Source organism: Gadus macrocephalus, chromosome 2, assembly GCF_031168955.1.
Source record: "Gadus macrocephalus chromosome 2, ASM3116895v1".
NCBI classification, from domain to species: Eukaryota; Metazoa; Chordata; class Actinopteri; order Gadiformes; family Gadidae; genus Gadus; species Gadus macrocephalus.
Genome location: NC_082383.1, coordinates 17,002,709 through 17,544,122, shown reverse-complemented (window position 1 = coordinate 17,544,122; position 541,414 = coordinate 17,002,709). Strand labels below are relative to the sequence as shown.

The window sequence follows — 541,414 nt, the reverse complement described above, 5'->3', positions numbered from 1 at the left end:
TTCATTAGTCAATCAGAAGCATGTAAATATCTTTCCGGTGGCGTAAGAGGACAAACAAGGTATCCTTCAACATCTACGCTTCCAGGCGATTGCAACGGTGCCACACATGAGCATATTCGAACATGTTTAATGGTAGTAATTAGCTGTCGAAATTGGAGGCCTTAATCAATACTGAGCAGCTATTGATTTGCATCCCGATAAAGATTTGTCACAAATGACATGTTATTTAGCATCTACACGTTGAGCTGAGTCCAATGACACCAAGAACGACACTCTAGCTAATGGTAACATGTATTTTACATGGTACACCTAGGTCTAGGACATGATCTCGGTGTAGCAAGAGGCCGAGCTTGATCTCATTGGACTCAGCTTAACGTGTAGATGCTAATTAACATGTAATTTGTCAAAAATCTCCATCGGGAAGCAAATCTATAGCTGGTCATTATTGATAAAGGCCTCCAAAATCGACAGCTAATTACTACCCCGAAACATATTCAAATATGATCATGTGTGGCACTGTTGCAATCGTCTCGAAACGTAGATGTCAAAGGACACCTTGTTTGCTCTGCTGCACCACCGGGAAGATATTTTCATACTTCTAATGGATTGATTCATATTTTAAGGTTCTCGGAGTGAGACTTTAAGTGGCTGCAGCAGAAGTGTTGAGACGAAAGATGATATCAAGAGATTCATAGAATATTCCCATTCACATTATGATTCTTCGTCGTAACATCCGACCAAACATCCTTTACATTCACAGAGCGAAGATTATGAAAGTCCAGGCTCAGCAAGTGCTCCATCTCGTTGCACCTGCACCCAGCGGCTCGCTTGCAAGATTTTGGCCTGAAGTTCTTCCCAGACCTATACCCTAACAGTCCAATATGCATATCTGAGAATCAGGCCTCTCTTCAATAATGACAAAATGTAATGAGAGAAATACAGATTCACTTTTTGTTATCTCATAAGCGGCGTGGTGCCGGCTCCTTTTGACCTTTTGACCCCAGACTTCAAAGACGTGGCCACAGGCCAGCGGTGTCTACACACATTAAGCCACAAATGTACACCTCCATCCCGCAAAAAATGGGGCCTAGAAACTAACCTCTGTCTTATGTACATTGACTGTACCGTTGGAGGTCACGCCCTTTTCCAGCCTTTTCGAGATAGCTAGGGATGCTAAAATGTTGACACACATTTCCCGGGGCCCGAGAACGACATATGCAAGATTTGTAGTTCTAGCCCATAGAGAAAAAAAGTTTTCCCAAATGGACTGTCATTTGGACAAAGCCCCTTCAGAGTGTTGCCTGCGAGACCTAATGGTTCAGAATGTGGTGGAAAAAAAGTTTTGAGATAGGAAGGTCCTACCGCCCTGAAATTTGAATACCATATCTAGGGCCTACTGGACCCCCCGCACCGAAACTTGGCCCGGTCGGACCCCGAGGGCAGGAAGGGGGGGCCTAGAATAAGGTATTAAAATTTCAGGGCGGTAGGACCTTCCTATCTCAAAAACTGTTTTCCACCACATTCTGAACCATTAGGTCTTGCAGGCTACACTTCTGAGGGCTTTGTCCAAATGACCACTCCTTTGGGAAAACTTTTTATCTCTAAGGGCTAGAACTCCAAATCTCGGATATGTCGTACACGGGGCCCCGGGAAATGTGTGTAAACATTTTAGCATCCTAGCTATCTTGAAAAGGTCGGCAAAGGGGCGTGACCTCCAACAGTACAGTAAATGTACATAAGACAGAGGTTAGTTTCTAGTCCCCATTTTTTGTGGGATGGAGGTGTACATTTGTGGCTAAAGGTGTGTAGACACAGCTGGCCTGTGGCCACGTTTTTGAAGTCGGGGGTCAAAGGTCAAAAGGAGCCGGCACCACGCCGCTTATGAGATAACAAAAAGTTAATGTGTATTTCTCTCATAACTTTTTGTCATTATTAAGAGAGGCCTGATTCTCAGATATGCATGTTGGATGGCTAGGGTGTTGGTCTGGGAAGAACTTCAGGCAAAATCTTGCAAGCGAGCCGCTGGGTGCAGGTGCAACGAGATGGAGCACTTGCTGAGCCTGGACTTTCATAATCTTCGCTCTGTGAATGTAAAGGATGTTTGGTCGGATGTTACGACGAAGAATCATAATGTGAATGGGAATATTCTATAAATCTCTTGATATCATCTTTCGTCTCAACACTTCTGCTGCAGCCACTTAAAGTCTCACTCCGAGAACCTAAAAATATGAATCAATCCATTAGAAGTATGAAAATATCTTCCCGGTGGTGCAACAGAGCAAACAAGGTGTCCTTTGACATCAACGTTTCGAGACGATTGCAACAGTGCCACACATGATCATATTTGAATATGTTTCGGGTAGTAATTAGCTGTCGATTTTGGAGGCCTTTATCAATAAGGACCAGCTATAGATTTGCTTCCCGATGGAGATTTTTGACAAATTACATGTTAATTAGCATCTACACGTTAAGCTGAGTCCAATGAGATCAAGCCTCGCCCTCTTGCTACACCGAGATCATGTCCTAGACCTAGGTGTACCATGTAAATACATGTTACCATTAGCTAGAGTGTCGGTTCTTGGTGTCATTGGACTCAGCTCAACGTGTAGATGCTAAATAACATGTCATTTGTGACAAATCTTTATCGGGAAGCAAATCAATAGCTGCTCAGTATTGATTAAGGCCTCCAATTTCGACAGCTAATTACTACCATTAAACATGTTCGAATATGCTCATGTGTGGCACCGTTGCAATCGCCTGGAAGCGTAGATGTTGAAGGACACCTTGTTCGTCCTCTTACGCCACCGGAAAGATATTTACATGCTTCTGATTGACTAATGAATTGATTCAGCTATTCCCCCAGAAGTCTGGGGTCAAAAGGTCAAAAGGAGACGGCACCACGCGGGGTGGATCCAGATCTCTGGGCAACAGCGCAGGGTTGCCAGGTCCTGCAAAAAACGTGCCCCCCACATACCGTTCAAAATCCACCCAAAATGTCCTAGAAGCATCCCAAAAAAAATGATATTATTGGCCATTTTGGCCAACGTTTGAAAGTAATAATATTTGAGGGAATATAATTTTGTTGTTGTTTTAGCAGCGAAATGCACCGTGTGCGTGTGTGCGTGTGTGTGTGTGTGTGTGTGTGTGTGTGTGTGTGTGTGTGTGTGTGTGTGTGTGTGTGTGTGTGTGTGTGTGGTGTGTGTGTCTGTGTCTGTGTCTGTGTGTCTGTGCGTGCGTGTGTGTGCTTGTGTGTGTGTGTGTGTGTGTCTGTGCATGTGCGTGCGTGTGTGTGTGTGTGTATAACACGCTATTTTATGTTGAAATGCGACGTAATCCAGTGTTCACGAAACGTACACTGTCAACGTAGGTATGATTTTGGCGACTGGGTGGCTCTCAGATATACGTGTTTCTAACAAGATGATATCATTAAAAGTTACATAAAGTAACAGTTTAATAACACAAACGCAGGAGCACGTGAGCTGCTAGTTTAGCGAAAGCAACCTGACGTCCGTTGAAACATAGCGAGCGAGCCGATCAACTCCTAATAACTATAAAACTAAAGATCAGACACAATCACTGACTGAAGATTATGCAATTAAAAAGTATATTTCTCGCTAGAAATGTTATTAGAAACACGTTTAACGGTGAATCGGTCCTAAAATATTGCATTTCCCATTCAGATAATAAAGATTAATAAAGATCATACACATTCAACTGACTGAAGATTATGTAAGGAAAATGTATATTTCTCGCTAGAAATGTCATTAGAAACGCGTTAATGGTGTATCTGTCCTAAAAATATTGCATTTCCCATTCAGATAATAAAGATTAATATAGCTACCGCGTGTTCCGGAGCCGCGGGGGATTCTGGGAATTGGGGTTCTCAGTTGACAAATGGGGCTTTTGTTAACTTGTTTTGTTGTTAGGATTAAGTGGGGTTAATGGGTTCGGGATGTTATGTGGTTGTGGTTGTTCTATTAACATTATTCGTGTGTTCATTATTGTCGACACCGTCACCGAGAGTGACTTGACCATCGTTTCGCGCAGCTGTTCCGTGTTGAAGTCTCGTTCAATAAAAACCAACTCTCGTTGTCGAGCGTTCAATAAAAACCAACTCTCGTTGTCGAGCGTGCCCCCCCCCCTACAACGTCCCCCCCCCCCCCCCCCCTTCAACTAACGTGTCCCCCCCCCCTACAATCGTGTGTCGTCGTCCCCCCTCAAAAAACGTGGTCCTCTCCCCCCCCCCCCCCCCCCCCTCCCCGGTCATCAACAGTCCTCCCCCCCCCCCCCCCCCACCCCCCTAAACAATCGTGTCCACAATTTGCCGCGAAAGCCGTGAAACCCAAACCCCGAAACCCGCCTCCACAGCGGCACACGTGGATATTGTAGGTATAACACGCTATTTTTTACGTTGAAATGCTACGTATCCAGTGTCATGGAAACGTACACCACTGACGTTTTTTCTTGGCGACTGGGTTGCAGCTTCTCAACCAGCGCCCTGCGTGTTTCATGGGTCACTTGGGTGACGACTTCTTCACTGAGAACACAATAGATGACAAACATTCTGTTTCGACATCTTGACATAAACAATCTTTTTGCCCAAATGTTTTGGTGAACAGGAGAAGAAGGGGGGATGGTTTGATCCCAGTTCCCAGACGGTATCGCACTTTCGGGATACAAGAGTCAGGGTAACGCTGAGCTAGCGACATGCAGTGGACATGTTCTTACTATTGTTCAATCAATAGCTGACCGTCTGACAGACCAGTGATTGGGCGGAGTGAGGATGTGAGGATTGAGGATGACTCGTCTCCCTGGGTGGCGGTCGTTTTGGAACGGACTTCTGTCCTTGATTACGTTTCTATATTTAAAAAGAACACAACGGAGCACAGATGGCCTGGAGCCAGGAGAACACGCCACAGACAATTAGCCTCACAATGCACAATGTATGGCTGTTGTTCTCCTGCCATAGATACGTTTCTGTTCCTGGCTGAATGCGTTCAAACACGGGGGATATGGAGGGCAGACACACACACACACACACACACACACACACACACACACACACACACACACACACACACACACACACACACACACACACACACACACACACACACACATACACACACACACACACACACACACACACACACACACACGCGCGCGCTGGTCTGAAACAGCAACCACACATATGTGTTTTATCAACTCTAAAACAATAAGGTAGAAGACGATCACACGTTCCGTCAACACCAGATTACATAACCCACACTACACACAGTCACTATTGTTTGTCTCTCCGTTAATTAGGATGCCCAGAGCCGTTGCCAGATAGAAGACAGCCAGTTGAGATTTGTTTGTTTTAAATATAGATAGAAAGATATAGACACATACGGAATTACAATCATGGCAAACAGATTCCCCGCTTACGGAGCTGTCAGACTGGAACGAGAGTTTGGGAGAGAGAGAGCTAGAGAGAGAGAGAGAGACTGAGAGAGACTGAGAGAGAAAAAAGAAGAACACAGTGAGTGAGAGAAAGCGAACAAGTATGATGGCTTCTAAGTGTCCATTAAAGTCAAAGCACTGTTGTGTCTTTGGTGTGCCAGCCAAACCAATAACGCATGATGTTGTCTCTGCTTCTTTATCGATCTGCCACAGTTACCCATTTCTGCTGCTTCATTTGGAGTCTCTCTCTCACTCTCTTTCTCTCTCGCTCCTCTCTCCCATTCCCTCTCTCCCCCACTAGCGCCATCTCTCTCTCGCCCTTTTCTCTCCCGTTCTCTCTGTGTGATGTTAGTCCCGCACCCTGCTGCTTCCCCCCCGTCGCTCTGTTTGACTTTGCGTTGCGTAGTGTGGCAGAGATCATAATCCCACACTTTCATTTTCTAAATAAGTAGTTTTCCACCACAAAACACATTTGTAACATCGGGAGGTGAACTTACCCAGTAGACACAACCCTGTGGAGATTAAACGCCAGCATGGAAACATAAACATGGCCAGCTTCATGGCAGAGGCTCCGAACACTCTCCCACCCCCAGCCCCTGTGGTGTACCCTGGCATTAGGACCCCATTCTCAGGCATTACGACCCACAGTGAGATGATCATCATTACTCTAGAGGTGAACTGTCCGTCAACACAAATTCAGGTTCCCTATGAGCCAGCTAGGAGACAGAAGGCGGGTCGTATATCAAAATAAATGCCTTGTTGTACGTTCAGTGTTCCTATGAGCCAGCTAGGAGACAGAAGGCGTGTCGGGTATCAAAGAAAAAGCCTTGTTATAGCATTGCAGCAACCCACTTGGTCACAGGCTGTGACCCACTTCGGTGACCCGACCCACAGTTTGAAAACCACTGGTTTCTAGGGCAACCTCCTGGCCCTGATTCGCTGCACAGCTGCACCCAGATTGTTCCGTGGATAGTTCTCTTGCACAGCGCTCAAAGTGTAAGTGAACCCCGTGTTTCAGCTTAAGCCTCCACTGTGACGTAAAGAAAAGCCTTTTGGGCTGAGAGTTTTAGGAAGGCCTAGGAGGGGTCATCCCCATGGTTACGACTCACGGCGACTTTGTGAAACTTTTATTTTTAGCGAGTACACGTCGTTGAGCGTGAGCGATGTTGAGATTGAATGCGCCTCGCACCGCGGTGCTGAACCATGCGGCTTAGCTGCTCAGACGGAACTCCGCCCACACACTGTAGCTCCGCCCACACACACTGTGGCCCCGCCTCCTCTTCGTCTGGACGTCACAGGAAGAACAGGACTCGAGTTCGGAGTCCTGTGTAGAAAATTCACAACCCTCTCGCTAAATACAGATTTTAGACGTCTTTTTTTACACCGCTTCAAAACGCAGCTACAAAATAGCAGAGTTGATGATCATAAGAAGAGTAGATAATGTTGGGTTGACTGGCACTTGAGACATTCAGGACGGAGGTTTGGTTCACTTGAAGAGCCGTTGAGGCTGTGTGGCCGATGGCTCTCAGAGTTTGACCCGATGTGAGCTCTCATCAGATTGAGGTTCATCTGGAAAACCAAGAGCTCTTTGGTAGAGGTGTGGAGATAAGGGTGAGAGAGAGTGAAAGAACACTGAAGTGGGGATGGATGGTTGGTGAGGGATGGACCAAGTAGAAGAATGAAGTTGGGGAGATTAAAGTGCAAGAGTGCAAATTAGCTAAGAGATCATTTCCTGGGATAGAGAGAGAGAGAGAGAGAGAGAGAGAGAGAGAGAGAGAGAGAGAGAGAGGGGGGGGAGAGAGAGAGAGAGAGAGAGAGAGAGAGAGAGAGAGAGAGAGAGAGAGAGAGAGAGAGAGCAGAAGAGCAACAGAGCAGATGATTGAAGTGTGTTTGTGCAGAGAAAGATAGGGAGAGAGAGAGGGAGCAAATGAGACGATCAATCAACTCAAACACACACACACACAAACACACACACACACACACACACACACACACACACACACACACACACACACACACACACACACACACACACACACACACACACACACACACACACACACAGATATGTGTAACCACCTGGTCATGAGTCCTCCAATAGGGACACACTGTGGGTTTATCTCCCTGCACATGTTGTCAACATGCACCACGACTCCAGATGAGGAAAACTTCACTTAAGAAGTTGACAATGTGGGGATACATGGTACTGCAGTAGTACTGTGATACATGGTACTGCAGTAGTACTGGGCTTTGAGTACAAGCGCTTTGAGTACGTGAAAAGCGCTATATAAATTGAATCTATTATTATTATTATTACTGTGGAACATGGTGCTGCAGTACTGGGGTACATGGTACTGTAGAACTACTGGGTTGTAGAATACCAGATATTGCTCCATTGATTCTTGGCTGTAAGAGTAACATTGGACAAAAGCGTTCATTCTCTTTAAATGAAAGCACCAGGAAAGTGGACGTATTTCCAGTATAAAGATTACAGTATTACAATTAAATCTGGGACCGGTTCCAGGCAGCGGGCCAGGAAGCTGTAAAACCTCAAACCTGAAGTCTCATTTAAAGCAACACTGCTCTCTGGGGATTCTCCATTTCCAGAACTGTGCATTTTAAATCAGAGGTATATTCACTCGATCAGAGGTTTCAAGTAACGAAGTACAAATACTTTGTTACCTTACTTAAGTAGAGATTTTGGGTATCTATACTTAACTGGAGTAACTATTTTTACGTTAAAAAAAACACAAACAAAAAAACCTATCCAGATAATTCGCGTCATCGGATAGAGTGAATTTGATGGGTTGGATGAGAATAGAAACACATACCATTCTGACACCCTATTGGTCAGAGGTGTCAAAAGTATTCACATTCATTGCTCAAGTAGAAGTATAGATACTAGCGTTTAAAAATACTTCTGTAGAAGTTGAAGTATCAACTCAAGCTTTTTAGTTAAGTAAAAGTATAAAAGTACTGCTTTTTTGCCAAGTATGCTCACACATACAAGGAATTTGGAATCAACAAATTCTGCATTTATCCCATCCGTGAATTAGTGACACACACACAGCACACCTCTATAGCACACTGCCCCACTTCCCCCCAAAAAAACATTTTTCTAAAGGCCATCTAATGACCATAATGTTAATGTTGAAAAAATTGGGATGCACCTGTTTCAGACACATTTATGCCCATTGAAATTTAACGCATATTAGTACAATGCAAATACATTAAAGAACCATATATGTGTACTACTGAGCATTAACATGTGTTTCATGGAGCGGAAGATATGATGACTAGTTCCCTGTAAGTATTGGAATGGTGCAAAAAGTCAAACTTCAGAGGCATGTTATCAAAAGCATTTATTGGGAATATAAATGTATGTATCCAAGCTTAGCTGCAGGAATTTAAGATGTAACGAGTAAGAACTGAGTTGTTTTTGCATCCAACCATTTAAAAAAATTCTTCCAGGTACGGCCAGGGATGTAGAAGGGTTGGCAGGTCTTCTTGGCTACCAACCTCCTCACTGGTGCTTGGTTGGGACATTTCGCTCATCTACGTCTGCTATTTCCTTATATGTGTGAGCATACTTGGCAAAAAAGCTGATTGTAATACTATAGGCCCCTGTGGCACGGCCTAAGCTTTTGTCCTTAAGGGCATTTTGTTCCCCTTGCTTTACTTTTATTTTAATACTTTAAGTAGTTTGGAAACCAGTACTTTTATACTTTTACTTGAGTAAAAAGCTTGAGTTGATACTTAAACTTCTACAGAAGTATTTTTAAACGCTAGTATCTATACTTCAATTTGAGTAATGAATGTGAATACTTTTGACACCTCTGCACTCAATGAACATGGGCGGATTCGAGAGAGAGAGAGAGAGAGAGAGAGAGAGAGAGAGAGAGAGAGAGAGAGAGAGAGAGAGAGAGAGAGAGAGAGAGAGCAAGAGAGAGCATCATATCTTACTGAAGCCAGGTCAAGAGGTTGCCATGGCGATGTATGATGCGTGCGTTCCACGAGCTGCTGATGTCCATTAGTGAAGGACATCCTGCTTTGTACCATGCGCAGCGCTGCTATAGGCTGAGTGGACCAACCACCCACAGCAGAGGTCCGGAGGTTAGGGAATCACTTCCATTGATCCATTGATTGTGTGAGGGTCATGAGGACCTCGACTAGAGACCACCCCCCCCCTCCTCCTCCAAGGTGGACGGAGGATGTGAGGGTCGCTGGCCCAGGAACACGTCTCCCCCCCCCCCCCACCCTCCAGGATGGTAAACGTGGCAGGGGGGTGCATGGTTTTGGGGAGATCAACACTGTGAGGTGATGAGTGTCTGGGCGCCAGACCCAGCAGCAGGGCCTCACACCTGAGGTGGGAACCGGCCTGCTGACCGGGAGAGAATGAATCGAGATCTCTGTCCTTCGTACCGTAGAAATGCAGATCTCCATTCCAGAGGAATAGATGGCTTTGAAAAATTCAGCAACCGTCAGATTAAGATACAATTAATCAAATACATAAAATATTTGTATGGTCCACAAAAATACAAGAACATACAACTTTTTTACGATGTACAGCAAGTAGGCAGCATGTTGTGATCTGAACCACTCAGCGCTCTACTGTAGTATTCGATAGTACTACAGTCTAAACATAAACCTGCGCTAGTCAGGGACTGAGGTGACACAAATCATTGTTCTCCTTGACATACATTAGTTCTGGGGCAGTCACAGTCAAAGCGGTTTTGAGGATAAAAATAAATTGGTAGCTTTATCTAATCTGATGAGACAAACTGATGTTTACTTCCTTCAGCCTTCTTAGTGTTTCACACGGATAGAAGAGGGGTTGACTGGAGACACCTGGTGTGGATACAGTAGCGATCTCCTTGGACCGTTGAGTTCTCCCCCTGCTCCAACTTCCTGGGGTCAGGGTGTCAGAAGGTGGTGTCATGCTGCTCAGACTTCCGCCTGCGACCGTGCGTTACCGGCTGAACCGTGTGATCCCTCGTCGTTGACTCTCCGTCCCCCGTCCCCCGTCCCCCGTCCCCCGTCACCCCTGCCCGGACCGATAAGCACCGCTGAGCCCACCCCATCGAGCTGTTGTGCCCTCCTGAGACGGAGGACACACTCGGAGCTCCAGTTTATTCACAGGGACAATGAATCTTAAACCGCCTGCACACCCAGCGCAATTAGGCTCTCTCAACTGCCATTGATCAAGTGTTGGGGCCATCGATGGACTGCTCCGAGGTTTGCGTCTGGACGTAAATCCTGCTCTCCCCCCTCCCCCCCACCACCTCCTTGGGGCATCCTTCTCATATCTTGGAAGGTAGAACAGATACACTAAATAGTGTATCTGTTCTATCTCTCTCTCTCTCTCTCTCTCTCTCTCTCTCTCTCTCTCTCTCCCTCTCTCTCTCGCTCTCTCTCTCTCTCTCTTTCTCTCCCTCTCTCTCTCTCTCTCTCTCCTTCCCCTCTCTCTCTCTATCGTTGATCACAAGCTGATCACTTCAGTACTTTTTAGCTACACGGTTGCTCTTTTCCCTCTGCCCTCCTTCTGTCCTTCTCTCTGTCTCCCTGCCTGTCTGTCTCCCTGCCTGTCTGTCTGTCTGTCTGTCTGTCTGTCTGTCTGTCTGTCTGTCTGTCTGTCTGTCTGTCTGTCTCCCTGCCTGTCTCCCTGCCTGTCTGTCTGTCTGTCTGTCTGTCTGTCTGTCTGTCTCCCTGCCTGTCTGTCTGTCTGTCTGTCTGTCTGTCTGTCTGTCTGTCTGTCTGTCTGTCTGTCTGTCTGTCTGTCTGTCTCTCTGTCTGTCTGCCTGCCTACCTGCCTGTCTGTCTGTCTGTCTCCTCACCCTCTCCCTATCGTCTGGGCTCCCTCCCATTGGAGCCGGCATGAGTTACGATGTTGACAGAGCCAGTGTCGGCCGCTTGGCTTCAGGTCTGACTGAATGAGTGGTCGGACTGCGTGCCAGGAAGCTGGTATCAGCTTCCTGTCTGGAGCTGCGGTCGCTGGTGAGCATGGGCAAAGACACGTCTCAAACAAGACATTGATGGTAGCCGGTAGCCTGTGATGATCCGCGGGTCCTCTTCTAGAGAGACTTCCTCTTCTAGAGAGACCTCCTCTTCTCGAGAGACTGCCTCTTCCAGAGAGACCTCCACTTCTAGAGGGTCTTCCTGTAGAGAGACCTCCTCTTCTAGAGAGACTTCCTCTCCTAGAGAGACCTCCACTTCTAGAGAGACCTCCTCTTCTAGAGAGACCTCATCATCTAGAGAGCCTTCCTGTGACTGTGAGTCCTAACCTCCCCCACAATTCAGTGTTTTGGCTCTCAGACCCGACTGCGCTCCACCATCTGTCGTTAGCACGTCCAGCTATTCCTCCACCCCCTCGTTTCAGCCTCAGCGTGTCACTTCCTGTGGCCAAACGGCGGCGGTTTGCCCCGGGGGCCAGGTGCGGTGTCCCTCTATACGGCGGCTCTGTGGAGCTTGTGGCGCCTACAGGTTTCTCCCTGGCTGCCCACGCTGAGATCCGCAGAGGGACCAGAGGAACGTGTCAGGACGGCCATGGTCCAGAGACCTTCTGCTCGCTGGAGTTGATGAGCATGTAGGGATTATGGGAGAAAATATTATGGAGAGAAAGAAAGCCGTGCTTAAAAAAATAATGAGGAGAACCAACATACTGAAATTACCCCCTTTGGAAGAAAGATTTGGAAACAATTTTCCAAGTGATTTTACAATCGCAACAAGGAGTTGTGAATCTAGATTCTGAAACGGTTTCTTTACCAGAAGGTCAGGAGCACAAACTGTTTCCAAAATTCTAACCATGTTTATTTTCCCTCATTCCCAGCACAGAGAGGCGCAGCAGAGAAATAGGGTGAGATCCTGGCAGAGACGGATATGTATTGATTCTTGGAGCTTTGAAGGACATTGAATGAAAGTTTAGGTTGAACTGTGTGGAATTCAACTTTTTCTTTTAACCGTATATCTCTGCCTCGCTCTCTATCTCTCTCTCTCTCTACCTCTCTCTCTCTCTCTCTTTCCCTCTCTCTCTCTCTCTCTCTCTCTCTCCTCCCTGAGACTAACAACCCTAGTACTGCCTGTCTATTGTCCATCTGTGATGAAAATAGATGGCAAGGGACGTTAACGCTTGTTACATTTTCAAGCTCTCTCCCTCTGTCTCTATCGCTCTCCATCTTTTTCTCTCTCTCCATCTCTACATCACTCTTTCCCCTCTCGCTCTTTCTCTCTCTCTCCCTCTCACTCTATTTCTCTCCCCCCTCTCCCTCTCTCTCCCTCTCTCTCTCCCCTCCCTCTCTCTATCTCCCTCTATTTCTCTCTTTCCCCCTTCGCTCTCTCTCTCTCTCTCTCTCTCCCTCTCTGTCTCTATGTCTCTCTCTCCCTCTCCCTCTATGTCTCTCCCTCTCCCTCTATGTCTCTCTCTCCCCCCCCCTCTCTCTCTCGCTCTCTCTCCCTCTCTGTCTCTATGTCTCTCCCCCCCCCTCTCTCTCTCCCTCTCCCTCTATGCCTGTCTCTCCTTCCCCCTGTCTTATAACCGGTGCCGGAAGCCAGTCAGCGGCCTAGTTTCCATAAACAAAGCAGGGGAGATACAGCTCAGTGGAATATGCATGAGGAGGCTTTAAAATGGTTAACATCTACGCCTCCTCACACACATGTGGTTGTGTGTCTGTTCCCATGAGGGCTCTGGTGTGATGCAAGACACCCCAACACCCGGCCCCCCTCCCCTCTCCTCTGCCAGTATTTGTGTGTATTTTCAAGCTCCTGTGATGTCAAAAATTGTCCATCTGTCGTGTGAAGACGGCTCGTTGTCAATCTAGCCTAGCATCAGACTTGACACGTGCACACACGCATGCGCACACACACAGAAGAAGTAACTACAGTGTAGGGCGAGGGAGGGGCTGAGGGGTGTGTGTCTACAACGCGTCGAGCTGAGCCATTCGTCACATGTCACAGTTGACTTTGATCAAAGCACAAGCTGCTCAATCACAACAAAGTACGCCATTCACTTTATGTCAGTCTGCGCGTGTGTGTGTGTGCGTGTGTGTGTGTGTGTGTGTGTCTGTAGTATATTGTTGATGACGTTTGTGGGTAGTGTGCGCAGAGACAATCCCTATTCATTAAAGGAGCTGTAGGTAAGATTTAGGAGCTCAAGTTTGATCTGTAAGTCTCACACCTTAATGTTTTCACTAATAATGATCCATTTCATTAAAGGGATACTTCACCGGTGGAGATATGAAGGTTATATGAATAATTCTATGTACTATAAATTTGCAAATCCTAGCCTAAGAAAAGGCAGAAGGTGTCTCCCTGGCTCAAAAGTAAGAAATCCTCAAACTACCACAGTGCATTGCGCTCGCTGCACCACCCTCCTGTTTTTTTTAGAGGGGATAGGACCCATTATATTAGCGCGAGTCGTAGTGTGAGCAAACTTTGTGTAAACATATCCCTGTGATACGTTGACTAGTTTAGACTTCTGCTCTCCTTTTTTCAAACACATCATTTGTATATTACTGTACAGCATAAAAACATCTGCTAATTACAGTAGCTCATCATATCAATTGTTTTACTCAACCTTTTTCTCCCAAGTTGAAATAAGTGTTTATCTTATACAGAAGGCCGACTTTAGTATAACTGCACTTCGGTTAGTAAACAAATCACAACAACCAACATGAATTAGAAGTTTTATTCTTAAAAAAATATGAACTATTCAGAAAAATATAACGTGTAGGGTGTGTTTTCTATGGTCAAAATAGTCACAGCTCATCTTGAGCATCTACTGTCTCCTGGTAGCCATGGTACTGCCCATCTTTGAGCTGGGTAATTAGCGCTGATGGCCTGGACAACACAGGAAGTCTAAGAAAGAAAGAGAACAACATTAGCAAAGCAAGATAAATTATGCCTTGAGTAGCCTATACAGCATTATACAGACTTCAAGCTAACGTAACGTAGCCTATGCTCTGCCAATAAGATCGTCTACTTTCGGATAACTACATTGTCACGTTCCCCGGGACACAAAACTATTGTAGCCAATGTGTGACTAAAAAAAACAAACATGGAAACACCAAAGAACTGGAAACACCAGGCTTTGGCTGGTGTTTCCGGTTCTGGAAACATGCATCCTATACCCAACTGTTCAGATGAGGAGTAAAACCTGGGTGAGAGGTTACACACATGGCCCCATCCTCACCAGATTCAGCCATTTATTCTAGAAGAAACTGGCATCGCCGAAAGGTGAACAGAGCAAACCGGCACGCTTCAGCCCCTCGTCCTCGGCAACAGGCAAGGCTTGTTCAGCTGCAGCCGCAGCTGAACAAGCCTTGCCTGTTGCCGAGGCCTGTTGCCTGTTGGCCTCCTTCTGTATTTGTGTCAATTCTTCCTGGCTGTATTCTTGCTCGTACGAATCGCCCTGAATGTCCGAATCCAACAATAGATTTTCAAAATCCACTTTGGCTGTTTCACATTGCAAATTTGTTCTCGAGCTAAGTGTTGAAGAAACATGGCGAACATTGTGTTCACATCTCGTACGCGAGCTCCCGCACCCCCTCATTCCTTATCAGTAGGCTCACAAATTTGTGGAACCAGTGGTTTGTAGGCAAGCAAAACCAGTGGTTTGCTTGCCCTTCTAGAAGGCAAGCAAAGTCATACTGAGATGACGTCACACGCGTCATTTCACATCATTTCAGGAGAAAGTTATATCAGGAAAGCGAGCCAAGGGAAGACTGGGTTAGACTGGGCCCCCCCTGGCCCGACACTCACGTCCTTCCTGTTTGTTTGTCTCTTTTAGGCAGAGCCCACACAAACACTCTGCTACTATACTGCAATATGCATGGATTTAAATACAGAGAGAGAGAGAGAGAGAGAGAGAGAGAGAGAGAGAGAGAGAGAGAGAGAGAGAGAGAGAGAGAGAGAGAGAGAGAGAGAGAGAGAAAGAGAGAGAGAGAGAGAGTGGGTGGGCAAGCCTCCGAAATGTCAGCATGTAGAGAAGAGACAAGATTACACAGAAAAGAGATGAGGGAGGGAGAGAGAGAGAGAGGGAGGGAGGGGAGGGAGGGAGGGAGGGAGGGAGGGAGGGAGGGGAGGGGAGGGAGGTGAGGGAGGGACAGAAAATAACAGAGAAAAAGAGAGTGATCGAGTGTTTGATGGAGAGAGTGGGTGTAGGAGAAACAGATGGTGAGGAAAAGACAGGAAAGTATGTTAGCTATAGAGACGGAGAAAGAGAGGTAAGGGGAGAAGAGGAAGGAGAGGAGAGGGTTGGATCAGGAGGAGGAACACAGTGAGTGTGGACATTAAGATGTAGTAATATGCGTAGATAGAGAGAGGGACAGGGGGAGGGAGGAGGTGTTGAGGGAGAAGAATGTGTGAGCGGGAGATAACAGGAGGATACACAGGGAGAGAAGAAAGCATTTACCGAAAGAGTGATAGGAGAGAGGAAAGGCAAGGACCTTCCAGCGGGAGGGAGGGGCGAGCGGAGGAACAGGAGGCGGCTCGGAGTTGACCGGATCACTGAGCCAGATGGTGTAGATGTTGGAAAAGAAACAACCTTCTGCATAAAACAACAGAGTATGTTGGTGTGGAAATCGACAAGGTTGCTGGTTCATATTCTGAGGCCTATAAACCCCATCACTGCCGGTGTGCCTCAGAGCAGTGCCTCCTTTGATACGATGCGTCAGCTACACTGCACTCATAAACATCCTGTCCTTCTGACCGTACGTGGTGTGGCTCCATAATGATTACACGACTGGAAACGGCGTCATGGTTTGAAGAGTACGAGTGTGGGGGAGGGGGGAAGGAGGAGAGCATAAGGACCTTAAGCGTCTCATGAAGTATCAACACATTATGTAAGCAGTCGTTTCAGTGTTATTGGAAACAGAAGCTCTGTTCTGTCCACGCGCTGTGCTTCATTATACAACCCTCGTAAGCATTACGCACAACAATATTACAATTTAACATCCAGACCAAGAGAAACTTAGAGGAGAGTTCCATGAATGTTTTAAGTACTGCCCTTGTTGATTGAATGATTACCCATTGTAACATTATGTTGAAAAGGAATACGGGATGAACCTGAGCAGAGAGGACCGGAGCTTTAAGGAGAAGCCAGGAGAAGCCCGGTGGCATCATGGGCCCGGTTGTTTGTCGCCTGGTTGTTGGTTTGTCGCCTGGTTGTTGGTTGGTTGCTGATGGTCGCTGTGGGCCTGGTTGTTGGTTGTTGGTTGGTTGCTGAGGGCCTAGTTGTTGGTTGGTTGCTGTGGGCGTGGTTGTTGGTTTTTGGTTGTTGCCTGGTGGCTGAACACCTCAGCAGATCAGAGCCAGAGAGTCAATTCTTCCCCCAGTAACCCCCTGAGAGAGGAGTGCAGGCGGTGGGCAGACTGGAGAGGGAGGAAAGTCAAGTGGAGAGTGGGGAAGCCTGGGGCTCAGTCTGTTATCACACCGGGCTGAACCAGTTCCCCCCCCCAAACCCCCCATACCCCCCACATCCCCCATACCCCCCATACCCCCCAGACCCCCAAGATCCACCAGATCCGCCAAACCCACCAGTCCTACTGTGTAGAACCTCCTCACACACATGTCGTTGTGTGTCTGTACCCATTAGGGCTCTGGTGTGATGCAAGACACCCCAACACCCCAACACCCGGATGCCCCACGAGTCAACACTTGTTTCCTGGTTTGTAAAAACAAAATATATATATATATTTCACGTAAATGGATGTTGCTGTCTGAATCAGATATAAATAAACTTATTTCTACTGTGGCTACATGGTGTTGACCCGTTTAAAGACAAATTTTTCTCTCAATTTACTGCCGGTGGTCTAGTTTGTGGTTGCCAATTACGAAAGAACGTCCCCGCCTCCAGCGAGATTATTTGTTGGAAGAACGAGAGACGCCGTCCCCCCGATTTGATCAAGTCTGCCTTTGGACTTTAGATATTAATCCAAACTCTGGGAAACTATGGTTCACCACTCAGATGGAGAGCAGAAAAACATTCTGCTGTGAACATCTTTCACAAGAAGAAAACCAGAAAGGGAAACAATATAGGGTGAATAGTTTTACATAAAATGTGTGTGCGTGTTTCGTGTGAATTTCTCTGGTACTCTCCCTCCCAGTATCTCTCCCTTTCCTTTGCAGTGTGTTCACACAAATTGGGCCTGGTTACATTTAATTCACAAACAGAACATCCACATATATATTAAAATATATGACCTTACATGTTCATATGGGGAGACAGGTCTGTGTGGAGGAGGTGATGAGGGCGGCCTGTGGCTCAGGAGCTAGAGCTGTTCTGCTGGGAACCGGAAGGATCTCCGGCTCGTGTCGAGGTGTCCCTGAGCGAGACGCCTCACCCTAACTGCTTCGACGAGCTAGCATGACTGCCACCGCTGTGAATGTGTGCATGAATGGGTGAATGTGAGGCAGTATTGTAAAGCGATTTGAGTGGCCACTGGTTAGATAAGCGCTGTATTATTGTACTCCATTTACATGTACCATGAGGACTCTCCATCACCCCCCCCCCCCCCCCTCCTACTCTGACGGGCCACCTTCCCCTCCTCCTCTCGGGTTCAGTGAGGGGCCGCAGTAACGCCGCTTCTCGAGGACACACCGCGGCCACTGGTACTATTCTACGGGGAGACGCGGGGGCGTGTGGATGAGAAGGATTACTGACTCATTATTATCTTGCTTATGCGGTCACTCATTAATTATGTCAACTATCCATATTAGATGGATTTACATTAAGCATTTACATCTCTACTATACATGTGCATGAACGCACACACAGACACACACAAGAACTGACACACAAGCACTGACACATATGCACTCATGGACAAAACAGAAAAAGAATACTATGCCTTAACATGATTTAGCATTTCTGCATTTTCCAAAGCTACGTCAAAAGTCCCAGAAGGTTTATTGGCCCTAGATTTATGACCACCCCCTGAGCCCCCCAAAGGTCAAGAAGAAAGCTCCTGAGATGGGAAGCAGTCTGGGATCCCTCATTTCAGGGATGGTCCGGAGAACCATAACTGAACTACAAAGTAGTAAAATAATGTAATGTGATGTCCATGGTGAGCTGGCTGGTGAGCTGGTTGGTGAGCTGGCTGGTGAAATGGTTGTTGAGCTGGCTGGTGAGCCGTTTGGTGAGCTGGTTGGTGAGCCGCCTGGTGAGCCGGCTGGTGAGCTGGCTGGCTCATGTAAATGGGGCTTGTAGAAGGTGTTCAGAACTATCCTGAATTTGTAATGTTGATAAATTTCTTGAAGATGCTTATTTTGGCACGACCATTAGACAGGCAGCACTCTCTCATGCTCCGATTCATACATTCACACATCATTTCGAAACCTATGATGGGCACAAGGGCATTACCATAGCAACGGCAGGCAAATTAGTCTGATTTTAAGAATGAACGAAAGTATCCATGGCTGCAGCGATTAGTCATCCTCTTAACGAGCAGCTCCTGTCCTCGTGAGGTTTGGTGTTGGAGGCTGAGGGAGGAGGAGAGGATAGGGGAGGAGGAGAGGGAGGAGGAAAGGGAAGGGAGGAGGTGAACTCTGAGCCTCCAGTCGTCGGGGGGGGGTGGGGGGGTGGTGGGGGGGGGGGGGGGGGGGGTGGATCCTCAGAGGAAACCCAGGAGGTGAGGAGTGAGAAGGGAGGCGGAGGTGAGGGTGGTGTTACTTTTACATGCTTCATATTGGAGACGATGTGTGTAGGTGTAAACATGGCATGTTCTTGGTTTTCACTACACTTTAGACTCAAATACAAAGTGAACCTCTATATCCAAAGTGACTGACAGTTGACTCAGGGTTCAGTAGATTCAACATGTTGATCCTTTAGTAACAGGTCCTCTACACCTACAGGCCTCCTTAAGGAGGCCACCTTAAGGAGACCTACAGTTAGAGAACCCAGTAGGCCCTACTCCCCCATCCCCCTCTTCTAGTACTGGACTAGTTTGCAAGCTGGACGAATCCCAGTGGACCCCCTTGAGGTGATCAGCTCCGACCCGGAGGAACGGCTGCAGCAGCAGACCTCTCTGTCAGCGATTATTGGAGGCACACAAAAACACTGTTTACAGGCTGTGCCTTTTCCCAGCACTCCGTCTCTCACTCTCCCTCTGTACCTCTCTGTATATCTCTCTAGCAGTCTCTCTCTATCTCTCTCTCTCTCTCTCTCTCTCTCTCTCTCTCTCTCTCTCTCTCTCTCTCTCTCTCTCTCTCTCTCTCTCTCTCTCTCTCTCTCTCTCTCCTTCTCTCTCTTTCTCTCTCTCTCTCTCCCTCTCTCACCCCTATCTCCACACTCTCTACATCTCTGTATCTCTCTCTAGCGATCTCATTCTTGGTCTTTCTCTTTAAAATTAAACATTTCCTTTACTTTTGGAGGAAAGCTGACACAGAGAAACGCAGCGAGTTGTTTTTTCCTTCAGGGATCAATAGAGGCTGCAGTGAATTCCCATCGGGGCTTTGAGGAAGATTCCGGAATAGAAAACCATCCTTTGTTTTCCTCATATTTAGAAAGAGAAAGAGAGAGAGAGAGAAAAAGGCCTGTTTGACTTGTGTCTTGTTTCTCTGGTTTTAACCCGCCTTTGAACCAGAGGATCCTTTGACCACTGTATGTACACACCCACTCAATGCAACGTCTCCAATGTTTGGATATATGATAACTACTACACATCCAATAACATAACACAATCACCTCACAAATAACACAAAGTAATTTAGCTTTTGGTTTTTTAAATGATGTCCAATGTGAATTGAAATGACGCTTTTTCAGAAATGACCCAAAGTGAAATCCTCAGTGTGATGTAACTCAGACCTCCAGATATGGTTCTTCAGCTTGACCAACAGGCAGCAGAGTGGAGCTCCTAGAAGCTGCTGAGGGACTAGAACAAGTCACACATGAACCGAATGTCCTTCCCAAAGCAAACAACTGACCTCTCAACAGAATAAAAAAGGCAATGAATCATAGATGGACACCCTTATAGTTTATATCTATATGTTGCCCAAATACCTTGCATGCATATTTGTGTTTGTGTGTGCATAAGCGTATGTGTAAGCACATGCATTGGGATTTTAATATTCTTCCCTTAAGCCAAGAATGAATGGTATTGACATATTAATGGTTGACATATTTATAATTCATTTTATTGGTGATACTCTTGAATCATTATTTTGATGGCTAAATACCATGCATGATGCAATATGATTTGAACACAACACACATTTCACCCTCAGGAAATCACAGCGAGACAGACAGTTTCTCGTCATACTGGAGACGTGAAAAGAATGTTGATAGAGTTGGCCAGTTTCGTTAAAGAAAAATTAAAACTAGTTAACTATTTTAAATGGTTAAAACTGCTAGAAGTAACAGGAGGTATGGCATTTGTGATAATATCGTAGGAATAATATTGAATAATAATTCAGTGGTGCACCGATTCAACTGTTGATAACTGATTTCTATCTCTACAAATTACTTCTGCCAGCTCTCCCTCTCTGTGGTCACGTTTCCCTTCTGTCTGTTTCTCCGCCTCAGTGCTCTCATTAATAATGGATGCATAACGCTTTGTATCACTCATATGCACACACACAAACGCACACACATAGACACACACACCCACACACACACACACACACACTCAAATACAGTCACACACACACACACACACACCAACACACACACACACACACACACACACACACACACACACACACACACACACACACACGCTCAGAAACACACAAACACACGCACACACACACTCACATCAACGGAACGGAAATGGCGCCCATGAACTGTCCAACGTCGGCCCCAAGAGGTTCTTCCTCCTGGTCAGATAACTGTGATTGATGGGGGTCAGGTCTGCGATTGGCCAAGAGAGGGACAAGTGGGCGGGACTGTCAGGGGGTCATTGTTGGTTCATTGGCTGCACTGAGGCTCAGACTTTTCATTCCAGCACTCTCTATATAAACCATTTGTTCAGAGTGATAGCTTTCTGTTTATTTTATTTCCTTCTGGTGTATCTTAGAAAATAATAGAAGGGAATCGCTCCCCCCCTCTCTATCTCTCATCACCTCTCTTCTTTCCTCTCCCTCCCTCCCTCCCTCCGTCCCTCCCTCCCTCCCTCCCTCCCTCTCTCCCACCCTCCCTCCCTCCCTCTCTATCTCTCCCCACCTCTCTCTCTTCCACTCCCTCTCTCATTTACCTGTAGGCTTGCAAGTTCAATTCCTTGATGTTCCGTGACTCAATTAGGCTGCCAAATTATTCACGGCCTGCGTGGTAATAATCAGTGCATGCTCCCCCAATAACACTGCCTCGTGTAAGGTTATCTCAATGGAAACGCTCACCAATAACAACCGACGCGAGCGTACACAACGCATTGTAAAAACAGGCACACAACAACCGTGGAACAATCTCCTCTAATCTCCCAAATTAGAGGAGAAACAGCTCTTCAAAAGGTGAAGCAATAGGAACTATAGAAGAACACAGACATGCACCAACACAGACACACACAGATTCACACACAGACACACACACACACACCTCTCTCTTCCCCAGTGTGGGAGAAACAGGCGTATGGGTGGTGATGATGGTATACAGGGTGGTGATGATGCTGCTCTCCTCAGTTGACCCTGAGGTGAGCAGCATGCAGCCCGCTCTTTATCTTGCTGTAGACCAGGGGGGGTCCCGGGGGGATGGTCAGGGGTGAGTCTCAGTGGTGAGGCTCAGGGGAACCAGGACCCTGTGTAAACGGATGGAGAGATAGAGAGAGAGATGGAAAGAGACAGAGAGAGAGTGATGAATAGAGAGAGAGAGAGAGAGAGAGAGAGAGAGAGAGAGAGAGAGAGGGAGAGAGAGAGGGAGAGAGCAAAAATACGAAAATGAGAAACGACAACAAGAGAGAGCAACTGAAAGAAAGAGAGCAAGAGGGAGAAAAGGAGAGACAAACAGAAACAGATTATGTAAGAGACTGAATGGAGAGAGCAGCAGAGGGAAACCTGGAGAGAGAGAGAGAAATAGAGAGAGAGAGCGAGAGAGAGAGCGAGAGAGCGAGAGAGAGAGAGAGAGAGAGAGAGAGAGAGAGAGAGAGAGAGAGAGAGAGAGAGAGAGTGAGAGCGAGAGAGAGAGAGAGAGAGCTTTTTAATGCAAATTCCCTTTTTTATGCTAAGCTTTAGCTGCCATAAACCAGTAAAAAAAAACATCTGTCTCCAAAGGAAAAAGCCTCAGGGACATTCTCTCTGTCAGAAAGGAAGAATAGACCCCCGCGGATATAATATGGTAATAGATATTAAAATGAACAGGCAACAACAGAAACACAAAAAGTGTCTCAAAACAACAGGCACTGTCAGAATGTTGTGGATCTTTGGCTGGTTGTTACTCCAGAGGGATTGAAGAGAGACCGCTACACAGAGAGCCTCAACGCCCACAACAGATCCGAGTATCATCATCACAGGCTCTCCATAGGGGGACCCATGGTCACGAGGGCCAGAGAGAGACAGAGAGAGCCGGAGAGGGCCAGAGAGAGAGAGAGAGCATGAGAGATTCAGAGAGAGACTGAGAGGGCCAGAGAGACAGAGAGAGAGAGAGAGAGAGAGAGAGAGAGAGAGAGAGAGAGAGAGAGAGAGAGAGAGAGGGAGAGAGAGAGAGAGAGAGAGCCAGAGAGAGCCAGAAAGAGACGGAGAGAGAGAGGGCCAGACAGGGCCAGACAGGGCCAGAGAGAGAGAGGGCCAGACAGGGCCAGATAGGGCCAGAGAGAGAGAGAGAGAGAGAGAGAGAGAGAGAGAGAGAGAGAGAGAGGGGGGGGGGGGGGGTGGTGTGTAGGAGGGGGTGGTGGTGGTGCTGTGGAGGGGTGGAGGGGGTAAAGATGGTGGAAGGGGTGAAGTAGTGGATAAAAGAGGGGGGTAGAGGGATCTTGAGGGATGGAGGTTTGGTGGAAGGGCAAGGAGGGTGCGAGAGGTGGAGAGGGGTGGTGTGGAGGAGGAGGAGTGGGTAGAGGAGGGCGGTGTAGATGGTGGTGTGATAGGGACGGGGGTATGCAGAGAAATAGGTTGAAAAGATCTTCAGAAGACGATAGTGGCGGATCAATTATAGATCAAATCTGCGACAGGTCGTTAGAAACACGTGTCTCCTCTCCCGTCTTCACAGCCCTCTTCCTCCTCCTCCGCCTCCCCCTCCTCCTTCTCTCCTTTGAATCCTTCATCTTCCTCAGTATCTGATCTTCACTCCGTTCTCTGGTGTCACGACTCGGTGACCCAGCTCCCTGTTCACTGTCTTCCTGAGAGAGAGAGAGAGAGAGAGAGAGAGAGAGAGAGAGAGAGAGAGAGAGAGAGAGAGAGAGAGAGAGAGAGAGAGAGGCAGAGAACCGGACCTCAGCCTCTAACCCCTCTCTCGTTAGCAGGCTCTTCTCTCTCTCTCTCTCTCTCCCCCCTGTCCTCCACCCTTCTCTCTCACGCACACATACACACATTACACCCTACACAAATACACACGCACACACACACACACACACACACACACACACACACACACACACACACACACACACACACACACACACACACACACACACACACACACACACACACACACACACAAATACATCACTCTGCTAGTGTAGTACTAAACTCCGCCCAGTTGACAGCAGAGATAAGAAGAGAGCTGCAGCCGTCCGACGCCGCACTGCAGGTCTCTCTCTCTCTTTCTCTCTCTCTCTCTCTGTCTCTCTCTCTCCGTCTCTCCGTCTCTCCCTCTCTCCCTCTCTCTGTCTCTCTCTGTCGCTTATGCTTTGAGATCTGTCTCCTGCTCTTACTGTCTCTCTTTCGCTTTAATCCACACACACACACACACACACACACACACACACACACACACACACACACACACACACACACACACACACACACACACACACACACACGGGACTAGTACTCTCTGTCTCTCTGTCTCTCTGTGTCTCTCTCTCTCTCTCTCTCTCTCTCTCTCTCTCTCTCTCTCTCTCTCTCTCTCTCTCTCCCACGGTTTGGATCTCAGCTGAGGACTCCTGGGTCTGGAAGTTCCTCTTTAATCCTCGTGTGAAGTGGAGGGGAGAGATAGGGGTCTCTGTCCCCCCCCCCGATTCTCTGAGGCTGGGGGGAGACTTCCGGAACAAACCCATAGGAGACGTCGGGAGTAACAAGATGGAGGGGGTGAGTGGGGGGAGAGTGGCGGAGGGAGGGGGAGGGGGAGGAGGGAGGGGGAGAGGTAACATCATGAGGCCGGAGGATGGTTTGTCAGGAGTCTGAGTTCGCCACAAAATGGCCCCTTCGGTGGTGCTGTGTACATTGTTCACGTGCACACACATACGCATGTGCACGGGCACACACACACAGGCAATAACCCTCACATTACTGGATCTTGACAGCTATTCTCTGTAACTGTTAACTTTATCGTTATCCTCAGTAACAGCAGTTACCATAGCAACGACCCCATCCTCCCAGCTCCCTGACCCACTGGGTTTGATGGGGTTGTTTCTCAGATTCTTCTGATCCCACCTTCCAGAAGTGTCAGCTTCTCGTATTCCCCTGGTCTCGATTCACCACAGTATTCACATTAGATCTGTTCTGGATTCTGTTCTGACACCTGATTGAGTTGTATTTTTCCCAAAAGGTACTGTGTTAAATATTCCTTATTTCTGCTTTCCCTCCGAAACCCCCACCTCTCCCCCCTGTGGCCCACGGGCCTTAAGAACCGTTGGAACTCGTCTGTAAAGACGGTTCAGTTCCCGCTCCGCCTAAAGTCGTCTCCTGGGCTCACTGGAGGCCCAAAGGGTGGATACTCCACCAGCTAGAGCGAGTCTGTAGAGCATCATGGAGAATGAGGAGGGCGTAGGTCCAGTGAAACACTCACTTCTGTCAGGAACTACGTTACTAAACATTTGGTAGAGGAAGCAAAATCATTTAGTCATTTCCTATTTAAGGAATCGCTGATCTGTGGCTCCGAATCTGCCTTCCCATTTGAGGAGCGAGTCAACAGGACCCATCCACCTGTCCAGGCGGTTTGTGGTCGCCTGGGATCAGCAGAACGCCAGCAGAACTGACTGCTTTGTGGAGAGACCACCAGTGATAAGGAACACTCAACCGTGTATTATTAGCCGGCAGGCAGGAGAGAAAAGATTCACATAAGGAATCCCACCCACACCTCATGAAGAGGCATTACTGCTTGCCAATTTCAGTCCATTTTTTTATGCTGTTTGGCAATATCTCTGCAGATACCAGTGCCAACAATTTGAATGACATTGGGCTGAATGGTTGAGAATTTAGATGGTAGATGGCATCAAAATGCAATTGATGCCGATGCAAGGATATTTTTTTATCGAAATGGAAAGAGAATATTTGCATTAATTAGCATTGTAATTTCATAATTAAAGTATCCAATTTTAATCCCTGCATTTACTTATATTGCACTTTTTGTGCCAGGCAGCAAAACCAAGGAAGGCTTTACAAGGAACATTTGAGTACAATCTAAGTCTAACTAAGTTTAGAATCAGGAGAGTAACCAGGTAAACACCAGAGATCTGACTACTGCACTGATTCTGTAAACCAAACAGCTGGCCTACAGTCAGGTGGGAAATGAAGTCCACACATTGTTCCCTGATTCTATAGACTAGGCTCTAGATTGGAATGCACTTAAGAGTCTACCACAAATCGTGAGTTTATAACTTCTTTCCTTAGTTTCAGAACTCAGCAGTTTTAGGAAGTACACACATAGAGGGGTGTTCCCACACACTACCTCAGCCTGGTGTCTAATTGGTGATGACTGATGATGGTGCAGTCCTAATCCACTAAAACCTCAGAACAGCCTATCAGAACTGCCTCTCAGAACAGCCTCTCAGAACAGCCTTGAAGAACAGCCTCCCAGAAAAGCCTCATTCACAGCGAAGAATTCTCCCCGAGCAATTATACATTGCTATAATCAATAATATATATATTAATATATAAATATAAATATACGTATATATATATATATGAATATATAAACACATACACAAACACACTTACCTTCCCTCATATTGAATGCGTTGCTCGAAGGCACTTGGGCAGAGCAGCCCAGCCTGACCCGGTGGTGGCGTGCCTGGTTGCCACCTGGGCGTTGAGAGAGTGGCCCCTCAGGTGAGGCGGCGGCTGCGTCCCTCCCCCTCCCCCCCTGTGTGTGTTATGTAATGTCGAGCCAGGGTCTCCCCAGCATGAGTAACAAACCGCAAAACATCCTAATTATGTAATAATAGCTTTGACAAGTCACACACACTAAGCCACCCACACACACACCCACACAAACACACACACACACACACACACACACACACACACACACACACACACACACACACACACACACACACTCACACACAGACCCACACACACACACACACAGGGGGGGGGCAGACCCACACACCCCTGACCCCCGGGGCTTCAGTATGTGGAGCTGCAAATGAGAGCAAGTCTCCAGTGGCCGCTTGACAAGTGAGGCAGCAGCCTGGGATGGGTGTGTGTGTGTGTGTGTGTGTGTGTGTGTGTGTGTGTGTGTGTGTGTGTGCGCCTGACTGGCAGTGTGTGTGTGTGTGTGTGTGTGTGTGTGTGTGTGTGTGTGTGTGTGTGCCTGACTGGCAGTGTGTGTGTGTGTGTGTGTGTGTGTGTTTGTGTGTGAGCGGTATCTAAGTGGCTATGTGTGTGTGTGAGTGTGCGCCTAAGTGCAGTGTGTGTGTGTGTTTGTGTATGTGTGTGAAAGAGAGAGAGAGAGAGAGAGAGAGAGAGAGAGAGAGAGAGAGAGAGAGAGAGGGAGAGGGAGAGGGAGAGGGAGAGAGAGAGATGGAAAATTGCAGATAGAGATGTAGTGAGAGAGAACAGAGATGGAGAGAGAGAGACAGATAGAGATGGAGAGAGAGAGAAAGATAGAGATGGAGAGAGAGAGACAGATAGAGATGGAGAGAGAGAGACGGATAGAGATGGAGGGAGGGAACAGACCAAGATGGAGAACGGGACGGAGATGGAATGAAGAGAGGAGATGCAGTTTAGGTTTAGGAACTGAGACAATGAGAAGGAACAACAGAGAGAGGAAGGAGAGGGACTTAGAGCAGCAAAGATTGTATTGGATGTAAATGAGAATCAAGAGGAGTGAGACATACATAGTTTTTAAACTGCCAAATACGACCGTCTTATACTCGCCTTTCTTCCGGCATGGTCCGCGTGTTTACACTCACCAAGGTAATATACTGGCTTGATTTCGGACCCAAATTTCCCCTTCTCGAATCCCATTTGGCGTTTTATTTTCATGTAAATGACATTAGACGGCTTCGCGGTACCAGGGGCGGGACATGCGTAGAGGTGTTTCTGCGTTGTCTCTACAACTGAGACAATGACTTCATCTGTGTGTGTGTGTGTGTGTGTGTGTGTGTGTGTGTGTGTGTGTGTGTGTGTGTGTATGTGTGTGTGTGTGTGTGTGTGTGTGTGTGTGTGTGTGTGTGTGTGTGTGTGTGTGTGTGTGTGGGGGGGCTGGGGCTGACAAGGGCCATGTAGATACGCTCTGAAACAAGCTGTCCCCTGTAATAAGGTTAACGTTAACGTTGGCCCGGTGTTCCGCCCCCCCCCCCCCCCCAGATAAACCCCTCGGCCTCAGAAACATCCAGAGGATCATGGACTACTTTCCCACTTCTGAGGCCCTCAATGCGGTCCTGCAGCAATGAGAGAGGAGGAAGGAGGGGAGGAACTGGAGCATGTTCTTGGTGGAACCCTCAAGGGGAAACAAAGTAGGATGGAGTGGAATGAGTTCTGTGGCTTCGGCAGAAGGAGAGGCACAAAGTTTGGGTTTAGAGTGAGGAGTCATCAGGGGGCTCCGTGGACTCAGAGATGGATGTGTTTACGGCTGTTTGGAGCGTTTAGACGGACCGGGCAGCGGTAGTGGAGGAGAGGAGATGTGAAGGTGAAGAAGGACGAGGATTCAGGGAGCCACTAAGTGACGGCCGATGGGGAGAAGATAAAATATATATATATATATATATGTATATATATATACATATATATATATATAAAGATATCTATAGACTGCTATTCTGCCAACATGACCTGTTGTTTCCCAGAGGACTGGTGTGTGTCCCTGCTGTCCCTGTGGCTCAGAATTCTGCAATTAGTGAAGCATACAAGAAACAGTTGGTGTGGATTGGAGTGAGAGGCTCAGTGTGTGTGTGCGTGTGTTCCTGTGTGTGTGTGTGTGTGTGTGTGTGTGTGTGTGTGTGTGTGTGTGTGTGTGTGTGTCTGTGTGTGTGTGTGTGTGTGTACGTGTGTTTGTGTTTGCACATTGGATTGGTCTGTGTATGTGTTTACGTATTAAGTGTGTATCTCTCGGTATGTTAAGATTGTGTGTGTGTGCTTGTGTGCAATGGAAACGTGTGTGTGTATGTATGTGCGCGTGTGTGTGTGTGTGTGTGTGTGTGTGTGTGAATGTGTGTGTGTGTGTGTGTGTGTGTGTGTGTGTGTGTGTGTGTGTGTGTGTGTGTGTGTGTGTGTGTGTGTGTGGGTGAATGTGTGTGTGTCAGTGGAGGCTTCTATAAGACTACAGGTGAAGCAGTGCTTCACAAAAACAGTAAAAAAATAATAATAAAAAAAAATCTTACAATAATCCCATTTTCAGTGCTTTGAAACAGAAATACAGTCACTAAAACGAGCTGTTTTCCTGAAATCAATTCTGTGATTGACAACAGCGCCACCCGCGGTGGAACAGATAATTACAGTGAATCACACTTTCCTTTTGCTTCACCACCATTCCCATTGAATTCAATGTAAATCGAGCGTGCGTGTGTGTGTGTGTGTGTGTGTGCGTGTGTGTGCGTGTGTGTGTGTGTGTGTGTGTGTGTGTGTGTGTGTGTGTGTGTGTGTGTGTGTGTGTGTGTGTGTGTGTGTGTGTGTATGTATGTGTGTGTGTGTTTGTGTGTGTTGTTTTGCCACCAAAATTGAATGCAGGCACGCGGGGCTCGGGCTGCTAACACAAAAACAGCAACAGGCAGTTAATATCCTCCTCATGTGAACCGATGACTGCCACTCAAATGAAGTGCAGATAGTAGGGGGGGAGGGAGGGAGGGAGGAGGGGCTTAGTTCTCCATGACAACAGGCCGTCCGTGGGGATGTGCCGCCGGCAGTAGGCGGGTCATTAAGGTGCTGCTCAGCAGGCGGAGGAGAGCAGAACCTCTGGTGGTGCCCAGGGGCGGAGGAGGAGGAGGGGCAGGTGGAGGAGATGGTGACAGGTGGTGTCAGGTGGAGCAGAGTGATGGACAGACGGGGACAGGTGGAGGTGGAGCAGAGTGATGGACAGACGGTGACAGGTGGAGGTGGAGCAGAGTGCTGGACAGACCGTTGACAGGTGGAGGTTGAGCAGAGTGATGGACAGACGGGTGACAGGTGGAGGTTGAGCAGAGTGATGGACAGATGGGTGACAGGTGGAGGTGGAGCAGAGTGATGGGTGCTGGAGTCTGGGTCTGGAGAACCCAGTTGGACAGTGGTTAATGGGGGGCGGGTGATATGTGTTCACTCTGTGGCCCAGCCTGGCTGAGTGTACATCTGTGACGGGCTGACATCCCGTCAGCCAGCTAGCCATTAATTGTACTTAAAGCTGCTTGTGCGTGTTAGAGGACTGCCCATTATAATCCTTTAAACACTGAAATTATTACAATTATAAGAGCATTGGTGATGGTGAGTTCTGTTAAGTCCCTCTGAGATACTCTAAGTGCCCCAGGGCAGATTGGTGCCTCCCCATATCTCCTAACTGGCAAGAAGCTAGGATACGATTATACAGAATCATCTCGAAACACCTTGGCTGCTTCCTCTACTGATCCGATTGGACATGATGTTGGTGAATAGCGCTGTGTTATTGAGACTAATTTTAAAGGTGATGGTCCACAGCGCTAACGACTGAAGTAGCGTCACCTGAACTCACCCCCTGTCTCTCTGACATCTGGTTCAGAGCACTAGGGTCATTAAGGGGCTTGTGTGCACATTCATTGTTTGGGTCCAAGTACATTTACATTTAAGGCATTAAACCCTAAATGTAATCTCTCTCCAGCTTTTATCCAAAGCGACTTACAATAAGTACATTTGTCAGAAGAAAGAGAAACAACTATATATTGCAGCAAGATTCAGTAAGGATGTTCATAGAACCAAGTGCCGAGCACTAACAATTGTCTCTTCAGTCCTTACTCAAATTGGAAAAAATAAAGAATAAATAGACGGGAAAGTCATAACAGAGATACTGATCTTTCTTCCAGTTTGTTTTTCAGATTCTCTGACCTTGGTCATGCAGATGTTACATCTTTTGTGATAACGGTTAAAAAAGAGTCCTTTAGACTTATCTATTCAGTAGCTTCTGTAAGCTAAATATGATTCTTATTGGATGTGGAGAAAGGGCTTCACTTTACTGAAGCCCAACTAATGACCGTGACTTACCTCGTAAAGAAGCCCTCTGCGTTCTCAGCGGATTACAGCTCTCGTTCTACAAGTTTGACGTCTAAAAGGCTGCTTTTAAGGAATTATAGGAATCTAATCCAAAGCACACGCACATACTGTATATCTGCAGTGATCTGGCCGTCGTTCTAATGGCATGCATTTGGCCTTTTATGGATGCTTGGTTGTGATAAATATGCGCTTTGCTGTGGTGGTGTGTGCTCAACAGCAGCGTATATATAATTTATAATCCCCACGGTGCTAGATGCATTTATTGTTTCATAAATGTCATAGTTATCTGTGCAGGACTAGATCCAACATGGAGGGTCCCTTCTCTTCCTTTTCCCATGTCATGTGACTCTTCTCTGCCTGGTTCTCTTCCTGGTTGATCATGTGACTGTTCTCTTCCTCTCCAGGTTCTCCGTCAGTCCAGAGGTCTGTACTGTCCGTCCCAACGAGTCTCGCCGGGGTCTGTGGTCCACGGAGAGAGAGTATGAAGAATACGTCTGAGACGCCTCACCACTGCCCCACAGGAAGTGACACAACATGGACCCCTTGCTAATCACCACCATGACCAAAGAGCAGTGATTGCCCCCCGCCCCCCCTCGCCCCTTGTGAAAGCCCAGCCCCCATCCCTGTCGTAACCTGGTCCTAACCCCTCTCTTCGTGGGGACCCCCTCCTCGCTGCGCAATCTCCTGCCAGCAGAACGTGTTCCTCACCTACCTCCTCCTCCTTCCCCCCTCGCCACCCCCTCCACTCTCCTGCACCTCTTTTATTGTGATCTCTTCACGTAGTAATCATGCCCAACGTCCTCCCCTCCACCCGACTCCCCCCTCTCCCTTTCCTGCTCCTCCTCCCCTCTGCACTCCTCCTCCTCCTCCACCTCCCGGCGGTCAGGCCCGACTGCTGGCTGATCGAGGGGGACAAGGGCTACGTGTGGCTGGCCATCTGCAGCCAGAACCAGCCCCCCTACGAGACCATTCCGCAGCACATCAACAACACCGTGCATGACCTGCGGCTCAACGAAAACAAGCTGAAGGCCGTGCTCTTCACCTCCATGTACCGCTTCACCAACCTCACCGACCTCAACCTCACCAAGAACGAGATCAGCTACGTGGAGGACGGCGCCTTCGCCGGCCAAGCCAACCTCCAGGTGAACGACTGCTTTCAGTCAAAGAAGTAGCGTGGTGCTCTGTGATGTCAGGATGCAGGGGTTACCTCCCACTCTGTGGATATCAGCACTACATTATGATGGCGATGGACCGATAAGATTAGAGTCGTACGGTAACAGCAGAACCCGCAGCATCTCTCCATCCCCACTCATCTGTCCCTGCAGATCACTTTGTGTAATATTGCTTTGAACAGTATGCTATGTTTAATCCAATATGATGGATTTTTTTTGTAATTGTGTATTTAGCGCAAGAGCTTTTACTCACAGCGGCAAATGAATTGGTTCCATATCCACATGGGAGAACACAATAATAATAAGGGAAAACTAAATAAATACATTTTAATAAATAATTGAACTGCCATTTTAGTCCAATTGATTTAGTGCCAGAAACCGCTTCAGTAAGCTTGAGTTGGGGAACTGTTGATGAAACATCCAAATCCCCAAGGGGCAGGAGACACTGCTCTTAGTATTCACTCAGTAGGTTGTTCCAGTGAATAAACCCCTCTATCTTCTCCAGGTCCTTCAGCTGGGCTACAACAAGTTGACCAACCTGACGGAGGGCATGATGAGAGGCCTGGGCCGCATGCAGTGCCTCTTCCTCCAGCACAACCTAGTCGAGGTCATCGCCAGCAATGCATTCTGGGAGTGCCCCAGCCTCAGCAGCATCGACCTGTCGTCCAACAAGTTGGCGCGCATTGATCCCTCCACCTTCACGGTGCTGAGCCGCCTGATGGTGTGTGAGCTGGCGGCCAACCCCTTCCACTGCGGCTGTGAACTCTACACCTTCCTCACCTGGATGGAGTCCTTCAACAACGTCACCCACACGTACGACCGGCTCCAGTGCGAGACGCCCCGAGAGATGTTCGGCTACCCCTTGCTGAGTCCCATCGCCGCCGGCCACGCAGGCCGCAACGCCAAGAACATCCTGTCCTCCATCTGCAGGGATGGGATGTACATCCCAGGCATGACCTCCCTGCCCCCTGACCTGGACGGGGCGTCCGGGATGGGGATGGAGATGTTCGGTGGCATGGGGCCGTACCACCAGCCCACCACCTCCTCCGGCGAGCACGGCTTCACGCCCACAATAAAGCTCCACCACGTGTCTCTGTCCTCCGCCTCCATCCTGGTGCAGATCCCACGGCCCTTCAGCAAGATGTACATCCTAACGCAGTACAACCACACCTACGTGTCGGATGTGATGAACCTGAAGAACAAGAAGGAGCTGATCACACTGGACAAGCTCAAGTCGCACACAAACTACACCTTCTGCGTGGCGTCCATCCGCAACTCCCAGCGCTACAACCACACCTGTCTGGAGTTCGCCACACGGGCGCAGAAACAAGACGAGCTGCTGCCCACGCCGTCCACCACGTCCCACTACATCATGACCATTGTCGGCTGCCTGTTCGGCATGCTCATCGTGTTAGGCTTCGTCTACTACTGCCTCCGCAAGAAACGAATGCACGACGAGAAACAGAAGTCCATATGTGTGAAGAAGACCATCCTGGAGATGCGCTATGGACCGGAGGTCGCTGCGGCGGTCGCCAACGATCCATCAGCGGTCCACAAACTCCAGGAGCAGTCCAGAGAGCACCACCAGTACCAGCATCACCACGGGGGGAAGCTGCCCATGTCCGCCTCCTCCAGTTCGGGCATGCTCCACTCGGCCAACACTAGCACCTCCAGACTCTCGTCCATCCCCCAGGTGGAGAAGATGTCAACAGCCTTCTCCGACGCCATGCTCACAAGCAAAGGGAACTACATGGACGTCCGCAGCGGGGCGGCGGGGATGGACCGCGTCGGGGACGGAGGCCTCAGCCGGCTGAGGGATGACGACGGCAATGCCACCGACATCGGCGAGGACTCCGACGACGACGGGCGGGGCTCCGCCTCGGAGATCTCCACCATCGCCATGGAGGTGGACAAGGTCAACCAGATCATCAACAACTGCATCGACGCCCTGAAGCTGGATGCGGCGGCGGTGGCGGCGGCCGGGGCCTCGGCCAACCACACGTCTTCCCCCACCTCCCCGCCGCCGACCAGCACTTCCTCCTTGACGCGGGGCATGATCCCCCTGTCCCAGGTCGTCACGGACACCTGCCAGGGGAACCCCTCCAGCAAGGCGCCCCTCCCTGCCCCCCTCCCAGCATTCAGCGTCCCTCTCTCTGAGCGTCCCGGGATCAGCGGCGGGGGATTCGTGGTCACCCCGCCGTACCGTCCCCCTCCCCCGGCCAGCGCCGTGCGGCCCATCCAGCGGCAGATGAGCGCGGACGCGGCGGTGGTGATGGTCAACGCCGTGAAGAAGCAGTGCAGCACCACCTCCTGCGGCTCCGTAGGGAGGGACCGGGAGCGCGGTGGGGCCCGTGTGTACAGCCTGGACGTCCCTGAGCCACGGAGCCCCGACGCCTGCGGCCAGCAGCAGCAGTACCCGGAGCGGGCCAGTCCAGTGGGCTGCGGGGAGCCCCAGGAGAGGCTTCCACTGGTAGGGGGTGGCAGCTTCAACGGAGGGGGTGGTGGTGGGTGCGACAGTGGTGGTCTTGGTGCCCAACATCAGGACAAACAGAAGCATCAGCACCATCAGCAGAAACAACAACAACAGCAACAGCAGCAGCAACAAAAGCAACAACAACAACAACAACAACAACAACAACAGCAGCAGCAGCAGCAGCAGCAGGAGCAGCTGGAGGTGCAGCAGGACTACCACTGTTCGGAGCACCGCCACTCCGTCCCGGCCCTCTACTATGAGGGCTCCCACCAGGGCTCCCCGGCCCAGAGGGTCTCCTTCTTGAAGCCCCTGACCCGGGCCCGCCGGGACGCCGCCTCCTATTCCCAGCTCTCCCCGGCTCGCCACCACTCCAGCTACTCCGGCTACTCTTCCAGCCCGGAATACTCCTCTGAGAGCTCCCTGCGGATCTGGGAGCGCTTCCGCCCGTACCGCAAGGGCCACCGCGACGAGTCCTGCTACGTGACGGCTGGCAACGCCCTCCGCAAGAAGGTGCAGTTCGCCAAGGGTGAGGACCTCCATGACATCCTGGACTACTGGAAGGGGGTCTCAGCGCAGCAGAAGCTGTAAGCGGCCGCCGGGAGGAAGAACCATGTCCCTGATCGGTAGACGATCACGTCCCTGACACGGCAAGGCCGGCCAGCCGTGGGCATCACCGGTGAAGGAGGAGGCAAATTTTTATCTTTGAATTTCTTGGCATGAGATGTCCTGGATTGAACACGGAGGGTGTGGAGGGAGGAGCTCTGACTTTTACGTTTGTGTGAGAAACATTCCAGCGCTTCATTTTACACCTTGGTTTCGAGAGGCGTTTTGGATTTCTGTCCTTCAGCGATCCGCCAGTGAGGGTGGTGGGTGTTATTTTTGGCACTCTTTAATTAGTGCACAGTACAAAGTGCACATAGGGAGCGCACTATTTGGAAAATCTCTCTCAGTGCCATCTTAATTGCAAACCATAGAGCGGAATAGCTTAATGTGTATGTGTTCTTGTGTGTGTGTGTGTGTGTGTGTGTGTGTGTGTGTGTGTGTGTGTGTGTGTGTGTGTGTGTGTGTGTGTGTGTGTGTCTGTGTGTGTGTCCACACTCATACATGGTTCATCCAACCGTATGACTTTGCATTGCTTTACTCAGAATCCCATCCACTGGGGGTCTGTGTTCATTTATTCCTTCAGGGCCACCATACATGTAATAGGATAACACACAAGCACTAGAAAGAACCATGACCCAATTATAAAACCGCAAGAGAAAGAAATAACTAGTCACATGTTATAAACTGAAAACAGGATAGAGGTAGAGATATGAACGTTTTGGTCCAGCAGTGATAAATATATCAAGTAGATCAATGAGAGCATTCAAGGAGAATGCAACAACAACTAAATCAATTTGAGAACAGCAGTAGCAGTGCACTCCAAATCCTTTTGTCCTGCTCGATGCGATGCAGACTCTACACAAATTTGTGCACTAATGTCCACAGCCATGCGTTGTAGAATCGATTACGTTCCAAGAACCTTTGCCTAAGCTTTGCACTCAGAGAACAAGAGTGTGCGCTCTAAACTCTAATGGGAAGAGAAATGAGTTGGAGTTACTATTACTGCAGCCTGCTTGTACAACCTAATGCCATTACCTTCTGCTGGGGTCAAATAGGTCCATAATGATGGCCTAAGATGGTTGTGCAGATGTCTAGACTTATAACAACACATTAATGTTGATATGATAGTAAAAGTGCACCGTAAAGATTAGGGTGCATTCCTCATGGTATGTGGCAGATGATTGCCTCCAGTCCTCTTCCTTAATACCCAGTCCGCCCATCAGCTCATGTATCCCTGTTGGGAGCTTGGCACTGGTCCTGCTCGATTAATCGTTATTACAACCAGTCCAGGCTGGAGATGTCTCTGCCAGCGGATTTGACATCGCTCACAGCTCTGGTCACAACAGAGCGTCACTGCGATGAAGAGGCTTGACACTAATTGTGAATGACCGTTATGAAGTGTCTCCTGAATGACAGATACAGCTGCCATGTGACGCCCCCTCCTAGACTTCTGTGTTCTGTGTCTGCCCACCACTTCACCTTATTCAATTATCTTTGATCCCAATCACATATGACACCTCGTCCATGTGTGTGTTGTTTGATTCAGTGTTTGTCCACCTTTAGGTAAGAGCACCTTAAGGTGCCGTCCGATGAACTCCATGGAAGATACGTAGGCTTTCCATTCCTACTGCATCACAGCCTCCCCATGCATCCCCCCCTGTTCCCTGTCCGTCACTGTGTCTTCTATCGGAGGTTTGATAAGTTTCCAATGGACGCTCCAGTGGACGTACGACTGCCACGCTGTGTTCCCTGGACTCAGGAGACTGACACGGGTCCGTCTGTCCGTCTGTCAGGCCTCCAAGTGGAGGCTGACCCTGTCCCGGCTGTGGGGCCCCCCACCCTGCCACCTGCTGCTCTCCAAAGCAGGAAGCGATAACGCGCTACATGTGTGAAAACGTAATCAAAAATAAAAGATCTCCCACCCATCAGGGGGGCCCCCGAGAACTCAGAGAGGGCCTCGCTGCAGGAGGTGGGGAACCCGGTACTAAGAGAGGCTCTCGCTCCAGGAGGTGGGGAACCCGGTACTCAGTGGCTCTCGCTCTAACAGGTGGGGAACCCGGTACTCACAGAGGATCTCGCTGCAGTAGGTGGGGCGGGTCAGACCGCAACGGACTGAAATCTGGAAAGAGGAGAAGAAGAAGGAATATCTCTCGCTGTGAGTTTTTTGTTTTTTTAAGGAACCTTGGAATTTACGAAGGACTGTGGACTGATTTCCAGACGCTGGAGGGAGTGTATGTTAGAGGACCCTCGCGAGGCGTCTGTGAAGTAGTTATTAATAGCATGAGAGCATTTATTTCCTTTTTTTATGACCTTCTCCCTATCATGTGTGAACGACTGCCATTTGAATACGCCAACCTTTAACGGTACAATGTGAGACAAAGATCCAATAACATGTTTTGATTTAACGTTGGAGTGAAGGAAGGTGAATCACAAACAAATCAGTTCAGTTAGTTTTATGAGGAACAAAGACTGTAGTGTGGTTTCAGCTGCCCTGCTGCTCGCGGACCCCCATTCATCAGCATACAGCCCCTTCCCTATCGATGCCTCCGCAATCTTCCACAAATGCTCATTAGCATTTTTCCCATTGCAATGTTCTCTACCGAACACATCGTAAACATAACGTTTGCACCCAGGAGTGGCAAAGCTCACCACAAACATTAAAAAAGTTAGAATCCCGCTGACTAATTAACTACAGAGTTAGCGTAGAGTGTAGCATCTAAAATGGCTGACTGCCTGCTACAATTTAATGCATCTTCTCTAGGCATCAAAATGAGTCGAGTTTACAAAATGGAGTTTACAACACACTGGGGTCAGCACTGTCCATAAATAAAGCAATGCTTCTCATTCTGTGCACAACCTCTCAGTCACTGGCCTCCGCTCAGACCCGTGCAGCTAGCAGCCGTGCTAGGAGCTCTTGTGCATCGTGCTCATGAGATATATGCAATGCATATTCATAGTTCGGTATAACAAGGTACAAAAGAGTCACACTGTGCCTCGTGCCTCCACGTATGTTCTGCTCAGTGCGTAGGAGGCACACACAGTTCAACTGAATATGTCCCACAGAAACTAATGGCATTACATTTTGTATTCATGCTGCATTGCATGAATTTTTAATTTGCTCATGGTCAGTGGAGCTCCGTGCTGATTGGCTGTCCCCCCCCCCCCAGAGGCGGGGTTGACCCTCGGGTTGATAGGCCGTCTTCATCCCGAGTCCCCGTCGCTTGCCCAGAGCCATAAAACCGAGCAAGCTGTGAAAGCGCTGCCCGTGTGGTGTTCTGTTAACGCTGCCCATGTGGTGTTCTGTTAACGCTAACATTGCCCGTGTGGTGTTCTGTTGATACTAACATCGCCCCGTCGTGGTCGCTTTACTTCCATCTCCGGACTCTGCAGAGGGAAGTGGTCAGAGTGCGTCTCTCTGCAGAAGGAAGCCAGACTTTCTTTCTTTTAGTTTTTTTGCACCTTGTAATGCCGGCTGTAAACTCTAGAGCCATCCCAGGACTCCCATTCCCCTTCCCCTTCTCCTCTCTTATCCTCTGACCTCCTCCCCCCTCCCCTCTCCATCCCCTCTCCTCCCCCCTTCCCTCTCCTCCCCCTACCCTCTCCTCCTCTCCTCTATCCTCCCCTCTCCTCTACTCCCCCCTTCCCTCTCCTCCCCTCTCCTCTCCTCCCCTCTCCACCAGGGCTTCCCCCTGTCTTCATGGCTCCTCAAGGAAGCCATGCCAGCAGAGATATCTAACGCTTTGGAAATATGCAACACATTCCTTTACACTTTTGATGCCTAGGTATTTAGAAGGGCTGCTGGTCGAGGGTGCAGATCTCCTCAGATGTTCAGGGCCATAGTGGTAGTAGGAGTACCAGTGGATTGAGTGGAAGCTGTTGAGAGATTACCAACAAGAAGAGATCAATGAGTGAGAGAGAGGATGTAGGGGGAGGGGGAGTAAGATGTTAGAGAGGGAGGTAGGCAGGGTGTGGAGGGATCGAGGTGAGGTTGGAAGAGAGAGATGGAGAAGAGGTTTCCTGACATTTACGGCGGCCGGTCAGGTCAAACAACCTTCACAGTGGAACAGTTTTTCTTGTGTCTGTTCCAGAAGGCCACTTCACTCTTCGTCTGTATTTATATAAGTCTATGTTAATATGGTTCATATGATGTTAATGGCCGGCCACGGCCATTAAAGTATTCATAAGTACCTATGTTATGATGTCTGCCCTGAATGACCTTTTACAAAACGAACAAAACGTCCAAATACTAAATCAGTAAAAATGTCATGCCATGCTCACGCAACCAACCCCCCCCCCCCCCAGACACACACAGACAATCTGAAAGGACATATGCTTGTAGGTCTCTCCAGAGTGTTTCATGGCTGAATAATTACCCTGACTGCACCGCCCCCCCCCCCCCCCCCCCCCCCCCTTACACACACAGACACAATAAGCTAAATTAGCGTGAATAATAAGGCCTCTCTCATCCCTCGTCTTTAGCAGAGCTCCCTTGTAGCGCTGACAGCAGAACCCTGGATCAGTAATTCCCTGTCCTCCTTTCTTCTGCTCGTACATTATGGCATCCGTTAGTCAATGGTAAGGCTGGAAGCTCTCTGGCTGTGGGTCCACATTGAACTCATGTTGCGCGTCGACTAATACCTGCTGTTCGGCATCGCGGCCTCAGATGATAGATGGATAGATAGATAGATGGGTAGATAAATAGATAGATAGATAGATAGATAGATAGATAGATAGATAGATAGATAGATAGATAGATAGATAGATAGATAGATAGATAGATCGATAACAACTTTATTAATCCCCCGAGGGGAACTTCCTTTGTTACTGCAGCAGTGGAAAACACAGGATAAGATATGATACAAAAAAAAGTACTAATGAAAACCAAATACTAAAGTAAAGACAAACAAAAATCGGGCAAAACCGGTATAAAACATTTAAATTATAAAGTGTAAATTATAATTATGACATAAAAATGTAAATTATAACACTGATAGAAGTGGCCTTCTATCAGTAAGTGGATCAGTGAGATGTGTTCTGGGATGTGGCCATGAGGAGTTGGTTGATTCACCATACGTTTGAAATGCTGACTTCCCCGGTCGGGCCGACCCCTCTCCCACTAAGCCGACGTGTCACTCTAAGTGTTAGTTAGTCCTCCTCGTCGTTGTACTACCAGGAGAGCATTAGGAGGCTGAGGAGGGCCTGAACCAAAGCAAAGACAATGTGTTAGGAGAGGAACTGGAGCTAATAACACGAGGGTCCACCCGTGGGAGAGCAGCACTATGAGTGATCATGGTCAGGCCAGGCCGCTGTGGAGCTGGACTAGCAGACAGTCGTCTGAGTGAACTCCAGCTGTCTTTCCCTCTCAGTCTTAGTCCTCCTGATGCCAGCAGCGGAACAGAGTGGAGGAGGTTTGGGCTTTGATGCTCTTCTCCATTTAGCGGTTTTGTTTTAGCGATGCATGACGTAGTGGCAGTAAGTTATTTTTAATTTTCACCTGATATGCAATGTCTCTTTCAAGCTCAGATATCTCCCTACTAAAAGATGTTAACGCCATCACAAACATATCAATGTTTTTATAACCCGAGCAGCAGAGCAGCTGAACGAGGCCATGTTGGTCGAAGAGTAGGGCTCTGGATTGACCACAAGAACTACTTTTCCAATCGAGTAACGTTATGAACATTAACATTATGTTTTCGTCATTTTGTTATGTTTGCACAATATGCATAGGCTCCGTGTCGTCATGGGAGGGCTTGCGAAGACAGGAAGTGATTTAAAGTATCTGTGAAATATCTGTGAATTTTGTACACTGGAAAAAATAATGAAATGTTAAAAAACAGTGAATATTTTATACGGAGCCTTGTTGATGTTTGTGTGTTTCTTAAGTTTTGGTTGAATGTTTTCTCTTTTTGTTATAGTGTGTGTGCGAGTGTGTTTGCGTGAGCGTGTGTTTGTTTGTTTGTATGTGTGTGTGCTTTTATTTTGAGGGGGGTGAGGGGGGCTGTTATGGGGAATATATGGTGTGGATTTTATTACTTGCAATGATCTATGTCCTAAAGGTTTAAGAGCAGAGAAAGCTTAAAATAGTGAAGTCCATCAACAGACAAAAGTGTTATATTTGCATGACTCCTTGTATTTTTTGAGAGATGAAAATATATTGTTGTGTAAAAAACTGAGTGGATGTACATTGAAAATATAACTCTTCTTACAGTTTAGGTTTTACGTTTTTTCTTTGATTTCCTGTGGAGTTTCCTATTGTTTTACCTCGAACATAAATAACCTAAATGAACAAGCAAACAAAAGTCATCACATGCAGAACAATGTTAGATGGAAGACTTCACACTGCGACAGAGTTAACCATAGAGAGGGACCACAGAAACACACATACCTGCGCACATAAACACACACATGCACACATACATACATGCCTATACACACACACGCACACCCATCAACACACGCACACACGGGCGAGCGCACACACACACACACACCCTCCCACCCACCAGTCCCAGGAGCCATGACTCCTCTATCTCTCTGGGTATTAGAGGAATTGGTGATCGACAGCCAGCGGCCATCTTGTTCTTAATGCCTGCTTGATGGGTCCTGATCCAGACGTCAGCGTTCAGGTTGAGGTCCATGGGGGCCGATGGGGCCCCTGTACCCCAGGGCTTTAAACAAACCCCAATCCTTCAGTGAGGAGGCCCCAGCCCATCAGTATGCCCTGACCCGGTCAGGAACGATGTGACATCATGGGCTCTACCGGAATATATACAGTATATATAAAAAATATATAGATAATATATGCATAATAAATCAAAATACACAGAAAATAAATATTATTTATGGCCCCACAAAAGTTCCTATTTCGTCTAGCCTTAATTCAATATGGATTGGAAAGTAATTTGATGTCCATGATACACAAAAAGATGAGTAAGTTGAAATAAATAAATAAATAAATAATTAGTAGGAGGTCATAGAGCTGGTGTAACGTGCATATCAGAGCAGGGCCGGCCCTGACCAATTTGGCGCCCTAGGCAAGATTTTTCTCTGGCGCCCCCTACCCCGTTGGATCGCACAGTAAATTCGACTACCAATGTTCATAAACTCAGAGAAGCTACAAAGCTTTGTCTTTGAGACTCTTTGATTTTAGATAGAAAATTAAACACACGAAACGTATTACAAACCAAGTAACAAGCAATGAATCACTCATACAATAAGTATGCACAAAATACTGCAAAGAAATGCATGATGTTTACTAAAGGCATTCATAAGCAAAATAATAGATAGAGTTCAGATTCAAATTATTGTAAATACAATTAAATGTAGTATGGTTTATCTAGTTTGGTTCTAACCAGAGATTAAACAAGCACTCAACTGAAGTCTAAAAAAAATACAAAATTAGGGCTGTGCTGAGGTAGACGGGACAGCAGCACCTGATGCTGTGTCACTGGGGGTGGTACTGAAATATTTTAAAAGTGCATCTGAAGGGAGAAGAGAAGTATATGTGACGACTGCATGTTACATTTTAATAAAAAAACAGATGCTTGATGTGCTATACATGAGACTAATATAGACTAATGAAAATGTGATGAGATTCAATCAACTTTATTGTCATTGCAATGCAATTCAGTCTAACCACAGTGCAAAAAACAGTAAAGTGCAGTGAAATGAATGTATATATAGCCTATGAATGATATGTGAAAGCTAAGGTGTGAAATATTAACATTAATACACTTTAACTGCACACTCTTGACCCCGCCCCCCTCACAGAGGGCAGGTACAGAGCAACGAGCCAGGCAGGCACCCAGAAAAAAGGCTTCTCCATTATTTAATAGCCTTTGCTATGACTTTATGTTGCTGTGGGCTTAAATAATATTTCGAAATAATAGTAGTAACGCTACGGCTACACCAGACGCGGAAATTCTGCCGTGCGGAAATAGAACGTTCACCAAGCGGAAATTTTAAATTAACCGGCTACACTGGACGCGTTAAAAATGGCTCCTTTATCTTTTTTGATCTCTGTGTTTATATATTTTATAAACCACAGTTCATCGGCACCAGTTCATCTGGATCAGAGTAACATGGGTAAGTATTAAGTCTACAGCAACCCGTAAATCAAACTACATTCGTATAACGTTAAATTTGAGCTAGACATAGTTACCAAGCAACCATCAACGGACATAAACCATAAACCATTGATACAAAGTTACATTGGTAAGTGACCAACTAACTAATTTGATACAAACGAACTAGTTGCAAATGAAATAGCTAGGGTAACCAGCTTCCACGTCAAAGATCAATATAAGATTAGTCTGACTAAGTAGGTTTGATATATAGCAAGTTATGTAAAACTTCGGTATTGCAGACAGGCTAGTTGCAGACATATTAGCATAGATGAAAAGCTGTGAATAATCAAACCTCTACAGAGTTGTTTTAAACGTATGTTTGTGTGATACTAACTAACTGATTAATTCGTTAATGACAGACAGGCTAGTTGCAGATAGTCTAGCATAGATGACAGATGTGCAATCTAACCACAAGAGAGTTGTTTTACAGTGCCTACAGTGAATAGGAGGAAGGCACTTGCCTTACTTGTTATCCTCCAAAGGATTAAAAAGAGGAAACGGACCTGGGTGACTGCAATCAACCAGCGCAGGCGACAGCAAGGGGTATTTTACAACCTGGCGGAGGAGTTGCGTTTTAACGCGGCAACCCATCGATCGTATTTTCGTATGACACCAACGCAGATGGACCACATCCTGTCAGTGATTGGTGCAGATCTCCAGCGACAGGACACCAATTACATCTTATTGATTTATTACCATACTCTATGTTAAAAGGCCCACGCAAACCTCGCGGAAAATAATAAAAATAGAAACCAGTCTATGTCTTAATTTTCCGCGCGGAAATGTCGGCGCGGTACATTCAGTTTCAGCGTCTGGTGTAGCCACTCTCATTGCTTTCAACGGTTTCGAATTCTGCTGCGTTCACAACGCGTCCGCAAAGCAAAATTTCCGCGTCTGGTGTAGCCACGGCCTAATGGCACTGAAAAAATAAAAATAGTGTATATATATATATATATATATATATATAATTTTTTTTTTTTTTTTTTTCTCCCCGTTTTCGGCGCCCCCCGCGGATGACGGCGCCCCAAGCATTTGCCTATACTGCCTATGCCTAGGGCCGGCTCTGTATCAGAGGACACTGTACACCTCACCGCTCAGAGGGTGGAGTCAACACAACAGAGCCTCAGTGATGGGTGAACCACTGAAGGGTTTACATAGGGACAACCAGTCAGTCCAGGTCTCACGTCCTTCTCTTCAGGAAACATCCTGACCGAGACAAGATTGGTTATGGTAAATGAGACTCCAATAGAATCGATGAGAGCAATCCGCTACTCTGCATCTTCATGGTATCAATCCAACTGTTCATTTGGCCAGCGGGAGACTTCTGGAAGTTATCTCTTCGGCATGTGGTGACCAGTGACCACGGTACATAATCACCAGTCCAGTCTGACCAGTGCAGTCCAAGCTGGACTGGTGACTCTTCAGTTTACCACAAGCGACCGTCTCCGTATCTCACATCAATTACCTCAATTACCTTACTGTGAAAAGTAGCCCCAGCGGCTACTTTTCAAAGTTATCATTTCAATTGGATTAAATTGCAGCCTAATTAGATGAGGAGCTCCTCCATTAGCGGCGAGGGATAATCCCTCTGGGAGGAGGAGACACGACAGGAGGACGCCACAGCGGGCGGGAAACAGGACCACCGCTGACACACACACACACACGGACATACAGACACACACACACACACACACACACACACACACACACACACACACACACACACACACACACACACACACAAAGACACACACACACACAAACTTCCCCTATTGATTTCTGGACAAAAGATCTATTTCTATATTTGCAATGAATTTGTACGTAAAGCCAAAAACAGGGTGCGAAGTGTGAAGATATTGGGGTTTGAGTGCGATGGTTCCTGTCTGCAAACACACATGAAGCCTTTGTTCCATGGCTCTGCTAATGGACGGCTTTCTGTGGTTTCTGTTTCTGTGTGTGCGGTGGAAGTGTTTCTGTGTGTGCGGTGGATGTGTTTCTGTGTTTGTAGTGGATGTGTTTCTGTGTGTGTGGTGGATGTGTTTCTGTGTTTGCGGTGGATGTGTTTCTGTGTGTTTGGTGGATGTGTTTCTGTGTTTGCGGTGAATGTGTGTCTGTGTGTGTGGCGGATGTGTTTCTATGTTTGCAGTGGATGTGTTTCTGTGTTTCTGTGGATGTGTCTTTAAGTGTGAGGTGGACGTGTTTCTGTTTCTGTGTCCTGTGGCGGCCTGTGAGGGGGAGGGTTTTTTGGTTTGGTTATATTTAGATGTGTTGGTTTGGGATAATAAAAGCAATGCCAGGTTAGCCCAGATGAACCACAGCAAATAGAAAGAGAGTTCATCTCCATGCTCTGCTCCTCCACCTCCTCTATGACAAGCCCTTTATAATTCAATTATTCAGGCAGCGAGGTTTGCTGAGCACACATACATGCTCACACAAATATACACAAATAAACACATACAAATACACCTGCACATGTCACACACACACAAAAAAATATACACAAACAAACACATCCAAACACACACACACACACACACACACACACACACACACACACACACACACACACACACACACAAAAACACACACACACACACACACACACACACACACACACACACACAGACACCGCCCCTAACACACACACACACACACACACACACACACACAAACACACACACACATACACATAGGGCCTCTTGATTACCTTACGGCCCACTACGAAGGCGGAGCCGATATAAGTCACCGAGGAGGGAGGAGGGGGGAGGGGGGGAGGGAGGGAGGGAGGTGGGGGGGAGGGGGGAGGGGAGATGAGAGAGAAAACTGAAATGGGTGTTTCCAAAGAGCCACTGAAAAAATGTGATGTGTGTTTGTGTGTGTGTCGGGGGTTAATTTGTTTACAGAGTTGAGCACCACTTAAGAGAACACAGGAACTCAATTAGAGAGATGAGGAGAGACAAGACGACCAATGAGGCGGAGGGGAGACTTCCATAGCAACGGGGCCAACATGGGTGGAGGGCATGTGGGGGGGGGGGAGCTGCTTGTGTATTTTGGGGACTATTTATAGTCCCCATCGCTGTGGGTTTCGGTGTAATTCTGTAGCAGCAGGACTAGATCTCATATCCCCTCATAATTGACATAAATCTGAAACAAAGACCAGTCCCTGCTTTACGGCGCCTAATTGATGAAGGCTCACCAGATGACCCCCTACCCAGGGAGTCTTCTCAGATAGGACAAACTGTGATATCACATCTCGGGGCTCTGAGGGCCAGTAGACCACAGACCCTGCTGGGCGGAGTCTGTGGTGCAGAGCGGGCCTACGTACCAGATGGGTCTTATAGGACTGGGCAGTCATGTTGTTGGCTCTGTATTTGTGTGTGTGAGTCAGTGTGTGTGTGTGTGTGTGCATCTGTGTGTGTGTGTGATGAAGGCAATGGTCACATGGCTTGTCCTTCATCTGTCGATCGGAGGCGTCTGTGACGGCTCAAACAAGCCTCAGCTGTCCGTCGTGTCGCATGAATCACCTTCTCCTCTCTCTCTCTCTCTCTCTCTCTCTCTCTCTCTCTCTCTCTATGCTTCCTGGTTAGTAAACTGGTTTTGCAGCCTGTAATCTGAGGATTACAGGCTGGATTAACCCTCCATGCTCAGTTTACAGACCGGCTCTACATCAGTTGGTACGTTCCACATCCTCATTTGACCCCTGGTGGGACACGCCCACAGTTCTGACGTGCACGGTGCTGACACGCACGTTTTTGACGTGCAAGATGCTGACGTGCACGGTGCTGATGTAATGTTCCCCCAGCTGGGCTCAGCGGCTGCCTTCCAACCGTAACGGCCTCAGCAACATAACAACCTTGCAGAGAACAAATCGCATATGAGGGCAAAACTGGCCATTATTTACATTAAATCAATTTAATTTGGGGCCCCCAAAATCATGATGAATTCATCATTTATTTTGCTGGATGATTGGCAGGCGGATTGATCCATCATACGACTTCTGGGGGGGACACCCATAACCCTCCCAACGGCTCCCTTTAAACAGGCCTCGAGCGGCTGATTCCTGTTAACCCCTGTGGGGCCTGTTTCGGAAGTGGCGATCAAACCAAGGACCTGTCGACCGCGAGCCCCCAGCCACTGCACCGCCCCCCCCCCCCCCCCCCCCCCCCCCCGCTCTCTGGATCGATCCAGGAGGAGAAGGAGGGCAGGCCTTTGGTTTGGAATGCAGCCTCACAAATACAAACCAATCACAGCAGGCTATCTTCTGCTCTCTGTCGTCGATAGCGACGGAATAAAAGCTATTATTCTGAGCGCCTCCGGGCGACAGCCAGTATTTAAGAGCTTCAATCCCCAGGATTCAGTCTGCTGCTATTTTTACATCTAGCTAGCGTAGTATCGTTATATTTCGAAGCTTACTATTAGAAAGGCCGTTCAGAAAAAAAAAGAAAACAAGAAAAATGAAACGTTCAGCGGCTCGTTGCCGTTCAGCGGCCCGGTGCTCGCCTAGCGGCGCGAACGACGAGGCACAGCGGGAGGTCCGGTGCACTCAGTGGGACCTCAGAGAATTGACTCCTCCAATAAACCCAGAGGCCTCCCATGCACTTTCACAAACTCTCTCACACGCGCTCTCAAACGCGCTCTCACACGCGCTCTCACACGCGCTCTCACACGAACTCTCACACGCACTCTCACATGCACACTCACACGCCCTTTCATCACGTTGGTGAGCTAACCTTTTAACAAGACTTCAATTCAACCTTGGGCTGTTATGTTTTCAACCCTTCAAACTACGACATGATGAAGGTTATCTTTTATATAAGCAGGACCTAAACACATTTAATCAATGTTTTTCTGTGTAATCAAAGTATAGGGTTATTATTTTACATAACAGTCATAACACAGTTCAACACATTCATAAAATGCATTATTTCCAGGCCTAATGCATTCATGAGCTTTACTGACCCTTACTGCCATTAGACTACGTTTTAATGATGTGATTTAAAGTTATATACAACAATACTAACTCTCCCTGACTGCGATAATGAACTAACCGAGCGGTCTGTAACTCTGTCCATTTCTATTTCTAAATCAAACAATAAATTATAATAATATCAATCAGAACAATTCAACTTATACTCTTGACTAGTTTGACTAGTAGTTTTCCACTCATTCACGATAAAAAATAATGTAGTTGGTGGCCCGACACTGCAGGAGCTAACTAGCGCAATGATGAGGACACAGAGGGGCTGACGTTTAACCGGAGAACCAGTCTATCCTTTCCGTGCAACGAACTATAGGGTTGGATGAGTGCCCAAAACAATATGGCAAACCCGAACACTGGCTAGCTGTTCCCGCCCCCTATCCCATCTGGCCTATCAGGCTGATGGGCAACTCTTTCCCCCCACAAACTCCCCATCAATCCCCCTCTTAGTCCTGCTGGGTCGCTACACGGCCTCCCCCTCTAATTCCTCGTCCCTGAGGAAGAGCAAAGTCTTGAAAGTGACCCGGGAGTCGCCGTTCCCTCTGCTACCTCCTTACTCCACAATCCAACAGAGTTCCCGTTGTTGCAGCCGTGTTCCTCTGCACCACAGCTCCAAGTGGCGTCACCTCCTCCCCTTGAGGCCAATTCTGTTGCTGTCTCGGTGGGGTCCTCCTGTGGCGAGGTGACCTGACCCGCGCCCTGGGATTTGTCACAGTGAAGGCGAGCTGATGATTCCCCCGGTATGGTGCCATCCTATCCCTGTTCAGCACGACTGTGCGGCCTCTGGGAGCCAGTCTGACTCTTTACACAACCTCGCCAACTTTCTCAACCACATAGCAGGGGCCAACCCATTTGCTGTCCAGCTTGGGGAAACAGCCTTTTACACTCTTAGGTCCACACACCCAGGCGAGGTCCCCAGCCTGGAAGTCCTGCCCCTTAGTGTGCATGTCATAGCATCGCTTCTGACGAACCCCTGCCTGCTGGGCCTGGTGTCTGGCGAATCTGTGGGCCCTTTCCAGACGGTCCTGTAACTGCATGGCATACTCCGGGCAAGCCATGGCTTCTGGTCCATCGGACGGTCGTCCGTAGGCCAGCTCTGGCGGCGTTCTGAGCTCCCTGCCCAACATCAACAATGCAGGAGCACAGCCAGTGGATTCTTGAACTGCACTGCGGCACGCCATGAGGTTGAGGGGTAGTTGCAGGTCCCAATCACTCTGGAGCAGTGGTGAGGGCTAATTGGGCGCCTAAGGTCCACATGAAGCGCTCCACCAACCCATCGCTTTGAGGGTGAAGCGGGGTGGTTATTTTCTTCCGGATGCCAAGTTGGCTACACATGGCGGTGAATACTTGTGATTAAAAAATCCGCCCTTGATCGGAGTGGATCTCCGAGGGTGTTCCAAAGCAGCTGAACATTCCATGCACCAAGGCTTCGGCCACGGTTGTGGCTTCTTGGTCAGGTAGGGGGTATGCTTCCATTCACTTTCTGAAGTAGTCGATGACGACCAACAGATACCGGTTCCCTCTGCTGGTACGGGGAAGTGGGCCCAACACATCGACTGCCACCCTATCCAACGGTGCCCCGACACGGTGCTGCTGTAGAGGTGCACGGGAGTGACCTAGGGGCCCTTTACGTGCGGTACAGGAGTAGCAGCGGTGACAGTAGCCCTCAACATCTCTCCTGCTCTGGCCACAATAGAATGCCTGCCGTAACCGTCTCAATGACTTTGTCACCCCAAAGTGACCTACTCTGGGGGATCCGTGATGTGCCTCCAGCACTTTGTCCCGGAGGTCCTTTGACACGACCACCTGCCAGCGTGGCTCCCCAGTGGCTGGCTCACGCCAGCACCTCTTCAGGACTCCTTCCTGCAGCTCCGGCCCAGGCCATTGGGACCACAGGCCTCTGACTGTGGCCAACTGGGCCACCACATCTTCCCAGGGCGGCCGGTTGTCTGTTTCCAGCCACCCCATGACCGTTTTATGGTCAGGGTCCTCGGTTTGCAGTCCAGCCCAACCCCTAACATCATCGGGTAATAGGGCTCGACAGATCACCTCCCCCGTCTGTAGGTTAGCTGCCTCCCATTCTTCTTCCCGGTTACAGTGGTGACAGTCTGGGGCACACGGTCGGCGGGAGAGGCTGTCTGCATTTGTGTGACTCTCACTGACTCTGTGTTTTATGGTGAACTGAAGGGCCTGGGGTTGTTCGACCCATCTGGCAACTTGTCGTTCAGGCTCTTTAAAGGAAATGAGCCACCTCAAAGCAGCATGATCAGTGTGAATGGTGAATGGAAGGCTACAGAGGATGTGCTTGAAATGGTTTACTGCATCAATCACTGCCAACAGTTCCTTGCGTGTGACACAATAGTTCCTCGCCGACTTATCCAAGGTATGACTGTGCTAAGCAACAACCCTCTCTCCATCAGGGGCCAGCTGCGAGAGTACAGCGCCAAGGCCTGTGTTGCTAGCGTCCATGTCAAGGATAAATGGCAACTCTGTGTTTGGTGCAGCCAGCATTGGATCCTTATAAGGCCTGTTTCAGCTCATGGAAGGCTGCATTCTGTTGTGGTCCCCATTCAAATGATGTGTCTTTGCGCATTAAGACGAACATGAGGGCAGCTACAGTAGAGAACCCAGCCACAAAGCGCCTGTAATAGGATGCAAGTCCTAAGAACGATCTCAGCTGGTGGATGTCAGTGGGGGTAGGCCAATCCCTTATGGCTGCTACCTTATCTGCAGTGGTGTAGTCTATTTTATTGTAGTGGGTATACTGTGATGATTCCCTCCCAGCCTCGTACAAACCCGTCCCACCGGTACGTGTACATGTGTGGCGCTTATGGGGTGTTGCACCACACTCACCAACGCAGGGGTCTATAACCCGCTGATTTAAGAGTATAACGATTATCAACAATCATGGAAAGCTGAATAGGTTTATCAGTTTTAACAACAGTATGAACAAATAGAACACAAAAATTACAAGTTGTCCTTTGTACATCTATAGTAGCAATAGCACATGCTAAACAAGGACAAAATCTACTCAAAATAATTTAATGAACTGTTTACAACCATGGCTAACCAGTGCATGAGAAGGAGATGACAGGAGACAAATGTTTCACTCTTTCAAATGCTCTAATTTTAGCTCTTACTGTTTTTTATCAAACATATCATACAGTAATTGAATTGTGTAAAAGTGTGAAATTACTGCACCTTAAAAATTACCATGAATTAGCTATACTCTCATTTGCATAGTGATTAACATTATGAATTTCAATTGTGTATACCAACTGCATGTTGGCTGACATTTACCTAACTTTTTTTCCCTCCACTCTAACCAAGGATGCCTGTTTTTAAATTCCCTAGCCTGACACCCAGTCCGAAAGGCTGGCCAGGGGTTCTCATCTAAAAGCAACAAGGAGATATACAGTGGGATTTAAACATTGTCTTCTGTTGACTACTTGTTATTCAATTCAATTCAATTTTATTTGTATAGCCCTTAATCACCATTACAGTCTCAAAGGGCTTAACAGGCCAAACATTTATGACACCCCCCTTTACCCATGCCCCCACACGGGCAAGAAAAAACTCCCTTGAAATCAGCAAGGAAGAAATCTTGAGAGAAACGCATAGTAGGGGATCCCTTCTTCCAGGGATGGTCAGGAGTGCAATGGGTGCCACAATTGACATACAGGTAAATACATGCACATCATATTAAAATGGTGATGGGGTTCTGGCCGGTTATCCATAAGGAGAGTCCAGGCATCCAGTCCAGTAACCGCAACACACTAGAACAGACAGAATTGTGAATTAGAACATAGTGGGAATGTATACTGTAATAAGAAAAGCACAAGCAAACCGAGTGGTCTTCACTTCGCATCTGTCGTTTTCACACTCCTATGTTCCAAATGCAAGATTGTAGAGGTGCGTTTTGAGCTTTCCTTTGAATAGCTCCACAGAGTCAGCTTCCCTGATCGCTGATGGCAGCCTATTCCATAGGAAGGGGGCTCATTAGGCAAACGCTCTCTGTCCAGCCGATTTATTTTTAACCTTCGGCAATGAAAGAAGGCCAGCTCCCGAAGACCGGAGGGACCGAGAAGGACTATAAGGAATGATCAGGTCCTTCAAGTAGGATGGAGATAATCCATGCAAGGCTTTATAGGTTAGCAATAGCACCTTAAAGTCTGATCTGAAAGTTATTGGTAGCCAGTGCAGAGAGGCGAGAATAGGTGTGATATGATCAAACCTTCTCGTTCTGGTCAGCAGTCTAGCTGCCACGTTGTGTACAAGCTGTAGACTTTTTGTGGTAGAGTTCGGTAATCCCGAGAACAGTGCATTGCAATAGTCCAGTCTTGACGAAACAAATGCATGAATCAGTGTCTCTGCATCCGCTGCAGATAACATTTGTCTGATTCTTGCAATGTTTCTCAGATGGAAAAAGGCAATTCTAGTTATACTTCTTATATGTTGGTCAAAGCATAGTTGAGGGTCAAACAAGACACCAACATTTTTGACGGACACACTCTGTGGGATGGCGAAGTCATCCAACCACAGAGAGACATCCTCAAACTCTTTCCGGTCCCGCTTCGAGCCGATAATTATCAGCTCTGTCTTCCCAGTGTTAAGCTGTAGGAAGTTTTGTGACATCCAGCCCTTCACAGCAGCCAGACAGGACTCAACCCTTTGAATCTGGGCAGAGTCCCCGGAATCTACAGGAATGTAGAGCTGGGTGTCATCCGCGTAGCAGTGGAAACTAATTCCGAAGCTGCGGATAACGTCGCCCAGGGGAAGCATGTAGATTGCAAAAAGTAATGGACCAAGGACCGACCCTTGTGGTACGCCAAAGCGTAATTTGCAGTGCTTTGATTCTGAACCCTCATGAAGCACAAATTGGGTTCTATCTGTGAGGTACGATTCAAGCCAACCAAGAGCCGTACCCCCGAAACCAACATAGTGCTCAAGACGATGAAGAAGAGTGCTGTGGTCGATCGTGTCGAACGCAGCACTCAGGTCCAGCAGCACATGCATTGAGCTTGTATTTTTATCCAAAGCAAGAAGGATGTCATTTACAACTCTTCAACTGTAGTTTCAGTTGAGTGGAAATTCCTAAACCCTGACTGGAAAGGTTCGAAGAGATTGTTCGTCGTCAGATAATCAACAATTTGCTTTGCTACAATCCTTTCCTGTACCTTGGACAGGAAGGGAAGATTCGATATAGGCCGATAATTCCTGACTAATTCAGGATCTAGGCCAGGCTTTTTGAGTAGCGGTTTTATCACCGCAGCCATGAAATTGGAGGGAACAATTCCTGTTGAAAACGAGAAATTCATAAGCGAGAGGATTGCAGGCCCCACCGTGGAAAGAAGTTCCTTAAGAACTCTGGAAGGGAGAGGATCCAACATACAAGTTGTCGGCTTTGATGTCTTTATCACCCTTTCAAGTTCCACCAAAGGAATTGCCTTGAACTCCAGGAGAGTTGTGTCAGAGTTCCCCATCCTGCCCCACAGGATGTGTAGGACAAGCCGCGTGGCAAGCATCAATTTCCTCTCTAATTGATTGAAGCTTATTCTCAAAGAAATCCATGAATTCACCTGCCACGATCGAGGAGCCTACGGTCTGAGTCTGTTTCTGACTCCTCACCGTGTCAAAAATAAACTTAGGATTGTTTCTATTCAAGTTGATGATACTGGAAAAGTAGGCGTTCCTGGCAATAGTCAGCGCACCCTTATAGGTAAGCAAACTGTTATGCCATGCAAGATGAAAGACCTCAAGTTTGGTCGAGCGCCATTTGCATTCAAGGATCCTGCAGCTTCGCTTCAAAGTGCGCGTTTCTGCATTAAACCAGGTGGCTGGTTTTTTCAATGTTCGTTTTTTAGTTACGTTCGGAGCAACTGAATCAATGGCAGCAGACAGGGCGAGATCCAGCGTGTTTCCACCGATGTGGGTTGGGTGCTGGACGAGCTGTTTGAAGCCAAGCGTATCTGTAATGGACAGAAAAGCCCTTGCGAGGGCATCAGACGGGTTATTCACATGAATGTTGAAATCCCCAATAAGCTAAATATTGTCTGAGTATGTAGCCAGATCAGCTGCAAAGTCAGAAAACTCATCAACAAAAACCAATTACGGTCCTGGGGGACGGTATACTACAGCTAAAACAAAAGAGTCGGGAACTCGTTTCGCTTCTCGGGGAGCTGAGGTGCAGAGCGCAAACACCTAAAAGGATCTGAAAATATATCTATTCTTTGGCTTTAAATTAAGCTTAGAATTAGATATCAGGGCTACTCCACCACCTTTCTTAACTTCTCTAGATACTTGGGTGCTAACTTAATGGGGTGGAGTAGCTTCGCTTAGGGCTAGAAACTCATCTGGTTTTAACCAGGTTTCACAAAGTCCCAATATGTCGATCTTTTTTATCAATAATTAGATCATGGACCAAGAGCGCTTTAGATGAAAGCGACCTTATGTTCATGAACCCTATTCTGAGTGCTTCCATTTTATTATTTTCAGAGGGAGTCCGGTTAACACTCAGCTCTGAGGCGATCAATGGGATCGCGAGAATTCGACATACTGGTCGCGGCCCTCGCCTGCGGGTTTTACACCTCGAGACAGAGCGAGGCCGCACCACCGTACATATAGGTAAAGTGTTAATTTCAGGGGGAGTCCGGTTAGTTGTATGCGATTTGACATGCGGTTTGTCATGCGATTTGACATGCGATTTGCCATGCGATTTTGCACGCCTGTACATATAGGTACAGCGTTAATTTCAGAGGGAGTGCGGTTAACACTCAGCTCTGTCATGCGATTTAACATGCGATTTGCCATGCGATTTTGCACGACAGTACATATAGGTACAGCGTTAATTTCAGAGGGAGTCCGGTTAACACTCAGCTCTGAAACAATTGGTGCAATAGATCCTGGTTCAGCCAACCCATCTGCTGTTCTAGACTCTGCAACGTAGACTATCATGTTGCTAGCAGGTTTGCAACTCCTGCAGCCCAGCGTGCTGTGAGTGGATGAGTCACGCCTGGCTAAGACATCTATCTATGTTTTTTGACATAATTGAGGCGCCTAACCCAGTAGGGTGTAGGCCGTCTCTCATGTGCACACCAGGGCGACCCCACAGGGAGGGCCAGTTATCTATGAAACCAAAGCCCTGCTCTGAACTATATCGTGCCAGCCAGCGATTTAGAGACAATGATCTACCATAGCGCTCATCATTACCCTTATCGGGTAGAGGGCCAGAGAGAATTAATCGATGCCGACACATCTTTCTGGCGAAGTCACAAAGCCTAGCTATGTGGCTTTTGTGACCTCGGTTTGTCTTGTCCTAGCATCGTTGGTGCCGACATGAACTACAATGTTGTCGAAACTAGTGTCGGTGTTTGGTGCATCTAATCTAACTCCGTATGTGGTCTGACCGCATGTCAGCACCCTAAGATTAGCTTCAATGTCGGGAGCCCTGGCCCCAGGTAGGCAAATAACTTTCGCTGGCGAGTGTAGTCTAACTTTACGTGTAACAGAGTCACCTATGACTAGCGTTTTTACCCCCGAAAAGGACTTGCGAGGCAGGGTACTGACCGCAACCTGCCTCGCAAGTGGTGCTGCCGACAGGATTGCCTTGACGGAGTCACTGCTAACGATAGCGTTAGCTCCACGAGTCCGCCTGGCGGGTCTCTTCTCTATACTTTCTGGAGTATCTGTTTTCTTTATGCTCGCTACCCTTTCCTCCTCTAACTGACAGATACGTCTCTCTAGCAGAGCTATCTTATCCATGAGAAAGGCAGAGCAAGAACAAGAACAACTGGCCTGTGGCCACGTTTTTGAAGTCTGGGGTCAAAAGGTCAAAAGGAGCCGGCACCACGCCGCTTATGAGATAACAAAAGTCAATGTGTATTTCTCTCATAACTTTTTGTCATTATTAAAGAGAGGCCTGATTCTCAGATATGCATGTTGGATGGCTAGGGTGTAGGTCTGGGAAGAACTTCAGGCCAAAATCTTGCAAGCGAGCCGCTGGGTGCAGGTGCAACGAGATGGAGCACTTGCTGAGTCATTTCCTGTAGGGCTAGAGCCACAGGTTGAAGCGTTTGCGTCCTTTGAGACCCCTTTGATAAAAGGGGGTCTCAAATGTTGACCCTCAGTCACCTATTGCATCACTTCCTTTAGGGCTTCGGCCTCCTAATTGATCAATATAGTATAATTGAATGCCCTCTTTCATATATATGATACCTCCACCACTGGGACGTGGCAACAATTCTCCAAATCCATATGGGGAGGGGGGGGGGATGCTTGTGGACAGTAGGGGTGTATACTCGACATAAATAGGAAGCAAACTCAGGAGAAGTAATGACATCTCACAAATATTTATTTAATAAATTGTTTCAAATAACCCTGCCTCGTTAAATCAATGAGCTTGGTGTTTTGCTTTCCAAAATAGGTTATAGTAGAAGTCTTAGAGTACCATATTAAGCGCTATATACATTTCATTTATTATTATTATTATTAAGTCTAAACTGCAGAAAATAAAAACATCCAACCTGCCTTTTAAGGATACCTTGGAATATCTGCCTATTTTCTAACCATCGGACCCTCGTTTACGACAAAAACAACACAATTGACGGCAGCTCCTTTGCCGCGTGGTTTTTAAGGATTAGGGGGGGGGCGGTCGATAGCAACCACCATAGCAACCATAACGGTCAAGTGACTGGATGCAGCCCCGTTGAAAAAAATAGAATATCACCCTACACACTCAGGATATTAATGATATTTAAATTATTATGACCATGAAGTCTCTATTTGCATGGGTTTACATTTCGTTCTGTGTAGCATGGAAAAATCTGAGAAACACTCCCATTCAGAATGCATTGGTTTACATTTCGTTCTTTGGAGCACGGTTATTTTTATATATTTATTTACTTTCAGATTTTCAGGAGGTGCTTCAAAGATGCAAATGTTTCTGCAATAATCCAAAATCCAATGGGAAAAACCCGTTGGCTTTTTGTCGAGGGAATCCAGGGCGACGCTCACTTCCGGGTTGGCCAACATACGTCATCCCTCCACCACTCTACTCTAAAAACTCATGTTCAAGTTGAATGAGAATAATAATAATAATAATAATTCTGCCATTGTATTTATTTAAGGGGGGGGGGGGGGGGGGGATACAAGTCTTTTGGCCATTCGTAGTGTTGATCAGCAGAGAAATAATTTGTCCGCAAAGACGGTGACGTCGCTAAGCAACGGAAGACGCTGGGGTAGACAAGTCACCGGACTACTACCCATGCAAGTGAACGGAGCGTTCCACGGCATTGAGAAGACCCGTGTAATAAAGGCCTATAATATTTCTGTTTATAGCTTAGATTTCTCCTCAGATTAGGCCAATAAACCAATGGTAAAATAAAAATAAAAACGCTCAATCAAATGCCCGGCCCGAGTATAGTGGTGGGAAATATCGGCCCGACTCGGCCCGCGTCGGGCTCGGGCTCGGGCAGAGAATCTAAACACTGACTGGAACTACTTAGCAGGTGTCTGTAGGGCTATATCAGGAGTTAATGCACGCACTGCAGCCAATCAGAATCAGAGTATTCCCCCAGACCGTGGTCTAAACAATATTATTCACGAGTTATAATCAACCCCTACACATCAATATTAATGATAACCCTGTGGAAATTGCAATAAGTGAGAGATACAATTTCGCACGTTGAGCACACAGTTGTGTGACTCGTTTATTTAGTAAGAGAGAAACCAAAACTTGCTGAGAGTAAACAAATCCCGCATGGGCTCAGACGTCATGAGACGCTCGTAATCCTTAAAGGGACAGCGATCCCTGAACCACCAAGACAGTAAACGACATGCCTAACACAATTGAAAGAACAACACATAACAAAATACTGTAGGTGAATTATGTTACACTCACTACAACCCATTAAATACGGTTTGATTTCTAGATGTCATGGCAACGTCCACTCGCGACACTGGAGTTGCGATCGAGGCATCGACGCGGACGTTCATTCACATAGCCAAAAACAAGAGAATAGATGGCTAGATAAAATAAACATCAAGACATACAATTCTAAAAAGAACAGATGAAGCAGCTACCCTTTTTTCCTTCGCGGTTTGCCTACAGAGCAGCGCACCTGCATTTAATATATCTGTGTATTGTCACAATTTCTCAGTATCAAAGGTGAAAGTAGAAACGGGTGGCCAAAAGCTGTCATATTGATAGTTATCACAGACAATTTTAAGTAGAAACGGGTGGCCAAAAGCTGTCATTTGTTAGCTATCACAGACAATTTTCAACAATGAATGATCTGTACGGAGCTCCATAAGGGACATTAGGGAGAACGCTCCCGGACAGAACCTTAGTTTGGAAGTCGTGCTGACACGACAAATAGCCTACTTCCAATTGAAATACAAAATTTTGAAAATAGGCCAACGTGTCCCTGATCACGTTTCAATAGATTAAATAACGTGACAGTGTCACGTTTTTTCGTGAGACCAGGTTCGAGCGTGTGCATGGGTTGAATTGCGTGTGTCTCACGCGGAACGCATGAGACATGAGAGCCCTGTACTTACGTGACACAAACCAGCACTGCAAACGTTCTCTCCCGCTTGAGATGACGTCTTTCTTTATAGGTTCATGGGTCTGATGCGCCGATTTCCCATGCTGATACCCCCGGAGATTCTCGGGCATCTTCGACAATTTGGCTATAGATTTTCTCATTACACGCTAAATAATATAATTATAGCCTAATTATATATATATATATATATGTAGACAATATATATAATTAGGCAATATATATATATATATATATATATATATATATATAGCATTTGTGGTTTTGGCATAAACATAACTAGGGTGCACTGTACTATCTGCGCACACCCTTTCTGAAGCCTCTCTCTCGCTCTCTCTCTCTGTCCCTCCCTCTCTCTCTTTCTCTCTCTCTCGTACCGTTTTGTGGAGCACGTTAATTGTCTGAGAACACTCCATTCAGAATGCATTGGTTTACATTTCGTTCTGTGTAGCACGCAAAAAGTCGGACTATCGTGCTCTGGAACACGCTTCAATAGATTAACGTTTGTGCGCATGAGCACGAAATCGCGTGATACCGGGTTGGGGGTGAAGGAGGGAGAGAGATGTAGCATTTCGTGGTCTGATCGACCAAGAGGGGGCAGTGCTGTACATTTGTATGCATTTTTCACATTGGCATACAAGAGATCCAGTGTTTTAATACCTCTAGTTGCACAGTCAATTAACTGTTTGAAAGTGGGCAAAGTCTTAGAGAGACAGACATGGTTGAAATCTCCAGACACAACATTGAACACCTCTGGGAACTTGGACTGAAGTCTCGCGATAGTGTTGTGAAGCTCGTCACACGCAACTTCCGCCTTGGCAGATGGGGGGATGTAAACAACAATGGCTATTACCACAGTGAACTCTCTGGGTAGGTAGTATGGCCTTAAACTAACTGCTAAAAGTTCAATGTCCTTGTTGCATACCTGTTCTTTGACAGTGGCATGATTAGGGTTACACCATTTGTTGTTGACGAGCAGTAAAAACCCCCCTCCATTCTGCTTACCGCTCGCTCCGGTGTCTCTGTCCGCTCGTACTGTCCTGAAGCCGGTGAAACTGATCAGGGAGTCAGGCGTGTTTTCCGTCAGCCACGTTTCTGTCAGGCATACGATGCTGCTCTCCCGGTGCAATCTCTGGTACCTGACCAGGCTTTCCAATTCTTCGAATTTGTTTGTTAGGCAGCAAACATTTCCCATTGTGATGGATGGTAGGGCTGGTTTAACAGTCTCTCTCCATGTTCTCGCCAACCTCCTCTTGTTTCTCTTCATCCCTGCACGGGTTCCCGGATGTCTCCTCTGTACGAGTCCCTTCGGTCTGTCATGTCGAATCCCGAATATTGAGCCATGTTCCAGGCTTATCAGTTCCGGACGGGTGTAAACCACGGCAGTTTGCTCCGTCCGTCTGGCCGATATTAGGCACATATTTCCACTCCCGATCCAGATAGTATGGTTAAGTCTTGGTTAAGAACTTAACATGCAAAAGTTGTAGCTAACACACTTATAGGAAGTCTAGAAAAATACTAAATCAACATTGAACATACACACTAAACAAAGCTGCACGCAAAAGGCTGCCGTCTCACCGGCGCCATAGCAACTAGATATATAACAACTGGGACCAGAAAATCGTTACTTTTTCTCCATTGAAACCAATTCATATTTTTTGATCTCATTCGCACGTGGACAAAATTGTTGGTACCCCTCTGTTAATGAAAGAAAAACCCACAATGGTCACTGAAATAACTTGAAACTGACAAAAGTAATAATAAATAAAAATGTACTGAAAATTAACCAATGAAAATCAGACATTGCTTTTAAATTGTGGTTCGACAGAATCATTTAAAAAAACTAACTAATTAAACAGGCCTGGAAAAAAATTATGGTACCCTTAACTTAATATTTTGTTGCACAACCTTTTGAGGCAATCACTGCAATCAAACGATTTTTGTAACTGTCAATGAGACCTTTGCACCTGTCAACAGGTATTTTGGCCCACTCTTCATTAGCAAACTGCTCCAGTTGTCTCAGGTTTGAAGGGTGCCTTCTCCAGATGGCGTGTTTCAGCTCCTTCCACAGATGTTCAATAGGATTTAGATCAGGGCTCATAGAAGGCCACTTCAGAATAGTCCAATGTCTTGCTCTTAGCCATTCTTGGGTGTTTTTAGCTGTGTGTTTTGGGTCATTATCTTGTTGGAGGACCCATGACCTGCGACTGAGACCAAGTTCTCTGACAATAGGCAACACATTTCTCTCCAGAATGCCTTGATAGTCTTGAGATTTCATTGTACCCTGCATCGATTCAAGACACCCGGTGCCAGATGCAGCAAAGCAGCCCCAGAACATATCTGAGCCTCGTCCATGTTTCACAGTAGGGACAGTGTTCTTTTCTTGGTATGCTTCATTTTTGCGTCTGTGAACATAGAGCTGATGTGCCTTGCCAAAAAGCTCCAGTTTTGTCTCATCTGTCCATAGGACATTCTCCCAGAAGCTTTGTGGCTTGTCAATATGCATTTTGGCAAATTCCAGTCTCGCTTTTCTATGATTTGCTTTCAACAGTGGTGTCCTCCTTGGTCGTCTTCCATGAAGTCCACTTTGGCTCAAACAACGACGGATGGTGCGATCTGACACTGATTTCTTTGGAGGTTGTTCTGGGCTCTTTGGTTACCATTCTTATTATCCGTCTCTTCATTTTGTCATCAATTTTCCTCCTGCGGCCACGTCCAGGGAGGTTGACTACAGTCCCATGGACCTTAAACTTTTGAATAATACAACCCGGTCTCACGAAAATACGTGACACTGTCACGTTATTTAATCTATTGAAACGTGATCAGGGACACGTATTTTCAAAATTTTCGTGTCAAAAACCACAAATTTCAAACCCATGTATTTCAATTGGAAGTATTTGTCGTGTCACTAAGCACGACCTCCAAACTAAGGTTCTGTCCGGGAGCGTTCTCCCTAATGTCCCTTAAGGAGCTCTGTACAGAACATTTTTTGTAAAAAATTGTCTGTGATAACTAACAATATGACAGCTTTCGGCCACCCGTTTCTACTTAAACTTGTCTGTGAGCAATATGACGGCTTTAGGCCACCCGTTTCTACTTTCACCTTTGATTCTGAGAAATTGTGACAATTCACGGATATATTAAATGCAGGTGCGCTGCTCTGTAGGCAAACCGCAAAGGAAAAAAGGGTAGCTGTTTCATCTGTTCTTTTTTGAATTGTATGTCTTGATGTTTTGATCTAGCCATAGATCTATTGTCTTGTTTTTGGCTATATGAATGGAAGTCTGCGTCGATGCCTCGCAAGTCCAGTGTCGCGAGCGGACGTGACATCTAGAAATCATACCGTATTTAATGGGTTATCATTAATATTGATTTGTAGGGGTTGATTATAACTCGTGAATAATATTGTTTATACCACCGTCTGGGGGAATACTCGTATTCTGATTGGCTGCAGGGTGTGTATTATCTCCTGATATAGGCCTACAGACACCTGCTAAGTAGTTCCAGTCAGTGTTTAGATTCTCTGCCCGAGCCCGAGCCCGACCCGACACGACCCGCTGGCCGGATCGGGCCGATATTTCCCACCACTATCCTCGGACCGGGCCTTTGATCGAGCGTTTTTATTTTTATTTTATCATTGGTTTATTGGCCTAATCTGAGGAGAAATCTATGCCATAAACAGAAATATTATAGGTCTTTATTACACGGGTCTTCTCAATGCCGTGGAACGCTCCGTTCACTTGCATGACTGCGGTCATTACAGCCGACTCATCGAGATCGGCGGTCAAGCCAGCCGACCCAGTTTTTTGCCGTACCTGTATATACTAGCCATTACGGTAATAGCGCCTCAGCGCATTAGAACTAGTTTCAAAATAAAAGCATTTGTCTGGTACATACCGAAAGACAGTCATTAAAAGCAAATACTATCAAAGGAAATGTACGGACGTTGTGATATTTACTTTCAAAATAAAAGCCCAACTAATTGACAAATGTAAGCTTATACCAATAGTTTATTGGAGATTTAAAATGAAACGCCCTGTTATCCCAGACTCATTCCACGTCAGGGTCATAGTTCAAGACCCCATAGTGTCACCCAAGAAGTTTCAGGATATTCTGATGTGTAATTTCAAATTAAAAGCAGACTAGAAATTGAAATATGAGACTTATTACACATGAATTTGGATTAAATTTAAAATGAAACGCCCTGTTATTCCAGACTCATTCCTCGTCAGGGTCATAGATCACAACCCCATGGTGATACCCACGATGTCTCAGGATATTCTGATGTGTAATTTCAAATTAAAAGCCGACTAGAAATTGAAATATGAGACTTATTACACATGAATTTGGATTAAATTTAAAATGGAACGCCCTGTTATTCCAGACTCATTCCAAGTCAGGGTCATAGTTCACAACCCCATGGTGATACCCACGATGTTTCAGGATATTCTGATGTGGAGTTTCAAAATAAAAGCCAGCCAAAGTTTCCAATATGAGACATATTACATATGATTTAAGAAAGTGCCCTGTTATTTCAGGCTCATTTCACTTCAGGGTTATAGTTCAAGACCCCATGGGGTCACGCAAGAAGATTCAGAACATTCTGATGTGGAGTTTCAAAATAAAAGCCAACCAAAGTTTCCAATATGAGACATAATACATATGATTTTGGATTCAATTTAAAAGAAAATGCCCAGTTATGTCAGGCTCATTTCACATCAGGGTTATAGTTCAAGACCCCATGGGGTCCCACAAGAAGTTTCAGAACATTCTGATGTGGAGTTTCAAAATAAAAGCCAACCAAAGTTTCCAATATGAGACATTATACATATGATTTTGGATTCAATTTAAAAGAAAATGCCCTGTTATTTCAGGCTCATTTCAAATCAGGGTTATAGTTCAAGACCCCATGGGGTCACAGAAGAAGTTTCAGAACATTCTGATGTGGAGTTTCAAAATAAAAGCCAACAAAAGTTTCCAATATGAGACATATTACATATGATTTTGGATTCAATTTAAAAGGAAATGCCCTGTTATTTCAGGCTCATTTAACATCAGGGTTATAGTTCAAGACCCCATGGGGTCACAAAAAATCATATGTATTATGTCTCATATTGGAAATTTTGGTTGGCTTTTATTGTGAAACTCCACATCAGAATGTTCTGAGAATTCTTGTGTGACCCCATGGGGTCTTGAACTATAACCCTGATGTGAAATAAGCCTGAAATAACAGGGCATTTTCTTTTAAATTTAATCCAAAATCATGTTATATGTCTCATATTGGAAACTTTGGTTGGCTTTTATTTTGAAAATCCACATCAGAATGTTCTGAATCTTCTTGCGTCACCCCATGGGGTCGTGAACTATATCCCTGAAGTGAAATGAGCCTGAAATAACAGGGCATTTTCTTTTAAATTGAATCCAAAATCATCTTACATGTCTCATATTGGAAACTTTGGTTGGCTTTTATTTTGAAACTCCACATCAGAATGTTCTGAAACTTCTTGTGTGACCCCATGGGGTCTTCAACTATAACCCTGATGTAAAATGAGCCTGAAATAACATATGTATTATGTCTCATATTGGAAACTTTGGTTGGCTTTTATTGTGAAACTCCACATCAGAATGTTCTGAGAATTTTTGTGTGACCCCATGGGGTCTTGAACTATAACCCTGATGTGAAATGAGCCTGCAATAACAGGGCATTGTCTTTTAAATTGAATCCAAAATCATACGTAATATGTCTCATATTGGACATTTTGGTTGGCTTTTATTTTGAAAATCCACATCAGAATGTTCTGAATCTTCTTGCTTCACCCCATGGGGTCGTGAACTATAACCCTGAAGTGAAATGAGCCTGAAATAACAGGGCATTTTCTTTTAAATTGAATCCAAAATCATCTTACATGTCTCATATTGGAAAATTTGGTTGGCTTTTATTTTGAAACTCCACATCAGAATGTTCTGAAACTTCTTGTGTGACCCCGTGGGGTCTTTAACTATGACCCTGATGTAAAATGAGCCTGAAATAACATATGTATTATGTCTCATATTGGAAACTTTGGTTGGCTTTATTGTGAAACTCCACATCAGAATGTTCTGAGAATTCTTGTGTGACCCCATGGGGTCTTGAACTATAACCCTGATGTGAAATGAGCCTGAAATAACAGGGCATTTTCTTTTAAATTTAATCCAAAATCATGTTATATGTCTCATATTGGAAACTTTGGTTGGCTTTTATTTTGAAACTCCACATCAGAATGTTCTGAAACTTCTTGTGTGACCCCATGGGGTTTTGAACTATAACCCTGATGTGAAATGAGCCTGAAATAACAGGGCATTGTCTTTTAAATTGAATCCAAAATCATACGTAATATGTCTCATATTGGACATTTTGGTTGGCTTTTATTTTGAAAATCCACGTCAGAATGTTCTGAATCTTCTTGCGTCACCCCATGTGGTCGTGAACTATAACCCTGAAGTGAAATGAGCCTGAAATAACAGGGCATTTTCTTTTAAATTGAATCCAAAATCATCTTACATGTCTCATATTGGAAACTTTGGTTGGTTTTATTTTGAAACTCCACATCAGAATGTTCTGAAACTTCTTGTGTGACCCCATGGGGTCTTCAACTATAACTCTGATGTGAAATGAGCCTGAAATAACAGGGCATTTTCTTTTAAATTGAATCCAAAATCATCTTACATGTCTCATATTGGAAACTTTGGTTGGCGTTTATTTTGAAACTCCACATCAGAATGTTCTGAAACTTCTTGTGTGACCCCGTGGGGTCTTTATCTATAACCCTGATGTAAAATGAGCCTGAAATAACATATGTATTATGTCTCATATTGGAAACTTTGGTTGGCTTTTATTGTGAAACTCCACATCAGAATGTTCTGGATCTTCTTGCGTGACCCCAGGGGGTCGTGACCTATAACCCTGTAGTGAAATGAGCCTGAAATAACAGGGCATTTTCTTTTAAATGTAATCCAAAATCATCTTACATGTCTCATATTGGAAACTTTGGTTGGTTTTATTTTGAAACTCCACATCAGAATGTTCTGAAACTACTTGTGTGACCCCATGGGGTCTTCAACTATAACTCTGATGCAAAATGAGCCTGAAATAACAGGGCATTTTCTTTTAAATTGAATCCAAAATCATACGTAATATGTCTCATATTGGACATTTTGGTTGGCTTTTATTTTGAGAATCCACATTAGAATGTTCTGAATCTTCTTGCGTGACCCCAAGGGGTCGTGCCCTATAACCCTGATGTGAAATGAGCCTGAAATAACAGGGCATTTTCTTTTAAATTGAATCCAAAATCATGTTATATGTCTCATATTGGAAACTTTGGTTGGCTTTTATTTTGAAATTCCACATCAGAATGTTCTAAAACCTTTTGCGTGACCCCATGGGGTCGTGGACTATAGCCTTGAAGTGAAATGAGCCTGGAATAACAGGGCATTGTCTTTTAAATTGAATCCAAAATCATCTTACATGTCTCATATTGGAAACTTTGGTTGGCTTTTATTTTGAAACTCCACATCAGAATGTTCGTAAACTTCTTGTGTGACCCCGTGGGGTCTTTATCTATAACCCTGATGTAAAATGAGCCTGAAATAACATATGTATTATGTCTCATATTGGAAACTTTGGTTGGCTTTTATTGTGAAACTCCACATCAGAATGTTCTGGATCTTCTTGCGTGACCCCATGGGGTCGTGACCTATAACCCTGAAGTGAAATGAGCCTGAAATAACAGGGCATTTTCTTTTAAATGTAATCCAAAATCATCTTACATGTCTCATATTGGAAACTTTGGTTGGTTTTATTTTGAAACTCCACATCAGAATGTTCTGAAACTACTTGTGTGACCCCATGGGGTCTTCAACTATAACTCTGATGTAAAATGAGCCTGAAATAACAGGGCATTTTCTTTTAAATTGAATCCAAAATCATACGTAATATGTCTCATATTGGACATTTTGGTTGGCTTTTATTTTGAGAATCCACATTAGAATGTTCTGAATCTTCTTGCGTGACCCCAAGGGGTCGTGCCCTATAACCCTGATGTGAAATGAGCCTGAAATAACAGGGCATTGTCTTTTAAATTGAATCCAAAATCATGTTATATGTCTCATATTGGAAACTTTGGTTGGCTTTTATTTTGAAATTCCACATCAGAATGTTCTAAAACCTTTTGTGTGACCCCATGGGGTCTTCAACTATAACTCTGATGTAAAATGAGCCTGAAATAACAGGGCATTTTCTTTTAAATTGAATCCAAAATCATACGTAATATGTCTCATATTGGACATTTTGGTTGGCTTTTATTTTGAGAATCCACATTAGAATGTTCTGAATCTTCTTGCGTGACCCCAAGGGGTCGTGCCCTATAACCCTGATGTGAAATGAGCCTGAAATAACAGGGCATTTTCTTTTAAATTGAATCCAAAATCATGTTATATGTCTCATATTGGAAACTTTGGTTGGCTTTTATTTTGAAATTCCACGTCAGAATGTTCTGAAACTTCTTGTGTGACCCCATGGGTTCTTCAACTATAACCCTGATGTAAAATGAGCCTGAAATAACAGGGCATCTTCTTTTAAATTTAATCCAAAATCATACGTAATATGTCTCATATTGGACATTTTGGTTGGCTTTTATTTTGAAAATCCACATCAGAATGTTCTGAATCTTCTTGCGTGACCCCATGGGGTCGTGATCTATAACCCTGAAGTGTAATTAGCCTGAAATAACAGGGCATTTTCTTTTAAATTGAATCCAAAATCATCTTACATGTCTCATATTGGAAACTTTGGTTGGCTTTTATTTTGAAACTCCACATCAGAATGTTCTGAAACTTCTTGTGTGACCCCATGGGGTCTTCAACTATAACTCTGATGTAAAATGAGCCTGAAATAACAGGGCATTTTCTTTTAAATTGAATCCAAAATCATACGTAATATGTCTCATATTGGACATTTTGGTTGGCTTTTATTTTGAGAATCCACATTAGAATGTTCTGAATCTTCTTGCGTGACCTCAAGGGGTCGTGCCCTATAACCCTGATGTGAAATGAGCCTGAAATAACAGGGCATTTTCTTTTAAATTGAATCCAAAATCATGTTATATGTCTCATATTGGAAACTTTGGTTGGTTTTATTTTGAAACTCCACATCAGAATGTTCTGAAACTTCTTGTGTGACCCCATGGGGTCTTCAACTATAACCCTGATGTAAAATGAGCCTGAAATAACAGGGCATTTTCTTTTAAATTGAATCCAAATTCATACGTAATATGTCTCATATTGGACATTTTGGTTGGCTTTTATTTTGAAAATCCACATCAGAATGTTCTGATTCTTCTTGCGTGACCCCATGGGGTCGTGATCTATAACCCTGAAGTGAAATTAGCCTGAAATAACAGGGCATTTTCTTTTAAATTGAATCCAAAATCATCTTGCATGTCTCATATTGGAAACTTTGGTTGGCTTTTATTTTGAAACTCCACATCAGAATGTTCTGAAACTTCTTGTGTGACCCCATGGGGTCTTCAACTATAACTCTGATGTAAAATGAGCCTGAAATAACAGGGCATTTTCTTTTAAATTGAATCCAAATTCATACGTAATGTGTCTCATATTGGACATTTTGGTTGGCTTTTATTTTGAGAGTCCACATTAGAATGTTCTGAATCTTCTTGCGTGACCCCAAGGGGTCGTGCCCTATAACCCTGATGTGAAATGAGCCTGAAATAACAGGGCATTTTCTTTTAAATTGAATCCAAAATCATGTTATATGTCTCATATTGGAAACTTTGGTTGGTTTTATTTTGAAACTCCACATCAGAATGTTCTGAAACTTCTTGTGTGACCCCATGGGGTCTTCAACTATAACTCTGATGTAAAATGAGCCTGAAATAACAGGGCATTTTCTTTTAAATTGAATCCAAAATCATACGTAATATGTCTCATATTGGACATTTTGGTTGGCTTTTATTTTGAGAATCCACATTAGAATGTTCTGAATCTTCTTGCGTGACCCCAAGGGGTCGTGCCCTATAACCCTGATGTGAAATGAGCCTGAAATAACAGGGCATTTTCTTTTAAATTGAATCCAAAATCATGTTATATGTCTCATATTGGAAACTTTGGTTGGCTTTTATTTTGAAATTCCACATCAGAACGTTCTGAAACTTCTTGTGTGACCCCATGGGTTCTTCAACTATAACCCTGATGTAAAATGAGCCTGAAATAACAGGGCATTTTCTTTTAAATTTAATCCAAAATCATACGTAATATGTTTCATATTGGACATTTTGGTTGGCTTTTATTTTGAAAATCCACATCAGAATGTTCTGCATCTTCTTGAGTGACCCCATGGGGTCGTGAACTATAACCCTGAAGTGAAATGAGCCTGAGATAACTGTGCATTTTCTTTTAAATTGAATCCAAAATCATGTTATATGTCTCATATTGGAAACTTTGGTTGGCTTTTATTTTGAAACTCCGCATCAGAATGTTCTGAAACTTCTTGTGTGACCCCATGGGTTCTTGAACTATAAGCCTGAAGTGTAATGATCCTGAAATAACAGGGCATTTTCTTTTAAATTGAATCCAAAATCATATGTTATATGTCTCATATTTGGTGGGCTTTTATTTTGAAACTACGCATCAGAATGTCCTGAAACTTCTTGGGTGACCCTGTGGGGTCTTGAGCTATGGCCCTGCAGTGAAATGAGCCTGGAATAACAGGGCATTTTCTTTTAAATCGTATCCAAAATCATATATATGTCTCATATTGGAATGTTTGGTGGGCTTTTATTTTGAAAGTAAATAACGGCCGTACACTTCCTTTGATAGTATTTGCTTTTATTGACCGTCTTTTTGTATGTACCCGACGAATGCGTTTATTTGAAACTAGTTCTGAGACGCTATTACCGTAATGGCTAGTATATACAGGTACGGCAAAAAACTGAGTCGGCTGGCTTGACCGCCGATCTTGATGAGTCGGCTGGCTTGACCGCAGTCTTGCATGGGTCCGGTGACTTGTCAACCCCTCTGCTGATCAACACTACGAATGCTGGTAACGAATAAATTGTAAAAAAGACACAGCATGTGAAGTTATTTTTTCGTTTTGGCAGTAGCCGTGTAATAAGCGGGCTAATGTATAGAACGTCGCCGGTCAATATCGAAAATAAGACCCTTCAGGGCGAAGCAAGACACCTTCGCTGCGCGTTGGTGTAGGCTGTTCGCCCTGGTGGGGCTTATTTTCCCGATAATGACCGGCGTTCTATGCATTATCCCTTACATATATATTTAGCAGAATAGACTAAATGTGAACAAAGTTACATATGTATTAAAAAAAATGTTGGGTTGAAATCGGGCTCGGGCTCATAATTATAGTTAATCTGTCGGGGCGGGGCGGGCTCGGACAGAACGTGCACCGGCTCTGGCTTGATTTTCTTTAGTAATCGAATGGGAAATGCAACAGGCCTATTTTAGGACCGAATCACCGTTAAACTTGTTTCTAATAACATTTCTAGGGAGAAATATACTTTTTACTTGCATAATCTTTAGTCAGTGATTACGTCTGATCTTTAGTTTTATAGTTATTAGAAAGATCTTCTCGCACGCTCGCATGTTTCAACGACGTCAGGCTGCTAGGGACGCTGCTTTCGCTAAACTAGCAGCTCACGTGTTTCCTGCGTTTGTGTTATTAAACCGTTACTTTATGTAGCCTAACTTTCAATGATATCATCTTGTTAGAAACACGTATATCTTAGAGCCATCCCAGTCGCCAAAAGCACACGTTGACAGTGTACATTTTCGTGAACACTGGATTACGTCGCATTTCAACATAAAATAGCGTGTTATACACACACACACACACACACACACACACACACACACACACACACACACACACACACACACACACACACACACACACACTGTGGCAACCCGGGCCCGAGAATGTCTGGGTGAGGCAAGGAATCACCACACGGGGCGGCTGGTTCAATGCCCGGAGGGCGTTTATTCTGAACAGCGATCTCCCCGGAGGGCAAATGAAAATCATACACTAACTCCGAGAGCTAGGAAACAGTGAAACAAGGATTGAGCTGTCTCTGGTGGGTCTGCTTGGTCCGGGCGCGGCGCGGTTCTCCTCCCCTCGCTCGCTCGGGGGTCTCGTTATACTCCCAGCGTCTCGCACCAACTCTCCTTTGGGATCCGGGAAAGCGCAGGTTAATAGCGTGTCTCACTTCCCCCCCCAGGTGTTTCCCATCCCCCTCGTTAGTGTGTCGGGAGTGCCGGCCTCTGGCTCCCTCTGTCGGCTGCCGCCGGTACACGCCCTCCACCACCTCTCCCCTGGGCCCTCCAGCCCGAGGGGTTGGGGGCGGGTTGCCACAACACACACACAATGCATTTCGCTGCTAAAACAACAACAACAGATATTCCCTCAATTATTATTACTTTCAAAACGTTGGCCAAAGTGAAATTACTTTTTTATTTGGGCTGCTTCTAGGACATTTTGGGTGGATTTTGAACGGCATGTGGGCAGGTCATTTTTTGCAGGACCTGGCAACCCTGCGCTGTTGCCCGAGGTGCTGAAATGCTCCGGAACAGATCTGGATCCACTATGGCCAAAAAGACTTGTATGCCCCCCCCCCTTAAATAAATACTATGGCAGAATAAAGAATAAATTCATGCATTATCATTCAACTTGAACATGTGTTTTTACAGCATAGCATGGTGGAGGGATGACGTATGTTGGCCAACCCGGAAGTGAGCGTCGCCCTGGTTTCCCTTGACAAAAAGCCAACGGGTTTTTCCATTGGATTTTGGATTATTGCAGCAAAATTAGCATCTTTGAAGCACCTCCTCAAAAACTGAAAATAAATAAATAAATAAAAATATCTGTGCACCTGTGCAAGAACGAAATGTAAACCAATGCATTCTGAATGGGAGTGTTTCTCAGATTTTTCCATGCTACACAGAACGAAATGTAAACCCATGCAAATAAAGACTTCATGTTCATAATAATTCAAATATCATTAATCTCCTGAGTGTGTAGGGTGGTATTCTATTTTTTTCAACGGGGCTGCATCCAGTCACTTGACCGTCATGGTTGCTATGGTGGTTGCTATCGACCGCCCCCTCTAATCCTTACAACCACGCGGCAAAGGAGCTGCCGTCAATTGTGTTGTTTTTGTCGTAAACTAGGGTCCGATGGTTAAAAAATAGACAGATATTCCAAGGTATCCTTAAAAGGCAGCTTGGATGTTTTTATTTTCTGCAGTTCAGACTTCTTCTATAACCTATTTTTGAAAGCAAAACACCAAGCTCATTGATTTAACGAGGCAGGGTTATTTGAAACAATTTATTGATTAAATATTTCTGAGAGGTCATTCCTTCTCCTGAGTTTGCTTCCTATTTATGTCTAGTGTACAACCCTACTGTCCACAAGCATCACCCCCCCTCCCCATATGGATTTGGAGAATTGTTGCCACGTCCCAGTGGTGGAGGTATCATATATATGAAAGGGGGCATTCAATTATACTACAATGATCAATTAGGAGGCCGAAGCCCTAAAGGAAGCAATGCAATAGGTGACTGAGTCGACAACATTTAAGTAAGCTGGGGTCTCTTATATATCAAAGGGGGTCTCAAAGGACGCATACGCTTCAACCTGTGGCTCCAGCCCCACAGGAAATGACTCAGCAAGTGCTCCATCTCGTTGCACCTGCACCCAGCGGCTCGCTTGCATGATTTTGGCCTGAAGTTCTTCCCAGACCTACACCCTAGCCATCCAACATGCATATCTTAGAATCAGGCCTCTCTTTAATAGTGACAAAAAGTTATGAGAAAAATACACGTTCACTTTTTGTTATCTCATAAGCGGCGTGGTGCCGGCTCCTTTTGACCTTTTGACCCCAGACTTCAAAAACGTGACCACAGGCCAGCTGTGTCTACACACCTTAAGCCACAAATGTACACATCCATCCCACAAAAAATGGGGACTAGAAACTGACCTCTGTCTTATGTACATTTACTGTACTGTTGGAGGTCACGCCCCTTTTCCGGACTTTTCGAGATAGCTAGGGATACTAAAATGTTTACACACATTTCCCGGGGCCCCGAGAACAACATATCCGAGTTTTGGAGTTCTAGCCCTTAGTGAAAAAATGTTTTCCCAAATGGACTGTCATTTGGACAAAGCCCCTCAGAAGTGTTGCCTGCAAGACCTAATGGTACAGAATGTGGTGGAAAAACAGTTTTACCGCCCTGAAATTTGAATACCTTATTCTAGGGCCTAACTGAGACCCCCGCCCCGAAACTTGGCCCAGTCGGACCCCGAGTGCAGGACGGGGGGGCCTGGACTTTCATAATCTTCGCTCGGTTAATGTGAAGGATGTTTGGTCGGATAGTTATGATGAAGAATCATAATGTGAATGGGAATATTCTATAAATGTCTTGATATCATCTTTCGTCTCAACACTTCTGCTGCAGCCGCTTAAAGTCTCACTCCGAGAACCTTAAAATATGAATCAATCCATTAGAAGTATGAAAATATCTTCCCGGTGGCGTAACGGGGCAAACAAAGTGTCCTTTGACATCTACGTTTCAAGGCGATTGCAACAGTGCCATACATGATCATATTTGAATATGTTACAGGGTAGTAATTAGCTGTCGATTTTGGAGGCCTTTATCAATAATGACCAGCTATAGATTTGCTTCCCGATTGAGATTTTTGACAAATTACATGTTATTTAGCATCTACATGTTAAGCTGCCCAATGAGATCAAGCTCGCCCTCTTGCCACACCGAGATCATGTCCTAGACCATAGGTGTACCATGTAAAATACATGTTACCATTTGCTAGAGTGTAATGCTTGGTGTCATTGGACTCAGCTCAACGTGTAGATGCTAAATAACATGTCATTTGTCGCAAATTTCTATCGGGAAGCAAATCAATAGCTGCTCATTATTGATTAAGGCCTCCAATTTCGACAGCTAATTACTACCATTAAACATGTTCGAATATGCTCATGTGTGCACCGTTGCAATCGCCTGGAAGCGTAGATGTTGAAGGACACCTTGTTCGCCCTCTTACGCCACCGGGAAGATATTTACATACTTCTGATTAACTAATGAATTGATTCAGCTATACACCCAGAAGTCTGGGGTCAAAAGGAGCCGGCACCACGCCGCTTATGAGACAAAAAAAGTAATTTTTTTTGTCTCATAAGCGACAACCACCGTGCCTCTGTGTGAAATGTCTCATAATTTCTCTCATAACTTTTTGTCATTATTAAAGAGAGGCCTGATTGTCAGATATGCAGGTTGGATGGCTACGGTGTAGGTCTGGGAAGAACTTCAGGCCAAAATCTTGCAAGCGAGCCGCTGGGTGTGGTGCAACGAGATGGAGCACTTGCTGAGTCATTTCCTGTATGGCTGGAGCCAGAGGTTGAAGCGTATATGCGTCCTTTGAGACCCCCTTTGATATATAAGAGACCCCAAGGTACAGTTTACTTAAATGTTGTAGACTCAGTCACCTATTGCATCACTTCCTTTAGGGCTTCTGCCTCCTAATTGATGATCAATTAGGCCTCCTAATTGATAATACTCCAGCTAGACCCATCCATTATACACTCTCTCTCCTCATGTAATTTACCTCCAGGTTTTTAAACAGTACAAGTCCTCCACTTTTGTATGCTAATTCTGTGTAGCATAGAAAAATCTGAGAAACACTCCCATTCAGAATGCATTCGTTTACATTTCGTTCTTTGGAGCACAGATATTTTTATATATTTATTTATTTTCAGTTTTTGAGGAGGTGCTTCAAAGATGCTAATTTTTCAGCAATAATCCAAAATCCAATGGAAAAACCCGTTGGCTTTTTGTCAAGGGAAACCAGGGCGACGCTCACTTCCGGGGTGGCCAACATACGTCATCCCTCCACCACGCTATACTGTAAAAACACATGTTCAAGTTGAATGATAATGCATGAATTTATTCTTTATTCTGCCATAGTATTTATTTAAGGGGGGGGGGGGGGGGACATACAAGTCTTTTGGCCATAGTGGATCCAGATCTGTTCCGGAGCATTTCAGCACCTCGGGCCACAGCGCAGGGTTGCCAGGTCCTGCAAAAAACGCCCTTCCCACATATCGTTCAAAATCCACCCAAAATGTCCTAGAAGCAGCCCAAATAAAAAAGATATTCCACTTTGGCCAACGTTTTGAAAGTAATAATAATTGAGGGAATATCTGTTGCTGTTGTTTTATCAGCGAAATGCATTGTGTGTGTGTGTGTGTGTGTGTGTGTGTGTGTGTGTGCGTGCGTGTATGTGTATAACACGATATTTTATGTTGAAATGCGACGTAATCCAGTGTTCACGAAAACGTACACTGTCAACGTATGCTTTTGGCGACTGGGTTGGCTCTCAGATATACGTGTTTCTAACAAGATGATATCATTGTTAGAAACAGTAACGGTTTAATAACACAAACGCAGGAAACACGTGAGCTGCTAGTTTAGCGAAAGCAGCGTCCCTAGCAACCTGACGTTGTTGAAACATGCGAGCGAGCCGATAAAATCTTCCTAATAACTATAAAACTAAAGATCAGACGTAATCACTGACTAAAGATTATGCAAGTAAAAAGTATATTTCTCGCTAGAAATGTTATTAGAAACAAGTTTAACGGTGATTCGGTCCTAAAATAGGCCTATTGCATTTCCCATTCGATTAATAAAGAAAATCAAGCCCGAGCCCGGTCACGTTCTGTCCGAGCCCGACCCGCCCCGACAGATTAACTGTAATTATGAGCCCGAGCCCGATTTGAACCCAACATTTTTTTTAATCCTCCTCAGATTAGGCCAATAAACCAATGGGAAAATAAGCCCCACCAGGGCGAACAGCCTACACCAACGCACAGCGAAGGTGTCTTGCTTCGCCCTGAAGGGTCTTATTTTCGATATTGACCGGCGACGTTCTATACATTAGCCCGCTTATTACACGGCTACTGCCAAAACGAAAAAATAACTTCACATGCTGTGTCTTTTTTACAATTTATTCGTTACCAGCATTCGTAGTGTTGATCAGCAGAGGGGTTGACAAGTCACCGGACCCATGCAAGTGAACGGAGCGTTCCACGGCATTGAGAAGACCCGTGTAATAAAGACCTATAATATTTCTGTTTATGGCATAGATTTCTCCTCAGATTAGGCCAATAAACCAATGAGAAAATAAAAATAAAAAAGCTTGATCAAAGGCCCGGCCCGAGGATAGTGGTGGGAAATATCGGCCCGACCCGGCCCGCGGGTCGGGTCGGGTCGGGCAGAGAATCTAAACTCTGACTGGAACTACTTAGCACAGTGGTTCCCAACCTTTTTTGGGCTGTGACCCCATTTTGACATCAAAAATTTCTGGCAACCCCAGAGATTTTTTTTTTCGAGAATTATTTTTTTAACATGTTTGTTATACTGTGAACAAATACAGAGTAGCCAGGATAAGTGCACAAATTGACAAAAGATGTCCGGTATATATGCAAGGAGGCACATTTTCTGCTGGTAACCTCTCGACAACCACCGTGCCTCTGCGTGAAATAGTACGTTTTCATATTCAGAGCCCCTATCGGCGCACAGTGTTGCAAACAGACCTGCGCGCAGAGGATGTGGCTTGATGTAATTCACTATGGTTACGACCTGGTGCAGTATGTCTGCGATGGGCCCAATTTAGTTATTTCTTTAGCTTCTTCCTCCCCGCACATCGTTTTCACCATTTCGATGGCAGCTGGCAATATTAAAGTCTCAGCAATGCTATGTGGCTTCATATTCCTAACAATGAGATAGCTCACCTCAAGAGAAGCTTTCAGGGCCCGTTCACTAGAAGTCACAGCCTTTTTGAAGTAGGCCGACACTTGCTGTTTGTTCGGTTGGCAAATTTATTTTTTTGAAAAAAGCTCTTGGTTTGCCGACGTGCTCTTTGTGTGATGTCTCAAAGTGTCTTTTGAGTTTGTTTGGCTTCATACTCTCGGCAGACAGGACCTTTCTACATAGCAGACATTTCGGCTTCTCCTCGTAGCATTCCATCACACTTGTAAATCCATACTGAATGAAACTTTGGTCGTATGTTCGCTGTGTCTTTTGTGTCTCTGCCACAGTTCCTCTTTGAACTGTCTTTGGAGGGACAGGGCCTGGTGGGCGAATAAATCTTTCCATTTTGTTTTATGCACTCTGATTGCAAGTTTGTGTTTACATTTTATAGGTTTGAGCTTGAACTCAAGTAATGTAACTGTGCAGTCACGTGATCGCGGCACTCAAAGATGCACCAGCTCAGATATTTGCTGCATTTTATTTGAACTAGATTTATATTCGAGAAAATGAATGTATTTTTTTTTTTTTAATCAATTACTAGACATGTCAGGCGACCCTATTTAAATTCCAGGCGACCCCACATGGGGTCGGGACCCAAAGGTTGACAAACCCTGACTTAGCAGGTGTCTGTAGGCCTATATCAGGAGTTAATACACACCCTGCAGCCAACCAGAATACGAGTATTCCCCCAGACTGTGGTATAAACAATATTATTCACGAGTTATAACCTCTACACATCAATATTAATGATTACCCATTAAATACGGTATGATTTCTAGATGTCATGGCAACGTCCGCTCGCGACACTGGACTTGCGAGGCATCGACGCGGACTTCCATTCACATAGCCAAAAACAAGACAATAGATCTATGGCTAGATCAAAACATCAAGACATACAATTCTACAGATGAAAGAACAGATGAAGCAGCTACCCTTTTTTCCTTCGCGGTTTGCCTACAGAGCAGCGCACCTGCATTTAATATATCCGTGAATTGTCACAATTTCTCAGAATCAAAGGTGAAAGTAGAAACAGGTGGCCTAAAGCTGTCATATTGTTCACAGACAAGTTTAAGTAGAAACGGGTGGCCAAAAGCTGTCATATTGTTAGTTATCACAGACAATTTTTAACAATAAATCTGTACGGAGCTCCTTAAGGGACATTAGGGAGAACGCTCCCGGACAGAACCTTAGTTTGGAAGTCATGCTTAGTGACACGAGAAATACTTCCAATTGAAATACATGGGTTCGAAATTTGTGTTTTTTGACACGAAAAATTTGAATATACGTGTCCCTGATCCCGTTTCAATAGATTAAATAACGTGACAGTGTCACGTATTTTCGTGAGACCGGGTTGGACCGACAGCACCCTCCAGGCATGGAACCGGCCGTAGGTCTGGTCCGCGTGTGCGTGCGTGCGTGCGTGCGTGCGTGCGTGCGTGCGTGCGTGCGTGCGTGCGTGCGTGCGTGCGTGTATGTGTGTTGTGGCAACCTGCTACCCCAATGAGCCGGGTTCCACGTATAAACCACGCTTGGCAGTGAGGGTTAAAGCCTCATTCGGCATTTATTGCAGACAACTTAAATCGTATAATGTAGTCACGGTCTCTAGGGCCTCCGTGGGCCTCTAGCCGCTCGCGGACCCGAGCGCTTCCTCCTTCCATGCTCCCGTATCTGGTCTCCCCAAATGTCAGTCCTCGTGCTCCTTTTAAAATGGCTCCTCGGCTTTCGGCCAGGTGTCCCCCAATCTCGCTGATTGGGGTTCGGTCGGTGCTCTCCGTCGCCGGCTGGTGGGTGACGGTGGTATCGGCCATCCAGGACCAACCCTCGGGCTGGTCCGGGCCGAGGTTTAAGTGGCGGGATGCCACACTCCTCCACCCCTTGTCCAAGCCTCGGGTAGACGGATAGTGGGTGGCGGCGGTATACGCCGTCCACGACTACACCTCTGACCCGCCCGGGCCGAGGTTTACGGGGCGGGATGCCACAGTGTATGTGTATGCGTGTGTGTGTGTGTCTGTGTGTGTGTGTAAGGGAGGTCTGACTGGGTTTCCTGTGTGTGTGTGTGTGTCTGTCTGTGTTTATGTATGTGTTTGCGTGCATGTATGTGTGTGTGTGTTTGTTTTTTTAATTACTTCTGCTACTTGGGCCCTTTTCAGACAGTGGCCATTTTGTTTTTAACCAGCAGCTGCAGCTCCTGATCAGAGCCAAGATGGCCGCTGGTTAAATTAAGCCCGTTGATGTTATTACGGACTGAGGTGGAAACCACAGCTCCATCCACCAGCATACAGAATGGTGCTCTTAGTTGATGGTTTCAATAACGTGTGTGGGTGTGGATGTGTGTGTGTGTGTGTGTGTGTGTGTGTGTGTGTGTGTGTGTGTGTGTGTGTGTGTGTGTGTGTGTGTGTGCGATGGGCGGTGGGGCTGACTTTCTTCCCTCTCAGTAAGCAGTTTGTTAGAAACCTGTTGGATGAGCTCATTGCATTTTTAATGCGAGCATTTGAGATTCCTCCAGATGGTTTATTCATGGTGCTCGAATATGAATGGAATACGCTGCATATTGCATGTGTGCTTTCAACAAATGTGATTTGTTCAATGCCCACGGAAATGTTATTGAAAAGTAGATCTATAACGACAACGATAACTGTGAGAAATTGCTAAAGGCAATGTATGTGCATGGTGTACGTGCAGCATGGTGTGTGTGTGTGTGTGTGTGTGTGTGTGTGTGTGTGTGTGTGTGTGTGTGTGTGTTTGTTTGTTTTGTATGTTTGTATGTGCATGGCGTGTATGTGAATTAGGCCTGTGGATCTGTGCTGGTGTGTCTGTATGTGCATGGTGTGTATGTATGGGAGGTCTGTGGATCTGTGTCTGTGCTTTTGTATACATAGTGTGTATGTGTGTGAGATCTGTGGATCATTGTGTGTGTGTGTGTGTGTGTGTGTGTGTGTGTGTGTGTGTGTGTGTGTGTGTTTGTCTGTTCTTGTGTAGGGTGTTTAGGTAGTGTGGCAACCCCATAGCAAGGGACCTGGAGGAAACTCGTCAACGCTCTGAACAGCGCCCTCTCTATGGACAAGTAGTCCAAGGGTGATACATCCCCTTCAACACGGCTCTAACCGCCCACCAATCAAGCAGGCACAGACAATCATGGGGATTGAGATCACCTGGGGGAAGGCAGTGGCAGAGGAGTATTAAAGGCTGAGCACCCAGCAGTCAAGGGAGAGTGACGCAGAGGCGAGACCGACATGCTTTCGCCCTAACGTGTGGAATACTTTCCCCTCGGAATAGCAGAAGGATGCCGGGAGCAACGTTTGCGCCGGACACCACAGCGGGCCTGGCCGGAGATCCCCCTCCCCTTTTCCCCATAGTGGAAGTTGCCTTAGTCAATTTATGGCTTTCCTTATTCCCCTGAGCGATCCTGAAATAAAACCTCGTCCTTTATTGGGAACCCCAGCCACCGAACATTGGATTTGCCACAGTAGGAACCTGTCCCCAGATCGTGGCGAGTGGAGCTGCTATCCAGGTTCTCGCTGGACTCTCGGGCTCCACCACCTCCGCACACACAAACACAGACAAACACACACACAGACACACACACAGGGGGAGTGAGAGCAGGGTGATGTACAGCCTGATCGCCATCAACATGCTGATCGCCGCATTGAGCCTGATTATCAGAGTTAGCCATGAGCAGCCCCCTGCCCTTGAGGGCGGGGGCTGGTCCTTCCGGGTGTTTTCAGGAGCTACTTTCTTCTGCTTGTGGATGTGAGGCCGCTGCCATCGGTGAATTGAGGTCGAGTAGCAGTAGTGATGAATATAAGTTCATTCATTAAGCATTATTAATAGTAATGTTGATAACATTATGATCCTAATAATTCATACCTCATCCCTCCGGCCAAAGCAAACCATTAGTGCAGAATAAATCCTTATCTCCTTCCTCCTCTCTCCTCCCAACACAAAACACCAATAGGAGAACTCATGTTACATTACTCAGCAGCTTCTATAGTTCTATAGTCCTTTTTTATTTCAGTCTTTCTATCATTTGTTTTTACTCTATCTAATATTCCGCCTGAGAGTTGCTGTGATACCTTTTTCCTGTTCTTTCTTTCTTTAGTGTGTGTAAGTGTGTGTGTTTGTGTGTGTGTGTGCTAGTGTTTGTGTAAGAGTGTGTGTGTGTGTGTGTGTGTGTGTGTGTGTGTGTGTGTGTGTGTGTGTGTGTGTGTGTGTGTGTGTGTGTGTGCGCATGTGTATGTGTGTGTTAGTGTTGTGCCCAGGACAGAATGAATCCCATGATAAAACATCCTAACGCTCTGAGATGTAGAACCTGAGGTGAGGTTCTGCTGTGAAGATTCTATTCTCCAACAGCGTGTTTTAAAATGTTCTGGCGTATATAGCGGCGGCATTAACGCCGTAGCGTCTGTAGAGATATTGTTCTTTGTTTTCCCGAGCTAATCGTTTCCTTTTAGCAGCCGAAGGGTTTCCCGAAGCTCCCGGAATGTTTCCGTCGGAAGAGTTAATAATAAAGGACGACGGCTGAGGCAGCAGCCCGCTTTAATAACAAACTTAAAACAGTTTGGTTTATCTTATGTTTTACCCATGAAGGAATCTACTCATCTTTTAATCTTGGTCCCTTTTCAAGAAACCCTACTTCAATATGTCCCAAGAGATAAAACTGGAATACTTGTGCTGTTGTACTAAAGTGTGGATTGATGAGGAGGTGATCATGAGGAGATATTAGCCCCCTGCTCTGTAGCGCTGGCTAGCGCTTAACGCGTCTCAGCCGCTCGTAAACCGCGGTATACGGCCGTACGCATTAGTGGATTATATAACACACTGGATAAGGGGGTGTGGGGAGAGGAGCTATGGCAACCCAGACCGTCTCTGTAGCGTTCAGCCATTCAGAAGATACTTCATCCACAGCAACAGGGAGCTCAGATTCATGGAGTCATGAAGGAGCAGGCTCAGGTTGAACACAGGACGTGAGGTCAGAATCATGGCAGATAGAACAGGTAAATAGGGCCAGTCCCCGGGCTCTCTGGGGGCCAGTCCCCGGGCCCTCTGGGGGCCGGTCCTCTCTGGGGGCCGGTCCTCTCTGGGGGCTAGTCCCCTCTGGGGGCCGGTCCCCTCTGGGGGGCAGTCCCCTCTGGAGGTCAGTCCTCTCTGGGGGCTATTCCCCTCTGGGGGCCAGTTCCCTCTGGGGGCCAGTCATCTCTTGGGGCCAGTCCCCTCTGGGGGCCAGTCCCAGAGCCCTCTGGGGGCCAGCCTGAGTGAAGGAGATGGAACCAACATGGCCGGTAGACGAGTAACACCCCCAGTAACACGTTTTCTTTCCCTTTTAAAAGTCACTTGATAAATGTATTGATGAGTAGACCCAGAGTAGAGCGGTTCACCAATAGTTGTGCACCGTTAAGACTGCATGTTTTTGCCCTGGAATATTCCTTTCAAATGTTTTTTGTTGGTCTGTTGGTTCTCCTCAGCAGCATTAACAGCCGTCAGGCCTCCCCATATCAGACCAGAACCGTCCCCACACAGTGAGACGGGAACTGGGATGAAGAGACTGGGGACTATTTAACATACCGCTCCAGCACCCCCATCCCCCCACTGGGGGCTATTTGAACTTCCCGTTGGGATTCACACGCAGCTAAAGATGTTGTGAAAGATTCGCCCAATCAGCGCGCTGGAATTAATGCAGAGTTAATGGGCGTGGGTGTGATGCTGGTTTGTTGGATTAAAACCGTTTCATGAGCATTCTCCTCATTTAGGACCAGGAGAGTGTCTGGGAAGCAAACTTTGGTTAAGCTAAAACACACACACACACAGACACTGAGGGTACCACGCACGCACACAGAAAATAACACACACACAGAGTGTAACACAAACACTGCCATAGCCACCAGTACCAGCGCTAGGACAACTGAGTGACTGATTTCGGTGCAACATATATAACACATGGCTGATTAACACTGGTTTCATAAAGAACCTCTCCTCCTCTTCTAGAACCCTTCCCAGACACAGAGAACTTCCCAATGCTTGACTCTCACCCCCTGACAACACTGAATGAACACAATCAGGCCACTGTGCTGAAGTAGACTGCTTCAGCCACACACACACCCAGACACACACACACCCAGACACACACCCGGGCACACAAACACACACCAGACACACACACACACACCCAGGCACACTAACACACACCAGACACACACACACACACACACACCCAGGCACACAAAAACACACCCAGACAAACACAGACACACACCCGGGCACACAAACACACACCATACACACACACACACCCAGGCACACGCGGTTGGTATTCCCGTCCTGTCGACTAACCTTTATCAGCCCCCCACTCTGCTTGGAGGACTGACCTTCCCAGAAGGCAGTGCGTCAGCCCCAGACTGAGCCTCTCTGGAAGGCTAGTCGTGGCGCGGTCGTCACGCCGTTGTCAAGGCAGCAGACATGATGGGCCACTGGTGTGGAACGACGGCACAAATACCGACAGCGGCGGCGGCGGAGTTGCCGTGACTGGACTTTGTTCAACCCGTTACTCAGAGGTGGTTCAGGAGACGTGTGTGAGGCGGTGGTCATGGTGTGGACGCTCAGTGCCACAGAGGGAACAGATGAAGAGAGTTCAGCACATCCACTCCCTGCCCGTGAGGTGAACATTAGGGATGGGCAAAATGATTCTTTTCCGGGAACTAGTTCTTTCAGTTCAGTTCACTATAACGATTCGTTTATTTGATTCGGTCGTTTTGATTCGTTCGTTACGTCAGATTACATCTTAAAAAAAATAAAAAATAAAAAAACTTTTTTTATATATAAATATATTTTTTAATTGGTCATGGGTCCGGATAGGACCGTTAAGAACGCAGTCCGCCGTTTGGAGATGCCTGCAATTTAGTATACTGAACGTCCCACCAATATTTATACCACTTGCTTACTCTCTATATTTCATTCATGGTTTTACATTTATAATTTTATTTTACTTTACATTTAATTCTTCATTGTTCAGGCATTACAGAACTTGCATGGTCATAAATAAAAAATACGAACTGCAGTTTAATTTCTTTGTTTGTTCTTAAATTGACGTAGAATGGAGCAAAGACTCCTGGGATTGGGAAATGCGTTTATCCAATAAACAGATGGAGGTCAAGTCTATTTTCGAAAAAATGTAGGGGGATATATGAGTGGCCCCACGTCGAATGGTATGACCCAAGATACGTCAGACAGAGAAAGCGCGCATATTCGACGGTACCGCCTTGTCATTGGTTTACCCAGGTGCCATTCCAACACCATTGCTACCTCTCATTGGCTGAATCTTTGAGCATGTTGTAGACTCAATCAATATAAGTCGCGGGGAGACGGAGCTCTGTTCGTTTGTATATTTTATTTTCGTGACCATATGTTTGGTTTATGTTAAAAAAAAAGAATCAAAGAACCAGTTCTTCTTGTTTTGGGGAACCAGTTCTTGTCGTTCACGTTCGGGATTCGTTCGTTGTAACAAATCAGTCGCGACCGACACATCCCTAATGTACACCAAAGACTATTCCTGACACTCCTCTGCCCCGCTGTGTTTCGCTCTGGCTGTGGTCGCTCCGCACTGTTTCGGCCCGTGGCAAAGCGAGTCATCCTCGCTGCTGTCCAAGGCATTTATTTAATGCTTATATGACCTAGTGGTGAAAAAAGTTAGAAAGTTAGATGAAAAAGTGTGAGGGGAGCGGTGGTGCGCTAAACTTGTTCTGTGAGCAGCTGGATGTGAACCATGGTGTGAACACAACGATCGATTTTCGACTGTGCGCACATTCACTGGTGTAATTGAGCTGCGCTGCTATATATCTTTTTTATCAATGTAGCGAGTTGCGAGTCTAGTGCAGGCAGAGTTTTTTTTTTTCAGCACCCCCTGCTGAGAATACGTTCCCGCGGCTATGCCTGCAAGACCTAATGGTTCAGAAAGTGGTGGAAAAACAATTTTTGATATAGGAAGGTCCTACCGCCCTGAAATTTGAATACCTTATTCTAGGGCCTAACCGGGACCCCCGCACCGAAACTTGGCTCGGTCGGACCCCGAGGGCAGGAAGGGGGGCGCACACACACACACACACACACACACATACACATACACATACACATACACACACACACACCCCAGCAGTGCAGGGCAATACATTTGACCTTTTACATTTCTGCAATTTTAGCAATGCTTTAATAAAGTCATCTGGTACAGCCGCCCCGCTGAAGTAGTCCCTCAGCATCTGTCGCTCCTCACTGGTCAGTCTGCTAATCCATTGGTTCATGATGTCTCTGGTGTGCCGGCTGGATCTCAGACCCAGGAGAGAAGCCACAGCCTCAGTGTTGTGGAGTCCGGGCCCTGCCACATCCGCCACCTGCCTCAGCTTGACCACCCCAGTGGAGCGCAGGCGCTGGGTGAGGCCAGGGCTGCTGCTATCTTGCACGTCCATCCGTGCCCCGCACACCAGGGGCTCCTCCAGGAGCCAGAACAGAGACGCAGCGGGCCCCAGCCTGTCCCATTTAAAAAGAGTCCATGCTTTCAAAACACAACGATAAAAAGGAGGCAAACTACACACACGAAAAAAAAATACAATTCAATAAAAACAAAGATCTGTCTAAAAAGAGGCCAGCTATCTTCCTTAAAATTATGCCTGTTACCTGTCTCCAGATGACATCATCATGCCCCAAGACATACCGCTGGATAAACTGCAGCCTGAAAGCCGCCGCTCTGCTCCCCAGGTGAACTAACCGCTGCCCCCCCTCTTCTTTTGGAAGATATAATACACTCTGAGGAACCCAATGCAACTTGTCCCTGAAAAAGTAAAAAATTACCGTTTGCACTTTTTGCAAGAGCCCAGCAGGGGGTTCTAAACATTTCATGGGCGGAATGGTAAATATAGTCATTGTTGCATTATACATTAAGTACCGCTTGTCGTCACACGAGTGCAGTGTCTACCCATTAATGAGCGCTGTTCAGCGCAACTAACATTGAAATAAATGAAGTAGTGTTCTGATTGTATGCTGTATGTCAGATTTACATGATGATTGAATATGGTTGATATGTTATCAGTTTTATATAACACAGTATATGATATGACCATGAAAAAATACACATGATTAGATTTTACTGACAATGAAAGTTTTTGGCAAATGGGTATCAATGAAAATACATTGAAGTTGCTTTCTAAGGGCTGGAATAGACTTTCTGCTAACAACGCACCCCTAAAAGTCAAATCACACCAAATTATTTGGGCATCATCAGGATAGGGTCATAAGACTATGAGCCAAGTTTGGTTTGGATGCAGGAAGGCCTTGCAGAGATATGAGCTCACTTCCTGTTTGACATGCCCCTGAGGTCAAAGGTCACCAAATAGTTTGGATGTCCCCAGAATGATGTCATGAGTCTATGTACCTGTAACGGGTTCACAGAGCGCTTGGACACCAGGTTTACTCCTTGAACAGAAAGTCCTTTTATTTTCACTCCAACAACGTTCAACAAAACACAACTTGGTTAAAGGTAAATTATAACTCTGACGGCGATCGCCCCTGTCTCTCCGCTCCCGATCCTTCCTGGATTCCCCTCCTCACTACGACACAAAGCAGGCACATTAGTACAAACACTCCTGATTGGCCTGAGTGCTGACACCTGCTCGCACTCAGGTCCAACCCCCCCAGCCAATCCGGTGCGCTCCCAACCTGCCCATACTCCTCCTGCAAGCCAGACGTCGCACATCCCCCCACACACCCCGGGGTCACATCCGGCCGCCAACTCACTCCCCCCCCCCCCAGAGTGGGAGAGGAAGTCCGCCACGGCCATCTGCGTCCCAGGCCTGTGCACGACCCGAAAATTAAAGGGTTGCCACGCGAGGCGCCACCGGGTGATCCTCGCGTTGACGTCCTTCATGCGGTGGAGCCACTGAAGGGGGGCGTGGTCGGAGTAGAGGGTGAACGCGCGCCCCAGCAGGTAGTAGCGAAGGGCGCCGACCGCCCACCGGATGGCGAGACACTCCTTTTCCACCGTGCTGTACCGACCCTCCCGGTCTGATAATTTCTGGCTCAGGTACAGCACCGGGCGGTCGACCCCCTCCACCTGCGGGGTCAGGACCACGCCCAACCCCCTATCCGACGCGTCCGTCTGTAGGAAGAAAGGGAGATCAAAGTTAGGAACACACAGGACCGACTTTCCACAGAGGGCTATTTTAATAGCCTCAAACGACACCTGACATGGCTCCGACCACTGGACTGTATCTGGGGCCCTCTTACGGGTGAGGTCGGTCAAGGGGCTGGCCAGGTCGGAGAAGTGTGGTACAAACTGCCGGTAATACCCTGCCAGCCCCAAGAACAGCCTCACCTCTTTCTGGTTCCGGGGCCGAGGGGAGGTGGCGACCGCTGCGGTCTTCGCGACCTGTGGCCGGACCTTCCCTCCCCCAGGTGGTACCCCAGATATTGGATCTCCCTCCGCCCGATCACGCACTTCCTCGGGTTGGCCTTGAGCCCCGCCCGTCTGAGCGACTGAAGAACGGCCACCACCTGCCGCATATGCTGCTCCCACGTTCCGCTATAGATGACGATGTCATCAATGTAGGCAGCAGCATACGCGGCGTGGGGCCGTAGCACCCGGTCCATCAGCCGCTGAAACGTGGCCGGGGCCCCGAACAACCCGAACGGAAGCACCTTAAACTGGTAAAGACCGAGCGTAGTGGAGAAGGCTGTTTTTTCCCGGGCTGCTGGAGACAGCGGAATCTGCCAGTAGCCTTTCGTGCAGTCCAGAGTCGTATAATAGGTGGCCATGCCAAGCCGGTCCACGAGCTCGTCGATCCGAGGCATTGGGTAGGGTGAATGCGGTCGACACCGCATTCACCCTACGATAGTCCACACAGAACCGGACAGACCCGTCCAGCTTTCCCACAAGCACGACGGGACTGCACCAGTCACTGTGAGACTCCTCGACCACGCCCAACTCCAACATGGTTGCCAATTCGGGCCGCACCACATCTTGTTTGTGGACGGGCAGCATGTAGGGGCGTGTCCGCACCGTTAAACCGGGTTGCGTCTCGATGTGAGTAATTAGCGGGGTGCAACCGGGCAGGGGCGAAAAGACGTCGGTTCCTTGAGAGACCCTCGCCCTGACCGACCGGGGGTGTGGGGCCTGAGCTAGGGACGTCCGGCCCGAGCTTTTCCCTCTCCGGTAACGTCGACGCAAACGCGACAGGGACCGCATCGTTCCACCTCTTTAGGAGGTTGATGTGGTAGACCTGCTTGTTTTCGCCCCTGTCCGAACGCGCCACCTCGTAATCCACGTCCCCAACCCGCCGTGTGACCACAAAGGGCCCTTTCCACTTCGCGAGTAATTTGGTGCTAGAGGTGGGCAATAGTACAAGGAAGCCTTGGGGCGTTCCAGGACGCCCCAAGGCGTCCTGGAACTCATAAAAAGCAACTCAAAATGGGGAAAACCCTGTGGAAGCCTGGGGCACTTCCCGCACTGCAAACAGAGGGTCTAGCCATTGATGCCAATTCCGAGCATCCTCGTGTACGAACTTGCGGATCATGGACTTTAACGTCCGGTTAAACCTCTCACACAAGCCGTCCGTGGCTGGGTGATAGACGCTTGTGCGGATGGCCTTGACCTTTAAAAGCCCTTAAAGTTCCCTAATCGTGCGTGACATGAAATTGGTGCCCTGGTCAGTGAGAATCTCTTTCGGGATTCCAACCCGCGATATGACATGAAACACTCTTCGCGGAGATGTTACGCAACGGAATTGCTTCCGGGTATCGGGTTGCGTAGTCGGTCAGGACCAACCCAAATCGATACCCATGTGAGGAACGTTCTAATGGCCCGATAATGTCCATGCCAACGCGGTCGAGGGGGCTTCCACCAGGGGAAGGGGCCGTAAGGGAGCCCTAGGGACGGCCGGGGGATTCACTAACTGGCACTCGGGGCAGGATGCGCACCACCTGCGCACCTCCGCCCGAATCCCCGGCCAATAGAACCGGGCCATTATCCGGTCAGGTGTTTTATCGTACCCCAAACGGCCCGCCATTGGGTTATAAAACCATTTTCTGGCGGCTCCTGGGTACCAGCAACTGGGTAATAACCTCCTCACTCTGGGTGTCACGACTCACCCGATAAAGCCTATCCCTAACCACTATAAAGTGTGGGTAAGTCAGCGCTGCGTCTGGCCGGACCTTACTCCCATCAATAGCTATCACCTGGTCGTAGGCTGAGCTCAGTGTGGCGTCACGAGACTGCTCGAGGGGGAAATCCTCCACCGGTGGAAACCTCGGCGCTGGGACCTCGGGTTGGGGATCCCCCGCCTCCCCCGATCCCTGAGCAGCGTCGGCCACCCCCTGGAAGGTCTCGATGAAGGCTTCCGCGTCGTCTGCCTCCCTCATCTTTGGGACGTGTATGTGCGTGGCGGGTTCCGCCCCTCGGGGTCCTTCGCCGCGTCCGCCGGAGGCGAGGAGCTCCCGGAGCATGGCCCGATCGGCGGCCAAGGACTGGGCCAGGTCGAGTCCCACGTTGGGCTCTACTGTAATGGGTTCACAGAGCGCTTGGACACCAGGTTTGCTGCTTGAACAGAAAGTAATTTTATTTTCACTCCAACAACGTTCAACAAATCACAACTTCGTTAAAGGTCAATTATAACTCGTTCAATGCGATCTCTGTAGGCGATCGCCCCTGTCTCTCCACTCCCGATCCTTCCTGGATTCCCCTCCTCACTACAACACAAAGCAGGCGCATAAGTACAAACACTCCTGATTGGCCTGATGGCTGACACCTGCTCGCACTCAGGTCCAACCCCCCCAGTCAATCTGGTGCACTCCCAACCTGCCCATACTCTCCCTGCAGGCCAGACGTCGCACGTCCCCCCACAGTACCAAGTTTGGCTATGATATGTTAAAGAAGTGCTGAGAACAGGCTTACTTCCTGTTTGGCTGCTTTGCCGTCAAGTTTGATTGGCTGTCACGGTCAAACGGTTTTGAATTTGAGAAAGCTGTTTGACACATTTATTCAGCTTGGTCTGAAGATCATATATGCCAAGTTTCATGAAGACTGGACATAATTTGTGGCCTGTGGAAATGTACAACTGATTTTGACAACTTTCAACAAGTTCAACCAAGTTCTGATGTTGCCATGAGAAATAATTTATAAGCTATATGGGGAGGTCTGACAGTATCATCAGACATTGAAAAGAAGTTTGAAATGTACTCATGTGAAGAGAGAGGAGTTAAAACACGTCTTCATTAATTATAGCGCCCCCTAGAGGTCAATGGTTACCAATTCATTGAGTGTCCCCATGATGATGTTATGGGTCTATGTATCAAGTTTGGTTATGATATGTCAAAGGGTTGCTGAGAAATTGGATTACTTCCTATTTGGCGGCTTCACGGTGGAATATGATTGGCTGTCGCGGATATTTCTGCAAGAAATAATATACTAGCTACTGTATATGGGGAGGTCTGATTGGCTGTAGCGGGCAAACGGTTTTGAATTTGAAAATTATATTCGATGTTTTTTATCAAGCATGGCCTGAAGATCATGTGTGCCAAGTTTCGAGATGATTGGAGAACATTTGTGATAGGAGATGCATTTAAGTTTTTTGACACAAACCAAGATGGCGGAAATTCCATCATGGCGTAAAATGACGTCATAGGGTGCTTTGAACTCGGCTTTGACCAAGGCTTCCAATGATCCCTTATTTGTGAATATTGGACGAATGGGTCAAAAGTTATAAACATGAATGCATGTCCAACTTTGACCTGTTGCCGGCGCTAGAGCTAATGAGCTAGCGACCTCAAATTTGCTTTATAGGCTAATGGGACTGTCCTGAACCAGTGTGCCAAATTTTTTCACCAATGCGTTCTATGGGCTGCCATTGACTCCAATGGCAGGTAAATAATAATAAGAAAATGTGCGAAAACAATAGGTTGTCTCGCAGCTTTGCTGCTTGACCCCCAATTGGGAGCCTTCCTCTGTAGGACATATGGGGAAGCAGCCACCTCCACTTAGCCTGCTTCCCCTCCACCTTCTCCAACACACCCCCACAGTTCTTCCTTTCACTCTGTTCATCCCCCAGATGAATCCCCAGGTATTTAAACCCCCCCCTCTTCCAGCTCAGCCCCCCCCGGCAGCTGAGGCAGACCCGCAGACCACCTCCCAACTGCCAGCGCTTCACTCTTGGCCCAGTTCACTTTGGCAGCTGAGATCTTCCCATACGTTTTAACAATCTGGCCGAATTTATTAATGTCCTCCTGATTTTTAATAAAAATGATGATGTCATCTGCATAGGCTGATGAAATGAAATTTGACCTATTATAAGGTAAAAACAGGCCATCAATAAAACCACTAACGTTGTGCAACATGGGTTCTATAGACAGTGAATGCAACATACCAGACATGGCCTTGTCGAATACCTCTTTCTGTTTTAAAAGGTTTACACAGACCACCATTTATCTTCAGCACACCCTCAATGTCCTCATACAGGACCTTCATCTTAGCTATCAGACCCAGGCTGAGGCCGTACCTTTGTAAAACTTTCCAAAGGTAGCGGTGCTCAACCCGAACAAAAGCTTTTTCCTGGTCTAAAGAAACCAGACAAGTATCTAAACCCAAAGAACCGGAGACTTGCCTGACACACAGTAAGTCTGAGACCGGTGAATGAGCTGGTCCAGCACCTTCTTCAGACGGTTGGACAAGACTTTTGAAAGCAGCTTGTAATCTACACACAGAAGTGAGATGGGACTCCAGTTCTTGATCTCCTGCAGGTCTCCTTTCTTGGGCAGCAGAGTGAGGACAGCCCTCCAGCAGCTCTGTTGCAGAGAGGAGTCATCAAAGCTCTCTGAGAAAACCCCCAGCATGTCTTCCTTAAGTACAGTCCAGAAAACTCTCTAGAATTCAGAGGGCAACCCATCATTGCCGGGGGCCTTACCCCCCTTTACACTCCGCAAGGCAGCAAACACCTCCTCAGTCAGGGTCCTCTCCAGCTCACTGTTGGTCTCCTCTGACACTGTGGGCAGGTTCTCACAGAACAAGTCGAAAACACCATCATCCTCCTGGTACTCACTGCTATACAGATTAACATAGAAATCCACCGCTCTGTTCCTAATGTCTGCTATGTCTGAGCTGCTGTCCGTAGTGCAGAGCGTGGATCTGTCTGCTCTGTCCTATACCTGACTCCAGATCTTTCATAGACTTGGTGATGTAACAAGAGACATTGAGAGTGTACTGTTGACAAAGCTGCTTTGTCTGTATTTTGCCATGATCCCACCATTGTTTTAAACACATAAAATCCCCCTTCCTCTCACTAAAACCTTTCCAAAAATAAATAAAATCTCTCTAAAATGCGCATCTAAAAGCAAAGGGGTGTTAAAATGCCAATATGGAGACTTATTCTTCATATTTGCAATAAAAACCTCACAAATAACCATTGAATGGTCCGAGAAGCCTACTGGACATATATTACACCCTTTAAAAATGTTCAAATGATGCGTAAAAGAATAAAAACTGTCCAACCTAGCTAAAGATAAAACAACTTCACTGCTGTGGACTAGGGATGGGCAAAATGATTCTTTTCCGGGAACTAGTTCTTTCAGTTCAGTTCACTATAACGATTCGTTTATTTGATTCGGTCGTTTTGATTCGTTCGTTATGTCAGATTACATCTTAAAAAAAATAAATAATAATAATTATAATATATGTATTTTTTTTAATTGGTCATGGGTCCGGATAGGACCGTCAAGACCGCAGTCCGCCGTTTGGAGATGCCTGCTATATAGTATATGGAACGTCCCACCAATATGTATACCACTTGCTTACTCTCTATATTTCATTCATGGTTTTACATTTATAATTTTATTTTACTTTACATTTAATTATTCATTGTTCAGGCATTACAGAACTTGCATGGTCATAAATAAAAAATACGAACTGCAGTTTAATTTCTTTGTTTGTTCTTAAATTGATGTAGAATGGAGCAAAGACTCCTGGGATTGGGAAATGCGTTTATCCAATAAACAGATGGAGGGTTAGGCAGACAGAGAAAGCGCGCATATTCGACGGTACCGCCTTGTCATTGGTTTACCCAGGTGCCATTCCAACACCATTGCTACCTCTCATTGGCTGAATCTTTGAGCACGTTGTAGACTCAATCAATATAAGTCGCGGGGAGACGGAGCTCTGTTCGTTTGTATATTTTATTTTCGTGACCATATGTTTGGTTTATGTTAAAAAAAAAGAATCAAAGAACCAGTTCTTCTTGTTTTGGGGAACCAGTTCTTGTCGTTCACGTTCGGGATTCGTTCGTTGTAACGAATCAGTCGCGACCGACACATCCCTAGTGAACATCAGTAAACATTGGATAATATTAGTGAATATCTTTATGGTTCTGCACAGCAGGGGGGTTATCAGATGTGGTGATGACTTGCACCTTCTAAACATGATCCGCTCTCTAGGGATGTCCCGATCCGATATTGATATCGGAAATCAGTCCGATATCAGCCAAAAAAGTGAATATCGGATTTTATCGGACTGAATCTAAAAACTCAGATATAAGCGCTCCGATATAAGCTGTCCATTTACCGCTCCAGGACTTCTATAATAGGTGACTCTGGTTTGATCACACTCCAACACAGTAGGTGGTAATGCCCCTTAATTAACGTTGGTGCCGGCCGCGGAAGAAGAGCGTCTCTGATCCAGCATGCACAGCCCACGTGATCAACAACGACAACGTGTGTGCCTGCAGCAAGGTGTAGTGATGTCGGCTGTGTGGAAGTATTTTACCGTAAACTCGGACAAAGACGTTGCAGCTAAATGCAACATTTGTCAGGCGCAAGTGTCCCGTGGAGGGACAGAACCGGGAAGGTTCAATACAAGCAACCTCATCGCACATTTGAAAAAACACCACAAAAAAGAACATGAGGATTTTCGCGAGAGCAGCAAGGCGAAGCAACAAGCCTCTGGCTCGCTTCAGCAACCCACGCTGCCCGAAAGCTTTGCAAGACGTGACAAACTACCACGGGACAGCAAAAAGGTAATGGCCATAACAGAAAAGATAGCCCAGTTTATTGTGCTTGATGACCAGCCCCTGTCGGTGGTGAGTAATGTCGGGTTTAAACGCTTAATGGAGCACCTCGAACCTCGCTACATTATTCCTAGCCGCCACTACATTGTAGACAAAACTATACCCCGGATGCACGAAGAGGTTAAAAAGTGTATTGCCGCACACGTGGAGAAGGCAAATGCTATAAGCTTCACCACCGACATCTGGAGCTCAGACCATCGTCCGCTGTCTCTGTTGAGCCTGACTGCGCACTGGGTGGACACTGACTTCACACTGCAGAGAGCAGTGTTACATGCACGTGAATTCAGGGGATCGCACACAGCTGATGCAATCACGCACACCATGGAGGAGATGCTGCATGGCTGGAAGATTGAGAAAAATAAGGTCCATGTCGTTTTAAGAGACAATGCTGCTAACATGAAAAAGGCAATGAATCAGCTAGGTACACTACTGGAACCTAAACCAAGCTCGACTCCCCACCATGGCTGCAACAGCAGCTAAATTCCTCTGTGCTCCCTGCACGAGTGTGGAGAGTGAAAGGCTCTTCAGCACAGCGTCAATTATCATTGAGGAGCACAGGAGCAGGCTGACAGCACAGCATGCTGAAATGCTTATCTTCTTAAAAAAAAATCTCCACATTATGCTCGGACTGCAGAAAGTGGAGAAGGAGGAGGAGGAGTAGTAAGGGTAGTCAGCACTGACTGATTATTATTTGTTTTATGTTCTTGTTATTAGAGTGATATGTTTATTGTGTTTACACTCTATTCTTCAGTGAAGACTAAGAGTAATTACTACATTGTTTTGGGCACAGTCAGTCAGTGAAACTGGAGCTGTGTGAACTCTTAACTTAGAGCAGTTGGACAGTGGACAATATTGTGTTGTTTTTGTTGTTTTTGTCCCTGCCCACAGTTGTTTCCAACATATGCTGACAGTAGAAAAATAACTGAAGTGAACTTGAATTGTTTGCACTTTAAAATTTAATTTATTCAATTCAATTGTATAATGATGTTGGTAACCAGTGGTTATTTTGCACTTTAAATATAACATTTTGTTTTTATTGAATTTGTTGAGGTAATACTCTTATGTTGAAGGTTAACATTTATGTAACCAATTGGTTAATAATAAATGGGTCAGTTTTTCCTATACCTACTGTTGCTGACTATTGTTTTCTGTTATATCACTACAACATCAGTAACAGTAACATCACTTTATCAAGCCTTTTCTAACATTCCAAACAACAAAATAAGGAATAAATATATGCATGATTTGTGCCTATATCGTATCGTATTGATATCGGTATCGGCCAATACTCAAGGCTACAATATCGGTATCGTATCTGAAGTGAAAAAGTTGTATCGGGACATCCCTACCGCTCTCCTCAATAATTTGTGACTCAATTTTGGACGCTCATTTCAGACATCCCAGATTTCTAGGGGTTATTGGTCGTGTCCCCATCTCCGCAGTTCAAACCAAGTGCAAACTTCTTCCGATTTACAGTTTTATATCCATTTAGGGTGTTTAGCAGACGCTTTAATCCAAAGTGATTTACAATAAGTAAATTTTTCACAAAAAGGAGAAACAATATATCTGTTGGTACAGGATGCTGTTCATGGAACCAAGTGCCAAGCACTAACAATCTCTGAACCCATTCCCAGCATAAAACAGAGATAGCTAGGATAAGATGCTAAGTACTATTTTTAAGTGCGAGGACGTACAACATACAATAAGTGCGTACATTAAGTGCCAGGATGTTGTAAACCATTCAATGTTGTGAAGACGAGACACACTCTCCTGTATACTCTTATCATAGAGCAAACACTGTCTATGTCTCCCTCTGTTTTCTCCTATTCTTATTGTGCAGACAGACAGACAAATAGACTTGCCTGCTGTGATGTCTTCATATCTCTTTTCAGATTGACCAAGCACATCTAAATTCATTTTAACTAATCTCTACCAGCTGCAGAATATGGAGGCCGTTCTGACAGTGAACGCCAGGTTGGTCCCAGGTGCGTAAAAAGCTTTTCCATTACATCGCACATTTCCGCCTTAATGGCCCTCTGTCTGTATGCATAAAAACATACACACCCTGGATATATACTCCTGGAAAAGCCATTAAAGTTTCAGTTAGAAATAACAGCATCCAGAACAGGCTTGAATATTTTATCATCCTTGGTTCTGCAGGCCAACATTCGAGAGTGTGAGTGTGAGTGTGTGCGTGTGTGTGTGTGTGTGTGCATATGTATTTGCATGTGCGTGTGTGTGTGTGTGCGTGCGTGCGTGTGGCTGTGTGAGTGAGTGAGTGAGTGAGTGAGTGAGTGAGTGAGTGAGTGTGTGTGTGTGTGTGTGTGTGTGTGTGTGTGTGTGTGCGGGAGTGAGTATGTGTATGTGTGTGTGTGCGGGAGTGTGTGTGTGTATGTGAGTGTGTGTGTGTGCCTGTGCATGTGTGCCTCCCTTAATTATCTTGGCTTTCCACAAACACTGCGGGAGAAAGGGAATGAAAGGGAGAGAGAGAGCAAGGGGGAGGAACGAGTGAGGGAGAGGTTGAGGCAAAGGCCATTAGCAAGAAAAGTCTGGCTTTAGAGCATAAAATAATCATACATGTATTTGTTATCTAGTATTGCAGTTCTACACACAATGTCCTCCTAAGCCAGGTTTAAGCCGTTAACATGCTTCTGAGTATTTATGAGGTATTATAACATATATATATATATATATATATATATATATATATATATATATATATATATATATATATATATATATACTGTTTATAACAAAACAATCAATGTGAAAAGGGGGAAAGAAAACACTGTTCCTTATTTAACGCATGCATGCACACCCAAACACACACACACACACACACACACACACACACACACACACACACACACATACAAGTACACACACAAGCACATACCCAGGTCCACAAACACACACGCACACACAAACACACATACAAAAACACACACACACACACACACACACACACATACCCAGGCCCACACACAAGCACACACACACACACACACACACACACACACACACACACACACACACACTCACAGATATCTGAAAGCCCACAAAGATACAGGATTATATTAAGTATGGATTTGGTAAAGCACAGGAACCAGAATGGATCCGTCTCGGTCATATGACTGTGACTGAATGTTTAATGTAGGCCAATACATAAAATAGATATATAATAGGCCAATATATAAAAAAACAGCGGAAAATGGAGATGTGGAAATGTACCCGACAAAATATATTACATGGCAAAAAATGTAACATGTTATGATAACTTACTAGCAATAGTGTTAGCATTAGCAATAGCATTAGCATGAATATGATTGTGTGGGGAGTCTTGAGGTTAGGTTTATGATTACCTTAAGTCTCCCTGAGGCCTTAACCAGGTCTTCACCGGGACATACCTTTAGGACCGACCCTGGATCAGAACCAGGAGGTGACCCAAGCTGACTCCGCCTCGGGGAGACCTCCATGCATGCTCCATCCCCCCCCCCCCCCCCCCCACACACACACACACACACACACACACAGGTGTGTGTTTAAAGTCCGCACACACACAGGTGTGTTTATAGCCCCCCCCCCCCACACACACAGGTTTGTGTTTAAAGCCCACACACACACACACACACACACACACACACACACACACACACACACACACAGGTGTATCTAAAGCCCACACACTCTTTCGGAAACCGCCAGCTGTGATCAATATTTTGGCGTTATTATTTTTGTCATTAAGGAGATTTGTAGATGCTATTGAATTTCTTCCTCTGCGTTTATTTCCCGGGAGCAAAACAAAGCGTTGAGATTCAGTGTTCGGTGGTGCCTCGTCTCCGGGGCCGGGAGGTGGATGATTACCAGGTCTGGTTCAACCCTCACAAAGTAATGTTTGGTACGGCCGCGCCTACCTTTATTTTAATTAGATTAGAGGAAGGAATTTGCTGAATCGGGATTAATATTAAATCGTGCCACTGAAGAAGAAATACAGACATGGCAAACGCAGACTAGAAATCCTGGACTTCCACGCACTGCTATGGTGCTATGCCACAGTGCTATGCTATAATGCTTTGCTACAGTGCTATGCTATAGTATGGGTTCACTAGAGCAGCTGAGGAGAAGTTATGTAGAAGAGGTTTGAAAGAGCCAGTGGCCTCATAGGATGTGGAACCGTTATTCACTGCACAATAAGTACCAGAGAGAAAAGATTACCTCAGCCACACAATGTACACCCTGCCAGACACTGATGATCTGTGTTTATTATTTTTAATAAAAGTGCTGTTGAGCCCATAGATCTTTAGACTATAGAGGCAATCCGTGCATAAATATTCAAGACTATTTCAGCCTGTGAAAAATATTGTGGAGTTTTGTCAAGATAAAACAGGAAAGAGTTCCAACATCCTGGGTTTCTCTTCTGCTATTTCTTTTGTGTTTAGTGTTCAAAAATAAAAGAGGTTTCATTGCATTTGTTGGTAAAAGTAAGAGTGTGTCTATTCTTTGAGTCTGTGCGTCTCAAAGAGTGGACTGACATCACAGTGATGGTGGCGGAAGAAAATCTAAATTAAGATGGAACAATAATTTTGTTTTCATTTTAAATTAATTATTTATTTCCTTCTGACAGAATATGAAAAATAGGGTCCCAGATTCTACTCCTACAGCTTAAGAACTTAGATATTTTTTGAAAGTATTTTTCATTCACTGTTTTGAATAGTGATGTAGCGAAGTGCAAAGTCCATTTGAGGAATGGATTTGAACCGGCAGCACACCGACCCATCGCCCATCTCATCCACTGTCATTTGCTGCAGCTATGACGATTACATGTTGATGTTTTCTGATTGGCTGAGTAGATGATATTGGTGTGACATTGAGGGCACGTTCTACAAATAATATCTAGCAGAGAAGGGATGGAGGGGGGAAGGGAAAGAGGAATGTTAGGCGCTGCGGGGCAGACGAGGCTGAGTCATCCGGCCGTGGGAGATGAGTCAGGTCGTGTGTTCCAGTCAGCCCAGAGCATGGCGTGGAGAACACAAACCCATCGTGTCAGATTCACAGCGCTGGATTCAGAGCGGAACTGGAGGGTAGTTTTGTAGACATTATTCTGAAGGGCTTGATGCGTCTATTATGGCTGAGACAAGGAGGAGAGACTGGAAGGAGAGACAGGGAGAAGAGACAGGAAGTGGGTGGAGGAGAGACCGGAAGGAGATACAGGGAGGAGAGACAGGCAGGGGGTGGAGGAGAGATTGGAAGGAGAGACAGGGAGATGAGGCAGGCAGGGGGTGGAGGAGGAGCGACAGGCAGGGAGTGGAGGAGAGACAGGGAAGGGGAAGAGGAAAGACAGGGAAGGGGGGTAGGAGAAACAGGGAAGGGGAGGAGGAGAAACAGGGAGTAGGTGGAGGAGAGACAGGGAGGGGTGGAGAAGGAGAGAGCGGATGACATGCAGCACGTCCACAGATGTTTAAATATACCCCCAGCGGTGAAATTAGAGGTGACATTAATAACTCACGTCACTGCTGGGCGTATGGGTGACGATCAGCGCGTCCACAGAACTCATTTTTCGTTCACAGCTGTCTCCCAGGTGACGTGAAACCACTGGGTTCTACGGGCGTGTGTTGTGGGCCCCTGGGGGGGGGGCCAGACGACCGAGGACCAGTGTGGACATGGAACAGGGGAACATCCTGTGTCCTATCTGAGAACCGAAGGAACCCGCCGCTGTGGCGCTGCCTGAGCAACACAGTATCACTCCGAGAACGTCAAATACTGACTGTAGGAAAAGGCACTTTAGCGTCAGTCGCTGATGGGAAAGGTACCCTTCGACGTCGTCTGCAGACGGAGAGGGGGTTCAATTCACTACAATGTAATGCCATCCAATGCGATGTTTGACGTTCAGAGCGGGTCCTCCAGCCGCCCATTCACTCCTGTAGTGGAAAATAAGATATTTTACTATAGTTACGCCATTATAGGGTGTTTATGTAAACATTTTTGGCGAGAAATGTGCATTTTACTTTCATAATCTTAGCTCCGTGAATGTGAAGGATGTTTGGTTTGATAGTTGTGACGAAAAATAATTCAGGTCTCGACAGAAATATAATAACATGGTTGCTACGATGGTTGCTATGGACGCTGAAACCAGCATGCCGTTTAAATCTTGGCTATAAAACCATTGTCTTTGTTGATTGTTATTTTATGTAACTGTGTAATGATGTTATTTTATTTAACAACTTTAAAAAAACTTTAAGCAGGTCATTATCGGGAAAGCAGTAAGCCCCAACAGGGCGAGCAGGACACCGAAGCAAAGCGGAGGTGTCTTACTTCGCCCTGAAGGAAAAAAATATTCACCGCCGGAAGTCGGGAAGGCCCATGCAAGTGAACGGAGCGTTCCACAGAGCCTTGTAATGAATATTTTTATTTATTTATTCATTATAAACAGAGACCACCAGACTTCCTCGAAGTAACGAGAATGTTCTATTATATTCAAGATCGGTGTGCGAGAATAGGGATATAGCGCCATACCGTCAATATGAATTTCATTCATAGAATTTCCGAAAGGATGGTCAATGGTGAGATACAGATCTTGTTATAATGATAATTGAATAAAAACGATGGTCTACTTATAATATTATAAATAAATAACTATGTTTATATACATCAATAATATATATTTTAATATTTAATTAATTAAATACAATAACGGCTTTAAACGTGTGACAAGCCTACGTTTTTTTTGGCCTTCTTCTTTCTTTTCTTTTCAATGGATCAACGTCGCGTGAACTAGGGTCCACTGGTTAGGAAATAGATATTCCAAGGTTTTCTTCAAAAGGTATGTGAGAAGGTGAAATCCTCACCCTTCTCACAGTCTCGCATTAGAGAAATTATTATTATTATTATTATTATATTGTGTATATATATATTATAATTGGGATGGTGTCAAATTGGACTTCCGCCACGGTAGGGGGCAGTGTGGTAAGGGAAGCTCAGGATCATGGCATCAGTGAATAGCCCAGGGGGTGTTGATAAAAACAGCTGTTTTGTAAATATCTATAGGTTGTGCACACGGTGTGGGTATATATGTATTTGGTGATTGTTTATTTAGTGTCATGTTTATTTTGTGTTCACACAATGTACTTTCTGTTCAGTTATGTAGGAGTGGTAGCTTTAGCTACAGAATGTCCCCCCAACTAGTGGTCTGGCCCATACGGCCTTGATTGGTCAAATTAATTTCCCTATTTAAGGGCTGCCTCATTTGGTGTTTGGGGGCTGATGGTGGTGCTGGCTTGACGGGAGGCCAGTACGAGAGACGTATGTTTTGGTTAGGTTATGCTATGTTATGCTATCTTAGGTTATGCTTGCTGACTGATGCAGTCTTTTTTTTTTCTTTTGGAACGTTGCTATATATTTTTTTGAATGTTTTGGAGAAAATAAAACTTAACTTTTCTTTGTCCTGAGATAATTGCCCTCATTTTTGCCCACACTCTCAGAATCTGTTTGTTCGTATCCCAGATACGTGGGGCGACCACGCTGGTCCCTCACAAGGTACCTTGGAATATGTTTCTATTTCCGCAGTTTAGACTTGTAATTAATACTGGACTTACTGGTCAAATGGACTTGCTGGTCACTGTTGAGAACATCACTTTATCTCCTTCTACAACTGCCAGAAACCTCAGTGTGGTACTGGACAATCAGTTATGCTGCACCACAAACATCACTGCGGTGGCCCGATCCTGCAGATTCGCACTTTACAACATCTGCAAGATCCAGCCTTTCCTCACAAGGGAAGCCGCTCAGCTTCTAGTCCAATCATTGGTCATCTTCCGCCTTAACTGCTGCAACTCGCTCCTGGCTGGACTCCCTGCCTCTGCGATTAAACCTTTGCAGCGCATCCAAAATGCTGCAACGCGCCTCGTCTACAACCTACCGAAGTTCTCCCATGTGACCGCCCTCTTCCGGGACCTCCACTGTCTCCCTGTAGTAGCTTGCATCAGATTCAAGATGATGGAACTGGCATACAAGGCAGTCGATGGAACTGCCCCTGCCTACCTCCAAGCATTGGTAAAATCACACACCCCAGCTCGATCCCTCACCCCTCGCTCAACTCCCTCAGCTGGCTGCTGCTGCCGCCATCACTAAGAGCAAGCAAAGGTGGATCAACAAACTCACAACTTTTCTCTGTTTTGGGACCACAGTGGTGGATCGCAGAGTTGCTCACCAGCTTCCGCAACAGACTCAAAACTCACCTGTTCAGTGTTCACCTCGACTCTGCATAGCTACCCAGCCCCTTCCGGCCACCACTGTATGTTGTACGTCCTGGCACTTAATGTACGCACTTATTGTACGCACTTAATCTACATTGCACTTATTCATAGTACTTAATTGTGTATCTGCAGTAGCTGCTAGCATTGCTGTGCACAGGGAATGGGTTAGCCTAGCGATTGTTAGTTCTTGCACTTGGCTCTCTGAACATCTTAACTGTACTGACAGCAATATATTGTTTCACTTCTTATGACAAATGTACTTATTGTAAGTCGCTTTGGATAAAAGCGTCTGCTAAATGCCCTAAATGTAAATGTAAATAAGTTACATTTTTAATGAACTTCACTCTGGTTTTTTTAATCGCTGTCTGGTGGTATTGGAGAATGTACGTGTGTGCGCTGGGACCACTTTATCCAGGACGGCAACTCCAGTCAGAGAGTAGACGCATGCACAGGGAACAGGTTTTGTTGTTTATATATCTCGAATAAGCGAATGACATCAACAATGGCTTCAATGAATAATCAGATTAAGGAAGGAATGAATGAATAAATGTACGAATGGTTTTCTGTAAGATATAATTATTACAAGATTTACATACTAAAACACCGGGCTTCAGTACTAGCGATATCCCATAAATGCTATAGAAACATAACTGGCATAAATAGCTTCAACATACACACGTTAACACAGTGCAATATAACAGCCGACAACGGCACAGCAGAGTGACGTACACATATGCAATGTCTACACGAGGTGCAGGCTTATACACTAGTTGCCCGATTAATGAGTGGGTCAACTAACACAATAGCAGAAACCAGCTCATGCGCACAAATCACGGCCACTATATGGAACAGAATTGTGGACTGCATATAACATTTATAAAAAAATAATAACTATACGTCATTCAGTATTAACTCACTCTTCCCGAACGTGTCATGGCCACTGTTGTGGTGCTGTGTACTCTGCCCCTGTGTTGGCCACGCCCCCTGTCTGTCTCTGCCTTGCCTGCCACTCAACTGCTCACACCTGGCCTGCATCGTCTCATCAACTCCCCTACAAATACACCTGGTTTCCCTGCAGTCATCGCCAGATCGTACTTCGTGTTTCCGTGGTAGTTACTCGTTCCTGGCTCCAGTGTATCTCTCTTGTTTTTCTCTCTTGTGGAATTCTCGTGCCTCACCTTGTTTTCTCTCACCTATAGTTTTTGGATCGTCACCTCCAGCCTGCTGTCTTCACTCCCTCCAGCCCGATACGCCCCACTCCAACCAACCTCCTGCTTCACTCCTAGTTGATCTAAATAAACCTGTTCACCGTCACTCCAACTCCTGTCCGGTCTCTGTGTTCTGCTCTTGGGTCCAGCAGCTAACGCTACCCTAACAGAACGATCTGGCCTACAATGGACCCAGCGGACATGGACTCCTTCCGCCAAGCTCTCTCCACTCAAGGCGCCCGGGTTGGGGAACACAGCCAAGCTCTCCGGGAAATGATGGAGGCTTTTAAAGACCTCTCTACCCGGGTCACGCAGATCGGCGCCCAACTGGACTTACTGATCTCCCACACCACGGCTTCCCCGTCGGCAACGGTACCACCCCCTGTTCCTGCTCCCCTGGCTCAGCCGTCACAGGCCCGTGAGCCTTTCATTCCTGCTCCTGAGCGCTATGCTGGGGACATGGGGACATGTAGGGCGTTTTTAATCCAGTGTTCCTTAGTTTTTGATCAGCAACCTCTTACCTACCCAACTGATAGGTCAAGAATAGCTTTTGTTTTTGGTTTGCTTAAAGGAAATGCTCTAGCGTGGGCATCTGCATTGTGGGACAGTGGATCCCAAGCTAGTGATAATTTAGATTTATTTGTTTCTGAGATGAGGAGGGTTTTCGACCACCCAGTCGAGGGAGGGGACGCCGCCAAGCGGCTTATTTCCCTACGACAGGGCTCCCGCAGTGTAGCCGAATTTTCCGTGGAGTTTAGGACAGTAGCAGCCAACTCGGGCTGGAACGACCAGTCACTACAAGGTCTTTTTCTTTCCTGTCTTAATGAGCCAATTAAGGATGAGCTAGCTACCAGGGATGAGGCAGACAGCCTTGAGGAAGTAATCTCCCTCTCCATCCGGCTGGATAACCGCCTCCGTGAGCGGCGTAGGGAGAGGACTAGCCGCCCCATGTCTTCAGCATTCTCTGGTCCCTCTTTTCCACACCTACCGAGAGCTGCTCTCCCCCAACCTGTGCCACGAGCAGCATCTGAAGGGGAACCCATGCAGCTGGGGCGCACCCGACTGACCCAGGCACAGCGCCTCCAACGGATAAGGACCGGAGTTTGTTTGTATTGTGCACTGCCCGGACATTCCATCTCCGCCTGCCCCTCGCTGCCAAAAGACGAGGCTCAGCAGTGAACATTGGGGCCCTGCTGAGTCACACCTCGTCCTTCCCAGTCCCCAACGGTTCACGCACCCTGCTGGATGCTACTCTCCTGTTCCTCGGCAACCCCCTTTCGGTGTCCGCCATGGTGGATTCTGGGGCTGATGAGAATTTTATTGATTCGGGGTTTGCTTCCCGAGTTGGCATTGCGTTGGAACAGCTCCCCTCTCCCTTAGACACAAATGCCTTGGACGGCCAACACCTTGCCCGCATTACTCACCGAACGAAGCCCCTGGAATTGATTGTTTCGGGAAACCACCATGAGACTCTTCAGTTTTTTGTTATCCTGTCCCCTCAGACTCCCCTGGTCCTTGGTCACCCCTGGCTCAAGCAGCACAATCCCCAGTTTGACTGGTCTGCTGGCAAGGTGGTGAGTTGGAGTGATTTTTGTCATTCGACCTGCTTAAAATCTGCCCTGTTCCCAGTAGAGGGGGGTGTCCACTCTTCCAAGGAACCCCCCGACCTGTCCTTAGTCCCCCCTGAATATCACAACATTGGAGAGGTGTTCAGCAAGTGTCGTGCACTTTCCCTGCCTCCCCATCGTCCCTATGACTGCGCCATTGAGCTTCTCCCCGGTGCCCCTTTGCCCAGTAGTCGCCTGTACAATTTGTCCCGCCCTGAAAGGGAGGCCATGGAGGGGTATATTCAGGATTCGCTCTCTTCTGGCCTCATTAGGCCATCGTCTTCTCCCGTTGGTGCGGGTTTTTTTTTTGTTACCAAGAAGGATAAGTCTCTTCGCCCCTGTATTGATTTCCGTGGTCTCAATAACATTACTGTTAGAAACAAGTATGCCTTGCCCCTCATCAGTTCCGCGTTCGAGCCTCTGCAGGGCGCCACTATCTTTTCTAAACTGGACCTACGCAATGCATACCACCTGGTGCGTATCCGTAAGGGAGATGAGTGGAAGACTGCCTTTAACACCCCCCTTGGTCACTTCGAGTACCTTGTAATGCCTTTTGGTCTAACGAATGCCCCCGCTGTGTTCCAGAACCTGGTCAATGACGTCCTCCGGGACTTCCTCAACCGCTCCGTCTTCGTCTATATAGACGACATCCTCATTTTTTCCCGCAACAAGGAGGAACACGTCCATCATGTGAGGCAAGTTCTCCAGCGGTTGCTGGAGAATAAGCTCTATGTAAAGGCTGAGAAATGCGAGTTCAGTGCAACCTCTGTTTCCTTCCTCGGTTACATCATTGAGAGCGGGCAGGTGCGGACCTGCCCAGAGAAGATCAAGGCGGTGGCAGACTGGACCGTTCCCGGGACACGCAAGAAGCTTCAGCAGTTTCTCGGTTTCGCCAATTTCTACCGGAGGTTCATCCGCGACTACAGCAGGGTTGCAGCTCCTCTCACTCGCCTCACCTCTCCCGCAATCCCATATGCCTGGACACCAGAGGCGGATGTTGCCTTTTCGAGGCTCAAAGGACTATTCTCATCCGCTCCTATTCTCATCCAACCTGACACCTCCAGGCAGTTCATCGTGGAAGTCGATGCCTCTGACACTGGAGTGGGGGCCGTTCTGTCCCAACGTGCTCCTGTTGATGAGAGGATTCATCCCTGCGCCTTCTTCTCTCGCCGGCTATCACCTGCTGAGCGCAACTATGACATTGGCAACAGAGAGCTGCTTGCTGTGAAGCTGGCATTGGAGGAGTGGCGGCACTGGCTGGAGGGGGCGGAACTGCCGTTTGTGGTTTGGACCGACCACAAGAATCTGTCTTACCTACAGACAGCAAAACGCCTAAACTCCCGCCAGGCCCGGTGGTCCCTGTTTTTTGGGCGGTTCAACTTCGTCCTCACCTACCGTCCGGGATCCCAGAACATCAAGCCGGATGCCCTCTCTCGTCAGTTTTTCTCTGATAACTCGCCGGCTCCACCAGACACCATCCTCTCTTCCTCCTGCCTCAAGGTGGCGGCTGTCACCTGGGAGATTGAGTCCCTTGTCCGGAGGGCCCAAACTTCTGAACCGGATCCGGGTAACGGCCCCCCAAATCGCCTTTTTGTCCCTACCTCTGCTCGCTCCCAAGTTCTGCTGTGGTGTCATACGTCTCACTTTGCCTGTCACCCTGGCGTGAATCGCACCCTGTCCCTCCTGAAGCGGCACTTTTGGTGGCAAACAATGGACGCCGACACACGGTCGTTCGTCCATGCCTGCACGGTGTGTGCTCGTGCCAAGTCCTCCCACCAACCCGCTGCTGGCCTGCTACGTCCCCTCCCTATCCCGGGTCGGCCCTGGTCCCACATTGGCCTTGATTTTGTAACCGGTCTTCCCCCCTCTAATGGCCACACTGTCATTCTCACTGTCGTAGACCGGTTTTCCAAGGCTGCTCACTTTATTGCCCTCCCCAAGCTCCCGACTGCCTCTGAGACCGCCCAGCTGCTTGTACAACATGTTGTTCGCCTCCACGGTATCCCTGCCGACCTCGTCTCTGACCGTGGTCCCCAATTCATTTCTCAGGTCTGGAAGGCCTTCTGTCGGGCGTTGGGGGCCTCAGTCAGCCTGTCTTCCGGTTTCCATCCACAGACGAATGGGCAGGCAGAGAGAGCGAACCAGGACCTGGGAACCGCGCTGCGCTGTGTGGTTGCGCGCAACCCATCTGCATGGAGCGAACACCTCTCTTGGATTGAGTACGCGCACAACTCATTGCCCAGTGCAGCTACTGGCATGTCCCCTTTTGAGTGCTCCCTGGGCTATCTGCCGCCCTTGTTCCCCGCTCAGGAGGAGGACATCTCTGTTCCCTCGGTTCAGCACCATCTCCGCCGTTGCCGCAGGGTGTGGAGGGACGCGCGTGGCACTCTGCTTCGCTCTGCTGAGCAGAACCGGCGAATCGCTGACCGTCGCAGAGTTCCCGCTCCTGCTTATCGAGTGGGTCAGCAGGTGTGGCTTTCCTCAAGGGACCTCCCTCTTCAGACTGGTTCGAAAAAACTAACCCCTCGCTTTGTGGGCCCCTTCCCTATTGATGCCATCATCAATCCGTCTGCCGTAAGGCTTAAGCTGCCTCGGGCTATGCGTGTTCACCCCACTTTTCATGTCTCTCTGATAAAACCAGTCTCCACCAGCCCTCTCTGCCCCCCAGCCGCTCCCCCCCCCTCCTCCCCGTTTGATTGATGACCACCCAGCTTTCACCGTCCGGCGGTTACTGGACGTACGTCGCCGGGGTAGGGGTTTCCAATACCTTGCTGATTGGGAGGGATATGGGCCCGAGGAGAGGAGCTGGATTTCGCGGGGACTCATCCTCGACCCCTCTCTCGTTCGGGATTTTCATCTGGCTCACCCTGAGAAGCCTAGGCCGCCAAGAGGCGTCCGTTGAGGGGGAGGTCCTGTCATGGCCACTGTTGTGGTGCTGTGTACTCTGCCCCTGTGTTGGCCACGCCCCCTGTCTGTCTCTGCCTTGCCTGCCACTCAACTGCTCACACCTGGCCTGCATCGTCTCATCAACTCCCCTACAAATACACCTGGTTTCCCTGCAGTCATCGCCAGATCGTACTTCGTGTTTCCGTGGTAGTTACTCGTTCCTGGCTCCAGTGTATCTCTCTTGTTTTTCTCTCTTGTGGAATTCTCGTGCCTCACCTTGTTTTCTCTCACCTATAGTTTTTGGATCGTCACCTCCAGCCTGCTGTCTTCACTCCCTCCAGCCCGATACGCCCCACTCCAACCAACCTCCTGCTTCACTCCTAGTTGATCTAAATAAACCTGTTCACCGTCACTCCAACTCCTGTCCGGTCTCTGTGTTCTGCTCTTGGGTCCAGCAGCTAACGCTACCCTAACAGAACGCATTCTCTGTCGTTGCGGGTTACACAATCGAGGCGCAACGGAACTCAGATGTAGTCCCTTGCACCTAGTAAAACTCTAGGACCCTACGGCGCTACCTGGGCTGTCCCAAGTGCCTGAATAAAAATATCGCATATCGCATATAGATATTATATATCTATATGCGATATGATATGACGAACTAACAGGGAATTTACAACAGGTGGCTTGTTACGGCACTCTGAGAGCCACGCATGGACGAATTAAGGCTACGTTTACACGATGACGGTCTGAACAGAAGACGCAAAAGTGGCGTCGCGTCTTCACTTTTTATTCCGCGTTTAGACAAGCGTTTTCGGGAGGAAATCTGCGTGCATACGGTGACGCAAAAGTGTGTGGATTTCGATAGGGTATGCATGCCAGGCGGCTAGGTGGTGCTGTGATACACTATCACACAACACCACCATGTCTGAGCGCATGCATAGAATGCATAGAATAGCATGCATAGAGACTACTGTACGCTTGTTAAGGCTGCCAGAGCAGCTTGAAGGTCCGACGCATGGAAATAATCTGACATGTTTGTTTATTTCCTTGTACTGGCACATGTATGTGACGTAAACGCGTACTCGACGTGAGCAGATCTGAGCATTGTTTTGCGTCTTGGCAGTGTAGACGGAAACGTTACGGCGGAGCGTATTCAACTTTTCCACTCTGGAGGGTGGTTTCAGATTTATGCGTTTTCATGCCCCAAAAACGCTGTCACCGTCTAAACCAGGGGTGCCCAACCTTTTTTGACCCAAGATCTACTTTTCAAGTAGCCAACCTCCCGAGATCTACCAGCCTAGTGTCAACATTGCAAACCTACCTTCAAGCGGGGGGGGGGGGGGGGATTCAACCTATTCTTGAATGCAAAACACCAAGCTCATTGATTTAACGAGGCAGGGTTATTTGAAACTACTCATTGAATATGTGTGAGAGGTCATTCCTCCTCCAGAGTGTGCTTCCTAAATGTCTACACCCCTACTGTCCACAAGCACCCCACCTCCCCATATGGTTATGGAACATTGTTGCCAAGTCCCAGTGGTGGTGGTGTCATATAGATTAAAGAGGGCATTCAAATATACTACAATGATCAATTAGGAGGGCAAAGCCCCAAAATAATTGATGCAATAGGTGAGTCGAGGACATTAACAAGTAAGCTATAAATCTGGGGTCTCTTTTATATCAAAGGCGGTCTCCGAGGTCACATATCATTATCTACCTGGGGGCTCCAGCCCTACAGGAAATGCTCATACAACATCATCAAATGCTCCATTGAAACGCATTGGCAACAAGCCGTTGCTAGAAATTAATCTAAATTAGTTGACAAGTGATAGAAACTTGTCAATTAGACCTTCCACCAGGGTGCATATTGGGATAACTCTGTGAAAATTGGGGGTCTCTGGGAAAAAGCCGGCCCTAACCCTAAGCCTAACCCTAACCCTAACCCGAAACCTCAGACGAAAGGTGGGAAAAAGGGCGTGACCTCCAAAAGTAGAGTAAGTGTACATAAGTGGGAAGTTCGTTTCTAGTCCCCATTTTTTGTGGGATGGAGGTGTTACGAGTCAAGTTCATTAAAAAAGTAACTCATTAATTACAAGTCTAAACTGCAGAAAATAGAAACATATTCCAAGATGCCTTTTTAAGGAAACCTTAGAATATCTGTCTATTTCCTAACCAGCGGACCCTAGTTTACGACAAAAACAACACAAGTGACGGCAGCTCCGTTGCCGCCCTTAAAAATGTAGCAAGACTTAGAGGGCTCATGTCCACCGAAGACTTACAAAAACTTGTACATGCCTTTATCACTAGTAAGCTTGATTACTGCAATGGTCTCCTTACAGGTCTCCCAAAACAAACTCTAAGAAAGCTTCAGCTTGTTCAGAATGCTGCTGCTAGAGTTTTAACAAAGACCAAAAAATTTGAACATATTACACCAATTCTTAAATCGTTACATTGGCTTCCTGTAGGTCAGATAATTGATTTTAAAATCATGTTGCTAACCTATAAATCCCTACATGGTTTAGGCCCAAAATATTTAACTGATATGCTTCCACTACATAAGCCTTCTAGAACGCTAAGATCTTCTGAGACCAATCTGTTAATTATCCCCAGAGTAAACACGAAACATGGGAAAGCAGGATTTAGTTACAAATAGCTGGAATAAACTCCCTGAGGATTTAAGACTTGCCCCAACTCTGAGCACCTTTAAAACAAGATTGAAGACTTTTATGTTTGCTTTAGCTTTCTGCTAAATCTTAAATACTTTACCTTTATTTTACTAAAATGCCTTTTTAACTTTCCCTTTATTTTCTATTTTTACCAGAAAAATACATGATCTGATACCAGAGAGGAAGGTTGTATAAGGGTTAGAGTCCTGAGTTTGTTTGTTTGTATAAGGGTTAGAGTCCTGAGTTTGTATTTGTGTAAGGGTTAGAGTCCTGAGTTTGTATAAGGGTTAGAGTCCTGAGTTTGTATTTGTATAAGGGTTAGAGTCCTGAGTTTGTTTGTATAAGGGTTAGAGTCCTGAGTTTGTTTGTATAAGGGTTAGAGTCCTGAGTTTGTGTCCAAGTTCTGTCTGGGTTAGAGTCCTAGAATCTGGATTGGAGTTCCAGAGAAAGGACCAAGTTCCTTTAGGTCGGGTTGTAGTCCCGACTTGGGTTCCAGAGAGACTGTTGATCTGATCTTAAATACATTGTACTTTCAATTTTACTTACTAAAAAGCCTTTTTAACTTTCAATTTAATTTTCTCTTAAATACATTGCACTTTCTATTTTACTCATTTCTTGCATATGTTTTCTTTTACTTATCTATTATTTTATTTTATTGTATGACAATGTTTATATGTGAAGCACTTTGAGTCTGCCTTGTGTATGAAAAGTGCTGTATAAATTAAGTTGCCTTGCCTTGCCTTATTAAAATTGTCTTCAAGCATTTTATTAGCCGTCGTTTGCAGGAAAAGGAGGGGTGGGCAGCTGACAGGAGTCATAGTGAAACAAATTTTGTTTTGGCCCGGCATCCGAGAGGGCTCAGTGCACGGCTCCGTTAACTTCTCGTGTTAGTCTCGAGTGATAATTATCATTTTTGTTTCAAAATACAAAACTGAAATCTATACACAAGGTGTTTTTCTTTATTAGGTCAAAAGGGACAAACTAACCTAAAATAATAATTGTTAAATAATAATTGTTGCCCAGATGGCAGGAGGAGTGTTCTTTAAAGATCACATATAGAGAATCATTGGTGGGGGGTTAGTAACTTACACTTCCATGGTCGGTAAACAATGCGACTGTGCTCGCTCAGACCTCTTATGAGGCTACAATGCTAACAATACTAGAAAAATTGAGTATTTCTGCATTCGGCATGTCATGCACTAGGGCGTGGCTTGAGTCTTGAGTCAATGATGCGGAAGCAAATCTCTCCTTGATGTTGCCCTGCGCCATTGAGCAGTTTTCATAGGAATGAATGGGCTACCATGTTTTAGACTGCAGTCCTTTCTTTATGTCTATAGGTCCATGAGCAGAGTGGGCTGGCGGGAACTGCCATAGCAACCATCACGTGACGTGGACGCAGATCTATTGAAAAGAAAAGGCCAAAAAACGTAGGCATTTCACATGTTTAAAGCCATTATTGTATTTAATTAATTACATTTTAAGATATATTATATATATATAATATACAATTATTTAGTTATAATATTATGATTAGATCATCGCTTTTATTCAATTATCGTTATAACAAGATCTGCATCTGAACGTTGATCATCCTCTCGGGAATTGTATGGTTGAATTTCATATTGACAGTATGGCACTATATCCTACGGTGGCGCTGAGCATTCACCAAATAAAAAAAAGTTTCACAGCTAATGTAGCCGTTAGCACACTCAGGATCTCGTAATTACGAGATAATATCTCGTAATTACGAGACAAGATCTCGTAATTACGAGATACGGATCTCGTAATTATGAGATAAAGATCTCGTAATTACGAGATAAGATATCATATTTACGACAAACGGATCACGCCTCTCATTCATCAATAACGTTGCTGGCTAGCTGCAGGCCGGTGTTGTGTCGAGATCTGTTTCCCCGTCGAGATGTGTTTCCCCTAGTCCCCGCCCCCGTCCGAAATTACCCGAAGGGCGAAGGAAGCGCGCGTACACAAAAAGCTCGCCCACGAGCTGCTGTGCTTGTACCACAGAGGCACTTTGGAGAGAGCTAAGGTTCAAAACTGACTTTTTTTAGCGAGTTTTATCTGAAAATGCTGTATTGTAGATTTCTATCAATAAAAAATATTATTTTTGTGAGAGACTTTTCATTTTGAATGTTATGGACTTTTGGAAGGAAGTGTGCTCATTCATAATACTGTCAGATACTGTTCCCCCTCTGTTCCATAGGAAACGAGGCTCACACATCTTTCAAATTCATAATTCTGACTTCTTTCCCCACAACAGATAAGTGCTGTGATTTTCAGGCTGATATCATTCAATTTGACCATTTAGAACAGGGGGGACGCATCCTGCCAGCTTGGAATAATACTGTCAGGATGCGTTCCCCCTCTGTTCCATAGGAAAGGAGGCTCACACATCTTTCAAATTCATACTGCTGACTTATTTCCCCACAACAGATGAGTGCTGTGATTTTCAGGCTGATATCATTCAATTTGACCATTTAGAACAGGGGGAACGCATCCCGACAGTCATTATCTGACAGTAATATTCCAAGCTGTCAGGATGCGTTCCCCCTGTTCTAAATGGTCAAATTGAATGATATCAGCCTGAAAATCACAGCACTTATCTGTTGTGGGGAAATAAGTCAGCAGTATGAATTTGAAAGATGTGTGAGCCTCCTTTCCTATGGAACAGAGGGGGAACAGTATCTGACAGTATTATGAATGAGCACACTTCCTTCCAAAAGTCCATAACATCACAAAAATAACATTTTTTATTGATAGAAATCTACCATACAAGATCTTCAGATAAAACTCGCGAAAAAAAGTCAGTTTTGAACCTTAGCTCTCTCCAAAGTGCCTCTGTGGTACGATTACAGCAGCTCGTGGGCGAGCTTTTTGTGTACGCGCGCTTCCTTCGCCCTTCGGGTAATTTCGGACGGGGGCGGGGACTAGGGGAAACACATCTCGACGGGGAAACAGATCTCGACACAACACCGGCAAAGATGACGCTATCCGACGCTATCGTATTTAATCTCCTGCTCGGGTTGAGGCATTGGGAAATATTGATGTTCCTTAAAAGTGAGGAGGGCATTAAGTATGTCAACATTGCGCAGACATCTGCCTATACCACGAAGCTCGCTGAACATACCCAGGCTTTCTTGGGAAAACCTGGCTCGACAGACCCGCAACTCGCAATCAGAGTTAAATGGTACCACGAAGCTCACTTTAGATTCAATTAGAAGAACCAGGTTTTCCGCTTTAGGTTCAGTGCGCGTTCACGTGAAAGGGGCATTTTTTGCGTAATTTTTCTCACCTTTACGATAGATCAAGCAGTCTATATGAGTTTAAGTGAAAAGATTCTGCATATTGTCTGTAAAATAACTATGCCAAATGCAGAATTGTTCGCCATTAATCCAAATAGAATGATGATGATTTAAAAAAGCATAAGCAACGTCCATCCTGCCTTATTCTATCATTTAGGGAATTCACTTTAAATACACCCTATTTAAGAAATGTATCGCATGTTTTCGACCGCTGAGAGGAAGCGGCTGTAGCGTAGTGGATTAGTATAAGACCCGAACGCCAGCGACCGGGGTTCAAATTCGCCGGTCTATCATCATGCATTTTACCCCCATAGATGTGGTGCCAGCACGGCCTTGAAAATATGGGTTCAAGTACGAAATAAGCACAAAAATATAATTCCATAAGCTTTAGTGAATAAGTATTCCATATGCATGAGAATTAGGACTTTTTATGCTTCACATAAATTTGCATCACTTGGGAGTCGAACCCCCCGCGCAGAAATTCAAGACTGACGCGCTACCTCCACTCTAGCACACTGTCACGGAGACACAATGCGCAACAGTAATCATTGTCTACATAAGGTCCAAAAGGACGATCAAATAACGAACACCCTCTGATGAGAATCTGTATCTCTCATGTAGAACCCCAATTTCGTTGTTTGCACAATGACAATAAAGTCTGAAATCTGAATATCGTCAGACAATGCCAAGGGATCGGTTCTGTCCCGTAAAACCCTTGTCTCCGGAGAGACGCCTGTACGAGAAGTGCGCCGGGGTCCACGGGAACACCCACAAATGGTGACGCCATTGTCAGAGGAGGGGCTAGGAAGCTGCGCACGCCGATTTAAGTAGTCGATCTCCGGCTAGACTAAGCCGAAAAACTGCTCCCGACCAGGTTTGGTTGCGAGCATAAGTCACCATGGTGATACAGCGACGCTAAAAGAGATCGACTTTCGTGGTACAACTAACCCAGGCTTGGAGCTCAACATACCTCGCTAACCCTCTAAGCGAGCTTCGTGGTACAGGGCCCTGAAGTCATTGGCCGGCAAAGATGACGCTATCCGACGCTATCGTACTTTATTTCCTGCTCGGGTTGAGGCATTGGGAAATATGGATGTTCCTTAAAAGTGAGGAGGGCATTAATATATGTCAACATTGCGCAGACATCTGAAGTCATTGGCCGGCAAAGATGACGCTATCCGACGCTATCGTATTTTATTTCCTGCTCGGGTTGAGGCATTGGGAAATATTGATGTTCCTTAAAAGTGAGGAGGGCATTAATATGAGTATGTCAACATTGCGCAGACATCTGAAGTCATTGGCCGGCAAAGATGACGCTATCCGACGCTATCGTATTTTATTTCCTGCTCGGGTTGAGGCATTGGGAAATATTGATGTTCCTTAAAAGTGAGGAGGGCATTAATATAAGTATGTCAACATTGCGCAGACTAAGTCATTGGGACTGCTCAGGAGAAAAGCCCAGTCGGACCTGCTACAAGTGGCTCTCTTCCTGCAGGAGCAGTTGAACCAGTACGGGATGCTTCACGGATACAAATTGATGCATCTGAAATGCATCCAAGCAGGCTTGATAGTCACTCATACTATCAATCTTTAAAGATATTTAAACTTTGACGCGACATTCGCGTGATGACAGCCAATCGGCATTCAACAGCCTGGCCACTGAGTGACATGTAACAGCCAATCAGCGTTCAACCGGCCAACTCAGTGCAGTGCAGTCCGGGGTGAACTGCAGTACGGAGGAGAAAGTGATTGTTGCCGTTTGCGACTCCCGGAGCACTTTATATCATATTATACAACGGGGGGCCTAAATCCAGCGATCTGATGGAGAGACTAACGAAAGTTTAGGCACACGGCGAGTGAACGGCTCCATAGGATAAATTGCCGGCGAACCGCCCTAGCCGAGCCTTCTCTCGGAGGGACGCTAAAGTGTGTTGCATAGCGACCATCGTGCATTTTGAAGGCAGCCAGGAGTGACTACTTTTTGGTATTCTTTAATAAAAAAGCTACTTTGACTATCTTGTTGTTTTTTTTAAATGTAGTGTGTCTATGACTTTCGTTTTGCCATAATAGTAACCGTTGTATAAAAGCAATAGATCACTTCAGTCAGTGGTATGTGCTCATTATACCACTGTGAAGGTTTTTTTTTAATAATTTAACAACTGACAGGGTTTGCCTTTACTATGAACATAGTACTTTAAATTTGAATACATTAATTATGTGACATACTGTCACAGCCAATATTAAAACAAAATCTAATGTGGGCAGTGGGACAAAAATTATATTTCCCCACAAAAACAATATTTTATTGATTTGTATATAAACAATTTAGCGTCGGATCTTTGCCGGCCTGCAGCTAGCCAGCAACGTTATTGATGAATGAGAGGCGTGATCCTTTTCTCGTAAACGAGATCCTTATGTCGTAAATATGATATCTTATCTCATAATTACGAGATCCGTATCTCGGAATTACAAGATCTTTTCTCGTAATTACGAGATCTTTTCTCGTAATTTCGAGATCCTTATCTCGTAATTACGAGATTTTATCTCGTAATTACGAGATCCTGAGTGTGCTTACGGCTACATTAGCTGTGAATTTTTTTTTTTTTGTGAATGCTCAGCGCCACCGTAATATCCCTATACTCCCATCTTGAATTTAATAGACCATTCTCGTTGCTTCGAGGAAGTCTGGTAGTCTCCGTATATACTAAATAAATAAATAAATATATTAATTATTCATTAATTTATTTATTTATTACACGGCTCTTCTCAATGCTGTGGAATGCTCCATTCACTTGCATGGGCCTTCCCGACTTCCGGAGGTGAATTATTTTGTCATTCAGGGCTTAAAGTCTTTAAAGTTTTCTGTTACAAAAAATAACAATTAGCAAAGACAATGTTTTTTTAGCCATGATTTAAATGGCATGTGAGCTGCTGGCAACCATCATAGCAAACATGTTATTATATATTTCTGTCCGTCATAACTATCAAACCAAACATCCTTCACATTCACCGAGCCAAGATTATGAAAGTAAAATGGACATTTCTCGCTAAATATGTTTACGAACACTTTTAATGGCATTACTATACTAAAATATCATATTTTCCACCCAGAATAAAAAGTATGTCGGGCATTTTCTCAGAAAAATATCCTAAAAACTATCCCATAGAAAGATGCTCACAGTGTCTATTAGAGCCGTATTCGGGTTAATACAGGCATGAATGGGCTGCTGGAGCACCTGCTCTGAGCCTCAAACATTGATGGGGATGGCATTACATTGTAGTGAATTGAACCTCCTCTCCGTCTGCAGACGACGCCGGAGGGTACCTTTCCCATCAACGACCGACACTAAAGTGCCCTTGCCAACAGTCGGTATTTGATGTTCTCGGAGTGAGACTGTGTTGGTCTGAGACGGGTCTGTAGGATTACAACTAGCATCCGCCATGCAACGTTAGACTAAGTCCCAGTTAGCCACATGGCACATCCCTTTGGTCTGAATGCTTCAAGAAGCTTCATTTATTTACATACAGGGCGTATAGCAGATGCTATCATCCAAAGCGACTTACAATAAGTCCATTTGTCAGGCGAAAAAGAAACAACAATATATCTCTGTCGGTACATTAAGGATGTTCATAGAACCAAGGGCCAAGCACTAACAATCACTAGGTTAACCATCATAATTTAGAGCTCCCAACCAGTTTCATTTGATGACGATTGTTGGGGACATTTCGTCCTCACTTGTGGGGGTTTGCAGCCACATGGAGTCCTGCAACCTGTCTGGCCCCCCCCCCTGCTGTGCCTAGTGGACCTCAGAGCCTCCTTTTGATATTATCACGACCGTGCGTCCTCCCTGAGGTCGGCCGTCACTGTAAACCCTTCAGACGGTGTTTTGCTCCTCCCTGCAATCACCTAAAACCCTGCAGGACACTACTCTGATTCAGCTTCTGATTGGCTGAATTAAAGCTGCTGTCAGCAAGATCTGATCGTTGTGAAGAGAGAGAGCAGAGAGGGGCAAGGGAGGGAGCTGTTGTGTGTGTGTGTGGTCCCTTTACCTGCCCGGGACAGGGTGAGAACTTATCAGGCTGGTTGTTTTGGACAAACACAGCGACCCGTCTTGACTCTTGTCTCCGGTAGGTTTGTGGACAGTAAAAGCACAAATTAAGACGACCTCTGAAGCAGGAGAACGCGTGGCTGTTCTGACAGAGTGGTCTAGATGGCTGTTGTGATTCAGCAATATAATCATCACTGTATTTTCTAATACAAATATGCCATCTTAATCTGGCCTTTATAGTTGGGATTGTGGCCATCAAAGGTGACTCTGTTTAGCGATGAGACCGGGAAATCCACCCTCAGAATCTAATGTCTGAGACGTAATCCGTTTCTATTGAGCTGAGATCACAGTCTGGGAGAGAGTGTTTGGGCCGACCCCACAGACGAGATGGGCTCTGAACACCCTGCTGGGGACGGATCCTCTGTCACGCCACGGCCTGTCACTCGGTCCAACACCCCCATCTAGTGGCCGCCCGGTGCCACTGGGTCTCACCTCCTCTGCACAGCTGTTCGCGATCTTCGATCTACTTCCTCTATTTAAGCCGGGGATCTCCAGTCTGCCGGCGCCAGTTCGTTGTTTACCACTATACAGTTAGTATCAGACCTACCAGCATTCTCTCTTGCTTAGCCCTTTGCCTCTGTCCTCTAGTAACCCTTTGCCCCCCGTCTGTAGTTCTCCGTTCGTTACCCTGACCTCCTGTTGCCGAGCTTCTGCCTGCCTGACTACCCGCCTACCGCCGAGCCCCTGTCTACCTGATTGCCTGCCCGTTGCCGGATCCCCGCCTGCCTGACTACCCGCCTACCGCAGAGCCCCTGTCTACCCGATTGCCTGCCCGTTGCCGGATCCCCGCCTGCCTGACTACCCGCCTGCCTTCCAATAAACCCTGTTTCCCTTTACCCCGTCTCTGTCTCTGCCTGCGCTTGGGTCCCAACGTTCTGTACAACCTTAACAGTACGAACTGGCCAGCATGGACCCAGCAGACGCAGAGGCTTTCCGACAAATGATCTCCCGCCAAGGGACCCTTCTGGGTCAACATGACCAGGCTCTGCAGGAGGTGACCTCCACTCTCCGGGAGTTGACCCAGGCGTTCCACTCCAGACCCTCCGCTTCCTCGCCGCCCCCGTGCCCACCCATTGGAACTGTGGCTTCTCGGGAACCGTTCATCCCAGCCCACGAGCGCTACGAGGGGGACCTTGGATCCTGTCGGTCATTCCTGCTCCAGTGTTCCCTGGTATTCGATTTGCAGCCCCAGACCTACCCAACGGAGAAATCTCGGATCGCCTACCTGATCGGGTCTTTGCGAGGGGAGGCTCTCGCTTGGGCGGCGGCCGTATGGGAACGCGGTTCCGCTGTCTGCTCCGACTACTCCGCCTTCACCGAGAAGATGCGAAGGGTCTTCAACCACCCGGTCCGGGGCAGGGAGGCCTCCCAACGTCTCCTGCATCTCCGCCAGGGTTCCCGAAGTGTCGCCTCCTTTGCGGTCGAGTTCCGGACCCTCGCGGCTGAGAGCGGGTGGAATGAGGAGGCTCTGCAGGGCGTTTTCCTGAATGCTCTGAGCGGAGACATTAAGGACCAGTTGACCTCTCGGGAGGAGGCCTCGGATTTGGACGATTTGATCTCTCTCGCTATACGGGTGGACAATCGCTTACGCGAACGCCGTAGAGAGAGGGGTCAACACTCAGCCTCTACTTCCTCTGTCGAGCCGCCTGCAGCCTCCCGTTCTCTTTCGTTTCCCGTGCCACTCCGCAACGAACGGACACGCTCCCCCGAGCCCATGCAGATTGGTCGCGCACACCTCTCTCCCGAGGAGAGGGAACGCCGTATGCGTTCCGGAGCCTGCCTCTACTGTGGGCTATCGGGCCATCTCCGGTCTGGATGTGCCTCCCTCTCGGGAAAAGAACGGGCTTGCCAGTAACCCGAGGGATCCTGGCGAGCCGCTCCCATAATCCCTCGGTCTCTCGTCCTCTCCTGGAGGCGGTCCTCTTGTGGAAGGATCAAACCCTCCCGCTCTCAATTCTCCTGGACTCCGGAGCGGATGAGAGTTTTATTGATCGGGAGTTGGTTCATCGATGGGGGATTGAAACCGTTCCACTTGACTTTCCTATTGAGACTCAGGCGCTGGACGGGAGGACGCTCACACGGGTGGAGCACCGTACCGTTCCGGTTAACCTGCTCGTTTCGGGAAATCACCACGAGTCAATATCACTTCTGGTGATTACCAGTCCCTTCTCCCCTGTAGTCCTGGGTTACCCCTTGTTCCAGACGCACAACCCTCAGGTCGATTGGAGAACGGGTCGAGTCACGTCGTGGAGTACACACTGCCTTTCCCAGTGCTTGCGGTCCGCTCAGTCCCCTCGGGCGCCAGAACTCGAGCCCGCTGCCGCACCACCTGACCTGTCCTCCGTCCCGGAGGAATACCACGATCTTGGGGCTGTGTTTAGTAAGCTCCACGCCTTGTCCTTGCCCCCCCACCGTCCTTATGATTGCGCTATAGACCATCTTCCCGGAGCTCCCCTCCCTGGCAGCCGTTTGTTTAACCTCTCTCGTCCCGAACGGGAGTCTATGGAGAAGTACATCGGGGAATCTCTCGCCGCTGGGATTATCCGTCCATCCTCCTCTCCTGTTGGGGCGGGTTTCTTCTTCGTCGGCAAGAAGGATGGCTCCCTACGTCCCTGTATCGACTACCGTGGCCTGAATGACATTACGGTGAAGAACAGGTACCCCTTGCCCCTCATCAGTTCCGCCTTCGTCCCCCTCCACGGTGCCTCCGTCTTCACTAAATTAGATCTGCGCAACGCGTACCACTTGGTCCGTATCCGTGAGGGAGACGAGTGGAAGACCGCGTTCAACACACCACTAGGCCACTACGAGTACCTAGTCATGCCCTTCGGTCTCACCAACGCCCCCGCTGTCTTCCAGTCTCTGGTGAATGACGTCCTTCGGGACATGTTGAATCACACCGTCTTCGTTTACATTGACGATATACTCATTTTTTTGAAGTCCGTGGAGGAGCACAGAGTTCACGTCAGACAGGTTCTGCAGAGACTGCTGGAAAACAGATTATGTTAAGGCGGAGAAGTGCGAGTTTCACGCCTCAACCGTCTCCTTTTTGGGTTATATTATTAGCCAGGACCAGGTAGAGATGGACCCCTCCAAGGTCTCTGCGGTGGCCGAGTGGCCCTCTCCCTCAACCCGGAAGAGACTACAGCAGTTCCTCGGGTTCGCTAATTTTTACCGTCGCTTTATTCGTGGCTACAGTCAGGTTACGGTACCCCTCACGGCTCTGACTTCCACCAAGACCACCTTCGCGTGGACGCCGGAGGCCGAGACCGCCTTCCAGAGCCTCAAACGGCGCTTCATTTCCGCCCCCATTCTCATCCAACCAGACCCCTCTCTTCAGTTTGTGGTGGAGGTCGACGCCTCGGACACCTGTGTGGGCGCGGTGCTCTCCCAGCGTTCAGCCTCCGACCACAAGCTTCACCCCTGTGCCTTCTTTTCCCGAAGGCTTTCTCCGCCTGAGCGGAATTATGACGTCGGTAACCGCAAACTCTTAGCCGTCAAACTTGCTCTAGAAGAGTGGAGGCATTGGTTGGAGGGCGCGGAGCATCCGTTTATTGTCTGGACCGACCACCGCAACTTAGCTTACATCCAGTCAGCAAGGAGACTTAACTCCCGCCAGGCCAGGTGGGCACTGTACTTCAGTAGATTCAACTTCACCCTCACCTATCGTCCCGGCTCCCAGAACGTTAAGCCGGATGCCCTGTCCCGCCTGTACTCCTCTGAGGACTCCCGTACTGACCTCGAGACCATCCTGCCTCCCGCTCGCTTGATCGCCTCTCTCACTTGGGAGGTGGAGTCCGCTGTACGCCTCGCGCAGGGACAGCAGCCAGATCCCTTAACCGGTCCCCCTGACCGCTTGTTCGTCCCTGACTCGGTTCGGTCCAGGGTATTGGTCTGGGCGCATTCCTCCCGGCTAACCTGCCACCCAGGTATCACCCGCACCCTGGACTTCCTCCGTCGGCGGTTCTGGTGGCCAACCATGGACGCGGACGTTCGTTCGTTTATTTCGGCGTGTAACGTCTGTTACGTCCCCCTGGTAACGTATACCATGGCGGTCAGGGAAGGTGTCCTTCCCCTGTGTGGTGGGGGAGGCGCTGCTTCACTACTTGGGCCATTTGGCTCTTCCTTTTCTGCAGCAGGTACAACTGATTGACCTGATTGGCCTGATTGGCCTATAAAAGGAGGAAGACATCCAGCCTGTCGCTCTCTCGCTGCTGGGTGACTGAAGCTGCTGCCAAACCTCATCGTCTTTATTTTGGTTTTGTTGTACATTCTCATTGCACCAGTCCATAGCACATTACACGTAGTTAAGCTGCCATCTACACTGATACTTAATTTCCTTGTTAGGGCTTTTTATTGTTAAATAAATGTACCAAAAGCTTTTCACTGCGTGTCTCCCAATTTGTTATGGCATGCTTGAGCCATGTGGTCATAACAAATTGGGGGCTCGTCCGGGATAGGTTTTGCTAAGGTTTTTTCATATCTTTCCAAGGCCTGTATAGTTAGTTTGAGATTGTTATTATTGGGAGACTCGCAGTGTCTGAGTAGTTGGTTATTTGTTTGTCTTGCTGGGTTGCATATTTGGTTAATTGGTCGTTTTGATCTTTTGTTTGTTTGAATATGGGTTATTGAGTTGGCCTGTTGATTGATTTAATTGATTTGTTTGGCTTGCAGCTTGCAGCAACGGAGAGCTTGTGAGAGGGATTAGTGACAGTTTTCCTTCCTTTCTGGTGACCTGGTTGCCGGTTATGATCCTCAGCTGGTCGGTGAGTAGTATGGGATTGTTTGCACCCTAAATGTCCTTGAAGCCAGTGGGTTAGTTATGGGCTAAGTGAACCCCCGTGTAGGAGTAGAGCGTTTATCTCTGTTTTTTTTTTGGTGTTTTTGTTTTGTTTTGTTTGTTGTTTTTGGGTGTGTCGAACGCGCTGGGGTTGCTAGCAACCAAATTGCATGAGGGCACACCGAAGACTAGTTGGTAGCTAGATAGGGACTTCTACTTCCAGTTAGATACGGGGCAGCTCTGATAATTATCCCTCTTGTGCTTTTGGTGTTATATCACGCTACTCACCGTTCTGAGTCGGGGCATTATAGCTGATAACAGGTTATTGGTACTAGGCCTACTGATTAAGCATTTGTGGACCGTTGATTGGCTTACAGTAGGATGGATCTTTTTAAGGAGTTTGTGGCCAGTCCATCAGTCGAGTTGCTTAACAGATAGAAAGTTGAAGAATTGTGGCGGGTCGTCACACATTATAGCCTTGCCCCCGATGTTATGCAGGGTCGGTCTAAGAAAAAGGAGGTGTTTGCTGCAGTACACATGGGGTTAATTGACCAGGGCGTGTTAGAAGATGACGAAACATCTAGCCCAGGTGGTTCACCCATTAAAGGGGCAGGGGCTGGATTTGTCTCTGTGGGTACGGGTCTATCCTTTGCAGAGCAAAAAGAACTGTTAGCCATGCAGATGGAGTTTCAGGCCCGAGAATGCCAGAAAGAAAGGGAGGTGTGTCTTGAGCTAGAGAGGTTGCGCCAGGCAAGACCTGATGCTGACGTAGTTGTTGATGCAGGGTCTAGGGACAGCTTGGGTGATATGGTCCGTCTGATGCCGAAATTTAATGAGAGGGATCCTGATGTATTTTTCTCATTATTTGAAAGTCTGGCAGAGGAGAGAAGTTGGACAGTTACAGACCGCACTGCACTGATTCAGAGTGTGAGCCTTCCACCGAAGGCTCAATAGGCCTACTTAGCACTTGACCCTGTAGAGAGGAAAGTGTATACTAAGGTAAAGGATGCCATACTTCTGTCTTATGAGCTGCGTGCAGAAGCCTATCGATTGCGCTTCAGGAATTGGAGAAAAACTGAGACGCAGACATATGTGGAGGTGACGAGGGAGATGGTAAGCCACTTTAAACGTTGGCGTGAGGCAGAAAGGGTCACTACTCTCGATGACTTGTGTGAAGTGTTGTTACTAGAACAGTTCAAGAATGTCACCCATGATGAGCGCATTGTAAATCATCTCAATGAGCATCAAACAAATTCGTGGCGTGGACAACGTAATAGCCGATGCGCTGTCACGGGCGCCAGAAGGGTTCAAGTAAACCAGTTCCCGTTTTCCCTGACCGATCCCATTTAGCATTTTGCCTTTCCTCCCTTTGACATTAATATTGTTTAATTTCTTTGTTGCCGCAGCCTTGTTTACAGAGGCCACATACGTATGTTGGGCCTCTGTTTTAAGGGGGAGGGTGTTACGTCCCCCTGGTAACGTATACCATGGCGGTCAGGGAAGGTGTCCTTCCCCTGTGCGGTGGGGGAGGCGCTGCTTCACTACTTGGGCCATTTGGCTCTTCCTTTTCTGCAGCAGGTGCAACTGATTGACCTGATTGGCCTATAAAAGGAGGAAGACATCCAGCCTGTCGCTCTCTCGCTGCTGGGTGACTGAAGCTGCTGCCAAACCTCATCGTCTTTATTTTGGTTTTGTTTTACATTCTCATTACACCAGTCCATAGCACATTACAAATAGTTAAGCTGCCATCTACACTGATACTTAATTTCCTTGTTAGGGCTTTTTATTGTTAAATAAATGTACCAAAAGCTTGTCACCGCGTGTCTCCCAATTTGTTATGCCATGCTTGAGCCATGTGGTCATAACACGTCTACGCCCGGAATAAAACCTCGACCCGTCCACGTTCTGGACTTCTGCGGCCCCTACCCATCCCTAGCCGTCCCTGGTCACACATCGCCCTGGACTTCGTCACCGGCCTGCCCACGTCCGAAGGAAACACCACCATCCTAACCGTGATCGACCGTTTCTCTAAGGCTGTGCACTTCATCGCACTCCCCAAGCTTCCATCTTCAAGGGAGACCGCCGATCTCCTGGTCAGACACGTCTTCCGTCTGCATGGCATCCCCACTGACATTGTCTCCGACAGAGGTCCCCAGTTCTCCTCCCAAGTCTGGCGGGCTTTCTGTAAGGCTCTCGGTGCCACGCCCAGTCTCTCCTCCGGTTTTCACCCCCAGTCGAATGGACAGTCCGAGCGAGCTAACCAGGAGATGGAAGCAGCTCTCCGCTGCATCACCCACGCCAGTCCATCCTCTTGGAACTCTCAGCTCCCCTGAGAGGGTCGAATATGCCCACAACACCCTGGTGAACGCTTCCACGGGACTCTCCCCTTTCATGGCCTCTCTGGGATACCAACCCCCCCTTTTTCCTGAATTGGAGGGCGAAGTAGCGGTTCCGTCAGTCCAGACCCATCTGCGCAGGTGCCGGCGCATTTGGAAGCGCACTCGCGCTGCGCTGCTCCGCGCATCCTCCCGCTCCCAGCTGCAGGCCAATAAGCGTCGCCTACCTGCCCCCCACTACGCTCCCGGACAGAGGGTTTGGCTTCGGGCGAAGGACCTTCCTTTGAAGGGAGCTCCTCCCAAGCTTTCCCCCCGTTTCATTGGTCCTTTCGAGGTCGAGACTGTGATTAACCCCTGTGCTGTTCGCCTCAAACTCCCCCCGTCCCTCCGGGTGCACCCGACTTTCCATGTCTCCCAGTTAAAGCCCGTCTCCACCAGCCTGTTGTCCCCTCCCGCCCCGCCTCCACCTCCTCCCAGGATCATTGACAACTTCCCGGCGTGGACGGTTCGTCGCCTCCTTGACGTGCGGCGCCGCGGCCGAGGACACCAGTACCTCGTCGACTGGGAGGGGTACGGTCCTGAGGAGCGCCCCTGGGTTCCCCGGAATCGCATTCTGGATGCTTCGCTCATTCGGGACTACCATCGCAATCATCCTTCCGTGGTTGGGCGTCCGCCAGGAGGCGTCCGTAGAGGGGGGGGTACTGTCACGCCACGGCCTGTCACTCGGTGCAACACCCCCATCTAGTGGCCGCCCGGTGCCACTGGGTCTACCTCCTCTGCACAGCTGTTCGCGATCTTCGATCTACTTCCTCTATTTAAGCCGGGGATCTCCAGTCTGCCGGCGCCAGTTCGTTGTTTACCACTATACAGTTAGTATCAGACCTACCAGCATTCTCTCTTGCTTAGCCCTTTGCCTCTGTCCTCTAGTAACCCTTTGCCCCCCGTCTGTAGTTCTCCGTTCGTTACCCTGACCTCCTGTTGCCGAGCTTCTGCCTGCCTGACTACCCGCCTACCGCCGAGCCCCTGTCTACCTGATTGCCTGCCCGTTGCCGGATCCCCGCCTGCCTGACTACCCGCCTACCGCAGAGCCCCTGTCTACCTGATTGCCTGCCCGTTGCCGGATCCCCGCCTGCCTGACTACCCGCCTACCGCAGAGCCCCTGTCTACCCGATTGCCTGCCCGTTGCCGGATCCCCGCCTGCCTGACTACCCGCCTGCCTTCCAATAAACCCCGTTTCCCTTTACCCCGTCTCTGTCTCTGCCTGCGCTTGGGTCCCAACGTTCTGTACAACCTTAACATTCTCTCTCTCTCTCTCTCTCTCTCTCTCTCTCTCTCTCTCTCTCTCTCTCTCTCTCTCTCTCTCTCTCTCTCTCTCTCTCTCTCTCTCTGTGGTCAGGGGTCCTGAGTCAGTCCTCCTCCCTCCCCCAGGCCCCCCCCCCCCTCTCCATCCCAGTAGCGGCAGAATGCCAGCAGCATCCGGGCCACTGTCAGCGGTAATTACCCCGTCTAGTTTCACAATCAGCTTCACGCTTCACCTCGTCTTCGATGTGATGTCTTCGCAACAAGCGCATGACCGGCGAGCTCTCTCTCTCTCTCTCTCTCTGGCCTACTTCCAGTGTCTTGGCAAGAAGGAGATAATGACAGCAGATTAAAGGCGTTTCCTTGCAGCGTGGGTCTGGCCGGTCGTACGGCGCGTGTCGTATGCCCGGCACTGCTCGGGTTCGAGGTGTGGTGCACAGTTTCACGATGGTGTCAGACCAATAACTGTTTCTACCAACACACATTCAGCAGGAGAGCAGACCTGGCGGTGGGAGGGGATCCAGGACGCAGGACACATGAGGCAGGATAGTCCAGGGGTCATCTGACCCTCATATTCTCCACCTGTAGGCATCAATATTTATCTCCTCTCTCCTCTCCTCTCCTCTCCTCTGTTTCCGTTTCCGGTGTGTGAGTGTGAGTGGCGGTGGTGGGGGTGTGAGTACGAGTGGTGCAGAGTTTTGAATTGTTTTCTGTCCCTTTTTCCAGTTTTTTCCCTGGTTTCTCCGTCTGTTCTATGTGCATGATCAGGTAAGATTTATTAATACTTTTACTGTGTTGGCCGAGTGATCAGTGGTTGTGTCGGGAGGTTTTCGGGAGGAATGGCGTCCTCCGAGACGCCACCTCCCTCTATCCGGCAGGGAGTTAGGATAGTCCCGCCGGATAGTAGCGTTACTGTGGAGGAAGTTCTGTTGGCTGTCGGTGAGCAGGTAGGTCATGATAAATTATCTTTTGCATCTAGAATGAATAAAGCAGTGGTTGTGTTCCTGAAAGAGGAGCCCCTCTGTGTATCAGCTGGTAGAGAGTGGCGTGTTTATCAGGGACTTATTCGTGCAGGTCTCCCCGCTGTCAGTTTCCTCCACCGTGTCCGGTGTTCCGCCGTTCATACCGAACGAGTTGTTAGAGAATGAGCTCCGTAGGTTCGGCAAGTTTGCCGGTGGATTTAAAACAGTGAGTTTGGGATGTAAGGGTCCCAAACTGAAGCACGTACAGTCTCTGAGGTGGCAGGTGTTTATGTTCCTGGACTCGCCGACACAAACACTCGATGTGTCGTTCAGAGTGAAGCACGGTGATGGGTTTTATATGGTGTACGCCAGCTCAGGACAGTTCAAATGTTTTGAGTGTGGAGATGTGGGACATAAACGCTTTGCGTGTCCACATAGACAGCAGGGGGCGGCTCGCTCCGCTGATGCGGCAGGCGGCTCCAGTGGGTCCGCGGCTGGCGGGTCCGGTGCTGGGTCCGCGGTTGTCGGGTCCGGTGCTGGGTCCGTGGCTGGCGGGTCCGGTGCTGAGTCCGCGACCGGGTCTGCGGCTGGCGAGTCCGGCGCTGGGTCCGCGGCCGCGTCCGCGGCTGGTGAGTCCGGTGCTGGCGCCGCGGGTGCGGATGCGGATCCCGGTGCTGAGGACGTGGCAGCCGGTGCCACTGGTTCGGTGCCACCGGTGCCATATTCTGAGGATGATGACTTGGATAGGGAGGAACAGAGCGAGCCTGAGAAGCAGCAGGCTCCTGTGGCTGCGGAGAACCTGAGCAGTTCTCAGTGTGCAGGCACTGAAGCAGCTTCCACAAGTTTTACAGGCAGAGATCCCACTGTGATCACCAATGAAGGACGGGGTATGTTAAATAGTCAGGCATCCTGTGAAGGAGAAGACATGGAGTATGACTCTAAGTCAGATACAGTATCTAGTATAGGTGAAGCTTCCATCAGGAACACAGATCTCTATTCTTTAGAGGAAATAAATCAATTTCTGGATCTGAAATTTAAAAAGTCTGTTAGACTAAATGATTACTTCAGTGAGACTGACAAGTTCATCAGATCTGTTGATGTACTGAAAAGATTGGTCGGTTTCGACCTCTTGGACGAAAAGAAACGCTTTCGCCTCAAAAAGCATATTACAATTCTGAGAAAAGCGAAAAAAGGTAAAACTGCTAAAAAAGGTGGAGGGAGAGACGGACATAAAAGGGCATTAATCTCTGAAGTCGCCACTCAAAAAAGGGTTGATGTGCTGTTTTTGCAAGAGACGGATACTAATCCAGCAGACGAGATAGATTGGGGTTTATGGTGGGAGGGTTTGTGTACCCTTAGTCATGGCACCAACCTTAGTGCAGGGGTAGCTGTTCTGTTTAGAAAAGATGCCTATGTAAAGGTTTTATCTTCTACTAAAGTGGTGAAGGGCAGGCTGTTGATTGTCAGGGCAGAAATAGAGGGCTCTGTGTTCTGCTTTGCTAACATATATGCCCCGAATCGAGGTACAGAAAGAGTTTTTTTTTTCACCCTGCTAAAAAATGAGGTAAGGAATTACCAGCATGATCAATTCATCTTTGGCGGGGATTTTAACTGCACTGACTTTACTGTAGACAGGACAAGTGAAGAACCCCACCCACAGTCATCACAGAGCCTTAACAGTATCATCACACACCTGTTAGACACATGGAGGGTCAAACATCCGCAATAACAGGGTGAGTGCAGCTAGACTAGATAGGATTTACATTTCCAAAAGTCCAGTTGGCTTTACCGACCATCACTATGTCAGCATAGACTTGATCATTTCGCCAGAGGAAAGGGCTGGGTCCTACTGGTCCTTTAACAATAGACTTCTGCAGGACCGTACTTTCTGCCAAAGCTTTGAGAGTTCTTTGGCAGCAGTGGAAATCTAGGAAAGCAGATTTTGTTTCTTTGAAGCTGTGGTGGGAAGTTGGTAAGGCCCAAATTTGTGGTTTTTGCCAGCAGTATACCTCCCATTCGACTGCTAAGATAAAGGCAGCAGTTCAGGAGCTTGAAGCCAATATTAGGAACATTGAAAAGGGGTCACATAGGGATTTGTATCACACCACGGGTGATCTGCTGCAGGAGAAGAGATTGGAATTGAGCTCCCTCCTGCACGAGAGAGTGAAGGGAGCTCTTGTCAGGTCTCGCTTTCTCTAGCTAAAGGATATGGATGCCCCAAGCTCTTTATTTTTTAATCTGGAGAGATCGGTGGCACAGAGGAAGCAGATGACCTGCCTTAAGCTTCCTGGAGGCAGAGTGACCACCAGTCCGGGTGAGATGAGGACCCATGCAATGGACTTCTACGCTGACCTCTTTGGGGCAGAACAGTGCAGCATGGAGTGCCGCGAGGAGCTCCTGGAGGGGCTTTCTCAGCTCGTCCCAGGAGAGAAAGCTGCTCTGGACTCTGAGCTGACTCTGGACGAGTTGACAGCCGCTGTCAATCAGATGGCATCAGGACGGGCACCAGGGATTGATGGTCTCTCCACTGACTTTTACAAGCGGTTCTGGAATACCCTTGGACATGATTTACATGGGGTTTTATTGGAGTGTTTCAGAACAGGATTGCTTCCTGTCTCGTGTCAGCGAGCTGTGCTTTCCCTGCTTCCCAAGAAAGGAGACCTGGCATTACTTAAGAACTGGAGGCTGGTTTCTCTCCTTTTTACAGACTATAAGGTGCTTTCCAGAGCCCTATCCAACAGACTTAAGGACATCCTGGGAATACTTGTACATACAGACCAAAGTTATTGTGTACCTGACAGGAAAAAGGAAAACATTTTCCTTATTCAAGATATTATTGATGTGTGTAGATCCCATAATGTAGATTTTGGTATTGTTTCTTTGGACCAGGAGATGGCTTTTGATAGGGTGGATCACTCTTATTTGTTTTCTGCACTTAGGGCTTTTGGTATAGGTGATGGTTTTCTGGCCTGGTTTGGTTTATTGTATAGTGGTGCTCAATGTATGGTAAGGATGGGGGCAGGGCTGAGTCTGCCAATCCCTGTACAGCGAGGGATAAGACAGGGATGTCCTATCTCCGGTCAACTATATAGCCTAGCTATTGAGCCCTTGCTGTGCATGTTGAGAGGTCGGCTCAGTGGTCTCTCACTGCCTGGGTCCTATAATCTTGATCGTCCACCTACTGTTTCTGCGTATGCAGACGATGTTAATATTTTTGTCTCCAGCCAGGGGGTTGTTCAATGTTTGCAGGATACCCTGTCCCTGTATGAAAAGGCCTCATCTGCTCGGGTGAACTGGGCAAAGAGTGAAGCCTTATTGGTGGGACAGTGGAGGGTTCAGGCAGTGCCCAGTCTGCCTGGAGGTCTTGAGTGGGGGAAGGAAGGCCTGAAAGTGTTGGGAGTATTCTTTGGCACTGAGGGTTTTCAAAACAAGAACTGGGAGGGAGTTAAGGAGAAAGTGTGCGCTCGGTTGTCTAAATGGAAATGGTTGCTACCCCAGTTGTCGTATAGGGGAAGAGTTCTGATGGCCAATAACCTGGTCGCCTCGACTCTTTGGCATAGGCTGATTGCTCTGACGCCACCGAGAGGCCTGATGGAGGACGTTCAGCGAGTCATCCTGGACTTTTTCTGGTCTGGCCGGCACTGGGTCCGGGCAGCAGCCCTCTACCTGCCTGTGGCTGAAGGGGGGCAGGGACTGATTAACATCCAGGCAAAAATTGCCTCTTTTAGACTGCAGACTGCATAAAGACTGCTGTACCATTGCGGCCCAAGCTGGTTTGACACAGCTCGTTTGCTGCTGAAGAGAGCTGGGCGATTGGGCTATGATAAACAGCTTTTCCTTTTACTGCTTGAGGATGTGGACCTAACTGGACTGACACCTTTCTACAGCTCGGTATTACAGGCATGGCAGATTTTTAAGGTTGCACGTGCCACAAATGAGACTCCGGGCATGTGGTTGTTTGAGGAACATTTGTTTTATAATAACCTCATAAAGACTCAAACACTGCAGTCTGCCAGCCTACGAGCCTATCGTAGAGAGGCTAGCTGCACCAAACTGGGCCATCTGATGAAGATGACGGCAACATCTGTGGATGCCTTGAGAGAGGGAAGCAATATCACCTCCATCAGGTTGATCAACAGAGTGGTGGAGGAAGTCTGTGCTGCCCCGCAACAACCTCTGAGAGAATTTGCACAAAACCGCAGTCTGCGTGGCCAGTGGAGCGAAGAGGGAGAGTACAGTTTCCCCGCTCTGTCTATCACCCCAGTTGTGGAGGAGTGGCAGGAGGGAGGAGGTCAGCTGCTGTCTCTCACAACCCCACACCTGGAGATTTTTCAGGCTGCAGGGAAGAAGGATTTGTAACAAATCTGCTCCAAGGTTCTGAACCTGCGCTCTTTGGCAGGCATGCAGGAGTCGAGGTGGACAGATTTTTTTGGTCCAGACGTTACCCCGAAAGGAGCAAATGGAGCAATAGCTACAAACAGATACAGAGCGCACCTGGATCCAGAGCAGGGGGAGGAGTGTATTTTCTGCTCTCAGATTGAGACCCTGGTGCATTTATTCGTTCAGTGTCCTCGGCTGACAGTACATTTGAGCTTTTAAAAATGTTGTTTCAGGGTCTAGGGGAGAATTTTTCTTTTGATTTGGTTAATTTTGGCCTGAAGTACTGTGCTCAGAAGAAGAGTGTACACACATTGATGAACTTTTTATCTGGTTCTGCCAAGTTGGCCATTTGGCTAACACGCAGAAACCGGGCTCAGAGTGTCGGTAGTGTGGAGCCGGTGCTGGTTCTGAAGGGACTGCTGAAGGCCCGACTGAGGGTGGAACATGCTTATTATCAAATGATGGACGATATGCAGGGCTTCAGTCAAATATGGGCTGTTGGAGGGGTTTTATGCTCTGTGAGGGGGGACAGAGAACTGAATGTAAGCTTCTGATTAGAGAAACACGTTTTCTGGTGGACAGGTTTGTTGTATTTTAGGGATGTTTCTGGTTTGTTTTTTGTTTTTTTTTGCTCTTAAGTGATGATGTGATAGTGATCTGTTTTCTCCTTGCAGTGGTGCAAGAAAGGGATTTTGAAAACCAAACCTCTCTACTCCTCTCCTCCTATCTGCTAAGTGCGTAAGAAGTAGTGGTAAATAAGTAATGATGATGCAAATGAGGGGTAAATCCCAAGCAGACGTTGAAAGAACAACACACACAGACACGAACACGAACACAAAAAAACACATGCGCGCACACACACACACACACACACACACACACACACACACACACACACACACACACACACACACACACACACACACACACACAGTAACAACGGTTCCGTAACACTCGTGTCTCCTGTGGTCTTTCTACTCGCAGTTTGTTCATATCCCATCTCTGCTCTCATAGTCCTCTCTCCATCTCCTTCTCTCTCTCTCTCTTCATCTCCCTCTCCCCTCTACCTCTCTCAAACTCTCTCTCTCTCTCTCTCAAATTCAAAGTGCTTTATTAGCATGACAGTATTTGAATACAGTATTGCCAAAGCATATTAAAGTTACAAAAGAATAATTGTACTGTGGCATCCCGCACCGTAAACCTCGGCCCGGACCAGCCCGAGGGTTGGTCCTGGATGGCCGTTACCACCGTCAGCCGGCGACGGAGAGCACCGACCGAACCCCAATCAGCGTGATTGGGGGACACCTGGCCGAAAGCCGAGGAGCCACTATAAGAGGACTGACATTTGGGCAGACCAGGGGCCTGTACCACGAAGCTCGCTTAGAGGGTTAGCGAGGTATGTTGAGCTCCAAGCCTGGGTTAGTTGTACCACGAAAGTCGATCTCTTTTAGCGTCGCTGTATCACCATGGTGACTTATGCTCGCAACCAAACCTGGTCGGGAGCAGTTTTTCGACTTAGTCTAGCCGGAGATCGGCTACTTAAATCGGCGTGCGCAGCTTCCTAGCCCCTCCTCTGACAATGGCGTCACCATTTGTGGGTGTTCCCGTGGACCTCGGCGCACTTCTCGTACAGGCGTCTCTCCGGAGACAGAGGGTTTTACGGGACAGAACCGATCCCTTGGCATTGTCTGACGATATTCAGATTTCAGACTTTATTGTCATTGTGCAAACAACGAAATTGGGGTTCTTCATGAGAGATACAGATTCTCACCAGAGGGTGTTCGTTATTTGATCGTCCTTTTGGACCTTACGTAGACAATGCTTACTGTTGCGCAGTATGTCTCCGTGACAGAGTGCTAGAGTGGAGGTAGCGCGTCAGTCTTGAATTTCTGCGCGTGGGGTTCGACTACCAAGTGACCCGAATTTATGTGAAGCTTAAAAAGTCCCAATTCTCATGCATATTGAATACTTATTCACTAAAGCTTATGGAATTATATTTTTGTGCTTATTTCGAACTTGAACCCATATTTTCAAGGCCGTGCTGGCACCACATCTATGGGGGTAAAATGCATGATGATAGACCGGCGAATTTGAACCCCGGTCGCTGGCGTTCGGGTCTTATACTAATCCACTACGCTACAGCCGCTACCTCTCAGCGGTTGAAAACATGCGATACATTTCTTACATAGGGTGTATTTAAAGTGAATTCCCTAAATGATAGAATAAGGCAGGATGGACGTTGCTTATGCATTTTTAAATCATCATCATTCTATTTGGATTAATGGCGTACAATTGTGCATTTGGCATAGTTATTTTATAGACAATATGCAGAATCATTTCACTTATACGCATATAGACTGCTTGATCTATCGTAAAGGTGAGAAAAATGACGCAAAAAACGCCCCTTTCAAGTGAACGCGCACTGAACCTAAAGCGGAAAACCTGGTTCAACTAATTGAATCTAAAGTGAGCTTCGTGGTACCATTTAACTCTGATTGCGAGTTGCGGCTCTGTCGAGCCAGGTTTTCCCAAGAAAGCCTGGGTATGTTCAGCGAGGTTCGTGGTATACCCCCCAGGGACGGGAGCGAGGAAGGAGGAAGCGCTCGTGTCCGCGAGAGGCTAGAGGCCCACGGAGGCCCTAGAGACCGCGTTTCCTTTGTTTGATTTAAGTTGTCTGCAATAAATGCCTTTAATGGCTTAACCCACACTGCCAAGCGTGATTTATACCTGGAACCCGGCTCATTCGAGGAGCGGGTTGCCACAGTACAAATAACAGATAATTATAATAATAATAATAACGCTAATAATAATAATAATAATAACAACAACAATAACAACAACAATAATAAAATAATAAAAAGTCAGACTGAATCTCTCGGGTTATGACATTTCAGGACATACTGGGCCCTATTTAACGGTCTGAAACGCAAGTGAGAAGCGCCAAGCTCAAGTAGCTTTGTGGGCGGTTCTACGGCGATGTCGCTAGTTTACCGGCACGAAAAATGACTCTTGCGCCAGGCGCATATCTAAAAAGGGTTGGTCTGAAGTAGCTTAGGCCCAAAATATTTAACTGATATGCTTCCACTACATCAGCCTTCTAGACCACGAAGAAGCTCTGAGACCAATCTGTTAATTATCCCCAGAGTAAACCCAAAACATGGGAAAGCAGGATTTAGTTACTATGCCACAAATAACTGGAATAAACTCCCAGAGGATTTAAGACTTGCCCCAACTCTGAGCACCTTTAAAACAAGACTGAAGACTTTTATGTTTGCTATAGCTTTCTGCTAAATTTTAAATACATTGCACTTTCTAAAAAGCTTTTTTAACTTTGCCTTTATTTTCTATTTTAATACTAAAATGCCTTTTTAACTTTCTATTTTACCCATTTCTTTGCATATGTTTTTCTTTTACTTATCTATTATTTTATTGTATGACAATGTTTATATGTGAAGCACTTTGAGTCTGCCTTGTGTATGAAAAGTGCTACATAAATAAAGTTGCCTTGCCTTGCCTTGATTACCCGTTGGTGTGGTTTAGGCGTAACGTGCAATAAACCAATGAAAGTGCCAGCTCCCATCCCCTTTAAGAGCCATGAGCGCATTTGAATCTGACGAGTTGATATTTTGACTGCGCGTCTGCAGTCTCCGATGAGACAGATGCACATGAATTTCAAACTTCAAATGTATCAGTTTATGGCCAAATAATATGGCCTAATTCACACATGGAATAAGGTTTTCTTCCACAACTTCAGAAATACTGAGTCCTCAAATAAATGTTATCAAAGAAAACTTATATGATATAACATATATGAGGCAACTGTGGTTCTATTTAATGATATATACGCAATACATTATAAACATAGTTTCTTATCTGTATTGTATGCATTATCGTTATCGATTCATGTTCCTAATATGCATGTGTCCCCCTGTTAATATACATTGCCATGGACTGTATTATGGGTTACGTGTTTAGTTTGCTTAAACAGATGGACGCACACTAGGGGCAGAGGCGCCGCGTCCCATTAGGCATACCAGGCAATTGCTTGGGGCCCCGGGCCACTACTAGGGCCCCCAAAAGGCCCCCCCAAAAAGCCCCCCCCCCCCCCCCCCCAACAATCGGCCCCCTAAGAATTCTTGCTTGGGGCCCCCACACTACCTCGCAACGCCCCTGACTAGGGGTGTAACGATTCATGCGATGCATCGATGAATCGATTGTCAGTCCTACCGATTCAACTAAATCGATCTGCTAAAATAAATAAATAGAATGAATCGCTTTGGCTTCACCAATAATCGATATAAATGCCTTAAATCGTATGAATCGATTATGATTAATGTTTTAAGACTTAGTTTACACGTTTATTTTGTGAAGTGCAGCTCGGTAAACCGTAACTGTCATCAGCTAGTCAGCTTGCAAGGAAGTCCCACGAGTTTTTTTTCTCCCTCACCCTCTACTGGTGCATTTCAAACATGGCAGAGAGCGGCAGCGAGATTGTTAATGCACCAGCAAACTTGAAATTCAAAGTGTGGAAGCATTTTGGCTTCGCAAAGAATAATGGTAAAATTGACAAGGGGTGTGTGACGGCGGGGCGCATAGCTTCCGTCAATGTTGCCTGTGTGTGTTTGTCTTGTTTGACTATGTATTCCGTTACCTTCCTACTGTTTTAAAATCATTTATCAACCATGTCATGTATCATGCGCGCTACGGCAGTTTAATACAATCTTGCAAGTACCATCATTACAACGTTCTGTTTAATACCATTTACCATTAACGTCACCTGTTCTGTTGCAATAACCATTCAAACAAGTATGTCGTTGTCAAATTCCAGGTTTGTTTATTTAGTTTAAAAGTTACATGTCAACACAGCGTAAATGTTCGTCTTATCAGCGTCTCGTCTAGACTTTGTATCAGGGAATGTGTGCCGCGTCAACGGGGTTTAAATTAACGTCATAACTTCCGGGTAAACCGGAAGTGACCCCGAGTTTTTGTAATTATGTTTATTGCAGTTTTTGTATATTTTGGCTACGCCAAAATCGAGAAATAATATAAAGGTCCAGTATGCCTAAATTCGAATGGATGTTTTTGTGACTCTCAAGCCCATTCAGTTTGTTTAGTGAAAAGTATTTTTCTTTTTGTTGATTTTCGTTTTATTTTTATTGCCTTATGGGCCTTAAATTGGGAAAATAAAAGATCCCATCTTTTTCCAAACTTCTCAAGACGCTCCAGAATTGTAGTGCTCGTTTTGGGATAGGTATAGCCAATGGGTAACCACCTAATTCTGCCCTACATGCGTTGTTTGGTGGACTTTCAATATTGATCGGCAGAATTCAGCATGCAGGGCCTCTATTGGATGCTTATCCCATGTAGTGTAGTCATGTGCACTGAGTGGACCCCAGACCTCACTTCCATACAACGCGATAGGCTGTATTATACTGTTGAATAATTTGCACCAGATTGAGATTTGTAAAATTTAGATTTTAATGCATAAAGGGCTCTAGGGGCTTTTTCTTTGAGTGCATTCACTGCCATGCTGAAACTTCCAGATGCAGTAATATCCAGACCAAGGTAGGTATATTTCATTATGTGTTCTAGGACGGTGCTTCCTAGGGTGAACATGTATTTGTTTTCCTGACATCCGGGCTTCTTTTGGAAAATCATAATTTTGGTTTTCGTTTGGTTTACTGTCAGGGCCCAGTTCTGGCAGAATTTTGCTAGTAGGTCCAGGTGCTGCTGTAGGCCCTGTTCCTAGGGTGACAGGAGAACCAGATCATCTCCAGACGTTCCCAGTTCACCTGCACTACTCGTTTGGGCTTACCAGGTCTATCCGGAAATTTCCCCCATTCCCTGATCCAACTCGCAACCAGATGGTCGGTTGACAGTTCCGCCCCTCTCTTTACCCGAGTGTCCAAAACATGCGGCCTCAGATCAGATGACACGATCACAAAATCGATCATTGATCTTCGGCCTAGGGTACTCTGGTACCAGGTACACTTATGAGCACCCTTATGTTCGAACATGGTGTTTGTTATGGATAATCCATGACTAGCACAGAAGTCCAATAACAAACGACCGCTCGGGTTTAGATCAGGGAGGCCGTTCCTCCCCTCCACGTCTCTCCAGGTGTCTCCATCGTTGCCCACGTGGGCGTTGAAGTCTCCCAGCAGAACTACGGAGTCCCCTACTGGAGCCCCATACAGGACTCCATTCAGGGTCTCCAAGAAGGCCGAGTACTCTGAGCTGCTGTTTGGTGCATACGCACAAAGAACAGTCAGAGTTTTCCCCCCTACAACCCTTAGGCGCAGGGAGGCGACCCTCTCGTCTACCGGGGTAAACTCCAACACCGCGGCGCTCAGCCGGGGATTTATGAGTATCCCCACACCCGCCCGGCGCCTCACGCCCTCGGCAACTCCGGAGAAGAATAGAGTCCAACCCTTATCCAGGAGTACGGTACCAGAGCTGAGACTGTGCGTGGAGGTAAGCCCCACCAGATCTAACTGATAGCGCTCCACCTCCCTCCCAAGCTCCGGTTCCTTTCCCCACAGCGAGGTGACGTTCCACGTCCCCAGAGCCAGCTTCTGCCGCCCGGGTCTGGTCCGTCGAGACCCCTGACCTTTGCTGCCACCCATGTGGCTGCGCACCCGACCCCAACGGGTCTTCCCACAGGTGGTGGGCCCATGGGATGAAGAGAGGGGGGGTGCCACGTAGTTTGTTCGGGCTGTGCCCGACTGGGCTCCGTGGCAAACCCGGCCACCAGGCGCTCGCCATCGAGCCCTCCGTCTGGGCCTGGCTCCAGACGGGGGCCCCGGGCTTCCTCCGGGCCGGGTCACATCTCCTCTTATTCCGATATTCATTGGAGTTTTTGAACCATTCTTAGTCTGGCCCCTCACCTGAGACCACTCTGCCATGAGAGACCCCACCAGGAGCACAAGGCTCCAGACAACACAGCCCTCAGGTTCACAGGGACACGCAAACCTCTCCACCACGATAAGGTGACGGTTCCAGGAGAGGGTTCTTTACATGTCTTAGTAAATTGGTTGGTCATTTTTAGGAATATATATATTTGGTTATGGTCTGAAAAAGGAGTTTGCCGCCTGACAGTGAATGCAATGAAGTAGGAGGTATCCAGTCAGTGATTGCATAATCCACTACACTGGGTTACCGAGGGCTGAAGTAAACGTGAATCTCCTGATTCTGCCGTTAAGCATGTACAGGCCTAAGGCTCGACAGAGGTACACTAAATCTTTTCCACTCTTATTAACCACGCAGTCGAGGTTTCTTCGTGTGGTGGTGGTTGGTGAAAGATGCAAGGGTGACTGGCCAAAAACATGTGCACTGCCCTGAGGGTCTATGAAGTCAGGCTCAACACCAGTGCGTGCATCAAAGTCCGCACATACTAGCACTTTTTCCCTGTCCTTGAAAGTAGCTTATATCAGTATACAAATTATTGAAGTATTCTTCTTCATAGTATTCTGATTCTGCTGGTGGAATGTAGGCAGCCCAGGGGTAAGTTGTCGTTTCAGTGAGGCCTGTATTGTGTAGTTTCAGCCAAATGTGATATTTTTCAGTTTTAACGACTGATATATGTTTAGTCAATTCATTCTTGCGCCACACCAGAATACCTTCAGAATCTCTTCCACGGCGTGCCGTTCGTAGTTTTACAGATGGCACAATGATCTCATCGTAGTTTGTTGCACACATAGTAGCAACATTTTCTCGACACCAGGTCTCAGTGAGAATGACAATATCACTGTTTTGAATACATTTAAAGAACTCAGGGTTTGTGCTTTTCAAGCCCAAGGTTGAGGAATACAGACCCTGTATGTTCCAACAGCTAATGCAAAAAGAATGCATAAGTACAGTTAGAATAGGAAATGAACCGTATAGTGAGAGAAGTCAATAGAAAAACAGTTATCATTACAATTAACCCCCCCCCCCCTTTTTTTTTTTTTTTTTCAGAAAGAGGGTGAGTGTGCGTGCGTGCGTGTGCGTGTGTGTGTGTGTTTGTTCATGTGCGTGTGTGTGTGTGTGTGTGTGTGTGTGTGTGTGTGTGTACGTATCTCCGGAATAACCTTGTGAATATTAAGATCAACTCACTCTCTGAGAAGACCTGCACATGGAGCAAGAGCTTGATTTCTCCCAGCTCAGAGGGTTGTTTGGGTGCAGCGGTTGGTTGGCCCACTGCTTCAGCGTAGCTCTGATGTCTCTCTGGCGGATGTGAGGCTTTTGTAGGGGATGGTGTCTTCTTCCTGGGTTGGGGAGTTGCCTTGTGATGGGGTGATGGATGTAGATGCTTGGGGGACGGAGGCCAGCAGGTGAATGGCATATTGCTCTGCATGAAGGGTGGGGGAGGGTAGCGGAAGGGGTATGGAGGACGGGGCTGTGAGCTAGTTGGATTCCGTCCTAGGGCGACATCTTTTAGGCCTCTGGCAAATTTTTGGACTCCATCCTTGTAAATATGGAGTCCGTCGTACAGATCCTGTGGGCCGATGGAGAGATGATGGGCTCTATAGACATTAGGCAGGGCAGTGAAGCTCTGGTTAGCTCTGCATTTATGTCATGGATAATGTGGGGTGAGTGGGAAATCTGTGAGTGGAAGCAGAGTAGAGACCACAATGCGGGATTCTGGAAACTCCATGCTTGCTCTCTCTGCAACCTTTCTTATGGCTTCTGCAGTCCTGTGGCGCTGAGAATGCAAGTCATTTGTCCCAGTGGGGAAGATGATGGTGTTGGGTTTGTGTGGTTAGTGTTTTTACAGCGTTTGGAGGTTACTCGTTGTGCAGGGAACAGTTTTTCGGGGTTCAGGAACTTCCCATTGGAATCCATGAGGAGTACTACTTGTGTGTCTGGTGTTGTAGGGTTCTGTGAGGCAGGCAGTGAATCAGAGGATGTGGTTGTGGGGAAGTGAGGAGAGGTTTCATCGTGAGGTTGTGTTTCAATGGTGTTAGTTGTCTGCATGAAAGTCTGTGTGCTGTTTTTTTTATCAGTGCGTGATTATATTTGTTTGTTTGTGGTCTGAGGGGTGTGTTTTGAGTGCTTAGTGGGAGGGGCTGCGCCTCTGTGTATGTAAGTGTGTTTGTGACTGTTTTTCTGCCTATGACTGTCAATTGCTGCCTTATTTATCTCCACCTGCTCCTTCATCTGCATTATTTCTCGTAGGAGGGCTCTCTCCTTGTTGCTGGCGTCTTCTTTCACCTTGGTTATCTGGGCTCTGAGAGTTCGATTTTCCTCCTTGATGGTCTGGAAGGCATATCTGAGCTCAGAGATGGATGTCTCATTGTCAACTCTTTGTTGCTGGAGCTCCTCTTTGAGTTCCCTGGAAGAGTCATAAGGGGAGTTGTCTATCCTGGCCAGCATGAGCTCTTTGAATTCAGCCAAGTCTAGCTAAAGAAGAACCAGTGATTCTCTGAACTGCTTGTCAGAGCTGGGGGATGTTGGTGGAGCCAATGTTAAGACTGGTGTCTCCTTCACTACCTGCCGGCAGTGTGTTTTCCAGTCTCTACCTCTGCTTTCAGCATGGGGAATGCTCTCTAGAAGGAGCTCAGGCTGTTTTCATTACCCTGGACTAGGACTGTAGTTAGTTAGAAATTTATTGTCCCCTTGGGGAAATTGTTCTCAGTGAAAGACAGATACACATGACCGTTAACAACAACGACATAAAAAAACAAACAACAAAAAAGTAAATAAAGATAAACAACCACTGACAGGACAAAACCCCCAAATCATCATATTTTCCACATAGTTCAGGGACACATCTAAGATCTTGGCATTTTAAACCAACAATTAAAACCTTCTTTTTAAATGTTTGTTTAAAAGGCTGATGGATTGTGGAATGAATGACTGTTTTGTTCTATTTTTGGAGAGGGCTGGGTATCGAAACCTGCTACCTGAGGGTAATAGTTCGAAGGTGGAGATAAGTGGGTGTTTTGAATTTGCTAAAATAATTTCTGCTTTACTCTGAACTCTCTCTCTGTAGGTGTTTTCCAGACTATTTAAATTAGTACCCAACAGCTTGCTGGCAGTGGTCACTATTTTCCTAAGCCTACTCTTCTGTGCTTCTGCTGCGCTGCCGAACCAGCAGATTATGCAGAAGGTCAAGACACTCTCCACATAAGCAGTGTAGAACATCTTAGCCATTTTACGGTCTACATCAAATGAAATCAGCTTTTTTAAAAAGTAAAGCCTTTGCTGTCCTTTTTTCTGAATGAGTTCCATGTACGGCTCCCACTTCAACTTGTGGTCTAAAACCACCCCCAAATACTTATACTCATGGACAGACTGTATGGGCTGCCCTTGGATAATCGTTGGATGAAATGCTTTGTCTCTCCTAAAGTCAATAGCCATCTCTTTAGTCTTTGAGGTGTTTAGGAGGAGATGGGATTGTTCACACCAGTTAAGGAACTCATGCAGGACTGGGCCATGGTCCTGCTCATCTCCTTGGAGGAGGCTGACCAATGCTGTATCATCAGCAAACTTAATTAAATGCCTACCAGGGTGAGGGCTGGAGCAGTTATTGGTGTATAGTATAAACAGTAGGGGGGATAGCACACACCCTTAGGGGGAGCCGATATTGGTCATAATTTGATCAGAAAGAGCCGAGCCCACCTTCACCTGTTGGACTCTGACTGAGGAAGTCAAGGAGCCAGAGTATCAGGCTTCCATCCAGTTCAAAGTCGTCCTGCAGCCTCTGAGCCAGGGTATTAGGGTGGATGGTGTTAAATGCAGATGAGAAATCAAAGAATATAATTTTAATGTGTGTTTTTGGAGCTTCCAGGTGTGTGTAAGCAAGATGTAGCAAGGTTAAAATAGCATCATCAACCCCCCTGCTGGACTGATAAGCAAATTGCAGAGGGTCTCGTAGATGATTGATCCTTGGTCAAATTTATTTTTTTACTATCCGTTCGAAGCATTTCATTACCAATGAAGTTAATGCTATAGGACGGTAGTGGTTGTGCTCAGTCGGTGAAGGAAACTTGGGGATGGGGATAATAGTTGATGTTTTCCATAAAAGTGGAACAATGCACTGATCCAGAGAGGACCGGAAAATATCTGTGAAAACTGGGGACAGTTGTTCAGCACAGAATTTTAACACATTGCCACAGATGTTGTCTGGGCCGGGGCTCTTGCGTGTGTTAACTCTCTTGAACATCGCACACACTTCTGTCTGTGAGATATTGATAGACTGACTGGTTGTTAGATCAGGCTGCTTTTGGTCAGTGTTAGTTCCAATCCATTTTTCAAAACGAGAAAAGAAAACATTTCGATTATTTGCCATATCCTGGCCTTCCCCACCCTTAAGAGCTATGTTGTTTTTCCCCTTCCCCTTATGAGGGGCGCTGGTCATGGCCTTGATTGACTGCCATGCCTGCCTAGAATTACCCAGGGCCATGTTTTGCTCTACTTTTTGTTTATAAGTATTCTTGTCTATCTTAATCTGTCTTTTAATTTCTCTTTGTGTATCTCTCTTAGCAATTTCGTCCTTATGGATATGGGCCAGTTCCTTTTTGTTTAAGAGTGATTTTAACTTTCCTGATACCCAGGGTTTATTGTTGGGATACGTTTTAACAATCTTGGTTGGCAGCACTGAGTCCACACAGAACGTAATGTAATCTGATATCACCTCCACCTGTACATTCAAGTCCGGACAATTAAAACCCTCCCATGAGGTACAGTCAAAGCACCCCTGGAGTGCCATAATGCTGTCTTCATTCCAGATCTTAACAGTCCTTTTCTGGGGCTTTTCCCTCTCCAGAAGCCGTTGGTATACAGGCCGGAGATGTACCACATTGTGGTCGGATGCCCCCAGAGGGGGCAAGGAAGAAGCAGAGGTACAAGTCCAAAGCCTTTTTTTTCCTAGTGTTGCAGCTTACATATTGATAGTAGGTGCGCAGAGTTTTCCTCAATGAGCAGTTATTGAAATCACCCAAGAAGAATTTGGGAGCATCGGGGGAGAGAGATTCAAGTTTTCGTGAGGGGTGAAATATTGTCTCTGATGCTTTAGCAATGTTTGCTTGGGGATGAATGTAGACCACTGTGAAAAATAACTGCGGGAACTCACGTGGCAGGTAGAAGGGACAGAGTGACACACAGAGCAACTCAATATCAGGAGTACAGAGCTGCTCCCGCACTACAACTGATTCACTCCGGCACCAGTCGTCCCGAATGAGAAGGCTCACTCCTCCGCCGCGCGACTTGCCAGTGATCCCTTGATCGCGGCCCATTCTATAGGCAGTGAAGCCGTCCGGCTCCACCTCGGTTGACGGGATGTTACTGTCCAGCCACGTCTCTGATCGCCAACACACAGGCGGCCCGATATTCATGTAGGTACCTTACGTTTGCCGTCAGTTCATCCGTCATCTCATCTTCACATATTGTTAGCCTGCCACCATGTTCAATTACCCCTTTGCGTATGTTGTCGTAGTGTTTGCAGAGGACAGATGTCCACTCAGGAACATGATAGGTGTGTAAAATGAGGTTACATTTTACCCTCTTGCCTTTTTGAACTGCAAAGTCTGCAAAAATAACCTCTGGGTTTTGTTTAAGGACCTGGGGTCTCATTTATAAAACTGTGCGTGGGATCGCTCCTAAAAGTGTACGTACGCCCAAAAGCCAAGTTTTGCGTGCGCCAAAAAATATTCAGATTTATAAAACCCTGCGTACGCACACCGTACGCAATCTTTTCTTTATAAATCACAGAGTGCCTACAAATGCGCGCAGCTGAATCAGCTTCACGTTCCGCCCTGTACACGCCCCTTTTTAACCATAAATGGTCAATGCAAATGACCTCATGAATTCGATCTGCATATAAAACAGACTCAGATGCAAGTATTATGTCTTGTCGGAAACAATGGCTGAAGCACTGAGAAAAGCAAAAAAGCGAAATTTCACGGAGGTTGAAGTGGAGACACTTGTGGGTGAGATGGAGGCCCGAAAGGTAGTTTTGTTCGGCGGTCACAACATGTTGCTGCAGCAGTGAACTCTGTCAGTAGCACGGAGCGCACAGTCCCAGAATTAAAAAAGAAGTGGTCTGACAGAGTTACATATTTTTATGTAGCCTAGTGTTATGGTCCCTAAATACCCTCTCCCTCTGAATCCTGCCATTTGCATGGTCCGCCAGAAGTGCCATATAGTGCAGCATTACGGCGCAGACCTCTGTATTTATAGGGTTACGGTAATAAGACTGACCGAGAACACCTTGGATAATCAGTTTGTAATCACCCACGTAAAATGTTCTTGAACATAACCCCTTTTTAATGCGTGATTTATCATGAAAAGCATCAAGAGTAACGGACAACGTTTGTGATGAGGAGTGTGGCTTGGTTTTCCACACTTGGGATTTAATTGACATTTGATTATGTGTTTACAGTGTCACATAAAAATATTATGTTATTGACACATGTTGGACAGATGCTTTATTCCATGCAGTCGCGCCGTCAGTGGACAGTATGGAGTGACGGGATTAAATATAGAGAATTTTTTTTTATTTCTATTCTAAGGAGATGTTTCTGGAGTAATAACTGAGAAATAACGCAGTAGACTTAAATTATTCTGATTAGGATTTACTACATGATACGGGTTGAAATTAAATTTATGAAGGGCGATGATAAAACAAAATCGTTCTACTCACTCTACAATTCTTCGGTCTGACTTCAGTTCACCACCACACCATCTGTGTCGCCAATTCTCCTTTTCCTCCAAACCATGCGTACGCATGGGTCAGAGTTTGCTTAGGGCTGCGCACATTTTCCCGTCAAGTTGTTTTTTTTATAGATCACAACCTTGGCGTGGAAAGTCACGTACGCCATTTCAGCCACGTTTTGTGCATACGCAACGGTTATAAATGAGACCCCTGGGGCCTCATTACAGAAACTTCCTAACTCTGAAATCCTATCCTATCTTGAGATAGGAAAGCATTTAGGGGTTTTAATATTACAGAAGGAGGTTTCCTAACTTAACTTAGGAAGAAATCTTATCTTATCTTAAGATAGGAATTTAACCGTTACAGAACTATCCTAAGTTAGGAATTTCCTAAGTTATGCTCCCTAAGTTAGGTGGCCTTACACCCTGTCCTAAATTCAAAATAACTGTAAATAGCTGAAAAAAATGGCAGCAGCACTGCTAGTGGGTCTGCTGTGTGACGATGAAGACGAGGACGAACATAACAACAGAAAAGTGATGACTGAAAGGCTACTGAGACCGCATAATGACGTGTTACATTTTCCGGACCATATTTTAATATCACATTATCGCCTGCCAAGACAGTTAATTTTGAATTTGGTGGAAGAATTACGTCCTGCTCTGGAGAGGCCTACAAGGAGACGTAGAGCCTTGCCAGTGGTTGTGCAGGTAACAAATGCTCTACGTTTTCGCCAAGGGTGACTTCCAGACTGAGGTTGCAAGCCTGTCTTCGGTTTCACAGCCATGTATTTCACACAATCTCAGGGAGGTCACCAATGCCATCTGCAATCTTGCAAAGAACTACATTCAGTTTCCTTGTGGAGAAGAGCTGCCGCAGATTCAGGAGGCTTTTTTAAGCCAGAGTGGGATGCCAGGGGTAATTGGGCTTATTGATGGGTCACTTTGGCCCAACTGAGCTCCAAGTGGCCCAACTGAGCCGGCTTATGTGTGCCGTAAGGGATACCATGCCATCAATGTTCAGGCCATAGGGGACCAAAATATGGTTACACAGCATTTGTTGGCAAAGTGGCCTGGATCCACCCACGACTCTTTCATATTCAACACCAGGTGGGTCCCATAGACACTAACATAATTGATAATTGTTTTACCTGCTTTATTATTAGGCTTCACTCAAATACTCTTTAATATATGCAATATGTGCATTTACAGTGATATCAATCCATACCTGAGTGAGGGCAGGGGAAGTGGATGGCTTTTGGGGGACTCGGGATATCCCTTGAAACCCTACCTAATGACACAAGTCATGAACGAGCATACAGAGGCAGAGAGGAGGTACAATGTGGCACACAAAAGGTGCCGTAGCCGTCAGGAGAGACTATTTGGTATATGGAAAGGAAGGTGAGACATATACTGCTTTGGTGCATTCAATAGCGTAGATAAGGAGTGTGTTGTAACCCCTAAGAAGATAGTGTTACACTATATACTTCAAAACCAATGTAGCAAAAGTATTAATTTAAAATTATATAATAATATTAATAATGACTATAACATCACACCAAAAAAGGAGATAAGTAAAGCATTATAATCAAACAAACTGGTTAATTGGTGCACTAATGGTTAATTTTTGTTGTTGTAGATGGAGATGCGGGGGATATCTTCAATATTCCCCTGAGAGAGCAGTGATGTTCGTGAAGGCCACTGCTGTGTTGCACAACATATGCAGGCTTGCTAATCTCCCGGACCCTGAGGACGTCCCGGCCATGGTTGAAGATGAGGAGGAAGGCCATGATGGCATACATGATGGTGCACAGACTGGTATAAATGCCAGAAACAACCTAATTGCACATTATTTTAGATAAGATAATTAAAAAGAAAACATTCCCATTTGATGTAAAATATTTAATTCAACAATATAAAACATTAATCAAATTTAAATAAGTGTACAAATTATTTCATTTCATTGTTCAAATAAGTTCACAATATTGTTCCATTGGTAAATAAAATACTCAAATTCAAAATTTTCTTTATCCAATTTCAGTCTCTCCTTCACAACATTTAATTTCTCTCGCATCCCCAACAGCTTCTCCTTCTCCAACTCCAGAATCTCCTCTTGTAGGCTGATGTGTTTCTTCTTTTTAGCCCCTTTAGAACTTAAACTGTGAATCGAGACAATTTTCCTTGAACAGTAGCCTTGCTATTATAAACCTCAACTGTTCATAAATGGAGTACAGTTGAGACAGCGTCATCATAAAAATGCACCTCATATTTATTTCAATATTTAAACAGTGAGCATCAACTTACCAGGTGATGGGATAATTCTTGCTGTTGGCAGAGTCCTGCTGTCACACTCTGAATCCATCAACGTCAGTATAACTGCAGTTGATTCAGACACCTCGACACTGTCGTTCTCAAGCACCTCCTCAGGCAGGCCCACCTCTGTGCCGGTTGAAATGCCTATACACAAATGATTTAATGTTAGGGGGGTTGTCAGCGGTGTCTTTTCTTTTGCTGTTTATTGGTCCATATTCTGTATTTTGTGGTCCAACACAGGTAACTATCTTTGTCTATCTATCTTCTAGTTTAAAGTGACCAGACGTCAGAAATCAAAACGAGGCCATGGTCCCGAGGCAGAAACACCGGGGACATTCCAGTTTGGATATTAATGTGATTGAAATATCAAATGGGACAGAAAATTAACATCGGGGACGTCTGGTTGCCCTATTCTAGTTAGGGTTACTATGGAGACACTCCTCAAAATCACTTATCAATAGCTTGTCTAGTTGTTACATTTTAGATTAAAACCGTTAGTTGCTACACCGTAGCACTAGCAGTACACCGCCCCCAAAATGTGGACACTGACACTAGTTTATACAAATTCTGTGAATCTGTGGTCCACTCGTTAGGTTTATGCCAAAATCTAACCTTATGTAGCGTTCTTGCCTTATGTATTGGTGAAGTCAAACTTAAACATAATCTGCGGTTGCTAAACTAGTTGGCTAGCGATAGAAGCGTTGAACTGAACTTACCTTGGGTGTAAACTTGACCCATGGTGGCCAGGATCCTCTCCTCTAGCGTAGTTATAGGCTTCACTTCTGGCATACCAGCCCCCGTCTTTGCCTGGTCCCTCTTCTGTGGTGTCCCTCTGGTCTTGGCGTCACTCGCTATGGTCGACCACTTTTTCTTTATGCTGTACACCGTCCTCAGTACCCCACAAACTGCTGAGACAGCGTCCGACACCTCTTGCCATCTATTTTGTTTGATCCGCGACGTTCAATTCTGGGAAAATTTGCAGAATAAATGACTTTTCTTTTCGTCCACCGCCACAACTAATGCCTCCAGCTCGTTGTTGGTAAAGTTGAAAGCCCTCCTCTTCTTGTTTTCTGTAGCAATCCCCGCCATGACCGTAGTACTGCTACAAGCTTGCCGTTATTATTAACCGTTATTAAAGCCTAAATAAATAATAAATCCTAGAGGTCCTGGATACGATTTGCATGCACTTCATTTAGCGAAGATTATCTCAACTGCTATAGACTAATATGACCCCAGTGAACAACGTGCTGAAATTGACCGCAATAGGTGACACTAGTATCACACAAGGGAATGGGACATTTTTTTCCTTTATAGATATCTTCATACATTTCTACCAGATTAATCTTCATACTAACAGAAATACTTTTTGTATTACACTTTGTCTAAAAAAAAGCTATAGATTTTCTGAGGTGATCACAATGTTTACAATGACCATGTAGTTTAAGAATTCTGGTTTGATATTTTCAATTGTGTTTTGATAGATGTACAGTGTTGATGTTGTGTGTGTGGGGGGGATGTCCTGTTTTGTACTGTATAGAATGGACAATTATACACAATTAACACAATTGTATGCAAACAAGGGACTTTATTATCATTGGAACGTTAACTTTAACGTTAAAAAATACAAAACAGGTTTATTCCCTGAAGTGCAAGGTACAACTTTCACAACAGAGTCTAGGTATGGGGATGATGCTGAGAGCTCATTCAGTGATAGGATTTTTACAACTATCGCCTCCCTTGCATTTGCAGTACTTGCAACAACGGATATCAGCTACCCGACAGGGACACCCATTCTTGTGTGCACACTTGCGACACGAGCAGGGATCTGGCAAACCTTCAACCTTGAGATTACAATCTCAGGGACTAATAAACAGCCCTTTCTTACAAAACCATAAGCATCTGCATTTAAGATTGAGGTGGCGTCTCTAAATGGTGCTTGGACCCAAAGCTGCTGTTGATAATAGGCTCTTTGTATATGTTTTCTTGCATTAGTTGAGGTGCAAGCGGTCCTCTCAAAGTCCATCTTAAGGGCATTACTATCGAACGCAGCAATGCGCAGGTCGTCAAATGTCTCCATGTCCGTTGATGGTTTGAGACATTTGACCAAGAATGTTTCCGCCATTTGTATTGCACTCTCTGTTGGCTGTGGACAGCTGAAATTGAGAATCAGAAAATAGTTTTCTGGTTTGCGGACAGTCTTCAGAGCGGCAAGTTTGGTTGATATTTTGCTGGTTGTATCACACCCAGTCAGTGCATGTAGTGCTGGGAGACACTGTGTGAGTTCGGCTGCCAGCGCTATGCAGATATCATGGAGTGGTAATATTGATCTTTTCACTCCTGAGTTGCGGATGAGCCAGAGCTCTTGGAGGCCAAGATTACTCCAATTGACTGTTATGTGGTATAATAGGCACGCAAAGTCATCTGTGTCATCTGATGACAGTGTCAGTGATGTAGATCCTGTACGGTGACTTAAAATGTCCTGCACATGGAACATCATCCTGTCATCAGCTTCCTCGTGTTTGCAGTTGAGCCGAGGGAATGGAGTATCACTTGCAGCTGAGACAATCCATGCCTGCGGTGATATGCCTAGGTATAGTGGTTTGGTGCCTTTGTAATTGGTGGTCAGCCATTCAACATAGAAATCTAAACATGTGATCATCATTGTGATCATCCCAGAAAATCTGTAGCTTCAAGGGTTTATTTATAGGCTGCGCATACCTAATGAGATATTGCCCCATTTGCATATTTTATTTCTTTTTATTTGACAAAGTGTAATACAATAATTATTTCTGTTAGTATGAAGATTAATCTGGTAAAAAAGTATGAGAATATCTATAAAGGGAAAAAAAAGTCCCATTCACCACGTAGTGTGATACTAGTGTCACCTGTTGTGGTCATTTTCAGGACTTTCGTCCCGGATAGAGATTTTGTCACACATCCCATGTTGTTCACTGGGGTCCTATTAGTCTATAACAGTTGAGATATTCTCTGCTAAATGAAGCGCATACAAAACTTTCTCAGCACCTAGACCAGGGGTCCCCAAACTATGGCCCGCGGGCCGGATACGGCCCGCCAAGCCGGATACGGCCCGCCAAGCCCCTTTGGCCGGCCCTCCACCTCTCTGCACCTCACCATTTGAACTGGCCCAAAGAAGCAATACTCGCAAATTTTTATTTTTTTTGTATTTTAGTTGACGCTGTTCATTCCGTCACCTGAGATTAGAACTCAAGGCCGTCAGTAGGGTATGTATGTGTGACCGTGAGCCAAAGAGTGGAGCTGTCAATCTGATCGCCAGCACCTCTATCACGCTTTAAAAGCAACGTTATCTAACGTTCTAATGGTTGACATCTGTTACATTTGCATCTTGTTTTTTTAACACTAAAATATATTTTTTATTAACCATTTATATTTTATATAATTATATATGTGTGTTTTATTTATATGACGTATGTTCATGACCGAATTTCCGCTACCTGACAAGCTGATGGAAGTCATGCGCAGAGAATATCAGGCAGTTGAACAGCAGTGTAATGGCGTGCAGTAAAGTGAGGAAAATTGACAGAGAGTGTCGGGTTTTTAAAGAACAATGGACCAAGGATTATTTTTTTGTTCCATGGAAAGACCGTGCCATTTGTATTATATGTAAAGAAAATGTGGCCGTGTTTAAAGAATACAACCTTCGCCGCCATCACGAAACCCGCCACAAAGAGTATGCTAGCTTGAGCGGGCTGGCGAGAGATGATAAGGTTCGACGTCTGAAAGGCGGGCTAGCTGCTCAACAGGATGCCTTCCTTCGTCAATCCCGGGTCAAGTTGGCTGCTGTCCGAGCAAGCTACAAAGAAGCTAACCTACTGGCTACTCACGGCAAGCCGTTCACAGACGGCGAATTCGGGAAGGCAATGATGCTGGCTGTGGTCGAGGAGGTGTGTCCCGAGAAGACAGATGCCTTCAGTGGGGTGAGTCTCTCAGCACAAACGATGACGAGGCGAATTGAAGAGATGGGGGGAAACGTGTTTGACCAACTGAGAGAGAAAGCCACAGAATTCAAGTTTTTTGCTTTAGCCATGGATGAAAGTAATGACGTACAGGACACGGCACAGCTGTTGATTTTTATTTGTGGGGTCAACACAAGTTTTGAAGTGTCAGAGGAGCTGGCATCACTGAGAAGCCTAAAAGGCACAACAACTGGAGAAGACCTTTTTGACGAAGTGTGCAAAACAATGGGCGAACTTGGTCTGCAATGGGCTAATTTTGCCAGTGTCACTACAGATGGTGCGCCTTGCATGGTCGGATCAACGAGGGGTCTAGTAGGGCGCTTGAACCGCGAGTTCGAGGAACGAGGTCTCGCCGCACCGATTCAAGTCCACTGCCTGATTCACCAGCAAGCGCTGTGCTGCAAAGTTTTGAAGTGGGCGTCTGTGATGAAGGTGGTTGTGCACTGTGTCAACTACATCCGAAAAAATGGGCTGAAACACAGGCAGTTCCAGGCCTTTCTCTCCGAGCTGGGGTCTGCTTACCAGGATGTGTTGTACTTCACCGAAATCCGATGGTTAAGTCGAGGCAAAGTATTGCGCCGTTTCTACGACCTGCTGCCCGAAATCAACACCTTCCTCCAGTCTAAAGGTGAAACGGTACGGGAGCTGACCGAACCGGAGTGGAAATGGGACCTCGCGTTTTTGACTGATGCAACTGAACTGCTGAACCACCTCAACCTACAGCTCCAAGGCAAAGGGAATCTCATCTGCGACATGTATTCCCACATCAAAGCATTCGAGGTCAAACTGCAGCTCCTTGTGCGACAGGTCCAAAAGCTGGACTTCACACATCTCCCTGCCATCCAAAGCTTTTTCCCAGTCGCGAAGTGCAAGGATGCCCTGGAGATGCTGCAGCGTGAGTTCAGCAGGCGCTTCCGCGAGCTTCATGTCTACAACAAAGACATATGTCTGTTCCAGAACCCCTTTGCTGCTGACATAGACGACGCACTTCCCTCTCTTCAGTTCGAACTAGCCGAGCTGCAGAATTGTGATGTCCTTAAAGACGCATTCAAGAGTTCTATGCTGCGCTACCAGAGGGCACTTACCCAAACATTAAACAACATGCTCTGAATATGTGTACCGTTTTTGGCAGCACCTACACGTGCGAGCAGACGTTTTCCCGCATGAAGCAAATAAAAAATCCCACGAGGAACAGACTCTCAGATGAACATTTGCATCAAACCTTGAGACTGGCAACCACTAGGCTACACCCAGACATCGGACTTCTCACCAGCCAGAGTCAAGCACACAGTTCACACTGATATGTATCTCCACCTCAAGCTGGTGTGTAGTGAGCGTTCTGGCACCGATTGGCTGCCGTGCATCACCCAAGTGGGTGCTACATATTGGTGGTGGTTAGTGAGGTCCCCCCTTCACTTTAGGCGTCTTTGAGTGTTATTAATTATTATTATTCTTCATGTTTAACCTCTGTTTTCCTTTTATTCCTAGTCTGTTTTACATAGTTTTGAATGATGACTATATGCTCTGTAAGGTGACCTTGGGTGTCTTGAAAGGCGCCTCTAAATTAAATGTATTATTATTATTATTATTATTATATGGTAAATATACTGATTTTAACTATTACAATTTTATATGGCTGTAAACAAGAACTATGATTTTTTATTAAATATGATTAAGGTTTTTAATGAATTTTAATGAATAATGATTTTAATTGTAATTAGCTTTTAATTTGCTACAGCTACACTGTATTTGTAAAATCACATCACAAGGAACAACAGGCAGCATATTTATGTAATTTGCTGAATGTGTCCAATTTCATCCCTTCATGCCAGGTTTCCAGGCAGCAAGAGAGGGGACTGCAACTGCTGACCTCAAAGATCACTGCCCATCCATCCTTCCTCCCACCCTGGCTACAACAAGTACAAATTCAGTTTACCTACTGACTTGCTGACCGTTACTCTCTTCTAGTTTAAACTGTCGAGGGCATACTGCTCAATCTCTTCTCTCAGCATCTGCCTCTCCAACGTTCTCTCTCTCTCTCTCTCTCTCTCTCTCTCTCTCTCTCTCTCTCTCTCTCTCTCTCTCTCTCTCTCTCTCTCTCTCTCTCTCTCTCTCTCTCTCTCTCTCTCTCTCTCTCTCTCTCTCTCTCTCTCTCTCTCTCTCTCTCTCTCTCTCTCTCTCTCTCTCTCTCTCTCTCTCTCTCTCTCTCTCTCTCTCTCTCTCTCTCTCTCTCTCTCTCTGCACTGCCCCTCATCTCAATCTCCTATTTCAAAGGGTTATAAATCACTTTTTTTTATGTGTGCCTCACTCTTCTATTTCTTATATGTCACCCAATTATATGAGCACCCAATCACCTCTACAGCACAATTATCATCCAAGCAGACACCAATTACCTCTGACCTGTTTACTCACATGTAAAGAGAATGAAGGCAGAGAGAAGGAAAAAAGGAATGTAGAGTAGGAAATAAAAGGATAGTAAGTTTCCTTACTATCCTTTTATTTCCTACTCTACATTCCTTTTTTCTGTCAATCACCATATTTTTCTAACCTTTCCTTGCTAATTTTACATGGTTGTTATTAGAAAATAAAAGAAATACCTGTGGTATTTCAAATTGAAAAACATGTGAAGTACTCACTTCTTTTGCAAATCACTTGTAATGATGAACTATTTTGTGCTAGAAATGATGGCTATAGCAGGTAGTAGCCTAGTATACAGCCCACGTGATTGATCCCGGCCCCTCATCACAGTCAGGAACGATAATGTGGCCCCCAGAGAAAAAAGTTTGGGGACCCCTGACCTAGACTATATGTTATCTTAGGAATTTAGCCATTACAGAACTATCCTAAATTAGGAATTTCTTAAGTTAGGATCCCTAAGTTAGGTGGCCATACACCCTGTCCTAAATTCAAAATATCTGTCAATAACAGAGGAAAATGGTAGCATCACTGCTAGTAGGTCTGTATGACAATGAAGACGAGGAACATCACAACAGAAATGTGGTGGTTAAAAGGCTACCGAGGCCGCATAATGATTTGTTACATTTGTATTTTAATTTCATTTTATCGCCTGCAAAGACATTTAATTTGGAATTTGGTGGAAGAATTGCTTTACTACTTTATTACTACCTCTTTTTGATCCCTGTATCAATACCCGCAATGACCGTAGTACTAGTGCTACTAGCTTGCCGTCATTAACAAAGATCCTCAACAGTCTCCCTTAAGGTTAAAAGTAACTCCTTCTATCAATCTCATGCACACTCTGAGTACAGAAACAGACATAACCTGACGATTGCCGATCGAAAAATAGGATTGAAAGAACAGCTAGGGTTACCTAAATTAAGATAAGATAGGATGCCAAAAATAAGATAGGAAACGGCTGGGTTAGGGTAGGGACTGCTTCTGTAATACCTATGTAATAATAATAATAATATATGCATGTAATAATAATATTTCCTGACGAGCTGAACAGTTTCTACAAACACTTTGAAGTGAGCCACACCAGTGTCTTAGAGAGAACCTACTCAGAGGACGCAGATGATACAGCCAGCGCTCTTGTCATCACAGAAGAGGATGTACGAGTGGTGTTCAAACGCATCAACATCCGAAAAGCGGCCGGGTCAGATGGGTTACCTGGCCGGGTGTTCAAAGTATGTGCGGACCAGCTGGCTGGTGCATTCACAAACATTTTCAACCTCTCCCTCTCCACGGGCATAGTGCCATCCTGCTTCAAGTCATCAGTAATCATTCCGGTACAAAAGAAGAGCAAGGTAACATGCCCAAACGACTGGCGCCCTGTTGCTCTCACCCCCATAGTGAGCAAATGCTTTGAAAAGCTCATCAAGGTGCTGATCTGCAGAATGCTGCCACCAGCCCTGGACCCCCACCAATCCGGAAGAACAGATCGACAGATGACGCCATTGCCACAGCACTCCACTTAGCCCTCGCCCACCTCGACAAGAGGAACACCTATGTGATGATGCTGTTTGTGGATTATAGTTCGGCATTCAACACAATAGTCCCCTCCAGACTCGACAGGAAGCTCAGGGACCTAGGCATTGATCCCAGCCTATGCAACTGGATCCTTGACTTCCTGACTGATCGAAAACAGGTGGTGAAGATGGGTTCTAAGATCTCCGCCCCTCTGACCATCAGCACAGGAGCCCCCCAGGGCTGTGTCATAAGCCCCCTCCTCTACTCCCTATACACCCACGACTGCGTGGCTACACACGGATCCAATGCAGTGATCAAGTTCGCAGATGACACGACAGTGATGGGCCTGATCACTGATGGTGATGAGACGGCCTATAGGAGCGAGGTCGACTGTCTGGCTCAGTACAGCTCAGAAAAACCTCATTCTCAACACCAATAAAACCAAGGAGCTTGTAGTGGACTTCAGAAGGAAGAGACAGATTCAACACCCCATCTCCATCAATGGGTCTGCTGTGGAGAGGGTACACAGCATTAAGTTCCTGGGGGTCCACATCACCAGAGACCTCACCTGGGAGGAGCACACCAACCAGGTGGTGGCGCCTATTTCACCTTAGGCGTCTGAAAAAGTTTGGCGTGGGGCCCAAGATCCTGGGGGCCTTCTTCAGAGGCACAACGGAGAGCATATTGACTGGATGCATCACTGCCTGGTACGGGAACTGCACTGCCCAAAGCCGCAAAATGCTGCAAAGGGTAGTGCGGACAGCTGAGAGGATCAGCGGATGTGAGCTTCCCTCCATCCAGGAAACCTACAAGGCACGGTGTGTCAGGAAGGCCCTCCGAATCATTGGGGACCCCAGACACCCCGACCAGAAACTGTTTGAGCTACTGCCGTCAGGGAGGCGGTACCAAAGCCTAAGGGCCAAAACCCAGAGGATGACAAGCAGTTTTTTCCCCCAAGCAGTCAGACTCCTGGAAAAACACACTACCCCCCAACCATCCACACGCACACCACAACAACAGACTGGTTTTCAACCATCTATGGTATTTGTCCAGCATTTGTCTATTGCACAATAACCCTACCTGTGGCTGCTATCACTAACACTTGAACACACTACACTTCACACTTTATTACACCTCATTACTTTTTAGTATTATTGATGATTATTGATATTTATTTGTATACTTATTTTATATATATATATATATATATATATATTTTTTTTTTTTTTTTTACTTCGTTCCTTTTCATATGGTTTCTTATTCTTATTTATTTTATCTTTTACTGTTGCTGCTATGTGAATGTTGAAGAACCAAGCCTAAGATTTTTACTCTGTGTACTGTACAATAAGATGTAATAAAAGTGATTCTGATTCTGATAATAGGAAATTAGGATTTTTCCTATCTTTGAGTCCCTAATTTAAGTTAGGATGAGAAGTTAGGATTTCTTTCTGTGATGAGGCCCCAGCTCTTTGTGTTTTTTCCTAGCCTCAGCACTTGTGCACTTATTAGGAAACATCACTTCCCTGTATTCAGCTGGCTGCTTGGTTGCCATGGCGATATACTGTTTACTGTTCTGCTCCAACTGTCAATGTCCAAGGTTAAGAGTTAGTTAGCTATGCTAGCCTGCTAATCCCACTTAATGGTTAGCAGATAACAGAATGTATATCAAGAGTAGTTTTCAGAGATAAGGCTTCTTGGGCAAGTGTCCTTGGCCTGTGATCAGGCTTACTTTGGTTAATTCAGGTTTCGATTTTTGATTTAATTCCTGTTGTAGGCTAGTCACCCAGTCAGTTCTCCTTCACTTATCTTCAGGTTTCTTTAAGTTGTTCTCTTTTGTTGTAATCCACATAAAAATCCAGGAAAAGTATCTGAAGTGGTTTCTTATTATTTTCTATCCTGCATCCACATATAGTTTATCTGTTTTGTCTCACTTTTAGGCAAATTTATCATATTTTAACAGGAGCTCATCATAGATCTGACTGAACGCTATCTCTCTCTCTATCTCTTCCTCTCTCTCTCTGGTGTGTCATATCTAAGCTCTTAATCCTTTCTGTCTTCAATATTTCCTGGTTCGCACGCCTTTCTTTGACACACATGTTTACATTTTCTGATGCTTTCTTAAGCGTATAATATTAGTTTTCATGATTCACATTTCATTAATGTAATTCCAAATATATCCTCTTCCTCTCTTTCCCCATCTTTGTCTTGCTGGTGCTCTCACTCTCTCTATCGTTCCCTCTCCCCCTCTCTCCCTCTCTCTCTCTCTCTCTCTCTCTCTCTCTCTCTCTCTATGTCGGAAGGAGTGAGTTTGCGGAGCGCATGTGAGAGCGATGTTCTATTTTTCGTAACTTTTTTCGCAGTTTATTTTTGTAATTGGGTTTAATATAGCTAGGTGAAGGTGTTGTAAGGGTTTGTTGTGGGTTTTTGTATTATTTGGGTTGTTTTTTTTGCGATCGACCAGCGGCTGCTGGTCGGTGCACCTGAAGCATGACGGCGTTCGGCGATCTGAGCCAAATGCACGGCTTATAGATCTCCTCGACTTTTCCGCGCTCGGTTGAGGACTGCGGTTTGGCAGTAGGAGAGGTGATCGGGTATAGCAATATTATGTCCGCTGCCCGGATGAACGGAGCAGTCGTGATTTTGCTGACAGTGTAGCGAAAGCAAACTAAGTAGTGGAGACCGGCATTGTGGTTAAGGATTCCTTTGTGTCAGTATCTCCGCTAACTACACCTGTGGCAAGGGTCACCATCTCCAACATCCCCCCGTTTATCGGGGATGAACTGTTGATCAGGGAGTTGTCAAAGCACGGGAAAATTGTGTCAGCTATAAGGAAATTACCGTCAGGTTTCAAGTCTCCTCTGATGAGACATGTCGTGGGTTACAGACGGCAAGTTCATCTGATTTTAAATAAGAAAGATGCTTAACTGAATTTAGTTTTCAGTTGTGGCAACCCGGAGAGCCCAGACGGAGCCTAAGCTGCGGCCGCCGCCCAGCGCCAACAGCGGGACCAAGCCCTTGCTGCCGGTACGCAGAAAGACACTCATGAGAGCCTCGCCCTTCTTCGAGAGGCCGTTCTGAACCTCGCCCAGCAGGCGACACGCGGATCACCCGCTTCCGCATCAACGAGCCGACTCACCAAACTTGGCCCAGATGATGACGTGGAGGCGTACCTGGAGGTTTTTGAGAGGACGGCCAGGCGGGAAGGCTGGCCGGAAGACCAGTGGGCCCACATCTTGTCACCGGGCCAGCCCAGCAGGCAAGCCAGGTACTCAAGCCGGGGCAGGCCAGCCATTGTACGACCTTGTAGCAAGCGATAATGGGATATTATGGGCCTTGTCTCGCCGCCAGGGCTCAACGTTTCCATGACTGGAGATTTGATATCCGGACCCAAATCTCCCAGCTCGGAAGGTTGATCACGAGATGGCTCATGGGCAGGGAAGCGCCCAGTGTTCTAGACCGCGTGCTCATAGACAATACTGTCCGTCAGTTACCACCAGAGGCCCGGAGAACCATCGCCAGGAACCATCCCGAGACGGTAGATGAGCTGGTGAGACAGCTGGAAAACTGGCAGGTGGCAGTTTGCGACGGCCAACGGCCACGGCCAGATGGCCTAGTGTGAGTGCAGGCCAGAGAACAATGGGGCCATTTGTGCACGGTTAGGTGTGAAAACGGCCAACGGCCACGGCCAGATGGCCTAGTGTGAGTGCACCCTAATACCACCTTTAACATGTAGCTAAGTGACATTCAAAATAAAGGTATATTACGAGGGACAAATAGTATTATATTTTTTGTAACACTTTATTTAAACATGCCAATTACAAAATATAAATACCATTTCAGGTTAAACATCTTTACAATGGGTCTTGCTCGTTGCCCGAGACAATGGCAGCCAGTCTGTCTCTTGTAACATTACCAGGGGTCTGGTTATCTGCTAGGGGGCACGGGGAGGCCATGATGACGTCACAGGGTAGGGTTGTCCCATTTGGTAGGGGATCGGTTAGGGGTAGCAATGAGGGGTAGCAATGAGCATGAGCAATGAGGGTTAGGGTTGAGATGTAGGGTTGAGACAGTGAGCAAAGAAACGGGATTGGGCCTAAGGTCGCCGCCGTCCGGGACTGGCCCCGCCCCACCAACAAAAAACAGGTGAAGTTATTTCTGGGTCTGGTAGGCTACTACCAGAGATTTATCCCCAGCTTCGCCACTCTGGCAAGTCCCCTCAATGACCTAACCAGGAAGGCACTACCAGACCGGATAACGTGGTCAGTGGGGGCGGAGAAGGCATTCGACGACCTTAGAAGAGCCCTATGCTCGGAGCCCGTCCTAGTAACCCCTGACTTTTCTCTGCCCCTAATAGTCCACACAGACTCATCCGAGGTGGGACTGGGAGCGGTCCTCTCCCAGATCCGGAGGGGAGAAGGGCACCCTGTAAACTACATTAGAAGGAACCTCCTCTCCAACGAGAAGAATTATTCCACCGTGGAGAAGGAGGCCCTGGCTATCAAATGGGCCCTCGACAAGTTGAGTATTACCTCCTGGGCCGGGAGTTCACACTCGTCACGGACCACGCACCACTTAAATGGCGAGCACGAAGGACACAAACGCCCAGATTACGAGGTAGTTCCTGGCCCTACAAGATTTTAGGTTTCAGGTGGACCACAGACCTGGAACCGAGGCTTCATCCAGCGGTGGCAACCCGGCCCCAACCCATTGGACCAGGCCGCCCAGGGGAGAGGTCTTGGACGGGAGATACCATCGATTCCCACCGGTCGGTGACAGAGGGCTCATTTTAGGTCGCACTGATGAGCCTGATAAGAAGCACCTGCGGAGGAGGAGGAGGCCAATTAGGCAATGGATAAAAGGCTGTGGTTATGGTCCCTTTAGGGAAAGAGTCCAGACGCACAAGCAAGTTTGGAGACGCCGGGATAATCGCACACGGGAGGCGTACACTATGGAGGAGTGGATCGCTGGATTTAACCTGACTGCTTCCTGCTTCCTTGGATGCGGGAGGGAGGGGCATCTCGTGAGAACTTGCCCAGAGAAAACCCCTGGAAAACGAGCTGAGCACATTGAAGTGACAGCATGGAACTCAACCAATGTTGAAAGAGTGAAACAGAGGGTTGCAAATGTGGAAAATAACATTCAAAATGTTGAAAATGAAAAGCAATGTGGTAAAAATCCTGGAGATACAATTCTGGGTGTTGAAAATGTAGCAGAGTGAATGTATTGTTTAGGAGGAGGGGAATAATGCAGTCAAAGAGCCAGCAGAGAGTGTTGAGGTTGGGCCCATCCCTGCTGCAGCAGAGGAATGCAGTGACATTGAGAAAGGGTTGATGGAGGAGGAAGATATTGCGTGTAAAACTCCTCTCCTTAAGAGAATACAGGGTAGTGATATCTTAGGCTCCAAAGCCAAGAAATCAGCGGCTAGTGAAGAGCAAGAGGAGCAGACAGAGGCACTGTCTAATGAGGAAGAGTTGGAGTCTAGTGAGGAGGAGGAAATGGAGGACGGTGCCGCATACAGTCAGCCCCTCACAGACTCACCGCTGTTTTCTGCTTCTCAGTTGGATGAGTTGTACACAGTACATAGTATACAAATGTTCCTTCAAAAAACTCAAATTTGATGAGTATTTTGCAGATAAGAAAATGCTGTTGCTATCAGTCAAGTCTCAGATGAGCATCAGAAGGGAGGGAGGCTTCTCTGAGCAATCCACCACAATGTAAAACAATATACTTGGGTCACTGTACTCACATCAGTACGGCCGATTGGCACTACTGTTTAGTGGCAATGCAGTGTTTTATTCTATGCCTTTTTATTTTCGTATATTATTTCAATGAATGCAATTTATTTATTTATAAAAACAAGATCTGGTCTTCAAATCTTTTTTCCAAATATAGGTTGTTTTACAATGGGGTTTGTGTTTATATTCAGACCAATTCGGTACAGCGGGCGCTCACATGACGTTAAGCATTTCCTGGTGCATAATGTGACTCTTCAGAACCTAAAATCCCGTTTCTCCCCGTTGACACGACAACACATAATCGGCGTTTTCAGAAATCTCCACTTTGGCCGGAGTTTTTAGAAATGATCGTTTTCTGTGCTGCAGCACCCCCAGCACCCCTTCTTCCCGCGGTACTGCTTGCAGGCAACACTTCTGAGGGGCTTTGTCCAAATGAGTCCATTTGGGGAAACTTTTTTTCTCTAAGGGCTAGAACTCCAAATCTCGGATATGTCATTCTCGGGGCACCGGTAAATATGTGTAAACATTTTAGTATCCCTAGCTATCTCGAAAAGGCCGGAAAAGGGGCGTGACCTCCAACAGTACAGTAAATGTACATAAGACAGAGGTTAGTTTCTAGTCCCCATTTTTTGTGGGATGGAGGTGTACATTTGTGGCTTAAGATGTGTAGACACAGCTGGCCTGTGGCCACGTTTTTGAAGTCTGGGGTCAAAAGGTCAAAAGGAGCCGGCACCACGCCGCTTATGAGATAACAAAAAGTTAATGTGTATTTCTCTCATAACTTTTTGTCATTATTAAAGAGAGGCCTGATTTTCATATGCATGTTGGTGCAACGAGATGGAGCACTTGCTGAGTCATTTCCTGTTGGGCTGGAGCCACAGGTTGAAGCCTCGTTACATCAATGAGCTTGGTGTTTTGCTTTCAAAAATAGGTTATAGAAGAAGTGTAAACTGCAGAAAATAAAAACATCCAAGCTGCCTTTTAAGGATACCTTGGAATATCTGTCTATTTTTTAACCATCGGACCCTAGTTTACGACAAAAAACAACACAATTGACGGCAGCTCCTTTGCTGCCGACGGCCAAGTGACTGGATGCAGACCTGTTGAAAAAAATAGAATACCACCCTACACACTCAGGAGATTAATGATATTTAAATTATTATGACCATGAAGTCTTTATTTGCATGGGTTTACATTTCGTTCTGTGTAGCATGGTTATTTTTATTTATTTATTTTCAGTTTTTGAGGAGGTGCTTCAAAGATGCTAATTTTTCTGCAATAATCCAAAATCCAATGGAAAAACCCGTTGGCTTTTTGTCAAGGGAACCCAGGGCGACGCTCACTTCCGTGTTGGCCAACATACGTCATCCCTCCACCACTCTATACTGTAAAAACACATGTTCAAGTTGAATGATAATGCATGAATTTATTCTTTATTCTGCCATAGTAACACGGTAAATAAATGGCAAAAAATAGGCTGAGAACAAATTCGTATTTACGATATGTTCAGTAAAACGTAATCACGGACCAAATACGTTTTATTCAAACGTAATTAAGAATGCCGAATAGTTCTCTGGGAACGTAATTTTGATGAGAAAGGGTTGCTCTGTCAGTTGTCAAAAAAAGCGGACGGACGTGGTCTCTATAGCAACGACCTCAGCTACCCAACATTGATCAAAAAAACGATTGTTTCTCTCAATCAAAGCACAAAACGTGTAGCATAATACTAACTATATCTATATATGTATCTATGTATCTGTATAATCTGCTGAACACTCTTACTAGTCTCTGCTCTCAAGGGTCTCAATGCAGCTTTGGTCCGTGTCTCCCCAACGTGACGTCATGCAATGCATTCTGGGGGAAATGAGAATCAATAGCAAACCGCTAAAATAGTACCTACTTTTTCCTATTACATTCCGTTTTGTGATGCCTAACAACATTAAATACAATAAATAATAGTTTAAATCTTTATTACCAACAAGCTAATTGCACAAATTCGTTGGAAAATAAACCCTGCAACACGGCCTTTAAAGTATTTCGGAAAGGTAACTATGAAGCAAAAGGAGGGGAATGGTATTTAACACGCGCGTGGAGTGACCCACGGCTGACCTATCTTCTAGCCACGGGGCTACCAACGGAGCTGCCATGGGTTTCTGCCCCGATTTGACTCCCGCTCCGCATTTGTATCAAGTAGGCGTGGCCTATGTGACGTATTGGCTCCGGCTTCCTCACCTGTCTAAAGGTGCTGCCATCTGTGGCTGGAGTAGTTATTACAGCTTGTATGTTTGATCCTGCTCCCTTGTGGCTATGTGGGGGTAATGCAATGTTTGATCCTGCTCCCATTTGGCTATGTGGGGGTAATGCAGCTTATGTGCTTAATTTACGTAACATCACATCTTAAACAGTTTGCAGTACCAGAGGCCTCCCATTGACTCACATGTTAAAAAAAGATAATATTTTAAGAAGTATAAAATATTTAAAAAATCTGAAAAGAAGCAAGCGATTCCAAGCTAGCGATTCCGAGACTCCATTTAAATGGAGTCTCTGGGTGAAAAATAGAGGGAGGAGATAGGTCCCAAAGTTTGTAGAGAATAAGAAAGAAAGAAAGAAAGAAAGAAAGAAAGAAAGAAAGAAAGAAAGAAAGAAAGAAAGAAAGAAAGAATAAAACTTATGAAGAACAATAGTTGAGCGCTGCATGCAGCACTCAACTAATAAAAAGTAAAAAGGTAAGGTATATATTATAAAATGTCATATAATAAGTATAAACCGTTAAATACAAAATATCTATGCATATCAAATGTTATATATATACTATAAAAAGTAAAATGTGAGATTTTAGAAAAATTAGAAAAATTACAGTATCTTGTACGTACGTTTTGAAGGTTCGGCTGGGTGTGCGTCCTCCTTTTTCGTTGCTCCAGTCGAGCAGCGAGTTTCTGTTCACAGCGGTGTAGCCAGGTACAGGTGGGGTGTCAGGGATTCTTCTCAAGTATTCCCCTAGAGCCACCTTGAAAGCCTCCAGCGAAGTGACGGTGTTGATGGACTTTGGGAGCAAGTTCCACAAACGGGAAGCATTCATTTTGAACGAGTTTTCATAGTCCGTTCTGACCGAGATCTGGGCCTTGTTGTTTAATGGGGGTGGAGTTGTTCTGATCCCCAGTCGCCTGTGCTCGCGAAACACCATTTTGATGTTGTTTGGTGCTAACCCATTCAACATTTTCCAGACGTGGATGATACAATATCGTTCCCGTCTTCGCTGCAGGGATAGGAGCTTGAGCTTCTTTAGGCGGTCCCAATAGTCGAGGTCTTGGCAATCTGCGATCTTCCTTGTGAAGTTTCTCTGGATGTTCTCCAGCGCTTTGATGTCTTGTACTTTGGAGGGGCTCCAAACTGGGCAGCAGTACTCTAGCTTACTCCGTACCATTGCTTTGTACAGAGTCATCATGATGAAGGGTGAGCGATCTCTGAATACACTGAGTACCCACGAAGCCATCTTCCTTCCACTCTGGACAGTTTGTTCAATGTGGGGAGACCACGAGCGATCACTTGACAGGAGAACGCCGAGGTCCCGGACTGATTTAGCTGGCTCTATGACGTGCCCTTCAGTTGTGGTATACTCCTTACAGCCTGATGATGGCAGTTGCCATAGAAGCGATGAGGTGTTCAGGACATAGTTGAGAACCTCAAACTTCTTTTCATGGAGCAGCATGTTGTTGGCTTGCGACCATTGTATAAATAGCCACAGATCTTCTTGAAGCTGTGACACGCTCTGCATACCACTGATAGCTTTTACTAGCTTTGTGTCATCTGCAAAGCTGAGCCCTTTGCTGTGTTTTAGCACTTCGATTAGATCGTTTATGTAAAGAATAAAGAGGATCGGTCCAATCACTGTTCCCTGCGGAACTCCACTGATGACGATGCGGAACGTAGACTTCTTCCCCTCTACCACGACGATCTGTATGCGAAGTCTGAGGAATTCCTTTATCCAGTTGTATACTTTCCCCTTGATGCCGTATTTACGTAGTTTGGCTAGTAAGATGTTGTGATCTACTTTATCAAACGCTTTGGCATAGTCGAGGTGGATGGTATCGACTTCTTCTTCGTTGTTGAGACACTCTAAGACGTTGTCGACGTGGCTGATAAGCTGGGTCAGGCAGCTCCTGTTTCCTGAAGCCGTGCTGACTCTCGCTGAGGAGTTTGCTGCCTTCCAGGTGAGACACCATGTGGTTTCGAATAACTCTCTCAAACGTCTTGATAAGATGTGAGGTTATCGAGACTGGACGGTAGCTGGTATAGGTTGTATGAACAGATAAGTTATAGATACACTCTAAATAAACAGTATTTACATTATGTGTGTGTTACACCAATCAGACAGCGACGGTACTAGTAAGGTATAAAGTTTGATTTAATTCCTTAACAGTAAGACAAGACACAAAAACAGCGAGATCAGGAGTACATCCCAAGAGTACGCACCCTTTCCGTGTATATTAGGGCTCAGACTACAACCTTAACCTTAACTATGTCTTAGTAGACGCCCCCTGCTCCTGTTGATTCCACTTTTTCTCATTTGCATTACACCCTTCACACACAATATAACATTGACCCATCTTAATTATTATTATTATTTATAGTGCATTGGTGTTTTCTATTTTCTTTCTGTACATAGGTTATGTATTTGCATATCCGTTTTATATTTGTCTAAATTAGTCATGCTTGTGTTTTTGTTATTTGTACCTTTTATTCCTGGTGGGGCCTCTTGGACCAGATCAATATTGTAAATAAGAAACTGTTCTTAATGTTTTATCTGGAAAAATAAAGGTTAAATAAAAAATAAATTAAAAAAACCTGAAAAAATGTCTTATTCTATGGCAGAGGTTTTCAAATTGGGTGAATACGAGCCTCCCCTTAGAGTAGGTAAGGACAGCCGAGACCCCCCCCAGTTATTGCCATCTTTTGTGTGTTCCAGGCAATGGTGACTTTCAATGACTAATCAAATGTAAATATTTTTTAATATTGTATTTGAAGACATTTTATTTCCACAACTTTTTTAAAAGTGCATTTATAAACGATTCTTATCAACAGCAAATCATTTCCAACTTCATGCAGGGCTAATTGAGGCTAAAAATCAACGGCATGTTATAAAATCAAACAGATTCACATATTTTCATTTAAATTTGTCAACGATTTCAGCCACATAAATTCTCAGATTTAAAGGAGCATTTCAGCGGTGGAGGCATGAATATGTATTGAAATTGGGTCCTATATGTAGTCGAATAATAAAATAAAATTCTAATTTAGTGCAGAGAAAAGGCAGAAAGTGACTTTTTGGCGCTTGTGGATTGAAGACAACAACTCCCACGATGCACAGCTTCGCTGGCCACTCCCGCTGATCTAGATCTCCGCCTATCGGACACCTCGCTGTTCCATCTACCAAGCTGATACCGCAAGACTGCTTGAAAATCATTTCACACAACATTTCTAGTGAAAAGTATTGGTTGGTGAACTCAGTGAATTAGTCCTCGTTTGTATTTCTTTCGAAATGGGGAACTTGCATGGTGCCTCTGTTAGCTTAGCTTCAGACGCTGTGGATGTTTCTCAATTCGCGTACTTGTGCGTGCTCGTGTGCTCGTGGACTCGTGAAACGTCATCAGTCGTTGCCCGAGCACTGTTCCAATTCGAAGCACGCATCAAGCGAGTACTGTCGTAAAACCCGGAAGTGTTCTTGATGCGTGCTCGATCTCGCCGTTTCACCGAGCATGCATCGGAGGTGGCTCGTGTGTGCTTGCAATCGCTATAAATCCCAGGAAGACGCACAACTGTAGCTTAAGTTACTGTTAACTTATATATATATATTTATATAATATATAATATAATAATAATAATAATATATAAATATATAAAGTCGTGTGTGTATAGCTTATACACATGACAGGACACGCATATCTTTTCAATTTTTATTCATTCAGAATATTTACATACTATTTGAAAATGAAAGAGGCTGGGATTTTGTTTTCTATCATTTGTTTATATTGTTCAGTAGAACTATATGCCTAAATGAGGCCGTAGTACAGTTAACGGACGAGCAGAGGTGGTGACGTCATCGAGTCCGCTGCTGTTCCAATTGCAGGTACGTACTCGCGTGCTCGCAAGTCTGTGCTTGAAGTACGGACTTGCCAAGTACGTGCCTGCAAGTCATCGAGTCTGTAGTACGCGTGCTAGGAATTGAGAAACGGCCTTAGTTTCTGCTAGTGAAGTCCCACCCACTGGCACTGCTCTAATAGGTCTGTAGCGTCAGTGGGTACCACCCCCTATAGAGGGTTGGGACTAGTGCTTGTAGTCTTACGAGAATCCTCCCCTCTTACACTTCCTATTTACTTCTACGCAAAAATCGTCATATTGCGTCATCTTAAACAGGATCTTTAACCAGTCTCTCCAGAAAATATGGGAATGATGCACGACCATTCAAAAATATGAGTGGGTTTTAGGGATGGGCCGATAGTCGATTCTATCGACTATCGGCGATAGATAGATTCCATCGTCGATCGTCTCAAGTTGCCGATAAAAAGGCGATATTTATTTTTTAATAACTAATTTTTAATTATTATTATTTATTTTTTTGAAAAACAGCGCTGTGGTAGCTATTTTTACAACTTAAAAAGCCCCGCAAATTGTAATTGAAATTAACTGGCACAGGTGGGAAAACATAATATGTAGCGCTGACCTGCCGTATTCACTCACTGCTGCGAGAGGCGAGGGGCTCGAAACCTACTGGTCTGCTCGAACGGCGAAATGACATCACACCCCGCTGCACCATTTCCGGGTCACAGCTGTGGTACATGAGCTGTGTTCGAAATCGTTCCCTATTCACTCACTCACTATTCCCTATAGTGTTCATGATATAGTGCACTACATAGGGAACGAACAAACGAGAATTCGGACACTACGCTGAACATTTCTAAACGTCATTTGCGTCAGTAAATGCGCCGGGTATTTGTGTGACGCAGACGGATGCGCCCACTTCATGTAAACAAACGGGCACTCTCGAGGAAAGCTGGAGGTTGTATTGATGTTGAATGTTACATTTCCTTGAACAAGGTTTTCTTATTAATTTTGAATGTTACATTTTCTATGTTAAATCCCAAATAAATTGTTGACATTTCTAAACGAAAGACGGAGACTCCATCATTAAATGTATTCGTTTTTGCGGTTATTCAGCTTCTTCTTCTCCTCCGGAAAAACACGACCGCATTGCATTGTGGTATACGGGAGTAACACGTAGGGAACATCATATGTACACACAAATTTGGGGTATTTGAAGTGCACTATATAGTGCATGAAATTAACCAGTGAGAATTCGAACAACACTACAAAATGCCGAGCACCCTACATAGTGCACTATATCCGTGATAGGGAACTTTTTCGAACACAGCTACGAGCTGTGTGCCATCAACGTGTGTCATCATGACAGCACCGACGTATCGAAACTTAAATCAGCGGAGGCTCACGCTGGTCCAAGGGGAAGACCATAGTTATCGTTTTAAGAAAAAAATAGAAAAATAAAACTCTTTATTTCAAAGTGATAAATTATTATAAATAATTATTATTATAAAGTTGCCCCCCGATAGTAGCGACTATTGGCGATCGCTAGGGGGCGCTATCGGACGATGGAAGCTTATAGACTATTGCCCAACCCTAGTGGGTTTCTAACGATACAAAGCTTAATGGAAATGGGTGAAGTTGTAGCGACCGTAACATAATTCACCTACAGTATTTCGTTGTGTTGTTGTTTACTGCATGTCATTTACGTTCTTGGTGGTTCAGGGATCGCGGTCCCTTTAAGGATTACGAGTGTCTCATGACGTCACAGCCCATGCGGGATTTGTTTACCTTCAGCACGCTTTGATTTCCGGTCTTCCTCTTTGACAAAATAAACGAGTCACACGGCTGTGTGCGCAACGTGCGAAGTTGTGTTCTTTACTTATTGCAATTTCCACACTGGTGACCCCGACTTTAGTCTCCTGGACGTATCCAGGGACACAACACGACCATGACCGCGAACGCTGTTACTCTTAAGCTCCCCGAATTCTGGGAATCGTCAGCGTCGGCATGGTTCGCCCAGACCGAAGCGCAGTTCGCGTTGCGGGAGATCACCGCGGATACGACGAGGTACTATTACGTTGTGTCAGCTCTCGGAAATTCAACAGCATCCAGAGTGGTGAGCCTCCTTAAAAATCCTTCGGCAAGGGAGAAGAATGCGGCACTCAAAGCCCACCTGTTAAAGACTTTTAAACTGTCGGACACTGAGAGAGCCAGCAGGCTTTTCTCACTTCAAGGGCTCGGTGACAGCAAACCGTCTGAGCTCATGGACCGTATGCTGGATCTCATGGGTGAGCATGAACCCGATTTTCTTTTTGTTCAGCTTTTCCTGCGTCAACTGCCTTCCCAAGTGAGGGCGGCTTTAGCCAACACCATGATCACTGACTGTCGGAGGCTGGCTGAAGAAGCTGATACATTTTTCCTGGTGGGTCAAGGGCACTGTGTGGCCACGTTTTTTCCCGCGCACATTGCTCCTGTGACACTGGACGACTCCACGCTCGTCGCTGCCACCACTTCTCGTCGGCAGCAGTCTTCCGACCCCCAGCAGTCTTCAGGCCCGCAGAGATCTTCCGGCATGTGTTTCTATCATGCGAAGTTTGGACCGAAGGCTCTTAAATGCCTTCCTCCATGCAGTTACGGCGGGTAGGGAAACGCCAGGGCCGGCGCTCGGTAGTGGCCATGAGCGTCGGCCGTGCTGGCAGGCTGCTTTTCATCCGCGACAGCATCTCCGGACGGCGGTTCCTGTGCGACACGGGAGCACAGAGGAGCGTCCTGCCTGCTTCCTGCTTGGACATGGTGACCGACAGCCACGGCCCCCCTATGGAAGCTGCTAATGGTAGCCCCATCCGTACCTATGGAACAAGGTACATTGAGTTGTGTTTTGGAGGCCACCGGTTTGGCTGGGACTTTGTTACAGCGAAGGTCTCCGTTCCCCTCCTCGGCGCTGATTTTTTGTGTGCGCATGGACTGTTGGTGGATGTCAAGAACCGCCGTTTGATGGACGCCGTCACGTTTTGTTCATATGCATGCACGCTCAGCGGGGCTGACTCCATACGACTGTCTAGCATGCTCCCCGCCTCCGATGACTTCCACCGTCTGCTTGCCGGTTTCCCAGCCCTCACTCAGCCTACTTTCTCTGCGTCTGCTGTGAAGCATGGTGTGGAGCACCATCTCGCCACTTCTGGTCCACCCGTCTACGCCCGTGCTCGGCGCCTCGACCCGACCAAGCTTGCCGTTGCAAAGGCTGAGTTTGCAAACATGGAGCGCCTGGGTATAGTCCGCCGGTCCGACAGCCCGTGGGCCTCACCCCTCCACATCGTCCCCAAACCCGGCGGCGGCTGGCGCCCGTGTGGCAACTACCGGCGGCTAAATGAGGCAACGACGCCTGACCGGTACCCAGTGCCGAATATTCAGGATTTTTCAGCACACCTGGCTGGTATGGTGATTTTTTCCAAGGTGGACCTTGTCCGGGGATATCATCAGGTGCCTGTACACCCACTGGACGTTCCCAAAACAGCAGTGATCACACCGTTTGGTCTGTTTGAGTTCCTGCGGATGCCGTTTGGCCTCAAAAACGCAGCTCAAACTTTTCAACGCCTCATGGACTCTGTTTTGCGGGAGCTGCCTTTTCTTTTTGTGTACTTGGATGACATCCTAGTGGCGAGCGCGTCCAAATCTCAGCACCTGGCGCACCTCCGGACACTTTTTGAGCGGCTCAGCCAACATGGGCTAATTGTCAAGCCTGCCAAGTGCCAGTTTGGTCTCTCCGTCATCGATTTCCTGGGACACAGAGTCACTAGGGACGGTGCAGCCCCTCTCCCATCAAAGGTGGAGGCGGTCGCGCATTTCCCACGCCCGCTCACTGTCAAGTCCCTGCAGGAGTTCCTCGGCATGGTGAATTTTTACCACCGTTTCATCCCTCGAGCCGCCCAGCTCATGCAACCCTTGCATGAGGCCTTGCAAGGTAAGCCCAAGCACGCTGTGGACTGGACTGAGAGCAGGGACAAGGCTTTTGTTGCCACTAAGGCGGCCCTGGCGAACGCCACCATGCTGGCACATCCTTCTCCCACGGCCTCCATCGCCTCGGACGCCTCAGACTACGCTGTCGGTGCCGTCTACGAGCAGTGGGTGGGCGGGGCCTGGCAGCCACTTGCCTTCTTCAGCCGTCAGTTGCGTCCCAACGAGCGGAAGTACAGCACTTTCGACCGGGAGCTGCTTGGCCTCTACCTCGCCATCAGACACTTTCGTTCCCTGTTGGAAGGTCGACCACAAGCCGCTGACTTCCGCCATGGCCAAGGTGGCTGAGCCGTGGTCCGCCCGCCAGCAACGTCATCTGTCCTACATTTCCGAGTTCACCACGGATTTACAGCACGTTGCCGGTAAGGACAACCAAGTGGCGGACTGCCTGTCACGGGCTGTGGTAGGAGCGGTCCATCTTGGTTTGGATTACAACCGCATTGCAGCGGACCAGACCACAGACCCAGACGTGCAACTCCTGGGGACCTCGACTACAGGGCTGAAAATAGAGGATGTGGTTTTTGGCGTTACCGGCACCACGCTCCTGTGTGACGTCTCCACAGGCAGTCCTCGTCCAATCATTCCCACGGTGTGGAGACGACAAGTTTTTGATGACATCCATGGTCTCTCCCACCCAGGTTCGAAAGCGTCAGAGATTGGTGGCCGCTAGGTTTGTTTGGCATGGCCTCAAGAAGGACGTTAGGGACTGGGCTAACACCTGTCTGGAGTGCCAGCGGGCCAAAGTGCACCGCCACACTAAAGCCCCGTTGGAGTTGTTCCCAGTGCCGGAGAGACGTTTTGACCATGTCAACGTGGATCTGGTCGGCCCTCTGCCCTCCTCTCACGGTTTCACCTACCTGTTGACCATGGTTGACAGGACCACCCGTTGGCCTGAGGCTGTGCCACTGACGTCGCTAGCATCTGTCGAAATGACACGGGCATTTATCAGCACCTGGGTTGCCCGTTTCGGCACTCCTTCCGACATATCCTCCGACCGGGGCGCGCAGTTTACGTCTGAGCTGTGGAGCGCTGTCGCACAGAGCCTCGGGGTGAAACTCCACCACACTACCGCATATCACCCACAGGCTAACGGACTCTTCGTGCCAGCCTCAAAGACAGCAACTGGGTCGACAAGCTCCCGTGGGTACTGCTTGGCATCAGGACTGCACCAAAGGAAGACCTACAGTCCTCCGCAGAGCTTGTTTATGGCCAGCCGCTGCGGGTTCCAGGGGATTTCATCCCTGGCACCACCGTTCCTTGGTCTGCCACCCTCCAGCGGTCCACGCTACTGGACAATGCGAGGCTTTTCGCACCTGTCCCCACTTCCCGTCACGGCCTCCCTCAGTCGCACATCCCCGCTGGGCTTCGCACGGCTGCCTACGTTTTCATTCGCCACAACGCCCACAGGGGACCGCTACGCCCGCCCTACGAGGGCCCGTTCCGGGTGTTGGAGACGGGGGACAAACATTTTGTGGTGGACATGGGCGGCAGGCCGGAGCGACTCTCCATTGACCGCCTCAAGCCAGCTCACTTGGACCTGGCCAGACCCATTGACTTGGCTCAGCCCCCGCGGCGCGGGCGACCTCCAGCTCTGCCCCTGCCGGGCCTGCCCCCTGCTCCCCTCCCTACCGGAACTCCCACACTCCATGCCCCATACCCGTGTCATGGCGGGACGCCTGCCGCAACCGTGGCTCCTCGACCCCCCGTACGACGCAGCCGTTGTGGCCGGTTAATACGCCCGCCCCGGCGATGACTGTTTTGTTCTTGTTTTCTTCTGATGGTGAATTCTGGGGGGACCCGTGTAGTGACCGTAACATAATTCACCTACAGTATTTCGTTATGTGTTGTTCTTTCAATTGTGTTGTTGTTTGCTGCATGTCATTTACGTTCTTGGTGGTTCAGGGATCGCGGTCCCTTTAAGGATTACGAGCGTCTCATGACGTCACAGCCCATGCAGGATTTGTTGACCTTCAGCACGCTTTGATTTCCGGTCTTCCTCTTTGACAAAATAAACGAGTCACACGGCTGTGTGCTCAACGTGCGAAATTGTGTTCTTTACTTATTGCAATTTCCACAAAGTTTCCCTTTAAACAACAAACAAAATTCGTCAAATTCACATAATTTGCGCTACGGGTTTCTAACGATACAAAGCTTAATGGAAATGGGTGAAGTTTCCCTTTAAACAACAAACAAAATGCGTCAAATTCACATAATTTGCACTACGAGCGTCGACCCTATGGCCAAACCAATTTATGCATTCAAGACAACACAACTTTGACTTTCAATTTAAATCGTCCATATCAGTGAGAACCATGAGGCCTCGCTCTTGATGCGCAGAGGTGTTCGATGCGGGGCTGCACTGCAGAGAGAAAAAAACGCAAGTCGTCCTCTCCACCGTCTCCTCCCTCAATGCTGACTTCTGGTGACTTGGGACAAGGAAACGATGCATTTGAAAACTAATACACGCACGCACAATTACCGATATCAATAGAGCTGATTCAGATGTAAAATACAGATGTGTATTTTTTTTTTGCTACGTGTCGCACCTTCCCTGTGGCTCTTTGGCGCCCCCCAGGGGAGGCGCGCCTCACCTATTGAAAACCGCTATGGTATCTTGTAAGAACAATTCACTACTCATGTAGCCACCTACTGGCAAGGTATGGAAATGCATAACTTAAAATAAAACTATCTTTCAAAGCATTACTAGACAGAATAAAGATAAAATAATATATTACGTGTAAACAAACAAAAATAATTTTACCAGGGCTATTTCCAGGTGCTACACGTGCAATAGTGCAATTATTGTGTGAACCAACGAGCCAACGAGCGCGCAGAGCCAAAACACTATTCCGCACCGAGTGACATGATTCAGATATGAGGATGACAAATTAAAGGCAGGTTGCTGTCGGGCGCCTCTTCCCGAAGCACGCCGTGCTTCCACTGGAACTACAGGCTGCTGCCGCTTCAGTTGCGCAATATTGTCGGCTCTGCGCTCTCGTTCCACAGTCAGCAGCGGGCTTCAGCATCACATCACAGATCGCCCCAGCACCACACCAATCGTAGGCAAAGTGACCTCGGCAGATAGCCCCAAATTGGTGCCCTAATAAATTGGGCTCCTTGACCCACTACAATTACTCTTACGTTGCATGTAAATCCAGCCAAGTCACTGCAATCACACACACACTTCACATACAAGTTCATCGTTCACTTCATACTGCAGTAAAAAAAACAAAAACGGTGTGCATTATAACAAAAACATAAATAAAACATAAGATCCCCCCCCTCACCTTGTTATTAAATGTGCTTAATAAATACATTTGATTTGATTAGCATTTTACCGACTGATACAATGGATATAGGGCATTTAGTAAGGTCCACCACCGTTGCTTCTCCCCATAAAAAGTTAGTCAGTGTTTAATGACATTGATTTACCTTTGAGCATTTCCTACTATAGGCTACTGTGCAACATGCTGTTTAGAATTAACGTTTGTATCAAAAAAGAAGAATCGAGTGATGCTCTTATTCCCGCTCCCCTTGCTTGACCGCGATCTCGCATCTAGGATCGATTGCTCTTCTTGTGTCCCCGGATGTTAACACTGAATTATCCAACATTGAATTTTGCAGCTGAATTTGGCATGTTGAATTTGAGGACGTTGAAAATATTTACGTTTCATTTTTTAACCTGGCTTATTTGTGTAACGGGTTCACAGGAGTCGGGACACAGTTCTTAGGTGAAATGGAGAGAACTCCTGTTTATTTCCACTTCGGACAAACAAACACAACGTCACAAGTACAAAAAGGACAAGGTTGAATGTTCATTCCGTCCGTCACTTGGTCATACGATGCTCTCTCTGGCTCGCAGAGAGCGTCTTCCTTCTCCCTCTCTCTCAACCCCTCACTGACAGACAAGCAGGCACATAAATACACACTTCCTGATTGGATCAGATTGCAGACACCTGTCCGCAATCAGACCCCATCACCCCAGCAGTCCCAGTGCTCCATACTCCCCCTGCAGGCCAGACGCCGCACGACCTCCACAATTTGATTTCGAATTTTTAACACTGAAAAATAAAGCTGAATAGGATGTATTGAACATTTTAAGAGTTAAATTCATAAGCAAAAAATCCAGATGTATTATTTCAATGCATAAATATTGAGTGCTTAGAATTCAATGGCTTTTTATTTTCAAAATCCGATGGCACAGATTTACTTCCATACAATGGGCTCTATCACTGCGTCAAATATTTTTAACCAGATCTTAATTCGGATGTCTAGTTTGATATTTATTTTTATGGCATAAATTTCCCTCCTTGTCTAGTCTCTCAGGTCATTAACAGCTTTGTTGAAATTTCCTGTGGCGTTCATGTTTATGCCGATGTATAGTTTTTTTTTTTTTTGTTTGCTCTAGACTAGAGCAACAGTGTCTAGGTGGAATGTGTATTTGTTGAGGCTGGGTCTTTTTTCAAATATCATTATTTTGGTTATTTTGGTATTTTGGTTTACTAAGGTTCACTGTTAGGGCCCAGGTTTGAGAGAAGCAGTGCAGAAGATTGAGGTGCTACTGTAGGCCTTCTTTGGTTGGGGACATCAGCAACAGGCAAAATGCAAAAAAATTGATTTCGGTGTCGACCAGTGTTTCCGGGGGCTGCAGACTGTTCTAATGTCCTTGCTAGTTGGTTGATGTATATGTTGAACAGGGTTGGACTCAAGCTGCATCCCTATCTGACACCCTGGCTTTCTGGGAAGAAGTCAAAGTGTTTCTTTCCTATCTTAACTGCATTTGTTGTTGTTTGTGTACATGGACTTTATGATATCGTAAGTTTTTCCTCCAACACCACTTTCTATTAATTTAAACAACAGACCATCATGCCAAATTGAGTCAAAGGCTTTTTTGAAGTCTACAAAGCAGGAGAACACTGAAAAATAAATTATTGTCAGTCAGGAAGTTAAGGAGTCTGCTATTTATAATCATACATAGAATTTTACCGAGGTTGCTGTTGACACAGACCCCGTCGTTATTAGGGTCAAATTTATCTCCACTTTTGTGGATTGGGCTAATAATTCCAGTTTGAATTGCCAATTGGAATTTGAGATCTGTATATTTAATCGTTTCATTTAGAATGCAACACCACATGCCTTTTTTAGTTTAAGAGAATTTATTTTGTCTGTGGGAGTCCCTCGAGGAAGGCCAGGGAAGCCTATTGTAGCTATGTGTCGTACTTCACTCATCTTCAGGATTTCCACTCATAGACGACGCCACCATAGATCCTCTGCTCGGCGCAGCAACCCATCCAATCTGTGCCATCCACCGACCCTTGCCTACACGGACCTTGAAGTGGGGAGGACTCTTGAACTGCTAATCAGCAGTCAAGAAGGCAGACTCCATTTCGGCCTACGCGTCCCTCATGACCCTCCCCTTCCTGGCCCTGACAGAGACTTGGATAACTCCAAAGAACTCTGCTACTCCTGCTGCCCTCTCCACAGTCACTCACTACTCATTCCCCCACACCCCAAGACCATCAGGGTGAGGAGGAGGGACCGGACTCCTCATCTCGCCGATGTGTTCCTACCAGGTCCTTCCACTAGAACACATGGCCAGATCTGCATTTGAACTCCACGCTGTCACTGTCACCCTTCCTATCAAGCTCTTCATTGTGGTGATCTACTGTCCTCCAGGTCCCCTTAATGACTTCTACAACAAGATGGATGCCCTTCTCAGCTGCTTTCCCTAAAAATGGCACACCACTCGTTATCCTTCGCAACTTCAACATCCTGCCAGCGAAGTTGCACTCACCTGAATTAACCTACTTTTTCGCCACCTTTGACTTGACACTATCCCCTTCTCCTCCCACACACAGAACCAACTTGACCTGATATTCACAAGGTCCTGCAGCAGCTCTGCTCTCTCTGTTACCCCACTCCCCGTGTCTGACCATCACTTTGTTGCTTTATCTTTCCCCTTGAAGTCCTCTCCCCCCTCCTCTCTAGTCCCCACATCACCATCCGCCGTAACCTCAAATCTCTCTCTCTCTCTCTACGTTTGTCTCAACGTCTCTCTACGTCTGTTCTGTCTTCACTACCTTCTGTTGATCGATTCTCTCAACTATCCACCGAGGAATCCTCAGACACTCTGCTATCCTCCCTCTCCTCCCTCTGTCCCTTTCACTCCAGACCTGCCTGATCCTCACCCCCCCTCCTTGGCTGTCCGAATCTCTGCAGACTTATAGAGCAGAGTTGCAGGCAGCAGAGAGGAAATGGAAGAGATCAGGCTGTCCTAATGATCTATCTCACTATCTTTTCCTTCTCTCTGATTTCACCCCCACTGTGTCAACAGCCAAATCTGCCTTCGCCGCACCAAAATCAACTCTTCTGCCTCAAACCCGAGGAAACTGTTTTCCTTGTTCTCTTCCCTCCTCAACCCTCCCTCCCCTCCACCTCCTTCCTGCCTCACTGCTGATGACTTCGTTACCTTCTTTACCCAGAAGGTAAAGGACATTAGGTCTTCTTTTATCCCTGCCTCCATCCTCCCTCCTCCCATCCCCACCTCTGTCTTTACCCAATTTATCCCTCTCACCTCCGACGAGGTCAACAGAATAATAACATAACCATGCCACTACCTGCCCCCTTGACACTATCCCTTCCTCTCTCCTCCAGGCTGTCTCAAACGACATCCTGACATTTCTCACCGCACTTTTCAACTCCTCCCTCACTTCAGCCATTGTTCCAGCGTCTTTCAAGACTGCCAGAATAAAGCCTGTCCTCAAAAATCCGACCCTTGATACCACCGACATCCAGAACTTCAGACCGGTATCTCTTCTTTCATTCCTCTCTAAAACACTGGAAAGTGCCATCGCTAACCAACTGTCCTGCTATCTCTCATCTAACAACCTGCTTGACCCTCACCAGTCAGGGTTCAAGAAGGCACACTCAACTGAGACGGCTCTCCTCGCGGTGAGTCCCTCCGTGCTGCCAGAGCCTCTTCCCACTCATCGGTTCTCATTCTCCTCGACCTGTCCGCAGCAATCGACACGTTGGACCACCAGATCCTCCTTGCCACTCTCGCTGAACTTGGCATTGCTGAATCTGACCTTTCCTGGTACACATCCTACCTGACGAATCGCACTTATCAGATAACATGGAATGGCTCCTTGTCCAAACCTTGCACGCTTGAAACTGGTGTCCCTCAAGGCTCGGTACTGGGGCCTCTTCTGTTCTCCTTCTATACCAGATCTCTGGGCTCTGTAATTACATCACACGGCTTGTCCTATCACTGCTCTACTGACGCCACTCATCTATTTCTCTCTTTACCCTCATCTGACAAAGCCCCGATAGCAATACGCATATCTGGATGTCTGGCAGACGTCAGCACTTGGACAACTGCCCATCACCTGAGGCTTAACCTCAACAATATTTAGCTCCTCCTAATGCCAGGGAAAGATTGCCCACACATTGACATACTGGTCACTGTTGACAACGTCACTGTATCTCCTTCTCCAACTGCCAGAAACCTCGGTGTGGTACTGGACAATCAGTTATGCTGCACCGCAAACATCACTGCAGTGGCCCGATCCTGCAGATTTGCACATTACAACATCCGCAGGATCCGGCCCTTCCTCACAAGGGAAGCAGCTCAGCTTCTAGTCCAATCACTGGTCATCTCCCGCCTCGACTACTGCAACTCGCTCCTGGCTGGATTCCCTGCCTCTGCGATTAGACCTTTGCAGCGTATCCAGAATGTGGCAGCGCGCCTCGTGCACAACCTACCGAAGTTCTCCCATGTGACCCCCCTCTTCCGGGACCTCCACCGGCTCCCTGTAGTAGCTCGCATCAGATTCAAGTTGATGGAACTGCCCCTGCCTACCGCCAAGCATTGGTAAAGCCACACACCCCAGCTCGATCCCTCCGCTCAACTACCTCAGCTGGATGTCTGGTACCGCCATCGCTAAGAGCAAGCAAAGGTCGATCAACAAAGTCACAACTATTCTCTGCTTTGGTGGAACGAGCTCCCTGCTGATGTCAGAATCGCAGAGTCGCTCACCAGCTTCCGCAAAAGACTCAAAACTCACCTGTTCAATGTTAACCTCGACTCTGCATAGCTACCCAGCCCCTTCCGGCCACCATTGTATGTTGTACGTCCTGGCACTTAATCTACGCACTTATTGTACGCACTTAATCTACATTGCACTTATTCATAATAATTGTGTAACATCTGCAGTAGCTGCTAGCATTACTGTACACGGGGAATGGGTTAGCCTAGTGATTGTTAGTACTTGCACTCGGCTCTATGAACATCTTTACTGTACTGACAGCGATTTATATTGTTTCACTTCTTATGGCAAATGTACTCATTGTAAAATGCCCTAAATGTAAAATGTAAATGTCTTGTAGTTCTTAGGTTCTGATTATCTTTAATAACTGATTCTAGTGTTTGTAATTTATTTTGTAGATGTGTTTGTTTTTTATTCTTTACAATGGGGCCAAAGAGATTGGAGAAGTGATTTACCCATAAATCTCCATTTTGAAACCCTAATTCTTCCCGTTTTTGTTTATTAAGTGTTTTCCAGAGTCTATGGATTCCTCAATTTAGTTTATCTGGTTCCTAGCATGTTGGTCGCTTTTTCTCCTTATTGTGTTTCTGTATTGTTTTAATGTCTCATAATAATGGAGACAGATATTGTTGTTGTCTGGGTCCCTATGTTTCTGATTTGACAGGTTTATCAATGTTTTCCTAGTGTTTTTGCATTCGTTGTCGAACCACTTATCGTTAATATTGTTTTTGTTCCTAGTTTGACTGTTTGAGACCTTCAGGTTTGATTGTAAGGCTGAGATGTCAAATATGTTGTTAAGGCTTTCTACTGCCATGTTGATCCCTTCGTTGTTGCAGTGAACGTTTTTGTCTAGGAAGTTATCTAGAAGTGTCTGAATGTGTTTTTGCTTTATTGTGTTCAGATATTTTTCGACACTGCTCTCCTTCCATTTGTTTGTGCATTTGTTTATAGTGTGTATGTTTATGTAGCCTCTTGGTTAGGTGTTGGTCTATGTAGGTAGGCTGTGATTATGCTGTGGTCTGATAGTGGTGTTAAGGGGGCTGACTGTGAAAGCTCTGAGAGACCCAAGGCTAAGGTCTGTGATAAAATAATCTACAGTACTACTGCCGAGATATGAGCTGTAGGTGTATCTTCCATAGGGGTCTCTGCGGGACCCAGTCCCTGGGTGCGGCACAGCTGGAACAGTTGTAGTCCATGTTTGTTTGTAGTTTTGTCATAGCTATATCTGGCAGGACAATTTGGAGAGGCAATGGTCCCATCTCCTGGTAGGTGTTTATCTCGCTGTGTGCTGATAATGTCAGGCCCCTGTCCCATCCTGGCGTTGAGGTCACCACACATTAGAATATGACCATGGGCCTGGAAATGGTTGATCTCCTCCTCTAGTATAGAGAATCTTTCCTTGTTGTAGTATGGGGATTCTAGTGGAGGGATATATGTTGCACCAACCCGGTATCACGCGATTTCGTTCTCATGCGCACAAACGTTAATCTATTGAAGCGTGTTCCAGAGCACGATAGTCCGACTTTTTTCGTGCTACACAGAACGAAATGTAAACCAATGCATTCTGAATGGGAGTGTTCTCAGACAATTAACGTGCTCCACAAAACGATACGAGAGAGAGCAACACAGTCTCACTCCGAGAACGTCAAATACCGACTGTTGGCAAAGGCCCTTTAGCGTCGGTGACTGACGGGAAAGGTACCCTTTTTATTCGGTCGGTGACGGTAAAGGTACCCTTCGGCGTCTTCTGCATACGGAATGGGGGGTGCCTCACTACGTCTCTAATAGACGATGTGAGCATCTTTCCTATTGGATAGTTTTTTAGGATATTCTTCTGTGAAAATGGCGGACATACTTTTTATCCTGGGTGGAAAATATGATATTTTAGAATAGTTACACCATTAAAAGTGTTTATGTAAACATTTTTAGCGAGAAATGTGCATTTTACTTTCATAATCGTCGTTCGGCGAATGTGAAGGATGTTTGGTTTGATAGATATGACGAAGAATATTTCATCGGGCGATAATGGCCGGCGTACAGGCATCCCGGGCTCACGAAAATAGGTGACACTGTCACGTTATTTAATCTATTGAAACGTGATCAGGTACACGTATTTTCTAAATGTTCGTGTCAAAAAGCAAAATTTTCAAACTCATGCATATCAATTGGAAGTATTTGTCGTGATTTGTCACTAAGCACGACTTCCATCTAAGGTTCTGTCCGGGAGCTTTCTCCCTATTGTCCCTTAAGGAGCTCCGTACAGAACATTTATTGTTAAAAATTGTCTGTGATAACTAAGAATATGACAGCTTTTCCAGTCTCACCAATTTGCGCACAGATCGCACGGTTTGACACTTTCAAGATGCGTGCAGTAGCCTACATACGCCAAATGACCATTTCGTGTGCATACGATACGCAAAACCCAGCATTAACTACTGTGGAGGGCGGATACGTCCATTTCGCGTGCATATGTGCATATGATACGAAAAACCCAGCATTAACTGAATGGGAGATGCAATATTTTAGGACAGATTCACCATTTAACGTGTTTCTAATGACATTTCTAGCGAGAAATGTACTTTTCCCTTGAATAATCCTCAGTCAGTGAATGTGTATGATCTTTATTAATCTTTATTATCTGAATGGGAAATGCAGCTCACGTGTTTCCTGCTTTTGTGTTATTAAACCGTTACTTTATGTAACTTTTAATGATATCATCTTGTTAGAAACACGTACGTTTTCGTGAACACTGGATTACGTCGCATTTCAACATAAAATAGCGTGTTATACACACACACACACACACACACACACACACACACACACACACTGCATGTCGCTGCCAAATAAATAAATACTAAGGCAGAATAAAGAATAAATTAATTCATTATCATTCAACTTCAACATGCGTTATTACAGTATAGTGGTGGAGGGATGACGTGTGTTGGCCAACCCGGAAGTGAGCGTCGCCCTGGGTTCCCTTGACAAAGAGCCAACGGGTTTTTCCATTTGATTTTGGATTATTGCAGAAAAATTAGCATCTTTGAAGCACCTCCTCAAAAACTGAAAATAAATAAAAATAACTGTGCTCCAAAGAAAGAAATGTAAACCAATGCATTCCGAATGGGAGTGTTTCTCCGATTTTTCCATGCTACACAGAACGAAATGTAAACCCATGCAAATAAAGACTTCATGGTCATAATCATTTAAATATCATTAATCTCCTGAGGGTGGTATTCTATTTTTTTCAACGGGGCTGAATCCAGTCACTTGACCGTCATGGTTGCTATGGTGGTTGCTATCCACCAGCCCCTCTAATCCTTACATGGCTCTAAAAACCACGCGGCAAATGAGCTGCCGTAATTTGTGTTGTTTTTGTCGTAAAATAGTGTCCGATGGTTAAAAAATAGACGGATATTCCAAGGTATCCTTAAAAGGCAGCTTGGATGTTTTTATTTTCTGCAGTTTAGACTTCTTCTATAACCTATTTTTGAAAGCAAAACACCAAGCTCATTGATTTAACGAGGCAGGGTTATTTGTTTTATTTATTAAATAAATATTTATGAGAGGTCATTCCTTCTCCTGAGTTTTCTTCCTATTTATGTCTAGTGTACAACCCTACTGTCCACAAGCATCACCCCCCCCTCCCCATATGGATTTGGAGAATTGTTGCCACGTCCCAGTGGTGGAGGTATCATATATATGAAAGAGGGCATTCAATTATACTACAATGATCAATTAGGAGGCCGAAGCCCTAAAGGAAGTGATGCAATAGGTGACTGGGGGTCGACGACATTAAAGTAAGCTTTACTTTGAGGTCTCTTATATATCAAAGGGGGTCTCAAAGGACGCATACGCTTCAACCTGTGGCTCCGGTCCTACAGGAAATGACTCAGCAAGTGCTCCATCTCGTTGCACCTGCACCCAGCGGCTCGCTTGCAAGATTTTGGCCTGAAGTTATTCCCAGACCTACACCGTAGCCATCCAACCTGCATATCTGAGAATCAGGCCTCTCTTTAATAATGACAAAATGTATGAGAGAAATACACATTAACTTTTGACTCATAAGCGGCGTGGTGCCGGCTCCTTTTGACCTTTTGACCCCAGACTTCTGGGGGAATAGCTGAATCAATTCATTAGTCAATCAAAAGCATGTAAATATCTTCCCGGTGACGTAAGAGGGAGAACAAGGTGTCCTTCAACATCTACGCTTCCAGGCGATTGCAACGTGAGCATATTCGAACATGTTTAATGGTAGTAATTAGCTGTCGAAATTGGAGGCCTTAATCAATAATGAGCAGCTATTGATTTGCTTCCCGATAGAAATTTGTGACAAATGACATGTTATTTAGCCTCTACACGTTGAGTTGAGTCCAATGACACCAAGCATGACACTCTAGAAAATGGTAACATGTATTTTACATGGTACACCTAGGTCTAGGACATGATCTCGGTGTAGCAAGAGGGCGAGCTTGATCTCATTGGACTCAGCTTAACGTGTAGATGCTAAATAACATGTAATTTGTCAAAAATCTCCATCGGGAAGCAAATCTATAGCTGGTCATTATTGATAAAGGCCTCCAAAATCGACAGCTAATTACTACCCCGAAACATATTCAAATATGATAATGTGTGGCACTGTTGCAATCGCCTCGAAACGTAGATGTCAAAGGACACCTTGTTTGCCCCGTTACGTAACCGGGAAGATATTTTCATACTTCTAATGAATTGATTCATATTTTAAGGTTCTCGGAGTGATACTTTAAGCGGCTGCAGCAGAAGTGTTGAGACGAAAGATGATATCAAGACATTTATAGAATATTCACATTCACATTATGATTCTTCGTCATAACATCCGACCAAACATCCTTTACAGTCACCAAGCGAGGATTATGAAAGTCCAGGCCCCTCCTTCCGGCACTCAAGGTCCGACTGGGCCAAGTTTAGGGCAGGAAGGGCCCCCCATTCCGGCCCTCGGGGTCCGACCGGGCCAAGTTTCGGTGCGGGGGTCCCAGTTAGGCCTTAGAATAAGGTATTCAAATTTCAGGGCGGTAGGAACTTCCTATCTCAAAAACTGTTTTTCCACCACATTCTGAACCATTAGGTCTTGCAGGTAACACATCTGAGGGGCTTCCTTTAGGCCGAAGCCCTAAAGGAAGTGATGCAATAGGTGACTGGGTCGACAACATTTAAGTATGCTTTACTTTGAGGTCCCTTATATATATTAAAGGGGGTCTCAAAGGACGCATACGCTTTAACCTGTGGCTCCAGCCCTACAGGAAATGACTCAGCAAGTGCTCCATCTCGTTGCACCTGCACCCAGCGGCTCACTTGCAAGATTTTGGCCTGAAGTTCTTCCCAGACCTACACCCTAGCCATCCAACACGCATATCTTAGAATCAGGCTTCTCTTTAATAATGACAAAAAGCTATTAGAGAAATACACATTCACTTTTTGTTATCTCATAAGCGGCGTGGTGCCGGCTCCTTTTGACCTTTTGACCCCAGACTTCAAAAACGAGGCCACAGGCCAGCTGTGACTACACACCTTAAGCCACAAATGTACACCTCCATCCCACAAAAAATGGGGACTAGAAACGAACCTCTGTCTTATGTACATTTACCGTACTGTGGGAGGTCACGCCCCTTTTCCGGCCTTTTCGAGATAGCTAGGGATGCTAAAATGTTTACACACATTTCCCGGGGCCCCGAGAACGACATATCCGAGATTTGGAGTTCTAGCCCTTAGAGAAAAAAAGTTTTCCCAAATGGACTGTCATTTGGACAAAGCCCCTCAGAAGTGTTACCTGCAAGACCTAATGATTCAGAATGTGGTGGAAAAACAGTTTTTGAGATAGGAAGGTCCTACCGCCCTGAAATTTGAATACCTTATTCTAAGGCCTAACTGGGACCCCCGCACCGAAACTTGGCCCGGTCGGACCCCGAGGGCCGGAATGGGGGGCCCTTCCTGCCCTAAACTTGGCCCAGTCGGACCTTGAGTGCCGGAAGGAGGGGCCTGGACTTTCATAATCCTCGCTTGGTGACTGTAAAGGATGTTTGGTCGGATGTTATGACGAAGAATCATAATGTGAATGTGAATATTCTATAAATGTCTTGATATCATCTTTCGTCTCAACACTTCTGCTGCAGCCGCTTAAAGTATCACTCCGAGAACCTTAAAATATGAATCAATTCATTAGAAGTATGAAAATATCTTCTCGGTTACGTAACGGGGCAAACAAGGTGTCCTTTGACATCTACGTTTCGAGGCGATTGCAACAGTGCCACACATGATCATATTTGAATATGTTTCGGGGTAGTAATTAGCTGTCGATTTTGGAGGCCTTTATCAATAATGACCAGCTATAGATTTGCTTCCCGATGGATATTTTTGACAAATTACATGTTATTTAGCATCTACACGTTAAGCTGAGTCCAATGAGATCAAGCTCGCCCTCTTGCTACACCGAGATCATGTCCTAGACCTAGGTGTACCATGTAAAATACATGTTACCATTTTCTAGAGTGTCATGCTTGGTGTCATTGGACTCAACTCAACGTGTAGAGGCTAAATAACATGTCATTTGTCACAAATTTCTACCGGGAAGCAAATCAATAGCTGCTCATTATTGATTAAGGCCTCCAATTTCGACAGCTAATTACTACCATTAAACATGTTCGAATATGCTCATGTGTGGCACCGTTGCAATCGCCTGGAAGCGTAGATGTTGAAGGACACCTTGTTCTCCCTCTTACGTCACCGGGAAGATATTTACATGCTTTTGATTGACTAATGAATTGATTCAGCTATTCCCCCAGAAGTCTGGGGTCAAAAGGTTTAAAGGAGCCACGCCGCTTATGAGTCAAAAGTTAATGTGTATTTCTCTCATACATTTTGTCATTATTAAAGAGAGGCCTGATTCTCAGATATGCAGGTTGGATGGCTACGGTGTAGGTCTGGGAATAACTTCAGGCCAAAATCTTGCAAGCGAGCCGCTGGGTGCAGGTGCAACGAGATGGAGCACTTGCTGAGTCATTTCCTGTAGGACCGGAGCCACAGGTTGAAGCGTATGCGTCCTTTGAGACCCCCTTTGATATATAAGAGACCTCAAAGTAAAGCTTACTTAAATGTCGTCGACCCAGTCACCTATTGCATCACTTCCTTTAGGGCTTCGGCCTCCTAATTGATCATTGTAGTATAATTGAATGCCCTCTTTCATATATATGATACCTCCACCACTGGGACGTGGCAACAATTCTCCAAATCCATATGGGGAGGGGGGGGGTGATGCTTGTGGACAGTAGGGTTGTACACTAGACATAAATAGGAAGAAAACTGAGGAGAAGGAATGACCTCTCATAAATATTTATTTAATAAATAAAACAAATAACCCTGCCTCGTTAAATCAATGAGCTTGGTGTTTTGCTTTCAAAAATAGGTTATAGAAGAAGTCTAAACTGCAGAAAATAAAAACATCCAAGCTGCCTTTTAAGGATACCTTGGAATATCCGTCTATTTTTTAACCATCGGACACTATTTTACGACAAAAACAACACAAATTACGGCAGCTCATTTGCCGCGTGGTTTTTAGAGCCATGTAAGGATTAGAGGGGCTGGTGGATAGCAACCACCATAGCAACCATGACGGTCAGCCCCGTTGAAAAAAATAGAATACCACCCTCAGGAGATTAATGATATTTAAATGATTATGACCATGAAGTCTTTATTTGCATGGGTTTACATTTCGTTCTGTGTAGCATGGAAAAATCGGAGAAACACTCCCATTCGGAATGCATTGGTTTACATTTCTTTCTTTGGAGCACAGTTATTTTTATTTATTTTCAGTTTTTGAGGAGGTGCTTCAAAGATGCTAATTTTTCTGCAATAATCCAAAATCAAATGGAAAAACCCGTTGGCTTTTTGTCAAGGGAACCCAGGGCGACGCTCACTTCCGGGTTGGCCAACACACGTCATCCCTCCACCACTATACTGTAATAACGCATGTTGAAGTTGAATGATAATGAATTAATTTATTCTTTATTCTTCCTTTAGTATTTATTTATTTGGCAGCGAAATGCAGTGTGTGTGTGTGTGTGTGTGTGTGTGTGTGTGTGTGTGTGTGTGTGTGTGTGTGTGTGTGTGTGTGTGTGTGTGTGTGTGTGTGTGTGTGTGTGTGTGTATAACACGCTATTTTATGTTGAAATGCGACGTAATCCAGTGTTCACGAAAACGTACGTGTTTCTAACAAGATGATATCATTAAAAGTTACATAAAGTAACGGTTTAATAACACAAAAGCAGGAAACACGTGAGCTGCATTTCCCATTCAGATAATAAAGATTAATAAAGATCATACACATTCACTGACTGAGGATTATTCAAGGGAAAAGTACATTTCTCGCTAGAAATGTCATTAGAAACACGTTAAATGGTGAATCTGTCCTAAAATATTGCATCTCCCATTCAGTTAATGCTGGGTTTTTCGTATCATATGCACATATGCACGCGAAATGGACGTATCCGCCCTCCACAGTAGTTAATGCTGGGTTTTGCGTATCGTATGCACACGAAATGGTCATTTGGCGTATGTAGGCTACTGCACGCATCTTGAAAGTGTCAAACCGTGCGATCTGTGCGCAAATTGGTGAGACTGGAAAAGCTGTCATATTCTTAGTTATCACAGACAATTTTTAACAATAAATGTTCTGTACGGAGCTCCTTAAGGGACAATAGGGAGAAAGCTCCCGGACAGAACCTTAGATGGAAGTCGTGCTTAGTGACAAATCACGACAAATACTTCCAATTGATATGCATGAGTTTGAAAATTTTGCTTTTTGACACGAACATTTAGAAAATACGTGTACCTGATCACGTTTCAATAGATTAAATAACGTGACAGTGTCACCTATTTTCGTGAGCCCGGGATGCCTGTACGCCGGCCATTATCGCCCGATGAAATATTCTTCGTCATATCTATCAAACCAAACATCCTTCACATTCGCCGAACGACGATTATGAAAGTAAAATGCACATTTCTCGCTAAAAATGTTTACATAAACACTTTTAATGGTGTAACTATTCTAAAATATCATATTTTCCACCCAGGATAAAAAGTATGTCCGCCATTTTCACAGAAGAATATCCTAAAAAACTATCCAATAGGAAAGATGCTCACATCGTCTATTAGAGACGTAGTGAGGCACCCCCCATTCCGTATGCAGAAGACGCCGAAGGGTACCTTTACCGTCACCGACCGAATAAAAAGGGTACCTTTCCCGTCAGTCACCGACGCTAAAGGGCCTTTGCCAACAGTCGGTATTTGACGTTCTCGGAGTGAGACTGTGTTGGAGAGAGAGAGAGAGAAAGAGAGAGAGGGAGGGACAGAGAGAGAGAGCGAGAGAGAGGCTTCAGAAAGGGTGTTCTCAGATAGTACAGTGCACCCTAGTTATGTTTATGCCAAAACCACAAAATATATATATATATTCCCTAATTATATATATTGCATATATATATATATATATATATATATGCAATATATATAATTAGGCAATATATATATATATTTTATACATATATATATAGGCTATATATATAATTAGGCTATAATTATATTATTCAGCGTGTAATGAGACAATCTATAGCCAAATTGTCGAAGATGCCCGAGAACCTCCGGAAATATCAGCATGGGAAATCGGCGCATCAGACCCATGAACCTATAAAGAAAGACGTCATCTCAAATGGGAGAGAACGTTTGCGGTGCTGGTTTGTGTCACGTAAGTACAGGGCTCTCAAGTCTCATGCATTCTGCGTGAGACACACGCAATTCAACCCATGCACACGCTCTAACCTGGTCTCACGAAAATACCTGACACTGTCATGTTATTTAATCTATTGAAACGTGATCAGGGACACGTATTTTCTAAATTTTGTATTTCAATTGGAAGTATTTGTCGTGTCACTAAGCACGACTTCCAAACTAAGTTTCTGTCCGGGAGCGTTCTCCCTAATGTCCCTTATGGAGCTCCGTACAGATCATTCATTGTTGAAAATTGTCTGTGATAACTAACAAATGACAGCTTTTGGCCACCTGTTTCTACTTAAAATTGTCTGTGATAACTAACAATATGACAGATTTTGGCCACCCGTTTCTACCTTCACCTTTGATACTGAGAAATTGTGACAATACACTGATATATTAAATGCAGGTGCGCTGCTCTGTTGGCAAACCGCGAAGGAAAAAAGGGTAGCTGCTTCATCTGTTCTTTTTAGAATTGTATGTCTTGATGTTTATTTTATCTAGCCATCTATTCTCTTGTTTTTGGCTACATGAATGAAAGTCCGCGTCGATGCCTCGCAAGTCCAGTGTCGCGAGCGGACGTTGCCATGACATCTAGAAATCATACCGTATTTAATGGGTTATCATTAATATTGATGTGTAGGGGTTGATTATAACTCGTGAATAATATTGTTTAGACCACGGTCTGGGGGAATACTCGTATTCTGATTGGCTGCAGGGCGTGCATTAACTCCTGATAGGCCTATATCCCTACAGACACCTGCTAAATAGTTCCAGTCAGTGTTTAGATTCTCTGCCCGAGCCCGAGCCCGACGCGGGCCGGGTCGCGCCGATATTTCACCCCACTATACTCGGGCCGGGCCTTTGATCGAGCGTTTTTATTTTTATTTTATCATTGGTTTATTGGCCTAATCTGAGGAGAAATCTATGCCATAAACAAAAATATTATAGGCCTTTATACACGGGTCTTCTCAATGCCGTGGAACACTCCGTTCACTTGCATGGGTAGTAGTCCAGTGACTTGTCTACCCCAAGCGTCTTCCATTGCTAAGCGACGTCTCCGTCTTTGCGGACAAATTATTTCTCTGCTGATCAACACTACGAATGCCCCCCCCCCCCCCTTAAATAAATACTATGGCAGAATTATTATTATTATTATTATTCTCATTCAACTTGAACATGTGTTTTTACAGTAGAGTGGTGGAGGGACGACGTATGTTGGCCAACCCGGAAGTGAGCGTCGCCCTGGATTCCCTCGACAAAAAGTCAACGGGTTTTGCCATTGAATTTTGGATTATTGCAGAAACATTTGCATCTTTGAAGCACCTCCTCAAAAACTGAAAATAAATAAATAAATAAAAATAACCGTGCTCCAAAGAACGAAATGTAAACCAATGCATTCTGAATGGGAGTGTTTCTCCAATTTTTCCATGCTACACAGAACGAAATGTAAACCCATGCAAATAAAGACTTCATGGTCATAATACGATTTAACGTTATTTTTATATATTTATTTATTTTCAGTTTAGCAGGTGTCTGTAGGCCTATATCAGGAGTTAATGCACGCCCTGCAGCCAATCAGAATATGAGTATTCCCCCAGACCGTGGTCTAAACAACATCTCGGGCATCTTCGACAATTTGGCTATAGATTGTCTCATTACACGCTAAATAATATAATTATAGCCTAATTATATATATAGCCTACATATATATATAGGCAATATATATAATTAGGCAATATATATATATATATATATATATATATATATATATATATATATATATATATATATATATAGCATTTGTGGTTTTGGCATAAACATAACTAGGGTGCACTGTACTATCTGAGAACACCCTTTCTGAAGCCTCTCTCTCGCTCTCTCTCTCTCCCTGTCCCTCCCTCTCTCTCTTTCTCTCTCTCTCTCGTACCGTTTTGTGGAGGACGTTAATTGTCTGAGAACACTCCCATTCAGAATGCATTGGTTTACATTTCGTTCTGTGTAGCACGAAAGAAGTCGGACTATCGTGCTCTGGAACACGCTTCAATAGATGCGCATGAGCACGAAATCGCGTGATACCGGATTGGTTGCACACAGGAGGATATTTTCTTCTGAAGTCCCTTGTCTATCTCTAACCAGATGTAGAATTGCCCTGTTTTGATTAATTTAACAGAGTTGGTGAGTTCGGATTTGAACCAAATTAAAATACCTCCCGATTCTCTTCCTTGTTTCACCCCTGGTAGTTGGGTGGATGGTACCACTAGCTCTCTGTAGTTTAGAGGGCAGCCAGTGGGACCATCTCCTCTACACCAGGTCTCTTGGAGGATGGCAATGTCTGTTTTTCGGATTTCCTTGATGAAGTCTAGGTTTTTGCTTTTCAGACCAAAAGCAGTCGACCTCAGGCCTTGTATATTCCAGGATGAAATAGTAAAAGCTTTGTGTTCCATGGTGTCCTGTGTTTGATGGTCCAGTAGTTTAGTTCTGGATCAGGAGCTTGTAGAGCTCACTGAGCATCCTGTGCATGCTACGGTCTCGGGATGGGCTGTTTCCCCTGCTCACAGCCTGGGAGTAGGTGTGAAGAGGCAACCCAGTCGCCAAGAAAAAACGTTGACGGTGTACGTTTCCATGAACACTGGATACGTAGCATTTCAACGTAAAAAATAGCGTGTTATACCTACAGTATCCACGCGTGCCGCTGTGGAGGCGGGTTTCGGGGTTTGGGTTTCACGGCTTTCGCGGCAAATTGTGGACACGATTGTTTAGGGGGGAGGGGGAGGTAGACTGTTGTTGACCGGGGAGGGGGGGGGGGGGGAGACACGTTTATTGAGGGGGACGACGACGACGACGACACGATTGTAGGGGGGGGGGGAACACGTTAGTTGAAGGGGGGGGGGTGGGGGGACACGTTTGTTGAGGGGGGGGGAGACACGTTTGTAGGGGGGGGGGGCACGCTCGACAACGAGAGTTGGTTTTTATTGAACGCTCGACAACGAGAGTTGGTTTTTATTGAACGAGACTTCAACACGGAACAGCTGCACGAAACGATGGTCACGTCACTCTCGGTGACGGTGTCGACAACAATGAACACACGAACAATGTTAATAGAACAACACACAACCACATAACATCCCGAACCCATTAACCCCACTTAATCCTAACAACAAAACAAGTTAACAAAAGCCCCATTTGTCAACTGACAACCCCAATTCCCAGAATCCCCCGCAGCTCCGGAACACGGCGTAGCTTATATTAATCTTTATTATCTGAATGGGAAATGCAATATTTTAGAACAGATACACCATTAAACGTGTTTCTAATGACATTTCTAGCGAGAAATGTACATTTTCCTTACATAATCTTCAGTCAGTGAATGTGTATGATCTTTATTAATCTTTATTATCTGAATGGGAAATGCAATATTTTAGGACCGATTTACCGTTAAACGTGTTTCTGATAACATTTCTAGCGAGAAATATACTTTTTACTTGCATAATCTTCAGTCAGTGATTGTGTCTGATCTTTAGTTTTATAGTTATTAGGATTTGATCGGCTCGCTCGCATGTTTCAACGACGTCAGGTTGTTAGGGACGCTGCTTTCGCTAAACTAGCAGCTCACGTGCTTCCTGCGTTTGTGTTATTAAACTGTTACTTTATGTAACTTTTAATGATATCATCTTGTTAGAAACACGTATATCTGAGAGCCAACCCAGTCGCCAAAAGCATACGTTGACACAGTGTACGTTTCGTGAACACTGGATTACGTCGCATTTCAACATAAAATAGCGTGTTATACACACACACACGCACACACACACAAGCACACACACGCACACGCACGCACAGACACACACAGACACAGACACACACACACACACACACACACACACACACACACGCACACAGTGCATTTCGCTGCTAAAACAACAACAAAAAAATATTCCCTCAAATATTGTTACTAAAGAACCGTTTTCCAAAGAACGAAATGTAAACCAATGCATTCTGAATGGGAGTGTTTCTCCGATTTTTCCATGCTACACCGAACGAAATGTAAACCAAAGCAAATAAAGACTTCATGGTCATAATAATTTAAATATCATTAATCTCCTGAGTGTGTTGGGTGGGATTCTATTTTTTTCAACGGGGCTGCATCCAGTCACTTGACCGTCATTGTTGCTATGGTGGTTGCTATCGACCGCCCCCTCTAATCCTTACATGGCTCTAAAAACCACGAGGCAAAGGAGCTGCCGTAAATTGTTTTGTTTTTGTCGTAAACTGGGGTCCGACGGTTAAAAAATAGACAGATATTCCGAGGTATCCTTAAAAGGCAGCTTGGATGTTTTTATTTTCTGCAGTTTAGACTTCTTCTATAACCTATTTTTGAAAGCAAAACACCAAGTTCATTGATTTAACGAGGCAGGGTTATTTGAAACAATTTACTCAATAAATATTTGTGAGAGGTCATTCCTTCTCCTGAGTTTGCTTCCTATTTATGTCTAGTGTACACCCCTACTGTCCAAAAGCATCCCCCCCCCCCTCCCCATATGGATTTGGAGAGTTGTTGCCACGTCCCAGTGGTGGAAGTATCATATAATATGAAAGAGGGCATTCAATTATACTACAATGATCAATTAGGAGGCCGAAGCCCTAAAGGAAGTGATGCAATAGGTGACTGAGGCGAGAACATTTGAGTAAACTGTACCTTGGGGTCTCTTATATATCAATGGGGGTTTCAAAGGACGCATACGCTTCAACCTGTGGCTCCAGCCCTACAGGAAATGACTCAGCAAGTGCTCCATCTCGTTGCACCTGCACCCAGCGGCTCGCTTGCAAGATTTTGGCCAGAAGTTCTTCCCAGACCTATACCCTAACAGTCCAACATGCATATCTGAGAATCAGGCCTCTCTTCAATAATGACAAAATGTTATGAGAGAAATACAGATTCACTTTTTGTTATCTCATAAGCGGCGTGGTGCCGGCTCCTTTTGACCTTTTGACCCCAGACTTCAAAGACGTGGCCACAGGCCAGCTGTGTCTACACACATTAAGCCACAAATGTACACCTCCATCCCGCAAAAAATGGGGCCTAGAAACTAACCTCTGTCTTATGTACATTGACTGTACTGTTGGAGGTCACGCCCCTTTTCCGGCCTTTTCGAGATAGCTAGGGATGCTAAAATGTTGACACACATTTCCCGGGGCCCCGAGAACGACATATCCAAGATTTGTAGTTCTAGCCCATAGAGAAAAAAAGTTTTCCCAAATGGACTGTCATTTGGACAAAGCCCCTTCAGAAGTGTTGCCTGCGAGACCTAATGGTTCAGAATGTGGTGGAAAAACAGTTTTTGAGATAGGAAGGTCCTCCCGCCCTGAAATTTGAATACCATATTCTAGGGCCTAACTGGGACCCCCGCACCGAAACTTGGCCCGGTCGGACACCGAGTGCAGGAAGGGAGGGCCTGGACTTTCATAATCTTCGCTCGGTTAATGTAAAGGATGTTTGGTCGGATGTTATGACGAAGAATCATAATGTGAATATTCTATAAATGTCTTGATGTCATCTTTCGTCTCAACACTTCTGCTGCAGCCGCTTAAAGTCTCACTCCGAGAACCTTAAAATATGAATCAATCCATTAGAAGTATGAAAATATCTTCCCGGAGGCGTAACGGGGCATACAAGGTGTCCTTTGACATCTACGTTTCGAGGCGATTGCAACAGTGCCACACATGATCATATTTGAATATGTTTCGGGGTAGTAATTAGCTGTCGATTTTGGAGGCCTTTATCAATAATGACCAGCTATAGATTTGCTTCCCGATGGAGATTTTTGACAAATTACATGTTAATTAGCATCTACACGTTAAGCTGAGTCCAATGAGATCAAGCTCGCCCTCTTGCTACACTGAGATCATGTCCTAGACCTAGGTGTACCATGTAAAATACATGTTACCATTAGCTAGAGTGTCATGCTTGGTGTCATTGGACTCAGCTCAACGTGTAGACGCTAAATAACATGTCATGTTCGTCCTCCTACGCCACCGGGAAGATATTTACATGCTTCTGATTGACTAATGAATTGATTCAGCTATTCCCCCAGAAGTCTAGGGTCAAAAGGTCAAAAGGAGACGGCACCAGCCCCGTTGAAAAAAATAGAATACCACCCAACACACTCAGGAGATTAATGATATTTAAATTATTATGACCATGAAGTCTTTATTTGCATGGGTTTACATTTCGTTCTGTGTAGCATGGAAAAATCGGAGAAACACTCCCATTCAGAATGCATTGGTTTACATTTCGTTCTTTGGAAAACGGTCCTTTTTATTTATTTATTTATTTTCAGTTTTTGAGGAGGTGCTTCAAAGATGCTAATTTTTCTGCAATAATCCAAAATCCAATGGAAAAACCCGTTGGCTTTTTGTCAAGGGAACCCAGGGCGACGCTAACTTCCGGGTTGGCCAACATACGTCATCCCTCCACCAATCTACTGTAAAAACAAATGATAATTCATGAATTTATTCTTTATTCTGCCATAGTATTTATTTAGGGAGGGGGGGGGGGGGGGGGGGTGGATCCAGTTCTCGGGCAACAGCGCAGGGTTGCCAGGTCCTGCAAAAAACGTGCTGCCCAAATACCGTTCAAAATCCACCCAAAATGTCCTGGAAGCATCCCAAATAAAAAATGATATTATTGGCCATTTTGGCCAACGTTTTGAAAGTAATAATATTTGAGGGAATATTTTGTTGTTGTTTTAGCAGCGAAATGCACCGTGTGCGTGTGTGTGTGTCTGTGTGTCTGTGTGTGTCTGTGCGTGCGTGTGTGTGCTTGTGTGTGTGTGTGCGTGCATGTGTGTGTGTATAACACGCTTTTTTATGTTGAAATGCGACGTAATCCAGTGTTCACGAAACGTACACTGTCAACATATGCTTTTGGCGACTGGGTTGGCTCTCAGATATACGTGTTTCTAACAAGATGATATCATTAAAAGTTACATAAAGTAACAGTTTAATAACACAAACGCAGGAAGCACGTGAGCTGCTAGTTTAGCGAAAGCAGCGTCCCTAACAACCTGACGTTGTTGAAACATGCGAGCGAGCCGATCAAATCCTAATAACTATAAAACTAAAGATCAGACACAATCACTGACTGAAGATCATGCAAGTAAAAAGTATATTTCTCGCTAGAAATGTTATTAGAAACACGTTTAACGGTGAATCGGTCCTAAAATATTGCATTTCCCATTCAGATAATAAAGATTAATAAAGATCATACACATTCACTGACTGAAGATTATGTAAGGAAAATGTACATTTCTCGCTAGAAATGTCATTAGAAACGCGTTTAATGGTGTATCTGTCCTAAAATATTGCATTTCCCATTCAGATAATAAAGATTAATATAGGCTACGCCGTGTTCCGGAGCCGCGGGGGATTCTGGGAATTGGGGTTGTCAGTTGACAAAAGGGGCTTTTGTTAACTTGTTTTGTTGTTAGGATTAAGTGGGGTTAATGGGTTCGGGATGTTATGTGGTTGTGTGTTGTTCCATTAACATTGTTTGTGTGTTCATTGTTGTCGACACCGTCACCGAGAGTGACGTGACCATCGTTTCGTGCAGCTGTTCCGTGTTGAAGTCTCGTTCAATAAAAACCAACTCTCGTTGTCGAGCGTTCAATAAAAACCAACTCTCGTTGTCGAGCGTGCCCCCCCCCCTACAAACGTGTCTCCCCCCCCCTCAACAAACGTGTCGTCGTCGTCGTCGTCCTTCAACTAACGTGTTCCCCCCCCCCCCCCCCCCCTACAATCGTGTCGTCGTCGTCCCCCCTAAACAATCGTGTCCACAATTTGCCGCGAAAGCCGTGAAACCCAAACCCCGAAACCCGCCTCCACAGCGGCACGCGTGGATACTGTAGGTATAAGTTGAAATGCTACGTATCCAGTGTTCTATGGAAACGTACACCATCAACGTTTTTTCTTGGCGACTGGGTTGGAAGAGGGGTATGCAGAAGGGGCGTGGGCGTGGGCCTGGGCAGGTGGCTACAGGGTTCGGGTGCCTGTGTTTGGGTGAACAGCTGGTGGTGGTGTGGTCTGGGGGGAGGGGGTCTTTTTGGAGTGTTTACCCTGCTCACAGACTGGCAGTAGGTGTGAAGTGGGGTAGGTAGAAGGGGCGTCAGCGTGGCTCTAGGGTGTGTGAGTGTGGGTGGACGGCTCGTGGTGATGCGATTAGGGGGGAAGGGGTCTTTTTGGAGGGAGGGGTCCTCCAGGGCCAGGGGGCGGTCTGGATGCAGGGGGGCCTCTGGACGTGGGTCTGGGTGGGATGCCCGTGGCTCTGCTAGTCCTGTGCGATGTCTTGGGTTGGCGGTTGAGAGCAGAGCGGGACCTCTGACCTGTAGATACCTGGTCGTAGAGGATGTGCTGCTCCAGGGTGGAGTGCCTTGAAAACATTGGGTTTCAAGGCACAGTCTCTAGATATTGAGGCGTTCACCCTTTGGATGACAACAGGATGGAAGCCTTGTCTTGGCAGCAGGGTAGAGCAGAGTTTCTGTTGTCCGTTAATTACCGGTCATTGACCGGAAAACAATGAGGAGGACCGAAAATTCTAAATGTCTCCGGTCAGAATGACCAATGGGAAAAATTATCTCTGCACAATTTGAATTGTGTTTAAATATGCTACAGTGGTCATTCGTATAGCCATTTCATGTAAAACAATGAGGGTTTTGATTGTAGTGTTGCCTGTGTGATAAAATTAATAAGTTGTTACATTTTGTGCACTCGCTCAAATTGATCGCTATAGCCTAACGAGGTTAGGTAGGCTAGGTTTATAAAACTAAATGGCGGCAAGTTAGCGAAAGCCGGCGGCCTGCTTTGCGGAGTACCGGTATTTAACAACCATGGCGAATCGAGTTATGATCACACACTTCTTCAAACCAAGCAGCAGCAGCGGCAGGTCTGACATCACACACAAACATTCATCTGTGTCAGAAGAGGCGGCTGATGCTGTGCCCGTGGCTCCTGCAGAAAAGAGGAGGAAAACGCGGGCGTTCAGGCTGGACCGGAAAGAGAAGTTCCGCTGGGTGAGGTGCGATATTGTAGAGGATGAGGAGAGGCTGTTTTGCGCCCAGTGCGAAAAATCCGGGAGGAAGAATTGCTTCACTCGAGGGTCTGCAAATATGCGATTATCTTGTTTAACAGAGCACAGTCAGTGCAATGATCACATTTCGGCTGCCAACCCAAAACAGCTGCAAATCGCCATGAAAGGCCAATGTGAGAAAGCCACCGACTCCTACAAAAAAAAGATCTGCTCGCAGATGAAAGTTGTGTTTCACTTGGCCAAACACGACATCCCGGGTTATCAGTCTGTGGAGATGAAAGAGCTTCTGAGAGCAGTTCAGGCCCCGGATTTCACCACATCTGAGGGGCGTTACCGGCACAGCGACTCTATCTCTGACATGGAAATGGCTCTCGAGGATGTGGTGTTGAAGGGATTGGATGAGAAAATAAGAGCCAGTGATGACATCGGGATCATAATTGACGAGACCGTCAACATTACGGTTGACAAAAAGTTGATCCTGTATGTAAAACTGCAAGTGAGTGGAAGAGTGGAGACATGCTTTGTGGGAAACTACGACGTACACTCCGGGACGGCACAGTGTATTTTCAACAATGTAGCGGAGGTTCTATGCAGGAGGAATATGGAGCTGTCCCTTGTAGTTGGACTGGGCTAGGATGGAGCCAGCATAATGATGGGGAGGCATACTGGAGTAGGTGTTCTGCTGAAAAAATAGTGTGTTTTCCATTCAGGTGCACTGTGTTGTCCATCGTACTGCGCTGTCCGCGATAGATGCCGCTAAAGTTGTGGACTGGGTAGGAGCTACTAGGGCTGGGATAAACGATTATTTTTTAAACGATTAATCTAGCGATTATTTTTTCGATGCATCGATTAATCTAACGATTCATTTTTTCAGTCCGATTCGATTTCGATTCGATTATCGATTATCTCCCCATTAATTGACTAATAGCAATTTATACATGTTGATTTACATATCTGAATGAAAAAAACATGAATTCCTTAACATTGCAATACATGTTTATTGCCTTTAAATTCCAAAATAAAAGTGCAAAGTAATGCATTCTTAGAATTCTACGGTGCTCGGTCATCTGCAGCTGCTCCCGGGTGGCGCCTCTTCAGGTACTGGTGCTTTGCTGTGGTGCTAAAATGGAAAGCCATCTCTATTTTGAAAACACGACATATCACGGAATCGTTTCCTTTTACATTAAAGAATTCCCATACTAGAGGAACGAGTGCGTGGCACCTTGCACTTATGAAAGTCTAAAGGCCGATATATGCTCTGTTTTAGACGTAACGCGTAAGCACGTAAGATACATAACCCCCTCTTGCGCGGTAAAATATCCCCCCTTACGTGCTTAAGTTCGTCGCCCAAAATTCCTGACCATGCGACTAAAACACTACGGCCCTACGCAGCTCGCAAAGACTGTGATTGGCCAGCTAACCACATCCTTTCAGGAGTCTCACATTTCCGGTTTTACTTTTTCAATGCTTATCAGCTCCAGCTCCCTCAACTGTCTTCGACTCAACCTTAACATCGTTCAGAGTGTGGAAAAAGACCGCTAACCTAAACTTAGCTACTGCTACTCTCGTCGAAAATACTGGAAGTGCATAAATATAAACAAGCCAGCGATTTCCACTTCCACGCCCACAGATTCGTTCGTTGCTCCCCCTACCAGAGGTGGGACCAAGTCATTGTTTTGCAAGTCACAAGTTAGTCTCAAGTCTTTGCCGTCAAGTCCCGAGTCAAGTCCCGAGTCAAGTCCCGAGTCAAGACAGGCAAGTCCCGAGTCAAGTCACAAGTCAAGGCCGACAAGTCTCAAGTCGAGTCCCAAGTCCTACCGTTTGAGTTTCGAGTCCTTTCGAGTCCTTTCAACAACAGAGAAATAATATCTAAGATTTGTATTTATTAAGCCTTTTTTTGGAAGAACATTGTTCAAACACTCATTTCAAAAGTGTAAGCTTAACCTTTTCAAGCATGTCACCACTTTATAAAAGATATCCTCACTCTCAAAAATAAAATAAAATAATCTACATGTAATAGCGTGTGCAGTGACGTTGAAAGGACTTTCTGTTGCTGGTGGCTTGCTGGTGCTGGTGGCTTGCTAAGCTGCGTTGAACACAATGGAACCTAAGCAATGGAACATAAGCAAAGGAACCTAAGCAATGGAACCTAAACAATGGAATGTCGTGGAGATGAGTTCCACGTAAGCAGCGCTTTGCAAATCTACAGTAGCCGCGTTTACATGGCACATCTGATCCACATAGATTTCTATGTTGCGGCATAGATCTGTTCCTAAAATGTGTTCCGAATGTACTGTATACATGGCAGTAACAAAAGTGTCCGTTATGTCTCTCGCGCACACCTGACACATCTCTGGACCGGCGGCGACATAATGGATGTCTTCTCACTATCGGGGATTTTAAATTGGATTTTAATGAAAGCACAGCAGGAGAGAGCTTTTCTCTGCCTGCTCCTTCAATTAAGAAGGAGCAGGACAGCGCAGCAACGTCAATTTCTCGTCAGATCTTTATATTTACCCTAAGCTCCGCCGCAAACAAGAGGAATTTGGATGCGAGTCCGCAGCCAAGACTGGAGGGAGAGAGTGGTCTTACGGGAATTTAGTGACCAGGAATCCTCGAAGGTCCAATTGCGCACTACTGCAGATGCCATCTCTCTAAGTTAAGAAGTATTTTAACGTTCAGCCTGCAAAAGTACTATTAGTAGCCTACTCATTTACAGTTATTTCGGACGCGCGTGGACACGTCATTAATAAACACCCATGTCCCGTCGCTAAGCAACCGGACACGCTTACCGGACTACTTTTACAAAGACGTGAATCAGGCAATAAATCCACTTTTCCACTTTTTGCCTACTGGCGCGCGGGTGTGTGTGTCATGTATGTATCATATAGAAACAACGTGGATCTAATTTGATTGGATGTCGTGCCGCACACAGGTCACGTGCAAAGGGAGATAGAGCGGTCAGTGTCGTGTAAACATACATTTTAATCTTTAGGTTCGAGGAAAGTAGCAAGTCTTTTCAAGTCAAAAGGGTCAAGTCCAAGTGAAGTCACAAGTCACTGATGTTAAAGTCCAAGTCGAGTTGCAAGTCTTTTTAGATTTAGTCAAGTCGAGTCTAAAGTCATCAAATTCATGACTCGAGTCTGACTCGAGTCCAAGTCATGTGACTCGAGTCCACAACTCTGCCCCTTACTGTTCTGGCGGAGAATCCCCTTGCAACACGCGCAATCCTTAAGGAACCTTAAAGGAACCGTAAATCAAAACTTGTCTAAAACAAGTCCCTTGTGTAAATTACGTGCTTACGTCTCTGCGTCTAAAACGACCCTAAATCGGCCTTAAGGGTGCACTCGGCCACAAGGTGTGAAAACGGCCACACGGCCACTCTGGCCGTGGCCGTGTGGCCGTTTTCACACCTAACCGTGCTCAAATGGCCCCATTGTTCTCTGGCCTGCACTCACACTAGGCCATCTGGCCGTGGCCGTTGGCCGTCACAGCTGTGGCCTGGCCACGGAAGGCTCTTGTACATACGTCATCACGTCGTAACACGTCATCACCAAGCGTCCGCTGCATGGACAATAATAAAGTCTGCCGCCAGTCAGAGTTTTAATAACAACAATGGATAACAACACAGAGAACACACCAACAGTTGAACCGCTTGACGCAATGTTTACCATTTAATAGGAAAGAAGGCTCGTCGCCTTTATTATGTCCCTGGTCGTCGCATTGACTATACGTCATCCAGCTCAGGTTGCGTAGCCGTGCGTGTGCGCGTGTCGACTCATTAGCATCTGTACCGCAGCGGCCTGTGCCGTAGCAGCACACCTCTCCCAAGTGGCCAAATTGGCCCGGCCTGGCCAGACTGGCCACACTCACACTGGCAGATTTGAGCACGGTTAGGTGCTAAAACGGCCACGGCCATGGCCAGATGGCCTAGTGTGAGTGCACCCTAAGGAGCCACTCGCGTTGCTACTACGCTCCAGTGCCGCCATCTTTGTTTTTGGTTTTTCGAATCGACGCGCATTTTTCGCGTTGACGTAATTTATGCGTCGGAAACACTGGGGCAGAGATGACCACTTTTGCGTCAGGGAATGTGGAGGCAGCTTTCTCCATCACCCTCTTAAGGGCTATCGACAAACCTTGCTTGCTCCGAAGGTCGTTTGTGCCTGTGTGGATTATGATGTGACTGGGCGACCCAAGCTTGTCCTCGTCAGCAACTCCAGTGCATGTTGGGTGTTCCTGCATCTGAGTTTAGCCACTCTGTGTTTTGGGAAGAGTTTCTTCTCCTCTATGTACTTCCCATTTGAGTCTATGAGGAGCACAATCTGTGGGTTTTGTGTCTCCTCATTGGATGTGGGGGTATCTACGGGGCACTTGGCAGTAGTGTTGTTTGGGGTAGGTGGGGTGGAAGGCAGCTGGTCGGTTTCTGCAGATGTGTTGGGGCTGTCATCAACCTGTTGCTGGGGCAGGGTCTCCTCAGGGGAGGTGGAGAGCACTCTTGCAGGTTGCTCGATGCAGCTCAGCTTCCTGACTCCCTCCATAAGCTTCTGAACCACCTCATTCAGCTGGCTCGTCTCTGCTCTGCTCTCCTTGCCTCCTATTTGTCTTGGAGTTCTCTCAGTAGGGTCCAGAGAGCAGACATGTCTCTTTCTCCAATCTTGCTGCGTGTGGTAGGCTGGACTGTGCTGGTCTGTGCTGATTGGTGGGTGTTAAGCTGTTGCTCAAGCTCAACTTGCCTTATCTCCATCTGGGTGAAGCAATCCCTCATTTCCATGAGTGAGTGGTCCATCAGGTGAGGCTCGTCTGTGGCATTGTTTTGAGGCGGTGTGTCCAGGTGGCTTGTGGTTGGGGGGTCGTCACCAGGTTGGGCTTTCTCCTCCTGTGCTCTTTCTTTGATCTTGGAAATGTCTTGTTCTAGGAGACTGAGGCCCCGTCCACACAGAGCCGATTTTTTGGTGAAACCGCATAAGTCTTGTGCGTTTCGGCCGACCGTCCAGACGGAGCCGGCGAATCCGGTGCCCGAAATCACACATTTCTGAAACCACCCTCGGAGGTGGTTTCAAATCTATCCGGACCTATGTGGTTTCATGTCAGGATTCGAGTGGATGCCTGAAACGCAAACAATTACGCCATTAGCCCCCCACCAGCTGGGGGACGTCAGAGTTGTGTTGATTTTTTTATTTATATTCTTTTTGTAGCTTTAAATAAAGCCCCTTGATAAATTGAATTACTAACTGTACATTAAAAAGTATTTCTGCTCAATTTAAAAGGTTGAATCTCCTCGTATGCGCGCAGGCTTGATGCGCTCCACTTTCTTCTGTAGAGGGGTGTTGGGCAATAGTAGGGGGGTTGGCACCTTCTGTACTTGTGTGAGGGTTGTTCTTAAAAACCGTCTCCATTGTTTCAGGAATTTCACACCTTTCACACCTCAATGTACCTTTGCAGCCAAGTTGGTGCCAGGTCTACTGTCTTTGTAGCTTTAGCTGTAGCTTGGTATGTAGTACTAAATGAACCAATTTATATAGATTCTTTCAATATATTTAACTTTCTGTCTGGTGAAGTTTCTTCAGACTGTCTAGTACTCCCAGTACTCCAAATAAGACGGTATTTCCCTTTGTTTTTTTTTAGCTTCCAAAGTGGGAAATAATCCTTGAGAGTGTCCTCCTTGTTGAAGAAGGTCCTTCGGGGTGATTTGTCCAAAGTTAAGTATGAAATCCTTGTGTTTGGATTTTTGTTAATGTTATGATGCAACCCAGTCGCCAAGAAAAAACGTCGACGGTGTACGTTTCCATGAACACTGGAGACGTACTATTACAACGTAAAAACAGCGTGTTATACCTACAGTATCCACGCGTGCCGCTGTGGAGGCGGGTTTCGGGGTTTGGGTTTCACGGCTTTCGCGGCAAATTGTGGACACGATTGTTTAGGGGGGGGGGGGGGAGGTAGACTGTTGTTGACCGGGGAGGGGGGGGGGAGACACGTTTGTTGAGGGGACGACGACGACACGATTGTAGGGGGGGGGGGGGGGGGGAACACGTTAGTTGAAGGACGACGACGACGACGACACGTTTGTTGAGGGGGGGGGAGACACGTTTGTAGGGGGGGGGCACGCTCGACAACGAGAGTTGGTTTTTATTGAACGCTCGACAACGAGAGTTGGTTTTTATTGAACGAGACTTCAACACGGAACAGCTGCACGAAACGATGGTCACGTCACTCTCGGTGACGGTGTCGACAACAATGAACACACAAACAATGTTAACGGAACAACACACAACCACATAACATCCCGAACCCATTAACCCCACTTAATCCTAACAACAAAACAAGTTAACAAAAGCCCCTTTTGTCAACTGACAACCCCAATTCCCAGAATCCCCCGCGGCTCCGGAACACGGCGTAGCCTATATTAATCTTTATTATCTGAATGGGAAATGCAATATTTTAGGACAGATACACCATTAAACGCGTTTCTAATGACATTTCTAGCGAGAAATGTACATTTTCCTTACATAATCTTCAGTCAGTGAATGTGTATGATCTTTATTAATCTTTATTATCTGAATGGGAAATGCAATATTTTAGGACCGATTCACCGTTAAACGTGTTTCTAATAACATTTCTAGCGAGAAATATACTTTTTACTTGCATGATCTTCAGTCAGTGATTGTGTCTGATCTTTAGTTTTATAGTTATTAGGATTTGATCGGCTCGCTCGCATGTTTCAACAACGTCAGGTTGTTAGGGACGCTGCTTTCGCTAAACTAGCAGCTCACGTGCTTCCTGCGTTTGTGTTATTAAACTGTTACTTTATGTAACTTTTAATGATATCATCTTGTTAGAAACACGTATATCTGAGAGCCAACCCAGTCGCCAAAAGCATATGTTGACAGTGTACGTTTCGTGAACACTGGATTACGTCGCATTTCAACATAAAAAAGCGTGTTATACACACACACACGCACGCACACGCACGCACACACACACACACACACACACACACGCACACGGTGCATTTCGCAGCTAAAACAACAACAATAAAATATTCCCTCAAATATTATTACTAAAGAACCGTTTTCCAAAGAACGAAATGTAAACCAATGCATTCTGAATGGGAGTGTTTCTCCGATTTTTCCATGCTACACAGAACGAAATGTAAACCCATGCAAATAAAGACTTCATGGTCATAATAATTTAAATATCATTAATCTCCGTGTGTTGGGTGGTATTCTATTTTTTTCAACGGGGCTGCATCCAGTCACTTGACCGTCATGCTGCTATAGAGTGGCGAAGTCACGCCCCTTCCGGTAGGGCTCATGGGACCTATGAGATCGAAAAAAATGAATGGGTGTCAATGGAGAGAAAATAATTATTTTCTGGTCCCAGTCTTTATATGCCCTGGATTACACATATGTTGTTTGTGGATTTAAATGATAATTTTTCATGCAAAGAAAACTAAAAATGTTCGTGAAGAAGTTTGATAATTTTAGGTTTTATGTGAGGCCGCTTTGTGAACTACAGCTCTTCGCTGCTCTCGACGCATATGATATACGTCACCACACCCGCCCTTGGAACAGAGATGGCGATCTCTCTGCCCCACTTCACCGCTTTTTCCAAGGGGAGGATAAAAGCATCGAAAGAGGTGAAAACCATTATAAGTCGGGGCACGTGCAGAGTTTCAGTTATGCCGATGGGAAGATTGTCGGTCTTCTCCACGCCAGTCGCAGGGAGCGTGGCGTCACATACGAGCCGTGTAGTCTTTCTCGTTGTGTTTTCTCTACAGCCTTTATCTGAACAATTGCACAATAAACGGTCGAACTCTTTGCATGAAAAATTATCCTTTAAATCCACAAACAACATATGTGTAATCCAGGGCATATAAAGACCGGGACCAGAAAATAACTATTTTCTCTCCATTGACACCCATTCATATTTTTCGATCTCATAGGTCCCATGAGCCCTACCGGAAGGGGCGTGACTTCGCCACTCTATGGTGGTTGCTATCGACCGCCCCCTCTAATCCTTACATGGCTCTAAAAACCACGCGGCAAAGGAGCTGCCGTAAATTGTGTTGTTTTTGTCGTAACCTGGGGTCCGACGGTTAAAAAATAGGCAGATATTCCGAGGTATCCTTAAAAGGCAGCTTGGATGTTTTTATATTCTGCAGTTTAGACTTCTTCTATAACCTATTTTTGAAAGCAAAACACCAAGTTCATTGATTTAACGAGGCAGGGTTGTTTGAAACAATTTATTCAATTAATATTTGTGAGAGGTCATTCCTTCTCCTGAGTTTGCTCCCTATTTATGTCTAGTGTACACCCCTACTGTCCAAAAGCATCCCCCCCCCCTCCCCATATGGATTTGGAGAGTTGTTGCCACGTCCCAGTGGTGGAAGTATCATATAATAGAGGCGAGAACATTTAAGTAAACTGTACCTTGGGGTCTCTTATATATCAAAGGGGGTTTCAAAGGACGCATACGCTTCAACCTGTGGCTCCAGCCCTACAGGAAATGACTCAGCAAGTGCTCCATCTCGTTGCACCTGCACCCAGCGGCTCGCTTGCAAGATTTTGGCCTGAAGTTCTTCCCAGACCTATACCCTAACAGTCCAACATGCATATCTGAGAATCAGGCCTCTCTTCAATAATGACAAAATGTTATGAGAGAAATACAGATTCACTTTTTGTTATCTCATAAGCGGCGTGGTGCCGGCTCCTTTTGACCTTTTGACCCCAGACTTCAAAGACGTGGCCACAGGCCAGCTGTGTCTACACACATTAAGCCACAAATGTACACCTCCATCCCGCAAAAAATGGGGCCTAGAAACTAACCTCCGTCTTACATTGACTGTACTGTTGGAGGTCACGCCCCTTTTCCGGCCTTTTCGAGATAGCTAGGGATGCTAAAATGTTTACACACATTTCCCGGGGCCCCGAGAACGACATATCCAAGATTTGTAGTTCTAGCCCATAGAGAAAAAAAGTTTTCCCAAATGGACTGTCATTTGGACAAAGCCCCTTCAGAAGTGTTGCCTGCGAGACCTAATGGTTCAGAATGTGGTGGAAAAACAGTTTTTGAGATAGGAAGGTCCTACCGCCCTGAAATTTGAATACCATATTGTAGGGCCTAACTGGGACCCCCGCACCGAAACTTGGCCCGGTCGGACCCCGAGTGCAGGAAGGGGGGGCCTGGACTTTCATAATCTTCGCTCGGTGAATGTAAAGGATGTTTGGTCGGATGTTATGACGAAGAATCATAATGTGAATGGGAATATTCTATTAATGTCTTGATATCATCTTTCGTCTCAACACTTCTGCTGCAGCCGCTTAAAGTCTCACTCCGAGAACCTTAAAATATGAATCAATCCATTAGAAGTATGAAAATATCTTCCCGGTCGTGCAACAGGGCAAACAAGGTGTCCTTTGACATCTACGTTTCGAGACGATTGCAACAGTGCCACACATGATCCTATTTGAATATGTTTCGGGGTAGTAATTAGCTGTCGATTTTGGAGGCCTTTATCAATAATGACCAGCTATAGATTTGCTTCCCGATGGAGATTTTTGACAAATTACATGTTAATTAGCATCTACACGTTAAGCTGAGTCCAATGAGATCAAGCTCGCCCTCTTGCTACACCGAGATCATGTCCTAGACCTAGGTGTACCATGTAAAATACATGTTACCATTAGCTAGAGTGTCATGCTTGGTGTCATTGGACTCAGCTCAACGTGTAGATGCTAAATAACATGTCATTTGTCACAATTTTTTATCGGGAAGCAAATCAATAGCTGCTCATTATTGATTAAGGCCTCCAATTTCGACAGCTAATTACTACCATTAAACATGTTCGAATATGCTCATGTGTGGCACCGTTGCAATCGCCTGGAAGTGTAGATGTTGACGGACACCTTGTTCGTTCTCCTACACCACCGGGAAGATATTTACATGCTTCTGATTGACTAATGAATTGATTCAGCTATTCCCCCAGAAGTCTGGGGTCAAAAGGTCAAAAGGAGACGGCACCAGCCCCGTTGAAAAAAATTGAATACCACCCAACACACGGAGATTAATGATATTTAAATGATTATGACAATGAAGTCTTTATTTGCATGGGTTTACATTTCGTTCTGTGTAGCATGGAAAAATCGGAGAAACACTCCCATTCAGAATGCATTGGTTTACATTTCGTTCTTTGGAAAACGGTTCTTCAGTAATAATATTTGAGGGAATATTTTGTTGTTGTTTTTTTAGCAGCGAAATGCACCGTGTGCGTGTGTGTGTGTGTGTGTGTGTGTGTGTGTCTGTGTGTGTCTGTGCGTGCGTGCGTGTGCGTGTGTGTGTGTGTGTGTGCGTGCGTGTGTGTGTGTATAACACGCTATTTTATGTTGAAATGCGACGTAATCCAGTGTTCACGAAACGTACTCTGTCAACGAATGCTTTTGGCGACTGGGTTGCCTCTCAGATATACGTGTTTCTAACAAGATGATATCATTAAAAGTTACATAAAGTAACAGTTTAATAACACAAACGCAGGAAGCACGTGAGCTGCTAGTTTAGCGAAAGCAGCCTAACAACCTGACGTTGAAACATGCGAGCGATCCGATCAAATCCTAATAACTATAAAACTAAAGATCAGACACAATCACTGACTGAAGATTATGCAAGTAAAAAGTATATTTCTCGCTAGAAATGTTATTAGAAACACGTTTAACGGTGAATCGGTCCTAAAATATTGCATTTCCCATTCAGATAATAAAGATTAATAAAGATCATACACATTCACTGACTGAAGATTATGTAAGGAAAATGTACATTTCTCGCTAGAAATGTCATTAGAAACGCGTTTAATGGTGTATCTGTCCTAAAATATTGCATTTCCCATTCGGATAATAAAGATTAATATAAGCTACGCCGTGTTCCGGAGCCGCGGGGGATTCTGGGAATTGGGGTTGTCAGTTGACAAATGGGGCTTTTGTTAACTTGTTTTGTTGTTAGGATTAAGTGGGGTTGATGGGTTCGGGATGTTATGTGGTTGTGTGTTGTTCTATTAACATTGTTCGTGTGTTCATTGTTGTCGACACCGTCACCGAGAGTGACGTGACCATCGTTTCGTGCAGCTGTTCCGTGTTGAAGTCTCGTTCAATAAAAACCAACTCTCGTTGTCGATCGTGCCCCCCCCCCTACAAACGTGTCTCCCCCCCCCTTAACAAACGTGTCGTCGTCGTCGTCCCCCTTCAACTAACGTGTTCCCCCCCCCCCCACAATCGTGTCGTCGTCCCCCCCCCTCAACAAACGTGTCTCCCCCCCCCCTCCCCGGTCAACAACAGTCTACCTCCCCCCCCCCCTCCCCTCAACAAACGTGTCTCCCCCCCCCTCCCCGGTCAACAACAGTCTACCCCCCCCCCCCCCCCCTAAACAATCGTGTCCACAATTTGCCGCGAAAGCCGTGAAACCCAAACCCCGAAACCCGCCTCCACAGCGGCACGCGTGGATACTGTAGGTATAACACGCTGTTTTTACGTTGTAATAGTACGTCTCCAGTGTTCATGGAAACGTACACCGTCGACGTTTTTTCTTGGCGACTGGGTTGTATGATGAAAGTATGTCGTCCTTTTTGTCTTTGTGAAGGAAAATCCAAATTATTCCAACTTTAAAAAGGTGTTTCTTCCGTTTTTTTTCCTCTCTCTCCCTGCTCCTCCATTGTGCCGTGCAGCTGGTGTGCAGGTACCCAGCCCATGAAGGCTCCTCCATGCTGACACTGAGGTCCTGATCGAGGTGTTCAACCAGCAAACAGCTGTCATCTTATTGAGGTCATATTCCTCATTCATCACCTCCTTTCCTCCTCCTCCTCCTCCTCCGTGTCCCTCCTCCTTGTCCTAGATATTGGAAAAGCAGGGGATCCACGTAGCGCCCGGCTCTGAGATAAATCTGTATATTAATTATTCATCAGCTGTTGGGTTGGCTGGTGGCCTGCGGCGTCTTCAAGGTACCGCTGGAGTGATCATACGCACCGTATCTGGTTCTTTAGTAGCTTCCTCTCCAAGATGTGTGAATCCACTGTTAGTAGAGAATACACTGTTCAGTAGAGACTACACTGTTCAGTAGAGACTACACTGTTCATCAGTGACTACACCGTTCAGTAGAGACTACACTGTTCAGTAGAGATTACATTGTTCAGTAGAGACTACACTTTTCAGTAGAGACTACACTGTTCAATAGAGACTACACTGTTCAGTAGAGGAGACATTGTTCATTGGAGACTACACTGTTCAGTAGAGACTACACTGTTCAGTAGAGCCTACACTGTTCAGTAGAGGAGACATTGTTCAGTAGAGACTACACTGTTCAGTAGGGACTACACTGTTCAGTAGAGACTACACTTTTCAGTAGAGGAGACATTGTTCAGCAGAGACTACACTGTTCAGTAGAGACTACACTGTTCAGTAGAGCCTACACTGTTTAGTAGAGGAGACATTGTTCAGTAGAGACTACACTGTTCAGTAGAGGCTACACTGTGCAGTAGAGCCTACACTGTTTAGTAGAGGAGACATTGTTCAGTAGAGACTACACTGTTCAGTAGAGACTACACTGTTCAGTAGAGCCTACACTGTTTAGTAGAGGAGACATTGTTCAGTAGAGTAGGCAGGATATGCTTCATGCATAGCCTAAGGGAAGATATATTTTTGTTACTCTATGCATAAGATCTAAACAAGTTTATTCATATTCTAAAGGTCATGATGGGTAGGTATTCTATTTGACCAGCAATCAGATGTTTGATTATGATTCATAATCAGGTGAAGGAAACCCACATATGTTCCTCTCTGAATCAGGTGAGAAGTCGTTTACATTGAGGACTCTGAGCTCTCAGACTTTAAGGTTCCACTATTATTTATACATATACCTCACAATTAAGATGAAGGGAACAATGAGGCCGTCCCGCCGGTTGGAGGCTCTGAGGCTCAGAGCTCTGAGGCTGGCTGCCAGCGGACCTGAATAAGGCTCTTATTTATATCATGTCTGAAGCTTCAGCTGCTACTGAAGGCAGCGCTTGCCGTACGGGCTGAGCCGGCCAATGGGAAGGCGGAACAGAGCCTGTATATTTTACCGGCTCTCAGTGGGAAGCGACGCCGGCCTGATGACTCATGGAGAAATAGGATTAATAAAAGATTCACCTGAGTGTGTGAGTGTGTGTGTGTGTATGTTTGTGTGTGTGTGTGTGTGTGCGTGGGGGGGGGTTGTGTGTGTGAGTGACTTTGAGTGTGTGAGATTGTGAGCTTGTGTGTGAGTGTGAGATTGTGAGCTTGTGTGTGAGTGAGTATGTGTGTGTGTGTGTGTGTGTTGTGTGTGTGTGTGTGGGCGTGTTCGCTTGCCTGAATTTGAGTGCACCTGTTTCCTTACAAACACACATACACACACACACACACACACGCACAGACCTCAAAAGGTGCACGCACACACACAAACACACACTCAAATGCATTTGCAATCCCCCTTATTACTCCATTTCTCTCCCTCTACCACTCTCTCTCTCTCTTACACCCCCACTTCCTTCCACCCAGCTACACACACACACGCACAAACACAGACGCACACACACACACACACGCACCAACCCTGTGCAGCTGGTGTGTGTGTGCTTGCGCGGGCCGCTGAAAGGACGAAGGTAAATGCTCTTAGCCAGGTGATGGCGGCGTGTTGTCAGCCAGGACGGGGACCGCTACGTCATTAGCTCCTCATCCTCAGCTCTGAGGCTACGCTGTTGCACGGCCTAGCGGCCACACCTGCCTAGTGTAGCTCTTCATGCTAGGCTCTGAGGATCAGCTAACTCAATGACACACGTCTAGGGACCATACTAGCCTAGCATATATGGCAAACGGTCTGCAATTATTCAGCGCTTTTCTAACCAGTGGCCACTCAAAGCAGTTTACAATATTTTCTAACATTCCCCCATTCATGGACACATTCACACACCGACGGCGGAGTCTACCACGCAGGGCGACAGCCAGCTCTTCAGGAGCGGTTGTGGTTAACCTCTCACTCAGGGACGTCCCAAAACTCCAGGGATCGAAGGATCGAGGAGCCAGATCGAACTATCAACCTTAACTCCTTGTACGCAAGCTAGGAACCAGGGATCCTCAAAGAGGGAACACACAGGGATTTTCTCTCTGTGAGGATAATAATATAGTCCTATTAACATCCACTGAGCTAGCGGTACTGTAGTCCACCTCTGACTCTCTTAATTCACCACACGCGTGATGACTGACTCACTGAGTCTGGAAGCTTCACATCGTTCACCTTCTCCTCGTCCTTCTGAACAAGAGGAGGCTCCGAGTTCATCTGCTCTTCCCTCAACAAGCGTTAGCCGTTCATGTTCCCTCCTCCAAGATGACCTACGCCTCAGTTCACTTCATCTCCATTGAGGGCGTAATCAGCGTGGAGACACATGTTTACACTGCGGCCGCACGTAGGAAGGATAATGAGACGCAAGATAAGATACAGAGTTAAAGACATTTTCAGAAACACAATAGAATACTATTCAAAACAAAAAGGTCTCTCTTCCTCTCTATTTCTCACTTTCTCTCCCTCTCTCTGTCTCTGTCTCTCCCTCTCTCTGTCTCTCGCTGTCTCTGTCTATCTTTCTCTCCCTCTCTCTGTCTCTATCGCTCACTCTCTCTGTCTCTTCTTCAATCTGTTTCTGCCTCTCTTTCTCTCACATGATGCAATTAATCAACTCTAGAGTTTGATGAGTAGGTTTGATGCATCGATTTTTATTGAAAGCAGAACAGTAACAAGGATGTAAATAACCCAATGATGCAAGTGTTTGTCCAAGCGACAAGGCCTTCACTCTCATTAGTACGGTATCCAATAACGCAGGTGTTCCCTGGCTGTCCCTGGGTTATGACAGGAGAGGACACATCTGCCAACAAGCGTTTAGTTTTCTAATTGGGATTACCCTGGTGGGTATTGTTGGTCAGTGCAGCGGGAAGTGGCTCTCAGTTTCCACTGGTTTCTGTGGACAGTGTCCTGTCCTCTCTGGAACGGTCTGTCTGTTGGTATGTCTGTCTGTAGCTCTGTCCATTGGTATGTCTGTGTAGGTCTGTCTGCCGGACCGATCTATCTTTAGGTCTGTCTGTGGGTCTGACTGTTGAACCGGCCTGTCTTTAGGTCTGTCTGTTGGACCGGTTTGTCTGTTGGACCAGTCTGTCTGTAGGTCTGTCTGTTGGACTGGTATGTCTGTTGGACCGGTCTGTCCGTAGGTCTGTCTGTTGGACCGGTGGGATCGTTGTGTGGGACGGTTGTGGATAGAAGAAGATCTGAGGATATCCGGCCACCTTGTGGTTTCTCTGCTGTCAGTATCCCACTATACAATACAATACAATACAATAACCTTTATTAACTATAGGGCATGTTAGTGTAGCATATTGCCTGGTGGGGTCCTGGTTCGTTGCATCTCTTCGTGAGATGCAGGGTTAATGGTCTGAAAGGACTGCGAGGGACTCACAGTGAGGCTTGGAGAAACTCAAAAACAACAGTCCCTTCGTGCTCTAGGTTCCCATGGCGATGGAAATGTCAAACAACCCAGTTGGAGAACCGGTGTCCCAATTCAGTTGGTCAGTCTGTCATAAAGGCTACAGAGGGGGATGGTTGAGCCTGTACTGTTAACCAGTACAGTGAAATTCTCTTGCCATCCCGACAGCAATCAATAACTAAAATGCGGCGATACATATTTCTATAAATTGATCTGGTATCTGTGGGGTCTTGTGTTTTGGGACTGTGGCTTAGGAGGGAGGCCTGAAGGAGGGGGGGGACTGTACACACACAGTGTACAGTCATTCCAACACAGGGTGATGGAGGAAGGCGTTGGTTGTTATTAGTGTTCAGCCCACAGACAGACCCTCTCACACACACACACACACACACACACACACACACACACACACACACACACACACACACACACACACACACACACACACACACACACACACACACACACACACACAGACACACACAGGCACACTCGCCCACAAACTCTCTCACACACACACACACACACACGTGTGTGTGTGTCTCTGTCTCTCTGTGTGTCTCTCTCTCTCTCTCTTTCTCTCCCCCCCCCCCCCCTCTCTCTCTCTCTGTCTCTCTCTCCCTCTACCATTCTTATCACCTCATGATATTATTGCGTAACCTCATTAATATGTAAAGCGTAAAGGTTTCATCTTGAAGTAGGAGATTATCGACTGGCATATTAATCTCTGATGGGGGGCCTGTGTTAATTAACCCCCTCTCTTCTTCTGGGGGGGGGGGGGGATTCACAGGATTAGAAAATGATGGAAGTCAAAGTACTCGCCTGCAGCGAGGAGGAGAGAGTAATTACTGACATCATAGCTTCACATTCCAACAGTGATACACCGAGTGTGTGTGTGTGTGTGTGTGTTTGTGTCCATAGCTGTGTGCGTGTGTGTGTGTCTGTGTGTGGGCGTGCATGGCTATGTGTGTGTGTGCATGGCCGTGTGTGTGTGTGTGTGTCTCCTTTCTTGGATCAAAGCATAGTGATGCCGTGCATCACCCAAGTGGGTGCTACATATTGGTGGTGGTTAGTGAGGTCCCCCCTTCACTTTAGGCGTCTTTGAGTGTTATTAATTATTATTATTATTCATGTTTAACCTCTGTTTTCCTTTTATTCCTAGTCTGTTTTACATAGTTTTGAATGATGACTATATGCTCTGTAAGGTGACCTTGGGTGTCTTGAAAGGCGCCTCTAAATTAAATGTATTATTATTATTATTATAGTAAGATATTACTTTTTTTCCCACAAATTGAAAAGCAAGTTGCATGCTCAGTGTAAAAAAATACATAAAATTCACCTGAATTAATTCACACGGGGGGGGGGGCACTAAGCAACATTATGGGCCTCAGGACTCTGTTCTGTCGGAGGATTGGAATCGTTCATGGATCTTGATCATGCCAAATTGTTGACCGTTTCATGAAATGAATACAATTTAAGAGATTAATTACAAAAAAGTATTACAGATTAATTAATTACAGGCGACTTGCTATTTCTCCACAATGATCCTTTTTTTTTAAATACATTATTAAAACCAAATATCTAACTTCATAATTGATCTTGCTGCATACGACTTGTTTTAGTGTTTTTCAGAGGCCGTGCGTCCTTTTCTCTTTGTGTTAATGTGGTTCCACCCAGCGGTTTTAACACAGTTGTGTCGTTCTGTCTTTGTATTAATGTGGTTCCATGCAGCGGTTTTAACACAGTTGCGTCCTTCTGTCTTTGTATTAACGTGGTTAAATGCAGCGGTTTTAACACAGTTGCGTCCTTCTGTCTTTGTGTTAATGTGGTTCCACCCAGCGGTTTTAACACTGTTGTGCGTCCTGTTGTGTTGTGGACAGCAGGGCCCTTGTGTTCAGTGAATTGCCAGTGTGTGTTTTTACAGAACTATGGCCTCACCGGGTGCCATGAGGAATCACCGGCGATACGCTCCGTACCTCCGGAGGGAACATCGATACACCGGAGAACTATCGCCTCACTGCCCTCATACATTTAGAGGACGCACACAAACAGACACACACACATAGATACATATACACTTACATACACAAACAAACAGACAAACACACACACAAACAGTCACACACACACAATCACAAACCAAATCACTACACACCCACACACTCACCACTCACCACTGGAGGACAGCTGGGTACCTCCACAGTGAGAGCCTTGTTATTCTCATTATCAGTTATTACCTGTCCCCGCCCCCCATCACCTCCTCCATTACGCCCCCCCCCCCCCCCCCCCCCCCTCTCATCCGTGAGATGCTATTAAAGGGGCTGTGACTCATGTCAGATGGTTTGACCATCACTTACAGCCGTACCGCCTACAGATAGCAGGTCTGACAGATAGCAGGTCTGATAGCCTGAGGCCGCTGGGTGAGGCTGTGTGGTTACCACGCTCTAATGGAGGAGGGCTGATGCTATCATGAGTCATGAACACACACACGCACGCACGCGAACACACACACAGGCACGCGCACACACGCATGCATGCACATACAGACACACACCCACACATACACACATTATCAAATGTATCAGGGTTTGTACACGATTTCAAAGCAACATTGAGGAACATCTCAATCTAAACATTATTGTGTCTTTCTAGCTTATTAAACTTAATTAGAAGAACAAATAAAAAACAAAAGAAGCATCCACACAATGGCTCTGGACTCGTCCTGACCTGCTGACTGAATCAGCAGGTCAGGAACCTGCTTTACATCCTGGGCCTACATACATGGTGCTCTCTCGAAAGAGGCCAAGAAAGGACCTCCTGTTCCACGGGATTCTGACCATTGTTAGACATTAAACATTTGTGTTACATGACAAACACAGGGTTAATAAACTTAAAATTGAATATTATGTAAACGGATCAACTCCCCCCCCCCCCAACACCTAGGTTTGAAGATACATAAAAACTAATGTTTTTTTGTATATACAATTATGAAATAAATTAATAAATCATAAACCTAAACATAAATTATTAATGTTTTAAAGCTACTTAATAAAAGCAGGTGTTTTATTCCGAACCTGTACACCAGACTGTAGTTACATTAATAATCAGAATTAGAAATTGTGTCAGGATGGCCGAGCGGTCCAGGCGCAGCGTTCAGCTCTTCTGGAAGTGTGGATTCGAATCCCATGAAAACATTTTTGATCAGGAAGTGAACATGAGGAGCAAGAGGCGGGAGAGGACCAAACCAGTGATTCTTCAGCTTACCCTGCTGGGACTGGTTTAATTAACTGGTGGAAGCTGGTCACGAGGAACCGGATGTTCGTAACATAACCAATCTCTGCGTTGTTTTACAGGCTGAAGTATTCGAACCAAACACAAAACGACCCGTGTTCACTGTGGAGCCTCCACATCCGGTCATTCATTCATCAGACGGATGAACACGTTGACCGATCTAAACCGCCAGGGAGCGAGATTGTGTCAGCGCTCCGTGCTCCACTGCCAGTGCGCACCAGGCATTAGATTAGTTACTGGTTATTACCGAGTTAACGCTCGTCGTGTAGGTCTGTTGTAGTAGTAGGCTGCAGAGAGCTGTTACTCAACTGTCACAGAACGATCAACTGGCGGCGGTCACAAGTAGGCCTATCTAAACTAATGTACTTATGGAACTAAATCAGTTACATGGGTGTATTGGGCCATTATACATTAGTAAACAATAATGAAATACGTCAGGATGGCCGAGCGGTCTAAGGCGCTGCGTTCAGGTCGCAGTCTCCTCTGGAGGCGTGGGTTCGAATCCCACTTCTGACACTTCTTTTGGATCTCGTTGATTGTGATTATCTGTTCAAACTTGATATGAGGTTCAAACTCAAAGTGAGAGGCTACGGTGGGGTAGTGGAAATGTGTAATGAATGAGAGGGGTGTGTGTGTGTGTGTGTGTGTGTGTGTGTGTGTGTGTGTGTGTGTGTGTGTGTGTGTGTGTGTGTGTGTGTGTGTGTGTGTGTGTGTGTGTGTGTGTGTGTGTGTGTGTGTGTGTGTGTGTGTGTGTGTGTGTGTGTGTGTGTGATATGTAAGTAGTGTAACGTTACAGCGCATGTTCGCTGGGGTTTAGTATCGGTCCTTGTTTTACGGACATTTGAACATACGAGAGCAGTAACCATGATGGTGTGTTGTCTTTATTGATTCGAATGTATTATAGAAATCGTCAGGATGGCCGAGCGGTCCAAGGAGCTGCGTTCAGGTCGTAGTCTCCTCTGGAAGCGTGGGTTCGAATCCCACATTTGACACTACTTTTGGATCTCGTTGATTGTGATTATCTGTTCAAACTTTGTAATATGGGGAACATTTGGAAAAGGTGGGGAGGTTTAAACTCAAAGTGACTGGCTGGCTTCGGTGGGGTAGTGGAAATGGGTAATGAATGAGGGTGTCTGCGTGCCTTTCTGTCTCAATCTGTGTGTATGCGTGTGTGTGTGTGCGTGTGTGTGGGTGTGTGGGTGTGTGTGTGTGTGTGTGTGTGTGTGTGTGTGTGCGTGTGTGCGTGCGTGCGTGTGCTCGTGCGTGCGTGTGTGTGTGCATTAGTTTCTGTAAGTAGTGTAACTCATGTAACTATGGTAACGTACAGTGCATGGTAGCTGGGGTTTATTATCGGTCCTTGTTTTACGGACATTTGAACATACGAGAGCAGTAACCATGATGGTGTGTTGGGTTTATTGATTCGACCTGTTGTAATACGTCAGGATGGCCGAGCGGTCCAAGGAGCTGCGTTCAGGTCGCAGTCTCCTCTGGAGGTGTGGGTTCGAATCACACTTCTGACAAGACTATTGGACCTCGTTGATTGTGATTATCTGTTCAAACTTTGTAATATGGTGAACATTTGGAAAAGGTATGGAGATTTAAACGCAAAGTCACAGGCTATGTTGGGGTAGTGGAAATGTGTAATGAGAGCGGTGTCTTTCTGTCTCAGTCTCTTTACGGACATTTGAACATACAAGAGCAGTTTAACCATGATGGTGTAATGTGTTTCTTGATTCTAACAGTATTTAGTAAATCATCAGGATGGACGGGTGGTCTAAGGTGCTGCGTTCAGGTCGTAGTCTCCTCTGGAGGCGTGGTTTCGAATCTCACTTCTGACACTACTATTGGATCTCGTTGATAGTGATTATCTGTTCAAACTTTGTAATATGGAGAAAATTTGGAAAAGTTAAGGAGATTTAAACTAAAAGTGACAGGCTGGCTACGGTGGGGTAGTGGAAATGTGTAATGAGAGGGATGTCTGCGTGTCTTTCTGTCTCAATCTCTGTGTGTGCCTGCGTGCGTGTGTGTGTGCGTGCGTGTTCTCCTTATGCAACCCAGTCGCCAAGAAAAAACGTCGACGGTGTACGTTTCCATGAACACTGGAGACGTACTATTACAACGTAAAAACAGCGTGTTATACCTACAGTATCCACGCGTGCCGCTGTGGAGGCGGGTTTCGGGGTTTGGGTTTCACGGCTTTCGCGGCAAATTGTGGACACGATTGTTTAGGGGGGGGGGGGGGTAGACTGTTGTTGACCGGGGAGGGGGGGGGGGGGAGACACGTTTGTTGAGGGGGGGGGACGACACGATTGTAGGGGGGGGGGGGGGAACACGTTAGTTGAAGGGGGACGACGACGACGACACGTTTGTTGAGGGGGGGGAGACACGTTTGTAGGGGGGGGGGGGCACGCTCGACAACGAGAGTTGGTGTTTATTGAACGCTCGACAACGAGAGTTGGTTTTTATTGAACGAGACTTCAACACGGAACAGCTGCACGAAACGATGGTCACGTCACTCTCGGTGACGGTGTCGACAACAATGAACACACGAACAATGTTAATAGAACAACACACAACCACATAACATCCCGAACCCATCAACCCCACTTAATCCTAACAACAAAACAAGTTAACAAAAGCCCCATTTGTCAACTGACAACCCCAATTCCCAGAATCCCCCGCGGCTCCGGAACACGGCGTAGCTTATATTAATCTTTATTATCCGAATGGGAAATGCAATATTTTAGGACAGATACACCATTAAACGCGTTTCTAATGACATTTCTAGCGAGAAATGTACATTTTCCTTACATAATCTTCAGTCAGTGAATGTGTATGATCTTTATTAATCTTTATTATCTGAATGGGAAATGCAATATTTTAGGACCGAATCACCGTTAAACGTGTTTCTAATAACATTTCTAGCGAGAAATATACTTTTTACTTGCATAATATTCAGTCAGTGATTGTGTCTGATCTTTAGTTTTATAGTTATTAGGATTTGATCGGATCGCTCGCATGTTTCAACGTCAGGTTGTTAGGCTGCTTTCGCTAAACTAGCAGCTCACGTGCTTCCTGCGTTTGTGTTATTAAACTGTTACTTTATGTAACTTTTAATGATATCATCTTGTTAGAAACACGTATATCTGAGAGGCAACCCAGTCGCCAAAAGCATTCGTTGACAGTGTACGTTTCGTGAACACTGGATTACGTCGCATTTCAACATAAAATAGCGTGTTATACACACACACACGCACGCACACACACACACACGCACACGCATGCACGCACAGACACACAGACACAGACACACACACACACACACACACACACACACACACACACACACACACACACACACACACACACACACACACACACACACGGTGCATTTCGCTGCTAAAACAAGAAACAACAAAATATTCCCTCAAATATTATTACTAAAGAACCGTTTTCCAAAGAACGAAATGTAACCCAATGCATTCTGAATGGGAGTGTTTCTCCGATTTTTCCATGCTACACAGAACGAAATGTAAACCCATGCAAATAAAGACTTCATTGTCATAATCATTTAAATATCATTAATCTCCGTGTGTTGGGTGGTATTCTATTTTTTTTAACGGGGCTGGTGCCGTCTCCTTTTGACCTTTTGACCCCAGACTTCTGGGGGAATAGCTGAATCAATTCATTAGTCAATCAGAAGCATGTAAATATCTTCCCGGTGGCGTAGGAGAACGAACAAGGTGTCCTTCAACATCTACACTTCCAGGCGATTGCAACGGTGCCACACATGAGCATATTCGAACATGTTTAATGGTAGTAATTAGCTGTCGAAATTGGAGGCCTTAATCAATAATGAGCAGCTATTGATTTGCTTCCCGATAAAAAATTGTGACAAATGACATGTTATTTAGCATCTACACGTTGAGCTGAGTCCAATGACACCAAGCATGACACTCTAGCTAATGGTAACATGTATTTTACATGGTACACCTAGGTCTAGGACATGATCTCGGTGTAGCAAGAGGGCGAGCTTGATCTCATTGGACTCAGCTTAACGTGTAGATGCTAATTAACATGTAATTTGTCAAAAATCTCCATCGGGAAGCAAATCTATAGCTGGTCATTATTGATAAAGGCCTCCAAAATCGACAGCTAATTACTACCCCGAAACATATTCAAATAGGATCATGTGTGGCACTGTTGCAATCGTCTCGAAACGTAGATGTCAAAGGACACCTTGTTTGCCCTGTTGCACGACCGGGAAGATATTTTCATACTTCTAATGGATTGATTCATATTTTAAGGTTCTCGGAGTGAGACTTTAAGCGGCTGCAGCAGAAGTGTTGAGACGAAAGATGATATCAAGACATTAATAGAATATTCCCATTCACATTATGATTTTTCGTCATAACATCCGACCAAACATCCTTTACATTCACCGAGCGAAGATTATGAAAGTCCAGGCCCCCCCTTCCTGCACTCGGGGTCCGACCGGGCCAAGTTTCGGTGCGGGGGTCCCAGTTAGGCCCTAGAATATGGTATTCAAATTTCAGGGCGGGAGGACCTTCCTATCTCAAAAACTGTTTTTCCACCACATTCTGAACCATTAGGTCTCGCAGGCAACACTTCTGAAGGGGCTTTGTCCAAATGACAGTCCATTTGGGAAAACTTTTTTTCTCTATGGGCTAGAACTACAAATCTTGGATATGTCGTTCTCGGGGGCCCCGGGAAATGTGTGTAAACATTTTAGCATCCCTAGCTATCTCGAAAAGGCCGGAAAAGGGGCGTGACCTCCAACAGTACAGTCAATGTACATAAGACAGAGGTTAGTTTCTAGGCCCCATTTTTTGCGGGATGGAGGTGTACATTTGTGGCTTAATGTGTGTAGACACAGCTGGCCTGTGGCCACGTCTTTGAAGTCTGGGGTCAAAAGGTCAAAAGGAGCCGGCACCACGCCGCTTATGAGATAACAAAAAGTGAATCTGTATTTCTCTCATAACATTTTGTCATTATTGAAGAGAGGCCTGATTCTCAGATATGCATGTTGGACTGTTAGGGTATAGGTCTGGGAAGAACTTCAGGCCAAAATCTTGCAAGCAAGCCGCTGGGTGCAGGTGCAACGAGATGGAGCACTTGCTGAGTCATTTCCTGTAGGGCTGGAGCCACAGGTTGAAGCGTATGCGTCCTTTGAAACCCCCTTTGATATATAAGAGACCCCAAGGTACAGTTTACTTAAATGTTCTCGCCTCAGTCAACTATTGTATCACTTCCTTTAGGGCTTCGGCCTCCTAATTGATCATTGTAGTATAATTGAATGCCCTCTTTCATATTATATGATACTTCCACCACTGGGACGTGGCAACAACTCTCCAAATCCATATGGGGAGGGGGGGGGGATGCTTTTGGACAGTAGGGGTGTACACTAGACATAAATAGGAAGCAAACTCAGGAGAAGGAATGACCTCTCACAAATATTTATTGAATAAATTGTTTCAAATAACCCTGCCTCGTTAAATCAATGAACTTGGTGTTTTGCTTTAAAAAATAGGTTATAGAAGAAGTCTAAACTGCAGAAAATAAAAACATCCAAGCTGCCTTTTAAGGATACCTCGGAATATCTGTCTATTTTTTAACCGTCGGACCCCAGTTTACGACAAAAACAACACAATTTACGGCAGCTCCTTTGCCGCGTGGTTTTTAGAGCCATGTAAGGATTAGAGGGGGCGGTCGATAGCAACCACCATAGCAGCATGACGGTCAAGTGACTGGATGCAGCCCCGTTGAAAAAAATAGAATACCACCCAACACACGGAGATTAATGATATTTAAATTATTATGACCATGAAGTCTTTATTTGCATGGGTTTACATTTCGTTCTGTGTAGCATGGAAAAATCGGAGAAACACTCCCATTCAGAATGTATTGGTTTACATTTCGTTCGTTGGAAAACGGTTCTTTAGTAATAATATTTGAGGGAATATTTTGTTGTTGTTGTTTTAGCAGCGAAATGCACCGTGTGCGTGTGCGTGTGTGTGTGTGTGTGTGTGTGTGTGTGTGTGTGTGTGTGTGTGTGTGTGTGTGTGTCTGTGCGTGCGTGTGCGTGTGTGTGTGTGTGCGTGCGTGTGTGTGTGTATAACACGCTATTTTATGTTGAAATGCGACGTAATCCAGTGTTCACGAAACGTACACTGTCAACGAATGCTTTTGGCGACTGGGTTGCCTCTCAGATACACGTGTTTCTAACAAGATGATATCATTAAAAGTTACATAAAGTAACAGTTTAATAACACAAACGCAGGAAGCACGTGAGCTGCTAGTTTAGCGAAAGCAGCCTCACAACCTGACGTTGAAACATGCGAGCGATCCGATCAAATCCTAATAACTATAAAACTAAAGATCAGACACAATCACTGACTGAAGATTATGCAAGTAAAAAGTATATTTCTCGCTAGAAATGTTATTAGAAACACGTTTAACGGTGAATCGGTCCTAAAATATTGCATTTCCCATTCAGATAATAAAGATTAATAAAGATCATACACATTCACTGACTGAAGATTATGTAAGGAAAATGTACATTTCTCGCTAGAAATGTCATTAGAAACGCGTTTAATGGTGTATCTGTCCTAAAATATTGCATTTCCCATTCGGATAATAAAGATTAATATAAACTACGCCGTGTTCCGGAGCCGCGGGGGATTCTGGGAATTGGGGTTGTCAGTTGACAATTTTTTTTTTTTTTGTTAACTTGTTTTGTTGTTAGGATTAAGTGGGGTTGATGGGTTCGGGATGTTATGTGGTTGTGTGTTGTTCTATTAACATTGTTCGTGTGTTCATTGTTGTCGACACCGTCACCGAGAGTGACGTGACCATCGTTTCGTGCAGCTGTTCCGTGTTGAAGTCTCGTTCAATAAAAACCAACTCTCGTTGTCGAGCGTTCAATAAAAACCAACTCTCGTTGTCGAGCGTGCCCCCCCCCCTACAAACGTGTCTCCCCCCCCTCAACAAACTGTCGTCGTCGTCGTCCCCCTTCAACTAACGTGTTCCCCCCCCCCCCCCCCCCCCTACAATCGTGTCGTCGTCCCCCCCTCAACAAACGTGTCTCCCCCCCCCCTCCCCGGTCAACAACAGTCTACCTCCCCCCCCCCCTAAACAATCGTGTCCACAATTTGCCGCGAAAGCCGTGAAACCCAAACCCCGAAACCCGCCTCCACAGCGGCACGCGTGGATACTGTAGGTATAACACGCTGTTTTTACGTTGTAATAGTACGTCTCCAGTGTTCATGGAAACGTACACCGTCGACGTTTTTTCTTGGCGACTGGGTTGCCTTATCCCACTTCTGTCAGGACTTTTGGATCTCGTTGATTGTGATCATCTGTTCAAACTTTGGAACATGGAGAACATTTGGAAAAGGTAAGGAGGTTAAACTCAAGGTGACAGTCTACGTTGGGGTAGTGGAAATGTGTAATGAGAGCTGTGTCTTTCTGTCTCAGTCTCTTTACGGACATTTGAACATACAAGAGCAGTTTAACCATGATGGTGTAATGTTGTTCTTGATTCTAATAGTAGTTAGAAATCGTCAGGATGTCTGAGCGGTCTAAGGTGCTGCGTTCAGGTCGCAGTCTCCTCTGGAGGTGTGGGTTCGAATCCCACTTCTGACACTACTTTTGGATCTCGTTGATTGTGATTATCTGTTCAAACTTTGTAATATGGAGAACATTTGGAAAAGGTAAGGAGGTTTAAACTCAAAGTGACAGGCTACGTTTGAGTAGTGGAAATGTGTATGAGAGCAGCGTCAGTGTTCACGTTAGCCGGCTATGTCCGGACATTAGCCGATTGCACGCACGCATGGCCGGTACAATAAAATGTAAACGGCCCACATGTCTGAGAAAAAAAAGTTTGCATTTATTCAAAGATTCAAAGATTCAAAAAGCTTTATTGTCTAGTATGTTGCCATACTAGAAAATTGTCTTTTGACTGAAGGCTTGGGTGTGTGTGTGTGTGTGTGTGTGTGTGTGTGTGTGTGTGTGTGTGTGTGTGTGTGTGTGTGTGTGTGTGTGTGTGTGTGTGTGTGTGTGTGTGTGTGTGTGTGTGTGTGTGTGTTATTTGTGTGAGTTCTTTGAGGAATGAGTGTTCTGTGTGTGTATAGCTATGGGGATGAATGATTTTTTGTAGATAGCTTTCCTGGCCAAAGGCATTCTGAATCTTCTGCCAGAAGGAAGTAGATCAAAACAAGGATGGAGTTGGTCTTCCTTCCCACTGCCTGGATATACAGATCCTCCAGCGCTTTCTGGTGTATTCCTATTAGCTTGCTTGCTTGCTTAGTTAATCTATTAAGTCTGCTTTTGCTTGCGTTTGTGAGGAAGCCGTACCAGGATGTAATGTTGCAAGTGATGATGGATTCCACCAGAGATTGGTAGGCAGTTGACAAAATGTCTTTACTGACATTGAAGGTGTCTAGTTTCCTCAGGAGATACATACGTTGTTGTCCCTTCTTGTAAACCCCATCTGCATGCTGGCTAAAGGACAGACGTTGGTCCATCTCTGTGCCAAGGTATTTGAACTTCACCACCTGTTCAACCACTTGTCCTTCCAAGGTCAAAGGTGAGGAAAGTGGATGTGGGGTGTTAGATGCCCTCCTCCTATGGCAACACAGTTCTTTGGTTTTGCTGATGTTCAACTGCAGTGAGCTTTCTTTGAACCACAGGGCCATTTCAGTGATATATTGGGTGTACTTGGACAGGGTGCTTTGATCTGTCAGTTTGGCCACCAAGGCCAGATCATCTGCATATTTAAATAGCTTGAATCCACTGATGTTGCATGTGATCTCATTGGTGTATATTGAGAACAAGATGGGAGACAAGACACAACCCTGTGGGACTCCAGTGTTAAGGATGATGTTGGACGATGTTACACCCTGGACCTTTACATGCTGGGGTCTGTCCTTTAAAAACTCCTTGATCCAAAGTGTCAGTGCTGGGTTGACCTGAAGCTGCTGAAGGCGATGCAGGAGTGTGTTGATGTTAACTGTATTAAATGCTGACGAGAAGTCCATGAATAAGATCCTGACCAAGGAGTTCTGGGAGTCCAGGTGCTTTGTGATGGTATCCAGTAGATGTAATGTAGCGTCCTCCACACCTCGTTTTGGCTTGTAGGCAAACTGCAGTGGATCCAGATTCTCACCGATGGTGGTGGTGAGCTCTCCTGCAACAACTCTCTCCATGCATTTGCACAGGATAGAGGTGAGTGCCACTGGTCTGAAGTCGTTCAGAGCTTTAGCCCGGGGCTTTTTGGGAACAGGGTTGATGGTGGTCTCCTTCCACGCCCTGGGAACAAAACTGGCATCTAGGAAGAGCTGAAACATTTCCGTCATTACACCGCCCAGCTGACTTGCACACTCCTTCAGTATTCTGCCCTTCAGCCCATCTGGTCCAGGAGCTTTGGAGGAATGGAGATGGGAAAAGATGGATATAACCCGCTTCTCTTCTATGCAGATAGATTCTGGGGGGTATAGGAGAGTGACCATTTCCTCCATAGAGTCAGTGTTGTTGAATCTGGCATAGAAGGTGTTGAGTTCTTCAGCAAAGGCAGCAGGGTCTGGGCATTGTACTGCAGCAGTGTTCTTATTCCTGCCCATCATGGTGTTTAGGCTCCTCCATGCATGCCTTATATCTCCACTGATGAACTTCTCCTCCATTTTGTTTTTGTAGTTGAGCTTGGCCAGCTTGGTCTTCTGCTTTAGCTCCTTTTTCAGCTCTTTAACTCTCTGCTGGTCACCCTGGATGAATGCAAACTTTTTTAAATTGAGACAGTTCTTAAGGTCTTAATTTATGTATGAATTAATCAGTAGTATATGAAAACCAGTAGCGGTTCCTGGCCGAGCTTACCAGTGAGGCAAACACGAACGTTCATTCATGAACGCGCGCAGTGCACCCGCACATGCATACACATGTCACTCAGTGGCCACGCTATTGAACGCTGATTGGCTGTCATCACGCGAAATTCGGGTCAAAGTTGAAATATTTCAACTCGAGCGAATTTGTCGCGGCACAAATCGATGGCGACACATTAGTGCCATAATTCACTAATGTGATAAAAGATGCATTCGGGCGTATTATATTATTCCACACGCGTAGATATTAACTGCAAGCGCGCAAATGATCTCTGCGCGCGCGCAGAGAACCTCTGCGTGCGCAAAACAGCCTCTTGCTCGCGCAAATTACCTCTGCGTGCGCAAAACAGCCTCTCGCGCGTAACAGCCTCTCGCGAATGATGTTCTGCTCTCACGCGCAAATTTAGTTTTGGCACTATGGGGGAGGGAACCAAGGCAGGGCGGGCTTTCCTATGATTGGCCGTTTCTGAAGCGCGATATTTGATTGACAGCCCTCCTCAGCCCTCCTCTCATTCAAGTCTGAATTGTACAGTAAATGGCTGAAACGATAGTTACGTATTGTAACTTTAGATTATATGAGTATAGGCGCAGCCTTTTAATTGTCGGCCTCATTGTCCTTTAAATAGCTGAAGAAAAGCTGTTTATTGGGAGCAGAACGTCCGCCGGCGCCCGACTATATTTGCGAAATGCGGACGTCGTCGAGGCACGCCGCATGCGGACGTAATTGAGGCCCACGCTGTTGGTGGGCGGGGATTACAAATTTTTCAGTGCTACGGCTCACGCCTAGGGATAACCCAATAGCGATAGCCTTAAAAGGCTGCGCCTATACTCATAGAATCTAGAGTTACAATACGTAACTATCGTTTCAGCCATTTACTGTACAATGAGGAGGAGGGCTGTCAATCAAATATCGCGCTTCAGAAACGGCCAATCATAGGAAAGCCCGCCCTGCCTTGGTTCCCTCCCCCATAGTGCCAAAATTAAATTTGAGCGAGAGCGCAAAACATCTTTCGCGAGAGGCTGTTACGCGCGAGAGGCTGTTTTGCGCGCGCAGAGGTAATTTGCGCGTGCGAGAGGCTGTTTTGCGCGCGCAGAGGTAATTTGCGCACGCGCAGAGATCATTTGAGCGCTCGCAGTTAATATCTACGCGTGTGGAATAATATAATACGCCCGAATGCATCTTTTATCACATTAGTGAATTATGGCACTAATGTGTCGCCATACAAATCCTTGTGAACGCGCTCGCCTGTGCACGGCGAAAGTGTGGCGCGATAAATCAAAACTTGTCGCCGGTTTTCTCTCTCGAAAAATTCGCCCGATTCGCGTCGCTACGTTCACTTTGTATGGGATCTTGTCGCCCCGTCGCGCTTGGTTTGAACGCACAAATCTTTTCCGACGGGGCATAGCTGGCCAAAATCGCCAGTACAATCACCGTGTCCATTGTTCCTGCGGAACGAGGATTTTCTCTCCAAAACAGGATTAAAACATCTATCAGAAACCGCCTAGCTGAGGGGACGAGGCTGATACGCATATCGAGCCTTGGGCCGGGGTAGAAAGACTTCAACTTTTCGCGAGCAACGGACCACTTCCATGCCATGAAGTTGCGCCGAAAGTTGCCTGCAAGAATTGCAATTATCGAATAATTATTTTTTACCCGTTTACCATTTTGCCGAGAATGGCTGTTATGTTTTTTTACCTAGGCTAATTTAATAAATGGCATTTATTGAAGCAACTTAGTTTGTGTCGTTTGTCGTTTAAACAGGGGCGGATGGTGTATAGGGGCGATTTGGGCGACGCACTACCAACTGGGAGAAAGGGGATTTTTTTTCAAACAAATTCTATCGCAGCAAAAGTAGTTTTCAGTAGACATATTATCTGTCATTGTCCAATCAGAATCGTCAGATTCAAGTCGGGTTTCAAATTGTCCCGCCGCTCTGGGCGAATTCATTGATGTGGAAAATCGCCGAAGGATTCTCCCATTGACTGTCATGTTAAAAAGATTTTTTTTAGGAAAATGAGCCTTCAATGCATTTTCAATGGGCATTTGGGACTCGCCCTGACGTGCTTGCGTCATACGTAACTGAGCAAAGAGCGCGAAGGGATATCTTCGATCAAGTCATTTGCTAATTTCAACATGGCTGCTAATGTGTGCAATTCCGTTGCGTCTCTGAAAGAAGTTCCTTTTAGTCTACGATCCAATTCAGAGAAATTGGCATTAAAACAATCAGGACCTCCAAGACCAAAATTAATAAAAGAAAGCGGTCGCACGTCGACATTCTGTACCAGAAGCTCCAGAAGAAGGACATTGATGCAGTCTTCATCAAAAGGGCCCTCGAGAGCTTCACAAGCAGTATGCAGACCATTAGGTAAGATAACATTTATATTATTTGATCCTTCTCAAAGCAAAGCTTTGTTATGAGAACATATGCATGAAAGGAGACTGTATTTGTGTTCTTTTTTTTTATAATATATGTTCTTTTTTATAATATATTGCCAGTGGTGTAATCTAGCATGCTTTACTCAGTGCTGGACATTCTGGTTAGGCGAGGCACAATGGATAGCTTAAAAAACAGTGTTTAACACTAACATCCCTGCCCATTTTAAGTGGGTATACTCATGAGGCCATCAGTGTGTCTTGAACAACCACACATAAAAGGTTGCCCATATTATATTGATATTTTATCGTATTTGTCTAAATGCATACTTTACTGTAGATAGATTTATGAGTGAAGTTACCAACACAATAGTTAAAAAACAGTGTTTAACACTAACATTATGCATTCCTGCCCATTTTAAGTGGGCAGGAATGCATAAAGTGACTCGCTGGAATGCATAAAGTGACTCGCTGGCTAAGGTTGGGTCGTGGAAATGGGTAATGAGATGCGTGTCAATCTGGGTGCGTGTGTGTGCATTAGTTTATGTAAGTAGTGTAACCCATGTAACTATGGTAACGTTACAGCGCATGGTAGCTGGGGTTTATTATCGGTCCTTGTTTTACAGACATTTGAACATTCGAGAGCAGTAACTATGATGGTGTGTTGTGTTTATTGATTCGAAGGGTATGTTAAAAAACATCAGGATGGCCGAGCGGTCTAAGGCGCTGCGTTCAGGTCGCAGACTCCTCTGGAGGCGTGGGTTCGAATCCCATTTCTGACGTTACTTTTGGATCTCGTTGATTGTGATTATCTGTTCAAACTTTGTAATATGGAGAACATTTGGAAAAGGTAAAGAGATTTAAACTCAAAGTGACTGGCTGGCTACGGTGGGGTAGTGGAAATTGGAAATGAGAGGGGTGTCTTTCTGTCTCAATCTATGTGTGTGCGTGTGCTCGTAAACGTGCCTGTGTGTGCATTAGTTTATGTAAGTAGTGTAACCCATGTAACTATGGTAACGTTACAGCGCATGGTAGCTGGGGTTTATTATCTGTCCTTGTTTTACAGACATTTGAACATACGAGAGCAGTAACTTTGATGGTGTGTTGTGTTTATTGATTCGAAGGGTATGTTTCACAACGTTAGGATGGCTGAGCGGTCTAAGACGCTGCGTTCAGGTCGCAGTCTCCCCTGGATGGGTGGGTTCGTATCCTATTTCTGACAATACTTTTGGATCTCGTTGATTGTGATTATCTTGTCAAACTTTGTAATATGGAGAACATTTGGAAAAGGTAAGGAGATTTAAACTCAAAGTGACCTCTGCGTGCGCAAAACAGCCTCTCGCGCGTAACAGCCTCTCGCGAATGATGTTCTGCTCTCACGCGCAAATTTAGTTTTGGCACTATGGGGGAGGGAACCAAGGCAGGGCGGGCTTTCCTATGATTGGCCGTTTCTGAAGCGCGATATTTGATTGACAGCCCTCCTCAGCCCTCCTCTCATTCAATTCTGAATTGTACAGTAAATGGCTGAAACGATAGTTACGTATTGTAACTTTAGATTATATGAGTATAGGCGCAGCCTTTTAATTGTCGGCCTCATTGTCCTTTAAATAGCTGAAGAAAAGCTGTTTATTGGGAGCAGAACGTCCGCCGGCGCCCGACTATATTTGCGAAATGCGGACGTCGTCGAGGCACGCCGCATGCGGACGTAATTGAGGCCCACGCTGTTGGTGGGCGGGGATTACAAATTTTTCAGTGCTACGGCTCACGCCTAGGGATAACCCAATAGCGATAGCCTTAAAAGGCTGCGCCTATACTCATAGAATCTAGAGTTACAATACGTAACTATCGTTTCAGCCATTTACTGTACAATGAGGAGGAGGGCTGTCAATCAAATATCGCGCTTCAGAAACGGCCAATCATAGGAAAGCCCGCCCTGCCTTGGTTCCCTCCACCATAGTGCCAAAATTGTGCATTTGGAAAAGGTAAGGAGATTTAAACTCAAAGTGACTGGCTGGCTACGGTGGGGTAGTGGAAATCGGAAATGAGAGGGGTGTCTTTCTGTCTCAATCTGTGTGTGTGCGTGTGCTCGTGCACGTGCGTGTGTGTGCATTAGTTTATTTAAGTAGTGTAACCCATGTAACTATGGTAACGTTACAGCGCATGGTAGCTGGGGTTTATTATCGGTCCTTGTTTTACGGACATTCGAACATAAGAGAGCAGTAACCATGATGGTGTGTTGAGTTTACTGATTCGAAGGGTATGATGAAATACGTCAGGATGGCAGCACGCAGTCTCCTCTGGAGGCGTGGGTTTGAATCCCACTTCTGACAAGACATTTGGATCTCGTTGATTGTGATTATCTGTTCAAACTTTGTAATATGGAGAAAATTCGGAAAAGGTAAGGTGATTTAAACTCAAAATGACTCACTGGCTAAGGTTGGGTAGTGGAAATGGGTAATGAGATGGGTGTCTGCGTGTCAATCTATTTGCGTGAGTGTGCATTTGTTTATGTAAGTAGTGTAATCCATGTAACTATGGTAACGTTAATGCACATGGTACCTGGGGTTTATTATCGGTCCTTGTTTCACAGACATTTGAACATACGAGAGCAGTAACTATGATGGTGTGTTGTGTTTATTGATTCGAAGGGTATGTTTCAAAACATCAGGATGGCCGAGCGGTCAAAGGCGCTGCGTTCAGGTCGCAGTCTCCTCTGGACTCGTGGGTTTGAATCCCACTTCTGACATTACATTTGTCTCTCGTTGATTGTGATTATCTGTTCAAACTTTGTCACATGGAGAACATTTGGAAAAGGTAAGGAGATTTAAACTCAAAGTGACTGGCTGGCTACGGTGGGGTAGTGGAAATTGGAAATGAGAGGTGTGTCTTTCTGTCTCAATCTGTGTGTGCGTGTGCTCGTAAACGTGCGTGTGTGTGCATGAGTTTATGTAAGTATTGTAACCCATGTAACTATGGTAACGTTACAGCGCATGGTAGCTGGGGTTTATTATCGGTCCTTGTTTTACGGACATTTGAACATACGAGAGCAGTAACCATGATGGCGTTTTTTGTTGATTGATTCGAAGGGTCTAATTAAATACGTCAGGATGGCTGAGCGGTCTAAGGCGCTGCTTTCAGGTCGCAGTCTCCTCTGGAGGCGTGGATTCGAATCCCACTTCAGAAATTATATTTGGATCTTGTTGATTGTTATTATCTGTTCAAACTATGTAATATGGAGAACATTTGGAAAAGGTAAGGAGGTTTAAACTCAAAGTGACTGGCTGGCTACTTTGGGGTAGTAGAAAGGGGAAATGAGACGGGTGTCTTTCTGTCTCAATCTTTGTGTGCACGTCCGTGTCTGTGCATTAGTTTATGTATGTAGTGTAATCCATGTAACTATGGTAAGGTTACAGCACATGGTAGCTGGGGTTTATTATGGGTCCATGTTTTACGGACATTTGAACATACGAGACTAGTAACCATGATGGCGTTTTGGGTTTATTGATTCGAAGGGTTTGATGCAATACATCAGGATGGCCGAGCGGTCTAAGGCGCTGCGTTCAGGTTGCAGTCTCCTCTGGAGGTGCGGGTTCGAATCCCACTTATGACACTACATCAATATCTTGTTGACTGTGATTATCTGTTCAAACTTTGTAATATGGAGAACATTTGGTAAAGGTAAGGAGATTTAAACTCAAAGTGACTGGCTGGCTACGGTGGGGTAGAGGAAATGGGTAATGAGAGGGGTGTCAATCTGTCTCAATCTGTGTGTGTGCACGTGCATGCGTGTGCATTAGTTCATGTAAGTAGTGTATTCCATGTAACTATGGTAAGGTTACAGCACATGGTAGCTGGGGTTTATTATCGGTCCTTGTTTTACGAACATTTGAACATACAAGAGCAGTAACCATGATGGTGTGTTGTGTTAATTGATTCGAAGGGTAATGTTGCAATACGTCAGGATGGCCGAGCGGTCTAAGGCGCTGCGTTCAGGTCGCAGTCTCCTCTGGAGGCGTGGGTTCGAATCCCACTTCTGACAAGACACATTGATCTCGTAGATTGTGATTATCTGTTCAAACATTGTACATTGGAGAAAATTTGGAAAAGGTAAGGAGATTTAAACTCAAAGTGACTCCCTGGCTGAGGTTGGGTAGTGGAAATGGGTAATGAGATGGGTGTCTTTCTGTCTCAATCTGTGTGTGCGTGTGCTCGTAAACGTGCGTGTGTGTGCATTAGTTTATGTAAGTAGTGTAACCCATGTAACTATGGTAACGTTACAGCGCATGGTAGCCGGGGTTTATTATCGGTCCTTGTTTTACGGACATTTGAACATACGAGAGCAGTAACCATGATGGCGTTTTTTGTTGATTGATTCGAAGCGTCTGTAGAAATACGTCAGGATGGCCGAGCGGTCTAAGGCGCTGCGTTCAGGTCGCAGTCTCCTCTGGAGGCGTGGGTTTGAATCCCTCTTCTCACATTATATTTGGATCTCATTGATTGTTATTATCTGTTCAAACTATGTAATATGGAGAACATTTGGAAAAGGTAAGGAGGTTTAAACTCAAAGTGACTGGCTGGCTACTTTGGGGTAGTAGAAAGGGGAAATGAGACGGGTGTCTTTCTGTCTCAATCTTTGTGTGTACGTCTGTGTCTGTGCATTAATTTATGTAAGTAGTGTAATCCATGTAACTATGGTAAGGTTACAGCACATGGTAGCTGGGGTTTATTATGGGTCCATGTTTTACGGACATTTGAACATACGAGAGCAGTAACCATGATGGCGTTTTGGGTTTATTGATTCGAAGGGTTTGATGCAATACATCAGGATGGGCGAGCGGTCTAAGGCGCTGCGTTCAGGTTGCAGTCTCCTCTGGAGAGGCGGGTTCGAATCCCACTTCTGACACTACATGTATATCTTGTTGACTGTGATTATCTGTTCAAACTTTGTTATATGGAGAACATTTGGTAAAGGTAAGGAGATTTAAACTCAAAGTGACTCGCTGGCTAAGGTTGGGTTGTGGAAATGGGTAATGAGATGGGTGTCATTCTGTCTCAATCTGTGTGAGTGTTTGTGCATTAGTTTATGTAAGTAGTGTAACCCATGTAACTATGGTAACGTTACAGTGCATGGTAGCTGGGGTTTATTATCGGTCCTTGTTTTACGGACATTTGAACATACGAGAGCAGTAACCATGATGGTGTGTTGTTTTTATTGATTCGTAGGGTATGTTTAATTACGTCAGGATGGCCGAGCGGTCTAAGGTGCTGCGTTCAGGTCGCAGTCTCCTCTGGAGGCGTGGGTTCGAATCCCACTACTGACATTACATTTGGCTCTCGTTGATTGTGATTATCTGTTCAAACTTTGTAACATGGAGAACATTTGGAAAAGGTAAGGAGATTTAAACTCAAAGTGACTGGCTGGCTACGGTGGGGTAGTGGAAATTGGAAATGAGAGGGGTGTCTTTCTGTCACAATCTGTGTGTGAGTGTGCTCGTGGACCTGCGTGTGTGCATTAGTTAATGTTAGTAGTGTAACCCATGTAACTATGGTAACGTTACAGCGAATGGTAGCTGGGGTTTATTATCGGTCCTTGTTTTACGGACATTTGAACATACGAGAGCAGTAACCATGATGGTGTGTTGTGTTTATTGATTCGTAGGTTATGTTACAAAACGTCAGGATGGCCGAGCGGTCTAAGGCGCTGCGTTCAGGTCGCAGTCTCCTCTGGAGGCGTGGGTTCGAATCCCACTTCTGATACTACATTTGGATCTCGTTGATTGTGTTTATCTGTTCAAACTTTGTACTATGGAGAACATTTGGAAAAGGTAATGAGATTTAAACTCAAATTGACTTGCTGGCTGCGGTGGGGTCGTGTAAATGGGTAATGAGAGGGGTGTCTTATTGTCTCAATCTGTGTGTGTGCACGTCCGTGTCTGTGCATTAGTTTATGTAAGTAGTGTAATCCATGTAACTATGCTAAGGTTACAGCGCATGGAAGCTGTGGTTTATTATCGGTCCTTGTTTTACGGACATTTGAACATACGAGAGCAGTAACCATGATGGCGTGTTGTGTTTATTGATTTGAAGGGTCTAATGAAATACGTCTGGATGGTTGAGCGGTCTAAGGCGCTGCGTTCAGGTCGCAGTCTCCTCTGGAGGCGTGGGTTCGAATCCCACTTCTGACATTACATTTGGCTCTCGTTGATTGTGATTATCTGTTCAAACTTTGTAACATGGAGAACATTTGGAAAAGGTAAGGAGATTTAAACTCAAAGTGACTGGCTGGCTACGGTGGGGTAGTGGAAATTGGAAATGAGAGGGGTGTCTTTCTGTCTCAATCTGTGTGTGCGTATGCTCGTAAACGTGCGTGTGTGCATTCGTTAATGTAAGTAGTGTAAAGGCCGATATATGCTCTGTTTTAGACGTAACGCGTAAGCACGTAAGATACATAACCACCCCTTGCGCGGTAAAATATCCCCCCTTACGTGCTTAAGTGCGTCGCCCAAAATTCCTGACTATGCGACCAAAACACGACGGCCCTACGCAGCTCGCAAAGACTGTGATTGGCCAGCTAACCACATCCTTTCAGGAGTCTCACATTTCCGGTTTTACAGCAACCTTAACATCGTTCAGAGTGTGGAAAAAGACCGCTAACCTAAACTTAGCTACTGCTACTCTCGTCGAAAATACTGGAAGTGCATGAATATAAACAAGCCAGCGATTTCCACTTCCACGCCCACAGATTCGTTCGTTGCTCCCCCTACTGTTCTGGCGGAGAATCCCCTTGCAACACGCGCAATCCTTAAGGAACCTTAAAGGAACCGTAAATCAAAACTTGTCTAAAACAAGTCCCTTGTGTAAATTACGTGCTTACGTCTCTGCGTCTAAAACGACCCTAAATCGGCCTTAACCCATGTAACTATGGTAAAGTTACAGCGCATGGTAGCTGGGGTTTATTATCGGTCCTTGTTTTACGGACATTTGAACATACGAGAGCAGTAACCATGATGGCGTGTTGTGTTTATTAATTCGTAGGTTATGTTGATATACGTCAGGATGGCCGAGCGGTCTAAGGCGCTGCGTTCAGGTCGCAGTCTCCTCTGGTGGAGTGGGTTCGATTCCCACTTCTGACACTACATTTGGATCTCGTTGATTGTGATTATCTGTTCAAACTTTGTAATATGGTTACCTCTCCTGGAACCGTCACCTTATCGTGGTGGAGAGGTTTGCGTGTCCCTGTGAACCTGAGAGCTGTGTTGTCTGGAGCCTTGTGCTCCTGGTAGGGTCTCACATGACAGAGTGGTCTCAGGTGAGGGGCCAGACTAAGAATGGTTCATAAAACTCCAATGAATAACGAAAAAAGAGGAGATGTGACCCGGCCCGGAGGAAGCCCGGGGCCCCAGTCTGGAGCCAGGCCCAGACGGAGGGCTCGATGGCGAGCGCCTGGTGGCCGGGTTTGCCACGGAGCCCGGTCGGGCACAGCCCGAACAAACTACGTGGCACCCCCCCTCTCTTCATCCCATGGGCCCACCACCTGTGGGAAGACCCGTTGGGGTCGGGTGCGCAGCCACATGGGTGGCAGCGAAGGTCAGGGGTCTCGACGGACCAGACCCGTGCGGCAGAAGCTGGCTCTGGGGACGTGGAACGTCACCTCGCTGTGGGGAAAGGAACCGGAGCTTGTGAGGGAGGTGGAGCGCTATCAGTTAGATCTGGTGGGGCTTACCTCCACGCACAGTCTCAGCTCTGGTACCGTACTCCTGGATAAGGGTTGGACTCTATTCTTCTCCGGAGTTGCCAAGGGTGTGAGGCGCCGGGCGGGTGTGGGGATACTCATAAATCCCCGGCTGAGCGCCACGGTGTTGGAGTTTACCCCGGTAGACGAGAGGGTCGCCTCCCTGCGCCTAAGGGTTGTAGGGGGGAAAACTCTGACTGTTGTTTGTGCGTATGCACCAAACAGCAGCTCAGAGTACTCAGCCTTCTTGGAGACCCTGAATGGAGTCCTGTATGGGGCTCCAGTAGGGGACTCCGTAGTTCTGCTGGGAGACTTCAACGCCCACGTGGGCAACGATGGAGACACCTGGAGAGGCGTGGTGGGGAGGAACGGCCTCCCTGATCTAAACCCGAGTGGTCGTTTGTTATTGGACTTCTGTGCTAGTCATGGATTATCCATAACAAACACCATGTTCGAACATTAGGGTGCTCATAAGTGTACCTGGTACCAGAGTACCCTAGGCCGAAGATCGATGATCGATTTCGTGATCGTGTCATCTGATCTGAGGCCGCATGTTTTGGACACTCGGGTAAAGAGAGGGGCGGAACTGTCAACCGACCACCATCTGGTTGTGAGTTGGATCAGGGAATGGGGGAAATTTCCGGATAGACCTGGTAAGCCCAAACGAGTAGTGCGGGTGAACTGGGAACGTCTGGAGGAGGCCCCCGTCCTAGGTATCTTCAACTCACACCTCCGGCTGAGCTTTTCTGGCATTCCTGTGGAGGTTGGGGGCATTGAGCCGGAGTGGGCGGTGTTCAAAGCCTCCATTGCTGAAGCTGCGGTGGCTAGCTGTGGCCTCAGGGTCTTAGGCTCCTCAAGGGGCGGTAACCCTCGGACACCGTGGTGGACTACGGTGGTCAGGGAAGCCGTCCGACTGAAGAAGGAGGGATATGATATCCTGGAGGACTCCTGACTCGGTTGCAGGGTACCGACAGGCTCGAAGGGCTGCAGCGGCTGCCGTGTCGGAGGCTAAGCAGCGGGTGTGGGAGAAGTTCGGAGAGGCCATGGAGAAGGACTTTCGGTCGGCACCAAAGTGTTTCTGGAAGACTATCCGGCACCTCAGGAGGGGGAAACGGGGAACCATCCAAGCTGTGTACAGTAAGGATGGGACTCTGTTGACCTCAACTGAGGAGGTCGTCGGACGTTGGAAGGAACACTTTGAGGAACTCCTGAATCCGAATAACACGCCCTCTATGTTGGAGGCAGAGCTCGAGGTTGATGGTGTTTCGTCGTCAATTTCCCTGGTGGAGGTCACTGAGGTAGTCAAACATCTCCGCAGTGGCAAAGCCCCAGGGATTGACGAGATCCAGCCAGAAATGCTAAAGGCTCTGGGTGTTGAGGGGCTGTCATGGTTGACACGCCTATTCAACATCGCGTGGGAGTCGGGTACAGTGCCAAAGGAGTGGCAAACCGGGGTGGTGGTTCCCCTGTTCAAAAAGGGGGACCAGAGAGTGTGTGCCAATTACCGGGGTATCACACTTCTCAGCCTCCCTGGTAAAGTCTACTCCAAGGTGCTGGAAAGGAGGTTTCGGCTGATCGTCGAACCTCAGATTGAAGAGGAACAATGCGGTTTTCGCCCCGGACGTGGAACTACGGACCAGCTCTTCACTCTCGCAAGGATCCCAGTATGCCTACATGTGGTCTACATGTGTTTTGTGGATCTGGAGAAGGCGTATGACCGGGTCCCCCGGGAGAAACTGTGGGAGGTGCTGCGGGAGTATGGGGTAAGGGGGTCTATCCTCAGGGCCATCCAATCTTTGTACTCCCAAAGCGAGAGCTGTGTTCGTGTTCTCGGCAGCCAGTCAGTTTCGTTCTCAGTGGGTGCTGGTCTCCACCAGGGCTGCGCCTTGTCACCAATCCTGTTTGTGATATACATGGACAGGATATCGAGGCGTAGTCGTGGTGGGGAGGGGTTGCAGTTCGGTGGTCTGAGGATCTCGTCACTGCTTTTTGCAGATGATGTGGTCCTCATTGGATCATCGGCCTGTGACCTTCAGCACTCACTGGATCGGCTGGCGGCCGAGTGTGAATCGGCTGGGATGAGGATCAGCACCGCTAAATCTGAGGCCATGACTCTTAGCAGGAAACCGGTGGATTGCTTACTCCGGGTAGGAAATGAGTCCTTAGCCCAAGTGAAGGAGTTCAAGTACCTCGGGGTCTTGTTCGCGAGTGAGGGTACTATGGAGCGTGAGATTGGCCGGAGAATCGGAGCAGCGGGGGCGGTATTGCGTTCGCTTTACCGCACCGTTGTAACGAAAAGAGAGCTGAGCCGCAAGGCAAAGCTCTCGATCTACCGGTCGATCTTCGTTCCTATCCTCACCTATGGTCATGAGGGCTGGGTGATGACCGAAAGGACGAGATCGCTGGTACAAGCGGCCGAGATGAGTTTTCTCAGAAGGGTGGCTGGCGTCTCTCTTAGGGATTGGGTGAGAAGTTCAGCGATCCGTGAGGAACTCGGATTAGAGCCGCTGCTCCTTTACTTAGAAAGGAGTCAGCTGAGGTGGTTCGGGCATCTGGTAAGGATGCCCACTGGGCGCCTTCCTTGGGAGGTGTTTCAGGCACGTCCAGTGGGGAGGAGACCTCGGGGAAGACCCAGGACTAGGTGGAGAGATTATATCTCAACACTGGCCTGGGAACGCCTCGGGATCCCCCCGTCAGAGCTGGTCAATGTGGCCCGGGAAAGGGAAGTCTGGGGCCCCCTGCTTGAGCTGCTCCCCCCGCGACCCGACCCCGGATAAGCGGATGACGATGAGGATGAGGATGAGGATGAGAACATTTGGAAAAGGTAATGAGATTTAAACTCAAAGCGACTGGCTGGATGCGGTGGGGTAGTGTAAATGGGTAATGAGAGGGGGGTCTTTCTGTCTCAATCTGTGTTTGTGCACGTCCGTGGCTGTGCATTAGTTTATGTAAGTAGTGTAATGGTGTCGGTCCTTGTTTTACGGACATTTGAACATACGAGAGCAGTAACCATGATGGCGTTTTGTGTTTATTGATTCGAAGGGTATGCTGTAATATGGCAGGATGGCTGAGCGGTCTAAGGCGCTGCGTTCAGGTCGCAGTCTCCTCTGGAGGCGTGAGTTTGAATCCCGCTTCTGTCAGGATATATGGATCTCGTTGACTGTGATTATCTGTTTAGACTTTGTATTTTGGAGTAAATTTGGACAAGGTAAGGAGATTTAAACTCAAAGTGACTCGCTGGCTAAGGTTGGGTAGTGGAGATGGGTGTCTGCGTGTCATTCTGTCTCAATCTGTGTGCGTGCGTGTGCATTAGTTTATGTAAGTAGTGTAACCCATGTAACTATGGTAACGTTACAGTGCATGGTAGCTGGGGTTTATTATCGGTCCTTGTTTTACGGACATTTGAACATACGAGAGCAGTAACCATGATGGTGTGTTGTGTTTATTGATTCGTAGGGTTTGTTGAAATACGTCAGGATGGCCAAGTGGTCTAAGGTGCTGCGTTCATGTCGCAGTCTCCTCTGGAGGCGTGGGTTAGAATCCCACTGCAGACACTTCATTTGGATCTCGTTGATTGTGATTATCTGTTCAATATGGAGATGGATTGGAAAATGTAAGGAGATTTAAACTCAAAGTGACTGGCTGGTTACGGTGGGTAGTGGAAATTGGAAATGAGAGGGGTGTCTTTCTGTCTCAATCTGTGTGTGCGTGTGCTCGTAAACGTGCGTGTGTGTATTAGTTAATGTAAGTAGTATAACCCATGTAACTATGGTAAAGTTACAGCGCATGGTAGCTGGGGTTTATTATCGGTCCTTGTTTTACGGACATTTGATCATATGAGAGCAGTAACCATGATGGTGTGTTGTGTTTATTGATTCGTAGGCTACGTTGAAAAACGTCAGGATGGCCGAGCGGTCTAAGGCGCTGCGTTCAGGTCGCAGTCTCCTCTGGAGGCGTGGGTTAGAATCCCACTTCTGACATTACATTTGGATCTCGTTGATTGTGATTATCTGTTCAAACTTTGTAATGTGGAGAACATTTGGAAAAGGTAATGAGATTTAAACTCAAAGTGACTGGCTGGCTGCGGTGGGGTAGTGTAAATGGGTAATGAGTGGGCGGTCTTTCTGTCTCAATCTGTGTTTGTGCACATCCGTGGCTGTGCATTAGTTTATGTAAGTAGTGTAATGTTGTCGGTCCTTGTTTTACGGACATTTGAACATACGAGAGCAGTAACCATGATGGCGTTTTGTGTTTATCTATTCGAAGGGTCGGATAAAATATGTCAGGATGGCCGAGCGGTCTAAGGCGCTGCGTTCAGGTAGCCGTCTCCTCTGGAGCCGTGGGTTTGAATCCCGCTTCTGACAGGACATATGGATCTCGTTGAATGTGATTATCTGTTTAAACTTTGTATTTTGGAGTAAATTTGGACAACGTAAGGAGATTTAAACTCAAAGTGACTCGCTGGCTAAGGTTGGGTCGTGGAAATGGGTAATGAGATGGGTGTCTGCGTGTCATTCTGTCTCAATCTGTGTGCGTGCGAGTGCATTAGTTTATGTAAACAGTGTAACCCATGTAACTATGGTAACGTTACAGCGCATGGTAGCTGGGGTTTATTATCGGTCCTTGTTTTACAGTCATTTGAACATACGAGAGCAGTAACCATGATGGTGTGTTGTGTTTATTGATTCGTAGACTAGGTTAAAAAACGTCAGGATGGCCGAGTGGTCTAAGGCGATGCGTTCAGGTCGCAGTCTCCTCTGGAGGTGTGGGTTCGAATCCCACTTCTGACACTACAATTGGATCTCGTTGTTTGTGATTTTCTGTTCAAACTTTGTAATATGGAGAACATTTGGAAAAGGTAAGGAGATTTAAACTCAAAGTGACTGGCTGGGTGCGGTGGGGTAGTGTAAATGGCTAATGAGAGGGGGGTCTTTCTGTCTCAATCTGTCTGTGTGCACGTCCGTGTCTGTGCATTAGTTTATGTAAGTAGTGTAATCCATGTCACGATGGTAAGGTTACAGGGCATGGTAGCTGGGGTTTATTGTCGGTCCTTGTTTTACGGACATTTGAACATACGAGAGCAGTAACCATGATGGCGTTTTGTGTTTATCTATTCGAAGGGTATGATGAAATATGTCAGGATGGCCGAGCGGTCTAAGGCGCTGCGTTCAGGTCGCAGTCTCCTCTGGAGGCGTGGGTTCGAATCCCACTTCTGACATTACATTTGGCTCTCGTTGATTGTGATTATCTGTTCAAACTTTGTAACATGGAGAACATTTGGAAAAGGTAAGGAGTTTTTAACTCAAAGTGACGGTGGGGTAGTGGAAATTGGAAATGAGAGGGGTGTCTTTCTGTCTCAATCTGTGTGTGCGTGTGCTCGTAAACGTGCGTGCGTGTGTGTGCATTAGTTTATGTAAGTATAGGCAGAGCAGGCAGAGCAGGCAGAGCAGGCAGAGCAGGCAGAGCAGGCAGAGCAGGCAGAGCAGGCAGAGCAGGCAGAGCAGGCAGAGCAGCACTAACATCCACCTGGCTCCAGCAACAGCTAAACAGCACAGGCAGCCACCAGACCATCCACCAGACCCAGGCTTGAGCAGCAGCCACCATCTACCAGGTACAGGCTTGAGCAGCAGCTAGCAGCAACAAGGCCCAGGCTTGAGCAGCAGCTAGCAGCTACCATCCACCTGGCTCCAGCAGCAGCTAGCAGCTACCATCCATCAGACCCAGGCTTGAGCAGCAGCCACCATCCACTAGGCCCAGGCTTGAGCAGCAGCCAGCATCCACCTGGCTCCAGCAGCAGCTAGCAGCAGCCAGCAGCCACCATCCACCAGGCCCAGGCTTGAGCAGCAGCCACCATCCACCAGACCCAGGCTTGAGCAGCAGCTACCAGCAACAAGGCCCAGGCTTGAGCAGCAGCCACCATCCACCTGGCTCCAGCAGCAGCTAGCAGCTACCATCCACCTGGCTCCAGCTGCAGCTAGCAGCAGCTAGCAGCTACCATCCACCAGACCCAGGCTTGAGCAGCAGCCACCATCCACCAGGTACAGGCTTGAGCAGCAGCCACCATCCACCTGGCTCCAGCAGCAGCTAGCAGCAGCTAGCAGCTACCATCCACCTGGCTCCAGCAGCAGCTAGCAGCTACCATCCACCAGACCCAGGCTTGAGCAGCAGCCACCATCCACCAGGTACAGGCTTGAGCAGCAGCCACCATCCACCTGGCTCCAGCAGCAGCTAGCAGCTACCATCCACCAGACCCAGGCTTGAGCAGAAGCCACCATCCACCTGGCTCCAGCAGCAGCTAGCAGCAGCCACAATCCACCTGGCTCCAGCAGCAGCTAGCAGCAGTTACCAGCCAAACATCAGAATGCCACCCAAAGGGTCAAAGGCGGAGGCGAAGGTGGAAGAGGTATACGTACCCCTTTCCTAGGTGAGCGAGTTACTCCTCCAACAAAAATAAATGTTTATGGCGCTGATACAGCAACAAAGTGACAATTTCAGAGGCTTTGTGAAGGATATAATGGACACAACCAATACACACTTAGATGCGCTATCAAGGGAACTACATGACATTAAAACCAGCCTGCAGTACACACAGAAGGAGGTAGATGAAGTAAAGAATTCCAACGTGCAACAAACAGAGCTCTGCAGCGCGACCCAGACAGACCTCTATAAAATGTGTGAGAATCTGCTGGTTGCCACAGACAAGATGGAGTACCTCAAGGGACAGTCCAGACGCAACAACCTGGTGTTTGATGGCATCGCTGAATCACCAGGAGAGACCTGGGCAGAGGCAGATGAAAAAGTGAAGAAGGTGCTGGCTGAGAAGCTACAGCTGCAGCAGGACGTGGAGGTGGAGAGGGCCCATCGCACAGGGAAACCTGGAGGTGAACGACCAAGGCCGATCGTGGTTAAATTCCTCCGACACAAGGACAGAACATCAATCCTACAGCGCACAAAGGCACTCAAAGGAACCAGAATCTTCATAAATGAAGATTTCACAGAATCAGTGAGGCAAAAAAGAAAGGAGCTGATGCCAGAGCTAAGAGCGGCAAGAGAGAGGGGTGATATAGCCTACTTACGCCACGACAAGCTAGTTATCCACCCTTGTACCAGTACACCAAATCCACCCAGAGATGTTTAAATAACACACTCATCCCAGGCATAATCCTACACACATAATCTACAAACCAGGTACGTTAAATGCACTCTGATGACAAACACAACTCACACATATCCCGGACAGAATGATTTATCACAAAGGATTGCTAATTATGAGGATGTGGAAATACGGACCTTTCAACACAGTAACTATCACACACATGACATTGAAAATGATATAGATCCCGAGACTAATTTCTTTCACAGCTTAAACAATGACTGCCGATACTACAATGAAGAGCAATTCAATAATACCATTAAGACCAGTCATAAACTTTCAATCATTCATTTCAATAGCAGAAGCCTGTGTGCCAATTTTCACAACATAAAGTATTACCTCGGACAATTCTCGCAGCCATTCAACATTATTGCCATTACAGAAACCTGGATTAACAATGAAAGGGGCATGGACTTTGAACTCGAAGGGTACGAAATTATTTGTAAAAACAGAGAAAACAAGAATGGAGGTGGTGTGGCTTTGTTTGTAGATAGAAATCTCACCTACAAGGTAGTAGAGAACATGTCAACAGTGATAAATTATGTTTTTGAATGTGTTACAATTGAAATATTAATGGAAAAAAAGAAAAACATCATTGTGAGTTGCATGTACAGAACTCCAGGCTCCAATATAGATTATTTCATTAACTGGGTTGCAGAAAAATGTACAAAATCAAACCATTAAACCATGTTTATCTGCGGAGACTACAATATTGACCTTCTGAACCCAAACAAGCACAGAATGACAGACGAATTCATTAACACCTTATACAGTCTCAGTCTGTACCCTAAAATAACTAGACCCAGTCGAATCACCTCACACTGTGCCACGTTAATCGACAACATTTTCACAAACGTCCTAGATAACAACATAATAAGTGGATTATTAATAAATGACATCACTGACCATTTACCTGTATTTATTGTCTATAACTGCAACTACAATAAAACCTCCAAAGACATCAGACCACAATACAGACGAGTCAGAACAGAGGAATCTATGATTGCATTAGAAAACAATTTGATTGCATATGACTGGGACTCAATATATAAAGAAAATGATGTGAATATAGCATATGATAAGTTTGGGAAATCTTTCAAACAGTTATATGATAAAAATTGTCCAGTTAGGGAAGACAGCAGAAAAAATAAACATAAAAATGACCCATGGATCTCAAAAGGATTACAAAATCCTTGTAAAAAAAAAAAGAACACTCTATATAGAGAATTTGTCAAACACAGAACTAAGGAAGAAGAAAATAAATATAAGAAATACAAAAATAAGTTAACAAGTATTATCAGAATATGTAAAAAAGAATATTATAGTACAATATTAGAAAATAATAAAAATAATATTAAAAGCATATGGACCATATTAAATAATGTGATTAGAGATACCCCGAGACATATCACTTACCCCCAGTATTTCAGCGAAAATGATAAAAAAAATAATAAAATGGAAGAGGTGGTTAATCAGTTTAATAATTATTTTGTAAACATTGGACCAAATTTAGCAGAAAAAATACCTATGACAGATACTTTAGCCCATGATGATACACCTATTAAGAGAAACACCAGCTCAATGTACCTCAATCCGGTTCTTGAAAAAGAAATTATAGATGTTGTAAACAAATGCAAAAACAAAACTTCCATTGATTGTGATGACATTGACATAAAAACTGTCAAAAGGGTAATCTCTAAACCATTAGCAAACATCTGTAACCTGTCATTCCAAACTGGACAATTTCCTAATAAAATGAAAACAGCCAAAGTCATACCGATGTACAAAACTGGCAATAAACACCACTTCACAAATTATAGGCCAATCTCTCTGCTCCCACAATTCTCTAAAATTCTTGAAAAACTCTTTAATGACAGATTATGCAAATTCATAGATAAATACAAATTACTCACCGACAGTCAATATGGATTCAGAACCAACCGGTCAACAGCACTAGCCTTAACAGAACTCACAGAAGAAATCACTAACGCCACGGACAATAAGAAATTTGCAATCGGGACATTTATAGACTTAAAAAAAGCATTTGATACTATAAATCACAATATATTAATTACAAAACTAGAACAATATGGGATCCGGGGGGTAGTTTTGAATTGGGTGAGGAACTATTTAGAGAGAAGGCAACAATTTGTGATGATGGATGGATTTAAGTCAGAATGCTTGGACATTGTGTGTGGGGTTCCGCAGGGGTCAGTGCTGGGACCAATGTTATTTAACATGCATATCAATGATATTTGCAACGTATCGAAATCTCTGAAATTCATACTTTTTGCAGATGACACAAATATACTGGTTTCTGGGGGAAATTTGCAGCAACTTCTGTCCACATTGACCGTAGAGATTAGTAGACTAAAAAAATGGTTTGACAGAAATAAGTTATCTCTAAACCTAAATAAAACTAAAATTATGATATTTGGAAACTGTAAAAAATCGGAAAACATTGAGGTAAAAATAGAGGGTGTAAACTTAGAAAGGGTATATGAAAACAAATTTCTAGGGGTAATCATTGACGACAAGATTTGCTGGAAACCTCATTTAAAACACATACAAACCAAACTATCAAGAAGCATCTCAGTCCTGTGCAAAGCCAAGCACTTCCTGAATATTAAATCACTCCATATTCTTTATAACTCATTAATATTACCATATTTGTATTACTGTTCAGAAATCTGGGGAAACACATACAAAAGCTCTTTACAACCGTTGTGTATTCTTCAGAAGCGAGCCATTAGAATAATCCATAATGTAATTTATCATGAACATACTAATCAACTATTCATACAGTCCAAAACTCTCAAATTTCCTGATCTGGTTGAATTCAAAACTGCCCAAACAATCTTCAAAGCCAGAAATGATATGCTACCAAAAAACGTACAGGCAATGTTTTCTGAAAGGGAGGGACCTTATAACTTAAGGGGACAGCTGAACTTCAAGGTCCACCACACACGCACAACGAAAAAGAGCTTTTGTATCAGCATCTACGGAGTTAAATTGTGGAATAAGTTAAGTGTGGAAGTACAGAAAAGCCAAAGCATAAGACAGTTCAAAAACAAATATAAAGACATCGTCTTCACAAAGTACAGAAATTTAGAAAAGCCTCTGTAACATTGACATATGTAGACTGTAGTTTGTAATATACATGGTATTTGTATTGATATTTGTAATATCTATATATATAGTAACTTATAATATACATGTATAGGTATTTATAATGTAATATAAATTGTTTATAGTATATACATATATATATATATATATATATATATATATAATTGTTTACAATATTTGTGTGTGATTATATTGACTATTTATAAATATACGTAGATATATATGCGTAGATATATATATATATACACCCAATTATTCTTTATTCTGTATTCATATTTGTATGCATTATTATAGCTTGTATTATACTGACATGTTGGTGACATCTATCCAAGCTAAATTGATCTATTAAGGGGTAGGACTAGATACGATTTTTTACTTCCTCCTATCCCCTTTCGAGCATGTATAACGTTTTTTTTTTAATTGTACTTCTTTTGTGTTTTTTTTTGTTGCCTCTTTTATTTTTTATTTCATCTATTAATAATCAATTGCTAATCATTAATTGATTAATAATCATGTTTTTTATTGCTTGCATGTTCGAAATAAAGACAATCAATAAGTAGTGTAACCCATGTAACTATGGTAACGTTACAGCGCATGGTAGCTGGGGTTTATCATCGGTCCTTGTTTTACGGACATTCGAACATACGAGAGCAGTAACCATGATGGCGTTTTGTGTTTATTGATTCGAAGGGTCTGATGTAATACGTCAGGATGGCCGAGCGGTCTAAGGCGCTGCGTTCAGGGCGCAGTCTCCTCTGGAGGCGTGGGTTCGAATCCCACTTCTGACATTGCATTTGGATCTCGTTGGTTGTAATTATCTGTTCAAACTTTGTAATATGGAGAACATTTGGAAAAGGTAAGGAGGTTTAAACTAATAGTGACTGGCTGGCTACTTTGGGGTAGTAGAAAGGGGAAATGAGAGGGGTGTCATTCTTACTCAATCTGTGTGTTTGCGTGTCGGTGCATTCGTTTATGTAAATTGTGTAATCCATGTAACTATGGTAAGGTTACAGCACATGGGAGCTGGGGTTTATTATCGGTCCTTGTTGTCCGGACATTTGAACATATGAGAGCAGTAACCATGATGGTATGTTGTGTTTATTGATTCGAAGGGAAATGTGGAAATACGTCAGGATGGCCGAGCGGTCTAAGGCGCTGCGTTCAGGTCGCAGTCTCCTCTGGAGGTGTGGGTTCGAATCCCACTTCTGACAAAACATATGGATCTTGTAGATTGTGATTATCTGTTCAAACATTGTAATTTGGAGAAAATTTGGAAAAGGTAAGGAGATTTAAACTCAAAGTGACTCGCTGGCTAAGGTTGGGTTGTGGAAATGGGTAATGAGATGGGTGTCATTCTGTCTCCATCTGTGTGAGTGTGTGTGCATTAGTTTATGCAAGTAGTGTAACCCATGTAACTACGGTAAAGTTACAACGCATGGTAGCTGGGGTTTATTATGGGTCCATGTTTTACGGACATTTGAACATACGAGTGCAGTAACCATGATGGTGTGTTGTGTTTACTGATTCGAAGGGTAATGTTGAAATAAGTCAGGTTGGCCGAGCGGTCTAAGGCGCTGCGTTCAGGTCGCAGTCTCCTCTGGAGGTGTGGGTTCGAATCCCACTTCTGACACTACATATTGATCTTGTTGATTGTGATTATCTGTTCAAACTTTGTAATATGAAGAACATTTGGAAAAGGTAAGGAGATTTAAACTCAAAGTGACTGGCTGGCTACGGTGGGGTAGTGGAAATGGGTAATGAGAGGGGTGTCTTTCTGTCTCAATCTTTGTGTGCACGTCCGTGTCTGTGCATTAGTTTATGTAAGTAGTGTAATCCATGTAACTATGGTAAAGTTACAACGCATGGTAGCTGGGGTTTATTATGGTTCCATGTTTTACGGACATTTGAACATACGAGTGCAGTAACCATGATGGCGTTTTGGGTTTATTGATTCGAAGGGTATGCCTAAATATGTCAGGATGGCCGAGCGGTCTAAGGCGCTCCGTTCAGGTCGCAGTCTCCTCTGGAGGCGCGTGATCGAATCCCACTTCTGACACTACATCTCGTTGACTGTGAATATCTGTTCAAACTTTGTAATATGGAGAACATTTGGTAAAGGTAAGGAGATTTAAACTCAAAGTGACTGGCTGGCTACGGTGGGGTAGAGGAAATGGGTAATGAGAGGGGTGTCAATCTGTCTCAATCTGTGTGTGTGCATTAGTTCATGTAAGTAGTGTAATCCATGTAACTATGGAAAGGTTACAGCGCATGATCGCTGGGGTTTATTATCGGTCCTTGTTTTACGGACATTTGAACATACAAGAGCAGTAACCATGATGGTGTGTTGTGTTTATTGATTCGTAGACTATGTTAAAAAACGTCAGGATGGTCGAGCGGTCTAAGGCGCTGCGTTCAGGTCGCAGTCTCCTCTGGAGGCGCGGGTTCGAATCCCACTTCTGAAACTACAATTGGATCTCGTTGTTTGTGATTATCTGTTCAAACTTTGTAATATGGAGAACATTTGGAAAAGGTAATGAGATTTAAACTCAAAGTGACTGGCTGGCTGCGGTAGGGTAGTGTAAAAGGGTAATGAGAGGGGTGTCTTTTTGTCTCAATCTGTGTGTATGCACGTCCGTGTCTGTGCATTAGTTTATGTAAGTAGTGTAATCCATGTAACTATGGTAAGGTTACAGCGCATGGAAGCTGTGGTTTATTATCGGTCCTTGTTTTACGGAAATTTGAACAGACGAGAGCAGTAACCATGATGGTGTTTTGCGTTGATTGATTCGAAGGGTCTGATACAATACGTCAGGATGGCCGAGCGGTCTAAGTTGCTGCGTTCAGGTCGCAGTCTCCTCTGGAGGCGTGGGTTCGAAACCCACTTCTGACATTTCATTTGGCTCTCGTTGATTGTGATTATCTGTTCAAACTTTGTAACATGGAGAACATTTGGAAAAGGTAAGGAGATTTAAACTCAAAGTGACTGGCTGGCTACGGTGGGGTAGTGGAAATTGAAAATGAGAGGGGTGTCTTTCTGTCTCAATCTGTGTGTGTGTGTGCTCGTAAACGTGCGTGTGTGTGCATTAGTTTATGTAAGTAGTGTAACCCATGTAACAATGGTAACGTTACAGCGCATGGTAGCTGGGGTTTATTATCGGTCCTTGTTTTACGGACATTTGAACATACGAGAGCAGTAACCATGATGACGTTTTTTGTTGATTGATTCGAAGGGTCTGATGAAATACGTCAGGATGGCCGAGCGGTCTAAGGCGCTGCGTTCAGGTCGCAGTCTCCTCTGGAGGCGTGGGTTCGAATCCCACTACTGACATTATATTTGGATCTCTTTGATTGTTATTATCTGTTCAACTTCAAACTACGTAATATGGAGAACATTTGGAAAAGGTAAGGAGGTTTAAACTCAAAGTGACTGGCTGGCTACTTTGGGGTAGTAGAAAGGGGAAATGAGACAGGTGTCTTTCTGTCTCAATCTTTGTGTGCACGTCCGTGTCTGTGCATTAGTTTATGTAAGTAGTGTAATCCATGTAACTATGGTAAGGTTACAGCACATGGTAGCTGGGGTTTATTATGGGTCCATGTTTTACGGACATTTGTACATACGAGAGCAGTAACCATGATGGCGTTTTGGGTTTATTGATTGGAAGGGTTTGATGAAATTCATCAGGTTGGCCGTGCGGTCTAAGGCGCTGCGTTCAGGTCGTAGTCGCCTCTGGAGGAGTGGGTTCGAATCCCACTTCTGACACTTCATTTGGATCTCTTTGATTGTGATTATCCGTTCAAACTTTGTAATATGGAGAACAATATGAAAAGGTAAGGAGATTTAAACTCAAAGTGACTGGCTGGCTACTGTGGGAGAGTGGAAATTGTAAATGAGAGGGGTGTCTTTCTGTCTCAATCTGTGTGTGAGTGTGCTCGTGAACCTGCCTGTGTGCATTAGTTAATGTAAGTAGTGGAACCCATGTAACTATGGTAACGTTACAGCGCATGGTAGCTGGGGTTTATTATCGGTCCTTGTTTTACGGACATTTGAACATACGAGAGCAGTAACCATGATGGTGTGTTGTGTTTATTGATTCGTAGACTAGGTTAAAAAACGTCAGGATGGCCGAGTGGTCTAAGGCGCTGCGTTCAGGTCGCAGTCTCCTCTGGAGGCGTGGGTTCGAATGCCACTTCTGACACTACAATTGGATCTCGTTGTTTGTGATTTTCTGTTCAAACTTTGTAATATGGAGAACATTTGGAAAAGGTAATGAGATTTAAACTCAAAGTGACTGGCTGGCTGCGGTGGGGTAGTGGAAATTGGAAATGAGAGAGGTGTCTTTCTGTCTCAATCCGTGTGTGAGTGTGCTCGTGAACCTGCTTGTGTGCATTAGTTAATGTAAGTAGTGTAACCCATATAACTATGGTAAGGTTACAGAGCATGGTAGCTGGGGTTTATTATCGGTCCTTATTTTACGGACATTTGAACATACGAGAGCAGTAACCATGATGGTGTGTTGTGTTGATTGATTCGATGGGTCTGTATCAAAATGTCAGGATGGCCGAGCGGTCTAAGGCGCTGCGTTCAGGTCGCAGTCTCCTCTGGAGGCGTGGGTTCGAATCCCACTTCTGACATTACATTTGGCTCTCGTTGATTGTGATTATCTGTTCAAACTTTGTAACATGGAGAACATTTGGAAAAGGTAAGGAGATTTAAACTCAAAGTGACTGGCTGGCGACGGTGGGGTAGTGGAAATTGGAAATGAGAGGGGTGTCTTTCTGTCTCAATCTGTGTGTGCGTGTGCTCGTAAACGTGCGTGTGTGTGCATTAGTTTACATAAGTAGTGGAACCCATGTAACTATGGTAACGTTACAGCGCATGATCGCTGGGGTTTATTATCGGTCCTTGTTTTACGGACATTTGAACATACGAGAGCAGTAACCATGATGGTGTGTTGTGTTTATTGATTCGTAGACTATGTTAAAAAACGTAAGGATGGCCGAGCGTTCAGGTCGCAGTCTCCTCTGGCAACCCAGTCGCCAAGAAAAAACGTTGACGGTGTACGTTTCCATGAACACTGGATACGTAGCATTTCAACGTAAAAAATAGCGTGTTATACCTACAGTATCCAGGCGGGTTTCGGGGTTTGGGTTTCACGGCTTTCGCGGCAAATTGTGGACGCGATTGTTTAGGGGGGGGGGGGGGAACACGTTAGTTGAAGGGGGGGGGGACACGTTTATTGAGGGGGGGGGGGGAGACACGTTTGTAGGGGGGGGGGCACGCTCGACAACGAGAGTTGGTTTTTATTGAACGCTCGACAACGAGAGTTGGTTTTTATTGAACGAGACTTCAACACGGAACAGCTGCACGAAACGATGGTCACGTCACTCTCGGTGACGGTGTCGACAACAATGAACACACGAACAATGTTAATAGAACAACACACAACCACATAACATCCCGAACTCATTAACCCCACTTAATCCTAACAACAAAACAAGTTAACTAAAGCCCCATTTGTCAACTGACAACCCCAATTCCCAGAATCCCCCGCGGCTCCGGAACACGGCGTAGCTCATATTAATCTTTATTATCTGAATGGGAAATGCAATATTTTAGGACAGATACACCATTAAACGCGTTTCTAATGACATTTCTAGCGAGAAATGTACATTTCTAGCGAGAAATGTACATTTTCCTTACATAATCTTCAATCAGTGAATGTGTATGATCTTTATTAATCTTTATTATCTGAATGGGAAATGCAATATTTTAGGACCGATTCACCGTTAAACGTGTTTCTAATAACATTTCTAGCGAAAAATATACTCTTTACTTGCATAATCTTCAGTCACTGATTGTGTCTGATCTTTAGTTTTATAGATATTAGGATTTGATCGGCTCGCTCGCATGTTTCAACGACGTCAGGTTGTGGGCTGCTTTCGCTATAGCTGCTCACGTGCTTCCTGCGTTTGTGTTATTAAACTGTTACTTTATGTAACTTTTAATGATATCATCTTGTTAGAAACACGTATATCTGAGAGCCAACCCAGTCGCCAAAAGCATACGTTGACAGTGTACGTTTCGTGAACACTGGATTATGTCGCATTTCAACATAAAATAGCGTGTTATACACACACACACACACACACGCACGCACACACGCGCACATGCACGCACAGACACACACAGACACACAGACACAGACACACACACACACACACACACACACACACACACACACACACACACACACACACACACACACACACACACACACGGTGCATTTCGCTGCTAAAACAACAACAACAAAATATTCCCTCAAATATTATTACTAAAGAACCGTTTTCCAAAGAACGAAATGTAAACCAATGCATTCTGAATGGGAGTGTTTCTCCAAAATTGTTCCATGCTACACAGAACGAAATGTAGACCCATGCAAATAAAGACTTCATGGTCATAATCACTTAAATATCATTAATCTCCTGAGTGTGTTGGGTGGTATTCTATTTTTTTCAACGGGGCTGCATCCAGTCACTTGACCGTCATGGTTGCTATGGTGGTTGCTATCTACCGCCCCCTCTAATCCTTACATGGCTCTAAAAACCACGCGGCAAAGGAGCTGCCGTAAATTGTGTTGTTTTTGTCGTAAACTGGGGTCCGACGGTTAAAAAATAGACAAATATTCCGAGGTATCATTAAAAGGCAGCTTGGATGTTTTTATTTTCTGCAGTTTAGACTTCTTCTATAACCTATTTTTGAAAGCAAAACACCAAGTTCATTGATTTAACGAGGCAGGGTTATTTGAAACAATTTATTCAATAAATATTTGTGAGAGGTCATTCCTTCTCCTGAGTTTGCTTCCTATTTATGTCTAGTGTACACCCCTACTGTCCAAAAGCATCCCCCCCCCCCCCTCCCCATATGGATTTGGAGAGTTGTTGCCACGTCCCAGTGGTGGAAGTATCATATAATATGAAAGAGGGCATTCAATTATACTACAATGATCAATAGGAGGCCGAAGCCCTAAAGGAAGTGATGCAATAGGTGACTGAGGCGAGAACATTTAAGTAAACTGTACCTTGGGGTCTCTTATATATCAAAGGGGGTTTCAAAGGACGCATACGCTTCAACCTGTGGCTCCAGCCCTACAGGAAATGACTCAGCAAGTGCTCCATCTCGTTGCACCTGCACCCAGCGGCTCGCTTGCAAGATTTTGGCCTGAAGTTCTTCCCAGACCTATACCCTAACAGTCCAACATGCATATCTGAGAAGCAGGCCTCTCTTCAATAATGACAAAATGTTATGAGAGAAATACAGATTCACTTTTTGTTATCTCATAAGCGGCGTGGTGCCGGCTCCTTTTGACCTTTTGACCCCAGACTTCAAAGACGTGGCCACAGGCCAGCTGTGTCTACACACATTAAAGGCACCCAGTGCAACTTTATGTAAACATTCAATGAAAAATAAACATTCAATTTCTAGTCTTTTTTACACGTAGTAAGTTTCAATAACTCCATACCATTACATATCGACATTCAAGGAGCAAAGATGAGACGTCGTTGTGTGGTGAGAACTGATAGAAAATCGTAAACAACAACAATCGCCGGTGGGGAGAAGCCATTTTTCCATTGACTGGAAGCCTGCTTTATTTATTGTAGGTTACAAAAAATAAAGAAAATGGCGGCATTGTTGTTGTTATCGATTTTGTATCAGTTCTCACCACACAACGACGTCTCGTCTTTGCTGCTTAAATGTCGATATGTAATGGTATGGAGTTATTGAAACTTACTACGTGTAAAAAAGACTAGAAATTGAATGTTTATTTCTAAGCCTCGAAAGTTGCACTGGGTGCCTTTAAGCCACAAATGTACACCTCCATCCCGCAAAAAATGGGGCCTAGAAACTAACCTCTGTCTTATGTACATTGACTGTACTGTTGGAGGTCACGCCCCTTTTCCGGCCTTTTCGAGATAGCTAGTGATGCTAAAATGTTTACACACATTTCCCGGGGCCCCGAGAACGACATATCCAAGATTTGTAGTTCTAGCCCATAGAGAAAAAAAGTTTTCCCAAATGGACTGTCATTTGGACAAAGCCCCTTCAGAAGTGTTGCCTGCGAGACCTAATGGTTCAGAATGTGGTGGAAAAACAGTTTTTGAGATAGGAAGGTCCTACCGCCCTGAAATTTGAATACCATATTCTAGGGCCTAACTGGGACCCCCGCACCGAAACTTGGCCCGGTCGGACCCCGAGTGCAGGAAGGGGGGGCCTGGACTTTCATAATCTTCGCTCGGTAAATGTAAAGGATGTTTGGTCGGATGTTATGACGAAGAATCATAATGTGAATGGGAATATTCTATTAATGTCTTGATATCATCTTTCGTCTCAACACTTCTGCTGCAGCCTCTTAAAGTCTCACTCCGAGAACCTTAAAATATGAATCAATCCATTAGAAGTATGAAAATATCTTCCCGGTCGTGCAACAGGGCAAACAAGGTGTCCTTTGTCATCTACGTTTCGAGACGATTGCAACAGTGCCACACATGATCATATTTGAATATGTTTCGGGGTAGTAATTAGCTGTCGATTTTGGAGGCCTTTATCAATAATGACCAGCTATAGATTTGCTTCCCGATGGAGATTTTTGACAAATTACATGTTAATTAGCATCTACACGTTAAGCTGAGTCCAATGAGATCAAGCTCGCCCTCTTGCTACACCGAGATCATGTCCTAGACCTAGGTGTACCATGTAAAATACATGTTACCATTAGCTAGAGTGTCATGCTTGGTGTCATTGGACTCATCTCAACGTGTAGATGCTAAATAACATGTCATTTGTCACAATTTTTTATCGGGAAGCAAATCAATAGCTGCTCATTATTGATTAAGGCCTCCAATGCTCATGTGTGGCACCGTTGTAATCGCCTGGAAGCGTAGATGTTGAAGGACACCTTGTTCGTCCTCCTACGCCACCGGGAAGATATTTACATGCTTCTGATTGACTAATGAATTGATTCAGCTATTCCCCCAGAAGTTTGGGGTCAAAAGGTCAAAAGGAGACGGCACCAGCCCCGTTGAAAAAAATAGAATACCACCCAACACACTCAGGAGATTAATGATATTTAAATTATTATGGCCATGAAGTCTTTATTTGCATGGGTTTACATTTCGTTCTGTGTAGCATGGAAAAATCGGAGAAACACTCCCATTCAGAATGCATTGGTTTACATTTCGTTCTTTGGAAAACAGTTCTTTTGTAATAATATTTGAGGGAATATTTTTTTGTTGTTGTTTTAGCAGCGAAATGCACCGTGTGCGTGTGCGTGTGTGTGTGTGTGTGTGTGTGTGTGTGTGTGTGTGTGTGTGTGTGTGTGTGTGTGTGTGTGTGTGTGTGTGTGTGTGTGTGTGTGTGTGTGTGTGTGTCACGCTATTTTATGTTGAAATGCGACGTAATCCAGTGTTCACGAAACGTACACTGTCAACGTATGCTTTTGGCGACTGGGTTGGCTCTCAGATATACGTGTTTCTAACAAGATGATATCATTAAAAGTTACATAAAGTAACAGTTTAATAACACAAACGCAGGAAGCACGTGAGCTGCTATAGCGAAAGCAGCCCACAACCTGACGTCGTTGAAACATGCGAGCGAGCCGATCAAATCCTAATAACTATAAAACTAAAGATCATTCACAATCACTGACTGAAGATTATGCAAGTAAAGAGTATATTTCTCGCTAGAAATGTTATTAGAAACACGTTTAACGGTGAATCGGTCCTAAAATATTGCATTTCCCATTCAGATAATAAAGATTAATAAAGATCATACACATTCACTGATTGAAGATTATGTAAGGAAAATGTAAATTTCTCGCTAGAAATGTCATTAGAAACGCGTTTAATGGTGTATCTGTCCTAAAATATTGCATTTCCCATTCAGATAATAAAGATTAATATAAGCTACGCCGTGTTCCGGAGCCGCGGGGGATTCTGGGAATTGGGGTTGTCAGTTGACAAATGGGGCTTTAGTTAACTTGTTTTGTTGTTAGGATTAAGTGGGGTTAATGGGTTCGGGATGTTATGTGGTTGTGTGTTATTCTATTAACATTGTTCGTGTGTTCATTGTTGTCGACACCGTCACCGAGAGTGACGTGACCATCGTTTCGTGCAGCTGTTCCGTGTTGAAGTCTCGTTCAATAAAAACCAACTCTCGTTGTCGAGCGTTCAATAAAAACCAACTCTCGTTGTCGAGCGTGCCCCCCCCCCCCCCCCCTACAAACGTGTCTCCCCCCCCCCCCCCCCTTCAACTAACGTGTTCCCCCCCCCCTACAATCGTGTCGTCGTCGTCCCCCTCAACAAACGTGTCTCCCCCCCCACCTCCCCGGTCAACAACAGTCTACCTCCCCCCCCCCCCCCCCCTAAACAATCGTGTCCACAATTTGCCGCGAAAGCCGTGAAACCCAAACCCCGAAACCCGCCTCCACAGCGGCACGCGTGGATACTGTAGGTATAACACGCTATTTTTTACGTTGAAATGCTACGTATCCAGTGTTCATGGAAACGTACACCGTCGACGTTTTTTCTTGGCGACTGGGTTGCCTCTGGAGGCGTGGATTAGAATCCCACTTCTGACACTACAATTGGATCTCGTTGTTTGTGATTATCTGTTCAAACTTTGTAATATGGAGAACATTTGGAAAAGGTAATGAGAGTTAAACTCAAAGTGACTGGCTGGCTCAGGTGTATGGAAGCATATATGTAGCAAAATTCAAATGGCAATGCAATTTGGAATTACATTATGCATTTGACCATTCATTATGCAATTTTATAATGTAATTTGTAAATACGTTATTCAAAGTGTATTTTAACATGCAAAGTGACAATGCAATCCTCAATTAAATTTGCAAAAGTTATAACAATACAAATAGAATAACATTTTGTCAAATTCTTTGAGTTCCTTTATACAAATTGAAAAGCTATAGCGTCCCCGTGATTGCAATCCACTTCGCCACGCTCCGTGTGTTGCGATATTCAAATGACATTTCAATCCGCAAAACGGAATCCAAAAAGTCAATATGCAAAGTGGCAAACGTATCAGCCAATCAGCGTCTGGGCGGGAACTACGTCACTTGCTCGTAATTTCCTTGTTCACTTCACTTCTAGTTCGTATGTGTCAGGTCCATGGTCACCAATGGAGATTATTGATACGCTCCGAAGTTTGGCCGATGATGTGGAGAACAATCGTGTTGAAGACACAGATGCAGTAGATAGAGTGCGTGTTCTGGGAGATAGGATAGACGACTTATCCTCACTGGTACGTTTTGACGCCAGTGTGGTAAACACAAAGATTTCCCAAGTGCTACAGGCACTGGGTGCGAAACATAGGGTCGGGAGACCCACCCCGTCTCCACCCACTCCTCACCTACAAAGCTCTCCACAACCTAGCCCCCAGTTACCTCTGGACTACTATGTATCCCCACATCACGACTCATTACGAATGGGTGCCCGGTCATTCAGCTGTGGAGATACCCTTGGAGAATATAGAAAGTGACGTAGTTCCCGCCCAGACGCTGATTGGCTGATACGTTTGCCACTTTGCATATTGACTTTTTGGATTCCTCTTTGGATTTCCTCTTTGGATTCCGTTTTGGATTCCGTTTTGGATTCCGTTTTGCGGATTGAAATGTCATTTGAATATCGCAAAACACGGAGCGTGGCGAAGTGGATTGCAATCACGGGGACGCTAAAGCTTTTCAATTTGAATAAAGGAACTCAAAGAATTTGACAAAATGTTATTGTATTTTTATTGTTATAACTTTTGCAAATGTAATTGAGGATTGCATTGTCACTTTGCATATTAAAATACACTTTGAATAACGTATTTACAAATTACATTATGAAATTGCATAATGCATTGTCAATTGCATAACGTAATTACTTATTGAATTGCAAATTGCAAATTGCATTGCCATTTGAATTTTGCTACATATATGCTTCCATACAGGTGGGGTAGTGGAAATTTGAAATGAGAGGGGTGTCTTTTTGTCTAAATCTGTGTGTGACACTGTGTGCACGTCCGTGTCTGTGCATTAGTTTGTGTAAGTAGTGTAATCCATGTTACTATGGTAAGGTTACAGCGCATGGAAGCTGTGGTTTATTATCGGTCCTTGTTTTACGGACATTTGAACATACGAGAGCAGTAACCATGATGGCTTTTTGGGTTTATTGATTCGAAGTGTTTGAATCAAAACGTCAGGATGGCCGAGCGGTCTAAGGTGCTGCGTTCAGGTCGCAGTCTCCTCTGGAGGTGTGGGTTCGAATCCCACTTCTGACACTACATTTTGATCTTGTTGATTGTGATTATCTGTTCAAACTATGTAATATGGAGAACATTTGGAAAAAGGTAAGGAGATTTAAACTCAAAGTGACTGGCTGGCTACGGTGGGGTAGTGGAAATGGGTAATGAGTGGGGTGTCCTTCTGTCTCAATCTTTGTGTGCACGTCCGTGTCTGTGCATTAGTTTATGTAAGTAGTGTAATCCATGCAACTATGGTAAGGTTACAGCGCATGGTAGCTGGGGTTTATTATGGGTCCATGTTTTACGGACATTTGAACATACGAGAGCAGTAACCATGATGGCGTTTTGGTTTTATTGATTCGAAGGGTTTGATGAAATACATCAGGATGGCCGAGCGGTCTAAGGCGCTGCGTTCAGGTTGCAGTCTCCTCTAGAGGCGCGGGGTCGAATCCCACTTCTGATAGTACATTAGGATCTCGTTGATTGTGATTATCTGTTCAAACTTTGTAATTTGGAGAAAATTTGGAAAAGGTAAGGAGATTTAAACTCAAAGTGACTCGCTGGCTAAGGTTGGGTAGTGGAAATGGGTAATGAGATGGGTGTCATTCTGTCTCAATCTGTGTGAGAGTGTGTGCATTAGTTTATGCAAGTAGTGTAATCCATGTGACTATGGTAAGGTTACAGCGCATGGAATCTGTGGTTTATTATCGGTCCTTGTTTTACGGACATTTGAACATACGAGAGCAGTAACCATGATGGCGTGTTGTGTTTATTGATTTGAAGGGTCCGATGACAGTCGTCAGGATGGCCGAGCGGTCTCAGGTGCTGTGTTCAGGTCGCAGTCTCCTCTGGTGGAGTGGGTTCGAATCCCACTTCTGACTTTACATTTGGCTCTCGTTGATTGTGATTATCTGTTCAAACTTTGTAACATGGAGAACATTTGGAAAAGGTAAGGAGATTTAATCTCAAAGTGACTGGCTCGCTACGGTGGGGTAGTGGAAATTGGAAATGAGAGAGGTGTCTTTCTGTCTCAATCCGTGTGTGAGTGTGCTCGTGAACCTGCGTGTGTGCATTAGTTAATGTAAGTAGTGTAACCCATGCAACTATGGTAAGGTTACAGAGCATGGTAGCTGGGGTTTATTATCGGTCCTTGTTTTACGAACATTTGAACATACGAGTGCAGTAACCATGATGGTGTGTTGTGTTGATTGATTCGAAGGGTTTTGTTGAAATACGTCAGGATGGCCGAGCGGTCTAAGGTGCTGCGTTCAGGTCGCAGTCTCCTCTGGAGGAGTGGGTCGAATCCCACTTCTGACACTACAATTGGATCTCGTTGTTTGTGATTATCTGTTCAAACTTTGTAATATGGGGAACATTTGGAAAAGGTAATGAGATTTAAACTCAAAGTGACTGGCTGGCTGCGGTGGGGTAGTGTAAATGGGTAATGAGAGGGGTGTCTTTTTGTCTCAATCTGTGTGTGTGCACGTCCGTGTCTGTGCATTAGTTTATGTAAGTAGTGTAATCCATGTAACTATGGTAAGGTTACAGCGCATGGAAGCTGTGGTTTATTATCGGTCCTTGTTTTACGGACATTTGAACATACGAGAGCAGTAACCATGATGGTGTGTTGGGTTGATTGATACAAAGGGTCTGATACAATACGTCAGGATGGCCGAGCGGTCTAAGGCGCTGCGTTCAGGTCGCAGTCTCCTCAGGAGGCGTGGGTTCGAATCCCACTTCTGACACTATAATTGGATCTCGTTGCTTGTGATTATCTGTTCAAATTTTGTAATATGGAGAACATTTGGATAAGGTAATGAGATTTAAACTCAAAGTGACTGGCTGGCTGCGGTGGGGTAATGAGAGGGGTGTCTTTTTGTCTCAATCTGTGTGTGTGCACGTCCGTGTCTGTGCATTAGTTTATGTAAGTAGTGTAATCCATGTAACTATGGTAAGGTTACAGCGCATGGAAGCTGTGGTTTATTATCGGTCCTTGTTTTACGGACATTTGAACATACGAGAGCAGTAACCATGATGGTGTGTTGCGTTGATTGATTTGAAGGGTCTGATACAATACGTCAGGATGGCCGAGCGGTCTAAGGCGCTGCGTTCAGGTCGCAGTCTCCTCTGGAGGCGTGGGTTCGAATCCCACTTCTGACATTTCATTTGGCTCTCGTTGATTGTGATTATCTGTTCAAACTTTGTAACATGGAGAACATTTGGAAAAGGTAAGGAGATTTAAACTCAAAGTGACTGGCTGGCTACGGTGGGGTAGTGGAAATTGTAAATGAGAGGGGTGTCTTTCTGTCTCAATCTGTGTGTGCGTGTGCTCGTGAACGTGCGTGTGTACATTAGTTTATGTAAGTAGTGTAACCCATGTAACTATGGTAACGTTACAGCGCATGATCCCTGGGGTTTATTATCGGTCCTTGTTTTACGGACATTTGAAAATACGAGAGCAGTAACCATGATGGTGTGTTGTGTTTATTGATTCGTAGACTAGGTTAAAAAACGTCAGGATGGCCGAGCGGTCTAAGGCGCTGCGTTCAGGTCGCAGTCTCCTCTGGAGGCGTGGCTTAGAATCCCACTTCTGACACTACAATTGGATCTCGTTGTTTGTGATTATCCGTTCAAACTTTGTAATATGGAGAACATTTGGAAATGGTAATGAGATTTAAACGCAAAGTGACTGGCTGGCTGCGGTGGGGTAGTGTAAATGGGTAATGAGAGGGGTGTCTTTTTGTCTCAATCTGTGTGTGTGCACGTCCGTGTCTGTGCATTAGTTTATGTAAGTAGTGTAATCCATGTAACTATGGTAAGGTTACAGCGCATGGAAGCTGTGGTTTATTATCGGTCCTTGTTTTACGGACATTTGAACATACGAGAGCAGTAACCATGATGGTGTGTTGCGTTGATTGTTTCGAAGGGTCTGATACAAAACGTCAGGATTGCCGAGCGGTTGAAGGCGCTGCGTTCAGGTCGCAGTCTCCTCTGGAGGTGTGGGTTCTAATCCCACTTCTGACATTTCATTTGGCTCTCGTTGATTGTGATTATCTGTTCAAACTTTGTAACATGGAGAACATTTGGAAAAGGTAAGGAGATTTAAACTCAAAGTGACTGTCTGGCTCCGGTGGGGTAGTGGAAATGGGTAATTAGAGGTGTCTTTCTGTCTCAATCTTTGTGTGCATGTCCGTGTAAGTAGTGTAATCCATGTAACTATGGTAAGGTTACAACGCATGGTAGCTGGGGTTTATTATGGGTCCATGTTTTACGGACATTTGAACATACCAGAGCAGTAACCATGATGGTGTGTTGTTTTTATTGATTCGTAGGGTCTGTTACAATACGTTGGGATGGCCGAGCGGTCTAAGGTGCTGCGTTCAGGTCGTAGTCTCCTCTGGAGGCGTGGGTTTGAATCCCACTTCTGACACTTCATTTGGATCTCTCTGATTGTGATTATCTGTTCAAACTTTGTAATATGGAGAACATTTGGAAAAAGGTAAGGAGATTTAAACTCAAAGTGACTGGCTGGCTACGGTGGGGTAGTGGAAATGGGTAATGAGTGGGGTGTCCTTCTGTCTCAATCTTTGTGTGCACGTCCGTGTCTGTGCATTAGTTTATGTAAGTAGTGTAATCCATGTAACTATGGTAAGGTTACAGCGCATGGTAGCTGGGGTTTATTATTGGGCCATGTTTTATGGACATTTGAACCTACGAGAGCAGTAACCTTGATGGCGTTTTGGTTTTATTGATTCGAAGGGTTTGATGAAATACATCAGGATGGACGAGCGGTCTATGGCGCTGCGTTCAGGTTGCAGTCTCCTCTGGAGGCGCGGGGTCGAATCCCACTTCTGATACTACATTAGGATCTCGTTGATTGTGATTATCTGTTCAAACTTTGTAATTTGGAGAAAATTTGGAAAAGGTAAGGAGATTTAAACTCAAAGTGACTCGCTGGCTAAGGTTGGGTAGTGGAAATGGGTAATGAGATGGGTGTCATTCTGTCTCAATCTGTGTGAGTGTGTGTGCATTAGTTTATGCAAGTAGTGTAACCCATGTAACTATGGTAACGTTACAGTGCATGGTAGCTGGGGTTTATTATCGGTCCTTGTTTTACGGACATTTGAACATACCAGAGCAGTAACCATGATGGTGTGTTGTTTTTATTGATTCGTAGGGTCTGTTACAATACGTTAGGATGGCCGAGCGGTCTAAGGTGCTGCGTTCAGGTCGTAGTCTCCTCTGGAGGCGTGGGTTTGAATCACACTTCTGACAATTCATTTGGATCTCTTTGATTGTGACTAATTGTTCAAACATTGTAACATGAAGAACATGTGGAAAAGGTAAGGAGATTTAAACTCAAAGTGACTGGCTGGCTCCGGTGGGGTAGTGGAAATGGGTAATGAGAGGTGTCTTTCTGTCTCAATCTTTGTGTGCACGTCCGTGTCTGTGCATTAGTTTATGTAAGTAGTGTCATCCATGTAACTATGGTAAGGTTACAACTAGGGATGGGCATAATTAATCGATGCTCGATAATTGATCGTTAAGAAATGCGTCGATCAATTTATATTGTTATCGATCAAAAGGACGTTGTGTTGCATACTGTGAGTCTTGAAGCATTTAATTGAATATAACCCTGCCGACTGGTGGAAAGTGAATGGAAGAAGGTTCCCCAGGCTGTCAAAGTTAGCGCGACAATACCTCTGCATCCCCGCAACTTCGGTCCCGTCAGAGCGGGTGTTTTCTGCTGCTGGCTGCGTTCGCGTCTGACCCCCGAGCATGTTAACATGCTTATATTCCTAAACAAAAATATGTAGGCTGGAGTTACTGTATGCTATGGACAGTAGGGACAGTCACCACCGTATGTGAGTCGCTCTTTTCTTTCTTAATGTGTTGACTCTCGCTCCGCTTGGTGCCTCTTGGAGTCGTTACATTTTGCCAAAACTGTGATATTTTAGCAACAAGTCCAGCCTTATATATGTTCAATAAGGTATTGCTTTTAGATAGACTAGTTCATGCAATTGTTTGTAAATGGGTGGCTCATCTTTTTGTTGCGAGGCATTATATGTCGGCCTTTTCCCCCCCTTTTTTTTCATAACAGTTATGTTTAATGCCCACTTTTAGCCTACTGCCTTTGTTTGATTATTGTTGTCCGATAAGTTCGCTACTTATTGTAATTGGAATAGGCTACAGATTTAGTCTTGTTGAATCGTTTCCAAACCTTTAAGAGCGCCTGTAGGCGCATTGTTCGGACTTTACGAGCGCCGCATAGGCCTATAACCTATAATGCCTGTATTTATTATTTTAAAACTGTTAAACAGTTGTAGGTCTTCAAGTTAACTGTATTGTATTAATTTTGGCCCATACATTATTGTTGGAATAAAGATTTCATTGATAAAAACATTAGAAAAAAAACATAGAAAAAAGTTAATGATTAATCGATAATTGATCGATAACTCTAGCGATGCTCGATCAAGAAAATTTCTTCAAATGCCCATCCCTAGTTACAACGCATGGTAGCTGGGGTTTATTATGGGTCCATGTTTTACGGACATTTGAACATACCAGAGCAGTAACCAAGATGGTGTGTTGTTTTTATTGATTCGTAGGGTTTTTTACAATACGTTGGGTTGGCCGAGCGGTCTAAGGCGCTGCGTTCAGGTCGTAGTCTCCTCTGGAGGTGTGGGTTCGAATCCCACTTCGGACATTATATTTGGATCTCGTTGATTGTTATTATCTGTTCAAACTATGTAATATGGAGAACATTTGGAAAAGGTAAGGAGGTTTAAACTCAAAGTGACTGGCTGGCTACTTTGGGGTAGTAGAAAGGGGAAATGAGACGGGTGTCTTTCTGTCTCAATCTTTGTGTGCACGTCCGTGTCTGTGCATTAGTTTATGTAAGTAGTGTAATCCATGTAACTATGGTAAGGTTACAGCACATGGTAGCTGGGGTTTATTATGGGTCCATGTTTTACGGACATTTGTACATACGAGAGCAGTAACCATGATGGCGTTTTGGGTTTATTGATTCGAAGGGTTTGTTGCAATACATCAGGATGGTCGAGCGGTCTAAGGCGCTGCGTTCAGGTCGTGGTCTCCTCTGGAGGCGTGGGTTCTAATCCCACTTCTGACATTTCATTTGGCTCTCGTTGATTGTGATTATCTGTTCAAACTTTGTAACATGGAGAACATTTGGAAAAGGTAAGGAGATTTAAACTCAAAGTGACTGTCTGGCTCCGGTGGGGTAGTGGAAATGGGTAATTAGAGGTGTGTCATTCTGTCTCAATCTGTGTGAGTGTGTGTGCATTAGTTTATGCAAGTAGTGTAACCCATGTAACTATGGTAACGTTACAGTGCATGGTAGCTGGGGTTTATTATCGGTCCTTGTTTTACGGACATTTGAACATACCAGAGCAGTAACCATGATGGTGTGTTGTTTTTATTGATTCGTAGGGTCTGTTACAATACGTTAGGATGGCCGAGCGGTCTAAGGTGTTGCGTTCAGGTCGTAGTCTCCTCTGGAGGCGTGGGTTTGAATCACACTTCTGACAATTCATTTGGATCTCTTTGATTGTGACTAATTGTTCAAACATTGTAACATGAAGAACATGTGGAAAAGGTAAGGAGATTTAAACTCAAAGTGACTGGCTGGCTCCGGTGGGGTAGTGGAAATGGGTAATGAGAGGTGTCTTTCTGTCTCAATCTTTGTGTGCACGTCCGTGTCTGTGCATTAGTTTATGTAAGTAGTGTCATCCATGTAACTATGGTAAGGTTACAACTAGGGATGGGCATAATTAATCGATGCTCGATAATTGATCGTTAAGAAATGCGTCGATCAATTTATATTGTTATCGATCAAAAGGACGTTGTGTTGCATACTGTGAGTCTTGAAGCATTTAATTGAATATAACCCTGCCGACTGGTGGAAAGTGAATGGAAGAAGGTTCCCCAGGCTGTCAAAGTTAGCGCGACAATACCTCTGCATCCCCGCAACTTCGGTCCCGTCAGAGCGGGTGTTTTCTGCTGCTGGCTGCGTTCGCGTCTGACCCCCGAGCATGTTAACATGCTTATATTCCTAAACAAAAATATGTAGGCTGGAGTTACTGTATGCTATGGACAGTAGGGACAGTCACCACCGTATGTGAGTCGCTCTTTTCTTTCTTAATGTGTTGACTCTCGCTCCGCTTGGTGCCTCTTGGAGTCGTTACATTTTGCCAAAACTGTGATATTTTAGCAACAAGTCCAGCCTTATATATGTTCAATAAGGTATTGCTTTTAGATAGACTAGTTCATGCAATTGTTTGTAAATGGGTGGCTCATCTTTTTGTTGCGAGGCATTATATGTCGGCCTTTTCCCCCCCTTTTTTTTCATAACAGTTATGTTTAATGCCCACTTTTAGCCTACTGCCTTTGTTTGATTATTGTTGTCCGATAAGTTCGCTACTTATTGTAATTGGAATAGGCTACAGATTTAGTCTTGTTGAATCGTTTCCAAACCTTTAAGAGCGCCTGTAGGCGCATTGTTCGGACTTTACGAGCGCCGCATAGGCCTATAACCTATAATGCCTGTATTTATTATTTTAAAACTGTTAAACAGTTGTAGGTCTTCAAGTTAACTGTATTGTATTAATTTTGGCCCATACATTATTGTTGGAATAAAGATTTCATTGATAAAAACATTAGAAAAAAAACATAGAAAAAAGTTAATGATTAATCGATAATTGATCGATAACTCTAGCGATGCTCGATCAAGAAAATTTCTTCAAATGCCCATCCCTAGTTACAACGCATGGTAGCTGGGGTTTATTATGGGTCCATGTTTTACGGACATTTGAACATACCAGAGCAGTAACCATGATGGTGTGTTGTTTTTATTGATTCGTAGGGTTTTTTACAATACGTTGGGTTGGCCGAGCGGTCTAAGGCGCTGCGTTCAGGTCGTAGTCTCCTCTGGAGGTGTGGGTTCGAATCCCACTTCGGACATTATATTTGGATCTCGTTGATTGTTATTATCTGTTCAAACTATGTAATATGGAGAACATTTGGAAAAGGTAAGGAGGTTTAAACTCAAAGTGACTGGCTGGCTACTTTGGGGTAGTAGAAAGGGGAAATGAGACGGGTGTCTTTCTGTCTCAATCTTTGTGTGCACGTCCGTGTCTGTGCATTAGTTTATGTAAGTAGTGTAATCCATGTAACTATGGTAAGGTTACAGCACATGGTAGCTGGGGTTTATTATGGGTCCATGTTTTACGGACATTTGTACATACGAGAGCAGTAACCATGATGGCGTTTTGGGTTTATTGATTCGAAGGGTTTGTTGCAATACATCAGGATGGTCGAGCGGTCTAAGGCGCTGCGTTCAGGTCGTGGTCTACTCTAGAGGCGTGGGTTCGAATCCCACTTCTGACACTTCAATTTGATCTCTTAGATTGTGATTATCTGTTCAAACTTTGTATTATGGAGAACATTTGGAAAAGGTAAGGAGATTAAAACTCAAAGTGACTGGCTGGCTACTGTGGGGAAGTGGAAATTGTAAATGAGAGGGGTGTCTTTCTGTGTGTGAGTGTGCTCGTGAACCTGCGTGTGTGCATTAGTTAATGTAAGTAGTGGAACCCATGTAACTATGGTAACGTTACAGCGCATGGTAGCTGGGGTTTATTATCGGTCCTTGTTTTACGGACATTTGAACATACGAGAGCAGTAACCATGATGGTGTGTTGTGTTTATTGATTCGTAGACTAGGTTAAAAAACGTCAGGATGGCCGAGCGGTCTAAGGCGCTGCGTTCAGGTCGCAGTCTCCTCTGGAGGCGTGGGTTCGAATCCCACTTCTGACACCACAATTGGATCTCGTTGTTTGTGATTTTCCGTTCAAACTTTGTAATATGGAGAACATTTGGAAAAGGTAATGAGATTTAAACTCAAAGTGACTGGCTGGCTGCGGTGGGGTAGTGTAAATGGGTAATGAGAGGGGAGTCTTTTTGTCTCAATCTGTGTGTGTGCACGTCCGTGTCTGTGCATTAGTTTATGTAAGTAGTGTAATCCATGTAACTATGGTAAGGTTACAGCGCATGGAAGCTGTGGTTTATAATCGGTCCATGTTTTACGGACATTTGAACATACCAGAGCAGTAACCATGATGGTGTGTTGTTTTTATTGATTCGTAGGGTCTGTTACAAAACGTTAGGATGGCCGAGCGGTCTAAGGTGTTGCGTTCAGGTCGTAGTCTCCTCTGGAGGCGTGGGTTCGAATCCCACTTCTGACACTTCATTTGGATCTCTTTGATTGTGATTATCTGTTCAAACTTTGTAATATGGAGAACATTTGGAAAAGGTAAGGAGATTTAAACTCAAAGTGACTGGCTGGCTACGGTGGGGTAGTGGAAATTGTAAATGAGAGGGTTGTCTTTCTGTCTCAATCTGTGTGTGAGTGTGCTCGTGAACGTGCGTGTGTGTGCATTAGTTTATGTAAGTAGTGTAACCCATGTAACAATGGTAACGTTACAGCGCATGGTAGCTGGGGTTTATTATCGGTCCTTGTTTTACGGACATTTGAACATACGAGAGCAGTAACCATGATGGCGTTTTTTGTTGAATGATTCGAAGGGTCTGATGATATACGTCAGGATGGCCGAGCGGTCTAAGGCGCTGCGTTCAGGTCGCAGTCTCCTCTGGAGGGGTGGGTTCGAATCCCACTTCTGACATTATATTTCGATCTCGTTGATTGTTATTATCTGTTCAAACTATGTAATATGGAGAACATTTGGAAAAGGTAAGGAGGTTTAAACTCAAAGTGACTGGCTGGCTACTTTGGGGTAGTAGAAAGGGGAAATGAGACGGGTGTCTTTCTGTCTCAATCTTTGTGTGCACGTCCGTGTCTGTGCATTAGTTTATGTAAGTAGTGTAATCCATGTAACTATGGTAAGGTTACAGCACATGGTAGCTGGGGTTTATTATGGGTCCATGTTTTACGGACATTTGTACATACGAGAGCAGTAACCATGATGGCGTTTTGGGTTTATTGATTCGAAGGATGTGATGAAATACATCAGGATGGTCGAGCGGTCTGAGGCGCTGCGTTCAGTTTGTAGTCTACTCTGGAGGCGTGGGTTCGAATCCCACTTCTGACACTTCAATTTGATCTCTTTGATTGTGATTATCTGTTCAAACTTTGTAATATGGAGAACATTTGGAAAAGGTAAGGAGATTTAAACTCAAAGTGACTGGCTGGCTACTGTGGGGAAGTGGAAATTGTAAATGAGAGGGGTGTCTTTCTGTCTCAATCTGTGTGTGAGTGTGCTCGTGAACCTGCGTGTGTGCATTAGTTAATGTAAGTAGTGGAACCCATGTAACTATGGTAACGTTACAGCGCATGGTAGCTGGGGTTTATTATCGGTCCTTGTTTTACGGACATTTGAAAATACGAGAGCAGTAACCATGATGGTGTGTTGTGTTTATTGATTCGTAGACTAGGTTAAAAAACGTCAGGATGGCCGAGCGGTCTAAGGCGCTGCGTTCAGGTCGCAGTCTCCTCTGGAGGCGTGGGTTCGAATCCCACTTCTGACACTACAATTGGATCTCGTTGTTTGTGATTTTCTGTTCAAACTTTGTAATGTGGAGAACATTTGGAAAAGGTAATGAGATTTAAACTCAAAGTGACTGGCTGGCTGCGGTGGGGTAGTGTAAATGGGTAATGAGAGGGGTGTCTATTTGTCTCAATCTGTGTGTGTGCACGTCCGTGTCTGTGCATTAGTTTATGTAAGTAGTGTAATCCATGTAACTATGGTAAGGTTACAGCGCATGGAAGCTGTGGTTTATAATCGGTCCATGTTTTACGGACATTTGAACATACCAGAGCAGTAACCATGATGGTGTGTTGTTTTTATTGATTCGTAGGGTCTGTTACAAAACGTTAGGATGGCCGAGCGGTCTAAGGTGTTGCGTTCAGGTCGTAGTCTCCTCTGGAGGCGTGGGTTCGAATCCCACTTCTGACACTTCATTTGGATCTCTTTGATTGTGATTATCTGTTCAAACTTTGTAATATGGAGAACATTTGGAAAAGGTAAGGAGATTTAAACTCAAAGTGACTGGCTGGCCACGGTGGGGTAGTGGAAATTGTAAATGAGAGGGTTGTCTTTCTGTCTCAATCTGTGTGTGAGTGTGCTCGTGAACGTGCGTGTGTGTGCATTAGTTTATGTAAGTAGTGTAACCCATGTAACAATGGTAACGTTACAGCGCATGGTAGCTGGGGTTTATTATCGGTCCTTGTTTTACGGACATTTGAACATACGAGAGCAGTAACCATGATGGCGTTTTTTGTTGAATGATTCGAAGGGTCTGATGATATACGTCAGGATGGCCGAGCGGTCTAAGGCGCTGCGTTCAGGTCGCAGTCTCTTCTGGAGGCGTGGGTTCGAATCCCACTTCTGACATTATATTTGGATCTCGTTGATTGTTATTATCTGTTCAAACTATGTAATATGGAGAACATTTGGAAAAGGTAAGGAGGTTTAAACTCAAAGTGACTGGCTGGCTACTTTGGGGTAGTAGAAAGGGGAAATGAGACGGGTGTCTTTCTGTCTCAATCTTTGTGTGCACGTCCGTGTCTGTGCATTAGTTTATGTAAGTAGTGTAATCCATGTAACTATGGTAAGGTTACAGCACATGGTAGCTGGGGTTTATTATGGGTCCATGTTTTACGGACATTTGTACATACGAGAGCAGTAACCATGATGGCGTTTTGGGTTTATTGATTCGAAGGGTTTGATGAAATACATCAGGATGGTCGAGCCGGCTAAGGCGCTGCGTTCAGGTCGTAGTCTACTCTGGAGGCGTGGGTTCGAATCCCACTTCTGACACTTCATTTTGATCTCTTTGATTGTGATTATCTGTTCAAACTTTGTAATATGGAGAACATTTGGAAAAGGTAAGGAGATTTAAACTCAAAGTGACTGGCTGGCTACTGTGGGGAAGTGGAAATTGTAAATGAGAGGGGTGTCTTTCTGTCTCAATCTGTGTGTGAGTGTGCTCGTGAACCTGCGTGTGTGCATTAGTTAATGTAAGTAGTGGAACCCATGTAACTATGGTAACGTTACAGCGCATGGTTGCTGGGGTTTATTATCGGTCCTTGTTTTACGGACATTTGAAAATACGAGAGCAGTAACCATGATGGTGTGTTGTGTTTATTGATTCGTAGACTAGGTTAAAAAACGTCAGGATGGCCGAGCGGTCTAAGGCGCTGCGTTCAGGTCGCAGTCTCCTCTGGAGGCGTGGGTTCGAATCCCACTTCTGACACTACAATTGGATCTCGTTGTTTGTGATTTTCTGTTCAAACTTTGTAATATGGAGAACATTTGGAAAAGGTAATGAGATTTAAACTCAAAGTGACTGGCTGGCTGCGGTGGGGTAGTGTAAATGGGTAATGAGAGGGGTGACTTTTTGTCTCAATCTGTGTGTGTGCACGTCCGTGTCTGTGCATTAGTTTATCTAAGTAGTGTAATCCATGTAACTATGGTAAGGTTACAGCGCATGGAAGCTGTGGTTTATAATCGGTCCATGTTTTACGGACATTTGAACATACCAGAGCAGTAACCATGATGGTGTGTTGTTTTTATTGATTCGTAGGGTCTGTTACAATACGTTAGGATGGCCGAGCGGTCTAAGGTGTTGCGTTCAGGTCGTAGTCTCCTCTGGAGGCGTGGGTTCGAATCCCACTTCTGACACTTCATTTGGATCTCTTTGATTGTGATTATCTGTTCAAACTTTGTAATAGGGAGAACATTTGGAAAAGGTAAGGAGATTTAAACTCAAAGTGACTGGCTGGCTACGGTGGGGTAGTGTAAATTGTAAATGAGAGGGTTGTCTTTCTGTCTCAATCTGTGTGTGAGTGTGCTCGTGAACGTGCGTGTGTGTGCATTAGTTTATGTAAGTAGTGGAACCCATGTAACAATGGTAACGTTACAGCGCATGGTAGCTGGGGTTTATTATCGGTCCTTGTTTTACGGACATTTGAACATACGAGAGCAGTAACCATGATGGCGTTTTTTGTTGAATGATTCGAAGGGTCTGATGATATTCGTCAGGATGGCCGAGCGGTCTAAGGCGCTGCGTTCAGGTCGCAGTCTCTTCTGGAGGCGTGGGTTCGAATCCCACTTCTGACATTATATTTGGATCTCGTTGATTGTTATTATCTGTTCAAACTATGTAATATGGAGAACATTTGGAAAAGGTAAGGAGGTTTAAACTCAAAGTGACTGGCTGGCTACTTTGGGGTAGTAGAAAGGGGAAATGAGACGGGTGTCTTTCTGTCTCAATCTTTGTGTGCACGTCCGTGTCTGTGCATTAGTTTATGTAAGTAGTGTAATCCATGTAACTATGGTAAGGTTATGATTATCTGTTAGGTTATGATTATCTGTTCAAACTTTGTAATATGGAGAACGTTTGGAAAAGGTAAGGAGATTTAAACTCAAAGTGACTGGCTGGCTACGGTGGGGTAGTGGAAATTGTAAATGAGAGGGTTGTCTTTCTGTCTCAATCTGTGTGTGAGTGTGCTCGTGAACCTGCGTGTGTGCATTAGTAAATGTAAGTAGTGGAACCCATGTAACTATGGTAACGTTACAGCGCATGATCGCTGGGGTTTATTATCGGTCCTTGTTTTACGGACATGTGAACATACGAGAGCAGTAACCATGATGGTGTGTTGTGTTTATTGATTCGATGCGTCTGATGCAATACGTCAGGATGGCCGAGCGGTCTAAGGCGCTGCGTTCAGGTCGCAGTCTCCTCTGGAGGTGTGGGTTCGAATCCCACTTCAGATATTACGTTTGGCTCTCGTTGATTGTGATTATCTGTTCAAACTTTGTAACATGGAGAACATTTGGAAAAGGTAAGGAGATTTAAACTCAAAGTGACTGGCTGGCTACGGTGGGGTAGTGGAAATTGGAAATGAGAGGGTTGTCAATCTGTCTCAATCTGTGTGTGTGCACGTGCATGTGTGTGCATTAGTTCATGTAAGTAGTGTAATCCATGTAACTATGGTAAGGTTACAGAGCATGGTAGCTGGGGTTTATTATCGGTCCTTGTTTTACAAACATTTGAACATACGAGTGCAGTAACCATGATGGTGTGTTGTGTTGATTGATTCGAAGGAAAATGTTGAAATACGTCAGGATGGCCGAGCGGTCTAAGGCGCTGCGTTCAGGTCGCAGTCTCCTCTGGAGGCGTGGGTTCGAATCCCACTGCTGACATTTAATTTGGCTCTCGTTGATTGTGATAATCAGTTCAAACTTTGTAACTTGGAGAACATTTGGAAAAGGTAAGGACATTTAAACTCAAAATGACAGGCTGGCTACGGTGGGGTAGTGTAAGTGGGTAATGAGAGGGCGGTCTTTCTTTCTCAATCTGTGTGTGTGCACGTCCGTGTCTGTGCATTAGTTTATGTAAGTAGTGTAATCCATGTAACTATGGTAAGGTTACAACACATGGTAGCTGGGGTTTATTATGGGTCCATGTTTTACGGACATTTCAACATACCAGAGCAGTAACCATGATGGTGTCCTTTTTTTTTTGATTCGTAGGGTCTGTTACAATACGTTAGGATGGCCGAGCGGTCTAAGATGTTGCGTTCAGGTCGTAGTCTCCTTTGGAGGCGTGGGTTCGAATCCCACTTCTGACACTTCATTTGGATCTCTTTGATTGTGATTATCTGTTCAAACTTTGTAATATGGAGAACATTTGGAAAAGATAAGGAGATTTAAACTCAAAGTGACTGGCTGGCTACGGTGGGGTAGTGGAATTTGTAAATGAGAGGGTTGACTTTCTGTCTCAATCTGTGTGTGAGTGTGCTCGTGAACCTGCGTGTGTGCATTAGTTAATGTAAGTAGTGGAACCCATGTAACGTTACAGCGCATGATCGCTGGGGTTTATTATCGGTCCTTGTTTTACGGACATTTGAACACACGAGAGCAGTAACCATGATGGTGTGTTGTGTTTATTGATTCGTAGACTTTGTTAAAAAACGTCAGGATGGCCGAACGGTCTAAGGCGCTGCGTTCAGGTCGCAGTCTCCTCTGGAGGCGTTGGTTAGAATCCCACTTCTGACACTACAATTGGATCTCGTTGTTTGTGATTATCTGTTCAAACTTTGTAATATGGAGAACATTTGGAAAAGGTAATGAGATTTAAACTCAAAGTGACTGGCGGGCTGCGGTGGGGTAGTGTAAAAGGGTAATGAGAGGGGTGTCTTTTTGTCTCAATCTGTGTGTGCGCACGTCCGTGTCCGTGCATTAGTTTATGTAAGTAGTGTAATCCATGTAACTATGGTAAGGTTACAGCGCATGGAAGCTGTGGTTTATTATCGGTCCTTGTTTTACGGACATTTGAACATACGAGAGCGGTAACCATGATGGTGTGTTGCGTTGAGTGATTCGAAGGGTCTGATACAATACGTCAGGATGGCCGAGCGGTCTAAGGCGCTGCGTTCAGGTCGCAGTCTCCTCTGGAGGCGTGGGTTCGAATCCCACTTCTGACATTTCATTTAGCTCTCGTTGATTGTGATTATCTGTTCAAACATTGTAATATGGAGAACATTTGGAAAAGGTAAGGAGGTTTAAACTCAAAGTGACTGGCTGGCTACGGTGGGGTAGAGGAAATGGGTAATGAGAGGGGTGTCAATCTGTCTCAATCTGTGTGTGTGCACGTGCATGTGTGTGCATTAGTTCATGTAAGTAGTGTAATCCATGTAACTATGGTAAGGTTACAGAGCATGGTAGCTGGGGTTTATTATCGGTCCTTGATTTACGAACATTTGAACATACGAGTGCAGTAACCATGATGGTGTGTTGTGTTGATTGATTCGAAGGGAAATGTTGTAATAAGTCAGGATGGCCGAGCGGTCAAAGGCGCTGCGTTCAGGTCGCAGTCTCCTCTGGTGGCGTGGGTTCAAATCCCACTTCTGACACTACATTAGGATCTCGTTGATTGTGATAATCAGTTCAAACTTTGTATCATGGGGAACATTTGGAAAAGGTAAGGAGATTTAAACTCAAAATGACAGGCTGGCTACGGTGGGGTAGTGTAAGTGGGTAATGAGAGGGCGGTCTTTCTGTCTCAATCTGTGTGTGTACACGTCCGTGTCTGTGCATTAGTTTATTTAAGTAGTGTAATCCATGTAACTATGGTAAGGTTACAGAGCATGGTAGCTGGGGTTTATTATGGGTCCATGTTTTACGGACATTTCAACATACCAGAGCAGTAACCATGATGGTGTCCTTTTTTTTTTGATTCGTAGGGTCTGTTACAATACGTTAGGATGGCCGAGCGGTCTAAGATGTTGCGTTCAGGTCGTAGTCTCCTTTGGAGGCGTGGGTTCGAATCCGACTTCTGACACTTCATTTGGATCTCTTTGATTGTGATTATCTGTTCAAACTTTGTAATATGGAGAACATTTGGAAAAGATAAGGAGATTTAAACTCAAAGTGACTGGCTGGCTACGGTGGGGTAGTGGAATTTGTAAATGAGAGGGTTGACTTTCTGTCTCAATCTGTGTGTGAGTGTGCTCGTGAACCTGCGTGTGTGCATTAGCTAATGTAAGTAGTGGAACCCATGTAACGTTACAGCGCATGATCGCTGGGGTTTATTATCGGTCCTTGTTTTACGGACATTTGAACACACGAGAGCAGTAACCATGATGGTGTGTTGTGTTTATTGATTCGTAGACTATGTTAAAAAACGTCAGGATGGCCGAACGGTCTAAGGCGCTGCGTTCAGGTCGCAGTCTCCTCTGGAGTCGTTGGTTAGAATCCCACTTCTGACACTACAATTGGTTCTCGTTGTTTGTGATTATCTGTTCAAACTTTGTAATATGGAGAACATTTGGAAAAGGTAATGAGATTTAAACTCAAAGTGACTGGCGGGCTGCGGTGGGGTAGTGTAAAAGGGTAATGAGAGGGGTGTCTTTTTGTCTCAATCTGTGTGTGCGCACGTCCGTGTCCGTGCATTAGTTTATGTAAGTAGTGTAATCCATGTAACTATGGTAAGGTTACAGCGCATGGAAGCTGTGGTTTATTATCGGTCCTTGTTTTACGGACATTTGAACATACGAGAGCAGTAACCATGATGGTGTGTTGCGTTGAGTGATTCGAAGTGTCTGATACAATACGTCAGGATGGCCGAGCGGTCTAAGGCGCTGCGTTCAGGTCGCAGTCTCCTCTGGAGGCGTGGGTTCGAATCCCACTTCTGACATTTCATTTGGCTCTCGTTGATTGTGATTATCTGTTCAAACATTGTAATATGGAGAACATTTGGAAAAGGTAAGGAGGTTTAAACTCAAAGTGACTGGCTGGCTACGGTGGGGTAGAGGAAATGGGTAATGAGAGGGGTGTCAATCTGTCTCAATCTGTGTGTGTGCACGTGCATGTGTGTGCATTAGTTCATGTAAGTAGTGTAATCCATGTAACTATGGTAAGGTTACAGAGCATGGTAGCTGGGGTTTATTATCGGTCCTTGTTTTACGAACATTTGAACATACGAGTGCAGTAACCATGATGGTGTGTTGCGTTGATTGATTCAAAGGGTCTGATACAATACGTCAGGATGGCCGAGCTGTCTAAGGCGCTGCGTTCAGGTCGCAGTCTCCTCTGGAGGCGTGGGTTCGAAACCCACTTCTGACACTTCATTTGGATCTCTTTGATTGTGATTATCTGTTCAAACTTTGTAATATGGAGAACATTTGGAAAAGTTAAGGAGATTTAAACTCAAAGTGACTGGCTGGCTACGGTGGGGTGGTGGAAATTGTAAATGAGAGGGTTGTCTTTCTGTCTCAATCTGTGTGAGTGTGCTCGTGAACGTGCGTGTGTGTGCATTAGTTTATGTAAGTAGTGTAACCCATGTAACAATGGTAACGTTACAGCGCATGGTAGCTGGGGTTTATTATCGGTCCTTGTTTAACGGACATTTGAACATACGAGAGCAGTAACCATGATGGCGTTTTTTGTTGAATGATTCGAAGGGTCTGATAATATACGTCAGGATGGCCGAGCGGTCTAAGGCGCTGCGTTCAGGTCGCAGTCTCCGCTGGAGGCGTGGGTTCGAATCCCACTTCTGACATTATATTTGGATCTCGTTGATTGTTATTATCTGTTCAAACTATGTAATATGGAGAACATTTGGAAAAGGTAAGGAGGTTTAAACTCAAAGTGACTGGCTGGCTACTTTGGGGTAGTAGAAAGGGGAAATGAGACGGGTGTCTTTCTGTCTCAATCTTTGTGTGCACGTCCGTGTCTGTGCATTAGTTTATGTAAGTAGTGTAATCCATGTAACTATGGTAAGGTTACAGCACATGGTAGCTGGGGTTTATTATGGGTCCATGTTTTACGGACATTTGTACATACGAGAGCAGTAACCATGATGGCGTTTTGGGTTTATTGATTCGAAGGGTTTGTTAAAATACATCAGGATGGTCGAGCGGTCTAAGGCGCTGCGTTCAGGTCGTGGTCTACTCTAGAGTTGTGGGTTCGAATCCCACTTCTGACACTTCAATTTGATCTCTTAGATTGTGATTATCTGTTCAAACTTTGTAATATGGAGAACATTTGGAAAAGGTAAGGAGATTTAAACTCAAAGTGACTGGCTGGCTACTGTGGGGAAGTGGAAATTGTAAATGAGAGGGGTGTCTTTCTGTCTCAATCTGTGTGTGAGTGTGCTCGTGAACCTGCGTGTGAGCATTAGTTAATGTAAGTAGTGGAACCCATGTAACTATGGTAACGTTACAGCGCATGGTAGCTGGGGTTTATTATCGGTCCTTGTTTTACGGACATTTGAACATACGAGAGCAGTAACCATGATGGCGTTTTGGGTTTATTGATTCGAAGGATGTGATGAAATACATCAGGATGGTCGAGCGGTCTGAGGCGCTGCGTTCAGTTTGTAGTCTACTCTGGAGGCGTGGGTTCGAATCCCACTTCTGACACTTCAATTTGATCTCTTTGATTGTGATTATCTGTTCAAACTTTGTAATATGGAGAACATTTGGAAAAGGTAAGGAGATTTAAACTCAAAGTGACTGGCTGGCTACTGTGGGGAAGTGGAAATTGTAAATGAGAGGGGTGTCTTTCTGTCTCAATCTGTGTGTGAGTGTGCTCGTGAACCTGCGTGTGTGCATTAGTTAATGTAAGTAGTGGAACCCATGTAACTATGGTAACGTTACAGCGCATGGTAGCTGGGGTTTATTATCGGTCCTTGTTTTACGGACATTTGAAAATACGAGAGCAGTAACCATGATGGTGTGTTGTGTTTATTGATTCGTAGACTAGGTTAAAAAACGTCAGGATGGCCGAGCGGTCTAAGGCGCTGCGTTCAGGTCGCAGTCTCCTCTGGAGGCGTGGGTTCGAATCCCACTTCTGACACTACAATTGGATCTCGTTGTTTGTGATTTTCTGTTCAAACTTTGTAATGTGGAGAACATTTGGAAAAGGTAATGAGATTTAAACTCAAAGTGACTGGCTGGCTGCGGTGGGGTAGTGTAAATGGGTAATGAGAGGGGTGTCTATTTGTCTCAATCTGTGTGTGTGCACGTCCGTGTCTGTGCATTAGTTTATGTAAGTAGTGTAATCCATGTAACTATGGTAAGGTTACAGCGCATGGAAGCTGTGGTTTATAATCGGTCCATGTTTTACGGACATTTGAACATACCAGAGCAGTAACCATGATGGTGTGTTGTTTTTATTGATTCGTAGGGTCTGTTACAAAACGTTAGGATGGCCGAGCGGTCTAAGGTGTTGCGTTCAGGTCGTAGTCTCCTCTGGAGGCGTGGGTTCGAATCCCACTTCTGACACTTCATTTGGATCTCTTTGATTGTGATTATCTGTTCAAACTTTGTAATATGGAGAACATTTGGAAAAGGTAAGGAGATTTAAACTCAAAGTGACTGGCTGGCCACGGTGGGGTAGTGGAAATTGTAAATGAGAGGGTTGTCTTTCTGTCTCAATCTGTGTGTGAGTGTGCTCGTGAACGTGCGTGTGTGTGCATTAGTTTATGTAAGTAGTGTAACCCATGTAACAATGGTAACGTTACAGCGCATGGTAGCTGGGGTTTATTATCGGTCCTTGTTTTACGGACATTTGAACATACGAGAGCAGTAACCATGATGGCGTTTTTTGTTGAATGATTCGAAGGGTCTGATGATATACGTCAGGATGGCCGAGCGGTCTAAGGCGCTGCGTTCAGGTCGCAGTCTCTTCTGGAGGCGTGGGTTCGAATCCCACTTCTGACATTATATTTGGATCTCGTTGATTGTTATTATCTGTTCAAACTATGTAATATGGAGAACATTTGGAAAAGGTAAGGAGGTTTAAACTCAAAGTGACTGGCTGGCTACTTTGGGGTAGTAGAAAGGGGAAATGAGACGGGTGTCTTTCTGTCTCAATCTTTGTGTGCACGTCCGTGTCTGTGCATTAGTTTATGTAAGTAGTGTAATCCATGTAACTATGGTAAGGTTACAGCACATGGTAGCTGGGGTTTATTATGGGTCCATGTTTTACGGACATTTGTACATACGAGAGCAGTAACCATGATGGCGTTTTGGGTTTATTGATTCGAAGGGTTTGATGAAATACATCAGGATGGTCGAGCCGGCTAAGGCGCTGCGTTCAGGTCGTAGTCTACTCTGGAGGCGTGGGTTCGAATCCCACTTCTGACACTTCATTTTGATCTCTTTGATTGTGATTATCTGTTCAAACTTTGTAATATGGAGAACATTTGGAAAAGGTAAGGAGATTTAAACTCAAAGTGACTGGCTGGCTACTGTGGGGAAGTGGAAATTGTAAATGAGAGGGGTGTCTTTCTGTCTCAATCTGTGTGTGAGTGTGCTCGTGAACCTGCGTGTGTGCATTAGTTAATGTAAGTAGTGGAACCCATGTAACTATGGTAACGTTACAGCGCATGGTTGCTGGGGTTTATTATCGGTCCTTGTTTTACGGACATTTGAAAATACGAGAGCAGTAACCATGATGGTGTGTTGTGTTTATTGATTCGTAGACTAGGTTAAAAAACGTCAGGATGGCCGAGCGGTCTAAGGCGCTGCGTTCAGGTCGCAGTCTCCTCTGGAGGCGTGGGTTCGAATCCCACTTCTGACACTACAATTGGATCTCGTTGTTTGTGATTTTCTGTTCAAACTTTGTAATATGGAGAACATTTGGAAAAGGTAATGAGATTTAAACTCAAAGTGACTGGCTGGCTGCGGTGGGGTAGTGTAAATGGGTAATGAGAGGGGTGACTTTTTGTCTCAATCTGTGTGTGTGCACGTCCGTGTCTGTGCATTAGTTTATCTAAGTAGTGTAATCCATGTAACTATGGTAAGGTTACAGCGCATGGAAGCTGTGGTTTATTATCGGTCCTTGTTTTACGGACATTTGAACACACGAGAGCAGTAACCATGATGGTGTGTTGTGTTTATTGATTCGTAGACTTTGTTAAAAAACGTCAGGATGGCCGAACGGTCTAAGGCGCTGCGTTCAGGTCGCAGTCTCCTCTGGAGGCGTTGGTTAGAATCCCACTTCTGACACTACAATTGGATCTCGTTGTTTGTGATTATCTGTTCAAACTTTGTAATATGGAGAACATTTGGAAAAGGTAATGAGATTTAAACTCAAAGTGACTGGCGGGCTGCGGTGGGGTAGTGTAAAAGGGTAATGAGAGGGGTGTCTTTTTGTCTCAATCTGTGTGTGCGCACGTCCGTGTCCGTGCATTAGTTTATGTAAGTAGTGTAATCCATGTAACTATGGTAAGGTTACAGCGCATGGAAGCTGTGGTTTATTATCGGTCCTTGTTTTACGGACATTTGAACATACGAGAGCGGTAACCATGATGGTGTGTTGCGTTGAGTGATTCGAAGGGTCTGATACAATACGTCAGGATGGCCGAGCGGTCTAAGGCGCTGCGTTCAGGTCGCAGTCTCCTCTGGAGGCGTGGGTTCGAATCCCACTTCTGACATTTCATTTAGCTCTCGTTGATTGTGATTATCTGTTCAAACATTGTAATATGGAGAACATTTGGAAAAGGTAAGGAGGTTTAAACTCAAAGTGACTGGCTGGCTACGGTGGGGTAGAGGAAATGGGTAATGAGAGGGGTGTCAATCTGTCTCAATCTGTGTGTGTGCACGTGCATGTGTGTGCATTAGTTCATGTAAGTAGTGTAATCCATGTAACTATGGTAAGGTTACAGAGCATGGTAGCTGGGGTTTATTATCGGTCCTTGATTTACGAACATTTGAACATACGAGTGCAGTAACCATGATGGTGTGTTGTGTTGATTGATTCGAAGGGAAATGTTGTAATAAGTCAGGATGGCCGAGCGGTCAAAGGCGCTGCGTTCAGGTCGCAGTCTCCTCTGGTGGCGTGGGTTCAAATCCCACTTCTGACACTACATTAGGATCTCGTTGATTGTGATAATCAGTTCAAACTTTGTATCATGGGGAACATTTGGAAAAGGTAAGGAGATTTAAACTCAAAATGACAGGCTGGCTACGGTGGGGTAGTGTAAGTGGGTAATGAGAGGGCGGTCTTTCTGTCTCAATCTGTGTGTGTACACGTCCGTGTCTGTGCATTAGTTTATTTAAGTAGTGTAATCCATGTAACTATGGTAAGGTTACAGAGCATGGTAGCTGGGGTTTATTATGGGTCCATGTTTTACGGACATTTCAACATACCAGAGCAGTAACCATGATGGTGTCCTTTTTTTTTTGATTCGTAGGGTCTGTTACAATACGTTAGGATGGCCGAGCGGTCTAAGATGTTGCGTTCAGGTCGTAGTCTCCTTTGGAGGCGTGGGTTCGAATCCGACTTCTGACACTTCATTTGGATCTCTTTGATTGTGATTATCTGTTCAAACTTTGTAATATGGAGAACATTTGGAAAAGATAAGGAGATTTAAACTCAAAGTGACTGGCTGGCTACGGTGGGGTAGTGGAATTTGTAAATGAGAGGGTTGACTTTCTGTCTCAATCTGTGTGTGAGTGTGCTCGTGAACCTGCGTGTGTGCATTAGCTAATGTAAGTAGTGGAACCCATGTAACGTTACAGCGCATGATCGCTGGGGTTTATTATCGGTCCTTGTTTTACGGACATTTGAACACACGAGAGCAGTAACCATGATGGTGTGTTGTGTTTATTGATTCGTAGACTATGTTAAAAAACGTCAGGATGGCCGAACGGTCTAAGGCGCTGCGTTCAGGTCGCAGTCTCCTCTGGAGTCGTTGGTTAGAATCCCACTTCTGACACTACAATTGGTTCTCGTTGTTTGTGATTATCTGTTCAAACTTTGTAATATGGAGAACATTTGGAAAAGGTAATGAGATTTAAACTCAAAGTGACTGGCGGGCTGCGGTGGGGTAGTGTAAAAGGGTAATGAGAGGGGTGTCTTTTTGTCTCAATCTGTGTGTGCGCACGTCCGTGTCCGTGCATTAGTTTATGTAAGTAGTGTAATCCATGTAACTATGGTAAGGTTACAGCGCATGGAAGCTGTGGTTTATTATCGGTCCTTGTTTTACGGACATTTGAACATACGAGAGCAGTAACCATGATGGTGTGTTGCGTTGAGTGATTCGAAGTGTCTGATACAATACGTCAGGATGGCCGAGCGGTCTAAGGCGCTGCGTTCAGGTCGCAGTCTCCTCTGGAGGCGTGGGTTCGAATCCCACTTCTGACATTTCATTTGGCTCTCGTTGATTGTGATTATCTGTTCAAACATTGTAATATGGAGAACATTTGGAAAAGGTAAGGAGGTTTAAACTCAAAGTGACTGGCTGGCTACGGTGGGGTAGAGGAAATGGGTAATGAGAGGGGTGTCAATCTGTCTCAATCTGTGTGTGTGCACGTGCATGTGTGTGCATTAGTTCATGTAAGTAGTGTAATCCATGTAACTATGGTAAGGTTACAGAGCATGGTAGCTGGGGTTTATTATCGGTCCTTGTTTTACGAACATTTGAACATACGAGTGCAGTAACCATGATGGTGTGTTGCGTTGATTGATTCAAAGGGTCTGATACAATACGTCAGGATGGCCGAGCTGTCTAAGGCGCTGCGTTCAGGTCGCAGTCTCCTCTGGAGGCGTGGGTTCGAAACCCACTTCTGACACTTCATTTGGATCTCTTTGATTGTGATTATCTGTTCAAACTTTGTAATATGGAGAACATTTGGAAAAGTTAAGGAGATTTAAACTCAAAGTGACTGGCTGGCTACGGTGGGGTGGTGGAAATTGTAAATGAGAGGGTTGTCTTTCTGTCTCAATCTGTGTGAGTGTGCTCGTGAACGTGCGTGTGTGTGCATTAGTTTATGTAAGTAGTGTAACCCATGTAACAATGGTAACGTTACAGCGCATGGTAGCTGGGGTTTATTATCGGTCCTTGTTTAACGGACATTTGAACATACGAGAGCAGTAACCATGATGGCGTTTTTTGTTGAATGATTCGAAGGGTCTGATAATATACGTCAGGATGGCCGAGCGGTCTAAGGCGCTGCGTTCAGGTCGCAGTCTCCGCTGGAGGCGTGGGTTCGAATCCCACTTCTGACATTATATTTGGATCTCGTTGATTGTTATTATCTGTTCAAACTATGTAATATGGAGAACATTTGGAAAAGGTAAGGAGGTTTAAACTCAAAGTGACTGGCTGGCTACTTTGGGGTAGTAGAAAGGGGAAATGAGACGGGTGTCTTTCTGTCTCAATCTTTGTGTGCACGTCCGTGTCTGTGCATTAGTTTATGTAAGTAGTGTAATCCATGTAACTATGGTAAGGTTACAGCACATGGTAGCTGGGGTTTATTATGGGTCCATGTTTTACGGACATTTGTACATACGAGAGCAGTAACCATGATGGCGTTTTGGGTTTATTGATTCGAAGGGTTTGTTAAAATACATCAGGATGGTCGAGCGGTCTAAGGCGCTGCGTTCAGGTCGTGGTCTACTCTAGAGTTGTGGGTTCGAATCCCACTTCTGACACTTCAATTTGATCTCTTAGATTGTGATTATCTGTTCAAACTTTGTAATATGGAGAACATTTGGAAAAGGTAAGGAGATTTAAACTCAAAGTGACTGGCTGGCTACTGTGGGGAAGTGGAAATTGTAAATGAGAGGGGTGTCTTTCTGTCTCAATCTGTGTGTGAGTGTGCTCGTGAACCTGCGTGTGAGCATTAGTTAATGTAAGTAGTGGAACCCATGTAACTATGGTAACGTTACAGCGCATGGTAGCTGGGGTTTATTATCGGTCCTTGTTTTACGGACATTTGAACATACGAGAGCAGTAACCATGATGGTGTGTTGTGTTTATTGATTCGTAGACTAGGTTAAAAAATGTCAGGATGGCCGAGCGGTCTAAGGCGCTGCGTTCAGGTCGCAGTCTCCTATGGAGGCGTGGGTTCGAATCCCACTTCTGACACTACAATTGGATCTCGTTGTTTGTGATTTTCAGTTCAAACTTTGTAATATGGAGAACATTTGGAAAAGGTAATGAGATTTAAACTCATAGTGACTGGCTGGCTGCGGTGGGGTAGTGTAAATGGGTAATGAGAGGGGTGTCTTTTTGTCTCAATCTGTGTGTGTGCACGTCCGTGTCTGTGCATTAGTTTATGTAAGTAGTGTAATCCATGTAACTATGGTAAGGTTACAGCGCATGGAAGCTGTGGTTTATAATCGGTCCATGTTTTACGGACATTTGAACATACCAGAGCAGTAACCATGATGGTGTGTTGTTTTTATAGTGTTGTCTGTTACAATACGTTAGGATGGCCGAGCGGTCTAAGGTGTTGCGTTCAGGTCGTAGTCTCCTCTGGAGGCGTGGGTTCGAATCCCACTTCTGACACTTCATTTGGATCTCTTTGATTGTGATTATCTGTTCAAACTTTGTAATATGGAGAACATTTGGAAAAGGTAAGGAGATTTAAACTCAATGTGACTGGCTGGCTACGGTGGGGTAGTGGAAATTGTAAATGAGAGGGTTGTCTTTCTGTCTCAATCTGTGTGTGAGTGTGCTCGTGAACGTGCGTGTGTGTGCATTAGTTTATGTAAGTAGTGTAACCCATGTAACAATGGTAACGTTACAGCGCATGGTAGCTGGGGTTTATTATCGGTCCTTGTTTTACGGACATTTGAACATACGAGAGCAGTAACCATGATGGCGTTTTTTGTTGAATGATTCGAAGGGTCTGATGAAATACGTCAGGATGGCCGAGCGGTCTAAGGCGCTGCGTTCAGGTCGCAGTCTCTTCTGGAGGCGTGGGTTCGAATCCCGCTTCTGACATTATATTTGGATCTCGTTGATTGTTATTATCTGTTCAAACTATGTAATATGGAGAACATTTGGAAAAGGTAAGGAGGTTTAAACTCAAAGTGACTGGCTGGCTACTTTGGGGTAGTAGAAAGGGGAAATGAGACGGGTGTCTTTCTGTCTCAATCTTTGTGTGCACGTCCGTGTCTGTGCATTAGTTTATGTAAGTAGTGTAATCCATGTAACTATGGTAAGGTTACAGCACATGGTAGCTGGGGTTTATTATGGGTCCATGTTTTACGGACATTTGTACATACGAGAGCAGTAACCATGATGGTGTGTTGTGTTTATTGATTCGTAGACAGGTTAAAAAACGTCAGGATGGCCGAGCGGTCTAAGGCGCTGCGTTCAGGTCGCAGTCTCCTCTGGAGGCGTGGGTTCGAATCCCACTTCTGACACTTCATTTTGATCTCTTTGATTGTGATTATCTGTTCAAACTTTGTAATATGGAGAACATTTGGAAAAGGTAAGGAGATTTAAACTCAAAGTGACTGGCTGGCTACTGTGGGGAAGTGGAAATTGTAAATGAGAGGGGTGTCTTTCTGTCTCAATCTGTGTGTGAGTGTGCTCGTGAACCTGCGTGTGTGCATTAGTTAATGTAAGTAGTGGAACCCATGTAACTATGGTAACGTTACAGCGCATGGTAGCTGGGGTTTATTATCGGTCCTTGTTTTACGGACATTTGAACATACGAGAGCAGTAACCATGATGGTGTGTTGTGTTTATTGATTCGTAGACAGGTTAAAAAACGTCAGGATGGCCGAGCGGTCTAAGGCGCTGCGTTCAGGTCGCAGTCTCCTCTGGAGGCGTGAGTTAGAATCCCACTTCTGACACTACAATTGGATCTCGTTGTTTGTGATTTTCTGTTCAAACTTTGTAATATGGAGAACATTTGGAAAAGGTAATGAGATTTAAACTCAAAGTGACTGGCTGGCTGCGGTGGGGTAGTGTAAATGGGTAATGAGAGGGGTGTCTTTTTGTCTCAATCTTTGTGTGCACGTCCGTGTCTGTGCATTAGTTTATGTAAGTAGTGTAACCCATGTAACAATGGTAACGTTACAGCGCATGGTAGCTGGGGTTTATTATCGGTCCTTGTTTTACGGACATTTGAACATACGAGAGCAGTAACCATGATGGCGTTTTTTGTTGAATGATTCGAAGGGTCTGATGAAATACGTCAGGATGGCCGAGCGGTCTAAGGCGCTGCGTTCAGGTCGCAGTCTCTTCTGGAGGCGTGGGTTCGAATCCCGCTTCTGACATTATATTTGGATCTCGTTGATTGTTATTATCTGTTCAAACTATGTAATATGGAGAACATTTGGAAAAGGTAAGGAGGTTTAAACTCAAAGTGACTGGCTGGCTACTTTGGGGTAGTAGAAAGGGGAAATGAGACGGGTGTCTTTCTGTCTCAATCTTTGTGTGCACGTCCGTGTCTGTGCATTAGTTTATGTAAGTAGTGTAATCCATGTAACTATGGTAAGGTTACAGCACATGGTAGCTGGGGTTTATTATGGGTCCATGTTTTACGGACATTTGTACATACGAGAGCAGTAACCATGATGGCGTTTTGGGTTTATTGATTCGAAGGGTTTGATGAAATACATCAGGATGGTCGAGCGGTCTAAGGCGCTGCGTTCAAGTCGTAGTCTACTCTGGAGGCGTGGGATCGAATCCCACTTCTGACACTTCATTTTGATCTCTTTGATTGTGATTATCTGTTCAAACTTTGTAATATGGAGAACATTTGGAAAAGGTAAGGAGATTTAAACTCAAAGTGACTGGCTGGCTACTGTGGGGAAGTGGAAATTGTAAATGAGAGGGGTGTCTTTCTGTCTCAATCTGTGTGTGAGTGTGTGAGTGAACCTGCGTGTGTGCATTAGTTAATGTAAGTAGTGGAACCCATGTAACTATGGTAACGTTTCAGCGCATGGTAGCTGGGGTTTATTATCGGTCCTTGTTTTACGGACATTTGAACATACGAGAGCAGTAACCATGATGGTGTGTTGTGTTTATTGATTCGTAGACAGGTTAAAAAACGTCAGGATGGCCGAGCGGTCTAAGGCGCTGCGTTCAGGTCGCAGTCTCCTCTGGAGGCGTGGGTTAGAATCCCACTTCTGACACTACAATTGGATCTCGTTGTTTGTGATTTTCTGTTCAAACTTTGTAATATGGAGAACATTTGGAAAAGGTAATGAGATTTAAACTCAAAGTGACTGGCTGGCTGCGGTGGGGTAGTGTAAATGGGTAATGAGAGGGGTGTCTTTTTGTCTCAATCTGTGTGTGTGCACGTCCGTGTCTGTGCATTAGTTTATGTAAGTAGTGTAATCCATGTAACTATGGTAAGGTTACAGCGCATGGAATCTGTGGTTTATAATCGGTCCATGTGTTACGGACATTTGAACATACCAGAGCAGTAACCATGATGGTGTGTTGTTTTTATTGATTCGTAGGGTCTGTTACATTACGTTAGGATGGCCGAGCGGTCTATGGTGTTGCGTTCAGGTCGTAGTCTCCTCTGGAGGCGTGGGTACGAATCCCACTTCTGACACTTCATTTGGATCTCTTTGATTGTGATTATCTGTTCAAACTTTGTAATATGGAGAACATTTGGAAAAGGTAAGGAGATTTAAACTCAATGTGACTGGCTGGCTACGGTGGGGTAGTGGAAATTGTAAATGAGAGGGTTGTCTTTCTGTCTCAATCTGTGTGTGAGTGTGCTCGTGAACGTGCGTGTGTGTGCATTAGTTTATGTAAGTAGTGTAACCCATGTAACAATGGTAACGTTACAGCGCATGGTAGCTGGGGTTTATTATCGGTCCTTGTTTTACGGACATTTGAACATACGAGAGCAGTAACCATGATGGCGTTTTTTGTTGAATGATTCGAAGGGTCTGATGAAATACGTCAGGATGGCCGAGCGGTCTAAGGCGCTGCGTTCAGGTCGCAGTCTCTTCTGGAGGCGTGGGTTCGAATCCCGCTTCTGACATTATATTTGGATCTCGTTGATTGTTATTATCTGTTCAAACTATGTAATATGGAGAACATTTGGAAAAGGTAAGGAGGTTTAAACTCAAAGTGACTGGCTGGCTACTTTGGGGTAGTAGAAAGGGGAAATGAGACGGGTGTCTTTCTGTCTCAATCTTTGTGTGCACGTCCGTGTCTGTGCATTAGTTTATGTAAGTAGTGTAATCCATGTAACTATGGTAAGGTTACAGCACATGGTAGCTGGGGTTTATTATGGGTCCATGTTTTACGGACATTTGTACATACGAGAGCAGTAACCATGATGGTGTGTTGTGTTTATTGATTCGTAGACAGGTTTAAAAACGTCAGGATGGCCGAGCGGTCTAAGGCGCTGCGTTCAGGTCGCAGTCTCCTCTGGAGGCGTGGGTTCGAATCCCACTTCTGACACTTCATTTTGATCTCTTTGATTGTGATTATCTGTTCAAACTTTGTAATATGGAGAACATTTGGAAAAGGTAAGGAGATTTAAACTCAAAGTGACTGGCTGGCTACTGTGGGGAAGTGGAAATTGTAAATGAGAGGGGTGTCTTTCTGTCTCAATCTGTGTGTGAGTGTGCTCGTGAACCTGCGTGTGTGCATTAGTTAATGTAAGTAGTGGAACCCATGTAACTATGGTAACGTTACAGCGCATGGTAGCTGGGGTTTATTATCGGTCCTTGTTTTACGGACATTTGAACATACGAGAGCAGTAACCATGATGGTGTGTTGTGTTTATTGATTCGTAGACAGGTTAAAAAACGTCAGGATGGCCGAGCGGTCTAAGGCGCTGCGTTCAGGTCGCAGTCTCCTCTGGAGGCGTGAGTTAGAATCCCACTTCTGACACTACAATTGGATCTCGTTGTTTGTGATTTTCTGTTCAAACTTTGTAATATGGAGAACATTTGGAAAAGGTAATGAGATTTAAACTCAAAGTGACTGGCTGGCTGCGGTGGGGTAGTGTAAATGGGTAATGAGAGGGGTGTCTTTTTGTCTCAATCTGTGTGTGTGCACGTCCGTGTCTGTGCATTAGTTTATGTAAGTAGTGTAATCCATGTAACTATGGTAAGGTTACAGCGCATGGAAGCTGTGGTTTATAATCGGTCCATGTTTTACGGACATTTGAACATACCAGAGCAGTAACCATGATGGTGTGTTGTTTTTATTGATTCGTAGGGTCTGTTACAATACGTTAGGATGGCCGAGCGGTCTAAGGTGTTGCGTTCAGGTCGTAGTCTCCTCTGGAGGCGTGGGTTCGAATCCCACTTCTGACACTTCATTTGGATCTCTTTGATTGTGATTATCTGTTCAAACTTTGTAACATGGAGAACATTTGGAAAAGGTAAGGAGATTTAAACTCAAAGTGACTGGCTGGCTACGGTGGGGTAGTGGAAATTGTAAATGAGAGGGTTGTCTTTCTGTGTGTGAGTGTGCTCGTGAACGTGCGTGTGTGTGCATTAGTTTATGTAAGTAGTGTAACCCATGTAACAATGGTAACGTTACAGCGCATGGTAGCTGGGGTTTATTATCGGTCCTTGTTTTACGGACATTTGAACATACGATAACATACGAGCAGTAACCATGATGGCGTTTTTTGTTGAATGATTCGAAGGGTCTGATGAAATACGTCAGGATGGCCGAGCGGTCTAAGGCGCTGCGTTCAGGTCGCAGTCTCTTCTGGAGGCGTGGGTTCGAATCCCACTTCTGACATTATATTTGGATCTCGTTGATTGTTATTATCTGTTCAAACTATGTAATATGGAGAACATTTGGAAAAGGTAAGGAGGTTTAAACTCAAAGTGACTGGCTGGCTACTTTGGGGTAGTAGAAAGGGGAAATGAGACGGTTGTCTTTCTGTCTCAATCTTTGTGTGCACGTCCGTGTCTGTGCATTAGTTTATGTAAGTAGTGTAATCCATGTAACTATGGTAAGGTTACAGCACATGGTAGCTGGGGTTTATTATGGGTCCATGTTTTACGGACATTTGTACATACGAGAGCAGTAACCATGATGGCGTTTTGGGTTTATTGATTCGAAGGGTTTGATGAAATACATCAGGATGGTCGAGCGGTCTAAGGTGCTGCGTTCAGGTCGTAGTCTACTCTGGAGGCGTGGGTTCGAATCCCACTTCTGACACTTCATTTTGATCTCTTTGATTGTGATTATCTGTTCAAACTTTGTAATATGGAGAACATTTGGAAAAGGTAAGGAGATTTAAACTCAAAGTGACTGGCTGGCTACTGTGGGGAAGTGGAAATTGTAAATGAGAGGGGTGTCTTTCTGTCTCAATCTGTGTGTGAGTGTGTGAGTGAACCTGCGTGTGTGCATTAGTTAATGTAAGTAGTGGAACCCATGTAACTATGGTAATGTTACAGCGCATGGTAGCTGGGGTTTATTATCGGTCCTTGTTTTACGGACATTTGAACATACGAGAGCAGTAACCATGATGGTGTGTTGTGTTTATTGATTCGTAGATAGGTTCAAAAACGTCAGGATGGCCGAGCGGTCTAAGGCGCTGTGTTCAGGTCGCAGTCTCCTCTGGAGGCGTGGGTTCGAATCCCACTTCTGACACTACAATTGGATATCGTTGTTTGTGATTTTCTGTTCAAACTTTGTAATATGGAGAACATTTGGAAAAGGTAATGAGATTTAAACTCAAAGTGACTGGCTGGCTACGGTGGGGTAGAGGAAATGGGTAATGAGAGGGGTGTCAATCTGTCTCAATCTGTGTGTGTGCACGTGCATGTGTGTGCATTAGTTCATGTAAGTAGTGTAATCCATGTAACTATGGTAAGGTTACAGAGCATGGTAGCTGGGGTTTATTATCGGTCCTTGTTTTACGAACATTTGAACATACGAGTGCAGTAACCATGATGGTGTGTTGCGTTGATTGATTCAAAGGGTCTGATACAATACGTCAGGATGGCCGAGCTGTCTAAGGCGCTGCGTTCAGGTCGCAGTCTCCTCTGGAGGCGTGGGTTCGAATCCCACTTCTGACACTTCATTTGGATCTCTTTGATTGTGATTATCTGTTCAAACTTTGTAATATGGAGAACATTTGGAAAAGTTAAGGAGATTTAAACTCAAAGTGACTGGCTGGCTACGGTGGGGTGGTGGAAATTGTAAATGAGAGGGTTGTCTTTCTGTCTCAATCTGCGTGAGTGTGCTCGTGAACGTGCGTGTGTGTGCATTAGTTTATGTAAGTAGTGTAACCCATGTAACAATGGTAACGTTACAGCGCATGGTAGCTGGGGTTTATTATCGGTCCTTGTTTTACGGACATTTGAACATACGAGAGCAGTAACCATGATGGCGTTTTTTGTTGAATGATTCGAAGGGTCTGATGAAATACGTCAGGATGGCCGAGCGGTCTAAGGCGCTGCGTTCAGGTCGCAGTCTCTTCTGGAGGCGTGGGTTCGAATCCCGCTTCTGACATTATATTTGGATCTCGTTGATTGTTATTATCTGTTCAAACTATGTAATATGGAGAACATTTGGAAAAGGTAAGGAGGTTTAAACTCAAAGTGACTGGCTGGCTACTTTGGGGTAGTAGAAAGGGGAAATGAGACGGGTGTCTTTCTGTCTCAATCTTTGTGTGCACGTCCGTGTCTGTGCATTAGTTTATGTAAGTAGTGTAATCCATGTAACTATGGTAAGGTTACAGCACATGGTAGCTGGGGTTTATTATGGGTCCATGTTTTACGGACATTTGTACATACGAGAGCAGTAACCATGATGGCGTTTTGGGTTTATTGATTCGAAGGGTTTGATGAAATACATCAGGATGGTCGAGCGGTCTAAGGCGCTGCGTTCAAGTCGTAGTCTACTCTGGAGGCGTGGGATCGAATCCCACTTCTGACACTTCATTTTGATCTCTTTGATTGTGATTATCTGTTCAAACTTTGTAATATGGAGAACATTTGGAAAAGGTAAGGAGATTTAAACTCAAAGTGACTGGCTGGCTACTGTGGGGAAGTGGAAATTGTAAATGAGAGGGGTGTCTTTCTGTCTCAATCTGTGTGTGAGTGTGTGAGTGAACCTGCGTGTGTGCATTAGTTAATGTAAGTAGTGGAACCCATGTAACTATGGTAACGTTTCAGCGCATGGTAGCTGGGGTTTATTATCGGTCCTTGTTTTACGGACATTTGAACATACGAGAGCAGTAACCATGATGGTGTGTTGTGTTTATTGATTCGTAGACAGGTTAAAAAACGTCAGGATGGCTGAGCGGTCTAAGGCGCTGCGTTCAGGTCGCAGTCTCCTCTGGAGGCGTGGGTTAGAATCCCACTTCTGACACTACAATTGGATCTCGTTGTTTGTGATTTTCTGTTCAAACTTTGTAATATGGAGAACATTTGGAAAAGGTAATGAGATTTAAACTCAAAGTGACTGGCTGGCTGCGGTGGGGTAGTGTAAATGGGTAATGAGAGGGGTGTCTTTTTGTCTCAATCTGTGTGTGTGCACGTCCGTGTCTGTGCATTAGTTTATGTAAGTAGTGTAATCCATGTAACTATGGTAAGGTTACAGCGCATGGAAGCTGTGGTTTATAATCGGTCCATGTGTTACGGACATTTGAACATACCAGAGCAGTAACCATGATGGTGTGTTGTTTTTATTGATTCGTAGGGTCTGTTACATTACGTTAGGATGGCCGAGCGGTCTATGGTGTTGCGTTCAGGTCGTAGTCTCCTCTGGAGGCGTGGGTACGAATCCCACTTCTGACACTTCATTTGGATCTCTTTGATTGTGATTATCTGTTCAAACTTTGTAATATGGAGAACATTTGGAAAAGGTAAGGAGATTTAAACTCAATGTGACTGGCTGGCTACGGTGGGGTAGTGGAAATTGTAAATGAGAGGGTTGTCTTTCTGTCTCAATCTGTGTGTGAGTGTGCTCGTGAACGTGCGTGTGTGTGCATTAGTTTATGTAAGTAGTGTAACCCATGTAACAATGGTAACGTTACAGCGCATGGTAGCTGGGGTTTATTATCGGTCCTTGTTTTACGGACATTTGAACATACGAGAGCAGTAACCATGATGGCGTTTTTTGTTGAATGATTCGAAGGGTCTGATGAAATACGTCAGGATGGCCGAGCGGTCTAAGGCGCTGCGTTCAGGTCGCAGTCTCTTCTGGAGGCGTGGGTTCGAATCCCGCTTCTGACATTATATTTGGATCTCGTTGATTGTTATTATCTGTTCAAACTATGTAATATGGAGAACATTTGGAAAAGGTAAGGAGGTTTAAACTCAAAGTGACTGGCTGGCTACTTTGGGGTAGTAGAAAGGGGAAATGAGACGGGTGTCTTTCTGTCTCAATCTTTGTGTGCACGTCCGTGTCTGTGCATTAGTTTATGTAAGTAGTGTAATCCATGTAACTATGGTAAGGTTACAGCACATGGTAGCTGGGGTTTATTATGGGTCCATGTTTTACGGACATTTGTACATACGAGAGCAGTAACCATGATGGTGTGTTGTGTTTATTGATTCGTAGACAGGTTAAAAAACGTCAGGATGGCCGAGCGGTCTAAGGCGCTGCGTTCAGGTCGCAGTCTCCTCTGGAGGCGTGGGTTCGAATCCCACTTCTGACACTTCATTTTGATCTCTTTGATTGTGATTATCTGTTCAAACTTTGTAATATGGAGAACATTTGGAAAAGGTAAGGAGATTTAAACTCAAAGTGACTGGCTGGCTACTGTGGGGAAGTGGAAATTGTAAATGAGAGGGGTGTCTTTCTGTCTCAATCTGTGTGTGAGTGTGCTCGTGAACCTGCGTGTGTGCATTAGTTAATGTAAGTAGTGGAACCCATGTAACTATGGTAACGTTACAGCGCATGGTAGCTGGGGTTTATTATCGGTCCTTGTTTTACGGACATTTGAACATACGAGAGCAGTAACCATGATGGTGTGTTGTGTTTATTGATTCGTAGACAGGTTAAAAAACGTCAGGATGGCCGAGCGGTCTAAGGCGCTGCGTTCAGGTCGCAGTCTCCTCTGGAGGCGTGAGTTAGAATCCCACTTCTGACACTACAATTGGATCTCGTTGTTTGTGATTTTCTGTTCAAACTTTGTAATATGGAGAACATTTGGAAAAGGTAATGAGATTTAAACTCAAAGTGACTGGCTGGCTGCGGTGGGGTAGTGTAAATGGGTAATGAGAGGGGTGTCTTTTTGTCTCAATCTTTGTGTGCACGTCCGTGTCTGTGCATTAGTTTATGTAAGTAGTGTAACCCATGTAACAATGGTAACGTTACAGCGCATGGTAGCTGGGGTTTATTATCGGTCCTTGTTTTACGGACATTTGAACATACGAGAGCAGTAACCATGATGGCGTTTTTTGTTGAATGATTCGAAGGGTCTGATGAAATACGTCAGGATGGCCGAGCGGTCTAAGGCGCTGCGTTCAGGTCGCAGTCTCTTCTGGAGGCGTGGGTTCGAATCCCGCTTCTGACATTATATTTGGATCTCGTTGATTGTTATTATCTGTTCAAACTATGTAATATGGAGAACATTTGGAAAAGGTAAGGAGGTTTAAACTCAAAGTGACTGGCTGGCTACTTTGGGGTAGTAGAAAGGGGAAATGAGACGGGTGTCTTTCTGTCTCAATCTTTGTGTGCACGTCCGTGTCTGTGCATTAGTTTATGTAAGTAGTGTAATCCATGTAACTATGGTAAGGTTACAGCACATGGTAGCTGGGGTTTATTATGGGTCCATGTTTTACGGACATTTGTACATACGAGAGCAGTAACCATGATGGCGTTTTGGGTTTATTGATTCGAAGGGTTTGATGAAATACATCAGGATGGTCGAGCGGTCTAAGGCGCTGCGTTCAAGTCGTAGTCTACTCTGGAGGCGTGGGATCGAATCCCACTTCTGACACTTCATTTTGATCTCTTTGATTGTGATTATCTGTTCAAACTTTGTAATATGGAGAACATTTGGAAAAGGTAAGGAGATTTAAACTCAAAGTGACTGGCTGGCTACTGTGGGGAAGTGGAAATTGTAAATGAGAGGGGTGTCTTTCTGTCTCAATCTGTGTGTGAGTGTGTGAGTGAACCTGCGTGTGTGCATTAGTTAATGTAAGTAGTGGAACCCATGTAACTATGGTAACGTTTCAGCGCATGGTAGCTGGGGTTTATTATCGGTCCTTGTTTTACGGACATTTGAACATACGAGAGCAGTAACCATGATGGTGTGTTGTGTTTATTGATTCGTAGACAGGTTAAAAAACGTCAGGATGGCCGAGCGGTCTAAGGCGCTGCGTTCAGGTCGCAGTCTCCTCTGGAGGCGTGGGTTAGAATCCCACTTCTGACACTACAATTGGATCTCGTTGTTTGTGATTTTCTGTTCAAACTTTGTAATATGGAGAACATTTGGAAAAGGTAATGAGATTTAAACTCAAAGTGACTGGCTGGCTGCGGTGGGGTAGTGTAAATGGGTAATGAGAGGGGTGTCTTTTTGTCTCAATCTGTGTGTGTGCACGTCCGTGTCTGTGCATTAGTTTATGTAAGTAGTGTAATCCATGTAACTATGGTAAGGTTACAGCGCATGGAAGCTGTGGTTTATAATCGGTCCATGTGTTACGGACATTTGAACATACCAGAGCAGTAACCATGATGGTGTGTTGTTTTTATTGATTCGTAGGGTCTGTTACATTACGTTAGGATGGCCGAGCGGTCTATGGTGTTGCGTTCAGGTCGTAGTCTCCTCTGGCGGCGTGGGTACGAATCCCACTTCTGACACTTCATTTGGATCTCTTTGATTGTGATTATCTGTTCAAACTTTGTAATATGGAGAACATTTGGAAAAGGTAAGGAGATTTAAACTCAATGTGACTGGCTGGCTACGGTGGGGTAGTGGAAATTGTAAATGAGAGGGTTGTCTTTCTGTCTCAATCTGTGTGTGAGTGTGCTCGTGAACGTGCGTGTGTGTGCATTAGTTTATGTAAGTAGTGTAACCCATGTAACAATGGTAACGTTACAGCGCATGGTAGCTGGGGTTTATTATCGGTCCTTGTTTTACGGACATTTGAACATACGAGAGCAGTAACCATGATGGCGTTTTTTGTTGAATGATTCGAAGGGTCTGATGAAATACGTCAGGATGGCCGAGCGGTCTAAGGCGCTGCGTTCAGGTCGCAGTCTCTTCTGGAGGCGTGGGTTCGAATCCCGCTTCTGACATTATATTTGGATCTCGTTGATTGTTATTATCTGTTCAAACTATGTAATATGGAGAACATTTGGAAAAGGTAAGGAGGTTTAAACTCAAAGTGACTGGCTGGCTACTTTGGGGTAGTAGAAAGGGGAAATGAGACGGGTGTCTTTCTGTCTCAATCTTTGTGTGCACGTCCGTGTCTGTGCATTAGTTTATGTAAGTAGTGTAATCCATGTAACTATGGTAAGGTTACAGCACATGGTAGCTGGGGTTTATTATGGGTCCATGTTTTACGGACATTTGTACATACGAGAGCAGTAACCATGATGGTGTGTTGTGTTTATTGATTCGTAGACAGGTTAAAAAACGTCAGGATGGCCGAGCGGTCTAAGGCGCTGCGTTCAGGTCGCAGTCTCCTCTGGAGGCGTGGGTTCGAATCCCACTTCTGACACTTCATTTTGATCTCTTTGATTGTGATTATCTGTTCAAACTTTGTAATATGGAGAACATTTGGAAAAGGTAAGGAGATTTAAACTCAAAGTGACTGGCTGGCTACTGTGGGGAAGTGGAAATTGTAAATGAGAGGGGTGTCTTTCTGTCTCAATCTGTGTGTGAGTGTGCTCGTGAACCTGCGTGTGTGCATTAGTTAATGTAAGTAGTGGAACCCATGTAACTATGGTAACGTTACAGCGCATGGTAGCTGGGGTTTATTATCGGTCCTTGTTTTACGGACATTTGAACATACGAGAGCAGTAACCATGATGGTGTGTTGTGTTTATTGATTCGTAGACAGGTTAAAAAACGTCAGGATGGCCGAGCGGTCTAAGGCGCTGCGTTCAGGTCGCAGTCTCCTCTGGAGGCGTGAGTTAGAATCCCACTTCTGACACTACAATTGGATCTCGTTGTTTGTGATTTTCTGTTCAAACTTTGTAATATGGAGAACATTTGGAAAAGGTAATGAGATTTAAACTCAAAGTGACTGGCTGGCTGCGGTGGGGTAGTGTAAATGGGTAATGAGAGGGGTGTCTTTTTGTCTCAATCTGTGTGTGTGCACGTCCGTGTCTGTGCATTAGTTTATGTAAGTAGTGTAATCCATGTAACTATGGTAAGGTTACAGCGCATGGAAGCTGTGGTTTATAATCGGTCCATGTTTTACGGACATTTGAACATACCAGAGCAGTAACCATGATGGTGTGTTGTTTTTATTGATTCGTAGGGTCTGTTACAATACGTTAGGATGGCCGAGCGGTCTAAGGTGTTGCGTTCAGGTCGTAGTCTCCTCTGGAGGCGTGGGTTCGAATCCCACTTCTGACACTTCATTTGGATCTCTTTGATTGTGATTATCTGTTCAAACTTTGTAACATGGAGAACATTTGGAAAAGGTAAGGAGATTTAAACTCAAAGTGACTGGCTGGCTACGGTGGGGTAGTGGAAATTGTAAATGAGAGGGTTGTCTTTCTGTGTGTGAGTGTGCTCGTGAACGTGCGTGTGTGTGCATTAGTTTATGTAAGTAGTGTAACCCATGTAACAATGGTAACGTTACAGCGCATGGTAGCTGGGGTTTATTATCGGTCCTTGTTTTACGGACATTTGAACATACGATAACATACGAGCAGTAACCATGATGGCGTTTTTTGTTGAATGATTCGAAGGGTCTGATGAAATACGTCAGGATGGCCGAGCGGTCTAAGGCGCTGCGTTCAGGTCGCAGTCTCTTCTGGAGGCGTGGGTTCGAATCCCACTTCTGACATTATATTTGGATCTCGTTGATTGTTATTATCTGTTCAAACTATGTAATATGGAGAACATTTGGAAAAGGTAAGGAGGTTTAAACTCAAAGTGACTGGCTGGCTACTTTGGGGTAGTAGAAAGGGGAAATGAGACGGTTGTCTTTCTGTCTCAATCTTTGTGTGCACGTCCGTGTCTGTGCATTAGTTTATGTAAGTAGTGTAATCCATGTAACTATGGTAAGGTTACAGCACATGGTAGCTGGGGTTTATTATGGGTCCATGTTTTACGGACATTTGTACATACGAGAGCAGTAACCATGATGGCGTTTTGGGTTTATTGATTCGAAGGGTTTGATGAAATACATCAGGATGGTCGAGCGGTCTAAGGTGCTGCGTTCAGGTCGTAGTCTACTCTGGAGGCGTGGGTTCGAATCCCACTTCTGACACTTCATTTTGATCTCTTTGATTGTGATTATCTGTTCAAACTTTGTAATATGGAGAACATTTGGAAAAGGTAAGGAGATTTAAACTCAAAGTGACTGGCTGGCTACTGTGGGGAAGTGGAAATTGTAAATGAGAGGGGTGTCTTTCTGTCTCAATCTGTGTGTGAGTGTGTGAGTGAACCTGCGTGTGTGCATTAGTTAATGTAAGTAGTGGAACCCATGTAACTATGGTAATGTTACAGCGCATGGTAGCTGGGGTTTATTATCGGTCCTTGTTTTACGGACATTTGAACATACGAGAGCAGTAACCATGATGGTGTGTTGTGTTTATTGATTCGTAGATAGGTTCAAAAACGTCAGGATGGCCGAGCGGTCTAAGGCGCTGTGTTCAGGTCGCAGTCTCCTCTGGAGGCGTGGGTTCGAATCCCACTTCTGACACTACAATTGGATATCGTTGTTTGTGATTTTCTGTTCAAACTTTGTAATATGGAGAACATTTGGAAAAGGTAATGAGATTTAAACTCAAAGTGACTGGCTGGCTACGGTGGGGTAGAGGAAATGGGTAATGAGAGGGGTGTCAATCTGTCTCAATCTGTGTGTGTGCACGTGCATGTGTGTGCATTAGTTCATGTAAGTAGTGTAATCCATGTAACTATGGTAAGGTTACAGAGCATGGTAGCTGGGGTTTATTATCGGTCCTTGTTTTACGAACATTTGAACATACGAGTGCAGTAACCATGATGGTGTGTTGCGTTGATTGATTCAAAGGGTCTGATACAATACGTCAGGATGGCCGAGCTGTCTAAGGCGCTGCGTTCAGGTCGCAGTCTCCTCTGGAGGCGTGGGTTCGAATCCCACTTCTGACACTTCATTTGGATCTCTTTGATTGTGATTATCTGTTCAAACTTTGTAATATGGAGAACATTTGGAAAAGTTAAGGAGATTTAAACTCAAAGTGACTGGCTGGCTACGGTGGGGTGGTGGAAATTGTAAATGAGAGGGTTGTCTTTCTGTCTCAATCTGCGTGAGTGTGCTCGTGAACGTGCGTGTGTGTGCATTAGTTTATGTAAGTAGTGTAACCCATGTAACAATGGTAACGTTACAGCGCATGGTAGCTGGGGTTTATTATCGGTCCTTGTTTAACGGACATTTGAACATACGAGAGCAGTAACCATGATGGCGTTTTTTGTTGAATGATTCGAAGGGTCTGATAATATACGTCAGGATGGCCGAGCGGTCTAAGGCGCTGCGTTCAGGTCGCAGTCTCCGCTGGAGGCGTGGGTTCGAATCCCACTTCTGACATTATATTTGGATCTCGTTGATTGTTATTATCTGTTCAAACTATGTAATATGGAGAACATTTGGAAAAGGTAAGGAGGTTTAAACTCAAAGTGACTGGCTGGCTACTTTGGGGTAGTAGAAAGGGGAAATGAGACGGGTGTCTTTCTGTCTCAATCTTTGTGTGCACGTCCGTGTCTGTGCATTAGTTTATGTAAGTAGTGTAATCCATGTAACTATGGTAAGGTTACAGCACATGGTAGCTGGGGTTTATTATGGGTCCATGTTTTACGGACATTTGTACATACGAGAGCAGTAACCATGATGGCGTTTTGGGTTTATTGATTCGAAGGGTTTGTTAAAATACATCAGGATGGTCGAGCGGTCTAAGGCGCTGCGTTCAGGTCGTGGTCTACTCTAGAGTTGTGGGTTCGAATCCCACTTCTGACACTTCAATTTGATCTCTTAGATTGTGATTATCTGTTCAAACTTTGTAATATGGAGAACATTTGGAAAAGGTAAGGAGATTTAAACTCAAAGTGACTGGCTGGCTACTGTGGGGAAGTGGAAATTGTAAATGAGAGGGGTGTCTTTCTGTCTCAATCTGTGTGTGAGTGTGCTCGTGAACCTGCGTGTGAGCATTAGTTAATGTAAGTAGTGGAACCCATGTAACTATGGTAACGTTACAGCGCATGGTAGCTGGGGTTTATTATCGGTCCTTGTTTTACGGACATTTGAACATACGAGAGCAGTAACCATGATGGTGTGTTGTGTTTATTGATTCGTAGACTAGGTTAAAAAATGTCAGGATGGCCGAGCGGTCTAAGGCGCTGCGTTCAGGTCGCAGTCTCCTATGGAGGCGTGGGTTCGAATCCCACTTCTGACACTACAATTGGATCTCGTTGTTTGTGATTTTCAGTTCAAACTTTGTAATATGGAGAACATTTGGAAAAGGTAATGAGATTTAAACTCATAGTGACTGGCTGGCTGCGGTGGGGTAGTGTAAATGGGTAATGAGAGGGGTGTCTTTTTGTCTCAATCTGTGTGTGTGCACGTCCGTGTCTGTGCATTAGTTTATGTAAGTAGTGTAATCCATGTAACTATGGTAAGGTTACAGCGCATGGAAGCTGTGGTTTATAATCGGTCCATGTTTTACGGACATTTGAACATACCAGAGCAGTAACCATGATGGTGTGTTGTTTTTATAGTGTTGTCTGTTACAATACGTTAGGATGGCCGAGCGGTCTAAGGTGTTGCGTTCAGGTCGTAGTCTCCTCTGGAGGCGTGGGTTCGAATCCCACTTCTGACACTTCATTTGGATCTCTTTGATTGTGATTATCTGTTCAAACTTTGTAATATGGAGAACATTTGGAAAAGGTAAGGAGATTTAAACTCAATGTGACTGGCTGGCTACGGTGGGGTAGTGGAAATTGTAAATGAGAGGGTTGTCTTTCTGTCTCAATCTGTGTGTGAGTGTGCTCGTGAACGTGCGTGTGTGTGCATTAGTTTATGTAAGTAGTGTAACCCATGTAACAATGGTAACGTTACAGCGCATGGTAGCTGGGGTTTATTATCGGTCCTTGTTTTACGGACATTTGAACATACGAGAGCAGTAACCATGATGGCGTTTTTTGTTGAATGATTCGAAGGGTCTGATGAAATACGTCAGGATGGCCGAGCGGTCTAAGGCGCTGCGTTCAGGTCGCAGTCTCTTCTGGAGGCGTGGGTTCGAATCCCGCTTCTGACATTATATTTGGATCTCGTTGATTGTTATTATCTGTTCAAACTATGTAATATGGAGAACATTTGGAAAAGGTAAGGAGGTTTAAACTCAAAGTGACTGGCTGGCTACTTTGGGGTAGTAGAAAGGGGAAATGAGACGGGTGTCTTTCTGTCTCAATCTTTGTGTGCACGTCCGTGTCTGTGCATTAGTTTATGTAAGTAGTGTAATCCATGTAACTATGGTAAGGTTACAGCACATGGTAGCTGGGGTTTATTATGGGTCCATGTTTTACGGACATTTGTACATACGAGAGCAGTAACCATGATGGCGTTTTGGGTTTATTGATTCGAAGGGTTTGATGAAATACATCAGGATGGTCGAGCGGTCTAAGGCGCTGCGTTCAAGTCGTAGTCTACTCTGGAGGCGTGGGATCGAATCCCACTTCTGACACTTCATTTTGATCTCTTTGATTGTGATTATCTGTTCAAACTTTGTAATATGGAGAACATTTGGAAAAGGTAAGGAGATTTAAACTCAAAGTGACTGGCTGGCTACTGTGGGGAAGTGGAAATTGTAAATGAGAGGGGTGTCTTTCTGTCTCAATCTGTGTGTGAGTGTGTGAGTGAACCTGCGTGTGTGCATTAGTTAATGTAAGTAGTGGAACCCATGTAACTATGGTAACGTTACAGCGCATGGTAGCTGGGGTTTATTATCGGTCCTTGTTTTACGGACATTTGAACATACGAGAGCAGTAACCATGATGGTGTGTTGTGTTTATTGATTCGTAGACAGGTTAAAAAACGTCAGGATGGCCGAGCGGTCTAAGGAGCTGCGTTCAGGTCGCAGTCTCCTCTGGAGGCGTGGGTTAGAATCCCACTTCTGACACTACAATTGGATCTCGTTGTTTGTGATTTTCTGTTCAAACTTTGTAATATGGAGAACATTTGGAAAAGGTAATGAGATTTAAACTCAAAGTGACTGGCTGGCTGCGGTGGGGTAGTGTAAATGGGTAATGAGAGGGGTGTCTTTTTGTCTCAATCTGTGTGTGTGCACGTCCGTGTCTGTGCATTAGTTTATGTAAGTAGTGTAATCCATGTAACTATGGTAAGGTTACAGCGCATGGAAGCTGTGGTTTATAATCGGTCCATGTGTTACGGACATTTGAACATACCAGAGCAGTAACCATGATGGTGTGTTGTTTTTATTGATTCGTAGGGTCTGTTACATTACGTTAGGATGGCCGAGCGGTCTACGGTGTTGCGTTCAGGTCGTAGTCTCCTCTGGAGGCGTGGGTACGAATCCCACTTCTGACACTTCATTTGGATCTCTTTGATTGTGATTATCTGTTCAAACTTTGTAATATGGAGAACATTTGGAAAAGGTAAGGAGATTTAAACTCAATGTGACTGGCTGGCTACGGTGGGGTAGTGGAAATTGTAAATGAGAGGGTTGTCTTTCTGTCTCAATCTGTGTGTGAGTGTGCTCGTGAACGTGCGTGTGTGTGCATTAGTTTATGTAAGTAGTGTAACCCATGTAACAATGGTAACGTTACAGCGCATGGTAGCTGGGGTTTATTATCGGTCCTTGTTTTACGGACATTTGTACATACGAGAGCAGTAACCATGATGGTGTGTTGTGTTTATTGATTCGTAGACAGGTTAAAAAACGTCAGGATGGCCGAGCGGTCTAAGGCGCTGCGTTCAGGTCGCAGTCTCCTCTGGAGGCGTGGGTTCGAATCCCACTTCTGACACTTCATTTTGATCTCTTTGATTGTGATTATCTGTTCAAACTTTGTAATATGGAGAACATTTGGAAAAGGTAAGGAGATTTAAACTCAAAGTGACTGGCTGGCTACTGTGGGGAAGTGGAAATTGTAAATGAGAGGGGTGTCTTTCTGTCTCAATCTGTGTGTGAGTGTGCTCGTGAACCTGCGTGTGTGCATTAGTTAATGTAAGTAGTGGAACCCATGTAACTATGGTAACGTTACAGCGCATGGTAGCTGGGGTTTATTATCGGTCCTTGTTTTACGGACATTTGAACATACGAGAGCAGTAACCATGATGGTGTGTTGTGTTTATTGATTCGTAGACAGGTTAAAAAACGTCAGGATGGCCGAGCGGTCTAAGGCGCTGCGTTCAGGTCGCAGTCTCCTCTGGAGGCGTGGGTTAGAATCCCACTTCTGACACTACAATTGGATCTCGTTGTTTGTGATTTTCTGTTCAAACTTTGTAATATGGAGAACATTTGGAAAAGGTAATGAGATTTAAACTCAAAGTGACTGGCTGGCTGCGGTGGGGTAGTGTAAATGGGTAATGAGAGGGGTGTCTTTTTGTCTCAATCTGTGTGTGTGCACGTCCGTGTCTGTGCATTAGTTTATGTAAGTAGTGTAATCCATGTAACTATGGTAAGGTTACAGCGCATGGAAGCTGTGGTTTATAATCGGTCCATGTTTTACGGACATTTGAACATACCAGAGCAGTAACCATGATGGTGTGTTGTTTTTATTGATTCGTAGGGTCTGTTACAATACGTTAGGATGGCCGAGCGGTCTAAGGTGTTGCGTTCAGGTCGTAGTCTCCTCTGGAGGCGTGGGTTCGAATCCCACTTCTGACACTTCATTTGGATCTCTTTGATTGTGATTATCTGTTCAAACTTTGTAACATGGAGAACATTTGGAAAAGGTAAGGAGATTTAAACTCAAAGTGACTGGCTGGCTACGGTGGGGTAGTGGAAATTGTAAATGAGAGGGTTGTCTTTCTGTGTTTGAGTGTGCTCGTGAACGTGCGTGTGTGTGCATTAGTTTATGTAAGTAGTGTAACCCATGTAACAATGGTAACGTTACAGCGCATGGTAGCTGGGGTTTATTATCGGTCCTTGTTTTACGGACATTTGAACATACGATAACATACGAGCAGTAACCATGATGGCGTTTTTTGTTGAATGATTCGAAGGGTCTGATGAAATACGTCAGGATGGCCGAGCGGTCTAAGGCGCTGCGTTCAGGTCGCAGTCTCTTCTGGAGGCGTGGGTTCGAATCCCACTTCTGACATTATATTTGGATCTCGTTGATTGTTATTATCTGTTCAAACTATGTAATATGGAGAACATTTGGAAAAGGTAAGGAGGTTTAAACTCAAAGTGACTGGCTGGCTACTTTGGGGTAGTAGAAAGGGGAAATGAGACGGTTGTCTTTCTGTCTCAATCTTTGTGTGCACGTCCGTGTCTGTGCATTAGTTTATGTAAGTAGTGTAATCCATGTAACTATGGTAAGGTTACAGCACATGGTAGCTGGGGTTTATTATGGGTCCATGTTTTACGGACATTTGTACATACGAGAGCAGTAACCATGATGGCGTTTTGGGTTTATTGATTCGAAGGGTTTGATGAAATACATCAGGATGGTCGAGCGGTCTAAGGAGCTGCGTTCAGGTCGTAGTCTACTCTGGAGGCGTGGGTTCGAATCCCACTTCTGACACTTCATTTTGATCTCTTTGATTGTGATTATCTGTTCAAACTTTGTAATATGGAGAACATTTGGAAAAGGTAAGGAGATTTAAACTCAAAGTGACTGGCTGGCTACTGTGGGGAAGTGGAAATTGTAAATGAGAGGGGTGTCTTTCTGTCTCAATCTGTGTGTGAGTGTGTGAGTGAACCTGCGTGTGTGCATTAGTTAATGTAAGTAGTGGAACCCATGTAACTATGGTAATGTTACAGCGCATGGTAGCTGGGGTTTATTATCGGTCCTTGTTTTACGGACATTTGAACATACGAGAGCAGTAACCATGATGGTGTGTTGTGTTTATTGATTCGTAGATAGGTTCAAAAACGTCAGGATGGCCGAGCGGTCTAAGGCGCTGTGTTCAGGTCGCAGTCTCCTCTGGAGGCGTGGGTTCGAATCCCACTTCTGACACTACAATTGGATATCGTTGTTTGTGATTTTCTGTTCAAACTTTGTAATATGGAGAACATTTGGAAAAGGTAATGAGATTTAAACTCAAAGTGACTGGCTGGCTGCGGTGGGGTAGTGTAAATGGGTAATGAGAGGGGTGTCTTTTTGTCTCAATCTGTGTGTGTGCACGTCCGTGTCTGTGCATTAGTTTATGTAAGTAGTGTAATCCATGTAACTATGGTAAGGTTACAGCGCATGGAAGCTGTGGTTTATAATCGGTCCATGTTTTACGGACATTTGAACATACTCGAGCAGTAACCATGATGGTGTGTTGTTTTTATTGATTCGTAGGGTCTGTTACAATACGTTAGGATGGCCGAGCGGTCTAAGGTGTTGCGTTCAGGTCATAGTCTCCTCTGGAGGCGTGGGTTCGAATCCCACTTCTGACACTTCATTTTGATCTCTTTGATTGTGATTATCTGTTCAAACTTTGTAATATGGAGAACATTTGGAAAAGGTAAGGAGATTTAAACTCAAAGTGACTGGCTGGCTGCGGTGGGGTAGTGGAAATTGTAAATGAGAGGGTTGTCTTTCTGTCTCAATCTGTGTGTGAGTGTGCTCGTGAACGTGCGTGTGTGTGCATTAGTTAATGTAAGTAGTGGAACCCATGTAACTATGGTAACGTTACAGCGCATGGTAGCTGGGGTTTATTATCGGTCCTTGTTTTACGGACATTTGAACATACGAGAGCAGTAACCATGATGGTGTGTTGTGTTTATTGATTCGTAGACAGGTTAAAAAACGTCAGGATGGCCGAGCGGTCTAAGGCGCTGCGTTCAGGTCGCAGTCTCCTCTGGAGGCGTGGGTTCGAATCCCACTTCTGACACTTCATTTTGATCTCTTTGATTGTGATTATCTGTTCAAACTTTGTAATATGGAGAACATTTGGAAAAGGTAAGGAGATTTAAACTCAAAGTGACTGGCTGGCTACTGTGGGGAAGTGGAAATTGTAAATGAGAGGGGTGTCTTTCTGTCTCAATCTGTGTGTGAGTGTGCTCGTGAACGTGCGTGTGTGTGCATTAGTTTATGTAAGTAGTGTAACCCATGTAACAATGGTAACGTTACAGCGCATGGTAGCTGGGGTTTATTATCGGTCCTTGTTTTACGGACATTTGAACACACGAGAGCAGTAACCATGATGGCGTTTTTTGTTGAATGATTCGAAGGGTCTGTTGAAATACGTCAGGATGGCCGAGCGGTCTAAGGCGCTGCGTTCAGGTCGCAGTCTCCTCTGGAGGCGTGGGTTCGAATCCCACTTCTGACATTATATTTGGATCTCGTTGATTGTTATTATCTGTTCAAACTATGTAATATGGAGAACATTTGGAAAAGGTAAGGAGGTTTAAACTCAAAGTGACTGGCTGGCTACTTTGGGGTAGTAGAAAGGGGAAATGAGACGGGTGTCTTTCTGTCTCAATCTTTGTGTGCACGTCCGTGTCTGTGCATTAGTTTATGTAAGTAGTGTAATCCATGTAACTATGGTAAGGTTACAGCACATGGTAGCTGGGGTTTATTATGGGTCCATGTTTTACGGACATTTGTACATACGAGAGCAGTAACCATGATGGCGTTTTGGGTTTATTGATTCGAAGGGTTTGATGAATTACATCAGGATGGTTGAGCGGTCTAAGGCGCTGCGTTCAGGTCGTAGTCTTCTCTGGAGGCGTGGGTTCGAATCCCACTTCTGACACTTCATTTTGATCTCTTTGATTGTGATTATCTGTTCAAACTTTGTAATATGGAGAACATTTGGAAAAGGTAAGGAGATTTAAACTCAAAGTGACTGGCTGGCTACGGTGGGGTAGTGGAAATTGTAAATGAGAGGGTTGTCTTTCTGTCTCAATCTGTGTGTGAGTGTGCTCGTGAACGTGCGTGTGTGTGCATTAGTTTATGTAAGTAGTGTAACCCATGTAACAATGGTAACGTTACAGCGCATGGTAGCTGGGGTTTATTATCGGTCCTTGTTTTACGGACATTTGAACATACGAGAGCAGTAACCATGATGGCGTTTTTTGTTGAATGATTCGAAGGGTCTGATGAAATATGTCAGGATGGCCGAGCGGTCTAAGGCGCTGCGTTCAGGTCGCAGTCTCTTCTGGAGGCGTGGGTTCGAATCCCACTTCTGACATTATATTTGGATCTCGTTGATTGTTATTATCTGTTCAAACTATGTAATATGGAGAACATTTGGAAAAGGTAAGGAGGTTTAAACTCAAAGTGACTGGCTGGCTACTTTGGGGTAGTAGAAAGGGGAAATGAGACGGTTGTCTTTCTGTCTCAATCTTTGTGTGCACGTCCGTGTCTGTGCATTAGTTTATGTAAGTAGTGTAATCCATGTAACTATGGTAAGGTTACAGCACATGGTAGCTGGGGTTTATTATGGGTCCATGTTTTACGGACATTTGTACATACGAGAGCAGTAACCATGATGGCGTTTTGGGTTTATTGATTCGAAGGGTTTGATGCAATACATCAGGATGGTCGAGCGGTCTAATGCGCTGCGTTCAGGTCGTAGTCTACTCTGGAGGCGTGGGTTCGAATCCCACGTCTGACACTTCATTTTGATCTCTTTGATTGTGATTATCTGTTCAAACTTTGTAATATGGAGAACATTTGGAAAAGGTAAGGAGATTTAAACTCAAAGTGACTGGCTGGCTACTGTGGGGAAGTGGAAATTGTAAATGAGAGGGGTGTCTTTCTGTCTCAATCTGTGTGTGAGTGTGTGAGTGAACCTGCGTGTGTGCATTAGTTAATGTAAGTAGTGGAACCCATGTAACTATGGTAATGTTACAGCGCATGGTAGCTGGGGTTTATTATCGGTCCTTGTTTTACGGACATTTGAACATACGAGAGCAGTAACCATGATGGTGTGTTGTGTTTATTGATTCGTAGACAGGTTAAAAAACGTCAGGATGGCAGAGCGGTCTAAGGCGCTGTGTTCAGGTCGCAGTCTCCTCTGGAGGCGTGGGTTCGAATCCCACTTCTGACACTACAATTGGATATCGTTGTTTGTGATTTTCTGTTCAAACTTTGTAATATGGTGAACATTTGGAAAAGGTAATGAGATTTAAACTCAAAGTGACTGGCTGGCTGCGGTGGGGTAGTGTAAATGGGTAATGAGAGGGGTGTCTTTTTGTCTCAATCTGTGTGTGTGCACGTCCGTGTCTGTGCATTAGTTTATGTAAGTAGTGTAATCCATGTAACTATGGTAAGGTTACAGCGCATGGAAGCTGTGGTTTATAATCGGTCCATGTTTTACGGACATTTGAACATACCAGAGCAGTAACCATGATGGTGTGTTGTTTTTATTGATTCGTAGGGTCTGTTACAATACGTTAGGATGGCCGAGCGGTCTAAGGTGTTGCGTTCAGGTCGTAGTCTCCTCTGGAGGTGTGGGTTCGAATCCCACTTCTGACACTTCATTTGGATCTCTTTGATTGTGATTATCTGTTCAGACTTTGTAATATGGAGAACATTTGGAAAAGGTAAGGAGATTTAAACTCAAAGTGACTGGCTGGCTACGGTGGGGTAGTGGAAATTGTAAATGAGAGGGTTGTCTTTCTGTCTCAATCTGTGTGTGAGTGTGCTCGTGAACGTGCGTGTGTGTGCATTAGTTTATGTAAGTAGTGTAACCCATGTAACAATGGTAACGTTACAGCGCATGGTAGCTGGGGTTTATTATCGGTCCTTGTTTTACGGACATTTGAACATACGATAACATACGAGCAGTAACCATGATGGCGTTTTTTGTTGAATGATTCGAAGGGTCTGATGAAATACGTCAGGATGGCCGAGCGGTCTAAGGCGCTGCGTTCAGGTCGCAGTCTCTTCTGGAGGCGTGGGTTCGAATCCCACTTCTGACATTATATTTGGATCTCGTTGATTGTTATTATCTGTTCAAACTATGTAATATGGAGAACATTTGGAAAAGGTAAGGAGGTTTAAACTCAAAGTGACTGGCTGGCTACTTTGGGGTAGTAGAAAGGGGAAATGAGACGGTTGTCTTTCTGTCTCAATCTTTGTGTGCACGTCCGTGTCTGTGCATTAGTTTATGTAAGTAGTGTAATCCATGTAACTATGGTAAGGTTACAGCACATGGTAGCTGGGGTTTATTATGGGTCCATGTTTTACGGACATTTGTACATACGAGAGCAGTAACCATGATGGCGTTTTGGGTTTATTGATTCGAAGGGTTTGATGAAATACATCAGGATGGTCGAGCGGTCTAAGGCGCTGCGTTCAGGTCGTAGTCTACTCTGGAGGCGTGGGTTCGAATCCCACTTCTGACACTTCATTTTGATCTCTTTGATTGTGATTATCTGTTCAAACTTTGTAATATGGAGAACATTTGGAAAAGGTAAGGAGATTTAAACTCAAAGTGACTGGCTGGCTACTGTGGGGAAGTGGAAATTGTAAATGAGAGGGGTGTCTTTCTGTCTCAATCTGTGTGTGAGTGTGTGAGTGAACCTGCGTGTGTGCATTAGTTAATGTAAGTAGTGGAACCCATGTAACTATGGTAATGTTACAGCGCATGGTAGCTGGGGTTTATTATCGGTCCTTGTTTTACGGACATTTGAACATACGAGAGCAGTAACCATGATGGTGTGTTGTGTTTATTGATTCGTAGATAGGTTCAAAAACGTCAGGATGGCCGAGCGGTCTAAGGCGCTGTGTTCAGGTCGCAGTTTCCTCTGGAGGCGTGGGTTCGAATCCCACTTCTGACACTACAATTGGATATCGTTGTTTGTGATTTTCTGTTCAAACTTTGTAATATGGAGAACATTTGGAAAAGGTAATGAGATTTAAACTCAAAGTGACTGGCTGGCTGCGGTGGGGTAGTGTAAATGGGTAATGAGAGGGGTGTCTTTTTGTCTCAATCTGTGTGTGTGCACGTCCGTGTCTGTGCATTAGTTTATGTAAGTAGTGTAATCCATGTAACTATGGTAAGGTTACAGCGCATGGAAGCTGTGGTTTATAATCGGTCCATGTTTTACGGACATTTGAACATACTCGAGCAGTAACCATGATGGTGTGTTGTTTTTATTGATTCGTAGGGTCTGTTACAATACGTTAGGATGGCCGAGCGGTCTAAGGTGTTGCGTTCAGGTCATAGTCTCCTCTGGAGGCGTGGGTTCGAATCCCACTTCTGACACTTCATTTTGATCTCTTTGATTGTGATTATCTGTTCAAACTTTGTAATATGGAGAACATTTGGAAAAGGTAAGGAGATTTAAACTCAAAGTGACTGGCTGGCTGCGGTGGGGTAGTGGAAATTGTAAATGAGAGGGTTGTCTTTCTGTCTCAATCTGTGTGTGAGTGTGCTCGTGAACGTGCGTGTGTGTGCATTAGTTAATGTAAGTAGTGGAACCCATGTAACTATGGTAACGTTACAGCGCATGGTAGCTGGGGTTTATTATCGGTCCTTGTTTTACGGACATTTGAACATACGAGAGCAGTAACCATGATGGTGTGTTGTGTTTATTGATTCGTAGACAGGTTAAAAAACGTCAGGATGGCCGAGCGGTCTAAGGCGCTGCGTTCAGGTCGCAGTCTCCTCTGGAGGCGTGGGTTCGAATCCCACTTCTGACACTTCATTTTGATCTCTTTGATTGTGATTATCTGTTCAAACTTTGTAATATGGAGAACATTTGGAAAAGGTAAGGAGATTTAAACTCAAAGTGACTGGCTGGCTACTGTGGGGAAGTGGAAATTGTAAATGAGAGGGGTGTCTTTCTGTCTCAATCTGTGTGTGAGTGTGCTCGTGAACGTGCGTGTGTGTGCATTAGTTTATGTAAGTAGTGTAACCCATGTAACAATGGTAACGTTACAGCGCATGGTAGCTGGGGTTTATTATCGGTCCTTGTTTTACGGACATTTGAACACACGAGAGCAGTAACCATGATGGCGTTTTTTGTTGAATGATTCGAAGGGTCTGTTGAAATACGTCAGGATGGCCGAGCGGTCTAAGGCGCTGCGTTCAGGTCGCAGTCTCCTCTGGAGGCGTGGGTTCGAATCCCACTTCTGACATTATATTTGGATCTCGTTGATTGTTATTATCTGTTCAAACTATGTAATATGGAGAACATTTGGAAAAGGTAAGGAGGTTTAAACTCAAAGTGACTGGCTGGCTGCTTTGGGGTAGTAGAAAGGGGAAATGAGACGGGTGTCTTTCTGTCTCAATCTTTGTGTGCACGTCCGTGTCTGTGCATTAGTTTATGTAAGTAGTGTAATCCATGTAACTATGGTAAGGTTACAGCACATGGTAGCTGGGGTTTATTATGGGTCCATGTTTTACGGACATTTGTACATACGAGAGCAGTAACCATGATGGCGTTTTGGGTTTATTGATTCGAAGGGTTTGATGAATTACATCAGGATGGTTGAGCGGTCTAAGGCGCTGCGTTCAGGTCGTAGTCTACTCTGGAGGCGTGGGTTCGAATCCCACTTCTGACACTTCATTTTGATCTCTTTGATTGTGATTATCTGTTCAAACTTTGTAATATGGAGAACATTTGGAAAAGGTAAGGAGATTTAAACTCAAAGTGACTGGCTGGCTACGGTGGGGTAGTGGAAATTGTAAATGAGAGGGTTGTCTTTCTGTCTCAATCTGTGTGTGAGTGTGCTCGTGAACGTGCGTGTGTGTGCATTAGTTTATGTAAGTAGTGTAACCCATGTAACAATGGTAACGTTACAGCGCATGGTAGCTGGGGTTTATTATCGGTCCTTGTTTTACGGACATTTGAACATACGAGAGCAGTAACCATGATGGCGTTTTTTGTTGAATGATTCGAAGGGTCTGATGAAATATGTCAGGATGGCCGAGCGGTCTAAGGCGCTGCGTTCAGGTCGCAGTCTCTTCTGGAGGCGTGGGTTCGAATCCCACTTCTGACATTATATTTGGATCTCGTTGATTGTTATTATCTGTTCAAACTATGTAATATGGAGAACATTTGGAAAAGGTAAGGAGGTTTAAACTCAAAGTGACTGGCTGGCTACTTTGGGGTAGTAGAAAGGGGAAATGAGACGGTTGTCTTTCTGTCTCAATCTTTGTGTGCACGTCCGTGTCTGTGCATTAGTTTATGTAAGTAGTGTAATCCATGTAACTATGGTAAGGTTACAGCACATGGTAGCTGGGGTTTATTATGGGTCCATGTTTTACGGACATTTGTACATACGAGAGCAGTAACCATGATGGCGTTTTGGGTTTATTGATTCGAAGGGTTTGATGCAATACATCAGGATGGTCGAGCGGTCTAATGCGCTGCGTTCAGGTCGTAGTCTACTCTGGAGGCGTGGGTTCGAATCCCACGTCTGACACTTCATTTTGATCTCTTTGATTGTGATTATCTGTTCAAACTTTGTAATATGGAGAACATTTGGAAAAGGTAAGGAGATTTAAACTCAAAGTGACTGGCTGGCTACTGTGGGGAAGTGGAAATTGTAAATGAGAGGGGTGTCTTTCTGTCTCAATCTGTGTGTGAGTGTGTGAGTGAACCTGCGTGTGTGCATTAGTTAATGTAAGTAGTGGAACCCATGTAACTATGGTAATGTTACAGCGCATGGTAGCTGGGGTTTATTATCGGTCCTTGTTTTACGGACATTTGAACATACGAGAGCAGTAACCATGATGGTGTGTTGTGTTTATTGATTCGTAGACAGGTTAAAAAACGTCAGGATGGCCGAGCGGTCTAAGGCGCTGTGTTCAGGTCGCAGTCTCCTCTGGAGGCGTGGGTTCGAATCCCACTTCTGACACTACAATTGGATATCGTTGTTTGTGATTTTCTGTTCAAACTTTGTAATATGGAGAACATTTGGAAAAGGTAATGAGATTTAAACTCAAAGTGACTGGCTGGCTGCGGTGGGGTAGTGTAAATGGGTAATGAGAGGGGTGTCTTTTTGTCTCAATCTGTGTGTGTGCACGTCCGTGTCTGTGCATTAGTTTATGTAAGTAGTGTAATCCATGTAACTATGGTAAGGTTACAGCGCATGGAAGCTGTGGTTTATAATCGGTCCATGTTTTACGGACATTTGAACATACCAGAGCAGTAACCATGATGGTGTGTTGTTTTTATTGATTCGTAGGGTCTATTACAATACGTTAGGATGGCCGAGCGGTCTAAGGTGTTGCGTTCAGGTCGTAGTCTCCTCTGGAGGCGTGGGTTCGAATCCCACTTCTGACACTTCATTTGGATCTCTTTGATTGTGATTATCTGTTCAGACTTTGTAATATGGAGAACATTTGGAAAAGGTAAGGAGATTTAAACTCAAAGTGACTGGCTGGCTACGGTGGGGTAGTGGAAATTGTAAATGAGAGGGTTGTCTTTCTGTCTCAATCTGTGTGTGAGTGTGCTTGTGAACGTGCGTGTGTGTGCATTAGTTTATGTAAGTAGTGTAACCCATGTAACAATGGTAACGTTACAGCGCATGGTAGCTGGGGTTTATTATCGGTCCTTGTTTTACGGACATTTGAACATACGAGAGCAGTAACCATGATGGCGTTTTTTGTTGAATGATTCGAAGGGTCTGATGAAATACGTCAGGATGGCCGAGCGGTCTAAGGCGCTGCGTTCAGGTCGCAGTCTCTTCTGGAGGCGTGGGTTCGAATCCCGCTTCTGACATTATATTTGGATCTCGTTGATTGTTATTATCTGTTCAAACTATGTAATATGGAGAACATTTGGAAAAGGTAAGGAGGTTTAAACTCAAAGTGACTGGCTGGCTACTTTGGGGTAGTAGAAAGGGGAAATGAGACGGGTGTCTTTCTGTCTCAATCTTTGTGTGCACGTCCGTGTCTGTGCATTAGTTTATGTAAGTAGTGTAATCCATGTAACTATGGTAAGGTTACAGCACATGGTAGCTGGGGTTTATTATGGGTCCATGTTTTACGGACATTTGTACATACGAGAGCAGTAACCATGATGGCGTTTTGGGTCTATTGATTCGAAGGGTTTGATGAAATACATCAGGATGGTCGAGCGGTCTAAGGCGCTGCGTTCAAGTCGTAGTCTACTCTGGAGGCGTGGGTTCGAATCCCACTTCTGACACTTCATTTTGATCTCTTTGATTGTGATTATCTGTTCAAACTTTGTAATATGGAGAACATTTGGAAAAGGTAAGGAGATTTAAACTCAAAGTGACTGGCTGGCTACTGTGGGGAAGTGGAAATTGTAAATGAGAGGGGTGTCTTTCTGTCTCAATCTGTGTGTGAGTGTGTGAGTGAACCTGCGTGTGTGCATTAGTTAATGTAAGTAGTGGAACCCATGTAACTATGGTAACGTTTCAGCGCATGGTAGCTGGGGTTTATTATCGGTCCTTGTTTTACGGACATTTGAACATACGAGAGCAGTAACCATGATGGTGTGTTGTGTTTATTGATTCGTAGACAGGTTAAAAAACGTCAGGATGGCCGAGCGGTCTAAGGCGCTGCGTTCAGGTCGCAGTCTCCTCTGGAGGCGTGGGTTAGAATCCCACTTCTGACACTACAATTGGATCTCGTTGTTTGTGATTTTCTGTTCAAACTTTGTAATATGGAGAACATTTGGAAAAGGTAATGAGATTTAAACTCAAAGTGACTGGCTGGCTGCGGTGGGGTAGTGTAAATGGGTAATGAGAGGGGTGTCTTTTTGTCTCAATCTGTGTGTGTGCACGTCCGTGTCTGTGCATTAGTTTATGTAAGTAGTGTAATCCATGTAACTATGGTAAGGTTACAGCGCATGGAAGCTGTGGTTTATAATCGGTCCATGTGTTACGGACATTTGAACATACCAGAGCAGTAACCATGATGGTGTGTTGTTTTTATTGATTCGTAGGGTCTGTTACATTACGTTAGGATGGCCGAGCGGTCTATGGTGTTGCGTTCAGGTCGTAGTCTCCTCTGGAGGCGTGGGTACGAATCCCACTTCTGACACTTCATTTGGGTCTCTTTGATTGTGATTATCTGTTCAAACTTTGTAATATGGAGAACATTTGGAAAAGGTAAGGAGATTTAAACTCAATGTGACTGGCTGGCTACGGTGGGGTAGTGGAAATTGTAAATGAGAGGGTTGTCTTTCTGTCTCAATCTGTGTGTGAGTGTGCTCGTGAACGTGCGTGTGTGTGCATTAGTTTATGTAAGTAGTGTAACCCATGTAACAATGGTAACGTTACAGCGCATGGTAGCTGGGGTTTATTATCGGTCCTTGTTTTACGGACATTTGAACATACGAGAGCAGTAACCATGATGGCGTTTTTTGTTGAATGATTCGAAGGGTCTGATGAAATACGTCAGGATGGCCGAGCGGTCTAAGGCGCTGCGTTCAGGTCGCAGTCTCTTCTGGAGGCGTGGGTTCGAATCCCGCTTCTGACATTATATTTGGATCTCGTTGATTGTTATTATCTGTTCAAACTATGTAATATGGAGAACATTTGGAAAAGGTAAGGAGGTTTAAACTCAAAGTGACTGGCTGGCTACTTTGGGGTAGTAGAAAGGGGAAATGAGACGGGTGTCTTTCTGTCTCAATCTTTGTGTGCACGTCCGTGTCTGTGCATTAGTTTATGTAAGTAGTGTAATCCATGTAACTATGGTAAGGTTACAGCACATGGTAGCTGGGGTTTATTATGGGTCCATGTTTTACGGACATTTGTACATACGAGAGCAGTAACCATGATGGTGTGTTGTGTTTATTGATTCGTAGACAGGTTAAAAAACGTCAGGATGGCCGAGCGGTCTAAGGCGCTGCGTTCAGGTCGCAGTCTCCTCTGGAGGCGTGGGTTCGAATCCCACTTCTGACACTTCATTTTGATCTCTTTGATTGTGATTATCTGTTCAAACTTTGTAATATGGAGAACATTTGGAAAAGGTAAGGAGATTTAAACTCAAAGTGACTGGCTGGCTACTGTGGGGAAGTGGAAATTGTAAATGAGAGGGGTGTCTTTCTGTCTCAATCTGTGTGTGAGTGTGCTCGTGAACCTGCGTGTGTGCATTAGTTAATGTAAGTAGTGGAACCCATGTAACTATGGTAACGTTACAGCGCATGGTAGCTGGGGTTTATTATCGGTCCTTGTTTTACGGACATTTGAACATACGAGAGCAGTAACCATGATGGTGTGTTGTGTTTATTGATTCGTAGACAGGTTAAAAAACGTCAGGATGGCCGAGCGGTCTTAGGCGCTGCGTTCAGGTCGCAGTCTCCTCTGGAGGCGTGGGTTAGAATCCCACTTCTGACACTACAATTGGATCTCGTTGTTTGTGATTTTCTGTTCAAACTTTGTAATATGGAGAACATTTGGAAAAGGTAATGAGATTTAAACTCAAAGTGACTGGCTGGCTGCGGTGGGGTAGTGTAAATGGGTAATGAGAGGGGTGTCTTTTTGTCTCAATCTGTGTGTGTGCACGTCCGTGTCTGTGCATTAGTTTATGTAAGTAGTGTAATCCATGTAACTATGGTAAGGTTACAGCGCATGGAAGCTGTGGTTTATAATCGGTCCATGTTTTACGGACATTTGAACATACCAGAGCAGTAACCATGATGGTGTGTTGTTTTTATTGATTCGTAGGGTCTGTTACAATACGTTAGGATGGCCGAGCGGTCTAAGGTGTTGCGTTCAGGTCGTAGTCTCCTCTGGAGGCGTGGGTTCGAATCCCACTTCTGACACTTCATTTGGATCTCTTTGATTGTGATTATCTGTTCAAACTTTGTAACATGGAGAACATTTGGAAAAGGTAAGGAGATTTAAACTCAAAGTGACTGGCTGGCTACGGTGGGGTAGTGGAAATTGTAAATGAGAGGGTTGTCTTTCTGTGTGTGAGTGTGCTCGTGAACGTGCGTGTGTGTGCATTAGTTTATGTAAGTAGTGTAACCCATGTAACAATGGTAACGTTACAGCGCATGGTAGCTGGGGTTTATTATCGGTCCTTGTTTTACGGACATTTGAACATACGATAACATACGAGCAGTAACCATGATGGCGTTTTTTGTTGAATGATTCGAAGGGTCTGATGAAATACGTCAGGATGGCCGAGCGGTCTAAGGCGCTGCGTTCAGGTCGCAGTCTCTTCTGGAGGCGTGGGTTCGAATCCCACTTCTGACATTATATTTGGATCTCGTTGATTGTTATTATCTGTTCAAACTATGTAATATGGAGAACATTTGGAAAAGGTAAGGAGGTTTAAACTCAAAGTGACTGGCTGGCTACTTTGGGGTAGTAGAAAGGGGAAATGAGACGGTTGTCTTTCTGTCTCAATCTTTGTGTGCACGTCCGTGTCTGTGCATTAGTTTATGTAAGTAGTGTAATCCATGTAACTATGGTAAGGTTACAGCACATGGTAGCTGGGGTTTATTATGGGTCCATGTTTTACGGACATTTGTACATACGAGAGCAGTAACCATGATGGCGTTTTGGGTTTATTGATTCGAAGGGTTTGATGAAATACATCAGGATGGTCGAGCGGTCTAAGGCGCTGCGTTCAGGTCGTAGTCTACTCTGGAGGCGTGGGTTCGAATCCCACTTCTGACACTTCATTTTGATCTCTTTGATTGTGATTATCTGTTCAAACTTTGTAATATGGAGAACATTTGGAAAAGGTAAGGAGATTTAAACTCAAAGTGACTGGCTGGCTACTGTGGGGAAGTGGAAATTGTAAATGACAGGGGTGTCTTTCTGTCTCAATCTGTGTGTGAGTGTGTGAGTGAACCTGCGTGTGTGCATTAGTTAATGTAAGTAGTGGAACCCATGTAACTATGGTAATGTTACAGCGCATGGTAGCTGGGGTTTATTATCGGTCCTTGTTTTACGGACATTTGAACATACGAGAGCAGTAACCATGATGGTGTGTTGTGTTTATTGATTCGTAGATAGGTTCAAAAACGTCAGGATGGCCGAGCGGTCTAAGGCGCTGTGTTCAGGTCGCAGTCTCCTCTGGAGGCGTGGGTTCGAATCCCACTTCTGACACTACAATTGGATATCGTTGTTTGTGATTTTCTGTTCAAACTTTGTAATATGGAGAACATTTGGAAAAGGTAATGAGATTTAAACTCAAAGTGACTGGCTGGCTACGGTGGGGTAGAGGAAATGGGTAATGAGAGGGGTGTCAATCTGTCTCAATCTGTGTGTGTGCACGTGCATGTGTGTGCATTAGTTCATGTAAGTAGTGTAATCCATGTAACTATGGTAAGGTTACAGAGCATGGTAGCTGGGGTTTATTATCGGTCCTTGTTTTACGAACATTTGAACATACGAGTGCAGTAACCATGATGGTGTGTTGCGTTGATTGATTCAAAGGGTCTGATACAATACGTCAGGATGGCCGAGCTGTCTAAGGCGCTGCGTTCAGGTCGCAGTCTCCTCTGGAGGCGTGGGTTCGAATCCCACTTCTGACACTTCATTTGGATCTCTTTGATTGTGATTATCTGTTCAAACTTTGTAATATGGAGAACATTTGGAAAAGTTAAGGAGATTTAAACTCAAAGTGACTGGCTGGCTACGGTGGGGTGGTGGAAATTGTAAATGAGAGGGTTGTCTTTCTGTCTCAATCTGTGTGAGTGTGCTCGTGAACGTGCGTGTGTGTGCATTAGTTTATGTAAGTAGTGTAACCCATGTAACAATGGTAACGTTACAGCGCATGGTAGCTGGGGTTTATTATCGGTCCTTGTTTAACGGACATTTGAACATACGAGAGCAGTAACCATGATGGCGTTTTTTGTTGAATGATTCGAAGGGTCTGATAATATACGTCAGGATGGCCGAGCGGTCTAAGGCGCTGCGTTCAGGTCGCAGTCTCCGCTGGAGGCGTGGGTTCGAATCCCACTTCTGACATTATATTTGGATCTCGTTGATTGTTATTATCTGTTCAAACTATGTAATATGGAGAACATTTGGAAAAGGTAAGGAGGTTTAAACTCAAAGTGACTGGCTGGCTACTTTGGGGTAGTAGAAAGGGGAAATGAGACGGGTGTCTTTCTGTCTCAATCTTTGTGTGCACGTCCGTGTCTGTGCATTAGTTTATGTAAGTAGTGTAATCCATGTAACTATGGTAAGGTTACAGCACATGGTAGCTGGGGTTTATTATGGGTCCATGTTTTACGGACATTTGTACATACGAGAGCAGTAACCATGATGGCGTTTTGGGTTTATTGATTCGAAGGGTTTGTTAAAATACATCAGGATGGTCGAGCGGTCAAAGGCGCTGCGTTCAGGTCGTGGTCTACTCTAGAGTTGTGGGTTCGAATCCCACTTCTGACACTTCAATTTGATCTCTTAGATTGTGATTATCTGTTCAAACTTTGTAATATGGAGAACATTTGGAAAAGGTAAGGAGATTTAAACTCAAAGTGACTGGCTGGCTACTGTGGGGAAGTGGAAATTGTAAATGAGAGGGGTGTCTTTCTGTCTCAATCTGTGTGTGAGTGTGCTCGTGAACCTGCGTGTGTGCATTAGTTAATGTAAGTAGTGGAACCCATGTAACTATGGTAACGTTACAGCGCATGGTAGCTGGGGTTTATTATCGGTCCTTGTTTTACGGACATTTGAACATACGAGAGCAGTAACCATGATGGTGTGTTGTGTTTATTGATTCGTAGACTAGGTTAAAAAATGTCAGGATGGCCGAGCGGTCTAAGGCGCTGCGTTCAGGTCGCAGTCTCCTATGGAGGCGTGGGTTCGAATCCCACTTCTGACACTACAATTGGATCTCGTTGTTTGTGATTTTCAGTTCAAACTTTGTAATATGGAGAACATTTGGAAAAGGTAATGAGATTTAAACTCATAGTGACTGGCTGGCTGCGGTGGGGTAGTGTAAATGGGTAATGAGAGGGGTGTCTTTTTGTCTCAATCTGTGTGTGTGCACGTCCGTGTCTGTGCATTAGTTTATGTAAGTAGTGTAATCCATGTAACTATGGTAAGGTTACAGCGCATGGAAGCTGTGGTTTATAATCGGTCCATGTTTTACGGACATTTGAACATACCAGAGCAGTAACCATGATGGTGTGTTGTTTTTATAGTGTTGTCTGTTACAATACGTTAGGATGGCCGAGCGGTCTAAGGTGTTGCGTTCAGGTCGTAGTCTCCTCTGGAGGCGTGGGTTCGAATCCCACTTCTGACACTTCATTTGGATCTCTTTGATTGTGATTATCTGTTCAAACTTTGTAATATGGAGAACATTTGGAAAAGGTAAGGAGATTTAAACTCAATGTGACTGGCTGGCTACGGTGGGGTAGTGGAAATTGTAAATGAGAGGGTTGTCTTTCTGTCTCAATCTGTGTGTGAGTGTGCTCGTGAACGTGCGTGTGTGTGCATTAGTTTATGTAAGTAGTGTAACCCATGTAACAATGGTAACGTTACAGCGCATGGTAGCTGGGGTTTATTATCGGTCCTTGTTTTACGGACATTTGAACATACGAGAGCAGTAACCATGATGGCGTTTTTTGTTGAATGATTAGAAGGGTCTGATAAAATACGTCAGGATGGCCGAGCGGTCTAAGGCGCTGCGTTCAGGTCGCAGTCTCTTCTGGAGGCGTGGTTTCGAATCCCGCTTCTGACATTATATTTGGATCTCGTTGATTGTTATTATCTGTTCAAACTATGTAATATGGAGAACATTTGGAAAAGGTAAGGAGGTTTAAACTCAAAGTGACTGGCTGGCAACTTTTGGGTAGTAGAAAGGGGAAATGAGACGGGTGTCTTTCTGTCTCAATCTTTGTGTGCACGTCCGTGTCTGTGCATTAGTTTATGTGAGTAGTGTAATCCATGTAACTATGGTAAGGTTACAGCACATGGTAGCTGGGGTTTATTATGGGTCCATGTTTTACGGACATTTGTACATACGAGAGCAGTAACCATGATGGCGTTTTGGGTTTATTGATTCGAAGGGTTTGATGAAATACATCAGGATGGTCGAGCGGTCTAAGGCGCTGCGTTCAAGTCGTAGTCTACTCTGGAGGCGTGGGATCGAATCCCACTTCTGACACTTCATTTTGATCTCTTTGATTGTGATTATCTGTTCAAACTTTGTAATATGGAGAACATTTGGAAAAGGTAAGGAGATTTAAACTCAAAGTGACTGGCTGGCTACTGTGGGGAAGTGGAAATTGTAAATGAGAGGGGTGTCTTTCTGTCTCAATCTGTGTGTGAGTGTGCTCGTGAACCTGCGTGTGTGCATTAGTTAATGTAAGTAGTGGAACCCATGTAACTATGGTAACGTTACAGCGCATGGTAGCTGGGGTTTATTATCGGTCCTTGTTTTACGGACATTTGAACATACGAGAGCAGTAACCATGATGGTGTGTTGTGTTTATTGATTCGTAGACTAGGTTAAAAAATGTCAGGATGGCCGAGCGGTCTAAGGCGCTGCGTTCAGGTCGCAGTCTCCTATGGAGGCGTGGGTTCGAATCCCACTTCTGACACTACAATTGGATCTTGTTGTTTGTGATTTTCAGTTCAAACTTTGTAATATGGAGAACATTTGGAAAAGGTAATGAGATTTAAACTCATAGTGACTTGCTGGCTGCGGTGGGGTAGTGTAAATGGGTAATGAGAGGGGTGTCTTTTTGTCTCAATCTGTGTGTGTGCACGTCCGTGTCTGTGCATTAGTTTATGTAAGTAGTGTAATCCATGTAACTATGGTAAGGTTACAGCGCATGGAAGCTGTGGTTTATAATCGGTCCATGTTTTACGGACATTTGAACATACCAGAGCAGTAACCATGATGGTGTGTTGTTTTTATAGTGTTGTCTGTTACAATACGTTAGGATGGCCGAGCAGTCTAAGGTGTTGCGTTCAGGTCGTAGTCTCCTCTGGAGGCGTGGGTTCGAATCCCACTTCTGACACTTCATTTGGATCTCTTTGATTGTGATTATCTGTTCAAACTTTGTAATATGGAGAACATTTGGAAAAGGTAAGGAGATTTAAACTCAATGTGACTGGCTGGCTACGGTGGGGTAGTGGAAATTGTAAATGAGAGGGTTGTCTTTCTGTCTCAATCTGTGTGTGAGTGTGCTCGTGAACGTGCGTGTGTGTGCATTAGTTTATGTAAGTAGTGTAACCCATGTAACAATGGTAACGTTACAGCGCATGGTAGCTGGGGTTTATTATCGGTCCTTGTTTTACGGACATTTGAACATACGAGAGCAGTAACCATGATGGCGTTTTTTGTTGAATGATTCGAAGGGTCTGATGAAATACGTCAGGATGGCCGAGCGGTCTAAGGCGCTGCGTTCAGGTCGCAGTCTCTTCTGGAGGCGTGGGTTCGAATCCCGCTTCTGACATTATATTTGGATCTCGTTGATTGTTATTATCTGTTCAAACTATGTAATATGGAGAACATTTGGAAAAGGTAAGGAGGTTTAAACTCAAAGTGACTGGCTGGCTACTTTGGGGTAGTAGAAAGGGGAAATGAGACGGGTGTCTTTCTGTCTCAATCTTTGTGTGCACGTCCGTGTCTGTGCATTAGTTTATGTAAGTAGTGTAATCCATGTAACTATGGTAAGGTTACAGCACATGGTAGCTGGGGTTTATTATGGGTCCATGTTTTACGGACATTTGTACATACGAGAGCAGTAACCATGATGGCGTTTTGGGTTTATTGATTCGAAGGGTTTGATGCAATACATCAGGATGGTCGAGCGGTCTAAGGCGCTGCGTTCAAGTCGTAGTCTACTCTGGAGGCGTGGGATGGAATCCCACTTCTGACACTTCATTTTGATCTCTTTGATTGTGATTATCTGTTCAAACTTTGTAATATGGAGAACATTTGGAAAAGGTAAGGAGATTTAAACTCAAAGTGACTGGCTGGCTACTGTGGGGAAGTGGAAATTGTAAATGAGAGGGGTGTCTTTCTGTCTCAATCTGTGTGTGAGTGTGTGAGTGAACCTGCGTGTGTGCATTAGTTAATGTAAGTAGTGGAACCCATGTAACTATGGTAACGTTACAGCGCATGGTAGCTGGGGTTTATTATCGGTCCTTGTTTTACGGACATTTGAACATACGAGAGCAGTAACCATGATGGTGTGTTGTGTTTATTGATTCGTAGACAGGTTAAAAAACGTCAGGATGGCCGAGCGGTCTAAGGCGCTGCGATCAGGTCGCAGTCTCCTCTGGAGGCGTGGGTTAGAATCCCACTTCTGACACTACAATTGGATCTCGTTGTTTGTGATTTTCTGTTCAAACTTTGTAATATGGAGAACATTTGGAAAAGGTAATGAGATTTAAACTCAAAGTGACTGGCTGGCTGCGGTGGGGTAGTGTAAATGGGTAATGAGAGGGGTGTCTTTTTGTCTCAATCTGTGTGTGTGCACGTCCGTGTCTGTGCATTAGTTTATGTAAGTAGTGTAATCCATGTAACTATGGTAAGGTTACAGCGCATGGAAGCTGTGGTTTATAATCGGTCCATGTTTTACGGACATTTGAACATACCAGAGCAGTAACCATGATGGTGTGTTGTTTTTATTGATTCGTAGGGTCTGTTACAATACGTTAGGATGGCCGAGCGGTCTAAGGTGTTGCGTTCAGGTCGTAGTCTCCTCTGGAGGCGTGGGTTCGAATCCCACTTCTGACACTTCATTTGGATCTCTTTGATTGTGATTATCTGTTCAGACTTTGTAATATGGAGAACATTTGGAAAAGGTAAGGAGATTTAAACTCAAAGTGACTGGCTGGCTACGGTGGGGTAGTGGAAATTGTAAATGAGAGGGTTGTCTTTCTGTCTCAATCTGTGTGTGAGTGTGCTCGTGAACGTGCGTGTGTGTGCATTAGTTTATGTATGTAGTGTAACCCATGTAACAATGGTAACGTTACAGCGCATGGTAGCTGGGGTTTATTATCGGTCCTTGTTTTACGGACATTTGAACATACGAGAGCAGTAACCATGATGGCGTTTTTTGTTGAATGATTCGAAGGGTCTGATGAAATACGTCAGGATGGCCGAGCGGTCTAAGGCGCTGCGTTCAGGTCGCAGTCTCTTCTGGAGGTGTGGGTTCGAATCCCGCTTCTGACATTATATTTGGATCTCGTTGATTGTTATTATCTGTTCAAACTATGTAATATGGAGAACATTTGGAAAAGGTAAGGAGGTTTAAACTCAAAGTGACTGGCTGGCTACTTTGGGGTAGTAGAAAGGGGAAATGAGACGGGTGTCTTTCTGTCTCAATCTTTGTGTGCACGTCCGTGTCTGTGCATTAGTTTATGTAAGTAGTGTAATCCATGTAACTATGGTAAGGTTACAGCACATGGTAGCTGGGGTTTATTATGGGTCCATGTTTTACGGACATTTGTACATACGAGAGCAGTAACCATGATGGCGTTTTGGGTCTATTGATTCGAAGGGTTTGATGAAATACATCAGGATGGTCGAGCGGTCTAAGGCGCTGCGTTCAAGTCGTAGTCTACTCTGGAGGCGTGGGTTCGAATCCCACTTCTGACACTTCATTTTGATCTCTTTGATTGTGATTATCTGTTCAAACTTTGTAATATGGAGAACATTTGGAAAAGGTAAGGAGATTTAAACTCAAAGTGACTGGCTGGCTACTGTGGGGAAGTGGAAATTGTAAATGAGAGGGGTGTCTTTCTGTCTCAATCTGTGTGTGAGTGTGTGAGTGAACCTGCGTGTGTGCATTAGTTAATGTAAGTAGTGGAACCCATGTAACTATGGTAACGTTTCAGCGCATGGTAGCTGGGGTTTATTATCGGTCCTTGTTTTACGGACATTTGAACATACGAGAGCAGTAACCATGATGGTGTGTTGTGTTTATTGATTCGTAGACAGGTTAAAAAACGTCAGGATGGCCGAGCGGTCTAAGGCGCTGCGTTCAGGTCGCAGTCTCCTATGGAGGCGTGGGTTCGAATCCCACTTCTGACACTACAATTGGATCTCGTTGTTTGTGATTTTCAGTTCAAACTTTGTAATATGGAGAACATTTGGAAAAGGTAATGAGATTTAAACTCAAAGTGACTGGCTGGCTGCGGTGGGGTAGTGTAAATGGGTAATGAGAGGGGTGTCTTTTTGTCTCAATCTGTGTGTGTGCACGTCCGTGTCTGTGCATTAGTTTATGTAAGTAGTGTAATCCATGTAACTATGGTAAGGTTACAGCGCATGGAAGCTGTGGTTTATAATCGGTCCATGTGTTACGGACATTTGAACATACCAGAGCAGTAACCATGATGGTGTGTTGTTTTTATTGATTCGTAGGGTCTGTTACATTACGTTAGGATGGCCGAGCGGTCTATGGTGTTGCGTTCAGGTCGTAGTCTCCTCTGGAGGCGTGGGTACGAATCCCACTTCTGACACTTCATTTGGATCTCTTTGATTGTGATTATCTGTTCAAACTTTGTAATATGGAGAACATTTGGAAAAGGTAAGGAGATTTAAACTCAATGTGACTGGCTGGCTACGGTGGGGTAGTGGAAATTGTAAATGAGAGGGTTGTCTTTCTGTCTCAATCTGTGTGTGAGTGTGCTCGTGAACGTGCGTGTGTGTGCATTAGTTTATGTAAGTAGTGTAACCCATGTAACAATGGTAACGTTACAGCGCATGGTAGCTGGGGTTTATTATCGGTCCTTGTTTTACGGACATTTGAACATACGAGAGCAGTAACCATGATGGCGTTTTTTGTTGAATGATTCGAAGGGTCTGCTGAAATACGTCAGGATGGCCGAGCGGTCTAAGGCGCTGCGTTCAGGTCGCAGTCTCTTCTGGAGGCGTGGGTTCGAATCCCGCTTCTGACATTATATTTGGATCTCGTTGATTGTTATTATCTGTTCAAACTATGTAATATGGAGAACATTTGGAAAAGGTAAGGAGGTTTAAACTCAAAGTGACTGGCTGGCTACTTTGGGGTAGTAGAAAGGGGAAATGAGACGGGTGTCTTTCTGTCTCAATCTTTGTGTGCACGTCCGTGTCTGTGCATTAGTTTATGTAAGTAGTGTAATCCATGTAACTATGGTAAGGTTACAGCACATGGTAGCTGGGGTTTATTATGGGTCCATGTTTTACGGACATTTGTACATACGAGAGCAGTAACCATGATGGTGTGTTGTGTTTATTGATTCGTAGACAGGTTAAAAAACGTCAGGATGGCCGAGCGGTCTAAGGCGCTGCGTTCAGGTCGCAGTCTCCTCTGGAGGCGTGGGTTCGAATCCCACTTCTGACACTTCATTTTGATCTCTTTGATTGTGATTATCTGTTCAAACTTTGTAATATGGAGAACATTTGGAAAAGGTAAGGAGATTTAAACTCAAAGTGACTGGCTGGCTACTGTGGGGAAGTGGAAATTGTAAATGAGAGGGGTGTCTTTCTGTCTCAATCTGTGTGTGAGTGTGCTCGTGAACCTGCGTGTGTGCATTAGTTAATGTAAGTAGTGGAACCCATGTAACTATGGTAACGTTACAGCGCATGGTAGCTGGGGTTTATTATCGGTCCTTGTTTTACGGACATTTGAACATACGAGAGCAGTAACCATGATGGTGTGTTGTGTTTATTGATTCGTAGACAGGTTAAAAAACGTCAGGATGGCCGAGCGGTCTAAGGCGCTGCGTTCAGGTCGCAGTCTCCTCTGGAGGCGTGGGTTAGAATCCCACTTCTGACACTACAATTGGATCTCGTTGTTTGTGATTTTCTGTTCAAACTTTGTAATATGGAGAACATTTGGAAAAGGTAATGAGATTTAAACTCAAAGTGACTGGCTGGCTGCGGTGGGGTAGTGTAAATGGGTAATGAGAGGGGTGTCTTTTTGTCTCAATCTGTGTGTGTGCACGTCCGTGTCTGTGCATTAGTTTATGTAAGTAGTGTAATCCATGTAACTATGGTAAGGTTACAGCGCATGGAAGCTGTGGTTTATAATCGGTCCATGTTTTACGGACATTTGAACATACCAGAGCAGTAACCATGATGGTGTGTTGTTTTTATTGATTCGTAGGGTCTGTTACAATACGTTAGGATGGCCGAGCGGTCTAAGGTGTTGCGTTCAGGTCGTAGTCTCCTCTGGAGGCGTGGGTTCGAATCCCACTTCTGACACTTCATTTGGATCTCTTTGATTGTGATTATCTGTTCAAACTTTGTAACATGGAGAACATTTGGAAAAGGTAAGGAGATTTAAACTCAAAGTGACTGGCTGGCTACGGTGGGGTAGTGGAAATTGTAAATGAGAGGGTTGTCTTTCTGTGTGTGAGTGTGCTCGTGAACGTGCGTGTGTGTGCATTAGTTTATGTAAGTAGTGGAACCCATGTAACTATGGTAACGTTACAGCGCATGGTAGCTGGGGTTTATTATCGGTCCATGTTTTACGGACATTTGAACATACCAGAGCAGTAACCATGATGGTGTGTTGTTTTTATTGATTCGTAGGGTCTGTTACAATACGTTAGGATGGCCGAGCGGTCTAAGGTGTTGCGTTCAGGTCGTAGTCTCCTCTGGAGGCGTGGGTTCGAATCCCACTTCTGACACTTCATTTGGATCTCTTTGATTGTGATTATCTGTTCAAACTTTGTAACATGGAGAACATTTGGAAAAGGTAAGGAGATTTAAACTCAAAGTGACTGGCTGGCTACTGTGGGGAAGTGGAAATTGTAAATGAGAGGGGTGTCTTTCTGTCTCAATCTGTGTGTGAGTGTGCTCGTGAACCTGCGTGTGTGCATTAGTTAATGTAAGTAGTGGAACCCATGTAACTATGGTAACGTTACAGCGCATGGTAGCTGGGGTTTATTATCGGTCCTTGTTTTACGGACATTTGAACATACGAGAGCAGTAACCATGATGGTGTGTTGTGTTTATTGATTCGTAGACAGGTTAAAAAACGTCAGGATGGCCGAGCGGTCTAAGGCGCTGCGTTCAGGTCGCAGTCTCCTCTGGAGGCGTGGGTTAGAATCCCACTTCTGACACTACAATTGGATCTCGTTGTTTGTGATTTTCTGTTCAAACTTTGTAATATGGAGAACATTTGGAAAAGGTAATGAGATTTAAACTCAAAGTGACTGGCTGGCTGCGGTGGGGTAGTGTAAATGGGTAATGAGAGGGGTGTCTTTTTGTCTCAATCTGTGTGTGTGCACGTCCGTGTCTGTGCATTAGTTTATGTAAGTAGTGTAATCCATGTAACTATGGTAAGGTTACAGCGCATGGAAGCTGTGGTTTATAATCGGTCCATGTTTTACGGACATTTGAACATACCAGAGCAGTAACCATGATGGTGTGTTGTTTTTATTGATTCGTAGGGTCTGTTACAATACGTTAGGATGGCCGAGCGGTCTAAGGTGTTGCGTTCAGGTCGTAGTCTCCTCTGGAGGCGTGGGTTCGAATCCAACTTCTGACACTTCATTTGGATCTCTTTGATTGTGATTATCTGTTCAAACTTTGTAACATGGAGAACATTTGGAAAAGGTAAGGAGATTTAAACTCAAAGTGACTGGCTGGCTACGGTGGGGTAGTGGAAATTGTAAATGAGAGGGTTGTCTTTCTGTCTCAATCTGTGTGTGAGTGTGCTCGTGAACGTGCGTGTGTGTGCATTAGTTTATGTAAGTAGTGTAACCCATGTAACAATGGTAACGTTACAGCGCATGGTAGCTGGGGTTTATTATCGGTCCTTGTTTTACGGACATTTGAACATACGAGAGCAGTAACCATGATGGCGTTTTTTGTTGAATGATTCGAAGGGTCTGATGAAATACGTCAGGATGGCCGAGCGGTCTAAGGCGCTGCGTTCAGGTCGCAGTCTCTTCTGGAGGCGTGGGTTCGAATCCCGCTTCTGACATTATATTTGGATCTCGTTGATTGTTATTATCTGTTCAAACTATGTAATATGGAGAACATTTGGAAAAGGTAAGGAGGTTTAAACTCAAAGTGACTGGCTGGCTACTTTGGGGTAGTAGAAAGGGGAAATGAGACGGGTGTCTTTCTGTCTCAATCTTTGTGTGCACGTCCGTGTCTGTGCATTAGTTTATGTAAGTAGTGTAATCCATGTAACTATGGTAAGGTTACAGCACATGGTAGCTGGGGTTTATTATGGGTCCATGTTTTACGGACATTTGTACATACGAGAGCAGTAACCATGATGGCGTTTTGGGTCTATTGATTCGAAGGGTTTGATGAAATACATCAGGATGGTCGAGCGGTCTAAGGCGCTGCGTTCAAGTCGTAGTCTACTCTGGAGGCGTGGGTTCGAATCCCACTTCTGACACTTCATTTTGATCTCTTTGATTGTGATTATCTGTTCAAACTTTGTAATATGGAGAACATTTGGAAAAGGTAAGGAGATTTAAACTCAAAGTGACTGGCTGGCTACTGTGGGGAAGTGGAAATTGTAAATGAGAGGGGTGTCTTTCTGTCTCAATCTGTGTGTGAGTGTGTGAGTGAACCTGCGTGTGTGCATTAGTTAATGTAAGTAGTGGAACCCATGTAACTATGGTAACGTTTCAGCGCATGGTAGCTGGGGTTTATTATCGGTCCTTGTTTTACGGACATTTGAACATACGAGAGCAGTAACCATGATGGTGTGTTGTGTTTATTGATTCGTAGACAGGTTAAAAAACGTCAGGATGGCCGAGCGGTCTAAGGCGCTGCGTTCAGGTCGCAGTCTCCTATGGAGGCGTGGGTTCGAATCCCACTTCTGACACTACAATTGGATCTCGTTGTTTGTGATTTTCAGTTCAAACTTTGTAATATGGAGAACATTTGGAAAAGGTAATGAGATTTAAACTCAAAGTGACTGGCTGGCTGCGGTGGGGTAGTGTAAATGGGTAATGAGAGGGGTGTCTTTTTGTCTCAATCTGTGTGTGTGCACGTCCGTGTCTGTGCATTAGTTTATGTAAGTAGTGTAATCCATGTAACTATGGTAAGGTTACAGCGCATGGAAGCTGTGGTTTATAATCGGTCCATGTGTTACGGACATTTGAACATACCAGAGCAGTAACCATGATGGTGTGTTGTTTTTATTGATTCGTAGGGTCTGTTACATTACGTTAGGATGGCCGAGCGGTCTATGGTGTTGCGTTCAGGTCGTAGTCTCCTCTGGAGGCGTGGGTACGAATCCCACTTCTGACACTTCATTTGGATCTCTTTGATTGTGATTATCTGTTCAAACTTTGTAATATGGAGAACATTTGGAAAAGGTAAGGAGATTTAAACTCAATGTGACTGGCTGGCTACGGTGGGGTAGTGGAAATTGTAAATGAGAGGGTTGTCTTTCTGTCTCAATCTGTGTGTGAGTGTGCTCGTGAACGTGCGTGTGTGTGCATTAGTTTATGTAAGTAGTGTAACCCATGTAACAATGGTAACGTTACAGCGCATGGTAGCTGGGGTTTATTATCGGTCCTTGTTTTACGGACATTTGAACATACGAGAGCAGTAACCATGATGGCGTTTTTTGTTGAATGATTCGAAGGGTCTGCTGAAATACGTCAGGATGGCCGAGCGGTCTAAGGCGCTGCGTTCAGGTCGCAGTCTCTTCTGGAGGCGTGGGTTCGAATCCCGCTTCTGACATTATATTTGGATCTCGTTGATTGTTATTATCTGTTCAAACTATGTAATATGGAGAACATTTGGAAAAGGTAAGGAGGTTTAAACTCAAAGTGACTGGCTGGCTACTTTGGGGTAGTAGAAAGGGGAAATGAGACGGGTGTCTTTCTGTCTCAATCTTTGTGTGCACGTCCGTGTCTGTGCATTAGTTTATGTAAGTAGTGTAATCCATGTAACTATGGTAAGGTTACAGCACATGGTAGCTGGGGTTTATTATGGGTCCATGTTTTACGGACATTTGTACATACGAGAGCAGTAACCATGATGGTGTGTTGTGTTTATTGATTCGTAGACAGGTTAAAAAACGTCAGGATGGCCGAGCGGTCTAAGGCGCTGCGTTCAGGTCGCAGTCTCCTCTGGAGGCGTGGGTTCGAATCCCACTTCTGACACTTCATTTTGATCTCTTTGATTGTGATTATCTGTTCAAACTTTGTAATATGGAGAACATTTGGAAAAGGTAAGGAGATTTAAACTCAAAGTGACTGGCTGGCTACTGTGGGGAAGTGGAAATTGTAAATGAGAGGGGTGTCTTTCTGTCTCAATCTGTGTGTGAGTGTGCTCGTGAACCTGCGTGTGTGCATTAGTTAATGTAAGTAGTGGAACCCATGTAACTATGGTAACGTTACAGCGCATGGTAGCTGGGGTTTATTATCGGTCCTTGTTTTACGGACATTTGAACATACGAGAGCAGTAACCATGATGGTGTGTTGTGTTTATTGATTCGTAGACAGGTTAAAAAACGTCAGGATGGCCGAGCGGTCTAAGGCGCTGCGTTCAGGTCGCAGTCTCCTCTGGAGGCGTGGGTTAGAATCCCACTTCTGACACTACAATTGGATCTCGTTGTTTGTGATTTTCTGTTCAAACTTTGTAATATGGAGAACATTTGGAAAAGGTAATGAGATTTAAACTCAAAGTGACTGGCTGGCTGCGGTGGGGTAGTGTAAATGGGTAATGAGAGGGGTGTCTTTTTGTCTCAATCTGTGTGTGTGCACGTCCGTGTCTGTGCATTAGTTTATGTAAGTAGTGTAATCCATGTAACTATGGTAAGGTTACAGCGCATGGAAGCTGTGGTTTATAATCGGTCCATGTTTTACGGACATTTGAACATACCAGAGCAGTAACCATGATGGTGTGTTGTTTTTATTGATTCGTAGGGTCTGTTACAATACGTTAGGATGGCCGAGCGGTCTAAGGTGTTGCGTTCAGGTCGTAGTCTCCTCTGGAGGCGTGGGTTCGAATCCCACTTCTGACACTTCATTTGGATCTCTTTGATTGTGATTATCTGTTCAAACTTTGTAACATGGAGAACATTTGGAAAAGGTAAGGAGATTTAAACTCAAAGTGACTGGCTGGCTACGGTGGGGTAGTGGAAATTGTAAATGAGAGGGTTGTCTTTCTGTGTGTGAGTGTGCTCGTGAACGTGCGTGTGTGTGCATTAGTTTATGTAAGTAGTGTAACCCATGTAACAATGGTAACGTTACAGCGCATGGTAGCTGGGGTTTATTATCGGTCCTTGTTTTACGGACATTTGAACATACGATAACATACGAGCAGTAACCATGATGGCGTTTTTTGTTGAATGATTCGAAGGGTCTGATGAAATACGTCAGGATGGCCGAGCGGTCTAAGGCGCTGCGTTCAGGTCGCAGTCTCTTCTGGAGGCGTGGGTTCGAATCCCACTTCTGACATTATATTTGGATCTCGTTGATTGTTATTATCTGTTCAAACTATGTAATATGGAGAACATTTGGAAAAGGTAAGGAGGTTTTAACTCAAAGTGACTGGCTGGCTACTTTGGGGTAGTAGAAAGGGGAAATGAGACGGTTGTCTTTCTGTCTCAATCTTTGTGTGCACGTCCGTGTCTGTGCATTAGTTTATGTAAGTAGTGTAATCCATGTAACTATGGTAAGGTTACAGCACATGGTAGCTGGGGTTTATTATGGGTCCATGTTTTACGGACATTTGTACATACGAGAGCAGTAACCATGATGGCGTTTTGGGTTTATTGATTCGAAGGGCTTGATGAAATACATCAGGATGGTCGAGCGGTCTAAGGCGCTGCGTTCAGGTCGTAGTCTACTCTGGAGGCGTGGGTTCGAATCCCACTTCTGACACTTCATTTTGATCTCTTTGATTGTGATTATCTGTTCAAACTTTGTAATATGGAGAACATTTGGAAAAGGTAAGGAGATTTAAACTCAAAGTGACTGGCTGGCTACTGTGGGGAAGTGGAAATTGTTAATGAGAGGGGTGTCTTTCTGTCTCAATCTGTGTGTGAGTGTGTGAGTGAACCTGCGTGTGTGCATTAGTTAATGTAAGTAGTGGAACCCATGTAACTATGGTAATGTTACAGCGCATGGTAGCTGGGGTTTATTATCGGTCCTTGTTTTACGGACATTTGAACATACGAGAGCAGTAACCATGATGGTGTGTTGTGTTTATTGATTCGTAGATAGGTTCAAAAACGTCAGGATGGCCGAGCGGTCTAAGGCGCTGTGTTCAGGTCGCAGTCTCCTCTGGAGGCGTGGGTTCGAATCCCACTTCTGACACTACAATTGGATATCGTTGTTTGTGATTTTCTGTTCAAACTTTGTAATATGGAGAACATTTGGAAAAGGTAATGAGATTTAAACTCAAAGTGACTGGCTGGCTACGGTGGGGTAGAGGAAATGGGTAATGAGAGGGGTGTCAATCTGTCTCAATCTGTGTGTGTGCACGTGCATGTGTGTGCATTAGTTCATGTAAGTAGTGTAATCCATGTAACTATGGTAAGGTTACAGAGCATGGTAGCTGGGGTTTATTATCGGTCCTTGTTTTACGAACATTTGAACATACGAGTGCAGTAACCATGATGGTGTGTTGCGTTGATTGATTCAAAGGGTCTGATACAATACGTCAGGATGGCCGAGCTGTCTAAGGCGCTGCGTTCAGGTCGCAGTCTCCTCTGGAGGCGTGGGTTCGAATCCCACTTCTGACACTTCATTTGGATCTCTTTGATTGTGATTATCTGTTCAAACTTTGTAATATGGAGAACATTTGGAAAAGTTAAGGAGATTTAAACTCAAAGTGACTGGCTGGCTACGGTGGGGTGGTGGAAATTGTAAATGAGAGGGTTGTCTTTCTGTCTCAATCTGTGTGAGTGTGCTCGTGAACGTGCGTGTGTGTGCATTAGTTTATGTAAGTAGTGTAACCCATGTAACAATGGTAACGTTACAGCGCATGGTAGCTGGGGTTTATTATCGGTCCTTGTTTAACGGACATTTGAACATACGAGAGCAGTAACCATGATGGCGTTTTTTGTTGAATGATTCGAAGGGTCTGATAATATACGTCAGGATGGCCGAGCGGTCTAAGGCGCTGCGTTCAGGTCGCAGTCTCCGCTGGAGGCGTGGGTTCGAATCCCACTTCTGACATTATATTTGGATCTCGTTGATTGTTATTATCTGTTCAAACTATGTAATATGGAGAACATTTGGAAAAGGTAAGGAGGTTTAAACTCAAAGTGACTGGCTGGCTACTTTGGGGTAGTAGAAAGGGGAAATGAGACGGGTGTCTTTCTGTCTCAATCTTTGTGTGCACGTCCGTGTCTGTGCATTAGTTTATGTAAGTAGTGTAATCCATGTAACTATGGTAAGGTTACAGCACATGGTAGCTGGGGTTTATTATGGGTCCATGTTTTACGGACATTTGTACATACGAGAGCAGTAACCATGATGGCGTTTTGGGTTTATTGATTCGAAGGGTTTGTGAAAATACATCAGGATGGTCGAGCGGTCTAAGGCGCTGCGTTCAGGTCGTGGTCTACTCTAGAGTTGTGGGTTCGAATCCCACTTCTGACACTTCAATTTGATCTCTTAGATTGTGATTATCTGTTCAAACTTTGTAATATGGAGAACATTTGGAAAAGGTAAGGAGATTTAAACTCAAAGTGACTGGCTGGCTACTGTGGGGAAGTGGAAATTGTAAATGAGAGGGGTGTCTTTCTGTCTCAATCTGTGTGTGAGTGTGCTCGTGAACCTGCGTGTGTGCATTAGTTAATGTAAGTAGTGGAACCCATGTAACTATGGTAACGTTACAGCGCATGGTAGCTGGGGTTTATTATCGGTCCTTGTTTTACGGACATTTGAACATACGAGAGCAGTAACCATGATGGTGTGTTGTGTTTATTGATTCGTAGACTAGGTTAAAAAATGTCAGGATGGCCGAGCGGTCTAAGGCGCTGCGTTCAGGTCGCAGTCTCCTATGGAGGCGTGGGTTCGAATCCCACTTCTGACACTACAATTGGATCTCGTTGTTTGTGATTTTCAGTTCAAACTTTGTAATATGGAGAACATTTGGAAAAGGTAATGAGATTTAAACTCATAGTGACTGGCTGGCTGCGGTGGGGTAGTGTAAATGGGTAATGAGAGGGGTGTCTTTTTGTCTCAATCTGTGTGTGTGCACGTCCGTGTCTGTGCATTAGTTTATGTAAGTAGTGTAATCCATGTAACTATGGTAAGGTTACAGCGCATGGAAGCTGTGGTTTATAATCGGTCCATGTTTTACGGACATTTGAACATACCAGAGCAGTAACCATGATGGTGTGTTGTTTTTATAGTGTTGTCTGTTACAATACGTTAGGATGGCCGAGCGGTCTAAGGTGTTGCGTTCAGGTCGTAGTCTCCTCTGGAGGCGTGGGTTCGAATCCCACTTCTGACACTTCATTTGGATCTCTTTGATTGTGATTATCTGTTCAAACTTTGTAATATGGAGAACATTTGGAAAAGGTAAGGAGATTTAAACTCAATGTGACTGGCTGGCTACGGTGGGGTAGTGGAAATTGTAAATGAGAGGGTTGTCTTTCTGTCTCAATCTGTGTGTGAGTGTGCTCGTGAACGTGCGTGTGTGTGCATTAGTTTATGTAAGTAGTGTAACCCATGTAACAATGGTAACGTTACAGCGCATGGTAGCTGGGGTTTATTATCGGTCCTTGTTTTACGGACATTTGAACATACGAGAGCAGTAACCATGATGGCGTTTTTTGTTGAATGATTAGAAGGGTCTGATAAAATACGTCAGGATGGCCGAGCGGTCTAAGGCGCTGCGTTCAGGTCGCAGTCTCTTCTGGAGGCGTGGTTTCGAATCCCGCTTCTGACATTATATTTGGATCTCGTTGATTGTTATTATCTGTTCAAACTATGTAATATGGAGAACATTTGGAAAAGGTAAGGAGGTTTAAACTCAAAGTGACTGGCTGGCTACTTTTGGGTAGTAGAAAGGGGAAATGAGACGGGTGTCTTTCTGTCTCAATCTTTGTGTGCACGTCCGTGTCTGTGCATTAGTTTATGTAAGTAGTGTAATCCATGTAACTATGGTAAGGTTACAGCACATGGTAGCTGGGGTTTATTATGGGTCCATGTTTTACGGACATTTGTACATACGAGAGCAGTAACCATGATGGCGTTTTGGGTTTATTGATTCGAAGGGTTTGATGAAATACATCAGGATGGTCGAGCGGTCTAAGGCGCTGCGTTCAAGTCGTAGTCTACTCTGGAGGCGTGGGATCGAATCCCACTTCTGACACTTCATTTTGATCTCTTTGATTGTGATTATCTGTTCAAACTTTGTAATATGGAGAACATTTGGAAAAGGTAAGGAGATTTAAACTCAAAGTGACTGGCTGGCTACTGTGGGGAAGTGGAAATTGTAAATGAGAGGGGTGTCTTTCTGTCTCAATCTGTGTGTGAGTGTGCTCGTGAACCTGCGTGTGTGCATTAGTTAATGTAAGTAGTGGAACCCATGTAACTATGGTAACGTTACAGCGCATGGTAGCTGGGGTTTATTATCGGTCCTTGTTTTACGGACATTTGAACATACGAGAGCAGTAACCATGATGGTGTGTTGTGTTTATTGATTCGTAGACTGGGTTAAATAATGTCAGGATGGCCGAGCGGTCTAAGGCGCTGCGTTCAGGTCGCAGTCTCCTATGGAGGCGTGGGTTCGAATCCCACTTCTGACACTACAATTGGATCTCGTTGTTTGTGATTTTCAGTTCAAACTTTGTAATATGGAGAACATTTGGAAAAGGTAATGAGATTTAAACTCATAGTGACTGGCTGGCTGCGGTGGGGTAGTGTAAATGGGTAATGAGAGGGGTGTCTTTTTGTCTCAATCTGTGTGTGTGCACGTCCGTGTCTGTGCATTAGTTTATGTAAGTAGTGTAATCCATGTAACTATGGTAAGGTTACAGCGCATGGAAGCTGTGGTTTATAATCGGTCCATGTTTTACGGACATTTGAACATACCAGAGCAGTAACCATGATGGTGTGTTGTTTTTATAGTGTTGTCTGTTACAATACGTTAGGATGGCCGAGCGGTCTAAGGTGTTGCGTTCAGGTCGTAGTCTCCTCTGGAGGCGTGGGTTCGAATCCCACTTCTGACACTTCATTTGGATCTCTTTGATTGTGATTATCTGTTCAAACTTTGTAATATGGAGAACATTTGGAAAAGGTAAGGAGATTTAAACTCAATGTGACTGGCTGGCTACGGTGGGGTAGTGGAAATTGTAAATGAGAGGGTTGTCTTTCTGTCTCAATCTGTGTGTGAGTGTGCTCGTGAACGTGCGTGTGTGTGCATTAGTTTATGTAAGTAGTGTAACCCATGTAACAATGGTAACGTTACAGCGCATGGTAGCAGGGGTTTATTATCGGTCCTTGTTTTACGGACATTTGAACATACGAGAACAGTAACCATGATGGCGTTTTTTGTTGAATGATTCGAAGGGTCTGATAAAATACGTCAGGATGGCCGAGCGGTCTAAGGCGCTGCGTTCAGGTCGCAGTCTCTTCTGGAGGCGTGGGTTCGAATCCCGCTTCTGACATTATATTTGGATCTCGTTGATTGTTATTATCTGTTCAAACTATGTAATATGGAGAACATTTGGAAAAGGTAAGGAGGTTTAAACTCAAAGTGACTGGCTGGCTACTTTGGGGTAGTAGAAAGGGGAAATGAGACGGGTGTCTTTCTGTCTCAATCTTTGTGTGCACGTCCGTGTCTGTGCATTAGTTTATGTAAGTAGTGTAATCCATGTAACTATGGTAAGGTTACAGCACATGGTAGCTGGGGTTTATTATGGGTCCATGTTTTACGGACATTTGTACATACGAGAGCAGTAACCATGATGGCGTTTTGGGTTTATTGATTCGAAGGGTTTGATAAAATACATCAGGATGGTCGAGCGGTCTAAGGCGCTGCGTTCAAGTCGTAGTCTACTCTGGAGGCGTGGGATCGAATCCCACTTCTGACACTTCATTTTGATCTCTTTGATTGTGATTATCTGTTCAAACTTTGTAATATGGAGAACATTTGGAAAAGGTAAGGAGATTTAAACTCAAAGTGACTGGCTGGCTACTGTGGGGAAGTGGAAATTGTAAATGAGAGGGGTGTCTTTCTGTCTCAATCTGTGTGTGAGTGTGTGAGTGAACCTGCGTGTGTGCATTAGTTAATGTAAGTAGTGGAACCCATGTAACTATGGTAACGTTACAGCGCATGGTAGCTGGGGTTTATTATCGGTCCTTGTTTTACGGACATTTGAACATACGAGAGCAGTAACCATGATGGTGTGTTGTGTTTATTGATTCGTAGACAGGTTAAAAAACGTCAGGATGGCCGAGCGGTCTAAGGCGCTGCGTTCAGGTCGCAGTCTCCTCTGGAGGCGTGGGTTAGAATCCCACTTCTGACACTACAATTGGATCTCGTTGTTTGTGATTTTCTGTTCAAACTTTGTAATATGGAGAACATTTGGAAAAGGTAATGAGATTTAAACTCATAGTGACTGGCTGGCTGCGGTGGGGTAGTGTAAATGGGTAATGAGAGGGGTGTCTTTTTGTCTCAATCTGTGTGTGTGCACGTCCGTGTCTGTGCATTAGTTTATGTAAGTAGTGTAATCCATGTAACTATGGTAAGGTTACAGCGCATGGAAGCTGTGGTTTATAATCGGTCCATGTGTTACGGACATTTGAACATACCAGAGCAGTAACCATGATGGTGTGTTGTTTTTATTGATTCGTAGGGTCTGTTACATTACGTTAGGATGGCCGAGCGGTCTACGGTGTTGCGTTCAGGTCGTAGTCTCCTCTGGAGGCGTGGGTACGAATCCCACTTCTGACACTTCATTTGGATCTCTTTGATTGTGATTATCTGTTCAAACTTTGTAATATGGAGAACATTTGGAAAAGGTAAGGAGATTTAAACTCAATGTGACTGGCTGGCTACGGTGGGGTAGTGGAAATTGTAAATGAGAGGGTTGTCTTTCTGTCTCAATCTGTGTGTGAGTGTGCTCGTGAACGTGCGTGTGTGTGCATTAGTTTATGTAAGTAGTGTAACCCATGTAACAATGGTAACGTTACAGCGCATGGTAGCTGGGGTTTATTATCGGTCCTTGTTTTACGGACATTTGTACATACGAGAGCAGTAACCATGATGGTGTGTTGTGTTTATTGATTCGTAGACAGGTTAAAAAACGTCAGGATGGCCGAGCGGTCTAAGGCGCTGCGTTCAGGTCGCAGTCTCCTCTGGAGGCGTGGGTTCGAATCCCACTTCTGACACTTCATTTTGATCTCTTTGATTGTGATTATCTGTTCAAACTTTGTAATATGGAGAACATTTGGAAAAGGTAAGGAGATTTAAACTCAAAGTGACTGGCTGGCTACTGTGGGGAAGTGGAAATTGTAAATGAGAGGGGTGTCTTTCTGTCTCAATCTGTGTGTGAGTGTGCTCGTGAACCTGCGTGTGTGCATTAGTTAATGTAAGTAGTGGAACCCATGTAACTATGGTAACGTTACAGCGCATGGTAGCTGGGGTTTATTATCGGTCCTTGTTTTACGGACATTTGAACATACGAGAGCAGTAACCATGATGGTGTGTTGTGTTTATTGATTCGTAGACAGGTTAAAAAACGTCAGGATGGCCGAGCGGTCTAAGGCGCTGCGTTCAGGTCGCAGTCTCCTCTGGAGGCGTGGGTTAGAATCCCACTTCTGACACTACAATTGGATCTCGTTGTTTGTGATTTTCTGTTCAAACTTTGTAATATGGAGAACATTTGGAAAAGGTAATGAGATTTAAACTCAAAGTGACTGGCTGGCTGCGGTGGGGTAGTGTAAATGGGTAATGAGAGGGGTGTCTTTTTGTCTCAATCTGTGTGTGTGCACGTCCGTGTCTGTGCATTAGTTTATGTAAGTAGTGTAATCCATGTAACAATGGTAAGGTTACAGCGCATGGAAGCTGTGGTTTATAATCGGTCCATGTTTTACGGACATTTGAACATACCAGAGCAGTAACCATGATGGTGTGTTGTTTTTATTGATTCGTAGGGTCTGTTACAATACGTTAGGATGGCCGAGCGGTCTAAGGTGTTGCGTTCAGGTCGTAGTCTCCTCTGGAGGCGTGGGTTCGAATCCCACTTCTGACACTTCATTTGGATCTCTTTGATTGTGATTATCTGTTCAAACTTTGTAACATGGAGAACATTTGGAAAAGGTAAGGAGATTTAAACTCAAAGTGACTGGCTGGCTACGGTGGGGTAGTGGAAATTGTAAATGAGAGGGTTGTCTTTCTGTGTGTGAGTGTGCTCGTGAACGTGCGTGTGTGTGCATTAGTTTATGTAAGTAGTGTAACCCATGTAACAATGGTAACGTTACAGCGCATGGTAGCTGGGGTTTATTATCGGTCCTTGTTTTACGGACATTTGAACATACGATAACATACGAGCAGTAACCATGATGGCGTTTTTTGTTGAATGATTCGAAGGGTCTGATGAAATACGTCAGGATGGCCGAGCGGTCTAAGGCGCTGCGTTCAGGTCGCAGTCTCTTCTGGAGGCGTGGGTTCGAATCCCACTTCTGACATTATATTTGGATCTCGTTGATTGTTATTATCTGTTCAAACTATGTAATATGGAGAACATTTGGAAAAGGTAAGGAGGTTTAAACTCAAAGTGACTGGCTGGCTACTTTGGGGTAGTAGAAAGGGGAAATGAGACGGTTGTCTTTCTGTCTCAATCTTTGTGTGCACGTCCGTGTCTGTGCATTAGTTTATGTAAGTAGTGTAATCCATGTAACTATGGTAAGGTTACAGCACATGGTAGCTGGGGTTTATTATGGGTCCATGTTTTACGGACATTTGTACATACGAGAGCAGTAACCATGATGGCGTTTTGGGTTTATTGATTCGAAGGGTTTGATGAAATACATCAGGATGGTCGAGCGGTCTAAGGCGCTGCGTTCAGGTCGTAGTCTACTCTGGAGGCGTGGGTTCGAATCCCACTTCTGACACTTCATTTTGATCTCTTTGATTGTGATTATCTGTTCAAACTTTGTAATATGGAGAACATTTGGAAAAGGTAAGGAGATTTAAACGCAAAGTGACTGGCTGGCTACTGTGGGGAAGTGGAAATTGTAAATGAGAGGGGTGTCTTTCTGTCTCAATCTGTGTGTGAGTGTGTGAGTGAACCTGCGTGTGTGCATTAGTTAATGTAAGTAGTGGAACCCATGTAACTATGGTAATGTTACAGCGCATGGTAGCTGGGGTTTATTATCGGTCCTTGTTTTACGGACATTTGAACATACTCGAGCAGTAACCATGATGGTGTGTTGTTTTTATTGATTCGTAGGGTCTGTTACAATACGTTAGGATGGCCGAGCGGTCTAAGGTGTTGCGTTCAGGTCATAGTCTCCTCTGGAGGCGTGGGTTCGAATCCCACTTCTGACACTTCATTTTGATCTCTTTGATTGTGATTATCTGTTCAAACTTTGTAATATGGAGAACATTTGGAAAAGGTAAGGAGATTTAAACTCAAAGTGACTGGCTGGCTACTGTGGGGAAGTGGAAATTGTAAATGAGAGGGGTGTCTTTCTGTCTCAATCTGTGTGTGAGTGTGTGAGTGAACCTGCGTGTGTGCATTAGTTAATGTAAGTAGTGGAACCCATGTAACTATGGTAACGTTTCAGCGCATGGTAGCTGGGGTTTATTATCGGTCCTTGTTTTACGGACATTTGAACATACGAGAGCAGTAACCATGATGGTGTGTTGTGTTTATTGATTCGTAGACAGGTTAAAAAACGTCAGGATGGCCGAGCGGTCTAAGGCGCTGCGTTCAGGTCGCAGTCTCCTATGGAGGCGTGGGTTCGAATCCCACTTCTGACACTACAATTGGATCTCGTTGTTTGTGATTTTCAGTTCAAACTTTGTAATATGGAGAACATTTGGAAAAGGTAATGAGATTTAAACTCAAAGTGACTGGCTGGCTGCGGTGGGGTAGTGTAAATGGGTAATGAGAGGGGTGTCTTTTTGTCTCAATCTGTGTGTGTGCACGTCCGTGTCTGTGCATTAGTTTATGTAAGTAGTGTAATCCATGTAACTATGGTAAGGTTACAGCGCATGGAAGCTGTGGTTTATAATCGGTCCATGTGTTACGGACATTTGAACATACCAGAGCAGTAACCATGATGGTGTGTTGTTTTTATTGATTCGTAGGGTCTGTTACATTACGTTAGGATGGCCGAGCGGTCTATGGTGTTGCGTTCAGGTCGTAGTCTCCTCTGGAGGCGTGGGTACGATTCCCACTTCTGACACTTCATTTGGATCTCTTTGATTGTGATTATCTGTTCAAACTTTGTAATATGGAGAACATTTGGAAAAGGTAAGGAGATTTAAACTCAATGTGACTGGCTGGCTACGGTGGGGTAGTGGAAATTGTAAATGAGAGGGTTGTCTTTCTGTCTCAATCTGTGTGTGAGTGTGCTCGTGAACGTGCGTGTGTGTGCATTAGTTTATGTAAGTAGTGTAACCCATGTAACAATGGTAACGTTACAGCGCATGGTAGCTGGGGTTTATTATCGGTCCTTGTTTTACGGACATTTGAACATACGAGAGCAGTAACCATGATGGCGTTTTTTGTTGAATGATTCGAAGGGTCTGCTGAAATACGTCAGGATGGCCGAGCGGTCTAAGGCGCTGCGTTCAGGTCGCAGTCTCTTCTGGAGGCGTGGGTTCGAATCCCGCTTCTGACATTATATTTGGATCTCGTTGATTGTTATTATCTGTTCAAACTATGTAATATGGAGAACATTTGGAAAAGGTAAGGAGGTTTAAACTCAAAGTGACTGGCTGGCTACTTTGGGGTAGTAGAAAGGGGAAATGAGACGGGTGTCTTTCTGTCTCAATCTTTGTGTGCACGTCCGTGTCTGTGCATTAGTTTATGTAAGTAGTGTAATCCATGTAACTATGGTAAGGTTACAGCACATGGTAGCTGGGGTTTATTATGGGTCCATGTTTTACGGACATTTGTACATACGAGAGCAGTAACCATGATGGTGTGTTGTGTTTATTGATTCGTAGACAGGTTAAAAAACGTCAGGATGGCCGAGCGGTCTAAGGCGCTGCGTTCAGGTCGCAGTCTCCTCTGGAGGCGTGGGTTCGAATCCCACTTCTGACACTTCATTTTGATCTCTTTGATTGTGATTATCTGTTCAAACTTTGTAATATGGAGAACATTTGGAAAAGGTAAGGAGATTTAAACTCAAAGTGACTGGCTGGCTACTGTGGGGAAGTGGAAATTGTAAATGAGAGGGGTGTCTTTCTGTCTCAATCTGTGTGTGAGTGTGCTCGTGAACCTGCGTGTGTGCATTAGTTAATGTAAGTAGTGGAACCCATGTAACTATGGTAACGTTACAGCGCATGGTAGCTGGGGTTTATTATCGGTCCTTGTTTTACGGACATTTGAACATACGAGAGCAGTAACCATGATGGTGTGTTGTGTTTATTGATTCGTAGACAGGTTAAAAAACGTCAGGATGGCCGAGCGGTCTAAGGCGCTGCGTTCAGGTCGCAGTCTCCTCTGGAGGCGTGGGTTAGAATCCCACTTCTGACACTACAATTGGATCTCGTTGTTTGTGATTTTCTGTTCAAACTTTGTAATATGGAGAACATTTGGAAAAGGTAATGAGATTTAAACTCAAAGTGACTGGCTGGCTGCGGTGGGGTAGTGTAAATGGGTAATGAGAGGGGTGTCTTTTTGTCTCAATCTGTGTGTGTGCACGTCCGTGTCTGTGCATTAGTTTATGTAAGTAGTGTAATCCATGTAACTATGGTAAGGTTACAGCGCATGGAAGCTGTGGTTTATAATCGGTCCATGTTTTACGGACATTTGAACATACCAGAGCAGTAACCATGATGGTGTGTTGTTTTTATTGATTCGTAGGGTCTGTTACAATACGTTAGGATGGCCGAGCGGTCTAAGGTGTTGCGTTCAGGTCGTAGTCTCCTCTGGAGGCGTGGGTTCGAATCCCACTTCTGACACTTCATTTGGATCTCTTTGATTGTGTATCTGTTCAAACTTTGTAACATGGAGAACATTTGGAAAAGGTAAGGAGATTTAAACTCAAAGTGACTGGCTGGCTACGGTGGGGTAGTGGAAATTGTAAATGAGAGGGTTGTCTTTCTGTGTGTGAGTGTGCTCGTGAACGTGCGTGTGTGTGCATTAGTTTATGTAAGTAGTGTAACCCATGTAACAATGGTAACGTTACAGCGCATGGTAGCTGGGGTTTATTATCGGTCCTTGTTTTACGGACATTTGAACATACGATAACATACGAGCAGTAACCATGATGGCGTTTTTTGTTGAATGATTCGAAGGGTCTGATGAAATACGTCAGGATGGCCGAGCGGTCTAAGGCGCTGCGTTCAGGTCGCAGTCTCTTCTGGAGGCGTGGGTTCGAATCCCACTTCTGACATTATATTTGGATCTCGTTGATTGTTATTATCTGTTCAAACTATGTAATATGGAGAACATTTGGAAAAGGTAAGGAGGTTTAAACTCAAAGTGACTGGCTGGCTACTTTGGGGTAGTAGAAAGGGGAAATGAGACGGTTGTCTTTCTGTCTCAATCTTTGTGTGCACGTCCGTGTCTGTGCATTAGTTTATGTAAGTAGTGTAATCCATGTAACTATGGTAAGGTTACAGCACATGGTAGCTGGGGTTTATTATGGGTCCATGTTTTACGGACATTTGTACATACGAGAGCAGTAACCATGATGGCGTTTTGGGTTTATTGATTCGAAGGGCTTGATGAAATACATCAGGATGGTCGAGCGGTCTAAGGCGCTGCGTTCAGGTCGTAGTCTACTCTGGAGGCGTGGGTTCGAATCCCACTTCTGACACTTCATTTTGATCTCTTTGATTGTGATTATCTGTTCAAACTTTGTAATATGGAGAACATTTGGAAAAGGTAAGGAGATTTAAACTCAAAGTGACTGGCTGGCTACTGTGGGGAAGTGGAAATTGTAAATGAGAGGGGTGTCTTTCTGTCTCAATCTGTGTGTGAGTGTGTGAGTGAACCTGCGTGTGTGCATTAGTTAATGTAAGTAGTGGAACCCATGTAACTATGGTAATGTTACAGCGCATGGTAGCTGGGGTTTATTATCGGTCCTTGTTTTACGGACATTTGAACATACGAGAGCAGTAACCATGATGGTGTGTTGTGTTTATTGATTCGTAGATAGGTTCAAAAACGTCAGGATGGCCGAGCGGTCTAAGGCGCTGTGTTCAGGTCGCAGTCTCCTCTGGAGGCGTGGGTTCGAATCCCACTTCTGACACTACAATTGGATATCGTTGTTTGTGATTTTCTGTTCAAACTTTGTAATATGGAGAACATTTGGAAAAGGTAATGAGATTTAAACTCAAAGTGACTGGCTGGCTACGGTGGGGTAGAGGAAATGGGTAATGAGAGGGGTGTCAATCTGTCTCAATCTGTGTGTGTGCACGTGCATGTGTGTGCATTAGTTCATGTAAGTAGTGTAATCCATGTAACTATGGTAAGGTTACAGAGCATGGTAGCTGGGGTTTATTATCGGTCCTTGTTTTACGAACATTTGAACATACGAGTGCAGTAACCATGATGGTGTGTTGCGTTGATTGATTCAAAGGGTCTGATACAATACGTCAGGATGGCCGAGCTGTCTAAGGCGCTGCGTTCAGGTCGCAGTCTCCTCTGGAGGCGTGGGTTCGAATCCCACTTCTGACACTTCATTTGGATCTCTTTGATTGTGATTATCTGTTCAAACTTTGTAATATGGAGAACATTTGGAAAAGTTAAGGAGATTTAAACTCAAAGTGACTGGCTGGCTACGGTGGGGTGGTGGAAATTGTAAATGAGAGGGTTGTCTTTCTGTCTCAATCTGTGTGAGTGTGCTCGTGAACGTGCGTGTGTGTGCATTAGTTTATGTAAGTAGTGTAACCCATGTAACAATGGTAACGTTACAGCGCATGGTAGCTGGGGTTTATTATCGGTCCTTGTTTAACGGACATTTGAACATACGAGAGCAGTAACCATGATGGCGTTTTTTGTTGAATGATTCGAAGGGTCTGATAATATACGTCAGGATGGCCGAGCGGTCTAAGGCGCTGCGTTCAGGTCGCAGTCTCCGCTGGAGGCGTGGGTTCGAATCCCACTTCTGACATTATATTTGGATCTCGTTGATTGTTATTATCTGTTCAAACTATGTAATATGGAGAACATTTGGAAAAGGTAAGGAGGTTTAAACTCAAAGTGACTGGCTGGCTACTTTGGGGTAGTAGAAAGGGGAAATGAGACGGGTGTCTTTCTGTCTCAATCTTTGTGTGCACGTCCGTGTCTGTGCATTAGTTTATGTAAGTAGTGTAATCCATGTAACTATGGTAAGGTTACAGCACATGGTAGCTGGGGTTTATTATGGGTCCATGTTTTACGGACATTTGTACATACGAGAGCAGTAACCATGATGGCGTTTTGGGTTTATTGATTCGAAGGGTTTGTGAAAATACATCAGGATGGTCGAGCGGTCTAAGGCGCTGCGTTCAGGTCGTGGTCTACTCTAGAGTTGTGGGTTCGAATCCCACTTCTGACACTTCAATTTGATCTCTTAGATTGTGATTATCTGTTCAAACTTTGTAATATGGAGAACATTTGGAAAAGGTAAGGAGATTTAAACTCAAAGTGACTGGCTGGCTACTGTGGGGAAGTGGAAATTGTAAATGAGAGGGGTGTCTTTCTGTCTCAATCTGTGTGTGAGTGTGCTCGTGAACCTGCGTGTGTGCATTAGTTAATGTAAGTAGTGGAACCCATGTAACTATGGTAACGTTACAGCGCATGGTAGCTGGGGTTTATTATCGGTCCTTGTTTTACGGACATTTGAACATACGAGAGCAGTAACCATGATGGTGTGTTGTGTTTATTGATTCGTAGACTAGGTTAAAAAATGTCAGGATGGCCGAGCGGTCTAAGGCGCTGCGTTCAGGTCGCAGTCTCCTATGGAGGCGTGGGTTCGAATCCCACTTCTGACACTACAATTGGATCTCGTTGTTTGTGATTTTCAGTTCAAACTTTGTAATATGGAGAACATTTGGAAAAGGTAATGAGATTTAAACTCATAGTGACTGGCTGGCTGCGGTGGGGTAGTGTAAATGGGTAATGAGAGGGGTGTCTTTTTGTCTCAATCTGTGTGTGTGCACGTCCGTGTCTGTGCATTAGTTTATGTAAGTAGTGTAATCCATGTAACTATGGTAAGGTTACAGCGCATGGAAGCTGTGGTTTATAATCGGTCCATGTTTTACGGACATTTGAACATACCAGAGCAGTAACCATGATGGTGTGTTGTTTTTATAGTGTTGTCTGTTACAATACGTTAGGATGGCCGAGCGGTCTAAGGTGTTGCGTTCAGGTCGTAGTCTCCTCTGGAGGCGTGGGTTCGAATCCCACTTCTGACACTTCATTTGGATCTCTTTGATTGTGATTATCTGTTCAAACTTTGTAATATGGAGAACATTTGGAAAAGGTAAGGAGATTTAAACTCAATGTGACTGGCTGGCTACGGTGGGGTAGTGGAAATTGTAAATGAGAGGGTTGTCTTTCTGTCTCAATCTGTGTGTGAGTGTGCTCGTGAACGTGCGTGTGTGTGCATTAGTTTATGTAAGTAGTGTAACCCATGTAACAATGGTAACGTTACAGCGCATGGTAGCTGGGGTTTATTATCGGTCCTTGTTTTACGGACATTTGAACATACGAGAGCAGTAACCATGATGGCGTTTTTTGTTGAATGATTAGAAGGGTCTGATAAAATACGTCAGGATGGCCGAGCGGTCTAAGGCGCTGCGTTCAGGTCGCAGTCTCTTCTGGAGGCGTGGTTTCGAATCCCGCTTCTGACATTATATTTGGATCTCGTTGATTGTTATTATCTGTTCAAACTATGTAATATGGAGAACATTTGGAAAAGGTAAGGAGGTTTAAACTCAAAGTGACTGGCTGGCTACTTTTGGGTAGTAGAAAGGGGGAATGAGACGGGTGTCTTTCTGTCTCAATCTTTGTGTGCACGTCCGTGTCTGTGCATTAGTTTATGTAAGTAGTGTAATCCATGTAACTATGGTAAGGTTACAGCACATGGTAGCTGGGGTTTATTATGGGTCCATGTTTTACGGACATTTGTACATACGAGAGCAGTAACCATGATGGCGTTTTGGGTTTATTGATTCGAAGGGTTTGATGAAATACATCAGGATGGTCGAGCGGTCTAAGGCGCTGCGTTCAAGTCGTAGTCTACTCTGGAGGCGTGGGATCGAATCCCACTTCTGACACTTCATTTTGATCTCTTTGATTGTGATTATCTGTTCAAACTTTGTAATATGGAGAACATTTGGAAAAGGTAAGGAGATTTAAACTCAAAGTGACTGGCTGGCTACTGTGGGGAAGTGGAAATTGTAAATGAGAGGGGTGTCTTTCTGTCTCAATCTGTGTGTGAGTGTGCTCGTGAACCTGCGTGTGTGCATTAGTTAATGTAAGTAGTGGAACCCATGTAACTATGGTAACGTTACAGCGCATGGTAGCTGGGGTTTATTATCGGTCCTTGTTTTACGGACATTTGAACATACGAGAGCAGTAACCATGATGGTGTGTTGTGTTTATTGATTCGTAGACTGGGTTAAAAAATGTCAGGATGGCCGAGCGGTCTAAGGCGCTGCGTTCAGGTCGCAGTCTCCTATGGAGGCGTGGGTTCGAATCCCACTTCTGACACTACAATTGGATCTCGTTGTTTGTGATTTTCAGTTCAAACTTTGTAATATGGAGAACATTTGGAAAAGGTAATGAGATTTAAACTCATAGTGACTGGCTGGCTGCGGTGGGGTAGTGTAAATGGGTAATGAGAGGGGTGTCTTTTTGTCTCAATCTGTGTGTGTGCACGTCCGTGTCTGTGCATTAGTTTATGTAAGTAGTGTAATCCATGTAACTATGGTAAGGTTACAGCGCATGGAAGCTGTGGTTTATAATCGGTCCATGTTTTACGGACATTTGAACATACCAGAGCAGTAACCATGATGGTGTGTTGTTTTTATAGTGTTGTCTGTTACAATACGTTAGGATGGCCGAGCGGTCTAAGGTGTTGCGTTCAGGTCGTAGTCTCCTCTGGAGGCGTGGGTTCGAATCCCACTTCTGACACTTCATTTGGATCTCTTTGATTGTGATTATCTGTTCAAACTTTGTAATATGGAGAACATTTGGAAAAGGTAAGGAGATTTAAACTCAATGTGACTGGCTGGCTACGGTGGGGTAGTGGAAATTGTAAATGAGAGGGTTGTCTTTCTGTCTCAATCTGTGTGTGAGTGTGCTCGTGAACGTGCGTGTGTGTGCATTAGTTTATGTAAGTAGTGTAACCCATGTAACAATGGTAACGTTACAGCGCATGGTAGCAGGGGTTTATTATCGGTCCTTGTTTTACGGACATTTGAACATACGAGAACAGTAACCATGATGGCGTTTTTTGTTGAATGATTCGAAGGGTCTGATAAAATACGTCAGGATGGCCGAGCGGTCTAAGGCGCTGCGTTCAGGTCGCAGTCTCTTCTGGAGGCGTGGGTTCGAATCCCGCTTCTGACATTATATTTGGATCTCGTTGATTGTTATTATCTGTTCAAACTATGTAATATGGAGAACATTTGGAAAAGGTAAGGAGGTTTAAACTCAAAGTGACTGGCTGGCTACTTTGGGGTAGTAGAAAGGGGAAATGAGACGGGTGTCTTTCTGTCTCAATCTTTGTGTGCACGTCCGTGTCTGTGCATTAGTTTATGTAAGTAGTGTAATCCATGTAACTATGGTAAGGTTACAGCACATGGTAGCTGGGGTTTATTATGGGTCCATGTTTTACGGACATTTGTACATACGAGAGCAGTAACCATGATGGCGTTTTGGGTTTATTGATTCGAAGGGTTTGATAAAATACATCAGGGTGGTCGAGCGGTCTAAGGCGCTGCGTTCAAGTCGTAGTCTACTCTGGAGGCGTGGGTACGAATCCCACTTCTGACACTTCATTTGGATCTCTTTGATTGTGATTATCTGTTCAAACTTTGTAATATGGAGAACATTTGGAAAAGGTAAGGAGATTTAAACTCAATGTGACTGGCTGGCTACGGTGGGGTAGTGGAAATTGTAAATGAGAGGGTTGTCTTTCTGTCTCAATCTGTGTGTGAGTGTGCTCGTGAACGTGCGTGTGTGTGCATTAGTTTATGTAAGTAGTGTAACCCATGTAACAATGGTAACGTTACAGCGCATGGTAGCTGGGGTTTATTATCGGTCCTTGTTTTACGGACATTTGTACATACGAGAGCAGTAACCATGATGGTGTGTTGTGTTTATTGATTCGTAGACAGGTTAAAAAACGTCAGGATGGCCGAGCGGTCTAAGGCGCTGCGTTCAGGTCGCAGTCTCCTCTGGAGGCGTGGGTTCGAATCCCACTTCTGACACTTCATTTTGATCTCTTTGATTGTGATTATCTGTTCAAACTTTGTAATATGGAGAACATTTGGAAAAGGTAAGGAGATTTAAACTCAAAGTGACTGGCTGGCTACTGTGGGGAAGTGGAAATTGTAAATGAGAGGGGTGTCTTTCTGTCTCAATCTGTGTGTGAGTGTGCTCGTGAACCTGCGTGTGTGCATTAGTTAATGTAAGTAGTGGAACCCATGTAACTATGGTAACGTTACAGCGCATGGTAGCTGGGGTTTATTATCGGTCCTTGTTTTACGGACATTTGAACATACGAGAGCAGTAACCATGATGGTGTGTTGTGTTTATTGATTCGTAGACAGGTTAAAAAACGTCAGGATGGCCGAGCGGTCTAAGGCGCTGCGTTCAGGTCGCAGTCTCCTCTGGAGGCGTGGGTTAGAATCCCACTTCTGACACAACAATTGGATCTCGTTGTTTGTGATTTTCTGTTCAAACTTTGTAATATGGAGAACATTTGGAAAAGGTAATGAGATTTAAACTCAAAGTGACTGGCTGGCTGCGGTGGGGTAGTGTAAATGGGTAATGAGAGGGGTGTCTTTTTGTCTCAATCTGTGTGTGTGCACGTCCGTGTCTGTGCATTAGTTTATGTAAGTAGTGTAATCCATGTAACTATGGTAAGGTTACAGCGCATGGAAGCTGTGGTTTATAATCGGTCCATGTTTTACGGACATTTGAACATACCAGAGCAGTAACCATGATGGTGTGTTGTTTTTATTGATTCGTAGGGTCTGTTACAATACGTTAGGATGGCCGAGCGGTCTAAGGTGTTGCGTTCAGGTCGTAGTCTCCTCTGGAGGCGTGGGTTCGAATCCCACTTCTGACACTTCATTTGGATCTCTTTGATTGTGATTATCTGTTCAAACTTTGTAACATGGAGAACATTTGGAAAAGGTAAGGAGATTTAAACTCAAAGTGACTGGCTGGCTACGGTGGGGTAGTGGAAATTGTAAATGAGAGGGTTGTCTTTCTGTGTGTGAGTGTGCTCGTGAACGTGCGTGTGTGTGCATTAGTTTATGTAAGTAGTGTAACCCATGTAACAATGGTAACGTTACAGCGCATGGTAGCTGGGGTTTATTATCGGTCCTTGTTTTACGGACATTTGAACATACGATAACATACGAGCAGTAACCATGATGGCGTTTTTTGTTGAATGATTCGAAGGGTCTGATGAAATACGTCAGGATGGCCGAGCGGTCTAAGGCGCTGCGTTCAGGTCGCAGTCTCTTCTGGAGGCGTGGGTTCGAATCCCACTTCTGACATTATATTTGGATCTCGTTGATTGTTATTATCTGTTCAAACTATGTAATATGGAGAACATTTGGAAAAGGTAAGGAGGTTTAAACTCAAAGTGACTGGCTGGCTACTTTGGGGTAGTAGAAAGGGGAAATGAGACGGTTGTCTTTCTGTCTCAATCTTTGTGTGCACGTCCGTGTCTGTGCATTAGTTTATGTAAGTAGTGTAATCCATGTAACTATGGTAAGGTTACAGCACATGGTAGCTGGGGTTTATTATGGGTCCATGTTTTACGGACATTTGTACATACGAGAGCAGTAACCATGATGGCGTTTTGGGTTTATTGATTCGAAGGGTTTGATGAAATACATCAGGATGGTCGAGCGGTCTAAGGCGCTGCGTTCAGGTCGTAGTCTACTCTGGAGGCGTGGGTTCGAATCCCACTTCTGACACTTCATTTTGATCTCTTTGATTGTGATTATCTGTTCAAACTTTGTAATATGGAGAACATTTGGAAAAGGTAAGGAGATTTAAACGCAAAGTGACTGGCTGGCTACTGTGGGGAAGTGGAAATTGTAAATGAGAGGGGTGTCTTTCTGTCTCAATCTGTGTGTGAGTGTGTGAGTGAACCTGCGTGTGTGCATTAGTTAATGTAAGTAGTGGAACCCATGTAACTATGGTAATGTTACAGCGCATGGTAGCTGGGGTTTATTATCGGTCCTTGTTTTACGGACATTTGAACATACGAGAGCAGTAACCATGATGGTGTGTTGTGTTTATTGATTCGTAGATAGGTTCAAAAACGTCAGGATGGACGAGCGGTCTAAGGGGCTGTGTTCAGGTCGCAGTCTCCTCTGGAGGCGTGGGTTCGAATCCCACTTCTGACACTACAATTGGATATCGTTGTTTGTGATTTTCTGTTCAAACTTTGTAATATGGAGAACATTTGGAAAAGGTAATGAGATTTAAACTCAAAGTGACTGGCTGGCTGCGGTGGGGTAGTGTAAATGGGTAATGAGAGGGGTGTCTTTTTGTCTCAATCTGTGTGTGTGCACGTCCGTGTCTGTGCATTAGTTTATGTAAGTAGTGTAATCCATGTAACTATGGTAAGGTTACAGCGCATGGAAGCTGTGGTTTATAATCGGTCCATGTTTTACGGACATTTGAACATACTCGAGCAGTAACCATGATGGTGTGTTGTTTTTATTGATTCGTAGGGTCTGTTACAATACGTTAGGATGGCCGAGCGGTCTAAGGTGTTGCGTTCAGGTCATAGTCTCCTCTGGAGGCGTGGGTTCGAATCCCACTTCTGACACTTCATTTTGATCTCTTTGATTGTGATTATCTGTTCAAACTTTGTAATATGGAGAACATTTGGAAAAGGTAAGGAGATTTAAACTCAAAGTGACTGGCTGGCTGCGGTGGGGTAGTGGAAATTGTAAATGAGAGGGTTGTCTTTCTGTCTCAATCTGTGTGTGAGTGTGCTCGTGAACGTGCGTGTGTGTGCATTAGTTAATGTAAGTAGTGGAACCCATGTAACTATGGTAACGTTACAGCGCATGGTAGCTGGGGTTTATTATCGGTCCTTGTTTTACGGACATTTGAACATACGAGAGCAGTAACCATGATGGTGTGTTGTGTTTATTGATTCGTAGACAGGTTAAAAAACGTCAGGATGGCCGAGCGGTCTAAGGCGCTGCGTTCAGGTCGCAGTCTCCTCTGGAGGCGTGGGTTCGAATCCCACTTCTGACACTTCATTTTGATCTCTTTGATTGTGATTATCTGTTCAAACTTTGTAATATGGAGAACATTTGGAAAAGGTAAGGAGATTTAAACTCAAAGTGACTGGCTGGCTACTGTGGGGAAGTGGAAATTGTAAATGAGAGGGGTGTCTTTCTGTCTCAATCTGTGTGTGAGTGTGCTCGTGAACGTGCGTGTGTGTGCATTAGTTTATGTAAGTAGTGTAACCCATGTAACAATGGTAACGTTACAGCGCATGGTAGCTGGGGTTTATTATCGGTCCTTGTTTTACGGACATTTGAACACACGAGAGCAGTAACCATGATGGCGTTTTTTGTTGAATGATTCGAAGGGTCTGTTGCAATACGTCAGGATGGCCGAGCGGTCTAAGGCGCTGCGTTCAGGTCGCAGTCTCCTCTGGAGGCGTGGGTTCGAATCCCACTTCTGACATTATATTTGGATCTCGTTGATTGTTATTATCTGTTCAAACTATGTAATATGGAGAACATTTGGAAAAGGTAAGGAGGTTTAAACTCAAAGTGACTGGCTGGCTACTTTGGGGTAGTAGAAAGGGGAAATGAGACGGGTGTCTTTCTGTCTCAATCTTTGTGTGCACGTCCGTGTCTGTGCATTAGTTTATGTAAGTAGTGTAATCCATGTAACTATGGTAAGGTTACAGCACATGGTAGCTGGGGTTTATTATGGGTCCATGTTTTACGGACATTTGTACATACGAGAGCAGTAACCATGATGGCGTTTTGGGTTTATTGATTCGAAGGGTTTGATGAATTACATCAGGATGGTTGAGCGGTCTAAGGCGCTGCGTTCAGGTCGTAGTCTACTCTGGAGGCGTGGGTTCGAATCCCACTTCTGACACTTCATTTTGATCTCTTTGATTGTGATTATCTGTTCAAACTTTGTAATATGGAGAACATTTGGAAAAGGTAAGGAGATTTAAACTCAAAGTGACTGGCTGGCTACGGTGGGGTAGTGGAAATTGTAAATGAGAGGGTTGTCTTTCTGTCTCAATCTGTGTGTGAGTGTGCTCGTGAACGTGCGTGTGTGTGCATTAGTTTATGTAAGTAGTGTAACCCATGTAACAATGGTAACGTTACAGCGCATGGTAGCTGGGGTTTATTATCGGTCCTTGTTTTACGGACATTTGAACATACGAGAGCAGTAACCATGATGGCGTTTTTTGTTGAATGATTCGAAGGGTCTGATGAAATACGTCAGGATGGCCGAGCGGTCTAAGGCGCTGCGTTCAGGTCGCAGTCTCTTCTGGAGGCGTGGGTTCGAATCCCACTTCTGACATTATATTTGGATCTCGTTGATTGTTATTATCTGTTCAAACTATGTAATATGGAGAACATTTGGAAAAGGTAAGGAGGTTTAAACTCAAAGTGACTGGCTGGCTACTTTGGGGTAGTAGAAAGGGGAAATGAGACGGTTGTCTTTCTGTCTCAATCTTTGTGTGCACGTCCGTGTCTGTGCATTAGTTTATGTAAGTAGTGTAATCCATGTAACTATGGTAAGGTTACAGCACATGGTAGCTGGGGTTTATTATGGGTCCATGTTTTACGGACATTTGTACATACGAGAGCAGTAACCATGATGGCGTTTTGGGTTTATTGATTCGAAGGGTTTGATGCAATACATCAGGATGGTCGAGCGGTCTAATGCGCTGCGTTCAGGTCGTAGTCTACTCTGGAGGCGTGGGTTCGAATCCCACGTCTGACACTTCATTTTGATCTCTTTGATTGTGATTATCTGTTCAAACTTTGTAATATGGAGAACATTTGGAAAAGGTAAGGAGATTTAAACTCAAAGTGACTGGCTGGCTACTGTGGGGAAGTGGAAATTGTAAATGAGAGGGGTGTCTTTCTGTCTCAATCTGTGTGTGAGTGTGTGAGTGAACCTGCGTGTGTGCATTAGTTAATGTAAGTAGTGGAACCCATGTAACTATGGTAATGTTACAGCGCATGGTAGCTGGGGTTTATTATCGGTCCTTGTTTTACGGACATTTGAACATACGAGAGCAGTAACCATGATGGTGTGTTGTGTTTATTGATTCGTAGACAGGTTAAAAAACGTCAGGATGGCCGAGCGGTCTAAGGCGCTGTGTTCAGGTCGCAGTCTCCTCTGGAGGCGTGGGTTCGAATCCCACTTCTGACACTACAATTGGATATCGTTGTTTGTGATTTTCTGTTCAAACTTTGTAATATGGAGAACATTTGGAAAAGGTAATGAGATTTAAACTCAAAGTGACTGGCTGGCTGCGGTGGGGTAGTGTAAATGGGTAATGAGAGGGGTGTCTTTTTGTCTCAATCTGTGTGTGTGCACGTCCGTGTCTGTGCATTAGTTTATGTAAGTAGTGTAATCCATGTAACTATGGTAAGGTTACAGCGCATGGAAGCTGTGGTTTATAATCGGTCCATGTTTTACGGACATTTGAACATACCAGAGCAGTAACCATGATGGTGTGTTGTTTTTATTGATTCGTAGGGTCTGTTACAATACGTTAGGATGGCCGAGCGGTCTAAGGTGTTGCGTTCAGGTCGTAGTCTCCTCTGGAGGCGTGGGTTCGAATCCCACTTCTGACACTTCATTTGGATCTCTTTGATTGTGATTATCTGTTCAGACTTTGTAATATGGAGAACATTTGGAAAAGGTAAGGAGATTTAAACTCAAAGTGACTGGCTGGCTACGGTGGGGTAGTGGAAATTGTAAATGAGAGGGTTGTCTTTCTGTCTCAATCTGTGTGTGAGTGTGCTCGTGAACGTGCGTGTGTGTGCATTAGTTTATGTAAGTAGTGTAACCCATGTAACAATGGTAACGTTACAGCGCATGGTAGCTGGGGTTTATTATCGGTCCTTGTTTTACGGACATTTGAACATACGAGAGCAGTAACCATGATGGCGTTTTTTGTTGAATGATTCGAAGGGTCTGATGAAATACGTCAGGATGGCCGAGCGGTCTAAGGCGCTGCGTTCAGGTCGCAGTCTCTTCTGGAGGCGTGGGTTCGAATCCCGCTTCTGACATTATATTTGGATCTCGTTGATTGTTATTATCTGTTCAAACTATGTAATATGGAGAACATTTGGAAAAGGTAAGGAGGTTTAAACTCAAAGTGACTGGCTGGCTACTTTGGGGTAGTAGAAAGGGGAAATGAGACGGGTGTCTTTCTGTCTCAATCTTTGTGTGCACGTCCGTGTCTGTGCATTAGTTTATGTAAGTAGTGTAATCCATGTAACTATGGTAAGGTTACAGCACATGGTAGCTGGGGTTTATTATGGGTCCATGTTTTACGGACATTTGTACATACGAGAGCAGTAACCATGATGGCGTTTTGGGTCTATTGATTCGAAGGGTTTGATGAAATACATCAGGATGGTCGAGCGGTCTAAGGCGCTGCGTTCAAGTCGTAGTCTACTCTGGAGGCGTGGGTTCGAATCCCACTTCTGACACTTCATTTTGATCTCTTTGATTGTGATTATCTGTTCAAACTTTGTAATATGGAGAACATTTGGAAAAGGTAAGGAGATTTAAACTCAAAGTGACTGGCTGGCTACTGTGGGGAAGTGGAAATTGTAAATGAGAGGGGTGTCTTTCTGTCTCAATCTGTGTGTGAGTGTGCTCGTGAACCTGCGTGTGTGCATTAGTTAATGTAAGTAGTGGAACCCATGTAACTATGGTAACGTTACAGCGCATGGTAGCTGGGGTTTATTATCGGTCCTTGTTTTACGGACATTTGAAAATACGAGAGCAGTAACCATGATGGTGTGTTGTGTTTATTGATTCGTAGACTAGGTTAAAAAACGTCAGGATGGCCGAGCGGTCTAAGGCGCTGCGTTCAGGTCGCAGTCTCCTCTGGAGGCGTGGGTTAGAATCCCACTTCTGACACTACAATTGAATATCGTTGTTTGTGATTTTCTGTTCAAACTTTGTAATATGGAGAACATTTGGAAAAGGTAATGAGATTTAAACTCAAAGTGACTGGCTGGCTGCGGTGGGGTAGTGTAAATGGGTAATGAGAGGGGTGTCTTTTTGTCTCAATCTGTGTGTGTGCACGTCCGTGTCTGTGCATTAGTTTATGTAAGTAGTGTAATCCATGTAACTATGGTAAGGTTACAGCGCATGGAAGCTGTGGTTTATAATCGGTCCATTTTTTACGGACATTTGAACATACTAGAGCAGTAACCATGATGGTGTGTTGTTTTTATTGATTTGTAGGGTCTGTTACCATACGTTAGGATGGCCGAGCGGTCTAAGGTGTTGCGTTCAGGTCGTAGTCTCCTCTGGAGGCGTGGGTTCGAATCCCACTTCTGACACTTCATTTGGATCTCATTGATTGTGATTATCTGTTCAAACTTTGTAATATGGAGAACATTTGGAAAAGGTAAGGAGGTTTAAACTCAAAGTGACTGGCTGGCTACTTTGGGGTAGTAGAAGGGGGAAATGAGACGGGTGTCTTTCTCTCTCAATCTTTGTGTGCACGTCCGTGTCTGTGCATTAGTTTATGTAAGTAGTGTAATCCATGTAACTATGGTAAGGTTACAGCACATGGTAGCTGGGGATTATTATGGGTCCATGTTTTACGGACATTTGTACATACGAGAGCAGTAACCATGATGGCGTTTTGGGTTTATTGATTCGAAGGGTTTGATGAAATACATCAGGATGGTCGAGCGGTCTAAGGTGCTGCGTTCAGTTCGTAGTCTACTCTGGAGGCGTGGGTTCGAATCCCACTTCTGACACTTCATTTTGATCTCTTTGATTGTGATTATCTGTTCAAACTTTGTAATATGGATAACATTTGGAAAAGGTAAGGAGATTTAAACTCAAAGTGACTGGCTGGCTACTGTGGGGAAGTGGAAATTGTAAATGAGAGGGGTGTCTTTCTGTCTCAATCTGTGTGTGAGTGTGCTCGTGAACCTGCGTGTGTGCATTAGTTAATGTAAGTAGTGGAACCCATGTAACTATGGTAACGTTACAGCGCATGGTAGCTGGGGTTTATTATCGGTCCTTGTTTTACGGACATTTGAACATACGAGAGCAGTAACCATGATGGTGTGTTGTGTTTATTGATTCGTAGACAGGTTAAAAAACGTCAGGATGGCCGAGCGGTCTAAGGCGCTGCGTTCAGGTCGCAGTCTCCTCTGGAGACGTGGGTTCGAATCCCACTTCTGACACTTCATTTGGATCTCTTTGATTGTGATTATGTGTTCAAACTTTGTAATATGGAGAACATTTGGAAAAGGTAAGGAGATTTAAACTCAAAGTGACTGGCTGGCTACGGTGGGGTAGTGGAAATTGTAAATGAGAGGGTTGTCTTTCTGTCTCAATCTGTGTGTGAGTGTGCTCGTGAATGTGCGTGTGTGTGCATTAGTTTATGTAAGTAGTGTAACCCATGTAACAATGGTAACGTTACAGCGCATGGTAGCTGGGGTTTATTATCGGTCCTTGTTTTACGGACATTTGAACATACGAGAGCAGTAACCATGATGGCGTTTTTTGTTGAATGATTCGAAGGGTCTGATGAAATACGTCAGGATGGCCGAGCGGTCTAAGGCGCTGCGTTCAGGTCGCAGTCTCCTCTGGAGGCGTGGGTTCGAATCCCACTTCTGACATTATATTTCGATCTCGTTGATTGTTATTATCTGTTCAAACTATGTAATATGGAGAACATTTGGAAAAGGTAAGGAGGTTTAAACTCAAAGTGACTGGCTGGCTGCGGTGGGGTAGTGTAAATGGGTAATGAGAGGGGTGTCTTTTTGTCTCAATCTGTGTGTGTGCACGTCCGTGTCTGTGCATTAGTTTATGTAAGTAGTGTAATCCATGTAACTATGGTAAGGTTACAGCGCATGGAAGCTGTGGTTTATAATCGGTCCATGTTTTACGGACATTTGAACATACCAGAGCAGTGACCATGATGGTGTGTTGTTTTTATTGATTCGTAGGGTCTGTTACAAAACGTTAGGATGGCCGAGCGGTCTAAGGTGTTGCGTTCAGGTCGTAGTCTCCTCTGGAGGCGTGGGTTCGAATCCCACTTCCGACACTTCATTTGGATCTCTTTGATTGTGATTATCTGTTCAAACTTTGTAATATGGAGAACATTTGGAAAAGGTAAGGAGATTTAAACTCAAAGTGACTGGCTGGCTACGGTGGGGTAGTGGAAATTGTAAATGAGAGGGTCGTCTTTCTGTCTCAATCTGTGTGTGAGTGTGCTCGTGAACGTGCGTGTGTGTGCATTAGTTTATGTAAGTAGTGTAACCCATGTAACAATGGTAACGTTACAGCGCATGGTAGCTGGGGTTTATTATCGGTCCTTGTTTTACGGACATTTGAACATACGAGAGCAGTAACCATGATGGCGTTTTTTGTTGAATGATTCGAAGGGTCTGATGATATTCGTCAGGATGGCCGAGCGGTCTAAGGCGCTGCGTTCAGGTCGCAGTCTCCTCTGGAGGCGTGGGTTCGAATCCCACTTCTGACATTATATTTCGATCTCGTTGATTGTTATTATCTGTTCAAACTATGTAATATGGAGAACATTTGGAAAAGGTAAGGAGGTTAAAACTCAAAGTGACTGGCTGGCTACTTTGGGGTAGTAGAAAGGGGAAATGAGACGGGTGTCTTTCTGTCTCAATCTTTGTGTGCACGTCCGTGTCTGTGCATTAGTTTATGTAAGTAGTGTAATCCATGTAACTATGGTAAGGTTACAGCACATGGTAGCTGGGGTTTATTATGGGTCCATGTTTTACGGACATTTGTACATACGAGAGCAGTAACCATGATGGCGTTTTGGGTTTATTGATTCGAAGGATTTGATGAAGTACATCAGGATGGTCGAGCGGTCTGAGGCGCTGCGTTCAGGTCGTAGTCTACTCTGGAGGCGTGGGTTCGAATCCCACTTCTGACATTTCATTTTGATCTCTTTGATTGTGATTATCTGTTCAAACTTTGTAATATGGAGAACATTTGGAAAAGGTAAGGAGATTTAAACTCAAAGTGACTGGCTGGCTACTGTGGGGAAGTGGAAATTGTAAATGAGAGGGGTGTCTTTCTGTCTCAATCTGTGTGTGAGTGTGCTCGTGAACCTGCGTGTGTGCATTTGTTAATGTAAGTAGTGGAACCCATGTAACTATGGTAACGTTACAGCGCATGGTAGCTGGGGTTTATTATCGGTCCTTGTTTTACGGACATTTGAAAATACGAGAGCAGTAACCATGATGGTGTGTTGTGTTTATTGATTCGTAGACTAGGTTAAAAAACGTCAGGATGGCCGAGCGGTCTAAGGCGCTGCGTTCAGGTCGCAGTCTCTTCTGGAGGCGTGGTTTCGAATCCCGCTTCTGACATTATATTTGGATCTCGTTGATTGTTATTATCTGTTCAAACTATGTAATATGGAGAACATTTGGAAAAGGTAAGGAGGTTTAAACTCAAAGTGACTGGCTGGCTACTTTTGGGTAGTAGAAAGGGGAAATGAGAGGGGTGTCTTTCTGTCTCAATCTGTGTGTGAGTGTGCTCGTGAACCTGCGTGTGTGCATTTGTTAATGTAAGTAGTGGAACCCATGTAACTATGGTAACGTTACAGCGCATGGTAGCTGGGGTTTATTATCGGTCCTTGTTTTACGGACATTTGAAAATACGAGAGCAGTAACCATGATGGTGTGTTGTGTTTATTGATTCGTAGACTAGGTTAAAAAACGTCAGGATGGCCGAGCGGTCTAAGGCGCTGCGTTCAGGTCGCAGTCTCCTCTGGAGGCGTGGGTTCGAATCCCACTTCTGACACTACAATTGGATCTCGTTGTTTGTGATTTTCTGTTCAAACTTTGTAATATGGAGAACATTTGGAAAAGGTAATGAGATTTAAACTCAAAGTGACTGGCTGGCTGCGGTGGGGTAGTGTAAATGGGTAATGAGAGGGGTGTCTTTTTGTCTCAATCTGTGTGTGTGCACGTCCGTGTCTGTGCATTAGTTTATGTAAGTAGTGTAATCCATGTAACTATGGTAAGGTTACAGCGCATGGAAGCTGTGGTTTATAATCGGTCCATATTTTACGGACATTTGAACATACCAGAGCAGTAACCATGATGGTGTGTTGTTTTTATTGATTCGTAGGGTCTGTTACAATACGTTAGGATGGCCGAGCGGTCTAAGGTGTTGCGTTCAGGTCGTAGTCTCCTCTGGAGGCGTGGGTTTGAATCCCACTTCTGACACTTCATTTGGATCTCATTGGTTGTGATTATCTGTTCAAACTTTGTAATATGGAGAACATTTGGAAAAGGTATGGAGGTTTAAACTCAAAGTGACTGGCTGGCTACTTTGGGGTAGTAGAAAGGGGAAATGAGACGGGTGTCTTTCTCTCTCAATCTTTGTGTGCACGTCCGTGTCTGTGCATTAGTTTATGTAAGTAGTGTAATCCATGTAACTATGGTAAGGTTACAGCACATGGTAGCTGGGGTTTATTATGGGTCCATGTTTTACGGACATTTGTACATACGAGAGCAGTAACCATGATGGCGTTTTGGGTTTATTGATTCTAAGGGTTTGATGAAATACATCAGGATGGTCGAGCGGTCTAAGGTGCTGCGTTCAGTTCGTAGTCTACTCTGGAGGCGTGGGTTCGAATCCCACTTCTGACACTTCATTTTGATCTCTTTGATTGTGATTATCTGTTCAAACTTTGTAATATGGATAACATTTGGAAAAGGTAAGGAGATTTAAACTCAAAGTGACTGGCTGGCTACTGTGGGGAAGTGGAAATTGTAAATGAGAGGGGTGTCTTTCTGTCTCAATCTGTGTGTGAGTGTGCTCGTGAACCTGCGTGTGTGCATTAGTTAATGTAAGTAGTGGAACCCATGTAACTATGGTAACGTTACAGCGCATGGTAGCTGGGGTTTATTATCGGTCCTTGTTTTACGGACATTTGAACATACGAGAGCAGTAACCATGATGGTGTGTTGTGTTTATTGATTCGTAGACAGGTTAAAAAACGTCAGGATGGCCGAGCGGTCTAAGGCGCTGCGTTCAGGTCGCAGTCTCCTCTGGAGGCGTGGGTTCGAATCCCACTTCTGACACTTCATTTGGATCTCTTTGATTGTGATTATGTGTTCAAACTTTGTAATATGGAGAACATTTGGAAAAGGTAAGGAGATTTAAACTCAAAGTGACTGGCTGGCTACGGTGGGGTAGTGGAAATTGTAAATGAGAGGGTTGTCTTTCTGTCTCAATCTGTGTGTGAGTGTGCTCGTGAACGTGTGTGTGCATTAGTTTATGTAAGTAGTGTAACCCATGTAACAATGGTAACGTTACAGCGCATGGTAGCTGGGGTTTATTATCGGTCCTTGTTTTACGGACATTTGAACATACGAGAGCAGTAACCATGATGGCGTTTTTTGTTGAATGATTCGAAGGGTCTGATGAAATACGTCAGGATGGCCGAGCGGTCTAAGGCGCTGCGTTCAGGTCGCAGTCTCCTCTGGAGGCGTGGGTTCGAATCCCACTTCTGACATTATATTTGGATCTCGTTGATTGTTATTATCTGTTCAAACTATGTAATATGGAGAACATTTGGAAAAGGTAAGGAGGTTTAAACTCAAAGTGACTGGCTGGCTGCGGTGGGGTAGTGTAAATGGGTAATGAGAGGGGTGTCTTTTTGTCTCAATCTGTGTGTGTGCACGTCCGTGTCTGTGCATTAGTTTATGTAAGTAGTGTAATCCATGTAACTATGGTAAGGTTACAGCGCATGGAAGCTGTGGTTTATAATCGGTCCATGTTTTACGGACATTTGAACATACCAGAGCAGTGACCATGATGGTGTGTTGTTTTTATTGATTCGTAGGGTCTGTTACAAAACGTTAGGATGGCCGAGCGGTCTAAGGTGTTGCGTTCAGGTCGTAGTCTCCTCTGGAGGCGTGGGTTCGAATCCCACTTCCGACACTTCATTTGGATCTCTTTGATTGTGATTATCTGTTCAAACTTTGTAATATGGAGAACATTTGGAAAAGGTAAGGAGATTTAAACTCAAAGTGACTGGCTGGCTACGGTGGGGTAGTGGAAATTGTAAATGAGAGGGTCGTCTTTCTGTCTCAATCTGTGTGTGAGTGTGCTCGTGAACGTGCGTGTGTGTGCATTAGTTTATGTAAGTAGTGTAACCCATGTAACAATGGTAACGTTACAGCGCATGGTAGCTGGGGTTTATTATCGGTCCTTGTTTTACGGACATTTGAACATACGAGAGCAGTAACCATGATGGCGTTTTTTGTTGAATGATTCGAAGGGTCTGATGATATTCGTCAGGATGGCCGAGCGGTCTAAGGCGCTGCGTTCAGGTCGCAGTCTCCTCTGGAGGCGTGGGTTCGAATCCCACTTCTGACATTATATTTCGATCTCGTTGATTGTTATTATCTGTTCAAACTATGTAATATGGAGAACATTTGGAAAAGGTAAGGAGGTTAAAACTCAAAGTGACTGGCTGGCTACTTTGGGGTAGTAGAAAGGGGAAATGAGACGGGTGTCTTTCTGTCTCAATCTTTGTGTGCACGTCCGTGTCTGTGCATTAGTTTATGTAAGTAGTGTAATCCATGTAACTATGGTAAGGTTACAGCACATGGTAGCTGGGGTTTATTATGGGTCCATGTTTTACGGACATTTGTACATACGAGAGCAGTAACCATGATGGCGTTTTGGGTTTATTGATTCGAAGGATTTGATGAAGTACATCAGGATGGTCGAGCGGTCTGAGGCGCTGCGTTCAGGTCGTAGTCTACTCTGGAGGCGTGGGTTCGAATCCCACTTCTGACATTTCATTTTGATCTCTTTGATTGTGATTATCTGTTCAAACTTTGTAATATGGAGAACATTTGGAAAAGGTAAGGAGATTTAAACTCAAAGTGACTGGCTGGCTACTGTGGGGAAGTGGAAATTGTAAATGAGAGGGGTGTCTTTCTGTCTCAATCTGTGTGTGAGTGTGCTCGTGAACCTGCGTGTGTGCATTTGTTAATGTAAGTAGTGGAACCCATGTAACTATGGTAACGTTACAGCGCATGGTAGCTGGGGTTTATTATCGGTCCTTGTTTTACGGACATTTGAAAATACGAGAGCAGTAACCATGATGGTGTGTTGTGTTTATTGATTCGTAGACTAGGTTAAAAAACGTCAGGATGGCCGAGCGGTCTAAGGCGCTGCGTTCAGGTCGCAGTCTCCTCTGGAGGCGTGGGTTCGAATCCCACTTCTGACACTACAATTGGATCTCGTTGTTTGTGATTTTCTGTTCAAACTTTGTAATATGGAGAACATTTGGAAAAGGTAATGAGATTTAAACTCAAAGTGACTGGCTGGCTGCGGTGGGGTAGTGTAAATGGGTAATGAGAGGGGTGTCTTTTTGTCTCAATCTGTGTGTGTGCACGTCCGTGTCTGTGCATTAGTTTATGTAAGTAGTGTAATCCATGTAACTATGGTAAGGTTACAGCGCATGGAAGCTGTGGTTTATAATCGGTCCATATTTTACGGACATTTGAACATACCAGAGCAGTAACCATGATGGTGTGTTGTTTTTATTGATTCGTAGGGTCTGTTACAATACGTTAGGATGGCCGAGCGGTCTAAGGTGTTGCGTTCAGGTCGTAGTCTCCTCTGGAGGCGTGGGTTTGAATCCCACTTCTGACACTTCATTTGGATCTCATTGGTTGTGATTATCTGTTCAAACTTTGTAATATGGAGAACATTTGGAAAAGGTATGGAGGTTTAAACTCAAAGTGACTGGCTGGCTACTTTGGGGTAGTAGAAAGGGGAAATGAGACGGGTGTCTTTCTCTCTCAATCTTTGTGTGCACGTCCGTGTCTGTGCATTAGTTTATGTAAGTAGTGTAATCCATGTAACTATGGTAAGGTTACAGCACATGGTAGCTGGGGTTTATTATGGGTCCATGTTTTACGGACATTTGTACATACGAGAGCAGTAACCATGATGGCGTTTTGGGTTTATTGATTCTAAGGGTTTGATGAAATACATCAGGATGGTCGAGCGGTCTAAGGTGCTGCGTTCAGTTCGTAGTCTACTCTGGAGGCGTGGGTTCGAATCCCACTTCTGACACTTCATTTTGATCTCTTTGATTGTGATTATCTGTTCAAACTTTGTAATATGGATAACATTTGGAAAAGGTAAGGAGATTTAAACTCAAAGTGACTGGCTGGCTACTGTGGGGAAGTGGAAATTGTAAATGAGAGGGGTGTCTTTCTGTCTCAATCTGTGTGTGAGTGTGCTCGTGAACCTGCGTGTGTGCATTAGTTAATGTAAGTAGTGGAACCCATGTAACTATGGTAACGTTACAGCGCATGGTAGCTGGGGTTTATTATCGGTCCTTGTTTTACGGACATTTGAACATACGAGAGCAGTAACCATGATGGTGTGTTGTGTTTATTGATTCGTAGACAGGTTAAAAAACGTCAGGATGGCCGAGCGGTCTAAGGCGCTGCGTTCAGGTCGCAGTCTCCTCTGGAGGCGTGGGTTCGAATCCCACTTCTGACACTTCATTTGGATCTCTTTGATTGTGATTATGTGTTCAAACTTTGTAATATGGAGAACATTTGGAAAAGGTAAGGAGATTTAAACTCAAAGTGACTGGCTGGCTACGGTGGGGTAGTGGAAATTGTAAATGAGAGGGTTGTCTTTCTGTCTCAATCTGTGTGTGAGTGTGCTCGTGAACGTGCGTGTGTGTGCATTAGTTTATGTAAGTAGTGTAACCCATGTAACAATGGTAACGTTACAGCGCATGGTAGCTGGGGTTTATTATCGGTCCTTGTTTTACGGACATTTGAACATACGAGAGCAGTAACCATGATGGCGTTTTTTGTTGAATGATTCGAAGGGTCTGATGAAATACGTCAGGATGGCCGAGCGGTCTAAGGCGCTGCGTTCAGGTCGCAGTCTCCTCTGGAGGCGTGGGTTCGAATCCCACTTCTGACATTATGTTTGGATCTCGTTGATTGTTATTATCTGTTCAAACTATGTAATATGGAGAACATTTGGAAAAGGTAAGGAGGTTTAAACTCAAAGTGACTGGCTGGCTGCGGTGGGGTAGTGTAAATGGGTAATGAGAGGGGTGTCTTTTTGTCTCAATCTGTGTGTGTGCACGTCCGTGTCTGTGCATTAGTTTATGTAAGTAGTGTAATCCATGTAACTATGGTAAGGTTACAGTGCATGGAAGCTGTGGTTTATAATCGGTCCATGTTTTACGGACATTTGAACATACCAGAGCAGTAACCATGATGGTGTGTTGTTTTTATTGATTCGTAGGGTCTGTTACAAAACGTTAGGATGGCCGAGCGGTCTAAGGTGTTGCGTTCAGGTCGTAGTCTCCTCTGGAGGCGTGGGTTCGAATCCCACCTCCGACACTTCATTTGGATCTCTTTGATTGTGATTATCTGTTCAAACTTTGTAATATGGAGAACATTTGGAAAAGGTAAGGAGATTTAAACTCAAAGTGACTGGCTGGCTACGGTGGGGTAGTGGAAATTGTAAATGAGAGGGTCGTCTTTCTGTCTCAATCTGTGTGTGAGTGTGCTCGTGAACGTGCGTGTGTGTGCATTAGTTTATGTAAGTAGTGTAACCCATGTAACAATGGTAACGTTACAGCGCATGGTAGCTGGGGTTTATTATCGGTCCTTGTTTTACGGACATTTGAACATACGAGAGCAGTAACCATGATGGCGTTTTTTGTTGAATGATTCGAAGGGTCTGATGATATTCGTCAGGATGGCCGAGCGGTCTAAGGCGCTGCGTTCAGGTGGCAGTCTCCTCTGGAGGCGTGGGTTCGAATCCCACTTCTGACATTATATTTCGATCTCGTTGATTGTTATTATCTGTTCAAACTATGTAATATGGACAACATTTGGAAAAGGTAAGGAGGTTAAAACTCAAAGTGACTGGCTGGCTACTTTGGGGTAGTAGAAAGGGGAAATGAGACGGGTGTCTTTCTGTCTCAATCTTTGTGTGCACGTCCGTGTCTGTGCATTAGTTTATGTAAGTAGTGTAATCCATGTAACTATGGTAAGGTTACAGCACATGGTAGCTGGGGTTTATTATGGGTCCATGTTTTACGGACATTTGTACATACGAGAGCAGTAACCATGATGGCGTTTTGGGTTTATTGATTCGAAGGATTTGATGAAGTACATCAGGATGGTCGAGCGGTCTGAGGCGCTGCGTTCAGGTCGTAGTCTACTCTGGAGGCGTGGGTTCGAATCCCACTTCTGACACTTCATTTGGATCTCTTTGATTGTGATTATCTGTTCAAACTTTGTAACATGGAGAACATTTGGAAAAGGTAAGGAGATTTAAACTCAAAGTGACTGGCTGGCTACGGTGGGGTAGTGGAAATTGTAAATGAGAGGGTTGTCTTTCTGTCTCAATCTGTGTGTGAGTGCGTGCGTGTGTGTGCATTAGTTTATGTAAGTAGTGTAACCCATGTAACAATGGTAACGTTACAGCGCATGGTAGCTGGGGTTTATTATCGGTCCTTGTTTTACGGACATTTGAACATACGAGAGCAGTAACCATGATGGCGTTTTTTGTTGAATGATTCGATGGGTCTGATGAAATACGTCAGGATGGCCGAGCGGTCTAAGGCGCTGCGTTCAGGTCGCAGTCTCTTCTAGAGGCGTGGGTTCGAATCCCACTTCTGACATTATATTTGGATCTCGTTGATTGTTATTATCTGTTCAAACTATGTAATATGGAGAACATTTGGAAAAGGTAAGGAGGTTTAAACTCAAAGTGACTGGCTGGCTACTTTGGGGTAGTAGAAAGGGGAAATGAGACGGTTGTCTTTCTGTCTCAATCTTTGTGTGCACGTCCGTGTCTGTGCATTAGTTTATGCAAGTAGTGTAATCCATGTAACTATGGTAAGGTTACAGCACATGGTAGCTGGGGTTTATTATGGGTCCATGTTTTACGGACATTTGTACATACGAGAGCAGTAACCATGATGGCGTTTTGGGTTTATTGATTCGAAGGGTTTGATGAAATACATCCGGATGGTCGAGCGGTCTAAGGCGCTGCGTTCAGGTCGTAGTCTACTCTGGAGGCGTGGGTTCGAATCCCACTTCTGACACTTCATTTTGATCTCTTTGATTGTGATTATCTGTTCAAACTTTGTAATATGGAGAACATTTGGAAAAGGTAAGGAGATTTAAACTCAAAGTGACTGGCTGGCTACTGTGGGGAAGTGGAAATTGTAAATGAGAGGGGTGTCTTTCTGTCTCAATCTGTGTGTGAGTGTGCTCGTGAACCTGCGTGTGTGCATTAGTTAATGTAAGTAGTGGAACCCATGTAACTATGGTAACGTTACAGCGCATGGTAGCTGGGGTTTATTATCGGTCCTTGTTTTACGGACATTTGAACATACGAGAGCAGTAACCATGATGGTGTGTTGTGTTTATTGATTCGTAGACAGGTTAAAAAACGTCAGGATGGCCGAGCGGTCTAAGGCGCTGCGTTCAGGTCGCAGTCTCCTCTGGAGGCGTGGGTTCGAATCCCACTTCTGACACTTCATTTGGATCTCTTTGATTGTGATTATCTGTTCAAACTTTGTAATATGGAGAACATTTGGAAAAGGTAAGGAGATTTAAACTCAAAGTGACTGGCTGGCTACGGTGGGGTAGTGGAAATTGTAAATGAGAGGGTTGTCTTTCTGTCTCAATCTGTGTGTGAGTGTGCTCGTGAACGTGCGTGTGTGTGCATTAGTTTATGTAAGTAGTGTAACCCATGTAACAATGGTAACGTTACAGCGCATGGTAGCTGGGGTTTATTATCGGTCCTTGTTTTACGGACATTTGAACATACGAGAGCTGTAACCATGATGGCGTTTTTTGTTGAATGATTCGAAGGGTCTGATGTTATACGTCAGGATGGCCGAGCGGTCTAAGGCGCTGCGTTCAGGTCGCAGTCTCCTCTGGAGGCGTGGGTTCGAATCCCACTTCTGACACTACAATTGGATCTCGTTGTTTGTGATTTTCTGTTCAAACTTTGTAATATGGAGAACATTTGGAAAAGGTAATGAGATTTAAACTCAAAGTGACTGGCTGGCTGCGGTGGGGTAGTGTAAATGGGTAATGAGAGGGGTGTCTTTTTGTCTCAATCTGTGTGTGTGCACGTCCGTGTCTGTGCATTAGTTTATGTAAGTAGTGTAATCCATGTAACTATGGTAAGGTTACAGCGCATGGAAGCTGTGGTTTATAATCGGTCCATGTTTTACGGACATTTGAACATACCAGAGCAGTAACCATGATGGTGTGTTGTTTTTATTGATTCGTAGGGTCTGTTACAATACGTTGGGATGGCCGAGCGGTCTAAGGTGTTGCGTTCAGGTCGTAGTCTCCTCTGGAGGCGTGGGTTCGAATCCCACTTCTGACACTTCATTTGGATCTCTTTGATTGTGATTATTTGTTCAAACTTTGTAACATGGAGAACATTTGGAAAAGGTAAGGAGATTTAAACTCAAAGTGACTGGCTGGCTACGGTGGGGTAGTGGAAATTGTAAATGAGAGGGTTGTCTTTCTGTCTCAATCTGTGTGTGAGTGTGCTCGTGAACGTGCGTGTGTGTGCATTAGTTTATGTAAGTAGTGTAACCCATGTAACAATGGTAACGTTACAGCGCATGGTAGCTGGGGTTTATTATCGGTCCTTGTTTTACGGACATTTGAACATACGAGAGCAGTAACCATGATGGCGTTTTTTGTTGAATGATTCGAAGGGTCTGATGAAATACGTCAGGATGGCCGAGCGGTCTAAGGCGCTGCGTTCAGGTCGCAGTCTCTTCTGGAGGCGTGGGTTTGAATCCCACTTCTGACAATATATTTGGATCTCGTTTGGTTCGCTGCGGTGGGGTAGTGTAAATGGGTAATGAGAGGGGTGTCTTTTTGTCTCAATCTGTGTGTGTGCACGTCCGTGTCTGTGCATTAGTTTATGTAAGTAGTGTAATCCATGTAACTATGGTAAGGTTACAGCGCATGGAAGCTGTGGTTTATAATCGGTCCATGTTTTACGGACATTTGAACATACTCGAGCAGTAACCATGATGGTGTGTTGTTTTTATTGATTCGTAGGGTCTGTTACAACACGTTAGGATGGCCGAGTGGTCTAAGGTGTTGCGTTCAGGTCATAGTCTCCTCTGGAGGCGTGGGTTCGAATCCCACTGCTGACACTTCTATTGGATCTCTTTGATTGTGATTATCTGTTCAAACTTTGTAATATGGAGAACATTTGGAAAAGGTAAGGAGATTTAAACTCAAAGTGACTGGCTGGCTGCGGTGGGGTAGTGGAAATTGTAAATGAGAGGGTTGTCTTTCTGTCTCAATCTGTGTGTGAGTGTGCTCGTGAACGTGCGTGTGTGTGCATTAGTTTATGTAAGTAGTGTAACCCATGTAACAATGGTAACGTTACAGCGCATGGTAGCTGGGGTTTATTATCGGTCCTTGTTTTACGGACACTTGAACATACGAGAGCAGTAACCATGATGGTGTTTTTTGTTGAATGATTCGAAGGGACTGATGATATACGTCAGGATGGCCGAGCGGTCTAAGGCGCTGCGTTCAGGTCGCAGTCTCCTCTGGAGGCGTGGGTTCGAATCCCACTTCTGACATTATATTTGGATCTCGTTGATTGTTATTATCTGTTCAAACTATGTAATATGGAGAACATTTGGAAAAGGTAAGGAGGTTTAAACTCAAAGTGACTGGCTGGCTGCGGTGGGGTAGTGTAAATGGGTAATGAGAGGGGTGTCTTTTTGTCTCAATCTGTGTGTGTGCACGTCCGTGTCTGTGCATTAGTTTATGTAAGTAGTGTAATCCATGTAACTATGGTAAGGTTACAGCGCATGGAAGCTGTGGTTTATAATCGGTCCATGTTTTACGGACATTTGAACATACCAGAGCAGTAACCATGATGGTGTGTTGTTTTTATTGATTCGTAGGGTCTGTTACAATACGTTAGGATGGCCGAGCGGTCTAAGGTGTTGCGTTCAGGTCGTAGTCTTCTCTGGAGGCGTGGGTTCGAATCCCACTTCTGACACTTCATTTGGATCTCTTTGATTGTGATTATCTGTTCAAACTTTGTAATATGGAGAACATTTGGAAAAGGTAAGGAGATTTAAACTCAAAGTGACTGGCTGGCTGCGGTGGGGTAGTGGAAATTGTAAATGAGAGGGTTGTCTTTCTGTCTCAATCTGTGTGTGAGTGTGCTCGTGAACGTGCGTGTGTGTGCATTAGTTTATGTAAGTAGTGTAACCCATGTAACAATGGTAACGTTACAGCGCATGGTAGCTGGGGTTTATTATCGGTCCTTGTTTTACGGACATTTGAACATACGAGAGCAGTAACCATGATGGCGTTTTTTGTTGAATGATTCGAAGGGTATGTTACAATACGTTAGGATGGCCGAGCGGTCTAAGGTGTTGCGTTCAGGTCGTAGTCTCCTCTGGAGGAGTGGGTTCGAATCCCACTTCTGACACTTCATTTGGATCTCTTTGATTGTTATTATCTGTTCAAAATTTGTAATATGGAGAACATTTGGAAAAGGTAAGGAGGTTTAAACTCAAAGTGACTGGCTGGCTACTTTGGGGTAGTAGAAAGGGGAAATGAGACGGGTGTCTTTCTGTCTCAATCTTTGTGTGCACGTCCGTGTCTGTGCATTAGTTTATGTAAGTAGTGTAATCCATGTAACTATGGTAAGGTTACAGCACATGGTAGCAGGGGTTTATTATGGGTCCATGTTTTACGGACATTTGTACATACGAGAGCAGTAACCATGATGGCGTTTTGGGTTTATTGATTCGAAGGGTTTGTTGCAATACATCAGGATGGTCGAGCGGTCTAAGGCGCTGCGTTCAGTTCGTAGTCTACTCTGGAGGCGTGGGTTCGAATCCCACTTCTGACACTTCATTTTGATCTCTTTGATTGTGATTATCTGTTCAAACTTTGTAATATGGAGAACATTTGGAAAAGGTAAGGAGATTTAAACTCAAAGTGACTGGCTGGCTACTGTGGGGAAGTGGAAATTGTAAATGAGAGGGGTGTCTTTCTGTCTCAATCTGTGTGTGAGTGTGCTCGTGAACCTGCGTGTGTGCATTAGTTAATGTAAGTAGTGGAACCCATGTAACTATGGTAACGTTACAGCGCATGGTAGCTGGGGTTTATTATCGGTCCTTGTTTTACGGACATTTGAACATACGAGAGCAGTAACCATGATGGTGTGTTGTGTTTATTGATTCGTAGACTAGGTTAAAAAACTTCAGGTTGGCCGAGCGGTCTAAGGCGCTGCGTTCAGGTCGCAGTGTCCTCTGGAGGCGTGGGTTCGAATCCCACTTCTGACACTTCATTTGGATCTCTTTGATTGTGATTATCTGTTCAAACTTTGTAATATGGAGAACATTTGGAAAAGGTAAGGAGATTTAAACTCAAAGTGACTGGCTGGCTACGGTGGGGTAGTGGAATTTGTAAATGAGAGGGTTGTCTTTCTGTCTCAATCTGTGTGTGAGTGTGCTCGTGAACGTGCGTGTGTGTGCATTAGTTTATGTAAGTAGTGTAACCCATGTAACAATGGTAACGTTACAGCGCATGGTAGCTGGGGTATATTATCGGTCCTTGTTTTACGGACATTTGAACATACGAGAGCAGTAACCATGATGGCGTTTTTTGTTGAATGATTCGAAGGGTCTGATGATATACGTCAGGATGGCCGAGCGGTCTAAGGCGCAGCGTTCAGGTCGCAGTCTCCTCTGGAGGCGTGGGTTCGAATCCCACTTCTGACATTATATTTGGATCTCGTTGATTGTTATTATCTGTTCAAACTATGTAATATGGAGAACATTTGGAAAAGGTAAGGAGGTTTAAACTCAAAGTGACTGGCTGGCTGCGGTGGGGTAGTGTAAATGGGTAATGAGAGGGGTGTCTTTTTGTCTCAATCTGTGTGTGTGCACGTCCGTGTCTGTGCATTAGTTTATGTAAGTAGTGTAATCCATGTAACTATGGTAAGGTTACAGCGCATGGAAGCTGTGGTTTATAATCGGTCCATGTTTTACGGACATTTGAACATACCAGAGCAGTAACCATGATGGTGTGTTGTTTTTATTGATTCGTAGGGTCTGTTACAAAACGTTAGGATGGCCGAGCGGTCTAAGGTGTTGCGTTCAGGTCGTAGTCTCCTCTGGAGGCGTGGGTTCGAATCCCACTTCTGACACTTCATTTGGATCTCTTTGATTGTGATTATCTGTTCAAACTTTGTAACATGGAGAACATTTGGAAAAGGTAAGGAGATTTAAACTCAAAGTGACTGGCTGGCTACGGTGGGGTAGTGGAAATTGTAAATGAGAGGGTTGTCTTTCTGTCTCAATCTGTGTGTGAGTGTGCTCGTGAACGTGCGTGTGTGTGCATTAGTTTATGTAAGTAGTGTAACCCATGTAACAATGGTAACGTTACAGCGCATGGTAGCTGGGGTTTATTATCGGTCCTTGTTTTACGGACATTTGAACATACGAGAGCAGTAACCATGATGGCGTTTTTTGTTGAATGATTCGAAGGGTCTGATGAAATACGTCAGGATGGCCGAGCGGTCTAAGGCGCTGCGTTCAGGTCGCAGTCTCTTCTGGAGGCGTGGGTTCGAATCCCACTTCTGACATTATATTTGGATCTCGTTGATTGTTATTATCTGTTCAAACTATGTAATATGGAGAACATTTGGAAAAGGTAAGGAGGTTTAAACTCAAAGTGACTGGCTGGCTACTTTGGGGTAGTAGAAAGGGGAAATGAGACGGTTGTCTTTCTGTCTCAATCTTTGTGTGCACGTCCGTGTCTGTGCATTAGTTTATGTAAGTAGTGTAATCCATGTAACTATGGTAAGGTTACAGCACATGGTAGCTGGGGTTTATTATGGGTCCATGTTTTACGGACATTTGTACATACGAGAGCAGTAACCATGATGGCGTTTTGGGTTTATTGATTCGAAGGGTTTGATGAAATACATCAGGATGGTCGAGCGGTCTAAGGCGCTGCGTTCAGGTCGTAGTCTACTCTGGAGGCGTGGGTTCGAATCCCACTTCTGACACTTCATTTTGATCTCTTTGATTGTGATTATCTGTTCAAACTTTGTAATATGGAGAACATTTGGAAAAGGTAAGGAGATTTAAACTCAAAGTGACTGGCTGGCTACTGTGGGGAAGTGGAAATTGTAAATGAGAGGGGTGTCTTTCTGTCTCAATCTGTGTGTGAGTGTGCTCGTGAACCTGCGTGTGTGCATTAGTTAATGTAAGTAGTGGAACCCATGTAACTATGGTAACGTTACAGCGCATGGTAGCTGGGGTTTATTATCGGTCCTTGTTTTACGGACATTTGAAAATACGAGAGCAGTAACCATGATGGTGTGTTGTGTTTATTGATTCGTAGACTAGGTTAAAAAACGTCAGGATGGCCGAGCGGTCTAAGGCGCTGCGTTCAGGTCGCAGTCTCCTCTGGAGGCGTGGGTTCGAATCCCAATTCTGACACTACAATTGGATCTCGTTGTTTGTGATTTTCTGTTCAAACTTTGTAATATGGAGAACATTTGGAAAAGGTAATGAGATTTAAACTCAAAGTGACTGGCTGGCTGCGGTGGGGTAGTGTAAATGGGTAATGAGAGGGGTGTCTTTTTGTCTCAATCTGTGTGTGTGCACGTCCGTGTCTGTGCATTAGTTTATGTAAGTAGTGTAATCCATGTAACTATGGTAAGGTTACAGCGCATGGAAGCTGTGGTTTATAATCGGTCCATGTTTTACGGACATTTGAACATACCAGAGCAGTAACCATGATGGTGTGTTGTTTTTATTGATTCGTAGGGTCTGTTACAATACGTTGGGTTGGCCGAGCGGTCTAAGGTGTTGCGTTCAGGTCATAGTCTCCTCTGGAGGCGTGGGTTCGAATCCCACTGCTGACACTTCTATTGGATCTCTTTGATTGTGATTATCTGTTCAAACTTTGTAATATGGAGAACATTTGGAAAAGGTAAGGAGATTTAAACTCAAAGTGACTGGCTGGCTGCGGTGGGGTAGTGGAAATTGTAAATGAGAGGGTTGTCTTTCTGTCTCAATCTGTGTGTGAGTGTGCTCGTGAACGTGCGTGTGTGTGCATTAGTTTATGTAAGTAGTGTAACCCATGTAACAATGGTAACGTTACAGCGCATGGTAGCTGGGGTTTATTATCGGTCCTTGTTTTACGGACACTTGAACATACGAGAGCAGTAACCATGATGGTGTTTTTTGTTGAATGATTCGAAGGGACTGATGATATACGTCAGGATGGCCGAGCGGTCTAAGGCGCTGCGTTCAGGTCGCAGTCTCCTCTGGAGGCGTGGGTTCGAATCCCACTTCGGACATTATATTTGGATCTCGTTGATTGTTATTATCTGTTCAAACTATGTAATATGGAGAACATTTGGAAAAGGTAAGGAGGTTTAAACTCAAAGTGACTGGCTGGCTGCGGTGGGGTAGTGTAAATGGGTAATGAGAGGGGTGTCTTTTTGTCTCAATCTGTGTGTGTGCACGTCCGTGTCTGTGCATTAGTTTATGTAAGTAGTGTAATCCATGTAACTATGGTAAGGTTACAGCGCATGGAAGCTGTGGTTTATAATCGGTCCATGTTTTACGGACATTTGAACATACCAGAGCAGTAACCATGATGGTGTGTTGTTTTTATTGATTCGTAGGGTCTGTTACAATACGTTAGGATGGCCGAGCGGTCTAAGGTGTTGCGTTCAGGTCGTAGTCTTCTCTGGAGGCGTGGGTTCGAATCCCACTTCTGACACTTCATTTGGATCTCTTTGATTGTGATTATCTGTTCAAACTTTGTAATATGGAGAACATTTGGAAAAGGTAAGGAGATTTAAACTCAAAGTGACTGGCTGGCTGCGGTGGTAGTGGAAATTGTAAATGAGAGGGTTGTCTTTCTGTCTCAATCTGTGTGTGAGTGTGCTCGTGAACGTGCGTGTGTGTGCATTAGTTTATGTAAGTAGTGTAACCCATGTAACAATGGTAACGTTACAGCGCATGGTAGCTGGGGTTTATTATCGGTCCTTGTTTTACGGACATTTGAACATACGAGAGCAGTAACCATGATGGCGTTTTTTGTTGAATGATTCGAAGGGTATGTTACAATACGTTAGGATGGCCGAGCGGTCTAAGGTGTTGCGTTCAGGTCGTAGTCTCCTCTGGAGGAGTGGGTTCGAATCCCACTTCTGACACTTCATTTGGATCTCTTTGATTGTGATTATCTGTTCAAAATTTGTAATATGGAGAACATTTGGAAAAGGTAAGGAGGTTTAAACTCAAAGTGACTGGCTGGCTACTTTGGGGTAGTAGAAAGGGGAAATGAGACGGGTGTCTTTCTGTCTCAATCTTTGTGTCCGTGTCTGTGCATTAGTTTATGTAAGTAGTGTAATCCATGTAACTATGGTAAGGTTACAGCACATGGTAGCAGGGGTTTATTATGGGTCCATGTTTTACGGACATTTGTACATACGAGAGCAGTAACCATGATGGCGTTTTGGGTTTATTGATTCGAAGGGTTTGTTGCAATACATCAGGATGGTCGAGCGGTCTAAGGCGCTGCGTTCAGTTCGTAGTCTACTCTGGAGGCGTGGGTTCGAATCCCACTTCTGACACTTCATTTTGATCTCTTTGATTGTGATTATCTGTTCAAACTTTGTAATATGGAGAACATTTGGAAAAGGTAAGGAGATTTAAACTCAAAGTGACTGGCTGGCTACTGTGGGGAAGTGGAAATTGTAAATGAGAGGGGTGTCTTTCTGTCTCAATCTGTGTGTGAGTGTGCTCGTGAACCTGCGTGTGTGCATTAGTTAATGTAAGTAGTGGAACCCATGTAACTATGGTAACGTTACAGCGCATGGTAGCTGGGGTTTATTATCGGTCCTTGTTTTACGGACATTTGAACATACGAGAGCAGTAACCATGATGGTGTGTTGTGTTTATTGATTCGTAGACTAGGTTAAAAAACTTCAGGTTGGCCGAGCGGTCTAAGGCGCTGCGTTCAGGTCGCAGTGTCCTCTGGAGGCGTGGGTTCGAATCCCACTTCTGACACTTCATTTGGATCTCTTTGATTGTGATTATCTGTTCAAACTTTGTAATATGGAGAACATTTGGAAAAGGTAAGGAGATTTAAACTCAAAGTGACTGGCTGGCTACGGTGGGGTAGTGGAATTTGTAAATGAGAGGGTTGTCTTTCTGTCTCAATCTGTGTGTGAGTGTGCTCGTGAACGTGCGTGTGTGTGCATTAGTTTATGTAAGTAGTGTAACCCATGTAACAATGGTAACGTTACAGCGCATGGTAGCTGGGGTATATTATCGGTCCTTGTTTTACGGACACTTGAACATACGAGAGCAGTAACCATGATGGTGTTTTTTGTTGAATGATTCGAAGGGTCTGATGATATACGTCAGGATGGCCGAGCGGTCTAAGGCGCTGCGTTCAGGTCGCAGTCTCCTCTGGAGGCGTGGGTTCGAATCCCACTTCTGACATTATATTTGGATCTCGTTGATTGTTATTATCTGTTCAAACTATGTAATATGGAGAACATTTGGAAAAGGTAAGGAGGTTTAAACTCAAAGTGACTGGCTGGCTGCGGTGGGGTAGTGTAAATGGGTAATGAGAGGGGTGTCTTTTTGTCTCAATCTGTGTGTGTGCACGTCCGTGTCTGTGCATTAGTTTATGTAAGTAGTGTAATCCATGTAACTATGGTAAGGTTACAGCGCATGGAAGCTGTGGTTTATAATCGGTCCATGTTTTACGGACATTTGAACATACCAGAGCAGTAACCATGATGGTGTGTTGTTTTTATTGATTCGTAGGGTCTGTTACAATACGTTAGGATGGCCGAGCGGTCTAAGGTGTTGCGTTCAGGTTGTAGTCTTCTCTGGAGGCGTGGGTTCGAATCCCACTTCTGACACTTCATTTGGATCTCTTTGATTGTGATTATCTGTTCAATCTTTGTAATATGGAGAACATTTGGAAAAGGTAAGGAGATTTAAACTCAAAGTGACTGGCTGGCTGCGGTGGGGTAGTGGAAATTGTAAATGAGAGGGTTGTCTTTCTGTCTCAATCTGTGTGTGAGTGTGCTCGTGAACGTGCGTGTGTGTGCATTAGTTTATGTAAGTAGTGTAACCCATGTAACAATGGTAACGTTACAGCGCATGGTAGCTGGGGTTTATTATCGGTCCTTGTTTTACGGACATTTGAACATACGAGAGCAGTAACCATGATGGCGTTTTTTGTTGAATGATTCGAAGGGTATGTTACAATACGTTAGGATGGCCGAGCGGTCTAAGGTGTTGCGTTCAGGTCGTAGTCTCCTCTGGAGGAGTGGGTTCGAATCCCACTTCTGACACTTCATTTGGATCTCTTTGATTGTGTTTATCTGTTCAAAATTTGTAATATGGAGAACATTTGGAAAAGGTAAGGAGGTTTAAACTCAAAGTGACTGGCTGGCTACTTTGGGGTAGTAGAAAGGGGAAATGAGACGGGTGTCTTTCTGTCTCAATCTTTGTGTGCACGTCCGTGTCTGTGCATTAGTTTATGTAAGTAGTGTAATCCATGTAACTATGGTAAGGTTACAGCACATGGTAGCAGGGGTTTATTATGGGTCCATGTTTTACGGACATTTGTACATACGAGAGCAGTAACCATGATGGCGTTTTGGGTTTATTGATTCGAAGGGTTTGTTGCAATACATCAGGATGGTCGAGCGGTCTAAGGCGCTGCGTTCAGTTCGTAGTCTACTCTGGAGGCGTGGGTTCGAATCCCACTTCTGACACTTCATTTTGATCTCTTTGATTGTGATTATCTGTTCAAACTTTGTAATATGGAGAACATTTGGAAAAGGTAAGGAGATTTAAACTCAAAGTGACTGGCTGGCTACTGTGGGGAAGTGGAAATTGTAAATGAGAGGTGTCTTTCTGTCTCAATCTGTGTGTGAGTGTGCTCGTGAACCTGCGTGTGTGCATTAGTTAATGTAAGTAGTGGAACCCATGTAACTATGGTAACGTTACAGCGCATGGTAGCTGGGGTTTATTATCGGTCCTTGTTTTACGGACATTTGAACATACGAGAGCAGTAACCATGATGGTGTGTTGTGTTTATTGATTCGTAGACTAGGTTAAAAAACTTCAGGTTGGCCGAGCGGTCTAAGGCGCTGCGTTCAGGTCGCAGTGTCCTCTGGAGGCGTGGGTTCGAATCCCACTTCTGACACTTCATTTGGATCTCTTTGATTGTGATTATCTGTTCAAACTTTGTAATATGGAGAACATTTGGAAATGGTAAGGAGATTTAAACTCAAAGTGACTGGCTGGCTACGGTGGGGTAGTGGAATTTGTAAATGAGAGGGTTGTCTTTCTGTCTCAATCTGTGTGTGAGTGTGCTCGTGAACGTGCGTGTGTGTGCATTAGTTTATGTAAGTAGTGTAACCCATGTAACAATGGTAACGTTACAGCGCATGGTAGCTGGGGTTTATTATCGGTCCTTGTTTTACGGACATTTGAACATACGAGAGCAGTAACCATGATGGCGTTTTTTGTTGAATGATTCGAAGGGTCTGATGAAATACGTCAGGATGGCCGAGCGGTCTAAGGCGCTGCGTTCAGGTCGCAGTCTCCTCTGGAGGCGTGGGTTCGAATCCCACGTCTGACATTATATTTGGATCTCGTTGATTGTTATTATCTGTTCAAACTATGTAATATGGAGAACATTTGGAAAAGGTAAGGAGGTTTAAACTCAAAGTGACTGGCTGGCTGCGGTGGGGTAGTGTAAATGGGTAATGAGAGGGGTGTCTTTTTGTCTCAATCTGTGTGTGTGCACGTCCGTGTCTGTGCATTAGTTTATGTAAGTAGTGTAATCCATGTAACTATGGTAAGGTTACAGCGCATGGAAGCTGTGGTTTATAATCGGTCCATGTTTTACGGACATTTGAACATACCAGAGCAGTAACCATGATGGTGTGTTGTTTTTATTGATTCGTAGGGTCTGTTACAAAACGTTAGGATGGCCGAGCGGTCTAAGGTGTTGCGTTCAGGTCGTAGTCTCCTCTGGAGGCGTGGGTTCGAATCCCACTTCTGACACTTCATTTGGATCTCTTTGATTGTGATTATCTGTTCAAACTTTGTAACATGGAGAACATTTGGAAAAGGTAAGGAGATTTAAACTCAAAGTGACTGGCTGGCTACGGTGGGGTAGTGGAAATTGTAAATGAGAGGGTTGTCTTTCTGTCTCAATCTGTGTGTGAGTGTGCTCGTGAACGTGCGTGTGTGTGCATTAGTTTATGTAAGTAGTGTAACCCATGTAACAATGGTAACGTTACAGCGCATGGTAGCTGGGGTTTATTATCGGTCCTTGTTTTACGGACATTTGAACATACGAGAGCAGTAACCATGATGGCGTTTTTTGTTGAATGATTCGAAGGGTCTGATAAAATACGTCAGGATGGCCGAGCGGTCTAAGGCGCTGCGTTCAGGTCGCAGTCTCTTCTGGAGGCGTGGGTTCGAATCCCACTTCTGACATTATATTTGGATCTCGTTGATTGTTATTATCTGTTCAAACTATGTAATATCGAGAACATTTGGAAAAGGTAAGGAGGTTTAAACTCAAAGTGACTGGCTGGCTACTTTGGGGTAGTAGAAAGGGGAAATGAGACGGTTGTCTTTCTGTCTCAATCTTTGTGTGCACGTCCGTGTCTGTGCATTAGTTTATGTAAGTAGTGTAATCCATGTAACTATGGTAAGGTTACAGCACATGGTAGCTGGGGTTTATTATGGGTCCATGTTTTACGGACATTTGTACATACGAGAGCAGTAACCATGATGGCGTTTTGGGTTTATTGATTCGAAGGGTTTGATGAAATACATCAGGATGGTCGAGCGGTCTAAGGCGCTGCGTTCAGGTCGTAGTCTACTCTGGAGGCGTGTGTTCGAATCCCACTTCTGACACTTCATTTTGATCTCTTTGATTGTGATTATCTGTTCAAACTTTGTAATATGGAGAACATTTGGAAAAGGTAAGGAGATTTAAACTCAAAGTGACTGGCTGGCTACTGTGGGGAAGTGGAAATTGTAAATGAGAGGGGTGTCTTTCTGTCTCAATCTGTGTGTGAGTGTGCTCGTGAACCTGCGTGTGTGCATTAGTTAATGTAAGTAGTGGAACCCATGTAACTATGGTAACGTTACAGCGCATGGTAGCTGGGGTTTATTATCGGTCCTTGTTTTACGGACATTTGAACATACGAGAGCAGTAACCATGATGGTGTGTTGTGTTTATTGATTCGTAGACTAGGTTAAAAAACTTCAGGTTGGCCGAGCGGTCTAAGGCGCTGCGTTCAGGTCGCAGTGTCCTCTGGAGGCGTGGGTTCGAATCCCACTTCTGACACTTCATTTGGATCTCTTTGATTGTGATTATCTGTTCAAACTTTGTAATATGGAGAACATTTGGAAAAGGTAAGGAGATTTAAACTCAAAGTGACTGGCTGGCTACGGTGGGGTAGTGGAATTTGTAAATGAGAGGGTTGTCTTTCTGTCTCAATCTGTGTGTGAGTGTGCTCGTGAACGTGCGTGTGTGTGCATTAGTTTATGTAAGTAGTGTAACCCATGTAACAATGGTAACGTTACAGCGCATGGTAGCTGGGGTTTATTATCGGTCCTTGTTTTACGGACATTTGAACATACGAGAGCAGTAACCATGATGGCGTTTTTTGTTGAATGATTCGAAGGGTCTGATGATATACGTCAGGATGGCCGAGCGGTCTAAGGCGCTGCGTTCAGGTCGCAGTCTCCTCTGGAGGCGTGGGTTCGAATCCCACGTCTGACATTATATTTGGATCTCGTTGATTGTTATTATCTGTTCAAACTATGTAATATGGAGAACATTTGGAAAAGGTAAGGAGGTTTAAACTCAAAGTGACTGGCTGGCTGCGGTGGGGTAGTGTAAATGGGTAATGAGAGGGGAGTCTTTTTGTCTCAATCTGTGTGTGTGCACGTCCGTGTCTGTGCATTAGTTTATGTAAGTAGTGTAATCCATGTAACTATGGTAAGGTTACAGCGCATGGAAGCTGTGGTTTATAATCGGTCCATGTTTTACGGACATTTGAACATACCAGAGCAGTAACCATGATGGTGTGTTGTTTTTATTGATTCGTAGGGTCTGTTACAAAACGTTAGGATGGCCGAGCGGTCTAAGGTGTTGCGTTCAGGTCGTAGTCTCCTCTGGAGGCGTGGGTTCGAATCCCACTTCTGACACTTCATTTGGATCTCTTTGATTGTGATTATCTGTTCAAACTTTGTAACATGGAGAACATTTGGAAAAGGTAAGGAGATTTAAACTCAAAGTGACTGGCTGGCTACGGTGGGGTAGTGGAAATTGTAAATGAGAGGGTTGTCTTTCTGTCTCAATCTGTGTGTGAGTGCGCTCGTGAACGTGCGTGTGTGTGCATTAGTTTATGTAAGTAGTGTAACCCATGTAACAATGGTAACGTTACAGCGCATGGTAGCTGGGGTTTATTATCGGTCCTTGTTTTACGGACATTTGAACATACGAGAGCAGTAACCATGATGGCGTTTTTTGTTGAATGATTCGAAGGGTCTGATGAAATACGTCAGGATGGCCGAGCGGTCTAAGGCGCTGCGTTCAGGTCGCAGTCTCTTCTGGAGGCGTGGGTTCGAATCCCACTTCTGACATTATATTTGGATCTCGTTGATTGTTATTATCTGTTCAAACTATGTAATATCGAGAACATTTGGAAAAGGTAAGGAGGTTTAAACTCAAAGTGACTGGCTGGCTACTTTGGGGTAGTAGAAAGGGGAAATGAGACGGTTGTCTTTCTGTCTCAATCTTTGTGTGCACGTCCGTGTCTGTGCATTAGTTTATGTAAGTAGTGTAATCCATGTAACTATGGTAAGGTTACAGCACATGGTAGCTGGGGTTTATTATGGGTCCATGTTTTACGGACATTTGTACATACGAGAGCAGTAACCATGATGGCGTTTTTTGTTGAATGATTCGAAGGGTCTGATGAAATACGTCAGGATGGCCGAGCGGTCTAAGGCGCTGCGTTCAGGTCGCAGTCTCTTCTGGAGGCGTGGGTTCGAATCCCACTTCTGACATTATATTTGGATCTCGTTGATTGTTATTATCTGTTCAAACTATGTAATATCGAGAACATTTGGAAAAGGTAAGGAGGTTTAAACTCAAAGTGACTGGCTGGCTACTTTGGGGTAGTAGAAAGGGGAAATGAGACGGTTGTCTTTCTGTCTCAATCTTTGTGTGCACGTCCGTGTCTGTGCATTAGTTTATGTAAGTAGTGTAATCCATGTAACTATGGTAAGGTTACAGCACATGGTAGCTGGGGTTTATTATGGGTCCATGTTTTACGGACATTTGTACATACGAGAGCAGTAACCATGATGGCGTTTTGGGTTTATTGATTCGAAGGGTTTGATGAAATACATCAGGATGGTCGAGCGGTCTAAGGCGCTGCGTTCAGGTCGTAGTCTACTCTGGAGGCGTGTGTTCGAATCCCACTTCTGACACTTCATTTTGATCTCTTTGATTGTGATTATCTGTTCAAACTTTGTAATATGGAGAACATTTGGAAAAGGTAAGGAGATTTAAACTCAAAGTGACTGGCTGGCTACTGTGGGGAAGTGGAAATTGTAAATGAGAGGGGTGTCTTTCTGTCTCAATCTGTGTGTGAGTGTGCTCGTGAACCTGCGTGTGTGCATTAGTTAATGTAAGTAGTGGAACCCATGTAACTATGGTAACGTTACAGCGCATGGTAGCTGGGGTTTATTATCGGTCCTTGTTTTACGGACATTTGAACATACGAGAGCAGTAACCATGATGGTGTGTTGTGTTTATTGATTCGTAGACTAGGTTAAAAAACTTCAGGTTGGCCGAGCGGTCTAAGGCGCTGCGTTCAGGTCGCAGTGTCCTCTGGAGGCGTGGGTTCGAATCCCACTTCTGACACTTCATTTGGATCTCTTTGATTGTGATTATCTGTTCAAACTTTGTAATATGGAGAACATTTGGAAAAGGTAAGGAGATTTAAACTCAAAGTGACTGGCTGGCTACGGTGGGGTAGTGGAATTTGTAAATGAGAGGGTTGTCTTTCTGTCTCAATCTGTGTGTGAGTGTGCTCGTGAACGTGCGTGTGTGTGCATTAGTTTATGTAAGTAGTGTAACCCATGTAACAATGGTAACGTTACAGCGCATGGTAGCTGGGGTTTATTATCGGTCCTTGTTTTACGGACATTTGAACATACGAGAGCAGTAACCATGATGGCGTTTTTTGTTGAATGATTCGAAGGGTCTGATGATATACGTCAGGATGGCCGAGCGGTCTAAGGCGCTGCGTTCAGGTCGCAGTCTCCTCTGGAGGCGTGGGTTCGAATCCCACGTCTGACATTATATTTGGATCTCGTTGATTGTTATTATCTGTTCAAACTATGTAATATGGAGAACATTTGGAAAAGGTAAGGAGGTTTAAACTCAAAGTGACTGGCTGGCTGCGGTGGGGTAGTGTAAATGGGTAATGAGAGGGGAGTCTTTTTGTCTCAATCTGTGTGTGTGCACGTCCGTGTCTGTGCATTAGTTTATGTAAGTAGTGTAATCCATGTAACTATGGTAAGGTTACAGCGCATGGAAGCTGTGGTTTATAATCGGTCCATGTTTTACGGACATTTGAACATACCAGAGCAGTAACCATGATGGTGTGTTGTTTTTATTGATTCGTAGGGTCTGTTACAAAACGTTAGGATGGCCGAGCGGTCTAAGGTGTTGCGTTCAGGTCGTAGTCTCCTCTGGAGGCGTGGGTTCGAATCCCACTTCTGACACTTCATTTGGATCTCTTTGATTGTGATTATCTGTTCAAACTTTGTAACATGGAGAACATTTGGAAAAGGTAAGGAGATTTAAACTCAAAGTGACTGGCTGGCTACGGTGGGGTAGTGGAAATTGTAAATGAGAGGGTTGTCTTTCTGTCTCAATCTGTGTGTGAGTGCGCTCGTGAACGTGCGTGTGTGTGCATTAGTTTATGTAAGTAGTGTAACCCATGTAACAATGGTAACGTTACAGCGCATGGTAGCTGGGGTTTATTATCGGTCCTTGTTTTACGGACATTTGAACATACGAGAGCAGTAACCATGATGGCGTTTTTTGTTGAATGATTCGAAGGGTCTGATGAAATACGTCAGGATGGCCGAGCGGTCTAAGGCGCTGCGTTCAGGTCGCAGTCTCTTCTGGAGGCGTGGGTTCGAATCCCACTTCTGACATTATATTTGGATCTCGTTGATTGTTATTATCTGTTCAAACTATGTAATATCGAGAACATTTGGAAAAGGTAAGGAGGTTTAAACTCAAAGTGACTGGCTGGCTACTTTGGGGTAGTAGAAAGGGGAAATGAGACGGTTGTCTTTCTGTCTCAATCTTTGTGTGCACGTCCGTGTCTGTGCATTAGTTTATGTAAGTAGTGTAATCCATGTAACTATGGTAAGGTTACAGCACATGGTAGCTGGGGTTTATTATGGGTCCATGTTTTACGGACATTTGTACATACGAGAGCAGTAACCATGATGGCGTTTTGGGTTTATTGATTCGAAGGGTTTGATGAAATACATCAGGATGGTCGAGCGGTCTAAGGCGCTGCGTTCAGGTCGTAGTCTACTCTGGAGGCGTGTGTTCGAATCCCACTTCTGACACTTCATTTTGGATCTCTTTGATTGTGATTATCTGTTCAAACTTTGTAATATGGAGAACATTTGGAAAAGGTAAGGAGATTTAAACTCAAAGTGACTGGCTGGCTGCGGTGGGGTAGTGGAAATTGTAAATGAGAGGGTTGTCTTTCTGTCTCAATCTGTGTGTGAGTGTGCTCGTGAACGTGCGTGTGTGTGCATTAGTTTATGTAAGTAGTGTAACCCATGTAACAATGGTAACGTTACAGCGCATGGTAGCTGGGGTTTATTATCGGTCCTTGTTTTACGGACACTTGAACATACGAGAGCAGTAACCATGATGGTGTTTTTTGTTGAATGATTCGAAGGGTCTGATGATATACGTCAGGATGGCCGAGCGGTCTAAGGCGCTGCGTTCAGGTCGCAGTCTCCTCTGGAGGCGTGGGTTCGAATCCCACTTCTGACATTATATTTGGATCTCGTTGATTGTTATTATCTGTTCAAACTATGTAATATGGAGAACATTTGGAAAAGGTAAGGAGGTTTAAACTCAAAGTGACTGGCTGGCTGCGGTGGGGTAGTGTAAATGGGTAATGAGAGGGGTGTCTTTTTGTCTCAATCTGTGTGTGTGCACGTCCGTGTCCGTGCATTAGTTTATGTAAGTAGTGTAATCCATGTAACTATGGTAAGGTTACAGCGCATGGAAGCTGTGGTTTATAATCGGTCCATGTTTTACGGACATTTGAACATACCAGAGCAGTAACCATGATGGTGTGTTGTTTTTATTGATTCGTAGGGTCTGTTACAATACGTTAGGATGGCCGAGCGGTCTAAGGTGTTGCGTTCAGGTTGTAGTCTTCTCTGGAGGCGTGGGTTCGAATCCCACTTCTGACACTTCATTTGGATCTCTTTGATTGTGATTATCTGTTCAAACTTTGTAATATGGAGAACATTTGGAAAAGGTAAGGAGATTTAAACTCAAAGTGACTGGCTGGCTGCGGTGGGGTAGTGGAAATTGTAAATGAGAGGGTTGTCTTTCTGTCTCAATCTGTGTGTGAGTGTGCTCGTGAACGTGCGTGTGTGTGCATTAGTTTATGTAAGTAGTGTAACCCATGTAACAATGGTAACGTTACAGCGCATGGTAGCTGGGGTTTATTATCGGTCCTTGTTTTACGGACATTTGAACATACGAGAGCAGTAACCATGATGGCGTTTTTTGTTGAATGATTCGAAGGGTATGTTACAATACGTTAGGATGGCCGAGCGGTCTAAGGTGTTGCGTTCAGGTCGTAGTCTCCTCTGGAGGAGTGGGCTCGAATCCCACTTCTGACACTTCATTTGGATCTCTTTGATTGTGTTTATCTGTTCAAAATTTGTAATATGGAGAACATTTGGAAAAGGTAAGGAGGTTTAAACTCAAAGTGACTGGCTGGCTACTTTGGGGTAGTAGAAAGGGGAAATGAGACGGGTGTCTTTCTGTCTCAATCTTTGTGTGCACGTCCGTGTCTGTGCATTAGTTTATGTAAGTAGTGTAATCCATGTAACTATGGTAAGGTTACAGCACATGGTAGCAGGGGTTTATTATGGGTCCATGTTTTACGGACATTTGTACATACGAGAGCAGTAACCATGATGGCGTTTTGGGTTTATTGATTCGAAGGGTTTGTTGCAATACATCAGGATGGTCGAGCGGTCTAAGGCGCTGCGTTCAGTTCGTAGTCTACTCTGGAGGCGTGGGTTCGAATCCCACTTCTGACACTTCATTTTGATCTCTTTGATTGTGATTATCTGTTCAAACTTTGTAATATGGAGAACATTTGGAAAAGGTAAGGAGATTTAAACTCAAAGTGACTGGCTGGCTACTGTGGGGAAGTGGAAATTGTAAATGAGAGGTGTCTTTCTGTCTCAATCTGTGTGTGAGTGTGCTCGTGAACCTGCGTGTGTGCATTAGTTAATGTAAGTAGTGGAACCCATGTAACTATGGTAACGTTACAGCGCATGGTAGCTGGGGTTTATTATCGGTCCTTGTTTTACGGACATTTGAACATACGAGAGCAGTAACCATGATGGTGTGTTGTGTTTATTGATTCGTAGACTAGGTTAAAAAACTTCAGGTTGGCCGAGCGGTCTAAGGCGCTGCGTTCAGGTCGCAGTGTCCTCTGGAGGCGTGGGTTCGAATCCCACTTCTGACACTTCATTTGGATCTCTTTGATTGTGATTATCTGTTCAAACTTTGTAATATGGAGAACATTTGGAAATGGTAAGGAGATTTAAACTCAAAGTGACTGGCTGGCTACGGTGGGGTAGTGGAATTTGTAAATGAGAGGGTTGTCTTTCTGTCTCAATCTGTGTGTGAGTGTGCTCGTGAACGTGCGTGTGTGTGCATTAGTTTATGTAAGTAGTGTAACCCATGTAACAATGGTAACGTTACAGCGCATGGTAGCTGGGGTTTATTATCGGTCCTTGTTTTACGGACATTTGAACATACGAGAGCAGTAACCATGATGGCGTTTTTTGTTGAATGATTCGAAGGGTCTGATGATATACGTCAGGATGGCCGAGCGGTCTAAGGCGCTGCGTTCAGGTCGCAGTCTCCTCTGGAGGCGTGGGTTCGAATCCCACGTCTGACATTATATTTGGATCTCGTTGATTGTTATTATCTGTTCAAACTATGTAATATGGAGAACATTTGGAAAAGGTAAGGAGGTTTAAACTCAAAGTGACTGGCTGGCTGCGGTGGGGTAGTGTAAATGGGTAATGAGAGGGGTGTCTTTTTGTCTCAATCTGTGTGTGTGCACGTCCGTGTCTGTGCATTAGTTTATGTAAGTAGTGTAATCCATGTAACTATGGTAAGGTTACAGCGCATGGAAGCTGTGGTTTATAATCGGTCCATGTTTTACGGACATTTGAACATACCAGAGCAGTAACCATGATGGTGTGTTGTTTTTATTGATTCGTAGGGTCTGTTACAAAACGTTAGGATGGCCGAGCGGTCTAAGGTGTTGCGTTCAGGTCGTAGTCTCCTCTGGAGGCGTGGGTTCGAATCCCACTTCTGACACTTCATTTGGATCTCTTTGATTGTGATTATCTGTTCAAACTTTGTAACATGGAGAACATTTGGAAAAGGTAAGGAGATTTAAACTCAAAGTGACTGGCTGGCTACGGTGGGGTAGTGGAAATTGTAAATGAGAGGGTTGTCTTTCTGTCTCAATCTGTGTGTGAGTGTGCTCGTGAACGTGCGTGTGTGTGCATTAGTTTATGTAAGTAGTGTAACCCATGTAACAATGGTAACGTTACAGCGCATGGTAGCTGGGGTTTATTATCGGTCCTTGTTTTACGGACATTTGAACATACGAGAGCAGTAACCATGATGGCGTTTTTTGTTGAATGATTCGAAGGGTCTGATGAAATACGTCAGGATGGCCGAGCGGTCTAAGGCGCTGCGTTCAGGTCGCAGTCTCTTCTGGAGGCGTGGGTTCGAATCCCACTTCTGACATTATATTTGGATCTCGTTGATTGTTATTATCTGTTCAAACTATGTAATATCGAGAACATTTGGAAAAGGTAAGGAGGTTTAAACTCAAAGTGACTGGCTGGCTACTTTGGGGTAGTAGAAAGGGGAAATGAGACGGTTGTCTTTCTGTCTCAATCTTTGTGTGCACGTCCGTGTCTGTGCATTAGTTTATGTAAGTAGTGTAATCCATGTAACTATGGTAAGGTTACAGCACATGGTAGCTGGGGTTTATTATGGGTCCATGTTTTACGGACATTTGTACATACGAGAGCAGTAACCATGATGGCGTTTTGGGTTTATTGATTCGAAGGGTTTGATGAAATACATCAGGATGGTCGAGCGGTCTAAGGCGCTGCGTTCAGGTCGTAGTCTACTCTGGAGGCGTGTGTTCGAATCCCACTTCTGACACTTCATTTTGATCTCTTTGATTGTGATTATCTGTTCAAACTTTGTAATATGGAGAACATTTGGAAAAGGTAAGGAGATTTAAACTCAAAGTGACTGGCTGGCTACTGTGGGGAAGTGGAAATTGTAAATGAGAGGGGTGTCTTTCTGTCTCAATCTGTGTGTGAGTGTGCTCGTGAACCTGCGTGTGTGCATTAGTTAATGTAAGTAGTGGAACCCATGTAACTATGGTAACGTTACAGCGCATGGTAGCTGGGGTTTATTATCGGTCCTTGTTTTACGGACATTTGAACATACGAGAGCAGTAACCATGATGGTGTGTTGTGTTTATTGATTCGTAGACTAGGTTAAAAAACTTCAGGTTGGCCGAGCGGTCTAAGGCGCTGCGTTCAGGTCGCAGTGTCCTCTGGAGGCGTGGGTTCGAATCCCACTTCTGACACTTCATTTGGATCTCTTTGATTGTGATTATCTGTTCAAACTTTGTAATATGGAGAACATTTGGAAAAGGTAAGGAGATTTAAACTCAAAGTGACTGGCTGGCTACGGTGGGGTAGTGGAATTTGTAAATGAGAGGGTTGTCTTTCTGTCTCAATCTGTGTGTGAGTGTGCTCGTGAACGTGCGTGTGTGTGCATTAGTTTATGTAAGTAGTGTAACCCATGTAACAATGGTAACGTTACAGCGCATGGTAGCTGGGGTTTATTATCGGTCCTTGTTTTACGGACATTTGAACATACGAGAGCAGTAACCATGATGGCGTTTTTTGTTGAATGATTCGAAGGGTCTGATGATATACGTCAGGATGGCCGAGCGGTCTAAGGCGCTGCGTTCAGGTCGCAGTCTCCTCTGGAGGCGTGGGTTCGAATCCCACGTCTGACATTATATTTGGATCTCGTTGATTGTTATTATCTGTTCAAACTATGTAATATGGAGAACATTTGGAAAAGGTAAGGAGGTTTAAACTCAAAGTGACTGGCTGGCTGCGGTGGGGTAGTGTAAATGGGTAATGAGAGGGGAGTCTTTTTGTCTCAATCTGTGTGTGTGCACGTCCGTGTCTGTGCATTAGTTTATGTAAGTAGTGTAATCCATGTAACTATGGTAAGGTTACAGCGCATGGAAGCTGTGGTTTATAATCGGTCCATGTTTTACGGACATTTGAACATACCAGAGCAGTAACCATGATGGTGTGTTGTTTTTATTGATTCGTAGGGTCTGTTACAAAACGTTAGGATGGCCGAGCGGTCTAAGGTGTTGCGTTCAGGTCGTAGTCTCCTCTGGAGGCGTGGGTTCGAATCCCACTTCTGACACTTCATTTGGATCTCTTTGATTGTGATTATCTGTTCAAACTTTGTAACATGGAGAACATTTGGAAAAGGTAAGGAGATTTAAACTCAAAGTGACTGGCTGGCTACGGTGGGGTAGTGGAAATTGTAAATGAGAGGGTTGTCTTTCTGTCTCAATCTGTGTGTGAGTGTGCTCGTGAACGTGCGTGTGTGTGCATTAGTTTATGTAAGTAGTGTAACCCATGTAACAATGGTAACGTTACAGCGCATGGTAGCTGGGGTTTATTATCGGTCCTTGTTTTACGGACATTTGAACATACGAGAGCAGTAACCATGATGGCGTTTTTTGTTGAATGATTCGAAGGGTCTGATGAAATACGTCAGGATGGCCGAGCGGTCTAAGGCGCTGCGTTCAGGTCGCAGTCTCTTCTGGAGGCGTGGGTTCGAATCCCACTTCTGACATTATATTTGGATCTCGTTGATTGTTATTATCTGTTCAAACTATGTAATATCGAGAACATTTGGAAAAGGTAAGGAGGTTTAAACTCAAAGTGACTGGCTGGCTACTTTGGGGTAGTAGAAAGGGGAAATGAGACGGTTGTCTTTCTGTCTCAATCTTTGTGTGCACGTCCGTGTCTGTGCATTAGTTTATGTAAGTAGTGTAATCCATGTAACTATGGTAAGGTTACAGCACATGGTAGCTGGGGTTTATTATGGGTCCATGTTTTACGGACATTTGTACATACGAGAGCAGTAACCATGATGGCGTTTTGGGTTTATTGATTCGAAGGGTTTGATGAAATACATCAGGATGGTCGAGCGGTCTAAGGCGCTGCGTTCAGGTCGTAGTCTACTCTGGAGGCGTGGGTTCGAATCCCACTTCTGACACTTCATTTTGATCTCTTTGATTGTGATTATCTGTTCAAACTTTGTAATATGGAGAACATTTGGAAAAGGTAAGGAGATTTAAACTCAAAGTGACTGGCTGGCTACTGTGGGGAAGTGGAAATTGTAAATGAGAGGGGTGTCTTTCTGTCTCAATCTGTGTGTGAGTGTGCTCGTGAACCTGCGTGTGTGCATTAGTTAATGTAAGTAGTGGAACCCATGTAACTATGGTAACGTTACAGCGCATGGTAGCTGGGGTTTATTATCGGTCCTTGTTTTACGGACATTTGAAAATACGAGAGCAGTAACCATGATGGTGTGTTGTGTTTATTGATTCGTAGACTAGGTTAAAAAACGTCAGGATGGCCGAGCGGTCTAAGGCGCTGCGTTCAGGTCGCAGTCTCCTCTGGAGGCGTGGGTTCGAATCCCACTTCTGACACTACAATTGGATCTCGTTGTTTGTGATTTTCTGTTCAAACTTTGTAATATGGAGAACATTTGGAAAAGGTAATGAGATTTAAACTCAAAGTGACTGGCTGGCTGCGGTGGGGTAGTGTAAATGGGTAATGAGAGGGGTGTCTTTTTGTCTCAATCTGTGTGTGTGCACGTCCGTGTCTGTGCATTAGTTTATGTAAGTAGTGTAATCCATGTAACTATGGTAAGGTTACAGCGCATGGAAGCTGTGGTTTATAATCGGTCCATGTTTTACGGACATTTGAACATACCAGAGCAGTAACCATGATGGTGTGTTGTTTTTATTGATTCGTAGGGTCTGTTACAATACGTTGGGATGGCCGAGCGGTCTAAGGTGTTGCGTTCAGGTCGTAGTCTCCTCTGGAGGCGTGGGTTCGAATCCCACTTCTGACACTTCATTTGGATCTCTTTGATTGTGATTATTTGTTCAAACTTTGTAACATGGAGAACATTTGGAAAAGGTAAGGAGATTTAAACTCAAAGTGACTGGCTGGCTACGGTGGGGTAGTGGAAATTGTAAATGAGAGGGTTGTCTTTCTGTCTCAATCTGTGTGTGAGTGTGCTCGTGAACGTGCGTGTGTGTGCATTAGTTTATGTAAGTAGTGTAACCCATGTAACAATGGTAACGTTACAGCGCATGGTAGCTGGGGTTTATTATCGGTCCTTGTTTTACGGACATTTGAACATACGAGAGCAGTAACCATGATGGCGTTTTTTGTTGAATGATTCGAAGGGTCTGATGAAATACGTCAGGATGGCCGAGCGGTCTAAGGTGCTGCGTTCAGGTCGCAGTCTCTTCTGGAGGCGTGGGTTTGAATCCCACTTCTGACATTATATTTGGATCTCGTTTGGTTCGCTGCGGTGGGGTAGTGTAAATGGGTCATGAGAGGGGTGTCTTTTTGTCTCAATCTGTGTGTGTGCACGTCCGTGTCTGTGCATTAGTTTATGTAAGTAGTGTAATCCATGTAACTATGGTAAGGTTACAGCGCATGGAAGCTGTGGTTTATAATCGGTCCATGTTTTACGGACATTTGAACATACTCGAGCAGTAACCATGATGGTGTGTTGTTTTTATTGATTCGTAGGGTCTGTTACAACACGTTAGGATGGCCGAGCGGTCTAAGGTGTTGCGTTCAGGTCATAGTCTCCTCTGGAGGCGTGGGTTCGAATCCCACTGCTGACACTTCTTTTGGATCTCTTTGATTGTGATTATCTGTTCAAACTTTGTAATATGGAGAACATTTGGAAAAGGTAAGGAGATTTAAACTCAAAGTGACTGGCTGGCTGCGGTGGGGTAGTGGAAATTGTAAATGAGAGGGTTGTCTTTCTGTCTCAATCTGTGTGTGAGTGTGCTCGTGAACGTGCGTGTGTGTGCATTAGTTTATGTAAGTAGTGTAATCCATGTAACTATGGTAAGGTTACAGCGCATGGAAGCTGTGGTTTATAATCGGTCCATGTTTTACGGACATTTGAACATACCAGAGCAGTAACCATGATGGTGTGTTGTTTTTATTGATTCGTAGGGTCTGTTACAATACGTTAGGATGGCCGAGCGGTCTAAGGTGTTGCGTTCAGGTCGTAGTCTTCTCTGGAGGCGTGGGTTCGAATCACACTTCTGACACTTCATTTGGATCTCTTTGATTGTGATTATCTGTTCAAACTTTGTAATATGGAGAACATTTGGAAAAGGTAAGGAGATTTAAACTCAAAGTGACTGGCTGGCTGCGGTGGGGTAGTGGAAATTGTAAATGAGAGGGTTGTCTTTCTGTCTCAATCTGTGTGTGAGTGTGCTCGTGAACGTGCGTGTGTGTGCATTAGTTTATGTAAGTAGTGTAACCCATGTAACAATGGTAACGTTACAGCGCATGGTAGCTGGGGTTTATTATCGGTCCTTGTTTTACGGACATTTGAACATACGAGAGCAGTAACAATGATGGCGTTTTTTGTTGAATGATTCGAAGGGTATGTTACAATACGTTAGGATGGCCGAGCGGTCTATGGTGTTGCGTTCAGGTCGTAGTCTCCTCTGGAGGAGTGGGTTCGAATCCCACTTCTGACACTTCATTTGGATCTCTTTGATTGTGATTATCTGTTCAAAATTTGTAATATGGAGAACATTTGGAAAAGGTAAGGAGGTTTAAACTCAAAGTGACTGGCTGGCTACTTTGGGGTAGTAGAAAGGGGAAATGAGACGGGTGTCTTTCTGTCTCAATCTTTGTGTGCACGTCCGTGTCTGTGCATTAGTTTATGTAAGTAGTGTAATCCATGTAACTATGGTAAGGTTACAGCACATGGTAGCAGGGGTTTATTATGGGTCCATGTTTTACGGACATTTGTACATACGAGAGCAGTAACCATGATGGCGTTTTGGGTTTATTGATTCGAAGGGTTTGTTGCAATACATCAGGATGGTCGAGCGGTCTAAGGCGCTGCGTTCAGTTCGTAGTCTACTCTGGAGGCTTGGGTTCGAATCCCACTTCTGACACTACATTTTGATCTCTTTGATTGTGATTATCTGTTCAAACTTTGTAATATGGAGAACATTTGGAAAAGGTAAGGAGATTTAAACTCAAAGTGACTGGCTGGCTACTGTGGGGAAGTGGAAATTGTAAATGAGAGGGGTGTCTTTCTGTCTCAATCTGTGTGTGAGTGTGCTCGTGAACCTGCGTGTGTGCATTAGTTAATGTAAGTAGTGGAACCCATGTAACTATGGTAACGTTACAGCGCATGGTAGCTGGGGTTTATTATCGGTCCTTGTTTTACGGACATTTGAACATACGAGAGCAGTAACCATGATGGTGTGTTGTGTTTATTGATTCGTAGACTAGGTTAAAAAACTTCAGGTTGGCCGAGCGGTCTAAGGCGCTGCGTTCAGGTCGCAGTGTCCTCTGGAGGCGTGGGTTCGAATCCCACTTCTGACACTTCATTTGGATCTCTTTGATTGTGATTATCTGTTCAAACTTTGTAATATGGAGAACATTTGGAAAAGGTAAGGAGATTTAAACTCAAAGTGACTGGCTGGCTACGGTGGGGTAGTGGAATTTGTAAATGAGAGGGTTGTCTTTCTGTCTCAATCTGTGTGTGAGTGTGCTCGTGAACGTGCGTGTGTGTGCATTAGTTTATGTAAGTAGTGTAACCCATGTAACAATGGTAACGTTACAGCGCATGGTAGCTGGGGTATATTATCGGTCCTTGTTTTACGGACATTTGAACATACGAGAGCAGTAACCATGATGGCGTTTTTTGTTGAATGATTCGAAGGGTCTGATGATATACGTCAGGATGGCCGAGCGGTCTAAGGCGCTGCGTTCAGGTCGCAGTCTCCTCTGGAGGCGTGGGTTCGAATCCCACTTCTGACATTATATTTGGATCTCGTTGATTGTTATTATCTGTTCAAACTATGTAATATGGAGAACATTTGGAAAAGGTAAGGAGGTTTAAACTCAAAGTGACTGGCTGGCTGCGGTGGGGTAGTGTAAATGGGTAATGAGAGGGGTGTCTTTTTGTCTCAATCTGTGTGTGTGCACGTCCGTGTCTGTGCATTAGTTTATGTAAGTAGTGTAATCCATGTAACTATGGTAAGGTTACAGCGCATGGAAGCTGTGGTTTATAATCGGTCCATGTTTTACGGACATTTGAACATACCAGAGCAGTAACCATGATGGTGTGTTGTTTTTATTGATTCGTAGGGTCTATTACAAAACGTTAGGATGGCCGAGCGGTCTAAGGTGTTGCGTTCAGGTCGTAGTCTCCTCTGGAGGCGTGGGTTCGAATCCCACTTCTGACACTTCATTTGGATCTCTTTGATTGTGATTATCTGTTCAAACTTTGTAACATGGAGAACATTTGGAAAAGGTAAGGAGATTTAAACTCAAAGTGACTGGCTGGCTACGGTGGGGTAGTGGAAATTGTAAATGAGAGGGTTGTCTTTCTGTCTCAATCTGTGTGTGAGTGTGCTCGTGAACGTGCGTGTGTGTGCATTAGTTTATGTAAGTAGTGTAACCCATGTAACAATGGTAACGTTACAGCGCATGGTAGCTGGGGTTTATTATCGGTCCTTGTTTTACGGACATTTGAACATACGAGAGCAGTAACCATGATGGCGTTTTTTGTTGAATGATTCGAAGGGTCTGATGAAATACGTCAGGATGGCCGAGCGGTCTAAGGCGCTGCGTTCAGGTCGCAGTCTCTTCTGGAGGCGTGGGTTCGAATCCCACTTCTGACAATATATTTGGATCTCGTTGATTGTTATTATCTGTTCAAACTATGTAATATGGAGAACATTTGGAAAAGGTAAGGAGGTTTAAACTCAAAGTGACTGGCTGGCTACTTTGGGGTAGTAGAAAGGGGAAATGAGACGGTTGTCTTTCTGTCTCAATCTTTGTGTGCACGTCCGTGTCTGTGCATTAGTTTATGTAAGTAGTGTAATCCATGTAACTATGGTAAGGTTACAGCACATGGTAGCTGGGGTTTATTATGGGTCCATGTTTTACGGACATTTGTACATACGAGAGCAGTAACCATGATGGCGTTTTGGGTTTTTTGATTCGAAGGGTTTGATGAAATACATCAGGATGGTCGAGCGGTCTAAGGCGCTGCGTTCAGGTCGTAGTCTACTCTGGAGGCGTGGGTTCGAATCACACTTCTGACACTTCATTTTGATCTCTTTGATTGTGATTATCTGTTCAAACTTTGTAATATGGAGAACATTTGGAAAAGGTAAGGAGATTTAAACTCAAAGTGACTGGCTGGCTACTGTGGGGAAGTGGAAATTGTAAATGAGAGGGGTGTCTTTCTGTCTCAATCTGTGTGTGAGTGTGCTCGTGAACCTGCGTGTGTGCATTAGTTAATGTAAGTAGTGGAACCCATGTAACTATGGTAACGTTACAGCGCATGGTAGCTGGGGTTTATTATCGGTCCTTGTTTTACGGACATTTGAACATACGAGAGCAGTAACCATGATGGCGTTTTTTGTTGAATGATTCGAAGGGTCTGATGAAATACGTCAGGATGGCCGAGCGGTCAAAGGCGCTGCGTTCAGGTCGCAGTCTCTTCTGGAGGCGTGGGTTCGAATCCCACTTCTGACATTATATTTGGATCTCGTTGATTGTTATTATCTGTTCAAACTATGTAATATGGAGAACATTTGGAAAAGGTAAGGAGGTTTAAACTCAAAGTGACTGGCTGGCTACTTTGGGGTAGTAGAAAGGGGAAATGAGACGGTTGTCTTTCTGTCTCAATCTTTGTGTGCACGTCCGTGTCTGTGCATTAGTTTATGTAAGTAGTGTAATCCATGTAACTATGGTAAGGTTACAGCACATGGTAGCTGGGGTTTATTATGGGTCCATGTTTTACGGACATTTGTACATACGAGAGCAGTAACCATGATGGCGTTTTGGGTTTTTTGATTCGAAGGGTTTGATGAAATACATCAGGATGGTCGAGCGGTCTAAGGCGCTGCGTTCAGGTCGTAGTCTACTCTGGAGGCGTGGGTTCGAATCCCACTTCTGACACTTCATTTTGATCTCTTTGATTGTGATTATCTGTTCAAACTTTGTAATATGGAGAACATTTGGAAAAGGTAAGGAGATTTAAACTCAAAGTGACTGGCTGGCTACTGTGGGGAAGTGGAAATTGTAAATGAGAGGGGTGTCTTTCTGTCTCAATCTGTGTGTGAGTGTGCTCGTGAACCTGCGTGTGTGCATTAGTTAATGTAAGTAGTGGAACCCATGTAACTATGGTAACGTTACAGCGCATGGTAGCTGGGGTTTATTATCGGTCCTTGTTTTACGGACATTTGAAAATACGAGAGCAGTAACCATGATGGTGTGTTGTGTTTATTGATTCGTAGACTAGGTTAAAAAACGTCAGGATGGCCGAGCGGTCTAAGGCGCTGCGTTCAGGTCGCAGTCTCCTCTGGAGGCGTGGGTTCGAATCCCAATTCTGACACTACAATTGGATCTCCTTGTTTGTGATTTTCTGTTCAAACTTTGTAATATGGAGAACATTTGGAAAAGGTAATGAGATTTAAACTCAAAGTGACTGGCTGGCTGCGGTGGGGTAGTGTAAATGGGTAATGAGAGGGGTGTCTTTTTGTCTCAATCTGTGTGTGTGCACGTCCGTGTCTGTGCATTAGTTTATGTAAGTAGTGTAATCCATGTAACTATGGTAAGGTTACAGCGCATGGAAGCTGTGGTTTATAATCGGTCCATGTTTTACGGACATTTGAACATACCAGAGCAGTAACCATGATGGTGTGTTGTTTTTATTGATTCGTAGGGTCTGTTACAATACGTTGGGATGGCCGAGCGGTCTAAGGTGTTGCGTTCAGGTCGTAGTCTCCTCTGGAGGCGTGGGTTCGAATCCCACTTCTGACACTTCATTTGGATCTCTTTGATTGTGATTATTTGTTCAAACTTTGTAACATGGAGAACATTTGGAAAAGGTAAGGAGATTTAAACTCAAAGTGACTGGCTGGCTACGGTGGGGTAGTGGAAATTGTAAATGAGAGGGTTGTCTTTCTGTCTCAATCTGTGTGTGAGTGTGCTCGTGAACGTGCGTGTGTGTGCATTAGTTTATGTAAGTAGTGTAACCCATGTAACAATGGTAACGTTACAGCGCATGGTAGCTGGGGTTTATTATCGGTCCTTGTTTTACGGACATTTGAACATACGAGAGCAGTAACCATGATGGCGTTTTTTGTTGAATGATTCGAAGGGTCTGATGAAATACGTCAGGATGGCCGAGCGGTCTAAGGCGCTGCGTTCAGGTCGCAGTCTCTTCTGGAGGTGTGGGTTTGAATCCCACTTCTGACATTATGTTTGGATCTCGTTTGGTTCGCTGCGGTGGGGTAGTGTAAATGGGTAATGAGAGGGGTGTCTTTTTGTCTCAATCTGTGTGTGTGCACGTCCGTGTCTGTGCATTAGTTTATGTAAGTAGTGTAATCCATGTAACTATGGTAAGGTTACAGCGCATGGAAGCTGTGGTTTATAATCGGTCCATGTTTTACGGACATTTGAACATACTCGAGCAGTAACCATGATGGTGTGTTGTTTTTATTGATTCGTAGGGTCTGTTACAACACGTTAGGATGGCCGAGCGGTCTAAGGTGTTGCGTTCAGGTCATAGTCTCCTCTGGAGGCGTGGGTTCGAATCACACTGCTGACACTTCTTTTGGATCTCTTTCATTGTGATTATCTGTTCAAACTTTGTAATATGGAGAACATTTGGAAAAGGTAAGGAGATTTAAACTCAAAGTGACTGGCTGGCTGCGGTGGGGTAGTGGAAATTGTAAATGAGAGGGTTGTCTTTCTGTCTCAATCTGTGTGTGAGTGTGCTCGTGAACGTGCGTGTGTGTGCATTAGTTTATGTAAGTAGTGTAACCCATGTAACAATGGTAACGTTACAGCGCATGGTAGCTGGGGTTTATTATCGGTCCTTGTTTTACGGACACTTGAACATACGAGAGCAGTAACCATGATGGTGTTTTTTGTTGAATGATTCGAAGGGTCTGATGAAATACGTCAGGATGGCCGAGCGGTCTAAGGCGCTGCGTTCAGGTCGCAGTCTCCTCTGGAGGCGTGGGTTCGAATCCCACTTCTGACATTATATTTGGATCTCGTTGATTGTTATTATCTGTTCAAACTATGTAATATGGAGAACATTTGGAAAAGGTAAGGAGGTTTAAACTCAAAGTGACTGGCTGGCTGCGGTGGGGTAGTGTAAATGGGTAATGAGAGGGGTGTCTTTTTGTCTCAATCTGTGTGTGTGCACGTCCGTGTCTGTGCATTAGTTTATGTAAGTAGTGTAATCCATGTAACTATGGTAAGGTTACAGCGCATGGAAGCTGTGGTTTATAATCGGTCCATGTTTTACGGACATTTGAACATACCAGAGCAGTAACCATGATGGTGTGTTGTTTTTATTGATTCGTAGGGTCTGTTACAATACGTTAGGATGGCCGAGCGGTCTAAGGTGTTGCGTTCAGGTTGTAGTCTTCTCTGGAGGCGTGGGTTCGAATCCCACTTCTGACACTTCATTTGGATCTCTTTGATTGTGATTATCTGTTCAAACTTTGTAATATGGAGAACATTTGGAAAAGGTAAGGAGATTTAAACTCAAAGTGACTGGCTGGCTGCGGTGGGGTAGTGGAAATTGTAAATGAGAGGGTTGTCTTTCTGTCTCAATCTGTGTGTGAGTGTGCTCGTGAACGTGCGTGTGTGTGCATTAGTTTATGTAAGTAGTGTAACCCATGTAACAATGGTAACGTTACAGCGCATGGTAGCTGGGGTTTATTATCGGTCCTTGTTTTACGGACATTTGAACATACGAGAGCAGTAACCATGATGGCGTTTTTTGTTGAATGATTCGAAGGGTATGTTACAATACGTTAGGATGGCCGAGCGGTCTAAGGTGTTGCGTTCAGGTCGTAGTCTCCTCTGGAGGAGTGGGTTCGAATCCCACTTCTGACACTTCATTTGGATCTCTTTGATTGTGTTTATCTGTTCAAAATTTGTAATATGGAGAACATTTGGAAAAGGTAAGGAGGTTTAAACTCAAAGTGACTGGCTGGCTACTTTGGGGTAGTAGAAAGGGGAAATGAGACGGGTGTCTTTCTGTCTCAATCTTTGTGTGCACGTCCGTGTCTGTGCATTAGTTTATGTAAGTAGTGTAATCCATGTAACTATGGTAAGGTTACAGCACATGGTAGCAGGGGTTTATTATGGGTCCATGTTTTACGGACATTTGTACATACGAGAGCAGTAACCATGATGGCGTTTTGGGTTTATTGATTCGAAGGGTTTGTTGCAATACATCAGGATGGTCGAGCGGTCTAAGGCGCTGCGTTCAGTTCGTAGTCTACTCTGGAGGTGTGGGTTCGAATCCCACTTCTGACACTTCATTTTGATCTCTTTGATTGTGATTATCTGTTCAAACTTTGTAATATGGAGAACATTTGGAAAAGGTAAGGAGATTTAAACTCAAAGTGACTGGCTGGCTACTGTGGGGAAGTGGAAATTGTAAATGAGAGGGGTGTCTTTCTGTCTCAATCTGTGTGTGAGTGTGCTCGTGAACCTGCGTGTGTGCATTAGTTAATGTAAGTAGTGGAACCCATGTAACTATGGTAACGTTACAGCGCATGGTAGCTGGGGTTTATTATCGGTCCTTGTTTTACGGACATTTGAACATACGAGAGCAGTAACCATGATGGTGTGTTGTGTTTATTGATTCGTAGACTAGGTTAAAAAACTTCAGGTTGGCCGAGCGGTCTAAGGCGCTGCGTTCAGGTCGCAGTGTCCTCTGGAGGCGTGGGTTCGAATCCCACTTCTGACACTTCATTTGGATCTCTTTGATTGTGATTATCTGTTCAAACTTTGTAATATGGAGAACATTTGGAAAAGGTAAGGAGATTTAAACTCAAAGTGACTGGCTGGCTACGGTGGGGTAGTGGAATTTGTAAATGAGAGGGTTGTCTTTCTGTCTCAATCTGTGTGTGAGTGTGCTCGTGAACGTGCGTGTGTGTGCATTAGTTTATGTAAGTAGTGTAACCCATGTAACAATGGTAACGTTACAGCGCATGGTAGCTGGGGTTTATTATCGGTCCTTGTTTTACGGACATTTGAACATACGAGAGCAGTAACCATGATGGCGTTTTTTGTTGAATGATTCGAAGGGTCTGATGATATACGTCAGGATGGCCGAGCGGTCTAAGGCGCTGCGTTCAGGTCGCAGTCTCCTCTGGAGGCGTGGGTTCGAATCCCACGTCTGACATTATATTTGGATCTCGTTGATTGTTATTATCTGTTCAAACTATGTAATATGGAGAACATTTGGAAAAGGTAAGGAGGTTTAAACTCAAAGTGACTGGCTGGCTGCGGTGGGGTAGTGTAAATGGGTAATGAGAGGGGTGTCTTTTTGTCTCAATCTGTGTGTGTGCACGTCCGTGTCTGTGCATTAGTTTATGTAAGTAGTGTAATCCATGTAACTATGGTAAGGTTACAGCGCATGGAAGCTGTGGTTTATAATCGGTCCATGTTTTACGGACATTTGAACATACCAGAGCAGTAACCATGATGGTGTGTTGTTTTTATTGATTCGTAGGGTCTGTTACAAAACGTTAGGATGGCCGAGCGGTCTAAGGTGTTGCGTTCAGGTCGTAGTCTCCTCTGGAGGCGTGGGTTCGAATCCCACTTCTGACACTTCATTTGGATCTCTTTGATTGTGATTATCTGTTCAAACTTTGTAACATGGAGAACATTTGGAAAAGGTAAGGAGATTTAAACTCAAAGTGACTGGCTGGCTACGGTGGGGTAGTGGAAATTGTAAATGAGAGGGTTGTCTTTCTGTCTCAATCTGTGTGTGAGTGTGCTCGTGAACGTGCGTGTGTGTGCATTAGTTTATGTAAGTAGTGTAACCCATGTAACAATGGTAACGTTACAGCGCATGGTAGCTGGGGTTTATTATCGGTCCTTGTTTTACGGACATTTGAACATACGAGAGCAGTAACCATGATGGCGTTTTTTGTTGAATGATTCGAACGGTCTGATGAAATACGTCAGGATGGCCGAGCGGTCTAAGGCGCTGCGTTCAGGTCGCAGTCTCTTCTGGAGGCGTGGGTTCGAATCCCACTTCTGACATTATATTTGGATCTCGTTGATTGTTATTATCTGTTCAAACTATGTAATATCGAGAACATTTGGAAAAGGTAAGGAGGTTTAAACTCAAAGTGACTGGCTGGCTACTTTGGGGTAGTAGAAAGGGGAAATGAGACGGTTGTCTTTCTGTCTCAATCTTTGTGTGCACGTCCGTGTCTGTGCATTAGTTTATGTAAGTAGTGTAATCCATGTAACTATGGTAAGGTTACAGCACATGGTAGCTGGGGTTTATTATGGGTCCATGTTTTACGGACATTTGTACATACGAGAGCAGTAACCATGATGGCGTTTTGGGTTTATTGATTCGAAGGGTTTGATGCAATACATCAGGATGGTCGAGCGGTCTAAGGCGCTGCGTTCAGGTCGTAGTCTACTCTGGAGGCGTGGGTTCGAATCCCACTTCTGACACTTCATTTTGATCTCTTTGATTGTGATTATCTGTTCAAACTTTGTAATATGGAGAACATTTGGAAAAGGTAAGGAGATTTAAACTCAAAGTGACTGGCTGGCTACTGTGGGGAAGTGGAAATTGTAAATGAGAGGGGTGTCTTTCTGTCTCAATCTGTGTGTGAGTGTGCTCGTGAACCTGCGTGTGTGCATTAGTTAATGTAAGTAGTGGAACCCATGTAACTATGGTAACGTTACAGCGCATGGTAGCTGGGGTTTATTATCGGTCCTTGTTTTACGGACATTTGAACATACGAGAGCAGTAACCATGATGGCGTTTTTTGTTGAATGATTCGAAGGGTCTGATGAAATACGTCAGGATGGCCGAGCGGTCTAAGGCGCTGCGTTCAGGTCGCAGTCTCCTCTGGAGGCGTGGGTTCGAATCCCACTTCTGACATTATATTTGGATCTCGTTGATTGTTATTATCTGTTCAAACTATGTAATATGGAGAACATTTGGAAAAGGTAAGGAGGTTTAAACTCAAAGTGACTGGCTGGCTACTTTGGGGTAGTAGAAAGGGGAAATGAGACGGGTGTCTTTCTGTCTCAATCTTTGTGTGCACGTCCGTGTCTGTGCATTAGTTTATGTAAGTAGTGTAATCCATGTAACTATGGTAAGGTTACAGCACATGGTAGCTGGGGTTTATTATGGGTCCATGTTTTACGGACATTTGTACATACGAGAGCAGTAACCATGATGGCGTTTTGGGTTTATTGATTCGAAGGATTTGATGAAATACATCAGGATTGTTGAGCGGTCTGAGGCGCTGCGTTCAGGTCGTAGTCTACTCTGGAGGCGTGGGTTCGAATCCCACTTCAGACACATCATTTTGATCTCTTTGATTGTGATTATCTGTTCAAACTTTGTAATATGGAGAACATTTGGAAAAGGTAAGGAGATTTAAACTCAAAGTGACTGGCTGGCTACTGTGGGGAAGTGGAAATTGTAATTGAGAGGGGTGTCTTTCTGTCTCAATCTGTGTGTGAGTGTGCTCGTGAACCTGCGTGTGTGCATTAGTTAATGTAAGTAGTGGAACCCATGTAACTATGGTAACGTTACAGCGCATGGTAGCTGGGGTTTATTATCGGTCCTTGTTTTACGGACATTTGAAAATACGAGAGCAGTAACCATGATGGTGTGTTGTGTTTATTGATTCATAGACTAGGTTAAAAAACGTCAGGATGGCCGAGCGGTCTAAGGCGCTGCGTTCAGGTCGCAGTCTCCTCAGGAGGCGTGGGTTCGAATCCCACTTCTGACACTACAATTGGATCTCGTTGTTTGTGATTTTCTGTTCAAACTTTGTAATATGGAGAACATTTGGAAAAGGTATTGAGATTTAAACTCAAAGTTACTGGCTGGCTGCGGTGGGGTAGTGTAAATGGGTAATGAGAGGGGTGTCTTTTTGTCTCAATCTGTGTGTGTGCACGTCCGTGTCTGTGCATTAGTTTATGTAAGTATTGTAATCCATGTAACTATGGTAAGGTTACAGCGCATGGAAGCTGTGGTTTATAATCGGTCCATGTTTTACGGACATTTGAACATACTAGAGCAGTAACCATGATGGTGTGTTGTTTTTATTGATTCGTAGGGTCTGTTACAATACGTTAGGATGGCCGAGCGGTCTAAGGTGTTGCGTTCAGGTCGTAGTCTCCTCTGGAGGCGTGGGTTCGAATCCCACTTCTGACACTTCATTTGGATCTCTTTGATTGTGATTATCTGTTCAAACTTTGTAATATGGAGAACATTTGGAAAAGGTAAGGAGATTTAAACTCAAAGTGACTGGCTGGCTACGGTGGGGTAGTGGAAATTGTAAATGAGAGGGTTGTCTTTCTGTCTCAATCTGTGTGTGAGTGTGCTCGTGAACGTGCGTGTGTGTGCATTAGTTTATGTAAGTAGTGTAACCCATGTAACAATGGTAACGTTACAGCGCATGGTAGCTCGGGTTTATTATCGGTCCTTGTTTTACGGACATTTGAACATACGAGAGCAGTAACCATGATGGCGTTTTTTGTTGAATGATTCGAAGGGTCTGATGATATACGTCAGGATGGCCGAGCGGTCTAAGGCGCTGCGTTCAGGTCGCAGTCTCCTCTGGAGGCGTGGGTTCGAATCTCACTTCTGACATTATATTTGGATCTCGTTGATTGTTATTATCTGTTCAAACTATGTAATATGGAGAACATTTGGAAAAGGTAAGGAGGTTTAAACTCAAAGTGACTGGCTGGCTACTTTGGGGTAGTAGAAAGGGGAAATGAGACGGGTGTCTTTCTGTCTCAATCTTTGTGTGCACGTCCGTGTCTGTGCATTAGTTTATGTAAGTAGTGTAATCCATGTAACTATGGTAAGGTTACAGCACATGGTAGCTGGGGTTTATTATGGGTCCATGTTTTACGGACATTTGTACATACGAGAGCAGTAACCATGATGGCGTTTTGGGTTTATTGATTCGAAGGGTTTGATGTAATACATCAGGATGTTCGAGCGGTCTAAGGCGCTGCGTTCAGGTCGTAGTCTACTCTGGAGGCGTGGGTTCGAATCCCACTTCTGACACTTCAATTTGATCTCTTTGATTGTGATTATCTGTTCAAACTTTGTAATATGGAGATCATTTGGAAAAGGTAAGGAGATTTAAACTCAAAGTGACTGGCTGGCTACTGTGGGGAAGTGGAAATTGTAAATGAGAGGGGTGTCTTTCTGTCTCAATCTGTGTGTGAGTGTGCTCGTGAACCTGCGTGTGTGCATTAGTTAATGTAAGTAGTGGAACCCATGTAACTATGGTAACGTTACAGCGCATGGTAGCTGGGGTTTATTATCGGTCCTTGTTTTACGGACATTTGAACATACGAGAGCAGTAACCATGATGGTGTGTTGTGTTTATTGATTCGTAGACAGGTTAAAAAACGTCAGGATGGCCGAGCGGTCTAAGGCGCTGCGTTCAGGTCGCAGTCTCCTCTGGAGGCGTGGGTTCGAATCCCACTTCTGACACTACAATTGGATGTTGTTGTTTGTGATTTTCTGTTCAAACTTTGTAATATGGAGAACATTTGGAAAAGGTAATGAGATTTTAACTCAAAGTGACTGGCTGGCTGCGGTGGGGTAGTGTAAATGGGTAATGAGAGGTGTGTCTTTTTGTCTCAATCTGTGTGTGTGCACGTCCGTGTCTGTGCATTAGTTTATGTAAGTAGTGTAATCCATGTAACTATGGTAAGGTTACAGCGCATGGAAGCTGTGGTTTATAATCGGTCCATGTTTTACGGACATTTGAACATACTAGAGCAGTAACCATGATGGTGTGTTGTTTTTATTGATTCGTAGGGACTGTTACAATACGTTAGGATGGCCGAGCGGTCTAAGGTGTTGCGTTCAGGTCGTAGTCTCCTCTGGAGGCGTGGGTTCGAATCCCACTTCTGACACTTCATTTGGATCTCTTTGATTGTGATTATCTGTTCAAACTTTGTAATATGGAGAACATTTGGAAAAGGTAAGGAGGTTTAAACTCAAAGTGACTGGCTGGCTACGGTGGGGTAGTGGAAATTGTAAATGAGAGGGTTGTCTTTCTGTCTCAATCTGTGTGTGAGTGTGCTCGTGAACGTGCGTGTGTGTGCATTAGTTTATGTAAGTAGTGTAACCCATGTAACAATGGTAACGTTACAGCGCATGGTAGCTGGGGTTTATTATCGGTCCTTGTTTTACGGACATTTGAACATACGAGAGCAGTAACCATGATGGCGTTTTTTGTTGAATGATTCGAAGGGTCTGATGATATACGTCAGGATGGCCGAGCGGTCTAAGGCGCTGCGTTCAGGTCGCAGTCTCCTCTGGAGGCGTGGGTTCGAATCTCACTTCTGACATTATATTTGGATCTCGTTGATTGTTATTATCTGTTCAAACTATGTAATATGGAGAACATTTGGAAAAGGTAAGGAGGTTTAAACTCAAAGTGACTGGCTGGCTACTTTGGGGTAGTAGAAAGGGGAAATGAGACGGGTGTCTTTCTGTCTCAATCTTTGTGTGCACGTCCGTGTCTGTGCATTAGTTTATGTAAGTAGTGTAATCCATGTAACTATGGTAAGGTTACAGCACATGGTAGCTGGGGTTTATTATGGGTCCATGTTTTACGGACATTTGTACATACGAGAGCAGTAACCATGATGGCGTTTTGGGTTTATTGATTCGAAGGGTTTGATGTAATACATCAGGATGGTCGAGCGGTCTAAGGAGCTGCGTTCAGGTCGTAGTCTACTCTGGAGGCGTGGGTTCGAATCCCACTTCTGACACTTCAATTTGATCTCTTTGATTGTGATTATCTGTTCAAACTTTGTAATATGGAGATCATTTGGAAAAGGTAAGGAGATTTAAACTCAAAGTGACTGGCTGGCTACTGTGGGGAAGTGGAAATTGTAAATGAGAGGGGTGTCTTTCTGTCTCAATCTGTTTGTGAGTGTGCTCGTGAACCTGCGTGTGTGCATTAGTTAATGTAAGTAGTGGAACCCATGTAACTATGGTAACGTTACAGCGCATGGTAGCTGGAGTTTATTATCGGTCCTTGTTTTACGGACATTTGAACATACGAGAGCAGTAACCATGATGGTGTGTTGTGTTTATTGATTCGTAGGCAGGTTAAAAAACGTCAGGATGGCAGAGCGGTCTAAGGCGCTGCGTTCAGGTCGCAGTCTCCTCTGGAGGCGTGGGTTCGAATCCCACTTCTGACACTACAATTGGATCTCGTTGTTTGTGATTTTCTGTTCAAACTTTGTAATATGGAGAACATTTGGAAAAGGTAATGAGATTTTAACTCAAAGTGACAGGCTGGCTGCGGTGGGGTAGTGTAAATGGGTAATGAGAGGGGTGGCTTTTTGTCTCAATCTGTGTGTGTGCACGTCCGTGTCTGTGCATTAGTTTATGTAAGTAGTGTAATCCATGTAACTATGGTAAGGTTACAGCGCATGGAAGCTGTGGTTTATAATCGGTCAATGTTTTACGGACATTTGAACATACCAGAGCAGTAACCATGATGGTGTGTTGTTTTTATTGATTCGTAGGGTCTGTTACAAAACGTTAGGATGGCCGAGCGGTCTAAGGTGTTGCGTTTAGGTCGGAGTCTCCTCTGGAGGCGTGGGTTCGAATCCCACTTCTGACACTTCATTTGGATCTCTTTGATTGTGATTATCTGTTCAAACTTTGTAACATGGAGAACATTTGGAAAAGGTAAGGAGATTTAAACTCAAAGTGACTGGCTGGATACGGTGGGGTAGTGGAAATTGGAAATGAGAGGGGTGTCAATCTGTCTCAATCTGTGTGTGTGCACGTGCATGTGTGTGCATTAGTTCATGTAAGTAGTGTAATCCATGTAACTATGGTAAGGTTACAGAGCATGGTAGCTGGGGTTTATTATCGGTCCTTGTTTTACGAACATTTGAACATACGAGTGCAGTAACCATGATGGTGTGTTGTGTTGATTGATTCGAAGGGAAATGTTGAAATACGTCAGGATGACCGAGCGGTCTAAGGCGCTGCGTTCAGGTCGCAGTCTCCTCTGGTGGCGTGGGTTCGAATCCCACTTCTGACACTACATTAGGATCTCGTTGATTGTGATAATCAGTTCAAACTTTGTAATATGGGGAACATTTGGAAAAGGTAAGGAGATTTAAACTCAAACTGTTGGTGACGGGTGGGGGGGGGACATGTTTGTAGGGGGGGGAACACGTTGTTTGAGGGGGGGGGGGGCACGCTTCTTGAGGGGGGGGACACGCTCGACAACGAGAGTTGGTTTTTATTGAACGCTCGACAACGAGAGTTGCTTTTTATTGAACGAGACTTCAACACGGAACAGCTGCACGAAACGATGGTCACGTCACTCTCGGTGACGGTGTCGACAACAATGTACACACGAACAATGTTAATAGAACAACACACAACCACATAGCATCCCGAACCCATCAACCCCACTTAATCCTAACAACAAAACAAGTTAACAAAAGCCCCATTTGTCAACTGACAACCCCAATTCCCAGAATCCTCCTCCGGAACACGGCGTAGCTTATATTAATCTTTATTATCTGGATGGGAAATGCAATATTTTAGGACAGATACACCATTAAACGCGTTTCTAATGACATTTCTAGCGAGAAATGTACATTTTCCTTACATAATCTTCAGTCAGTGAATGTGTATGATCTTTATTAATCTTTATTATCTGAATGGGAAATGCAATATTTTAGGACCGATTCACCGTTAAACGTGTTTCTAATAACATTTCTAGCGAGAAATATACTTTTTACTTGCATACACAATCACTGACTTGCAGTCAGTGATTGTGTCTGATCTTTAGTTTTATAGTTATTAGGATTTGATCGGCTCGCTCGCATGTTTCAACGTCAGGTTGTTAGGCTGCTTTCGCTAAACTAGCAGCTCACGTGCTTCCTGCGTTTGTGTTATTAAACTGTTACTTTATGTAACTTTTAATGATATCATCTTGTTAGAAACACGTATATCTGAGAGGCAACCCAGTCGCCAAAAGCATACGTTGACAGTGTATGTTTCGTGAACACTGGATTACGTCGCATTTCAACATAAAATAGCGTGTTATACACACACACACGCACACACACGCACACGCACGCACAGACACACACAGACACACAGACACACACACACACACACACACACACACACACACACACACACACACACACACACACACACACACACACACGCACACACACACGCACACGGTGCATTTCGCTGCTAAAACAACAACAAAATATTCCCTCAAATATTATTACTAAAGAACCGTTTTCCAAAGAACGAAATGTAAACCAATGCATTCTGAATGGGAGTGTTTCTCCAATTTTTCCATGCTACACAGAACGAAATGTAAATATGCAAATAAAGACTTTTTTCAACGGGGCTGGTGCCGTCTCCTTTTGACCTTTTGACCCCAGACTTCTGGGGGAATAGCTGAATCAATTCATTAGTCAATCAGAAGCATGTAAATATCTTCCCGGTGGCGTAGGAGGACAAACAAGGTGTCCTTCAACATCTACGCTTCCAGGCGATTACAACGGTTATCGAACGGTTCGAATATGCTCACACATGAGCATATTCGAACATGTTTAATGGTAGTAATTAGCTGTCGAAATTGGAGGCCTTAATCAATAATGAGAAGCTATTGATTTGCTTCCCGATAAAAAATTGTGACAAATGACATGTTATTTAGCATCTACACCTTGAGATGAGTCCAATGACACCAAGCATGACACTCTAGCTAATGGTAACATGTATTTTACATGGTACACCTAGGTCTAGGACATGATCTCGGTGTAGCAAGAGGGCGAGCTTGATCTCATTGGACTCAGCTTAACGTGTAGATGCTAATTAACATGTAATTTGTCAAAAATCTTGCAATCGTCTCGAAACGTAGATGACAAAGGACACCTTGTTTGCCCTGTTGCACGACCGGGAAGATATTTTCATACTTCTAATGGATTGATTCATATTTTAAGGTTCTCGGAGTGAGACTTTAAGCGGCTGCAGCAGAAGTGTTGAGACGAAAGATGATATCAAGACATTAATAGAATATTCCCATTCACATTATGATTCTTCGTCATAACATCCGACCAAACATCCTTTACATTCACCAAGCGAAGATTATGAAAGTCCAGGCCCCCCCTTCCTGCACTCGGGGTCCGACCGGGCCAAGTTTCGGTGCGGGGGTCCCAGTTAGGCCCTAGAATATGGTATTCAAATTTCAGGGCGGTAGGACCTTCCTATCTCAAAAAATATTTTTCCACCACATTCTGAACCATTAGGTCTCGCAGGCAACACTTCTGAAGGGGCTTTGTCCAAATGACAGTCCATTTGGGAAAACTTTTTTTCTCTATGGGCTAGAACTACAAATCTTGGATATGTCGTTCTCGGGGCCCCGGGAAATGTGTGTAAACATTTTAGCATCACTAGCTATCTCGAAAAGGCCGGAAAAGGGGCGTGACCTCCAACAGTACAGTCAATGTACATAAGACAGAAGTTAGTTTCTAGGCCACATTTTTTGCAGGATGGAGGTGTACATTTGTGGCTTAATGTGTGTAGACACAGCTGGCCTGTGGCCACGTCTTTGAAGTCTGGGGTCAAAAGGTCAAAAGGAGCCGGCACCACGCCGCCTATGAGATAACAAAAAGTGAATCTGTATTTCTCTCATAACATTTTGTCATTATTGAAGAGAGGCCTGATTCTCAGATATGCATGTTGGACTGTTAGGGTATAGGTCTGGGAAGAACTTCAGGCCAAAATCTTGCAAGCGAGCCGCTGGGTGCAGGTGCAACGAGATGGAGCACTTGCTGAGTCATTTCCTGTAGGGCTGGAGCCACAGGTTGAAGCGTATGCGTCCTTTGAAACCCCCTTTGATATATAAGAGACCCCAAGGTACAGTTTACTGAAATGTTCTCGCCTCAGTCACCTATTGCATCACTTCCTTTAGGGCTTCGGCCTCCTAATTGATCATTGTAGTATAATTGAATGCCCTCTTTCATATTATATGATACTTCCACCACTGGGACGTGGCAACAACTCTCCAAATCCATATGGGGAGGGGGGGGGGGATGCTTTTGGACAGTAGGGGTGTACACTAGACATAAATAGGAAGCAAACTCAGGAGAAGGAATGACCTCTCACAAATATTTATTGAATAAATTGTTTCAAATAACCCTGCCTCGTTAAATCAATGAACTTGGTGTTTTGCTTTCAAAAATAGGTTATAGAAGAAGTCTAAACTGCAGAAAATAAAAACATCCAAGCTGCCTTTTAAGGATACCTCGGAATATCTGTCTATTTTTTAACCGTCGGACCCCAGTTTACGACAAAAACAACACAATTTACGGCAGCTCCTTTGCCGCGTGGTTTCTAGAGCCATGTAAGGATTAGAGGGGGCGGTCGATAGCAACCACCATAGCAACCATGACAGTCAAGTGACTGGATGCAGCCCCGTTGAAAAAAATGGGGCTGCATCACTCAGGAGATTAATGATATTTAAATTATTATGACCATGAAGTCTTTATTTGCATGGGTTTACATTTCGTTCTGTGTAGCATGGAAAAATCGGAGAAACACTCCCATTCAGAATGCATTGGTTTACATTTCGTTCTTTGGAAAACGGTTCTTTAGTAATAATATTTGAGGGAATATTTTTTTTGTTGTTGTTTTAGCAGCGAAATGCACCGTGTGCGTGCGTGTGTGTGTGTGTCTGTGTCTGTGTGTCTGTGCGTGCGTGTGTGTGTGTGTGTATAACACGCTATTTTATGTTGAAATGCGACGTAATCCAGTGTTCACGAAACGTACACTGTCAACGTATGCTTTTGGCGACTGGGTTGCCTCTCAGATATACATGTTTCTAACAAGATGATATCATTAAAAGTTACATAAAGTAACAGTTTAATAACACAAACGCAGGAAGCACGTGAGCTGCTAGTTTAGCGAAAGCAGCCTAACAACCTGACGTTGAAACATGCGAGCGAGCCGATCAAATCCTAATAACTATAAAACTAAAGATCAGACACAATCACTGACTGAAGATTATGCAAGTAAAAAGTATATTTCTCGCTAGAAATGTTATTAGAAACACGTTTAACGGTGAATCGGTCCTAAAATATTGCATTTCCCATTCAGATAATAAAGATTAATAAAGATCATACACATTCATTGACTGAAGATTATGTAAGGAAAATGTACATTTCTCGCTAGAAATGTCATTAGAAACGCGTTCAATGGTGTATCTGTCCTAAAATATTGCATTTCCCATTCAGATAATAAAGATTAATATAAGCTACGCCGTGTTCCGGGGCCGCGGGGGATTCTGGGAATTGGGGTTGTCAGTTGACAAATGGGGCTTTTGTTAACTTGTTTTGTTGTTAGGATTAAGTGGGGTTATGGGTTCGGGATGTTATGTGGTTGTGTGTTGTTCTATTAACATTGTTCGTGCGTTCATTGTTGTCGACACCGTCACCGAGAGTGACGTGACCATCGTTTCGTGCAGCTGCTCCGTGTTGAAGTCTCGTTCAATAAAAACCAACTCTCGTTGTCGAGCGTTCAATAAAAACCAACTCTCGTTGTCGAGCGTGTCCCCCCCCTCAAGAAACGTGCCCCCCCCCCCCCTCAAACAACGTGTTCCCCCCCCTACAAACGTGTCCCCCCCCCCCCCCTCAAACAACGTGTTCCCCCCCCTACAAACGTGTCCCCCCCCCCCCCCCGTCACCAACAGTGTACCTCCCCCCCCCCCCCGTCGACAATCGTGTCCACAATCTGGCACGAAACCCGTGAAACCCAAACCGCGAAACCCGCCTCCAGAGCGGCACGCGTGGATACTGTAGGTATAACACGCTGTTTTTACGTTGTAATAGTACGTATCCAGTGTTCATGGAAACGTACACCGTCAACGTATTTTCTTGGCGACTGGGTTGCATGGTTACTGCTCTCGTATGTTCAAATGTCCGTAAAACAAGGACCGATAATAAACCCCAGCTACCATGCGCTGTAACGTTACCATAGTTACATGGGTTACACTACTTACATAAACTAATGCACACACACGCACGTGCACACACACAGATTGAGACAAAAAGACACCCCTCTCATTACCCATTTACACTACCCCACCGCCGCCAGCCAGTCACTTTGAGTTTAAATCTCATTACCTTTTCCAAATGTTCTCCATATTACAAAGTTTGAACAGAAAATCACAAACAACGAGATCCAATTGTAGTGTCAGAAGTGGGATTCGAACCCACACCTCCAGAGGAGACTGCGACCTGAACGCAGCGCCTTAGACCGCTCGGCCATCCTGACGTATTGTATCAGACCCTTCGAATCAATCAACACAACACACCATCATGGTTACTGCTCTCGTATGTTCAAATGTCCGTAAAACAAGGACCGATAATAAACCACAGCTTCCATGCGCTGTAACCTTACCATAGTTACATGGATTACACTACTTACATAAACTAATACACAGACACTGACGTGCACACAAAGATTGAGACAGAAAGACACCCGTCTCATTTCCCCTTTCTACTACCCCAAAGTAGCCAGCCAGTCACTTTGAGTTTAAACCTCCTTACCTTTTCCAAATGTTCTCCATATTCCATAGTTTGAACAGATAATAACAATCAACGAGATCCAAATATAATGTCAGAAGTGGGATTCGAACCCACGCCTCCAGAGGAGACTGCGACCTGAACGCAGCGCCTTAGACCGCTCGGCCATCCTGACGTATTGTATCAGACCCTTCGAATCAATCAACAAAAAACGCCATCATGGTTACTGCTCTCGTATGTTCAAATGTCCGTAAAACAAGGACCGATAATAAACCCCAGCTACCATGCGCTGTAACGTTACCATAGTTACATGGGTTACACTACTTACGTAAACTAATGCACACACACGCACGTTTACGAGCACACGCACACACAGATTGAGACAGAAAGACACCCCTCTCATTTCCAATTTCCACTACCCCCCCGTAGCCAGCCAGTCACTTTGAGTTTAAATCTCCTTACCTTTTCCAAATGTTCTCCATGTCACAAAGTTTGAACAGATAATCACAATCAACGAGAGCCAAATGTAATGTCAGAAGTGGGATTCGAACCCACACCTCCAGAGGAGACTGCGACCTGAACGCAGCGCCTTAGACCGCTCGGCCAACCTGACGTATTGCAACAGAACCTTCGAATCAATCAACACAACACACAATCATGGTTACTGCTCTCGTATGTTCAAATGTCCGTAAAACAAGGACCGATAATAAACCCCAGCTACAATGCGCTGTAACGTTACCATAGTTACATTGGTTACACTACTTAGGTAAACTAATGCACACACACGCACGTTTACGAGCACACGCACACACAGATTGAGACAGAAAGACACCCCTCTCATTTCCTATTTCCACTACCCCACCGTAGCCAGCCAGTCACTTTGAGTTTAAATCTCCTTACCTTTTCCAAATGTTCTCCATGTTACAAAGTTTGAACAGATAATCACAATCAACGAGAGCCAAATGAAGTGTCAGAAATGGGATTCGAACCCACGCCTCCAGAGGAGACTGCGACCTGAACGCAGCGCCTTAGACCGCTCGGCGATCCTGACGTATTATATCAGACCCTTCGAATCAATCAACGCAACACACCATCATGGTTACTGCTCTCGTATGTTCAAATGTCCGTAAAACAAGGACTGATAATAAACAACAGCTTCCATGCGCTGTAACCTTACCATAGTTACATGGATTACACTACTTACATAAACTAATGCACAGACACGGACGTGCACACACGCAGATTGAGACAAAAGACACCCCTCACATTACCCATTTACACTACCCCACCGCAGCCAGCCAGTTTAAATCTCATTACCTTTTCCAAATGTTCTCCATATTACAAAGTTTGAACAGAAAATCCCAAATGTTCTCCATATTACAAAGTTTGAACAGAAAACCCCACGCCTCCAGAGGAGACTGCGACCTGAACGCAGCGCCTTAGACCGCTCGGCCATCCTGACGTATTTCATCAGACCCTTTGAATCAATCAACAAAAAATGCCATCATGGTTACTGCTCTCGTATGTTCAAATGTCCGTAAAACAAGGACCGATAATAAACCCCAGCTACCATGCGCTGTAACGTTACCATTGTTACATGGGTTACACTACTTACATAAACTAATGCACACACACGCACGTTTAAGAGCACACGCACACACAGATTGAGACAGAAAGACACCCCTCTCATTACCCTTTTACACTACCCCACCGCAGCCAGCCAATCATTTTGAGTTTAAATCTCCTTACCTTTTCCAAATGTTCCCCATATTACAAAGTTTGAACAGAAAATTACAAACAACAAGATCCAATTGTAGTGTCAGAAGTGGGATTCGAACCCATGCCTCCAGACGACACTGCGACCTGACCGCAGCTCCTTAGACCGCGCAGCCATCCTGACCTTATTTTAACATAGTCTACGAATCAATAAACACAACACAGACCCTTCGAATCAATCAACAAAAAACGCCATCATGGTAACTGCTCTCGTATGTTCAAATGTCCGTAAAACAAGGACCGATAATAAACCCCAGCTACCATGCGCTGTAACGTTACCATAGTTACATGGGTTACACTACTTACGTAAACTAATGCACACACACACACGTTTACGAGCACACGCACACACAGATTGAGACAGAAAGACACCCGTCTCATTTCCCCTTTCTACGACCCCAAAGTAGCCAGCCAGTCACTTTGAGTTTAAACCTCCTTACCTTTTCCAAATGTTCTCCATATTACATAGTTTGAACAGATAATAACAATCAACGAGATCCAAATATTATGTCAGAAGTGGGATTCGAACCCACGCCTCCAGGGGAGACTGCGACCTGAACGCAGCGCCTTAGACCGCTCGGCCATCCTGACGTAATTCAACAGACCCTTCGAATCAATCAACAAAAAACGCCATCATGGTTACTGCTCTCGTATGTTCAAATGTCCGTAAAACAAGGACCGATAATAAACCCCAGCTACCATGCGCTGTAACGTTACCATAGTTACATGGGTTACACTACTTACGTAAACTAATGCACACACACGCACGTTTACGAGCACACGCACACACAGATTGAGACAGAAAGACACCCCTCTCATTTCCAATTTCCACTACCCCACCGTAGCCAGCAAGTCACTTTGAGTTTAAATCTCCTTACCTTTTCCAAATGTTCTCCATGTCACAAAGTTTGAACAGATAATCACAATCAACGAGAGCCAAATGTAATGTCAGAAGTGGGATTCAAACCCACGCCTCCAGTGGAGACTGCGACCTGAACGCAGCGCCTTAGACCGCTCGGCCATCCTGACGTATTGCATCAGACCTTTCGAATCAATCAACACAACACACCATCATGGTTACTGCTCTCGTATGTTCAAATGTCCGTAAAATAAGGACCGATAATAAACCCCAGCTACCATGCTCTGTAACCTTACCATAGTTACATGGGTTACACTACTTATATTAACTAATGCACGCACGCAGGTTCACGAGCACACTCACACACGGATTGAGACAGAACGACACCTCTCTCATTTCCAATTTCCACTACCCCACCGTAGCGAGCTGGTCACTTTGAGTTTAAATCTCCTTACCTTTTCCAAATGTTCTCCATGTTACAAAGTTTGAACAGATAATCACAATCAACGAGAGCCAATTGTAATGTCAGAAGTGGGATTCGAACCCACGCCACCAGAGGAGACTGCGACCTGAACGCAGCGCCTTAGACCGCTCGGCCATCCTGACGAATTGCAACAGACCCTTCGAATCAATCAACACAACACACCATCATGGTTACTGCTCTCGTATGTTCAAATGTCCGTAAAATAAGGACCGATAATAAACCCCAGCTACCATGCTCTGTAACCTTAACATAGGTTACACTACTTAGATTAACTAATGCACACAAGCAGGTTCACGACCACACTCACACACGGATTGAGACAGAAAGACACCTCTCTCATTTCCAATTTCCACTACCCGACAGTAGCGAGCCAGTCACTTTCAGTTTAAATCTCCTTACCTTTTCCCAATGTTCTCCATATTACAAATATTGAACAGATAATCACAATCAACGAGAGCCAATTGTAATGTCAGAAGTGGGATTCGAACCCACGCCACCAGTGGAGACTGCGACCTGAACGCATCACCTGAGACCGCTCGGCCATCCTGACGTCTTACATCAGACCCTTCAAATCAATAAACACAACACGCCATCATGGTTACTACTCTCGTATGTTCAAATGTCCGTAAAACAAGGACCGATAATAAACCACAGCTACAATGCGCTGTAACCTTACCATAGTTACATGGATTACACTACTTAGGTAAACTAATGCACAGACACGGACGTGCACACACGCAGATTGAGACAAAAGACACCCCTCACATTACCCATTTACACTACCCCACCGCAGCCAGCCAGTTTAAATCTCATTACCTTTTCCAAATGTTCTCCATATTACAAAGTTTGAACAGAAAATCCCAAATGTTCTCCATATTACAAAGTTTGAACAGAAAACCCCACGCCTCCAGAGGAGACTGCGACCTGAACGCAGCGCCTTAGACCGCTCGGCCATCCTGACGTATTTCATCAGACCCTTTGAATCAATCAACAAAAAATGCCATCATGGTTACTGCTCTCGTATGTTCAAATGTCCGTAAAACAAGGACCGATAATAAACCCCAGCTACCATGCGCTGTAACGTTACCATTGTTACATGGGTTACACTACTTACATAAACTAATGCACACACACGCACGTTTACGAGCACACGCACACACAGATTGAGACAGAAAGACAACCCTCTCATTTCCAATTTCCACTACCCCACCGTAGCCAGCCAGTCACTTTGAGTTTAAATCTCCTTACCTTTTCCAAATGTTCTCCATGTTACAAAGTTTGAACAGATAATCACAATCAACGAGAGCCAAATGAAATGTCAGAAGTGGGATTCGAACCCACGCCTCCAGAGGAGACTGCAACCTGAACGCAGCGCCTTAGACCGCTCGGCCATCCTGCCGTTTTGTATCAGCCCCTTCGAATCAATCAACGCAACACACCATCATGGTTACTGCTCTCGTATGTTCAAATGTCCGTAAAACAAGGACCGATAATAAACCACAGCTTCCATGCGCTGTAACCTTACCATAGTTACATGGATTACACTACTTACATAAACTAATGCACAGACACGGACGTGCACACACACAGATTGAGACAAAAAGACACCCCTCTCATTACCCTTTTACACTACCCCACCGCAGCCAGCCAATCATTTTGAGTTTAAATCTCCTTACCTTTTCCAAATGTTCCCCATATTACAAAGTTTGAACAGAAAATTACAAACAACAAGATCCAATTGTAGTGTCAGAAGTGGGATTCGAACCCATTCCTCCAGACGACACTGCGACCTGACCGCAGCTCCTTAGACCGCGCGGCCATCCTGACCTTTTTTTAACCTAGTCTACGAATCAATAAACACAACACAGACCCTTCGAATCAATCAACAAAAAACGCCATAATGGTTACTGCTCTCGTATGTTCAAATGTCCGTAAAACAAGGACCGATAATAAACCCCAGCTACCATGCGCTGTAACGTTACCATAGTTACATGGGTTACACTACTTACGTAAACTAATGCACACACACACACGTTTACGAGCACACGCACCCACAGATTGAGACAGAAAGACACCCGTCTCATTTCCCCTTTCTACGACCCCAAAGTAGCCAGCCAGTCACTTTGAGTTTAAACCTCCTTACCTTTTCCAAATGTTCTCCATATTACATAGTTTGAACAGATAATAACAATCAACGAGATCCAAATATTATGTCAGAAGTGGGATTCGAACCCACGCCTCCAGGGGAGACTGCGACCTGAACGCAGCGCCTTAGACCGCTCTGCCATCCTGACGTAATTCAGCAGACCCTTCGAATCAATCAACAAAAAACGCCATCATGGTTACTGCTCTCGTATGTTCAAATGTCCGTAAAACAAGGACCGATAATAAACCCCAGCTACCATGCGCTGTAACGTTACCATAGTTACATGGGTTACACTACTTACGTAAACTAATGCACACACACGCACGTTTACGAGCACACGCACACACAGATTGAGACAGAAAGACACCCCTCTCATTTCCAATTTCCACTACCCCACCGTAGCCAGCCAGTCACTTTGAGTTTAAATCTCCTTACCTTTTCCAAATGTTCTCCATGTCACAAAGTTTGAACAGATAATCACAATCAACGAGAGCCAAATGTAATGTCAGAAGTGGGATTCCAACCCACGCCTCCAGAGGAGACTGCGACCTGAACGCAGCGCCTTAGACCGCTCGGCCATCCTGACGTATTGTATCACACCCTTCGAATCAATCAACACAACACACCATCATGGTTACTGCTCTCGTATGTTCAAATGTCCGTAAAACAAGGACCGATAATAAACCCCAGCTACCATGCGCTGTAACATTACCATTGTTACATGGGTTACACTACTTACATAAACTAATGCACACACACGCACGTTTACGTGCAGACGCACACACAGATTGAGACAGAAAGACACCCCTCTCATTTACAATTTCCACTACCCCACAGTAGCCAGCCAGTCACTTTGAGTTTAAATCTCCTTACCTTTCCCAAATGTTCTCCATATTACAAAGTTTGAACAGATAATCACAATCAAAGAGATCCAAATGAAGTGTCAGAAGTGGGATTCAAACCCACGCCTCCAGAGGAGACTACGACCTGAACTCAGCGGCTTGGACCTCTCTGCCATCCTGATGTATTACATCAAACCCTTTGAATCAATAAACCCAAAACGCCATCATGGTTACTGCTCTCGTATGTTCAAATGTCCGTAAAACATGGACCCATAATAAACCCCAGCTACCATGTGCTGTAACCTTACCATAGTTACATGGATTACACTACTTACATAAACTAATGCACAGACACGGACGTGCACACACACAGATTGAGACAAAAAGACACCCATCTCATTACCCTTTTACACTACCCCACCGCAGCCAGCCAATCATTTTGAGTTTAAATCTCCTTACCTTTTCCAAATGTTCCCCATATTACAAAGTTTGAACTGATAATCACAAACAACGAGATCCAATTGTAGTGTCAGAAGTGGGATTCGAACCCACGCCACCAGAGGAGACTGCGACCTGAACGCAGCGCCTTAGACCGCTCGGCCATCCTGACGAATTTCAACATCTCCCTTCGAATCAATCAACACAACACACCATCATGGTTACTGCACTCGTATGTTCAAATGTTCGTAAAACAAGGACCGATAATAAACCCCATCTACCATGCTCTGTAACCTTACAATAGTTACATGGATTACACTACTTACATGAACTAATGCACACACATGCACGTGCACACACACAGATTGAGACAGATTGACACCCCTCTCATTACCAATTTCCTCTACCCCACCGTAGCCAGCCAGTCACTTTGAGTTTAAACCTCCTTACCTTTTCCAAATGTTCTCCATATAACATAGTTTGAACAGATAACAACAATCAACGAGATCCAAATATTATGTCAGACGTAGGATTCGAACCCACGCCTCCAGAGGAGACTGCGACCTGAACGCAGCGCCTTAGACCACTCTGCCATCCTGACGTATTACATCAGACCCTTCGAATCAATCAACAAAAAACGCCATCATGGTTACTGCTCTCGTATGTTCAAATGTCCGTAAAACAAGGACCGATAATAAACCCCAGCTACCATGCGCTGTAACGTTACCATTGTTACATGGGTTACACTACTTACATAAACTAATGCACACTCACGCACGTTTACGAGCACACGCACACTCAGATTGAGACAGAAAGACACCCCTCTCATTTCCAATTTCCACTACCCCACCGTAGCCAGCCAGTCACTTTGAGTTTAAATCTCCTTACCTTTTCCAAATGTTCTCCATGTTACAAAGTTTGAACAGATAATCACAATCAACGAGAGCCAAATGAAATGTCAGAAGTGGGATTCGAACCCACGCCTCCAGAGGAGACTGCGACCTGAACGCAGCGCCTTAGACCGCTCGGCCATCCTGACATTTTTTAACCTAGTCTACGAATCAATCAACAAAAAACGCCATCATGGTTACTGCTCTCGTATGTTCAAATGTCCGTAAAACAAGGACCGATAATAAACCCCAGCTACCATGCGCTGTAACGTTACCATTGTTACATGGGTTACACTACTTACATATACTAATGCACACACACGGACGTGCACACAAAGATTCAGACAGAAAGACACCCGTCTCATTTCCCCTTTCTACTACCCCAAAGTAGCCAGCCAGTCACTTTGAGTTTAAACCTCCTTACCTTTTCCACATGTTCTTCATATTACAATGTTTGAACAGTTAGTCACAATCAAAGAGATCCAAATGAATTGTCAGAAGTGGGATTCTAACCCACGCCTCCAGAGGAGACTGCGACCAGAACGCAGCGCCTTCGACCGCTCGTCCATCCTGACGTTTTTTAACATTGTCTACGAATCAATAAACACAACACACCATCATGGTTACTGCTCTCGTATGTTCAAATGTCCGTAAAACATGGACCCATAATAAACCCCAGCTACCATGTGCTGTAACCTTACCATAGTTACATGGATTACACTACTTACATAAACTAATGCACAGACACGGACGTGCACACAAAGATTGAGACAGAAAGACACCCGTCTCATTTCCCCTTTCTACTACCCCAAAGTAGCCAGCCAGTCACTTTGAGTTTAAACCTCCTTACCTTTTCCAAATGTTCTCCATATTACATAGTTTGAACAGATAATAACAATCAACGAGATCCAAATATATTGTCAGAAGTGGGATTCAAACCCACGCCTCCAGTGGAGACTGCGACCTGAACGCAGCGCCTTAGACCGCTCGGCCATCCTGACGTATTGCATCAGACCCTTCGAATCAATCAACAAAAAACGCCATCATGGTTACTGCTCTCGTATGTTCAAATGTCTGTAAAACAAGGACCGATAATAAACCCCAGCTACCATGCGCTGTAACGTTACCATTGTTAGATGGGTTACACTACTGACATAAACTAATGCACAAACACACGCACGTTTACGAGCACACGCACACACAGATTGAGACAGAAAGACAACCCTCTCATTTCCATTTTCCACTACCCCACCGTAGCCAGCCAGTCACTTTGAGTTTAAATCTCCTTACCTTTTCCAAATGTTCTCCATGTTACAAAGTTTGAACAGATAATCACAATCAACGAGAGCCAAAAGAAATGTCAGAAGTGGGATTCGAACCCACGCCTCCAGAGGAGACTGCGACCTGAACGCAGCGCCTTGGACCGCTCGGCCAACCTGACGTTTTGTATCAGACCCTTCAAGTCAAACAACGCAACACACCATCATGGTTACTGCTCTCGTATGTTCAAATGTCCGTAAAACATGGACCCATAATAAACCCCAGCTACCATGTGCTGTAACCTTACCATAGTTACATGGATTACACTACTTACATAAACTAATGCACAGACACGGACGTGCACACACACAGATTGAGACAAAAAGACACCCATCTCATTACCCTTTTACACTACCCCACCGCAGCCAGCCAATCATTTTGAGTTTAAATCTCCTTACCTTTTCCAAATGTTCCCCATATTACAAAGTTTGAACTGATAATCACAAACAACGAGATCCAATTGTAGTGTCAGAAGTGGGATTCGAACCCACGCCACCAGAGGAGACTGCGACCTGAACGCAGCGCCTTAGACCGCTCGGCCATCCTGACGAATTTCAACATTTCCCTTCGAATCAATCAACACAACACACCATCATGGTTACTGCACTCGTATGTTCAAATGTTCGTAAAACAAGGACCGATAATAAACCCCATCTACCATGCTCTGTAACCTTACAATAGTTACATGGATTACACTACTTACATGAACTAATGCACACACATGCACGTGCACACACACAGATTGAGACAGATTGACACCCCTCTCATTACCAATTTCCTCTACCCCACCGTAGCCAGCCAGTCACTTTGAGTTTAAACCTCCTTACCTTTTCCAAATGTTCTCCATATAACATAGTTTGAACAGATAACAACAATCAACGAGATCCAAATATTATGTCAGACGTGGGATTCGAACCCACGCCTCCAGAGGAGACTGCGACCTGAACGCAGCGCCTTAGACCGCTCTGCCATCCTGACGTATTACATCAGACCATTCGAATCAATCAACAAAAAACGCCATCATGGTTACTGCTCTCGTATGTTCAAATGTCCGTAAAACAAGGACCGATAATAAACCCCAGCTACCATGCGCTGTAACGTTACCATTGTTACATGGGTTACACTGCTTACATAAACTAATGCACACTCACGCACGTTTACGAGCACACGCACACTCAGATTGAGACAGAAAGACACCCCTCTCATTTCCAATTTCCACTACCCCACCGTAGCCAGCCAGTCACTTTGAGTTTAAATCTCCTTACCTTTTCCAAATGTTCTCCATGTTACAAAGTTTGAACAGATAATCACAATCAACGAGAGCCAAATGAAATGTCAGAAGTGGGATTCGAACCCACGCCTCCAGAGGAGACTGCGACCTGAACGCAGCGCCTTAGACCGCTCGGCCATCCTGACGTTTTTTAACCTAGTCTACGAATCAATCAACAAAAAACGCCATCATGGTTACTGCTCTCGTATGTTCAAATGTCCGTAAAACAAGGACCGATAATAAACCCCAGCTACCATGCGCTGTAACGTTACCATTGTTACATGGGTTACACTACTTACATATACTAATGCACACACACGGACGTGCACACAAAGATTCAGACAGAAAGACACCCGTCTCATTTCCCCTTTCTACTACCCCAAAGTAGCCAGCCAGTCACTTTGAGTTTAAACCTCCTTACCTTTTCCACATGTTCTTCATATTACAATGTTTGAACAGTTAGTCACAATCAAAGAGATCCAAATGAATTGTCAGAAGTGGGATTCTAACCCACGCCTCCAGAGGAGACTGCGACCAGAACGCAGCGCCTTCGACCGCTCGTCCATCCTGACGTTTTTTAACATTGTCTACGAATCAATAAACACAACACACCATCATGGTTACTGCTCTCGTATGTTCAAATGTCCGTAAAACATGGACCCATAATAAACCCCAGCTACCATGTGCTGTAACCTTACCATAGTTACATGGATTACACTACTTACATAAACTAATGCACAGACACGGACGTGCACACAAAGATTGAGACAGAAAGACACCCGTCTCATTTCCCCTTTCTACTACCCCAAAGTAGCCAGCCAGTCACTTTGAGTTTAAACCTCCTTACCTTTTCCAAATGTTCTCCATATTACATAGTTTGAACAGATAATAACAATCAACGAGATCCAAATATATTGTCAGAAGTGGGATTCGAACCCACGCCTCCAGTGGAGACTGCGACCTGAACGCAGCGCCTTAGACCGCTCGGCCATCCTGACGTATTGCATCAGACCATTCGAATCAATCAACAAAAAACGCCATCATGGTTACTGCTCTCGTATGTTCAAATGTCTGTAAAACAAGGACCGATAATAAACCCCAGCTACCATGCGCTGTAACGTTACCATTGTTAGATGGGTTACACTACTGACATAAACTAATGCACAAACACACGCACGTTTACGAGCACACGCACACACAGATTGAGACAGAAAGACAACCCTCTCATTTCCATTTTCCACTACCCCACCGTAGCCAGCCAGTCACTTTGAGTTTAAATCTCCTTACCTTTTCCAAATGTTCTCCATGTTACAAAGTTTGAACAGATAATCACAATCAACGAGAGCCAAAAGAAATGTCAGAAGTGGGATTCGAACCCACGCCTCCAGAGGAGACTGCGACCTGAACGCAGCGCCTTAGACCGCTCGGCCAACCTGACGTTTTGTATCAGACCCTTCAAATCAAACAACGCAACACACCATCATGGTTACTGCTCTCATATGTTCAAATGTCCGTAAAACAAGGACCGATAATAAACCACAGCTTCCATGCGCTGTAACCTTACCATAGTTACATGGATTACACTACTTACATAAACTAATGCACAGACACGGACGTGCACACACACAGATTGAGACAAAAAGACACCCATCTCATTACCCTTTTACACTACCCCACCGCAGCCAGCCTATCATTTTGAGTTTAAATCTCCTTACCTTTTCCAAATGTTCCCCATATTACAAAGTTTGAACTGATAATCACAAACAACGAGATCCAATTGTAGTGTCTGAAGTGGGATTCGAACCCACGCCACCAGAGGAGACTGCGACCTGAACGCAGAGCCTTAGACCGCTCGGCCATCCTGACGAATTTCAACATTACCCTTCGAATCAATCAACACAACACACCATCATGGTTACTGCACTCGTATGTTCAAATGTTCGTAAAACAAGGACCGATAATAAACCCCAGCTACCATGCTCTGTAACCTTACAATAGTTACATGGATTACACTACTTACATGAACTAATGCACACACATGCACGTGCACACACACAGATTGAGACAGATTGACACCCCTCTCATTACCAATTTCCTCTACCCCACCGTAGCCAGCCAGTCACTTTGAGTTTAAACCTCCTTACCTTTTTCAAATGTTCTCCATATAACATAGTTTGAACAGATAACAACAATCAACGAGATCCAAATATTATGTCAGACGTGGGATTCGAACCCACGCCTCCAGAGGAGACTGCGACCTGAACGCAGCGCCTTAGACCGCTCTGCCATCCTGACGTATTACATCAGACCCTTCGAATCAATCAACAAAAAACGCCATCATGGTTACTGCTCTCGTATGTTCAAATGTCCGTAAAACAAGGACCGATAATAAACCCCAGCTACCATGCGCTGTAACGTTACCATTGTTACATAGGTTACACAACTTACATAAACTAATGCACACTTACGCACGTTTACGAGCACACGCACACTCAGATTGAGACAGAAAGACACCCCTCTCATTTCCAATTTCCACTACCCCACCGTAGCCAGCCAGTCACTTTGAGTTTAAATCTCCTTACCTTTTCCAAATGTTCTCCATGTTACAAAGTTTGAACAGATAATCACAATCAACGAGAGCCAAATGAAATGTCAGAAGTGGGATTCGAACCCACGCCTCCAGAGGAGACTGCGACCTGAACGCAGCGCCTTAGACCGCTCGGCCATCCTGACGTTTTTTAACCTAGTCTACGAATCAATCAACAAAAAACGCCATCATGGTTACTGCTCTCGTATGTTCAAATGTCCGTAAAACAAGGACCGATAATAAACCCCAGCTACCATGCGCTGTAACGTTACCATTGTTACATGGGTTACACTACTTACATAAACTAATGCACACACACGCACGTTTACGTGCAGACGCACACACAGATTGAGACAGAAAGACACCCCTCTCATTTCCAATTTCCACTACCCCACCGTAGCCAGCCAGTCACTTTGAGTTTAAATCTCCTTACCTTTTCCAAATGTTCTCCATATTACAAAGTTTGAACAGATAATCACAATCAAAGAGATCCAAATGTAGTGTCAGAAGTGGGATTCGAACCCACGCCTCCAGGGGAGACTGCGACCTGAACGCAGCGCCTTAGACCGCTCGGCCATCCTGACTTATTTCATCAGACCCTTCGAATCAATAAACACAACACACCATCATGGTTACTGCTCTCGTATGTACAAATGTCCGTAAAACATGGACCCATAATAAACCCCAGCTACCATGTGCTGTAACCTTACCATAGTTACATGGATTACACTACTTACATAAACTAATGCACAGACACGGACGTGCACACAAAGATTCAGACAGAAAGACACCCGTCTCATTTCCCCTTTCTACTACCCCAAAGTAGCCAGCCAGTCACTTTGAGTTTAAACCTCCTTACCTTTTCCACATGTTCTTCATATTACAATGTTTGAACAGTTAGTCACAATCAAAGAGATCCAAATGAATTGTCAGAAGTGGGATTCTAACCCACGCCTCCAGAGGAGACTGCGACCAGAACGCAGCGCCTTTGACCGCTCGTCCATCCTGACGTTTTTTAACATAGTCTACGAATCAATAAACACAACACACCATCATGGTTACTGCTCTCGTATGTTCAAATGTCCGTAAAACATGGACCCATAATAAACCCCAGCTACCATGTGCTGTAACCTTACCATAGTTACATGGATTATACTACTTACATAAACTAATGCACAGACACGGACGTGCACACAAAGATTGAGACAGAAAGACACCCGTCTCATTTCCCCTTTCTACTACCCCAAAGTAGCCAGCCAGTCACTTTGAGTTTAAACCTCCTTACCTTTTCCACATGTTCTTCATATTACAATGTTTGAACAGTTAGTCACAATCAACGAGATCCAAATATAATGTCAGAAGTGGGAATCGAACCCACGCCTCCAGTGGAGACTGCGACCTGAACGCAGCGCCTTAGACCGCTCGACCATCCTGACGTATTGCATCAGACCCTTCGAATCAATCAACAAAAAACGCCATCATGGTTACTGCTCTCGTATGTTCAAATGTCTGTAAAACAAGGGCCGATAATAAACCCCAGCTACCATGCGCTGTAACGTTACCATTGTTAGATGGGTTACACTACTGACATAAACTAATGCACACACACACGCACGTTTACGAGCACACGCACACACAGATTGAGGCAGAAAGACAATCCTCTCATTTCCATTTTCCACTACCCCACCGTAGCCAGCCAGTCACTTTGAGTTTAAATCTCCTTACCTTTTCCAAATGTTCTCCATGTTACAAAGTTTGAACAGATAATCACAATCAACGAGAGCCAAATGAAATGTCAGAAGTGGGATTCGAACCCACGCCTCCAGAAGAGACTGCGACCTGAACGCAGCGCCTTAGACCGCTCGGCCAACCTGACGTATTGTATAAGACCCTTCAAATCAATCAACGCAACACACCATCATGGTTACTGCTCTCGTATGTTCAAATGTCCGTAAAACAAGGACCGATAATAAACCACAGCTTCCATGCGCTGTAACCTTACCATAGTTACATGGATTACACTACTTACATAAACTAATGCACAGACACGGACGTGCACACACACAGATTGAGCCAAAAAGACACCCATCTCATTACCCTTTTACACTACCCCACCGCAGCCAGCCAATCATTTTGAGTTTAAATCTCCTTACCTTTTCCAAATGTTGCCCATATTACAAAGTTTGAACTGATAATCACAAACATCGAGATCCAATTGTAGTGTCAGAAGTTGGATTCGAACCCACGCCACCAGAAGAGACTGCGACCTGAACGCAGAGCCTTAGACCGCTCGGCCATCCTGACGAATTTCAACATTTCCCTTCGAATCAATCAACACAACACACCATCATGGTTACTGCACTCGTATGTTCAAATGTTCGTAAAACAAGGACCGATTATAAACCCCAGCTACCATGCTCTGTAACCTTACAATAGTTACATGGATTACACTACTTACATGAACTAATGCACACACATGCACGTGCACACACACAGATTGAGACAGATTGACACCCCTCTCATTACCAATTTCCTCTACCCCACCGTAGCCAGCCAGTCACTTTGAGTTTAAACCTCCTTACCTTTTTCAAATGTTCTCCATATAACATAGTTTGAACAGATAACAACAATCAACGAGATCCAAATATTATGTCAGACGTGGGATTCGAACCCACGCCTCCAGAGGAGACTGCGACCTGAACGCAGCGACTTAGACCGCTCGGCCATCCTGACGTATTACATCTGACCCTTCGAATCAATCAACAAAAAACGCCATCATGGTTACTGCTCTCGTATGTTCAAATGTCCGTAAAACAAGGACCGATAATAAACCCCAGCTACCATGCGCTGTAACGTTACCATTGTTACATGGGTTACACTACTTACATAAACTAATGCACACTTACGCACGTTTACGAGCACACGCACACTCAGATTGAGACAGAAAGACACCCCTCTCATTTCCAATTTCCACTACCCCACCGTAGCCTGCCAGTCACTTTGAGTTTAAATCTCCTTACCTTTTCCAAATGTTCTCCATGTTACAAAGTTTGAACAGATAATCACAATCAACGAGAGCCAAATGAAATGTCAGAAGTGGGATTCGAACCCACGCCTCCAGAGGAGACTGCGACCTGAACGCAGCGCCTTAGACCGCTCGGCCATCCTGACGTTTTTTAACCTAGTCTACGAATCAATCAACAAAAAACGCCATCATGGTTACTGCTCTCGTATGTTCAAATGTCCGTAAAACAAGGACCGATAATAAACCCCAGCTACCATGCGCTGTAACGTTACCATTGTTACATGGGTTACACTACTTACATAAACTAATGCACACACACGCACGTTTACGTGCAGACGCACACACAGAAAGACACCCCTCTCATTTCCAATTTCCACTACCCCACCGTAGCCAGCCAGTCACTTTGAGTTTAAATCTCCTTACCTTTTCCAAATGTTCTCCATATTACAAAGTTTGAACAGATAATCACAATCAAAGAGATCCAAATGAAGTGTCAGAAGTGGGATTCGAACCCACGCCTCCAGGGGAGACTGCGACCTGAACGCAGCGCCTTAGACCGCTCGGCCATCCTGACTTATTTCATCAGACCCTTCGAATCAATAAACACAACACACCATCATGGTTACTGCTCTCGTATGTACAAATGTCCGTAAAACATGGACCCATAATAAACCCCAGCTACCATGTGCTGTAACCTTACCATAGTTACATGGATTACACTACTTACATAAACTAATGCACAGACACGGACGTGCACACAAAGATTCAGACAGAAAGACACCCGTCTCATTTCCCCTTTCTACTACCCCAAAGTAGCCAGCCAGTCACTTTGAGTTTAAACCTCCTTACCTTTTCCACATGTTCTTCATATTACAATGTTTGAACAGTTAGTCACAATCAACGAGATCCAAATATAATGTCAGAAGTGGGAATCGAACCCACGCCTCCAGTGGAGACTGCGACCTGAACGCAGCGCCTTAGACCGCTCGGCCAGCCTGACGTATTGCATCAGACCCTTCGAATCAATCAACAAAAAACGCCATCATGGTTACTGCTCTCGTATGTTCAAATGTCTGTAAAACAAGGGCCGATAATAAACCCCAGCTACCATGCGCTGTAACGTTACCATTGTTAGATGGGTTACACTACTGACATAAACTAATGCACACACACACACGCACGTTTACGAGCACACGCACACACAGATTGAGGCAGAAAGACAATCCTCTCATTTCCATTTTCCACTACCCCACCGTAGCCAGCCAGTCACTTTGAGTTTAAACCTCCTTACCTTTTCCACATGTTCTTCATATTACAATGTTTGAACAGTTAGTCACAATCAACGAGATCCAAATATAATGTCAGAAGTGGGAATCGAACCCACGCCTCCAGTGGAGACTGCGACCTGAACGCAGCGCCTTAGACCGCTCGGCCAGCCTGACGTATTGCATCAGACCCTTCGAATCAATCAACAAAAAACGCCATCATGGTTACTGCTCTCGTATGTTCAAATGTCTGTAAAACAAGGGCCGATAATAAACCCCAGCTACCATGCGCTGTAACGTTACCATTGTTAGATGGGTTACACTACTGACATAAACTAATGCACACACACACACGCACGTTTACGAGCACACGCACACACAGATTGAGGCAGAAAGACAATCCTCTCATTTCCATTTTCCACTACCCCACCGTAGCCAGCCAGTCACTTTGAGTTTAAATCTCCTTTCCTTTTCCAAATGTTCTCCATGTTACAAAGTTTGAACAGATAATCACAATCAACGAGAGCCAAATGAAATGTCAGAAGTGGGATTCGAACCCACGCCTCCAGAAGAGACTGCGACCTGAACGCAGCGCCTTAGACCGCTCGGCCAACCTGACGTATTGTATAAGACCCTTCAAATCAATCAACGCAACACACCATCATGGTTACTGCTCTCGTATGTTCAAATGTCCGTAAAACAAGGACCGATAATAAACCACAGCTTCCATGCGCTGTAACCTTACCATAGTTACATGGATTACACTACTTACATAAACTAATGCACAGACACGGACGTGTGCACACACAGATTGAGACAAAAAGACACCCATCTCATTACCCTTTTACACTACCCCACCGCAGCCAGCCAATCATTTTGAGTTTAAATCTCCTTACCTTTTCCAAATGTTGCCCATATTACAAAGTTTGAACTGATAATCACAAACATCGAGATCCAATTGTAGTGTCAGAAGTTGGATTCGAACCCACGCCACCAGAGGAGACTGCGACCTGAACGCAGAGCCTTAGACCGCTCGGCCATCCTGACGAATTTCAACATTTCCCTTCGAATCAATCAACACAACACACCATCATGGTTACTGCACTCGTATGTTCAAATGTTCGTAAAACAAGGACCGATAATAAACCCCAGCTACCATGCTCTGTAACCTTACAATAGTTACATGGATTACACTACTTACATGAACTAATGCACACACATGCACGTGCACACACACAGATTGAGACAGATTGACACCCCTCTCATTACCAATTTCCTCTACCCCACCGTAGCCAGCCAGTCACTTTGAGTTTAAACCTCCTTACCTTTTTCAAATGTTCTCCATATAACATAGTTTGAACAGATAACAACAATCAACGAGATCCAAATATTATGTCAGACGTGGGATTCGAACCCACGCCTCCAGAGGAGACTGCGACCTGAACGCAGCGCCTTAGACCGCTCGGCCATCCTGACGTATTACATCTGACCCTTCGAATCAATCAACAAAAAACGCCATCATGGTTACTGCTCTCGTATGTTCAAATGTCCGTAAAACAAGGACCGATAATAAACCCCAGCTACCATGCGCTGTAACGTTACCATTGTTACATGGGTTACACTACTTACATAAACTAATGCACACTTACGCACGTTTACGAGCACACGCACACTCAGATTGAGACAGAAAGACACCCCTCTCATTTCCAATTTCCACTACCCCACCGTAGCCTGCCAGTCACTTTGAGTTTAAATCTCCTTACCTTTTCCAAATGTTCTCCATGTTACAAAGTTTGAACAGATAATCACAATCAACGAGAGCCAAATGAAATGTCAGAAGTGGGATTCGAACCCACGCCTCCAGAGGAGACTGCGACCTGAACGCAGCGCCTTAGACCGCTCGGCCATCCTGACGTTTTTTAACCTAGTCTACGAATCAATCAACAAAAAACGCCATCATGGTTACTGCTCTCGTATGTTCAAATGTCCGTAAAACAAGGACCGATAATAAACCCCAGCTACCATGCGCTGTAACGTTACCATTGTTACATGGGTTACACTACTTACATAAACTAATGCACACACACGCACGTTTACGTGCAGACGCACACACAGATTGAGACAGAAAGACACCCCTCTCATTTCCAATTTCCACTACCCCACCGTAGCCAGCCAGTCACTTTGAGTTTAAATCTCCTTACCTTTTCCAAATGTTCTCCATATTACAAAGTTTGAACAGATAATCACAATCAAAGAGATCCAAATGAAGTGCCAGAAGTGGGATTCGAACCCACGCCTCCAGGGGAGACTGCGACCTGAACGCAGCGCCTTAGACCGCTCGGCCATCCTGACTTATTTCATCAGACCCTTCGAATCAATAAACACAACACACCATCATGGTTACTGCTCTCGTATGTACAAATGTCCGTAAAACATGGACCCATAATAAACCCCAGCTACCATGTGCTGTAACCTTACCATAGTTACATGGATTACACTACTTACATAAACTAATGCACAGACACGGACGTGCACACAAAGATTGAGACAGAAAGACACCCGTCTCATTTCCCCTTTCTACTACCCCAAAGTAGCCAGCCAGTCACTTTGAGTTTAAACCTCCTTACCTTTTCCACATGTTCTTCATATTACAATGTTTGAACAGTTAGTCACAATCAACGAGATCCAAATATAATGTCAGAAGTGGGAATCGAACCCACGCCTCCAGTGGAGACTGCGACCTGAACGCAGCGCCTTAGACCGCTCGGCCATCCTGACGTATTGCATCAGACCCTTCGAATCAATCAACAAAAAACGCCATCATGGTTACTGCTCTCGTATGTTCAAATGTCTGTAAAACAAGGGCCGATAATAAACCCCAGCTACCATGCGCTGTAACGTTACCATTGTTAGATGGGTTACACTACTGACATAAACTAATGCACACACACACGCACGTTTACGAGCACACGCACACACAGATTGAGGCAGAAAGACAATCCTCTCATTTCCATTTTCCACTACCCCACCGTAGCCAGCCAGTCACTTTGAGTTTAAATCTCCTTACCTTTTCCAAATGTTCTCCATGTTACAAAGTTTGAACAGATAATCACAATCAACGAGAGCCAAATGAAATGTCAGAAGTGGGATTCGAACCCACGCCTCCAGAAGAGACTGCGACCTGAACGCAGCGCCTTAGACCGCTCGGCCAACCTGACGTATTGTATAAGACCCTTCAAATCAATCAACGCAACACACCATCATGGTTACTGCTCTCGTATGTTCAAATGTCCGTAAAACAAGGACCGATAATAAACCACAGCTTCCATGCGCTGTAACCTTACCATAGTTACATGGATTACACTACTTACATAAACTAATGCACAGACACGGACGTGCACACACACAGATTGAGACAAAAAGACACCCATCTCATTACCCTTTTACACTACCCCACCGCAGCCAGCCAATCATTTTGAGTTTAAATCTCCTTACCTTTTCCAAATGTTGCCCATATTACAAAGTTTGAACTGATAATCACAAACATCGAGATCCAATTGTAGTGTCAGAAGTTGGATTCGAACCCACGCCACCAGAGGAGACTGCGACCTGAACGCAGAGCCTTAGACCGCTCGGCCATCCTGACGAATTTCAACATTGCCCTTCGAATCAATCAACACAACACACCATCATGGTTACTGCACTCGTATGTTCAAATGTTCGTAAAACAAGGACCGATAATAAACCCCAGCTACCATGCTCTGTAACCTTACAATAGTTACATGGATTACACTACTTACATGAACTAATGCACACACATGCACGTGCACACACACAGATTGAGACAGATTGACACCCCTCTCATTACCAATTTCCTCTACCCCACCGTAGCCAGCCAGTCACTTTGAGTTTAAACCTCCTTACCTTTTTCAAATGTTCTCCATATAACATAGTTTGAACAGATAACAACAATCAACGAGATCCAAATATTATGTCAGACGTGGGATTCGAACCCACGCCTCCAGAGGAGACTGCGACCTGAACGCAGCGCCTTAGACCGCTCGGCCAACCTGACGTATTGTATAAGACCCTTCAAATCAATCAACGCAACACACCATCATGGTTACTGCTCTCGTATGTTCAAATGTCCGTAAAACAAGGACCGATAATAAACCACAGCTTCCATGCGCTGTAACCTTACCATAGTTACATGGATTACACTACTTACATAAACTAATGCACAGACACGGACGTGCACACACACAGATTGAGACAAAAAGACACCCATCTCATTACCCTTTTACACTACCCCACCGCAGCCAGCCAATCATTTTGAGTTTAAATCTCCTTACCTTTTCCAAATGTTGCCCATATTACAAAGTTTGAACTGATAATCACAAACATCGAGATCCAATTGTAGTGTCAGAAGTTGGATTCGAACCCACGCCACCAGAGGAGACTGCGACCTGAACGCAGAGCCTTAGACCGCTCGGCCATCCTGACGAATTTCAACATTTCCCTTCGAATCAATCAACACAACACACCATCATGGTTACTGCACTCGTATGTTCAAATGTTCGTAAAACAAGGACCGATAATAAACCCCAGCTACCATGCTCTGTAACCTTACAATAGTTACATGGATTACACTACTTACATGAACTAATGCACACACATGCACGTGCACACACACAGATTGAGACAGATTGACACCCCTCTCATTACCAATTTCCTCTACCCCACCGTAGCCAGCCAGTCACTTTGAGTTTAAACCTCCTTACCTTTTTCAAATGTTCTCCATATAACATAGTTTGAACAGATAACAACAATCAACGAGATCCAAATATTATGTCAGACGTGGGATTCGAACCCACGCCTCCAGAGGAGACTGCGACCTGAACGCAGCGCCTTAGACCGCTCGGCCATCCTGACGTATTATATCTGACCCTTCGAATCAATCAACAAAAAACGCCATCATGGTTACTGCTCTCGTATGTTCAAATGTCCGTAAAACAAGGACCGATAATAAACCCCAGCTACCATGCGCTGTAACGTTACCATTGTTACATGGGTTACACTACTTACATAAACTAATGCACACTTACGCACGTTTACGAGCACACGCACACTCAGATTGAGACAGAAAGACACCCCTCTCATTTCCAATTTCCACTACCCCACCGTTGCCTGCCAGTCACTTTGAGTTTAAATCTCCTTACCTTTTCCAAATGTTCTCCATGTTACAAAGTTTGAACAGATAATCACAATCAACGAGAGCCAAATGAAATGTCAGAAGTGGGATTCGAACCCACGCCTCCAGAGGAGACTGCGACCTGAACGCAGCGCCTTAGACCGCTCGGCCATCCTGACGTTTTTTAACCTAGTCTACGAATCAATCAACAAAAAACGCCATCATGGTTACTGCTCTCGTATGTTCAAATGTCCGTAAAACAAGGACCGATAATAAACCCCAGCTACCATGCGCTGTAACGTTACCATTGTTACATGGGTTACACTACTTACATAAACTAATGCACACACACGCACGTTTACGTGCAGACGCACACACAGATTGAGACAGAAAGACACCCCTCTCATTTCCAATTTCCACTACCCCACCGTAGCCAGCCAGTCACTTTGAGTTTAAATCTCCTTACCTTTTCCAAATGTTCTCCATATTACAAAGTTTGAACAGATAATCACAATCAAAGAGATCCAAATGAAGTGTCAGAAGTGGGATTCGAACCCACGCCTCCAGGGGAGACTGCGACCTGAACGCAGCGCCTTAGACCGCTCGGCCATCCTGACTTATTTCATCAGACCCTTCGAATCAATAAACACAACACACCATCATGGTTACTGCTCTCGTATGTACAAATGTCCGTAAAACATGGACCCATAATAAACCCCAGCTACCATGTGCTGTAACCTTACCATAGTTACATGGATTACACTACTTACATAAACTAATGCACAGACACGGACGTGCACACAAAGATTGAGACAGAAAGACACCCGTCTCATTTCCCCTTTCTACTACCCCAAAGTAGCCAGCCAGTCACTTTGAGTTTAAACCTCCTTACCTTTTCCACATGTTCTTCATATTACAATGTTTGAACAGTTAGTCACAATCAACGAGATCCAAATATAATGTCAGAAGTGGGAATCAAACCCACGCCTCCAGTGGAGACTGCGACCTGAACGCAGCGCCTTAGACCGCTCGGCCAGCCTGACGTATTGCATCAGACCCTTCGAATCAATCAACAAAAAACGCCATCATGGTTACTGCTCTCGTATGTTCAAATGTCTGTAAAACAAGGGCCGATAATAAACCCCAGCTACCATGCGCTGTAACGTTACCATTGTTAGATGGGTTACACTACTGACATAAACTAATGCACACACACACGCACGTTTACGAGCACACGCACACACAGATTGAGGCAGAAAGACAATCCTCTCATTTCCATTTTCCACTACCCCACCGTAGCCAGCCAGTCACTTTGAGTTTAAATCTCCTTACCTTTTCCAAATGTTCTCCATGTTACAAAGTTTGAACAGATAATCACAATCAACGAGAGCCAAATGAAATGTCAGAAGTGGGATTCGAACCCACGCCTCCAGAAGAGACTGCGACCTGAACGCAGCGCCTTAGACCGCTCGGCCAACCTGACGTATTGTATAAGACCCTTCAAATCAATCAACGCAACACACCATCATGGTTACTGCTCTCGTATGTTCAAATGTCCGTAAAACAAGGACCGATAATAAACCACAGCTTCCATGCGCTGTAACCTTACCATAGTTACATGGATTACACTACTTACATAAACTAATGCACAGACACGGACGTGCACACACACAGATTGAGACAAAAAGACACCCATCTCATTACCCTTTTACACTACCCCACCGCAGCCAGCCAATCATTTTGAGTTTAAATCTCCTTACCTTTTCCAAATGTTGCCCATATTACAAAGTTTGAACTGATAATCACAAACATCGAGATCCAATTGTAGTGTCAGAAGTTGGATTCGAACCCACGCCACCAGAGGAGACTGCGACCTGAACGCAGAGCCTTAGACCGCTCGGCCATCCTGACGAATTTCAACATTTCCCTTCGAATCAATCAACACAACACACCATCATGGTTACTGCACTCGTATGTTCAAATGTTCGTAAAACAAGGACCGATAATAAACCCCAGCTACCATGCTCTGTAACCTTACAATAGTTACATGGATTACACTACTTACATGAACTAATGCACACACATGCACGTGCACACACACAGATTGAGACAGATTGACACCCCTCTCATTACCAATTTCCTCTACCCCACCGTAGCCAGCCAGTCACTTTGAGTTTAAACCTCCTTACCTTTTTCAAATGTTCTCCATATAACATAGTTTGAACAGATAACAACAATCAACGAGATCCAAATATTATGTCAGACATGGGATTCGAACCCACGCCTCCAGAGGAGACTGCGACCTGAACGCAGCGCCTTATACCACTCGGCCATCCTGACGTATTAAATCTGACCCTTCGAATCAATCAACAAAAAACGCCATCATGGTTACTGCTCTCGTATGTTCAAATGTCCGTAAAACAAGGACCGATAATAAACCCCAGCTACCATGCGCTGTAACGTTACCATTGTTACATGGGTTACACTACTTACATAAACTAATGCACACTTACGCACGTTTACGAGCACACGCACACTCAGATTGAGACAGAAAGACACCCCTCTCATTTCCAATTTCCACTACCCCACCGTAGCCTGCCAGTCACTTTGAGTTTAAATCTCCTTACCTTTTCCAAATGTTCTCCATGTTACAAAGTTTGAACAGATAATCACAATCAACGAGAGCCAAATGAAATGTCAGAAGTGGGATTCGAACCCACGCCTCCAGAGGAGACTGCGACCTGAACGCAGCGCCTTAGACCGCTCGGCCATCCTGACGTTTTTTAACCTAGTCTACGAATCAATCAACAAAAAACGCCATCATGGTTACTGCTCTCGTATGTTCAAATGTCCGTAAAACAAGGACCGATAATAAACCCCAGCTACCATGCGCTGTAACGTTACCATTGTTACATGGGTTACACTACTTACATAAACTAATGCACACACACGCACGTTTACGTGCAGACGCACACACAGATTGAGACAGAAAGACACCCCTCTCATTTCCAATTTCCACTACCCCACCGTAGCCAGCCAGTCACTTTGAGTTTAAATCTCCTTACCTTTTCCAAATGTTCTCCATATTACAAAGTTTGAACAGATAATCACAATCAAAGAGATCCAAATGAAGTGTCAGAAGTGGGATTCGAACCCACGCCTCCAGGGGAGACTGCGACCTGAACGCAGCGCCTTAGACCGCTCGGCCATCCTGACTAATTTCATCAGACCCTTCGAATCAATAAACACAACACACCATCATGGTTACTGCTCTCGTATGTACAAATGTCCGTAAAACATGGACCCATAATAAACCCCAGCTACCATGTGCTGTAACCTTACCATAGTTACATGGATTACACTACTTACATAAACTAATGCACAGACACGGACGTGCACACAAAGATTGAGACAGAAAGACACCCGTCTCATTTCCCCTTTCTACTACCCCAAAGTAGCCAGCCAGTCACTTTGAGTTTAAACCTCCTTACCTTTTCCACATGTTCTTCATATTACAATGTTTGAACAGTTAGTCACAATCAACGAGATCCAAATATAATGTCAGAAGTGGGAATCGAACCCACGCCTCCAGTGGAGACTGCGACCTGAACGCAGCGCCTTAGACCGCTCGGCCATCCTGACGTATTGCATCAGACCCTTCGAATCAATCAACAAAAAACGCCATCATGGTTACTGCTCTCGTATGTTCAAATGTCTGTAAAACAAGGGCCGATAATAAACCCCAGCTACCATGCGCTGTAACGTTACCATTGTTAGATGGGTTACACTACTGACATAAACTAATGCACACACACACGCACGTTTACGAGCACACGCACACACAGATTGAGGCAGAAAGACAATCCTCTCATTTCCATTTTCCACTACCCCACCGTAGCCAGCCAGTCACTTTGAGTTTAAATCTCCTTACCTTTTCCAAATGTTCTCCATGTTACAAAGTTTGAACAGATAATCACAATCAACGAGAGCCAAATGAAATGTCAGAAGTGGGATTCGAACCCACGCCTCCAGAAGAGACTGCGACCTGAACGCAGCGCCTTAGACCGCTCGGCCAACCTGACGTATTGTATAAGACCCTTCAAATCAATCAACGCAACACACCATCATGGTTACTGCTCTCGTATGTTCAAATGTCCGTAAAACAAGGACCGATAATAAACCACAGCTTCCATGCGCTGTAACCTTACCATAGTTACATGGATTACACTACTTACATAAACTAATGCACAGACACGGACGTGCACACACACAGATTGAGACAATAAGACACCCATCTCATTACCCTTTTACACTACCCCACCGCAGCCAGCCAATCATTTTGAGTTTAAATCTCCTTACCTTTTCCAAATGTTGCCCATATTACAAAGTTTGAACTGATAATCACAAACATCGAGATCCAATTGTAGTGTCAGAAGTTGGATTCGAACCCACGCCACCAGAGGAGACTGCGACCTGAACGCAGAGCCTTAGACCGCTCGGCCATCCTGACGAATTTCAACATTTCCATTCGAATCAATCAACACAACACACCATCATTGTTACTGCACTCGTATGTTCAAATGTTCGTAAAACAAGGACCGATAATAAACCCCAGCTACCATGCTCTGTAACCTTACAATAGATACATGGATTACACTACTTACATGAACTAATGCACACACATGCACGTGCACACACACAGATTGAGACAGATTGACACCCCTCTCATTACCAATTTCCTCTACCCCACCGTAGCCAGCCAGTCACTTTGAGTTTAAACCTCCTTACCTTTTTCAAATGTTCTCCATATAACATAGTTTGAACAGATAACAACAATCAACGAGATCCAAATATTATGTCAGACGTGGGATTCGAACCCACGCCTCCAGAGGAGACTGCGACCTGAACGCAGCGCCTTAGACCGCTCGGCCATCCTGACGAATTACATCAGACCCTTCGAATCAATCAACAAAAAACGCCATCATGGTTACTGCTCTCGTATGTTCAAATGTCCGTAAAACAAGGACCGATAATAAACCCCAGCTACCATGCGCTGTAACGTTACCATTGTTACATGGGTTACACTACTTACATAAACTAATGCACACTTACGCACGTTTACGAGCACACGCACACTCAGATTGAGACAGAAAGACACCCCTCTCATTTCCAATTTCCACTACCCCACCGTAGCCAGCCAGTCACTTTGAGTTTAAATCTCCTTACCTTTTCCAAATGTTCTCCATGTTACAAAGTTTGAACAGATAATCACAATCAACGAGAGCCAAATGAAATGTCAGAAGTGGGATTCGAACCCACGCCTCCAGAGGAGACTGCGACCTGAACGCAGCGCCTTAGACCGCTCGGCCATCCTGACGTTTTTTAACCTAGTCTACGAATCAATCAACAAAAAACGCCATCATGGTTACTGCTCTCGTATGTTCAAATGTCCGTAAAACAAGGACCGATAATAAACCCCAGCTACCATGCGCTGTAACGTTACCATTGTTACATGGGTTACACTACTTACATAAACTAATGCACACGCACGTTTACGTGCAGACGCACACACAGATTGAGACAGAAAGACACCCCTCTCATTTCCAATTTCCACTACCCCACCGTAGCCAGCCAGTCACTTTGAGTTTAAATCTCCTTACCTTTTCCAAATGTTCTCCATATTACAAAGTTTGAACAGATAATCACAATCAAAGAGATCCAAATGAAGTGTCAGAAGTGGGATTCGAACCCACGCCTCCAGGGGAGACTGCGACCTGAACGCAGCGCCTTAGACCGCTCGGCCATCCTGACTTATTTCATCAGACCCTTCGAATCAATAAACACAACACACCATCATGGTTACTGCTCTCGTATGTACAAATGTTCGTAAAACAAGGACCGATAATAAACCCCAGCTACCATGCTCTGTAACCTTACAATAGTTACATGGATTACACTACTTACATGAACTAATGCACACACATGCACGTGCACACACACAGATTGAGACAGATTGACACCCCTCTCATTACCAATTTCCTCTACCCCACCGTAGCCAGCCAGTCACTTTGAGTTTAAACCTCCTTACCTTTTCCAAATGTTCTCCATATAACATAGTTTGAACAGATAACAACAATCAACGAGATCCAAATATTATGTCAGACGTGGGATTCGAACCCACGCCTCCAGAGGAGACTGCGACCTGAACGCAGCACCTTAGACCGCTCGGCCATCCTGACGTATTACATCAGACCCTTCGAATCAATCAACAAAAAACGCCATCATGGTTACTGCTCTCGTATGTTCAAATGTCCGTAAAACAAGGACCGATAATAAAACCCAGCTACCATGCGCTGTAACGTTACCATTGTTACATGGGTTACACTACTTACATAAACTAATGCACACTCACGCACGTTTACGAGCACACGCACACTCAGATTGAGACAGAAAGACACCCCTCTCATTTCCAATTTCCACTACCCCACCGTAGCCAGCCAGTCACTTTGAGTTTAAATCTCCTTACCTTTTCCAAATGTTCTCCATGTTACAAAGTTTGAACAGATAATCACAATCAACGAGAGCCAAATGAAATGTCAGAAGTGGGATTCGAACCCACGCCTCCAGAGAAGACTTCGACCTGAACGCAGCGCCTTAGACCGCTCGGCCATCCTGACGTTTTTTAACCTAGTCTAAGAAACAATCAACAAAAACCGCCATCATGGTTACTGCTCTCGTATGTTCAAATGTCCGTAAAACAAGGACCGATAATAAACCCCAGCTACCATGCGCTGTAACGTCACCATTGTTACATGGGTTACACTACTTACATAAACTAATGCACACACACGCACGTTTACGTGCAGACGCACACACAGATTGAGACAGAAAGACACCCCTCTCATTTCCAATTTCCACTACCCCACCGTAGCCAGCCAGTCACTTTGAGTTTAAATCTCCTTACCTTTTCCAAATGTTCTCCATATTACAAAGTTTGAACAGATAATCACAATCAAAGAGAGCCAAAAATGAAATGTCAGAAGTGGGATTCGAACCCACGCCTCCAGAGGAGACTGCGACCTGAACGCAGCGCCTTAGACCGCTCGGCCATCCTGACGTATTTTATCAGACCCTTCGAATCAATAAACACAACACACCATCATGGTTACTGCTCTCGTATGTACAAATGTCCGTAAAACATGGACCCATAATAAACCCCAGCTACCATGTGCTGTAACCTTACCATAGTTACATGGATTACACTACTTACATAAACTAATGCACAGACACGGACGTGCACACAAAGATTCAGACAGAAAGACACCCGTCTCATTTCCCCTTTCTACTACCCCAAAGTAGCCAGCCAGTCACTTTGAGTTTAAACCTCCTTACCTTTTCCACATGTTCTTCATATTACAATGTTTGAACAGTTAGTCACAATCAAAGAGATCCAAATGAATTGTCAGAAGTGGGATTCTAACCCACGCCTCCAGAGGAGACTGCGACCAGAACGCAGCGCCTTTGACCGCTCGTCCATCCTGACGTTTTTTAACATAGTCTACGAATCAATAAACACAACACACCATCATGGTTACTGCTCTCGTATGTTCAAATGTCCGTAAAACATGGACCCATAATGAACCCCAGCTACCATGTGCTGTAACCTTACCATAGTTACATGGATTACACTACTTACATAAACTAATGCACAGACACGGACGTGCACACAAAGATTGAGACAGAAAGACACCCGTCTCATTTCCCCTTTCTACTACCCCAAAGTAGCCAGCCAGTCACTTTGAGTTTAAACCTCCTTACCTTTTCCACATGTTCTTCATATTACAATGTTTGAACAGTTAGTCACAATCAACGAGATCCAAATATTATGTCAGGCGTGGGATTCGAACCCACGCCTCCAGAGGAGACTGCGACCTGAACGCAGCGCCTTAGACCGCTCGGCCATCCTGACGTATTACATCAGACCCTTCGAATCAATCAACAAAAAACGCCATCATGGTTACTGCTCTCGTATGTTCAAATGTCCGTAAAACAAGGACCGATAATAAACCCCAGCTACCATGCGCTGTAACGTTACCATTGTTACATGGGTTACACTACTTACATAAACTAATGCACACTTACGCACGTTTACGAGCACACGCACACTCAGATTGAGACAGAAAGACACCCCTCTCATTTCCAATTTCCACTACCCCACCGTAGCCAGCCAGTCACTTTGAGTTTAAATCTCCTTACCTTTTCCAAATGTTCTCCATGTTACAAAGTTTGAACAGATAATCACAATCAACGAGAGCCAAATGAAATGTCAGAAGTGGGATTCGAACCCACGCCTCCAGAGGAGACTGCGACCTGAACGCAGCGCCTTAGACCGCTCGGCCAGCCTGACGTTTTTTAACCTAGTCTACGAATCAATCAACAAAAAACGCCATCATGGTTACTGCTCTCGTATGTTCAAATGTCCGTAAAACAAGGACCGATAATAGACCCCAGCTACCATGCGCTGTAACGTTACCATTGTTACATGGGTTACACTACTTACATAAACTAATGCACACACACGCACGTTTACGTGCAGACGCACACACAGATTGAGACAGAAAGACACCCCTCTCATTTCCAATTTCCACTACCCCACCGTAGCCAGCCAGTCACTTTGAGTTTAAATCTCCTTACCTTTTCCAAATGTTCTCCATATTACAAAGTTTGAACAGATAATCACAATCAAAGAGATCCAAATGAAGTGTCAGAAGTGGGATTCGAACCCACGCCTCCAGGGGAGACTGCGACCTGAACGCAGCGCCTTAGACCGCTCGGCCATCCTGACTTATTTCTTCAGACCCTTCGAATCAATAAACACAACACACCATCATGGTTACTGCTCTCGTATGTACAAATGTCCGTAAAACATGGACCCATAATAAACCCCAGCTACCATGTGCTGTAACCTTACCATAGTTACATGGATTACACTACTTACATAAACTAATGCACAGACACGGACGTGCACACAAAGATTCAGACAGAAAGACACCCGTCTCATTTCCCCTTTCTACTACCCCAAAGTAGCCAGCCAGTCACTTTGAGTTTAAACCTCCTTACCTTTTCCACATGTTCTTCATATTACAATGTTTGAACAGTTAGTCACAATCAAAGAGATCCATATGAATTGTCAGAAGTGGGATTCTAACCGACGCCTCCAGGGGAGACTGCGACCTGAACGCAGCGCCTTAGACCGCTCGGCCATCCTGACTTATTTCATCAGACCCTTCGAATCAATAAACACAACACACCATCATGGTTACTGCTCTCGTATGTACAAATGTCCGTAAAACATGGACCCATAATAAACCCCAGCTACCATGTGCTGTAACCTTACCATAGTTACATGGATTACACTACTTACATAAACTAATGCACAGACACGGACGTGCACACAAAGATTCAGACAGAAAGACACCCGTCTCATTTCCCCTTTCTACTACCCCAAAGTAGCCAGCCAGTCACTTTGAGTTTAAACCTCCTTACCTTTTCCACATGTTCTTCATATTACAATGTTTGAACAGTTAGTCACAATCAAAGAGATCCAAATGAATTGTCAGAAGTGGGATTCTAACCCACGCCTCCAGAGGAGACTGCGACCAGAACGCAGCGCCTTTGACCGCTCGTCCATCCTGACGTTTTTTAACAAAGTCTACGAATCAATAAACACAACACACCATCATGGTTACTGCTCTCGTATGTTCAAATGTCCGTAAAACATGGACCCATAATAAACCCCAGCTACCATGTGCTGTAACCTTACCATAGTTACATGGATTACACTACTTACATAAACTAATGCACAGACACGGACTTGCACACAAAGATTGAGACAGAAAGACACCCGTCTCATTTCCCCTTTCTACTACCCCAAAGTAGCCAGCCAGTCACTTTGAGTTTAAACCTCCTTACCTTTTCCACATGTTCTTCATATTACAATGTTTGAACAGTTAGTCACAATCAACGAGATCCAAATATAATGTCAGAAGTGGGATTCGAACCCACGCCTCCAGTGGAGACTGCGACCTGAACGCAGCGCCTTAGACCGCTCGGCCATCCTGACGTATTGCAGCAGACCCTTCGAATCAATCAACAGAAAACGCCATCATGGTTACTGCTCTCGTATGTTCAAATGTCTGTAAAACAAGGGCCGATAATAAACCCCAGCTACCATGCGCTGTAACGTTACCATTGTTAGATGGGTTACACTACTGACATAAACTAATGCACACACACACGCACGTTTACGAGCACACGCACACACAGATTGAGGCAGAAAGACAATCCTCTCATTTCCATTTTCCACTACCCCACCGTAGCCAGCCAGTCACTTTGAGTTTAAATCTCCTTACCTTTTCCAAATGTTCTCCATATTACAAAGTTTGAACAGATAATCACAATCAACGAGAGCCAAATGAAATGTCAGAAGTGGGATTCGAACCCACGCCTCCAGAGGAGACTGCGACCTGAACGCAGCGCCTTAGACCGCTCGGCCAACCTGACGTATTGTATCAGACCCTTCAAATCAATCAACGCAACACACCATCATGGTTACTGCTCTCGTATGTTCAAATGTCCGTAAAACAAGGACCGATAATAAACCACAGCTTCCATGCGCTGTAACCTTACCATAGTTACATGGATTACACTACTTACATAAACTAATGCACAGACACGGACGTGCACACACACAGATTGAGACAAATAGACACCCATCTCATTACCCTTTTACAGTACCCCACCGCAGCCAGCCAATCATTTTGAGTTTAAATCTCCTTACCTTTTCCAAATGTTCCCCATATTACAAAGTTTGAACTGATAATCACAAACATCGAGATCCAATTGTAGTGTCAGAAGTGGGATTCGAACCCACGCCACCAGAGGAGACTGCGACCTGAACGCAGAGCCTTTGACCGCTCGGCCATCCTGACGAATTTCAACATTTCCCTTCGAATCAATCAACACAACACACCATCATGGTTACTGCACTCGTATGTTCAAATGTTCGTAAAACAAGGACCGATAATAAACCCCAGCTACCATGCTCTGTAACCTTACAATAGTTACATGGATTACACAACTTACATGAACTAATGCACACACATGCACGTGCACACACACAGATTGAGACAGATTGACACCCCTCTCATTACCAATTTCCTCTACCCCACCGTAGCCAGCCAGTCACTTTGAGTTTAAACCTCCTTACCTTTTTCAAATGTTCTCCATATAACATAGTTTGAACAGATAACAACAATCAACGAGATCCAAATATTATGTCAGACGTGGGATTCGAACCCACGCCTCCAGAGGAGACTGCGACCTGAACGCAGCGCCTTAGACCGCTCGGCCATCCTGACGTATTAAATCAGACCCTTCGAATCAATCAACAAAAAACGCCATCATGGTTACTGCTCTCGTATGTTCAAATGTCCGTAAAACAAGGACCGATAATAAACCCCAGCTACCATGCGCTGTAACGTTACCATTGTTACATGGGTTACACAACTTACATAAACTAATGCACACTTACGCACGTTTACGAGCACACGCACACTCAGATTGAGACAGAAAGACACCCCTCTCATTTCCAATTTCCACTACCCCACCGTAGCCAGCCAGTCACTTTGAGTTTAAATCTCCTTACCTTTTCCAAATGTTCTCCATGTTACAAAGTTTGAACAGATAATCACAATCAACGAGAGCCAAATGAAATGTCAGAAGTGGGATTCGAACCCACGCCTCCAGAGGAGACTGCGACCTGAACGCAGCGCCTTAGACCGCTCGGCCATCCTGATGTTTTTTAACCTAGTCTACGAATCAATCAACAAAAAACGCCATCATGGTTACTGCTCTCGTATGTTCAAATGTCCGTAAAACAAGGACCGATAATAAACCCCAGCTACCATGCGCTGTAACGTTACCATTGTTACATGGGTTACACTACTTACATAAACTAATGCACACACACGCACGTTTACGTGCAGACGCACACACAGATTGAGACAGAAAGACACCCCTCTCATTTCCAATTTCCACTACCCCACCGTAGCCAGCCAGTCACTTTGAGTTTAAATCTCCTTACCTTTTCCAAATGTTCTCCATATTACAAAGTTTGAACAGATAATCACAATCAAAGAGATCCAAATGAAGTGTCAGAAGTGGGATTCGAACCCACGCCTCCAGGGGAGACTGCGACCTGAACGCAGCGCCTTAGACCGCTCGGCCATCCTGACTTATTTCATCAGACCCTTCGAATCAATAAACACAACACACCATCATGGTTACTGCTCTCGTATGTACAAATGTCCGTAAAACATGGACCCATAATAAACCCCAGCTACCATGTGCTGTAACCTTACCATAGTTACATGGATTACACTACTTACATAAACTAATGCACAGACACGGACGTGCACACAAAGATTCAGACAGAAAGACACCCGTCTCATTTCCCCTTTCTACTACCCCAAAGTAGCCAGCCAGTCACTTTGAGTTTAAACCTCCTTACCTTTTCCACATGTTCTTCATATTACAATGTTTGAACAGTTAGTCACAATCAAAGAGATCCAAATGAATTGTCAGAAGTGGGATTCTAACCCACGCCTCCAGAGGAGACTGCGACCAGAACGCAGCGCCTTTGACCGCTCGTCCATCCTGACGTTTTTTAACATAGTCTACGAATCAATAAACACAACACACCATCATGGTTACTGCTCTCGTATGTTCAAATGTCCGTAAAACATGGACCCATAATAAACCCCAGCTACCATGTGCTGTAACCTTACCATAGTTACATGGATTACACTACTTACATAAACTAATGCACAGACACGGACGTGCACACAAAGATTGAGACAGAAAGACACCCGTCTCATTTCCCCTTTCTACTACCCCAAAGTAGCCAGCCAGTCACTTTGAGTTTAAACCTCCTTACCTTTTCCACATGTTCTTCATATTACAATGTTTGAACAGTTAGTCACAATCAACGAGATCCAAATATAATGTCAGAAGTGGGATTCGAACCCACGCCTCCAGAGGAGACTGCGACCTGAACGCAGCGCCTTAGACCGCTCGGCCATCCTGACGTATTAAATCAGACCCTTCGAATCAATCAACAAAAAACGCCATCATGGTTACTGCTCTCGTATGTTCAAATGTCCGTAAAACAAGGACCGATAATAAACCCCAGCTACCATGCGCTGTAACGTTACCATTGTTACATGGGTTACACAACTTACATAAACTAATGCACACTTACGCACGTTTACGAGCACACGCACACTCAGATTGAGACAGAAAGACACCCCTCTCATTTCCAATTTCCACTACCCCACCGTAGCCAGCCAGTCACTTTGAGTTTAAATCTCCTTACCTTTTCCAAATGTTCTCCATGTTACAAAGTTTGAACAGATAATCACAATCAACGAGAGCCAAATGAAATGTCAGAAGTGGGATTCGAACCCACGCCTCCAGAGGAGACTGCGACCTGAACGCAGCGCCTTAGACCGCTCGGCCATCCTGACGTTTTTTAACCTAGTCTACGAATCAATCAACAAAAAACGCCATCATGGTTACTGCTCTCGTATGTTCAAATGTCCGTAAAACAAGGACCGATAATAAACCCCAGCTACCATGCGCTGTAACGTTACCATTGTTACATGGGTTACACTACTTACATAAACAAATGCACACACACGCACGTTTACGTGCAGACGCACACACAGATTGAGACAGAAAGACACCCCTCTCATTTCCAATTTCCACTACCCCACCGTAGCCAGCCAGTCACTTTGAGTTTAAATCTCCTTACCTTTTCCAAATGTTCTCCATATTACAAAGTTTGAACAGATAATCACAATCAAAGAGATCCAAATGAAGTGTCAGAAGTGGGATTCGAACCCACGCCTCCAGGGGAGACTGCGACCTGAACGCAGCGCCTTAGACCGCTCGGCCATCCTGACTCATTTCATCAGACCCTTCGAATCAATAAACACAACACACCATCATGGTTACTGCTCTCGTATGTACAAATGTCCGTAAAACATGGACCCATAATAAACCCCAGCTACCATGTGCTGTAACCTTACCATAGTTACATGGATTACACTACTTACATAAACTAATGCACAGACACGGACGTGCACACAAAGATTCAGACAGAAAGACACCCGTCTCATTTCCAATTTCCACTACCCCACCGTAGCCAGCCAGTCACTTTGAGTTTAAATCTCCTTACCTTTTCCAAATGTTCTCCATGTTACAAAGTTTGAACAGATAATCACAATCAACGAGAGCCAAATGAAATGTCAGAAGTGGGATTCGAACCCACGCCTCCAGAGGAGACTGCGACCTGAACGCAGCGCCTTAGACCGCTCGGCCATCCTGACGTTTTTTAACCTAGTCTACGAATCAATCAACAAAAAACGCCATCATGGTTACTGCTCTCGTATGTTCAAATGTCCGTAAAACAAGGACCGATAATAAACCCCAGCTACCATGCGCTGTAACGTTACCATTGTTACATGGGTTACACTACTTACATAAACTAATGCACACACACGCACGTTTACGTGCAGACGCACACACAGATTGAGACAGAAAGACACCCCTCTCATTTCCAATTTCCACTACCCCACCGTAGCCAGCCAGTCACTTTGAGTTTAAATCTCCTTACCTTTTCCAAATGTTCTCCATATTACAAAGTTTGAACAGATAATCACAATCAAAGAGATCCAAATGAAGTGTCAGAAGTGGGATTCGAACCCACGCCTCCAGGGGAGACTGCGACCTGAACGCAGCGCCTTAGACCGCTCGGCCATCCTGACTTATTTCATCAGACCCTTCGAATCAATAAACACAACACACCATCATGGTTACTGCTCTCGTATGTACAAATGTCCGTAAAACATGGACCCATAATAAACCCCAGCTACCATGTGCTGTAACCTTACCATAGTTACATGGATTACACTACTTACATAAACTAATGCACAGACACGGACGTGCACACAAAGATTCAGACAGAAAGACACCCGTCTCATTTCCCCTTTCTACTACCCCAAAGTAGCCAGCCAGTCACTTTGAGTTTAAACCTCCTTACCTTTTCCACATGTTCTTCATATTACAATGTTTGAACAGTTAGTCACAATCAAAGAGATCCAAATGAATTGTCAGAAGTGGGATTCTAACCCACGCCTCCAGAGGAGACTGCGACCAGAACGCAGCGCCTTTGACCGCTCGTCCATCCTGACGTTTTTTAACATAGTCTACGAATCAATAAACACAACACACCATCATGGTTACTGCTCTCGTATGTTCAAATGTCCGTAAAACATGGACCCATAATAAACCCCAGCAACCATGTGCTGTAACCTTACCATAGTTACATGGATTACACTACTTACATAAACTAATGCACAGACACGGACGTGCACACAAAGATTGAGACAGAAAGACACCCGTCTCATTTCCCCTTTCTACTACCCCAAAGTAGCCAGCCAGTCACTTTGAGTTTAAACCTCCTTACCTTTTCCACATGTTCTTCATATTACAATGTTTGAACAGTTAGTCACAATCAACGAGATCCAAATATAATGGCAGAAGTTGGATTCGAACCCACGCCTCCAGTGGAGACTGTGACCTGAACGCAGCGCCTTAGACCGCTCGGCCATCCTGACGTATTGCATCAGACCCTTCGAATCAATCAACAAAAAACGCCATCATGGTTACTGCTCTCGTATGTTCAAATGTCTGTAAAACAAGGGCCGATAATAAACCCCAGCTACCATGCGCTGTAACGTTACCATTGTTAGATGGGTTACACTACTGACATAAACTAATGCACACACACACGCACGTTTACGAGCACACGCACACACAGATTGAGGCAGAAAGACAATCCTCTCATTCCCATTTTCCACTACCCCACCGTAGCCAGCCAGTCACTTTGAGTTTAAATCTCCTTACCTTTTCCAAATGTTCTCCATGTTACAAAGTTTGAACAGATAATCACAATCAACGAGAGCCAAATGAAATGTCAGAAGTGGGATTCGAACCCACGCCTCCAGAGGAGACTGCGACCTGAACGCAGCGCCTTAGACCGCTCGGCCAACCTGACGTATTGTATCAGACCCTTCAAATCAATCAACGCAACACACCATCATGGTTACTGCTCTCGTATGTTCAAATGTCCGTAAAACAAGGACCGATAATAAACCACAGCTACCATGCGCTGTAACCTTAACATAGTTACATGGATTACACTACTTACATAAACTAATGCACAGACACGGACGTGCACACACACAGATTGAGACAAAAAGACACCCATCTCATTACCCTTTTACACTACCCCACCGCAGCCAGCCAATCATTTTGAGTTTAAATCTCCTTACCTTTTCCAAATGTTCCCCATATTACAAAGTTTGAACTGATAATCACAAACATCGAGATCCAATTGTAGTGTCAGAAGTGGGATTCGAACCCACGCCACCAGAGGAGACTGCGACCTGAACGCAGAGCCTTAGACCGCTCGGCCATCCTGACGAATTTCAACATTTCCCTTCGAATCAATCAACACAACACACCATCATGGTTACTGCACTCGTATGTTCAAATGTTCGTAAAACAAGGACCGATAATAAACCCCTGCTACCATGCTCTGTAACCTTACAATAGTTACATGGATTACACTACTTACATGAACTAATGCACACACATGCACGTGCACACACACAGATTGAGACAGATTGACACCCCTCTCATTACCAATTTCCTCTACCCCACCGTAGCCAGCCAGTCACTTTGAGTTTAAACCTCCTTACCTTTTTCAAATGTTCTCCATATAACATAGTTTGAACAGATAACAACAATCAACGAGATCCAAATATTATGTCAGACGTGGGATTCGAACCCACGCCTCCAGAGGAGACTGCGACCTGAACGCAGCGCCTTAGACCGCTCGGCCATCCTGACGTTTTTTAACCTAGTCTACGAATCAATCAACAAAAAACGCCATCATGGTTACTGCTCTCGTATGTTCAAATGTCCGTAAAACAAGGACCGATAATAAACCCCAGCTACCATGCGCTGTAACGTTACCATTGTTACATGGGTTACACTACTTACATAAACTAATGCACACACACGCACGTTTACGTGCAGACGCACACACAGATTGAGACAGAAAGACACCCCTCTCATTTCCAATTTCCACTACCCCACCGTAGCCAGCCAGTCACTTTGAGTTTAAATCTCCTTACCTTTTCCAAATGTTCTCCATATTACAAAGTTTGAACAGATAATCACAATCAAAGAGATCCAACTGAAGTGTCAGAAGTGGGATTCGAACCCACGCCTCCAGGGGAGACTGCGACCTGAACGCAGCGCCTTAGACCGCTCGGCCATCCTGACTTATTTCATCAGACCCTTCGAATCAATAAACACAACACACCATCATGGTTACTGCTCTTGTATGTACAAATATCCGTAAAACATGGACCCATAATAAACCCCAGCTACCATGTGCTGTAACCTTACCATAGTTACATGGATTACACTACTTACATAAACTAATGCACAGACACGGACGTGCACACAAAGATTCAGACAGAAAGACACCCGTCTCATTTCCCCTTTCTACTACCCCAAAGTAGCCAGCCAGTCACTTTGAGTTTAAACCTCCTTACCTTTTCCACATGTTCTCCATATTACAATGTTTGAACAGTTAGTCACAATCAAAGAGATCCAAATGAATTGTCAGAAGTGGGATTCTAACCCACGCCTCCAGAGGAGACTGCGACCAGAACGCAGCGCCTTTGACCGCTCGTCCATCCTGACGTTTTTTAACATAGTCTACGAATCAATAAACACAACACACCATCATGGTTACTGCTCTCGTATGTTCAAATGTCCGTAAAACATGGACCCATAATAAACCCCAGCTACCATGTGCTGTAACCTTACCATAGTTACATGGATTACACTACTTACATAAACTAATGCACAGACACGGACGTGCACACAAAGATTGAGACAGAAAGACACCCGTCTCATTTCCCCTTTCTACTACCCCAAAGTAGCCAGCCAGTCACTTTGAGTTTAAACCTCCTTACCTTTTCCACATGTTCTTCATATTACAATGTTTGAACAGTTAGTCACAATCAACGAGATCCAAATATAATGTCAGAAGTGGGATTCGAACCCACGCCTCCAGTGGAGACTGCGACCTGAACGCAGCGCCTTAGACCGCTCGGCCATCCTGACGTATTGCATCAGACCCTTCGAATCAATCAACAAAAAACGCCATCATGGTTACTGCTCTCGTATGTTCAAATGTCTGTAAAACAAGGGCCGATAATAAACCCCAGCTACCATGCGCTGTAACGTTACCATTGTTAGATGGGTTACACTACTGACATAAACTAATGCACACACACACGCACGTTTACGAGCACACGCACACACAGATTGAGGCAGAAAGACAATCCTCTCATTTCCATTTTCCACTACCCCACCGTAGCCAGCCAGTCACTTTGAGTTTAAATCTCCTTACCTTTTCCAAATGTTCTCCATGTTACAAAGTTTGAACAGATAATCACAATCAACGAGAGCCAAATGAAATGTCAGAAGTGGGATTCGAACCCACGCCTCCAGAGGAGACTGCGACCTGAACGCAGCGCCTTAGACCGCTCGGCCAACCTGACGTATTGTATCAGACCCTTCAAATCAATCAACGCAACACACCATCATGGTTACTGCTCTCGTATGTTCAAATGTCCGTAAAACAAGGACCGATAATAAACCACAGCTTCCATGCGCTGTAACCTTAACATAGTTACATGGATTACACTACTTACATAAACTAATGCACAGACACGGACGTGCACACACACAGATTGAGACAAAAAGACACCCCTCTCATTACCCTTTTACACTACCCCACCGCAGCCAGCCAATCATTTTGAGTTTAAATCTCCTTACCTTTTCCAAAAGTTCCCCATATTACAAAGTTTGAACTGATAATCACAAACAACGAGATCCAATTGTAGTGTCTGAAGTGGGATTCGAACCCATGCCACCAGTGGAGACTGCGACCTGAACGCAGCGCCTTAGACCGCTCGGCCATCCTGACGTATTTCAACATTTCCCTTCGAATCAATCAACACAACACACCATCATGGTTACTGCACTCGTATGTTCAAATGTTCGTAAAACAAGGACCGATAATAAACCCCAGCTACCATGCTCTGTAACCTTACCATAGTTACATGGATTAAACTACTTACATGAACTAATGCACACACATGCACGTGCACACACACAGATAGAGACAGATTGACACCCCTCTCATTACCCATTTCCTCTACCCCACCGTAGCCAGCCAGTCACTTTGAGTTTAGACCTCCTTACCTTTTCCAAATGTTCTCCATATTACATAGTTTGAACAGATAATAACAATCAATGAGATCCAAATTTAACGTCAGAAGAGGGATTCAAACCCACGCCTCCAGAGGAGACTGCGACCTGAACGCAGCGCCTTAGACCGCTCGGCAATCCTGACGTATTTCTGCAGACGCTTCGAATCAATCAACAAAAAACGCCATCATGGTTACTGCTCTCGTATGTTCAAATGTCCGTAAAACAAGGACCGATAATAAACCCCAGCTACAATGCGCTGTAACGTTACCATAGTTAAATGGGTTACACTACTTACGTACACTAATGCACACACACGCACGTTTACGAGCACACGCACACACAGATTGAGACAGAAAGACAACCCTCTCATTTCCAATTTCCACTACCCCACCGTAGCCAGCCAGTCACTTTGAGTTTAAATCTCCTTCCCTTTTCCAAATGTTCTCCATATTACAAAGTTTGAACAGATAATCACGATCAAAGAGATCCAAATGAAGTGTCAGTTGTGGGATTCTAACCCACGCCTCCAGGGGAGACTACGACCTGAACGCAGGGCCTTAGACCGCTCGGCCATCCTGATGTATTTCATCAAACCCTTCGAATCAATAAACCCAAAACGCCATCATGGTTACTGCTCTCGTATGTACAAATGTCCGTAAAACATGGACCCATAATAAACCCCAGCTACCATGTGCTGTAACCTTACCATAGTTACATGGATTACACTACTTACATAAACTAATGCACAGACACGGACGTGCACACAAAGATTGAGACAGAAAGACACCCGTCTCATTTCCCGTTTCTACTTCCCCAAAGTAGCCAGCCACTCACTTTGAGTTTAAACCTCCTTACCTTTTCCAAATGTTCTCCATATTACATAGTTTGAACAGATAATAACAATCAACGAGATCCAAATATAATGTCAGAAGTGGGTTTCGAACCCACGCCTCCAGAGGAGACTGCGACCTGAAGGCAGCGCCTTAGACCACTCAGCCATCCTGACGTATTTCATCAGACCCTTCGAATCAATCAACAAAAAACGCCATCATTGTTGGAGCCATTTAGAGGTCTTTTGTGTTGAATATATTTAAGTAAATATAATTTGAGTCAAAGGCTAAAAGTATGGGTTATGAATTATAAAGTGTATGAAATATTATCAAATCTTCATTCATATGTATATTTATGCACTTTGTGATGACGTGGTGATTAGTCCGTTGTGTCACCTGGGGAAGTAGGTGTGTCACGCTCTACCTGGAGCCTATTGGAGGCCCTCATATAGGGCAGGCTAATCACTGTAGTTCGGGTTTGGAAGGCAGAGAGCCAACAGTTTTCTGACCGCATTAGTTCGCATTTGTTCGTATTATCGCATTAGCTTATTATCGCATTAGCGCATTATTGCATTAGATACACTATTATTTTACACTGAAAAGCCCTTTTTGTCCAATACGAATGAACCCTGTTTTGGCCGCAAACAGCCATTGTTTGGAGTTTTTATGTTTATTTCCTGGAAAGTCAACCGGAGTTATTGCTTAATAAATCAATCAACAACAAGTTAAACAATCTCTGTGCGTGCTTCTCAAGAAATGTGTGTCGGACTACCTCTGCCTCAGGAACATATAGGGCGAACAAAGGGTTCGCCACTTCATAGTCAGAAAACTCTGCGAGTCTGACAAACTTTTGGAGAGGACAAAGGAAGACGGGCACGTGCGACAGACGTGCAGCTCGTTTGGATACGCGTGAGTAAACAAACCCACGGATGAGCCGTGCACAATAAAGTGCTTGTGAATATGGATGTGCGGATGAGATCCGCGTTTAAAGCCCCGTTCTATGAACTGTCTGTTTGAAATGAATTATGATGCGATCGCTAAATAAAGTGACAAAAAGGAAAGTGGCACAGATGCTCTGTGCGCGCGCATCCCGCGGACGCGGTGGATAGGCGAACGGAGCAAAATAAATAAGGAAGCGATCTAATAAAAGGAAATCATTAAATCAAACTACAATAAAAAAATGGACATGACCGAACTGAAAACGACCGCGGAAGCGGAGGATCGTTTAAAATCTCTGACTGCGACACGTAGGGGGAAACTTGGAGTGTGCACAAGGAGAATACATGAAACACAAGCCTTGTTGACTGAAGGTGGAAATATTGATGATGTTGACAAATCTATGCATATGTTCAAACAAGCTGTGGATGAGTTTAATAAGGTGCACAATTCTGTTCAAGAGCTGTTATCACAAGAGGAAAAAGAAACGGACACTCTGGACTGGTATGAGCCAAGAGTGATGAACTTCAACTACTTAACAAAGGAGGTTAAAACATGGAAAAAGGAACAGAGTGCACAGTTAAAGGTTGACCCATTGGACAGCATATCAAACATCTCAAGGAAAACAACTGCATCAACTATTTCTTCTGCTGCTCGGCTGGCTTCAGCTGAGAAAGCAGCTCTGGAGGCTAAATCTGCTGCATTAAAGGAAAAACATTCATTGCAGTTGCAGGAAACTATCATCAAATCAAAAATGGAAAAAGTGGAACTGGATGCAGAAATTGCAGCGGCAGATGCAAAAATGAAAGTTCTCTTAAACCCAAATGTAACAGAGTTTTATGGTGATGCTATGAATTAATATTTTGAGGAAACAAGCAAACAGGAAAATGTGGAATAAACATTCACAGACACATCTGCTTTGGAATTCATTCAATTGGGTGCCGTGCCTAAAACTCCACTCCAGAGAGCGGTTGGTGACACTCATAAGAGCTCTCAAGTGGCAAAAGGGGCTGCAAACCCACACCTGGGAGACCCTGCATCCAGTCACATCACTCATGAAAACATCAGCACAATGGTAAAAAGTCAAAGGGATATCACTGAGCTCATGATAATGCAACAAAATCTGTCTCTATTGCCTAAAAGAGAAGTGCCAGTGTTTAAAGGTGATCCACTATCATACCAACCTTTCATGCATGCATTCAAGTACTTAATAGTGGACAAGACAAGTAGTTCCCAGGATAGGCTCTACTTTCTTGAACAGTTCACAGCAGGTCAGGCCAGAGACCTTGTTCGTAGCTGTATGCACATGGACGCAAGAAGAGGATATCCAGAAGCAATGCAACTACTAGAAACACATTTTGGTGATGAGATGAAGATTGCAAATGCTTATCTGAATAAAGCGCTAAGCTGGACAGCTATTAAAGCAGATGATGGGAATGCACTTCAGGCATATTCTTTATACTTGAAGGAATGCCACAACGCCATGCAGGACTTGGAGTACATGGATGAACTGGATGTGACATCCACCTTAAAGCTCATTGTATCCAAGCTTCCCTACAAGCTTAGAGAGAGGTGGCGGTCAAGAGCATATGAGGAATTTCAGAAACGAAAGATTCGGGCTAAGTTCAGACATCTTGTTGAATTTATTGAAAATCAGTCCAACATCTTACTGCACCCAGCATTTGGAGACATTAAAGACCCAACTCCTGCTCAAAGAATATCCCCAAATAACAGGAGCAGTGAAATAAGGACACTTAAAAGCAGAAGTACATTTGTGACAGCTGTGGCAGCACCTGGAGAACAAGACAACAGAAAGTATGCATTTAAAGGACAACAAAACACCAACTTTAATGCTGCTACTTCAGCTGTCTGCTGTTTCTGTGAAGGCAAGCATGCACTACTGGACTGCTTCAAATTTAAATCACAGCCACACAACGAAAAGGTGGAATGTTTGAAAATAAAAGAATATTGCTTCGGTTGCTTAAAAAAGGGTCACATGAGCAAAGACTGCAAGACAAAACTAGACTGCCAAACATGTCAGCGGAAACATCCAACCCTGCTACATATTGACACAAGAACCTCAGATCAGCAACCCCTGCAAAACCGCAATTCCACAGCACCAAAGCAGACATCAATAAACAGTGTACAAGTGTTGGCTGATGACGCAACAGGGGCCGGTAAAGCATGTGCTCTCGCTATTGTTCCAGTTCAAGTTAAAGCTGCCAAAGGAAGCAAGTGCATTCAAACTTACGCTTTCCTTGATCCGGGAAGCTCAGCCACATTTTGCACAGAGAAGCTAATGAACCAACTGAATGTGACCGGACGCAAAACTGACGTTCTGCTGCGGACAATGGGACAGGAAAACAATGTGAGCTGTTATGAGATCACAGGACTGGAAGTTGGCAATCTAGATGGAACTGAATTTATTGACCTACCTGAAGTTTACACACAAGTCAAAATCCCTGTTTCAAAGGAAAACCTACTTACCCAATCAGAAGTAAGGAAATGGCCGTACCTCCGTGGAATCCAAAAGGAAGAGATTGATGCTGACATTGAAATGCTGATAGGAATGAATGTTCCTAAAGCGATGGAACCCTGGCAGATAATTAACAGCCAGAGTAATGGACCATACGCAGTGAAGACACTTCTCGGATGGGTGGTGAATGGGCCCCTCAAGTCTTCATCTGCAATGGATAAACATAAAGTATCAATGACAGTGAATCGCATTTCCATGGATAATCTGAAAGACCTGCTACTCAGGCAGTACAACCAAGAGTTCCCGGAAAAGGAATCTGAGGAGAAGAAAGAGATGTCATGCGAGGACAGGAGATTTATGGAGCTGGCCCAAAGTTCTAAAGTGTTAGAAAGTGAACATTACATCCTGCCCCTGCCGTTTCGAGAAAAGGAGTTACTAATGCCAAATAATTACAACGTGGCACTGCAGCGGACATTAAACCTGGCTGGGAAATTCAAGAGAAGCTCTACCTATGCTGAAGAATACAAGGTCTTCATGGAAAACGTGCTGCAGAAAGGCTACTCAGAGAAGGTACCCCAAGAGCAAGTCCAAAGAAATGACATCCAAGTTTGGTATTTTCCTCATCATGGGGTTTACCATAAAAGAAAGAAGAAGAGATGGAAACAAATCCAGTATTTTGCGGATCTGTTCCTGCAGAAGTGGATAAAAGAATATCTGCCACTCATGCAGCAACGCCAAAAGTGGACTAACACCAGGAGAAACTTTAACATCAACGATGTGGTGGTCATCGTAGATGATACTGCACCAAGGAACTCATGGCTCCTTGGCCGTGTAGTAAAGACTTTGCCTGGACCTAAAGGTCTCGTCCGGAGTGTTTTGGTCCGAACAAAGACGAATACCCTGCAAAGGCCCATTGATAAGCTCTGCTTGCTTCTGGAAGCTGAAAACTGATCTTAATAACATGAAGAATGCCACACACACGTACACACATGCCCCGCTACAGATGGCCCTGCACACACTGTCCTTGCATACATGAACTCCACGTTCACTGGACTATTATTCCTGTCTAAGAGACATTCATGCAACATGGACTTTGGGGGGGATTCAAGAGGGGATGATGTCAATTGTGTTGTATTGTTGTTGGATGTGATATATTTTTGAAGGATTTTGGTTGGTTTATATATGTACTCATATGGCTCCTTATAGTAAATTAAGGTAATTGTTTTGTGGTAACATCACAATTAGGGGCCGGTATGTTGGAGCCATTTAGAGGTCTTTTGTGTTGAATATATTTAAGTAAATATAATTTGAGTCTAAGGCTAAAAGTATGAGTTATGAATTATAAAGTGTATGAAATATTATCAAATCTTCATTCATATGTATATTTATGCACTTTGTGATGACGTGGTGATTAGTCCGTTGTGTCACCTGGGGAAGTAGGTGTGTCACTCTCTACCTGGAGCCTATTGGAGGCCCTCATATAGGGCAGGCTAATCACTGTAGTTCGGGTTTGGAAGGCAGAGAGCCAACAGTTTTCTGACCGCATTAGTTCGCATTAGTTTGCATTAGTTTGTATTATCGCATTAGCTTATTATCGCATTAGCGCATTATTGCATTAGATACACTATTATTTTACACTGAAAAGCCCCTTTTGTCCAATACGAATGAACCCTGTTTTGGCCGCAAACAGCCATTGTTTGGAGTTTTTATGTTTATTTCCTGGAAAGTCAACCGGAGTTATTGCTTAATAAATCAATCAACAACAAGTTAAACAATCTCTGTGCGTGCTTCTCAAGAAATGTGTGTCGGATTACCTCTGCCTCAGGAACACATAGGGCGAACAAAGGGTTCGCCACTTCAATCATGGTTACTGCTCTCGTATGTTCAAATGTCCGTAAAACAAGGACCGATAATAAACCCCAGCTACCATGCGCTGTAACGTTACCATTGTTACATGGGTTACACTACTTACATAAACTAATGCACACACACGCACGTTTACGAGCACACAGATTGAGACAGAAAGACAACCCTCTCATTTCCAATTTCCACTACCCCACCGTAGCCAGCCAGTCACTTTGAGTTTAAATCTCCTTACCTTTTCCAAATGTTCTCCATATTACAAAGTTTGAACAGATAATCACAATCAAAGAGATCCAAATGAAGTGTCAGAAGTGGGATTCGAACCCACGCCTCCAGAGGAGACTACGACCTGAACGCAGCACCTTAGACCGCTCGGCCATCCTGACGTATTGTATCAGACTCTTCGAATCAATCAACGCAACACACCATCATGGTTACTGCTCTCGTATGTTCAAATGTCCGTAAAACAAGGACTGATAATAAACCACAGCTTCCATGCGCTGTAACCTTACCATAGTTACATGGATTACACTACTTACATAAACTAATGCACAGACACGGACGTGCACACAAAGATTGAGACAGAAAGACACCTCTCATTACCCATTTCCACTACCCCACCGTAGCCAGCCAGTCACTTTGAGTTTAAATCTCCTTACCTTTTCCACATGTTCTTCATATTACAATGTTTGAACAGTTAGTCACAATCAAAGAGATCCAAATGAATTGTCAGAAGTGGGATTCTAACCCACGCCTCCAGAGGAGACTGCGACCTGAACGCAGCGCCTTAGACCGCTCGGCCATCCTGACGTTTTTTAACATAGTCTACGAATCAATCAACAAAAAACGCCATCATGGTTACTGCTCTCGTATGTTCAAATGTCCTTAAAACAAGGACCGATAATAAACCCCAACTACCATGCGCTGTAACGTTACCATTATTACATGGGTTACACTACTTACATAAACTAATGCACACACACGCACGTTTACGAGCACACGCACACACAGATTGAGACAGAAAGACACCCCTCTCATTTCCAATTTCCACTACCCCACCGTAGCCAGCCAGTCACTTTGAGTTTAAATCTCCTTACCTTTTCCAAATGTTCTCCATGTTACAAAGTTTGAACAGATAATCACAATCAACGAGAGCCAAATGAAATGTCAGAAGTGGGATTCGAACCCACTCCTCCAGAGGAGACTGCGACCTGAACGCAGCGCCTTAGACCGCTCGGCCATCCTGACGTATTTAAACAGACCCTTCGAATCAATCAACAAAAAACGCCATCATGGTTACTGCTCTCGTATGTTCAAATGTCCGTAAAACAAGGACCGATAATAAACCCCAGCTACCATGCGCTGTAACGTTACCATTGTTACATGGGTTACACTACTTACATAAACTAATGCACAGACACGGACGTGCACACAAAGATTGAGACAGAAAGACACCTCTCATTACCCATTTCCACTACCCCACCGTAGCCAGCCAGTCACTTTGAGTTTAAATCTCCTTACCTTTTCCACATGTTCTTCATATTACAATGTTTGAACAGTTAGTCACAATCAAAGAGATCCAAATGAATTGTCAGAAGTGGGATTCTAACCCACGCCTCCAGAGGAGACTGCGACCTGAACGCAGCGCCTTAGACCGCTCGTCCATCCTGACGTTTTTTAACATAGTCTACGAAACAATAAACACAACACACCATCATGGTTACTGCTCTCGTGTGTTCAAATTTCCGTAAAACAAGGACCGATAATAAACCCCAGCGATCATGCGCTGTAACGTTACCATAGTTAGATGGGTTCCACTACTTACATTAACTAATGCACACACGCCGGTTCACGAGCACACTCACACACAGATTGAGACAGAAAGACAACCCTCGCATTTACAATTTCCACTACCCCACCGTAGCCAGCCAGTCACTTTGAGTTTAAATCTCCTTACCTTTTCCAAATGTTCTCCATATTACAAAGTTTGAACAGATAATCACAATCAAAGAGATCCAAATGAAGTGTCAGAAGTGGGATTCGAACCCACGCCTCCAGAGGAGACTGCGACCTGAACGCAGCGCCTTAGACCGCTCGGCCATCCTGACGTAATTCATCAGACCCTTCGAATCAATAAACACAACACACCATCATGGTTACTGCTCTCGTATGTACAAATGTCCGTAAAACATGGACCCATAATAAACCCCAGCTACCATGTGCTGTAACCTTACCATAGTTACATGGATTACACTACTTACATAAATTAATGCACAGACACGGACGTGCACACAAAGATTGAGACAGAAAGACACCCGTCTCATTTCCCCTTTCTACTACCCCAAAGTAGCCAGCCAGTCACTTTGAGTTTAAACCTCCTTTCCTTTTCCAAATGTTCTCCATATTACATAGTTTGAACAGATAATAACAATGAACGAGATCCAAATATACTGTCAGAAGAGGGATTCGAACCCACGCCTCCAGAGGAGACTGCGAGCTGAACGCAGCGCCTTTGACCGCTCGGCCATCCTGACGTATTTCATCCGACCCTTCGAATCAATCAACAAAAAACGCCATCATGGTTACTGCTCTCGTATGTTCAAATGTCCGTAAAACAAGGACCGATTATAAACCACAGCTTCCATGCGCTGTAACCTTACCATAGTTACATGGATTACACTACTTACATAAACTAATGCACAGACACGGACGTGCACACAACGATTGAGACAGAAAGACACCTCTCATTACCCATTTCCACTACCCCACCGTAGCCAGCCAGTCACTTTGAGTTTAAATCTCCTTACCTTTTCCACATGTTCTTCATATTACAATGTTTGAACAGTTAGTCACAATCAAAGAGATCCAAATGAATTGTCAGAAGTGGGATTCTAACCCACGCCTCCAGAGGAGACTGCGACCTGAACGCAGCGCCTTAGACCGCTCGGCCATCCTGACGTTTTTTAACATAGTCTACGAATCAATAAACACAACACACCATCATGGTTACTGCTCTCGTATGTTCAAATGTCCGTAAAACAAGGACCGATAATAAACCCCAGCGATCATGCGCTGTAACGTTACCATAGTTACATGGGTTCCACTACTTACATTAACTAATGCACACACGCAGGTTCACGAGCACACTCACACACAGATTGAGACAGAAAGACAACCCTCTCATTTACAATTTCCACTACCCCACCGTAGCCAGCCAGTCACTTTGAGTTTAAATCTCCTTACCTTTTCCAAATGTTCTCCATATTACAAAGTTTGAACAGATAATCACAATCAAAGAGATCCAAATGAAGTGTCAGAAGTGGGATTCGAACCCACGCCTCCAGAGGAGACTGCGACCTGAACGCAGCGCCTTAGACCGCTCGGCCATCCTGACGTAATTCATCAGACCCTTCGAATCAATAAACACAACACACCATCATGGTTACTGCTCTCGTATGTACAAATGTCCGTAAAACATGGACCCATAATAAACCCCAGCTACCATGTGCTGTAACCTTACCATAGTTACATGGATTACACTACTTACATAAACTAATGCACAGACACGGACGTGCACACAAAGATTGAGACAGAAAGACACCCGTCTCATTTCCACTTTCTACTACCCCAAAGTAGCCAGCCAGTCACTTTGAGTTTAAACCTCCTTTCCTTTTCCAAATGTTCTCCATATTACATAGTTTGAACAGATAATAACAATGAACGAGATCCAAATATACTGTCAGAAGAGGGATTCGAACCCACGCCTCCAGAGGAGACTGCGAGCTGAACGCAGCGCCTTTGACCGCTCGGCCATCCTGACGTATTTCATCCGACCCTTCGAATCAATCAACAAAAAACGCCATCATGGTTACTGCTCTCGTATGTTCAAATGTCCGTAAAACAAGGACCGATTATAAACCACAGCTTCCATGCGCTGTAACCTTACCATAGTTACATGGATTACACTACTTACATAAACTAATGCACAGACACGGACGTGCACACAAAGATTGAGACAGAAAGACACCTCTCATTACCCATTTCCACTACCCCACCGTAGCCAGCCAGTCACTTTGAGTTTAAATCTCCTTACCTTTTCCACATGTTCTTCATATTACAATGTTTGAACAGTTAGTCACAATCAAAGAGATCCAAATGAATTGTCAGAAGTGGGATTCTAACCCACGCCTCCAGAGGAGACTGCGACCTGAACGCAGCGCCTTAGACCGCTCGGCCATCCTGACGTTTTTTAACATAGTCTACGAATCAATAAACACAACACACCATCATGGTTACTGCTCTCGTATGTTCAAATGTCCGTAAAACAAGGACCGATAATAAACCCCAGCGATCATGCGCTGTAACGTTACCATAGTTACATGGGTTCCACTACTTACATTAACTAATGCACACACGCAGGTTCACGAGCACACTCACACACAGATTGAGACAGAAAGACAACCCTCTCATTTACAATTTCCACTACCCCACCGTAGCCAGCCAGTCACTTTGAGTTTAAATCTCCTTACCTTTTCCAAATGTTCTCCATATTACAAAGTTTGAACAGATAATCACAATCAAAGAGATCCAAATGAAGTGTCAGAAGTGGGATTCGAACCCACACCTCCAGAGGAGACTACGACCTGAACGCAGCGCCTTAGACCGCTCGGCCATCCTGATGTATTTCATCAAACCCTTCGAATCAATAAACCCAAAACGCCATCATGGTTACTGCTCTCGTATGTTCAAATGTCCGTAAAACATGGACCCATAATAAACCCCAGCTACCATGTGCTGTAACCTTACCATAGTTACATGGATTACACCACTTACATAAACTAATGCACAGACACGGACGTGCACACAAAGATTGAGACAGAAAGACACCCGTCTCATTTCCCCTTTCTACTACCCCAAAGTAGCCAGCCAGTCACTTTGAGTTTAAACCTCCTTACCTTTTCCAAATGTTCTCCATATTACATAGTTTGAACAGATAATAGCAATCAACGAGATCCAAATATAATGTCAGAAGTGGGATTCGAACCCACGCCTCCAGAGGAGACTGCGACCTGAACGCAGCGCCTTAGACCGCTCGGCCATCCTGACGAATTTCATCAGACCCTTCGAATCAATCAACAAAAAACGCCATCATGGTTACTGCTCTCGTATGTTCAAATGTCCGTAAAACAAGGACCGATAATAAACCCCAGCTACCATGCGCTGTAACGTTACCATTGTTACATGGGTTACACTACTTACATTAACTATTGCACACACGCAGGTTCAAGAGCACACTCACACACAGATTGAGACAGAAAGACAACCCTCTCATTTACAATTTCCACTACCCCACCGTAGCCAGCCAATCACTTTGAGTTTAAACCTCCTTACCTTTTCCAAATGTTCTCCATATTACATAGTTTGAACAGATAATAACAATCAACGAGATCCAAATATAATGTCAGTAGTGGGATTCAAACCAACGCCTCCAGAGGAGACTGCGACCTGAACGCAGCGCCTAAGACCGCTCGGCCATCCTGACGTATTATATCAAACCCTTCGAATCAATCAACGCAACACACCATCATGGTTACTGCTCTCGTATGTTCAAATGTCCGTAAAACAAGGACCGATAATAAACCACAGCTTCCATGCGCTGTAACCTTACCATAGTTATATGGATTACACTGCTTACATAAACTAATGCACAGACACGGACGTGCACACAAAGATTGAGACAGAAAGACACCTCTCATTACCCATTACCACTACCCCACCGTAGCCAGCCAGTCACTTTGAGTTTAAATCTCCTTACCTTTTCCACATGTTCTTCATATTACAATGTTTGAACAGTTAGTCACAATCAAAGAGATCCAAATGAATTGTCAGAAGTGGGATTCTAACCCACGCCTCCAGAGGAGACTGCGACCTGAACGCAGCGCCTTAGACCGCTCGTCCATCCTGACGTTTTTTAACATAGTCTACGAATCAATAAACACAACACACCATCATGGTTACTGCTCTCGTATGTTCAAATGTCCGTAAAACATGGACCCATAATAAACCCCAGCTACCATGTGCTGTAACCTTACCATAGTTACATGGATTACACTACTTACCTTAACTAATGCACAGACACGGACGTGCACACAAAGATTGAGACAGAAAGACACCCGTCTCATTTCCCCTTTCTACTACCCCAAAGTAGCCAGCCAGTCACTTTGAGTTTAAACCTCCTTACCTTTTCCAAATGTTCTCCATATTACATAGTTTGAACAGATAATAACAATCAACGAGATCCAAATTTAATGTCAGACGTGGGATTCGAACCCACGCCTCCAGAGGAGACTGCGACCTGAACGCAGCGCCTTAGACCGCTCGGCCATCCTGACGTATTATATCAGACGCTTCGAATCAATCAACAAAAAACGCCATCATGGTTACTGCTCTCGTATGTTCAAATGTCCTTAAAACAAGGACCGATAATAAACCCCAACTACCATGCGCTGTAACGTTACCATTATTACATGGGTTACACTACTTACATAAACTAATGCACACACACGCACGTTTACGAGCACACGCACACACAGATTGAGACAGAAAGACACCCCTCTCATTTCCAATTTCCACTACCCCACCGTAGCCAGCCAGTCACTTTGAGTTTAAATCTCCTTACCTTTTCCAAATGTTCTCCATGTTACAAAGTTTGAACAGATAATCACAATCAAAGAGATCCAAATGAAGTGTCAGAAGTGGGATTCGAACCCACACCTCCAGAGGAGACTACGACCTGAACGCAGCGCCTTAGACCGCTCGGCCATCCTGATGTATTTCATCAAACCCTTCGAATCAATAAACCCAAAACGCCATCATGGTTACTGCTCTCGTATGTTCAAATGTCCGTAAAACATGGACCCATAATAAACCCCAGCTACCATGTGCTGTAACCTTACCATAGTTACATGGATTACACCACTTACATAAACTAATGCACAGACACGGACGTGCACACAAAGATTGAGACAGAAAGACACCCGTCTCATTTCCCCTTTCTACTACCCCAAAGTAGCCAGCCAGTCACTTTGAGTTTAAACCTCCTTACCTTTTCCAAATGTTCTCCATATTACATAGTTTGAACAGATAATAGCAATCAACGAGATCCAAATATAATGTCAGAAGTGGGATTCGAACCCACGCCTCCAGAGGAGACTGCGACCTGAACGCAGCGCCTTAGACCGCTCGGCCATCCTGACGAATTTCATCAGACCCTTCGAATCAATCAACAAAAAACGCCATCATGGTTACTGCTCTCGTATGTTCAAATGTCCGTAAAACAAGGACCGATAATAAACCCCAGCTACCATGCGCTGTAACGTTACCATTGTTACATGGGTTACACTACTTACATTAACTATTGCACACACGCAGGTTCAAGAGCACACTCACACACAGATTGAGACAGAAAGACAACCCTCTCATTTACAATTTCCACTACCCCACCGTAGCCAGCCAATCACTTTGAGTTTAAACCTCCTTACCTTTTCCAAATGTTCTCCATATTACATAGTTTGAACAGATAATAACAATCAACGAGATCCAAATATAATGTCAGTAGTGGGATTCAAACCCACGCCTCCAGAGGAGACTGCGACCTGAACGCAGCGCCTAAGACCGCTCGGCCATCCTGACGTATTATATCAAACCCTTCGAATCAATCAACGCAACACACCATCATGGTTACTGCTCTCGTATGTTCAAATGTCCGTAAAACAAGGACCGATAATAAACCACAGCTTCCATGCGCTGTAACCTTACCATAGTTATATGGATTACACTGCTTACATAAACTAATGCACAGACACGGACGTGCACACAAAGATTGAGACAGAAAGACACCTCTCATTACCCATTACCACTACCCCACCGTAGCCAGCCAGTCACTTTGAGTTTAAATCTCCTTACCTTTTCCACATGTTCTTCATATTACAATGTTTGAACAGTTAGTCACAATCAAAGAGATCCAAATGAATTGTCAGAAGTGGGATTCTAACCCACGCCTCCAGAGGAGACTGCGACCTGAACGCAGCGCCTTAGACCGCTCGTCCATCCTGACGTTTTTTAACATAGTCTACGAATCAATAAACACAACACACCATCATGGTTACTGCTCTCGTATGTTCAAATGTCCGTAAAACATGGACCCATAATAAACCCCAGCTACCATGTGCTGTAACCTTACCATAGTTACATGGATTACACTACTTACCTTAACTAATGCACAGACACGGACGTGCACACAAAGATTGAGACAGAAAGACACCCGTCTCATTTCCCCTTTCTACTACCCCAAAGTAGCCAGCCAGTCACTTTGAGTTTAAACCTCCTTACCTTTTCCAAATGTTCTCCATATTACATAGTTTGAACAGATAATAACAATCAACGAGATCCAAATTTAATGTCAGACGTGGGATTCGAACCCACGCCTCCAGAGGAGACTGCGACCTGAACGCAGCGCCTTAGACCGCTCGGCCATCCTGACGTATTATATCAGACGTTTCGAATCAATCAACTAAAAACGCCATCATGGTTACTGCTCTCGTATGTTCAAATGTCCTTAAAACAAGGACCGATAATAAACCCCAACTACCATGCGCTGTAACGTTACCATTATTACATGGGTTACACTACTTACATAAACTAATGCACACACACGCACGTTTACGAGCACACGCACACACAGATTGAGACAGAAAGACACCCCTCTCATTTCCAATTTCCACTACCCCACCGTAGCCAGCCAGTCACTTTGAGTTTAAATCTCCTTACCTTTTCCAAATGTTCTCCATGTTACAAAGTTTGAACAGATAATCACAATCAACGAGAGCCAAATGAAATGTCAGAAGTGGGATTCGAACCCACGCCTCCAGAGGAGACTGCGACCTGAACGCATCGCCTTAGACCGCTCGGCCATCCTGACGTATTTAAACAGACCCTTCGAATCAATCAACAAAAAACGCCATCATGGTTACTGCTCTCGTACGTTCAAATGTCCTTAAAACAAGGACCGATAATAAACCCCAGCTACCATGCGCTGTAACGTTACCATTGTTACATGGGTTACACTACTTACATAAACTAATGCACAGACACGGACGTGCACACAAAGATTGAGACAGAAAGACACCTCTCATTACCCATTTCCACTACCCCACCGTAGCCAGCCAGTCACTTTGAGTATAAATCTCCTTACCTTTTCCACATGTTCTTCATATTACAATGTTTGAACAGTTAGTCACAATCAAAGAGATCCAAATGAATTGTCAGAAGTGGGATTCTAACCCACGCCTCCAGAGGAGACTGCGACCTGAACGCAGCGCCTTAGACCGCTCGACCATCCTGACGTTTTTTAACATAGTCTACGAATCAATAAACACAACACACCATCATGGTTACTGCTCTCGTATGTTCAAATTTCCGTAAAACAAGGACCGATAATAAACCCCAGCGATCATGCGCTGTAACGTTACCATAGTTACATGGGTTCCACTACTTACATTAACTAATGCACACACGCCGGTTCACGAGCACACTCACACACAGATTGAGACAGAAAGACAACCCTCTCATTTACAATTTCCACTACCCCACCGTAGCCAGCCAGTCACTTTGAGTTTAAATCTCCTTACCTTTTCCAAATGTTCTCCATATTACAAAGTTTGAACAGATAATCACAATCAAAGAGATCCAAATGAAGTGTCAGAAGTGGGATTCGAACCCACGCCTCCAGAGGAGACTGCGACCTGAACGCAGCGCCTTAGACCGCTCGGCCATCCTGACGTAATTCATCAGACCCTTCGAATCAATAAAGACAACACACCATCATGGTTACTGCTCTCGTATGTACAAATGTCCGTAAAACATGGACCCATAATAAACCCCAGCTACCATGTGCTGTAACCTTACCATAGTTACATGGATTACACTACTTACATAAACTAATGCACAGACACGGACGTGCACACAAAGATTGAGACAGAAAGATACCCGTCTCATTTCCCCTTTCTACTACCCCAAAGTAGCCAGCCAGTCACTTTGAGTTTAAACCTCCTTTCCTTTTCCAAATGTTCTCCATATTACATAGTTTGAACAGATAATAACAATGAACAAGATCCAAATATACTGTCAGAAGAGGGAATCGAACCCACTCCTCCAGAGGAGACTGCGACCTGAACGCAGCGCCTTAGACCGCTCGGCAATCCTGCCGTATTGCTTCAGACGCTTCGAATCAATCAACGAAAAACGCCATCATGGTTAATGCTCTCGTATGTTCAAATGTCCGTAAAACAAGGACCGATAATAAACCCCAGCTACCATGCGCTGTAACGTTACCATAGTTACATGGGTTACACTACTTACGTAAACTAATGCACACACACGCACGTTTACGAGCACACGCACACACAGATTGAGACAGAAAGACACCCCTCTCATTTCCAATTTCCACTACCCCACCGTAGCCAGCCAGTCACTTTGAGTTTAAATCTCCTTACCTTTTCCAAATGTTCTCCATGTTACAAAGTTTGAACAGATAATCACAATCAACGAGAGCCAAATATAATGTCAGAAGTGGGATTCGAACCCACGCCACCAGAGGAGTCTACGACCAGAACGCAGCGCCTGAGACCGCTCGGCCATCCTGACGTCTTTCATCAGACCCTTCAAATCAATAAACACAACACACCATCATGGTTACTGCTCTCGTATGTACAAATGTCCGTAAAACAAGGACCGATTATAAACCACAGCTTCCATGCGCTGTAACCTTACCATAGTTACATGGATTACACTACTTACATAAACTAATGCACAGACACGGACGTGCACACACACAGATTGAGACAAAAAGTCACCCCTCTCATTACCCATTTACACTACCCCACCGCAGCCAGCCAGTCACTTTGAGTTTAAATCTCATTACCTTTTCCAAATGTTCTCCATATTACAAAGTTTGAACAGATAATCACAAACAACGAGATCCAATTGTAGTGTCAGAAGTGGGTTTCGAACCCTCGCCTCCAGAGGAGACTGCGACCTGAACGCAGCGCCTTAGACCGCTTGGCCATCCTGACGTTTTTTAACCTAGTCTACGAATCAATAAACACAACACACCATCATGGTTACTGCTCTCGTATGTTCAAATGTCCGTAAAACAAGGACCGATTATAAACCACAGCTTCCATGCGCTGTAACGTTACCATAGTTACATGGGTTCCACTACTTACATTAACTAATGCACACACGCAGGTTGACGAGCACACTCACACACAGATTGAGACAGAAAGACACCCCTCTCATTTACAATTTCCACTACCCCACAGTTGCCAGCCAGTCACTTTGAGTTTAAATCTCCTTACCTTTTCCAATTGTTCTCCAAATTACAAAGTTTGAACAGATAATCACAATCAAAGAGATCCAAATGAAGTGTCTTAAGTGGGATTCGAACCCACGCCTCCAGAGGAGACTACGACCGGAACGCAGCGCCTTAGACCGCTCTGCCATCCTGATATATTTCAGTAAACCCATCGAATCAATAAACCCAAAATGCCATCATGGTTACTGCTCTCGTATGTTCAAATGTCCGTAAAACATGGACCCATAATAAACCCCAGCTACCATGTGCTGTAACCTTACCATAGTTACATGGATTACACTACTTACATAAACTAATGCACAGACACGGTCGTGCACACAAAGATTGAGACAGAAAGACACCCGTCTCATTTCCCCTTTCTACTACCCCAAAGTAGCCAGCCAGTCACTTTGAGTTTAAACCTCCTTTCCTTTTCCAAATGTTCTCCATATTACATAGTTTGAACAGACAATAACAATGAACAAGATCCAAATAAACTGTCAGAAGAGGGATTCGAACCCACGCCTCCAGAGGAGACTGCGACCTGAACGCAGCGCCTTAGACCGCTCGGCCATCCTGACGTATTTCAACAGACCCTTCGAATCAATAAACACAACACACCATCATGGTTACTGCTCTCGTATGTCCAAATGTCCGTAAAACAAGGACCGATAATAAACCACAGCTTCCATGCGCTGTAACCTTACCATAGTTACATGGATTACACTACTTACATAAACTAATGCACAGACACGGACGTGCACACACACAGATTGAGACAAAAAGACACCCCTCTCATTACCCTTTTACACTAACCCACCGCAGCCAGCCAATCATTTTGAGTTTAAATCTCCTTACCTTTTCCAAATGTTCCCCATGTTACAAAGTTTGAACTGATAATCACAAACAACGAGATCCAAATGTAGTGTCAGAAGTGGGATTCTAACCCACACCACCAGAGGAGACTGCGACCTGAACGCAGTGCCTCAGACCGCTCGGCCATCCTGACTTATTGCAACATTTGCCTTCGAATCAATCAACACAACACACCATCATGGTTACTGCACTCGTATGTTCAAATGTTCGTAAAACAAGGACCGATAATAAACCCCAGCTACCATGCTCTGTAACCTTACCATAGTTACATGGATTACACTACTTACATGAACTAATGCACACACATGCACGAGCACACACACAGATTGAGACAGATTGACACCCCTCTCATTTCCCATTTCCTCTACCCCACCGTAGCCAGCCAGTCACTTTGAGTTTAAACCTCCTTACCTTTTCCAAATGTTCTCCATATTACATAGTTTGAACAGATAATAACAATCAATGAGATCCAAATATAATGTCAGATGAGGGATTCAAACCCACGCCTCCAGAGGAGACTGCAACCTGAACGCAGCGCCTTAGACCGCTCGGCAATCCTGACGTATTGCAACAGACCCATCGAATCAATCAACACAACACACCATCATGGTTACTGCTCTCGTATGTTCAAATGTCCGTAAAACAAGGACCGATAATAAACCACAGCTTCCATGCGCTGTAACCTTACCATAGTTACATGGGTTACACTACTTACATTAACTAATGCACAGACACGGACCCCGAGTGCAGGAAGGGGGGGCCTGGACTTTCATAATCTTCGCTCGGTAAATGTAAAGGATGTTTGGTCGGATGTTATGACAAAGAATCATAATGTGAATGGGAATATTCTATTAATGTCTTGATATCATCTTTCGTCTCAACACTTCTGCTGCAGCCGCTTAAAGTCTCACTCCGAGAACCTTAAAATATGAATCAATCCATTAGAAGTATGAAAATATCTTCCCGGTCGTGCAACAGGGCAAACAAGGTGTCCTTTGTCATCTACGTTTCGAGACGATTGCAACAGTGCCACACATGATCATATTTGAATATGTTTCGGGGTAGTAATTAGCTGTCGATTTTGGAGGCCTTTCTCAATAATGACCAGCTATAGATTTGCTTCCCGATGGAGATTTTTGACAAATTACATGTTAATTAGCATCTACACGTTAAGCTGAGTCCAATGAGATCAAGCTCGCCCTCTTGCTACACCGAGATCATGTCCTAGACCTAGGTGTACCATGTAAAATACATGTTACCATTAGCTAGAGTGTCATGCTTGGTGTCATTGGACTCATCTCAACGTGTAGATGCTAAATAACATGTCATTTGTCACAAATTTTTATCGGGAAGCAAATCAATAGCTGCTCATTATTGATTAAGGCCTCCAATTTTGACAGCTAATTACTACCATTAAACATGTTCGAATATGCTCATGTGTGGCACCGTTGTAATCGCCTGGAAGCGTAGATGTTGAAGGACACCTTGTTCATCCTCCTACGCCACCGGCAAGATATTTACATGCTTCTGATTGACTAATGAATTGATTCAGCTATTCCCCCAGAAGTCTGGGGTCAAAAGGTCAAAAGGAGACGGCACCAGCCCCGTTGAAAAAAATAGAATACCACCCAACACACTCAGGAGATTAATGATATTTAAATTATTATGACCATGAAGTCTTTATTTGCATGGGTTTACATTTCGTTCTGTGTAGCATGGAAAAATCGGAGAAACACTCCCATTCAGAATGCATTGGTTTACATTTCGTTCTTTGGAAAACAGTTCTTTTGTAATAATATTTGAGGGAATATTTTTTTGTTGTTGTTTTAGCAGCGAAATGCACCGTGTGCGTGTGCGTGTGTGTGTGTGTGTGCGTGTGCGTGTGCGTGTGTGTGTGTGTGTGTGTGTGTGTGTGTGTGTGTGTGTGTGTGTGTGTGTCACGCTATTTTATGTTGAAATGCGACGTAATCCAGTGTTCACGAAACGTACACTGTCAACGTATGCTTTTGGCGACTGGGTTGGCTCTCAGATATACGTGTTTCTAACAAGATGATATCATTAAAAGTTACATAAAGTAACAGTTTAATAACACAAACGCAGGAAGCACGTGAGCTGCTATAGCGAAAGCAGCCCACAACCTGACGTCGTTGAAACATGCGAGCGAGCCGATCAAATCCTAATAACTATAAAACTAAAGATCAGACACAATCACTGACTGAAGATTATGCAAGTAAAGCCCTGTTTACACCTACCCGATAGTGGGCCCCGATGGTGCCCGATGGCTAAATCAGCAGCTATCGTTATAACATCGGGAAATAGTGTGGTTGCATCGGGAAACACCGTTGCTCTTCCCGGGAACATCGTTAGACAACGGGAAGAAACGGGAAGAAATGCTCAATGATCGGGCAACAACGGGCAACATCGGCAAAGAACGAAAATGTTTGTTAATTTTGGGTCTATCGGGGTAGAATCGGCTACCAGGTGTTTTTATGGGCTAATCGGCTATAATCGGGAATAGAACGGGAGTATAACGTAAGACATCGCAAGTCGTTCGGGAGTTTTCCTGGAGTACATCGGCTATATTCGTTAATCTTCCGCGCTTTATCGTGTTTTAACGTCTTTATATCGGCAACCTCAACACACGAAAGACCCCCGAGAGACACCCGACGTCTCTAGGGAAGACATACGGAATAGCACGTTTATTACACGAATGCACACGAATTACACCCGATAGAGTCACGCTATTTATTTTTTACCCGAATTAGACACGATGAAAGCCAATCTAACCCAAATCATACAGATTGCAGGCCGAATTATACCGATGGACTAACGAGAAATAACGATTGTGACCAGATTGTGTTAAGGAGACCCTCGATCTGTCACTTGGTATAAATAGGGGGGGGGGGGGGCGAAATTTTGCTTCAGCATATCTCTTTGGTAACCAGATGATGAGGATGGATGTCCTGATGAACCAAAGAAGACTCAGACTAGAACTGATGAACTGGCAACTCCAGCTCAACCACCAACATAATGCTAACAATATGCTCATGGTTAGAGTTGCAGAAGAACATAGTCGAGTCCACCAAAGAAGAAGACGTAGAAGAACATGGTGGGTGAGACCCTGGATTGGGAGAAGGCTAGAACTTGGCCAGTACAGTCGTCTCTTGGAAGAGCTGAGGTTGGAGGATGTTCCAGCGTTCCGGAACTTCCTCAGAATGGAACCTGAGCTGTTTGTTGAGATCCTGAACCGTGTGAGAGACAGCATCTGGAGGCAGGACACTTTCTACAGGAGAGCTCTCAACCCAGGCCTTAAATTAGCCCTGACCCTGAGGTATCTAGCAAGTGGGGACTCCTACCACTCCCTCATGTACTCGTTCAGAGTGCCCGTGTGCACAATAAGTGTGTTTGTGCCGGAAGTATGTGAGGCCATAGTTCTAGCCTACAAGGATGAAGTGATTGCATGCCCTGCGACACCAGCTGAATGGAGACCAATAGCTGAAGAGTTCTCCAGAAGATGGAATTTCCACCACACCCTTGGAGCCCTAGATGGGAAGCATATCGCCATAAAGTGTCCGAAGCATGCAGGGTCAAACTATTATAATTACAAACAGTTCCACTCCATCATTTTGATGGCCCTGGTAGATGCACAGTACAAGTTCTTATGGGTAGATGTCGGTGCCATGGGTTCTGCAGGAGATGCCAATGTGTTCAACCACTCAGAACTGAGGGCCTGTATCGATAACGAAACCATAGGATTTCCACAACCTGATCCACTTCCAGGTGATGATGCAGACATGCCATACTTCCTAGTTGGGGACGATGCGTTTGCTCTCAGGACTTGGATGATGAAGCCTTACTCCAAGCGACACCTTGCTGATCCAGAACGCATCTTTAATTACAGGCTTTCCAGGGCTCGTAGAATTGTGGAGAACGGTTTTGGAATCTTGTCACATAGATTCCAGTGCTTGTTAACAACCCTCCAGCAGGTTCCTAGTACGGTGGAATCCATAGTCCTGACCTGTGTGTGTTTACATAACCTGATCCGGATCAGACATCCCATTGAAGGTCCCCAGTGTGCTGACCAGGAACGTGACGATCAACAGATGGTTGATGGAGCCTGGAGGGATGACGTGAGGCAACTCTTGCCAATCCGTGGCCCAAAAAGGGGGAGGGAGTCTGAGGAAGCGAAGATCCAGAGGGATTATTTGAAGGCTTACTATTGGTCACCCAGGGGTGGTGTACCATGGCAGATGGACATGATATGAAGTGATCCATGACATTGTGTTGAAATGCAGAACATTGTGTGAACATTGTGTAAGCGAAGGACATTGTGTTTGTATATGAACTGTGACCTGATTAGTTTGAGTGAATTTTTTTGTCATTTGGTGCTTTGTGTCAAATTTGTGTTGAAGTGAATATATGTACCATGAATTGGTTAATAAAAAAGAAATCAATATTACTCCTGGTACTAAGAATTAAATTATTTTTTAAAGTTCATAGTCATATTCTTAGATTAATATTTATGTAATGTCAGGAATTAATTAATATTGACCCATAATTTTTTTTAAAACAACGCAAATTTAGAAAAGAATATGTTTTGCTTCCATGAATATGTTTCAGAATTTTTAATTTCTTATTTATAAATATATTTATTTTGAAGGAATGAACACTTTTATAGTTAAAGGGACACATCACCCATTTAGAACCGGCGTCCTATCATTATGAAATCGCTATTGTAATATAAATATATATATAAATAAATATCAGTCTAAAACAGTCTCCCCTCGGCCTTCTCCCCAGCTGGAGAAGGCCAAGGGGACGCGTCAAATGACGAGAAGGCCAAGGGGAGACTGGTTTAGACTGATATTTATTTATATTACAATAGCGATTTCATAATGATAGGACGTGTGATCCGTGTGATTTGATAATGATAGATCGCTGGTTATAAATAGGTGAAGTAACCCTTTAAATTAGAATGGTTCATTCATAATTGTTTTTTTATTAAAATTGTATATCAGAAATGAACAACTGTAAGGGAAATTTTACAATATATTATTACAAATATTACAGAATATTACAATTATTCATTCCCATAAAAGGGGAAATAATTGTTTTAAAACAATTTATTAGAACAGTGGGGGATTTATTAGAACATAATAAAAACATATCAAATAATTTCAACAATATAACACTAACCCAATCACACTAACATATAAACAACATCAATTATCACATTACAATAACACTAGTCCTGATACTCATGCTCCGGGGGGTCACTGGGGGTCTCCAAGTTTGACCTCTCAGATGCCAACTGGGCCATAAAGGACAGGGAGGACAGTCCGGAAATGTTCAGCGCATCCAGCTGAGTGGGAGTGCTGGAGGATCTCGGTGCAGTGGTCTCAGGTCGTACCAGACTGGCCTCAGGTCCAGAAGGCCCTGGTCCCCCCCACATAGAATCTACACTAATACTCCTGGGAGGCGCCATGCCAGTGTAGTCAGCCCGACGTCTCTCCTGCTGGGCTACAAATCTGGGCTCGTGGTTCAACGGATTATGTAAGAGGTGGAAAGATGTCTGTGGCATGGGCTGCATGATGGGCTGTGGAACAGGGGTGGTCACCTGGGCTGGCTGGTCAACATAGTTCATCAGGAGTGCAAAACACTCCTGATAGAATTGTGGCTGTAAATGAGACCGGACACGTGTCTCCACCATAGAAGCCATGAACGAGCCAAACATGGAGCTAGTTGGAATGTTCACTGGTTGTTCCAGAACAGACCGGACCTGCCTCTGGAGGGATTTGTTGGCATCCTGTTGTTCCTGCAGCTGGGCCACCAAATCCATAAAACCTGTAGGCTGGGTAGCCTTGCCCTTCCCCTTCTCCTTCCCCTTGGTGGAACGGTCGGTGGAGGTCGAAGGGCCACCTGTGTCTCCCTCGGGTTCTGGCTGTGTCAGCATGTCCATCGGCTCCGACATGTGACCTTCATCTGAGGACCCATCCGAGGACCTCGGTGCTCTGGACACGGTAGCTGAGGGCTGAGAAGCTGCTATCTTCTCCTTCAACTGGAAAGACAAAATGGCAAAAAAACATTAAGTGACATGCAAACAAATTTTCATGGAAATGGCATCAGGAGTATATAAATGGAATATAAATGCAATCACATGTTATTTATGTGGAAATACCAATCTTATTACATGTGATACTTACACTATGAGCCACTCTGGTTGGCTGACGGACGATGTGATCCAGGAGGAATCGAAAGGTGGCCACCAGGTACCTGTCCCTGTCCGTCTTGCTCATGTCAACCTCCTGCCCTGAGACTGTGTGGAGGAGTTTCCCAACCCGAGTCCTGGTAGAATGGTACCACCTAATGAGCTCCTCATAGCTAACTCCAAGGTCCTTGGCCATGTCCTCCCACCTCCTCTTCTTCCTCTCCGTGTTTTTAAAATCCCTAGAGCCCTTCGTATATATCTCTGGGTGGTCCTTCAACCAGTCGGCCAGCAACTGCTGCTGATCATCGGTAAGGTACACCGGCTTTTCACGCCTCCTCTTGGTTGGCACATCGGCCTTGTGAGTGGCCTCAGGCTGCTCAGACTCAGAGCTAGCTGGTGATGCTGGTGGTGGAGTTGGTGGTTTGGGAGATGCTGCTGGGCTCGGCCCTCTGGGTGATGGAGATGAGGTGGAGGCTTCCCTGGCACCCATGGATCTACCCCTCCTGGCCTTACTCTGGGAGATCATCTTCTTTGGTCCCATTCTGGTAGTAGTTATGATGAACAAGGTTTTAATTCGATAATCCAAATGTATGAGAATAACGAGATGTGCACTGGTTGGAATTTAGAAATATTAAACGAATCGGCTTAGAAAATCGGGGGTTAAATATCCATCGCGCGGACGCCCGACTGGTCATGCGCGTCGGGTCTCGGACGAGTCTATTCCGTGGGGGATCGGGTATCTATCGTTACGCATCGGGTCTCTTCCGCTATATTCGGGTCTACATCGGCTGGAATTCGGCCGGAAATCGTGGCTGATCGAGTCATCACCCGATTGTTTACCATTATTCGGCTTACAATCGGGCTGGGATCGAGACTACATCGGGTCTTTTCACCAAAACGTGGTAACATCGGGTCACTTCGGGTGTCTTCCCTGGCATGAATCGTTATGTTATCGTTATAACATCGGGTATGTGTAAATGCTACCCCGATAAATTGACCCGATCATACATTTTTAGCCCGATGTCACCCGAATCACCCCGACTTCCACATCGGTAGTCTATCGGCCATTAGCGGCCATTAGCGGGATGGTGTAAACGGGGCATAAAGAGTATATTTCTCGCTAGAAATGTTATTAGAAACACGTTTAACGGTGAATCGGTCCTAAAATATTGCATTTCCCATTCAGATAATAAAGATTAATAAAGATCATACACATTCACTGATTGAAGATTATGTAAGGAAAATGTACATTTCTCGCTAGAAATGTCATTAGAAACGCGTTTAATGGTGTATCTGTCCTAAAATATTGCATTTCCCATTCAGATAATAAAGATTAATATAAGCTACGCCGTGTTCCGGAGCCGCGGGGGATTCTGGGGATTGGGGTTGTCAGTTGACAAATGGGGCTTTAGTTAACTTGTTTTGTTGTTAGGATTAAGTTGGGTTAATGGGTTCGGGATGTTATGTGGTTGTGTGTTATTCTATTAACATTGTTCGTGTGTTCATTGTTGTCGACACCGTCACCGAGAGTGACGTGACCATCGTTTCGTGCAGCTGTTCCGTGTTGAAGTCTCGTTCAATAAAAACCAACTCTCGTTGTCGAGCGTTCAATAAAAACCAACTCTCGTTGTCGAGCGTGCCCCCCCCCCCCCCCCCTACAAACGTGTCTCCCCCCCTCAATAAACGTGTCCCTCCCCTTCAACTAACGTGTTCCCCCCCCCCCCCCCTACAATCGTGTCGTCGTCGTCCCCCTCAACAAACGTGTCTCCCCCCCACCTCCCCGGTCAACAACAGTCTACCTCCCCCCCCCCCCCCCCTAAACAATCGTGTCCACAATTTGCCGCGAAAGCCGTGAAACCCAAACCCCGAAACCCGCCTCCACAGCGGCACGCGTGGATACTGTAGGTATAACACGCTATTTTTTACGTTGAAATGCTACGTATCCAGTGTTCATGGAAACGTACACCGTCAACGTTTTTTCTTGGCGACTGGGTTGCCTCTGGAGGCGTGGATTAGAATCCCACTTCTGACACTACAATTGGATCTCGTTGTTTGTGATTTTCTGTTCAAACTTTGTAATATGGAGAACATTTGGAAAAGGTAATGAGATTTAAACTCATAGTGACTGGCTGGCTGCGGTGGGGTAGTGTAATTGTGTAATGAGAGGGGTGTCTTTTTGTCTCAATCTGTGTGTGTGCACGTCCGTGTCTGTGCTACAGGCACTGGGTGCGAAACATAGGGTCGGGAGACCCACCCCGTCTCCACCCACTCCTCACCTACAAAGCTCTCCACAACCTAGCCCCCAGTTACCTCTGGACTACTATGTATCCCCACATCACGACTCATTACGAATGGGTGCCCGGTCATTCAGCTGTGGAGATACCCTTGGAGAATATAGAAAGTGACGTAGTTCCCGCCCAGACGCTGATTGGCTGATACGTTTGCCACTTTGCATATTGACTTTTTGGATTCCTCTTTGGATTTCCTCTTTGGATTCCGTTTTGGATTCCGTTTTGGATTCCGTTTTGCGGATTGAAATGTCATTTGAATATCGCAACACACGGAGCGTGGCGAAGTGGATTGCAATCACGGGGACGCTAAAGCTTTTCAATTTGAATAAAGGAACTCAAAGAATTTGACAAAATGTTATTGTCTTTTTATTGTTATAACTTTTGCAAAAGTAATTGAGGATTGCATTGTCACTTTGCATATTAAAATACACTTTGAATAACGTATTTACAAATTACATTATGAAATTGCATAATGCATTGTCAATTGCATAACGTAATTACTTATTGAATTGCAAATTGCAAATTGCATTGCCATTTGAATTTTGCTACATATATGCTTCCATACAGGTGGGGTAGTGGAAATTTGAAATGAGAGGGGTGTCTTTTTGTCTCAATCTGTGTGTGACACTGTGTGCATGTCCGTGTCTGTGCATTAGTTTATGTAAGAAGTGTAATCCATGTAACTATGGTAAGGTTACAACGCGTGGGTTCGAATCCCACTTCTGACACTTCATTTGGATCTCTTTGATTGTGATTATCTGTTCAAACTTTGTAATATGGAGAACATTTGGAAAAGGTAAGGAGATTTAAACTCAAAGTTACTGGCTGGCTACTGTGGGATAGTGGAAATTGTAAATGAGAGGGGTGTCTTTCTGTCTCAATCTGTGTGTGAGTGTGCTCGTGAACCTGCGTGTGTGCATTAGTTAATGTAAGTAGTGGAACCCATGTAACTATGGTAACGTTACAGCGCATGGTAGCTGGGGTATATTATCGGTCCTTGTTTTACGGACATTTGAACAAACGAGAGCAGTAACCATGATGGTGTGTTGTGTTTATTGATTCGTAGACTAGGTTAAAAAACGTCAGGATGGCCGAGTGGTCTAAGGCGCTGCGTTCAGGTCGCAGTCTCCTCTGGTGGCGTGGGTTCGAATCCCACTTCTGACACTACATTAGGATTTCGTTGATTGTGATAATCAGTTTGAACTTTGTAATATGGGGAACATTTGGAAAAGGTAAGGAGATTTAAACTCAAAATGACTGGCTGGCTACGGTGGGGTAGTGTATGTGGGTAATGAGAGGGGGGTCTTTCTGTCTCAATCTGTGTGTGTGCACGTCCGTGTCTGTGCATTAGTTTATGTAAGTAGTGTAATCCATGTAACTATGGTAAGGTTACAACGCATGGTAGCTGGGGTTTATTATGGGTCCATGTGTTACGGACATTTGAACATACCAGAGCAGTAACCATGATGGTGTGTTGTTTTTATTGATTCGTAGGGTCTGTGATAATACGTTAGGATGGCCGAGTGGTCTAAGGTGTTGCGTTCAGGTCGTAGTCTCCTCTGGAGGCGTGGGTTCGAATCCCACTTCTGACACTTCATTTGGATCTCTTTGATTGTGATTATCTGTTCAAACTTTGTAATATGGAGAACATTTGGAAAAGGTACGGAGATTTAAACTCAAAGTGACTGGCTGGCTACGGTGGGGTAGTGGAAATTGTAAATGAGAGGGTTGTTTTTCTGTCTCAATCTGTGTGTGTGCACGTCCGTGTCTGTGCATTAGTTTATCTAAGTAGTGTAATCCATGTAACTATGGTAAGGTTACAACGCATGGTAGCTGGGGTTTATTATGGGTCCATGTTTTACGGACATTTGAACATACGAGAGCAGTAACCATGATGGTGTGTTGTGTTTATTGATTCGTAGACTATGTTAAAAAACGTCAGGATGGCCGAGCGGTCTAAGGCGCTGCGTTCAGGTCGCAGTCTCCTCTGGAGACGTGGGTTAGAATCCCACTTCTGACATTATATTTGGATCTCGTTGATTGTTATTATCTGTTCAAACTATGTAATATGGAGAACATTTGGAAAAGGTAAGGAGGTTTAAACTCAAAGTGACTGGCTGGCTACTTTGGGGTAGTAGAAAGGGGAAATGAGACGGGTGTCTTTCTGTCTCAATCTTTGTGTGCACGTCCGTGTCTGTGCATTAGTTTATGTAAGTAGTGTAATCCATGTAACTATGGTAAGGTTACAGCACATGGTAGCTGGGGTTTATTATGGGTCCATGTTTTACGGACATTTGTACATACGAGAGCAGTAACCATGATGGCGTTTTGGGTTTATTGATTGGAAGGGTTTGATGAAATATATCAGGATGGCTGTGCGGTCTAAGGCGCTGCGTTCAGGTCGTAGTCTCCTCTGGAGGCGTGGGTTCGAATCCCACTTCAGACACTTCATTTGGATCTCTTTGATTGTGATTATCTGTTCAAACTTTGTAATATGGAGAACAATTGGAAAAGGTAAGGAGATTTAAACTCAAAGTGACTGGCTGGCTACGGTGGGGTAGTGGAAATTGTAAATGAGAGGGTTGTCTTTCTGTCTCAATCTGTGTGTGAGGGTGCTCGTGAACCTGCGTGTGTGCATTAGTTAATGTAAGTAGTGGAACCCATGTAACTATGGTAACGTTACAGCGCATGATCGCTGGGGTTTATTATCGGTCCTTGTTTTACGGACATTTGAACATACGAGAGCAGTAACCATGATGGTGTGTTGTGTTTATTGATTCGTAGACTATGTTAAAAAACGTAAGGATGGCCGAGCGGTCTAAGGCGCTGCGTTCAGGTCGCAGTCTCCTCTGGAGGCGTGGATTAGAATCCCACTTCTGACACTACAATTGGATCTTGTTGTTTGTGATTATCTGTTCAAACTTTGTAATATGGAGAACATTTGGAAAAGGTAATGAGAGTTAAACTCAAAGTGACTGGCTGGCTCCGGTGGGGTAGTGGAAATGTGAAACGAGAGGGGTGTCTTTTTGTCTCAATCTGTGTGTGTGCACGTCCGTGTCTGTGCATTAGTTTGTGTAAGTAGTGTAATCCATGTTACTATGGTAAGGTTACAGCGCATGGAAGCTGTGGTTTATTATCGGTCCTTGTTTTACGGACATTTGAACATACGAGAGCAGTAACCATGATGGTGTGTTCCGTTGATTGATTCGAAGGGTCTGATACAATACGTCAGGATGGCCGAGCGGTCTAAGGCGCTGCGTTCAGGTCGCAGTCTCCTCTGGAGGCGTGGGTTCGAATCCCACTTCTGACACTATATTTGGATCTCGTTGTTTGTGATTATCTGTTCAAATTTTGTAATATGGAGAACATTTGGATAAGGTAATGAGATTTAAACTCAAAGTGACTGGCTGGCTGCGGTGGGGTAATGAGAGGGGTGTCTTTTTGTCTCAATCTGTGTGTGTGCACGTCCGTGTCTGTGCATTAGTTTATGTAAGTAGTGTAATCCATGTAACTATGGTAAGGTTACAGCGCATGGAAGCTGTGGTTTATTATCGGTCCTTGTTTTACGGACATTTGAACATACGAGAGCAGTAACCATGATGGTGTGTTGCGTTGATTGATTCGAAGGGTCTGATACAATTCGTCAGGATGGCCGAGCGGTCTAAGGCGCTGCGTTCAGGTCGCAGTCTCCTCTGGAGGAGTGGGTTCGAATCCCACTTCTGACATTTCATTTGGCTCTCGTTGATTGTGATTATCTGTTCAAACTTTGTAACATGGAGAACATTTGGAAAAGGTAAGGAGATTTAAACTCAAAGTGACTGGTTGGCTACGGTGGGGTTGTGGAAATTGGAAATGAGAGGAGTGTCTTTCTGTCTCAATCTGTGTGTGCGTGTGCTCGTAAACGTGCGTGTGTGTGCATTAGTTTACATAAGTAGTGTAACCCATGTAACTATGGTAACGTTACAGCGCATGGTAGCTGGGGTTTATTATCGGTCCTTGTTTTACGGACATTTGAACATACGAGAGCAGTAACCATGATGGCGTTTTTTGTTGATTGATTCGAAGCGACTGAAAAAATACGTCAGGATTGCCGAGCGGTCTAAGGCGCTGCGTTCAGGTCGCAGTCTCCTCTGGAGGCGTGGGTTTGAATCCCTCTATTGACATTATATTTGGATCTCATTGATTGTTATTATCTGTTCAAACTATGTAATATGGAGAACATTTGGAAAAGGTAAGGAGGTTTAAACTCAAAGTGAGTGGCTGGCTACGGTGGGGTAGAGGAAATGGGTAATGAGAGGGGTGTCAATCTGTCTCAATCTGCGTGTGTGCACGTGCATGTGTGTGCATTAGTTCATGTAAGTGGTGTAATCCATGTAGGCTAACTATGGTAAGGTTACAGAGCATGGTAGCTGGGGTTTATTATCGGTCCTTGTTTTACGAACATTTGAACATACGAGTGCAGTAACCATGATGGTGTGTTGTGTTTATTGATTCGTAGACTATGTTTAAAAACGTCAGGATGGCCGAGCGGTCTAAGGCGCTGCGTTCAGGTCGCAGTCTCTGGAGGCGTGGGTTAGAATCCCACTTCTGACACTACAATTGGATTTCGTTGTTTGCGTTTATCTGTTCAAACTTTGTAATATGGAGAACATTTGGAAAAGGTAAGGAGATTTTAACTCAAAGTGACTGGCTGGAAATGAGAGGGGTGTCTTTTTGTCTCAATCTGTGTGTGCGTGTGCTCGTAAACTTGCGTGTGTGTGCATTAGATTATGTAAGTAGTGTAACCCATGTAACAATGGTAACGTTACAGCGCATGGTAGCTGGGGTTTATTATCGGTCCTTGTTTTACGGACATTTGAACATACGAGAGCAGTAACCATGATGGCGTTTTTTGTTGATTGTTTCGATGGGTCTAATGAAATACGTTAGGATGGCCGTGCGGTCTAAGGCGCTGCGTTCATGTCGCAGCGGTCTAAGGCACTGCGTTCAGGTTGTAGTCTCCTCTGGAGGCGCGGGTTCGAATCCCATTTCTGATACTACATTAGGATCTCGTTGATTGTGATTATCTGTTCAAACTTTGTAATTTCGAGAAAATTTGGAAAAGGTAAGGAGATTTAAACTCAAAGTGACTCGCTGGCTAAGGTTGGGTAGTGGAAATGGGTAATGAGATGGGTGTCATTCTGTCTCAATCTGTGTGTGAGTGTGCTCGTGAACCTGCGTGTGTGCATTAGTTAATTTAAGTAGTGGAACCCATGTAACTATGGTAAAGTTACAGCGTATGATCGCTGGGGTTTATTATCGGTCCTTGTTTTACGGACATTTGAACATACGAGAGCAGTAACCATGCTGGTGTGTTGTGTTTATTGATACGTAGACTATGTTAATAAACGTCAGGATGGCCGAGCGGTCTAAGGCGCTGCGTTCAGGTCGCAGTCTGCTCTGGAAGCGTGGGTTGGAATCCCACTTCTGACACTACAATTGGATCTCGTTGTTTGTGATTTTCTGTTAAAACTTTGTAATATGGAGAACATTTGGAAAAGGTAATGAGATTTAAACTCAAAGTGACTGGCTGGCTGCTGTGGGGTAGTGTATTTGGGTAATGAGAGGGGTGTCTTTTTGTCTCAATCTGTGTGTGTGCACGTCCGTGTCTGTGCATTAGTTTATGTAAGTAGTGTAATCCATGTAACTATGGTAAGGTTACAGCGCATGGAAGCTGTGGTTTATTATCGGTCCTTGTTTTACGGACATTTGAACATACGAGAGCAGTAACATTGATGGTGTATTGCGTTGATTGATTCGAAAGGTCCGATACAATCCGTCAGGATGGCCGAGCGGTCTAAGGCGCTGCGTTCAGGTCGCAGTCTCCTTTGGAGGCGTGGGTTCGAATCCCACTTTTGACATTTCATTTGGCTCTCGTTGATTGTGATTATCTTTTCAAACTTTGTAACATGGAGAACATTTGGCAAAGGTAAGGAGATTTAAACTCAAAGTGACTGGCTGGCTACGGTGGGGTAGTGGAAATTGGAAATGAGAGGGGTGTCTTTCTGTGTGTGCGCGTGCTCGTAAACGTGCGTGTGCGTGCATTAGTTTATGGAAGTAGTGTAACCCATGTAACAATGGTAACGTTACAGCGCATGGTAGCTGGGGTTTATTATCGGTCCTTGTTTTACGGACATTTGAACATACGAGAGCAGTAACCATGATGGCGTTTTTTGTTGATTGATTCGAAGGGTCTGATGCAATACGTCAGGATGGCCGAGCGGTCTAATGCGCTGCGTTCAGGTCGCAGTCTCCTCTGGAGGCGTGGGTTCGAATCCCTCTTCTGACAATATATTTGGATCTCGTTCATTGTTATTATCTGTTCAAACTATGTAATATGGAGAACATTTGGAAAAGGAAAGGAGGTTTAAACTCAAAGTGACTGGCTGGCTACTTTGGGGTAGTAGAAAGGGGAAATGAGACGGGTGTCTTTCTGTCTCAATCTTTGTGTGCACGTCCGTGTCTGTGCATTAGTTTATGTAAGTAGTGTAATCCATGTAACTATGGTAAGGTTACAGCACATGGTAGCTGGGGTTTATTATGGGTCCATGTTTTACGGACATTTGAACATACGAGAGCAGTAACCATGATGGCGTTTTGGGTTTATTGATTCGAAGGGTTTGATGCATTACATCAGGTTGGACGAGCGGTCTAAGGCGCTGCGTTCAGGTCGTAGTCTCCTCTGGAGGCGTGGGTTCGAATCCCACTTCTGACACTTCATTTGGATATCTTTTTTATTGTGATTATCTGTTCAAACTTTGTAATATGGAGAACATTTGGAAAAAGGAAGGAGATTTAAACTCAAAGTGACTGGCTGGCTACTGTGGGGTAGTGGAAATTGTAAATGAGAGGGGTGTCTTTCTGTCTCAATCTGTGTGTGAGTGTGCTCGTCAACCTGCGTGTGTGCATTAGTTAATGTAAGTAGTGGAACCCATGTAACTATGGTAACGTTATAGCGCATGGTAGCTGGGGTTTATTATCGGTCCTTGTTTTACGGACATTTGAACATACGAGAGCAGTAACCATGATGGTGTGTTGTGTTGATTGATTCGAAGGGAAATGTTGAAATACGTCAGGATGGCCGAGTGGTCTAAGGCGCTGCGTTCAGGTCGTAGTCTCCTCTGGTGGCGTGGGTTCGAATCCCACTTCAGACACTACATTAGGATCTCGTTGAATGTGATATTCGGTTCAAACTTTGTAATATGGGGAATATTTGGAAAAGGTAAGGAGATTTAAACTCAAAACGACCGACCGGCTGGCTACGGTGGGGTAGAGGAAATGGGTAATGAGAGGGGTGTCAATCTGTCTCAATCTGTGTGTGTGCATTAGTTCATGTAACTAGTGTAATCCATGTAACTATGGTAAGGTTACAGAGCATGGTAGCTGGGGTTTATTATCGGTCCTTGTTTTACGGACATTTGAACATACGAGAGCAGTAACCATGATGGTGTGTTGTGTTGATTGATTCGAAGGGAAATGTTGAAATACGTCAGGATGGCCGAGTGGTCTAAGGCGCTGCGTTCAGGTCGTAGTCTCCTCTGGTGGCGTGGGTTCGAATCCCACTTCAGACACTACATTAGGATCTCGTTGAATGTGATATTCGGTTCAAACTTTGTAATATGGGGAACATTTGGAAAAGGTAAGGAGATTTAAACTCAAAACGACCGACCGGCTGGCTACGGTGGGGTTGTGTAAGTGGGTAATGAGAGGGCGGTCTTTCTGTCTCAATCTGTGTCTGTGCATTAGTTTATGTAAGTAGTGTAATCCATGTAACTATGGTAAGGTTACAACGCATGGTAGCTGGGGTTTATTATGGGTCCTTGTTTTACGGACATTTGAACATACTAGAGCAGTAACCATGATGGTGTGTTGTTTTTATTGATTCGTAGGGTCAGTTACAAAACGTTAGGATGGCCGAGCGGTCTAAGGTGTTGCGTGCAGGTCGTAGTCGCCTCTGGAGGCGTGGGTTCGAATCCCTCTTCTGACATTATATTTGGATCTCATTGATTGTTATTATCTGTTCAAACTATGTAATATGGAGAACATTTGGAAAAGGTAAGGAGGTTTAAACTCAAAGTGACTGGCTGGCTACGGTGGGGTAGAGGAAATGGGTAATGAGAGGGGTGTCAATCTGTCTCAATCTGTGTGTGTGCACGTGCATGTGTATGCATTAGTTCATGTAAGTAGTGTAATCATTGTAACTATGGTAAGGTTACAGAGCATGGTAGCTGGGGTTTATTATCGGTCCTTGTTTTACGAACATTTGAACATACGAGTGCAGTAACCATTATGGTGTGTTGTGTTGATTGATTCGAATGGAAAGGTTGAAATTCGTCAGGATAGCCGAGCGGTCTAAGGCGTTGTGTTCAGGTCGCAGTCTCCTCTGGTGGCGTGGGTTCGAATCCCACTTCTGACACTACATTAGGATCTCGTTGATTGTGATAATCAGTTCAAACTTTGTAATATGGGGAACATTTGGAAATAGTAAGGAGATTTAAACTCAAAATGACTGGCTGGCTACGGTGGGGTAGTGTAAGTGGGTAATGAGAGGGGGGTCTTTCTGTCTCAATCTTTGTGTGTGCACGTCCGTGTCTGTGCATTAGTTTATGTAAGTAGTGTAATCCATGTAAATATGGTAAGGTTACAACGCATGGTAGCTGGGGTTTATTATGGGTCCATGTTTTACGGACATTTGAACATACCAGAGCAGTAACCATGATGGTGTGTTGTTTATATTGATTCGAAGGGTCTGATGAAATACGTCAGGATGGCCGAGCGGTCTAAGGCGCTGCGTTCAGGTCGCAGTCTCCTCTGGAGGTGTGGGTTAGAATCCCACTTCTGACACTACAATTGGATCTCGTTGTTTGTGATTATCCGTTCATACTTTGTAACATGGAGAACATTTGGAAAAGGTAAGGAGATTTAAACTCAGAGTGACTGGCTGGCTACGGTGGGTTAGTGGAAATTGTAAATGAGAGGGTTGTCTTTCTGTCTCAATCTGTGTGTGAGTGTGCTCGTGAACGTGCGTGTGTGTGCATTAGTTTACGTAAGTAGTGTAACCCATGTAACTATGGTAACGTTACTGCGCATGGTAGCTGGGGTTTATTATCGGTCCTTGTTTTACGGACATTTGAACAAACGAGAGCAGTAACCATGATGGTGTATTGTGTTTATTGATTCGTAGACTAGGTTAAAAAAAGGTCAGGATGGCCGAGCGGTCTAAGGCGCTGCGGTCAGGTCGCAGTCTCCTCTGGAGGCGTGGGTTCGAATCCCACTTCCGACACTTCATTTGGATCTATTTGATTGTGATTATCTGTTCAAACTTTGTAATATGGGGAACATTTGGAAATGGTAAGGAGATTTAAACTCAAAATGACTGGCTGGCTACGGTGGGGTAGTGTAAGTGGGTAATGAGAGGGGGGTCTTTCTGTCTCAATCTGTGTGTGTGCACGTCCGTGTCTGTGCATTAGTTTATGTAAGTAGTGTAATCCATGTAACTATGGTAAGGTTACAACGCATGGTAGCTGGGGTTTATTATGGGTCCATGTTTTACGGACATTTGAACATACCAGAGCAGTAACCATGATGGTGTGTTGTTTATATTGATTCGTAGGGTCTGTTACAATTCGTTAGGATGGCCGAGCGGTCTAAGGTGTTGCGTTCAGGTGGTAGTCTCCTCTGGAGGCGTGGGTTCGAATCCCACTTCTGACACTTCATTTGGATCTCTTTGATTGTGATTATCTGTTCAAACTTTGTAATATGGAGAACATTTGGAAAAGGTAAGGAGATTTAAACTCAAAGTGACTGGCTGGCTACGGTGGGTTAGTGGAAATTGTAAATGAGAGGGTTGTCTTTCTGTCTCAATCTGTGTGTGAGTGTGCTCGTGAACCTGCGTGTGTGCATTAGGTTGAATCTCAATCCTTTGCTCGCTTCAAAATCTCAGCCCTTACCCTCGCTGTTGCGCGTTCACGCGCCGTGGAGCCATGTCCCAATACCAGTTTAAAGGTAGCTTAAGGGGTAGGGGGAGGGCTAACATCCCCTCAAAATTGAGATTTTCGATGGGCACCCTCAAAGCGCTTCAGTTCTGACTTGCTCCCACAATACCTTGCGAGAAAACGGAAAATCAAGAAATATCCTAGACAAGATGGAGGACGAAAAGATGCGACAGGATTGGAAAAACACAAATGTAAGTATTTTCTCTGTAATTAACTAGTAATTATTTTATTAATTATACTCTGCAGCCCGGCCGCGGGCTTCGAAGCCCGGCAGCGGACTCTCGGAAGTCCCCGGCCGATTTTCGTGGAAGATCGCGAAAGTCCCCGGCCGACTTTCGCAGGCCGCCCGACCACGGTTCTCGGCCGGGATGCATGCCCGATAACGGGCTCTGCAGCCCGGCCTGCAGACCGGGCTGCAGACCGGGATGCATACGACCGGGCTGGATGTCGTATGATATCCAGATCTTCCATGTTCTCGTGACTCAAGGGTAAAAATAAACTTTACTATACTAATATATTATATTAGATTAGATTAGATTAGATTAGATTAGATTAGATTAAATTAGATTAGGCTTTATTGATCCTTTTGGGATGACTCCCTCAAGGAAATTGATTGTCCAGTAGTTTACAGAAAGAAACACAACACAATATTAAATTATATACAATATAAGATAAACAATACACTCTAAGATAACAATAAAAAGTAAAATAAAAAGTAAACAGTAAACAATAATTATAATATAAGATAAGATAAACAATAAACTCTTAACTAACTAACTATAAAAAGTAAACAAAAAACAGTAAACAGTAAACAATAAACTCTTAGCTAATATAGAAAGTAATATTAGTAACATTATTAGTTATTAATTATTAATATTCTATAAGTAATATTATATATACTAATATATATATATTATATTAGTAATATTCTCTAAGTATTATTATACTAATATATTATATTAGTAATATTACATGGTTAATCAATGTATTTTTTGGCAGTACTATATTGTGTACATAGCTATCACATATTGTACGTAACATATGGCCATATCACCCAGTTCTGGCATATAATTCCTAATTCCTTTTTATTCGTTTTCTTTCAGGACATCGTTGAGTCCACTGCCACCAGCCCTCCCACCTCTCCCTCATGCTCCTCCACCCCAGGCACCTCTTCCACCACCCCAGGCACCTCTTCCAAGAGGAGAGTGCCAGGGGGCAGGCGAGGCATGAGGAGAGCGAGGCAAAGTTGGCAGAATGGTGGAGAAGATGTGATTCTCCACCATTCTCTCAAAAGATGAGAGAGTGTGTGTGTGTATTTTTAGGTGTGCGTTTGTGTGTATTTTTAGATGTGTGGTTCAGTGTTTCTTATTTAAATAAAGTGTTTCTTCTAAAGTGTTCTTGTTCTTAACCGATTATTATCTAAGGGTGCATTCACACTAGGCCTACTGGCCGTGGCCGTGGCTGTTTTAGCACCTAACCGTGCTCAAATCTGCCAGTGTGAGTGTGGCCAGTCTCGCCAGGCCGTGCCAATTACAAAATATAAATACCATTTCAGGTTAAACATCTTTACAATGGGTCTTGCTCGTTGCCCGAGACAATGGCAGCCAGTCTGTCTCTTGTAACATTACCAGGGGTCTGGTTATCTGCTAGGGGGCACAGGGAGGCCATGATGACGTCACAGGGTAGGGTTGTCCCATTTGGTAGGGGATCGGTTAGGGTAGCAATGAGGGGTAGCAATGAGCATGAGCAATGAGGGTTAGGGTTGAGATGTAGGGTTGAGACAGTGAGCAAAGAAACGGGATTGGGCCTTAGTTAATGTAAGTCGTGGAACCCATGTAACTAGGGTAACGTTACAGCGCATGATCGCTGGGGTTTATTATCGGTCCTTGTTTTACGGACATTTGAACATACGAGAGCAGTAACCATGATGGTGTGTTGTGTTTATTGATTCATAGACTATGTTATAAAACGTCAGGATGGCCGAGCGGTCTAAGGCGCTGCGTTCAGGTCGCAGTCTCCTCTGGAGGCGTGGGTTAGAATCCCACTTCTGACACAACAATTGGATCTCGTTGATTGTGATTATCTGTTCAAACTTTGTAATATGGAGAACATTTGGAAAAGGTAAGGAGATTTAAACTCAAAGTGACTGGCTGGCTACGGTGGGGTAGTGGAAATTGTAAATGAGAGGGTTGTCTTTCTGTCTCAATCTGTGTGTGTGCACGTCCGTGTCTGTGCATTAGTTTATGTAAGTAGTGTAATCCATGTAACTATGGTAACGTTACAGCACATGGTAGCTGGGGTTTACTATGGGTCCATGTTTTACGGACATTTGTACATACGAGAGCAGTAACCATGATGGCGTTTTGGGTTTATTGATTCGAAGGGTTTGATGAAATACATCAGGATGGCCGAGCGGTCTAAGGCGCTGCGTTCAGGTCGTAGTCTCCTCTGGAGGCGTGTGTTCGAATCCGACTTCTGACACTTCATTTGGATCTCTTTGATTGTGATTATCTGTTCAAACTTTGTAATATGGAGAACATTTGGAAAAGGTAAGGAGATTTAAACTCAAAGTGACTGGCTGGCTACTGTGGGGTAGTGGAAATTGTAAATGAGAGGGGTGTCTTTCTGTCTCAATCTGTGTGTGAGTGTGCTCGTGAACGTGCGTGTGTGTGCATTAGTTTACGTAAGTAGTGTAACCCATGTAACTATGGTAACGTTACTGCGCATGGTAGCTGGGGTTTATTATCGGTCCTTGTTTTACGGACATTTGAACAAACGAGAGCAGTAACCATGATGGTGTGTTGTGTTTATTGATTCGTAGACTAGGTTAAAAAAAGGTCAGGATGGCCGAGCGGTCTAAGGCGCTGCGGTCAGGTCGCAGTCTCCTCTGGAGGCGTGGGTTCGAATCCCACTTCCGATACTTCATTTGGATCTATTTGATTGTGATTATCTGTTCAAACTTTGTAATATGGGGAACATTTGGAAATGGTAAGGAGATTTAAACTCAAAATGACTGGCTGGCTACGGTGGGGTAGTGTAAGTGGGTAATGAGAGGGGGGTCTTTCTGTCTCAATCTGTGTGTGTGCACGTCCGTGTCTGTGCATTAGTTTATGTAAGTAGTGTAATCCATGTAACTATGGTAAGGTTACAACGCATGGTAGCTGGGGTTTATTATGGGTCCATGTTTTACGGACATTTGAACATACCAGAGCAGTAACCATGATGGTGTGTTGTTTATATTGATTCGTAGGGTCTGTTACAATTCGTTAGGATGGCCGAGCGGTCTAAGGTGTTGCGTTCAGGTGGTAGTCTCCTCTGGAGGCGTGGGTTCGAATCCCACTTCTGACACTTCATTTGGATCTCTTTGATTGTGATTATCTGTTCAAACTTTGTAATATGGAGAACATTTGGAAAAGGTAAGGAGATTTAAACTCAAAGTGACTGGCTGGCTACGGTGGGTTAGTGGAAATTGTAAATGAGAGGGTTGTCTTTCTGTCTCAATCTGTGTGTGAGTGTGCTCGTGAACCTGCGTGTGTGCATTAGGTTGAATCTCAATCCTTTGCTCGCTTCAAAATCTCAGCCCTTACCCTCGCTGTTGCGCGTTCACGCGCCGTGGAGCCATGTCCCAATACCAGTTTAAAGGTAGCTTAAGGGGTAGGGGGAGGGCTAACATCCCCTCAAAATTGAGATTTTCGATGGGCACCCTCAAAGCGCTTCAGTTCTGACTTGCTCCCACAATACCTTGCGAGAAAACGGAAAATCAAGAAATATCCTAGACAAGATGGAGGACGAAAAGATGCGACAGGATTGGAAAAACACAAATGTAAGTATTTTCTCTGTAATTAACTAGTAATTATTTTATTAATTATACTCTGCAGCCCGGCCGCGGGCTTCGAAGCCCGGCAGCGGACTCTCGGAAGTCCCCGGCCGACTTTCGTGGAAGATCGCGAAAGTCCCCGGCCGACTTTCGCAGGCCGCCCGACCACGGTTCTCGGCCGGGATGCATGCCCGATAACGGGCTCTGCAGCCCGGCCTGCAGACCGGGCTGCAGACCGGGATGCATACGACCGGGCTGGATGTCGTATGATATCCAGATCTTCCATGTTCTCGTGACTCAAGGGTAAAAATAAACTTTACTATACTAATATATTATATTAGATTAGATTAGATTAGATTAAATTAGATTAGGCTTTATTGATCCTTTTGGGATGACTCCCTCAAGGAAATTGATTGTCCAGTAGTTTACAGAAAGAAACACAACACAATATTAAATTATATACAATATAAGATAAACAATACACTCTAAGATAACAATAAAAAGTAAAATAAAAAGTAAACAGTAAACAATAATTATAATATAAGATAAGATAAACAATAAACTCTTAACTAACTAACTATAAAAAGTAAACAAAAAACAGTAAACAGTAAACAATAAACTCTTAGCTAATATAGAAAGTAATATTAGTAACATTATTAGTTATTAATTATTAATATTCTATAAGTAATATTATATATACTAATATATATATATTATATTAGTAATATTCTCTAAGTATTATTATACTAATATATTATATTAGTAATATTACATGGTTAATCAATGTATTTTTTGGCAGTACTATATTGTGTACATAGCTATCACATATTGTACGTAACATATGGCCATATCACCCAGTTCTGGCATATAATTCCTAATTCCTTTTTATTCGTTTTCTTTCAGGACATCGTTGAGTCCACTGCCACCAGCCCTCCCACCTCTCCCTCATGCTCCTCCACCCCAGGCACCTCTTCCACCACCCCAGGCACCTCTTCCAAGAGGAGAGTGCCAGGGGGCAGGCGAGGCATGAGGAGAGCGAGGCAAAGTTGGCGGAATGGTGGAGAAGATGTGATTCTCCACCATTCTCTCAAAAGATGAGAGAGTGTGTGTGTGTATTTTTAGGTGTGCGTTTGTGTGTATTTTTAGATGTGTGGTTCAGTGTTTCTTATTTAAATAAAGTGTTTCTTCTAAAGTGTTCTTGTTCTTAACCGATTATTATCTAAGGGTGCATTCACACTAGGCCTACTGGCCGTGGCCGTGGCTGTTTTAGCACCTAACCGTGCTCAAATCTGCCAGTGTGAGTGTGGCCAGTCTCGCCAGGCCGTGCCAATTACAAAATATAAATACCATTTCAGGTTAAACATCTTTACAATGGGTCTTGCTCGTTGCCCGAGACAATGGCAGCCAGTCTGTCTCTTGTAACATTACCAGGGGTCTGGTTATCTGCTAGGGGGCACAGGGAGGCCATGATGACGTCACAGGGTAGGGTTGTCCCATTTGGTAGGGGATCGGTTAGGGTAGCAATGAGGGGTAGCAATGAGCATGAGCAATGAGGGTTAGGGTTGAGATGTAGGGTTGAGACAGTGAGCAAAGAAACGGGATCGGGCCTTAGTTAATGTAAGTCGTGGAACCCATGTAACTAGGGTAACGTTACAGCGCATGATCGCTGGGGTTTATTATCGGTCCTTGTTTTACGGACATTTGAACATACGAGAGCAGTAACCATGATGGTGTGTTGTGTTTATTGATTCATAGACTATGTTAAAAAACGTCAGGATGGCCGAGCGGTCTAAGGCGCTGCGTTCAGGTCGCAGTCTCCTCTGGAGGCGTGGGTTAGAATCCCACTTCTGACACAACAATTGGCTCTCGTTGATTGTGATTATCTGTTCAAACTTTGTAATATGGAGAACATTTGGAAAAGGTAAGGAGATTTAAACTCAAAGTGACTGGCTGGCTACGGTGGGGTAGTGGAAATTGTAAATGAGAGGGTTGTCTTTCTGTCTCAATCTGTGTGTGTGCACGTCCGTGTCTGTGCATTAGTTTATGTAAGTAGTGTAATCCATGTAACTATGGTAACGTTACAGCGCATGATCGCTGGGGTTTATTATGGGTCTATGTTTTACGGACATTTGAACATACGAGAGCAGTAACCATGATGGTGTGTTGTGTTTATTGATTCGTAGACTATGTTAAAAAACGTCAGGATGGCCGAGCGGTCGAAGGCGCTGCGTTCAGGTCGCAGTCTCCTCTGGAGGCGTGGGTTAGAATCCCACTTCTGACACTTCAATTGGATCTCGTTGTTTGTGATTATCTGTTCAAACTTTGTAACATGGAGAACATTTGGAAAAGGTAAGGAGATTTAAACTCAAAGTGACTGGCTCGCTACGGTGGGGTAGTGGAAATTGGAAATGAGAGAGGTGTCTTTCTGTCTCAATCCGTCTGTGATTGTGCTCGTGAACCTGCGTGTGTGCATTAGTTAATCTAAGTAGTGTAACCCATGTAACTATGGTAAGGTTACAGAGCATGGTAGCTGGGGTTTATTATCGGTCCTTATTTTACGGACATTTTAACATACGAGAGCAGTAACCATGATGGTGTGTTGTGTTGATTGATTCGAAGGGTCTGATGCCATACGTCAGGATGGCCGAGCGGTCTAAGGCGCTGCGTTCAGGTCGCAGTCTCCTCTGGAGGCGTGGGTTCGAATCCCACTTCTGACACTTCATTTGGATCTCTTTGATTGTGATTATCTGTTCAAACTTTGTAATATGGAGAACATTTGGGAAAGGTAATGAGATTTAAACTCAAAGTGACTGGCTGGCTACGGTGGGTTAGTGGAAATTGTAAATGAGAGGGTTGTCTTTCTGTCTCAATCTGTGTGTGAGTGTGCTTGTGAACCTGCTTGTGTGCATTAGTTAATGTAAGTAGTGGAACCTATGTAACTATGGTAACGTTACAGCGCATGTTCGCTGGGGTTTATTATCGGTCCTTGTTTTACGGACATTTGAACATACGAGAGCAGTAACCATGATGGTGTGTTGTGTTTATTGATTCGTAGACTATGTTAAAAAACGTCAGGATGGTCGAGCGGTCGAAGGCGCTGCGTTCAGGTCGCAGTCTCCTCTGGAGGCGTGGGTTAGAATCCCACTTCTGACACTTCAATTGGATCTCGTTGTTTGTGATTATCTGTTCAAACTTTGTAACATGGAGAACATTTGGAAAAGGTAAGGAGATTTAAACTCAAAGTGACTGGCTGGCTACGGTGGGGTAGTGGAAATTGTAAATGAGAGGGTTGTCTTTCTGTCTCAATCTGTGTGTGTGCACGTCCGTGTCTGTGCATTAGTTTATGTAAGTAGTGTAATCCAGGTTACAGAGCATGGTAGCTGGGGTTTATTATCGGTCCTTATTTTACGGACATTTGAACATACGAGAGCAGTAACCATCAGGGGCGCAGATGGGATTTTTGAACTGGGGGGGACCAAGCTGTCAGCAAATTATTTCAACTCAATAAGTTATTTTTGTGTAATTTGGGCTTTAACTAGCGCTCAAGTAGTTACTTTCGTAATAGCCTATGGGCCAATGGTTTGCACTAAAAAGCCAATGGAGAATTCTAAATTGAAATCATGGATAAACAACAGTGAACATTGTTAAACAAAGGCCTACTTGACCTTATGCAAAATATTTATTTAAACATTTGTGTATATAACACTCAGAAGTGTAAACAACAACATATTTACATAAATGAAAAAAATGACAAAAAAATTACTCTCTAAGCAGACTCACTGAAGGACCCAAAAACATCTCTCCTCCTTTGATTACCCTGAACATACTGCTGGGCAATGTCTTGTCTGTCCAGTCTGTCAAGCCTCTCTTGATGAATATGGCACACAGCAATGCCATTTAGTCTTTTTTGCGTCATGGTTGATCGCAACCATGTCTTTAATCTGCGTAACGCACTGAAACTGCGCTCTGCCTCAGCAGATGATATGGGCACCACCATCAACAATCTCACTAGTGTCTCTACCTGATCAAACAGGCCACGGACTTCAGGGGGCATTTCTTGCAAAGCATGCACAGCATCTGCAGTTGTGTTGACCGTGTACTTGTTTTTAAACATTGCCAGTTGGACTCTCAAGTCTTCCTCTTTCAGTTCAGGATATTTGCGAACTGCTGCATCATTTAGAATGGGAGTAAGGAGTGAGTTTTCCAGTTCTTTTAATGTTTGAATGCCTGGTTGCATAAACCTCTCAGTAATTTGTGTATCTACTGTGTCTAGGACACGGTAGAACTCTGCTCTGTAAAAATCCACAGCTGATCCAGGTGTGTATGCAGGAGCCTGCCCAGAATATCTTTTAGGGGGCCTATGTGTGCGTGGTAGAACAATGGGATCTAGAGACAGATTCCCACACCTGTCGTCTGCCTCCTTAAAGACTGCCTCAAAGTGTTCTGTGTTTCTTTTGGATTTTAAGCTGTCTTGGACCAAGGAGACTGCAGAGAGCATGCCCTCCATTGTCTGAGTCTTTTTCTGGAGAGATTTGTTTAGAACCTCTAGTTCACTGATCACATCTTAAGCAAGCAGAAGTCCCAGTACAACATTACCCTGTTGCAGTCGAACATGTAAGCCCTCTGCCCTGCTTGCAGACTCAGAATGACTTGCAGCCATCTCCTCTAGTGCACTTAGTACCATCCCATATTGGCTGAGAACAGCACGGATAGCAGGTGAGCGTACAGTCCACCTTGTGGGACATAAAGGCCTGATGGACAGGGCTGGCCCTTCCCCTTCAGCTGCAACAATGGCTTTAAATTTGTCTTTCAACTTACCAGACCGCCCAAAAAATGTGCCAAGGTCATGTATCCAGTCAAGTGCATTTCGCACAACACACGAGGCTGAGCAAGCTTGTTGTGTAACTAAATTGACACAGTGTGCTCCACAGTGTATATATGGTGCTAGTGGCTGTACTCGCTGAATAACAGCCTGTGCACCTGAGTACTTTCCAGCCATATTCGCAGCTCCATCATATGCCTGACCTCTGAGGCCTGATATTGGCAAATTCAGCCTCAACAGAACGTCCGAAATTATCCTGGCAAGGTTTTCACCTGTTGTAGAAGTTGCTTCATACAACCCTATGAAGTCTTCGTGCACCAGCAAATCAGTGTCAACATACCGTAGGCACAGCGCCTCCTGCTCAACACCAGAGACATCCCTTGTCCCATCCATAATAATGGAATACTGCAACACTGGTAAGGACCGGATCTCATCTGCAATTCTCCTGATAATTGATGAACTCATCAAATTTAGCCGCTCATTTTGACAATCCCAAGATGTGTGCACCCCCCTCTTTGCAGATAACCAGCTACTGAATGACCATGATCATCTACAGCTTTGTATTTCAGAAGCTGGTCAAGGTTACCTTGATGATGTCCATGCCCTCTAAAGGCCAATCCCTGCCTCGCCAGAAACATCTCAGCTCCTATTATTTTTAACAGGCTAGTTCTGTTTTCTGCCTGTTGTGTACTGACTGCACTGCTCAACTGTGTAGTAACTGGCCTGTTTTCATATGCAGCAGTTGTAACAGCCAGTTTGTGACCATCTGATTTCTCATGCATGGAACATCTTTCAAGTGCCTTTTTCCAGTTTTTAAATCCAGCATTGACAAAGGCTGGGTCTATACTCTTGGCCTGTGCTGGTTTCCCTGTCTTAAAGTATTTAGAGCAGTGAAAACACAGAACACCATCAGTACCCATACTAACATGAAGCCAGGGAAACTTCTCATACCATGCTTTTTGGAATGTCAGTGTCCGGTCTTTGAGCACTTGTTTTTGAAAAACTTTAGGGTCAGGTTGATTTGGCTTTGTATATGTCATTATCATGTCAACTTCCTTTCCATCTGTGTCGCCTCCTGTCCCTCCTTGTTCTTCTTTCTCTCCTTCCTCATGCTGTCTTTTTCTACTGTGGCTGTCCCCTTCTTCTGTCTGTATTCCTTCTTTCCCTCCTTGTTCTGTCCCTGCTTCTTCTGTCTGTATTCCTTCTTTCTCTCCTTCCTCATGCTGTCTTTTTCTACTGTGGCTGTCCCCTTCTTCTGTCTGTATTCCTTCTTTCTCTCCTTCCTCATGCTGTCTTTTTCTACTGTGGCTGTCCCCTTCTTCTGTCTGTATTCCTCCTTTCCCTCCTTGTTCTGTCCCTGCTTCTTTTGTCTGTATTCCTTCTTTCCCTCCTTCCTCATGCAGTCTCTTTCTTGACTGACTAGGGCCTGCCTCACTGTCATCAGGAATTGCCTGCAGGCCAGGAGGATAATGTTAACATTTTAAATCTTATAATTTCACTTAACAGTTTCTTATTAGTGTGCCTGGAAAAGCACACTACTACTATCCACCATAGTTATTATAATATTGTATTCTTCTGTATATATACACATACACGCACACACATAGCTAGCTACAGAGGAGTATTTAATGAATTAATAAGCTACCGCTAGCAAGCTAGCTAAAGACAATGACAAGGTATTATTATGCTAGCGCTGAAAAAACATTAAAGCTATTCACCCACGGCATAAAAATACTTTTATTTTACATTTAGCCTACTTCAGGTAAGAGTAAATGCCGTTTATTAATGTCACTAGCTGCTCAACATTACAAAACGATTAGCTGCCACATCTGGGAAAGTCAACAGGCAACAGGCGTAGGATAGGATAGCCTACTTACTTTGTTTGTTTTTTGAAAAAACGCTTGTATTGTTTTTTGCTTCTTCATTTTGTTTCTTCATTGCACCCGCTCTGTCATAATGATCACCGCAACAGGTACAGGCGCGGCTGAGCTACCAGTTCCTATTTAGGACCCTGGGGAGTGAGAGTCGTGCCTTATGGTTTGTTCAATTTACACTGAAAGTCGGAACTTGGAGCTCGGAACAACGTAACCCCTAAGTTGAGTGCTCCCAGCGCGTCCCAGCCTCACAAACGTAAAAACAAAACATGTAACTACTTTTTACGTGAGAAGCAGATAGCATGAATTCTATGTCTGGCTGGTGAGATTAATCCGACTTTCCGAGTTGGAGATCCAACTTCACGGGGGGTTCTGATTAAAATTCTGACTTGGAGCACGGAAATTCTGACATTCGTGCACAACTGGAACGCACCATTAGTCGTAGCACACAAACGCCAGGCTCTCAATGCGCGCTGCATGTAAATTAGTCGAACTAACGGAACATTAATTCTCCGTTTTACCGGTGATGTTTGTCGCCTTATGTAGGGACAGAGTGGGGGGGGTCACTATGAATCTGAGGGGGACATGTCCCCCCTGCCCCCCCCCCCATCTGCGCGCCTGTACCCCAAAGTAGCCAGCCAGTCACTTTGAGTTTAAACCTCCTTACCTTTTCCAAATGTTCTCCATATTACGTAGTTTGAACAGATAATAACAATCAACGAGATCCAAATATAATGTCAGAAGTGGGATTCGAACCCACGCCTCCAGAGGAGACTGCGACCTGAACGCAGCGCCTTAGACCGCTCGGCCATCCTGACGTATTTCAACAGACCCTTTGAATCAATCAACAAAAAACGCCATCATGGTTACTGCTCTCGTATGTTCAAATGTCCGTAAAACAAGGACCGATAATAAACCCCAGCTACCATGCGCTGTAACGTTACCATAGTTACATGGGTTACACTACTTACGTAAACTAATGCACACACACGCACGTTTACGAGCACACGCACACACAGATTGAGACAGAAAGACACCCCTCTCATTTCCAATTTCCACTACCCCACCGTAGCCAGCCAGTCACTTTGAGTTTAAATCTCCTTACCTTTTCCAAATGTTCTCCATGTCACAAAGTTTGAACAGATAGTCACAATCAACGAGAGCCAAATGTAATGTCAGAAGTGGGATTCGGACCCACACCTCCAGAGGAGACTGCGACCTGAACGCAGCGCCTTAGACCGCTCGGCAATCCTGACGTATTTATTCAGACGCTTCGAATCAATCAACAAAAAACGCCATCATGGTTACTGCTCTCGCATGTTCAAATGTCCGTAAAACAAGGACCGATAATAAACACCAGCTACCATGCGCAGTAATGTTACCATAGTTACATGGGTTACACTACTTACGTAAACTAATGCACACACACGCACGTTCACGAGCACACTCACACACAGATTGAGACAGAAAGACACCCCTCTCATTTACAATTTCCACTACCCCACAGTAGCCAGCCAGTCACTTTGAGTTTAAATCTCCTTACCTTTTCCAAATGTTCTCCATATTACAAAGTTTGAACAGATAATCACAATCAAAGAGATCCAAATGAAGTGTCAGAAGTCGGATTCGAACCCACGCCTCCAGAGGAGACTACGACCTGAACGCAGCGCCTTAGACCGCTCGGCCATCCTGACGTATTGCATCAGACCCTTCGAATCAATAAACCCAAAACGCCATCATGGTTACTGCTCTCGTATGTACAAATGTCCGTAAAACATGGACCCATAATAAACCCCAGCTACCATGTGCTGTAACCTTACCATAGTTACATGGATTACACTACTTACATAAACGAATGCACAGACACGGACGTGCACACAAAGATTGAGACAGAAAGACACCCGTCTCATTTCCCCTTTCTACTACCCCAAAGTAGCCAGCCAGTCACTTTGAGTTTAAACCTCCTTACCTTTTCCAAATGTTCTCCATATTACATAGTTTGAACAGATAATAACAATCAACGAGATCCAAATATAATGTCAGAAGAGGGATTCAAACCCACACCTCCAGAGGAGACTGCGACCTGAACGCAGCGCCTTAGACCGCTCGGCCATCCTGACGTATTTCAACAGACCCATTGAATCAATCAACAAAAAACGCCATCATGGTTACTGCTCTCGTATGTTCAAATGTCCGTAAAACAAGGACCGATAATAAACCCCAGCTACCATGCGCTGTAACGTTACCATAGTTACATGGGTTACACTATTTACGTAAACTAATGCACACACACGCACGTTTACGAGCACACGCACACACAGATTGAGACAGAAAGACACCCCTCTCATTTCCAATTTCCACTACCCCACCGTAGCCAGCCAGTCACTTTGAGTTTAAATCTCCTTACCTTTTCCAAATGTTCTCCATGTTACAAAGTTTGAACAGATAATCACAAACAACGAGATCCAATTGAAGTGTCAGAAGTGGGATTCTAACCCACGCCTCCAGAGGAGACTGCGACCTGAACGCAGCGCCTTCGACCGCTCGACCATCCTGACGTTTTTTAACATAGTCTACGAATCAATAAACACAACACACCATCATGGTTACTGCTCTCGTATGTTCAAATGTCCGTAAAACAAGGACCGATAATAAACCCCAGCGAACATGCGCTGTAACGTTACCATAGTTACATAGGTTCCACTACTTACATTAACTAATGCACACAAGCAGGTTCACAAGCACACTCACACACAGATTGAGACAGAAAGACAACCCTCTCATTTACAATTTCCACTAACCCACCGTAGCCAGCCAGTCACTTTGAGTTTAAATCTCATTACCTTTCCCAAATGTTCTCCATATTACAAAGTTTGAACAGATAATCACAATCAAAGAGATCCAAATGAAGTGTCAGAAGTGGGATTCGAACCCACGCCTCCAGAGGAGACTAAGACCTGAACGCAACACCTTAGACCGCTCGGCCATCCTAACGTATTGTAACAGACCCCACGAATCAATAAAAACAACACACCATCATGGTTACTGCTCTGGTATGTTCAAATGTCCGTAAAACATGGACCCATATTAAACCCCAGCTACCATGCGTTGTAACCTTACCATAGTTACATGGATTACACTACTTACATAAACTAATGCACAGACACGGACGTGCACACACACAGATTGAGACAGAAAAACACCCATCTCATTACCCACTTACACTACCCCACCGTAGCCAGCCAGTCATTTTGAGTTTAAATCTCCTTAGCATTTCCAAATGTTCCCCATATTACAAAGTTTGAACTGATTATCACAATCAACGAGATCCTTATGTAGTGTCAGAAGTGGGATTCGAACCCACACCACCAGAGGAGACTGCGACCTGAACGCAGCGCCTTAGACCGCTCGGCCATCCTGACGAATTTCAACATTTTCATTCGAATCAATCAACACAACACACCATCATGGTTACTGCACTCGTATGTTCAAATGTTCGTAAAACAAGGACCGATAATAAACCCCAGCTACCATGCTCTGTAACCTTACCATAGTTACAATGATTACACTACTTACATGAACTAATGCATACACATGCACGTGCACACACACAGATTGAGACAGATTGACACCCCTCTCATTACCCATTTCCTCTACCCCACCGTAGCCAGCCAGTCACTTTGAGTTTAAACCTCCTTACCTTTTCCAAATGTTCTCCATATTACATAGTTTGAACAGATAATAACAATCAATGAGATCCAAATATAATGTCAGAAGAGGGATTCAAACCCACGCCTCCAGAGGAGACTACGACCTGAACGCAGCGCCTTAGACCGCTCCGCCATCCTGATGTAAATCATCAAACCCTTCGAATCAATAAACCCAAAACGCCATCATGGTTACTACTCTCGTATGTACAAATGTCCGTAAAACATGGACCCATAATAAACCCCAGCTACCATGTGCTGTAACCTTACCATAGTTACATGGATTACACTACTTACATAAACTAATGCACAGACACGGACGTGCACACACACAGAAAAACCCCCATCTCATTACCCACTTACACTACCCCACCGTAGCCAGCCAGTCATTTTGAGTTTAAATCTCCTTACCATTTCCAAATGTTCTCCATATTACATAGTTTGAACAGATAATCACAATCAACGAGAGCCAAATATAATGTCAGTAGTAGGATTCGAACCCACGCCTCCAGAGGAGAATGCGACCTGAACGCAGCGCCTTAGACCGCTCGGCCATCCTGACGTATTTAATCAGACCCTTCGAATCAATCCACAAAAAACGCCATCATGGTTACTGCGCTCGTATGTTCAAATGTCCGTAAAACAAGGACCGATAATAAACCCCAGCTACCATGCGCTGTAACGTTACCATTGTTACATGGGTTACACTTCTTACATAAACTAATGCACACACACGCACGTTTACGAGCACACGCACACACAGATTGAGACAGAAAGACACCCCTCTCATTTCCAATTTCCACTACCCCACCGTAGCCAGCCAGTCACTTTGAGTTTAAATCTCCTTACCTTTTCCAAATGTTCTCCATGTTACAAAGTTTGAACAGATAATCACAATCAACAAGAGCCAAATGAAATGTCAGAAGTGGGATTCAAACGCACGCCTCCAGAGGAGACTACGACCTGAACGCAACACCTTAGACCGCTCGGCCATCCTAACGTATTGTAACAGACCCTACGAATCAATAAAAACAACACACCATCATGGTTACTGCTCCGGTATGTTCAAATGTCCGTAAAACATAGACCCATAATAAACCCCAGCTACCATGCGTTGTAACCTTACCATAGTTACATGGATTACACTACTTACATAAACTAATGCACAGACACGGACGTGCACACACACAGATTGAGACAAAAAGACACCCCTCTCATTACCCATTTCCACTACCCCACCGCAGCCAGCCATTCACTTTGAGTTTAAATCTCATTACCTTTTCCAAATGTTCTCCATATTACAAAGTTTGAACAGATAATCGCAAACAACGAGATCCAATTGTAGTGTCAGAAGTGGGATTCTAACCCACGCCTCCAGAGGAGACTTCGATCTGAACGCAGCGCCTTAGACCGCTCGGCCATCCTGACATTTTTTAACATAGTCTACGAATCAATAAACACAACACACCATCATGGTTACTGCTTTCGTATGTTCAAATGTCCGTAAAACAAGGACCGATAATAAACCCCAGCGATCATGCGCTGCAACGTTACCATAGTTACATGGGTTCCACTACTTACATTAACTAATGCACACACGCAGGTTCACGAGCACACTCACACACAGATTGAGACAGAAAGACAACCCTCTCATTTACAATTTCCACTAACCCACCGTAGCCAGCCAGTCACTTTGAGTTTAAATCTCCTTACCTTTTCCAAATGTTCTCCAAATTACAAAGTTCGAACAGATAATCACAATCAAAGAGATCCAAATGAAGTGTCAGAAGTGGGATTCGAACCCACGCCTCCAGTGGAGACTACGACCTGAATGCAACACCTTAGACCGCTCGGCCATCCTAACGTTTTGTAACAGACCCTACGAATCAATAAAAACAACACACCATCATGGTTACTGCTCTGGTATGTTCAACTGTCCGTAAAACATGGACCCATAATAAACACCAGCTACCATGCGTTGTAACCTTACCATAGTTACATGGATTACACTACTTACATAAACTAATGCACAGACACGGACGTGCACACACACAGATTGAGACAGAAAGACCCCCCTCTCATTACCCACTTACACTACCCCACCGTAGCCAGCCACTCATATTGAGTTTAAATCTCCTTACCATTTCCAAATGTTCCCCATATTACAAAGTTTGAACTGATTATCACAATCTACGAGATCCTAATGTAGTGTCAGAAGTGGGATTCGAACCCACCCCACCAGAGAAGACTGCGACCTGAACGCAGCGCCTTAGACCGCTCGGCAATCCTGACGTATTTTTTCAGACGCTTCGAATCAATCAACAAAAAACGCCATCATGGTTACTGCTCTCGTATGTTCAAATGTCCGTAAAACAAGGACCGATAATAAACCCCAGCTACCATGCGCTGTAACGTTACCATAGTTACATGGGTTACACTACTTACGTAAACTAATGCACACACACGCACGTTTACGAGCACACGCACACACAGATTGAGACAGAAAGACACCCCTCTCATTTCCAATTTCCACTACCCCACCATAGCCAGCCAGTCACTTTGAGTTTAAATCTCCTTACCTTTTCCAAATGTTCTCCATGTCACAAAGTTTGAACAGATAATCACAATCAACGAGAGCCAAATGAAATGTCAGAAGTGGGATTCGAACCCACGCCTCCAGAGAAGACTGCGACCTGAACGCAGCGCCTTAGACCGCTCGGCCTTCCTGACGTTTTGTATCAGACCCTTCGAATCAATCAACGCAACACACCATCATGGTTACTGCTCTCGTATGTTCAAATGTCCGTAAAACAAGGACCGATAATAAACCACAGCTTCCATGCGCTGTAACCTTACCATAGTTACATGGATTACACTACTTACATAAACTAATGCACAGACACGGACGTGCACACACACAGATTGAGACAAAAAGACACCCCTCTCATTACCCATTTCCACTACCCCACCGCAGCCAGCCATTCACTTTGAGTTTAAATCTCATTACCTTTTCCAAATGTTCTCCATATTACAAAGTTTGAACAGATAATCGCAAACAACGAGATCCAATTGTAGTGTCAGAAGTGGGATTCTAACCCACGCCTCCAGAGGAGACTGCGACCTGAACGCAGCGCCTTAGACCGCTCGGCCATCCTGACGTATTTTAACATAGTCTACGAATCAATAAACACAACACACCATCATGGTTACTGCTTTCGTATGTTCAAATGTCCGTAAAACAAGGACCGATAATAAACCCCAGCGATCATGCGCTGCAACGTTACCATAGTTACATGGGTTCCACTACTTACATTAACTAATGCACACACGCAGGTTCACGAGCACACTCACACACAGAAAGACAACCCTCTCATTTACAATTTCCACTAACCCACCTTAGCCAGCCAGTCACTTTGAGTTTAAATCTCCTTACCTTTTCCAAATGTTCTCCAAATTACAAAGTTCGAACAGATAATCACAATCAAAGAGATCCAAATGAAGTGTCAGAAGTGGGATTCGAACCCACGCCTCCAGTGGAGACTACGACCTGAATGCAACACCTTAGACCGCTCGGCCATCCTAACGTTTTATAACAGACCCTACGAATCAATAAAAACAACACACCATCATGGTTACTGCTCTGGTATGTTCAACTGTCCGTAAAACATGGACCCATAATAAACCCCAGCTACCATGCGTTGTAACCTTACCATAGTTACATGGATTACACTACTTACATAAACTAATGCACAGACACGGACGTGCACACACACAGATTGAGACAGAAAGACCCCCCTCTCATTACCCACTTACACTACCCCACCGTAGCCAGCCAGTCATTTTGAGTTTAAATCTCCTTACCATTTCCAAATGTTCCCCATATTACAAAGTTTGAACTGATTATCACAATCAACGAGATCCTAATGTAGTGTCAGAAGTGGGATTCGAACCCACCCCACCAGAGAAGACTGCGACCTGAACGCAGCGCCTTAGACCGCTCGGCAATCCTGACGTATTTTTTCAGACGCATCGAATCAATCAACAAAAAACGCCATCATGGTTACTGCTCTTGTATGTTCAAATGTCCGTAAAACAAGGACCGATAATAAACCCCAGCTACCATGCGCTGTAACGTTACCATAGTTACATGGGTTACACTACTTACGTAAACTAATGCACACACACGCACGTTTACGAGCACACGCACACACAGATTGAGACAGAAAGACACCCCTCTCATTTCCAATTTCCACTACCCCACCATAGCCAGCCAGTCACTTTGAGTTTAAATCTCCTTACCTTTTCCAAATGTTCTCCATGTCACAAAGTTTGAACAGATAATCACAATCAACGAGAGCCAAATGAAATGTCAGAAGTGGGATTCGAACCCACGCCTCCAGAGAAGACTGCGACCTGAACGCAGCGCCTTAGACCGCTCGGCCTTCCTGACGTTTTGTATCAGACCCTTCGAATCAATCAACGCAACACACCATCATGGTTACTGCTCTCGTATGTTCAAATGTCCGTAAAACAAGGACCGATAATAAACCACAGCTTCCATGCGCTGTAACCTTACCATAGTTACATGGATTACACTACTTACATAAACTAATGCACAGACACGGACGTGCACACACACAGATTGAGACAAAAAGACACCCCTCTCATTACCCATTTACACTACCCCACCGCAGCCAGCCAGTCACTTTGAGTTTAAATCTCATTACCTTTTCCAAATGTTCTCCATATTACAAAGTTTGAACAGATAATCACAAACAACAAGATCCAATTGTAGTGTCAGATTTGGGATTCTAACCCACGCCTCCAGAGGAGACTGCGACCTGAACGCAGCGCCGTAGACCGCTCGGCCATCCTGACGTTTTTTAACATTGTCTACGAATCAATAAACACAACACACCATCATGGTTACTGCTCTCGTATGTTCAAATGTCCGTAAAACAAGGACGATAATAAACCCCAGCGATCATGCGCTGTAACGTTACCATAGTTACATGGGTTCCACTACTTACATTAACTAATGCACAGACACGGACGTGCACACACACAGATTGAGACAAAAAGACACCCCTCTCATTACCCTTTTACACTACCCCACCGCAGCCAGCCAATCATTTTGAGTTTAAAACTCCTTACCTTTTCCAAATGTTCCCCATATTACAAAGTTTGAACTGATAATCACAAACAACGAGATCCAATTGTAGTGTCAGAAGTGGGATTCTAACCCACGCCACCAGAGGAGACTGCGACCTGAACCCAGCGCCTTAGACCGCTCGCCCATCCTGACGTATTTCAACATTTCCCTTCGAATCAATCAACACAACACACCATCATGGTTACTGCACTCGTATGTTCAAATGTTCGTAAAACAAGGACCGATAATAAACCCCAGCTACCATGCTCTGTAACCTTACCATAGTTACATGGATTACACTACTTACATGAACTAATGCACACACATGCACGTGCACACACACAGATTGAGACAGATTGACACCCCTCTCATTACCCATTTCCTCTACCCCACCGTAGCCAGCCAGTCACTTTGAGTTTAAACCTCCTTACCTTTTCCAAATGTTCTCCATATTACATAGTTTGAACAGATAATAACAATCAATGAGATCCAAATATAATGTCAGAAGAGGGATTCAAACCCACACCTCCAGAGGAGACTGCGACCTGAACGCAGCGCCTTTGACCGCTCGGCAATCCTGACGTATTTCTTCAGACGCTTCGAATCAATCAACAAAAAACGCCATCATGGTTACTGCTCTTTTTCGATGACTTCACAGAATTATTGTCTAGCATCTCCACAGAATTTGACTGTCTAGTTATAACTGGTGACTTCAATTTTCATACTGATGATTTGAATGACAAGTGTGCAAAAAAACTTTTTACCATTTTGGACACATTTGAACTGTCTCAACATGTGAAAGAGGCTACTCATTGTAAGGGGCACACTCTAGACCTGGTTATCACAAAGGGCCTCAATGTTTCTGATCTCTCTGTGACTGATCCTTCCTGGTCTGACCACTTTTGTGTTTTCTTTAACATATCTTTTATTCCCGACATACAGACAAAATCAAACACTGTCAAAAAACGGTATATCAATGAAGATTCTAATGTACTTTTTAAAAAGGCCATCTCCTTGCTACCACCTCTAAACCCATGTTCTGCCGATGATCTTGTAGAAAACTTTAATTTGAAAATTTTGAAAGTCATAGATGTCATTGCACCTTATAAGGTTAAAACGATTTCTGGAAAGCAAATGGCACCCTGGAGAAAAGCTGCTTCTGTAACAGCACAGAAAAAAGAATGCAGGAAGGTTGAACGCATCTGGCGTAAAACAAAACTTCATATTCACCATGATATCTATAAAGAGAGCCTCCGTGCCTACAATTTAGACTTAAAAAATGCTAGAGAAACATTTTTCTGCAATATCATTAAAACCAACACTAATAATGCAAAAACCCTATTTGCAACTGTTGACAGACTGACCAACCCCCCAACAGAAATTCCACCTGATCTCCATTCCACGCAAAAATGCAATGAGTTTGCAGCTTTTTATATTGAAAAAATTGAAGGTATCAGACGCGCCATCAATATCTCCACGTCAAACAAAAATGTTGGACTACCACCCTGTTCAGGCAAAAATTACGTGGCAAGGATGGCATGCTTTGATGTTATAGACTCTCAAAATCTTGTGGAAACTGTGACACAACTAAAGCCATCCACCTGTTGCCTTGATACTATACCTTCCAACCTCTTTAAGAATGTTTTCGACTGCCTAGCAGTAGACATATTGCAGATAGTTAACAACTCTCTCCAGTCAGGCAAGTTCCCAAAAGCTTTGAAAACTGCAGTTATTAAACCCCTTTTAAAAAAGCGGAGCCTAGATGCCTCTATTATTAACAACTACAGACCAATATCAAATCTACCCTTCATAAGTAAAATCATTGAGAAAGTTGTCCTCCAGCAACTAAATCACTTCCTGGCATCAACTGGTTGCTATGACACCTTCCAATCAGGATTTCGACCCCTGCACAGCACTAAGACCGCCCTTATTAAAGTTGTAAACGACATCCGTCTTAACACAGACTCTGGCAAAACCTCAATACTAATGCTACTTGACCTCAGTGCTGCATTCGACACTGTAGACCATACATTACTTCTGGAAAGGTTGGAAAACTGGGTGGGGCTTTCAGGCACTGTCTTAAATTGGTTCAGGTCCTACCTACAAAATAGGAACTACTTTGTTTCCATTGGCGACTTTGTATCAGAATCAACCAACGTGACATGTGGAGTCCCACAAGGTTCGATCTTAGGACCCTCTTTATTCAACATCTACATGCTCCCACTAGGGCAAATCATGCAAAATAACAATATTGACCATCATTGCTATGCTGATGACACGCAAATCTATGTATCGCTATCACCAAATGACTATCGGCCCATAGATCTGCTGTGCCAGTGCATTGAGCAAGTGAAAGAATGGATGTGCCGAAATTTTCTTCAACTAAATGAGGACAAAACAGAGATAATTGTATTTGGTTCTAAAACGGAAAGGCTTAAAGTAACCCAACACCTTCACTCTCTGTCCTTGAAAACCTCAATCAAAGCCAGAAATCTAGGGGTTATCATGGATTCAGATTTACATTTTGACAGTCACATCAAATCAGTTACAAAATCGGCATATTATCACCTTAAAAATGTAGCAAGACTTAGAGGGCTCATGTCCACCGAAGACTTACAAAAACTTGTACATGCCTTTATCACTAGTAAGCTTGATTACTGCAATGGTCTCCTCACAGGTCTCCCAAAACAAACTCTGAGGAAGCTTCAGCTTGTTCAAAATGCTGCTGCTAGAGTTCTAACAAAGACCAAAAAATTTGATCATATTACACCAATTCTGAAATCGTTACATTGGCTTCCTGTAGGTCAGAGAATTGATTTTAAAATCATGTTGCTAACCTATAAATCCCTACATGGTTTAGGCCCAAAATATTTAACCGATATGCTTCCACTACATCAGCCTTCTAGACCACTAAGATCCTCTGAGACCAATCTGTTAATTATCCCCAGAGTAAACACAAAACATGGGAAAGCAGGATTTAGTTACTATGCAACAAATAGCTGGAATAAACTCCCAGAGGATTTAAGACTTGCCCCAACTCTGAGCACCTTTAAAACAAGACTGAAGACTTTTATGTTTGCTATAGCCTTCTGCTAAAATCTTAAATACATTACACTTTCTAAAAAGCTTTTTAACTTTGCCTCTATTTTCTATTTTAATACTAAAATGCCTTTTTCTATTTTAGCCATTTCTTTGCATATGTTTTTCTTTTACTTATCTATTATTTTATTTTATTGTATGACAATGTTTATATGTGAAGCACTTTGAGTCTGCCTTGTGTATGAAAAGTGCTATACAAATAAAGTTGCCTTGCCTTGCCTCTTGTATGTTCAAATGTCCGTAAAACAAGGACCGATAATAAACCCCAGCTACCATGCGCAGTAACGTTACCATAGTTACATGGGTTACACTACTTACGTAAACTAATGCACACACACGCACGTTTACGAGCACACGCACACACAGATTGAGACTGAAAGACACCCCTCTCATTTCCAATTTCCACTACCCCACCGTAGCCAGCCAGTCACTTTGAGTTTAAATCTCCTTACCTTTTCCAAATGTTCTCCATGTTACAAAGTTTGAACAGATAATCACAATCAACGAGAGCCAAATGTAATGTCAGTAGTGGGATTCGAACCCACGCCTCCAGAGGAGACTGCGACCTGAACGCAGCGCCTTAGACCGCTCGGCCATCCTCACGTATTGCATCAGACCCTTCGAATCAATCATCACAACACACCATCATGGTTACTGCTCTCGTATGTTCAAATGTCCGTAAAATAAGGACCGATAATAAACCCCAGCTACCATGCTCTGTAACCTTACCGTAGTTACATGGGTTACACTACTTACATTAACAAATGCACACACACGCAGGTTCACGAGCACACTCACACACGGATTGAGACAGAAAGACACCTCTCTCATTTCCAATTTCCACTACCCCACCGTAGCGAGCCAGTCACTTTGGGTTTAAATCTCCTTACCTTTTCCAAATGTTCTCCATGTTACAAAGTTTGAACAGATAATCACAATCAACGAGAGCCAAATGTAACGTCAGAAGTGTGATTCGAACCCACGCCACCAGAGGAGACTACGACCTGAACGCAGCGCCTGAGACCGCTCGGCCATCCTGACATCTTTCAACAGACCCTTCAAATCAATAAACACAACACGCCATCATGGTTACTGCTCTCGTATGTTCAAATGTCCGTAAAACAAGGACCGATAATAAACCACAGCTTCCATGCGCTGTAACCTTACCATAGTTACATGGATTACACTACTTACATAAACTAATGCACAGACACGGACGTGCACACACACAGATTGAGACAAAAAGACACCCCTCTCATTACCCATTTACACTACCCCACCGCAGCCAGCCAGTCACTTTGAGTTTAAATCTCTTTACCTTTTCCAAATGTTCTCCATATTGCAAAGTTTGAACAGAAAATCACAAACAACGAGATCCAAATGTAGTGTCAGAAGTGGGATTCGAACCCACGCCTCCAGAGGAGACTGCGACCTGAACGCAGCGCCTTCGACCGCTCGGCCATCCTGACGTTTTTTTACCTAGTCTACGAATCAATAAACACAACACACCATCATGGTTACTGCTCTCGTATGTTCAAATGGCCGTAAATCAAGGACCGATAATAAACCCCAGCTACCATGTGCTGTAACCTTACCATAGTTACTTGGATTACACTACTTACATAAACTAATGCACACACGCAGGTTCACGAGCACACTCACACACAGATTGAGACAGAAATACACCCCTCTCATTTACAATTTCCACTACCCCACAGTAGCCAGCCAGTCACTTTGAGTTTAAATCTCCTTACCTTTTCCAAATGTACTCCATATTACAAAGTTTGAACAGATAATCACAATCAAAGAGATCCAAATGAAGTGTCAGAAGTGGGATTCGAACCCACTCCTCCAGAGGAGACTACGACCTGAACGCAGCGCCTTAGACCGCTCGGCCATCCTGATGTATTACATCAAACCCTTAGAATCAATAAACCCAAAACGCCATCATGGTTACTGCTCTCGAATGTACAAATGTCCGTAATACATGGACCCATAATAAACCCCAGCTACCATGTGCTGTAACCTTACCATAGTTACTTGGATTACACTACTTACATAAACTAATGCACAGACACGGACGTGCACACAAAGATTGAGACAGAAAGACACCCGTCTCATTTCCCCTTTCTACTACCCCAAAGTAGCCAGCCAGTCACTTTGAGTTTAAACCTCCTTACCTTTTCCAAATGTTCTCCATCTTACATAGTTTGAACAGATAATAACAATCAACGAGATCCAAATATAATGTCAGAAGTGGGATTCGAACCAACGCCTCCAGAGGAGACTGCGACCTGAACGCAGCGCCTTAGACCGCTCGGCCATCCTGACGTATTGTAACAGACCCTACGAATCAATAAAGACAACACACCATCATGGTTACTGCTCTGGTATGTTCAAATGTCCGTGAAACATGGACCCATATTAAACCCCAGCTACCATGCGTTGTAACCTTACCATAGTTACATGGATTACACTACTTACATAAACTAATGCACAGACACGGACGTGCACACACACAGATTGAGACAGAAAGACCCCCCTCTCATTACCCACTTACACTACCCCACCGCAGCCAGCCAGTCATTTTGAGTTTAAATCTCCTTACCATTTCCAAATGTTCCCCATATTACAAAGTTTGAACAGATTATCACAATCAACGAGATCCAAATATAATGTCAGAAGAGGGATTCAAACCCACGCCTCCAGAGGAGACTGCGACCTGAACGCAGCGCCTTAGGGCCCTTACATAGTCGACGCGAGCGACGCGCGTAAACGACGCGAGTGATGCGAGCGTCGCGCTTCCTTTCATAGTCTACACAGCATACGCGAACGTCGCGGGCGTAGCGGTGTATTGCATTACATGCAATACACCACTTACGCCACGGGCGGCAGCAGAATCGCCGTTTTTTTCGCGTCTTATATTGCGGTGACATTCCGAGTGCCATTCCGATCAAAATGTCTACGGAAGAAGAGTGCATTTTATTGCTCCTTTTACACCGGCAACGACAACGCAGGAAGCGCAGAGATAGGCGGTGGTATGTGCGCCCTTTGAATACCACACGAGATCGGGATGGGGAATTTGTTTCTCTGGTGCTTCCAATGCGAAGCCTGGACGAGGAGAGGCATTTCCAATATTTCCGTATGTCGGCGCCAAAGTTCGATGATCTCCTTTCGCGAGTCATCCGTTACCTTCCCGACTCGCACCAAAACCACCGGAACCCGATCGGGGCTACCCAAAGGCTTGCGGTTACCTTGAGGTACCTGGCAACCGGCATCGGCCTGCAAGCTCTTTCGGCGAGCTACAAGATGGGCACCAGCACTGTGTCGGGCATCGTGGAGGAGATGTGTTCTGCCATCTGGGACGCCCTTCAGGGGGAGTTCATGGCCTTTCCTTCCCGCGGTCAGTGGCAGGACATAGCGGAGGAATTTTGGAGGCAGTGGCAGTTTCCCCTGTGTGTCGGGGCGATTGACGGGAAGCATGTCAGACTCAGAGCTCCAGCACGATCGGGAAGTGACTACTACAACTACAAAGGTTTTTTTTCAATTTCAATTTTCAATTGTTTACTAATGAAAGTTTAACAGAAAACGAATGAAGGAAAATAAATGTTGTTGTATTTTTATTGTATTCACCGTAATTTTCCAAAATTCCCTGGCTGCTGCTGATGCCAACTACAGATTCATTTATGTAGATGTTGGCGCATACGGGCGTGAGAGCGATGGAGGTGTCTTGGGTCGCAGTGCCTTCGGATCCAGACTGGCAGAGGGCAACCTCAATCTACCCGCCCCTGCTGTCCTACCAGGCACCACAACGCCCAGTCCTTATTTTTTTCTGGGGGATGAGGCCTTTCCCCTACAGGTGAACCTGATGCGTCCCTATCCAGGTAAGAATAAAAATATTGATTATCTATTTATTGTTTTAATTACATTCATTAATTATACATGATTTAATTAATTATACATGAATTAGTCTAACGAAAAAAAATGCATAGCCTACCCAGGCAGGCACACAGTGCGCGCAATGGCACACTTGACCATTACTATTCAAAAGCCGTGTAAAGTTGGAGTCAGCCAAGTCATCTGTTCTGTGTTCCTGCATGACACTTATTTGTCTTCTCATCAGGTACTAACCTGCAGGATAGGAAGCGCATCTACAACTACCGACAGGCCAGGGCGAGACGCGTAGTGGAGAATGCCTTTGGCATATTGGCTGCGCGCTTCAGAATCTTTGGCCGTCCAATTGACTGCCAACCTGAAAAGGCGGTGAAGATTGTGAAGGCGTGCGTGGCTCTCCACAACTTCCTGGCATCCACCGAACGAGCCAGATACATGCCCGCCTCCTTTGTGGATACGACCGCTGACACCGGAGAGGTCCAGCCTGGAGAGTGGAGGCAGCATGTCGAGGGGGACCGGAATATGGTCGACGGACCACGGTGTTCGGTCGGCAGAGCCAGACCATCTCAAAGAGCGGCCCTTGTCAGGGAGCAGCTGGCAGACTATTTTCTGTCGGATGCTGGCGTGTTTCCCCACCAGTACAATGTGCTACGATTGGGCACTGACCAATAAACGCATTGTTCACTTGGAAGCATGACTTCTAATTTATTAGTTATCACATTACACAAGTTAACTAATTTGGTTTACGTCAAACTCATTAATTCATATCCACATAAAATGTTTATACAACGAGCTACTGCCTTGACAGATGAATTAATTATTTAAGTGTACGCCTATAGCCAAAGCTATAGCGCATAATGTCCACAGAAATTATCACCATTTTAATATGATGTGCATGTATTTACCTGTATGTCAATTGTGGCACATTTACATTTAGGGCATTTAGCAGACGCTTTTATCCAAAGCGACTTACAATAAGTACATTTGTCATAAGAAGTGCATCAATATATCGCTGTCGGTACAGAAAGGATGTTCATAGAACCAAGTGCAAGTACCACAATCGCTAGGTTAATCAATTCCCCGTATTACAGACATGATAGCAGCTGCTGCAGTTGCTACACAGTTAAGTGCTACAATACAATACAATACAATACTACAATACAATACAGTGTACAATGGTGGTCAGAAGAGGAAGGGTGGCTATTGCACCCATTGCACTCCTGACCATCCCTGGTAGAAGGGATCCCCTACACTGCGTTTCTTCTCAAAATTTCTTCCTTGCTGATTCAAGGGAGTTTTTTCTTGCCCGTGTGGGGGCATGGGTAAAGGGGGGTGTCACAAATATTTGGCCTGTTAAGCCCTTTGAGACTGTAATGGTGATTAAGGGTTATACAAATAAAATTGAATTGAACTGAACACTGAACTGAACTGAATTGAACACACAGAACATGAAGAACGTGAACGTAATTAATTAAAATAGGCTAAAACAAATAAGGCCAGTAATAGAAAGAACATCGGAACATCGGGTGACAAGAAAATCATTAAATCTCATAATCCCGCATCAACTGTTTGATGTCGCGCATCAAAGAAGAACTTTGCCCCTGTGGAAGGGTTCGCAAGAATTGGCAAAGGTAATTGGTGAAGGAGAAGTGAATGTCATTCATGTCTCTTTCCCTCATCCTCTCTCTCTCCCTCTCTCTCTCATTCTCTCTCTCCCTCTCTTCCACCCTTTCTCTCTCCCTTTCTCTCGCCTTCTCCATCTCCTTCTCTCTATCCTGACGGATTTCCTGAAGCCTATCGAGGAGGGCAGCCTCGCATGGATCTGCAATCGGCCTGACGCTCTTCCTCTTTCTTTTGCCCCCACGGGAGGCTGATGACGTCGGGGTATGAGATGATGGGGTAACTGGGAGGGTGGTGGGAGGGTGGGGATGAAGAAGAGAAGAGCTAGAGGCAGAACTCATCTGGGTGGTGGAAGGGTCGGATAGAGAGGAAGAGGTAGCAGAAGCCACTCGTGTCGCGGGGGAAGGGTGGGGTGGAAGAAGGGAAGAGGTAGAAGCCATCACAGTGGTGGGAAGTTGAGATGTGGAAGAGGTAGTGGTTAGAGGGTCAGATGGAAGTGGACATTGGGATAGGGATGAGGCGGGGTTGGGGGTTGATGGAGGTGCCTGATCTGCATGGAAAATAGGCCTTTCCTCCTCCTCATCGTCTTCCTCACCTGCCTACAGAAAGACACCTATTTTCAAACATCCTGACCAAGTAAATAGCCTACCATTACCTACATTGAACAGTCTCTCTCCACACACACACACACGCACGCACGCACGCACGCACGCACGCACGCACGCACGCACGCACGCACGCACGCACGCACGCACGCACGCACGCACGCACGCACGCACGCACGCACGCACGCACGCACGCACGCACGCACGCACGCACGCACGCACGCACGCACGCACGCACGCACGCACGCACGCACGCACGCACGCACGCACGCACGCACGCACGCACGCACGCACGCACGCACGCACGCACGCACGCACGCACGCACGCACACACACACACACACACACACACACACACACACACACACACACACACACACACACACACACACACACACACACACACACACACACGTTGATTATGCCTACATACCGGAAAATTCGATTCGGTGGACCTGTGCCTTATGAACTCACTCAACCAGCTAAGTTGGGTCAGGATCTTAGGATAGCCGAATGTTATTTGGCCAGCCCCACTTCTGCAGGCGATTTTCCACTTTTTATGCGCTCTGGTGTATTTATCCCGGACGGCTTTCCAGTCTAATTTAACTTTTGCAACAGATTTTTCCATGGCAGTTGCAACCTCCCTCCACGCATTCTCCAAAGCATTTTTGTTCGAATGTAACACGGATGAAGTGTCATAAATATGCTGGTATAATCTTATTTGCTCGCACAATTTTTCCTCTTCGCCCGTCATTTCTTTCGAATTTTCTTCCGTTATAACCTATAGTTGAAATTAACGTACAATATTTGCAGTATCGCCCCCACCGACAACGCTTGGTATTGCATGGATCGGCGCGTCGCGTATCAAAAATTTGGAGGACGCGTTTTGCTACGCTTCGACGCTTAATGGCGGCCGAAGCGTCGCGTAGCGTAGCCTTTTGGACGCGTAGCGTCGACTATGTAAGGGCCCTTAGACCGCTCGGCAATCCTGACGTATTTTTTCAGACGCTTCGAATCAATCAACAAAAAACGCCATCATGGTTACTGCTCTCGTATGTTCAAATGTCCGTAAAACAAGGACCGATAATAAACCCCAGCTACCATGCGCTGTAACGTTACCATAGTTACATGGATTACACTACTTACATAAACTAATGCACAGACACGGACGTGCACACACACAGATTGAGACAAAAAGACACCCCTCTCATTACCCATTTACACTGCCCCACCGCAGCCAGCCAGTCACTTTGAGTTTAAATCTCATTACCTTTTCCAAATGTTCTCCATATTACAAAGTTTGAACAGATAATCACAAACAACGAGATCCAATTGTAGTGTCAGAAGTGGGATTCTAACCCACGCCTCCAGAGGAGACTGCGACCTGAACGCAGCGCCTTAGACCGCTCGGCCATCCTAACGTATTGTAACAGACCCTACGAATCAATAAAAACAACACACCATCATGGTTACTGCTCTGGTATGTTCAAATGTCCGTAAAACATGGACCCATATTAAACCCCCAGCTACCATGCGTTGTAACCTTACCATAGTTACATGGATTACACTACTTACATAAACTAATGCACAGACACGGACGTGCACACACACAGATTGAGACAGAAAGACCCCCCTCTCATTACCCACTTACACCACCCCACCGTAGCCAGCCAGTCACTTTGAGTTTAAACCTCCTTACCTTTTCCAAATGTTCCCCATATTACAAAGTTTGAACTGATTATCACAATCAACGAGATCCTAATGTAGTGTCAGAAGTGGGATTCAAACCCACGCCTCCAGAGGAGACTGCGACCTGAACGCAGCGCCTTAGACCGCTCGGCAATCCTGACGTATTTTTTCAGGCGCTTCGAATCAATCAACAAAAAACGCCATCATGGTTACTGCTCTCGTATGTTCAAATGTCCGTAAAACAAGGACCGATAATAAACCCCAGCTACCATGCGCTGTAACATTACCATAGTTACATGGGTTACACTACTTACGTAAACTAATGCACACACACGCACGTTTACGAGCACACGCACACACAGATTGAGACAGAAAGACACCCCTCTCATTTCCAATTTCCACTACCCCACCGTAGCCAGCCAGTCACTTTGAGTTTAAATCTCCTTACCTTTTCCAAATGTTCTCCATGTCACAAAGTTTGAACAGATAATCACAATAGACGAGAGCCAAATGTAATGTCAGAAGTGGGATTCAAACCCACGCCTCCAGAGGAGACTGCGACCTGAACGCAGCGCCTTAGACCGCTCGGCCATCCTGACGTATTTCAACAGACCCTTCGAATCGATCAACAAAAAACGCCATCATGGTTACTGCTCTCGTATGATCAAATGTCCGTAAAACAAGGACCGATAATAAACCCCAGCTACCATGCACTGTAACGTTACCATAGTTACATGGGTTACACTACTTACGTAAACTAATGCACAGACACGGACGTGCACACACACAGATTGAGACAAAATGACACCCCTCTAATTACCCATTTACACTACCCCACCGCAGCCAGCCAGTCACTTTGAGTTTAAATCTCATTACCTTTTCCAAATGTTCTCCATATTACAAAGTTTGAACAGATAATCACAAACAAGGAGATCCAAATGTAGTGTCAGAAGTGGGATTCTAAACAACGCCTCCAGAGGAGACTGCGACCTGAACGCAGCGCCTTAGACCGCTCGGCCATCCTGACGTTTTTTTAACATAGTCTACGAATCAATAAACACAACACACCATCATGGTTACTGCTCTCGTATGTTCAAATGTCCGTAAAACAAGGACCGATAATAAACCCCTGCGATCATGCGCTGTAACGTTACAAAAGTTACATGGGTTCTACTACTTACATTAACTAATGCACACACGCAGGTTCACGAGCACACTCACACACAGATTGAGACAGAAAGACAACCCTCTGATTTACAATTTCCACTACCCCACCGTAGCCAGCCAGTCACTTTGAGTTTAAATCTCCTTACCTTTTCCAAATGTTCTCCATATTACAAAGTTTGAACAGATAATCACAATCAAAGAGATCCAAATGAAGTGTCAGAAGTGGGATTCGAACCCACGCCTCCAGAGGAGACTTCGACCTGACCGCAGCGCCTTAGACCGCTCGGCCATCCTGACCTTTTTATAACCTAGTCTACGAATCAATAAACACAACACACCATCATGGTTACTGCTCTCGTTTGTTCAAATGTCCGTAAAACAAGGACCGATAATAAACCCCAGCTACCATGCGCTGTAACGTTACCATAGTTACATGGGTTCCACTACTTACATTAACTAATGCACACACGCAGGTTCACGAGCACACTCACACACAGATTGAGACAGAAAGACACCCCTCTCATTTACAATTTCCACTACCACACAGTAGCCAGCCAGTCACTTTGAGTTTAAATCTCCTTACCTTTTCCAAATGTTCTCCATATTACAAAGTTTGAACAGATAATCACAATCAAAGAGATCCAAATGAAGTGTCAGAAGTCGGATTCGAACCCACGCCTCCAGAGGAGACTACAACCTGAACGCAGCGCCTTTGACCGCTCGGCCATCCTGATGTATATCATCAAACCCTTCGAATCAATAAACCCAAAACGCCATCATGGTTACTACTCTCGTATGTACAAATGTCCGTAAAACATGGACCCATAATAAACCCCAGCTACCATGTGCTGTAACCTTACCATAGTTACATGGATTACACTACTTACATAAACTAATGCACAGACACGGACGTGCACACAAAGATTGAGACAGAAAGACACCCGTCTCATTTCCCCTTTCTACTACCCCAAAGTAGCCAGCCAGTCACTTTGAGTTTAAACCTCCTTACCTTTTCCAAATGTTCTCCATATTACATAGTTTGAACAGATAATAACAATCAACGAGATCCAAATATAATGTCAGAAGTGGGATTCGAACCCACGCCTCCAGAGGAGACTGCGACCTGAACGCAGCGCCTTAGACCGCTCGGCCATCCTGACGTATTTCAACAGACCCATTGAATCAATCAACAAAAAACGCCATCATGGTTACTGCTCTCGTATGTTCAAATGTCCGTAAAACAAGGACCGATAATAAACCCCAGCTACCATGCGCTGTAACGTTACCATAGTTACATGGGTTACACTACTTACGTAAACTAATGCACACACACGCACGTTTACGAGCACACGCACACACAGATTGAGACAGAAAGACACCCCTCTCATTTCCAATTTCCACTACCCCACCGTTGCCAGCCAGTCACTTTGAGTTTAAATCTCCTTACCTTTTCCAAATGTTCTCCATGTCACAAAGTTTGAACAGATAGTCACAATCAACGAGAGCCAAATGTAATGTCAGAAGTGGGATTCGGACCCACACCTCCAGAGCAGACTGCGACCTGAACGCAGCGCCTTAGACCGCTCGGCAATCCTGACGTATTTCTTCAGACGCTTCGAATCAATCAACAAAAAACGCCATCATGGTTACTGCTCTCGCATGTTCAAATGTCCGTAAAACAAGGACCGATAATAAACCCCAGCTACCATGCGCAGTAACGTTACCATAGTTACATGGGTTTCAATACTTACGTAAACTAATGCACACACACGCACGTTCACGAGCACACTCACACACAGATTGAGACAGAAAGACACCCCTCTCATTTCCAATTTCCACTACCCCACCGTAGCCAGCCAGTCACTTTGAGTTTAAATCTCCTTACCTTTTCCAAATGTTCTCCATGTCACAAAGTTTGAACAGATAATCACAATCAACGAGAGCCAAATGTAATGTCAGAAGTGGGATTCGAACCCACGCCTCCAGAGGAGACTGCGACCTGAACGCAGCGCCTTAGACCGCTCGGCCATCCTGACGTATTGAAACAGACCCTTCGAATCAATCAACACAACACACCATCATGGTTCCATGATGGTGTGTTGTGTTGATTGATTCGAAGGGTTTGAATCCCTCTTCTGACATTACATTTGGCTCTCGTTGATTGTGATTATCTGTTCAAACTTTGTGACATGGAGAACATTTGGAAAAGGTAAGGAGATTTAAACTCAAAGTGACTGGCTGGCTACGGTGGGGTAGTGGAAATTGGAAATGAGAGGGGTGTCTTTCTGTCTCAATCTGTGTGTGCGTGTGCTCGTAAACGTGCGTGTGTGTGCATTAGTTTACGTAAATAGTGTAACCCATGTAACTATGGTAACGTTACAGCGCATGGTAGTTGGGGTTTATTATCGGTCCTTGTTTTACGGACATTTGAACATACGAGAGCAGTAACCATGATGGCGTTTTTTGTTGATTGATTCAATGGGTCTGTTGAAATACGTCAGGATGGCCGAGCGGTCTAAGGCGCTGCGTTCAGCTCGCAGTCTCCTCTGGAGGTGTGGGTTTGAATCCCTCTTCTGACATTATATTTGGATCTCGTTGATTGTTATTATCTGTTCAAACTATGTAATATGGAGAACATTTGGAAAAGGTAAGGAGGTTTAAACTCAAAGTGACTGGCTGGCTACTTTGGGGTAGTAGAAAGGGGAAATGAGACGGGTGTCTTTCTGTCTCAATCTTTGTGTGCACGTCCGTGTCTGTGCATTCGTTTATGTAAGTAGTGTAATCCATGTAACTATGGTAAGGTTACAGCACATGGTAGCTGGGGTTTATTATGGGTCCATGTTTTACGGACATTTGTACATACGAGAGCAGTAACCATGATGGCGTTTTGGGTTTATTGATTCGAAGGGTTGGATGAAATACGTCAGGATGGCCGAGCGGTCTAAGGCGCTGCGTTCAGGTCGCAGTCTCTTCTGGTGGCGTGGGTTCGAATCCCACTTCTGACACTACATTAGGATCTAGTTGATTGTGATTATCTGTTCAAACTTTGTAATATGGGGAATTTTTGGAAATGGTAAGGAGATTTAAACTCAAAATGACTGGCTGGCTACGGTGGGGTAGTGTAAGTGGGTAATGAGAGGGGGGTCTTTCTGTCCAACCCAGTCGCCAAGAAAAAACGTTGACGGTGTACGTTTCCATGAACACTGGTTACGTAGCATTTCAACGTAAAAAATAGCGTGTTATACCTACAGTATCCACGCGTTCCGCTGTGGAGGCGGGTTTCGGGGTTTGGGTTTCACGGCTTTCGCGGCAAATTGTGTACACGATTGTTTAGGGGGGGGGGGAGGTAGACTGTTGTTGACCGGGGAGGGGGGGGGGGACACGTTTGTTGAGGGGGGGGACAACAACAAAAAAATATTCCCTCAAATATTATTACTAAAGAACCGTTTTCCAAAGAACGAAATGTAAACCAATGCATTCTGAATGGGAGTGTTTCTCCGATTTTTCCATGCTACACAGAACGAAATGTAAACCCATGCAAATAAAGACTTCATGGTCATAATAATTTAAATATCATTAATTTCCTGAGTGTGTTGGGTGGTATTCTATTTTTTTCAACCTGGCTGCATCCAGTCACTTGACCGTCATGGTTGCTATGGTGGTTGCTATCGACCGCCCCCTCTAATCCTTACATGGCTCTAAAAACCACGCGGCAAAGGAGCTGCCGTAAATTGTGTTGTTTTTGTCGTAAACTGGGGTCCGACGGTTAAAAAATAGACAGATATTCCAAGGTATCCTTTAGGGATGGGCATTTGAAGAAATTTTCTTGATCGAGCATCGCTAGAGTTATCGATCAATTATCGATTAATCATTAACTTTTTTCTATGTTTTTTTTCTAATGTTTTTATCAATGAAATCTTTATTCCAACAATAATGTATGGGCCAAAATTAATACAATACAGTTAACTTGAAGACCTACAACTGTTTAACAGTTTTAAAATAATAAATACAGGCATTATAGGTTATAGGCCTATGCGGCGCTCGTAAAGTCCGAACAATGGTTTGGAAACGATTCAACAAGACTAAATCTGTAGCCTATTCCAATTACAATAAGTAGCGAACTTATCGGACAACAATAATCAAACAAAGGCAGTAGGCTAAAAGTGGGCATTAAACTGTATAACTGTTATGAAAAAAAGGGGGGGGAAAAGGCCGACATATAATGCCTGCAGCCGGCGCGCGGAAAAGGCTCGCAACAAAAAGATGAGCCACCCATTTACAAACAATTGCATGAACTAGTCTATCTAAAAGCAATACCTTATTGAACATATATAAGGCTGGACTTGTTGCTAAAATATCACCGTTTTGGCAAAATGTAACGACTCCAAGAGGCACCAAGCGGAGCGAGAGTCAACACATTAAGAAAGAAAAGAGCGACTCACATACGGTGGTGACTGTCCCTACTGTCCTTAGCATACAGTAACTCCAGCCTACATATTTTTGTTTAGGAATATAAGCATGTTAACATGCTCGGGGGTCAGACGCGAACGCAGCCTTGTAACTGTCAGTCCAGCAGCAGAAAACACCCGCTCTGACGGGACCGAAGTTGCGGGGATGCAGAGGTATTGTCGCGCTAACTTTGACAGCCTGGGGAACCTTCTTCCATTCACTTTCCACCAGTCGGCAGGGTTATATTCAATTAAATGCTTCAAGACTCACAGTATGCAACACAACGCCCTTTTGATCGATAACAATATAAATTGATCGACGCATTTCTTAACGATCAATTATCGAGCATCGATTAATTATGCCCATCCCTAGTATCCTTAAAAGGCAGCTTGGATGTTTTTATTTTCTGCAGCTTAGACTTCTTCTATAACCTATTTTTGAAAGCAAAACACCAAGTTCATTGATTTAACGAGGCAGGGTTATTTGAAACAATTTATTCAATAAATATTTGTGAGAGGTCATTCCTTCTCCTGAGTTTGCTTCCTATTTATGTCTAGTGTACACCCCTACTGTCCAAAAGCATCCCCCCCCCCTCCCCATATGGATTTGGAGAGTTGTTGCCACGTCCCAGTGGTGGAAGTATCATATAATATGAAAGAGGGCATTCAATTATACTACAATGATCAATTAGGAGGCCGAAGCCCTAAAGGAAGTGATGCAATAGGTGACTAAGGCGAGAACATTTAAGTAAACTGTACCTTGGGGTCTCTTATATATCAAAGGGGGTTTCAAAGGACGCATACGCTTCAACCTGTGGCTCCAGCCCTACAGGAAATGACTCAGCAAGTGCTCCATCTCGTTGCACCTGCACCCAGCGGCTCGCTTGCAAGATTTTGGCCTGAAGTTCTTCCCAGACCTATACCCTAACAGTCCAACATGCATATCTGAGAATCAGGCCTCTCTTCAATAATGACAAAATGTTATGAGAGAAATACAGATTCACTTTTTGTTATCTCATAAGCGGCGTGGTGCCGGCTCCTTTTGACCTTTTGACCCCAGACTTCAAAGACGTGGCCACAGGCCAGCTGTGTCTACACACATTAAGCCACAAATGTACACCTCCATCCCGTAAAAAATGGGGCCTTGAAACTAACCTCGGTCTTATGTACATTGACTGTACTGTTGGAGGTCACGCCCCTTTTCCGGCCTTTTCGAGATAGCTAGGGATGCTAAAATGTTTACACACATTTCCCGGGGCCCCGAGAACGACATATCCAAGATTTGTAGTTCTAGCCAATAGAGAAAAAAAGTTTTCCCAAATGGACTGTCATTTGGACAAAGCCCCTTCAGAAGTGTTGCCTGCGAGACCTAATGGTTCAGAATGTGGTGGAAAAACAGTTTTTGAGAAAGGAAGGTCCTACCGCCCTGAAATTTGAATACCATATTCTAGGGCCTAACTGGGACCCCCGCACCGAAACTTGGCCCGGTCGGACCCCGAGTGCAGGAAGGGGGGGCCTGGACTTTCATAATCTTCGCTCGGTGAATGTAAAGGATGTTTGGTCGGATGTTATGACGAAGAATCATCGTTGTCTTGATATCAGAATGTCTTGATATCATCTTTCGTCTCAACACTTCTGCTGCAGCCGCTTAAAGTCTCACTCCGAGAACCTTAAAATATGAATCAATCCATTAGAAGTATGAAAATATCTTCCCGGAGGCGTAACGGGGCATACAAGGTGTCCTTTGGCATCTACGTTTCGAGGCGATTGCAACAGTGCCACACATGATCATATTTGAATATGTTTCGGGGTAGTAATTAGCTGTCGATTTTGGAGGCCTTTATCAATAATGACCAGCTATAGATTTGCTTCCCGATGGAGATTTTTGACAAATTACATGTTAATTAGCATCTACACGTTAAGCTGAGTCCAATGAGATCAAGCTCGCCCTCTTGCTACACCGAGATCATGTCCTAGACCTAGGTGTACCATGTAAAATACATGTTACCATTAGCTAGAGTGTCATGCTTGGTGTCATTGGACTCAGCTCAATGTGTAGATGCTAAATAATATGTCATTTGTCACATTTTTATCGGGAAGCAAATCAATAGCTGCTCATTATTGATTAAGGCCTCCAATTTCGACAGCTAATTACTACCATTAAACATGTTCGAATATGCTCATGTGTGGCACCGTTGCAATCGCCTGGAAGCGTAGATGTTGAAGGACACCTTGTTCGTCCTCCTACGCCACCGGGAAGATATTTACATGCTTCTGATTGACTAATGAATTGATTCAGCTATTCCCCCAGAAGTCTGGGGTCAAAAGGTCAAAAGGAGACGGCACCAGCCCTCATCCTCATCCTCATCGCCATCCGCTTATCCGGGGTCGGGTCGCGGGGGGAGCAGCTCAAGCAGGGGGCCCCAGACTTCCCTTTCCCGGGCCACATTGACCAGCTCTGACGGGGGGATCCCGAGGCGTTCCCAGGCCAGTGTTGAGATATAATCTCTCCACCTAGTCCTGGGTCTTCCCCGAGGTCTCCTCCCCACTGGACGTGCCTGAAACACCTCCCAAGGAAGGCGCCCAGTGGGCATCCTTACCAGATGCTCGAACCACCTCAGCTGACTCCTTTCTAAGTAAAGGAGCAGCGGCTCTAATCCGAGTTCCTCACGGATGGCTGAGCTTCTCACCCTATCCCTAAGGGAGACGCCAGCCACCCTTCTGAGAAAACTCATCTCGGCCGCTTGTACCCGCGATCTCGTCCTTTCGGTCATCACCCAGCCCTCATGACCATAGGTGAGGATTGGAACGAAGATCGACCAGTAGATCGAGAGCTTTGCCTTGCGGCTCAGCTCTCTTTTCGTTACAACGGTGCGGTAAAGCGAACGCAATACCGCCCCCGCTGCTCCGATTCTCCGGCCAATCTCACGCTCCATAGTACCCTCACTCGCGAACAAGACCCCGAGGTACTTGAACTCCTTCACTTGGGCTAAGGACTCATTTCCTACCCGGAGTAAGCAATCCACCGGTTTCCTGCTAAGAGTCATGGCCTCAGATTTAGCGGTGCTGATCCTCATCCCAGCCGATTCACACTCGGCCGCCAGCCGATCAAGTGAGTGCTGAAGGTCACAGGCCGATGATCCAATGAGGACCACATCATCTGCAAAAAGCAGTGACGAGATCCTCAGACCACCGAACTGCAACCCCTCCCCACCACGACTACGCCTCGATATCCTGTCCATGTATATCACAAACAGGATTGGTGACAAGGCGCAGCCCTGGCGGAGACCAGCACCCACTGAGAACGAAACTGACTGGCTGCCGAGAACACGAACACAGCTCTCGCTTTGGGAGCACAAAGATTGGATGGCCCTGAGGATAGACCCCCTTACCCCATACTCCCGCAGCACCTCCCACAGTTTCTCCCGGGGGACCCGGTCATACGCCTTCTCCAGATCCACAAAACACATGTAGACCGGATGGGCATACTCCCAGGCCCCCTCCAGGATCCTTGCGAGAGTGAAGAGCTGGTCCGTAGTTCCACGTCCGGGGCGAAAACCGCATTGTTCCTCTTCAATCTGAGGTTCGACGATCGGCCGAACCCACCTTTCCAGCACCTTGGAGTAGACTTTACCAGGGAGGCTGAGAAGTGTGATACCCCGGTAATTGGCACACACTCTCTGGTCCCCCTTTTTGAACAGGGGAACCACCACCCCGGTTTGCCACTCCTTTGGCACTGTACCCGACTCCCACGCGATGTTGAATAGGCGTGTCAACCATGACAGCCCCTCAACACCCAGAGCCTTTAGCATTTCTGGCTGGATCTCATCAATCCCTGGGGCTTTGCCACTGCGGAGATGTTTGACTACCTCAGTGACCTCCACCAGGGAAATTGACGACGAAACACCATCAACCTCGAGCTCTGCCTCCAACATAGAGGGCGTGTTATTCGGATTCAGGAGTTCCTCAAAGTGTTCCTTCCAACGTCCGACGACCTCCTCAGTTGAGGTCAACAGAGTCCCATCCTTACTGTACACAGCTTGGATGGTTCCCCGTTTCCCCCTCCTGAGGTGCCGGATAGTCTTCCAGAAACACTTTGGTGCCGACCGAAAGTCCTTCTCCATGGCCTCTCCGAACTTCTCCCACACCCGCTGCTTAGCCTCCGACACGGCAGCCGCTGCAGCCCTTCGAGCCTGTCGGTACCCTGCAACCGAGTCAGGAGTCCTCCAGGATATCATATCCCGGAAGGCCTCCTTCTTCAGTCGGACGGCTTCCCTGACCACCGTAGTCCACCACGGTGTCCGGGGGTTACCGCCCCTTGAGGAGCCTAAGACCCTGAGGCCACAGCTAGCCACCGCAGCTTCAGCAATGGAGGCTTTGAACACCGCCCACTCTGGCTCAATGCCCCCAACCTCCACAGGAATGCCAGGAAAGCTCAGCCGGAGGTGTGAGTTGAAGATACCTAGGACGGGGGCCTCCTCCAGACGTTCCCAGTTCACCCGCACTACTCGTTTGGGCTTACCAGGTCTATCCGGAAATTTCCCCCATTCCCTGATCCAACTCACAACCAGATGGTGGTCGGTTGACAGTTCCGCCCCTCTCTTTACCCGAGTGTCCAAAACATGCGGCCTCAGATCAGATGACACGATCACGAAATCGATCATCGATCTTCGGCCTAGGGTACTCTGGTACCAGGTACACTTATGAGCACCCTTATGTTCGAACATGGTGTTTGTTATGGATAATCCATGACTAGCACAGAAGTCCAATAACAAACGACCGCTCGGGTTTAGATCAGGGAGGCCGTTCCTCCCCACCACGCCTCTCCAGGTGTCTCCATCGTTGCCCACGTGGGCGTTGAAGTCTCCCAGCAGAACTACGGAGTCCCCTACTGGAGCCCCATACAGGACTCCATTCAGGGTCTCCAAGAAGGCCGAGTACTCTGAGCTGCTGTTTGGTGCATACGCACAAACAACAGTCAGAGTTTTCCCCCCTACAACCCTTAGGCGCAGGGAGGCGACCCTCTCGTCTACCGGGGTAAACTCCAACACCGCGGCGCTCAGCCGGGGATTTATGAGTATCCCCACACCCGCCCGGCGCCTCACGCCCTTGGCAACTCCGGAGAAGAATAGAGTCCAACCCTTATCCAGGAGTACGGTACCAGAGCTGAGACTGTGCGTGGAGGTAAGCCCCACCAGATCTAACTGATAGCGCTCCACCTCCCTCACAAGCTCCGGTTCCTTTCCCCACAGCGAGGTGACGTTCCACGTCCCCAGAGCCAGCTTCTGCCGCCCGGGACTGGTCCGTCGAGACCCCTGACCTTCGCTGCCACCCATGTGGCTGCGCACCCGACCCCAACGGGTCTTCCCACAGGTGGTGGGCCCATGGGATGAAGAGAGGGGGGGTGCCACATAGTTTGTTCGGGCTGTGCCCGACCGGGCTCCGTGGCAAACCCGACCACCAGGCGCTCGCCATCGAGCCCTCCGTCTGGGCCTGGCTCCAGACGGGGGCCCCGGGCTTCCTCCGGGCCGGGTCACATCTCCTCTTTTTTCGTTCTTCATTGGAGTTTTGTGAACCATTCTTAGTCTGGCCCCTCACCTGAGACCACTCTGCCATGAGAGACCCTACCAGGAGCACAAGGCTCCAGACAACACAGCTCTCAGGTTCACAGGGATACCTCTCCACCACGATAAGGTGACGGTTCCAGGAGAGGCACCAGCCCCGTTGAAAAAAATAGAATACCACCCAACACACTCAGGAGATTAATGATATTTAAATTATTATGACCATGAAGTCTTTATTTGCATGGGTTTACATTTCGTTCTGTGTAGCATGGAAAAATCGGAGAAACACTCCCATTCAGAATGCATTGGTTTACATTTCGTACTTTGGAAAACAGTTATTTTTATTTATTTATTTATTTTCAGTTTTTGAGGAGGTACTTCAAAGATGCTAATTTTTCTGCAATAATCCAAAATCCAATGGAAAAACCCGTTGGCTTTTTGTCAAGGGAACCCAGGGCGACGCTAACTTCCGGGTTGGCCAACATACGTCATCCCTCCACCTTCTGCCATAGTATTTATTCAGGGGGGGGGGGGGGGGGGGGGGGGTGCTGGATCCAGATCTCGGGCAACAGCGCAGGGTTGCCAGGTCCTGCAAAAAACGTGCTGCCCACATACCGTTCAAAATCCACCCAAAATGTCCTAGAAGCATCCCAAATAAAAAATGATATTATTGGCCATTTTGGCCAACGTTTTGAAAGTAATAATATTTGAGGGAATATTTTTTTGTTGTTGTTTTAGCAGCGAAATGCACCGTGTGTGTGTGTGTGTGTGTGTGTGTGTGTGTGTGTCTGTGTCTGTGTGTCTGTGTGTGTCTGTGCGTGCGTGTGCGTGTGTGTGCTTGTGTGTGTGTGTGTGCGTGCGTGTGCGTGCGTGTGTGTGTGTGTATAACACGCTATTTTATGTTGAAATGCGACGTAATCCAGTGTTCATGGAAACGTACACCGTCAACGTTTTTTCTTGGCGACTGGGTTGCATAGATAGACCAAAAACGTAACAACATGTAGATTTTCCATCACAAGCTCCGATAGCCCCTCCACCCTCCGCTATCTTTTAATCCCGACCCAGGAATCAATAATTCAGGGGCCCCTTCTGAGCGGCACGGTGATTATCCAGAGAGAGGAAAACAGGGAAAGGAGGAAGAGGAGGACGGCTCCAGGAGAGGAGCCGTCACACACACACACACACACACACACGTTATGGCAGTCCATCGATTACGATGATGACGTTGCTCCAAATAGAAAGGAAGGACAATTATTGGGGTGTGTTGCGGCGATGCATAGCCAAGTGGCTGTGCAGGCCTATGCGGGATCCGCAGATTTTGCCACAGGAGAGACAAGGGTATGTGGCACTGGAGGGTGTGGGCACTGCAGCACGCTGATGCCTCAGTGCACGTCGCTGTATCCTCCTCTCTGTGGCTTGCTCCTGAAGGTGAGTAGTTCCCTGGTTGCAGGAGGAGCTCCAGGTGTTGCGATCAGCAGCCAGGGACTCGAGTGCAGTAGGTGGAATGTTGCACTGCTTCAGGAGGGTTTTGAGGTGATCCTTGTAACGCTTTTTTGGACCCCCAGCAGATCTCTGGCCATCCAGAAGTTGGCCATAGAGGATTTGCCTGGGCAGGCGGTGGGCAGGCATACGGATCACATGCCCAACCCAGCGTAGGTGTTTCTGCGCAAGGAGCAGGGCGATGCTTTGTGTGTGGGTCCGGTCAAAGACCTCGGCATAGGGCACCCTGTCTTCCCAGGACACACCCAGGATCCTTTGCAGGCAACGGATGTGGAAGGCCTCTAGGGTTCGAAAATGCCTCTGGTAGGGTGTCCAGGTTTCCGAACCATACAGCAGTGTGGAAAGACAGACTGCCCTGTACACAGCTGCTTTGGTGGAGGTGGTGAGGTTCCTGTTCTGGAAAACCCTGGCGCTAAGCCTGCCAAAGGCAGCGGAGGCCAAACCGATGCGGACCTGGATGTCATCATCGATGTTGCAGGAGGGGGACAGAATACTGCCTAGGTAGGTGAAGTGTGGGACGATGGCAAGGGGATGACCATCGAGGGTGAAGGTGGGCACACACGTTTGGGGGGTGAACTCCTGAGCAACTATTTGTGTTTTCTTGATGTTTATTTGGAGACCAATGGCACTGTAGATGGATGCGACCACATTCAGCGCACGCTGTAGAGATTCTGGTGAGTGGGCGAGGAGAGCACAGTCATCTGCATACTGTAGCTCTAAGATGTGTTGGGTGGTGGTTTTGGTGAAGGCTTGGAGGCGCCTAATGTTGAAGAGGTTGCCATCCAGTCTGTACTGTATCTGTACCCCATCAGAAGGGTCCAGGAGTTTGTGGGAGAGGAGGGTGACTGTGGAGAGGAATATGTTGAAGATGGTTGGGGCTAGGACACACCCTTGCTTGACCCCCACATCCACACTGAAGAATGGAGATTGTTGGCCACCAACACTCACACAGGCCTGCATCCCATCATGAAACTGCCGCAAGATGTTTCTGAACTTTGGTGGAACCCCCAGCTTCCCCAGCACTTCCCACAGCAGTTCCCGGTTCACCGTGTCGAAGGCCTTGGACAGATCAATGAAAGCTAGGTACAGGTCTTTGCAGTGTTCTCTGCATTTTTCCTGTATCTGTCTAGCAGCAAAGATCATGTCTGCGGTACTTCGCTGTTGCCTAAAGCCGCACTGGGTCTCCGGTAGGATGTTATTGGTAGCATGAGATGCTAGTCGAAGTAGCATGATCCGTGCGAGCACCTTACCGGCAACTGACAAGAGGGAAATGCCTCTGCTATTACCGCAGTCTGCTTTGTCTCCTTTGCGCTTAAAGATTGTGATGATGTTGGCATCCTTCCAATCTTGCGGGATGACTTCAGATGACCAAATGTTAATGATCAGTTGGTGTAATCTGCGGGTGAGGAGGTATCCGCCATGCTTCAGGATTTCTGCCGGGACTCCATCAAGGCCTGGGCTCTTGTTGTTCTTCAGGCCAGCGATGGCTTTTCGTACCTCAGCAAAGCTGGGGGAGGAGTCCAGATCAGTGACGGTTGGCAGGCATGGGAGGTCGGCAAGTGTGTCCATCCTAGTTGGATATGAGGTGTTCAGCAGGGTGTTGAAATGCTCAGCCCATCTGTCCAGGATCTGTTGTTTGTCCTTGTGCAGGATGGTACCATCTGCTGATCTGACCGGGGTTATGTTCTTCCTCTGTGGGCCATAAATAGCCTTGATGGAGTCATAGAAAGCGTGGGAGTTGTTGGTGTCCGCGTGATGCTGTATCTCGTGGGCTTTCTTTGTCCACCAGTCATTCTTCATGGCTCTGAGGGTACGCTGTGTTTCAGCCCGGATGTTGTTAAAGCGGGCCTTCAGCGAGGTGGATTGGGGGTTGGAAAGGTGAGCTGCAAGGGCCTTGTGTTTCGCCTGAAGTAGGTTGTGGATACCTGGTGCACTGTTGTCGAACCAGTCTTGGTGTCTCCGTCTGGTGTACCCTACAGACTCTACTGCAGCCCGGTGAATAGCGGTGCGTAGGGTGCTCCAGGTGGTGTTCACGTCCGGATCAGCTGGTGTTTCAGGGATCTTGGACAGCTGTAAGGCGATCTGTTCCCTGAGCTGGTTGACTGAGTGCGGGGACTTCAATGCATCACAGTTGAGCTTCCTGCAGGGTGGTGTTTTCCTCAGTGGTGGACGGAGTTCCAGGGTGAATTTGGCTCTGATCAGGCGGTGATCAGTCCAACAGTCTGCTCCACGCATGGCTCTGGTAACTTGCACCTCCTTCCTGTCAGCTTGGCGGACAATGATGTAATCAAGGAGGTGCCAGTGTTTGGAGCGGGGGTGTTGCCAGGAGGTCTTAAATTTGTTCTTCAGTTGGAACAAGGTGTTGGTGATGACCAACTGATACTCAGAGCAGAGAGTGAGGAGGCGAAGACCATTTTCATTGAGTTTACCAACACCGTGCTGCCCAAGCACATCCTTCCATAACACACCGTCAGAGCCCACTCTCGCGTTAAAGTCCCCGAGGAGAATGAGCTTGTCGGTGGAGGGTGTTTTATTTATGGCGGAGTGCAGGGAGGCATAGAAGAGTTCCTTGCACTCGGGGTCAGCATCCAGTGTTGGGGCATATGCACTGATGAGGGTGGCATGACGGTTGTTGGTGAGGGGAATGCGCCAGGTCATCAGTCTTTCACTGATGCCGACTGGGGATTCTGGGATCCTCTGAAGTAGGCTTGACCGCACAGCAAAACCTACACCATGGAGGTGGCGGGAGCCTTCTGGAAGCCCCCTCCAGAAGAAGGTGTAGCCTTCTCCCACCTCTGTTATGGAATCCTCGCCATGGAAGCGGGTTTCGCTAAGAGCTGCGATATCAATGTTGTATCTCTGCAGCTCGTGTGCAACCAGCGCTGTTCTTCTTTGGGGACGAGAGCAGTCAACGGGCAAATCCAAAAGTGTGCGGACGTTCCAAGTTGCAATGGTGAGCTTCATGTGGGTTTTCTTATTCTTTTATTTTCGACCGCGTGGAGGGATGACCCGGCAGCTGCGGCAGGCTGCCCGGGTTAAACGGAACAGACCTTTTTTAGGCCACCTTTTCTAGGCCCTTCCCTCTCAGGGTGAGCAGGGAGGAGCTGCTCAGTCGCATGAGGAGCTGCCGGAGAGGAGCGCTGTTCCATCCCACTCCTCGGCGACCATCTTTCTCACGCCGCCTAGCGTGCAGGGTTGGGCTAGATACTCCCAGTCACATCCTGACCTGTACCTGCCGCCCTTCCCCAACGCCGCAGGACTTCTTTTGGGGATGGGGGATGGGGTGGGGTGGGGGTGGGGTATTTGGAGCAGGCCTGCGCAGAAGAATAGATTATAGTGAAGGCAGTGGTGCGCAGTCTCTGACCTCACTGTCTTGGCTCCCCCCGACATACTCCAGTGGCATGCAAAGCACGACGACCTTCAGTGGAAGGGAGTTGCAGAAGACTGCCAGAACACCGGTCTGTTGGTGACTGCCTAATGTGGGTTATCTCCACAGGTTCTTGATCGGAGTGGCCTTCTCCTAGATGGGTTGCCTGCCATGGCTATGAGCCCCATCTGCCCATGCTATTTACCCATAGGCTGGGGCAGTGGTTGAGAGGCGCCAGGGCGTGTCCACATACCGGTGGGCCTGCACGCCTTCTCTCTGGGGCCCACTGCTGCTCCGAGATCTCCTACAGTTTAGCCTGGGACCGCGAGGTACCCAGTTACCATGTGAGGCCACGAGGAGGCACTGTAGGAGTCTTGGTGGTGGAGAGGCTATGTACCGGCAGGAGGAGACTTACGCGCTCTGCTCCTCTTTTCACCCCAAACAGAGGCTAGCCGGTGGCCGTAGCTGAAAGCAGAAAGAAGCAAGCAGAAGCAGCATGCAGCATGCACTAACTACAAGCACTACTGCCACAGTACTACTGCACTGACGCTTCACACACACCCTGTGTAACAAC

At 45.0% G+C, this 541,414-nt stretch overlaps 3 protein-coding genes and 110 non-coding genes across 115 annotated transcripts in view; 76 read left to right on the top strand and 37 right to left on the bottom strand.

Moving 5' to 3' along the window:
- Positions 1–41,357, top strand: part of LOC132472817 (protein phosphatase 1 regulatory subunit 29) — a 63,121-nt gene extending 21,764 nt beyond the window's left edge. The window contains exons 2-4 of one of the 3 annotated variants that reach the window (XR_009529192.1): positions 31,302–32,039; positions 32,575–39,835; positions 39,888–41,357. Coding sequence is in view for 2 of the 3 variants with exons in the window: in XM_060072601.1 (XP_059928584.1) it covers positions 31,686–32,039; positions 32,575–35,130 (2,910 nt within the window). In the remaining variant the exon portion in view is untranslated. Of the gene's footprint in view, positions 1–16,940; positions 17,102–31,301; positions 32,040–32,574 lie in introns of those variants that run through there. The other 2 variants (XM_060072614.1, XM_060072601.1) reach the window with 2 other exon arrangements.
- Positions 41,358–171,930: 130,573 nt separating this feature from the next.
- LOC132474171 (uncharacterized) lies at positions 171,931–173,063 on the top strand. Its single transcript, XM_060074701.1, is given in 2 exon segments — positions 171,931–172,429; positions 172,432–173,063. Coding segments are annotated over 2 exon segments (1,131 nt in total).
- A 44,428-nt stretch (positions 173,064–217,491) lies between these two features.
- On the top strand, positions 217,492–217,574 carry trnal-cag (transfer RNA leucine (anticodon CAG)). Its single transcript has one exon. It is a non-coding gene; the product is annotated as a tRNA-Leu (tRNA).
- Positions 217,575–233,284: 15,710 nt separating this feature from the next.
- Positions 233,285–233,367, top strand: trnal-cag (transfer RNA leucine (anticodon CAG)). The gene has a single exon. It is a non-coding gene; the product is annotated as a tRNA-Leu (tRNA).
- An 8,828-nt stretch (positions 233,368–242,195) lies between these two features.
- trnal-cag (transfer RNA leucine (anticodon CAG)) lies at positions 242,196–242,278 on the top strand. Its single transcript has one exon. It is a non-coding gene; the product is annotated as a tRNA-Leu (tRNA).
- Positions 242,279–251,891: 9,613 nt separating this feature from the next.
- Positions 251,892–251,974, top strand: trnal-cag (transfer RNA leucine (anticodon CAG)). Its single transcript has one exon. It is a non-coding gene; the product is annotated as a tRNA-Leu (tRNA).
- Positions 251,975–261,302: 9,328 nt separating this feature from the next.
- Positions 261,303–261,385, top strand: trnal-cag (transfer RNA leucine (anticodon CAG)). Its single transcript has one exon. It is a non-coding gene; the product is annotated as a tRNA-Leu (tRNA).
- Positions 261,386–261,717: 332 nt separating this feature from the next.
- Positions 261,718–261,800, top strand: trnal-cag (transfer RNA leucine (anticodon CAG)). The gene has a single exon. It is a non-coding gene; the product is annotated as a tRNA-Leu (tRNA).
- Positions 261,801–268,392: 6,592 nt separating this feature from the next.
- trnal-cag (transfer RNA leucine (anticodon CAG)) lies at positions 268,393–268,475 on the top strand. The gene has a single exon. It is a non-coding gene; the product is annotated as a tRNA-Leu (tRNA).
- A 1,645-nt stretch (positions 268,476–270,120) lies between these two features.
- On the top strand, positions 270,121–270,203 carry trnal-cag (transfer RNA leucine (anticodon CAG)). Its single transcript has one exon. It is a non-coding gene; the product is annotated as a tRNA-Leu (tRNA).
- Positions 270,204–271,848: 1,645 nt separating this feature from the next.
- trnal-cag (transfer RNA leucine (anticodon CAG)) lies at positions 271,849–271,931 on the top strand. The gene has a single exon. It is a non-coding gene; the product is annotated as a tRNA-Leu (tRNA).
- A 3,152-nt stretch (positions 271,932–275,083) lies between these two features.
- Positions 275,084–275,166, top strand: trnal-cag (transfer RNA leucine (anticodon CAG)). The gene has a single exon. It is a non-coding gene; the product is annotated as a tRNA-Leu (tRNA).
- A 1,629-nt stretch (positions 275,167–276,795) lies between these two features.
- On the top strand, positions 276,796–276,878 carry trnal-cag (transfer RNA leucine (anticodon CAG)). The gene has a single exon. It is a non-coding gene; the product is annotated as a tRNA-Leu (tRNA).
- Positions 276,879–277,659: 781 nt separating this feature from the next.
- On the top strand, positions 277,660–277,742 carry trnal-cag (transfer RNA leucine (anticodon CAG)). The gene has a single exon. It is a non-coding gene; the product is annotated as a tRNA-Leu (tRNA).
- Positions 277,743–278,957: 1,215 nt separating this feature from the next.
- trnal-cag (transfer RNA leucine (anticodon CAG)) lies at positions 278,958–279,040 on the top strand. The gene has a single exon. It is a non-coding gene; the product is annotated as a tRNA-Leu (tRNA).
- Positions 279,041–280,685: 1,645 nt separating this feature from the next.
- trnal-cag (transfer RNA leucine (anticodon CAG)) lies at positions 280,686–280,768 on the top strand. The gene has a single exon. It is a non-coding gene; the product is annotated as a tRNA-Leu (tRNA).
- Positions 280,769–281,541: 773 nt separating this feature from the next.
- On the top strand, positions 281,542–281,624 carry trnal-cag (transfer RNA leucine (anticodon CAG)). Its single transcript has one exon. It is a non-coding gene; the product is annotated as a tRNA-Leu (tRNA).
- A 1,629-nt stretch (positions 281,625–283,253) lies between these two features.
- Positions 283,254–283,336, top strand: trnal-cag (transfer RNA leucine (anticodon CAG)). The gene has a single exon. It is a non-coding gene; the product is annotated as a tRNA-Leu (tRNA).
- A 781-nt stretch (positions 283,337–284,117) lies between these two features.
- trnal-cag (transfer RNA leucine (anticodon CAG)) lies at positions 284,118–284,200 on the top strand. Its single transcript has one exon. It is a non-coding gene; the product is annotated as a tRNA-Leu (tRNA).
- A 2,065-nt stretch (positions 284,201–286,265) lies between these two features.
- trnal-cag (transfer RNA leucine (anticodon CAG)) lies at positions 286,266–286,348 on the top strand. The gene has a single exon. It is a non-coding gene; the product is annotated as a tRNA-Leu (tRNA).
- A 2,930-nt stretch (positions 286,349–289,278) lies between these two features.
- On the top strand, positions 289,279–289,361 carry trnal-cag (transfer RNA leucine (anticodon CAG)). Its single transcript has one exon. It is a non-coding gene; the product is annotated as a tRNA-Leu (tRNA).
- A 2,077-nt stretch (positions 289,362–291,438) lies between these two features.
- Positions 291,439–291,521, top strand: trnal-cag (transfer RNA leucine (anticodon CAG)). The gene has a single exon. It is a non-coding gene; the product is annotated as a tRNA-Leu (tRNA).
- A 2,933-nt stretch (positions 291,522–294,454) lies between these two features.
- Positions 294,455–294,537, top strand: trnal-cag (transfer RNA leucine (anticodon CAG)). The gene has a single exon. It is a non-coding gene; the product is annotated as a tRNA-Leu (tRNA).
- Positions 294,538–297,467: 2,930 nt separating this feature from the next.
- Positions 297,468–297,550, top strand: trnal-cag (transfer RNA leucine (anticodon CAG)). The gene has a single exon. It is a non-coding gene; the product is annotated as a tRNA-Leu (tRNA).
- A 2,077-nt stretch (positions 297,551–299,627) lies between these two features.
- On the top strand, positions 299,628–299,710 carry trnal-cag (transfer RNA leucine (anticodon CAG)). The gene has a single exon. It is a non-coding gene; the product is annotated as a tRNA-Leu (tRNA).
- Positions 299,711–300,491: 781 nt separating this feature from the next.
- Positions 300,492–300,574, top strand: trnal-cag (transfer RNA leucine (anticodon CAG)). The gene has a single exon. It is a non-coding gene; the product is annotated as a tRNA-Leu (tRNA).
- A 3,366-nt stretch (positions 300,575–303,940) lies between these two features.
- trnal-cag (transfer RNA leucine (anticodon CAG)) lies at positions 303,941–304,023 on the top strand. Its single transcript has one exon. It is a non-coding gene; the product is annotated as a tRNA-Leu (tRNA).
- A 2,077-nt stretch (positions 304,024–306,100) lies between these two features.
- On the top strand, positions 306,101–306,183 carry trnal-cag (transfer RNA leucine (anticodon CAG)). Its single transcript has one exon. It is a non-coding gene; the product is annotated as a tRNA-Leu (tRNA).
- Positions 306,184–306,965: 782 nt separating this feature from the next.
- trnal-cag (transfer RNA leucine (anticodon CAG)) lies at positions 306,966–307,048 on the top strand. The gene has a single exon. It is a non-coding gene; the product is annotated as a tRNA-Leu (tRNA).
- A 355-nt stretch (positions 307,049–307,403) lies between these two features.
- On the top strand, positions 307,404–307,486 carry trnal-cag (transfer RNA leucine (anticodon CAG)). Its single transcript has one exon. It is a non-coding gene; the product is annotated as a tRNA-Leu (tRNA).
- A 4,242-nt stretch (positions 307,487–311,728) lies between these two features.
- trnal-cag (transfer RNA leucine (anticodon CAG)) lies at positions 311,729–311,811 on the top strand. The gene has a single exon. It is a non-coding gene; the product is annotated as a tRNA-Leu (tRNA).
- A 355-nt stretch (positions 311,812–312,166) lies between these two features.
- Positions 312,167–312,249, top strand: trnal-cag (transfer RNA leucine (anticodon CAG)). The gene has a single exon. It is a non-coding gene; the product is annotated as a tRNA-Leu (tRNA).
- Positions 312,250–313,891: 1,642 nt separating this feature from the next.
- trnal-cag (transfer RNA leucine (anticodon CAG)) lies at positions 313,892–313,974 on the top strand. The gene has a single exon. It is a non-coding gene; the product is annotated as a tRNA-Leu (tRNA).
- A 2,935-nt stretch (positions 313,975–316,909) lies between these two features.
- On the top strand, positions 316,910–316,992 carry trnal-cag (transfer RNA leucine (anticodon CAG)). Its single transcript has one exon. It is a non-coding gene; the product is annotated as a tRNA-Leu (tRNA).
- Positions 316,993–319,069: 2,077 nt separating this feature from the next.
- Positions 319,070–319,152, top strand: trnal-cag (transfer RNA leucine (anticodon CAG)). Its single transcript has one exon. It is a non-coding gene; the product is annotated as a tRNA-Leu (tRNA).
- A 781-nt stretch (positions 319,153–319,933) lies between these two features.
- trnal-cag (transfer RNA leucine (anticodon CAG)) lies at positions 319,934–320,016 on the top strand. The gene has a single exon. It is a non-coding gene; the product is annotated as a tRNA-Leu (tRNA).
- Positions 320,017–327,258: 7,242 nt separating this feature from the next.
- Positions 327,259–327,341, top strand: trnal-cag (transfer RNA leucine (anticodon CAG)). The gene has a single exon. It is a non-coding gene; the product is annotated as a tRNA-Leu (tRNA).
- Positions 327,342–332,002: 4,661 nt separating this feature from the next.
- On the top strand, positions 332,003–332,085 carry trnal-cag (transfer RNA leucine (anticodon CAG)). Its single transcript has one exon. It is a non-coding gene; the product is annotated as a tRNA-Leu (tRNA).
- A 2,077-nt stretch (positions 332,086–334,162) lies between these two features.
- Positions 334,163–334,245, top strand: trnal-cag (transfer RNA leucine (anticodon CAG)). Its single transcript has one exon. It is a non-coding gene; the product is annotated as a tRNA-Leu (tRNA).
- A 781-nt stretch (positions 334,246–335,026) lies between these two features.
- On the top strand, positions 335,027–335,109 carry trnal-cag (transfer RNA leucine (anticodon CAG)). The gene has a single exon. It is a non-coding gene; the product is annotated as a tRNA-Leu (tRNA).
- A 2,502-nt stretch (positions 335,110–337,611) lies between these two features.
- On the top strand, positions 337,612–337,694 carry trnal-cag (transfer RNA leucine (anticodon CAG)). Its single transcript has one exon. It is a non-coding gene; the product is annotated as a tRNA-Leu (tRNA).
- A 2,504-nt stretch (positions 337,695–340,198) lies between these two features.
- Positions 340,199–340,281, top strand: trnal-cag (transfer RNA leucine (anticodon CAG)). Its single transcript has one exon. It is a non-coding gene; the product is annotated as a tRNA-Leu (tRNA).
- A 2,513-nt stretch (positions 340,282–342,794) lies between these two features.
- Positions 342,795–342,877, top strand: trnal-cag (transfer RNA leucine (anticodon CAG)). The gene has a single exon. It is a non-coding gene; the product is annotated as a tRNA-Leu (tRNA).
- A 1,208-nt stretch (positions 342,878–344,085) lies between these two features.
- Positions 344,086–344,168, top strand: trnal-cag (transfer RNA leucine (anticodon CAG)). The gene has a single exon. It is a non-coding gene; the product is annotated as a tRNA-Leu (tRNA).
- Positions 344,169–346,243: 2,075 nt separating this feature from the next.
- trnal-cag (transfer RNA leucine (anticodon CAG)) lies at positions 346,244–346,326 on the top strand. The gene has a single exon. It is a non-coding gene; the product is annotated as a tRNA-Leu (tRNA).
- A 781-nt stretch (positions 346,327–347,107) lies between these two features.
- On the top strand, positions 347,108–347,190 carry trnal-cag (transfer RNA leucine (anticodon CAG)). The gene has a single exon. It is a non-coding gene; the product is annotated as a tRNA-Leu (tRNA).
- Positions 347,191–347,969: 779 nt separating this feature from the next.
- trnal-cag (transfer RNA leucine (anticodon CAG)) lies at positions 347,970–348,052 on the top strand. The gene has a single exon. It is a non-coding gene; the product is annotated as a tRNA-Leu (tRNA).
- A 1,640-nt stretch (positions 348,053–349,692) lies between these two features.
- On the top strand, positions 349,693–349,775 carry trnal-cag (transfer RNA leucine (anticodon CAG)). The gene has a single exon. It is a non-coding gene; the product is annotated as a tRNA-Leu (tRNA).
- Positions 349,776–351,416: 1,641 nt separating this feature from the next.
- trnal-cag (transfer RNA leucine (anticodon CAG)) lies at positions 351,417–351,499 on the top strand. Its single transcript has one exon. It is a non-coding gene; the product is annotated as a tRNA-Leu (tRNA).
- Positions 351,500–354,441: 2,942 nt separating this feature from the next.
- On the top strand, positions 354,442–354,524 carry trnal-cag (transfer RNA leucine (anticodon CAG)). Its single transcript has one exon. It is a non-coding gene; the product is annotated as a tRNA-Leu (tRNA).
- Positions 354,525–354,879: 355 nt separating this feature from the next.
- On the top strand, positions 354,880–354,962 carry trnal-cag (transfer RNA leucine (anticodon CAG)). The gene has a single exon. It is a non-coding gene; the product is annotated as a tRNA-Leu (tRNA).
- Positions 354,963–356,604: 1,642 nt separating this feature from the next.
- On the top strand, positions 356,605–356,687 carry trnal-cag (transfer RNA leucine (anticodon CAG)). Its single transcript has one exon. It is a non-coding gene; the product is annotated as a tRNA-Leu (tRNA).
- Positions 356,688–360,059: 3,372 nt separating this feature from the next.
- trnal-cag (transfer RNA leucine (anticodon CAG)) lies at positions 360,060–360,142 on the top strand. The gene has a single exon. It is a non-coding gene; the product is annotated as a tRNA-Leu (tRNA).
- A 783-nt stretch (positions 360,143–360,925) lies between these two features.
- trnal-cag (transfer RNA leucine (anticodon CAG)) lies at positions 360,926–361,008 on the top strand. The gene has a single exon. It is a non-coding gene; the product is annotated as a tRNA-Leu (tRNA).
- Positions 361,009–362,223: 1,215 nt separating this feature from the next.
- trnal-cag (transfer RNA leucine (anticodon CAG)) lies at positions 362,224–362,306 on the top strand. The gene has a single exon. It is a non-coding gene; the product is annotated as a tRNA-Leu (tRNA).
- A 1,206-nt stretch (positions 362,307–363,512) lies between these two features.
- On the top strand, positions 363,513–363,595 carry trnal-cag (transfer RNA leucine (anticodon CAG)). Its single transcript has one exon. It is a non-coding gene; the product is annotated as a tRNA-Leu (tRNA).
- A 351-nt stretch (positions 363,596–363,946) lies between these two features.
- trnal-cag (transfer RNA leucine (anticodon CAG)) lies at positions 363,947–364,029 on the top strand. Its single transcript has one exon. It is a non-coding gene; the product is annotated as a tRNA-Leu (tRNA).
- A 783-nt stretch (positions 364,030–364,812) lies between these two features.
- trnal-cag (transfer RNA leucine (anticodon CAG)) lies at positions 364,813–364,895 on the top strand. The gene has a single exon. It is a non-coding gene; the product is annotated as a tRNA-Leu (tRNA).
- Positions 364,896–365,674: 779 nt separating this feature from the next.
- Positions 365,675–365,757, top strand: trnal-cag (transfer RNA leucine (anticodon CAG)). The gene has a single exon. It is a non-coding gene; the product is annotated as a tRNA-Leu (tRNA).
- A 1,206-nt stretch (positions 365,758–366,963) lies between these two features.
- trnal-cag (transfer RNA leucine (anticodon CAG)) lies at positions 366,964–367,046 on the top strand. Its single transcript has one exon. It is a non-coding gene; the product is annotated as a tRNA-Leu (tRNA).
- Positions 367,047–367,401: 355 nt separating this feature from the next.
- trnal-cag (transfer RNA leucine (anticodon CAG)) lies at positions 367,402–367,484 on the top strand. Its single transcript has one exon. It is a non-coding gene; the product is annotated as a tRNA-Leu (tRNA).
- Positions 367,485–369,982: 2,498 nt separating this feature from the next.
- trnal-cag (transfer RNA leucine (anticodon CAG)) lies at positions 369,983–370,065 on the top strand. Its single transcript has one exon. It is a non-coding gene; the product is annotated as a tRNA-Leu (tRNA).
- A 355-nt stretch (positions 370,066–370,420) lies between these two features.
- On the top strand, positions 370,421–370,503 carry trnal-cag (transfer RNA leucine (anticodon CAG)). Its single transcript has one exon. It is a non-coding gene; the product is annotated as a tRNA-Leu (tRNA).
- Positions 370,504–372,076: 1,573 nt separating this feature from the next.
- Positions 372,077–372,159, top strand: trnal-cag (transfer RNA leucine (anticodon CAG)). The gene has a single exon. It is a non-coding gene; the product is annotated as a tRNA-Leu (tRNA).
- Positions 372,160–378,994: 6,835 nt separating this feature from the next.
- trnal-cag (transfer RNA leucine (anticodon CAG)) lies at positions 378,995–379,077 on the top strand. Its single transcript has one exon. It is a non-coding gene; the product is annotated as a tRNA-Leu (tRNA).
- An 8,570-nt stretch (positions 379,078–387,647) lies between these two features.
- trnal-cag (transfer RNA leucine (anticodon CAG)) lies at positions 387,648–387,730 on the top strand. The gene has a single exon. It is a non-coding gene; the product is annotated as a tRNA-Leu (tRNA).
- A 5,975-nt stretch (positions 387,731–393,705) lies between these two features.
- On the top strand, positions 393,706–393,788 carry trnal-cag (transfer RNA leucine (anticodon CAG)). Its single transcript has one exon. It is a non-coding gene; the product is annotated as a tRNA-Leu (tRNA).
- A 3,311-nt stretch (positions 393,789–397,099) lies between these two features.
- On the top strand, positions 397,100–397,182 carry trnal-cag (transfer RNA leucine (anticodon CAG)). Its single transcript has one exon. It is a non-coding gene; the product is annotated as a tRNA-Leu (tRNA).
- Positions 397,183–401,345: 4,163 nt separating this feature from the next.
- On the top strand, positions 401,346–401,428 carry trnal-cag (transfer RNA leucine (anticodon CAG)). Its single transcript has one exon. It is a non-coding gene; the product is annotated as a tRNA-Leu (tRNA).
- A 3,811-nt stretch (positions 401,429–405,239) lies between these two features.
- Positions 405,240–405,322, top strand: trnal-cag (transfer RNA leucine (anticodon CAG)). The gene has a single exon. It is a non-coding gene; the product is annotated as a tRNA-Leu (tRNA).
- Positions 405,323–406,101: 779 nt separating this feature from the next.
- trnal-cag (transfer RNA leucine (anticodon CAG)) lies at positions 406,102–406,184 on the top strand. Its single transcript has one exon. It is a non-coding gene; the product is annotated as a tRNA-Leu (tRNA).
- Positions 406,185–407,828: 1,644 nt separating this feature from the next.
- On the top strand, positions 407,829–407,911 carry trnal-cag (transfer RNA leucine (anticodon CAG)). The gene has a single exon. It is a non-coding gene; the product is annotated as a tRNA-Leu (tRNA).
- Positions 407,912–409,983: 2,072 nt separating this feature from the next.
- Positions 409,984–410,066, top strand: trnal-uag (transfer RNA leucine (anticodon UAG)). Its single transcript has one exon. It is a non-coding gene; the product is annotated as a tRNA-Leu (tRNA).
- Positions 410,067–416,105: 6,039 nt separating this feature from the next.
- trnal-cag (transfer RNA leucine (anticodon CAG)) lies at positions 416,106–416,188 on the bottom strand. The gene has a single exon. It is a non-coding gene; the product is annotated as a tRNA-Leu (tRNA).
- Positions 416,189–423,514: 7,326 nt separating this feature from the next.
- trnal-cag (transfer RNA leucine (anticodon CAG)) lies at positions 423,515–423,597 on the bottom strand. Its single transcript has one exon. It is a non-coding gene; the product is annotated as a tRNA-Leu (tRNA).
- Positions 423,598–423,940: 343 nt separating this feature from the next.
- On the bottom strand, positions 423,941–424,023 carry trnaq-cug (transfer RNA glutamine (anticodon CUG)). The gene has a single exon. It is a non-coding gene; the product is annotated as a tRNA-Gln (tRNA).
- Positions 424,024–426,101: 2,078 nt separating this feature from the next.
- On the bottom strand, positions 426,102–426,184 carry trnal-cag (transfer RNA leucine (anticodon CAG)). Its single transcript has one exon. It is a non-coding gene; the product is annotated as a tRNA-Leu (tRNA).
- A 343-nt stretch (positions 426,185–426,527) lies between these two features.
- trnaq-cug (transfer RNA glutamine (anticodon CUG)) lies at positions 426,528–426,610 on the bottom strand. Its single transcript has one exon. It is a non-coding gene; the product is annotated as a tRNA-Gln (tRNA).
- A 343-nt stretch (positions 426,611–426,953) lies between these two features.
- Positions 426,954–427,036, bottom strand: trnal-cag (transfer RNA leucine (anticodon CAG)). The gene has a single exon. It is a non-coding gene; the product is annotated as a tRNA-Leu (tRNA).
- Positions 427,037–428,688: 1,652 nt separating this feature from the next.
- Positions 428,689–428,771, bottom strand: trnal-cag (transfer RNA leucine (anticodon CAG)). Its single transcript has one exon. It is a non-coding gene; the product is annotated as a tRNA-Leu (tRNA).
- Positions 428,772–429,552: 781 nt separating this feature from the next.
- trnaq-cug (transfer RNA glutamine (anticodon CUG)) lies at positions 429,553–429,635 on the bottom strand. Its single transcript has one exon. It is a non-coding gene; the product is annotated as a tRNA-Gln (tRNA).
- Positions 429,636–431,713: 2,078 nt separating this feature from the next.
- Positions 431,714–431,796, bottom strand: trnal-cag (transfer RNA leucine (anticodon CAG)). The gene has a single exon. It is a non-coding gene; the product is annotated as a tRNA-Leu (tRNA).
- A 2,950-nt stretch (positions 431,797–434,746) lies between these two features.
- Positions 434,747–434,829, bottom strand: trnal-cag (transfer RNA leucine (anticodon CAG)). The gene has a single exon. It is a non-coding gene; the product is annotated as a tRNA-Leu (tRNA).
- Positions 434,830–435,610: 781 nt separating this feature from the next.
- Positions 435,611–435,693, bottom strand: trnal-cag (transfer RNA leucine (anticodon CAG)). The gene has a single exon. It is a non-coding gene; the product is annotated as a tRNA-Leu (tRNA).
- Positions 435,694–438,202: 2,509 nt separating this feature from the next.
- On the bottom strand, positions 438,203–438,285 carry trnal-cag (transfer RNA leucine (anticodon CAG)). The gene has a single exon. It is a non-coding gene; the product is annotated as a tRNA-Leu (tRNA).
- A 2,516-nt stretch (positions 438,286–440,801) lies between these two features.
- On the bottom strand, positions 440,802–440,884 carry trnal-cag (transfer RNA leucine (anticodon CAG)). The gene has a single exon. It is a non-coding gene; the product is annotated as a tRNA-Leu (tRNA).
- A 781-nt stretch (positions 440,885–441,665) lies between these two features.
- trnal-cag (transfer RNA leucine (anticodon CAG)) lies at positions 441,666–441,748 on the bottom strand. Its single transcript has one exon. It is a non-coding gene; the product is annotated as a tRNA-Leu (tRNA).
- Positions 441,749–443,400: 1,652 nt separating this feature from the next.
- On the bottom strand, positions 443,401–443,483 carry trnal-cag (transfer RNA leucine (anticodon CAG)). The gene has a single exon. It is a non-coding gene; the product is annotated as a tRNA-Leu (tRNA).
- A 1,657-nt stretch (positions 443,484–445,140) lies between these two features.
- Positions 445,141–445,223, bottom strand: trnal-cag (transfer RNA leucine (anticodon CAG)). The gene has a single exon. It is a non-coding gene; the product is annotated as a tRNA-Leu (tRNA).
- Positions 445,224–445,566: 343 nt separating this feature from the next.
- trnaq-cug (transfer RNA glutamine (anticodon CUG)) lies at positions 445,567–445,649 on the bottom strand. The gene has a single exon. It is a non-coding gene; the product is annotated as a tRNA-Gln (tRNA).
- A 2,071-nt stretch (positions 445,650–447,720) lies between these two features.
- On the bottom strand, positions 447,721–447,803 carry trnaq-cug (transfer RNA glutamine (anticodon CUG)). The gene has a single exon. It is a non-coding gene; the product is annotated as a tRNA-Gln (tRNA).
- A 343-nt stretch (positions 447,804–448,146) lies between these two features.
- trnal-cag (transfer RNA leucine (anticodon CAG)) lies at positions 448,147–448,229 on the bottom strand. The gene has a single exon. It is a non-coding gene; the product is annotated as a tRNA-Leu (tRNA).
- Positions 448,230–450,745: 2,516 nt separating this feature from the next.
- trnaq-cug (transfer RNA glutamine (anticodon CUG)) lies at positions 450,746–450,828 on the bottom strand. The gene has a single exon. It is a non-coding gene; the product is annotated as a tRNA-Gln (tRNA).
- A 343-nt stretch (positions 450,829–451,171) lies between these two features.
- trnal-cag (transfer RNA leucine (anticodon CAG)) lies at positions 451,172–451,254 on the bottom strand. Its single transcript has one exon. It is a non-coding gene; the product is annotated as a tRNA-Leu (tRNA).
- A 355-nt stretch (positions 451,255–451,609) lies between these two features.
- On the bottom strand, positions 451,610–451,692 carry trnal-cag (transfer RNA leucine (anticodon CAG)). The gene has a single exon. It is a non-coding gene; the product is annotated as a tRNA-Leu (tRNA).
- A 781-nt stretch (positions 451,693–452,473) lies between these two features.
- Positions 452,474–452,556, bottom strand: trnal-cag (transfer RNA leucine (anticodon CAG)). The gene has a single exon. It is a non-coding gene; the product is annotated as a tRNA-Leu (tRNA).
- Positions 452,557–453,337: 781 nt separating this feature from the next.
- On the bottom strand, positions 453,338–453,420 carry trnaq-cug (transfer RNA glutamine (anticodon CUG)). Its single transcript has one exon. It is a non-coding gene; the product is annotated as a tRNA-Gln (tRNA).
- A 2,504-nt stretch (positions 453,421–455,924) lies between these two features.
- Positions 455,925–456,007, bottom strand: trnaq-cug (transfer RNA glutamine (anticodon CUG)). The gene has a single exon. It is a non-coding gene; the product is annotated as a tRNA-Gln (tRNA).
- A 343-nt stretch (positions 456,008–456,350) lies between these two features.
- trnal-cag (transfer RNA leucine (anticodon CAG)) lies at positions 456,351–456,433 on the bottom strand. Its single transcript has one exon. It is a non-coding gene; the product is annotated as a tRNA-Leu (tRNA).
- Positions 456,434–465,718: 9,285 nt separating this feature from the next.
- On the bottom strand, positions 465,719–465,801 carry trnal-cag (transfer RNA leucine (anticodon CAG)). Its single transcript has one exon. It is a non-coding gene; the product is annotated as a tRNA-Leu (tRNA).
- Positions 465,802–467,004: 1,203 nt separating this feature from the next.
- Positions 467,005–467,087, bottom strand: trnal-cag (transfer RNA leucine (anticodon CAG)). Its single transcript has one exon. It is a non-coding gene; the product is annotated as a tRNA-Leu (tRNA).
- Positions 467,088–468,716: 1,629 nt separating this feature from the next.
- On the bottom strand, positions 468,717–468,799 carry trnal-cag (transfer RNA leucine (anticodon CAG)). Its single transcript has one exon. It is a non-coding gene; the product is annotated as a tRNA-Leu (tRNA).
- A 2,067-nt stretch (positions 468,800–470,866) lies between these two features.
- trnal-cag (transfer RNA leucine (anticodon CAG)) lies at positions 470,867–470,949 on the bottom strand. Its single transcript has one exon. It is a non-coding gene; the product is annotated as a tRNA-Leu (tRNA).
- A 2,501-nt stretch (positions 470,950–473,450) lies between these two features.
- On the bottom strand, positions 473,451–473,533 carry trnal-cag (transfer RNA leucine (anticodon CAG)). The gene has a single exon. It is a non-coding gene; the product is annotated as a tRNA-Leu (tRNA).
- Positions 473,534–474,314: 781 nt separating this feature from the next.
- On the bottom strand, positions 474,315–474,397 carry trnaq-cug (transfer RNA glutamine (anticodon CUG)). Its single transcript has one exon. It is a non-coding gene; the product is annotated as a tRNA-Gln (tRNA).
- A 6,435-nt stretch (positions 474,398–480,832) lies between these two features.
- On the bottom strand, positions 480,833–483,290 carry LOC132451273 (uncharacterized). The gene is made up of 2 exons (XM_060043640.1): positions 482,186–483,290; positions 480,833–482,040 (listed from the first exon to the last, which is right to left on the bottom strand). Exons 1-2 carry the CDS (start codon positions 482,729–482,731, stop codon positions 481,228–481,230), a joined length of 1,359 nt encoding a protein of 452 aa, XP_059899623.1. The 5' UTR covers positions 482,732–483,290; the 3' UTR covers positions 480,833–481,227.
- Positions 483,291–487,708: 4,418 nt separating this feature from the next.
- Positions 487,709–487,791, top strand: trnal-cag (transfer RNA leucine (anticodon CAG)). The gene has a single exon. It is a non-coding gene; the product is annotated as a tRNA-Leu (tRNA).
- A 2,507-nt stretch (positions 487,792–490,298) lies between these two features.
- Positions 490,299–490,381, top strand: trnal-cag (transfer RNA leucine (anticodon CAG)). Its single transcript has one exon. It is a non-coding gene; the product is annotated as a tRNA-Leu (tRNA).
- A 10,585-nt stretch (positions 490,382–500,966) lies between these two features.
- On the top strand, positions 500,967–501,049 carry trnal-cag (transfer RNA leucine (anticodon CAG)). Its single transcript has one exon. It is a non-coding gene; the product is annotated as a tRNA-Leu (tRNA).
- Positions 501,050–505,763: 4,714 nt separating this feature from the next.
- On the bottom strand, positions 505,764–505,846 carry trnal-cag (transfer RNA leucine (anticodon CAG)). The gene has a single exon. It is a non-coding gene; the product is annotated as a tRNA-Leu (tRNA).
- A 12,526-nt stretch (positions 505,847–518,372) lies between these two features.
- On the bottom strand, positions 518,373–518,455 carry trnal-cag (transfer RNA leucine (anticodon CAG)). Its single transcript has one exon. It is a non-coding gene; the product is annotated as a tRNA-Leu (tRNA).
- An 8,583-nt stretch (positions 518,456–527,038) lies between these two features.
- On the bottom strand, positions 527,039–527,121 carry trnal-cag (transfer RNA leucine (anticodon CAG)). Its single transcript has one exon. It is a non-coding gene; the product is annotated as a tRNA-Leu (tRNA).
- A 793-nt stretch (positions 527,122–527,914) lies between these two features.
- On the bottom strand, positions 527,915–527,997 carry trnal-cag (transfer RNA leucine (anticodon CAG)). Its single transcript has one exon. It is a non-coding gene; the product is annotated as a tRNA-Leu (tRNA).
- Positions 527,998–541,414: the final 13,417 nt, after the last annotated feature.

Coding starts and splice junctions, on each gene's coding strand:
- LOC132451273 (XM_060043640.1), bottom strand. CDS start 482,731: ATGGGACCAAAGAAGATGATCTCCCAGAGTAAGGCCAGGAGGGGTAGA. Junction 482,041..482,185: donor CAACCAGAGTGGCTCATAGT/GTAAGTATCACA, acceptor TTGTCTTTCCAG/TTGAAGGAGAAGATAGCAGC.